This window comes from Cydia amplana, chromosome 25 (genome assembly GCF_948474715.1).
Source record: "Cydia amplana chromosome 25, ilCydAmpl1.1, whole genome shotgun sequence".
Taxonomy (NCBI): domain Eukaryota; kingdom Metazoa; phylum Arthropoda; class Insecta; order Lepidoptera; family Tortricidae; genus Cydia; species Cydia amplana.
In genome coordinates, this window is record NC_086093.1 from 3,356,941 (window position 1) to 3,852,916 (window position 495,976).

A 495,976-nucleotide genomic window follows, 5' to 3' on the forward strand; every position below is an offset into this window, starting at 1 on the left:
GGAAAAACGATGTTATTCATTTGACGAAAGGTAAAAAGAAGCATAATAATTTGTTGAATATAGTTGAACAGTTAGTTGATGACGAGGACGTGCGGAGCGACCAGGATGGCCGGGGTGTTGGGGTTTCATTAGGATTACAGAGAGGGCTGAGACGGCAAGGGGGACTCCCGCCTAAATTGGTTTACGAGTTCAATGAATTGGTTGATTAGATAAGTTGAATGTGTTTTGGTAAATATATTGAATAGAGAAAACATGTGTGTATTTTCTACCAAAGAGTAAAATATGTTTACTACTAAAAATTTAGAAAAAATAAAACAATAAGTATTACTGTACTAATAACTCCATGTCCTCTAGGTCATCAGGTCACGGTGGCACACGTATCTCAATTTCTCGAGTAGGTAAAATCAGCAGCGACAGCAGCAGAAGTTGCTAAGCGGGTGGGGTGTTCATAATTACCTTGACACACTCTTAATCTCTTAACAATTAAGTCGCGTCAAGATCATTTTCAAAACATCGCCCGCTTAGCAACTTCTGCTGCTGAATGTACCTTCGCTTGGTCACTTATTCTCAAGAATAAGTGAGATACATTTTATGACATAAAATAACGGTAAAATCTCTGCTACTGGAGTAAACCGCCGCCTGCGTCGGACAGTGAGCCAGGCAGAGACAGCGCATACGAGCAGTCATCTCTGCAGGGTTTCTGATGCAGACGGTACTGCTATCTGCCATACTTGCAAATCGAACACGCGAACTGCGACCTAAATTACGCGAGTGACCCGTTACCAATGTGTTTTTGCATCCCATACTGAGCAAGTTTTACTGTGTGTCCCATAGTGTGGGAGTTGTGGGACCAACCCCGAAATCGCCAAAAAAAAAAAATTTCTTATTGGCTGATAGATTCTCACCACGCTTAGTTTTCAAGCCAAGTGCTACCTCAATTACATATACCATAGAGAAATATAACTTATATTTCTTATATTTCTCTATGATCTAACGGGAGTTTCCTAGTTAAAACTGTAAGGTTCCTAAATAAAACGACACATTGTAATAGATTATTTTATTTCTATTCATACAAAATATTTAAAATCGCTCCACACGACTCAACCTCCCAAACCTCATCCATTTTGCAACAATAAGCGCCAGAAGCAGGCGAAAAACAACTTAGGCACCTTCTCATAGAGTTCAGTTTACGTTTAAACTATAAGAAAGTACCGCACTTCATCTAACTCATGTGATTCTGGTACCAATACAGTACTGTACCTATGTTAATTAAAAATGTTGTTTCAGTGTGGTCAAATGGAACCCAAAACATTTTCACCACACCAACTGGTAAAGGCTCTTTTGATTGTTCAAAAACTGATAGCAAAGTTGCATTTTATTCACATGTGAGACAAAGTAATCAAATGTACACCCTCGTGCTTTGAAACCCTCGCAAGCTCAAGATTCCAGCAAATATTGTACTGTAGTGACAGCTATCACATGCATGATCAAATTAGATCTAAAATGAATCCATATATGACAGCTGATCTGATCGAACACCCAGTCTGGCACCAACGTAGATTGATCAATCTGTTATTTTGTTATCTAGACCATAAAAACGAAGTTTACACACTAATCTTTAAGGAATAAAGCGTAAAAGCTTAAAAAACAGTCTAACCAGTTTTCGTCATTTATTAAAATAAATAAAACGTTACGTTTGTCACCCTGCTTTGCGCTTGTTAGTATCACAACATAATTCACGTGTACCCATATTATAAATATAAAATAAAAATACGTATAAAATCTTACCCACCATTATTAACTAAATTATTTCACTACATAGCTTAGTGTTTTGGAAAAAACATTGTCGAGAGTGGGCTATATTCAAGCAAATAATAATAAACATAGATAATAATTATCTTATAACCGATGACGTATATCTCAGGACGGGCCTTACGGGCACTAAAAATGGTACTACTGGTACTAGTTCAGCGGTGTCACTCAAGAATTCGAGCGAATCGTGCAGTCTAACCTGTCTATCGCAACTAGTAGCGACCAATCGCGCGCGTGTTGCGAACTCATCAACCAATCGCGTTGTAGCGGTGTCACACCGCTGTACTGGCCCCATTCATGCTTCATTCTAATTGCCCGTAAGGCCACCCTAAACTAATACGTCAATAGATATAACCTAAATCAAGGTTTTATACCGAACAGCTCAATTCATGAATACAATTTTAACATTATTAAGTCATACATTTGGTCATTATTAAGTCACACCACATAACATGCAACTAAGCGAGTTTTGGTATAATAGTTATTTACGATACAAGTGCACAACCAAGTAAAGTGCAAGTGCCAAATCGACACGAATTGCGAATTACCTATTCGCACGTGTATCGTACAATGTTTTACAGTACATATGGACCTTTAAATTTTCGACGTAGTTACATAATGTGCTTATTATAGTACAGGGTGTTGTAATGGACCACCAGATGTAATGTAAAATAAGTTTTATAATCGATTTCAGTCTTGGAGGATACAACTAAACGGAGTAGCTATTAACAGGCTTTCCCCTCTGTCGAAAATAGGCGGCCAACGGTCATACACAATGTATGGACTGACGTTTATCTGACATGGCTATTTTTACGTTACGCATACATTTGACGTTCCCCTCCCCCGCAAAAATAGGCAGACTGTTTTGTACAGAAAATTACAGACATGGCGTCTCCGTTTGATTATATCCTCCAAGATTTCAGTAACATTTTCGCCCACTCTCACGCGTTTCACGCAAAATAAAATCACATTAATATCAAAAATACATCTAAAAAAGTGGAAATCATATTTGTGCCTTCAGGAATGACTACTACAAAACATTATAACAACTACCCCCGTATATAACCGTTTTCCCCGCGCCGGATATTTCCGTCAGTGGGATCAATGCAATAGCGACTTACGTGCGTTGACATAAGGTTTAAATTCGTATAACGACGCTTCTGTTCTTCTTTTATATGATTTTTACAATGATTTTTCACATAATTTAATAGTAATATGTCTGAAAGATTCCCATTTATCGAATTATAGACAGCAGATTTAGGTAAGCGGGCCAAGCGTTCAAAATTAGCTATACGCGCCCTTATTCTCAATAAAAATATGTGTAACGATAATTTTGGAGTCTTGGCTCGTTTAGTTACATCTGCTACTGACAGTACATAGCTCATCTCTTTCTGGCCAACGAGACAGAAAGAGACGGCGCATTTTATTTCCTATAATATCTCTATTATTGCTGATAATTAAATTGAAATATTTTATACATTGAATTACAATTTTATTAAAATAATCGTTTAGATATTAATTTAGCTATCTGTATTTTTGTAACAATATTATTCTATTAATTCATTATTTTACAGGCATTTTAGCATAAGACATAGTATGACAGTTATATAGGGTAAACCGCCAGTAACTGGCCACCCTAAACTAAAAATGAATTCTATTCACCTATAAACAGAATTAATTTTAGTATAAGGTGGCTAGTTATTGAAGGCTGGCCAGTTATTTAAACCTTATACTAAAATGAATTCTGTTTATAGGTGAATACAATTCATTTTTAGTTTTAATTACTCTAGTTCGTTTTTTTGCATTAGAAAAAAGGTAAACAATCTTGACGTGTCTCTTTTATTGAAAAACACTTTTGAAAAATAAGTCACGGCTAATAAGTAACAATTATGAATCACATACGATTATTTACATTCTTTTGCTTTCATAAGTAATAGTTACTTATTAAAAAAAAAGCGTTTTTCAATTAAAAAACACATCAAGATCGCGTAGTCTTTTTCTTATGCTAAAAAAACGAACTATAGCAACTATCATTTCTTGTATCTTGATCTTCCTCGCGTTGTCCCGGCATTTTGCCACGGCTCATGGGAGCCTGGGGTCCGCATGACAACTAATCCCAAGAATTGACGTAGGCTCTAGTTTTTACGAAAGCGACTGCCATCTGACCTACCAACTCAGAGGGGAAACTAGGCCTTATTGGGATTAGTCCGGTTTCCTAACGATGTTTTCCTTCACCGAAAAGCAACTGGTAAATATCAAATATTTCGTACATAAGTTCCGAAAAACTCATTGGTACGAGCCGGGGTTTGAACCCGCGACCTCCGGATTGAAAGTCGCACGCTCTTACCGCTAGGCCACCAGCGCTTTTACTACTTTTTTACTTTTAAACTATCATTTCTTGTATGATCTTTATAGTCATTATATTTACAACGTTTGATATTTTTCACAGGGATTCTACCTCTTTCACGAGATATTCAATGTCAATATTTGTATAGCTGATTATACTTACATCTTTGAAATACAAGTATTTCTTCAAAATATGTCATAAAATAATAATACTCATAATGAATAAATGTCAAGCCCCATTATTATAGTTGGTCAAACCAATTTGACAGTAAATAGGAACAAAAAAACTATACTCATCTATTTCTTTTGGGTGCTAGTACTAGTGTAAGACAAAGATAGTATCATTCTCTCGGTCTATGTTTGAAATGAGACAGTACTTTGACAACTATAAATGTATTTTTTGCCGAGACCGACTTTTATGAGCACGGAGAAACGCCAGTTTAAAGAGGCTTTTAAAATACCCGATATAAATAGTATTTAACAGAAAAAAATGTTTTTTTTTTTCAAAACACGTAGTTATTCTTAATTTTGAGTTTAAAAACGGTCAAAGTTCAAAGTTCATGGTTTTCAAAGTGGTCGTCTGTTTTGTCATTGTCCTGCGTTATAAAGATGTTTCAGAAAAAAACATACTTTATTTTTATTTTTGAAAATCACTAATTCATAACTCCTGACTGTCATACAAGATATTAGGGTCTGATATATTAGAATGTTCAGGATTTTATTTTTAACATTGAGGGTAAAATCCAAGCTCATGTAAAGTGTCAATCTATGTAAGCAAACCGCCATATTGAAATTGTCAAATAATAGTGACTTTTGTAAGTTCCATAGAATGACACTTTAGCGTGTAGCGCTCAGGAGCGTGTCAGGCTTAGAGGATATAACCAAACGGAGTAGCCATTAACAGGCATTCCCCTCTGTCGAAAATAGGCGGCCAATGGTCATACACATGTATGGACTGACGTTTCTCTGACATGGCAATTTTTACGTTACGCATACATTTGACGTTACCCTCCCCCGCAAAAATCGGCAGACTGTTTTGTACAGCAAACTGTCAGCAAATTACAGACAAGGCATCTCCGTTTGGTTATATCCTCTAAGGTGTCTGGGGATCTATATCGGAATCCGTAATTTTTTTTTACCTATTTTTGCATTCCCTAATATTGTTTGTCATAACGATCATTTGTCCTAACAGTAATATGCATTCGTTTTAGGGCAACCATTACATTATGGAATACAATTGTTATGACAATTAGTTAGGGGTAGTACAAATTAGGACAAAACAGTTAGGGCAAGTGATTTTAGGACAAACGTTGTTAGGGATCGCGAGGGAGACCCGCGTGTAGGGGCCGACCCACAGACAAGACATCCTCTAGACTGAGCATAGTAACGCTACCCCCTCTGCCACTCATACGGTAGTTTTACTCCATCTTCGAGTCAATCCCGTGCCGTGATTGGTCCGTGTCTTTGAACGGACCAATCACGGCACGGGACTCGCTCACCTCGTCCCCCGCGCCCCAGTATTTTTGGCAGCATCGGTTTCATGAAATAATTGCTCTAAACTCCGGCTAGAGGATTCCTAGTCTATGGGGCCGACCCTACCGATGGTGGTGCCCCCCCCCCCTACACTGCCCGCTCCGCCTCGACGCCCTCTAGCGGCGATCACCGGCCGGCGTGCTTGTGGTCGGCGGCGGACGCGCCGTGTCGCGACTTCTTGCGGTGGTAATGGTCGTCCAGCTGCAGTAGGCAGCCCACGGCGCCGAAGTATCTGGAATTAATGGTGTGATGTAAGTTTTTGACGAAAACATAATTTTTTTTTAGCCCCAAAAATGATTTTCGTACTTTGCTTAGCCTAGTTCTTATATCTAATAAGTAGAGATGCAACGGATAGTTGTTTGGCCGGATACCGGATATCCGGCCTAGACACTGACCGAATATCCGGTATCCGGCCGCCGGATATTCGGCCGGCGGAATTGTACCTATTTTTTGAGTTTTGCAGGTGCGCGTCGTGCAGGTTTCGACCTGTTTCGTAGTGAACGTTCGCGCGGACATATTTCTAGGATCGTAACGAGTGTTATCATGTCATTACATATATAGTTTTTATACTCTTTGGTCATTACGTAGTAAGTTCGTTTATAGTTACAAGTGCGCGCGCGTATTTTTGTTTTTTCTGTAAACAAATAAGTGTATTGTGTGACATTGGTTACGTATTCATTTCTATCTACTGTGTCGTTAGCATTATGACCGGGACTGTTTTTTAGATTCCATTTTTTACCCCAAAATGTGTTAATTTTACTATCCGGTATCCCGCCGGATAGTAGGTCACTATCCGGTATCCGGCCGGATACCGGATAGTAACCGGATATCCGGTGCATCTCTACTAATAAGGTATAACTTACCCCTCATGCTCTAAGAAGAGCGCCTTTAGCGCGCCGCGAGACCAGTATGACATGGCGTATGACAGGAGCTTCATTGATAGGGGGTTGACTCGTAGGAAATTACCGCAGAACACCACCTGTAAAAAATGACAATTGGGTACTTTCAAAAATAGGCCAAATATGATCACATGATTTCTGGACGACCCCTAATGAGGACCATCAACACTCAGTATATGTATATGTAAAAGAACTTTATATATCTACATTTTATACGTAGGACCTACATGTTCTAAATTTAAGGACACGATTGGATTCTACAGTCTTTGGAGTAGTAACGAGCATGACTTGCGCGAGTAATCCTTGACGGCCGAGCTTGCTGCGAGGCCGTGTACAGAGATGATTCTTATAGCCTTACCCGTTCTACATTCTGATTGCTGGTGCACAGCCTCGCTATGGAGCCGATGTTGTTGATGGTGACCGCGAATGGCGCGAATGTCTTTGACGGCCGAACCTGCTGCGAGGCGGTCAACAGAGATGATTCTTATTGTCTTACCCGTTCTACATTCTGATTGCTGGCGCACAGCCTGGCTATGGAGCCGATGTTGTTGGTGATGGTGACCGCGAATGGCGCGAATGTCTTTGACGGCCGAACCTGCTGCGAGGCGGTCAACAGAGATGATTCTTATTGTCTTACCCGTTCTACATTCTGATTGCTGGCGCACAGCCTGGCTATGGAGCCAATGTTGTTGGTGATGGTGACCGCGAATGGCGCGAATGTCTTTGACGGCCGAACCTGCTGCGAGGCGGTTAACAGAGATGATTCTTATTGCCTTACCCGTTCTACATTTTGATTGCTGGCGCACAGCCTGGCTATGGAGCCGATGTTGTTGGTGATGGTGACCGCGAATGGCGCGAATGTCTTTGACGGCCGAACCTGCTGCGAGGCGGTTAACAGAGATGATTCTTATTGCCTTACCCGTTCTACATTCTGATTGCTGGCGCACAGCCTGGCTATGGAGCCGATGTTGTTGATGGTGACCGCGAATGTCTTTGACGGCCGAACCTGCTGCGAGGCGGTCAACAGAGGTGATTCTTATAGCCTTACCCGTTCTACATTCTGATTGCTGGCGCACAGCCTGGCTATGGAGCCGATGTTGTTGGTGATGGTGACCGCGAATGTCTTTGACGGCCGAACCTGCTGCGAGGCCGTCAACAGAGATGATTATTATTGCCTTACCCGTTCTACATTTTGATTGCTGGCGCACAGCCTGGCTATGGAGCCGATGTTGTTGATGGTGACCGCGAATAGCGCGAATGTCTTTGACGGCCGAACCTGCTGCGAGGCGGTCAACAGAGGTGATTCTTATAGCCTTACCCGTTCTACATTCTGATTGCTGGCGCACAGCCTCGCTATGGAGCCGATGTTGTTGGTGATGGTGACCAGCGTGGCCCGCGCGAGGTCCTCCCGAGACACCTTGGCTCTTCGGTCTGCCGTGCACATCTGCCCGAAGCTGGAAACCAAACAATACATAATAAAAAAAATGTATACGGGTGATATTCCACCTGTCCAATTTCTTTTGTCCTATGTGTATTTGCGTCTCACATTTTGCTTGATGAGAGAGTGAGACGCAATGGACACTGGACCAAGAAAGTGGACAGGTCGAATACCAACCTATACAACTTAGAGAGAGGTCCCCGGAGAGGCCGAAACGCTCATCAACTGTAATTTAGTCTTCAGAGGCCATTTCATAACAGCTGTGACACACAGAGGCCTATTAAAGGCTGTATCACTCACCTGAGTCACCTGCTACCAACAAGGCCCCCTGTAGAAGGCTACAGAGGCCTAATATTAATCTTTTTTTTAAGGCAGTCATTTAAAACATTATTATAGGACTCACCTGCTAGCCACAATATCACCTATAAGACAGCTATAGAGGCCTTAAGCTACTTCTTTTTCTGGGAAATCGTATAAGAAATGACTTTAGGCCTCACCTGCTAGCCACTAGGTCCCCGGAGAGGCCGAACCGCGCGTAATCCCCGCCGTAAATGTCTCTGATCAGCTTGCCGACCGTGGTGTTGTCACCGGAGGCCGCTAAAGTTATGGCCTCCTCGTAACTGCTGCAGCCGGTTAGCAGGCAACAGAGGCCTAATAACACTCCTTTTTTGGGCAATCATGTGAAAAATACTTTAGGCCTCACCTGCTAGCCACTAGGTCCCCGGAGAGGCCGAAGCGCGCGTAATCCCCGCCGTAAATGTCTCTGATCAGCTTGCCGACCGTGGTGTTGTCACCGGAGGCCGCTAAAGTTATGGCCTCCTCGTAACTGCTGCAGCCGGTTAGCAGGCAACAGAGGCCTAATAACACTCCTTTTTTGGGCAATCATGTGAAAAATACTTTAGGCCTCTCCGGGGACCTAGTGGCTAGCAGGTGAGGCCTAAAGTATTTTTCACATGATTGCCCAAAAAAGGAGTGTTATTAGGCCTCTGTTGCCTGCTAACCGGCTGCAGCAGTTACGAGGAGGCCATAACTTTAGCGGCCTCCGGTGACAACACCACGGTCGGCAAGCTGATCAGAGACATTTACGGCGGGGATTACGCGCGGTTCGGCCTCTCCGGGGACCTAGTGGCTAGCAGGTGAGGCCTAAAGTCATTTCTTATCAGCTTGTCGACCGTGGTGTTGTCACCGGAGGCCGCTAAAGTTATGGCCTCCTCGTAGCTGCTGCAGCCGGTTAGCAGGCAACAGAGGCCTAATAACACTCCTTTTTTGGGCAATCATGTAAAAATGACTCTAGGCCTCACCTGCTAGCCACAAGGTCCCCGGAGAGGCCGAAGCGCGCGTAATCCCCGCCGTAAATGTCTCTGATCAGCTTGTCGACCGTGGTGTTGTCACCGGAGGCCGCTAAATTTATGGCCTCCTCGTAGCTGCTGTAGCCGGTTAGCAGGCAACAGAGGCCTAATAACACTCCTTTTTTGGGCAATCATGTAAAAAATACTTTAGGCCTCACCTGCTAGCCACTAGGTCCCGGAGAGGCCGAAGCGCGCGTAATCCCCGCCATATATGTCTCTGATCAGCTTGTCGACCGTGGTGTTGTTACCGGAGGCCGCTAAAGTTATGGCCTCCTCGTAACTGCTGCAGCCGGTGAGCAGGCAACAGAGGCCTAATAACACTCCTTTTTTGGGCAATCATGTAAAAAATACTTTAGGCCTCACCTGCTAGCCACTAGGTCCCCGGAGAGGCCGAAGCGCGCGTAATCCCCGCCGTATATGTCTCTGATCAGCTTGTCGACCGTGGTGTTGTCACCGGAGGCCGCTAAAGTTATGGCCTCCTCGTAACTGCTGCAGCCGGTGAGCAGGCAACAGAGGCCTAATAACACTCCTTTTTTGGGCAATCATGTAAAAAATACTTTAGGCCTCACCTGCTAGCCACTAGGTCCCCGGAGAGGCCGAAGCGCGCGTAATCCCCGCCATATATGTCTCTGATCAGCTTGTCGACCGTGGTGTTGTTACCGGAGGCCGCTAAAGTTATGGCCTCCTCGTAACTGCTGCAGCCGGTGAGCAGGCAACAGAGGCCTAATAACACTCCTTTTTTGGGCAATCATGTAAAAAATACTTTAGGCCTCACCTGCTAGCCACTAGGTCCCCGGAGAGGCCGAAGCGCGCGTAATCCCCGCCGTATATGTCTCTGATCAGCTTGTCGACCGTGGTGTTGTCACCGGAGGCCGCTAAAGTTATGGCCTCCTCGTAACTGCTGCAGCCGGTTAGCAGGCAACAGAGGCCTAATAACACTCCTTTTTTGGGCAATCATGTAAAAAATACTTTAGGCCTCACCTGCTAGCCACTAGGTCCCCGGAGAGGCCGAAGCGCGCGTAATCCCCGCCGTATATGTCTCTGATCAGCTTGTCGACCGTGGTGTTGTCACCGGAGGCCGCTAAAGTTATGGCCTCCTCGTAACTGCTGCAGCCGGTTAGCAGGCAACAGAGGCCCAGGAATGTGCCGCCACCAAGACTGCAAGGTGAGATAGATTTTGTCAGAATTACACGAGAAATAAAACAAAGTGGTATACATGCAACCAGTGTATCTGATTTTAAAGTTACGACAAATGTCTAAGATTTTCTAACATTTGTCACAAGAAATTTACAAATAACTAGTACCTAATTGACATTCAAAAAATTAAAAGAAAAAGTATTGCGTCATAGGAACTAGTGCCCACGCCAATTTCTAGGATAAGTTGCCAAGCGGACCCCAGGCTCCCATGAGCCGTGGCAAAATGCCGGGACAACGCGAGGAAGATGACGATTGCGTCATAGGAATATTTTAAATAGTAATATCTTCTGAATTCCACGGAATTATATCATGATATCGTCAGGTGACAAGCAAAACTCACTAATTCCTAAAAAATATGTAAACAAAAATCAACCTTCTTCTAGTAGTAATATGGTTCACTATGGCTATGTGGTAGTAATTAGTGAGTTTTGCTTGTCACCTGACGATATTAATTCTGTAAATAAATACATGTTTTATCTACCCTTTTCTGTTGGAATCGCTATCTAAAGTATAGCCGTCATTAGAACTTGCGAACTATGTAAACAAACCGCCATATTGAAATTGCCTCTGAATGGTGAATTTACTAGTGATGGGGAATACTCTTACTTACTACTTTACTAATGTCAAACCATATCGAATAATAAAATACCAAAATTAAAAAACAAGTAGTTACTTATTTTTAATTTGTTTAATCACGATCAGAAGACAAATTGGTACTTAAGAATGATGTATTGATGTATTTTACAACCGCGGCGGTAGGTACAGAGCGTGAGTTGGGTAGTGTGTAGCGGGGTTATATCACAAACTTTAGTCACAACACTACCCATCATAGACTATTGTAGAATTTAAAAGAAACAAAAACGTCATTCCATCAGGTCCTAATAACCTAACTTATGAAACCATTTTAAACTTTTAATTAAATATCCAAGATACAGTTATATATTTATGTATTTTACGGAACGGACCGTTTCAATAGTGTATATGTGTATAGTGTGAATTGTGTTTGATGGGGTAGTGTGAAAATTCAAGGAGAAACAGTCTCAAAACAAAGTTACATTGTTTTTTTACATAGTTCGCAAGTTCTATTGACGGCAACTTTAATACGGCGGTATTACGGAGTAAAGTTAAAATTAAAGATCATAAAAAGCAATATACCTTCTAAACTGTCTACGATAAAGTAACCAAAATTTGTATAAAAATTAAGCATACAATTTACAATACTTGTGTATTAACAGAAATAAAATAGGCCGCTTAGTTTTATGACAATTAATTGTATATAGCGATGCAGTAGTGCTATCTTTGTCACTCTTATAGGGATTAGAGCGCGATCTCTGTTTAGGGACGCTTCCGAGGCATGGCTCACTCCGCGATTTCGTCGCGTCGCTACAAGTACATGCGGCGTACAACAATTTTAGTGTCTAGCCATAGTAGTTGCCGCGCACTGCTACGGAGCGGACGCCTGCTCGCTTTTGCGCCACCTAGCGGTCATATCTCTCGTAATAGACGCGTTTTGTTAGAGAGTGAACCTACTGTACCTGGTACTATTATTTATTCTGTAGTATGGAACACTATAAACGCCTGTGGGTTGGCAGAAACCACAGACAAGACATCCTCTAGACTGAGCATAGTAACGCTACCCCCTCTGCCACTTATACGGTAGTTTTACTCCATCTTCGAGTCAATCCCGTGCCGTGATTGGTCCGTGTCTTTGAACGGACCAATCACGGCACGGGATTCGCTCACCTCGTCCCCCCGTACCCCCGTATTTTTGGCAGCATCGGTTTCATGAAATAATTGCTCTAAACTCAGTCTAGAGGATTCCTAGTCTATGGCAGAAACCGATGTCCAGGATAGAGCAAAGTGGAAGAAGAAAAGTAGTAGTACGGGACAAACGCTAGGAGGATGATGATGATGAGTAGTATAGAACACTATACCTGGTGCCGCTAACTCGGTAGAAGTCGTTGGGGCCGTTCACCACGAGTATAGAGACGCCACTCCCGATGTTCACGAGTAGGAACGGGTACGGATTCGAGAAGTCGAACGGCTGCCGTTCGTAAAGACTCAGGGCTGCCTCCAAGTATGGCGGCTGGAAAAAATACAATGATTGAATTTAGACTTCGTTAGTCAAAATAGAATGGCAAACTTTTATTAATACTTAGTTTTGACTGAACTATAAGGGATTCATTATAATAAAGGTTAGTGTACTATAATGCTTTCATTGTAAAACACAATAATAAGTTATTTATACAACATTTTAGTGTATAGCCAGCATCAAATAAGATAGTGACGGCCGAAATGGCCAAATATGTCGTAATACATATTTGTTATCATAGAAATAAGAATTTACCACGTTATATTTGGTCACTTTGGCCGTAATATATTTGACAGTACTTTAATGACTCCATTAAACAACATTTTAGTGAAGTATAATGAATTTGACAAATCACTTATCGCCGCGGACGACAAGCCAAAATTAAATGATAGAACAAGACATCAACGAGCGTCTAGACGCTAGACTCTAGCCATTCAGGCGTAGGGAGACACTCTGACTTCGGGCAAACTCGGCTCCATTCGGCTCAGCATTGCTCCGAGCAATTATTAGGGTTGACACAACTTGACGTCCCTTTGCGTGCACGACCAAAGATAAGATAATCACTTGAATTTGGACAACCCTAAATAGTCGAAAGGGATAGTGCCATAAGTTGATCCGACCCTGAATCGCTGTCAAATCGGTTTTGTAGGAACTGTCCTTTCTGTACGGTAGTACTATAACTTATTCTGTGGTTTCGGCGTGGTTAACTAAGTGTAAGGCCTGAGTGGACGCTCGAGTTGTGCGTGCAGCGGGGCGGGGCGTGCGGCGTGCATGTTAAACAAATGCGCACGTATAGGAGCGGCCTTAGTGCACGCTGCTCACATCACGCGTGAGCCCACAGCCACGCTGCACGCCCCGTCGAACGAGCGTCCACTCAGGCCTTACACTAACCGTGTTTGCAGTATTGTGGTGTAGTAGCTCCGAGTCCGGCGGTGCCCAGTAGTAGCACTCGGCCGAATGCCACGCGTCGACGAATAACAGCCCTGCGATTAATGCGTCCAGTTCGTCCAGTTTCTGAAGGTGCATGTTCACTTCCTGGAACAAAATGATAGTTTATTATCAGTTTAAACTTTTTTTAAATTAGCAATGCACCCCCATATTCATAAACGTCTGCTAAGTTAATCAGCTGATGATCGTTTGTCCCTCTCTATGGCATAACGACAGATAGGGACACGATGATTTGTTTAGGACGGGGTGTGTCTGACTAACCTTGATGAAGTTTTCTTCAAATTTGTAGGCGCCGCCGCCCGTGGCGTATATAGTGTTGACGAGCGCGGCCATGACCTTAGACCGGGCTAGTTGAACGTGTGCCCCCGAATGGGTTATGTCTCGTGTCTGACTGACCTTGATGAAGTTTTCTTCGAATTTATACGCGCCGCCGCCCGTGGCGTATATAGTGTTGACGAGCGCTGCCATTCCCTTAGAGCGGGCTAGTTGAACGTGTGATCTCAGGGGTGTGCCTGACTGACCTTGATGAAGTTTTCTTCGAATTTATACGCGCCGCCGCCCGTGGCGTATATAGTGTTGACGAGCGCTGCCATTCCCTTAGAGCGGGCTAGTTGAACGTGTGATCTCAGGGGTGTGCCTGACTGACCTTGATGAAGTTTTCTTCAAATTTATACGCGCCGCCGCCCGTGGCGTATATAGTGTTGACGAGCGCGGCCATGCCTTTAGACCGGGCTAGTTGAAGAAAAGCCCCCACTTCCGTGGTGGGGAACCGGATGAAGTGGAGGGTGCCGCGGCGGCCGCGGATCGTCACGTTGTCCATCTGAAAACGATTTAACATTAGTTAATAAATAAATATTATAGGCATTCTTACACAGATTAAGTCCCACAGTAAGCTCAAGAAGGCTCGTGTTGTGGGTACACGGAACGATATATATAATATACAAATACAGGAATACATAGAAAACACCCAAGACTCAGGAACAAATATCTGTGCTCATCACACAAATAAATGCCCTTACTGGGATTTGAACCCAGGACCGCGGCTTCACAGGCAGGGTCACCCACTAGGCCAGACGAGTCGTCAACAACAACAAAACAAAGTTACAAAAAGGGTATACTGAATTTGCAATTTTTGTTTATAATTATTCTAAGCGTTGACAACCCTAGCGTTGTTTTGCCGCGTGAGGTCAACGACCCGCGCGTTGAAGGTCACACCATTATATTGCAGACATTTATAAATAACTGTAGCTCCCTTTTTCCATGAGAGAAATTTATTCGTAAGCACGAACAAACGAGACAACACATAATATAAAAGAAACACCAAAATAAGATTAAAGTGCCACGAAATGGCGTCATCTCAGCATGTTGCTGGTGGCTTCCAGCGCTGGTCTTCCGATGAGACCATCAAGTGAGAATCACGGAGGGCAATAGACAAGAAGAAAAAGACATAAAATAACAAGTAATTATTAGAAACATAGTATTAGAATGTAACCTGTAAATGGACGTCCCTTCTCCCAGTGTTGCCATACGCAGAATTCCTCGTGAGGTACCGCCTTATGTTCTTGAGCACTTCTGTCTCTTTGTCGAGCTCTCGACGGTTCGTCTCTCTCGGCTCGAAGTAGACCAGTTTGGTCAGAGTGCCGCCGATGTCCATACCGAACCAAGGCATTGCTGGAAAAAGATGGATTACACTGATTTAAACTTTCACGGTTTTTACACATTATTAAATTGTACAACGGGACTTAAGAGCCAACAGGAGTGGTCATTTCTCCATACAAACGTACTCGACTGTTTCCTCCGTGGGTTTTGAAGCTAGAGCAATGATTTTTTTAAGACAGATTAATATTGTCAATATCTGTGTCGGACCGTTTTGATTTTTTTGATATTTTTGTTTTTTAAGGCGTTAGAGCCCTTCAAAAATGGCCAAAATGGCCTAATTGACTATGCCGCAATGAGAGGCGTGGTATTCAAAACTGATATCAATTAGCCAAAAAAGCAAAACGGTCCGACACAGATAATTTCATAATCATTTAGATTTCCAAATTTGGTTACGATTGGTTAAGTTTTGGAGGAGGAAACAGTCGAGTACGAAACCTCTATATTTGAGATTTTTACGGAGGATTTTTCGCCTTGTCCTTATCGCACTAGTTTTAGGAGCCGCTTCCGTTAGCGAGACGGGTATATTTACCTAAAATATTTAAATCTCAGCTCCTGTTGGCTCTTAATCGCGTATCTAAGTTTTAAGATTTACCTCCGTTTCGAGGACGGCGTTATCCCCGTGGTCTCGGAGAAGACGGAACGAATATCGACAGTCGATAAATCGAATATCGTTAGTGTTGTGTGTCGACAGACATCCCTAGTGCGTAAAACGTTCAAGCTGATAAACAAGACCAACTGCGGGTAGTTCGAAAAACTCGCGCGGTTAGAAGATGTTGATGTCAACTTTAGCCAGTCTTCTTCGGCGAAACGCAATGCATATTGAACCAAGAAATTGGACAGGTGGAATACCACCCTAAGACACTGACAATAAGGTCGTATAAATATACATTTATAAATCGTGAAGGATACTTACGTGGCGCGTTATTGTCTGGCGGCGTGGGAGGCGTGGGGTCCGCCATCTTGGTGCAGTTCGTTTTGCTGTTGCTCATCGGGTAGGGGGAGCGGCGTCGCTTGCACAACGTGGTTCTGCCAATACACGAGAGATGGCGTTAAAATTAAATTAAAAACTAGTAATTTTAATTTCGCTTAAAAAATCTAAGGGTTCGAGCGCATCTTTAATAGTTATTTACAAGTGCGAAAAAAAGAAAATTCGCCACTCGTTGCGTTTTACAGTACAACGTTTTACAGTTACATAAGGCCCTTTAAATTTTCTACCTAGTTACGTAATGTGCTTCATCATCATCATCATCAGCCTACCACTCTCGTCCACTGCTGGACATAAATTTAATTTTAATTCTATTTAATTTAATTTTAATTTAATTTAATTTAATTTTAATTTATTTTAATTTTATTTAATTTAAAATATGGACTATTAATTGTCTGAAATAAATTTATTTATTATTATTATAGACCTCTCCTATTGCACGCCATTGAGCACGATTAGCCGCTAGTCTGATCCAGCTCTTGCCAGCCGCTTTGCAAAGGTCATCGCTCCATCTAGTCTGAGGGCGTCCGTCGTAATGTGCTTATTATATTATTACAGCACAGGGTGTCCTAATGGAGCACCAGATGTACTGTAAACGCCTTTAATCTTGCGCGCCCAATACCAGTCCAAAACCCAGCACTACGCAATTTCGATTTCAGGAAATGGGGTATGAGAGAGGTAACCGAAGCGCCTCTATAAACACTCGAATCTTTGTTCACAGTCAGGCGTGGCTCACTCCGCGATTTCGTCGCAACAAGTACCTAAAAGTACATTCATCCCACACCAATTTTGGTGGCTAGCCATACTCCGCGCGTGGCGCTTGCGCCACCTAATAGCGGTCATATCTGTTCTAATCGTAACAGACGCGTTTTGTTAGAGAGTGAATCTTCTGTACCTTCCTCCCTCGCGTTGTCCCGGCATTTTGCCACGGCTCATGGGAGCCTGGGGTCCGCTTGGCAACTAATCCCAGTAATTGGCGTGTGCACTAGTTTTTACGAAAGCGACTGCCATCTGACCTTCCAACCCAGAGGGTAAACTAGGCCCGTATTGGGATTAGTCCGGTTTCCTCACGATGTTTTCCTTCACCGAAAAGCGACTGGTAAATATCAAATGATATTTCGTACATAAATTCCGAAAAATTCATTGGTACGAGCCGGGGTTCGAACCCGTGACCTCCGGATTGCAAGTCGCACGCTCTTACCGCTAGGCCACCAGCGCTTCTCTGTACCTAGTACCATTATTTATTCTGTGACAGAGTGTAGGCACCAGGCTGTCAGGACTTACTTGAAGATAGAGCGGGGATAGTCCGCGAGCGGCGCCCGGCGCGGCGGGCACGCCGCGAGGCAGCCCTCACAGCGATGCAGGCGCATCTGAAAAAAAAAAAGGTTTGTAAGTCAAAGTCATCGACATCATCGTTTCAGCCAGTTATCGTCCACTGGTAAACAAAAGCACAGTCTATAAAACAATACAGTCATTCGACGAAGCCGTCTAGACAGGGCAATCGTGCAGGGTGCAAGGGATGAGTCGCGCGCACCCGAGCTGCATACATCGCCATTGTTAGTAACTCGGTAGTACTTACAGGGGCAGCCAGTGGCTAGCGTGTCTCATTTGAATTATTTGTCTTTTTGGGGCAGTTGTGTGAAAGTCTGTGACAACCCTACTGTGTTGTGCGGTGTCGGCATTTACGCAAGCAGGCATCGGTCCACGGTTACTTTTTACACTGTGGCCAAAGCACAGACTTCTCTTCGAGTAAGCCAATTGTCCCCGGTCCTGAGCTAACCTCATCCATCATCATAAGCACAAGGGCCTAGCCAGCCAGTGAACTACGGGGTGGCGAATTCATAGGCCTGGGGGGGGGGCAGAGGCCACAGAGGGCATGCATTGTATGTAAAATTTGAGCTCCAGGGGGGGGGGGGGGAGTCAGCTGCCCCCCTCTGCCTGTACCTACGCCCATGCATAATCACACGGGCCACACGGCGGCGACTTTTTGCAGCGATTCAGCAGTGATGATTTTAATTATTCGCCTCTGCCACCAAATGAACATGACAATGAATGTCTAACTCTTTTCGCAAAGATATAACTAAACTTGTTTTGACGTAACACAGTACAAAGTCGAGGCAGCGGCCTTGATCAGCTGGCCCGCTTAAATAACCTCGAATAATACGCAAAAGATAGAACCTGATTAGCAATTGTGCAGGCATAGCACCGATCACACCACTCTGACGTCACGGTTAGAATTAAAAAATCAAATATGTCAGCGTTTATTGATATGCGACTGTAAACATTAGTTATACTTGGTCAACCAGATCTTGACAGTAGAAAAAGGCGGCAAATTTGAAAAATGTAGGCGCGAAGGGATATCGTCCCATAGAAAATTTGAATTTCGCGCCTTTTTTTACTGACAAGATTTGGTTGACCAGTTTTATATTCTACTGCTTCGCAAGCATCAGTTAGTTCATATTTTGTAGAGTTCGGTAATCGTATTTTATGCAACCGTTGTTTAAGAGAGGTCAAAAAAGGCGAGTGGCGTGAGTAACAATTTGAGGCGAAGCCGATTACCTATACAGGGTGTCCCAAGAAGTAGTGATATACTGAAGCTGGGAGGTAGAGGACCTAGAGGGCTATCTGAATCACCCCCATGTATGTTCCGCGATTTTTCGTATTTTCGGAGTTATGATTTTTTTAATTTTTCACCTATCGCCGAGTACGATGAGATTTTTATTTATGGTGACGTGAATTATTGCGGTAGATGCTTGATTTTTTTGTGTGCTACGCTGATAGATAGGCCAATTCAGTATGGTAACATTTACTATCGTTAGATCTTTGAATGGAATTAAAAAAAAAATTAATGGCAAGAAAGATAAAATTACCCAGTATGTTCACAACTTCAAGGGCGCTTAGAAAAATAAAACATACTGGGTAATTTTATCTTTCTTGGCATTAAATTTTTTTTTAATTCCATTCAGAGATCTAACGATAGTAAATGTTACCATACTGAATTGGCCTATCTATCAGCTTAGCACACAAAAAAAATCAAGCATCTACCGCAATAATTCACGTCACCATAAATAAAAATCTCATCGTACTCGGCGATAGGTGAAAAATTAAAAAAAATCATAACTCTGAAAATACGAAAAATCGCGGAACATACATGGGGGTGATTCAGATAGCCCTCTAGGTCCTCTACCTCCCAGCTTCAGTATATCACTACTTCTTGGGACACCCTGTATATTGTTTTATGAAAAATATTTAACATCAGTTATATTTTAAAAATATAATTCAAGGTCTATTACTCGTATTTGGTAAATATTAATGTAACACGTAAAAAAATGATATACCTAATGTAAGTACGTAAATGAGAATACATATTAATAATATTATATTAATAATATTCAGATTATTTAGCAATAATTAATATAAAAATACACTCGACAACAGAAGGGGCTAAAATAAACAAACGAAACATACAAGAGAGAATTTGATTTTATTTTTTAACAAAGAATCCGCAAGAAAATTTTGATAAGTACCTTTTGTTCTTCCTTTTTCGTTTTCATTAAATTAAAATGTATAAAACACTTAAAACCTTCAGTTTTTCAACTTTAAACACTACAATATTCATATTTTTGTTACTTTCACGAAAAAAGTACACTATCGGATACACTTAAAATAACAATTTGATTTTCAGTAATATCATTTATTATTGGAACATATGATTTACTTATGACATTCTAAATCATTTATAGGTACGAGTAAAAATTAATCACACACAAAAATAAAATCGAGCAAACAAACATTATACAATACACAGTTTTTGCAAAGGAAATATGAATCAAGACTGATAGCCGCCAGGCAAGGATTAGTGATAACATAATACTATCTCCGAGATTATATTTTGCAATAACAAATATATCCGTATTAATTAAAATATTGTATTACTTATTTACACTGGAGATAGTGCCCAAATAAGTTTATTCTCGATTTTCCTCCGATCAAATCGATGTGCCGAAATTCCGTTAATGTATGGCCTGAGTGGACGCTCGAGTTGGGCGTGCAGCGGGGCGGGGCGTGCGGCGTGCATGTTAAACAAATGCAAACGTATAGGAGCGGCCTTAGTGCACGCCGCTCACATCACTTGTGAGCCCGACGCCACGCTGCACGCCCCGCCGAACGCTCCGCTCCGAGCGTCCACTCAGGCCTTACACTAAGCCCTGAGTGGACGCTCGAGTTGGGCGTGCAGCGGGGCGGGGCGTGCGGCGTGCATGTTAAACAAATGCAAGCGTATATGAGTGGCCTTAGTGCACGCTGCTCAAATCACTTGGGAGCTCGATGCCACGCTGCACGCCCCGCCGAACGCTCCGCTTCGAGCGTCCACTCAGGCCTTACACTTACACTTAGTCCGAATGTTTTTTTTTCCCACAACCGATTAGTTTTTCCGAACTTATTAGAAAGGTTTCGTGTATAAATTAGGTTCGGTTGCATTTGTGACCCCTTTGGAAAATTTGGCGGTTTTTGAAAATTCGGTCAAATGTAAATTTGCGAAATGTCACACCAAAAAAAAATTGTTCCTAAGTGAGAAATAGATAGAGAATAGGGAGATGAATTGAATAGAGATGTCTGGTTTCCAATGACAACAAGGCCGTTAAGATAAGCAGATGCAGATTATTTTAATGTATTTTTTTTGGAGTACAGTAAACACTGTCAGCAGCAATAGTTGCTAAGCGGGCCAGGTGTTTAAAATGATCGTGACGCGACTTTATTGTTAAGAGAATAAGAGCACGTCAAGGTAATTTTGAACACCTCGCCCGCTTAGCAACTTGTGCTGCTGAATGTCGAGTTTTATATACAAACACAAGATGTTTAGGCGATATATTCACGACCGGTTATTTGCTCGTAAATTAAGTGCCAACTCAAAAACCTTGAACAAAAGAATATGGATAATGGATAATTGTTAGGTAAATATCTTTACATAGCTATTAATGCTATTATACCTATTATATACATGTACACGTTAAAACATAACTACGCGAAAACATTGTTTTTAATTTCAGAGTAATAATGTGCAAAAATATTTATCTTACCGCACTAGTGCGAAAATTAGCACATTACGTAACTATGTCGAAAATTTCAACTAATTTAAAGGACCATATGTACAATGAAACGTACTTATACGATACATGTGCGAATACTGCGAATAAATAATTCGCAACTCGTGTCGACTTCGGTCGTGTTTTAATTTATCGCCACTCGTTGCGAATTTCCTATTTTTCGCATTTGTATCGTAATTTACTATACTATACTATTCGAATTATTTCTAAAGAGCTATTGCAGAATTAACCATTCTTCCTACTAATATTATAATTACTTTACTACACACAACAAAATACAAAATAGATGTGTGTGATTCGTATGTAGATCTACATAATATTTACAATATTATACACGCTTTTTCATGGAAATCTCCAGTTATTATACAAAATACATTATGTAGTGTTGAGGTAGAGTTGACAGCCAAGGATGCGTTCCTTCTTGCTAAACGGTGATGAAAGAAACGTAATGCCTATGCATAAGTCTTGGGCAAGAAAATGGCGAAGGCTGCAGTACATTGTAACGATCTCGAAGACAACTTAAACGTCAATTTTTGAAGTGAAAACTTCTTTAGCGGTGCTGGGCACTTTTAGAGGTGGGGAAAAAATGATAAACTCGAGACAGCGTAAGGCGATCACGTGACCGTAAGGCGATCACGTGACCGTAAGGTTTAGATGGCATTTAAATCAATAAAGAAAAACTCAATGACATTACATGAAAAAGGTTCTAATCTTGTACGGGCTGAAATACGAGGATCTCACAGTTACATTCTAACTTTATATGACTCAAATATAATTCAATAAAGCTACATCTTGATGAAATCGTTAATAAAAGTGAACTCTAGTTCTGGCGAATAAAACTCAAAATATCATGACCAAATATATTTATATGCGAGGTCTGCAAGGTAACTTTACAATTTCTATTCGAATTTTAAACAATTAACGCTACAAAAAGCTCACTGGCCAGCAATTTCGGAACTAAAGTTTTTCAATAGAAAGGAGGATGGGTCAATTATACATAGTGCTGCAGACATTTTGGACTAGTCATTGAGTTTTCACTTCTGTCGGCACTCTCGGAGTGCAACCCGTTGTTTTTTTATACTTAATCAGCATCATTGGAAGTCGGGAAGTAGGTCAAATTTAACTTGCAAGATTTGACCCGTACAAACATAAGTTACATAGATATAGATAGGTACATTGGAAGTTAATAAAAAGCTTGTAATAATAATAATTTCCACCTCGGACAGGCGTGGCTCACTCCGCGATTTCGTCGCTTTGCTACAGGTAGCTAAAAGTACATCCGTTCGGCCCCAATTTTGGGGAAAGCCATAAGCCGCGCGTGGCGCTGTCGCCACCTAGCGGCCATATCTGTGCTGATCGTAACAGACGCGTTTTGTTAGAGAGTGAGTCTTCTGTACTTAGTACTATTATTTATTCTGTGCCTCGGGCGAAATCCAAACTCGTGACTGCAATTAGTAGCTCAGTACCCGTACCATGAGCCATTGAGTGTCAAAACTGGCATAACGTCTATGTCTATGTCTCAGAAAGTAAATTACGTACTTTCTATACATCTCGCTCGCACTAATGTGCGAGTACGAGCGAGATTTACTAAATTATAGTATCCTAAATTAATAATAATACCCTTAGGTAAACCTAAACTAAAATAGAAATTCACACCTCGGCAAGGTGCCTTAGATGCTGTCTGTGGCAGCATTACCCCGCTGAACATATCTTACATATCCCGTTTTCGAAATTAACCCCAAAAGGCCAAAACACCTTGCGTCAATAAAAAATTCCACAGTCGCTATACTAAATATATTATTACTATTATTAGATGTACTTACCATGACTAATTTGACTGAGTTTTACCATGTAAGTACATGCCAAATTAACTATGCCAAGATACATTGCATTCATACAATTGTTGAAGTCACTGTCACGGAATTTTGGCAGATGTATCATTACATAAGAATCAGGAAATCCTAAACGGATATAAATATAGATTCTTATATACAGGCTGATTTTTGATACGTGATTACGTTAAAAACAAACGTTACGTTGATTTTTTTTTCTAGGCAAGAAGTTTGAGAAGATAGCAAATGACTCAACCTATCTGCCATTTTAATTTGGCAAATGATGTACCAAACAACCTGTATATATCACATTATCCCTTACTGAGTAAGCGATAATAGGAGTGAGGCTTACTCCGTCCATAATACTGTTTGTCAAAAATATGGATGATCATGATCTTTTAGGGTAGATCCCATTTTTAGGGTTCCGTAGCCAAATGGCAAAAACGGAACCCTTATAGATTCGTCATGTCTGTCTGTCTGTCTGTCTGTCTGTCCGTCTGTCCGTCTGTCTGTCCGTCCGTATGTCACAGCCACTTTTCTCCGAAACTATAAGAACTACACTGTTGAAACTTGGTAAGTAGATGTATTCTGTGAACCGCATTAAGATTTTCACACAAAAATAGAAACAAAACAATAAATTTTTGGGGTTCCCCATACTTCGAACTGAAACTCAAAATTTTTTTTTTCATCAAACCCATACGTGTGGGGTATCTTCAAAAATGATATTGAGGTTTCTAATATCATTTTTTTCTAAACTGAATAGTTTGCGCGAGAGACACTTCCAAAGTGGTAAAATGTGTGTCCCCCCCCCCTGTAACTTCTAAAATAAGAGAATGATAAAACTAAAAAAAATATATGATGTACATTACCATGTAAACTTCCACCGAAAATTGGTTTGAACGAGATCTAGTAAGTAGTTTTTTTTTATACGTCATAGATCGCCTAAATACGGAACCCTTCATGGGCGAGTCCGACTCGCACTTGGCCGCTTTTTTTTTAATATGCTGTAAACATTAGTCGCGTATTTTTTTAATAGAATAAAACTATAATTAAAATAATTAATCCAAATAGGTACAAAATATGCTGTTACGCATACCCCTGTCGGGGGTTATGTGGGACTCCCATCTCCCATTCCTTTCTCTTAGCGAGAAAAGGTGGGAGACGGCCTACCCACTAAACCCACATCGGCTTTACCCGCATTGCCGTATGGGGGACGCCATGGGATCGAGATAGGTACTAGGCTCCCATGATTATCAGAAGCACTTATTTTGAACTTATCAACATTATACTTCGTGAGTCCCAAGTCACTGCAAAAACGATCTTAACACGTCGACATAAGGTTCACGTCAATCAAGTTTACGAGTCGATAACCCTTCGCGCGACACTAACAGGCAATTCGAGTTTTAGTCATTCGATCTGTTTCCGATATGATACTGATCTGTCAGTGTCAAAAGTGACGTTTATTGGTTGAAGAAATGTCACTTTTGACACTGACAGATAAATATCATATCGGAAACAGATCGAATGACTAAAACTCGAATTGACACTGACAGATCAATATCATATCGGAAACAGGGGGGCCACCGCGAAAACAGAAATTCGCAAATTGCGGGGATCTTTCTCTTTTACTCCAATGAAAGCGTAATTAGAGTAACAGAGAAAGATGCGAACTTCGGTTTTCGCGGTTATAGCTCTGATCGAATAACTAAAACTCGAATTGTTCTGCAAATATTTGGAAAGTAGATCAAAGTTCATTGACTTCGCCAAAGTCATGCACTCCCTATATTACGTTTTGAACTTTATTTTTATAGAAATAAAGTCCAATTTCATATGTAGAGCTTTGGCTCATATGACGATTAGTTGGGTGAGTACAATTATTGCAAAAAGTGCGTATGCGATTGTTATGTAACGTAGATATCGGATTATTTGCTTGGCGGCGCTAGTTTGCGAAATTGTGACAATGTATTGTGTTACTTTTGTTTACAGTAAAAGTCTAAATACACATTATTGTAGGTATATTATGGTCATTTTTTGTAACTTTTTTATGACATGATATGGTAAGACGTTTTCATTAAACATATATGGAGTACAAACCACAGGAGAATTCGGTCTCTAAACCTTCTTAATTTGTCCCATTGGGATTACAATTTTTTTACAGTTAATTTTTTTTATTGTGCTTAAAAAGTAGGTCACACAATGTACCAACAGAATCAAATAAGTTATTTACGATCTTAGAAAATAACATGCATATGTAATTCAGTTGTAGACAAATTTTTGGTAATTCGAATGCCAATAAAAAAATAAAATAAAAAAAGATTATATGTAATAAACACTCTGTATAAAAAATATGTCAAAAATTCATGTATTTCGTGGTTTAGTGTTTTCGATATCAATGTTTACTTAAAGTTATGTTTACATAAGTACAAAAAAGAAGTCGTTACTCCTTTTCCCACTTTCAATTTGCAATTTTCAGACCAAAGGTGTGGCGCCATCTATACGAGAATAACTTTTTCTTGATTTCCGAGACACGTTTTTTCCTTAGACTTTACTTATCTTATACGGATTAATATCTTTTTTTTTGATGACCGGTCTGGCCTAGCGGGTAGTGACCCTGCCTGTGAAGCCGATGGTCCTGGGTTCGAATCCCGGTTTGTGTGAGCACAGATATTTGTTCCCGAGTCTTGGGTGTTTTCTATGTATTTGTATATTATATATTATATATATCGTTGTCTGAGTAGGTACCCACAACACAAGCTTTCTTGAGCTTACCGTGGGACTTAGTCAATCTGTGTAAGAGTGTCCTATAATATTTAATTATTTATCTTTGCTTAAAGCTTGTTTACCAAAGTGTTGACACTGCTCAATTTATTATTATATAATATAACTAATTACGTGATGTCTGGGTTGTAAATGTTATCACATTAATGTTATATTATACGTTATCTATTATGTATATCCGTATGTATAGAATGCCTCAAAGATACGTTGTATTTTTTTTACTTTTGCGTTTGTATATCAAAGTTAAAGGATAAATTTTTAAGATATTTACGTATTGTTTAAGTTTAATGATTTTATCTAGTTTTATTTTTTTATGACATTTTGCAAAAGACGTGTAACAAGTGAGAAAAATATTCTTGAAATTATTTGCAATCGTATTTTTGGACCAACCTGTATAGTGTAATATTATAATATATGTTATCTGATTATAGGTAATATAGGTACGGTCGCCATCAGATATATCAGAGCGGCCAAGGTGCTCACAAATATCTGAACACGCCTCTATTGTAAAGGCGTTAGAGTGCGCGTTCAGATATTGTGAGCAGTGAGCCGTTCCGTATGAATATGAATAACATGTATTTAGGAATGTGTAAAATTTACATTTCCTTAAAATTGCTATTGTATTGTATTAATAACTCAAGGTAACAAATTCAGTCATATTTGCTATTATTGTCTGTAAGACATTCAAATTCTAGTAAGATGTAAGTAACTTAGTTTTTAATTTTTTCTGTACATTGTAGAAAGTTCCCGAGAGATTTTTTTTTTTGATAATTTATGGAAATGAAAAATGAATACATTAGGAAATAAAGGAAATTGACATTTTCGGAAATAGGAAATTTCCCTGTCCTGTGTAGAAAATTTCAATGATCTGTACGCAAAAAATTCTCAATTTTACGAAACTTTCCGTCAGCAGTCAGCGTGTTAGTATGTAACAGCAAGAGAGGACTCTATTCTCTATAGACTCAACTCTCTATCAAGACTGAAATTCAAGCTTTTACTAAAGTCTTTAAGAACCTTGTCGAGTCCTGAAGGTAAGGACTAAAAGACTAGAGTCTCCATCGTTACGTGTTCTAAATAATTTTTAGCTTGTATGTTCGTTTGTAAGGTATGTATCTATGGGCTTTAGTTGCCTGGTAATAAATGATATCTGATTTGATTTTTGAAAAACTAGGTACTGAGATTTCGTACCTTGTCACAGTGACAATCAATATGCAAGTCGGTAGGGATCTCATACCTACTATTGTCAAGCTGTGACAAGGTACGAAATAGTACAGTACCCCTCCTAGTGTTAATTTCCTTGGATAGCGTGACGTGACGTAGGCGTTTGCGTTAAGTGTCATTTTGTACGGGATTTTGAGTTTCCAAAACCACCCACTTGGCGCGCTGTTCCAGATCCCATACAAAAATAGACATATTAACTCACATTTATAGACGACCTCTATCGCGAAATTTATTTTATTACCTTTATTTACCGACGTTTCGACACAGGTTTCACTGGTCGTGGTCGCGGCTGACTGATGCCCCAGCAATGTGACACGCTACACGAAACACGCTGTCGAATGAAATTTACACTAGGGGTTCTGAAATTAAATGAAACTCAAACTCTAGAAGAAAGAGGCGTAAAATATTCCTTAATTTCCCAGGTTCACTTACATTTCAAATGTCAATTCAATATATCCTTCCCATTCACATCTCAACTACGATACCAGTAAAAGAAAGAGACGGATAGGTTTGGGACTCTGCCCTCAGTTACGTATTGATAAATATACAAATTACATTGTTACCGTGCCGGGTTTGAACCGGTGACCCCTTCTGCATTGCGCACAACGCGACGACAGTGTACGTATTATGTATAATTATTTTTTGAAGTGAAAACTTCTTTAGCGGCGCTGGGCACTTTTTGAGGTGGGGAAAAATGATAAACTCGAGACAGCGTAAGGCGATCACGTGACCGTAAGGGGCGTAAGGCCATCACGTGACCGTAAGCCCCGTAAGGTCTCTCATAACTTAAATGGCATTTAAATATACTTTTTTGTAATACGTTTGTATTAAATGTAGTTTAGTTTGCCATGAATAAACGAATTCTTATTCTTATTTAAATCAATAAAGAAAAACTCAATTTAGACATTTATGTTACGGACTCTTTTTCAAGATTTTTTACCTATGTTCCAATAATTTGACGTTGTCATGGCAGTATGTAAATAAACATGTCAATGAAAAAGTGTGATCTTATTTGAGAATGATAATAATATATAATAAATAAATAGAATACCTCCGCTAAACGTATGTATCGTGTTACCGGGCGTAGGTAACATAGTGAGGTGAGTTTTCACTTCTATCGGCATTCCCGGAGTGCAACCGTTGTTGCTTGTTTTAGTCAAAAGACGACTATTACGACATTTATTTTCCGATCGTTGCGGCTGTCGTGAATTATATAGATCTCGTTTACAAAATCTCGCTTACCCCGATCGTTACACAATTTACAACTGTAATCAGGGGAGGTCATGTAGAATAGTTATCAATTTTCTTTTCATTTAAAATTTCCGCTAAAATCACTTTAGGATAAAAAATATCCCAGTCAACTAAAATTATTTTTGAAATCAGGAAAAGTTTATTATATTCAGATAACTGACTGTTGAAATTGAAATGAAATCACTAAATAGTATAAAATAAAGTCGCTTCCCGCTGTCTGTCCCTATGTATGCTTAGATCTTTAAAACTACGCAACGGATTTTGATGCGTTTTTTTTTAATAGATAGATTCAAGAGGAAGGTTTATGCATAATTTGTTAACCCGTGCGAAACCGGGGCGGGTCGCTAGTTTCAAAATGCTGTACATATTGTTTTGAAGACTGATCGCTGTTTCTACTATTGATTCTGACTCTTTGACCTATGTGATGCCATGCAAATAAATGTAGAGGTCTCAATACAGACCCCTGCGCCACTACCCTCAGTTTCTGTCTCACATATCCCCCTAAGCCCCCATGTCCTTTTAAGAGGACAACATCAAATCTAATTTTGAACTTGGAATAAAAAAATCAAAACTCCAAAAATGATTTAGGGGGTTAGGGCCGCTTGCACCATCCCACTAACCCGGAGTTAAGCGGTTAAACCGGTAACCCAATGTCAAATTGTACTGGTAACCATGGTAACTCCAGGGTGAACTGGTTAATGGAATGGTGCAAGTGGCACTTAGGAGGATAAGTCTTATTCTAAGTTGACTATAAGGCAAATGAGATGACTGATAAAACTTATTTATCCATGAAGTAATATAGATTGTGCATAGGTAATAAAAAAACCCCTATTAACAACTTACTTGATGAATAGTAATAACTCCAGTTTGCTGCTTCATATTGAATAAATTAACAATAAATAAAAAGTAACACTAATATCACAGATTGAATAAATAACAACACTATTATCACAAGTCACTCATCCTCCAACTCGAAAGCGTCAACTAAACTTCTCAATAGTTTTTTTAAGGAATAATTCAGGATTTTGCATAGAAAGAAGTTGTAATAAATAAATATGTAAGCTATTTGTATTATGAAGCGCGGGTCTGTCATGCGTACGCTCGCCGCGGCGGTCGAGGAGCGACTGAGCGTTTTTCACAGGAGTTGCGCGTTTTCTTGCGTATACGCACTTACGCAGGGCAAAAGTTTATTTGTTTACACGCGCGTTCGGGGTGAACACGAGATGTCAGGCTATCAGTGGGCAAAATTCTGCGTGTTTTAATACATTTAATTAGATAACCGGAGAGTTATGAGTGAAACCGGGCGTGATCAGTATGAACGTCACTCTCGATACCATGATGCTTGCCAGAACAGTAAAAAATGTGCATAAAGACAAACAGCGCAAGAAGATACTGGTATTATTTACATCACCCTCTTTACTTTAAAAAATGCGTGATATTCTGACTAATGAAAATTTAACTGATAATGTCAAGGATTTGGAGAAATAGCCTCTAGGGCTTTTTTGGGGGCCAAGATCGTAGAAAAGAGGCAAATGGTTCAATATTAACTGAAAATTCATTAACGATATAGTAAAATTGATTTCAAGTTTAACGAGGAATCAGAGTGCAAAAGAAAATAGAGAATAGTGGCAATACAATGTACCTATATATACTATATGTATAGTACTAGTGTAAGACAAAGATAGTATGATTCTCTCTGTCTATGTTTGAAATGAGGCAGTCCTCTAACAAGCTATGTCTTTAAAGCTGCCATGGTTTAACTACTACATTGACCAAACTTAAATGGAGCTGGGCGGGACATGTTGCCAGGCAGAGTGATGGCAGGTGGGCCAAAATGTTAACGGAGTGGTGGCCGCTTACAGACGACAGGAGTGCCTGGCGTACGTTGGCTCGTTGGGTGGACGATATTCGGAAGATTGCGGGTCACTTCTGGAAGAGATTGACTCAGGGCCGGGATAAGTCGCGTACTCGAAGAGAGGCCTATGCTCAGCAGTGGGTGATAAAAGGCTGATACGATGATGATGATAATGGTTTAACTGATTTTCAATGTAAGCAAAATATATGTAATATTCAAACGTACATGTAGTGATGTCAAGATTTGGACTTTATATGTTTTTGAAGAACTTGTCATTCATTAGAATATGGTCTTTGAACGCGCGCATTGCGCAAATTGGAAAACCCCTTGACGTAAGACAGAGTACTTACAACAATATTCTGAATATTGATGGCCCTTGATCATCTTCCTCGCGTTGTCCCGGCATTTTGCCACGGCTCATGGGAGCCTGGGGTCCGCTTGGCAACTAATCCCAGTAATTGGCGTGGGCGTTAGTTTTTACGAAAGCGACTGCCATCTGACCTTCCAACCCAGAAGGTAAACTAGGCCCGTATTGGGATTAGTCCGGTTTCCTCACGATGTTTTCCTTCACCGAAAAGCGACTGGTAAATATCAATTGATATTTCGTACATAAGTTCCGAAACTCATTGGTACGAGCCGGGTTTCGAACCCGCGACCTCCGGATTGCAAGTCGCACGCTCTTACCGCTAGGCCACCGGCGCTTTTTGATGGCCCTTGATATTTTATTTTATTTGATTGATTAGGCACACAAAACAGATAACATTTATTACATTAAATAATTATTTTCAGTACAGGTTTTGGTTGAGAATGCCATCCAAAGCAAGTATGGGCGTTTTTTTTTTGTTGTCCCCTACACTTTTTTTTTTTTCAAATTTGGGATTTTTTATGTTATTTCTACTCAGAATCACGAGCTCTCCTAATAGGAGAAAAAAAGTGTCCCAAAATTCCCATACATTTTTTGATCTTTCCATTCCGCGACCGCCATACAAAGTCTATGAAAAAAAAGCGGCCAAGTGCGAGTCGGACTCGCCCATGAAGGGTTCCGTATTTAGGCGATTTATGACGTATAAAAAAAACTACTTACTAGATCTCGTTCAAACCAATTTTCGGTGGAAGTTTACATGGTAATGTACATCATATATTTTTTTTAGTTTTATCATTCTCTTATTTTAGAAGTTACAGGGGGGGGGGACACACATTTTACCACTTTGGAAGTGTCTCTCGCGCAAACTATTCAGTTTAGAAAAAAATGATATTAGAAACCTCAATATCATTTTTGAAGACCTATCCATAGATACCCCACACGTATGGGTTTGATGAAAAAAAAATTTTTGAGTTTCAGTTCGAAGTATGGGGAACCCCAAAAATTTATTGTTTATTTTTTATTTTTGTGTGAAAATCTTAATGCGGTTCACAGAATACATCTACTTACCAAGTTTCAACAGTATAGTTCTTATAGTTTCGGAGAAAAGTGGCTGTGACATACGGACGGACAGACAGACGGACAGACGGACAGACGGACAGACAGACAGACAGACAGACAGACAGACATGACGAATCTATAAGGGTTCCGTTTTTTGCCATTTGGCTACGGAACCCTAAAAATGGTGACGTAATGGAAATAAAAACCTTAGGACACTTTTTTTCTCGTATTAGGATAGAAAGGGCTCGTGATTCTGAGTAGAAATAACATAAATAATCCCAAATTTGAAAAAAAAGTGTAGGGGACAACAAAAAAAAACGCCATGCGCATCATGAAATACACATATTAGAGCGAAAACTACAACCATACTAAGGCTACTATACAACTAAATGAATTACACAATGCTTTATTGATTTTAGACACAAAACATAATAATTCACATGAAGAAAAGAGGGAAAATAAAGCAAAGAACTGTATATATATTTGAACTAAGGTCTATGCATAATTCATCATTGACATTTAGAAGGTCAAACTGTATGTGTTTATGTTAGAAAATATTGACATAGCAATGTTATATGATGACAACGTAATGTTTGCAAATTTATTTACACACAATCTGTACTATCTATATCCTACTAATATTAGCATTACTTACGCGGGTCCTTTTTAACGTCTATCTCATCTATGTATTCTATGTAATTAACTGGTTTGGTTTGACGACGTAAATAAATGTATTTTCTTACTTTCTTTCTATTTTATTATAAATGCGAAAGTATCTGTCTGTCTGTCCGTCACCTCTTCTGAACCGATTGAGAATATTGAGATGTTGGTATGGAATGGAGATAGTTTGAGGCCTGGGAAACGACATAGGATAAATATTTTTTATCAATCGTCAGACGAAGTCGCGGGCAGAACCTATTATATTTATAAAGGGCGTTCTATGATATGAGTATGGTCCCTTTTAAGTCCTTAGAAAAGGTTTTAAAATGTCAAATCTAGATGGCGCCAGCGTCATTAAATAAGTACTTAATTGTTTTTATTAATGCTTATGTGCATATGACAGCGGCCAGGAGAATCGGAAATTTTCGTTTAGTAACATATAAATAAATAGCATTAGGTGACAGATTTTATACCTATACAATACAGTTAAAATACAGTCAGCAACAGAAGTTGCTATGCGGACGAGGTGTTCAAAATTACCTTGACACGCTCTTATTCTCTTCAAAATAAAGACGTGTCAAGATCATTTTGAACATCCCGCCCGCTTAGCAACTTTTGCTGCTGACTTTACAAAATAGTAAAAAGGCACGTGAATCACGCGGTGTTTTCATAGTTGGGGAGCCGACGATGCTAAATGTGTAGGTACTTACTCGAGCGTCGTACAGACCTATTGGAATCGAAATATTAAATGATAAGAAGAAAAAAAAGTTACATATATAAAGTTTTGTTTTTTCAGCGAGCCGGAAAGCGTCTACAATTTATTTTTAATTTCGGGAGGTTGGTGGAGGGTTAAAAAATCGTTAAGCAGTTTGTGGGTTTGGTTGTTTTTGTCCACGTTAATGCTATATTTTTCTATTACTTAATATAACACTTATTTGTAGGCATTTTCATAATCTGACGAACACAAGTTTGACGCCTAATTTTATTTTTATTTTATTTTTTTATTTTTTTTTCATTGTAACCGTCAGATTAAGGAAATGCGTGCAAATAATTATCAGATTTAGTAATAGCACAATTATAGCGTTAATGTGGACTAATATGACCAAATCCACAATCTGCTTAACAATTTGTTGAATCCCCCACCAACCAAGGGCTCAACATAAATGGCTAAAAGGGGTAAAGGTAGACTACACGGGGTAGCAAGATATCACTCATATCTTAATCTGACGCGCTCGAGTAAACACAAAAATCCCCTACCATCAGGAGGTTGTCTGACTTCAATATTAACTAGTCTCTCTGACGTATATGTCAGGTAAAAGGAAGTTTTACAACCTGACCGCTCTGACCACGCCCACGTCACTAAGGTCAGCCAAGGTCCACTGTCAAAGTCAGGTCTAGGACGCGCTATCCGTCAGCTGTCACATGTGACCTGACCTACTGTCGACTACACACTTAAAAAAAGTAAAAATAATTAAATAAAAACTAAATCTCTAACAAATAAAGCTTAAAATCGAATGACACGGCTGCATTGAGATAGATCAGAACGTGGCAGTTAACATGTGAATTTACGTGCGTTGAAAATGCAATCTTATCAATTGTTAATAAAGTTCAAAATTGAATGATATTGATTAAAAGTGACCCCTAACATGGAAACGCACGTGCCGTGGTTCAACGCGTACTTGCAAATTGAACTGTATAGTTTTTGCGTTAAGATGCATTTTGCAATGAACTTTCATTTTATAATTAATTACTCGTACAGTCGAGTTCACAAACTTTGCCTGGTTAAGATGTTTGCGAAGTCAATAGTAGCGGATGAAGCAACTCTCCTAAAATATCTGCAATCCTGGGTTTTTTCTCCAATTATAAATAAATCTAATAGGGAGAATTACTGCAATGTTTTGCCGCCAGAGTGCAGCACTAGTATACCATAGAGTAACTTATACATACTGTACCTTAAACTGTTTTTTGACAAGTTTTCACAGACAATAAAATATGACATTGATACATCAAGGCGGTTTGTTTACAAAGGGCCTACCGGGAAACGAGAAATCGAAACTCAACTATCTGCCTCTTTATCGCTCGAGTATGCAAGAGTGATAGAGAGGTTAGATAACAAAATTTCGACTCTCTCGGTTGCGGTAGACCCTTAGATTGTAACTTATTGTGGGAGTGGCGCCCCCTACGCAGAGATTCGCGTAATGTTCCGTATTGTTATACAGAAATTGATATATTTTTGTTAAGGTAAGTAATCACTACATAGTATAAAACAAAGTCGCTTCCTGCTGTCTGTCTGTCTGTATGCTTAGATCTTTAAAACTACGCAACGGATTTTAATGCGGTTTTTTAATAGATAGAGTGATTCAAGAGAAAGGTTTATGTATAATTTGTTAACCCGTGCGAAGCCGGGGCGGGTCGCTAGACTCGCTAGTAAAGAATAAAGTAAGCTCACTAAGCTAAACGTGCTAGTGCTCGTCATGGTCCCAGTACATGTTATCTTGAAACTTAAGTCATTGTCAACAGAGGTGACAGCAGGGTGTCATCTATTGGGCATTAACATGTCGAACACTACGTTTATCTTATTAGAGTCTAAGCCGGCCTAGCCAAGCTGACAATCGCTATCGCTTCGACAACGAAACGCTCCGTGTCCCTCTATCGCTCTTCCATATGTGACGTTATCTATGAAAAGGGACCTTATTGTCGATGGCGCTTACGCCATTGTTAACGATGCTCCGATATAAATACAATGCCGCGCGGCGCTGTCTGACGTAAGCGAACAACTCGCGAACGCGACGCGGCGCGGCGCGGCGCGGCGCGGCGGGCCCAAGGCGTTCGCGTTCGCAACGAGATCGCCCACGTAGGACACTTCTATAGGTATCAAAGGATTGATTCACCCCACGCCGCATCGCGTCGCTTCGCGTTCGCGTGTTGTTCGCCAACGTAGTACGCTGCGTAAGCAATTGGCACGTTGGCTGCGCGGCCTGAACATCTTAGGTGGTGTAAATGGTACAGAAGTGGCTTACAAGGGTCAGGAGGCTTGTAGGAGCCTTCTGGAACTGTCTGGAGATGCAGGGCGTACCTGGAGAAGGGATAAGGATCAGGATACGAGGACAGGATTAGGATAGGTCGGATTGGATAATTCCAGGAGATAATTCGTTTCTACAACTTAAAAAAACCGGCCAAGTGCGAGTCGGACTCGCGTTCCAAGGGTTCCGTACATTAAGTCCGACTCACGCTTGACTGCACATTTCTAATAGGTTTTCCTGTGATCTTTAGGTAAAGAACTATTTTTTGTATTTTTTTTTTCAAAATTGTAGACCCAGTAGTTCGGAGATAAAGGGGGGGGAGTGGTTACGTTTTTTCCTTTTGAGGTACGGTATTGGTATGGCCACGAAATAGGACAGTGGAACATATCCCAATGAATGTGCTCAATCCTCATTGCACTTGAAAAGGTGACAAAATAGAACTATGGACGAATTCGCCCTGAGCCGTAAGTATTAACACATTATGGACTTTCGCTCGAAATAAATGATTGATTGATTGATTGATTAAGTCTAATAGTACTTACCTAACAGCATCGCACACCTAGCAGGCTGCGCGGGAGCATGGTTGAAGGTCACCTGGCCGATATCCTCATGCTTTGGACCTGGGGACAACACACATTTATTATTTTAACCTGTATTGCACATAAAAAGGTCAAAAGGTGGACTTAAGAGCCATACAATCAAAGTTGAATCATTTGAAACGAGTTGCTTAAATTACACGAAACTCGGCATCAAATTTTACGAAAATAGAGCGAGAAGTTTCGTACACATATTAACTCACATTTATATGGCTCCTCTACACGATGGGCCAGCGCCGGCCACTCCAAGGGACGCAGCCATGCGGTAGAATGAGATAACAATATCACTTGCTCCCTCTAACGCATAAATGCGTCCCTTGGAGTGGCCGGCGCTGGCCCATCCCATCGTGTACAGGAGCCATTAGACGGGTCTATCGCGAAATTCGCGGGTAATTGGCGGGTCAGAGTTAGCAGCGACCACGACCAGTGAAACCTGTGTCGAAAGTTCGAAACGTCGGTATATAAGGGTAATAAAATAAATTTCGCGATAGACCCGTCTATAAATGTGAGTTAATAGTGTTCAAAAAGCGAAAGTTTCAGAGAAGTTTGTATCTAAAATGTCTACTTGCTCTAATTTCTTTGTATTACAATTTCTAGCAACAAAAACTAGCATTAGACATAGATATAAGTTACTTGAATGTTCAGAACGTGTTAGAAAAGATGGCGCCATACCTTTGGTCTATACTCGTGTAAATGGCGACACCGTTTGATATTTAACAATTTTAATACATATCAGTGAATGAACATGGGTCAAAGTCATAAGGCGTTTTAAAAACATTTCTATTTTTGGATATTTATATTCAGTTTTAGTTTTAATCCTGTGTCGATAAATGTAAATTTACTGTGACTACAAAATTTACTATGACAATAAATCTCTATACACTCTATTATCATCTTTGCCGCTGAGTACTACGATAAAGTATAAAAGATTAAGAATTACGAGAAGAAATAAATAAAGCATAATTAAAGAAAGGTTTCCTTCCTTGAGAAAAAAATCAAGACAATAAACAAATAAAACAGTAATAAATGCAATTAATATGAGAAAAAAGGATGGACAATATAACGTTAAACTAATTTTACGGTTTCCCTCACGTGACGTGAAATGGAGACCTGAGTATGTATAGGTACTTTCAGACTTATTGAGGTAAAACGTTAAATCGCGATCGCTAAATCTTCCGTCGCAATTATGGCGCGGGTTTCTTTCTAATTTCCTATCTTTATGCCCCCTCTTAACGGCTCCGCCACGACATTGCGCGAACGGCGGCGGCGGTGGCGGCAAGCATAGGTTGGAGACACAGCGATCGGACCTATGATGGTTGTCGCCGGTCGCGCAATGTCGTGGCAGAGCCGTAAGAGTGTTATGGTTAGTACCAAAACGATCTACATGGTTTTAATTACTGTTGTTTCAGTATTGTCTTCATTTATTGAAGTGTGGAACAGCACCTAATTGTGTTCTGTATCTGCAATCTAAAAGCGTCACGCTTTACAATTACAAAAAACGGATGATAGATTTTTGATAGCTAATTCTAAGATTTTTTAAAGACAAGGAATAACGGTCAAGGAATTTACTTTGTCCGTAGCTACTTTCATATTGATTGTCACTAAAATAAAATAAATCAATATTATAGGACATTCATACACAGACTGACTAAATCCTAAACAGTAAGCTCAAGAAGGGTTGTGTTGTGGGTACTCAGACAATGATATATATACCTATAATATACAAATTAATAGAAAATACCCAAGACATAGGAACAAATATCTATGCATACAAATAAATGCCCTTACCGGGATTCGAACCCAGGACGGTCCTGACAGGACCGCGGCTTCACAGCGGGCTCAGCACGGTTCCATTTTTATCCACTATCACTAAGCCCGTCACTTTCGCACTTACATACTTGCTAGAACGTGACAGGCATGGTGATAAATGATAAAAATGCGACCGTGCTACTAGGGCAGGCAGGGTCACTACCCACTACGCCAGACCAGGCGTGTCTCACTCCGCGATTTCGTCGCTTTGCTACAGGTAGCTAAAAGTACATCGGTTCGGCCCCAATTTTGGGGAAAGCCATAACCGCGCGTGGCGCTGTCGCCACCTAGCGGCCATATCTGTGCTGATCGTAACAGACGCGTTTTGTTAGAGAGTGAGTCTTCTGTACTTAGTACTATTATTTATTCTGTGGCCAGACCAGTCGTCAAACCACAGTGACAAGACTGACATGGTGCGAAATACGTCCCATACAATTTTAATTAGAGTCAATGTGGCTAATTCCGTCATAGGGACTATTCCGTCCATTAGCGTTTATCTCGAACAACAAACAAAATTGAAAAATTCATCGACAAAGCAGCGATTGCTTTTAGTTTCAGCAATCAAAAGCAAATGGTTTTTTTGTTACGATTGAAAATCAAAGAAATATACGAGGGGTGTTCAAAATATTCTCGGTATGAGAATGAAAACAAACAAGTACGAAAAGTTTGATATTTTTATTTTTCAATATACTCCCCCCCTATGTTCATACACTTAAAAGATCGATCAATTATTTTTTTTAATCCTGCATAAAAATATTTTTTATCTTTGGTGTAAAAATGCTCCTCCACTGCCGCCTTCAATGCTTCATCATCGGAAAATTTATTTCCACGCAGATCCTTTTTAAGATTGGGGAACAAAAAGAAGTCGCTGGGGGCTAAGTCCGGACTATACGGTGGGTGAGTAACAGTTTCAAACCCATATTCAACAATAGCTGCCTTGGCAATATGAGCAGTATGGACGGGGGCGTTGTCATGCAGAAGCATAACACCTTTGGTTAACTTTCCTCGCCTCTTTTCTTTGATTGCATCCTTTAATTGACGTAGAATGTTAGCGTAGTACTGTCCTGTGATATTTACACCTTTTTCTTTATAATCGATCAGTAATACTCCTTCACAATCCCAAAATATCGTGGCCATGACCTTGCCAGCTGAAGGGATGACCTTGAACTTCTTGGGATGAGCTGAACCCTTAATGTGCCACTGCATGGACTCTTGTTTACTCTCTGGGTCATAATGATGAACCCAGGTTTCATCTCCAGTAACTATTCTTTGCAGCACCTCATCAGGATTTTCACCGCACAGGTCAATAAAATCGGAACAACAAGCTACACGCATGTCTTTTTGAAGCCGAGTCAGCATTCGCGGAACCCATCTTGCACTTACTTTTGACATATTAAGATGGTCATGGATAATATCATGTACGGTACCAATAGAGATTGGTTACTTGTGCTATAGATTTTACCTTCACTCGACCATCTTCCAATATAAGTTTTTCCACTTTATCAATATTTTCTTGTGAAGTAGCTACTACAGGCCGGCCAGGTCTAGGGTCGTCTTCAACACTCTCCCTTCCACGTTTAAACTCGCTTGACCACTTTTGAATGGTAGATAAAGAAGGAGCAGACTCACGGTAAACACAATCCATTTCCTCTTTTATGGTTTTTTGATTTTTACCCTGTTTTGTCAAGAATTTTATCACGCATCGATGTTCTAATTTAGTTAACATTGTCAATTCCCACATGATGTTCATGTTTGTTCAGCAATTGCAGAAAAACAAAAGAACATCTCGGTTCGAATTATACTTTTTTTTAATGTCAATGAATAAACCTTAGCGGCCAGTAACGAAAGAAATTTTAGAAGAGGTTGTAAGATATCAATACCGAGAATATTTTGAACGCCCCTCGTACGCTCGTGGACGGAATAGTCCCTATAACGGAATAAGCTACATTTACCTTAAGGCCTGTTCACACCGGCTGCGTATGCGTGACGTGCGCGTGCTGCGTTGTAGTATACAGATCCTTATGAGAGACGGCACACCGCTTGCGTGACGTGTGCGTGTGCGGCTCCAACATCCAACAGTGCGCGTCATGCACACGCAGCCGGTGTGCACAGGCCTTTAATATTTAACCATCGATATAATATGTAGTTATTCAATACTGTGTTTATCTTTAACATAAACAGATCTTCGAACGTCATTGCCTCATGCCTGACAATGGGAAAGGATATCCGCTACATACACTTGTGACAAGCGTCATACTTTATGTATATAACTTATAAGTTATTTTTATTCTTTAGCATTCACCGCCGATATGTGACTGCGTATATCGTAAGATCAATCTATTTGCTTTGCATTAGTTAAGGTCGACGTTATTTCAACATACCTCTGTTTTGACTCACCTCTATCTTCCCTACACAAAATAACACACTCTCGCACAAAATAAGTAATATTGTGGGCTCTATCTATTGAGCCTTAAACATGACCTCATAGTCAACATCACAACATTATTTTTAATAGCATGAATTTGTGCATTGGGTAATATTTATGGCTGGGAAACAATGAAAATGCCTGCTATCAATATCGATAACACTTGAATCGATATTTAATTAATCACTAGCACTGGCACGTTCTTTTGCCGCCGAAAAACCGGACTACGACAACATCCTTTAGTGCCTCCACTAAATTAATAAATAATAATAATCTTTGAGTAAATATGTGCTTCGTATTATCACCAACACGCCCTTGAGATAACAGACAATAAAATAAATATTATGGCGCGATAACACCTGCCATCGCAGATTGTTATTATCTATTCTCTATTCGTGTAGAGTTGATAAGTAGATATCATCACTTACAATGAGTTAAACTATATTAAATAAATAAATATTATAGGACATTCTTACACAGATTGACTAAGTCCCACAGTAAGCTCAAGAAGGCTTGTGTTGTGCGTACTCAGACAACGATATATGTACACGACGCGTAATAAAATTGTAACTTAGCATAGTTTGTAATAAATAAATAATTTAAAAATTTAGATTAAGTACCTAAGATATAATAAAGATTTGATCTCAACATCTTTCAATACCTAAGTAGCTCTGACACAATTTTAGGGAATGACAGGGCAAGCTATGCTGGCGCCATCTGCTTAATACTGCCAACCCCATAGCCGCAAATGAAAAACGAAATCCTTTTCGCTCCCGGGTGAATGAATGAAAACGGTTTGAAATATAAAACGGTTTTCAAGCCAATGCTTCAACAAGTATCAACCCAAAACTATGGATCATGCTAAAACTGGTATGTTAAAATACAACATTGTAAACTGCAAAAGGTATAATTATGAATGTTGTAAACATTAACACTGATATCAAAGTTACAAAGTACACACACCTCAGGGTCCTCAGGTCATTAGACTTTTACTTTGTTAACTGTGTGTGTGTGTGTATTTAACACATTCACTGCCAGGAGCATGTATGTGTGTTCATTTTGTACTGGAAATGGGGCGCCCAGCACCGAAAGTAAAAAAATGTGTACCTTACTTACTAAATACTTTAACCTGTGTGTACTGTGTACCTTGTAACTTACTTACTTTACTAAACTAGAAGCACTTTCTACTGTAGCAACAGTAAGTATAGTTGGTCAAACCAAATTGTCAGTAAATAAGAACAAAAAAAAAAACTATACTATCCTTTTCTTTTGGGCGCTAGTACTAGTGTAAGACAAAGACAGTATGATTATCTCTGTCTATGTTTGAAATGAGACAGTCCTTTGACAAACTATAAGATGTCTTGGTAAGCATAGCAGTAACATAAGTGTTGCCAAAGTATAAGTATTTTCAAAATTACTCCGCTTTTATAAGTTATACCAATCCACATGATCTACAAAAAGTTAACAAAATACATGGAACATTGTAGAATAACATCAACAGTGCTCCAGTAAAGTCTTCAATCGAATTCAATTATTTTGTTTTGAGACCTTGAGATGGATACAGTTTAAATTGGCTTTTAATTGCTCTGGCCAATCAGTTAATTAATCATCATGAAATATAAAATGTAGTGCACCAGGGCAACATTCATTAATTTAAATTATGAAAGTATTGACTTAAAGGTCTCGTAACCAGGCCATAAAATACAAAAAAAATGAAGGTTATAGGTTTTTTTTAAACATGGAGCCTTTTAAATTACTATGAGGCATTGAGGCAACAGCTTTGAGTGTTAGGTTCTAAGAATGGAATCGTATTTATTCTACAATCTACATTTTCATATCTGGAATGATCGTTACGTTGCAAAATAGTGTTTTTAAATTACACATTCCAATAAGAATTCGGTTATGACATGAAGTACTGCTATCAAAATAGAGGTTAAAAGGCATCTACACGGTAAATACACAGTCCAAAGTACAGGGTCAAGCTATTGAGCTCATTTTTCCTCTCAAAAGAAACCGCAATCTTCAACATAACTGTTCCGAGCCGTAAAGTGGACCGCGACCTACTGGAATTCGCGACAAAAATTCCATCATAATATCAGGAAATATAGTTATCCAATAATTGTTACTTACCGCTTATATAATCAAGATTGTTGCCGATGCTCCAGAAACTTTATTACTGCCGAGTTATTGAAGAAGATAAGCAAATTTTAAAGCAATTTCGCGCAAATCGCGACGTGACACAACGCTTGCCGAAGAAATGTAAACGTCACTCTGACAGGTCAAGTGTACACGGAGTTTCCGAAGTCCGAATTGCACATAATATAAACACATCACATAAATCACGTTACTAGAGATGATTAATTATTATATAAAGAACTAGAAAATTATTTGTATTCTTGTGAAAACTATTATATTATGTATTCACTTGTTAAATGTGTACAGCAACTTATAAAACGTTGCGTAAAATCGTTAAAAAATACAGCTGACATAATATTATAACTGTATGTATAGCCTGTGGTAAATTTGAAAAAAGCATGGCGGATTGTCGTTCCCGTACTGTGTGTATTTTTATTTTGACGTCTCTGGGTGAAGTGTCTTTGTTTTAAATCAGCGATATTTTTAGAAAACTGTGCACATTTAAACAGTGAGTGTTGATAAAAACCCACAATGGGTTTACCAGACACCTGTATCACTGAGGACAAGCTTCCACAATGCTGGTCGGACGATGTGCGCATGAATGCACTTTTTGCACCTTTTCGTTTGAAATCTGCAAACCCTGAGTCTTGGGACATGAAGATGAAGTTCTGGTCTGATCTGCTGAGGCAGTATTGCCGCTGGAAAAAGGACCCAGTGGTATCTGCGGCAGATTTAAAATGCGCCTTTATGAGAAGGGGTCGGACGCCTGCTTGCCTTGACATTGTGGTGGAAGAAATGTTCCGGTAAGGATTTCTCTTACTCCGAGCATCTTGTGTTGTGTCTAAACATAATGTGCTATTGCGTCATCGCTTTTTTAAATTATGAATTTAGAAAAACGGGTTTACTTGCTTTGTTTAATAATTAATTATAAAAACAATATACCACATTAATCTTTATTGATTGCCATTAGACATGTGGTGATTTTCATAAAATATTAATTAGATGATGTATTTTTATTTAATTATTATGACAATGACTGTACACCACAAATACTGATAATAATCACCAAATATTTGCCTTATAGAGTGCATTTGCGGAAAATGCAGTAGATAATGGTTTTGTTTGTATACCTACATCATTCTTTGTACTCTTATGCCTGTCTTTTATGGTTAAATTAGAACAAACATTCCATTATGAACCATATCTTAATTATATTATGGTATTAACTTAAATGTCAATAAATTATTTTGCTGACTTTATGCTAAAACTAGTTTCATTGATAATATGTATCATATATGTTATGTAACAGTACCTGGGTATGGGAGGTAGCTAAAATTTAAGACATAATGGTTAGTTCCAATCTGTAATGAAAAAAAATCATCTGAAAAAAGCATTTATTATCAAGGCATGTTAAGATATTTTTGACCACCATGACCCCTCCGATATATCTGATAGTGACAACTTATTTAACATTTCAGCAATGGCGAGCTAGCACCGCTAACAAAGTACCAACAGATCCTGCACAACGGGCCGGAAGGTTGGGTGCGCTGGGGCGCTCGCTTGGCGTTCAAGCCGGCCGCACTGGCCCTGACGGCTGTCACCTCGCTTCTGCCGGCCCGGCAGGCTATTGACAGCGACGGGCTGCCAAAGGCGAGCATTGATTCCACACAGCGATTTGTGTGTGAAAGCGCTGTTAAGGTATGAGTTCATTTGAAGTATTTGAGCCTGTTTAAACGTTTTGTTATATCCCAAATATGTACTGAAATATGTGGGTCTAACTAGGGTAGTTAAGAATATGTGTAATCTATAGATAATCTATAGAATAACAACAACATACAACCTAATGGTTCAATACATTGCTAGGTCACCAAATGCAAAGTATGAGGTTGCCAGGCAACCAATAATGTTTGCATGTGTAAGACCCAGTGTGATTGTATACACCTAAAAAACTGAAAAATACATAGTGTGGTTAGTAGATTTTTTTTATTTTTTTATTATTATTTCTGATTGAAATTGAGTTTACAAATTGAATTAATTTTAATGTAATAAACAGGAACCCCTTGTGAAGGCCTCTTTCAAAGCTAGCCATTTTTCTCAATTCTAAGCAGTTATTTTATTGCCTAAATTAAATAAAAAAACGTATGTCATGTCAAAACAAGTAATTTGTAATTTTAAGGATCATGGTGCTTATTATTCTATAAGCAGGCAGGCAGTTGTGACAACTGATATTGCCTGTATCCAGTAATCATTGACAGTTGTCATTGACAAGTAGATGTAAATCAGCGGTCGGCAACCTTTTAGCAGCCATAGGCCACATAGTCGTTAACGAAGTTGACGCGGGCCGCACTTTGTTAATATTTATGACTTTATCAGACATTGTTGTTTGTCAATATTACATACAAAATAGCCAGAGAGGCTCGCGGGCCGCAAGTGACAGGTTCACGGGCCGCATGCGGCTCGCGGGCCGCGGGTTGCCGACCGCTGATGTAAATGATTATATAATCATTTATTTACGAACAAGATATATACAATGGTATTACTAAAATAAATTAAAAACAAGCTTAAATCTAAAATAGGCCCTTGAGGCATTGTACCAAGGATGCTGGCGACATTTCCTCGCTGTATCGCAATAAATGAAGATGTATAGGTGCGCTTGTATAGTTTATTTTTAAATTGGTTCACATTTTGTGCTGTGACCACATCTTATTATGCAAATAACTGTCCTAACGTTATTGTTATTTATATTTTTATTCAGGAGCAAGCAACAGAACTTCTAGAAAACTTTCCCAACGACGCAGAGCGGATAGGAACCGTAGATGAGCTCATGAAAATCTGCAAGTGGCAGCACGGAAGGGACACCTTCGAGATGCTGCTCGGGTACCTGGTGTCCCAGGGCGCCGCTGTCAAGAAAGATGAAGTGATCAAACTGGGTAAGTGCATCCCTGGTTGACCACCAACCTTGGTGTGGGGAGGGCGTTTTTTTTTTGTTGTCTCAAACACTTTTTTTTCTTATTTGGGTTTTTTTATGTTATTTCTACTCAGAATCACGAGCTCTTTCTATCCTAATAGGAGAAAAAAAGTGTCCTAAGGTTTTTATTTCCATCACCATTTTTCATAGACTTTGTATGGTGGTCGCGTAATGGAAAGATCGAAAATGGTATGGAAATTTTGGGACACTTTTTTTCTCCTATTAGGATAGAAAGAGCTCGTGATTCTGAGTAGAAATAACATAAAAAATCCCAAATTTGAAAAAAAAACTGTTTGGGACAACAAAAAAAAAACGCCCGGGAACCCTGGCGGACCTGATGAAAATAGAAAAAAATGAAAAGATTACGAAGTAGGTACACGCAAACAAAGAAAAAAAACTGTTTTATAGTTTGGCTAGGGATTTTCTCATTTCAAACCATGGACTAATCTAGTTCATGTTTCAAACATAGAAACATAGATAGAGAGAATCATAATGTCTTTGTCTTAAATTAAAAATAAAATAAAAAAACCGGCCCAATGCAAGTATCAAGTATCTTATGGAGTAAAATTAGTTCAAGCGGCTGCCGCTAGTACTAATGTCAGACATTCCATAAGATTACCTGTGTTTGTGACGATCAGCGCCACTTCCCCCTCCACCGACTGCGCACCTTGCCAATTGTTTCCCAAATAGTTTTAAGCCACAATGTATTGTTTGCCCGAATTTTCGTTAGTCATAATCCATTTAATTCAGAAACGCGTCACTTTTCAGGATTGCCATAAAACAAACCTAACCTAAATGTTAACGGTTTCAGTTTTATGACTAATGATAATATGACAAACAATACATTATGACTTAAAACTTTATGGGAAACAACGGGACCCCCCTGGGACACGTAGCGTTGGCTGAAAAGTTACCTCTAAGTCCCAAGCACGCGATATTGCGTACAAAATGTATGAAAATCTAAAACCCCTAGAACTTATACCTTATTTCTCGAGACTACCAGCATGCAGCATTAGAAAAAAAGGCTAACAATATTGACGTCTTTTTATTGAAAAACACTTTAGTAAAATAAGTCACGGCAAATATAGTGCGTCAAGCAAATCTTGTCAGTAGCAATGTACTGCAAATTAAAGTAGGGTAACACCATGTAACACTCAAAGAGCAGAATTGCGCTAAGAAAAGCAGCAATGTACATCTAACCAAAACGTGTTTATTTTCCGCCCTTCATACGTCAGTTCGAGTGAATTATCATAACCTCAAATTTTTGTAATGTTTACCGTCAACGAGTGTGATTGTACATTGTAGGCACCTTAGCTTTGCTTGAGGTCATGCATAATCTTGGTATTTAATGGTGACAGCAGAAATTTCTCTTGAAATAGAAACGATTCAGAATGTAAACAATAAGATGATGGCTGTCATTCACGATCCACATTCCACAGATAACACACAGATGACACGCGATTTTGGAATTATTCGAACACAGTGTTGCTAACCCGCGATTTTTCAAATTTGCCGCCTTTTACTACTGACAAGATTTGGTTGATCCAGTATATGTAACATGACTGTATGTGTTCCGAACAATAAAAAAAAAAAATCATATACGATTATTTACATTATTTTGCTTTCATAAGTAATATTTACTGATTCTTAAAAAGCGTTTTTTTATTAAAAGACACGTCAAGATCGCGTAGTCTTTTTCTAATGCTAAAAAAACTAACTATAGCAAAGCACCCTCTATTTTGCGCTGTATGCAAATAAAATAGACAAAAGAAGGTCGGTTGGTGTAAAGTAAACATTTGCACCTGAATGACAAGATAAGCTTGTAAGCCACAGACAAGACATCCTCTAGACTGAGCATAGTAGCGCTACCCCCTCTGCCACAAATATACGGTAGTTTTACTCCATCTTCGAGTCCAAAGTGTCTTTGTGTGACGTCCGTGTCTTTGAACGGACCAATCACGGCACGGGACTCGCTCACCTCGTCCCCCCGCACCCCTGTATTTTTGACAGCATCGGTTTCATGAAATAATTGCTCTAAACTCCGTCTAGCTAGAGGATTCTTAGTCTATGTTGTAAGCTGACGAAGCTGACTGACGGCGGCGTGCGGATTTTTCAATAATGTTTATTTTCATCATTATGCTGATAAGAGGAGATAAGAACTACAACTGCACTTTTTTTATTGTTTCGTTAATTGTTATTGTGTGCCACGAAGAAGTAGCGTGCATAAACCTATCCCGTGAGTCTTGTTACTCTTTCGCTGACCAATAGGGTATTTACCTACTAGTCAAATCAGTTCCTTTTTTAGAAAGTCCTGTCATAACGATTTGCTAATCTGCCCTAGTAGCACGGTCGCATTTTTATCGTTTGTCACCATGCCTGTCACGTTCTAACAAGTATGTAAGTGCGAAAGTGACATGCATAGTGATAGTCGATAAAAATGGAACCGTGCTGAGCCCGCTGGTATGGAATTTATATGAAACATTACATCGTGACGTTCAACTCACCTACTTTTTGTATTTCAATCCGATTTATTAAATAGAACTTGTGTTTAAAAATAAGTGCTAGTGCTATCTATGTTAGTCTAATAATTATCTGGTGCTTTATTTCATGCATGGTGTGAAATAATTTATTTTAAAGACAGTATAATACCCTATTACGCGCTGCCTTAGATTACAGACCTGCTAGCATGAGTTGCGCTCTCGCGCGTGACACCATACATCTAGCGCGACTTCTAGTTTTTTGCGTAATGGAAAGGAACCCTTCGTGCGCTAATCCGACTCGCATTTGGCCGGTTTTTTTAGGCCTCTGTCCACTTAGTTAACCTACGGTTTCCATTCTTTAGATTTGGCCCGTCGAAGTGCATTCGACAGATGTGTCCTACCGAACCCCACTTGAGATTGTCCTCCCTTATAAAATATTTACTACACCTTATAAAACAAAGTCGTCTGTCTGTTTGTGTGTATGTATGTTCGCGCGGATCCCTTTGTTTGACATAATAATTTAAAGTCATAATGTAATGATTGTCAGATTATCATTAGTCATAATTCTGAAACCGTTACCTTTTCACACAACAATACATTATGACTTAAAACTTTATGGGAAACAATAGAGACCCATGTTTGCGATAAACTCTAAAACTACTGAACGGATTTTCATACGGTTTTCACCTAGCAATAGAGTGGTTCTTGAGGAAGGTTTAGGTGTATTGTTGTGGTTTTGTGTAACCCGTGCGAAGCCGGGGCGGGTCGCTATTATTTAATATAGTCCTTATATTATATTACCACAATAGTTTACACTATATAAAGTACAACAACAAACGTTTTGAGTAATTATGCTAAGCGTAACAATTACTTATAGGTAAACACCACTTGCATTGACTAAGGTACTAAAATTACATATACTTAACATACCGTTTACAATAATAATGCAGGCATTAAACTAATAAAGGGACACACTACATAATATTAAATATTTTTTTGCAGCTGAGCCGAACAAGAAAGCGACGCCAGTCACAGAGACGGACGAGGCCCTGGTGCGCTTGGTAGCGGCCGAGGCGAGGCTGGAGGCCGAGGCCGGCAAGCTGGCTCGCGAGGCCTCCGTCGCCGAGGGCGAGGCCAGGGCAGCCTTGCAGTTGGGCAACAGGCTCGCTGTAAGTTGTGTAGACTTAGTTACCTCCAATCAAAATTGCGCCTTACCACCGAGCAACATGATATCAGTTAGAAAACGCCAGTAACAGACCGAGGAAGCCCTGGTGCGCTTGGTAGCGGCCGAGGCGAGGCTGGAGGCCGAGGCTGGCAAGCTGGCTCGCGAGGCCTCCGTCACCGAGGGCGAGGCCAGGGCAGCCTTGCAGTTGGGCAACAGGCTCGCTGTAAGTTGTGTAGACTTAGTTACCTCCAATCAAAATTGCGCCTTATCACCGAGCAATATGATATCAGTTAGAAAACGCCAGTAACAGACCGAGGAAGCCCTGGTGCGCTTGGTAGCGGCCGAGGCGAGGCTGGAGGCCGAGGCCGGCAAGCTGGCTCGCGAGGCCTCCGTCGCCGAGGGCGAGGCCAGGGCAGCCTTGCAGTTGGGCAACAGGCTCGCTGTAAGTTGTGTAGACTTAGTTACCTCCAATCAAAATTTAACTTGACTATAAATAGATTGATGTGTGATGGCGACGATATAGAACTTTAAATTCGTGTGTGCAAAACAAATGCGTGTGTGTATTTATCATCTTAATTATGTTAAACGTAATCCAGTCAGCAGCAGAAGTTGCTAAGCGGGCGAGGTGTTCACAATTACCTTGACGCTCATTTATTCTCTTAACAATAAAGTCGCGTCAAGATAATTCTAAACACCTCGCCCGCTTAGCAACTATTGGCTACTTTCCTACTAGTCAAATCAGCTTCGCAAAACGTGTGTAGTGACGTCACAGTCGACTCACCTACTTTTTATACTTCCATCCGATTTATGAAATAGAACTTGTGTTTAAAAATATTACTGAATCGCGATTAGAAAGGGATTGAGATAGCTGTCAATCCATATTGATTTTGACGTAAGTGTATGGAAATCTGTTATTTCTAATCCCTTTCTGATCGCGGCATGATAATAACTGCTATCTATGTTTTTCTAATAATTATCTGGTGCTTTATTTCGTGCACGGTGTGATATAATTTATTTTAAGTAGAGGAAAGTACCCAATTGATGCTGACTGTACGATGAATCCTTTAAGTAAAAAGTTAATATCTAACCCTATTTTTGGTTAACAGGCTAAGAACCACCTCCGTCGGAAACACAAGTTGCAACAACGTATCGAGCACACCGATGGAGCGCTGCAGAACGTCAAGCAACTGCTGCAGCAGATGCGCGAAGTGGACACCACCACCGCCATCGTGGACACCTACAAGTTAGTACCGCGACACCATCTAACTAGAGTAACTATACAAGTTGCAATAACGTATCGAGCACACCGACGGCGCGCTGCAGAACGTCAAGCAACTGCTGCAGCAGATGCGCGAAGTGGACACCACCACCGCCATCGTGGACACCTACAAGTTAGTACCGCGACACCATCTAACTAGAGTAACTATACAAGTTGCAATAACGTATCGAGCACACCGACGGCGCGCTGCAGAACGTCAAGCAACTGCTGCAGCAGATGCGCGAAGTGGACACCACCACCGCCATCGTGGACACCTACAAGTTAGTACCGCGACACCATCTAACTAGAGTAACTATACAAGTTGCAACAACGCATCGAGCACAACGACGGCGCGCTGCAGAACGTCAAGCAACTGCTGCAGCAGATGCGCGAAGTGGACACCACCACCGCCATCGTGGACACCTACAAGTTAGTACAACCTTTGAATATGACAAAACTGTTTGGTTCTGTAAGTGTAAAGAATAAGACAGGAAAACCGGCCAAGTGCGATTCGGACTCGCGTTCCAAGGTCTCCGTACATTACACAATTTTTAACAATATATTTTTTATGTGAAACGTGAGTGGAATGTCTATTAAAACCCGGAGGGGTCGGATCAAAAACTAAGTAATTAAGTCCGACTCACGCTTGACTGAAAATTTCTAATAAGTTTTCCTGTCGTCTACAGGTAGGTAAAGAACTATTTTGTGTATTTTTTCAAAATTTTGACCCAATAGTTTTGGAGATAAAGGAGGGGGGGGGGGGGGGGGGTCATGTTTTGCCAATTTTTTTGAATAAGTGCTAAACTATACATCTTAAAATTATTAAAAAAAATATTTGAGATTCTTACAATGAGCTCTTTCATTTGATGTGTAACACGATATACATAGTTTTAAAAACTTTATGTTTTTATTTGCTTATTTACCCCCCAAAAGTGACCTCCATATTTGAAATTCATTTGTTTACGTTACGATGTCCGTCTTTGGGTCTCAAACTTACATATGTGTGCCAAATTTCAACTTAATTGATCCAGTAGTTCCGGAGCACAATAGGCTGTGACAGACGGACAGACGGACGGACAAACAGACGCACGAGTGATCCTATACGGGTTCCGTTTTTTCCTTTTGAGGTACGGAACCCTAAAAAAGATGCCCTCCTGTAGAAACTTAATTTTTGGTGGTAACAATTGTAACTACGCCTAATACTGCTCCTAAGAGAAATAAGTAAGCACAGAGTGCTCACTCCATACATCAGTTTTCTTACCAAAACGCTTATTATTTCGGATTTATTAGTACCGCTACTTGACACGTATTTATAGAGGTTATTTGTTTATTTCTTAGATTAAAGTAATTTTAATGTTTGTGTTTATTGTGTGTCCTTACATTATTAAATAAATGTTTTATTTATTTTATTTCAATACCCTATTATTAGGGTTGCAAATAGAAACAAAACCAAATGTTTTTTTTTTCAAATTTATAAAAAAAAACAAATGTTTTTTTTTTCAAATTTATGAAAAAAAACATGAAAAAAAACCTGGCACCATGGTTTTTTTTCTAAATTAGGTTTTTTTTCAGATGAACAAATATATGCCACAATAACGGTTTTTCGTGATTTATTTATATAAGTAACTTAAAACTAAGTACATTAAAGTAAGTATGTCAGTACAGTATCCGGAATCCCTGAATTCCCCAAAGCGGCGACGAGAGGCGTTGGTGTTGCCAACAGTAAATTGCGATAACTACCACTACAGATTTCATTTATGTTGTTATTAATCAAAGTTGTTAAATTAAATTGGTTTAATGGTTAACATAAAGTCTAAAACAAGTAAAACAACCGCATAAAAGTATTAAATGCCTTGCAAATTTTGAGTTTTCATACTTTTGAAAAAAAAACTGTTTTTTTTCACGGTTTTTTTTTTCATGTTTTTTTTTCAAGTCAAAAAAAACCGTTTTTTTACAACCCTACCTATTATGTATGTTGCAGGGTGACATCGCAGGCACTGAAGCGCGGTATGAAAGATGGCGGCCTCGACGAAGACGCCGTGCACGACACCATGGACGATCTCAAGGAGGTAATGTCAACTGAATGACCAATACTTTTAAAGTAAAATGGTTTGAAAAATGGTGGATTAAGCACGCCATTAGCACTTATTTTTAATGTGCGAAAAGGTTTCAATAAGTAAGTAAAAAACTCTAGCTCAGATCTAACTGCCTGAATTTTGGGTTTCCGTACCTCAAAAGGAAAAAACGGAACCCTTATAGGATCGCTTTGTTGTCCGTCCGTCTGTCTGTCAAGACCCTTTATCTCGGGAACGCGTGGAGGTATCGAGTTGAAATTAATATCATATACCCAGGCCTACAGTCCTTTGAAGCTGTGAAAAAATCCAACTTCTAAGTGCACGTAACCAACAATGATATTATATAACCATAGATAGGTTATACTCATACTTGAGGAGCACAAAAAATACTTCCATATTTATTTTTGTGCCTACGAAGAAGAAATCTGTTGTTTTTGATTAATTTTCTCATTCCATCCATCTTTCTCACACTCGTTGTTAAACATAAGGTCGTCTCTTTCTCTTTCGGTGTGCGGGAGCTCGTTAGCACGTGCACATTTCTCGCTTGTCCAGCCGCGACTAAAGGCAACTTGTCCAATTTGTCACAAGTTAAGCGCTTCAATTTTGGAAGGCCTATAACCTATCTTGAGTTATAAATCATTGGTAACCAAGCGTGGCTCACTCCGCGATTTCGTCGCGTCGCTACAAATACCTACAAGTACATGCGGCCCACACCAATTTTGGTGTCTAGCCATAGTAGTTGCTGCGCACCGCTACGGAACGGACGCCTGCTCGCGCTTGCGCCACCTAGCGGTCATACCTGTCGCAATAGACGACTTTTGTTAGAGACAGAATCTTCTGTACCTCAGTAATCACAGAATAATAGTATTATAATACAGAACGGCCACGCACCGCCCCGCCCCGACTCGCATTACCTCGCCCCGCGACATGAATCTGCCGGACTTCTGACGTCCTCTCAGTAAAGCGACTTACCCACACATACACAATGACACGTGTACAGTCGTGCCGCGCACACATATAAACGCAAATGATTTTTAGGGTTCCGTACCCAAAGGGTAAAAACTGAACCCTATTACTAAGACTCCGCTGTCCGTCCGTCCGTCCGTCCGTCTGTCACCAGGCTGTATCTCACGAACCGTGATAGCTAGACAGTTGAAATTTTCACAGATGATGTATTTCTGTTGCCGCTATAACAACAAATACTAAAAACAATAAAATAAAGATTTAAGTGGGGCTCCCATACAACAACTTGGATGGGTGACCGTTTCTTTGCTTGTTTTGCTCTACTTTTTGTTGATGGTGCGGAACCCTCCGTGCGCGAGTCCGACTCGCACTTGGCCGGTTTTTGATGGATGGCGTGTCCGCCCTGTGGTACTATTATTTATTCTGTGACGTAACGTAAAGTGGACATGTTGTATTAATTTTGTCAGGTGATGGAACAATACACCGAAGTGGAGAAGGCCCTGGCGGGTTCCGCGGAAGATGTGGACGCGGCTGAATTGGAGCAGGAGCTTAAGGAACTCTTGTCTGGCCCCGCAGCGCCCCCTGGCGGCGGCGAGAGGAAAGAAGGTTAGTTTCATTTATTACATCATTAGGGTTCCGTACCTCAAAAGCAAAAAAACGGAACCCTTATAGCAGCCATACTCTAAGTGTGTTAGGGTTCCGCGACACCCCTGCAGGGGTTCCGCAAGAATTTAGAACACTATGCTTTAGTCGCCTCGAAAAATTTTACTATGCCGCCACCGTATTGTAGGGTTCCATCAAGTATTTCGCTTTCCAAAAGGGTTCCGTCAAGAAAAAGATTGAGAACCGCTGCCTTATAGAATCACTCGTGCGTCTGTCTGTCTGTCCGACCATTCCCCCTGCTTTATCTCCGAAACTACTAGGTCTAAAATTTGAAAAAAATACAAAATACTTACTAGTACTTTACCTATAGATGACAGGAAAACCTCCTAGAAATGTGCAGTCAAGCGTGAATCGGACTTAATGTACGGAACCCTTGGAACGCGAGTTCGACTCGCACTTGGCCGGTTTTTTATTTAACTTTAGCCTTACTCTGTGAGAATGTTTGTAATACCAAACAGAATAGAGTGTATAGAGAGTTACTGTCATGGTAAACTATGTGGCCAACTGCCATCTTTCGACAGAAGATTAAAACTGTTAGGACGCCATTTGACTTTGACCCTTATTCATTCAGTGCACTGACAATCCAACCTCTAGACTGAGCTTAGGCCAATTATTTCATGAAACCGATGCTGCCAAAAATACGGGGGTGCGGGGGACGAGGTGAGCGAGTCCCGTGCCGTGATTGGTCCGTTCAAAGACACGGACCAATCACGGCACGGGATGGACTCGAAGATGGAGTAACGCTACCGTATGTATGGCAGAGGGGGTAGCGCGACTATGCTATGTCTAGAGGTTGGATTGTCTGTGATACGTGTTAATTTGTTAAATATTGAAATTAACGCCATCTACTCGACAGTAGGCCAAAGTTATGGTGCAATCTTTTCGAGCGCAGCAAGGAAGAGATTTGGGATTTCCATATTTACCTTAAAAAAATATTTCATTGAAAAATTCTGAATCCGTGTAAATTTTTTGCACCGCCTATCTTAAAAGAAGTTAATATTTAACTCCATTCGACCTTTTCACAATCTCAATTACCTTTTATCCACAGTCCCCGTCCCAAGAACGCCGCAGGCTAGAAAGAATGCAGAACCCGATTTCGTGTTCGACGGCGAGGAGCGTGTGATTGCCGAGCTGAACGAGCTGAGCGTGGAGGATGCTTCCCCGAGGGTCCCTCGCACCAGGGTCCCTGTGGCTGAAGGCTGGGAACCTACACCCACAGGTGAGACTGACCTCAACGATGGCTAAACAGACCAGGTCAGACCCAAGCACTGTGTTGTAGCAGAACTAGAGCTGAGCGTCGAAGATGCTTCCCTGAGAGCCCCTCGCACCAGGGTCCCTGTGGCTGAGGGCTGGGAACCTACACCCACAGGTGAGACTGACCTCAACGATGGCTAAACACAGACCAGGTCAGACCCAAGCTAGTGTGTTGTAGCTGAACTAGAGCTGAGCGTCGAGGATGCTTCCCCGAGGGTCCCTCGCACCAGGGTCCCTGTGGCTGAAGGCTGGGAACCTACACCCACAGGTGAGACTGACCTCAACGATGGCTAAACAGACCAGGTCAGACCCAGGCTAGTGTGTTGTAGCAGAACTAGAGCTGAGCGTCGAGGATGCTTCCCCGAGGGTCCCTCGCACCAGGGTCCCTGTGGCTGAGGGCTGGGAACCTACACCCACAGGTGAGACTGACCTCAACGATGGCTAAACACAGACCAGGTCAGACCCAAGCACTGTGTTGTAGCAGAACTAGAGCTGAGCGTGGAGGATGCTTCCCCGAGGGACCCTCGCACCAGGGTCCCGGTGGCTGAGGGCTGGGAACCTACACCCGCAGGTGAGACTGACCTCAACGATGGCTAAACAGACCAGGTCAGACCCAGGCTAGTGTGTTGTAGCAGAACTAGAGCTGAGCGTGGAGGATGCTTCCCCGAGGGTCCCTCGCACCAGGGTCCCTGTGGCTGAGGGCTGGGAACCTACACCTGCAGGTAAGACTGACCTCAACGATGGCTAAACACAGACCAGGCCAGACCCAGGCTAGTGTGTTATAGCTGAACTAGAGCTGAGCGTGGAGGATGCTTCCCCGAGGGCCCCTCGCACCAGGGTCCCTGTGGCTGAGGGCTGGGAACCTACACCCACAGGTGAGACTGACCTCAACGATGGCTAAACACAGACCAGGTCAGACCCAAGCACTGTGTTGTAGCAGAACTAGAGCTGAGCGTCGAGGATGCTTCCCCGAGGGTCCCTCGCACCAGGGTCCCTGTGGCTGAAGGCTGGGAACCTACACCCACAGGTGAGACTGACCTCAACGATGGCTAAACAGACCAGGTCAGACCCAGGCTAGTGTGTTGTAGCAGAACTAGAGCTGAGCGTCGAGGATGCTTCCCCGAGGGTCCCTCGCACCAGGGTCCCTGTGGCTGAGGGCTGGGAACCTACACCCACAGGTGAGACTGACCTCAACGATGGCTAAACACAGACCAGGTCAGACCCAAGCACTGTGTTGTAGCAGAACTAGAGCTGAGCGTGGAGGATGCTTCCCCGAGGGACCCTCGCACCAGGGTCCCGGTGGCTGAGGGCTGGGAACCTACACCCGCAGGTGAGACTGACCTCAACGATGGCTAAACAGACCAGGTCAGACCCAGGCTAGTGTGTTGTAGCAGAACTAGAGCTGAGCGTGGAGGATGCTTCCCCGAGGGTCCCTCGCACCAGGGTCCCTGTGGCTGAGGGCTGGGAACCTACACCTGCAGGTAAGACTGACCTCAACGATGGCTAAACACAGACCAGGCCAGACCCAGGCTAGTGTGTTATAGCTGAACTAGAGCTGAGCGTGGAGGATGCTTCCCCGAGGGCCCCTCGCACCAGGGTCCCTGTGGCTGAGGGCTGGGAACCTACACCCACAGGTGAGACTGACCTCAACGATGGCTAAACAGACCAGGTCAGACCCAGGCTAGTGTGTTGTAGCAGAACTAGAGCTGAGCGTGGAGGATGCTTCCCCGAGGGACCCTCGCACCAGGGTCCCGGTGGCTGAGGGCTGGGAACCTACACCCGCAGGTGAGACTGACCTCAACGATGGCTAAACAGACCAGGTCAGACCCAGGCTAGTGTGTTGTAGCAGAACTAGAGCTGAGCGTGGAGGATGCTTCCCCGAGGGTCCCTCGCACCAGGGTCCCTGTGGCTGAGGGCTGGGAACCTACACCTGCAGGTAAGACTGACCTCAACGATGGCTAAACACAGACCAGGCCAGACCCAGGCTAGTGTGTTATAGCTGAACTAGAGCTGAGCGTGGAGGATGCTTCCCCGAGGGCCCCTCGCACCAGGGTCCCTGTGGCTGAGGGCTGGGAACCTACACCCACAGGTGAGACTGACCTCAACGATGGCTAAACACAGACCAGGTCAGACCCAAGCACTGTGTTGTAGCAGAACTAGAGCTGAGCGTCGAGGATGCTTCCCCGAGGGTCCCTCGCACCAGGGTCCCTGTGGCTGAAGGCTGGGAACCTACACCCACAGGTGAGACTGACCTCAACGATGGCTAAACAGACCAGGTCAGACCCAGGCTAGTGTGTTGTAGCAGAACTAGAGCTGAGCGTCGAGGATGCTTCCCCGAGGGTCCCTCGCACCAGGGTCCCTGTGGCTGAAGGCTGGGAACCTACACCCACAGGTGAGACTGACCTCAACGATGGCTAAACAGACCAGGTCAGACCCAGGCTAGTGTGTTGTAGCAGAACTAGAGCTGAGCGTCGAGGATGCTTCCCCGAGGGTCCCTCGCACCAGGGTCCCTGTGGCTGAAGGCTGGGAACCTACACCCACAGGTGAGACTGACCTCAACGATGGCTAAACAGACCAGGTCAGACCCAGGCTAGTGTGTTGTAGCAGAACTAGAGCTGAGCGTCGAGGATGCTTCCCCGAGGGTCCCTCGCACCAGGGTCCCTGTGGCTGAAGGCTGGGAACCTACACCCACAGGTGAGACTGACCTCAACGATGGCTAAACACAGACCAGGTCAGACCCAGGCTAGTGCGTTGTAGCTGAACTAGAGCTGAGCGTCGAGGATGCTTCCCCGAGGGTCCCTCGCACCAGGGTCCCTGTGGCTGAGGGCTGGGAACCTACACCCACAGGTGAGACTAGCTCTGTGACCTGTAGACCTCGAACGATGGCTAAACCAGTGGGGAGACACTCCTGACTTCGGGCAAACTCGGCTCCATTCGGCTCAGCATTGCTCCGAGCAATTATTAGGGTTGACACAACTTGACGTCTCTTTGCGTGCACGAACATGTTAGATGAATAAAAGATCGAGATCCATAGCAGACTGGTTTATTTGCAAATGTGCAACTACCGACATACTTGTAAGTCTACCCTACGTAACACTTCCCTCTCATTTCACAATAATAACTTATACCTAAACTAGTTATGATTTGTAACTACAAGAAGCTACATGCTCATATACCTAAGGCCATGTTCAATTTAACTAATTAAAATGGCACTACTAATAAACATAAACAATGTCATATGTATATCGGGACGCAGGTACTTATTATACATATTTATTATGATTTAGGTACATAATATTTGGTGTAGGTACATAAAGTCCACCATAGTATCTTATACAATATATTGTAAATACAATAGGTATATTTGTTTAGCGTAAGTTAACAAAAATAATGGAATTCTGTCTTAACTTAAAGATCTTGTTAACTGTACCATCGTCCCCATTGTCAACTGACAATAAGTAAATCCTATTTCAAAGACAAGGTTCACAGGTGCTAAGTTATTGCTTTTTACATGATTTTCCTTATCGATAATATGGATGAAGTTCAAGGTTGTGTTGACACACTTATGCAAGTTATGCAATCTATCATTCTTATCTTTACTTATTATTATGAAATAGGTACTAGATATTAGGTATTGAAGTTATTTGCGGAGTGTATATTAAATTTAGTACTTAAGTAACTAGATCATTTACCTACTTTTTTTGTAATTTTTCTATGCAACGCAAAGCGGCCTGTCGCTTAATTCGACCTTCGACCTGCGGCGAAGAGGGCCCCACTTTACAGTCGGCGTTTTGAACTGGACTTTTTACAGCGGGCAAGTGCGACTCCGGTTCCTCTTCTGCAAGCTGCCACTCATCCACTATGCTCTCTTTTACGATAACTTCTCGTTGTCCGTCATCTGGCACCACAGGATCTTGGACTTTAGTAAGAGAAAACCGAGACTTGCGTTTATCCTGTAACATTTGGTCAATATGCCGTTTGTGTACCAGGCCATCTCCTGTTTTAACAGAATATGATACGGGGCTCTGGCGGTCTATAACAACCCCTTCCGCCCATTTTCTATTCTGCTTGGTATAATCTCTGATAAGGACCGGATCTCCAACGGTAGCTTGGCGTGGGCGCGAGGCTCGGCGTTGCTCACTGGCGACCTGGTGTTCGCGCACGACTTCACCAGCGTCAGGCCGCAGCAGGTCTAGGCGTCCACGTAGCCGCCGCCCCAGTAGCGCGACCGCCGGTTCTCGTCCGGTAGTGCTGTGCTCCGTGTTGCGATAACTGAACAAAAACCTACTCAAGGCTGTTTCTGCGTCTTCGTTTTCAACGTTTGCCTTTTTTAAGGCTCGTTTTACGGATCGCACAGCATTTTCGGCTGCCCCGTTGCTTGCCGGGTGGTAGGGCGGAGTTAGGGTTTGTTTTATACCATTTTTCTCAAAATATGTCCTCAGTTCAAGTGAACTGAAGGGCGGTCCGTTGTCGGATACCACCCGTTTAGGCAGACCGAAACGCGCAAACATTCTCCTAAAACAAGATATAACTGTTGACGCAGAAGTATTGTTGACTTTTTCCGCCTCTATCCATTTAGAGTGCGCGTCAATAACGATCAAATAATATTTATTGTTAAAAGGCCCTAACCAATCGACATTTAAGCGCGACCAGGGTTCCTCGGGCCACGGCCACGAGTGCAGCGGCGCCGGCGCCGGCGCCGGGCGCACCGCGCGGCAAGCGTCGCACTCGCGCGCCGTTCGCTCGATGTCTGCGTCAAGCGTCCCCCACCAAACATAATTACGCGCAATTTGTTTCATTTTAATGATCCCGGATGCCCCTCGTGGATTTCCTTTAAAATGTCATTTTGCAAGGTCATGGGTATTATAATTTTATAGCCCCATAATAAACATCCTTGATCAATATGAATGCTGTCTTTACGAATGAAAAATGATTTTAGCATATCATCACTTACAGTTTTCGGCCAACCGAACATGACATACCCTATAACTTTACTCAAAACTGGGTCTCGCGCGGTCTCGGTTTTAATATCTTTAAAACTGAGTGGGAAACTTCTTTGAATGAAATTTAGATAACTGCCTGCCTCGTCCTCTCTTTCAGCTCGATTGCCAGTCGAGGGCAAAGGAAGACGAGACAGCGCATCGGCTTGGCAGTTCTGTACAGACGTTACAAATTCAATGCTAAAATCGTAAGCAGACAACGTGACAGCGTAACGCTGTAATCTACTCGCAGCTGTGACTGGAATGCCTTTATTTTTACCAAAAATGTAACTGAGGGGTTTATGATCACTACGAAGTATAAAGCGCCTGCCATACAGGAACTGGTGATGTTTTGTTACCCCAAAAACAATAGCTAAAGCTTCTTTGTCCAGCTGCGAGTAGTTTTGCTCCGCAGCGCTGAGCGTTCGCGAAGCGCAGCTGATCGGGCGCTCGCGGCCATCTTTGCCACGCTGCGCCAGCACGCAGCCAAGCCCGTACGCGCTGCTGTCAACCGACAGCACCAGCGGCAGCGTCGGGTCGTAGTGCGCCAGCACGGGTGCGCTACACAACACCTTCTTGATTTTGGTAAACGCAATATCGCAATCGTTGCTCCACACCCAATCAACATCTTTTTTTAATAAATTATACAACGGTTTAAGTATGTCACTCATGTTTGAACAGAATTTGGAATAAAAGTTTACTAAGCCCATAAAGCTTTTCAATTGTGTGACATTGGTGGGACGCGGGGCTGCAACTATTGCGTTAATTTTTTTTGTATCTGTATGCAAACCGTCCTTATCAATGTTATACCCTAAGTAGGTTACACTATCTCTAAAAAATTGACATTTATCGAAATTAATACGGAGTCCATTTTCTTTAAGTCTCTGCAGAACTGCCCTTAAATTAGCCAAATGTGTTGCCCTATCTTTTCCGGTGACGCAAATATCATCTGCAAATACTGCGGTCGACGGCAGGCCGCTAAGAGTCTCTTCCATAATTTTTTGGAAGTTTTCTGGTATACATTTAATACCAAAAGGTACTCTCTGATAAACAAACGTTCCTACATGTGTGGTTATAGCCGTCATCGGCTGAGACTCTTGTTCTAATAGACACTGTTGGAATGCATTTGATAAGTCTAATTTTGTGTACTGTTCACCGCCTCCTAACGTTGCAAATATCTCTTCTATTCGCGGGAGTGGATAATGAAAGTCTTTGAGAATAGGATTTATTGTGATTTTATAATCACCGCAAATACGGATATCACCATTCGATTTAATAACCGGGACGATAGGTGTTCCGTAATCCGACCGCTCGACCTTGTAAATGACGCCCTCCCGCTGCAGGCGCCCGAGCTCGCGCTCCACGCGCTCGCGCAGCGCCAGCGGCAGCGCGCGCGCCTTCACGAACACGGGGACATCATCCGTTAGGTGTAAACGAATACGCGATTTAAAAGTACCTAGACCCTCCGCAAATACCTCCGGATACTCTTTTTTTAACAGTAGTGCCACCGAATCGCTCTCAGATATATTGTGACATTCCATATATTCCAACAATTTTAATTTTCTTATCCAAGTGCGACCCATAAGCGGGGGCCCACCATTTTCAATAACATGTAATTTAAGTTTAGCCGAATTTTGTCCACAAATCACATCTACATCAATATAACCGAGCGCCTCGATAGGATCACTAATATAAGATTTTAACAACAACACATTTTTGTTAATAGGTAAATGTGACAAATGTTTTTCATAAAACAATTTCGAAACTGCAGATATTTTACTTCCCGTATCAACTTCAAATTTATAAAAAGTACCGTTCACGGATAGCTTCACTAAATACGGTCCGTCGTTATCTCCCTTCGAGACCAAATTATAGAAATGGCAATCGTCATCGTCCGAATCGCTACTCTTATTTAAAAAGTACTGACCTTTAGCCGTCCTCTTATTGGAAAAATCGCCACTCTCACCTTTGCGCGCACACATAACTTTTAAATGGCCCTTGACGCCACACGAATCACACGTAAAGTTTTTGTACCGACACTTATTTGGTGGATGAGTGGATTTCCCACATCGCGCACACGGGCCCCGCTGTGGCCCGCCGCCGCTGCCGCCGCCGCCGGCGCCGCCGCCCGGGCGGGCGCGCGCCCCGCGGCCGGCGCTCACGCGGTGCAGGCCGTCGTCGGCCGCGCCGGGGCCGGGGCCGGCGCCCGCGTCGCCGGCCGGGGCGCACGCCGTGTGCGCGTGCCGCTCCGCCGCCTCGAGCGCGCTAGCCAACTCCACGGCCCTCTTGTAGTCTATGTCTTTCTCGGCGAACAATCTAGAACGCATATCCTCGCTGCATAACCCCGAGACGAATTGGTCTCGTAGATTTTCTTCGAGGCCGGTTCCGAAGTTGCAGGTTTTAGCCAAATGTTTTAACCCTTGAAGGTAAACGCGGATGCTTTCACCCTGCTGTTGCACCCTTTGCCGAAAAACGTGTCTCTCGGCTATCTCGGATCTTTCCGGTTCTAAGTGTTTCTTTAATAAGGCCACCAAATCGTCGAAACCTTTGTCCTCCGGATGGGCAGGGGAGCACAAATCACAAAGTAAATCGTAACACTCGCCACCGACCACCGTTAACAACGTGGGCACTTTTAGGTCGTCACTTATGGCATTTAGCTTAATAAACTGTTTTACGCGACGCACATAATTGTCCCAATTAGATTCTAACGAAAATGGTTCTATTTACCGTATGGCATGTTAAAACGAAGCGTAAAGTACTTTAAATTTAATTTTTCTACTCCAGCACTTAAATGTGTCAATTAAATGACTGACAGTGATATCTAAAGCAATGTCATTTGAATGCTTTGTCTATAGGCTCATAAGATGACTGCTAGCAGTCATCTTATGAGTATAATACAACTGCTTTATTTTTTTTAAAGATACAAGTTCCGATCATCTTGATTGAAAGAGGTATGTTTTCATTTACAATAATAACTCTTTTTTTTTTAAATAATAACTCTTTTTTTTTAAAATAATAACTCAATTTTTTTTAAATAATAACTCTTTTTTTTTAATAATAACTCCTTTTTTTTAATAATAACTTTTTTTTAATAATAACTCTTTTTTTTTTTTTTTTTTTTTTTTGCTGCAGCTGTCATAGAAAAAGTAATGTATGCAACAGCTCATAATTGGTTCTTAAAATTCTCGGGTCTTTTTTTACAAAACTCGACTACGTCTCGTTTTGTAACTTCGACCCTTGAATTTTAAGAACCCTTATTATATCACTGTTGCATAAACTACTATTTAAACTCGACTGCGCCAATGTTAGATGAATAAAAGATCGAGATCCATAGCAGACTGGTTTATTTGCAAATGTGCAACTACCGACATACTTGTAAGTCTACCCTACGTAACAGAACACAGATAAGATAACGACTTGAATTTTGACAATCCAAAATAGCCGAAAGGGATAGTGCCATAAGTTAGAAAGGGATATCATGATTCGACCCTGAATCGCTGTCAAACTTCAGTTTTGTAAGTGTCCTTTCTGTACGGTAGTACTAGTAATTTTGTGGCTAAACATAGACCAGGTAAGGCCCAAGCAAGTACTGATGTTATAGATGAACTATTTGTTTAAAGTAAATAATAATGTGTGAAAATCGTGAAAGTTTAAATCAGTGTTTAAGACAACGTATATACACATTAGGTTGCATCTTAGATGTAGTGTAGGGACGCCCGGCCGGAAGCAGGCGGGCTGTCGATCGCGTGTCGCGTTGCATCTTAAGTTATACAACTTTGTAATCACGTTTTTTTACATCGTAGCGAAACCTGAACGCGATGCCTCTCCGAAGCCATCACAACGCTGGTACCCGCCCAGCACTGAATGCCTCCGTCCCGACACCACTTGGAACAACAACCCAGACCGCAGCTACGATGAACTTCGACTTGATGACAGATTACACCCCGGTGAGTGTTTATCTGACATTAACCTGTACGCAAAGCCTCTCCGAAGGCATCACAATGCTGGTACCCGCCCAGCACTGAATGCCTCCGTCCCGACACCACTTGGAACAAGAACCCAGACCGCAGCTACGATGAACTTCGACTTGATGACAGATTACATCCCGGTGAGTGTTTATCTGACATTAACCCGAACGCAAAGCCTCTCCGAAGCCATCACAACGCTGGTACCCGCCCAGCACTGAATGCCTCCGTCCCAACACCACTTGGAACAAGAACCCAGACCGCAGCTACGATGAACTTCGACTTGATGACAGATTACATCCCGGTGAGTGTTTATCTGACATTAACCCGAACGCAAAGCCTCTCCGAAGCCATCACAACGCTGGTACCCGCCCAGCACTGAATGCCTCCGTCCCGACACCACTTGGAACAAAAACCCAGACCGCAGCTACGATGAACTTCGACTTGATGACAGATTACATCCCGGTGAGTGTTTATCTGACATTAACCCGAACGCTAAGCCTCTCCGAAGCCATCACAACGCTGGTACCCGCCCAGCACTGAATGCCTCCGTCCCGACACCTCTTGGAACAACAACCCAGACCGCAGCTACGATGAACTTCGACTTGATGACAGATTACATCCCGGTGAGTGTTTATCTGACATTAACCCGAACGCAAAGCGTCTCCGAAGCCATCACAACGCTGGTACCCGCCCAGCACTGAATGCCTCCGTCCCGACACCACTTGGAACAACAACCCAGACCGCAGCTACGATGAACTTCGACTTGATGACAGATTACATCCCGGTGAGTGTTTATCTGACATTAACCTGAACGCAATGCCTCTCCGAAGCCATCACAACGCTGGTACCCGCCCAGCACTGAATGCCTCCGTCCCGACACCACTTGGAACAACAACCCAGACCGCAGCTACGATGAACTCCGACTTGATGACAGATTACATCCACCGGAACCGGATACTCACCGGAGTATTTATATTGGTGAATGGTGAGTGATTTTAGAAGTTAGACAGGATTTTTTGCTCACGACACAAGTGTAATGAAAAACTGTGCCACGGGCGGTGCAAGAATTACTAACTCGTGTTGATTAAGTCCTCGCCTTCGGCTTCGGGCTTCAATTCACACTCGTTCGTAAATTCGTGTTTACCGCCCTGAATAGTGTGATTGCTATAGTAATTGGCCTTTCCTAACAAATCAGAAAGACTGGAATGGAATCAGTAAGGGGTTCTTTAAAAAAAAACCGGCCAAGTGCGAGTCGGACTCGCGCACGGAGGGTTCCGCACCGTCAACAAAAAAATAGAGCAAAACAAGCAAAAAAACGGTCACCCATCCAAGTACTGACCCCGCCCGACGTTGCTTAACTTCGGTCAAAAATCACGTTTGTTGTATGGGAGCCCCACTTAAATCTTTATTTTATTCTGTTTTTAGTATTTGTTGTTATAGCGGCAACAGAAATACATCATCTGTGAAAATTTCAACTGTCTAGCTATCACTGTTCGTGAGATACAGCCTGGTGACAGACAGACGGACGGACGGACGGACAGCGGAGGTCCCGTTTTTACCCTTTGGGTACGGAACCCTAAAAAGGAGTGTACAAGTTTTTAAAAGGTCGACAACGCGCATGTAACACCTCTGGAGTTGCAGGCGTCCATAGGCTACGGTGACTGCTTACCATCGGGCGGCACTTATGCTTGTTTGCAACCGATGTGGTATTAAAAAAAACAAGTTAAAATAAGTCTTATTGCTAAGAGTGGCCACTATCTATATAGCAGTTACCCTACACAATGTATTATTTCTCCCGGGCCGTAACGGTACCCCTGCTAATTAGGGTAAAAGCTTAAGTAAATGATATGCTAATACTACTATTATTTCCAGGCCAACCTTTCAACATTGACTTCACATTGCCAGCAAAGCTATACAGCTCGGATTTCCAAGTGCGCGACCACAAGCCCCACTCCGGAGTGTGGCTATACAACAGTAGAGATGACAACAGTAATAATCTTGATAACTCCTTCAGCTCTAGTACGCAATATACGAGGTAAGTCTCATTTAATTAATTTAATTCTAATTCCCACCATATTGACAGATTTATTTTGCCAGACACATTTGTGATATACGTCAACGTCATGGTAGTCGATTTCTAGGTTTTGAGTGCAACAGATTTCGATTTTACTGTTCAGATACCACTTAAGGTGCCGTACAGGGCCATCTATTTCAAGTTGTGAAATCTGCGATGACAATATTTTGCAGTAGGTATGAGTAAATATTGCGACGAGTGAAAAACATAGCGGCAGCTGTTATTTCAAAGAAAACTGACAAAATTTCAACTTCTCGACTACCCGGATTTTGAAACGTCTAAAGTGCCAGAGGTAATTGACGTTTCGTCCGTTTTTAAGGGCTGATTTAGACGACGCGCGAACTCGCATGCTATTTTAGTTACATTGCGGATTGTTGGTTACATCCAATTCAACCGACCGATCAAAACCCGCAATGTAATGAAACTCGCATGCGAGTTCTCGCATCGTCTAAACGAGCCCTTATGATATCGCGTCCGAGCGACTCGGCGGTGATTTTTTAGTGCGCGGTTGTTTTGTCCGATAAACGCAGCGTTGCCGCGCATATGCATTTTACATCAGAAAATGTACACTATTTTGTTTTACGCGGTGATCGCTTTGTCATTTTCCGCATGCGTTTATGGGCGTTTTTTTTTGTTGTCCCCTACACTTTTTATTTAAATTTGGGATTTTTTATGTTATTTCTACTCAGAATCACGAGTTCTTTCTATCCTAATAGGAGAAAAAAAGTGTCTTAAGGTTTTTATTTCCATTCCGTCACCATTTTTCATAGACTTTGTATGGCGGTCGCGAAATGGAAAGATCGAAAAATGTATGGAAATTTTGGGACACTTTTTTTCTCTTATTAGGATAGAAAGAGCTCGTGATTCTGAGTAGAAATAACATAAAAAATCCCAAATTTGAAAAAAAAGTGTAGGGGACAAAAAAAACCGGCCTTATCGCAGTAGATTTAGATCTTTATTTTCATAATGTGAAATTACATTATAAATTATGTTAAACTAATCTACATGAATATATTATGATCGTCAGTGAACCGCGGGCTTCCGCTTCGCGCCGACTCGATATCGCGTACAGTCAGCAGCAGAAGTCGCTAAGCGGGCGGGGTGTTCAAAATTACCTAGACACGCTCTCATTCTCTTAACAATAAAGTGGCGTCAAGACCATTTTGAACGCCTGGCCCGCTTAGCAACTTCTGCTGTACGCTACGTACGTTTTTTCTAGTTTAAATTTAGTTTTTTTGCACCTCCTAATTATTATCATTTTTCATTTCTCCACTACCTAAAGGTTGTCTGGAAGAGATCGCTCTTTAGCGATAAGACCGCCTGTTGTTTACCTCTGTCTTCATGTATTATTTGTGTTCCCATGTACATTTATTCTGAGGTTGTGCAATAAAGAGGATTTGTATTGTATTGTGGCGTCAAGATCATTTTGAACACCTCGCCCGCTTAGCAACTTCTGCTACTGACTGTACGCGATTGATTGATTCCATGTACATTTATTCTGAGGTTGTGCAATAAAGAGGATTTGTATTGTATTGTGGCGTCAAGATCATTTTGAACACCTCGCCCGCTTAGCAACTTCTGCTACTGACTGTACGCGATTGATTGATTCCATGTACATTTATTCTGAGGTTGTGCAATAAAGAGGATTTGTATTGTATTGTGGCGTCAAGATCATTTTGAACACCTCGCCCGCTTAGCAACTTCTGCTACTGACTGTACGCGATTGATTGATTCCATGTACATTTATTCTGAGGTTGTGCAATAAAGAGGATTTGTATTGTATTGTGGCGTCAAGATCATTTTGAACACCTCGCCCGCTTAGCAACTTCTGCTACTGACTGTACGCGATTGATCGATTCCATGTACATTTATTCTGAGGTTGTGCAATAAAGAGGATTTGTATTGTATTGTGGCGTCAAGATCATTTTGAACACCTCGCCCGCTTAGCAACTTCTGCTACTGACTGTACGCGATTGATCGATTCCATGTACATTTATTCTGAGGTTGTGCAATAAAGAGGATTTGTATTGTATTGTGGCGTCAAGATCATTTTGAACACCTCGCCCGCTTAGCAACTTCTGCTACTGACTGTACGCGATTGATCGATTCCATGTACATTTATTCTGAGGTTGTGCAATAAAGAGGATTTGTATTGTATTGTGGCGTCAAGATCATTTTGAACACCTCGCCCGCTTAGCAACTTCTGCTACTGACTGTACGCGATTGATCGATTCCATGTACATTTATTCTGAGGTTGTGCAATAAAGAGGATTTGTATTGTATTGTGGCGTCAAGATCGTTTTGAACACCTCGCCCGCTTAGCAACTTCTGCTACTGACTGTACGCGATTGATCGATTCCATGTACATTTATTCTGAGGTTGTGCAATAAAGAGGATTTGTATTGTATTGTGGCGTCAAGATCGTTTTGAACACCTCGCCCGCTTAGCAACTTCTGCTACTGACTGTACGCGATTGATTGATTGGTTTCTCCGCCAGTACCATAGAGAAAAAAATACATAGAGTGCTTACTCCATACATCAGTTTTAGTACCAAAAAGACTATTAGCATCTAGCATCGAGTAGCGGAACTATCAGTACTGCTACTTGACAATAGATGTCGCCACCGACCGGAAAGTCTTATGCTGTTGAGATAACACTTTCCGGTCGGTGCTACATCTATTGTCAAGTAGCAGTACTGATAGTTCCGCTACTCGATGCTAGATGTAGACACTGAAATTAATAGTCTGAACTGATGTATGGAGTGAGCACTCTATGTATTTTTTTCTCTATGGCCAGTACCGAAAGCGCCAACGGCGGCGGTTTTCAAATGGCTCCCGGAGGCGAGCGGCGCCGCTCCCACCCCGCGCCCGCCGGCTGGCCCCGGGAACCCCGGGAACCCCGGGAACCCCGGGAGCCCGAGGACGAGGTGGCCGACATAGAGCGCCGCCTGCACAACCTCCGCGGCTTCAACTTATAATCCCAGGACTAGTGCGAACCCGACAGGTAGGCTGGACACTCAGTGATGTAACTTTAACTACAGACAGAAAAAACCGGCCAAGTGCGAGTCCGACTCGCGCACAGAGGGTTCCGCACCATCAACAAAAAATAGAGCAAAAAAATCGTCTTTGTTGTATGGGAGCCCCCCTTAAATATTTATTTTATTTTATTTTTAGTATTTGTTGTTATAGCGGCACCAGAGATACATCATTTGTGAAAATTTCAACTGTCTAGCTATCGCGGTTCATGAGATACAGCCTGGTGACATACGGACGGACGGACGGAAGGACGGACGGACGGACGGACAGCGAAGTCTTAGTAATAGGGTCCCGTTTTTTACCCTTTAGGTACGGAACCCTAAAAAATACATAGAGTGCTCACTCCATACATCAGTTTTAGTACCAAAAAGACTATTAGCATCTAGCATCGAGTAGCGGAACTATCAGTACTGCTACTTGACAATAGATGTAGCCCCGACCGGAAAGTCTTATGCTGTTGAGATTAGACTTTCCGGTCGGTGCTACATCTATTGTCAAGTACCAGTACTGGTAGTTCCGCTACTCGATGCTAGATGTAGACGCTGAAATTAATAGTCTAACTGATGTATGGAGTGAGCGCTCTTGTCTTACTATATTTCTCTATGGTACAGATAGGTGTCGATGAATTGCAGTGTACAGGCCACGGGGCCAACATGACAACATGACATGGACGGTATCGGCCTGTCAGTTGAGCATTTCTTTTATTTTTTGCCATTTTTATTTGTTGTGACCGTTTTTGCCACTTTTATGTTATTTCTACTCAGAATCATGAGCTCTTTCGATCCTAACGGGATAAAAAAATGTCCCAGAGTTTTTTTCCTATTGTGTTACCATTTCCCCATACACTTTGTATGGCGGCAACAAAAAGGAAAGGTTGAAAATGTATGGAAATTTTAGGACACTTTTTTTCTCCTATAAGGATGAAAACGGCTCGCGATTCTGACTAGAAATAACACAAAAGTGGCAAAAAAGGTGACAAAATGGCAAAAAATAAAAGAAACGCTCAGTTAGAACAAAAATTTGACAGTTTCGAACAACTGACAGGCCGATACCGTCCGTCGGACTGTTAATCAGTGGGCCCCTTAGCGCTACGCAGCGAAACGCAACTGTCACTGTCACACTAATATGGAAGAGTGTTAGAGAGACACAGCGATTCGATGGCGAAGCGCAAGCGATTGTCACCTTGGCTAGACCCCCTGTCCCGTCTAAAAATATCGATACGGACGGAGTGCCGAAAATATGTATATACGACCTTCCTGCCCATGTATTAAGGTAGGGTGTACTTTTGGCACTTTGTCCAGTAAAAGCAGTGATTTTTGCCTGTAAACATAAGATGTAGCGGACAGATGTAGTGCATAATTATTTTCCATCATATTTTCTCGAAAACGTTTCCTTCGGTCGATCCCCGGTACTTTTTGTACCGAGACTGACTGAAATAGCGAGACACGTCCGCACGTTTCCTTGAAAATACGATGGAAAATAATTATTAACTAGATCTATAAATATGTTAACATAGTTGTAAATTTGTATATTCATAATGTATTGTGACATGTCCTGGTGACATTATAGGATACTCAATTTAATGTATTAGTTTTCTTTGTGTATTACTATAACTTTGAAACTCACACATACACTGTTATAATAATTGACAAAGTAAAATCGACCTTATATCGTGTAAAATAAGTTTGAAATTCATCTTTCGTGACGGTTAGCTATAAATATGCTATAGGTAAATATTATAGTAGCCGTGTTTGTGTAGAAATTCGAATTGATGTAATTTTTGGTTATATTTTTATGTGTGTCTGTGAGATAACCTTTCCACGCGGCTTTCCTTGTTATGTTATATTACTATATTTTAGGTCTTTTTTGATAGTTTTTAATGTCGAGCGATTTAAAAAGGGAAAAAGGTCCTTTAAAGATGGTACCTCATACTTATGCTTATTTTTATACTTGTGAGTTTAAAGGTATTTTAAATAAGATCCATATTAAAGTTAATATTGTTTTATATGTTTCTGTAGTCTAACAAATATATGTGAATTTGTTTGACGACATTATTAGACTATTTTAGTTATACAATTATTTAGTTATTTTTTTTATAAATCCGAGGAAAGCCTTCAGGAAAGGTAAAATGATATTTGACTGATGAATTTATAGCTAAGGTCTTATAATCAATATGTGATTTAATAAGTTTAATACAATAATAGTGTGATGTATAAGTTTATTTAGGATTTGTTCTTCCGAATGTAGTTGAAGTTAGCATGTTTAGTTTTTGAATTTAGCCAAATAACAAGTTATATTAAATAAATATTTGGAAAATACATGTGTGAAAAGGATGTATTGTTTGCTTAACACCCTTTTCAGCACACATTTTTAAGACTTAATCGTTTTCTTTGATATAAAGATTTTGTTTTTTTATAATATTTTTTTAATCGTATTTCTTTAAATAACTCTTTCGTTTAAATACCTCAATATTCCCATATAAATGTTGTCGGTTGTTATAATTTATAAATTTGTATTTAATTTAGAAGTTTCAATGTGAAGTATGTATAGTTATATTAGTAATACACCTAACTCTAGTTGTGCCTGTGCCTATATTCTATATTAGCTTAGTAGTAGTCCAGCGGGCGCAGCATGGTTCCATTTTTATCGCCTGTCACTATGCCCGTCACTTTCGCACTTACATACTTGTTAGAACGTGACAGGCATGGTGACAAGCGATAAAAATGCGACCGTGCTACCGCCGCAGGTTCACATTGTATATCAACAAATTTTATTTAAAATTGTATACTTCATTTTTTTATTTGCACAATTTTATGTTATTTCTTCTCAGAATCGTGTGCTTTTTGGATCCTAATAGGAGAAAAAAGTATCCCAACATTTGTGACGTTATCTATGAAAAGGGACCTTATTGTCGATGGCGCTTACGCCATTATTAGCGATGCTCCGATATAAATATATACTTATAGCCGCGCGAAGCTGTTCGGCGTAAGCGCCATCGACAATAAGGTCCCTTTTTATAGATAATGCCCCATTTTTATTTCCATTCCGTTAAGATCGGTTTTCCTAGGATAGCGGTGTCGTCATATAGCGGCCGTCTCCATACTAAATAATACGGCTAAATATGGATGTCGTAGTATTTGTATGGAGACGGCCGCTATATGACGGCACCGCTTTCGGAGGAAACCAAAGCTTTACGGAATGGATTTCATTACATTATTTTTAATTAACTATGTAAATATATAACTATATGTTCGTATGTGATATTAACACTGCCTGTGTTTTAGTTCATGGGTTTAATGTTTTGTTGTATTTTTCTAGTTATGTATACCAATGTAATGTAGGTCACAAGTTCTCGTTGTAGATGCACTAGGATTCCTAATGTGTCGTGTTGAAAGGGATCTTACTTCAAACGTTTTAGCCGCCGCCATACAATCTAGTGATGCTCTCATTTTAAAACGTCATGCTTACTTTACATGAAACACGCCATGAAGTTATGTCTATGTCTGGTACTAGTTTTCGTTAATAATAGTCATGTAATAGTACATTGTGCAACGTGGTGGTAAGAGAAATATAGTACGAGAGTCCATATATTCACGACAGCCGCAGACTGGAGTGAATTGAAGACTAGAGTAACAATATTCTTACCCCCGGAGTTAGACACGATGTTGAAACTTGTGTAAAAATATTTTAAACTGCTATTAAATTAATCAAATTAAATATTTTTAAGTATAAACACAATAATAAACAAAAAAAAATTATAAACGTCAGTATTTTCAAATTAAAACTCATTTAAATCTACTTGGTTCGTATTAATTAGTGGCACAATTTTAGTATCCATAACTCCCGCGGGAACAATATAGGCCTTTGTCCTTCAGCAGACATGGCTCACTCCGCGATTTCGTCGCTTTGCTACATGGTAGCTAACAGTACATCCGTTCCACACCAATTTTGGGGAAAGCCATAAGCCGCGCGTGGCGCTGTCGCCACCTAGCGGCCATATCTGTGCTGATCGTAACAGACGCGTTTGGTTAGAGAGTGAGTCTTCTGTACCTAGTACTATTATTTATTCTGTGCCTTCAGTACACCTGCATGAAATAAGATATTTTTCGAGAAAGTGTGATGAAAAGAAAACAGAGCTAGTAGGAGTTTTGTATGTTTAAATTCTACTCGCTCTAATTTCTTTGTATTACAATTTCTAGCAACGAAAACCAGTACCAGACATAGACAAAATATGTTACTTGAATGTTCACGTCAAGCTTCAAGTTATTTCAGAATCTCGTTTTAAAATGAGAGCGTAACATGGAATGTATGGCGGCGGCTTACGTCCGTGTGACTCTTAATATGGCAATATATTAATGTTATTATTAAAGATAAATGCTGTAAAAAGGTACCTCTGCCCTTAAACTATATTCATGAAGTAGCAAGCGCCTATGCGCTACAGAGACCGCTTACGCTTATAAAAAATAACGCTTACGGTACTAAGGTCCCTTTATCCTGAAGACTACACGAAGGTATATTCGCCTGTAACACTCAAATTATCACGGTAAGGTGTATTCGGGTGATTTCGAAAAATGACTAATAAGATAGAGTTATGGGTGGTTTTCGGAATTAGCCGAATACAGCTAAGGTACACATAGAATTTGTATAAATGACCTATCAATAGAAAATATAAGTAAAGAAGAGTGGTAAGTCCATACATCAGTTTTCATACCAAAACGCGAGTTATTTCGTAGTCGACATGTAACGTCAAGTATTGGAACTATCAGAACCGCTACTTGACACCAGATGTCACAAGTGTCGTTACTCACGAAAAATATACTACTAACACAATTTACAACTAATATTATAAGCAAAAGGAGTTGAAAATAGACTTGCGGTTCATCCGGTTATAATATTAGCTGAGAATTGTTGACCATTAAAGTTTTACTTTGCCGCGACATCTATTGTCAACTAGCAGTAACTGATAATGATCGCTACTTGACGTTAGATGTCGACACGATGTCGATTACGAAATAACTCGCGTTTTGGAAAGAAAACTGATGTATGGAGTTACCACACTTTCTTTACTTATATTTCTCTTTGATATTTATATTATGTAAATTATATTAATATGTAAAAGATGTAAATAATTTACCGCGGCTGGTCCGCGCAGTGAAGTTTTGTAATCAACTATAAGCAAAAAATGAGAAAAAAAATCATTGAAACTCTGTATAGTACTTTAAGTAGGTTATCAAATTCAAATTATCGTTAGATAGGGGAAAAAAAAGAAAATGTGAAAAAAAAAACTTTTGTACCTCGTTGGTGTATGGAGATTTTTGAGTTTATTTTTTTATCGTGACTTGGATTAACATGTGTTGTAATATTGTTTTTTGTGAGTGATGATTTTTCTACCATTTGTACATACTGACCTTTCAAAAGTTACCTGGGGCCCGTTTCTCAAAAGCTTGTATAGGTGAACCAGGATCTATTGAGGGTGCGCCATGTTGCGGAATTTCACTGGAACTAATTTTTTCATACTACACTGAATTGTCACCCTATACATGAGAATAACAGCGCCCTCTTGACAATTATCATATATTACTGGTCAGGCTATAACTTGTAATACAAGCGGATGTCACTTTTTGACAGCTTTTGTTAGAAAGGGACTTGCACTTGTATTACAAGTTACAAGCTTTTGAGAAACGGGCCCCAGCAGGTATAATTTTACAAACTAGTATATATATGATTTGATTCGGTTTACTTCTCAGATCCATGCGAGACGTCCATTTGCCGTGCCACTGATGCCACGGGGGTAAAATTTAGTTTTGTGAATAAATAATGCCAACCTAAAAGTGGGGTGTTTTTCAGATTTTCTTCAAAAAACGATCGACGTCAAATGCCGTCTTTGGCGTCGTTGTCACGATTTTGTGTTGACGTCATATGTCGTCTGTGGCATTGAAAAGGTTAAAATCGAAGTTTCTTTATCTGCCATCTATTTCTTGTATGAAAGAGTGATAGAAATGCAGATTACGACATTTCTATTTTCGTGGTATGCCTTCAGCTGTTGTCAGTATAATTTTACGTGGTGTAGTACTAGGGTGACATATGTAACCCGCAGTAACGATTTTTTGTTGTGAAGTATAGATGGTAGAAAAATCATTGTCAGTAGTCATGGAATAACATGTATAACGCTCTCGAACGACTGAAAGATCATAGAATAATTTTACTTACAGTAAAAAATTACAGAAATATAGTAATTATTCATTGTGAGTATTCCATTGTTTTATTTTCTTATCCTCTGGGCTCTTATCCTAGTTGGTAGTGACCCTTCCTACAGAGCAGGGGGGTCCCGGGTTCGATCCTGGAGTGATCAATATTGAGGGACGATGAAGGTAGGTAAATGAAACAAACCGATTAACTTATTTTATCCGTAAAGGCCTATATTTATTTATTTATATCTGTTGACAATAATCCATGTGTGCCCGCGTTTCGTAAAAGTCAAAAAATTACAATGTACCAGGGGCTCATAAACAGTCTGGAGCACTGACGCCGTCCAGCACACTTACAGGGCTTGTGGTCGATTCGAAAACGATAGTCGCCTGGCCCCTTCACTCACTCGGTCACAGCTGCAGTCAGACAGGGACAGGCGATGTTCCACCGCTTTTCGAGACAAGACCCACATTTCTCTTGCCATAATGCAACGGAAACATCTGTGGAATGATTTCTTTTAGATCTCTATTCTTAATCTATTGTGAACGGAAGGTAGTCATAAATTAAATATTACCCTGAATTTTAGCAAAACTGTTATCCACAAGATGTTTCCTTGCGATTTTCGGTAGGATATGTCAAAATTCATAACTTTTCAGCGCAGTACTGTTACATAACTGTGGTCGGCAGCAACTGAATACACTTTAAACCAGGTTTAAGTTTTAAATTATTTGCTCTTGCTCAACTAGTCAACTTAATTATATAAATTTACTACTTTATTTGATTACTTGTTCTGTGCCACCATCACGAAATTAACCAATTGCGCGCCGAGCACGTGATATCACGTCGTTGTCGTTAAATGGTATAACTTCATTGCGATTCTAATGATATCAAGATAAGCAGAAAAGGGTTAGTTTTTATAATCAATCCTTAAGCTTTGGTTTCCTCCGATAGCGGTGCCGTCATATAGCGGCCGTCTCCATACAAATACTACGACATCCATATTTAGCCGTATTATTTAGTATGGAGACGGCCGCTACATGACGGCACCGCTATCCTAGGAAAACCGAACTTTAGATTGTGAATTGGTGAGTACTCACTACAATACTCATTCGCTGTAATCAATTTAATTAAATATTTTATCAATCGGAATCAGAGAGCTTACCGCGAAAACCGAATTTCGCAAAATGCGGGGATCTTTCTCTTTTACTCCAATGAAGGCGTCATTAGAGTGACAGAGAAAAATGTCCGAAATTCGGTTTTCGCGGTAGCCCCTCAGTACCTATTCTCAATGGATTGATTTTTTTAGTATTTGTTGTTATACCGGCAACAGAAATACATCATCTGTGAAAATTTCAACTGCCTAGCTATCACGGTTCATTAGATACAGCCTGGTGACAGACAGACGATGAAGTTTTAGTAATAGGGTCCCTTTACCATTTGGGTACGGAACCCTAAAAAGAAACAGATTTGACTAGGAGGAGAATACCCTATCGGTGTTGCAAGTCCTACAATGCAGTTTTGTGAATAACGCTTATTTTTAGGCTTAAAAACTCCAGCCCTCAAGACTCGTAAGTCTTGAAGACTCGACTATATTTGAGAATTGTATTTATTTATTTTATGCGTACGGATGGAAGAAATCGTTTTCGTAGCCTTTAAGGCGTTAAGTCTCGAGAGTCAACCCCTCGTATGCGGCCTGTCAAATTTGATCATTGAAAAAGTGACCTTGACATTTAAAACCATAGATTTAAATTCTCACGCACGGATCCGTGTTTAAGCGTACGAAGGGTTAAGGGTTTGAGTCTTTAAGACTCGAAATGAGCGTCACAACACTACTTCAATCACTGGACCAACAGTTAAGAACGGCAAAGTGGCTGAATTTCGACATGACCCCGCAGTGGCAATGTGGTTCCACCCGGGTTCCCGTTGTTTCCTATAAAGTTTTAAGTCATAATGTATTGTTTGCCATATTATCATTAGTCATAAAACTGAAACCGTTAACATTTCAGGATTTTCGACAGGTTATCCTATAGATAGGTTAGGTTAGGTTTGTTTTATGGCAATCCTGAAAAGTGCGTTCTGAACCAAATGAATTATGACTAACGAAAATGCGGACAAACAATACATTACGGCTTAAAACTGTTTGGGAAACAATAGAGACCCGGTTGCACCCTCGCGCTAGTGGTTGTCCTCTAGATGGTGGCGGTTGCCGGCACCGACCAGTGGTTTTCCTCTGTGGTGGCGGTTGCCGGCACCGGCGAGTGGTTGTCCGCTATGTGGTGGCGGTTGCCGGCACCGACCAGTGGTTGTCCGCTATGTGGTGGCGGTTGCCGGCACCGGCGAGTGGTTGTCCGCTATGTGGTGGCGGTTGCCGGCACCGACCAGTGGTTGTCCGCTATGTGGTGGCGGTTGCCGGCACCGACCAGTGGTTGTCCGCTATGTGGTGGCGGTTGCCGGCACCGACCAGTGGTTGTCCGCTATGTGGTGGCGGTTGCCGGCACCGACCAGTGGTTGTCCGCTATGTGGTGGCGGTTGCCGGCACCGGCGAGTGGTTGTCCGCTATGTGGTGGCGGTTGCCCGCACCGGCGAGTGGTTGTCCTCTATGTGGTGGCGGTTACCGGCGAGTGGTTGTCCTCTATGTGAAGCGGTTGCCCGTACCGGCGAGTGGTTGTCCGCTATGTGGTGGCGGTTACCGGCGAGTGGTTGTCCGCTATGTGGTGGCGGTTGCCGGCGCCGGTCAGTGGTTGCCGGGCGGCGTCTTGGCGGGCTCCTGCGGCGGCGCGCTCCAGTCGGCGTCGCCCTCGTACTGCGTGTTCTCGAGCCGCGTGATGAGCCGCTCGTCCTCGTCGCCGAACTCGCCGCCCATCAGCGAGGGCTCGCCAACCACCATCACGTCCTACACAAACATTTACAGGTAGTGTAAGTGTAAGGCCTGAGTAGACGCTCGAAGCGGAGCGTTGAGCGAGGCGTGCAGCGTGGCGTCGAGCTCCCAAGGGATTTGAGCAGCGTGCACTAAGGCTGCTCACATCACGCGTGAGCCCGACGCCACGCTGCACGCCTCGTCGAACGCTCCGCTTCGAGCGTCTACTCAGGCCTTACACTTATAGTTGGTCAAAGCAAATTGTCAGTAAATAATAACAAAAAAACTACTCATAGTTTTCTTTTGGGTGCTGGTACTAGTGTAAGACAAAGATAGTATGATTCTCTCTGACTATGTTTGAAATGAGACAGTCCTTTGACAAACTATACACTCAACGGCCTATAGTTCGTTTTTTTTAACATTAGAAAGTAGAAACGATCTTGAAGTGTCTTTTTATTAAAAAATATTTAATAGCGTTTTAAAAAAATTGTTTATATTACTTATGAAAGCAAAAATGGTGATTCAATGGTGTTTTTAGTAAAGAGATATGTCAAGGTAGCTTACCTTCTGTCTAATGGTAAAAAAATTTAACTATAGTTATAACCAAGGGTTCATCGACAAATTATTACGTCCCAGTCCCAGCGCCAGGGGGAGGGGGGTTAAAATTATTTTCATTGTCTTGTTTCTTACCACTGTCACGCGTCTATTTTTGTTTTTTATCAAATAAATAAGTTAAATTGAGTGTTATTGCATGTCTCTCTAGCTGTAGATTATAATTCTCTTGAGAAAAATGAAAAACTAAATTTCACCACATACAAAAAGCTCTACTGCGTCGCATTTTTTGGGAACAAATAACAAGACAACGAATAGAATTTTGACCTAGGGGGGGTCATGCCACGTACTGTGACAGTACGTATTAAATACCTATCTCTTTACTATAAAAAAGTGTAACAAGGGAGGGAGATATGCAAGAGTGATAGAGAGGGAGATAACGAAATTTCGTATTTCGCAGTAGACCCTCTGAATGTGCTAGTGGCTCCCCCTACGCAGTTTAGCGTAGTATTCCCTATTGTTGTGTGTGTGTGTGTGTGTGTGTGTACCTGCGAGGCGAGGCTGAAGTTGGGTCCGGGGGAGCGCTTCTTGGCGGGCGCGGGGGGCGCGGCGTTGGCGCCCGCGCTGCCCTTGCGCTTGCGCCGCTTGCTCGCCGGCCGCTGCGACTCTGAGGGAGGGAGACAGCAACATGTTACTTCAGCGTTTAGGTCAACAAGGTTATATGTACAAACGGTGACAACTAGTGTTGTCCCGACATTTTGCCACGGCTCACTTTAGAACACTTAGCACCAGGAGCTCATGACTCACCAGGGGGTGCGACCATCCGCTGCCACTTCTGGAAGAGCGTGGTCTTGAGGTAGTCCCGCGGCGACAGCGCGTACAGTACACCCACAACACCAGGAGCTCATGACTCACCAGGGGGTGCGACCATCCGCTGCCACTTCCGGAAGAGCATGGTTTTGAGGCAGTCCCGCGGCGACAGCGCGTACAGTACACCCACAACACCAGGAGCTCATGACTCACCAGGGGGTGCGACCATCCGCTGCCACTTCTGGAAGAGCGTGGTCTTGAGGTAGTCCCGCGGCGACAGCGCGTACAGTACACCCACAACACCAGGAGCTCATGACTCACCAGGGGGTGCGACCATCCGCTGCCACTTCCGGAAGAGCATGGTTTTGAGGCAGTCCCGCGGCGACAGCGCGTACAGTACACCCACAACACCAGGAGCTCATGACTCACCAGGGGGTGCGACCATCCGCTGCCACTTCTGGAAGAGCGTGGCTTGAGGCAATCCCGCGGCGACAGCACGTTTACCCACAACACCAGGAGCTCATGACTCACCAGGGGGTGCGACCATCCGCTGCCACTTCTGGAAGAGCGTGGTCTTGAGGCAGTCCCGCGGCGACAGCGCGTACGCCTTGTGCCGCGACATCAGCTCCTGCATCGGCTCCAGGATCACGCATAACTGAAATCATAGACAATTCTATTACTTGACGGTACCATTTGATTTTCATGTTGGTAGTTAGGGGATACGAAACTAGGTGGCGCTGTACAATGCAAAATGTAGTTTGCCGTGAAACGTAAGGGTCTAATTTAGTTTGCTTAGTTGAGCTTAATAGTATTTTTTGAACCGTTTTTAGGGGTCCGTATCTCAAAAGGAAAAAACGGAACCCGTATAGAATCACTCGTGCGTCTGTCTGTCTGTCCGACCATTCCCCCCCCCCCCCCTTTATCTCCGAAACTACTGGTTCTAAAATTTTGAAAAAAAATACATAAAATAGTTCTTACCCTATATAGATGACAAGAAAACGTATTAGAAATGTGCAGTCAAACGTGAGTCGGACTTAATAACTTAGTTTTGGAAGCAACCCCTACGGGTTTACTATGGGGTAATATGGATGGAGCTTTAAGCTTTGGTTTCCTCCGAAAGCGGTGCCGTCGTATAGCGGCCGTCTCCATACAAATACTACGACATCCATATTTAGCCGTATTATTTAGTATGGAGACGGCCGCTATATGACGGCACCGCTATCCTAGGAAAACCGATCTTTAGTGATAGATGTGGACGGTCTAAAGACAGGTCTAAACTAACCCTCAAGTAGTTGAGCGTGGAGGTGGTGATGCCCTGGCGTGTGATGTTCTTGGACAGCTGGTCTAAGGCCGCGTGGTCTGGCGGATGGACGGCCTGGCGATAGACTGTCTATACTGACCCTCAAGTAGTCGAGAGTGTAAGTGATGCCCTGGTGATGTGGACGGTCTCGCTATAAAGACTGATAACTAACCCTCAAGTAGTTGAGCGTGGAGTTGGTGATGCCCTGGCGTGTGATGTTCTTGGACAGCTGGTCTAGGGCGGCGTGGTTTGGCGGATGGACGGCCTGGCGATAGACTGTCTATACTGACCCTCCAGTAGTCGAGAGTGTACGTGATGCCCTGGTGATGTGGACGGTCTGGCTATAAAGACAGGTCCAAACTAACCCTCAAGTAGTTGAGCGTGGAGTTGGTGATGCCCTGGCGTGTGATGTTCTTGGAGAGCTGGTCTAGGGCCGCGTGGTCTGGCGGATGGACGGTCTGACGGTAGAGACTAAGGTCTAAACTAACCCTCAAGTAGTTGAGCGTGGAGTTGGTGATGCCCTGGCGTGTGATGTTCTTGGAGAGCTGGTCTAGGGCCGCGTGGTCTGGCGGATGGACGGTCTGACGGTAGAGACTAAGGTCTAAACTAACCCTCAAGTAGTTGAGCGTGGAGTTGGTGATGCCCTGGCGTGTGATGTTCTTGGAGAGCTGGTCTAGGGCCGCGTGGTCTGGCGGGTGGACGGTCTGACGGTAGAGACTAAGGTCTAAACTAACCCTCAAGTAGTTGAGCGTGGAGTTGGTGATGCCCTGGCGTGTGATGTTCTTGGAGAGCTGGTCTAGGGCCGCGTGGTCTGGCGGATGGACGGTCTGACGGTAGAGACTAAGGTCTAAACTAACCCTCAAGTAGTTGAGCGTGGAGTTGGTGATGCCCTGGCGTGTGATGTTCTTGGAGAGCTGGTCTAGGGCCGCGTGGTCTGGCGGATGGACGGTCTGACGGTAGAGACTAAGGTCTAAACTAACCCTCAAGTAGTTGAGCGTGGAGTTGGTGATGCCCTGGCGTGTGATGTTCTTGGAGAGCTGGTCTAGGGCCGCGTGGTCTGGCGGATGGACGGTCTGACGGTAGAGACTAAGGTCTAAACTAACCCTCAAGTAGTTGAGCGTGGAGTTGGTGATGCCCTGGCGTGTGATGTTCTTGGAGAGCTGGTCTAGGGCCGCGTGGTCTGGCGGGTGGACGGTCTGACGGTAGAGACTAAGGTCTAAACTAACCCTCAAGTAGTTGAGCGTGGAGTTGGTGATGCCCTGGCGTGTGATGTTCTTGGAGAGCTGGTCTAGGGCCGCGTGGTCTGGCGGATGGACGGTCTGACGGTAGAGACTAAGGTCTAAACTAACCCTCAAGTAGTTGAGCGTGGAGTTGGTGATGCCCTGGCGTGTGATGTTCTTGGAGAGCTGGTCTAGGGCCGCGTGGTCTGGCGGGTGGACGGTCTGACGGTAGAGACTAAGGTCTAAACTAACCCTCAAGTAGTTGAGCGTGGAGTTGGTGATGCCCTGGCGTGTGATGTTCTTGGAGAGCTGGTCTAGGGCCGCGTGGTCTGGCGGATGGACGGTCTGACGGTAGAGACTAAGGTCTAAACTAACCCTCAAGTAGTTGAGCGTGGAGTTGGTGATGCCCTGGCGTGTGATGTTCTTGGAGAGCTGGTCTAGGGCCGCGTGGTCTGGCGGGTGGACGGTCTGACGGTAGAGACTAAGGTCTAAACTAACCCTCAAGTAGTTGAGCGTGGAGTTGGTGATGCCCTGGCGTGTGATGTTCTTGGAGAGCTGGTCTAGGGCCGCGTGGTCTGGCGGATGGACGGTCTGACGGTAGAGACTAAGGTCTAAACTAACCCTCAAGTAGTTGAGCGTGGAGTTGGTGATGCCCTGGCGTGTGATGTTCTTGGAGAGCTGGTCTAGGGCCGCGTGGTCTGGCGGATGGACGGTCTGACGGTAGAGACTAAGGTCTAAACTAACCCTCAAGTAGTTGAGCGTGGAGTTGGTGATGCCCTGGCGTGTGATGTTCTTGGAGAGCTGGTCTAGGGCCGCGTGGTCTGGCGGGTGGACGGCCTGCCGCGGGATCAGCTCCCGGTGAGCCCGGACCGCCATGTGCCAGGACTTGATGCGCATCAGGTCGTCGAACGTGAACTCGAGGATCAGCCGGCCTTCTGTGCACACCTGGAAACGACGGGTGAAACATTAATAACATTAAAGTAAAAGGATTTTCGATTATACTGGCTCTAGATGAAAAACAAAGCAATGAAAACGACTCGCAGAGTGTACTTGATTGTCTTTAGGATGCTCAAGGCGGGTACTGCAGGGTACAGCACTACGACCAGGGGGCCTTACCATGATGTCCTTATTGATGACCAAAACTGAATTGCTAAAGGATGGAGCTACATAAGTCACATAACTCGGTCCCTTTTTGTCAATCGAATAAGAATCGCAATAAGATGGTAAGGCCGCAGTTGACTTTAGCGAACATCGGTTTCCCGTGGTGCGTGACCATCGTACAATGTTCGCCATCTCCGATGCTGGTATTGTCAAAGGCCTTTTAAGAATCGCTCAGTGTTTTGGAAGGACTTTACGGGGTGCCGCTAGGTACAATACTAGGACCAGCTGACTTCAGTGAGCGTGGGTTTCCAATAAAGCGTGACCATGTCAAAGGCCTTTTAAGAATCGCTTAGTATTTTGGAAGGACTTTATGGGTTGCCTCAGGGTACAGTTCTAGGACCAACGAACCTTGGGGAACATGGGTTTGCCGTGGTGCGTGACCATCGTACAGTGATCGCCGTCTCTGATGCTGGTATTATTGTCCAAGGCCTTTTGAGAATCGCTCAGTGGTTTGGAAGGCCTTTACGGGGTGCCGCAGGGTACAGTACTAGGACCAGCTGACCGCAGAGAGCGTGGGTTTCCAATAAAGCGTGACCATGTCAAAGGCCTTTTAAGAATCGCTTAGTATTTTGGAAGGACTTTATGGGTTGCCTCAGGGTACAGTTCTAGGACCAACTAACCTTGGTGAACATGGGTTTGCCGTGGTGCGTGACCATCGTACAATGGTCGCCGACTCCGATGCTGGTATTGTCAAAGGCCTTTTGAGAATCGCTCAGTGGTTTGGAAGCACTTTACGGGGTGCCGCAGGGTACAGTTCTAGGACCAACTAACCTTAGTGAACATGGGTTTGCCGTGGTGCGTGACCATCGTACAGTGGTCGCAGTCCAGCGTGATGCTGGTGTTGTGGAAGGACTCCTTGGGTTGCCGCATCGTGTAGTACAGCTCTGAGACTCCGCCCTCGTATATACTGCGGAAGTACCGCGGTATCAGCGTCCTTCCTATTGCTGGAATTTGAGAAGGAAATGATTAGTGATTGTTTTTACATTTGCTTTGTCCATGATATTTGGTGTTAAGGTGCGGTGTGTTCAGCCAGCAGAGTTTTTGCAATTTTAGTGTAAGGCCTGAGAGGACGCTCGAAGCGGAGCGTTCGGCGGGGCGTGCAGCGTGGCTGTGGGCTCACGCGTGATGTGAGCAGCGTGCACTAAGGCCGCTCCTATACGCTTGCATTTGTTTAACATGCACGCCGCACGCCCCGTCCCGCTGCACGCCCAACTCGGGCGTCCATTCAGGCCTTACACTTAAGGATTTCTCTAGTAACTTAAACAACTTTTACTCTATAGAAAAAAATCACGAACATTCTAAAACACGGTCTAAAACGCACCATTCAAAATTTGTTACCATTTTTGCACAAAAGCTATGAACATGAAAATTATTCCCGAAGATAAGTAATCTTAGAACTCACTCGCTCACTTAGAACATAAAGTCTTCACCACCGCTTGAAAGATGGGCTTTCAGTTTGTAAAGCCTGACCAGGAATATATGATCACGCGCCATGTTGCGGAATTTCACTGGAACTATTTTTTCATACTATACTGAAATGTCACCCTATACACGAGAATAACAGCGCCCTCTCGACAATGATCATATATTACTGGTCAAGCTTTAACCTGAAAATAAGGGAAATCTATTTCTAAAAGCAGTGAGCATACTTACTGTATCTCTTAGGTCCATCTTCTAAACAGAATGTGAGCGTTAGCGTCGCGTCGTCCTCGAAGAACTCTGTCGCGAACGCGTCCCACCAGAGGTTGTCCGAGTCCTGAAACGTACGAGTTTCGCGTGAGTTATGGGCTCCTGGTACCATAAGCGCCGCTTGCATCATCTCACTAACCCGGGGTTAACTCTTTAAATCGTTAACTCAGTGTCAAATTGTACTGGTAACCATGGTAACTTCAGGTTTAACCGTTAACCCCGGGTTAGTGAATAGTGCAAGTGGCGCTAAGATAATCAAGGTACCATCAAGGGTCGGAAAAACGCCCGTCATTTTGAAAACATAACCATAATATAAGACCCAATCTATGAGTCGAAAATGTTCGTTCACAGTCTACGTAACCCTTGATAATGAATATAATGATATAGATACCTAATTGTTTTATACTTTCCCTAAATGTTTATTTATAGTTCGTTTTTTTTAGCATTAGAAAGAACTTGAAAGAAGGTAAGCGATTTTGACATGTCTTTTAATTGAAAAGCACTTCAAAAATCAATAACTATTACTTATGAAAGCAGAAGACTATAAAAGATCGTATTAGATTCATAATTGTTACATATTTACCGTAACTTATTTTTAAAATGTGTTTTTCAATTAAAAACACATCAAGATTGTTTACCTTATTTCTAATGCTAAAAAAAACGAAGTATAGCACAGTTACTAAACCTAATCTAGTTACGCCTAACATGGCCTAACGATATTCTGTCCATAATTGTGAATGTGTTTATTATATTGTAAACTATGCATAGTTATATAATATATGTATATGGTATCTAAAATGTTAGTTTCTCAACTAAACCTTTTGGTATAAATTGACTGAGAAATACATTTAGGCGAATGTTTTTCCACCAAAAGGCAATTTCCGTAAGTACCTAGTTCGTTTTTTTTTAGCATTAGAAAATGGCTATTTTTATTGAAAAACACTTTTGAAAAATAAGTCACGGCAAATATGTAACAATTATAAATCATATACGATTATTTACATTATTTTGCTTTCTTACGTAATAGTTATTGATTTATAAAAAGCGTTTTTCAATTAAAAGACGTCACGATCGCTAGTCTTTTTCTAATGCTAAAAAAACGAACTATAATGTAACCTAAACCTAACATAAAATTTAATACATAGGTACGTAGTACCAATCATGCCTTAGGTACATACAAGTTGGACTAGTTATCAAGATTGTAATTGTCCATAAAAATAACATGCCTATAGTTCGTTTTTTTGCGCGATAGAAAAAAGGTGAACAATCTTGAATTCTTGACGTATCTTTTTATTGAAAAATAAGTCACGGCAAATAAGTAACAGTTGGGCCATTTTATTTAAAGTTGTCCCCTACACTTTTTTTATTTGTGAATTTATATGTTATTTCTACTCGGAATCACGAGCTCTTTCTATCCTAATAGGAGAAAAAAAGTGTCCCAAGGTTTTTTCCCATTCCGTTACCATTTTTTCATAGACTTTGTATGGCGGTTTCGGAATGGAAATATCGAAAAATGTATGGAAATCTTGGGACACTTTTTTTCTCCTATTAGGATCAAAAGAGCTCATGATTCTGAGTAGAAATAACATAAAAAATACCAATTTTGAAAAAAAGTGTAGGGGACAACTTTAAATAAAATAAAATGGCCCAGTTATGAATCATAATACGATTATTTATATTCTTTTGCTTTCATTAGTAATAGTTACTGATTTAAAAAAAGCGTTTTTCAATTAAAAGACACTTCAAGATCGCGTAGGTAGTCTTTTTCTAATGCTAAAAAAACGAACTACCTATAAGAAATAGGAAATGTTTGTAGGTATACTCAGTAGTATGTGTACTTAAAATTATGTATGTGGCTTTCCATTAGATGTATTTATGCACATAGGGTGTAAGGGCCCTTTAGGCATGGAACGCCACATAAATTGAGCTTACTTGCACGCTTTGGTCATGTTAAGTTTGTAAAAATTGTAAACTTACAGAAAAAAAGCTTGTTAAAACCTAACCAGATGTTTACGAACACAGATGGCGCTAATATCAAAGCTGTATGTCCGCCGCTGCGGTAATAGATGTCGCTAGTAGTATTAGAAAACCACTATATTACTTTTTATTAATATTGTTGTCTTTGAAAATAATGTCTTCTAACTATTATCATTATCACTCGGTTGATTGGGTTACACTTGTATGTTTATTTTTAATCTACTTATAGTGCCCTTTTACCAATATTTCATCCATTTTCGTTCCTCATAAATGTTACTTTGTTTAGGCAGCGGCACAGAGAAATATAGTAAGACAAGAGTGCTCACTCCATACATCAGTTCAGACTATTAATTTCAGTGTCTACATCGAGCATCGAGTAGCGGAACTATCAGTACTGCTACATCTATTGTCAAGTAGCAGTACTGATAGTTCCGCTACTCGATGCTAGATGCTAATAGTCTTTTTGGTACTAAAACTGATGTATGGAGTGAGCACTCTATGTATTTTTTTCTCTATGGCAGAGGCTAGTAAATAGAGAAGACTGACAACTCCCATTATACTATGAATGAACTCACCTCTGTCCTCTGCTGTAACCGCTTATTGAGTTCGTAAACTCTGTAATCCGGTTGTCCGAAATATGGAGTGTGCCGCCTGAAAACAAGAGATGACACAGTTTATATACGTGTTACCACAGAATAAATAATAGTACTAAGTACAGAAGACTCACTCTCTAACAAAACGCATCTGTTACGATCAGCACAGATATGGCCGCTAGGTGGCGACAGCGCCACGCGCGGCTTATGGCTTTCCCCAAAATTGGGGCCGAACGGATGTACTTTTAGCTACCTGTAGCAAAGCGACGAAATCGCGGAGTGAGTCACGCCTGGTGTTACTGAGAGATTTTGTGCTTTATCTTAAGCCGAGTGTGGAGTCGATTTCGCAGATCTGCGATTTTGACTCCACACTCGCGTTCGCGGCTTCGCACACGAGTGTGGAGGGGCTTTACAATTAGAAACTATATAGCTGGTCAAGCAAATCTTGTCAGTAAAAAAGGCCCGAAATTCAAATTTTCTTTGGACGATATCCCTTCGCGCCTACATTTTTCAAATGTGCCGCCTTTTTCTACTGACAAGATCTGCTTGACCAGCTATATAAGCGCATCTTGGGGTCTAGCCAAGGTGACAACCGTACATCGACAAACGCCGAACGAAAAAAAAAATGTGGATGATTGCTACGAAATGCTATTTAAAAAAAAACTATTTCTCTGACTGTGGATATCTGCCCGATTTTAATAAAATCTTACTTTCATTAGACGCGCTCCACATTTTTAGTCGCCAAGGACGCCATAGCTATTAGCTTCATACGTGTCACTGAGAGATTTTGTGCTTAATCTTTTTATCTTAGAAATTATAAGCGCACCTTGGGGTCTAGCCAAGGTGACAATCATACTTCGACCGCCGAACGCAAAGAAAAAATATTATCGGGATGATATATGTAACGAAAAGTAACGTGACTATTTCCATACATTATTTAAGTTTCGCGACGCGACTTTACTGTTAAGAGAATAAGAGCGTGTCAAGGTAATTTTGAACACCTCACCCGCTTAGCAACTTCTGCTGCTGACTGGACCCCCTTGTTTGGCACTGCCATAAACGGCAATAAATATTATAGGATAATTACGCACACAAAAAAACGTGTGCGTAATGGGGTAGGTTCTTTCAAAGGTTTGCAATAGTTTGCATAGATGGCGCAATCATAGCTTGCCACATTTGACACAATTCTAGGGGTTGACAGGGCAAGCTATGATGGCGCCATCTGCTAAATACTTCGATCGGCCAACCCCATTGTCCTATAATATTTATTTATTTCCACACTGTCAATGTCACTTGCCAAGAGTTCGCTTGCTCTGATGACTATGCATATCCGCCCGATTTTAATGAAATCTTATTTTCATTAGACGTGCTCCACATTTTTAGTCGTGAAGGAAGCCGTAGCTTCAAGCTCGCGGTCTTCATTTGATTGTCGACTTGATTTGTTTTGGAAAATCAGGAAGACTTATAATTTAAGTGACTAAATGAATACGGTGGAGCGGCTTTCTTTAGATAAGTCACTTTGGAGCTATTAGTTATTTACGATACAAATTTATACGAAAAAAATATTGACACGAGTTGCGAATTACCTATTTGCACGTGTATCGTACAAAGTTTTACAGTGCATTTATTATATTTTATATTTTAGCCTTTTAATTCCTTAATAATATAAGTTACATAAATAAAATTACATGCAAATTAAACGTGTAGGGATTATCAAGGACCTCTCAGCGAGTGAAGGCCTCCTCCATTTTTCTCCATGTAGTTCTGTTGTTTGCCGTGGTCATCCAGTTATTGCCTGTTATTTTCTTTATTTCATCTATCCATCTTTCCACAGGTTTCCCTTGGTGTCTTTTGCCAGGCGGTCCTTTCCAAGTCGTGACTCGTTTTGTCCATCTGTCCTCCTGCATGCGACCCACATACACAGTGCATATATGGCCCTTTAAATTTTCGACGTAGTTACGTAAAGGCTTCGTCACACAGGCGCGTTTTCCGGTCGGCGCGTGAGCGTTTTATATGTAAAAGCGGCGCGCCCCGCTCACGCACCGCCCGGAAAACGCGCCTGTGTGACGAAGCCGTTATGTGCTTATTATAGCACCGGTGACATCGGTGTCGTAATGCACTTTAAAGCCTATAAAGCTATTTCCGTCAGTAGAAAAAAATCGGAATAGTTAAAAAAATAATCGCGATGGGTTTTGACTTATGGTCGTCCCATAGAAAATTTGAATTTCACGACTTTTTCAGCTTTTTCTACCGACAAAGTTGTTTGACAGAGTATAATGTGGTTTGGTTTTCCTTAAAACCTATGTATAGAGTTAAACCAAGACAAGTCTGCAACGATTTTGATAGCACACGCAGTGCAAATTGTGTTTTAGTGTTATTTTAAACGACAAACTTGTATGAAATTATGACTCTCTGAACTTTCTATAGGTGTGAGTATTATGCTATGCTCTACTAGGATTTAAGTAATAAGGTTAAATCTAATCCTGATAGTAGTTATCTCTGATTGGTATGTGTTTACATTTAAATCCATTGCTGCTAAATTGGGAACACCAGTTTTGAGGATAATGGCACAAGGTTAGGCATTATTTAGATAAGCCCATGTATCTGGAAAAGCAGTATCTAGATTTAATATAATTTCGGATTTAAAGACGTCGGCTTTCGATAAAAGTAATTTGCAGCATTGCTGCAGCAAATGTCAAATCAATGTTCGTCCTGGATGCTCGACAATTCGAACAGCAATGCTGCACAGCAACGCCGCAGCAATAACGCTGGTGCAGTCTGTATCAGAACGTCACCTTTAAGGTAGATACTTAAGTACCATCGCCCACTTTGTAAACTGACAGTTCGTAAACCTTATTACAAAAGGGATAAGGTCCACCGATGGACAGTTAAAGAGACTGTTTGTATCGTACGGAATCATTACTGCCGTAAATGTCAAGAATCCGGGCAGCATCATCGATTTGGAATTTTGCGGCAATAATACAGTTGGCATTAGTAAAATAGAATAGAATGGTTTTTTATTCGTAAACACACAGACAATACACATAATTACACAAAAAGAACATAGTGAAAATAAAGTGTCACGAAATGGCCCCATCTCAGCAGCAATACTGCTTCAGTAATGCTGTCGAGTGCGTTGCTGCAGGAAACATCAAAAAGGTATTTACCGAAAAAATATATTAGATTTGACATTTGCGGCAGTAATACAGTCGGCAGCATGTCGTGCTGCAATGCTGCACAACAGCAGTAACTCTAGTGCAGTCTCGATTCGAATGCGACCTTTAGGCTGCTCAGTCTGTTGCTACGTCAATAAAGAATTAAAGACAACCGCTAAAACTAGGTTAGGTCACAGAATACGTAATAGTACAACCGAACAGAGAGGACACTTCCTACAAAACCGAAGTTTGACAGCGATTCAGGGTCGAATCATGATATCCCTTTCTAATGTATGGCACTATCCCTTTCGGCTGTTTAGGGTTGTCAAAATTCAATTCATTATCTGTGGTCGTGCACGTAAAGGGACGTCAAGTTGTGTCAACTCTAATAATTGCTCGGAGCAATGCTGAGCCGAACGGAGCCGAGTTTGCCCGAAGTCAGGAGTGTCTCACCACTGATTAAGTTAGCTGACTGAGTGACCTGCTTAATACTGCCAAAGACTAGTAAACATTGAAGACTGACAACTCCATGTTGCCCCCATTCGATGAATTTGCCACGGGCCTCGGATAATATAATAGGTAGGTACGCCACTGATAGATACATTCTACTTAACAGTTACCACGAGTTTGACACTGACATATTCGCTAGCGTCTGCGTAACTTACTTTCTATGCAAATGCATCCCGCTCCTACTGGCATATTAGTTCGAGCGAGATGTATAGAAAATAAGTTACACATACGCTAGCAAATATGTCAGTGTCAAACTCGCGGTAAGGCTACAGCTGTGTTCTGACTGACGGAACAAAATCACAAGAAAAAACTAAACACTACAAAAGTTCCGGAACACAATCTCAATATACAAGCAGGAAATTTAAACAGTGTACGCGGAAACTCGATAGAGTACCAGGAACACATAATTGGAAAGAATTTAACCTGAAAATCGACTTTTCTCGTGACGTGCAATGAAAATAGCTCTTGTTGACGGTTTGCTTCGATAGAAAGTTGAATCATAGAGATAATAATACATAGAGTGCTCACTCCATACATCCGTTCTGGTACCAAAAAGACTATTATTTTCATAGTCGACATCTAGCATCGAGTAGCGGAATTATCAGTACTGCTACTTGACAATAGATGTTGCACCGAGCCAAAAGTCTAATGCTCAACAATTTTCAGTTAATAATATAACCGGATTAGCCGGAACTCTATTTTCAACTCCTTCTGCTTTATTATTAGTTGCAAAATGATGCTCAATACAATTTTCGTGAGTCGCGACACTCGCGACTCACTAGACAAGTAGCGGCACAGAATAAATAATAAAGAAGACTCACTCTCTAACAAAACGCGTCTGTTACGATCAGCACAGATATGGCCGCTAGGTGGCGACGGCGCCACGCGCGGCTGTTGGCTTTCCCCAAAATTGGGGCCGAACGGATGTACTTTTAGCTACCTGTAGCAAAGCGACGAAATCGCGGAGTGAGACACGCCTGGTACCAAAACTGATGTATGGAGCTATGGAGCACTCTATTCTTACAGATATTTCTCTATGGTTATGAATGCAAAAAATTCAATAGTCATTTTAGGGTTCCGTACCCAAAGGGTAAAAACAGGACTCTGTTACTAATAAGACTACACTGTCCGTAGTGTGATAGTGTCCGTCTGTGTGTCACTAAAAACAAAATAAAATAAATATTTAAGTCGGGCTCCCAATCAACAAACGTGAGTTTTTTACGTAATGGTACGGAGCCCTTCGTGCGCGAGTCCGACTCGCACTTGGCCAGTTATTTGGTAATTTAGATGGATTTTTGATTTATCCCTATTTTATATCTAGTATTCAATCTGCGCAATCCAATTTGCATTTAACTACAAAACCTAACAGTACTAAGCTGTTATGGTAAAGAACAAAGAACCAGTCAAATTAAGTACTTAAAAATAGGATAATTAGAAAAAGTTAAATAACAGATGAGGGTAGCATTTCCTTATCCGGATCTCAGACCATTTCGAGTTCCAAATTATGATAGTGATGGGAACGTGTTAGAATTACCGGTTTTATAAATAATTTTCACAATAAATAAATAAAAATAAAAAATAACTTTATAATCAATGAACGGTACAAACAGCAACACTCTTAACTGTACATCGGTGGACCTTATTACAAAAGGCATAAGGTCCACCGATGTACAGTAAAACGTGTGGGCGATGGTACAACATATAAATTTATAAAACAATTGTACTTTATAAATTTAGCCCCTACAAAATTTTATTTAGACGTATTTGAGGTTTCTGGTGACACCTCAACACTGTCTCTTAGTTTGTGGTTTATTTTGGCACCTCCACACTTTGGCACGCACCGGTTTATGGCGTGAGTGACTCCAGAATTGCGTGAGTGACCCCTGAATTGCGCGAGTGGCCTTTGAATTGCGTGAGTAGCCCTTAAATTGCATGAGTGATCATGTAGGATTACCTGTAATAAGGGTCCGGCACGGGATGGTAAATCGGCGGCGCATACTCATGGTACTGCAGTGGGTGCGGCGAGAGGTGGTGGTACTCGCGGTACTCGCCCTCGCCGCCGAGCGAGCCCAGCGCCACCGGCATGTAGGCCACTTTGTCAACTTGTCGTCATCTTTCTTAACGCACTTCACTTTGAATTTAGAACTATAGAGACGGAACTGTTTTTTGATTACCGGTTTATCGGACTTTTTTAATTTAATTAAAATTAATAAATAAATTTGTAAATAAATAATCTTCCTTAATAAATAACTTTGGGCACTTTGGTTTGTTAATCACTAATTCACTTGGCTTCACGTCATGTCACAATCTGCAAAACAGGTGGAATTACGCCTGACGCGTACTGGCGACTGATAAAAAGCATTTCGAATTTTTCGCGCCGGGAAGTGCCAGTGTACCGTGAAGAACGTCACAAGTTCCTTATGTACTTAGCCGTGATACACGATTGTGGTCCGTAGCGCGCGGGAATAGGGGCGATAAGCTTGTAGATGCTAGTCGCGAGCGGCGGCGGGCTGGCAACGTCGCTCGTCAGCTGGCCGCACTAGAAACGAGGAGCGTTCGGAAAGGTCAACATCGGTTACTATTTTTTTTATTACACGAGCTATTTTTGTTAAATTGTTTGTTTTTACTATCACCCACATATGGATACATATTCTAAATACAAATCCATTAACCATATCTTTAGGCATCAAACCGCCAATTAATAAACATAAAATAGTAATTTCTAACTAAAGTAAAAGTAATTAAACTAACTTCCGTAAAACTTGAAAATTATAAACTATCATTAGTGAGACTCGTTAAGTGAGCTGTCATCACGCGCCGTTCGAAAAGTAATTATCGCAATATGCATAATGTATTATTCAAAAAATAATAAAAAGGCTATTGTTTTCACCGCGGCAAGGCCTCCGAACGCACGCGACGTTGCCGCTCCGGGCGTTCGCGCCATACTTTTTACTGTTTCTTAGCACATAGAACGCTCATTACGCTGGCACGCACACACTGGCAACGACGCTGATATTGTTATATCCGTTGTACATACGCTCTACATAGTGCAAGATGTACATACATTCCGCGAGCTACGGCCGTAGATTATGTAGGTAAGCTACGACGCCACGCGGTATACAAATCAAACAGTACGTCTATAAATAACAGACGAGACGTGTCCATGAAAATTTCTTGCCTCAATTTGTCTGCAATGAATATCAGTTCTAATATTTCATTCATTTAATTTAAACGTTAGATGACAAGCTGTCTGACTACGTCATAATGACGTGCGAATGTGAACGCGTCAACGCGAGGATCAATTAATTAAAAAAAGGAATTTGTGGAGCGGCAATTATTTCGTTATATTATCTTGTTAGTATTGTAGTCAATTAACCATAACAAGCGGTAATTAATGAATTAAGAAGTTGCACAAAGCCGACGATATTATTAGTGATTTCAAAAACCGGTAATTTTACCCGCGTAAAAATCCAATTTGTAGTTAATGCATTTTAAAATCAATGATAAATTAACAATGAATGAGAATAAACAAGGACAGATTGAGATAAGACTATTGACATAAAGTCCGACGGCCCTGAGTTACGCGAAGCACGAACACAAGTAAATAAACCGCACTATTGTTGTTACTATCATCGTAGAAACTATCCCACAGTTCACGGGCCGAGCGCTATCACAGATACATTGATAACCGGACGATAAAACACTACGGAAACCACCCAAATAAATGATAAGGCCGTAAAACTACTTTAGACAATACACTCGCGCAAAAAATCGGCGAGAAACCGCGGACGTGTTAACGTTCCGTCAGTCAGCGCGGAATGTGTGTCACGCCGGCGTGTCAATGACTCGCGGCAGCACGTAAACAGCCGCACGTGCGTCACCGGGCCCGTACCGGAGTCCGGGCCTCCGGCGCCGGACCTGGAACTTGTGTACATAACGTCCGCTGCACCGCACGCCCGCCGCGGAATAACCACGTAAAAATATCGGTTATACGGCGAATCGATTGGAAAAAAATCACGCGTCCGCTCACGCCTATCGACGATCATCGACCGAATTTTGAAACTGCAGTGTAAATAGTTTGAAAAGAGAACGCTAGAGTTACCGGCGCGGCGGCGCGTATACTGCGCCTATGTAATTCAATACATAAGAGAAGTGTGCCGCGCTGTGACGGACAAGTGACGAACTGTCAGCCGATCGGCGCGCCTCGGGCGCGCTCGGGCGCGCTCGCCGCGGCAAGTTCGGATATGTTACCCGATTAGATTATGTCATGATTTATAGAAAACCGGTTGTTGTCGCAGGTCAATCACTTCACAAGCCACAATAGACGAAAATCTAGTTTGACGGGCCAAGTGGCTTCTGAGCCTGGTGTTGGCCATTAGAGCGCAATAAATCTAAGCTAGTTGCTAATATTTTAAGCGAGCTGCTCTAATAACTTACGTTAACACGCTACTAAACAAGATACATTAAAAATGTTATCTCAGAGCGGTTGATATTTATGTTTTTGCAGATACATATATAATTTCTGCTAAATCATGGTTGCCTGAGGACGAGATAATTAAGAGGAGACGTGCGGGAATCAAACAATTGTAGGTAACATATCTCTGTTTGGCCCTATGGTTGACTGGTAGAGAATGCCATTTGGCATAAAATCCGCTATTTGTACATTGTTGTATATATTTTGTGTTTTGTGCAATAAATAAATAGTATTGTTTGTAATCCAGGGGATCGGAGAAGAGATATGGATTATAATCAATGCGACTGGTTGATTCCCTCACGTCTCTTCTCATCTCCGCCTCAGTGGAAAAGCGGCCAAAATGACAGCATCTAAAACAACAGCTCTTTTTTTTTTTTTAGAAGATTCTCCGTAAGACTTTTTCATTTTTTTGAAGTGATAACGTCTTATAAATCGATGAACACCGGTAGCATGCACGAAAAAGTGTCATGTTGTGGACAGATCTCCATGGTAACGTATAAAAGTATGCAATTTTTCATCAATGTTTTCTTATGACGTTATCACGCAAAATTATCGTCCGTAAACCGACTTTACAGACACCTTTTTTTTTTAAAGAACATGTCCTATCGCATCAGAACGTTCCTAACCATTGTCAAAGAGAAAGTACCTAAGTGAAAGGAAGCTGTCTTCTGGCACTCGTTTGACGGTTCGACTGCGCGCTTCGTTCGACTGGGACACGCGCTATTTATTTATATACCGGGCGGCTAATGCACCTGTCTGATTAGAAACAAATCATTACCAGCCGTCGTTAACTAATAGGGATCGTTTGATAGAAAGGGCGAATCATCGTTATACCGACACTTTTCACGTCTTTGGCGTTACCAAAAAGGCAAAAATATCTCTGGAGTTACCAAGAACTGACGTTTCCTATTCCCTTCTTGTTTGTCTCAATTTTAGGTCTATCATAGAGGAAATGACTTGTTTTAACGTATACCTAATATGAATGATATAAAAGTAATAAGTTATTTATAAGCGATATATCCGATTGAAGTTTAAGAGCCCGTTAACGATTTTAGAGCGAAAATGTTTTGATGTTGTTTTTTATGATTTTTTAAAAACTGCCCCTCCTCGTCATATATTGCCGGTGACGCACGCTCGGGACCTCATTGTTAAAAGGCAAGATGAGAAGACGTGCTAATAGAAACCAATACTTGTTATTTAGATATTACGTAATAAGAGGTGTACAATTTCATCGACTAAATCTATCAATTTTACATTTTTGCGACTAAAATCGATAACAGCCTCTTAAATAGCGTAGACAGATTAGTGCCTGTCAGCCTGTCTGACTAAAAGATGATTCGACCAGAAGACAGAAGTTTAAGTTTAGATGCAAGTTAAAATAGAAGTTTAAGTAAGTTAAAATGGGTGTAGACGGCAAACTTACAAATACCTTCATAAAGATGACGCATGCTGTTTGCTGTATCATCATCATTATCAGTAGCCTAAATACGTCCCACCGCTAGGTATCTACAGCCTCTAAACGGCGAGAAGCTTATAGCACCTGTCGGAAATAAGCCCAGTAAGGATTTGGAGACTTAACAGTCTTAACACTAAGCTTTTAACTCGGCACTGACTTTGATAGAACTATCTGAACAAAGTGTCATTATAAACGTTATATGGTGACACTTCTTTTTTGCTAAGTCTGCGCAGGTTAGCCTGGTCCAATCCATGAATATATTCGTCAGCAGAGACATGGTCGTTTTTTTTCACAAAGCTAGATCAAATCATTTGGGTATAGTTTTCAAAACAGATTTTTTATGATTTCATACGAAGATACGAATACAGCAATATAAATTATTTTAATATCAGTAAGTACTAGTTTAGTACCTGACGTAAATCGAAAACCCTATTAAATATGATTGTCATTAAAAAAACATGATTCCAAATGGAATAATGTATAAAAAATAACGCATATAAATCGCTAATGACTGTGATATTCAACACGTATCACTTAATTGTCCAAAACAATTAACAATCAATAACCTTTGACGTAAAATAACCAACCACAAAATGGTTAGCCACGAACATGTAAGTTATAATATAAATCTGTTTTACATTTTACAGCTAGCCGCCATTGCATTATCGTAAAGTTAGGTACATAGCGGTGTGTACCGTTAAGCAACCGTAGTATGGGCGATTGCTTTCATACTGACGGTCGGAATGAGGCCTAATTTTTCAGCACGATAGAATATGCCAGAAAGAGCAAGATAAATCTGCAGCGATTTTTATTTCACAGAAGTGAAAGTGTTATTTCAACGTCATAATTTTATAGAAATCTAAATTTGATTTCTATTACAGTTCTAAATTATAGTTTAATAAAATTGAAACAAAAAAGAAAATAAAAATAAAATAAGACCACGTAAGATGCGCCTTTGAAATAAAGTGGTATAATCAATTCAATATATGAAAAGAAAAGAAGAAAAGAAGATATTTAATGAAAAGTAGGTACCCAAGAGTAATTAAAATTGATAATGTTCATTACAAAAAAGAAACACGCGTAAACATTGAAAAAAGTTTAAAAACAGTTTCAGCGGACCCTTTTTAAAAACCGGTAAAATGATGTCACATCACATCACTAGCAAATGACATAAATTTCAACTAGGTACTTTTTATTTTCAATAATTGAATAAAGCATTTAAGATGAACAAAAAAATATTCATTACAATAATAAAAGAAAATAAACTTACAACTCCTACAAGATATACTAATTTGAAATTTAAATATCTTAAAGTTGAAATATATGCCAACGTAACAAGCAAGACTCCAATGCAAGGACTCAAAAATCGAATTTCTATTTTCAAATATTCAAATAAGAACTGATCATCTCATCGAGAGGGAGCAAGCGAGAGGTCGTTAATTCAATTCATTAGAGCGACGAGGACGGCGCTACCGGCGTATGACGAGGACGGCGCTATCGAGATGCACTTTGTGTGAATGAGTGAAAGGTACCTGCGTGTGAGGGTGACGGCGTGAGGCGCGTGCCGTTAGTCGGACAAGGACGGAGTCAGTCTGTTGACGTAGTAGTAGATGAGATAAGGGGCTATCAGTTGGAGGAGTGTTTGGATGGGTTTAGTACTTGAATGAGATTTAGGTAATTTTATAGTCTACTAAGATTTAAGTAGTTGTACTTACAAACAGCAACACTGTCCATCGGTGGACCTTATGCCTTTTGTAATAAGGTTGACGAACTGTCAGTTAACAGAGTGTGCGATGGCATAACTACATATATGATTTTGGTTATGGCTTAGTAGTTTTGTTAGTGCGAAGGGGAAAGTATTTACCACTCATTTACCACTTTATTTAATAATAATTTAGACGCGATCAAATTTTTTTATTGTAACATTAATCATACTTAGAAATATAGAACCAAAATATACGTCACGGAATAAATTCAGATACATATGTAGTGTCTATGGCACATGTCACGGAATATCTGATTTCATTCAGTGATTAGAGATTTTCGTGCTGAATTTGTGACACACACTTCTAGTAACTTATAGATAGATATCAAAAGAAATAAGTTTGCTTAGCCAAAAACTGTAAAACAGTTACTACTTAAGAGGAAAGAGACGGACGTCTCTCCGTACAAACGTAGTCCCCATTTTCCTCTCCGGATATTGACATTATCGAAAATTTTTTTATATAATTGGATATATACATATTAACCATAGTTATACGAAATCACAGGGCGGACACGCCTTACATCAAAAATGATTTGCGTTTATATGTGTGCGCGGCACGTCTGTACACGCGTCATTGAGTATCTGACGGAATCCTGACATGCTCTCAGTAGAGCGACTTACGCACACATTCATGTCGCGACCTGTCGCGGGCGAGGTAATCCGAATCGGGGCGGGGCGGTGCGTGTCCGTTCTGTATGATAATACTATTACTTATTCTGTGACGAAATGCTCCTACGTTTGACTTTTTTCGATTTTTTGATTCCGTGCTGCTGATAGAGTCCGTGCGAGTAAAGAGGAGAGTAATGGAGAATAAGCGTATATATAAGGGAACCAATACATTATATGAATATGACCCTTCTTTTTCCACACAATCTGCGTAAAAATCTTCTTTTCTCACCACAATCATCACTCGCATCTCGCATATTCAAGTAACTCGACCATCTCAGCTGATCCAAACGAGGCACACCCACACACAGGCACGGAGTTGACTCACGCACACAGACGCGTTTTATTATTATTACGGCGCGGGATAGCGGCAGAGTGCCGTAGCTGAACATTCCATTCCGAGTGATTATTTAATTTAATTTAATTTTGCTTTATTTGCTACCAGTTTTTAATATTCTAGTCTAGGGTAGCAGACTACGAATGTAATTGACTTTCCAACTCGGAGCGCCATCTAGGGACATTATTAGGTATTAGTCTGGTTTCTTTACAATGTTTGCCTTCATAGAAAAGCAAATATAGTTTGTCAAAGGACTGTCTCTCATTTCAAACATAGACAGAGATAATCATACTAGCTTTGTCTTACACTAGTACTAACACCCAAAAGAAAAGGATGAGTATAGTTTTTTTGTTCTTACATAGTTGTTGAATGTTAAACCATACAATTATAACTTAAATAAGTTTTTGGCAAAAATTTAATTTTTGGTACAAGCTTTTATCGCTGACTGTACTTTTCTCACAACAGACAACTAATACTCATCGAGACAATTCTAAAAACCCCTAACACAATTAGGTTGCGTTGTTTCATCACAGAGTTCCTATGGCCACCTCCTGTCTACATCATCAGATCAGTTCGACAGTACCATATTATTGTATTGTCATCAGAACTATAGTGCGTCAAGCAAATCTTGTCAGTAGCAATGTACTGCAAATTAAAGTAGGGTAACACCATGTAACACTCAAAGTGCAGAATTGCGCTAAGAAAAGCAGCAATGTACATCGAACCAAAACGGGTTTATTTTTCCGCCCTTCATACGTCAGTTCGAGTGAATTATCATAACCTCAAATTTTAGTAATGTTTACCGTTAACGAGCATGATTGTACATTGTAGGCACCTTAGCTTTGCTTGAGGTCATGCATAATCTTGGTATTTAATGGTGACAGCAGAAATTTCTCTTGAAATAGAAACGATTCAGAATGTAAACAATAAGATGATGGCTGTCATTCACGATCCACATTCCACAGATAACACGCGATTTTGGAATTATTCGAACACAGTGTTGCTAACCCGCGATTTTTCAAATTTGCCGCCTTTTACTACTGACAAGATTTGGTTGATCCAGTATATATACAGCTGCCAATTTTCATGATGCTACGATCCTTGGAAGATGGTTAAATTAGTTACCTTAGATTCCATTACATAGTTACATACAGATCGACCTAATAAAAGCTTGTTAAAAAAATCGAAACCCCGAGATTTTATTTTTAATCTAAAGGTGATTCTGAAGTGGAGATATACTGATTTTAGAAAAGGTGTAAAATCTAAGAAAAAATTGTGCTACCCATTTAAATGGTGCCATGTTTTGTGACAGGCAACTGAATTATCAAACGTCAACTTATGACAGATTAACGGGTGACATATAAGTTGACATGTTACAGTTGTTAAATTCCAGGCACGAACTTTTCTAACCCCCTCAATCATAAAACTTAGCAACCTTTCAAACCGGCTAAAATTGTTAAATTTTGTCTCTTTCTAACAGAAATATCAAAATGACAGACAGGGACAGACGATTATCAACGTTTTGTTAGATTTGACAGACGTCCATAAATAACGCCATTAGACTTTACACCTACGATAGTATTAACCATTCTTTGATCTGTAGTACAGTCGCCACCAAATATATCGGGGCGGCCAAGATGCTCACAAATATCTGAACACGCCTCTATTGTCAAGGCGTTAGAGTGCGTGTTCAGATATTTATGAGCACCTTGGCCGCTCCGATATATCTGATGGCGACTGTACTAGACAGGTTGTCTACTATGCTAGTAAAAATATGCGACCGTATTTGGTGTTGGTGTCGAACGTGAATGTAAGACATGTCGAAACTACGAGTTGCACCATACAAATCCATTAAGGTTATCACTACATAGTATAAAACAGAGTCCCTTCCCGCTGTCTGTCTGTCCCTATGTATGCTTAGATCTTTAAAACTACGCAACGGATTTTGATGCGGTTTTTTTTAATAGATAGAGTGATTCAAGAGGAAGGTTTATGTATAAAATGGCGGGACTGGCTGTCAACGCGATAAATATTTTCGATTTTATATTACCCTTTATAAATTTAAAATGTACACGTGTAAATTAATAAGTCTAAATAAAAAGTAATTAAGAACAATGATTTTTTTGCATTGCGCTAGTCATTAATATTAATGTAATGTGATTAATGTAATTTATTTATCGTGACATTTTTTTTTCAGTCTGGCCAACGATATCCATCACTAGAAAAAGGCGCGAAATTCAAAATGTATGGGCGACCTTTATTACCTATTAAATATTAAATTCAAAAATGTCCAAGTTAATTGTTATTATAGTATGTTTCATACAGCTTGGGTACGTTGACAGACGTCCTCTCCATACAATTTATAACATTAAAACGCGAAAATTCGCAAAAATATTTACAGGTGACATCTGTCATTATTCTGTAATAAAATTTCACAGAAAAAAAGAGAAAATTCAGCTACGGCCGTCTGCCGTGGTGCCAGCATTTTGAACTCACGCACACAAAGACAATTTACGTGCTGTGTGCGGAGACAATAAACGCGCGTCTGTGTGCGTGCGTATAGTGGGATCGAGAGGTTATGATGGTTTTCGACAGGTACTGACGAGTACTTGCGTTTATAATTTTTATAAACAATCACATAAATTAAATAGGCTTTCTCTTCTAAAAATAAATTCACCTAAATATGTATCTCCTCTATTTAGACATCACTATAAACAAAGTATAAAACAAAGTCGCTTCACGCTGTCTGTATGTCCCTACGTATGCTTAGATCTTTAAAACTACGCAACGGATTTTGATGCGGTTTTTTTTAATAAATAGAGTGATTCAAGAGGAAGGTTTATGTATTATTTGTTAACCCGTGCGAAGCCGGGGCGGGTCGCTAGTACAATCTAAAACTTTGGTTATCATTAGCGCGCCTTTTTTTCTCATAAATTTTTTAGCTGTTTTATTTCGTCTTAGTGACTTTTATTGAATATTTTTATTACATAAATCAAACTAACAATTGGACCATAAATTATAACAGGAACTAATTTTTATTTATATGTAACATGCATTACAGATTTTTGTAAGTCCAGCTTTCTCATGTCAGTCTTTCTTACATTGACATAAGGTTCATTTTCACCTAGCCTGTAGGTTTATTTCTTGTTTTTTTACTAGACTACTTGCCCCTTATTCACAAAGCTTAGCAAATTATTTCATTTATTTTACAAAATTCAAATCAAGGGTGAACAGGCACCTTCTGGGCAGGCTCGCTCCATCGTAGGCCACGTCTTCGCCTCGGCTAGTCTGTGGCCATGAGTAAGCCCATTTATAATAATAAAAAAAAACTACATTTAACTAAAACTAAACCCATTTTTATCTTAAAAATATTCGTTTGTTAAAATTATAAACAATTTCTCGCACTAAAATAAATGTCAACGTATTTAGGCCACCCTGAACGGTCTAGTAACACGTTATGTTTTTGGGCTGGGCGTAAGTAAAATACAGTGAGTGTTTTAGATAACCATACTCGCGTCGCATACCACCCACGAAGTTATTACAGTACCCTCTATCCGCCCATAGGCCTATAAAAAGGCCTTCTATGCAATCGTATTTTAAATATTAAGCACCACTTTTTGAGCAACTGCATTAAAAAAAAACACGTTGATGAAAAACAAGTATACAGCCTGCCTTTTGACCTATGGTAACTCTAGGGGTGTCACAAGCGCGTAGCCAACACTTTAAAACCTATACACGAGTCGCTTAACTTCAAACTTGGGTAAATCCATGTCAGATTATGCGATTTTGGTATTAAGAAAAGATAGGTTAATCGGGTAGGTATTTGCTGAGAGGGTCGAATGGAATTACCCGAGTTTGAAGTTAAGCGACACACATGGGCCATTTTATTTAAAGTTGTTCCCTACCCCTACACTTTTTTTTAAATTTGTGAATTTCTATGTTATTTCTACTCAGAATCACGAGCTTATTCTATCCTAATAGGTGAAAAAAGTGTCCCAAGATTTTTATTTCGATTCCCTTACTACCTTTCATAGACTTTGTATAGCGGTCACGTAATGAAAAAATCGAAAAATGTATGGACATTGTGGGACACTTTTTTTCTCCAATTAGGATCAAAAGAGCTCGACAAAGCGAAAAGCGCGGAGTAGAAATAACATAAAACATCCCAAATTTGGAAAAAAAGTGTAGGGGACAACTTTAAATACAATGGCCCACATAAATTGTGCAATATACCGTAATATAAAATCTCATTAAAACGTGTTTTAATTTTTGACATATATATCCAAATAAACAGACAAACATTTGAACAACATAAGACGTCACGTTGAAGTTAAGCCTAACCATTACGGGGGCGCAGACATTTTGATTGATTAGGGAAAATAGGTCATAGTCTCATAGTCCACAGCGCAGCGCCCGCTCGTATGTACCTTTAGTAATTGATGTCTGTTTTATACTCTTACTAGCTGATCCCGAGTGACGGTAGAAAATCGAGTCTATTCAGTCTATAGTCTCCACGCTAGCCCAATGCGGATTAAGGACTTCATCAATTAAATCTTAAGTATCTAATATTGTACATATATCAACGGCCTCCGAAACTAGTCGCTACTCGGCTGCCTACGAAAGCAGGAGGTCCAGGATTCGAATCCCGGCAAGGGAATTTATTTGTGTATTTGTTTATGACTAATATTTGATCCTGAGTTGTAACCGTTATATAACTATTATAACTAAAGAACACATTTTCGGACCCATTGTACAGTCAAGTGTAAAAATATGTCCAATAGTTCTTAATTCGCTGGTATAAGAGCTATGGGACATATTTTTAAGTATGATGAGTTAATATTATTATTACTAGCCTATATGGTGTCCCACTGGTGGGCAAAGGCCTCCCCCCCTCGATCTCCATCCGTCTCGGGTTTGAGCAATCTCTGACCATCCCGCCATTCCCGCCATCTCCGCCTGGGCCTGATGAGTGCACCCATATTTTACAAGCTTTTATTTACTTTCACCTGACCGTTTTCTGTTTGTTGGTCTGTAATCAAATCTTGCAAGTTAAATTTGATCCACTTTCCGGTTTCCGATTGAGCTGAAATTTTGCATACACATGTAAGTCGGGTGACAATGCAATATTAGGGTACCATCGAGCTGATCTGTGGCCATAGGAACTCTGTGATGAAACAACGCAACCTAATTGTGTTAGGGGTTTTTAGAATTGTCTCGATGAGTATTACTTGTCTGTCGTAAGAAAAGTACAGTCAACGATAAAAGCTTGTACCAAAAATGAAATTTTTGCCAAAAACTTATTTACATTTGACTGTACAAGCTTTGCTTAGTTTGGAGCTGCGTCGATCTGTGTAAGATTGCCCCCAAACATTAATTTACACCTTGCTAAATCCAGTGGTAAGCACAGTGGCAATAAGACCGTTGTTTTTTATCGAGCACAGGTTAACAAAGCTCACGTGTCCGCACCACGCCGGCGCGTCACGTTTTCATTTACGAGTTTAAAAAACGTAACAAGTGATCGATTTCAAGCAACGTTTTTAAATCTGCTCGTTGAAGTTTTTATTCGGTGGCAAGCATTCATATGGCCCGCGTGATGGTAAGCGATCATGGTAGCGTAAGAACGTGTAAGGGTATTACATGCGCGTTGTTGACGTCCGTGAGAGGAGTGACTAAAGTCAATGAAGCTTAAAATGACAGTTATCTACTAAAAACCAATAAAATTAATTAATTTTTATTTTTGAACTCCTATCCGTTTTGATTACGATTACTTCTAATCTAATATCTTAAATATCGTGATTCGTGAAATGTTAACTCAATAAATAAAGGATATGATAAGGTTATAGTGTTTTTTAGTATAATATATATGGCCCAAAATAACCAAAAACTAAATGTATTATGTACCTACATACTTTTTTTAAATCTACTTATATATTGAGTTTTGTACATACCTATACACCAGTTGTTCCTAAACTTTTCAGTCCGGTTACCCCTATGACTAACTAGGGAACCTGATTTTACCCCTCCTCCCAATGTGGTAATAAAAAATAAAACGTGTACGTTTGTTGTATTGTTAAATTAGGTTAGCTTATTACCCCCGTAAAATACCAGTTTTACCCCCACGAGGGTAATTACCCCCAGGTTAGGAACCACTGCTATACACGGAAAATCCTTCAGTTTTTTTTATTATGTATAGGGGAAATATAGTACCTGATAAATAAATACGTTTTTATGAAATTAGATCTTTACATTTATAAATTACCATAAATATATAAACTGTTAACGTCAACTGTCTACTAAAAGTTAAATCTAACATAATTCATATTTCACATACCCGAAAATTTTAAATAAGTGCACTCAAATAACTACTTTATTTACTTTAACTTAGTGCTCAATTTAAACTGCAATTCATGCAGTAAAAGGGTTCAGTAATTTCGCAGTAGCTATATACTCGTACATTAAGTATCAATATATTTCGAGCAGAGTACCTAAGCTCACGCAAACACAGACAGTTTGTACGGTGTAATAGCATTTGACAATTACCTGTACGTGTGTGTGTGTGTGTGTGTGTGTGTGTGTGTGTGTGTGTGTGTGTGTGTGTGTGTGTGTGTGTTCTCGGTTATGTTTAAAATAATATTTTTTATCGGTAAAATGTACTCTTGTCCTTCTCTAGAGGTAAATAGTTAAATTTAGAATAAAATACAAGATCTTCAATTTAGTTTTTATAGTTTGTCAAAGGACTGTCTCATTTCAAACATAGACAGAGAGAATCATACTATCTTTGTCCAAAAGAAAAGGATGAGTATAGTTCTCCTGGTTCTTACTGACTGACAAATTGGTTTGACCAACTATATAGAGTTTACGTAGTGAATTGAATATTGATAAAACCATTTTTTTTTTCGAATATATATTCATATGCACATGCACAATAATATATACCTATACATATATACATTACATATGTAGGTATATGTATAGGTACTTAGGTAAAGTCAGACCAAGCTAACTCGGCAGCGATTTTGATAGCACAGGCTGTGCAAGTGTTATCTTAAACGTCATAATTTAATAAAAGTTTGACGTTTAAAACAACACTTTAACTAGAAGATCATGATTGTCAAAAAGTATAGTCAAAAATCTGAAATGAAATTCAGATGTCTTTAATAATTTTAAGATCTGCATCTAAATAAATAATATCTTAGTTATAGCTGGTCAAGCAGATCTTGTCAGTAGAAAAAGGCGGCAAATTTGAAAAATTTAGGCGCGAACGGATATCGTCCCATAGAAAATTTGAATTTCGCGCCTTTTTTACTGACAAGATTTGCTTGACCAGCTATAGTACTTACTCTTATATCTACCATAAACTATATTTTCCGTCTAAAAACAATTTTCAAATATGAAAATTGAAATTGATTTTAGCGCCCTCTGTGACTGGGCGGAGACAACTCGATGTCAACAAAAAGTTACCACAGTATTTTGGGGTTGCGATTGCAGATTTTATAGTCTCCCCATTAATAAACGTCCGTCCCGCTCGCTCTCGCGTCCAATTATAGCGCCGTCTCTGTCTACATGCAAATGAAAAATCAATGGACACTCAGTCGCACAAGTGACTTTAATAAAATATAATGTTGAGTAATTGTTTTGACTATGGATTTTGTACTAAAAAAAGTTGTATTTAATTTGTTTTGCGTATTTAAGTTTTTATTAAGTTACGCAAAACTTTCGTACTTAAGTGTTTTTGTTTACGTACATGTAGTAATATAACATTACTCAATACAAAATACATATGTAGTTAATTAATGTTGGCATAATATAGTATTTGTTTACCTGAAGCGCTGGTGGCCTAGCGGTAAGAGCGTGCGACTTGCAATCCGGAGGTCACGGGTTCGAACCCCCGCTCGTACCAATGAGTTTTTCGGAACTTTGTACGAAATATCATTTGATATTTACCAGTCGCTTTTCGGTGAAGGAAAACATCGTGAGGAAACCGGACTAATCCCAATACGGGCCTAGTTTACCCTCTGGGTTGGAAGGTCAAATGGCAGTCGCTTTCGTAAAAACTAGTGCCCACTCCAATTACTGGGATTAGTTGCCAAGCGGACCCCAGGCTCCCCATGAGCCGTGGCAAAATGCCGGGACAACGCGAGAAAGATGATGATGATGATAGTATTTGTTTACCTACTATGTGTCTATATGTAAACAAATGCTGTATTTGAATAAAAAAAGCAACTTTTCGATCACTCACTCACAGCTTAGTTTTCACCGGCTAGCCTATTATTAAGATTTTTAATAAGTGAATTTGACACTTACTTTTTAATTCAAGTAATGCGGCTGGTATTCGGATTTGTATGACGCTCCACCACTAATACGACTGACGACGAGGTTTTTTTTAATTCAAAATCTCTTGATCGTATTTTCAATTATTTGGGTAAGTACTTATTTTAAGTAAGATACCTACCCGAAAAACTTCATTAATTATATTAAGTTATTTCTAATTGATTTCGACCATCGATATTTTCATTATGGTTAGTTGTCAAACTAAAACATATTCGACAAATGACAATTAATCACTGACTTTGACACGATTCAATCGCAATATTGTGGTGTGTTTAATCGAAGGACGATACAATTCTAAATAACCTATTTGTACCTTGTTGCATCGATATAAGGTCTACTATTGATCAGCAAAATGTTATTATTATTGTTAGTATGCGAACTGGCACCGTCAACATAACACTTGGCCTACATTTAAGCGAAATTCGCGTAAAAGGGTGAATCAACTTTTTCTTGTCACTCGTTGCCATGGTTACATTCCCCTGGGTCACTCTTTAAACCCTGATTTTTAGGCATTTTAATTCTCCACACACGCTTTTTTATGAAACTTATAAACCCTTTCCATAGAGGGTCGTCTACCAAGCGTGTCAGAAGAAGGTGGCGGACAATGTCTTCTAACAAAGTATGCTACTATTGTCTCTTGGCTGACCGGACAGAATAACAACAAGAAATAGTTGATCCACCCAAAAACTTGCAAATGGCCTGTTAATTTTGATTATACAACGACTATAATGACATAAATGACACGTAGAACGACACTCGTGACATTTGACCTACATTTTAAGCTACATTTGCGCAAAAAGTTTTTGCTGGACTAGCACGCTCGCGGGAAGCATATTTTTTCTGTCAACGTTGCTTTTTGCTTTAACTTCAACTTCAACATTTATTCAGCAAATAGGCCACAAGGGCACTTTTACACGTCAACATTGAATTTACATACAAGCAAAATAATTTTTACATCAACAATTATTAAATACAACTACAACTACCAAATCAAACTAACGTAATACAATTACTTAGAGATGTATAAGGTCTCTTAATGTCGAATTACATAAAAAAACTATAATAATAATATTAAAATAAAAACAAAACAGATACATGGAAAAACATCTAAACGTATTTAGAGGTGTAAATGTCTCTAAGTGTCAGAACTAAAAAAGAACATAGTTTATCAAATTATCCTTAGAGATGTATAGGGTCTCCAAGAGTCACAATCCTGTATGATTAACACATTACGAGAAAAAAAAACAATACGAGAACCGAATGAGGCGTCTCACTGCAATTAAATTAAAAAATAGAGTTACTAAATATATTCGTGTTAGCTTAAACAGACCCGTCTCCACAAACAGCACCCGTTCACGAGTACGACGCGTATCTCAGCCATCGCCTCCATCAACCTTCATTCGGGAAAGTGGCGACCCGATCAACGACGCCACCGTAAGCAAAGATTTTTAAGCGAGCATGACATGTTCAAGCTACCGGCCTATATTAATATTAAAATAGTGATAACACTTAGCTGTGAGACACAGCATTTTGTGCTCGTATGTTACATAAAAGACGGTATAGCTTCACATATTACTAGCCTAAATTGACTTAGAGATGTAAAGGTCTCTAAGTGTCCGAATCATTAAAAATATAAGTATGTACAATAAAATAAAAATAATAAAATGAATAAATACTTAGGGATGTAAAGGTCTCCAAGTGTCAGAATCATTAAAAATAAAATAAATAATTACTTAGAGATGTATATGGTCTCCAAGTGTCCAAAACTAAAATTAAATTAAACAATATAATCAAGCGAGAACATGATTGTCCTCACTTCTGACAACTTTTCCACTTTTTGCCTGGACTGTAAGCTGTCAGCACCCTAGTTTGTAATACCAACTTACCAAGGTGGCAAATAAATAAGAGCACGGTTCGCCTTATACAACTGAACCGGAGATTCGTAAAAACAAAGCTGGCGGATTAGCAAAGAAATATAATTTGTAATTCGCTCGATTTTTTAATTACCTATTTATCATTGTGAAGAGACTGACGGTCCGATTAGAAAAATGATCTGTCAGTGTCAAAAGTGAAGACGTGTATCTGTAACTATGTACAATCAGTGTATGCAGGGGGGGGGGGGTCACGGGTACGTGTCTACCTAGGGAATAGAGCTGCACATTTAAAGTTAATGCATTTATTTAATGACAATAACACAATGGGAAGTTATTGAATGGGTCATAAAATAAATTTATTTCATTTACTAGCGAAGCGTAGAAATCTTGATAATGATTATTCAAGTCTAAATTACCTAACATAACTATATCTACAATACATTAAGTATGCTATTTATTACTAAATAAGCAAGGGCCGATTCTGTGGCTTTTCACAGTAAGTATATATGTCTTAGTTTTACAGTTATAGTTAGACCAAGCAAAGTCGGCAGTTATTTTGGTATAGGTTTTTTTTATTATTAGGAGCCTATAATGTCCCACTGCTGAGCAAAGGCCTCCCCCCACTTTTTCCAGTCCTCCCGATCCTGTGCAGTCTCTGGCCATTCCTTTAGAAAGGAGTCTAACTCGTCTCGCCATCGCCGACGTGGTTTGCCAACTCCTCGTTTTGAGCTGGGCTGCCACTCTGTGGCGATCTTGGCCCACAGCTCACTCGGCAATCGGCAGACATTCGGTATAGGTTGTGCAAGTATTATTTTGAACGTCAATCTTCTATGGAATTATCTAATAGGTACCTTTAAACGAGCAATTCTTGTTTACTTATTTCTATATATATTTATCACTACATAGTATATAACAGAGTCGCTTCCCGCTGTCTTAAAACTACGTAACGGATTTTGATGCGGTTTTTTTTAAATAGATAGAGTGATTGAAGAGGAAAATTTACTATATTAGGGGTTTACGGCCAGGAAAATTCGATATAGCTAGGTCTTATCTCTGGGAAAACGCACATTTTTGAGTTTTTATATGTTTTCCGAGCAAAGCTCGGTCTCCCAGATATTATACTTTAAACCTAACATCAGAGTGTAAGCCGAAAACGTAATACATCTACAATTATATCGTTGTTATACAGTCAAGGGGTGAGCCACGTGCCGCCCCCCTAGCATGGCCCCACCGCAATCATTTACTTGCGGTAAGCTCACTGGTTTAAAGACTTTAAAGGTTTTCGTTTACACCTTATTAGTGCTGACAGCCTGGTGTTACGACTGTTACGAGTATGTCTATCTGTAAAAAAAATGTTTATGTGCAGTCGGAAACTTTTTTTTTTAAACCCCTTGTATGGCAATATATTTTCTAGAAAAGTATTTATATTTGGTAGAGAATGCCTCAAAGCGTTAAGTTCGCCATTTGTATTATTTTTGTGTACATTTGTGCAATAAAGTTAAGTATAATAAATAACAAAAGGAGTTTATTTTCGCGCGATCTTTTATTTTTTATATGTATTTAACAAAAAAAATTAATAAACCATTCTTAAAAACGATTATCATTGCAAAAAAAAATTATTTAACCGTTAACAGTGAATAAAAAAATCAAAATCATTTTCGGTTACAGATGTAGTTAAAGTAACGTCACAAAGTTTGTGACTCGCCCCTCCCCCTTGTCACAACATGTCACAATTTCTTATGAACCCCCCCCCCCCCCAAACGTGTGATGTAATTAATGGATGAGCCCATAATTTCCCATCAACAAGTTTAACTTTAAAGTCTTTTTTCTACTCCCGTACTTTTATTTGTCATTTAAAGGGGTCGTGCACACACCTTTATACCCCTATCTTATAGTTTGTCAAGACAAGTCTTTAGTCTATTCCCCAAAAAAGTATTTGTGCATACACGCAGTATCTTTTTGGCACTTTTACGATACTTCGTGTAATCACCACTTAAAAAAATATTGTATGAAATACATTGTTGCCAACCTAATTTTAATTGTCATCTCTGACTAGATGAGTGAACCATAGACATGGTTTTTTTTTCATTCATTTTTTTCCCGCTCGTACGGAATTCTTTGCTAGTTCTTGAATGAAAAATATTTGTTAAATTTACAATTTTATTTCAAAGTGCTTGGTCGTAGAAACAGTATTCTATGCAACGTTGTTTAACTGAGTCAAAAAATACTCGTGGCGTCTTTATTAACAATTTTCAGCTTCGCCTCAAATTGTTACTCACGCCACTCGCCTTTTTTGACCTCTCTTAAACAAGGGTTGCATAAAATACTATAAAGATATGATCGATATTAAACTTTGGTGAGACATAATTTAAACTGTTTATACGACAACGGTTTCACCCACTTGAATTCTCGAGCCTGAGGATTGACCCCCGAAGGGCCCGAAACATGTCGCCAATAGCGACCAAAAATTCAAGTGAGTGAAACCGTTGTCGTATAAACAGTTTATAAAGATATGGTTTTAGTATTAATGTTTTCGTAATTCATGTACATACATAAAGTAATTACGATAAAAATGCAGACAATAGACTATCTGATATAGGCCATACGTGCGACTATTATAAAGTGTGCCAGTAGATTAATTATTTTGTAGTAATTGTACAATTGTACAGTCGCCATCAGATATATCAGAAGGTCTAGCATGAGTTGCGTTCTCGCGCGCGACTCCATACATCAAGCGCGACTTCAAGTATGCACTCGCGCGCGAGAACGCAACTTATGCTAGACCGCCAGAGCGACCAAGGTGCTCACAAATATCTGAACACGCCTCTATTGTCAAGGCGTTAGAGTGCGTGTTCAGATATTTTTGAGCACGTCGGCCGCTCCGATATATCTGATGGCGACTGTACATGTCTAGGAATGTTATTAATTGCGTATTTCTATTCAAATTAGGTAAGTGGCACATGTTGAGTTGAGAATATAATTGTTTAAGGACAAGTGTATTCTAGATAGACGCCACCATACAATCGAGGTGAAGCGGTTATTTTAAACTAATAGGGGGTATTACTGCAATATTCTGCCGCCAGAGTGCAGCACTAGCACCCATCGTAAACCATACAGTAACTTATACATACTGTGCCTTAAACTGTGACAAGTTTTCACAGACAATAAAATATTACATTGACAGTATTGATACATCAAGGCGGTTTGTTTACAAAGGGCCTACCGGGAAACGCGAAAATCGAAACTCCGCTATCTGCCTCTTTATCGCTCGAATATACAAGACTCTTGCATTGCAAGAGTGATAGAGAGAGTCACAGAGGTTAGATCACAAAATTTCGACTCTCTCGTTTGCGGTAGATTGTGACTGATTGTGGTAGTGGCGCCCCCTACGCAGAGTTTCGCGTAATATTCCCTATTTGACATGAATTCAAGTAACAAGTCATGTGTAAAAATATGGGTGCATACAACTTACTCAAAAATAGTTCTTAATTAGCTGACATAAGAGCTATGGGACATATTTTTGAGTACGATGAATTTTTGAGGTTATTTGTATAGAGATACAAGCAAATTTCGTCCTTATGGTAAGCGACAATGTGGTACCTTTTGCTTACAAACGTCACATATAATTTTAATGATTAAGTTATGTAAGTACATAAAGTCTATTTTTTTATTCGGTAGACTAAAATGACATTTCATAGTATGAAATGACGTTTTATGTTCATACTATGAACTGTCATTTCAGTCTATCGAATAAAAAAATAGACTTTAGGTAAAATATTCAAATATAATGCTTGTTACTTAAGTGACTTGTCTCAGTACGTAGAGCAGTTTTGTTAGTCTACAATTTCAGAATTATCACAAATAAATCAAATAATACTTTATTTATTTATAAAAAAAATAGTTACACAAAAATTTTATACATCGGCAGAAAAAAAAAATAAGGTCTAATCTCATCACCCCTCAAATCCAGCAACCAACGGAAAAATATAAAAACGTCAAAAATCCATTTTGAATTTGGAACGATTTTGATCGGGGAGCGCGGCAGACGACACTCGAGGCCCGTGCCGTCTCACTCCACAGTCTTTACTTATGTACATACCGCGACCGGCCTCACCTGACCCCTGTAACACCGTACGAATACCCTTCCATTACTATCGGGGGCATACGCGCAGGGGGGGCAGCGCGGGTCAACTAAGAATGGGCGCAGCGGTACCAGGGATCCATAGATATAGGTAGATAGAAAGGTTGTAGTCGGGGTGGGCGAGTACAGTCGTCGGCAGCGATAGAGAATTATCGCTTGTTTTTGTTTTAGACGGTATAACTATTTTCACCACACCAGCTCGGGAAGGCTTACTTTGCACTTCAAAAACCGATAGCAAAGTTGCATTTTATTCACATGTGAGGCAAAGTAATCAAATGCAAATTTTGAGTTGTTTTCTTATGTTTGCTGGTAGATAGACTTTTAAATGATGATTTTGGATGATAAATATTTAATAACATTCATTTGGATTTGATTTTGTTTGATATTTTACATTTAATATTTGCTTCGGGTTGGTGTGGTGAAAAATTTTGTGTTTCACTCGGGGGTAAATTTGTTTAACCCTCGTGCTTTGAAACCCTCGCAACGCTCAAGATTCCAATTTTCGAATCACGAGCGTAGCGAGCAATTATGGAATCTTTCGCTTGCTCGGGTATCAATATTAGCACGAGCGGTTAAACAAGAACTTTGCCCCTTTGCAATTTAATTTAAGAATTAGTGCAATAGATTTTTATAATTTGACGTGCTGATCATTATTATCATTCCGTCCGTCATATAATAGAATATTTTATTTTAATTATTTTTTGCATTTACGTTAAACATACAGGTACATAAACATACATAAATGGTTTACTAGAAGAAATCCCTTAGAAGTATGAGACCGCCTTTGTACAGCAAGCTGCTAAGTGCATATTGCATCATGCCTACACACTTTATGAATGAATTCCATTCATAAACTTTACCCCTTTAAGGGGGAAGCATACATATTTGCAGCTGTGTGTACGTTATATTTATTTTGTTAAGATTGTAATTTTGTAAATTATTTTTTCTCGTCTTATATATGTATACAGGCAAGTAGTTTCCAAACATACATACATGCGATTTCATTTAATACGATTTGAATAATTTTATTGATTACGGTAACAGTTTTTATTAGTATAGTAACGGCACCAGTCATGGGACATTTAAGAGGAAATTTGGAGTATTTGTGATATTTCCCTGATACATGTAAAAGTTCTACCGCTTAGCTTGTTAAAAGATGAATATCCTATCCTTCTTTCATGTTTCAGGCGTGTTGTATCAAAGATACTGCAGTTAGTTTCCACATAATTAATAAATTAAAAGTATGTTTTTTTTCTCCAGTCATGGACACCAAAGCTCCAGTAATGGAACCCCGGTAATGGACGTGGATCCAGTAATGGGCCCCCTATAATGGGCGTACCCTATCAGTATAAGATATTGGAATAGGGAATAAGTTTTTGGCAAAAAACTAGTTATTAGTCATTTTTGTCACCCGATTGCATTGTCATCCGATTTGCATACGTATCCAAAATTTCAACTCAATCGGAAATCCGAAAGTGGCTCAAATGCCATTTCCAAGATTTGAACCACACTAACTAATACAGGGTGGATTTTCTTTTTGGGTCAGTGAGGGCAGCTACCAGATCCCGTGCTGCTACGAGAAAACGGTCTTAGAAGACCTTCCCTCGATTTCAAATTAATGAAGATTGGCTTTTACAGATTTTGGAAAAAACATACAGGGTGCGAGGAAGGTAATTTTTGACAAACTTTTTTTTTGATGCCAATCGATCCCATTCCTATTGAGGATCAAAAGCTTGTATGGAACAAAAAAAAAATCCGGCTAGAAAAGCCACAAATCGAGGAAAACATTTCCCATACAATTTGTATGAAAATGAAAACTTATATTTTTCACATGCTATTTTTGTATGCCAATCGATTCCATTCCTATCCAGTATCAATAGTTTTTTTGGGGTCAATGGAAAAAGTTTTTATTAATTTGTGGCTTTTTAGTACATTATCGTAAGTTGACCCCAAAGAAACTATTGATACTAGATAAGAATGGAATCAATTGTCATAGAAAAATAGCATGTGAAAAATAAAAGTTTTGATTTTCATACAAATTGTATGGAAAAAGTTTTCCTCGATTTGTGGCTTTTCTAGCCGGAATTTTTTTTTAGGAATGGAAATTTAGGAAAATCCTCAATAGGAATGGGATCGATTGGCATCAAAAAAAAGATTGTCAAAAATTACCTTTTTCTCGCACCCTGTATGTTTTTTCCAAAATCTGTAAAAGCCAATCTTCATTAATTTGAAATCGAGGGAAGGTTTTCTAAGACCGTTTTCTCGTCGCAGCACGGAATCTGGTAGCTGCCCTCACTGACCCAAAAAGAAAATCCACCCTGTATACAAACTAACAGGGCAAGTTAAATAAAATTTTGTAAAAACGATATTAATTTATCCGAAGTCCGAGAAGACCTCCTGACATAGTTCGTACGAGTAACTACATTATACTTCTGTATTGTTTAAACATGAAATTACGCCATGGCAAGCATCATTATGTAAATTATCCCATCATAGGAGGTATGCAGTTTTACAGCTCCTATAATGGGATTGGGCAAAATACTACTATTTTTTATACATCTCTAGAGTCACAACATAATGTGTTGTATACCTTATCTCATGGTAAATGCAATTAACAAAACACATTCTAGTTTACACCAAGTAATAATTAATTACAATTTAATATATGAACTCACCTCTCTTAGCGAAGTTGTTAAGAATTCTTACTGGTTATTTTTTCCAGTGACACGACAACTTTTGGGTTGGCGCCAATTTCTTAAAAATTAACCGAAATTAATAAAAAGTCAAACTTAAACAGCTCTATGACTCTTATTTATGGTAAAATATTGCCAGTGTTTATAAACTACTTTTACATACTTATTTTAGAGGATTTGTGGTTTTATGTCCCATTACCGGTTCCACGTCCATTATAGGGTCCATTACGTTATTTACTAATAAAATCTGTTTATTTTCAGACAAATCACTCTCACTTCAGAGCTTAAAGTTTTAAACCAAATAATCAACAAATCATTAATAAAAATAACATTGTACATATAATTAGCACTAAACATTGACCACATAATCAATAACAAGTACCAGCACAAATTAACCACAAAAACTTCATTAACACACCATTTCACATAATCGCTTCACGCCTTAAAATTAATTAAAAACATAATTGATAACTTTCCCGCGCAACTGTACCACGCTTCACAAAATATATACGTACTGCTCACCTACATTTATTTGTGCACTCACACAGACGCGTTTTATGGGAGCACACATAGACAGACACGGACGAGCTTTGCGCACACATAGGTAGTTTATTTTACTAGAGGATAATTTTGCGATTTTTATACGAATGGTTTTATTTTATTCAGAGGAATAAATATATTAAATGAATAATGGATTGACAGTTGACAATTTTAGGATTTATAACATACTTAGAACTTTAACAAAAACCGGCCAAGTGCGAGTCGGACTCGCGCGCGAAGGTTTTCGTACCATTACGCAAACAACGGGAAAAAAATCACGTTTGTTGTATGGGAGCCTCACTTAAAAAATATTTTAAGTAGTCTATAGCGGCAATAGAAATACATCATCTGTGAAAGTTTCTCATGAACCGTATCATGGTTCATGAGTGACAGACAGACAGCGAAGTCTTAGTAACGGGTGTCATTCTGAATCCCTAACAACGTTTGTCCTAAAGTCACTTGCCCTAACTGGTTTGTCCTAATGGGCACATGCCCTAACGATCGATTGTCATAACGATTATTTTCCATAATGTAAGGTTCTGAAAAATGTTAAGATTTTAGAACTTGCTGCCACAAAAGTAGGTTAGGTTAGAGTTAGAACTGCGACCCTCGCAAAAAAGAAAATATGCTTAATAACATTAGGATAAATAATCAATAATTAGGGAAACCAAAATTAGGGTTTTTAGTGTTAGGACAACTGATCATTATGACACGCAATATTAGGGAATGCAAAGATAGGAGAAAAGACTTTAGGGATTCAGATATAGATCAGATCCCTTAGTAACTAGAGTCCCGTTTTTACCCTTTGGGCACGGAACTCTAAAAAGTGACAGAGAATTATGAAATTCATACAAGGAAAATTGGCAGTCTTCGAATTTGAATCAATGGTATTGGAAAATATAATATAATTTTATTTGTATTCATATTGAACAAAACAAAACAAAAGCGACTTTGTTCCATTTAATAATGATTTAAATGTCATTGTAGGTAATTTGTCCCATACCTATACCATAGAGAAATATAAGTAAAGAAAGAGTGGTAACTCCATACATCAGTTATCTTACCAAAACGCGAGTTATTTTGTAGTCGACATCTATTCTATACCACTACCACCAGTACGGCTACCATCAGTTTGGCACTGACATAAACGCCATCGAGAACGTAATTTACTTTCTATACATCTCGCTCGTACTCGCATATTAGTGCGAACGAGATGTATAGAAAGTAAATTACGTTCTCGATGGCGTTTATGTCAGTTTTGACACTGTCAGTGACTCATGGTACGGGCTCAGTTATCTCACCAAAACGCGAGTTATTTCGTGGTCGACATCTAAGCCCGTACCATGAGTAATTGACAGTGTCAAAACTGACATAAACGCTTTCGAGAACGTAATTTACTTTCTATACATCTCGCTTGCCCTAATATGCGAGTACGAGCGAGATGCATAGAAAGTAAATTACGTTCTCGATGGTGTTTATGTCAGTGTCAAACTGGTGGTAGTGGTACTAATGTCAAGGTAGTGGAACTATCAGTACCGCAGTAACTTTGACAGTTGCGAAACCTATTATGGAGGCAAACTGGGTGCATAGCCAAGATGACAATCGCACGTCGATAAACGCTACCATACGAAAAGGAAAAAAAAACCGGCCATGTCCGAGTCGGTTATTATAGATGGCGCCAGATTAGGTTAAAAGAAGTTAATTACCTCCAATATTCATTTGGTTCTAATCGGATGCAAGAGGAATTGAGGGAACACCCAAATTTTTTAAATGCAACTGAAGGATATTCAACTAGATTATTTTTATTGTAAATTACGCGCAAGTTCTCACTACTATTAGTGATAAGAACGGTCTAAAACATGTCTGGCCGCCGTTATCTCACAGCGGTCAGAGGTCAACGATTAATGCAATATATACGAATACAAGGATCTACAATCTATCAAGGCAATGATGCAGGTTTGGAGTCGGTCAGGTGGTTCAAAGTCCATTTTAAACAGTGGCTGATCTCATGGCGGTCAGAGGTTATCAATGGTGCAGATTTGGAGACGGTCAGGGGCCCGTTTCTGAAAAGCTTGTAACTTGCAATACAAGCGGATGTCACTTTTTGGACAGTTTGTATCTCAAGTTACCAGCTTTTGAGAAACGGGCCCTAGAGCCCGTACCATGAGTCACTGACAGTATCAAAATTGACATATACGCTATCGGGAACGTAATTTACTTTGTATACATCTCGCTCACACTAATAGTAGTGGTAGCCACACCACACAGGTGGTTCAAAGTCCATTTTAAACAGTGGCTGATCTCATGGCGGTCAGAGGTTATCAAGTCAATGGTGCAGATTTCGAGACGGTCAGGGGCCCGTTTCTCAAAAGCTTGTAACTCGTAATACAAGCGGATGTCACTTTTTGACAGCTTTTGTTAGAAAGGGACTTTGTAATACAAGTTACAAGTTACAAGGTTTTGAGAAACGGGTCCCAGTTGGTTCAAAGTCCATTTTAAACAGTGGCTGATCTCATGGCGGTCAGAGGTTAGGTGTAGGGATTGCAATCCGGTCCGGCGGATCCGGTAATCCGGCCGGACCCGGTACATTTTTTAAGCTTCCAGATCCGGCAAATTTCACCGGATCCGGTAAAAGGAATAAACGCGCTAAAATATAAAATAACAGCTTAAAACACTGCTAAAATTTAAAAGTTCTCGCCAATATTCGAACGTAATTCTATTTTAATGCTCCCCTCCCCGCGTTCCCGCTCGCAAACAGCAACACAACAACTTGTTTATTAGTTGACGCCAGTCTTCTACCGACGAAATATGTGTCGTCGTAGTGTTGTTTGAGATTCCCGTGCACCGTAAGTAAGTACTGAATTGTTTTATATTTAATTAATTGTGTTGTTATATGATAATATAACGTACCTACATGTTGTTTCGTTTAATTTAGTACAAACCATTATAGCCCAGTTATAATAAGTGTTAACTGCATTTAAAATAGAATTAAGAAATATTTCATTCAGCAGTCAAGTAAATGTTTTGTCGAATTTAAAATAAATAGAATATGTTATTCTGTTATTATTATGCTGCTTCATAAAGCAAAGAATTGAAAGCACCTTTTTGTGGGAGTTGTGGGGCTATAGACATTTTAAGAGAAAAAGAAGATTTTAATTTGTGTGACTGATTATTGTAATAAGACTTAGTATAATAACGTAATAAAAACGTTGATTTTTTAAACCTCAAACTGTCGTTTTATTAACGCATTAGAAAAATATCCTTAACTGCGCATATAACGCTAAAAAACATAATAAAATACGTGACTGGGCGAATTGTTCATCCGCAATACCAATCCGGCCGGATCCGGCCGGATCCCCGGATTGAGGCTAAAATCCGCCCGGATCCGGCCGGATTCAAAACCAGACCGCCCAACTAGCAAAAAAGTCTCAGATTGCGCACTTTATAAGAGTAGTGAGCTTATAGCGCTCTTATTTTTGTTTTGAACATATCATCGCTCTTATATTAGTCTTAGACAAGCTAATACGCACTTTAGTAAGTTTAGTCTTATTACCTAGTCTTATATATGTATATAAGAACATTTTATAATACCATTATAAGCCTGTCGCTCTTACAATAACATTTACAAAGTCTCATTGAACTTGAGAGTACCTAGTTTTATATCCACATTCTCTAAGTTCATTTGATCTTATATTAGACTTTCTAAATGCTATTATAAGAATGTAAGACTAATATCAACATGGCATAATACTAATATGAGCCTCTCGCTCTTACAATAACATTTACTAAGTCTCAGTGAACTTGAGAGTACCACATTCTCTAAGTTCATTTGATCTTATATTAGACTTTCTAAATGCTATTATAAGAATGTAAGATTAATATCGACATGGCATAATACTATTTTAAGCCTCTTGCTCTTACAACAACATTTACGAAGTCTCATTGAACTTGAGAGTACCTGGTCTTATATCCCCATTCTCTAAGTTCATTTAATTTTATATTAGATTTCTAAATGCTATTGTAAGAATGTAAGACTAATATCGGCATAGCATAAGAACACTGTAAGTACGTACTTTTCTGATCTTATTCAAAGCTATAATAAGATCAACAGCAGCACTTTAGTAATATATTGGAGTGATATAGGATCAAGACACTTATATCACAAAAGTGAAGATCAATATAAGATGGTTTGATCTTAAATCGTTTTTGGGAACACTATTGTAAGTATAAGTAAAGCAAGGAACCCTAATTTATTCAACATGGCCATATCATTTGTATTCAGAATGCTTATAAGACTCTAATAGTGCGCTTGAAAAATACAGCTACAGCAATGGCTGATTATCAAGGCGCTAGGCAATTGATAGGCGCATGAAGTTTGAAGTGTAAAACAGGGTCTACTTTACAGTAAATAATATTTTCCCATGTGAATACTTACCATAACATAAACACACGATGATAAACAGCACGTTATTATAGTTAACATAATTCATAAACACTTACACTAATATATTTTTGTCACGTTGCAGTTAATTTCACCCGTATATTTTATACATCACAAATAGAATGTTTCAAATCTCTGTGTGAGACTGTGTGACCTTACAAACAAATCAATATAAGCCTATGTAGACTTACAAGATACTTACGTTCGACCAACTTAAGCCTATGTAGGCTTACAAGATACTTACGTTCGACCAATATAAGCCTACATATGTAGGCTTACAAGATACTTACGTTCGACCAATATAAGCCTATGTAGTTGTAGGCTTACAAGATACTTACGTAAAAGCGATATTAGCCTAAGGCAGCTTAATTTAGTTTGGAAAACGATTACTGTGAGTGCAAACAGCATTCAATTAGACTGATATTAGAACGATATTAAAATAAATACTCTTATAAGTTGTGCCCAAATCCGGGCTTAGACGATGATATAAAATCAATATAAGAGCGAAAAATTGTAGTCTAGAGACTGTTGTTAGAGCGCTTTTTGCTAGTTGGGCGGATTGCAATCCCTAGTTAGGTGATTGGTGGAGGACAAAACAGTCGAAATGAAGATTTCGAATCGGTTACATAAATAAACAAAATAAATAAATATTAGGGGACATCTTATATACACAGACCAACCTAGCCTCAAACTAAGGAAAGCTTGTACTATGGGTGCTACGCGACGATAAACATACTTATATAGATAAATACATACTTATATTATATACATAGAAAACACCCATGACTTGGGAACAAATATTTGTGTTCATCACAAATAAATGCCCTTACCGGGATTCGAACCTAGGACCATCGGCTTCACACGCAGGCCAGACCGGTCGTCTATGATTTTAAATTAGCTTTATAATAGCAAATCTTATTGCGGTCAGAGGACAAGTGAATGCATCACGTATCACATAACCCTATAAACGCAATATTTAATTGCAGATTTTGATAGAATTGTGGTCAGGTAGTTTAATCGAGGTCCGTCGTCAGATTGTGGATACAAAAGTTAAGCAGAAATTGTTGATTTAGGTAGAATTGGTCAGGTCAGGCTGCGTAGCCATCATGCCAATCGCTTACGCTCCGTAGCGATTGAAACGCAACTGTCACGGTCGAACTAATATGAAAGAGTGATAGAGACACAAAGCGTTTCATTGTCGAAGCGATAGCGATTGTAACCTTGGCTAGGCCGGCAGGTGCATGGGTCAATCAAAGTCTGTTTTCGGCAGTGGCATATCTCCTCAGGACGGTCATGAGTCACACTACGGATGAAATACGTACGAGTGCAATCTTACAATGTCAGAAATTGCTGATGTAGGTAGAATCGGTCAGGTCACCTGACCACAGCATCTCTCTAACAAAACGCGTCTGTTACGATCAGCACAGATATAGCCGCTAGGTGGCGACAGCGCCACGCGCGGCTTATGGCTTTCACCAAAATTGGGGCCGAACGGATGTACTTTTAGCTACCTGTAGCAAAGCGACGAAATCGCGGAGTGAGACACGCCTGACCTGACTCAGGTGGTTCGAAGTCTTATGTGGCTAATCTCACGGCGGTCAAAGGTTACATTAGGTTAGAGTCAGACCAAGAAAAGTCTGCAGCGGATTTGATAGCCCACGCAGTGCAAGTGTTATTTTCACGTCATAATTTAATAGAAGTTTGACGTTTAAAATAACACTGGCACTGCGAGGGCTGTCAAACCCGCTGCAGACTTTTCTTGGTCTGACTCTAGTAATGTGTTCAGATTCGGAGAGTGTCTGCTGATACTGACTATTACTTTTAAATCTATCCATTAAGTCAAAAGTTGATGTCAATATCAACTAGCCACTATCTCCATGTCATAAGCATGGGTTACGTACGTTAGTTTTCGATCTTCGCATTGGCCCCAAGACCACATATGTCCAACAGCTCCTAGAGAGCATGACATTTGACCAGGGAATCAGAAATCACAAGCAACTCACCTATCAACAGGCGGCGGTAGCGGCGCCATCATATGCGGATGCGGGGGCATCGGATGCGGCGGGTGCGGGTGAAACGGGGACCCGGGCGGTGCGAAGTTCGGCCCCGGGAAGTGCCCCTGCTGGGGCGGCGGGCCCGGCGGGAAGCCCCCGCCGCCGCTCCCGGGCCGGGCCGAGGGGCTCCCGAAAGGGGCAGCATAAGGTGGACCGGCGAAGCCCGGGCCGGGGGTGGAGGGGGCCGGGGAGGCGGCGAAGGCCGGGCCGGCCGGAGAGCCCGCGGGCGGCGCGAAGGACGAGAAAGGCGGCTCCGGGTTGCCGCTCTTCCAGGCCGCCGGAACGCCCGGCGCGTCGTCCAGCGGCGGCACGCGCCGCTGCAGGCCCACCGACATCTGTGGGAGAACAGCGTTAGATGGTGGACACAAACTGAAGAGAACAGATGGAGCAGACAGACAGCCAGATGGTCACCAAAGCTTCCAGCCAATGTCACTGCTTCAACCGTATAGACACTAGACAGTGGCTTGCTACTCAATTTCACTGCGTCTGTCGGAAGAGTTGGTCAGCGTCTGCGTCTGGCCTTCAGGCAAAGACAAGAAGCGGTGTGGACCCCCCACCGTGGCGGCACGCACGAGCGGCATGATGTATCACGTCGTAAAGTGTCATTTAATAGAACTTGCTAACTATGTAAACAAAAGTTACTAGTAATTTGACATTCAGTGTCAATTTTAGTATGACGGTTTGTTTACATTAGTTAGCAAGTTCTATTGAATGACACTTTAATAGGTAATCCGTCTAGACCGGACACTCGACGCCGCATGCCTCCGCGGCGGGTGGTGCCACACCGCTTCTTGTCTTTGCCTGAAGGCCAGACGCAGACGGTGACCAACCCTTCCGACAGTTCAAGATTACTTTGAACGCAGTGAAGTGCCACTGTCTAGTGTCTATACGGTTGAAGCAGTGACCTTGGCTGGAAGCTTTGTTGGTGACCATCATAGCATTGTACAGCAGTGTTGCCAACTTGGGGGTCAGATTTGATTACCTTTGTGGTTACTTTCCACAGTTTCCACCCATAATGGCAACCTGGCGACTTTTTTCTAGAAACTTGGGCAGAAACTGGATCCCCAAAAGTGGCCAAAGTTTAGCATAAGTTCGCAAGCCTGGCATGTAAAATTCCGAGTTTAAACAAATACTAATGATGAATTTCCATGCTTTCCCAAGATTCCAGACATGAGGAATCGAGGAAGAAGTTTTGTTCTATAGGATTTGGCTTAAAGAGTTAGCCAGCATCCATGCCAGAAAAAAAAAATTACACTATTCTTAGGATTGACAGGTACCTAAAACCTATGCTGGTGCCATCTGTGAAATACTTAGATTGGCCAACCTCATTTATGGATATAATCTGGCCAGTAAAGTTGTCAATAGTAGTCAGTGATAATAAGCGGGAAATTAAAAAATTACCGATACAATGTTGAACACAATAAGTAGTTATTTGTATTGTACAGTAACCTGCAATAATATGTTGCTCTTCGAAGGCCGCAAAAATATGTAACACGCTCTTATGGCTCTACAAATAAGATCGTATCAGATATTTGTGCGCCGTTCGCTGTGCAACATATTGTTGCAGGTGACTACAACAAGAGAGCAAGTTAGATATATCTTCATGTGCTTTTTTTGAGTGCTGTGCGAGCGAAAGATTCTATAGAATCTTGAGCGCACGAGATGTAAAGAACTTTGATTACATGTAGTAGTGTAGTTCACAGTACACAAGATACTATTTTCTACTCCAGCACTTAAATGTGTCAATTAAATGACTGACAGTGATATCTAAAGCAATGTCATTTGAATGCTTTGTCTATAGGCTCATAAGATGACTGCTAGCAGTCATCTTATGAGTATAATACAACTGCTTTATTTTTTTTAAAGATACAAGTTCCGATCATCTTGATTGAAAGAGGTATGTTTTCATTTACAATAATAACTCTTTTTTTTTTAAATAATAACTCTTTTTTTTTTAAATAATAACTCAATTTTTTTTAAATAATAACTCTTTTTTTTAATAATAACTCTTTTTTTTTAATAATAACTCTTTTTTTTTAATAATAACTTTTTTTTTTTTTGCTGCAGCTGTCATAGAAAAAGTAATGTATGCAACAGCTCATAATTGGTTCCTAAAATTCTCGGGTCTTTTTTTACAAAACTCGACTACGTCTCGTTTTGTAACTTCGACCCTTGAATTTTAAGAACCCTTATTATATCACTGTTGCATAAACTACTATTACTTACTTATTCTGTGACAAGACTTTTCACCTCAGCAGTAAGAACATATTTGGAAGTAAAAATACAAAATAGTCTGTGCGAAAAGAGAAGAGTAGTCGAATGTACTGGATTCCATACATTTCACGACTCTTCTCTTTCCGCACAGACTCTACAACCTGAAAAAATGTAATCCTTCTTCATCACTTTTCGCTCACGTTTTCTCAAGGTATTCTACAATTAATTACCGCAATAAAACAAAACGAAAGAAATAATATGGAATTACGACCATCAAATCAATTTTATTGACAGTTCAATCGACAACTTTTTTTGCAAAAAAAAAAAATAAAACTAAGATACGGTCCGAATTGCGGATACCTTTCCATTAGCGATTGCTAAAAAACCGGCCAAGTGCGAGTCGGACTCGCGCACGGAGGGTTCCGCACCATCAACAAAAAATAGAGCAACACAAGCAAAAAAAACATCAAGCAAAAAAACGGTCACCCATCCAAGTACTGACCCCGCCCGACGTTGCTTAACTTCGGTCAATAATCACGTTTGTTGTATGGGAGCCCCACTTAAATCTTTATTTTATTCTGTTTTTAGTATTTGTTGTTATAGCGGCAACAGAAATACATCATCTGTGAAAATTTCAACTGTCTAGCTATCACGGTTCGTGAGATACAGCCTGGTGACAGACGGACGGACGGACGGACGGACGGACGGACGGACGGACGGACAGCGGAGTCTTAGTAATAGGGTCCGGTTTTTACCCTTTGGGTACGGAACCCTAAAAAAGAATTATAGCTGGGCAACCAAATCTTGTCAGTAAAAAAAGGCGCGAAATTCAAATTTTCTATGGGATGATATCCCTTCGCGCCTACATTTTTCAAATTTGCCGCCTTTTTCTACTGTCAAGATCTGGTTGACCAAGATATTTGGTTTTCGTGATAATTACTAATAATATTAACGTGAGAGGGACAGAGGGATTAGAATCCAAGTATTTCAAACTTGTATTTTTCTGATTCTAAATATTAAAATAATAAATCATCGTCTCTATCTCCGTCGCAATGAAGCAGTTAGTAAAGCAGCATAACTCCATTTTTCACATTTTTGCGTGTTGTGATTTTATGGTAGTAGCGACATCTATCGGTAAAAATTTGAGCTAGGTGATTTATTTTATAATTTTAACATGTTTTCAGCTTATTATTGTTAGACAGAATGCTGCAATGCCGAATTTTACTTTATCCCCATTTCCTATGTGGTAGTCAAATCAATACACCTTATGAAACAAAGTCCCCTGCCGCGTCTGTCTGTTTGTGTGTTTGTATATTCGCGATGAGCTAAAAAACTACTGAACGGATTTTTATGCGGTTTTCACCTTATCAATAGAGTGATTATTGAGGTAGGTTTAGGTACCTAGGTATATAATTTGTTTTTAAGGTATTGTGCAACCCGTGCGAAGCCTCGCTAGTATTATTATTATTTTATTTTATGGCATCTAGTAGAAGACGGAGAAGTAGACCGCCGTACAGATCTAGAGCTAGATTAAACTGGTTTGGACTCTGTATGCTATAGGAACAACCATGAGCTAGGTCAAAATAGTTTGGTTTCTTTTAAATAGAGCTCGCCGTCCTAAACGATGTGTAATAAAATTTGAAAGTTCCGCCGCTAACAGCTATTTTTCCCACGGCTATGTACGAGTATATACAATATGCAACACTATACAGAGGCCGTTTAAGCTAACTTTGCACCGACTTTGACAGAAGAAAGTGTGGAAGTGCTACTATAAACGTCATATTTTTATAGAAATTTGATGTTTATGGTGACACTTCCAAATTTTGTCATGTAAAGCCTGTAGTTAGCTTATACTTCTTGTAAACGCCCGATTATATAGTCTCCCCGACTTGATTGGCTATGTGCGAAATTGGTGGTAATGGAAATACAAGCAATGCCAACGCATGGCGTGGAGAAAATATGATGTTTCGTAGGACGAGATCTTCATTCTATTTGGTAGCTGCCAACAGTGCCAACTGTCAAACTATATAATAATATGTCCCACACCCACTAGGGCGGCGCTACAGTCATGCACGAAGGGATAGCTTTCGTAACTTGTTGGCTATGTGCATAATCGGTCAAATAAAGAATTTGTCATCAAAACATCGTTTCCTACCCCACACTAGCTTTTGCATGAGCCTTTGTTCATCTAGACGCTTTTTATTTTTTTATTAATGGTATCTTGTTTCAGCGATATGTAAACAAACCAAGTATGTCACTGTAAGGTAATACTAAAATAAAATTTTAAACGCCAATAGTATGTATGTATGTATAAACTCTTTATTGTACAAAACACAAATTTATGGCACAGGATAGGCAGTACAAAGGCAATAGTGTATGTTACAACCTGGGTCGCATTTTACAAAATACCTGTAATGTAACCTGTAATCGATGTTGGTATTTCTATCTGATAATCGTATGTTACAAAATATAGACGCCCAATGCAAATGAACACAATGTCAGGTCTTTTAATTAAACGCAACCCTGGTTGTCACTTTTTCCTTACAATCTTTTGAAGATTAAGTCTCAATTTGAACGTAACTAAATGCAATTTTTCATACTTATTGTATTCACAAACTTAAGGCGTGCGCGGGGGTCAAAGTTAACACGTAGTTTTGTAAGCTTTTGACAATGAAGGGGTAACCTAACCCACTGGGACAAAACCGGTCACATGAGGGAACTGTTTGTGTTAGGGTGGGTCATTCATAGCCATTTATTTGTTGATAATAATAATTCATCACTGCATAGAGTTCATAGATATATGCTTAACTATTTTTATAAGACACCTACTTTACATGCACTCATACATTTTATAATTTAATCTATCAGTTTTTTTTGTATCGCAGTTCGTGGGTTTGTTATTTTGGGCGTAGGTAAAATTCTTACATTCGATTTGTAAAAGTATATCATGTAAGTACATATGTACATTATGCCATGTACTATTCAGTTAACTGATTATTGTTCATTCATTCGTTTCAATAGCATTTAAAAAAATGTGATCTATAAATCCCCGATAGGTAGAAGTGCCTAAGTAAAGATAAAAAAAGCAACAATGTATGGATGGATACGGATGTCTATACGCGTAAACCATTAGCAACACATGAAAGTAATTTTGATCTATCATCTGTTAAAATTATACAGTAAGGTCGGTTTGCAACTGCACCACGCGCATACTGTTCAACATCAAAATAAATATAGCATCGGCAGCTGTCATCCCATAAAGAACTGGTAACTTTTTATACACGTCAAATCAGCTTCTTTTTTCAAATAGGGTATTTGACTGACTACTCAAATCAGTTACTGCAAAACTGAAGAAATAATTAGGTACTATGAGATTTATATGAAACATTGAACAAGTGACGTCACAGTAAAGTTACGTAGGTACTTACTTTCTCTTTATAGTTCTTTCCGATTCACAAAATCGTCACTTTCTGTTTTTGTTCCACTAAAACTTAGTTTTTAATCTAAAGAGCCAACAGGAGTGGTCATTTCTCCATACGAACGTACTCGACTGTTTCCTCCGTGGGTTTTGAAGCTAGAGCAATGATTTTTTTCAACACAGATTAATATTGTCAATATCTGTGTCGGACCGTTTTGCCTTTTTTGATATTTTTGTTTTTTATGGCGCTAGAGCCCTTCAAAAATGGCCAAAATGGCCTAATTGACTATGCCACAAAATAATTACTATCCAATTTTTTTCAATAATTATGTCGTTTCCACGCAAAAAGTCCCACTTTGTCACTTGCCATAAGGACGCCTTAGTGACATGCAGGCAGGTTATGCGTCTAAAGATACAAGCAAATCTCGTCCTTATGGTAAGCGACAAAGTAGGACCTTTGACTAAACTTCGACACAATTTCCTCGTGATTTCTTTCGTGCATGACGTGTAATAATTGAAACAGTCAATAAAACTGTAACGATGACGTTACGTTGATAAAGATTCGGTGAAACCGGCCCGCGGCCTAAGACAATCATCGGGTTGGCGCAACTCGCGTGCTCGCGTGTCCTTGAGGCCGTGAACTCCGCACCTGCATCTGTCATTCTGTACTTGCACTCAACCTGTTTTAGCCTAAATGTTTAAATTTCGTACCAACGTGTGTACAACACCATTGCTTAAAGGAGCCCACTGATTACCAGTCCGCCGGACGGTATCGGCCTGTCAGTTGTTCGGAGCTGTCAAGTTTTTGTTCTGACAGGCCGATATCGTTAGACTGTTAATCAGTGAGCCCCTTAAGAAAGATAGGTCATTTGAGTTTCACCTAGAGACATTTATCATTTTTAACGGCTATTAGTTATCAAGTGTATTTTTTATGTATCTATATTTGTATTATACGACACTAATAATTAATACAAAAGTGTATTTAAAATTGTAAAAAACAACATCGCCTATCAAATTAGAATGTAGAAATTATAGAAGAAACGTATAAATCCCAAAGTTAAGTAACGTTTAGTTTCACTTCAAGATATTATTATATACTAAGTTAATTATAAAACATTGGCTTCTGTCCGCTAATATAATAAACATAGAAAATACGAAAAAAAAATTCGATTGAAGTAGCAGATCAAGGACCAATGAACCAACATTGTCTTCACTGAAAAGTATGGTCTATCTATAAAAAAAACTAACAAACAAGCAAACAGAGGGGCTACTGCGATAACCGAAATGAGCAAATTGCGGGGATCCTGCTCTTTTACTCAAATGAAGGCGTAATTAGAGTGACAGAGAAAAATACCCGCAATTTGCGAACTTCGATTTTTGCGGTAGGCCCCCAGACTTGAAACTAGGCTACCATGAAGACAACTCGCGTGTCCGTGCGTCCTTGAGGCCGTGAACTCCTGGCACCGCACCTGCATGCACTCAACCTGTTTCGGCCTTTAACTTTTTCAATACAAACCGACTTACTCGACTTGACCTAATTTTGTGTAGACTTTTGACTGAATTATTATTCTGCCTTGCTAAGCTAAAACAGTAATTTAAATGATAATTGAAAGCTAAAATGTACTTTGAAATCTTAATCGGAAAGTTCAATTTTCAAGTTGATTTGTTTTTGAGATACTGGCTTTTAGCTTAGGACGGCAGTATCATTATTCATTAAAAGGTGAACCAGGATCTATTGAGGGTGCGCCATGTTGCGGAATTTCACTGGAACTAATTTTTTCATACTACACTGAATTGTCACCCTATACATGAGAATAACAGCGCCCTCTTGACAATTATCATATATTACTGGTCAGGCTATATTTTTGTTTAATTTTCAAATAGTTCGTTTTATGGCATTTTATACAACGTGTGTTAAATCTAACAAACTGTTAATAGTCGTTTGTCCCTATTCGTCATTTTAACATTTCTGTTTGATAGAAAAAGACAAAATTTAATAGAGGTTTGTACAGTCGACGTCAAAGGTATGTTTACATTTTTCGACTAATAAGTAATAACAAAGGAGTAAGGTGCAAAAGTGTAAACATATCTTTGATGTCGACTGTAAGTGGTTGGTAAGTTTAAGCCGTTTAAGGTAAGTTTTTCTGTTTTGAAATAAACATTAAATATTAATACCTACATTTTTGTGAAAATTTGGCAGAGAGGGGCGTTTTCTAAAATAAATATTGAAAACCCGATTCTCACAGATCTTGGTGTTTTTGGGTTCTTTCTACTCAGAATCACTAGCATATTCAATCCTGATGATAAAAAAACTTGTCCCAAAAATTTGTATGAAAATTGTACATTCCACTACGTCACGTCCATACAAGTGAACATTTTTCTCATAATAAAACGTGACGTAATGGAATGGACATTTTGGGACATCTTTTTTTAATGGCGGAATGGAGTCAGGTTTTCGATATTTATTTTAGAAAACGCCCAGAGATAGTTTGATTGAGTCCCGGGGAAGGACATAGGGTAGTTTTTATCCCAGAAGTCATCCTTTAGGGGTTGAAAAGGGGGGTGGAAGTTTGTACGGGGAATTGATAAAAATAAGATTGGATAAAAAATAAGCTAAAGCTAGTGATTATATAAAATATCTTAAAATACGTATTAAGTAGCAACGTCTCTAGGTAAAAAGTAACTAAATAAACATTTCACGAAATTAATTATAGTGTTTCTTATCGAAATGTTTTACAAATACATGCTTGAAACAGTCTTCAATTTAAATGTATAATAATGTCTTCTTGATTTTGAAAGCAAGCAACAATATGCATTTACTCCCTCATATTTAATATAATAAAAATAATAAAAAAAGGCGCGAAATTTAAATTTTCTATGGGACGATATCCCTTCGCGCCTAGATTTTTCAAATTTGCCGCCTTTTTCTACTGTCAAGATCTGGTTGACCAAGTATATATGCACGTATTACGTAGCTTTAAATTCGTATTAACTTCCGAAATAACCTCCGCATCTGCATCCTATCGACTATAGCTGTACCATTGTTGCGTACATTTAAAGGAAGTATCGGCTATTTGTGTCTTGTGTCCAAATATTTGTTCTTTTGTGCGACCGAAGGTAGCAGGTAATAAACGATCTTGATCCCCGAGTGACCGTAAAGTCGCTCGTGACGATTGAGTCAGTTTTAAAAGGTTCGCTTTTGGGTTTAAGCTGGGATAAGATAACCATGTGCTTGTTTATATGGAAATAATTTTAAAACTAGAGCTTTTTGACATAACAAGGTATGTAATTTGCCAGCATTTGTTTATTTTGTGTAAACCAGCGCTGACTTTATAGCTAGCATTATGCTGAGTTGGGTTCATTTCGTGATGGACACATATTGATTTCTTCTTTTTTTGACTCTATACATGTTCGTACATGTTTTGTGATCGTCACGAATAAAAATCTTTTATCTTTTTATACTCATCTTCTTTAATTTTATTTAGTGAGACGTGAGACAAACACGACCGTGCTAACTGTTTAATAAATAGATGGTCTTATTCGCGTATTTCAAGCACTTACATCTTATTTGATCGGATAATGATTGTTTTTGGTTGAATAACTTGTTTTTAAATCTATGCGTAAAGTCGCCGTCAATAGAACTTGCAAACTATGTAAACAAACAATGTAACTTTGTTTTGTGAAGTTTTGTCACTGTTTCTCCTTGAATTTTCACACTACCCCATCAAACACAATTCAAACTATACACATATACACTATTGAAACGGTCCGTTCCGTAAAATACATAAATATATAACTGTTGGATATTTAATTAAAAGTTTAAAATGGTCTCATAAGTTAGGTTATTGGGACCTGATGGAATGACGTTTTTGTTTCTTTTAAATTCTACAATTATCTATGATGGGTAATGTTGTGACTAAAGTTTGTGATATAAACCCGCTACACACTACCCAACTCACGCTCTGTATTACCTACCGCCGCGGTTGTAAAATACATCAATACATCATTCTTAAGTACCAATTTGTCTTCTGATCGTGATTAAACAAATTAAAAATAAGTAACTACTTGTTTTTTAATTTTGGTATTTTATTATTCGATATGGTTTGACATTAGTAAAGTAGTAAGTAAGATTCTTGCCCATCACTAGTAAATTCATCATTCAGAGACAATTTCAATATGGCGGTTTGTTTACATAGTTTGTAAGTTCTATTGACGGCGACTTTAGTGAGTTAGCTAGTTCTAAAACATATCTTTATTTTCATCATGGCAGCAAACATAAGTATATGCTCCTGAAGTTTTAAATTGATTTGTATTAACAATATTTATTCATATTTGATTCTTTTCCGCCGATTAACCGCAATAAAATGCAAACCTACAATAACAAGTGAATTCGTGCTGTACATCTATGCTTCGTACGGTAATTGATAAGAAATAATGTAATTTAAACCAACAACAATACATTATCTAATGATACTAATTAGAATTTTCCATTGCTCACCGATGTGTTGAAGACCATTACAAAGTTACCATGACAGCACGTCGTGTAAACATAAAAAATGCAATAATATGCAAGGGTAAGATACATTAATCAAGGTAAGGTTTAACCCACTTCTTAACATTATAGGCCACCGATAATTCTATACAGTAAGAAATATTTAGATATTGTATTTTGTTTGTTTAGTTGGTCAATGGTCATGTTTAGTAGCTTTTAAGCTGATGATTTTTGTTTTGTATTACTGTCCAGCCGGCCTAGCCAAGGTGACAATCGCTATCGCTTCGACAACGAAATGCTTTGTGTCTATCACTCTTCCATGTTAGTGTGACAGTGACGCTGCGTTTAAAATGTTTCCATCACTAAGCGATTGGCACGTTGGCTACGCGGCCTGGTAGCCTAATAGCCAAGATGACAATCTAAGATCGACAAACTACAAAAGAAAAGATAAAATGTATCGGGGTGACTAATGCGACGAAAATTCACGTGACTGTTATAGTTGGTCAAACCAATTTGTCAGTCAGTAAGAATCAGGAAAACTATACCTCCTTTCTTTTGGTGCTAGTACTAGTGTAAGACAAGGATAGTATGATTCTCTTTGCCTATGTTAGAAATGAGACAGTCCTTTGACAAACTATACCATACATCATTTAAGTTTCGATTGACGTTTTCTATCAACGATTGTTTTCTTGGCTAGGCCCCCTTATATGTATCTTTTTTGTTATTAAGAGTTCTTCGGACAAAGTAATCTTTCACATGCACATCATATTTATGAACATCATATTTATGAACCTGTAGCTTGATAGCGTTTATGACTGACATAAAGCACTCATTTTTAGGGTTCCGTAGCCAAATGGCAAAAAACGGAACCCTTATAGATTCGTCATGTCTGTCTGTCTGTCCGTCTGTCTGTCCGTCTGTCTGTCCGTCCGTATGTCACAGCCACTTTTCTCCGAAACTATAAGAACTATACTGTTGAAACTTGGTAAGTAGATGTATTCTGTGAACCGCATTAAGATTTTCACACAAAAATAGAAAAAAAACAATAAATTTTTGGGGTTCCCCATACTTCGAACTGAAACTCAAAAATTTTTTTTTCATCAAACCCATACGTGTGGGGTATCTATGGATAGGTCTTCAAAAATGATATTGAGGTTTCTAATATCATTTTTTTCTAAACTGAATAGTTTGCGCGAGAGACACTTCCAAAGTGGTAAAATGTGTGTCCCCCCCCCCGTAACTTCTAAAATAAGAGAATGATAAAACTAAAAAAAATATATGATGTACATTACCATGTAAACTTCCACCGAAAATTGGTTTGAACGAGATCTAGTAAGTAGTTTTTTTTTTATACGTCATAAATCGCCTAAATACGGAACCCTTCATGGGCGAGTCCGACTCGCACTTGGCCGCTTTTTCGAACTTACGTACTGGCAAAAGGGATATATAATTTTTGCTCCCATTTGCTACTGATCACACCTTTAATTTTATTGCATAGGATTTTCATTATTGTTGTTTTAATCGAAGCATATAAAACTATTTAAAACGCAATATAATGCATTTTGAGTATAAATCACAAAATGATGCCGTTGAACGCGACAGGCGGTTGACTTTGGGAAAGTGCAATGAAAACGCGTGACGTAGCACGCAGTGATGCAGATCTTCATTACTTATTGTTATAATAGAGATCGTTTCTTTGCCTTTGGAATATTTAAAAATACTTTGTTAACAAGATATGAATATTCCCATAACTTTGTTTGGTTTTATAACAAATAGATAGGATTTTATGAATCTACGTTTATTATACTCGTATATTTATTGTTTTAGATCACTTTTAAATAATGAATCAAGATGTACCATTAAGAAACCAATACATACATTCATTTTGTCCATAACATTGTTTGGCGGGAATCACGGGATAACTAATGTAACTATGTCCAACATTCTGTACTACCCAAAGCTCTGACAGAGATTCGTCGTTAATTAAGATCTGTGTTTGAACGTGACCTTACCATGGAGCTCAACTACTAAGCTTTCTCTGATCGAAGTGACAGGCGAAGGTAAAGACGGATTCTTAGTTTTCATTGCCACATTCCTCACGCTGGTAAAATACTATTGCAAAATTAGATCTATTATTAAACAAATTACATATCTTCAAATCAGTTAGGTACGAAAATAAATGCATTTAGCGTGGCATCGCTATTTCTCGTGTCGCCCTGTGCCACGCCGTGCCAAGAAGTTATCGTGGCCAATAAACCGTCCTACACGACATACGTAGTAGTTTGGCATGGGAAATTTAGTGTACCTTAAGGCGATGTTTAGCCCATACAAAAGAACGCCCGTGTGTGCCTTTGCAACAGAGGACTTCCAAATATGTATGTAAAAGTATGCTCGTATAGGCTACCTATACCTATACGAGCAATATCCAAGTAGGTAGGGTATAATACGTATATCAACACAACACTGTGAATACAAACAGCATGTATGCACTGTTGAACTTATATAGGTAGTTTGTTATGTTATGATTGTTAGGGTTTGTGGCCCGAGTAAGTCTGATCTAGGTACCATTGACACCACTGTCTATTCTAATGGTTATATCCCAACATTCCCGACGCAGATAAGTACGTGCTTGACGTAAAACTTAAGCTACTTGCTTGAGCAAGTCTGTCAAAAATGCTCGAATCGACCAAAGTCATCAGTGTTCGATGTAGCCTTGCTCTTTGAGTTATCTCTACCCGACAAGTAATACATTTTATTAAAAAAAAAACAAATTTTATAATCGATACACAATCGTACACCATTCCCATTAGATTTCGATGCGGCGCGGCGTAGAAACTGTTGCAATATAAGCCTCGGGGCCCGATTCGGATTTTGAACTAGATATCTATTAGACATCACCAAGATACGACAACGATATTTTTAAGATCTAGCCTGTTAAATTTGACATTTTCGCGATTCTGGAGATACTCTTGAACGATTTTCACAATGTCTAAAACGTCTCGTTATGTATTTTTAGATCTCAAAACGATTTTGAAACGATCTTACTGCGATAATTTAACGTAAAAGTGACTTAAGTGACATTGGTTGTCCGAATTGAGCTGCAAAAGATATCTAGTTGAAATCTAAACTAGTTGGTATCTAGTACATATCGTATCGTTCTCTTCTCTAGAACGGATCTTGTTTTCCGAATACCGCAGTCGGTTCATTTGATTCTCAATTTCAATGATTCTACATTTAGTCTATTCACTCATTCCCACCGCTGTTCGTTGTTAGGGTTGGAACTTTACGATGTCGAAACTATCGAACCCTTATCTGCAATCCTTCTCGCAGTCATTGATTGTGATTCCCCTGCACATGTTACAATACTTACAATGTTACTGATTTGGCTTGTTTGGTTGTCACTTTCGTCAGCAGATCTAGATAAATTTCGACATGATTTCAGTACTTTTTTTAAATCAGGTTAGAAGGTACTTAAGCCCTGTGAAGGTTCTTGAAATTATCTGTATAGAAAGTGAATCTAACCTAACTAGTTACGTCTAGTTACAGTTTATATGAATTTATTAATATAAATACTAAGTATTCAGACGAAAATTCGATTTCTAAACAGGCAATAAAATTGATCTTTATACATCTAATGCATATTGATCGAATCAAATGATATTGATACAAATGACAATTGTATTAGTAATCGTCAATTGATTCTTGTTACGGTCTAAACCTATGAGTAGTTGCTATTGTTATGGTTCGTAGATTTGTTTGTTTGTTGTGGTTACCAACGAAATTTATTTTAAGTTAACTAAATTATAACTTTTTATTTTCTGTGTAAACCACGGAATTAAATTATTTATCATTAATTGGTGAATCCGCGATGGAACATAAAAAATAAAATTATTTCGATTTTCCTTTACAATTTGAGTTTATCGGAGGAGTTTAATATTAAACGTATTCATATTTGAAATATTTTTTTTTCGTCCTTTATTTGCTTACATGATTTCGAGTTTTTATTAAATTAAATATATTTTTTGTTATCTTCTATTTATAGATAAGTATTAAGTATACAAATTTGCATTCAACTTGTTTTTTATTTACATATGACATAACAATAACAATGTATGACAGTTGCCCAAATATTGACTTCGTGCGGGCATTTCAGTAATGTCTTTAAAACTACTATAATACTAGGCTAGTGTTTCAACATTTGATCACGGGAGGCTCAGTAAAACAAGTTTTGAGGTTACCTAAACACCGTATATAGCGTTCCAGTTTTTTTGGACAGCGCGGCAAATTATTGATTTTGGAGTTACTACACTTTGTTATCGTGGGAGTCTAATAAATTTTCATTAACCGTGCTGGCAATGCAAGAAAATGTTACGATAATGTTATTATTGATTTGAAATTGGGTTTGTTTTGATTGTAAGCGAAGCTGTTTTATTACGGAGATGGGTTTTTGTCCCGATATTTATCAACTCTTAAGAGTCAAGTTTACTTTCACAACGGAGCGCAACAGAATTACAAAGCGACAACGCTAAAATGCAAGCTACGATACTGGAGTATAATAACCTACAAGAAATCGATTCGTAAACATTCCCTCCAAAAAATACGCTGCACAAAAAAGGGGTTCGGAAAGAGACCTGCTCGGGATAAAAAACATTGAGTGAGTATACGAGGGATAGACCTCCGTACCTCCGTAGTGCGCTCAGCGGCCTCCCCACTCGTATGTTAAAACCTCCGGGTACAGGGGCGAGCTACCCCGCATTTCTGCTCTGACACAACAGAATTAACACTGAGAGCAAACTCTCCACTTACGATGTTCCGGTTGCCTTTCTTCCTCATACGAACATTGCACGCCGTTTATCCATTTAACTATTTTAGAACTACACTACACTGACACTAGAGTCCTCACGCTCACTGACATCGAAATTTTAGTTTTTTTTTTATTGGAAGCGTTGTCCCGTGCAGCGTCCGCCGGCCGGCGGGAGGACAACGGAGCGGGCACGCAGGTGACGCCGCGGCGGCTTGTAGTTACTTTTTGACGAACGTTTTACATTATTTCACTGATTATTTGAGGAAAATAGTCGCGTTCGCCTCATAATCGCGTAGTGTGACGCATTGTACGGTCGTTGGTAGCAGGTACGCCCGGCCCGTCTCGCTCGATCGTACTGGGGTTCGGTCCGCGTCGGGCGCGGGGCGAGGGCCGCGGAGGGCGGGGGCGCGCGGCGAGGGCCGCGGAGGGCGGGGGCGCGCCCTAGCTGCTTTACCGACCGCGCTGCGGCTCTGCTCCATCCAGCGAGCAGACAGGTGGCGCGGCCATTTGCAAATATGCGTTAGTATTGATGCTACCTGCATTTTGTTTGTTTTCATGTTTTTTTATTTGTTTTATCATTTTTTGTAGTCACATACAGAAACATATTTTAGACCTCTTAATTTCCAAAGTTAAAATGATTATTTTGAAAAGAATTCCATTAATATACGAAATCATTTTCAACCAACTATAATACCCATATAAACACAAGTAACACAGCGCTGTATTTCCTAGTTTTACAATAAGACTTCTAGCGCCATCTCCCGATACGAGATTAAACCACATGCTTGTACCGTAATCAAATCAAATAAAAATCATTATTTTTTAAGTTACATGTTTTCACAATGTGGCCGTAGTAGAATCGTGAAACTGAAAACATCCAAAATGCATTTTACTATGTAAATAAATGTTTAATACTTTGTAATTTAAATAAGACAAACAGCAATATATTTGCTATAACAAAGTGAACGAAAATCGAAAAGGTTAAGATAAAAACAAATAATTATTTCGATTAGGTATAGTACATAAAGTCTAGCGACTAAAGCATTTTTTGCAGAATAACGCAGTTAAAAACACTTCACAAGCTTACGAGTACAATGCAATCTAACATTAGCGAATACTTTTAAAGCTGCCGTACTTACTTAAAACATAATAATATAATGTATTTTATATAAATTAATAATGTTTAATCAATAGTTTATTTATTTACCTTCATAGTTAAAATAAGAGTCCATTATCACATCACATGTTACTGGTTAATTTTGTACAAAGAAAATGCCATTGCAGCCGTTTGCGGAAAATTATGAAAAAATATTTATATTTTCTTTTCCAGTTTTTATGGCGTTGATAAAAGTTTAGATTGCCAGTCGTAAAATATCAACAATAAATAAAGGGTTTTCTACAAGTTTATTTTTATTTATACATTCATATGATTGTTTAACAAAATTGTTGATAAATTAATAAATATTTATTTTATAATTAAACCGATGTAATTATACTGGGTCAACCAAATCTTGTCAGTAAATAGGAACAAGAAAACTATACTCATCCTTTTCTTTTGGGTGCTAGTACTAGTGTTAGAAAAAGATAGTATGATTCTCTGTGTCTATGTTTGAAATCAAACAGACCTTTGACACACTATATTTACTTGATATTTACCAACCTTAGACCTTATTTATAGCTGGTCAACCAAATCTTGTCAGTAAAAAAAGGCGCGAAATTTAAATTTTCTATGGGACGATATCCCTTCGCGCCTAGATTTTTCAAATTTGCCGCCTTTTTCTACTGTCAAGTTCTGGTTGACCAAGTATATTAACGTTATCGACTTATCGTTAGAATACTATTCATTTTTGAACGATAGAAATCTGTCAGCTCAGTTTGCTGTCAAAACGTCGCACGTATTGACGTTTGCATTGGCCAATTTGGCCATACAAACGCCGACAGGTCAAGCACAAAAAATCTATAGATAACTTAAGAAACCGCGTCAATTAAGCACATATGTAACTATTTAAAGCTTATTTAAGTGTAAAACGATGGTTCGGAATAGGAAAACCGTTCATATTCAGCATCCACATCGGGGTAACGCGACTAGTAGCAGTTCGGCGAGCAGTGATACGGGCACTGGTAGCCGCACACTAAAAGTTCTTTCGGGATGGAAAACTGTGATAGGATCCGTGTGTTTAACTGTTGCTGTGTACGTTGGGACTTTAGGGTACTTGGAAACCAGGGTGAACACCCCCTTCAGCGATGAGAAGGTATGTTGTTGATGTGATAACATTTTTCATGTTTCCCGACTTTGTTCTGTACAAACAGTGGTTTAGGAGTGTTGACAGAGTATATGCCGGCCGGTGACATCATCTGCTGGTAATTTTAAATAGGTTTTAAGTCAGAAATACGTTTTTACGAATGTTCTTATTAGGGTAAACATATTTGCACCTAAAAGAGTGATTGTTTCTATGTTTTCATTAAACTCTACGTTTGTTATTCAATAAATAAAAGTATAGTATACTGTATACTCATGGTTAAATTTAGAGGAACGCACAAAAAGGCTTAATTACTGGATTCGTGCACCATTTCAATAGTACATTGATTGCAGTGGCCGGGAAAGGGCAAACAGGAGCTAATTAGGTAACTATTTTCACACCAGAACCCTTTTACAGAGCATATGTAAAATGCCGTCATTCTCTAAATTTCAGATTGTATCAGAGACGGGTCTGGCTGTCCCGAGCCGGTATTGGGGCTCGTACCGCCCCGGAGTGTACCTGGGTATGAAGAGCCGAGAGCCCCGCTCCCCGGTCTTTGGGCTCATGTGGTATGACTTGACCAGTGTGGCGCAGAAGGGCATCAGGTGATTATCATCCCATAAGTATAGTATTAGAGACAGTGGCTGTCCCAAGCCGTTAATTAAAGACAATCACAAAAAATTTCGTATTTTGACCCGCCATTTTCTATCTCTATCTCTTTATCTAATATTTAACCTTTTACAGGGCACACTTGCAAAAAATACAAAAATATGTATTTTCTTTGCTGTATAATATTTGTATAGTATCAAATAATATGTATCTATTATTTGATACTATACAAATATTATACAGCAAAGAAAATACATATTTTTGTATTTTTTGCTTATGCAGAATTTTTAGGAATTTTACAGTAGATATGGTGTTCCATTATGACACCCTGTGCTATTATAAGCACATTACGTAACTACGTCGAAAATTTAATGGGCCATATGTACTGTAAAACGTTGTACCAAACACGGGCGAGTAGGTAAAACTCATCTCGTGTCGATTTAAAACACTCCATTTGGTTGTGTTATAAAATTCGCCACTCGTTGCGAATTTCGCACTTGTATCGTAAATAACTATAAAATCTTGACCGTTATAGATATGTTTTAGGCATTGGTGCGACCAGGGCGACAACCTCCCCTCCTACGGCTGGCTGCAGCATGACGGGGAGCATTGGGGGGAGCAACGCATCCTAGATCCCCCCCACGAGATCTACACCTCCTTTATCAAGACTCCGGGGGGCGAGCATGGCGGCCATTGGACTGTCCGTATCAACGTCACTGCTAAGGTAAGTAGCACATTATAAACATGACGGGGAGCAGTGGGGGGAGCAACGCATCCTAGATCCCCCCCACGAGATCTACACCTCCTTTATCAAGACTCCGGGGGGCGAGCATGGCGGCCATTGGACTGTCCGCATCAACGTCACTGCTAAGGTAAGTAGCACATTAAAAACATGATGGGGAGCAGTGGGGGGAGCAACGCATCTTATGTCCCCCCAATGAGATCTACACTTCCTTCATCAAGACTCCGGGGGGCGAGCATGGCGGGCATTGGACTGTCCGCATCAACGTCACTGCTAAGGTAAGTAGCACATTATAAACATGACGGGGAGCAGTGGGGGGAGCAACGCATCCTAGATCACCCCCACGAGATCTACACTTCCTTCATCAAGACTCCGGGGGGCGAGTATGGCGGCCATTGGACTGTCCGCGTCAACGTCACTGCTAAGCTAAGTAGCACATTAAAAACATGATGGGGAGCAGTGGGGGGAGCAACGCATCTTATGTCCCCCCAATGAGATCTACACTTCCTTCATCAAGACTCCGGGGGGCGAGCATGGCGGGCATTGGACTGTCCGCATCAACGTCACTGCTAAGGTAAGTAGCACATTATAAACATGACGGGGAGCAACGCATCCTAGATCACCCCCACGAGATCTACACCTCCTTCATCAAGACTCCGGGGGGCGAGCATGGCGGCCATTGGACTGTCCGCGTCAACGTCACTGCTAAGGTAAGTAGCACATTATAAACATGACGGGGAACAGTGTGGGGTGCAACGCATCCTATATCCCCCCCCCCCACGAGATCTACACCTCCCCATTGTGTGTGTAGCATACACAGCCCAGATAGATGACTCCGCTCCAGCCAGCCTATTATGGATAGCTTTATCCATCTTTATCCACGTGATAAAATAACTGTCACTGTTTAACACCGTGGGAAAGAAAGTGACGGACACCGTTTTATCACGCTGTCACGTAGACAAGAATGACCATCATATCCGTACTGAGCCGGTACGAATGGTTGACTGGCGCCTGTCTCTCCAACCTGGCTACCAGTCCCATGAAGAAGTGATGAGTAAATAAGCTTCCTCAGTCTATTCTAAAATGGGCCACCACCATGATACCTGCAACCCTTCTTCGTCTTTCTTTCCCCTTACTCTGTGGGCTACATGCTCATGGAGACCGATTCCTTTGGTCATTTTACTACGCTTGAATCAGTCAGTTCCATATTTAGCCGGTTTATACTCTTGACCTGGAGACATGTGGCTCTGCCGTGACCAGCTCCGGAGCCTTCAACAACGCGCCGTTGATGACGTCGGTCGCTCAGACCAGCCAGACCAGCAGTGTGATGCGGCCGCTGCCTCGCAGCTTCAGGTTAGGTACACGTGCCGGCTTCGAATGAAAACTAAGACTGACCTCGTAATATTAGTGTTTAAGGCTGTAATATTTGCATGCCGTTATTCGGCTGAATTATGTCGTGACCTATAAGAACTATTTAATATCTGTTAATTACCATAATTCACGCAAATAAACGATATCTTATCTTATCTTATCAGGTGAGTCGTAAGCTTGTTAGCAGGGATGTTACGGAGCTCCGTTTCCGTTAAGTCGGAACTTCCGTTTGGTATTACACATCCGTTTCTGTTCCGGTTCCGTTACTTTTGAAACGGAAGTTATATCGGATATCAATGCTTAGCGCGGCAGCGGGACATGAGCGATGTACATCAAAAACAAACAGGTTTATACCAGTCATTCGCTCATAGCCCCGCTTGCCACGTGCTGCAGTAATTAGATGTTCTGGTTTATCCGTGTTTTTGAATTTAAAGTGCCTATTCGTATATGTTGTGTTGTGTAATGTATACCTACTGATAGTACTGACTCAGGCTCCGGTTCTGGTTCCGGTTCCGTTTTCGGTTCCGATTCCGTTTCTGGTTCCGATAAACTAAATTTAAAACATCTGGTTCCGCTTTCGTTTCCGATAAAACCACATCCGTTACATCCCTGCTTGTTAGCCACCGATGGACTAAAAAAACACTTAAACTTTAATAAGTAAAAAGTATTTTCGTTAGTTCATTTCGTTTGGGGGGGGGGGGGGGGCGCAAATTTGGTGCCTGCCCCGGGCGCCATATCCTCTAGCTACGCCACTGTATTTATACTTATGACTCCTGATTTGAACAGACTTGCTAGGGACAGTATGAATGTCCTTCTCACTGAGTGAATGAAATGAGTGACTGACCACACCATTTGCAGTTCAGTCTCAGTAGTTTTAATTACATTGAGCTATGGATTCTTGACCATTTGGTCTGAACAGTGTGCATGTGCTTATTTAGGCCGCAGTGCCCAGTAAGCACATTATGTATAGAGTTATAGGTGACGTAGCTCAGGTAAGCAGGAAAGCACATCAAATATTATATGTTGGTAATTCATAATAATCAATCAGATTTATATAATATGTTTTCCTATTTCTTTTAATAACTTTATTTTCTTTTCCTTTTGTAAGAATTTGATATGTTTTCTGAAAGAGCTACGAATTTGTATGATTCCATGTACATATGTATATTTTCTAAATCAAATTTCTATTACACCTTATGTGTATAATTGCATGAATTCTATAGTAATTTAAATTGTATTTTTTTTCCTTATTTTCTCGTAATGCATGTTAATTATAAGATGTAATTATTTTTGAAAAGATGTGTCCCGCCGAGTTTGTTGCCGGTCCCATAATGGGATACCCTCCTCCAATTGAGGGGGGATTTAAATCTTCTCGGGGCAGAGGTGTAGGGTTGGAGCCGGTCTACCTAGCTTTATTTGACGTTCATAAGCGCATTGTAATTATGCCTACTTGAATAAACTATCTTTTATCTTATCTTATCTTATCACCCTTAGTGTGACTACTTAAAAAAAGCGGCCAAGTGCGAGTCGGACTCGCCCATGAAGGGTTCCGTATTTAGGCGATTTAACGTATAAAAAAAAAACTACTTACTAGATCTCGTTCAAACCAATTTTCGGTGGAAGTTTACATGGTAATGTACATCATATATTTTTTTTAGTTTTATCATTCTCTTATTTTAGAAGTTACAGGGGGGGGGGACACACATTTTACCACTTTGGAAGTGTCTCTCGCGCAAACTATTCAGTTTAGAAAAAAATGATATTAGAAACCTCAATATCATTTTTGAAGACCTATCCATAGATACCCCACACGTATGGGTTTGATGAAAAAAATTTTTTTGAGTTTCAGTTCGAAGTATGGGGAACCCCAAAAATTTATTGTTTTTTTTCTATTTTTGTGTAAAAATCTTAATGCGGTTCACAGAATACATCTACTTACCAAGTTTCAACAGTATAGTTCTTATAGTTTCGGAGAAAAGTGGCTGTGACATACGGACGGACAGACAGACGGACAGACGGACAGACGGACAGACAGACAGACAGACAGACAGACAGACAGACATGACGAATCTAATCTATAAGGGTTCCGTTTTTTGCCATTTGGCTACGGAACCCTAAAAACACTCATCAAAAAATATTTAGTAAAATAATTAGATTATTTCACTAGTTGACATTGACATACAATTTTCCAGAACAACTCGTACGCCCCGTGCGTGCTGGTGTGGTACGGAGCCCTGGACGAGGCGCTGGGGCCGGCGGCGCCGCTCTCCCGCCTCTGGCTCGAGGGTGGCGCCCTGCACGGCCACACGCCGCAACTGCACAACTTCCGGGTCAACCTGGTGCCGCTGAAGGGTAAAGAACATTTTGGTCTAAGAGCTAGCCACGGAAATAGGTGACATAATAGGTGATATAATAGCTAATTATGTATTTAATTCAAATATAACAATGCCAGGCGTTTTATTTGGGGGAAAAGTAGTGCCAGGTGATAAAAATCGATAAAAATACACAATCACTTTGTGCGCCTGCAGGAAGTACTCACAATTGCTTTACGCATAGATTGTGAGTCAGGTGCAATTTGCTCGTGATCTTCCTACAGGCGCACAAGTAATTGTGTATTTTTATCGATTTTTATCACCTGGCACTACTTTTCCCCCAAATAAAACGCCTGGCATTGTTATATTTGAATTAAATACATAATTAGCTATTATATCACAACAAACACAGAGCTCTATAAAATGCACACCTTCAATTGATTTTACAACCACTTTGTTGCCCATCCACTCCCACACCCACCGCTAGACAGCTGCCAGGCGCCCGGATTAATTAATAATGATAGTATGGCATACTAACTAGAGGGATTTCGTTGCTCTATAAATTGCATACCTATTGCCGTGGCTAGCTCTCCGGCTATTTATTGGGACGCTAGTGTGCGTAAAGCACCATACTCAAAGGTATACTACATTCATAAAAGGCTGGCTATCATTTGTTTTTCTAAAAACACAATTTGACCGTATCAGATAGGCCCTTTGTAAACAAACCGCCTTGATGTATCAATGTCATATTTGATTGTCTGTGAAAACTTGTCAAAAACAGTTTAAGGTACAGTATGTATAAGTCACTCTATGGACTATGGTTTACTAAAGGCGCTAGTGCTGCACTCTGGCGGCAAAACATTGCAGTTTGGGGTTTTTAGAATTATCTCGATGAGTATTAGTTGCCTGTGGAAAGAAAAGTGCAGTCAGCGATAAAAAAATTAAAATTTTGCCAGACTTACAAAAACTGTCAATAATTTGTGACATCCCACGGATAAAGGTACCTTATGGCCGTTGGCGCTTACGCTATTATTAACGCCGCTCCGCCGCCGCGCGCTATTATTATTGCGGCGCTATGCGACGTAAGCGCCAACTGCCATAAGGTACCTTTTGCCGTGGAATAATTTTAATTTCATCCTTTTTTGACAGGGAAGGTCCTCCACACGTCGTTCTCCGAAGGCCACGCACCAGGGCTCCATCTTCTAAAAGAAAAGTTCTATTCCCTTCTCAAAGCCGAACCACACCCTACTTTCGGTAGAATAGCAGTACTTAGCCCTGACGAGGAATTGAGAAACAAGGTAATTTGGGCTTTAATACTACTCGATAGAGTTGAATTTTTTTAAGCAGAAATTCCACTCGATGCGCATGATGATAAGCCAAGGAACAAGGTAACATATACTTTATTTTGTAGTCAATAGAGTTCAGTTTAGAAGGAGTTACTCAATGTTCGGCCTGACGATGGGTTTAGGAATAAAATTATTAGGATTGACTTTTATTACCAATCAATAGAGTTTAGTTTTGAAGGAAAAACTGACTACGCTCTGACGATGCTAAGAAGTGAGGTGCGAACAAGATAATTTAAACTTAATTGCTCCTATATAAGATTGATTTTTGCATACACTAAGGTGTTATGTTAGGAGTAACTTTGCTGAAACAAGATTATTTGATTTTATTTGGAACAGGTTTACACAATAAGTAGCTAATAGCCTGTTTCCAGGGCTCCGTACCCAAAGGGTAAAGACGGGACCCTATTACTAAGACTCCACTGTCCGTCTGTCTGTCACCAGTACCTCATGAACTGTGATAGCTAGACAGTTGAAACTTTCACAGATAACGTATTTCTGTTGCCGCTATAACAACAAATACTAAAAAGTACGGAACCCTCGGTGGGGGAGTCCGACTCGCACTTTTTCGTTTTTGAACTATTTTGAAGTGAAAACTTCTTTAGCGGCGCTGGGCACTTTTTGAGGTGGGGAAAAAATGATAAACTTGAAACAGCGTAAAGCGATCACGTGACCGTAAGGGGCATAAGGCGATCACGTGACCGTAAGGGGCGTAAGGTTTAGATGGCCACTCACAATTTAGATGGCATTTAAATCAATAAAGAAAAACTCAATGTTATTTGACATTTATGTTGCGGACTCCTTTTTCAACCTATGTTCAAATAATTTGACGTTGTCATGGCAGTATGTAAATAAACATGTCAATGAAAAAGTGTGATCTTATTTGAGAATGATAATAATATATAATAAATAAATAGAATACCTCCGCTAAACGTATGTATCGTGTTACCGGGCGTCGGTAACATAGTGAGGTGAGTTTTCACTTCTATCGGCACTCCCGGAGTGCAACCGTTGTTGCTTGTTTTTTTTCAGGAGGCAGAGGTAAACTTCGTACCAATCCAGATGATAGTGGAGCCCCCTTTCGTGATGGACGTGGTGTTTACTATAGAGGACCTCCCAACCCCCCCTCTGAAGGGGGACGAGTATACCAGGGTGCTAGGAGATAAGAAGAGGCTCTTCAACGAAGAGTTTGAGAGGAAGTTCGGATTGAGACAGAAGAAGTAAGTCATAGTGAAACACACCCAACTTGTCAGTTGAAAAAGGCGCAAAATTCAAATTTTCTAAGAGTCAACTGATCGCACCATCGCGCTCTGACACCATCAATCTATTTTATTTTAGCTTAATTTTTTTAATGTGCAATTTATAAGTATTTCTATTTATTATTTTATTTGTAATGAATTGACATTGTTTTATTAGGATTATTATAATTGTATTGCATGTACCTGATGTACCCGTATTATAATTTACAAACATTTTGCATGTTGGCTTTATGTCGACTGAATACTGATGCTATAACTGTATTAAGACCAAATTGTAACGTATTCTAGCAAATAAACATTTCATTTCATTTCACCTACATTTTTTAAATTTGCCGCCATTTTTACTGACAAGGTCGCTTGCCAGAGTATAGTTTTAAGGCTTTTATTTATTAAAATCTGTAGAAGTGGGATGGTTATGGTTGCGTCGAGCTCGCTATTATGATAAATATTACAACTTGTCAGTCGTGATGGTAACGATGACAGACGATAAGGCGCTAACATATAGGCCCACAGCTCGAAATGTAAGTGAAAGTTGAGTTCTTAAAGTGGAATCGTCATAGGCCCGTCACTCCGCTCGATAAGTTAAATATAAGAAAGTGACCATAAGAGTGGTGGAAATTGCTAACTATGTAAATTAGTTACTAGGAAATTGATATTCAGAGACAATTTTAACCCTTAAATGCATGATATTTTCCAGCTATTCGGACCAGGACATCATCATAGCACAGGCGGCTCTGTCGAACATGATAGGAGGCATCGGGTATTTCTACGGCGCGGGCCGCGTTCGCTCACAGTATACAAGAGAACCAGTGCCTTATTGGAGGGCACCACTATACACCGCTGTACCTAGCAGGTAACTTTCCTAGAGTCTGTGCGGGAAGAGAAGAGTCGTGGAATGTATGGGGCCCAATACATTCCACGACTCTTCTCTTTCCGAACAGACTATCTGTATGATTTCAGCCTTCTAACTCCCAGAGTCGTTATTGCAGTTGGTATTTGGAACCTTCTTTTATTCGTATAAAATTCAAAATTCGATTTTGATTTTGTACTTTTAAAAGGACATTGGGATTTAGGAAGTTAAACCAGCAAGTCGCCTCGGACCTCGGAATCCGATCCGAAGTCCCTCAAACTAACGGATCCTTATATTTAATTTAGCCTGTGACAGCGGAGACTATGGTGTCCGCTTACTAATAGACTTGCTTGTATGCGTGTTTACCACCACCTTGGTACCAAAATTTGATTCCAAACGTAGCGCATTTGAGACGATGTTACCAGGAGTACATAGCTTACCAAGAGACTGATGAAACGGGTCGCTACCTCGCTACCGTTGGACCTGTGACGCTATCTCCAGACGGAGCGACAGAGACTTATATCGCTGATTAACGCTCGAGTGACAGAGATAGATATGTCGTCACAGCACCTTACTTAAATCACGATCCCGGGCACGCACGTGCGTCCGTTCACTACTCAGCGAGCTGCGTTCAGACATAGAGAAAAAAATACATAGAGTGCTCACTCCATACATCAGTTTTAGTACCAAAAAGACTATTAGCATCTAGCATCGAGTAGCGGAACTATCAGTACTGCTACTTGACAATAGATGTAGCACCGACCGGAAAGTCTTATCTCAACAGCATAAGACTTTCCGGTCGCTGCTACATCTATTGTCAAGTAGCAGTACTGATAGTTCCGCTACTCGATGCTAGATGTAGATACTGAAATTAATAGTCTAAACTGATGTATGGAGTGAGCACTCTTGTCTTACTATATTTCTCTATGGTTCAGAGAAGGACGTGAACCCACTACACCTTAAATTCCTTTCATCTATTTTGGCAAACAAGAATACGGCCCGCCTAATGGTAAGCAGCCACCATAGCTTATGGACGCCAAATCCTCTGTCCAACTCCAAGGGCGTGACATGCGCGTTGCCGATCTTAACCTCACCTCTAAACCTTATGAACATTGTCAACAGATCATTCTTCCCCCGCGGTTTCCTCTGGGACGAAGGTTTCCACGGCCTCCTCATCCAGCGCTGGTCTCCAGAGATCCAGATGGACATAGCGGCTCACTGGCTGGACCTCATCAACGTTGAGGGCTGGATCCCCAGGGAACAGATACTTGGTGAGCCATCAGATCGTTCTTCCGCCGCGGGTTACTCTGGGTCGAAGGTTTCCATGGCCTCCTCATCCAGCGCTGAACTCCAGAGATCCAGATGGACATAGCGGCCCACTGGCTGGACCTCATCAACGTTGAGGGCTGGATCTCCAGGGAACAGATACTTGGTGAGCCATCAGATCGTTCTTCCCCGCGGGTTACTTTGGGTCGAAGGTTTCCACGGCCTCCTCATCCAGCGCTGGTCTCCAGAGATCCAGATGGATATAGCGGCTAACTGGCTGGACCTCATCAACGTTGAGGGCTGGATCCCCAGGGAACAGATACTTGGTGAGCCATCAGATCGTTCTTCCCCGCGGGTTACTTTGGGTCGAAGGTTTCCACGGCCTCCTCATCCAGCGCTGGTCTCCAGAGATCCAGATGGATATAGCGGCTAACTGGCTGGACCTCATCAACGTTGAGGGCTGGATCCCCAGGGAACAGATACTTGGTGAGCCATCAGATCGTTCTTCCCCCGCGGTTTCCTCTGGGACGAAGGTTTCCACGGCCTCCTCATCCAGCGCTGGTCTCCAGAGATCCAGATGGACATAGCGGCCCACTGGCTGGACCTCATCAACGTTGAGGGCTGGATCCCCAGGGAACAGATACTTGGTGAGCCATCAGATCGTTCTTCCCCGCGGGTTACTCTGGGTCGAAGGTTTCCATGGCCTCCTCATCCAGCGCTGAACTCCAGAGATCCAGATGGACATAGCGGCCCACTGGCTGGACCTCATCAACGTTGAGGGCTGGATCCCCAGGGAACAGATACTTGGTGAGCCATCAGATCATTCTTCCGCCGCGGGTTACTCTGGGTCGAAGGTTTCCACGGCCTCCTCATCCAGCGCTGAACTCCAGAGATCCAGATGGACATAGCGGCCCACTGGCTGGACCTCATCAACGTTGAGGGCTGGATCCCCAGGGAACTATCAGAACTTTTTCGTCGGTACGTAATCATCAGAACGTCGGTAGCCAACAAGCATACGGCCCGCCTGATGATCCGCAACTCCAGAGGTGTTACATGCGCGTTGCCGACCCTAACATTCCGCACCCTCGTTGAGCTCTGGCAACCTTACTCATCGGCAGGAACACAACACTATGAGTAGGGGTCTAGTCATCTAGTGCAGGGATGTTGCGGATGCCGATTTTTTGACATCCGCGGATGCGGATGCGGATGCGGATTTTTAAAGGCTCACATCCGCGGATGCGGATGCGGATGCGGATGTCAAGATAGTACCATAAAAAACGTCAAATATTACATTTTAGTAATTTTGATTTCAAAAAACCGGCCAAGTGCGAGTCGGACTCGCGTTCCAAGGGTTCCGTACATTGAGTCCCACTCACGCTTGTCTGCTCATTTCTAATAGGTTTTTTTTGGTTAATGACTAAATTACCTAGCAGTCTAGCACTTACGCTGATGCTAAGACGTTCCTGTACCGACCTGTTCCACATCCGCATCCGCATTAAATCCGCATCGATTTTATGCGGATGCGGATGTTGAAAATAATGCGGAAGTTCCGCGGTTGCGGATGAGGATGATATTCGCAACATCCCTGATCTAGTGTTATTTGGCTGCGGTTAATTATTAAGCTATCTAAGCTATAAAGGTATCTAAGGGGACATCCATTAATTACGTGAGGCGTGATCCTCCCACCTGGTGAGGTGTCGTGAGATTTGTCTCGACCCCCTCCCCTAGTCCCACGTGACATATTTCAAAATTTGTCTTTTGTGTCTAAATTATTTATTGGATAAACACGATTTGCTTTGTTACACATGTTTTGTTCACAGGAACGGAAGCCCTAGCAAGGGTGCCCAAAGAGTTCGTAGTGCAAAGCAACGCGGCAGCCAACCCTCCCATGTTGCTCTTAACCATAGCCCATCTAGTCAAGACACAACCTCAATTGTTTCAACCACAGTGGCCTTTGAGAAGGACTTTAGATCGAATGTTCACGAGACTACAGGTGAGTTATGATCGCCTGGTACTTTGATTATCAAACACTGTAAAATAAACTGCTTCTAGACAAATCTAGAACAACCTAGAACATTAGCAGCAATAGCTCATCTAGTCAAGACACAACCTCAACTGTTTCAACCACAGTGGCCTTTGAGAAGGACGTTGGATCGAATGTTCACGAGACTACAGGTGAGTTATGATCGTCTGGTACTTTGATTATCAAACACTGTAACATAAACTGTTTCTAGACAAATCTAGAACAACCTAGAACATTAGCAACGATAGCTCATCTAGTCAAGACACAACGTCAACTGTTCCAACCACAGTGGCCTTTGAGAAGGACGTTGGATCGAATGTTCACGAGACTACAGGTGAGCTATGATCGCCTGGTACTTTGATTATCAAACACTGTAACATAAAATGTTTCTAGACAAATCTAGAATAGCCTAATAGTCCATCTAGTCAAGATACAACCTCAACTGTTCCAACCACAATGGCCTTTGAGAAGGACGTTGGATCGGATGTTCACGAGACTACAGGTGAGTTATGATCGCCTGGTACTTTGATTATCAAACACTGTAAAATAAACTGCTTCTAGACAAATCTAGAACAACCTAGAACATTAGCAGCAATAGCTCATCTAGTCAAGACACAACCTCAACTGTTCCAATCACAGTTGCCCTTGAGAAGAACGTTAGATCGGATGTTCACCAGACTCCAAGTAAGTTATGATCCCCTGGTACTTTGATTTTTAAAAAACTTGCTTTTTTAGCAAACTATGACATAAACTGCTTCTAGACAAGTCTAGGATAACTTAGAACGTAAGCAGTAACAGTCAACCATATAACAAAAGCTCATCTAGTCAAAACACAACCTCAACTGTTTCAACCACGGTGGCCTTTGAGAAGGACGTTAGATCGGATGTTTACGAGACTACAGGTGAGTTATGATCGCCTGGTACTTCGATATGATTGTTAGGCTTTGTTTAACAAACTTATTATGTAGTTTGACATAAACTGTCAAACTTGATGGGTACGCTGACATGTGTCATCTCAATTTGCGTTTTTAGGTTATAAATTATATGGAGATGACACCTGTCACCTTTACCCATCAATTTGAAAAATACTTGTAAAAGTATAGAATCGAATGTTGTAGTAGAGAATGGATGACGTTTTTTGAACGTACGTACTGGGATAGTGGCAAATAAGCATACAGCCAGAAGCAACCCTCAAGTGAAGGTGTGTTCCAGAGCTGGTATCAGTGGTTCCAATCGTCTCAGAAGGGAGATGAACCCACGACATATCGCTGGCGAGGCCGGGAGGACGACGGGCTGCAACTCAACCCGAAGACATTGACCTCGGGGTTGGACGACTATCCCAGGTAACTCATAGATTAAGCACTTTTTAGTGGACGTTGCCATGGTTACGTTACCTTGGACAACTCTAAAATCCCATGAAACCAGCGGAACCCGCCACAAAATGAGGGGTGTTAGGTTAGGTTTTTAATTTAATAGTTACTAGCGACCCGCCCCGGCTTCGTACGGGTTAACAAATTATACATTAACCTTTCTCTTGAATCACTCTATCTATAAAAAAAATCGTATCAAAATCTGTTGCGTAGTTTTATAGATCTAAGCATACATAGGGACAGACAGCGGGCAGCGACTTTGTTTTATACTATGTAGTGTAGTGATCGATGGGATGGGATACTAATATACTGGCATATTTTCAGGGCGTCACACCCGTCAAGTATAGAGCGTCACGTAGACCTGCGCTGCTGGATGTACGCGGCCGCCGACGCTATGGCCACCATAGCTGACGTACTACAGAGAGATACTACCAGGTAACCATAGACAACGTCAAGTATAGAGCGTCACGTAGACCTGCGCTGCTGGATGTACGCGGCCGCCGACGCTATGGCGACCATAGCTGACGTACTACAGAGAGATACTACCAGGTAACCATAGACAACGTCAAGTATAGAGCGTCACGTAGACCTGCGCTGCTGGATGTACGCGGCCGCCGACGCTATGGCGACCATAGCTGACGTACTACAGAGAGATACTACCAGGTAACCATAGACAACGTCAAGTATAGAGCGTCACGTAGACCTGCGCTGCTGGATGTACGCGGCCGCCGACGCTATGGCGACCATAGCTGACGTACTACAGAGAGATACTACCAGGTAACCATAGACAACGTCAAGTATAGAGCGTCACGTAGACCTGCGCTGCTGGATGTACGCGGCCGCCGACGCTATGGCGACCATAGCTGACGTACTACAGAGAGATACTACCAGGTAACCATAGACAACGTCAAGTATAGAGCGTCACGTAGACCTGCGCTGCTGGATGTACGCGGCCGCCGACGCTATGGCGACCATAACTGACGTACTACAGAGAGATACTACCAGGTAACCATAGACAACGTCAAGTGTAGAGCGTCACGTAGACCTGCGCTGCTGGATGTACGCGGCCGCCGACGCTATGGCGACCATAGCTGACGTACTACAGAGAGATACTACCAGGTAACCATAGACAACGTCAAGTATAGAGCGTCACGTAGACCTGCGCTGCTGGATGTACGCGGCCGCCGACGCTATGGCGACCATAGCTGACGTACTACAGAGAGATACTACCAGGTAACCATAGACAACGTCAAGTATAGAGCGTCACGTAGACCTGCGCTGCTGGATGTACGCGGCCGCCGACGCTATGGCGACCATAGCTGACGTACTACAGAGAGATACTACCAGGTAACCATAGACAACGTCAAGTATAGAGCGTCACGTAGACCTGCGCTGCTGGATGTACGCGGCCGCCGACGCTATGGCGACCATAGCTGACGTACTACAGAGAGATACTACCAGGTAACCATAGACAACGTCAAGTGTAGAGCGTCACGTAGACCTGCGCTGCTGGATGTACGCGGCCGCCGACGCTATGGCGACCATAGCTGACGTACTACAGAGAGATACTACCAGGTAACCATAGACAACGTCAAGTGTAGAGCGTCACGTAGACCTGCGCTGCTGGATGTACGCGGCCGCCGACGCTATGGCGACCATAGCTGACGTACTACAGAGAGATAATACCAGGTAACCATGGCCACAGAATAAATAATAGTACTAGGTACAGAAGACTCACTCTCTAACAAAACGCGTCTGTTACGATCAGCACAGATATGGCCGCTAGGTGTCGACAGCGCCATGCGCGGCTTATGGCTTTCCCCAAAATTGGGGCCGAACGGATGTACTTTTAGCTACCTGTAGCAAAGCGACGAAATCGCGGAGTGCGACACGCCTGCCATTATATGGCATGGCACAGATTATATTAATAGTTCAGACAGATATATCATTAAGATAAATTAGATATAAATAATTCGATGGTTTTACGAGATGAAGTCATTTTTGTCGTAAAATTCCGCCAGGCAACCGACTTACTGATATTTAAATTTGATTTGTACTGATAAAATTTTGTTTAACACATTCAGTGCCGAAAACCCGACTATCGGGTATTTTATGATTTCGTTCCCAGGCCGGACGACCCGATAGTCGGGATCGTGGTACTACACATTTATATGAAGAAAAGTTTGTGGCCTGGCGCGGATGTCTTGTTTGGTTGGGTGGCAATGAATGTGCCTTTAAACCCTCGCAACGTTTAACATTTCAATTTTGTAATCTTGCGCTTGCTCGGGTATCAATATTAGTACTTGAGGTTTTAACAACAACTTTGGCCGCTTGTAAAACAACGGCGTTTTTCATAAACGTCTGCTAAGTTAATCAGCTGATGATCGTCGTTTGTCCTTCTCTTTGACTTAACGAGAGATAGGGACAAACGACGATCATCAACTGATTAAGTTAGCAGCCGTTTATGAATTACGCCAATAGTGTTTTTTTTTATAGATTTGAGGCGACCCGAGACCAATTAGGCGATGAAGAGTTGCTGAACCAGCTACACTGGTCGCCGCACACTCACACTTATGCAGACTACGGTAAGAATGCACAGTCGCCATCGGATATATAGGAGCGTCCATGGTGCTCACAAATATCTGAACACGCCTCTATTGTCGAGGCGTTAGAGTCTTCTCTTCTTCTTCTTCCTCGCGTTGTCCCGGCATTTTGCCACGGCTTATGGGAGCCTGGGGTCCGCTTGGCAACTAATCCCAGTAATTGGCGTGGGAACTAGTTTTACGAAAGCGACTGCCATCTGACCTTCCAACCCAGAGGGTAAACTAGGCCCGTATTGAGATTAGTCCGGTTTCCTCACGATGTTTTCCTTCACGGAAAAGCGACTGGTAAATATCAAATGATATTTCGTACATAAGTTCCGAAAAACTCATTGGTACGAGCCGGGGTTCGAACCCGCGACCTCCGGATTGCAAGTCGCACGCTCTTACCGCTAGGCCACCAGCGCTTCGTCGAGGCGTTAGAGTGCGTGTTCTTATTTTGGACTTGGAGCATCGTGGTCGCTCCGATATCCCACTTGGAAATTTTGTATTTTTCATTGTGTTTTGGAGCTAAGGTGAAGGAAAACATCGTGAGGACACCGGACTAATCCCAATAAGGCCTAGTTTACCCTCTGGGTTGAAAGGTCAGATGGCAGTCGCTTTCGTAAAAGCTAGTGCCGATGCTAATTCTTGGGATTAGTTGCCAAGCGGACCCCAGGCTCCCATGAGCCGTGGCAAAATGCCGGGACAACGCGAGGAAGATGATGATGTATGTTGTTTTCAGGTTTGCACACGGACGGCGTCCGGCTGGTCCGACAGCCGGCCAAGCGTCCGGGGGAGACCGCTAAAGTGGTCCGGAGCGTCACCGTACCGGCTGAACCCAAACTAGTCACGTCTGCCTTCGGTAAGTATCACTAATATATCTATGTATGTTATTGATGGGTATATGGACATCCGGCTGGTCCGGCCGGACAAGCGTCCGGGGGAGACCGCTAAAGTAGTCCGGAGCGTCACCGTACCGGCTGAACCCAAACTAGTCACGTCTGCCTTCGGTAAGTATCACTAATATATCTATGTATGTTATTGATGGGTATATGGACATCCGGCTGGTCCGGCCGGACAAGCGTCCGGGGGAGACCGCTAAAGTGGTCCGGAGCGTCACCGTACCGGCTGAACCCAAACTGGTCACGTCTGCCTTCGGTAAGTGTCACCAATATATCTACGTATGATGTTATTGATGGGTATACGGACGTCCGGCTGGTCCGGCCGGACAGGCGTCCGGGGGAGACCGCTAAAGTGGTCCGGAGCGTCACCGTACCGGCTGAACCCAAACTAGTCACGTCTGCCTTCGGTAAGTATCACTAATATATCTATGTATGATGTTATTGATGGGAATATGGACGTCCGGCTGGCCAAGCGTCCGGGGGAGACCGCTAAAGTGGTCCGGAGCGTCACCGTACCGGCGGAGTCTAAACTCGTCACTTCTGCCTTTGATAAGTAGGTATCACTAATATATCTATGTATGATGTTAATGATGGGTATACGGACGTCCGGCTGGTCCGGCCGGCCAAGCGTCCGGGGGAGACCGCTAAAGTGGTCCGGAGCGTCACCGTACCGGCTGAACCCAAACTGGTCACGTCTGCCTTCGGTGTCACTAATATATCTACGTATGATGTTATTGATGGGTATACGGACGTCCGGCTGGTCCGGCCGGACAGGCGTCCGGGGGAGACCGCTAAAGTGGTCCGGAGCGTCACCGTACCGGCTGAACCCAAACTAGTCACGTCTGCCTTCGGTAAGTATCACTAATATATCTATGTATGATGTTATTGATGGGAATATGGACGTCCGGCTGGCCAAGCGTCCGGGGGAGACCGCTAAAGTGGTCCGGAGCGTCACCGTACCGGCGGAGTCTAAACTCGTCACTTCTGCCTTTGGTAAGTATCACTAATATATCTATGTATGATGTTAATGATGGGTATACGGACGTCCGGCTGGTCCGGCCGGCCAAGCGTCCGGGGGAGACCGCTAAAGTGGTCCGGATCGTCACCGTACCGGCTGAACCCAAACTGGTCACTTCTGCTTTTGGTAAGTACAGTCTCCATCGGATAGATCGGAGCGACCGAGGTGCTCAAAAATATCTGAACACGCACACTAAAGGGGCCCACAGATTACCAGTTAGCCGGACGATATAACCCTGTCAGTTGTTCGGAACTGTCACCTTTTGCGTTAAACTGACAGACTGATATGGTCCGGCTAACTGGTAATCTGTGGGCCCCTTGGAGGATATAATCAAACGGAGACGCCATGTCTGTAATTTTCTGTACAAAACAGTCTGCCGATTTTTGCGGGGGAGGGGAACGTCAAATGTATGCGTAACGTAAAAATAGCCATGTCAGATAAACGTCAGTCCATACATTGTGTATGACCGTTGGCCGCCTATTTTCGACAGAGGGGAAAGCCTGTTAATGGCTACTCCGTTTAGTTGTATCCTCCAAGGTGGGCCCCTTAAGGCATTTACAGTAGAGGCCTGTTTTGATATTTGTGCAGGGATGTTGCGGATGCAGATTTTTTGAAATCCGCGGATGCGGATGCGGATGCGGATATTTAAAGGCTCACATCCGCGGATGCGAATGTAATATTTGACGTTTTCTAAGTACCTAATCTTGACATTAGGTACTTAGAAAACGTCAAATATTACATTTTTAATATTTTTTTTATAAAAAAAAAGAAACGTTTAGTATTTAAGCAAGAATATAGGTGTGTTTATTACATATAATAAACAGTAACATCGCCGACTTTTCTGGATCTAGACGATTTCGTTATCTTAGGTAATGACGAAATTACCTAGCACTTACGCCGCCGCTAAGACGTTCCTATACCGACTTGTTCGACATCTGCATCCGCATAAACTCCGCATCAATTTTATGCGGATGCAGATGCGGATGTTGAAAATAATGCGGAAGTTCCGCGGTTGCGGATGCGGATGCGGATGTTCGTAACATCCCTGTTTGTGAGCACCTTTGCTGCTCTGATATATCTGATGGCGACTCTACCACTAATATATTAGCATATTATTATAGGTTTGCCATTTATCTCAGGCGTTATAAAACCTCTACTCGCTCAATTTCTTTTTTTATTCTTTATTATATTGCAGTCATGTTCATGTTACATTAGGTGTTACGATTTGAGAATGGTAGGTACATGACACCCTGTAGGGGCACTCAATATTTCTTAAGTCTAGGTAAGTATATGCATGCATCTTATATCAATAGCAATAAAATCTATTCATAATTTTGTACTTTATCGACCTTTATGTACAAATACAAATACAAATAACTTTATTTTGCATGAAATATGGTACAAAAGATGGTCAGACAATAGTATACATAAGTAGCACATATTTCACCAGCATCTGGCATGCAAAAAACTAAATTTACAACTAAAACTAAGTTTAAACATCCATAATAGTCAAGGCCTATATTATAATATGTCACCTACCTCGGTCAAAAGATGCCATGTATTCCTCTATGGAATAGAAAGCCTCTTGTACGAGCCATTCTTTTAATTTTGCCTTAAACATTTTCAAAGGCAACTGTTTAATGTTATTTTCTAGTCTATTATAGATTTTTATGCTCATACAAAAAGTGTTTCTACTATACAAAGCTGTTTTTTTGCAAGGTATTGCTAACCTATCAGGGTACCTTGTATTAAAATTACATACATCTTGATACGTCTTGAAAAGTTCTGGGTTTATTTTAACAAACACACATATTTCGTATATGTACATACAAGGTATGTAGTATTCAATGTCACTCCTTTTATGAGAATAGTAAAAAATTATGAATTATCATGCTAATTAATATTAAATATAGATGTCCAGGTTAATATATAAATAGATTCAAACAATAAGCAATATGGTCTTTGTATCACAATTCTACCTACGAAAACTATAGTACCATACATAGACATATTATGTTACTTGAATGTTCATTTGATGTTATTTTAAAATATCCTTATACAGCAGCGCAGCCTGCGTTTCCACCAGAGATGTGCGAAGATGCATAGCTAATAACCAATAGAATCACTTCATTTGTTCTTCGCTCAGCGTGTAGTGGTTGGTTCTTAACCTTTTCGACGCCGTGTCAAACACAAAAGCTGTCACTCGGACGCCACGTCACCGAAGTTTCAAAACTGAAATTGAACTTTATGCATATGCACGTAGGTCTATGTTGCTCTGTGGTCTGTGACCGATTAATCGGTCTTTGGCGTTGAACCTATGGTGCGGATATATCGGTTATGGGCGTCCAAAAGGTTAACAAACACATCCCTCGCAACGCATCCTCGCACATCTCTTGTGGAAACGCAGCCTAAATGAGAGCGTAACTTCGATAGTATGACGGGTAGGTTCGTGAGGCTCTTAAATCTATCTTTTGTCCATAGGCTACGTGTCCCTCTTCCCCATGCTGCTAAAAGTACTGAAACCAGACAGTGAGAACCTGGGCAAGATACTAGGAGACCTGGATAAACCTGACCTGTTGTGGTCCAAATACGGACTCAGGTATTTTTGATTTTACCAGTGTTCAAAATATTTTCTAAATACATACCGTAAAATGGGGTGAGTAGGGTTCGCGGGGAGACTTGGGTTATGAATGGGGAGAGAAGGGATGAAAGGGGGTGAGATGGGATTTTAAGGCTACTGCTACAAAAATATTGTATTCCAATTTAAAATGGAGCTATAGTAATACTCATAATAAAAAAAATCGACCCAACAATCTTCCAAAATCACCTTTGTATGAAATCCAATCTCACCCCAATTACGAGGCTACAGGGTGAGGTGGGATTTCCTCTTTGTCGTCAAAGTTATGAAATGGAACTACCCAAAATAAAGTAAAAACTAAAATACAAACGTCCGGAACACTTATTATATACACCATTCAGTTTGCATATGTAAAAATAAAATGTTATTGAGGTTTGAATGTCAGTTTTGCCCCTACTCACCCCATTTTACGGTACCTATAGAATGTACAGTCACCACACGGGATTGTTACGCCATTTAGGGTCCCAGCTAAATTGGTTATTCCATACTTACGCTATGTCCAAGAGCGTATATTTCTTTGAGTTTCAATCGTAGGAAAAAAACCATCTGGATTGCTGAAACTAAAAGCAATCGCTGCTTTGTCGATGAAATTAACAATTTTGTAAATAAATATGATGAAATTGAAAATTTTATTAAAGTTAGAGAAAAACTCTAGTGGACGGAATAGACCCTATGACGGAATTAGCCACATTGACCTTATTTATATATAGTAGTATTATTTACAATATCTGGGAGACTGAGCTTTGCTCGGAAAACATATAAAAACTCAAAAATGTGCGTTTTCCCAGAGATAAGACCTAGCTAGATCGATTTATCGCCCCCGAAAACCCCTATACATATAAATAAATAAATAAACAAGAATTGCTCGTCTAAAGGTATTAGATAGATAGATTTATTATGTAGTTGCTACTTAAATAATACATATCGAATTATTAATAAACTTACTTTTATTTAATCTATTTTGATTTCAGATCACTTTCCAAATCATCACCACTCTACATGAAACGGAACACGGAACACGACCCGCCATATTGGCGCGGTCAGGTGTGGATTAACATCAACTATCTCGCTCTGGCGGCCTTGAAGCACTACTCCAGAGAGGGACCGCACGCTGTGCGAGCGGGACAGCTGCACGACAGACTGAGAGAGAACATCGTTCGTGAGTATTTTTTCATACAATGACTTAAACTCTTTAGTATCATTGTGGAACTGAATTAGCGGCTCGATTGATTTTTGGATTGATTGACTAAAAACAAGTGAGTCTAAACCGTAAAATTATTCAATGTTAGTATGTCTCACAACAGTTTAAAATCGATTGAATTAGCGGCATTTTTACAAGCTTTCATTTAGTTTCACCCGTCCCGTTGTCTGTCTGTCTGTAAGCAAATCTTGCAAGTTAAATTTGACCCACTTCCCGACTTCTAATCAAGCTGAAAATTTGCATAAGTATATCTATATATCCATAAGTCGGGTGACAATGCAATATTATCCTCTATCCGCCCAGAGACCTATAAAAAGCTCTCCTGTTCCATTCTAATTTGAACTTTGTGTTGACAAAATAAAATTTCATTTTGCTTGGCAAGGTTTGACGTGTGGGCAGCTAGAGGTTATGGTACCATCGAGCCGATCTGATGATGGAGACAGGAGGTGGCCATAGGAATTCTGTGATAAAACAACGCAACTTAATTGTGTTTGGTTTGTTAGAATTGAAAATAAAAATACAGTCAGGGATACAAGGGGTTTGTATCTAAATTGACATTTTTGCCAAAAAAATATTTGAAGTATCAGCGATTTTAAGAATCAAAATTGGAACAGTGCTCTAACCCCAAAATACATTTTTTTAGGAAACATCCTATCCGAGTACCGCCGCATGACACGCGATTTTCGAACAATTCAAACGTAGTGTTGCTAACCCGCGATTTTTCAAATTTTCCGCCTTTTTCTACTGACAAGATTTGCTTGACAAAGTATACTTTTTTTAGGAAATATCCTGTCCGAATACCGCCGCACGGGGTACTTCTGGGAGCACTACTCGGATGTGGACGGTTTCGGCGCTGGCTGCCGTCCCTTCACCGGCTGGACCGGGCTACTACCCCTCATTATGGCCGGAGAATATTAACACATTCATTGCCACCCAGCCAAACAAGACATCCGCACCAGACCATAACAATCTCGTCATATAAAGCAGGGATGTTGCGGATGCTAATTTTTTGACATCCGCGGATGCGGATGCGGATATTTAATGGCTCACATCCGCGGATGCGGATGCGGATGTAAAGATTAGGTACTTAGAAAACGTCAAATATTACATTTTTAGTATTTTTTTATTAAAAAAAACGAAACGTTTAGTATTTGAGCAAGAATATAGGTGCGTTATATTTAATAAACAGTAACTTCGCCGACTTTTCTGGATCTAGACGATTTCGTTATACGATTTCGTAATGACGAAATTACCTAGCACTTACGCCGCCGCTAAGACGTTCCTGTACCGACTTGTTCGACATCCGCATCCGCATAAGCTCCGCATCGATTTTATGCGGATGCGGATGCAGATGCGGATGTTGAAAATAATGCGGAAGTTCCGCGGTTGCGGATGCGGATGCGGATGTTCGCAACATCCCTGCATCGCTTTATATTATAAAGCTGTAGCACAGAATAAATAATAGTACTAAGTACAGAAGACTCACTCTCTAACAAAACGCGTCTGTTACGATCGGCACAGATATGGCCGCTAGGTGGCGACAGCGCCACGCGCGGCTTATGGCTTTCCCCAAAATTGGGGCCGAACGGATGTACTTTTAGCTACCTGTAGCAAAGCGACGAAATCGCGGAGACACGCCTGGCTGTAGTACCACGATCCCGACTATCGGCAGGCGTGGCTCACTCCGCGATTTCGTCGCGTCGCTACAAGTACCTACAAGTACATGCGGCCCACACCAATTTTGGTGTCTAGCCATAGTGGTTGCCGCGCACGCGGAACGGACGCCTGCTCGCGCCTGCGCCACCTAGCGGTCATATCTGTCGTAATAGACGCGTTTTGTTAGAGTGAATCTTCTGTACCTAGTACTATTATTTATTCTGTGCTATCGGGTCGTCCGGCCTGGGAACGAAATCATAAAAAAATACCCGATAGTCGGGTTTTCGGTGCTGAATGTGTTAAAAATCATACCTAGCACAAGATACATTTTTTAAGTTAAGCAAAAAGGCACAGTCAGCAGCAGAAGTTCCTAAGCGGGTGAGGTGTCCAAAATTACCTTGACACGCTCTTATTCTCTTAACAATAAAGTCGCGTCAAGATCATTTTGAACACCTCGTCCGCTTAACAACTTCTGCTGCTAACTGCAGGTTAGACCATAGAGAAATAAGGAAACTTAGTGCTCACTCCATACATCATATTCCCTACTTAATCACTACATAGTATAAAACAAAGTCGCTTCCTGCTGTCTGTCTGTCCCTATGTATGCTTAGATCTTTAAACCTACGCAACGGATTTTAATGCGGTTTTTTTAATAGATAGAGTGATTCAAGAGGAAGGTTTATGTATAATTTGTTAACCCGTGCGAAGCCGGGGCGGGTCGCTAGTAAATAATAAATTGCATGGGCAGGGGCGTATTTACCCTAGGGCCATCCGGGCCATGGCCCGGGGCGCCAACCCTCGGGCGGCATGGGGCGGCATATGCCGCCCCTAGCGGATTGCATTTTGTTTTTCTTCCTTGACTTCTGGGGCGGCGAAACGTATTGGCCCGGGGCGCCAAATTTCAAAATACGCCCCTGTGCATGGGGGGTATAGTGAATGTCTGTGGCTGTCAACACCCTCGTTTCCAATATTTCACTTACCGTCTTTGCACAATGTACCGAAACTTCATGGAGAAATTATGAATGAATTCATTGAAAAAGTCGCCACGCACTTTTGCGGCTAATGGTACCAGGGATGTTGCGAATATCCGCATCCGCATCCGCAACCGCGGAACTTCCGCATTATTTTCAACATCCGCATCTGCATCCGCATCCGCATAAATTCGATGCGGAGTTTAATGCGGATGCGGATGTGGAACAGGTCGGTACAGGAACGTCTTAGCATCGGCGTAAGTGCTAGACTGCTAGGTAATTTAGTCATTAGCATGGTATAATAATATACTCCGCCTGGTACTCTATTCCGAGATTCGCGAATGACCTAACTGGCACTTGCCTACGTCATCATGCTGTTTACAGGTTCTCAAACTTTAAAATGTGGGAGAATTTTAACCAACAGTGAAAATTATTTTAACGGCATTAATTTTAAGTTATTCATGTAGAAACATAGTAAAATAAAACAAATCTATACTGCACTTTTCACTCCTACTCTTACAGTTCCGAATAGAGCAGCCAACCATTTTCGTAACAAAACATTAATTACGAAGCTTACGACGTGAAAAGTTTGGAAAACACTGCGACTGCTGACACTGAGCGAGAAGGAAATAACAATTAACATGCGTTCGACAAGGACGGTCGGTCAGGGACAAAATGGCGGATTGTCAAATGTGACAGCGCTATCCTGTGTTGCCAGTAGTGTAAACAGAATTACCCGAACGTCTGAAATTTCTTTCGTGAATCGGAAGATATTGCTAACGAATAATTAAAAATGACGTGTTATTGTAAAATTTAAGATAAAATACATATAAATGAAAATTATTAAATTATAAAGAAATAAATTAACTTATTAACCATAGATATAATGTACCCATGTAACATGTTATGTTGAAATAAAGTGGCAATGTTATTGTGACGTAGGCAAGTGACACTCTGGGAAGAGAAGACCATGTTTTATTAGACCATGGTCATTAGCCAAAAAACCTATTAGAAATGAGCAGTCAAGCGTGAATGGAACTTAATGTACGGAACCCTTGAAAGGCGAGTCCGACTCGCACTTGACCGGTTTTTTGAAATAAAAATTACTAAAATGATGTAATATTTGACGTTTTTATGTACCTATCTTGACATCCGCATCCGCATCCGCGGATGTGAGCCTTTAAAAATCCGCATCCGCATCCGCGGATGTCAAAAATCGGCATCCGCAATATCCCTGGATGGTACTTACCGCGTGTGGTGTTCAAAGAGCTAATCAAAACAACTGTTAACTTATAAGAGTTATAAGGCAAAGTTACCCCTCCTAAGGCCCGCCATACAAACGAAACATCCAAAAATTGCTACTGTAATTTGAACCTAAACTGTAGTTGGGCGTTTTTTTTTTGTTGTCCCCTACAGTTTTTTTCAAATTTGGGATTTTTTTATGTTATTTTTACTCAGAATCACGAGCTCCGTCTATCCTAATAGGAGAAAAAAAGTGTCCTAAGGTTTTTATTATTTCCATTCCGCCACCATTTTTCATAGACTTTGTATGGCGGTCGCGTAATGGAAAGATCGAAAAATGTATAGAAATTTTGGGACACTTTTTTTCTCCTATTAGGATAGAAAGAGCTCGTGATTCTGAGTAGAAATAACATAAAAAATCCCAAATTTGAAAAAAAAGTGTAGGGGACAACAAAAAAAAAACGCCCAGTTGACTATATGAAATAGAGTAAATTTTGCGTTGTTTGAAAATTAAACGACTGAACATGGTTTAAACTACATCGAACTGATTAGGTAGGACCTTGGGCCTTAGGAGGTTAAGACATTAGCAATATTAGCATAGGTACTCACAGGGCCGGATCTAGGGTAGAGCGAGTAGAGCGGCCGCTCTAGGCGCCAAATGGTAGGGGGGCGCCAAAATGGCAAATACTGTGAAAACGAACATCTTGAAAAAACGGTACTCACTATGCCGTATTTACTGAAATATGTAGATATTGCATAAATTGCATTTTTTAGCACAGAAGAAATAGATCTAAAATAGATATAAAAATAGATGAGAATTCATTTGAGCATATACGGCGACGTGTGGGGCCATAAGACTTTTAGTTTATTTTTATTTGAAATGTAAAGTTGGAAATCATTTTGTTATTATATTTTTGTGTAGGGGGTCATCCATTAATTACGTTACACGTTTAGGGGGAGGGAGGGGGTCAAGAAAATGTGACATGTTGTGACATGGGGGAGGGGGGAGTCACAAACATTGTGATGTCACTTTAACGGTTATAAAATTACTAATATTTATATATCAAAAATATTTTTTTATTGAAAAAATAATGCCGAGTTAATATTGTCGATTTCGTTGAAAACAAAATTGCCTAAAATGTGACGTCACACCAGGGGGGGAGGGGTTTGCAAAATGTGACCAAGTGTGACAAGGAGGGGGGGAGGGGTAAAAAAACCTAGTTACAAAACCTATGACTTTATTGTTTGATTGTAAAATAAATTGTTACTACAAACTCACCTTGGATATTTTTGTTTTCTATGTCCCATAAAGCTTTGGTTTCCTCCGATAGCGGTGCCGTCATATAGCGGCCGTCTCCATACAAATACTGCGACATCCATATTTAGCCGTATTATTTATTATGGAGACGGCCGCTATATGACGGCACCGCTATCCTAGGAAAACCGATCTTTACAGTCAGGGGGCCTACCGCTAACACCGGAGTTTGTAAGTTGCTGGCATCTTTCTCTTTTCCTCCAATGAAGGCGTAATTAGAGTGACAGATAAATATGCCCGGAGACATTTGCAAACTTCTATTTTCGCGGTAAGTCCTCAGGTAAATTCTTAAGACCCGTCCAAACGGCATGATCAAATTGACCAACTTGATCAGAAAATAAATTGGCGTCAATCTCATCTAGCGCCCACATGCACACAACTTAACCACCAATTTTAGATTTATTATTAAATGCCTCCAACGCGCATGTATACTAGCGTCGAAAATTTGGATTCTTGCGTCCGCACTGTCCGCACATCTATTTGTTCAAGTGGGATCGGCGAGCCTATTTGGTTTTACATCCAAACCACATGATTTGATCACTTTGATCAGACAATTTAATCAAATTGTGCGAACATACTTCCCGTCTGGGCGGGCCTTAAAGATTGACAATTATTTCAAAGCTTATAATTTATTTCTTATGGTAAAAACTTTATAAATAACATATTTTCATAATTTAATTTCTATAGATGAGTATTCCCTATGTGATTAATGTTTTTGTTTAATAGATTAACAAAAATTATTTAATTGTTGCTAATATCTTGCCTTTATCTTGCTAATATCGATCGCAGCCATAAAGATTTGGCGTTTTGGCCACACGTCATCGGTGATGTTTAACGTTACGTTCAGAATATAAATTATTATACAACAGTAATGAAACTAAATCAATGTTCACAACAAGAATCAATCCTTAAATAATTACTAGTTAGTACCAAACAAAGCAATTTGTTAATTAGTATTTTCTGTAGCTTTGTAATCAATCTATTAACTAAGTAGAGAGGAAATTAATAAGATGACAAATTAACTTTCTCTTTCCGACGTTATGTTCAGAACGCTTCAATACGTGGACGACATTGTCGACATTCATCGATTTTGATTGGGAGACGTCGAACAGTTTCCTATTAGATTTTATTTAGTTTAAGACATAAAGGTCACAAAGAAGTTAGCAAAATGGTCACAAAATACGTTATTGCCCTTTTCGCCCTCTGCTCTATGAGCGGAGCATTAGCCCAGAGCTGCCAAAACCCTCAGGTCGAGGCAGCTTCGTTCACAAGTTTAGATGCTACCGTGGTGACACAAATAGCCTATATCACGGAGTTTACGCTGAAGTGTGACAATGCTTTACCTCCGAACTACGCTCTATATGCTGAGGTTGAGGGAAAACCACTGACTGCTGCCCGTATCGGAGAGAACAAATACCAGGTTAGTGTAACCTTAAAATATATCATTTCGCTGAATACTTTATTATAAACTCTCTCTGAAATGTAGAATAACGGATAAGAATGGAAAGAACTACACTATATTTACTCTTTGTATCAGAAAAACATCTGAGCAGGGCAGAATGAAATTAGAAAGGATCCTAATTGTTATATGTATCTTAAAATAAAACTGACATACAGTTAGATCTGTCTTCTCCCCTCTGCGTACAAGCTAAGTACTATCTATAGCTCCTGATGAAATTTTAGTGTATAAAATTACGAACACTATACTAAGATAAGACTTTCTCTAAGGACAAACTTTTTTAGGTTCGGTTTACACTGTAGTTTAGAACAAAAACAATACCTACCGTAATCCACCTGTTGTCTGTGTCTATCTTTAAGTTACACAAACCCTTCTTTGTTCATTTATAGCAATAAAAACCAAACATAGATTATAGATTATGTATTTTACTTAACACTTTTAGTGCCAAGCACCTTATTTTGAATACAAAATAAACCCGACTATCGGGTTCTTGGCACTGAAACTGTTAAATCTTCAATGTAAAATTTCATATTATGTTAGAATGTTTTTTTTTAAATAAGAACATAACTTTGATTGTACATACGTATAGGACACCCTAGCATGTGTCACTTAATCAATTGTTGTTCCTGAAGTTGCATCTTGCAATAAAGATTCAATCTATTTAATTTCTACTGATGTCTTCAGGTCTCGTGGACTGAGGAGCCCGCGCGTGCTCGCTCCGGCACGCACGAGGTGCGAGTGTTGGACGAGGAAGGCTGGGCCTCCCTGCGTCGCGCTCGCCGCGCCGACCCCGCCGCCACTGTGCCCCCGCTACTGGCTGTCCAGTTGACCCACCCCGGCAGTGAGTATCACATCACCAGCCTTTCCTCTTCTTTTTTATGCCTCGAGTCGATCCCTATGACTATTCATTGAAGTTTGTTTTTGCTGGGCTTATTAAAAAAAAATTGAAGAAATAAGTTTTTACCGTATTTTTAACAAGCTTTTACTCGTATTAGGTCGACCTGTATGTAATGTAACTATGTAATGGAATCTTGCAAGTTAAATTTGATCCACTTCCCGGTTTCCGATTGAGCTGATATTTTGCATACACATGTAAGTCGGGTGACAATGCAATATTATGGTACCATGGAGCTGATCTGATGATGGAGACAGGAGGTGGCCATAGGAACTCTGTGATGAAACAAAACCTAATTGTGTTCGGGGTTTTTACAATTGTCTCGATGAGTATTAGTTGTCTGTCGTAAGAAAAGTACAGGCAGCAATAAAAGCTTGTACCAAAAATGAAATTTTTGCCAAAAACTTATTATTACTAAGTGTGAGATTTCTAAATTTCCAAAAAATATCTGCAAAGATTTAACGTGAAAGCTACTTCATATAATAGTCATAACTGCACCCGTGTTTTAACACATTCATTGCCACCCAGCCAAACAAGACATCTGCGCCAGGCCACAAACATTTCTTCATATAAATGTGTAGTACCATGACTATCGGGCCTGGGAATGAAATCATAAAATTGGGTTTTCGGCACTGAATGTGTTTAAGGGCTTTTATTATGTATCAGTAGCATAAACCACTATTTTTGTCTGGCAGGTTACTCCGGCCCCTGGGTTAACTCTGAAGTGCTCGCTACTGCTCTGTCGGTGCTGACGGCATACACAGCTCTCCGCAACAAGAGCAGAATCCTCGCTTAAATGTTATTTATTTTTATATTTAATAAATCTTTTCTAATTTAACCTGTTTCTTTTATTTTTTAAACCTTGAGATTTCTTTATTTTCAAGTCGCATCTTAATTTTATAATTTAAGTTGTATTATATATAGAAAACAAGCTACCAAGATAAGTGTGCAACGACTTTTATAGCACACGCAGTGCACGTGTTATTTTAAACGTCAATCTTCTATGAAAATATCACTTATAAATAACACTTCCACTGCTTATGTTATCAAAGTTGCAGACTTTTTTTGGTCTAATTCTAGTAATCACTTTAAATACCTATCCTTGCTTAGCGTGTAGTGATTCTATTGGTTCTTAACAGACACATCGGTCCCTCGCACATATTTGGTGGAAACGCAACTTCATATTGTCATAATAAAACTACAAAACATACTAACTACTTATTTTTATTCCAAAAATAACAATATTTTAAAGTTATATAGAATTAAGACAGTCGACGCGCGTTAAGGGGCCCACTGATTATCTGTCTGTCAACTTTTTGTTCAAACTGACAGGCTGTTATTGTCCGGCGAACTGATAATCAGTGGGCTGCTTTATTAATACAAAATATTGTAGCCACCGTTTTAACAGATGAAGTAGATGGTTTAATATATTATGTCATGTGATAACAAGAACAAGGTTTGTAGCCACACCCTCTTCTGTTGTCAACATACACTACACTATATCTACATTATATTTTTGCGCTACTTTACGCAACTGAAGCCCGCGGTCGTTTTATGCGATAAACGCAGCGTTGAACGCATGCGATCTACGGAAAGTAGGAAAAATTACATTAGATAATCTAATGACACTTATATTTTTTACGCGGTAAGTGCATCAATGTCTATTTTCATACATTCCGTTTAACAGTGGTTCCTAACCTGGGGGTAAAACTGGTATTTTACGGGGGTATTTACCCCCGTGGGGGTAAAACTGGTATTTTACGGGGGTAATTACCCCCGTGGGGGTAAAACTGGTATTTTACGGGGGTAATAAGCTAACCTAATATAACAATACAACAAACGTGCACGTTTTATTTTTTATTACTATTGGGAGGAGGGGTAAAATCAGGTTCCCTAGTTAGTCATAGGGGTGACCGGACTGAAAAGGTTTGGAACCACTGTGTTAACGCATGCTTTCAACGCTGCGTTTATCGCATAAAATAACCGCGTGCTTTATAATAAACTTCCCAATTAAAATTTGATTCATCTTAGGCACATCTATCATACAAGCTGATATATTTCGAAAACTGAGAGCATGAGTAGGTACTGTTCTTAATACACACTTTGGTAATTATTTATCAATATCTAAACAAAGTTATACACCGTGTTTTTTTTTGATTTCCGTTAATTTCAAGGGTGCATTCCTGAGCTTAAATCAAGTATCTTTCTCAAAGACACCGATATTCTAATTAACTCCATTTCGGAGATAATCAATAATTTATTCTTTTCCTATATTAAGTCCTCTACATAAGCATGTACACACGCCATGGTATGTTAATGTGCCTACGCCAATTCTTCATATTTTCATAGAAATTTGATGTTTATGGTGCTATGCTGCACCTCAGAGTTAGTTCCTGGCTTTGGCCATCTCCTGTTGCTTGTGCTTGCCGATACAAGTGCGGAACTCCTCGACTTCTGTTTGGCATTTCCTCCAATCCTTCGTGGTGGCTATGCACTCCTGGTGGATGGGATACAAAAAATGGTTTAGTTAAATTAAATCATTTTTATTTTGACCAACTAGGATCTATTTATTTTATGTTTATTAGACTAGATGTGTCTGCGATATACAACTGAGAAAGAGGTAAAAAGATGAAGGAACGAAGTGGTTTACGTTGGACCTCAGTCTACACTACAGGAAAAATAAACGATAAGAATTAGAATTACCTGTACTTTATAATGTAATTCAAGGCATCCGGTTTTCTTCAGCATGCTTTCGACGGGGTCATCGTCAGTATCCGGTACGTCTCGCGGTTTCACCGTCATGTTGAGGGTTTATTTCATTAATTAAGCAATTCTATATTCATATATCTAACGAAATAAATTAATAAAGACCCGATAAGCGCCGAGAGCAAGTTCGGATTTGACATATGTAATGTATGGTTTGATTTGATTCAAGTGTCAAAGTTAATACACAGCCAAATAATGCGCAACCAAATAAGTACCGAGGGTCTACCGGATTATTGCAAATTTCTGGCATCTCTCATTTTTATTCCAATTAAGGCGTATCATTGAAAGAAATAGTTGCTCAAATTGATTCATTTTATATAGATTAGAATATATAATTTTATTTCTCTCATGTTGGTGTAGAGTGGTCTTAAATATTAGGTTTTGAATTTCTGAAAAAAATTGGTCACGTGTGAGTGTGTGACGGGTCCACGGGGAAATACCGGTAGAATGGCCACCCTATATCGAGGGCTTATCATGAAGTTATAATGTTTTAAACTGGAGGGAACTGTCACTTTTTTTGCCATACTAATTTGAACCTTATCACCGAGACAGAAAGTTGTTCGTACCAGACTAGAGAAAACGGTCCACTTGAGATAGAAAAACCAGAGCCCTGTGTCTCACTCGCACATGTTGCCAATGTTAAAAAGATACCACTGTGGTAGAAATCATATCAATATACTACTGAAATTAATTACCTTCTTATACAATTTTAGTGCTATATTCAGATTACAGTTCTGATAACTTTTAAGTAATTTGTAAATATAGTCCGTCAACCAAATCTTGTCAGTAGCAATGTAAAGCAAACTAAAGTAGGGCAACACTCAAAGAGCAGTATTGCGCTAAGAAAAGAAGCAATGTACATCGAACCAAAAGATTTTTTTTTCCGCTGAGCGCGCCCTGCGTACGTCAATTCAAATTGTCACTCGCGGTTTATTGAAAAAATTTGAAACGGACAGACAATTTAAAAGCGATGTTAAAACAATGTTAATCAAAATGATGAACAAATTTGAAGATATCAAAAACAACTCCCTTTCGTAGTGCTTATATTCTCTTTGTTCCCTATCTATGTCTTCTAAGTTTACTAAAATAAAATCATATCAAAATGCAGATAATTAGATAGTGCATATATTTGTTATTTACAATATAATATGCCACTAGTTAATGTAAATTAGTGTACTATTCTCGATGAATATGACATACCTGTGTAATTTTTTGATTGGTATATATTGTACAATAGGATTACATATTAAAAATAAAACAACTGATATTTGGGCGTTTATTTAATTTAAAGTTAAATAAGATAAGGGTCACTTTAGCTTACACTATAATTCAGGTTATAAATTGAAAAAATATAATGAAGTTACCAATGTTACCGGGTCACTTCAACCAAGCATAATACTCTGTAGTATTCTATTGCATCTTTGCAAATAGTCACAACTGATTGCTGAAAATATTAGACATGTGGGCCTATGGACGGTTTCCAGGACACATATTATGGTCTTGTTGGATAGATTTAGGCATACGTTTTAATTTTATTTATGCCTTTTAACCCTAAAACAAAAAACTGAACATAATCTTAAAAGTTCGAAAGAGTTCTTCCAGTATGTACTTGTCATAACCTCAATTTTTAGTAATGTTTACCTTCAACGAGCATGATTGTACATTGTAGGTCCCTTAGCTTTGCTTATTCTTATTTAATGTATTGGTATTTAATGGTGACAGCAGAAATATCTCTTGAAACAGAAACGATTCAGAATGAAAACCAAATGAAAACAAATAAGGTGACGGCTGTCGTTCACGATCCACATTCCACAGATAAAACACAGATGACACGCATTTTGGAATTATTCGAACACAGTGTTGCTAACCCGCGATTTTTCAAATTTGCCGCCTTTTACTACTGACAAGATTTGGTTGACGGACTTTAAGTATGATGTCAATATTATTAACTGATTAAACCAAACATGCGCACAACAAATAAAGCATTTAAATTTAACATGGTAGAAATCGTAGTAACTTTGAATATGAATTGGTATCCCAAACTTTTCGTGTATTTTCAAAATACGTAAATGGCGCCGCTCAGAATTTATTCGTAAAATATTAAAAAAAATGGTTAAAAAAATGTTGTGTGAGGGGTTGTAGAAGTGAAAGCTATGCTGATTGTGGAATATCTTTTCACAGGTAAGTCACAATTATTCAATTTTACGATAAAAATACAAAACGATATTGTCAAACTCATTAGGGTGACTATGATGTCGGCACGATGTGGATCGATCTTGCAGAATTATTATTACGTACTTAATGTAAAAAAAGTTTACATAAATAGGTATATCTTTATTTCGGCATGTTTAATTATTTGAGTGACGTAATGAGAGCTATATAATTGCCAAAATTTAAATCCAAAGTCCTTAAACATTACAGATTCATATTTATGTGATTTAAACATAATATTTAATTACTGAAACGTTGGTTCAAACTATTTACATATATGTAATCGATTCTATATAGACTGAACACACATTTCCGTCTGTAGACAAAGGCGGCAAATTTGAAAATTTTGTTGCAATCACAGATCTACGATGAGTACGATGACGCTTACGCTTAATGAATAGCTGAAGTGTGGAAAAGGGAAGCCATCACGTATATGAACACACCATGAGTATGATATTGATAGTGATAGGTAGTTTGTAAAATTATTAAGAGCATAAATAGTGAACCAAAAGGGCCCTCCACACCCGTGCGCGATTCGCGGCGCGAAGCCGCGATTCACGCACATAGTCTAGAGGGGGCTAAAGAGAATTTAGAATTCTCTTTGATCTAACTCTAATATGCTTATCTTAGTGACAAGCGCCTTAGTTAAAAACTGTAATAGACGGGTATACCGGTCCGCGACCCTGGACATCTGTCTCGCTCTCACATATAGCTGTGTTTTTAATGGACGTACGGCGGACCACCTTCGTCACAATTATAGCTGGTCAACCAAATCTTGTCATTAAAAAAAGGCGCGAAATTCAAATTTTCTATGGGACGATATCCCTTCGCGCCTAAATTTTTCAAATTTGCCGCCCTTTTTCTACTGTCAAGATCTGGTTGACCAAGTATAACAATGATCGCGATCCAATACGCTCATCCCATCTGTAACAGCTTTTATAACTGACTTACTTAATTAAAGTGGTATCCAGACGGGACTGATCAAATCAGTCGATTTGATCAGGAAATTTGCATTCCATAGATAATTACTATGAAAATTGGCATTTATGTGTCTGCACCTGCTGATTCGATTGGAGAATTTCATCAGATTGGCGAAAAATTGTCTTGTCTGGATACCACTTTAGTAAGGTTGTGTGAAGCGTTTTACAGAAGAGAAAAAAATCTATATCCATCCCTTTTCTGGAGCATTTATACTAGCATAGGGAAAAGACAGTATGATTCTCTACGACTATGCACGAATGAGAAAAATTTTTGGCCAAACTATACATTTAAACTTATCCTAATATCCCACATACATATGACTTATGGTCACCCTAATTAGAACGAGATGCAAGGCTCTGGTTTGACTTCTCATGTGGACACACTTTTTGGCCCGTGTACTCGATCCAGTTTATTCTCTAGGTCCGTGGGGCTTATGCTCCTTCCATGCCCCCTCAGCCCCTGATTACATACATTATATTTTACAACAGGCAACACCACAATGTACGTCACATTGACAGTACAAACAATAACACGCTAAAGTTAGGTTATAAGCGAACAAAATGTTTAGGAAATTAAGAATAACTCGCTTCTCAACGCTTTACTCCAACTATTCAGTTAAAGTAGAGTTAGACACCAGTTTGAAAGATAAGTTTGAAAGCAAAGAGTACAAGCCGCGCAAGCACCCGGGAACCACCCGAGTGAAAATAGCAGCGCTACCTCCAGATATAGTCAAGGCTATAAAAATAGTTTTAGACGATTCTGGCGCCCGTTCTATGCACCAGGACAGCATCGAGCTCAGCAACTATCTTCGCTCACGCTTACTTCCACCAGAAGAAGGAGATATTGACCAGAAAGCAGCAAAGATACACGACAAAATTTCTAAGAAAGCATATTCGAAGATCGGAGATAATTTGACAGAAGACGAACTGAATCAGTTAAATAAGCAGGTGCAATCGAAAGTTTTTAACGTTTTAAAGGCAAATGTATATCGCTGGGGTAATATTTCATATGACAAAGTAACATGCTTACAATATTTAATGTCTAGATCTGCACCCGAGTATGCAGTCCTAGTACGTGTATTAGATGAAATAAGAATGAAATATCCAGATTATAAGCCTAGGAGCTTCTTTGACTTTGGCTCAGGATTAGGAACGGGCACATGGGCCGTTAACAACTATTGGAATGGGGACATATTTGAATATTTCTGTGTTGATACTTCCCCACACATGCATGATTTGGCCCGCTTACTCTTATGTCAAGGAAAAGATAACGTAACTATGCCTCTGAAAGGTTATTTCCAACGTCAGTTCCTACCGGCATCAACAGATCTCAAATACAACATAGTTTTATCTGCATTTTCATTATTTGAGCTACCAAGTATGAGAGCAAGATTGGAAACTATTCAAAAACTATGGAAGAAAACGGAAGATTTCCTGATAATAGTTGAGCAAGGGTCTAACGCTGGCTTCCAAATTGTAAATGAAGCTAGAGAATTCGTTTTAAATTTACCCAAAGGCAAAAATAATGGTTACGCCTTCTCACCATGTCCAAATGATAACGTATGCCCAAGGTATTTAGAATTGAAAACACCTTGTAACTTCATTATGAAGTATGAATCGCTGCCATACCCTTCGAAATCAGATGTGTTTGCAGAATTATTCTCGTATGTAATATTAAGGAAAGGTGTGCGTCCGTCCGATGATCCTCAGTGGCCTAGGATAGTGCGAGCGCCCATCGTCCGCTCCGGGCACACCATTTGTAGGTTATGTACGAAACAGGGGGAGCTACAAGAGATCATATTTTCCAAGTCCAAGTTTGACCAGACCACATATAGGTGCGCTAGGTCCAGTAATTGGGGAGACTTGTTGCCTGTAAAATAAATAAATTTAAATCTTATTGTTTTTTATTTATTACTAGTGACTATAAAAAAAATCTTGAAACCAGTACCATAGTGCACAAATAATACGCCTTTAGAGTTAGACCAAGATAAGTCTGCATCGATTTTGATAGCCCAGACTGCAAGTGTTATGTTTAACGTGAAACTTCTATGAAATTATGACGTATTAACAACACTTCCACAGTCTGTGCTATCAAAATTGTTGCAGATTGATCTTGGTCTAACTCTTACAACCATACTGCGTATAATAATATAATTAGTACAATGTACAGTCAGCAGCAATAGTTGCTAAGCGGTCGAGGGGTTCAAAATGACCTTGAGGCGCTCTTATTCTCTTAACAATAAAGTCGCGTCAAGATCATTTTGAACACCTGGCCCGCTTAGCAACTATTGCTACTGACTGTACAATCACGAGTACGAGTGTGAACTGGGGTATCGATATGTATGACAAGAGGTGTCCTATTTATAATTGGTCAAATCAAATTGTCAGTAAATAAGCACTAAAAAAACTTTCTCATTCTTTTCTTTTGGGTGCTAGTACTAGTCTAAGACAAAGATAGTATGATTCTCTCTGTTTATGTTTCAAATGAGACAGACCTTTGACAAACTATAGTTCTCGCGCGCTGCGTCGTGTTGCTCAGATGAACTCTGCAGGCGCTTACGTTCATGGCTTTACATCATTCAAAGTTCAAAGTTTTTTACTATACAATATATATAAGAATCAGGTTACATTGCAGGTCGAAAATACAATTACACATTCGTTACACTGAGACTTTACCTTTTCAGGTGTACATACATTTACAACACATTTTATATATTTATACTATCGTCCACGATTTACGTTCACGGTACTATAAAATCCGTATCCTTTATTTTTGATGCTGACCGCACCTTATATTCTTAATCTGAAAGTTCATTTTTGAAGTTCATCTGTTTTTGAGATGCCGCCTTTTGTAGCTTAGGAGGGGAGGCAGCACAGCTCATCGGTAGACCTATAAAATAACTAATAAAGGTAATGAATATATGATTGACTAGATACTTAACCTATTAAAAGTCATTAACAAAGTCCATTATCGGAAGACCACGTTGATAGTCTAAAATTCTAAATAGGTACCTAATTAAGCGCAACCTGCACCATCCCACTAACCCGGGGTTAACCAGTTAAACCGGTAATCCAGTGTCAAATTGTACTGGTAACCATGTGACCATGGTAACTCCAGAAATCCCCGGGTTAGTAAATGGTGCAAGTGGCCCTAAGAGTTTCTCCCTCAGATTTATCAGTAGGCATGGCAATCGATTTGATGTCTTTTAATGCTTGCTTGTATTAAGTTGTTAGTTTAGTTGCGTGACACTCGTGACAGTGCATCGTGGAATTTTAACTTGATGGAAAATATATTTGTATACGTCACAGCATTGTTTATACTGTGAGTAACATCGTCCTCACTGTTAACTAGACATTTATATTTATAAATCTTATTGCAATGACATTAAGGTCCACCGATGACCAGTTACATAGGCATAAGACTCATAAGAGCGGTGCTGTTAGTATTATGTATTCACCAGGTATTCACTATGACTTTGACTCGGCACCCTACCAATGATTTGAAATAGATTTAACCTAGACATACCTACGGCAATAGATTTAATGTAAAACCTTGTCAAGTCGTACTATTGAGTTGCAAGTCGAATACTGAATATTTTGGGGACTATCTTACTTAAATCGACCCGACCTAGCTTTGTTTTTTGCGTTTATTGTTGCCGATATTATATAAAAAAAACCGGCCAAGTGCGAGTCGGACTCGCGCACGGAGGGTTCCGCACCATCAACAAAAAATAGAGCAAAACAAGCAAAAAAACGGTCACCCATCCAAGTACTGACCCCGCCCGACGTTGCTTAACTTCGTTCAAAAATCACGTTTGTTGTATGGGAGCCCCACTTAAATCTTTATTTTATTCTGTTTTTAGTGTTTGTTGTTATAGCGGCAACAGAAATACATCATCTGTGAAAATTTCAACTATCTAGCTATCACGGTTCGTGAGATACAGCCTGGTGACAGACGGACGGACGGACGGACGGACGGACGGACGGACGGACAGCGGAGTCTTAGTAATAGGGTCCCGTTTTTACCCTTTGGGTACGGAACCCTAATAAACATTTACTTAGGGCCAAAGAGATATAATTATAAAGTACCATGGATATTTTCCCTTTGTCCTTAAATTATTAATTAATGTTTAACATAGGAATCCCTTATGACGCAAACGAGGCATAATTATTATGGAAGAAAACCAAACAAAACTTTACCTACACCCCAGTTCAATTATATAAGTAGGTATATACCTAAGTTTGTATAGAATTTTCATAGAGAGTAGCTCATTTTCATTGCTTTAAAGTGTGGTTGTATACCTACCTACATATACAATTTAATTGTCCAGTCACTGCATTAGTCATAGCCTGACGGGATTTTACCACGCAACGGTAAAATAAATATATTTACTTTACATATAGACAGGTTGATCATAAGTGGCAGAACCATTGCATCTGTCTGAGAGTGTAAACTAAAAACTAACCGTATATAATGTTCATTTCGTACCATTTGGAGTTAAAACTGCGGGGGTCCCAGCGCGCATGTTGTTCGCAGAAATCGCGAAGCGTCTGGTTGACGTAACTGAGCGCCTACCGCGAACCACGTTCGACGTGTTGCCTCTCTGTCGCACTTGTAAATTCGTACGTAAGTGTGACAGGGAGGTAACACGTCGAACGTGGTTCGCGGTAGGCTCTCTGGTGACCGAAGAGCTGGCGGCTACCTCGCATAACGTATCAGCATTGCGATACAGCGAGGAAATGTCGCCAGCATCCTTGGTACAATGCCTCAAGGGCCTATTTTAGATTTAATCTAGTTTTTAATTTCTTTTAGTAATACCACTGTATATATCTTGTTTGAAAATAAATGAATATTATATGTTCATACTATACAAAATGTTACACCTAATTATTAAAAACCCCATATTTAAAAGTTAATTAACCTAATTAATATGTTTCGAGTGATTACGCGACACGTGAGTTTTCACTTTCAGGTTAACGGTACGATAGTAGTGGAGGCGCGCGCAGCCCATTTACGGTAAATCTTCAGTGTGTGTTCTCATTCCAACGAAATATGACGGAAATTATGTGATCTCTGTATGTTTCGTGCCGTAACTTGCCTTTATATAGATCTATTTCTCAGACTGATAGACCTAGTAACGCGGATGATTCCTAATAGGATGTAGCTTAGCATTACCTCTATATCTCAGTTAAAGTGTTATTTGTATAAATGTCCATCGTAATTTATTTCAATCGATTTCATTGTGTTTTTATGTAGTTTAAATTGAAGTTAAGCATCATAAGCATATGTAATTGTGTTGCCGTAAGCTAGACGCTAGACTTAATTGAAACCTAAATACGAGTAATAATAGATTAAGAGGTTAATTTGTAAACTTTCTTTAATCGTTTTAATTTTTTTTTAACTTATTCGTGAATAAAAAAAAAGATTAATTTTGAATTTTGGTAACAATGGTAACATAAATAAGTAAACATATAAAATTACATACGTATATGCACAGAATTTATAAATTATTGTCCACAGGAGTGATAATTGTTTTGTTGTGAGATGCACGTGTGTGGACAGAATGAAGACTCTCAGCTGTTTACTCGTGTTATTGATTGTGTTGAAAGTTGATCGGATCGGTGGTGGTGAGTTTTCATTTTTATTATTTTGATATGGTGTTATTAAGCATGTTTTGTTTTTAACTTTAATTGTTCACCTAATAATAGTTTAGTGATTTTGATAATGATTAGGTAGAAAGAATGTTGCTAAAGGTATTTAGGTAGGTACGAGGGGCGTTCAAAATATTCTCGGTATTGATATCTTACAACCTCTTCTAAAATTTCTTTCGTTACTGGCCGCTAAGGTTTATTCATTGACATTAAAAAAAAGTATAATTCGAACCGAGATGTTCTTTTGTTTTTCTGCAATTGCTGAACAAACATGAACATCATGTGGGAATTGACAATGTTAACTAAATTAGAACATCGATGCGTGATAAAATTCTTGACAAAACAGGGTAAAAATCAAAAAACCATAAAAGAGGAAATGGATTGTGTTTACCGTGAGTCTGCTCCTTCTTTATCTACCATTCAAAAGTGGTCAAGCGAGTTTAAACGTGGAAGGGAGAGTGTTGAAGACGACCCTAGACCTGGCCGGCCTGTAGTAGCTACTTCACAAGAAAATATTGATAAAGTGGAAAAACTTATATTGGAAGATGGTCGAGTGAAGGTAAAATCTATAGCACAAGTAACCAATCTCTCTATTGGTACCGTACATGATATTATCCATGACCATCTTAATATGTCAAAAGTAAGTGCAAGATGGGTTCCGCGAATGCTGACTCGGCTTCAAAAAGACATGCGTGTAGCTTGTTGTTCCGATTTTATTGACCTGTGCGGTGAAAATCCTGATGAGGTGCTGCAAAGAATAGTTACTGGAGATGAAACCTGGGTTCATCATTATGACCCAGAGAGTAAACAAGAGTCCATGCAGTGGCACATTAAGGGTTCAGCTCATCCCAAGAAGTTCAAGGTCATCCCTTCAGCTGGCAAGGTCATGGCCACGATATTTTGGGATTGTGAAGGAGTATTACTGATCGATTATAAAGAAAAAGGTGTAAATATCACAGGACAGTACTACGCTAACATTCTACGTCAATTAAAGGATGCAATCAAAGAAAAGAGGCGAGGAAAGTTAACCAAAGGTGTTATGCTTCTGCATGACAACGCCCCCGTCCATACTGCTCATATTGCCAAGGCAGCTATTGTTGAATGTGGGTTTGAAACTGTTACTCACCCACCGTATAGTCCGGACTTAGCCCCCAGCGACTTCTTTTTGTTCCCCAATCTTAAAAAGGATCTGCGTGGAAATAAATTTTCCGATGATGAAGCATTGAAGGCGGCAGTGGAGGAGCATTTTTACACCAAAGATAAAAAATATTTTTATGCAGGATTAAAAAAAATAATTGATCGATCTTTTAAGTGTATGAACATAGGGGGGGAGTATATTGAAAAATAAAAATATCAAACTTTTCGTACTTGTTTGTTTTCATTCTCATACCGAGAATATTTTGAACACCCCTCGTACATATAAGCATGTACTTAAACTTTAAATTGTTCTTGTTACTTACTATTTTGAAACTAAATATATATCCTCATATAGTTAAGTATAAATAGTGTGTGAGGCAGTTGTCCCACCAAGAGCGAGTAAGTGATTAGCTATCGGCGATTTTCTCGCCAAAGAAACGAACAAAAGATAGGGATCCTGTGTTAGTAAAAGAGATACTTATACTTATAGTTCATCGCTGGCTGTTCACACTGCCGGCGAGAACTACTAGTTTGTCGCCGAGATAAGAGCGATGAGATAAAACTAGCTCAGCGGTACTCGCTCGGCGATGCTCGCTTGGTAGTTGAACTCAAGCTGCGAGACCAATATCCCGTCGCACTCGAACACTCGTCTATAGCCGAGCGACAAAACTATTGAAGCTAACACTCGCTTCTCTCCGCTCGCCCACTCGTTTCTAGTTTATCGTTCTACTCGCTTATAGCTCATCGCTTGCGGTGGGACAACTGCCTGATACATTACCTACGGATTGTTAAAAAACTTACATAGATACATAAAATAGGCGTGATTATATGTATGTATGTACATACATAGGTACATATAATCACGCCTATTTCCCGGAGGACTTAGGCAGCTAGAGACCACGGATTTCCACTTGCTACGATCCTGACATACCTCTGTCGCTTTTTCTTTTGCGTGTATGAGGAATGTTATGAAAGTAACGAAAGCGAAAGAGGCAAAAAACCTTTCGTATTAAAATACCACTAAAAGTATAAATTTCCTATTTGAACAACCCGGGTCTTCCATCAAAGCATCAAAATTTCCCGGCAACATACCGCAAAAATACACCCAAATACCTACTTATCCGAATTACGTACATTCTGTACGAATCTAGAGTCAGACCGAGATGTCTGCAGCGATTTTGATAGCCCACGCAGTGCAAGTGTCATTTTAAACGTCAAATTTCTATGAATTTATGACGTGTAAAAGTGTAAATAACACTTGCACTGCGTGGGCTATCAAAATCGCTGCAGACTTTTCTTGGTCTAACTGTACATTCCTACACTGCATCGGAAGTTTAGGTTAAGGTCGACTTCACTGCAATGATAAAATAATTAGGTAAATACACGTTAAATTAGGTAAATAGGTACACAGAGGCCCTAGCCAAGATAACGATCGTACATAGACCAAGGCCAAACGAATAGAAAGAACCGGTCGAGTGCGAGTCGGACTCGCGTTCTAAGGGTTCCGTTCATAATATTTTTTTATGTGGAACGTGAATCTTTAAAAAACCCGTCAAAAACTAAGTAATAAGTCCGACTCACGCTTGACTGCACATTTCTAATAGGTTTTCCTGTCATCTATAGGTGAAGAACTATTTTTTGTATTTTTTTTTTCAAAATTTTAGACCCAGTGATTTCGGAGATAAAGGGGGGAATGGTTGGACAGACAGACGGACAGACGCACGAGTGATCCTATAAGGGATCCGTTTTTTCCTTTTGAGGTACGGAACCCTAAAAATGTAACAGTGGGTGCAAGTGGCACTTAAGGGAAATAAACAGTAAAACACTTGTTTCATCTGTTTCAGACTGCATTCTCTCATTGAAAAGCGACTTCGGTTCCCCATCGCCCGTGTATTTATTGGGCGGAGACTACCTCACCCCCAACACCGCGAGCGGCGCCATTTCAGTGCGTCGCGGCGCTGTCCTGACGGTCGCATGCCCGCAGAGGACGGTCACCATCGCTGGGCAGGCTACTAGGAAAGAAGCAGTGGTTAGTTTTACCCACTTTCATTATAGAGTCAGTTCCACGTCAACACCGCGAGCGGCGCTATTTCAGTGCGTCGCGGCGCTGTCCTGACGGTCGCATGCCCGCAGAGGACGGTCACCATCGCTGGGCTGGCTACTAGGAAAGAAGCAGTGGTTAGTTTTAACCAAATAGCTTACTTATAGCTTAATAGAGTCAGTTCCACGTTAACATTGCCAGCTATCTGCGTCCCAGACTCTCCCAGTGCAGTCCTGACGGTCGCATGCCCGCAAAGGACGGTGGTTAGTTTTTACCAGAGGTTTTAACCAAATTGAGTAAGTTCCAAGTTAACTTAGCACCGACGAAGACGACGACCACTTCTCCATACACAAACGTATGGAGCCCCATTTTCCTCTCTGGATATTGACATTATGGAAATGATTTGTTCACAATTTATAGAAAGTAACGAAGTAGGATAAGTAACTGAGCAACTCAAAGTGTTAAAAGACCGCTTTTAATTCTTGTTTCACGGGATTTTAACAATTAAAATTAACTGACATTATTTTCTTCCACAGGATGCGAAATGCGTGTCAACTTCCACCTTCACCTTGGGACGCTGGACCGGGGAGCTGAACCAGCTGAACTGCAGCTCAGCACCAGTCTTCACCGTCACGGAGACCAGCAAGGCATGCTACCGAGGCGGGCAGACGGTGAAGTTAGTACTAACTAGTTAACAGACAGCATTATGTAGCGTATGAAGAGCGTGGCCAGCGTGGATCACCAAACAGCCGGCCTAGCCAAGGTGACAATCACTATCACTTCGCCATCGAATCGCTTTGTATCTCTCTATCAATCTTCCATATTAGTGTGATAGTGACAGTTGCGTTTCTATCGCCACGGAGCGCAAGCGATTGGCATGTTCGCTACGTGGCCAGGAGAGATTCGACTCGTAAGATGCCACACTGGCATCCCACACCATTATCCTACAATAGGCCATGTTAATTCCTACTATTCCTAGAGTTTTTTATTTCTAGGGAGCCGATTCTAATCGGAAAAGATGAAGTTCACAGCAGTTGGTCTCATTGTCTGTGGGTGAGGACCTAAAGAGGGGTCCTTGTAGGAATCTAGGGAACCCTTTATGGTGTATCTCTATCTTTACTAATTTGCGTTTTTCTTTTACCATCATCATCATCTTTCTCGCGTTGTCCCGGCATTTAGCCACGGCCCTTGGGAGCCTGAGGTCCGCTTGGCAACTAATTCCAGGAATTGGAGTGGCCACTAGTTTTTACGAAAGCGACTGCCATCTGACTTCCCAACCCAGAGGGGAAACTAGGCCTTATTTGCTTATTGGGATTAGTCCGGTTTCCTCACGATGTTTCTTTTACAAACGCGTTTATTTTCTATCAAAAAGCGACATTTGCTGAAGTTAAACTAAAATGGTACCTACAGTTTTAAGCCGGTTCTTCATTTGACAGGGTGGGCTATACAATCCGTGACAAGCTTTACGAGCTGTACTCGGCGTGCTTCGACCGCGCCACGCTGAACACGCTCTTCGTGAAGCACGAGCTGACGCCGAGCAGCGTCAACATACAGTCCGGCCACAACCGCCCGCAGTTCACAGGTGACTGTCTTCAGGGGGTACGCACGCGACTAGCACGAGCTGTACTCGGCGTGCTTCGACCGCGCCACGCTGAACACGCTCTTCGTGACGCAAGAGCTGACGCCGAGCAGCGTCAACATACAGTCCGGCCACAACCGCCCGCAGTTCACAGGTGACTGTCTTCAGGGGGTACGCACGCGACTAGCACGAGCTGTACTCGGCGTGCTTCGACCGCGCCACGCTGAACACGCTCTTCGTGACGCAAGAGCTGACGCCGAGCAGCGTCAACATACAGTCCGGCCACAACCGCCCGCAGTTCACAGGTGACTGTCTTCAGGGGGTACGCACGCGACTAGCACGAGCTGTACTCGGCGTGCTTCGACCGCGCCGCGCTGAACACGCTCTTCGTGACGCAAGAGCTGACGCCGAGCAGCGTCAACATACAGTCCGGCCACAACCGCCCGCAGTTCACAGGTGACTGTCTTCAGGGGGTACGCACGCGACTAGCACGAGCTGTACTCGGCGTGCTTCGACCGCGCCACGCTGAACACGCTCTTCGTGACGCAAGAGCTGACGCCGAGCAGCGTCAACATACAGTCCGGCCACAACCGCCCGGAGTTCACAGGTGACTGTCTTCAGGGGGTACGCACGCGACTAGCACGAGCTGTACTCGGCGTGCTTCGACCGCGCCACGCTGAACACGCTCTTCGTGACGCAAGAGCTGACGCCGAGCAGCGTCAACATACAGTCCGGCCACAACCGCCCGCAGTTCACAGGTGACTGTCTTCAGGGGGTACGCACGCGACTAGCACGAGCTGTACTCGGCGTGCTTCGACCGCGCCACGCTGAACACGCTCTTCGTGACGCAAGAGCTGACGCCGAGCAGCGTCAACATACAGTCCGGCCACAACCGCCCGGAGTTCACAGGTGACATTTTATGTTATGAGGAGACAGACGAACAGATGCATATATCGCCTGATGGTAAGATGGCCAGGTGGCCCGGGCCGGGCGCCCAACACGTCAGTTTCCTATAGAAAGGATCACGTGATCACCGATCACCTGTCATAGAAAAAGAAGTGTCGGGCGCCCCGGCCCCGGCCCGGACCGTTCTAGCGTGAGTCATCCTTTATTTCTGTTTCATTCAGGTCGTAAGTGCGTTGCTGGCCTTTAAGATGGCTGGAGCTTAAGACGCTCTTTTCTCTAAGGTTTAAATTTCGTATGACATGACGATAATTGATAAAAACGTGACAAATGTGCAAATATCCTTGCAGGTGGCGACCTCTTCCCAAGCAAAGTCCACATCGAGAAACTCTACAAGACTCAGTATGAAAAGGACAGGTTCAACCAGTTACTTGGACCCAACATGGCCGACAAGTATTTTAGCAAGAATCAGGTGGGTACCTCTCTATATATTTAGGTATTTAAAAATAAAAGTAAACAAATAATTTGTACATTTACGGGTAGTTATAACATTTATTGGTTAACCGACCAAATACAAACCCGACTGGATCTGTCACTGAACGACCTGACTTTAACCTACATTATTTGATCGTGTATAATGTTTTCATCTACCCTCAACTGGCTTACGGAGCCATATGAGGGTAGATTTTATTTACTTTTATTTAATTACCTAAAGATACAGACTATAATTTAGAAATATTTATTGGACCCTTTAGTTTTTGATTATTAAAAAAAATTACAATGAGAGAATCATGATCAGTTGATCACCGAGGCTTTACGGGCTGCAGCTAATTGTTATATTTGTTATGTTTTATGATCCCAGTTCCTGACGCGTGGGCACTTGGCACCTAGAGCGGACTTCTCCCTGGCAGCACTGCAGCGGGCTACGTTCCACTTCGTCAACGTAGCGCCCCAATGGATGAAGGGCAACCGGGGCGATTGGGGCGCTCTCGAGGAGGTAGGTTGTCCGTAGCGCTTAAGCGGACTAAGTAGCGCTGCGGAGTGCTATGTTCCACTTCATCATCGTAGCGCCGCAATGGATGATGGGCCCCGGGGCGAGTTGTCAGTAGCGCTCGAGCGGACTAAAGTAGCGCTGCGGAGTGCTATGTTCCACTTCGTCAACGCAGCGCCGCAATGGATGAAGGGCAACCGGGGTGACTGGGGTGTTCTCGAGGAGGTACTATATCCGTAGCGGTCGAGCGGAGTAAGTAGCGCTGCAGAGTGCTATGTTCCACTTCGTCTACGTAGCTACGCAGTGGGCAACCGTTGTAATTGGAGCGCTCTTGAGGAGGTAAGTTGTCAGTAGCGCTCGAGCGGACTGAGTAGCGCTTCGGAGCGCTACATACATACACTTTATCAACGTAGCGCCGCAATGGATGAAGGGCAACCGCGTTGATTGGGGCACTCTTGAGGATGTAAATTGTCAGTAGCGCTCGAGCGGACTGAGTACACTCCGCGATGTATCAACAATCGCATGAGATATTTTACGAGGCCTTAATAAATATGAAGACTGGCAAACACAATTAGACACAATCAAATAAAGACATAGAAATATCTCTCCTGTACACGACTATCTTTTGTTTGTCTTTGTTAGCGACTCGTGACTGAGCGAAATGTTAACATTGTAAATAATGTGCGCTCAAAAAGCCACAAGATAATTTTCCTTTGAATGAAAACGAGTCCAAGGTCGATACTGCCTGTTCCTCCCGCAAATTTTGCAAAAGCTAGAATTATATTATACATACATACATATAATCACGCCTATTTCCCGGAGGGGTTGGCAGAGACCACGGATTTCCAATTGCTACGATCCTGACATACCTCTTTCGCTTCCGTTACTTTCATAACATTCCTCATACACGCTCGCCGGTTTAGGGTGCTCTTGACCTGGCCTTTCCTCAGGATTTCCCCGATCTGATCAGAGAAAGTCCGCCGAGCTCTGCCCCTTCCAACTCCCTCTTCTACTTTTCCCTTATACACTCTCTTCGTCAGCCTTCTTTCACTCATTTTTTTCACTTGTCCAAAGTCCAAACCATCTCAACATACCTTTCTCAATTATATTATAACTGGCAATTATCCCAGTTAGAGTCTGTGCGGAAAGAGAAGAGTCGTGGAATGTATTGGGCCCCATACATTCCACGACTCTTCTCTTTCCGCACAGACTCTAAACCTTGTTTATATATTAATACTCCTATATAAACAAGGTTTAGTGGGTCGGACCGGCGTTATGAGCAAATTCACCGCCATTGAAAATTTACCCTACACTGCTGGTTCAAAAAGTAAAACTGAAACTGACGATTTTATTTTCTTTGAAGCCAGTTTTCCTTGTTTTTAAGGTGATTTGTGACCTTATCTGTGTCACCAGGCCCTCCGCCGGCGAGTGAAGACCACCAACTCCTCGGTAACTGTGTACACGGGGACCCATGGGGTGCTGGCGCTACCAGGGACCCAGGGAGAGAAGGAACTCTATCTATACTCTGATGAGAACAACAATATGGCTGTGCCGGTGCCGCTTTACTTTTATAAGGTAAGCAAAGGGGATGTTAGAGCAACAGGGACTAAGAAAGAAACTGTATCTGCACAAAACCTCTTTTAGACGGTTCAAGAACTTGCATGCAATTTTTGTTACATTGCGGTATTTGGGTCGATCGACTGAATGGGATTGGCCGGTCGAAGTATTTTGCAGATGGCGCCAGCATAGCCTGCCCTGTCAATCCTTAGAATTGTGCCTATTTTTGTTTTTTTAATGGAATTTTATGCCCTGGATGCCAGCCCTCTCAAACCTGAGAGTTGCCAACCCCATTCTTTGAACTCTGTAGTTAGAGTTAAACCAAGCTAAGTGGCAGCGATTTTGATAGCACATACTGTGTAAGTGTTATTTAAACTTCACAATTTCATTGAAGTTTCACGTTTAAAATAACACTTGCAAATTCGATTATTAATATTGTAGAGCGGGGGTCGTGTCTCACAGAGTGATGAATTCGAATATTGCATAGGCAGTTTACGTATTTCTTAATTTTTCTCAAACTTTTTTTTTTAATTCCAGCTAGTCCACGACTCATCCCGGCGCGCAGCCACAGCTTTCATCACAATCAACTCGTCCTTCTTCAACGCGTCGGCGGAGGACGCGCTGACGTTCTGCGATGACGCGTGCGCATCCTGGCTGACGTGGCGCGACGACGCGACGCACAGCTTCTGCTGCAGCTACCAGGCGTTCAGACGCGTTATAGACCATGTGCCTCAGCTGGAGGTCAACCAACTTTATTAGAACTTCTATCATTAAAGTGATAATGGCTATATTTTTGGCTTTTTTTTATTGTGTTAAAAACGCACGAGTCCATACATTGAAGCCGCGCTAGATGTGCGGAGTCGCGCGCGTGAACGCAACTCATGCTAGACGGCCTGATGTTATATTGTAGATACATAAAGGATAACTCACGTTGGACCTGGCCGGGCCCGAGCCGAAGCGTCTGACATTTCATTTCATTTCATTTATTTCAACATAAACTTACATGAGACTATTACATATTACCTACATCTAAGACATGAATACTATTAACAGTATGTGTCTTGGCTATAGCTGTAAACTTATACTTAGTGTTTGCCTGAATAAAGAATAAAGAATGAAACTATACCCAAAGAGAATTAAATCACTAATACCTACACAGGGATTGGTCGACTGTTCATAATTTTACAAGGGTTTGTAATCGTAATCGTAATATCGTGTATTGCAAACCATGGTACAATACAATAGATGTTACAATAGAAAAAGATCACATGGCACCCTGGTATTAGGGTATGGCAATTATCCTTAAGACTACATTACCTAAATATAATATTTAGTGCACTTAAATATAGTTTTACTTACGTTTGAAAATCATGCGTAGTTTTTTCGGCAGTATAAATAGGTACAATGATTTAAGTTGCTACCGTAAAATGGGGTGAGTAGGTTTCGCGGGGAGAGGTGGGTTATGAATGGGGAGAGAAGGTTTGAGAGGGGTGTGAGAAGGGATTTTAAGGCTACTGCTACAAAAATAATGTATTCCAATTTAAAATGGAGCTATAGTTAATTTAATACGCATAATAAAAAAAAATCGATCCAACATTCTTCCAAAATCACCTTTGTATGAAAAGCCCTCTCACCCCAAATACGAGGCACTACGGGGTGAGGTGGGTTTTCCTCTTTATCGTCAAAGTTATGAAATGGAACTACCCAAAATAAGATAAAAACTAAAATACAAACGTCCGGAACGCTTATTATATACACCATTCAGTTTGCATATGTAAAAATAAAATGTTATCGAGGTTTGAATGTCAGTTTTGCGCCTATAGTATTTTTGAATATATTTTAATTTTTGTTATCAACAATGTGGTACCTTTTGATTGAAAACGCCACAAACATACATGTATTATTATTACGCTGCACAAACTTCTTCAATGATAATTTTAACTTGTAGTACGTGCTTTATCATGTAGCCTGTTCCATGAATGTTACAGAGAGGCAAAGCCAAAATTAAAAATATGTATCTGATTTATGAACATAACTCCTACGTTGAACGATTCCCGCGCTGTCAACTGTCAATGTCATTGTGTTTATTCATGTTAGCCTAGACCATTAGGGCTTAATAAAATATAACTTTTTTAACAGGAAATAATAGTAAATATAGAAAAAATAAAATATTAGTGTACGACAGTCCGACCAATTACAAAATTGGAAGAAAATACAAGAAGACTGAAGAAGAAAATGCTACTTTCGCGACCAAGGTCAAAGGCGGCGTCGTTTCGTGGATAGCATGACTATCCACCCGGACATGTTGCATATCAAAATAAGAATCTAGCAGGGCATGGACGTAGGTACCTACTTTTTATTTTAGGTCTGCATCATCATCTCCATCTCCGCCAGCGGCGTAGAGAAAAAAGCGATTTTCGCGTGGCGTATAAAAAGCAATCTGTGCCCTCCTCGCTCGCCAGCGACCGAATGTTTAATACATATCTAAAATTCCGAAAGGGAAATAAACGCAAAGTAGGAAATACAGTGGACCCAGTATCAAGTGCTAATTTGTTCATGATTTTCGACGTTTGTGCTACTTGTGCATTCTGAATTTTTTTGGAACACTATTCTAGCTAGGTGTATATCTGTCCGCTAACTGCACATGGTGACTGAGCTGTGCACTGCATTCTGGAGCACTATTCTAGGTGCGTCTGTCTGCTAACTGCACACGGTGGTTGTGCTGTGCACTGTGCATTCTGGAGCACTATTCTAGGTGCATCTGTCTGCTAACCGCACACGGTGGTTGTGCTGTGCACTGTGCATTCTGGAGCACTATTCTAGGTGTGTCTGTCTGCTAACTGCACATGGTGACTGAGCTATGCACTGCATTCTGGAGCACTATTCTAGGTGCATCTGTTTGTAAAATGGCTATACTAAGCTTTTTGGAGTACTAACCTAGGTATCTCTGATGATATTTGAACTTGGCAATCTTTCACATACTAATACTAGGTGTGTTCAATGCCAGTATATTTGGGACATTGTGGTGTTGTCACTTATTCCTTACTAACAGCACTGAGATATGGCTCATATCCTACCTGCCAATGGCAGTGGACTTAAGGCCACAAGTCTTGCTAGAACTGGGTTTTGTGGCCCCATGAGTTAATCAATGTGGTATGCCAAATTAGGCCGTCTCTTGATATGTACTCATCTTCAAGTAGGTGAATTAAAATATTTATTCTTATTTCAGCAAGCAAGGAATTAAGCGAGTAAATCTTGACATCGTGAGACGGAGGCACCAGAAATCTGGATATGGAAAAATCCTAATAAGACAACCTCGTTGTTTGTTTTTTCAGATGTATAATTAAGAACATTACAAAACCAGTATGACCCAAACAAGATTATGCAAAAATAATCTGCGCTGTAAAATTTTATTGGCAGCGACTTGAACTGCGGCTGGTGAGATGCTTGTCAGTAATGAATAAGGCTAAGTATTTGTTTGCTAACTGTGATGATTTAGCTCTCAATCAATTTTGTGCTGCAACCGGCTGTCGCTTTTAAGTGACTGACTTTCATTTGTGTGACTGTCATCACTGAGAATCTTCGCTAAGGCAGCGGTCCTTTAAATACTATTAAAGCACAATAAATGGCATTAGAGATTTCTTTAAAACATGCTGTCGACAAGTGATATTATAAGAAAATCTAACAGAAAAACTAATAGCTTACGGCCCGGTACTTCAACTTCAAGGGCTCGATTATCAATCATATTTTCCAATGTATGTTTTGCTGTTACTATTTGTTTCATATAATAAAGTGTTCATTTAACATTACAACATACAAAAAACCCTGGTCAAAAGCAGCGATAAGGAAGCGGAGCAACACTTTCCTCTCTGCAGTCACAATGTGGTCGCACTCAAGTGACATTACAACAGCCTGTGTTCATTTAGAACAAATTCTCAAAAGCTGTGGTTTATTTAAATACACTTCTTTAATTGCAGTGACATCATATTTACAAGGATTCTGTCATACAAAATTAAATTTTTGTCTGTGCTAATACCTACGAGGGTGAATCAAAAAGTCCTTAGAACTGGCTGTTTATAAAAAGTTTTTAAATGAAGTTTTTTTTTTTATTTTGAACTGTCATTATAACGTAATATTTGACAGTTGGTTTCATTCGAATTGTTCCCGCCGTTACATGGTAAATCAATATTTTGCGAAATAAGTCGACTAAAACGTCCCATTATGGAAAAAAATGAGTTACGTGCCGTGATAAAGTACTTGTGTATGAAAAAAATGACTACCAAGGAAATTTTTTTGGATATTCAGCAAACCGTAGGCACTAGTGCTGTACCCTATTCCACCGTCGCTTTCTGGGTTGCCGAGTTTAAAAGAGGCAGATCTAGCTGCGAAGACGACCCCCGCTCCGGCCGGCCATCTACCTCAGTTAACGCAAAAACCGTTGAAAAAATTGAGAAAATGGTTTTGGACGACCGGCGACTAACAATTAAATACATAGCAGAGACTCTAAAGATTTCATTTGGTAGCGTACATTCAATACTAACCGATGTTTTGGGTTTTAAAAAAGTGTCAGCAAGATGGGTTCCGCGAATGTTAACGCAGGCTAACAAAGACTTGCGTTTAGAAGTTTCGAAGCGGAATCTAAAGAAAATCTTACATGATCCGGACACTTTTTATCGTCGTTTCGTAACAATGGACGAAACATGGGTTCACCATTTTGACCCTGAAACAAAAAAGCAAAGCATGTCCTGGAAACGGCCATCCTCCCCTCCAATAAAGAAATTTAGAGTATTTCCGACAGCAGGTAAAGTTATGGCCTCAGTTTTCTGGGATGCAGAAGGAATCCTTTTTATTGATTATCTGCCTAAAGGAAAAACCATTACAGGTGCCTATTACACCGATTTGATACCAAAAGTGCGTGAAGCAATCAAAGAAAAACGTCGAGGAAAATTGAGTGCGGGAGTGCTTTTTCACCATGATAATGCTCCGGCTCATCGATCACAAATGGCTCTCACTGCAATCCGCCAAGCTGGTTTTGAGATCTTTGATCATCCGCCCTACTCGCCAGACTTAGCTCCTAGTGATTTCCACTTGTTTCCGAAACTAAAGGAGCACATTCGCGGAACTAAATTTGACGACAACAACGCGGTCATGGGTGCCGTAGAGGAGTTTTTTGAGGCTCAAGAAAAATCGTTTTTTTTATGATGGATTAAAAAAACTTGAAAAACGGTATAATAAATGTATAGAACAAGAAGGAAATTATGTTGAAAAGTAAAAAAAATAAAAATGATATTCGTTTGTTTTTGACCCTATTTCTAAGGACTTTTTGATTCACCCTCGTAGAGGTATTCCGAAATATGATCAATTCTGTAAAATTGATAGTCAAATACTAGAAAACTATGTGACTGTGATATATACTGTGTGTATATGCCTATGATGTCCTTATAAAATAATGTACACTTTATACAGTTTAATATTGACTTCAATATTTTCTCTACCAAATCCTAAGAGAAATAAATACAGATACCTATAGAAGAAGTAAATTTATTGCAACTAAGCAGTTTAAGTCAACAGGGAATTGGAACTGTTATGAAACTAATGAAGTAATGACATAAGTCCTTTTATTAGACTATTAGACTAGGTGTCGATATGTGTCAGACCTTTCATGAAGTGTCTAAGATCTAGAGGTCACATAATGAGCAATTGTTTAGATTATATATCTATTGTTGAAGCTTATTATTATAAATGTTATTTATACCATGTAGGTGCATACATATACAAGATACACTTAATTAGTCTTGATACCATTACCTATATGGACCTATAATCAAATGAAATTAGCTCCTTAGTACTTACCTCAGAAAGCTGGGTAATACTATAATTATTTCTTTAGCCGATAAGGACAAATACAAACTTAAACAACAGATAAAGTCCTTTATATATTGGTCACATTGTAATTAGTTTTAATGAACTTTGCTCATATAAATGGGTTGTTGTACCTATAACTACAAGTTATAGATATTTAAGTTTGGCTAATGAATATGGTTATGTGTGTATTTAAAGAGCTGAATAGATAAAAGTACCTATACTGAATTTCGTATATTTTAAAGAAATACAATGCCAATATATCACCTAGTGTGACATAATTTGGTGGCTAATTAAAATAAAGGGTTATAAATATATATTTTTTCCAGATTTTTAATTACTTACGGTAATACTTACACCCGTGTGGAAATTATTAAATAAGCCTAATAGAATGAATTAGGTACATTAATTTTGTTCAGGTTATGGTGGTCTTGTTTATGTTTAAAGACCCTCTTTTCCGGTTTACCACACTGAGATACATCTGAGAGAAGACAACACAGCTATCGCAATTATTTATAAACCGGTGAAATGAAATACAGTATTTTTTATGTCTAGGAACATTAGCAGTGGTGTGAAAAGAGAAATTACAATATTCTACTTAAATGCTATATGTGCTTTAAGTGTCATAAGCTGATTGAGAGAAAATAATGTAAGATTTCAGATTTAACGCAAATTAAATTTGAAATTCTTACAACATTTTGGAAATCCATATACCTCACGAGTTATTGGTTATTATATAAATATCCTGGTGAAGTAACCCAGATGTTTTTTCTACATAAGTAGATGCTTTTGCAAAAAATATTTTATCTATGTTTTCCTTCCAACTGAAACGAAATCTAAGGTATTAAAATTTAGGAAAAGTAGAAGGCATCAAGGCACGGTCATTGTAACTACTCAGTTTACGAAATATTTACACGCATATGTACATATAATTGTATAAGATTTGCGCCCCAACTCTCATTTATAAAAACATATTTTATTAACTGGTTTCAAGTTTCAACAGCGGTTACCCCATTATCCATTATCCTGGTTACCCCAGTGTTATCCAGAAAGTGCCATCAGCCATCACTGAAGGAGAAGAGGAAGAGGAGAAAGGAGTACAGTACGGTGTAATCCCTTGCGCCCAACACCGTCAAGCACACACACACACAGTACACACTTGAAATACTGGTGTATGTTATGTAAAAATAATTACATTAATTATTTTATGGCATCTGTTTCAGAAGTGCTTGCCGTTTTTAATAGCATTATGTAATGAGGGTATAGATGTGTAAATAATTGTAAATCTGCTCTTGTGCTTTTATTGGGGAATAGGCTCTCCTCAAATGATAGAATTGAACACTTTATGAAGAACGTTTTTTCGATTACACCAAACTCAACCTTAAAGTGTGACCTAGTACCCTTAATCGGTCTTAAATTATTTATTAACAATGTCACCAACTAATGAAAATCATTCATTACAGGATTAAGAAAAAGTAAAAAATTACTTTATCACTTTTATTAGCTGTTGTGATTGTACCTACACAACGTGCAAACCCTGTCCTTGAAAAAATATCAAACTTTACTGTTATTCTGATTGATAAATTTCAGCAACCCTTGCTATCCATAGCATTAATTTTTTCAGGGAAAACACTAATTTCAAATTGAATGAGGTGTAAAACATTGATTACCTGTATACATAAATAACGAACAATAATATTCGTGATGGTAGTTAACTTGTTAGTGATTATTTATTGCCCTCAGAATCATGAAAAAATCACTTCCCAAACGATTTGTAGAGTGTTAAATATCGGAACGGGGAGCACAGTCAAACGCAAGGCAGCCATTTATGAACTAATATATTTTCAAGAATGACGGTGGACGCAGCCACCGTTTGCATGCACTTACAACTACCCTTTTACATACATAACATCCCTCCCTTATAAGATCTGAACACATATTCAAATTAAACATTAAAAGAAAACCTTATAATTAATTTTAGGGCGATCCCTCTTTTGTTTTGCCGTCGCATTGGAGCCGTGAACAGTTGACGGGTTAACTGTAACCGCCGGCGACGATAAAGTCGCGGCTGCAGCGCTCTCGGAGCCCGCGGGAGGCGCGGGCGGCGTGGCCGGCGCATCGGGTGCGGCCGGCGCGGCAGGTACGGCCGGCGGGGGTAGCTCAGCTGACGCGGCCGATGGTAGATTACCGACATCGTCTATATTCGGGACCTCTCCTCCCCCCGGCTGTGTTCCAGCCTCTAGTATATTCGGAAGAGTAAACAGGGGGGCTACTGATTTCGTAGGCACTAATCGCTGTTGGCTTTGATTAGTACTAGTATTAGTTGCTGGCATTGTAGCCTTATCTCTTAAAACTTGATTAAAGTGTCTTTTCACTGTTTCCTGTGTTATACTGTCGCGTATAAGGTATAATAACTTGCCAATACGTTTGATAACGCATCCGTTGCGCCAGCAGAACTTATTCTTGTTTGCATAAGATTTGTACAACACCGCGTCGTTGGGTGCAAAATGTGTTCTGCTGGTACCTCCATAGTGATTACGCTGCGAGTACTGGTTGTTTTCAACGAATGAGGCGAGTTCAGTGGGCGAGGGCGATGACTGTGGCGTGAGTAAGTCTAGCCTAGTCCTCAACTGCCTACCGAATACTAGACGCGCTGGCGACTGCCCCGTTGTACTATGGCGCGAGTTGCGGTAATCAAATAGATATTTTAACAAAGTATTATTGACATCTTTGTTTGCACTCGAAGCCAATAATGCTCTTTTTATGCCTTTTTTTATAATTTTAGTGTATGATTCGGCCTGACCGTTACTGGCTGGGTGGTATACCGGCGAAGTTATATGCGTGATACCGTTTGTGGCACAAAATGATTTAAATTGAAACCCTACAAACGATGTACCATTGTCACTAACTATTGTCTGGGGTACGCCAAACCGCGACATGAACTCATACAATTTTTCAATAACTTTTACTGACGATATATTGTTTTTCATGTCGTAGCACTCGACCCACTTGCTATAAGCGTCAACTACAACAAGATACGTGTGTTCGTTTACCGGACCTACAAAATCGATGTGTAATCTCATAAAAGCTTGCGTTGGATATTTCCACGGAGACATAGGCGCGCGCGGCGGAGAGGGCCGGAGCTGCGCGCACACCGGACACGCGCCGATCAGCTGTTCGATTACCGAGTCTATACCGGGAAACCAAAACCGGGCGCGCGCCTCTGCTTTAGTCTTTACAATGCCAAAGTGAGAGTTATGTAATTCGTTAACAATTTGGCGTTGCAAAGACTGAGGAATGACAAGTTTGTGTCCACGCATTACACAACCGTTATCAAATGACAATTGGTATCTGCATTGATGAAAAGGTTTCATAGCTAAATCATTTGTTTTTCGTGGCCACCCCTGCAATATGCATTGAATAACTTTATTCAATATCTTATCATTCTTAGTTTCTTCGCGTAACTTTTCCAACGTAACTGGCAAACAATTACCCTCCAATACAAAATTGATGTACGTCGCGCGGTCGGCCACGGCGGCCCTACCACCGTCTTCTACCTCACGGTCTGGCAACGACGCCCTTGATAAAAAATCTGCGCTGTTATTTGCACTTCGTACGTATTCAATTGTGTAATTGTATGCTGATAAGAAAATAGCATATCTTTGCAACCTATTCGCCGTTATTTCGGGTACACCCCGCTGTGGTCCAAAAATCGATAGTAGGGGCTTGTGGTCAGTGCGCAGTATGAAAGGGACAGAACGTGCGTATAAATATTGGTGATATTTTTTTACCCCAAATATGATTGCAGTTGCTTCTTTTTGGACCTGCGCGTAGTTTTTTTCGGCTGAATTAAGTGTCCGCGAAGCAAATGAAATAGGACGCTCCGAACCATCCTCAGATAATTGGGATAAAATTGCCCCTAAACCCTGGGGGGATGCATCAACTGTCAGAATTAGGGGTGCATTAGGATTATAATGCGCCAATACCTGGTCTGAGCCCAGACTTTCTTTTATTTTAGTAAAGGCCTTGTTATGTTCCTCAGTCCAAACCCACTTCGCATCTTTTTTTAAAAGGTTATACAGCGGGCTCAATATAGAGGACGCATGAGGAACAAACCCTCGATAATAATTAGCTAATCCGAGAAACGATTGAAGTTGGCTTACGTTAGTAGGCACCGGTGCCTCGAGTATAGCCTTAACCTTTGACCTCGATTTACTAATACCGTTTTTGTTTATGATATGGCCTAGATACATAATTTCGTCCTGGAAGAATGCACATTTATCTTTTTGAAGCGTAAGCCCGGCGTCCTTGAAACGCTGCAACACTTCCCTAAGTCTCTTCTCGTGCTCTTTTTTATCGCGGCCCGTTATCAGTACATCATCGAGGAAACATAACACTCCATCTATATTAGCAAGTATGCTATTCAGAGCGCGCTGAAAAATCGCGGGTGCACTAGATAACCCAAATATTAGGCGGTTATACCTAAACAACCCGCGACTTGTGTTTATACAAGTTATGCTTTCGGGATCTTCTATTGGAAATTGGTTATACGCCATGGACATATCTAGTTTAGTAAATTGTACTCCGCCGTGAAGTTTTGAAAAAAGTTCCTCTATTGTAGGCAAAGGGTATTTATCAATCAATAATTGTTTGTTAATAGTTTGCGAATAATCTGCACATATCCTGACTGATCCGTCTCTTTTCAAAACTGGTACAATCGGGGAGGCGTATTCAGAGTGATCGATTGGCTCAAGTATCCCTAACTGCACTAACCGCGTTAATTCAGCGTTAACTTTTTCTTGCAGTGCAAACGCTACCGGACGGCTTTTGAAAAACACCGGTTTAGCGTTGTCTTTTAATGGTAATTTAATTTTATACTTATTAAAACAACCCAATTTTTCCGTAAAGATTTCCGAGTAATCAGACATAATTTTTTTCACGATAGTAGATTCTAACTGAGCGCAGTACTTTATAGATGCGAATTCTAAATTAAACGCTGTCAAGAAATCTCTCCCTAATATGGGACACCCACCATCTTCGATAACTTGGATATCCAAAGTTTGTGTGCAATTGTCATACGTTATTGGAACTCTCATTATACCTAAACTTTTAAGCAAATAACCGTTATAGCCTGTTAGGCGCTTATATTTGTTTAACAATGGTACATCTTTGAAATGAGATTTATAAAATGTGTCCGATATAGCCGTAACAGCCGAACCACTGTCCAGTTCAAACCGTAATTTTAATCCACTGATAACTACATCCGCGTACATCGGGGCACCGTTTACAGAGCGAATGTTAAATAACTTACCGTCATCGTCCTCGCTCACCTCGCCCGCCTCCATGTACTTGAAATTTTTGCACATTCTACGAAGATGGCCTTTTTTCTTGCATTTTTGGCACTTATATGACGCGAATTTGCACTTATTCGATTGATGATTAGCAGAACCACACACTTGACACTTAGCACGATCTGTTTCCGTTGCCGAAGTATTCTCGATCTTGAGCAAATTATCAGCTCCGGCCGACGACGGTCCTGGCGCCGCGGTCGTGGTGGCGGCGGCGCGAGCGCACCGCACGCTTTCTGCCAAATCGATGGCCTTCGCTAACGTGAGTTCACTGACGTCCTTTGAGAATAGCTTCTCTCGCTCTCGACCTGGGGCCTTATTCGACATGCCAATTTTGACGTCGCATGTTGAAGTTCATTTGAATCTGAACTATCGTGGGTTGTCGAATAGGTAAAGATCATTATCTGTCAGTGAATCTCATGTAAACAAATCATTTCATCGCTAGACTTGATTGTCTATTGGTATGGCCGCCATGTTTGGATTTATGACATTTAAAAGGGGATTCTATGGCATAGAGTAAACTGCATTTCTATTTTCTATAGTTTTTTGATTCCTCTACTCGACACAAGATGGAGTTAACAGTCAAATTTTGATCTTGGCGTTATAAAAATAAACCGCAAGAACATGACATGCAGTTGCGTTGGTGTAGATCTATCATGAAAACGAATATATGACAATTGTCCAGAATTAAAAAAAACTTGACAATAAACATACAGCAATACATATACCACTAAATGTCAAAAAGAAAACAGATTTATTATTATTACGCTGCACAAACTTCTTCAATGATATATATAACTATGTAGTACGCGCTTATCATTTTAGCCTATTCCATGAATGTTACAGAGAGGCAAAGCCAAAATTAAAAATATGTATCTGATTTATGAACGTAACTCCTACGTTGAACGGTTCCCGCGCTGTCAACTGTCAATGTCATTGTGTTTATTCATGTTAGCCTAGACCATTAGGGCTTAATAAAATATAACTTTTTTAATAGGAAATAATAGTAAATATATAATAAATATGTGAAAAAATAAAATATTAGTGTACGACAGTCCGACCAATTACAAAATTGGAAGAAAATACAAGAAGATTGAAGAAGAAAATGCTACTTTCGCGACCAAGGTCAAAGGCGGCGTCGTTTCGTGGATAGCATGACTATCCACCCGGACATGTTGCATATCAAAATAAGAATCTAGCAGCATCATCATCTCCATCTCCGCCAGCGGCGTAGAGAAAAAAGCGATTTTCGGTTGGCGTATAAAAAGCAATCTGTGCCCTCCTCGCTCGCCAGCGACCGAATGTACATATCTAAAATTCCGAAAGAAAATAAACGCAAGGTAAGAAATATTTGTTCATGATTTTCGACGTTTGTGCTAACCTGTGCATTCTGGATTTTTTGGAACACTATTCTAGCTAGGTGTATATCTGTCCGCTAACTGCACATGGTGACTGAGCTGTGCACTGCATTCTGGAGCACTATTCTAGGTGCATCTGTCTGCTAACTGCACACGGTGGTTGTGCTGTGCACTGTGCATTCTGGAGCACTATTCTAGGTGCATCTGTCTGCTAACCGCACACGGTGGTTGTGCTGTGCACTGTGCATTCTGGAGCACTATTCTAGGTGCATCTGTCTGCTACCTGCACACGGTGGTTGTGCTGTGCACTGTGCATTCTGGGCCACTATTATAGGTGTGTCTGTCTGCTAACTGCACATGGTGACTGAGCTGTGCACTGCATTCTGGAGCACTATTCTAGGTGCATCTGTTTGCAAAATAGCTATACTAAGCTTTTTGGAGTACTAACCTAGGTATCTCTGATGATATTTGGACTTGGCAATCTTTCACATACTAATACTAGGTGCATTCAATGCCAGTATCTTTGGGGCATTGTGGTGTTGTCACTTATTCCTTACTAACAGCACTGAGATATGGCTCATATCCTACCTGCCAATGGCAGTGGAAGGCCACAAGTCTTGCTAGAACTGGGTTTTGTAGACTAGACACGGCTCTTAACCCCATGAGTTAATCAATGTGGTATGCAAAATTAGGCCGTCTCTTGGTATGTACTATGACTTCAAGTAGGTGAATTAAAACATTTATTCTTATTTCAGCAAGCAAGGAATTAAGCGAGTAAATCTTGACATCATGGGACGGAGGCACCAGAAATTTGGATATGGAAAAATCCTAATAGGACAACCTCGTTGTTTGTTTTCAGATGTACAATTAAGAACATTACAAAACCAGTATGACCCAAACAAGATTATGCAAAATAATCTGCGCTGTAAAAATTTTATTGGTGCTCTATTGGTGAGATGCTTGTCAGTAAGGAACAAGGCTAAGTATTTGTTTGCTAACTGTGATGATTTAGCTCTCAATCAATTTTGTGCTGAAACCGGCTATGACAAGCTGGTGTCGCTTTTAAGTGACTGACCGTCTTTTGTGTGATTATCATCACTGAGAATCTTCGCTAAGGCAGTGGTCCTTTAAATACTAAAGCACAATAAATGGCATTAGAGATTTTTTATTTTATTTTTAAACATGCTGTCGACAAGTGATATTATAAGAAAATCTAGCAGAAAAACGAATGGCTTACGGCCCGGTACTTCAACTTCAAGGGCTCAATTATCAATCATATTTTCCAATGTATGTTTTGCTGTTACTTGTATTTGTTTCATATAATAAAGTATTCATTTAACATTACAACATACAAAAACCCTGGTCAAAAGCAGCGATAAAGAAGCGGAGCAACACTTTCCTCTCTGCAGTCACAATGTGGTCGCACTCAAGTGACATTACAACAGCCTGTGTTCATTTAGAACAAATTCTCAAAAGCTGTGGTTTATTTAAATACACTTCTTTAATTGCAGTGACATCATATTCAATATTTACAAGGATTTTGTCATACAAAATTAAATTTTTGTCAGTGCCAATACCGAAGGTTACAATTCCGAAATATGATCAATTCTGTGAAATTGATAGTCAAATACTAGAAAACTATGTGACTGTGATATATACTGTGTGTATATGCCTATGATGTTCTTATAAAATAATGTACACTTTATACAGTTTAATATTGACTTTAATATTTTCTCTACCAAATCCTAAGAGAAATAAATACAGATACCTATATATTTAAGAAGTCAATTTATTGCAACTAAGCAGTTTAACCCGTCAACTCCCAGGTGTGACGTCACCCATAAGCGTTCTGGCTCAAATCTGAGCCGTGGGATCTGACAGGTTGTCAACAGGGAATTGGAACTGTTATGAAACTAATGAAGTAATGACAACATAAGTCCAATTATTAGACTATTAGACTAGGTGTCGATATGTGTCAGACCTTTCATGAAGTGTCTAAGATCTAGAGGTCACATAATGAGCAATTGTTTAGATTATATATCTATTGTTGAAGCTCATTATTATAAATGTTTTTTATACTATGTAGGTGCATACATATACAAAATACACTTAATTAGTCTTGATACCATTACCTATATGCAGCTATAATCAAATGAAACTAGCTCCTTAGTACTTACCTCAGAAAGCTGGGTAATACTAGAATTATTTCTTTAGCCGATAAGGACAAATACAAACTTAAACAACAGATAAAGTCCTTTATATATTGGTCGCATTGTTATTAGTTTTAATGAACTTTGCTCATATAAATGGGTTGTTGTACCTATAGCTACAAGTTTGGCCAATGAATATGGTTATGTGTGTATTTAAAGAGCTGAATAGATAAAAGTACCTATACTGAATTTCGTATATTGATGGCTAATTAAAATAAAGGGTTATAAATATATATTTTTTGCAGATATTTAATTACTTACAGTAACACTTACACCCGTGTGGAAATTATTAAATGAGCCTAATAGAATGCATTAGGTACATTAATTTTGTTCAGGTTATGGTGGTCTTGTTTATGTTTAAAGACCCTCTTTTCCGGTTTACCACACTGAGATACATCTGAGAGAAGACAACACAGCTATCGCAATTATTTATAAACCGGTGAAATGAAATACAGTATTTTTATGTCTAGGAACATTAGCAGTGGTGTGAAAAGAGACATTACAATATTCTACTTAAATGCTATATGTGCTTCAAGTGTCATAAGCTGATTGAGAGAAAATAATGTAAGATTTCAGATTTAACGAAAATTAAATTTGAAATTTCTTACAACATTTTGGAAATCCATATACCTACCGAGTTATTGGATATTATACAAATATCCTGGTGAAGTAACCCAGATGTTTTTTCTACATAAGTACTTAGATGCTTTTGCAAAAAATATTTTATCTATGTTTTCCTTCCAACTGAAACGAAATCTAAGGTATTAAAATTTAGGAAAAGTAGAAGGCATCAAGGCACGGTCATTGTAACTACTCAGTTTACGAAATATTTATATGCATACCTATGTACTTACATATAATTGTATAGATTTGCGCCCCAGCTCTCATATATAAAAGCATATTTTATTAACTGGTTTCAAGTTTCAACAGCGTTTTATCCTGGTTACCCTAGTGTTATCCAGGAAGTGCCATCAGCCATCACTGAAGGAGAAGAGGAAGAGGAGAAAGGAGTACAGTACAGTGTAATCCCTTGCGCCCTACACCGTCAAGCACACACACACACACACACTTGAAATACTGGTGTATGTTATGTAAAAATAATTACATTAATTATTTTATGGCATCTGTTTCAGAAGTGCTTGCCGTTTTAATAGCATTACTTATGTAATGAGGGAGCTAGGTATAGATGTGTAAATAATTGTAAATCTGCTCTTGTGCTTTTATTGGAGAATAGGCTCTCCTCAAATGATAGAATTGAACACTTTATGAAGAACGTTTTTTCGATTACACAAAACTCAACCTTAAAGTGTGACCTAGTACCCTTAATCGGTCTTAAGAAAAAGTTACAGTATTAAGAAAAAGTAAGAAATTACTTTATCACTTTTATTAGCTGTTGTGATTGTACACAACGTGCAAAACCCTGTCCTTGATAAAACATCAAACTTTACTGTTATTCTGATTGATAAATTTCAGCAACCCATGCTATCCATAGCATTATTTTTTTCAGGGAAAACACTAATTTTAAATTGAATGAGGTGTAAAACATTGATTACCTATATATAAATAATGAACAATAATATTCGTGATGGTAGTTATTAACTTGTTAGTGATTATTTATTGCCCTCAAAATCATGAAAAAATCACTTCCCAAACGATTTGTAGAGGGATTAAGTCAATTCTTAAAAGATTTATTTTTATTTTCACCACCTATTTAACCTGTTATGTGTTGGTGTCAACCGTAAATCGTTTAGGAGTTAATATTAGTGGAAGAAAAACATCAAGGTGGAGTGATTCTTGTACTTAATGATATTTCTCAATTTCATAATCATGGTTCCATCCAATAATTTTGGTAAATCCTTACTATGATAAATGAGAAAATAAGTGTTACTTAAAGGTGTAACCAGCAACACACTGCCAAGAGTTGCTTATACTTAGTTGTTGTATTCGCCAATAATTGCATCTCATGCTATCCTTTGATTTCTTTGATATTCCTATAATAATTAAGTTTTTATGTGGTATTTGGTGGTATAAATGAAAATACTTACCTATTACTAAATAAGGATCAAATTATTTTTGTTTCAACTATCTATATACTATACGATAGACAGTTTGATGAAATGATATCACTAGATCTCTAAATAATGTTGTAAACTAAATATACATACCTACCTATATTTTGGAAATAGTTACAGATAACTAAAAAGGTACCCAATTTAAAATGAAATAATAAATCATTGTTAATCAACGATTTCATTGTTATAATACAAAGCCAAAACAAACTTTGAATACTTATCTCTAAACATCTACATAGTTATATATATCATTGAAGAAGTTTGTGCAGCGTAATAATAATTGGAAATTAAACGAACTTACCTGTAAGTGAAGTTCATTTCAATTATATTAGCTGCACAAACTTCGAAATGATAACCCATCCCACCCAGTACCCACGTTGTCCTGAGACAACCAGGGATTCGTGTACCTATAATCCCTGTCAAAGTTATGGTAATATTGGCTTTGCTGAATTGGGGGCCAAGTTGTTCCATCTATTGGCATATTCACTGCCAGCGTGAGCTACAAGCATAGCGGATACTATATGTTTTTTCCGCTTTGTAGCGATAAGTACCTAAGAATAGAGAACCCTAGCGGGCTACTGGCAGTGAAAGTGTTATGTCTTGGCTTGTTACTCTAAACTAAATGACATTGACAGTTGACAGCGCGGGAACCGTTCAACGTAGGAGTTACGTTCATAAATCAGATACATATTTTTAATTTTGGCTTTGCCTCTCTGTAACATTCATGGAATAGGCTAAAATGATAAGCGCGTACTACATAGTTATATATATCATTTCGAAGTTTGTGCAGCTAATATAATTGAAATGAACTTCACTTACAGGTAAGTTCGTTTAATTTCCAATTATAATTACTAGGTAACAAATTATATATAAAGTTTAAATTTTAAACCAATCGTCGTGGTTCTTAGCAATGAACTTCTTGTAACTTGTGCGAAAAATATCATTTGATATTACACCAATTACTTTATGGTGAAGTAAAATATCATGAGTCATGAGGAAGACGGAGTAGCCACAATAAGCTATATTTTTGTCCTCTGGGTTAGATGGCAGTGAAACAGGGAGAGATAGTGAAGAATGCGGCAAAATAAGCATTTATTGTGTTGTTAGTAGTTAGTAGACTAGTTTTTTTTTCTAAAAATGAAAATTGACGCAACGGCGAGCTCATAGCCCCCTATGAGCCAGTCTGTTAGGTGCAGGCTTAAGGGCTAATCCCGGGGGAAGCGGAGCGTCGGCGACTAGCTGGTTGCATCTGCATATCAACCTCTTCTCACTTTTACCTCAGGTCCTTTGATTAATAAATTAAGGTAAAATTCGTAAGAACTAGTGCCTGTGCCATATTCTAAATTGGACGCTATGCCTAATTAGTTGATATAAATTAAATAATAAAATAATTATTTATTTAATTAAATTTATAACAACGCAACGTGGGGTTATTCATGTTGATATTTAATGGCTTATATAAGACAGCGGTCGTATATTGCCTCAGAAATTTGGATTTTGTCAGTTTGAATGAACAGCAAACTGGAGACATTGAGATTAATTTTAAACTTATTATTTTAGGTGTTCGTAAGAAATAAGGTATTGAACATTGACGGAAAATCGCGAAAACCCGGCCAGGTGCGTCGGACCACGCAAAATGGAGGAGGATTCCATACACTTACTTCTTCTACCATGTATCCATATGCCAAAATAGCAACAAAAAAGCCGAACAAAAATACCGTTTCTTCGCAGCACTAGATTTCAGTCCTTTTTTTTAGAAAAGTAATATGTTTAGGTACATAATATATATGTAAGTAATTTTTGTTATAATGTGAAACTTATATGTTGTGTTACGAGACGTAACGAGTAGCTAACTTTAAACTTTAACAGCCTAACAGATCCCAATAAGGCCTAGTTTACCCTCTGGGTTGGAAGGTCAGATGGCAGTTGCTTTCGGAAAAACTAGTGCCTACGCCAATTCTTGGGATTAATTGTCAAGCGAACCATAGGTTCTCATGATCCGTGGCAAAATCGGGATAACGCGAGGAAGAATAACTTTGTCACAATAAAGAATATTTGGCCAAATATAAATCCGTATTTTATTACTCTTATTTGACCTACCTACTCGTATTGAGTCGTATTTTGCCGCCTAGTAGCCTCGAATTGGTTGTTGTATGTGGCTTTCCATAAATTAAGGGTCCTTATGCTTCAATAAGGACGTTTTCATCTGAAGTTGCAATAGAAATTGGAAAGCCACATTTTTACAAGCTTTTAGTTAGTTTCATCTGTCCCGGTTCCAATCAAATCATGCAAATTAAATTTGACCCACTTCCCGGGTGTTCAATGAAGCTGAAAATTTACATAAGTACATAATATGTAATATGGGCATAGAAGGTAGCATCCTATAGAAGTGGTCTACGCGTGCCTCCGTGAGGGACAAAACATACGCAATGCGACGCTATGATAGGTAGAATTTATTTGTTATGGTGGGCAACAAATAAATTCGACCAATCATCCATGCTAATTATTATTACGCTGCACAAACTTCTTCAATGATATATATAACTATGTAGTACGCGCTTATCATTTTAGCCTATTCCATGAATGTTACAGAGAGGCAAAGCCAAAATTAAAAATATGTATCTGATTTATGAACGTAACTCCTACGTTGAACGGTTCCCGCGCTGTCAACTGTCAATGTCATTGTGTTTATTCATGTTAGCCTAGACCATTAGGGCTTAATAAAATATAACTTTTTTAATAGGAAATAATAGTAAATATATAATAAATATGTGAAAAAATAAAATATTAGTGTACGACAGTCCGACCAATTACAAAATTGGAAGAAAATACAAGAAGATTGAAGAAGAAAATGCTACTTTCGCGACCAAGGTCAAAGGCGGCGTCGTTTCGTGGATAGCATGACTATCCACCCGGACATGTTGCATATCAAAATAAGAATCTAGCAGCATCATCATCTCCATCTCCGCCAGCGGCGTAGAGAAAAAAGCGATTTTCGGTTGGCGTATAAAAAGCAATCTGTGCCCTCCTCGCTCGCCAGCGACCGAATGTACATATCTAAAATTCCGAAAGAAAATAAACGCAAGGTAAGAAATATTTGTTCATGATTTTCGACGTTTGTGCTAACCTGTGCATTCTGGATTTTTTGGAACACTATTCTAGCTAGGTGTATATCTGTCCGCTAACTGCACATGGTGACTGAGCTGTGCACTGCATTCTGGAGCACTATTCTAGGTGCATCTGTCTGCTAACTGCACACGGTGGTTGTGCTGTGCACTGTGCATTCTGGAGCACTATTCTAGGTGCATCTGTCTGCTAACCGCACACGGTGGTTGTGCTGTGCACTGTGCATTCTGGAGCACTATTCTAGGTGCATCTGTCTGCTACCTGCACACGGTGGTTGTGCTGTGCACTGTGCATTCTGGGCCACTATTATAGGTGTGTCTGTCTGCTAACTGCACATGGTGACTGAGCTGTGCACTGCATTCTGGAGCACTATTCTAGGTGCATCTGTTTGCAAAATAGCTATACTAAGCTTTTTGGAGTACTAACCTAGGTATCTCTGATGATATTTGGACTTGGCAATCTTTCACATACTAATACTAGGTGCATTCAATGCCAGTATCTTTGGGGCATTGTGGTGTTGTCACTTATTCCTTACTAACAGCACTGAGATATGGCTCATATCCTACCTGCCAATGGCAGTGGAAGGCCACAAGTCTTGCTAGAACTGGGTTTTGTAGACTAGACACGGCTCTTAACCCCATGAGTTAATCAATGTGGTATGCAAAATTAGGCCGTCTCTTGGTATGTACTATGACTTCAAGTAGGTGAATTAAAACATTTATTCTTATTTCAGCAAGCAAGGAATTAAGCGAGTAAATCTTGACATCATGGGACGGAGGCACCAGAAATTTGGATATGGAAAAATCCTAATAGGACAACCTCGTTGTTTGTTTTCAGATGTACAATTAAGAACATTACAAAACCAGTATGACCCAAACAAGATTATGCAAAATAATCTGCGCTGTAAAAATTTTATTGGTGCTCTATTGGTGAGATGCTTGTCAGTAAGGAACAAGGCTAAGTATTTGTTTGCTAACTGTGATGATTTAGCTCTCAATCAATTTTGTGCTGAAACCGGCTATGACAAGCTGGTGTCGCTTTTAAGTGACTGACCGTCTTTTGTGTGATTATCATCACTGAGAATCTTCGCTAAGGCAGTGGTCCTTTAAATACTAAAGCACAATAAATGGCATTAGAGATTTTTTATTTTATTTTTAAACATGCTGTCGACAAGTGATATTATAAGAAAATCTAGCAGAAAAACGAATGGCTTACGGCCCGGTACTTCAACTTCAAGGGCTCAATTATCAATCATATTTTCCAATGTATGTTTTGCTGTTACTTGTATTTGTTTCATATAATAAAGTATTCATTTAACATTACAACATACAAAAACCCTGGTCAAAAGCAGCGATAAAGAAGCGGAGCAACACTTTCCTCTCTGCAGTCACAATGTGGTCGCACTCAAGTGACATTACAACAGCCTGTGTTCATTTAGAACAAATTCTCAAAAGCTGTGGTTTATTTAAATACACTTCTTTAATTGCAGTGACATCATATTCAATATTTACAAGGATTTTGTCATACAAAATTAAATTTTTGTCAGTGCCAATACCGAAGGTTACAATTCCGAAATATGATCAATTCTGTGAAATTGATAGTCAAATACTAGAAAACTATGTGACTGTGATATATACTGTGTGTATATGCCTATGATGTTCTTATAAAATAATGTACACTTTATACAGTTTAATATTGACTTTAATATTTTCTCTACCAAATCCTAAGAGAAATAAATACAGATACCTATATATTTAAGAAGTCAATTTATTGCAACTAAGCAGTTTAACCCGTCAACTCCCAGGTGTGACGTCACCCATAAGCGTTCTGGCTCAAATCTGAGCCGTGGGATCTGACAGGTTGTCAACAGGGAATTGGAACTGTTATGAAACTAATGAAGTAATGACAACATAAGTCCAATTATTAGACTATTAGACTAGGTGTCGATATGTGTCAGACCTTTCATGAAGTGTCTAAGATCTAGAGGTCACATAATGAGCAATTGTTTAGATTATATATCTATTGTTGAAGCTCATTATTATAAATGTTTTTTATACTATGTAGGTGCATACATATACAAAATACACTTAATTAGTCTTGATACCATTACCTATATGCAGCTATAATCAAATGAAACTAGCTCCTTAGTACTTACCTCAGAAAGCTGGGTAATACTAGAATTATTTCTTTAGCCGATAAGGACAAATACAAACTTAAACAACAGATAAAGTCCTTTATATATTGGTCGCATTGTTATTAGTTTTAATGAACTTTGCTCATATAAATGGGTTGTTGTACCTATAGCTACAAGTTTGGCCAATGAATATGGTTATGTGTGTATTTAAAGAGCTGAATAGATAAAAGTACCTATACTGAATTTCGTATATTGATGGCTAATTAAAATAAAGGGTTATAAATATATATTTTTTGCAGATATTTAATTACTTACAGTAACACTTACACCCGTGTGGAAATTATTAAATGAGCCTAATAGAATGCATTAGGTACATTAATTTTGTTCAGGTTATGGTGGTCTTGTTTATGTTTAAAGACCCTCTTTTCCGGTTTACCACACTGAGATACATCTGAGAGAAGACAACACAGCTATCGCAATTATTTATAAACCGGTGAAATGAAATACAGTATTTTTATGTCTAGGAACATTAGCAGTGGTGTGAAAAGAGACATTACAATATTCTACTTAAATGCTATATGTGCTTCAAGTGTCATAAGCTGATTGAGAGAAAATAATGTAAGATTTCAGATTTAACGAAAATTAAATTTGAAATTTCTTACAACATTTTGGAAATCCATATACCTACCGAGTTATTGGATATTATACAAATATCCTGGTGAAGTAACCCAGATGTTTTTTCTACATAAGTACTTAGATGCTTTTGCAAAAAATATTTTATCTATGTTTTCCTTCCAACTGAAACGAAATCTAAGGTATTAAAATTTAGGAAAAGTAGAAGGCATCAAGGCACGGTCATTGTAACTACTCAGTTTACGAAATATTTATATGCATACCTATGTACTTACATATAATTGTATAGATTTGCGCCCCAGCTCTCATATATAAAAGCATATTTTATTAACTGGTTTCAAGTTTCAACAGCGTTTTATCCTGGTTACCCTAGTGTTATCCAGGAAGTGCCATCAGCCATCACTGAAGGAGAAGAGGAAGAGGAGAAAGGAGTACAGTACAGTGTAATCCCTTGCGCCCTACACCGTCAAGCACACACACACACACACACTTGAAATACTGGTGTATGTTATGTAAAAATAATTACATTAATTATTTTATGGCATCTGTTTCAGAAGTGCTTGCCGTTTTAATAGCATTACTTATGTAATGAGGGAGCTAGGTATAGATGTGTAAATAATTGTAAATCTGCTCTTGTGCTTTTATTGGAGAATAGGCTCTCCTCAAATGATAGAATTGAACACTTTATGAAGAACGTTTTTTCGATTACACAAAACTCAACCTTAAAGTGTGACCTAGTACCCTTAATCGGTCTTAAGAAAAAGTTACAGTATTAAGAAAAAGTAAGAAATTACTTTATCACTTTTATTAGCTGTTGTGATTGTACACAACGTGCAAAACCCTGTCCTTGATAAAACATCAAACTTTACTGTTATTCTGATTGATAAATTTCAGCAACCCATGCTATCCATAGCATTATTTTTTTCAGGGAAAACACTAATTTTAAATTGAATGAGGTGTAAAACATTGATTACCTATATATAAATAATGAACAATAATATTCGTGATGGTAGTTATTAACTTGTTAGTGATTATTTATTGCCCTCAAAATCATGAAAAAATCACTTCCCAAACGATTTGTAGAGGGATTAAGTCAATTCTTAAAAGATTTATTTTTATTTTCACCACCTATTTAACCTGTTATGTGTTGGTGTCAACCGTAAATCGTTTAGGAGTTAATATTAGTGGAAGAAAAACATCAAGGTGGAGTGATTCTTGTACTTAATGATATTTCTCAATTTCATAATCATGGTTCCATCCAATAATTTTGGTAAATCCTTACTATGATAAATGAGAAAATAAGTGTTACTTAAAGGTGTAACCAGCAACACACTGCCAAGAGTTGCTTATACTTAGTTGTTGTATTCGCCAATAATTGCATCTCATGCTATCCTTTGATTTCTTTGATATTCCTATAATAATTAAGTTTTTATGTGGTATTTGGTGGTATAAATGAAAATACTTACCTATTACTAAATAAGGATCAAATTATTTTTGTTTCAACTATCTATATACTATACGATAGACAGTTTGATGAAATGATATCACTAGATCTCTAAATAATGTTGTAAACTAAATATACATACCTACCTATATTTTGGAAATAGTTACAGATAACTAAAAAGGTACCCAATTTAAAATGAAATAATAAATCATTGTTAATCAACGATTTCATTGTTATAATACAAAGCCAAAACAAACTTTGAATACTTATCTCTAAACATCTACATAGTTATATATATCATTGAAGAAGTTTGTGCAGCGTAATAATAATTGGAAATTAAACGAACTTACCTGTAAGTGAAGTTCATTTCAATTATATTAGCTGCACAAACTTCGAAATGATAACCCATCCCACCCAGTACCCACGTTGTCCTGAGACAACCAGGGATTCGTGTACCTATAATCCCTGTCAAAGTTATGGTAATATTGGCTTTGCTGAATTGGGGGCCAAGTTGTTCCATCTATTGGCATATTCACTGCCAGCGTGAGCTACAAGCATAGCGGATACTATATGTTTTTTCCGCTTTGTAGCGATAAGTACCTAAGAATAGAGAACCCTAGCGGGCTACTGGCAGTGAAAGTGTTATGTCTTGGCTTGTTACTCTAAACTAAATGACATTGACAGTTGACAGCGCGGGAACCGTTCAACGTAGGAGTTACGTTCATAAATCAGATACATATTTTTAATTTTGGCTTTGCCTCTCTGTAACATTCATGGAATAGGCTAAAATGATAAGCGCGTACTACATAGTTATATATATCATTTCGAAGTTTGTGCAGCTAATATAATTGAAATGAACTTCACTTACAGGTAAGTTCGTTTAATTTCCAATTTACGGTGAGGAATAAAAAAAAATGTGAGACTGTGACAAGGACAAACAATAATAGCGCTTTCGCTGCTACTCCTACTGAAAGATACATAAGTCTATCCCGTTCGGTCAGTTATCCCCACCACTCATGCCCAATCCAGTTTAATACTAGATTCATGAATATGGGTGACAATATAATATTTTTATGGTACCATCGAGCTGATCTGATGGTGATGATACAGACAGTAGTCTTTTATGTCTTTTTAACTTTGTGATAAAACAACGCAACTTAATTGTATTTGAAAATATTTAAAGAAAAATACAGTCAGAAATTCGAAATTTTGTTATCTAACCTCTCAATCACTCTTGCATATTCGAGCGATAAAGAGGCAAATAGCTGAGTTTCGATTTTCGCACTTCCCGGTAGGCCCCTTTGTAAACAAACCGCCTTGATGTATCAATGTCAAATTTTTAATTGTCTGTGAAAACTTGTCAAAAAAAAGTTTAAAGAAAAGGCAAAGAGTAGTATAATATATATAGCGCTGGCGGTACACCGAGAAATTCAGTAAAATGCTGCAAATGATGTTAAAGGTATGAAAATCGGTACGAACATTTGAAACAATTTGACCTGAAGCACCAACAAATAAAAAAAACGAGAGGAGTTATGACGTCATCTTTTTTTTTTATGGAATTTAAAAAAATATTGTACCTATCGTGTGTGGTATTAAACGAAAGGGCTTTCTGAGCCGATTCCAAAAATATATCACATCATTACATTTCAGTATTTTTTTTTAAATAATACAATAAATAATTTTCAAAACATACCAAGTTTGGGTTTCTCCAGATACAATACCGTTAAAAAATGTTTTGTAAAATATACCTCAAATTTTATACTTAATATCCTCATATCTAATCCTAATAAAGCAATTTTGAAATTATTTACATTTAGGTTTTTTTTTTAATTTTTCAGTTTTACAAAGTGTGATTATGAATCTCTCAATTAAATATTTAAAAAGAAAGCATAAAATTAATATATAACGTTTTTTTCAGAAAGTCGCTTATATCTCGGAATCTATAAGTCGTAGTAAAAATTGTCTATGTAAGAATTAAGAAAGAATTAACTGAAAAAACTCACCTTTAACGCCCCCCCTCTCCCGAGTTCTCCACCCCCACTCATTAGAACTTTTTCTTACTTAAAGCTTAGATATTACCAAAGGAACATGCAGTAGTATTTTATGCAACCGTTGTTTAAGAGAGGTCAAAAAAGGCGAGTGGCGTGAGTAAGTAAATTTAATAAAGACGCCACGAGTATTTTTTGAAAGTTAAACAACGTTGCATACAATACTTTTTCTACGACCAAGCGCTTACTTTGAAATGCAATGAAATAATAATAAAAATGGATGATGATGATTGTTTCATGTCCTAATGTGATAGGTTGTTCAGTGGGTGGGACTTTTAAGGGGAACGAAAATTTTATTACTTTTGCGCTACGACGCACGGTTTAGGAGATACAGCCCTGTAAATATTTCTCTTCCTTTTTTTCATTTTTTGTTTTTTAAATCTTACTTAGGGATTTCTTAAAGGGGAACGAAAATTTGATTATTTTTGCTCTACGACGCACGGTTTAGGAGATACAGCCCTATAAAGATGAAAAAAAAAATCGTACCAGTAACCAAAACATGTCTATGGTTCACTCGTCTGTCAGAAATGACAATTAAAATTAGGTTGGCAACAATGTATTCCATACAATATTTTTTAAGTGGTGATTACACGAAGTATCGTAAAAGTGCCAAAAAGATACTGCTAACTATAAGATAAGAACTATAGGGGGTTTAAAGGTGTGTGCACGACCCTTTAAATGACAAATAAAAGTACGGGAGTAGAAAAACCAAGTTTCAATACTCTTATTTTACCCGAATGACATTATTACTCGTATTTATTCATTCGGACATAATATTCGGACATTATATTCGGCAGGGCTATTATTACACTTTGTAAAATTGAAAAATTAAAAAAAAAATTAATTGTAAATAATTTCAAAATTGCTTTATTAGGGTTAGATATGAGGATATTACGGATAATTTGAGGTATATTTTACAAAAAAAAATTAACGGTATTGTATCTGAAGAAGCCCAAACTTGGTATGTTTTGAAAACTATTTTTATTATAATTTAAACAAAATGACTGAAATGTAACGATGTGATATATTTTTAGCATTGGCTTAGAAAGCCCTTTCGTTGAATACCACACACGATAGGTTTCTAATTTTTTTTTCATACAAAAGAAACATGACGTCATAACTCCTCTCGTTTTTTTTTATTTGTTGGCGCTTCGGGTCAAATTGTTTCAAATGTCCTAAAGATCAATCGTACCGATTTTCAGACCTTTAACACCATTTGCAGCATTTTACTGATTTTCGCGGTGTACCGCCAGCGCTAGAAGTCGGCAGCAAAGAGTAGTGTAATATATAGGACAGTCGGCAGTCAACGTTTGTTCCTAATAAATATAACATTGATGAATAAAGACGGTTTCCTTCCGCGAAACCAATTTCGTTATGTGCCACCATTAAATTTCGCTCGGATATGCAAGAGTGATAGAGAAGCAAATACCTATCGCAATTTCCCCCATTCCCCTTTGGATGGTTCTTGTTTGAGTTATAATAATGTCATTGTATGGAGGACTCAAACTTTCCGTTGCATTTTTAAAGTGTTTTTATATCGACATGACACTGGCTAAATGCCAAAAAAAAACCGCTGTCATAGTAACGAAAATAATAAACACGTCAATCGAAATAAACAACGTAATATACAAGAAAAATTGGAAAAATAGTATATGATAAATATGTAAAACATCATTAATTATCGAATTAAAATTACATACAACATTGTGTAAAAAAATTGAGGCAAATTATACAGCCCGATTATACGGGTTACATCTTGAAAAAAAAAATGATTATCTTGGAAAGAAGAGTAAATATACAAAGGTGAACACAATGGTAAACAAAGGTATAGTAAAATAGGTAGGTAAATAATTCAGGGTTTGCTTGTCTGGTCCACGCATGCTGTACCTACCACAACCACGGCACGGCCGTCTCCTGCTAACTTTTCGCTATAATATTAAAATCATAGGTATTAGACCTATGATTTTACTATTATAGCGAACAAATATTTCATGTTCATGATCTCGAATTTAAGACTTTAGCTTAGATTTATGGCGTGCGGCCTAGCGCGCGTTGCCTCTATGAGGAGCTGTCAAAGCGCATTATATCTGTATGCTTCTGATGATGCGGATCAGCATTGTTATCCAGCGGGGCAAGCGGTCAGCCTGCAGCCTTTCTGGGCACCCTACCGCACTTGGTAGGTCACTACCACGATTTAGGGCAAATAATTTATTTATAAGTTTTTAATAATATATATCTTATACCTTTAAACGAGCAATTCTTGTATATTTATTTATTTATTTATAAGTATATATTATTTCGGGGATCTCGGGAACGACTCTAACGATTTAGATGAAATTTGCTATATGGGGGTTTTCGGGGGCGCAAAATCGATCTAGCTAGGTTTTATATCTGGGAAAACGCGCATTTTTGAGTTTTTATATGTTTTCGAGCAAAGCTGGGAAGACATTAAGTTTTTAATTTAAGTGTTTTTATCATGTTTCATATTTAAACTTACAGATGTGGACCACCAGCGTGGTTTTCTTATTTCCTGTTACCAACCTGAAACACCATACCTACTTGAATATCAGAAAATAATCTATAGTGAAGAAAATTAAATAAAGTTTAATGCTTAAAAACTTTAATGTTTTATTAAAATTAAACGAAAAAAAATGTGTAAACTGAAATATAGCTGGTCAACCAAATCTTGTCAGTCAAAAAAGGCGCGAAATTCAAATTTTCTATGGGACGATATCCCTTCGCGCCTACAACTACATTTTTCAAATTTGCCGCCTTTTTCTACTGTCAAGTTCTGGTTGACCAAGTATAGATCTAATTTTTTTATTTGTAGTTGAATAACATATATGTATTTAATTTCCTTTAATTAAAAATCATCTCTGTGTAGATACATATTAAACAATAGGTACTTTTAGGTCTTGGTAAGTAATATAGCCAAATACAGTAGGTCTTATGACTATATTACTTACCAGTATTTGGCTACATTACTTACCAAGACCGGAGCCTGACCTGTCAGTCACCAACTATTTTGATGCTCTTTGTAGGTAGCATCAAAATAGTTGGTGACACAAAGTTACCAAGTTACTAAGGTAGGTACCTATATAGTAGGTAGTAGTAGTGCAATATTTAGTCAAAATATTTTGACTAATTTAGATTATTTTTATGCCAAAAAGGTAATACAAGCTATAGCTGGTCAAGCAGATCTTGTCAGTAGAAAAGGCGGCAAATTTGAAAAATGTAGGCGCGAAGGGATATCGTCCCATAGAAAATTTGAATTTCGCGCCTTTTTTACTGTAAAGATCTGCTTGACCAGCTATATTCATGTTCCACTTAGAAATAAAATACGGACTTTTCTGAATATGTGGTTTACGAAATGTGTTAAGGTACAACTTGTGGTTTATTAACGTGGTTTAGAAATAGGCAGCTTGAGTTGAGAGAGGTGATGAGTAAATTGTTTCATTTTTTTACAATTTTGAGCGTTTATAGGAGAATGTGTGGAGCAAGCATTATTTGACGTGTAGGTGTGGGTTCAACAAAAAGATCGCTTGTCAATAAGGCATTCTTGCTGTTAAAATTCAATTATTAATAGCCTTTACCGACCATCAGCAATGTTAGTCTCTTTTTGATTGATGGAATTGTCACGTAAGTTCCACTACTCGCCGCCGCATCGCCTACAGCGCATTCGTTGGTCTATCGCTCACAAGATGTCATTAATTCATGTAAACTTACGTACTGAAAAAAAAAAGTTTTACTCTTTGCTATAAATTACCCTTTCGCACGTCAAAAACTCCAAGATGGTGCCGAAGGTCATAGAGGACCAAGTCTACCTTTGGAATCATTACTTGTCAAAATTTGACATTAGCAATCCACAGTTAGGTGACAACCAAACCAAACCATTATAAACCTTAAAGTAATAATAAAACAAAGTTGTTTTTTGTTAAATTATTGTTTGTACCAAATGAACTTCAGCACTTGATGAACTTCAAATGAACTTCAGCAGTTGAATTTCAAATGACGCGAAATCTGACAGTTGTACATGTCGAATAAGGGCCCTGGCGTCATTCCCATGACGAACTTATCCAGAAGTGTATCTTGAATGTGTTGGAAACCACAATGCGCTGCGAGCCCCCTAAGCCGCGCAGCCCATTGCGCGTGGGTCTCGCCTGTTTGCTGCGACGCCGAATAAAAATGAAACCGTTCAGCAAACACGCAACGCTTTGGCGTGAAATGGCCATCGAGGGCCTTGACCACGTCATCGTAGCTCTTTTCCTCTAACACACCCGGCAACACGAGATGAGTCGCTAGTTGATACGTATTCTCACTCAATGCGCTTAATAGTATTGCTCGTCGCTTGACACCCGCTTTGTCCGTTTCTTCACTGATATTGTTCGCGATAAACCATTGATTGAGTCTGTTTTTATAAACTGTCCAATCTTGCTGTTGGTGATCAAAACTCGCGAACAATCCCACAGTATTATTAGAGGACAACATATTTCCCTCAAAATCACGCGTGGATTACTCGAATCGCCGCCACTGTTAAATATCGGAACGGGGAGCACAGTCAAACGCAAGGCAGCCATTTATGAACTAATATATTTTCAAGAATGACGGTGGACGCAGCCACCGTTTGCATGCACTTACAACTACCCTTTTACATACATAACATAGAGGGATTACATAAGTCAACTCTTAAAGATTTGTATTGATATATTTTTATTTTCATCACCTATTTAACCTGTTATGTGTTGTGTCAACCGTAAATCGTTTAGGAGTTGGTGGAAGAAAAACATCAAGGTGGAGTGATTCTTGTAATGATTTTTCTCAATTTCATAATCATGGTTCCATCCAATAATTTTGGTAAATCCTTACTATGATAAATGAGAAAATAAGTGTTACTTAAAGGTGTAACCAACAATAACACACTGCCAAGAGTTGCTTATAGTTGTTGTATTCGCCAACAGATGCATCTCATGCTATCCTTTGATTTCTTTCCTATAATAATTAAGTTGTATGTGGTATTTGGTGGTATAAATGAAAATACTTACCTATTAATAAATAAGGATCAAATTATTTTTGTTTCAACTATCTATACTATACGATAGACAGTTTGATGAAATGATATCACTAGATCTCTAAATAATGTTGTAAACTAAATATACATACCTATATTTTGAAAATAGTTAATGATAACTAAAAAGGTACCTAATTTAAAATGAAATAATAAATCATTGTTAATCAATGATTTCATTGTTGTAATACAAAGCCAAAACAAACTTTGAATACTTATCTCTAAACATCTACAAGTTAAAATTATCATTGAAGAAGTTTGTGCAGCGTAATAATAATTGGAAATTAAACGAACTTACCTGTAAGTGAAGTTCATTTCAATTATATTAGCTGCACAAACTTCGAAATGATAACCCATCCCACCCAGTACCCACGTTGTCCTGAGACAACCAGGGATTCGTGTACCTATAATCCCTGTCAAAGTTATGGCAATATTGGCTTTGCTGAATTGGGGGCCAAGTTGTTCCATCTATTGGCATATTCACTGCCAGCGTGAGCTAAAAGCATAGCGGATACCATATGTTTTTTCCGCTTTGTAGCGATAAGTACCTAAGAATAGAGAATCCTAGCGGGCTACTGGCAGTGAAAGTGTTATGTCTTGGCTTGTTACTCTAAACTAAATGACATTGACAGTTGACAGCGCGGGAATCGTTCAACGTAGGAGTTATGTTCATAAATCAGATACATATTTTTAATTTTGGCTTTGCCTCTCTGTAACATTCATGGAACAGGCTACATGATAAAGCACGTACTACAAGTTAAAATTATCATTTCGAAGTTTGTGCAGCTAATATAATTGAAATGAACTTCACTTACAGGTAAGTTCGTTTAATTTCCAATTATACTGTATTTAAGTAAACATGAGCAAATGTTTTAATCTGGATGTGGTTTCATAACATATAACATTATTTGACTTACGTGACTATAGATATTTTATATATATATTTTTTATATTTATTATATACTAGCTGTTGCCCGCGACTTCGTCCGCGTGGAATCTTATCTTGAACATTTTACTTACATCTTTATAATGTTCAATATCTAAGCAATATTGAAATTACTTTTCTTTTTTGCAAGTTGTAAGAAGTTTTAAGTCAAGCGGATTTTGATGTTGATTGCTGTATTCAACATGAATAATATTTCAATTAATGCAGCAACAAATAGCAGTTGATTTAGAATTAGATGAATAAATAAAGACGGTAGTTAGTGATCTAAATAACTCATTGTTTGGGCGACGCTTTGATGGAAAGTTTAACTTTTAGCTGGGGATTTCCGGTAGACTAAGGAAAACAAATATGTATTTAATATTGTAAATAGTTTAATGTGTAGTGAAACTTCCATGGAAATAAGTTCAAAAACCAAATATATTTTTGATAGAATTAAGTAGGTTATATTTCATGTAAAAGGTAAGAGCATAACTACTACTACTTAATACTTAATGGCGCAGGGACCCAAAATAAGTTTGGCCTCCGAGCATAAGGAAGACAGAAAAAAGAGTGGAGATAGGATTTAAGCTTCAGAATTATCAGCATTTTTATTATTATAATCACCGTAGAACTTCGGTATATACTACGTTTGCAGTTTCACCCTGAGGTGCTAAAATAACCAGATTTTTAGCAGAACTAACCCTGGAACAGGCCACATAAAATTGGCCGTGAGAAAAGCAATCCTCCCTTAAGTCGATGCCTGCTAACTTTAATGTTTGGCCTTGAGATTTATTTATCGTCATTGCAAAACAAAGCTTTAGGGGAAACTGTATTCTTTTAAATTGAAAAGGATAGTCGGATGGTATTAGTGGTATGCGTGGAATGAATACCGACTCCCCTTTAGCTGATCCTGTCAGCACAGTGGCCTCTATAACATTTCTGTGCAGGCTAAGAATTCGTAACCTTGTGCCATTACACAGCTTAGGTGGGCTTAGATTTCTTAACAACATCACGGGAGCTCCCACTTTGAGATGAAGGACATGTTCGGGGAGACCGGAAGGATTCAAAGAATTTAAAAATTCTACCGGATAGTGCACAGCCTCTTCCACTTCGATAACTGTGTCTACAGATTTATACTGCATTTCTACGCCTTCAAATGATGTAATTAGGATTTGGTTTATTTCTCCAGCTGAGTTATTTTTAGGGGTCAAAATTGCACGCTCACATAGCCAGTCTATAGTTTTTTCTTTTATATTTTGAATTTCAGGGTATATTTTAGATATTAACTCTGATAAGTCTGAAACAACGGTAGCTAAATGAGAAGGTATGTTCAGTTTTCCTTCATTTGTAGGGAAATTTCCACTGCCAATTTGAAGCAGCGTATCAGAAAACTGACCTGCCGACATATCGCCGTATAAATGTACCCTCATATTTTTTGTCAAACATAGTTTTTGCACATTTGGCCATAAATACGAAGACTTTATGCACGCTTTGACTTCGTCAGCTCGTGTACCTCTTGGAATTACCGGCAAAGTCTGCCGGAAGTCCCCCGCCAAAAGAACAGTGACGCCGCCCATCAAAGCATCGCTACCCCTTATATCTTTAAGGGTGAGACTAAGAGCCTCTACGCCAGCTTTGTGAGCCATAGAGCTTTCATCCCAAACAATTAGTTTGCATTGACGCAGTAATTGAGCCAAATTACTTTGTTTTGCTATATTACATGTTGCTGTTTCTAAGTGCGCTAAATTAAAGGGAAGCTTAAAAGCTGAGTGTGCGGTTTTGCCACCTTCTAGCAAGGTAGCAGCAATACCTGACGATGCAACAGCCAAAGCCACGCCGCAATCTTTTCTTACTTTAGCCAGTAAAAGATTTATAAGAAAAGTTTTACCGGTGCCCCCAGGTGCATCTAAGAAAAATACTTGACCGCTGCCTGTTTCTATACTTTCTATTAGTTTTTTATATACTTCAGATTGCTCCGAGTTTAATAAGATCTCATTTTCAGCAACCATTTCAGCTAAAACATTCGTATTATAATTTATTTCTCGAAGGTATTCCCTATTATTTAATATATTTTCATCAGTGGTTAATGGTAGAGGCAAACCATACTGTTGTAGGTTTTGACCACCCCAAGAGAGTACAGTATCCTCAATGCAATGTAAACATTTATTGTAAACTTCAGATATAACGTTATCTAAATTGCCTTCTTCAATATCTAACTCGGTTAGGTGACGAATATCTTCGGACAGATTATCTTTGTATTTTTCCCAAAGACTTAAGGGATCAGATAAATTACAAAACATTAACATTGTTGCGAAGAGCTCCCTTAATCGAACCGGAGAGTCACTGACAGCGGCTTCCTCCAAAGTGGCATCCCAGTGACTTTCATCTTCTAATAAGCCTAAGGCTTTACATGTTGCTTGGTATGTAGGATAAACAATGTCACTAACAGTTTTTAGTTCTAAGAAAGACGTAGGACCGCGAATTTCATGCAAAAGCAGTCTCAGATAATAACACTCAGAGTTGTTAGGGTGGACAGTATATACTCTGCCTAAAGCAGTACCTTTTTTAACTTCAGGCCAGTCTATGACATCAATTCCTTGCCGTCTTCTCTGAAACCGACCATTTTTATAAATATAGTATGTGGGAACTTCAACGTAAAGAAGAGTTTTCGCGAAATTATCATTTTGGCATAGCTCGAAAAATGCGGTAAGTGTAGTTTTGGGAGGGTCGTTAATAACATTAATTAAGCGATTGGTATCATTTGGATTGAAATAAATTCGCTGACCATTTTCTAAGTGCACAGCGAGCTGTACGACTGCGGGAAATCGTTTGTGAACCGAAAATGCGAGAATACGCCAAACTGCTTCTGAACTGCTAATATAACGACCGCTTTCATATATTTTAGTTTCATCCTTTTCATTTTCAATTCCAAATGTAGCCTGGTCGCTGCCCTTAGTTACATATTTGCAATCATATTTTATTGATTTTATTGAATTACAGCATTCTACGTTGACATGTCCTTGGAATATACGCGACAGTACAGGATTATATGGCACAACCCAGCGGTTATCAAGGGTCATACCCTTTATATCAACAGTGAAACCTCCATTATCAGGATGTCGACGTCGATACTTCGGGTACCCATCTTCTCCTGTTTGCGTGTCATCAAGTAGTAGACAGGTGGAAATCGGCCTGTTTCGAGAAAAGTCGTCGACATCTCTTCTAAATACCTAAAACTGGTATGGATGTGTTCCTCGTGATCTCTAAAATACGAAATGACCGGTTTTAGTTTATGGAGTGGGGGACGGGTCGAAAAAAAGGGGGGCAAAGATGGCGGCCGACCATTATTGATATTTGTTCACATCTTGAGTCCTATGGGACCGATCGGTTCGTGTGAGGTGTCGTTTGAAAGAGTATTAAACGTGCTATTATTGTTTCATAATAACCGTAGTCATAACTGTAGTCGTTTACGAAATATTTTAAAATATTTGATTTTATACCGTGCATGGATGGCATAAGTACTGATAAAATATGCGCCTAACTCAATAAATTACAACAATACCGCAATTATTTTATTACAAAATATACGAGACATTTCATTAGCTTACCAAAAACATAAGTTTTATTGGCGTATGATATTATATAACCAATTAATAACGAATTTTGTTCAGCATGGGTCACTACGCACCGTCACGTAAATGGCGGGCGACCGACGTAAACTTTTCATTATTTCTCGGGTTCTATTTTATTGATCAATTTCTGATAGGTATCATTTGAAAGGTTATTAAACGTACAATAAATGGTTTCTAATAGCCGTAGTCATAACTTTAGTAATTTACAAAATATTTTAAAATATTTGATTTTTTTACCGTGCATGGATGGCATAAGTACTGATAAAATATGCGTCTAACTCAATAAATTATAACTTTACTCCAATAATATTCTTACAAAATGTACGTGAAATTTCATTAGCTTTCCAAAAATATAAGTTTTATTGGTGTATGATATTATATAACCAAGTAATTACGAATTTTGTTCAACATGGGTCACTAAGCGCCGTCACGTAAATGGCAGGAGATCGGTGTCAACTTTTCATTATTTCTCGGGTTTTATTTTATTGATCAGTTCGTGATAGATACCATTTGAAAGAATATTAAACGTACTATAATTGGTTTTCAATAACTGTAGTCATAACTTTAGTCATTTTCAAAATAATTGAAAACATGATTTTTTACCGTGCATGCACATAAGTACTGCTAAAACATGGTTCTAACTTAATAAATTATAACTTTATCGCAATTAATGTATTTACAAAATATACGAGACATTTCATTATCTTTCCAAAAACATAAGATTTATTGGTGTAAGATATTATATAACCAAGTAATAATGAATTTTGTTCAGCATGGGTCACTGCGCACCGTCATATAAATCCCAACAAACAATTAGGCGACACTTAGCACCTATTTTCTTACCTAACAGCCTGGCTCTAGAATAGCTACATCTATAGTCTTAGTTTACAGTTTACAGGCTCTGGTGAGATAAAAGTGTTTAAAAGGTTCATCTAAAGATTTAAGATCTACAGTAGCTGTTTTGGGCGCTATATTGCATGTTAAGCTGCTAGTATTATAGCTTATAGCTCAAAGTGAATTGAACAACCTTAACATCTATATGAGTAATAATCTGCAATTTGCACTTAAGGTTCTAAACGTGTGATAAAGCCTTCTACTTATAGCTTTTTATATCGCAATCGCTACTTAACTCTCTTGTATGACTTACAGTCGAACAGAGAAGTTATGAGTCGCTATTATAGATCTAAGATCATGTAGTTACAGACGAGCGTTATTTAAATACCGTAGTACATCTTATAACTGTCAATAGAGTCATACTTACAAGCTAAAACTACAATGCCAAACGCCAATGAATCAATAGGTAAGCAAAAACTATAAATTAGACCGTAAAATAAAATAGTAAATAAATATAATATAGATAGTTTACTCAATATTGACCTTATCTTACTATTACTATACTTAAAACCGGACTTCACGGATAGTTATTATGTGGACATACGCTGGTACTCAAATAGTAGTCACTTATTTTGCATCCTGGAGCGTGCGGCGACAAATATCTCTTTAACGCCACAAGCCTCAGATCTCACTAAAAAGGTGATTTTAAATTATTAACTACGGAGTGGGTTTGAAAACGTTTTACGTGTAGACGCGTGAGTCAAATAACAACACAGATATTAAGTACTTCATATGCAGTGGTTTTGCAATCATGAAAGCTACGAACTTAACGATGTTATGAACCTAGAACTGGGCTTTTGTCAAAAGAGTCAAACTATACTTAAGTTTCCTGTGATAAAAAAACAAAACAAACAAACCATCATTTATATCGATATTTTATCATTTTGGATACCTACATTATAAAATGTACTGTCAAACAATAATAGAATGCTGCTGGTCTACCAGGCGCTCGCCGCGCCGTGTGTTTGCTTGCTTGGCGAAATTGGTCCTGGCATACCTACATATATGTTTATAGTTGTACGGTAACTAAACAATATTTTTGGAAAGTTAATAAATAGTTTGCTGATTTTACTCTAAAAATTTCACGCTATATTTACTACATTATCTCTTTCTCAAATTATTTCAGTCACTAAGCAAACCTCTAAGGTAAAAATTAAACATTTTCTTTAATATTTTTAAAATGGTTATTTTGGGCCTCAGATTTCAAACAATCGAGTATTCACAGAAAATTTAATATGCTTGCAAATGGTATCCACCATGTATCAGAAAAATAGAACCTGAAATATAATGAAAACTCAACGATGGCCGGGCTCCATTTACGTGACGGTGCACAGTACCCATGCTGAACAAAATTCATGATTACGTAGTTATACAACATTATAAAGCAATAAAACTTATATTTTTGGATAGCTCATAAAATTTCCCGTATATTTTGAAAATATTTATTGCGGTAATGTTATAATCTATTGAGTTAGAAGCATGTTTTACCAGTACTTATGTCCATGCACGGTAAAAATCATATATTTTCAATTATTTTGTAAATGACTACAGTTATGACTACGGTTATTAGAAACCAATTATTGTACATTTAACATTCTTTCTAATGGTATCCATCACCAATTGATCAGTAAAATAGAACCCGAGAAACAATGAACAGTTGTGGTCGGTCGCCCGCCATTTACGTGACGGTGCGTAGTGACCCATGCTGAACAAAATTCATCATTACATGGTTATATAATACCATACACCAATAAACCTTATGTTTTTAGAAAGCTAATGAAATTTCTCGTATATTTTGTAATAACATTAATTGCGGTAAAGTTATAATTTATTGAGTTAGACGCATGTTTTGTCAGTACTTATGCCATCCATGCACGGTAAAAAATCATATATTTTAAAATATTTTCTAAACGACTACAGTTATGCCTACAGTTATTATGAAGCAATAATAGCACGTTTAATACTCTTTCAAACGACACCTCAAACGAACCGATCGGTCCCATAGGACTCAAGATGTGAACAAATATCAATGCTGGTCGGCCGCCCACATTCCCCCCCTTTTTATCGACACGTCCCCCTCTCCATAAACTAAAACCGGTCAATTCGTATTCTAGAGACCACGAGGAACACATCCATACCAGTTTTAGGTATTTAGAAGAGATGTCTACGAAAATCGTGAAGGAGACGACTTGTGTTTAATTTAACGCCAGACTATAGGGGCCGAGGATATTTCTTGGTACAGCTACCTGCTTTCATACAAGGCGACTTATTATTTAAAATACCGCAAGGCCCGTGAATCATATTAGATTTTATTATATCATAAAGAAGAGGGTCTTTGGTCGGGTCTGGTATCTCTGCGCTTATAACCCTGTCTATTTTATCTGGAGTGAGACTATCTCGAAGCCACAACAGTAAGTGAATATGAGGCAGACCGCGTTTCTGCCATTCCACAGAATATATATAGCACCGCATTTCCCCAAACAGCTCGCCCTGGGTTATTAATGTCAGTAAAATCTTAACTTTCAGATGGAATACCCTAGCTATAATATCTTGTCGATCATGGGGCTTCTGACCAGGTAGTAAGGCCTCTTCTATTTCTAACCAATGAGAATTACATGTGAACGTTATGAATAAATCAGGACGGCCGTAACGGCGGACGTAAGTCATGGCATCCTGAGTTTTTTCATGCATGTATCTTGGAGAACCGTGAAATGTTGCCGGAAGCACAACCATTTGGCCAAGTTCGGTAGCGTCACTGTCATAGCGCCCTACATGGTCGCGTAGATTTTTGTAATTATCCGCTCGGAGTTGCGCCTGGTTATTTCTAATGAAGTTCAACCGCTCAGTTTCTATTTTTGCGTACATATCGACCAAAAATTGACTAAAGAGGGCTCTATAATACAATAAATGATTATCTTCTGTCGACCTACTCATGAGGCGGTAAGCATAAAAGTTCATAGCAGAAACGGTATCCCTAATATTTAATTTGGTGACAGGATCAACCTGTGAGATATTAATGGCATAACCATCTTCGCCCCGACAAAACATTAACGGGTATTGTAAGCTATCATACGAACGGTGCACTTCGCTGATGCGTTGCAATTTGTCGGCGCGATTTTGGATTACAATATCGCGTTTCTCAAACTGCTGTCCTACTATAACTAATGCTACTTCAGAGGTAGTAGGTGCATTGTAACGACCACTGTGAGCACCGACTGGTTTTTTATCAGCGTGTATCACAACTGAAAAGTCATTGCAATCTGAGGGCACTTTATCTAGAGTTGTTTTTAAATCCTTTACGTAAGGATTACTAACATGCAACATTGACTGCAGTTGTTTGACTAAACCGTGTTTCACATCAGGTATGTTGCTACACCTTAAGTGTGCCTCTTTCTCATCCTCTCCGACAAAGTAAATTTGTAAGAATTGAGGATTCTGGTTCGGCATGGGATACAGACCCCCAATCAAATGGTACACTTGGCCCTGTACTTTGAAAGTGGGCATAAATCCATCTTCTTTGACCTGTTTTGCCCCAAATGATGTCATCTGGAAACAACTGTTATATTTTCTTATGCGTTCCATGAAATGAGCATGATCAGGATGCAAATCCATGATTAAACTATATAAGGGCTCAGGAAGACGCTCAAAAGAAGGAAGATGGACTTTTCCTCCACAACAGCACATTCCGATTGACTCACCTTTCCATTTTAGGGCATTACAATATATGCATTTCAAAGATCTTTTGCCTACCGCTACAACTGCATCTTCTTCGTATGCGATAGTGGCCTCATAAGCCAATCCTGCATTTTTTTTAGTTTTCCATTGACGCATTCTCCGTTCTTGCCGAATTCCAGGGTGCTGTGAATCGTGCAAAGCGGTGGATAACCTATGCGCTTCGGGATGATTTTTTTGAAATTTAGACACAGCCTCCCTATGCACTTCCGGGTTATTTTTTTGATAGGTTGTAACGGCCTTCCTATGCACTTCCGGGTTATTTTTTTGATAGGTTGTAACGGCCTCCCTATGCACTTCCGGGTTATTTTTTTGATAGGTTGTAACGGCCTCCCTATGCACTTCCGGGTTATTTTTTTGATAGGTTGTAACGGCCTCCCTATGCACTTCCGGGTTATTTTTTTGATAGGTTGTAACGGCCTCCCTATGCACTTCCGGGTTATTTTTTTGATAGGTTGTAACGGCCTTCCTATGCACTTCGGGGTTATTATTTTGGTAATTTGTAACGGCTTTCCTATGTACTTTAGGGTTATTTTTTTGATATTTGGTAGCTGCATTCTTTACTTGTTTATTTCGAGTTGAATCTAATACACGAACTCTACGTTTCTTTGACTGTTGAGAACACTGAGAATCAAACATAGAAAATGTACCAGAGGTGTTTAAATTTAAACTATTAGGCTGTGTGAATGTTGGCGAATGAGTGGATATTAGAGAAAGAGATGGGACAGGGTTTTCTTGACTTAAAGTGGATGGCATAAATCGCTTTTGAAAAGAGGCAAAATCATCCGGATTCGTGTACGTCGGAGACGGAATACTTTGCTCGACGCATGGAATGTACACGTCAAAGTGTCCACTCGACAAATTATCCGTAAAACGCAGTCTACCAACGGGGTGGCCTGTTTGTCCAGAACTTACGTACAACTCACAGTTTCGATACACTTCAAAATAGTGGTTATAAATCTCGGCGGCAGCAAATATTTCACACAAACCACCGTAAGTATTCGGACGGCTCATTTCAGTGTTATAAACCTCAGCGTTTATGTAATTATCACCATTTTCGTCATGGGTCATAACGGAAAACTTATTCCAATTTTGTACAACGTGATCCACAATTTCTTCTCGGATCTCTCTTGCCATTAGTTGTGTATCGTACAATAGGTAAGAAAGTCCCCTGAACAGGCAGGCCCCATCTCCTATCATACGAACAACGGTGTGAGGTTTCATAACACCGTTTACATTTATTATTTCCGTAGACGAAATACTTTGTTCGACGTAAGGAACGTATACATCGAAGTGTCCACTCGACAAATTATCCGTAAAACGCAGTCTACCAACGGGGTGGCTTATTTGTCCAGAACTTACGTACAACTCGCCATTACGATACACTTCAAAACAGTGGTTATAGATCTCTGAGGCAGCAAATATTTCACACAAACCGCCGTAGGTGTTAGGACGACTCATTTCAGTGTAATAAACCTCAGCGTTCGTGTAATTATCACCATTTTCGTCGTGGGTCATGATGGAAAACTTATTCCAATTTTGCACAACGTGATCCACAATTTCTTCTCGGATCTCTCTGGCCATTACTTGTGTATCGTATAATAGGTAAGAGAGTCCCCTGAACAGACACGCTCCATCCCCTATCATACGAACAACGGTGTGAGGTTTCATAACACCGCTTACATTTATTATTTCCGTGGCCATTATTTTAAGATAATTTTATCGTTTATGTAAATAATATAACAACCCTACAATTATTATTAATTCCCAATAGTCCCAATTCCCCAAACTTAATATAACAACCCCACAATACAAATATTAATAATCCCCAATTCCCCAGACAGACAACGACTCCAGATAAACGACCAAACCAAACGAAACGAACCAACGACACCAAACGAAACGAAACAACAGAGACAAACGACTACCAAAATTCTCGATCTCAGCCTGAAGTGCCTCATCACCCCATCAAATCTGGAAAAATCTTAACAGCGCGAAGTAGACTGCATGCGCCACAAGTACAGCGCCATCTATTGAGTGAATTGTAACTAAATATCATTACAGTATTCCACCTATCCAATTTCTTTGTCCAATGTGTATTGCGTCTCACATTTTGCTTTAATGAGAGAGTGAGACGCACTGACATTGCACAAAGAAATTGGACAGGTGGAATACCCTTAGACTTTTTTACTGAAACAATAAAAAGTACTTACTTAAAATCTCTTGTCCTAAATAAACAAAATAATGACGAAAAGTGTACGTAATAAGTAAGTATTACTTTGTTTTGCATTTTCAGTAGTAAATCGTGTTACTTGGTGTTAGGTACTATAAAGTATGTTTACGTAAAAACAACGAAAAAAATAAGGACTACTAACGACTTCTAGTGACAGAAGCTCAAAAGTTAATTAAATACTTATAAGATTTCTTATAAAGTAGGTATGTTAAGTTTATTTTCTTACTTGTAACCAATGATAAATATAGATAATTCGTTTATTGACTTTGATTATTATTTACGTACAAATGTTGAATTAAGTCTTAGGAAGTATAATATTAAGAATTGTTTACCAAATTATTCATTGAATATTATTATATAATATACCATACACCGGTATTATTATTACGCTGCACAAACTTCTTCAATGATAATTTTAACTTGTAGTACGTGCTTTATCATGTAGCCTGTTCCATGAATGTTACAGAGAGGCAAAGCCAAAATTAAAAATATGTATCTGATTTATGAACATAACTCCTACGTTGAACGATTCCCGCGCTGTCAACTGTCAATGTCATTGTGTTTATTCATGTTAGCCTAGACCATTAGGGCTTAATAAAATATAACTTTTTTAACAGGAAATAATAGTAAATATATAATAAATATGTGAAAAAATAAAATATTAGTGTACGACAGTCCGACCAATTACAAAATTGGAAGAAAATACAAGAAGACTGAAGAAGAAAATGCTACTTTCGCGACCAAGGTCAAAGGCGGCGTCGTTTCGTGGATAGCATGACTATCCACCCGGACATGTTGCATATCAAAATAAGAATCTAGCAGGGCATGGACGTAGGTACCTACTTTTTATTTTAGGTCTGCATCATCATCTCCATCTCCGCCAGCGGCGTAGAGAAAAAAGCGATTTTCGCGTGGCGTATAAAAAGCAATCTGTGCCCTTCTCGCTCGCCAGCGACCGAATGTTTAATACGTATCTAAAATTCCGAAAGGGAAATAAACGCAAAGTAGGAAATACAGTGGACCCAGTATCAAGTGCTTATTTGTTCATGATTTTCGACGTTTGTGCTACTTGTGCATTCTGGATTTTTTGGAACACTATTCTAGCTAGGTGTATATCTGTCCGCTAACTGCACATGGTGACTGAGCTGTGCACTGCATTCTGGAGCACTATTCTAGGTGCGTCTGTCTGCTAACTGCACACGGTGGTTGTGCTGTGCACTGTGCATTCTGGAGCACTATTCTAGGTGCATCTGTCTGCTAACCGCACACGGTGGTTGCGCTGTGCACTGTGCATTCTGGAGCACTATTCTAGGTGCCTCTGTCTGCTAACTGCACACGGTGGTTGTGCTGTGCACTGTGCATTCTGGGCCACTATTATAGGTGTGTCTGTCTGCTAACTGCACATGGTGACTGAGCTATGCACTGCAATCTGGAGCACTATTCTAGGTGCATCTGTTTGTAAAATGGCTATACTAAGCTTTTTGGAGTACTAACCTAGGTATCTCTGATGATATTTGAACTTGGCAATCTTTCACATACTAATACTAGGTGTGTTCAATGCCAGTATATTTGGGACATTGTGGTGTTGTCACTTATTCCTTACTAACAGCACTGAGATATGGCTCATATCCTACCTGCCAATGGCAGTGGACTTAAGGCCACAAGTCTTGCTAGAACTGGGTTTTGTGGCCCCATGAGTTAATCAATGTGGTATGCCAAATTAGGCCGTCTCTTGATATGTACTCATCTTCAAGTAGGTGAATTAAAATATTTATTCTTATTTCAGCAAGCAAGGAATTAAGCGAGTAAATCTTGACATCGTGAGACGGAGGCACCAGAAATCTGGATATGGAAAAATCCTAATAAGACAACCTCGTTGTTTGTTTTTTCAGATGTATAATTAAGAACATTACAAAACCAGTATGACCCAAACAAGATTATGCAAAAATAATCTGCGCTGTAAAATTTTATTGGCAGCGACTTGAACTGCGGCTGGTGAGATGCTTGTCAGTAATGAATAAGGCTAAGTATTTGTTTGCTAACTGTGATGATTTAGCTCTCAATCAATTTTGTGCTGCAACCGGCTGTCGCTTTTAAGTGACTGACTTTCATTTGTGTGACTGTCATCACTGAGAATCTTCGCTAAGGCAGCGGTCCTTTAAATACTATTAAAGCACAATAAATGGCATTAGAGATTTCTTTAAAACATGCTGTCGACAAGTGATATTATAAGAAAATCTAACAGAAAAACTAATAGCTTACGGCCCGGTACTTCAACTTCAAGGGCTCGATTATCAATCATATTTTCCAATGTATGTTTTGCTGTTACTATTTGTTTCATATAATAAAGTGTTCATTTAACATTACAACATACAAAAAACCCTGGTCAAAAGCAGCGATAAGGAAGCGGAGCAACACTTTCCTCTCTGCAGTCACAATGTGGTCGCACTCAAGTGACATTACAACAGCCTGTGTTCATTTAGAACAAATTCTCAAAAGCTGTGGTTTATTTAAATACACTTCTTTAATTGCAGTGACATCATATTTACAAGGATTCTGTCATACAAAATTAAATTTTTGTCTGTGCTAATACCTAGAGGTATTCCGAAATATGATCAATTCTGTAAAATTGATAGTCAAATACTAGAAAACTATGTGACTGTGATATATACTGTGTGTATATGCCTATGATGTCCTTATAAAATAATGTACACTTTATACAGTTTAATATTGACTTCAATATTTTCTCTACCAAATCCTAAGAGAAATAAATACAGATACCTATAGAAGAAGTAAATTTATTGCAACTAAGCAGTTTAAGTCAACAGGGAATTGGAACTGTTATGAAACTAATGAAGTAATGACATAAGTCCTTTTATTAGACTATTAGACTAGGTGTCGATATGTGTCAGACCTTTCATGAAGTGTCTAAGATCTAGAGGTCACATAATGAGCAATTGTTTAGATTATATATCTATTGTTGAAGCTTATTATTATAAATGTTATTTATACCATGTAGGTGCATACATATACAAGATACACTTAATTAGTCTTGATACCATTACCTATATGGAGCTATAATCAAATGAAATTAGCTCCTTAGTACTTACCTCAGAAAGCTGGGTAATACTATAATTATTTCTTTAGCCGATAAGGATAAATACAAACTTAAACAACAGATAAAGTCCTTTATATATTGGTCACATTGTAATTAGTTTTAATGAACTTTGCTCATATAAATGGGTTGTTGTACCTATAACTACAAGTTATAGGTACCTATAACTACAAGTTATAGATATTTAAGTTTGGCTAATGAATATGGTTATGTGTGTATTTAAAGAGCTGAATAGATAAAAGTACCTATACTGAATTTCGTATATTTTAAAGAAATACAATGCCAATATATCACCTAGTGTGACATAATTTGGTGGCTAATTAAAATAAAGGGTTATAAATATATATTTTTTCCAGATATTTAATTACTTACGGTAATACTTACACCCGTGTGGAAATTATTAAATAAGCCTAATAGAATGAATTAGGTACATTAATTTTGTTCAGGTTATGGTGGTCTTGTTTATGTTTAAAGACCCTCTTTTCCGGTTTACCACACTGAGATACATCTGAGAGAAGACAACACAGCTATCGCAATTATTTATAAACCGGTGAAATGAAATACAGTATTTTTTATGTCTAGGAACATTAGCAGTGGTGTGAAAAGAGAAATTACAATATTCTACTTAAATGCTATATGTGCTTTAAGTGTCATAAGCTGATTGAGAGAAAATAATGTAAGATTTCAGATTTAACGCAAATTAAATTTGAAATTCTTACAACATTTTGGAAATCCATATACCTCACGAGTTATTGGTTATTATATAAATATCCTGGTGAAGTAACCCAGATGTTTTTTCTACATAAGTAGATGCTTTTGCAAAAAATATTTTATCTATGTTTTCCTTCCAACTGAAACGAAATCTAAGGTATTAAAATTTAGGAAAAGTAGAAGGCATCAAGGCACGGTCATTGTAACTACTCAGTTTACAAAATATTTACACGCATATGTACATATAATTGTATAAGATTTGCGCCCCAACTCTCATTTATAAAAACATATTTTATTAACTGGTTTCAAGTTTCAACAGCGGTTACCCCATTATCCATTATCCTGGTTACCCCAGTGTTATCCAGGAAGTGCCATCAGCCATCACTGAAGGAGAAGAGGAAGAGGAGAAAGGAGTACAGTACGGTGTAATCCCTTGCGCCCAACACCGTCAAGCACACACACACACACACAGTACACACTTGAAATACTGGTGTATGTTATGTAAAAATAATTACATTAATTATTTTATGGCATCTGTTTCAGAAGTGCTTGCCGTTTTTAATAGCATTATGTAATGAGGGTATAGATGTGTAAATAATTGTAAATCTGCTCTTGTGCTTTTATTGGGGAATAGGCTCTCCTCAAATGATAGAATTGAACACTTTATGAAGAACGTTTTTTCGATTACACCAAACTCAACCTTAAAGTGTGACCTAGTACCCTTAATCGGTCTTAAATTATTTATTAACAATGTCACCAACTAATGAAAATCATTCATTACAGGATTAAGAAAAAGTAAAAAATTACTTTATCACTTTTATTAGCTGTTGTGATTGTACCTATACAACGTGCAAACCCTGTCCTTGAAAAAATATCAAACTTTACTGTTATTCTGATTGATAAATTTCAGCAACCCTTGCTATCCATAGCATTAATTTTTTCAGGGAAAACACTAATTTCAAATTGAATGAGGTGTAAAACATTGATTACCTGTATATATAAATAACGAACAATAATATTCGTGATGGTAGTTAACTTGTTAGTGATTATTTATTGCCCTCAGAATCATGAAAAAATCATTTCCCAAACGATTTGTAGAGGGATTACATAAGTCAACTCTTAAAGATTTGTATTGATATATTTTTATTTTCATCACCTATTTAACCTGTTATGTGTTGTGTCAACCGTAAATCGTTTAGGAGTTGGTGGAAGAAAAACATCAAGGTGGAGTGATTCTTGTAATGATTTTTCTCAATTTCATAATCATGGTTCCATCCAATAATTTTGGTAAATCCTTACTATGATAAATGAGAAAATAAGTGTTACTTAAAGGTGTAACCAACAATAACACACTGCCAAGAGTTGCTTATAGTTGTTGTATTCGCCAACAGATGCATCTCATGCTATCCTTTGATTTCTTTCCTATAATAATTAAGTTGTATGTGGTATTTGGTGGTATAAATGAAAATACTTACCTATTAATAAATAAGGATCAAATTATTTTTGTTTCAACTATCTATACTATACGATAGACAGTTTGATGAAATGATATCACTAGATCTCTAAATAATGTTGTAAACTAAATATACATACCTATATTTTGAAAATAGTTAATGATAACTAAAAAGGTACCTAATTTAAAATGAAATAATAAATCATTGTTAATCAATGATTTCATTGTTGTAATACAAAGCCAAAACAAACTTTGAATACTTATCTCTAAACATCTACAAGTTAAAATTATCATTGAAGAAGTTTGTGCAGCGTAATAATAATTGGAAATTAAACGAACTTACCTGTAAGTGAAGTTCATTTCAATTATATTAGCTGCACAAACTTCGAAATGATAACCCATCCCACCCAGTACCCACGTTGTCCTGAGACAACCAGGGATTCGTGTACCTATAATCCCTGTCAAAGTTATGGCAATATTGGCTTTGCTGAATTGGGGGCCAAGTTGTTCCATCTATTGGCATATTCACTGCCAGCGTGAGCTAAAAGCATAGCGGATACCATATGTTTTTTCCGCTTTGTAGCGATAAGTACCTAAGAATAGAGAATCCTAGCGGGCTACTGGCAGTGAAAGTGTTATGTCTTGGCTTGTTACTCTAAACTAAATGACATTGACAGTTGACAGCGCGGGAATCGTTCAACGTAGGAGTTATGTTCATAAATCAGATACATATTTTTAATTTTGGCTTTGCCTCTCTGTAACATTCATGGAACAGGCTACATGATAAAGCACGTACTACAAGTTAAAATTATCATTTCGAAGTTTGTGCAGCTAATATAATTGAAATGAACTTCACTTACAGGTAAGTTCGTTTAATTTCCAATTATACTCGTACAATACATATTTTACAGTTTCTGAACCAATGTCTGAGATCTTCTTATGATAATATGACAGATAGACGTGAAATAATAATTAGAAGTCTGTTTTTGTTTTATTTTTTATTTGCTGCAATGATAGAAATCAGGTACTGCTAGTGCCATCTAGGAGCGAATAGCTTCACTAATTTCAATACGTACATTAACTCCATAATGTGTAAACTTTTATAAAAACATAACTATCGATATTTAAATTTAATGTGTAATAATTTAAAATGTGCTTCAGCATAAATTAATAAATATACAATAAAAGTTGTCTTTAAATAATTTATTAAAAGAAACTCGGGAATTTATACGGAAATTAAGAACCGCTAGCGCCATCTATGAACGAAAAGCTTTACTAAAATGAGTAAACGCTTAGCTGAGTATAGTAGAAACTTTTTAACCCTTAAATGCAGTGTTGCCAAATGCCTACAAAGCATTAGACAGCTCACAGATTAAGGGTTAAACAAATTCTATTTGTTCCTGTATAATATTTCAATAGTAAAACTAATATATTTTCCAAATTATTACATAAATTAACGCAGTATTTTAATTTATAAAAACTACATTTGTTTATAGACGAAATGTCGGAAAACTTGGAAAAACCTGGAAGTTGATACTAATAGCTATATATTTCCAAAAATATGATTTAGCCTATGCAACTTTTAACACTGATTTCGCAGTGAAAATCGATGATTTAATTTTTTTTACTATTTTTCCTAGAAACGGCAAACAATTATGTGATACATATATTAATTTCGGGCAAAACGAAAAAATCATGCATTTAAGGGTTAAAACTGCGGAATCCGCTTGAGAGCTTACGTGCCGATAAATTTTATGGCATTGTTGTATTTTGTTAAACCTAACCACTAATGGCGTGCATAATGAAATGCATCAGTTTATTTATAACATAGGATTTCCTGCGAGTAAAAACTTTTCCATCTTAAAACAGAGGGTCAAATTGGAACCGGGAAATTGGAACCGGCCAGGTGCGAGTCGGACTCGCGTTCCGAGGGTTCCGTGATTTTGAACAATATTTTTTTTATGAAAAGTGAGTGAAAATAAACCGTAGGGGGCGGGTCAAAAACTAACTAATTAAGTCCGACTCACGCTTGACTGCACATTTCTAATAGGTTTTCCTGACATCTATAGGTAAAGAACTATTTTATGTATTTTTTTCGAAATTTTAGACCCAGTAGTTTCGGAGATAAAGATGAGGGGGGGGGGGGACTTACATCTTATGTGTGCTAAATTTTAACTTAATTGGTCTAGTAGTTTCGGAGAAAATAGGCTGTGACAGACGGACATACAGACACACGAGTGATCCTATAAGGGTTCCGATTTTACCTTTTGAGGTACGGAACCCTAAAAATGTTCTCGATATAATGCCTCTCAACCCTCTTAGAAGATTTTCAAGTCCACTATTTAAAAAACAATGTTCGCTTCCGATGCAAAATTTATAATATGTAAGTACAAACTTTTCAAAAACGGTGAAATCAGTTTTCGTCCATTTCTCGGCGCGCGCGCAGCGTGCGACGCGGCGTGCCGCAGTACGCGATACACGGCCGTCGTGAACGCTGCTCGCACTGTTAGTGCTTGAGAAAGGAGACCTAGGCTCTCCGAAACATGTCGCGCGAGTGACTTAAAACAAGTGAGTCTAAACCGTAAAATTATTCAAAGTTTTCGTCCATTTTAATATAATGCAATTTTACCAAGTTTCAAGTTCCAAGCTTAAAAGAAAATTTGTACCACATAAACTTACAACCCGTTTTTAACCCCCTTAGGGGTTGAATTTTTATGAACATTGAAATAACTTTTTGTGTAATCTTATATTATACCTTTTTAAGTTTCAAAACATTTGTAATGGATTCAAACTTTCAACCCCTCTTTAACCCTTGTAGGGGTATTAAAAAACGCTTATATTACTTTTCTTGTATTCTAATAATATGCCTTTATACAAAGATTCAAGTTCCGCACTCAGAAAAATATTTGATCTCCATACAAACTTTCAACCCCTTTTTTACCAACTTGAGGGATGAATTTTCAAAAATGCTGAAATTACTTTTCTTGTATTCTAATAAAATGCCTTTATACAAAGATTCAAGTCACGCACTCAAAAAAATGTTTTATCTCCATACAAACTTTCAACCCCTTTTTAACCATTTTAAGGGGTGAATTTTTAAAAACGCTGAAATTACTTTTCTTGTATTCTTATAATATGCCCTTATACAAAGATTCGAATCCCGCACTCAAAAAAATGTTTGATCTCCATACAAACTTTCAACCACTTTTTTACCAACTTAAGGGATGAATTTTCAAAAATTCTGAATTTATTTTTCTTGTATTCTAATAAAATACCTTTATACAAAGATTCAAGTCACGCACTCAAAAAAATGATTGATCTCCATACAAACTTTCAACCCCTTTTTAACCCTTTTAAGGGATGAATTTTTGAAAACGCTGAAATTATATTTCTTATATTCTTATAATATGCCCTTATACAAAGATTCAAGCCCCGCACTCAAAAAAATATTTGATGTACATACAAACTTTCAACCCCTTTTTCACCACCTTGGGGGATGAATTTTCAAAAACACTGAAATTAGTTTTCTTCTCTTTTAATATAATACCTTTTTAGAAAGTTTCAAGTTCCTAGCTTAAAATAAAATTTGCACCCCAAGACAAAGTTTCATCCCCTTTTTTACCCCCTTAGGGGTTGAATTTCCTAAAACGTCGCAATTACTTTGTTTCGTAATCGGCTATTATGCCTTTCTAAGAAGTTTCAACGCATTTGTAATGGATTCAAACTTTCAACCCCTTTTTAACCCTGTTAGGGGATGAATTTTCAAAAACGCTGAAATTACTTTTCCTGTCTTATAATAATATACCCATATACAAAGTTTGAAGTCCCACACTCACAAAAATATTTGATCTCCATACAAACTTTCAACCCCTTTTTCACCACCTTGGGGGATGAATTTTCGAAAACGCTGAAATTAGTTTTCTTGTTTTTTAATATAATACATTTTCACAAAGTTTCAAATTCCTAGCTTAAACTAAAACTTGAACCCCATACAACCTTTCATCCCCTTTTTAACCCCCTTAGGGGTTGAATTTTTCAAAATCGCTTCTTATCTCTTGTACACTTTACAAATGCAACCTCGTGTCCAAATTTCAACTTTCTAGCTTTTGTAGTTTCGGCTCTGCGTTGATGAATCAGTCAGTCAGTCAGTCAGTCAGTCAGTCAGTCAGGACACTTGCATTTATATATATAGATAACGTAGGTATTCTTTATATTTGAAATATTGTTACTTCTAATTTTTATCTTATATTATTTATATTCGCCCTCTTTTATAATTTTATTGACTTTCCTCTAGTCTATTGTACTCAGTGCTATATTTGTCTACCGTTCTTCATCAATTCTCATCTACTCAAAGGTTAACTGGAAGAAATCCCTTAAAGGGATAAGTTCGCCTTTGTACTGCCTATCCTGTGCCATAAATTTGTGTTTGTTTTGTACAATAAAGAGTTTATACATACATACATACATACATATTTTATTTATTTATTTATTCAGCTTCCAACTTGGCGATAAATGCGCAGCAGCCATGTGACATTGTCCCCGGGAGACCCTTTCTAACTGATTGCTGGGGGTGGCTGGAGTGCCTTGTTGTGGACACGCCGCTCACTTGCACCTGGAGCACAGACCGGGACAGCCTCAGACAAGTTCACGAAGCAGTAGAGCGTGAACTTGGGAACACCACGGGAAATAACCAAGGTAAGGCATCTGTGGGGATGTGTGGGTATTTCCCGCGAATGGGTTCTTTATTTTTTTTTTGTGGTGTGATAGTTGATAGTTAAGCCAAGATAAGTGCATCGATTTTGATAGCATACGCAGTGGAAGTGTTATTTATACGTCATAATTTTATAGAAGTTTGACGTTTAAAATATCTTGCCCTGCGTGTGCTATCCAAATCGTTGCAGACTTATCTTGGTCTAACTCTAACTGTAACTTTTAGGTACCTAACATGCGACATTTTTGAGTAGTTGGTTTTTGTGTTTTTAGATTTTAAAATGTTTAAGAAACTCCATGCTCATTACAAACAAAAAACCGGCCAAGTGCGAGTCGGACTCGCGCACGGAGGGTTCCGCACCATCAACAAAAAAAAAGCAAAAAAAAAACGGTCACCCATCCAAGTACTGACCCCGCCCCACGTTGCTTAACTTCGGTCAAAAATCACGTTTGTTGTATGGGAGCCCCACTTAAATCTTTATTTTATTCTGTTTTTAGTATTTGTTGTTATAGCGGCAACAGAAATACATCATCTGTGAAAATTTCAACTGTCTAGCTATCACGGTTCGTGAGATACAGCCTGGTGATAGACGGACGGACGGACGGACGGACAGCGGAGTCTTAGTAATAGGGTCCCGTTTTTACCCTTTGGGTACGGAACCCTAAAAAGACTCCAACCAAAATATTATTATGTGTTAATTCATCATTCATCATGGTATTAGATGAACTCAAAAATCTAATCTGACAGGGGTTTCAGCTTCTAACTTAGCGAGAGGTCCAAAGCAAGGTGAGATTGTCCCCGGGAGACCCTTTCTGACGGATTGCTGTGTGGGGCTGCAGCGCCATGTTGAAGACACACCGCTCACCGGCACCCGGGGCACAGACCGGGACAGCACCAGACAAGTTCATGCAGCTGGTGAAGAGTGTGAACTCGGGAACACCACAGTTGGGAATGTTGAAGGAAATAACCAAGGTGAGGGATCTGTGGGGATGTGTGGGATTTTTTTCCACAAATCGTTTTTTTTTTCTATTAATTTAGTTTGTGGTGTGATAACCTTTTAGGTGACATACCTACAACATTTTTGAGTGTCTAGTCGGTTTTCGTGTTTTTAAGAGTGAATTCAACAAGCGCGGCAACGCCGCCAGCCTTCTGGGTACCCTACCGGACGGCACAGACCTGAGGCCAATTTTTTATTTTGTAGGCTTTTATTTTGTTAGTTCTTAGTATAATTGAATATTTTTTGTTAGTTTTAATTTCTTTAATTTGAATAAAACCCCATTTTCTTGATAAAAAAAATAATTCAACCCATTATCCAATATTATTGTCTGTATATATGGCCAAATTTAGAGGGATTCAAAAATCTAATCTGTCATTTTCAGCTGCCAACTTAGCGAGAGATCCAAAGCATCCATGTGGGATTGTACCCGGGAAACCCCTATTGAGTGACTGCTATGTGAGGGTGGAGCGTCTTGTTCAGGACACACTGCTCACCGACACTCGGGGCACAGACCGGGACAGCCCCAGACAAGTTCATCGAGCCGGTCTAGAACACAGGAACACGACACTTGGGAAAGTCAAAGGAAACAAACGAGGTGAGTAATCTATAAATATCTGTGGTAATTTGTTTGTGGTGTTAGATTTTTTTTTTTTTAATACGAAACCGGCGAAAGCAAAAAATAATGAACCTTTTTTTATTTAACCTTAATAACTAAGTTCTTAAACTAATGTAAGTACCTATACCTAAGTAATCTTGAGTCGGCGTCAATCAATCGAGTTCTTCATTTTCCGGCGAAGGGGCGCATTTATTAATTAATTTTCTTGTTTGGCGCAGACTCAAAATGACTTAGGTATACTTACATTAGTTTAAGAACTCAGTCATTAAGGTTAAATGAAAAAGGTTTATTATTTTCTCAGTTTTTTCGTCGATTTATTTTTTAAGTTTTTAATTTATATTTTTTTGTGGCTATTGTCTACTCCCCCCAATTAAATTACCCCTATTTTCCCACCCTTAGGGTAGGAATTTCTTTCCAAATTTATAGGACCAACTACGAGGTAGGTACTAAGAGAGACTACCCTATTAAAAGGGAAATATCAAAATAGGACTACTCTGCAAAAAGTTATGCGTGGTCATACATTACAATCAGTGAGTGAACAATTTCCTACTCTTAAGGTTGGATTTTTTTTTCAAATTTATGTGGGACCAACTTCGGTGTATACCCTTTCCAATACGAGTAAAAAAAGAACTATCAAAATCGGACTACTCTGTAAAAAGTAATGCGTGGTCATACATAAAAAAAATCTATATACACGTGAAACAATTGGTAAAAAAACGAATGTCACGAAACCAATTTCGTAATGTAAATCCGGTTTTAGTCACCTATCTTAACAACTCACAGGTACTATTTTGTATGTAAAAATTTAATTGTCAGCTGCACAGAAAAGTGACCCCCCCCTGCATAGAAGTTTGTATGCAAAAGTGCTTATCGAATAGTATTGCTGACTGTACATAAAACAGTGGAAACAAAGGCGAACTGATCCCTGTAAGGGATTTCTTCTAGTTAACAGTGAGTTCTTTGATTGTTTTACATACGATTTAATGAATAACACGTTTTTGTTGCAGATTTCTCACAAACAATAAAGATTATGATTATGATTATGATTATGATAAATCTCCACAGAAGAGACCGAGCAATCGACCCGAGCCTTCCCACCGTGCTCACTCTAAAGATACGACAGCCAAAAAGTCCTCATTACTATGTCATGTCAGATCAAATTCTAAAAGAAAACTTTACCAATGTGACCACTGTAGTTATGCTAATAATCACAGAACTAATTTTATAATCCATATAAAAAACACACTGGTGAACAGCCTTATAATTGTGAGCAGTGTTGTTATGCTAGTGCCCGCAAATCCGATTTGCAACGTCATGTAAGGACACACACTGAAAAGAAACCATACCAGTGCGAACAGTGTAGATATGCTAGTGTCCGCAAAAGTCATTTGCAACGTCATGCAAGGACACATACTAATGACAAACCTTACCGCTGTCACCAGCGTAGGTATGCTAGTCGTTACAAAAAGGATTTGCAACGGCATGTAACGATACATACTAATGACAAACTTTACTACTGTGACCAGTGCAGTTATGCTAGCATAAATAATAATTAAATAATTTGAGCCTATATACGTCCCACTGCTGGGCACAGGCCTCCTCTCATGCGCGAGAGGGCTCGGGCTATAGTCCCCACGCTAGCCCAATGCGGATTGGGGACTTCACATACACCTTTGAATTTCTTCGCAAATGTATGCAGGTTTCCTCACGATGTTTTCCTTCACCGAAAAGCTAGTGGTAAATATCAAATGATATTTCGTACATAAGTTCCGAAAAACTCATTGGTACGAGCCAGGATTTGAACCCGCGACCTCCGGATTGAAAGTCGGGCGTCATATCCACTCGGCCACCCCCGCCGCCAAACATAACATAACAAAACATTAATACAACAATTTGTTGCTAGCATAACAAAACATAATTTGAAATCTCATATAAGGAAACACACTGGTGAAAAGTTCTACAAATGCGACCAGTGTGTTTATGCTAGTGTCCGCAAAAGTAATTTAAGAACACATACGAAAGAGAAACCTTACCACTGTGATCAGTGCACTTATGCTAGCATAACAAAACATAGTTTGGAAACTCATATAGGGAAACACACTGGTGAAAAGCCCTACAAATGCGAGCAATGTAGTTATGCTAGTGCCTGCAAAGGTAATTTCCGACGTCATGTAAGGACACATACTAACAAGAAACTATACCAGTGTGATGAGTGTAGATATGCTAGCCGCACAAAACATAGATTGAAATCTCATATAAGGAAACACACTGGTGAAAATCTTTACAATTGTGACCAGTGTAGTTATGCTAGTGCCCGCAAAAGTCATTTGCAACGTTATGTAAGAACACATACTAATGAGAAACCTTATCACTGTGACCAGTGCAGTTATGCTAGTAGTAACAAACATAATTTATTAAGCCATCTAAGAATACACACTGGTGAAAATCTTTACAATTGTGACCAGTGTAGTTATATTGGTGCCCGCAAATGTAATTCATCCAATTCCATTGAATATAATTTTAATATATAATATAATTTAAATATTATTTGAATATAGTTGATGTCTATATTGTATTCCAAGCATGTATTGCGAGCATAATTGTCTCTTTAAGTGGCAGGAACCGGCTTCCGGACAATTTAAGTCATTTAAATCTGAAATTCGATTAATTGAAATAAAATCGAAATTCCAGCAACTCAAATATGACATATGCCACTTGAAAGGTTATAGAACGATGATAGAATAATATATCCCATGCAATTTATAATAATAACGGTCAAATATGTAGGTACATCATTTTACATGAGTAATATAAATCTATTTAAGTATATGCCTAGATCATTGTTGCGTAAATAACATACCTGTATACATGTAAAAACTAAACAGTTTGTTGTGGTATGTGGTGTAACAAACAATGTGGCATTCCTATCTACTTAACATTGGACCATTTATGAATACTATAAATTGCATTCAATCTATACATATATGTATACTGTAAATATCAAACAAGCTAAGTAAAATTGAGGCAATCAGTTGTTGCCAATAAATAATGTACAGGTTCAAAATGTTATTGGCAAGTGACCTGTAGGTTAGAATTTTATTGTAAACTCACTAAATAGGTATTAATTATGTGAAACATATGTATGTAGCTTGTATGCTAATGAAAATACCTAGAAATGTGTAAGCTTCAAAAGTAAATATGTAGCAATTAAGGTTAATATCGTAAGATAAACCTCCGAGTTATTATCAAATATCAAAACTGCAAAAAGGAGAAGGAGGATATTGTAAAAGTAAAATAATAATAGCAGTGCACTTTATTGTGCTAAACAAGTACTTAACAATACGAGTATACAATATTTTTGGAATTTGGATTTGGAATATATCATTTGGAACGGCATGTAAGGACGAATTCTGATTAAAAATCTTACCACTGTGACCTTACCTGTGGAAACGCATATAAGGAAACATACTGGTGAAAAGCCCTACAAATGCGATCACTGTAGTTATACTAATGTCTGGATACTGTTGAAATATTACACACATTTTTGGCGCGAAATTCAAAAAATCTTGGGCTGGTCATATTTTGTGTAGTAGGAATTATAGTTTTGATACTAGAAAATATTTTTGATTTTCTGTGCACACGTAAGGTACCTAAGGATATAAGTTAAATATACGTTGACGTGCACTCAAAGTCAGCTCACATATTTTCTACCACTATGTACAGTCAACGATAAACACATATATATTTATTTATTTAGAAATTTAATTCAGGCAACAAGGCCCATATTACAAATACCTTACAACTTCAACTTCAACTTCAACTTCAACATTTATTCAGCAAATAGGCCACAAGGGCACTTTTACACGTCAACATTGAATTTACATAAAAGCAAAATAATAATAATTATACATCAACAATTATTAAATACAACTACAACTACCAAATCAAACTAACGTAATACAATTACTTAGAGATGTATAAGGTCTCTTAATGTCGAATTACATAAAAAAAACTATAATAATAATATTAAAATAAAAACAAAACAGATACATGGAAAAAAAATCTAAACTTATTTAGAGGTGTAAATGTCTCTAAGTGTCAGAACTAAAAAATAACATAGTTTATCAAATTATCCTTAGAGATGTATAGGGTCTCCAAGAGTCACAATCCTGTATGATTAACACATTACGAGAAAAAAAAAAACATACGAGAACCGAATGAGGCGTCTCACTGCAATTAAATTAAAAAATAAAGTTACTAAATATATTCGTGTTAGCTTAAACAGACCCGTCTCCACAAACAGCACCCGTTCACGAGTACGACGCGTATCTCAGCCATCGCCTCCCTCAACCTTCATTCGGGAAAGTGGCGACCCGATCAACGACGCCACCGTAAGCAAAGACTTTAGCGAGCATGACATGTTCAAGCTACCGGCCTATATTAATATTAAAATAGTGATAACACTTAGCTGTGAGACACAGCATTTTGTGCTCGTATGTTACATAAAAGACGGTATAGCTTCACATAATTACTAGCCTAAATTGACTTAGAGATGTAAAGGTCTCTAAGTGTCCGAATCATTAAAAATATAAGTATGTACAATAAAATAAAAATAATAAAATGAATAAATACTTAGGGATGTAAAGGTCTCCAAGTGTCAGAATCATTAAAAATAAAATAAATAATTACTTAGAGATGTATATGGTCTCCAAGTGTCCAAAACTAAAATTAAATTAAACAATATAATCAAGCGAGAACATGATTGTCTCATGTGTCAATTCTACTGGACACTAGCATATTTAATTTACAATGAAAAAACAATATTTATTGAACTCTTATCATACTATCGAAATCAAGCTACAGGCTTAAAGGCATCTCTATCGTGTATAAAATCATTTACAGTGTAGTACGCCTTACTTAACAAGGAGCGCTTAATGTGTGACTTAAATTTGGTAAGTGGTAAATTCGCTATGTCAGTAGGGACTTTGTTATAAAAACGTGTACAGTTCCCGACGAAAGACGTACTAACCTTACGGAGGCGGTGGGCGGGCACAGCAAGTTTATGTTTGTTTCTAGTGTTATAGTTATGGATGTCACTGTTAAGCTTGAATTCGTGGATGTTTTTCCGAACATACATAATATTCTCAAGTATGTATTGAGATGCAATGGTAAGAATGTTAACCTCTTTGAATTTCTCTCTCAGAGATACTCGAGCGCCCAGTCCATAGATGGAACGTACAGCTCGTTTTTGCAGCACAAATATTGTCTGAATGTCTGCCGCTTTTCCCCACAACAGAATTCCATACGACATAACACTATGGAAATAACTAAAGTATACCAGCCTGGCCGTCTCTACGTTTGTTAGCTGTCTGATTCTCCTCACTGCATAGGCTGCTGAACTGAGTTTGCCGGCTAGAGTGGCTATATGTGCATGCCATTGCAGTTTTGAGTCTAAAGTGACTCCCAGGAAAACAGTTCGATCTTCAAATTCCAGCGTATCACCTTTTATTTTAATCTTGCTGTTAGTTACCTGCTTGACGTTAGGTAGCGTAAACTTGATGCATTTGGTTTTCTTGGCGTTCAAAAGCAAATTGTTTGCCGTAAACCAGTTTACTACGGTAGATAGCGCTTCATTAATGCTATCGAAGCTATTTTCCTTTCTGTCCACTTTAAATATAAGGGAAGTGTCATCTGCGAATAACACTATATCATGTCTATCTTGCACAACTTTTGGTAAATCATTAATGTATACCAAAAACAGGAAGGGACCAAGAATTGAACCTTGAGGCACTCCGAGGGCTACCGGGGACCCCGCTGATTGAGCTCCATTAATAACTACTCGCTGAGTTCTATCCGAAAGGTACGATGAGACTAGGTCAAGGGCACTAGCCTTTATCCCATAGCGGCTTAAATTTTCTCTTTAAATTTTCGTGATCAACGCAATCAAATGCCTTTGACAGATCACAGAAAATTCCCACAGCATCTTGAGCTTTTTCCCAAGCGTCAAAGATGTGTTTTAGAAGTACCGCACCGGCGTCAGTAGTAGATCGACCTCTGGTAAAACCAAATTGATTGCTATCCAGCAGTTTATTTCTGTTGAAATGTGACAATAGTTGATTCAGAATAAGTTTCTCGAACACTTTGCTTAATGCCGGTAGTATTGAAATTGGTCTAAAGTTCGCTGGATCTGTTTTCGTTCCTGATTTAAACAGCGGGATGATTTTACTATGTTTCATAATATCTGGAAAAATACCAGCATCAATGCATCTGTTGAAAATCTCAGCCAAGTATGGTGTAATCGATTCAATAATGGAATGTAATACTTTGACTGACAGGCCCCAAAGATCTTCTGTTTTCTTTAAATTTAATGACCTAAAAGTCTTAAGAACAGTGTTCGGAGTGACATATGAAAATTTGAAGATTTCTGTACATGCCGCCACATTTGTCTTCAAAATTTCTTCAGCGACGTCTGGCGATGAATTAAGAGCCTTTGTCGTTTCTACCGGTATATTCGAGAAAAACCGCTCAAAATGATCTGCCACTTCACGATCGGAACTTACTAAAGTGTCAGCAATTCGTAGGTTGTAGTGCGGATCCTTCATTTTACGTTTTCCAGTTTCATTGCTGATTACTTGCCATACAGTTTTAACTTTATCACTAGAATTTAGGATCTTTTTGGACAAAAAATCAGCTTTCGCGGCGACACACATCATCTTAAAAGATTTAGAAAAATTCTTAACGTACTCCAGAAATTCCGGCCTTTTATCAGTTGCTTTTAAATCATATAAGTCGTAGAGTCGGCGTCTTTTCTCGTGAATATCCGGCGTAGCCCAGTCGCTAAATTTAGTCTTGGTCTTACCTTGAACCTTCTTCTGAATGAAACAGGCATCAAATTCCTTTTTAATACAGTTAAACAACTCGGAACTCAAACAATCGGGGTCTTCCTGAGTACATGAAAGATAACATAATTGTTTAGTGATATTACGATTGAATAAATCTAGGCGCCTTTCGGAAATCGGCCTGCACATAGTATCTTGAGGAATTTCTTCAGTTTTCCCGCTGAAAGAAGCTTTTAGTCCACAGTGGTCAGAACTTAGGTTGTTAATAACAGATTTACTAATCGCATCCCTGTTACTAAAGATGTTATCTATACATGTAGCACTGGTTGCTGTGATTCGAGTGGGCTCACAAAATAAGTTATCTAAATTAAAAGATTTGAAAGTATTTAGTAACCTCCACAAGTTGGCGAATTTTCAAGCAAGTTAATATTAAAATCGCCACAAACAATTATAATTTTCTGAGTTCTAAAAACACTACTAAGTACTTCATAGTCTATCACAGATTCAAATAAGTTATAGTCCGCCGAAGGGGGCCTGTACACGCATACAATTATAAATTGTTCCAACTCAACACAGGAAAGTTCTATATGCCGTTCCACAGACATGTCAACAATGTCTCTACGCTCCTTACATTTTAAATTATGTTTCACTACAGACTAACATACATATGTATTTTATTAACTTAAAACTAAACACTACTACACTACTACTACTAAGTATATATTTACACTTTCTCACCATATTACCATTGTAACAAGACGAAAAATGAAATGTAGTGTAAATAAGACCTATCTCGATAATTGGAAATTAAACGAACTTACCTGTAAGTGAAGTTCATTTCAATTATATTAGCTGCACAAACTTCGAAATGATATATAACTATGTAGTACGCGCTTATCATTTTAGCCTATTCCATGAATGTTACAGAGAGGCAAAGCCAAAATTAAAAATATGTATCTGATTTATGAACGTAACTCCTACGTTGAACGGTTCCCGCGCTGTCAACTGTCAATGTCATTTAGTTTAGAGTAACAAGCCAAGACATAACACTTTCACTGCCAGTAGCCCGCTAGGGTTCTCTATTCTTAGGTACTTATCGCTACAAAGCGGAAAAAACATATAGTATCCGCTATGCTTGTAGCTCACGCTGGCAGTGAATATGCCAATAGATGGAACAACTTGGCCCCCAATTCAGCAAAGCCAATATTACCATAACTTTGACAGGGATTATAGGTACACGAATCCCTGGTTGTCTCAGGACAACGTGGGTACTGGGTGGGATGGGTTATCATTTCGAAGTTTGTGCAGCTAATATAATTGAAATGAACTTCACTTACAGGTAAGTTCGTTTAATTTCCAATTATTATTACGCTGCACAAACTTCTTCAATGATATATAACTATGTAGATGTTTAGAGATAAGTATTCAAAGTTTGTTTTGGCTTTGTATTATAACAATGAAATCGTTGATTAACAATGATTTATTATTTCATTTTAAATTGGGTACCTTTTTAGTTATCTGTAACTATTTCCAAAATATAGGTAGGTATGTATATTTAGTTTACAACATTATTTAGAGATCTAGTGATATCATTTCATCAAACTGTCTATCGTATAGTATATAGATAGTTGAAACAAAAATAATTTGATCCTTATTTAGTAATAGGTAAGTATTTTCATTTATACCACCAAATACCACATAAAAACTTAATTATTATAGGAATATCAAAGAAATCAAAGGATAGCATGAGATGCAATTATTGGCGAATACAACAACTAAGTATAAGCAACTCTTGGCAGTGTGTTGCTGGTTACACCTTTAAGTAACACTTATTTTCTCATTTATCATAGTAAGGATTTACCAAAATTATTGGATGGAACCATGATTATGAAATTGAGAAATATCATTAAGTACAAGAATCACTCCACCTTGATGTTTTTCTTCCACTAATATTAACTCCTAAACGATTTACGGTTGACACCAACACATAACAGGTTAAATAGGTGGTGAAAATAAAAATAAATCTTTTAAGAATTGACTTAATCCCTCTACAAATCGTTTGGGAAGTGATTTTTTCATGATTTTGAGGGCAATAAATAATCACTAACAAGTTAATAACTACCATCACGAATATTATTGTTCATTATTTATATATAGGTAATCAATGTTTTACACCTCATTCAATTTAAAATTAGTGTTTTCCCTGAAAAAAATAATGCTATGGATAGCATGGGTTGCTGAAATTTATCAATCAGAATAACAGTAAAGTTTGATGTTTTATCAAGGACAGGGTTTTGCACGTTGTGTACAATCACAACAGCTAATAAAAGTGATAAAGTAATTTCTTACTTTTTCTTAATACTGTAATGAATAATTTTCATTAGTTGGTGACATTGTTAATCAATAATTTAAGACCGATTAAGGGTACTAGGTCACACTTTAAGGTTGAGTTTTCTGTAATCGAAAAAACGTTCTTCATAAAGTGTTCAATTCTATCATTTGAGGAGAGCCTATTCTCCAATAAAAGCACAAGAGCAGATTTACAATTATTTACACATCTATACCTAGCTCCCTCATTACATAAGTAATGCTATTAAAACGGCAAGCACTTCTGAAACAGATGCCATAAAATAATTAATGTAATTATTTTTACATAACATACACCAGTATTTCAAGTGTGTGTGTGTGTGTGTGCTTGACGGTGTAGGGCGCAAGGGATTACACTGTACTGTACTCCTTTCTCCTCTTCCTCTTCTCCTTCAGTGATGGCTGATGGCACTTCCTGGATAACACTAGGGTAACCAGGATAAAACGCTGTTGAAACTTGAAACCAGTTAATAAAATATGCTTTTATATATGAGAGCTGGGGCGCAAATCTATACAATTATATGTAAGTACATAGGTATGCATATAAATATTTCGTAAACTGAGTAGTTACAATGACCGTGCCTTGATGCCTTCTACTTTTCCTAAATTTTAATACCTTAGATTTCGTTTCAGTTGGAAGGAAAACATAGATAAAATATTTTTTGCAAAAGCATCTAAGTACTTATGTAGAAAAAACATCTGGGTTACTTCACCAGGATATTTGTATAATATCCAATAACTCGGTAGGTATATGGATTTCCAAAATGTTGTAAGAAATTTCAAATTTAATTTTCGTTAAATCTGAAATCTTACATTATTTTCTCTCAATCAGCTTATGACACTTGAAGCACATATAGCATTTAAGTAGAATTGGAAATTAAACGAACTTACCTGTAAGTGAAGTTCATTTCAATTATATTAGCTGCACAAACTTCGAAATGATAATTTTAACTTGTAGTACGTGCTTTATCATGTAGCCTGTTCCATGAATGTTACAGAGAGGCAAAGCCAAAATTAAAAATATGTATCTGATTTATGAACATAACTCCTACGTTGAACGATTCCCGCGCTGTCAACTGTCAATGTCATTTAGTTTAGAGTAACAAGCCAAGACATAACACTTTCACTGCCAGTAGCCCGCTAGGATTCTCTATTCTTAGGTACTTATCGCTACAAAGCGGAAAAAACATATGGTATCCGCTATGCTTTTAGCTCACGCTGGCAGTGAATATGCCAATAGATGGAACAACTTGGCCCCCAATTCAGCAAAGCCAATATTGCCATAACTTTGACAGGGATTATAGGTACACGAATCCCTGGTTGTCTCAGGACAACGTGGGTACTGGGTGGGATGGGTTATCATTTCGAAGTTTGTGCAGCTAATATAATTGAAATGAACTTCACTTACAGGTAAGTTCGTTTAATTTCCAATTATTATTACGCTGCACAAACTTCTTCAATGATAATTTTAACTTGTAGATGTTTAGAGATAAGTATTCAAAGTTTGTTTTGGCTTTGTATTACAACAATGAAATCATTGATTAACAATGATTTATTATTTCATTTTAAATTAGGTACCTTTTTAGTTATCATTAACTATTTTCAAAATATAGGTATGTATATTTAGTTTACAACATTATTTAGAGATCTAGTGATATCATTTCATCAAACTGTCTATCGTATAGTATAGATAGTTGAAACAAAAATAATTTGATCCTTATTTATTAATAGGTAAGTATTTTCATTTATACCACCAAATACCACATACAACTTAATTATTATAGGAAAGAAATCAAAGGATAGCATGAGATGCATCTGTTGGCGAATACAACAACTATAAGCAACTCTTGGCAGTGTGTTATTGTTGGTTACACCTTTAAGTAACACTTATTTTCTCATTTATCATAGTAAGGATTTACCAAAATTATTGGATGGAACCATGATTATGAAATTGAGAAAAATCATTACAAGAATCACTCCACCTTGATGTTTTTCTTCCACCAACTCCTAAACGATTTACGGTTGACACAACACATAACAGGTTAAATAGGTGATGAAAATAAAAATATATCAATACAAATCTTTAAGAGTTGACTTATGTAATCCCTCTACAAATCGTTTGGGAAGTGATTTTTTCATGATTCTGAGGGCAATAAATAATCACTAACAAGTTAACTACCATCACGAATATTATTGTTCGTTATTTATATATACAGGTAATCAATGTTTTACACCTCATTCAATTTGAAATTAGTGTTTTCCCTGAAAAAATTAATGCTATGGATAGCAAGGGTTGCTGAAATTTATCAATCAGAATAACAGTAAAGTTTGATATTTTTTCAAGGACAGGGTTTGCACGTTGTATAGGTACAATCACAACAGCTAATAAAAGTGATAAAGTAATTTTTTACTTTTTCTTAATCCTGTAATGAATGATTTTCATTAGTTGGTGACATTGTTAATAAATAATTTAAGACCGATTAAGGGTACTAGGTCACACTTTAAGGTTGAGTTTGGTGTAATCGAAAAAACGTTCTTCATAAAGTGTTCAATTCTATCATTTGAGGAGAGCCTATTCCCCAATAAAAGCACAAGAGCAGATTTACAATTATTTACACATCTATACCCTCATTACATAATGCTATTAAAAACGGCAAGCACTTCTGAAACAGATGCCATAAAATAATTAATGTAATTATTTTTACATAACATACACCAGTATTTCAAGTGTGTACTGTGTGTGTGTGTGTGCTTGACGGTGTTGGGCGCAAGGGATTACACCGTACTGTACTCCTTTCTCCTCTTCCTCTTCTCCTTCAGTGATGGCTGATGGCACTTCCTGGATAACACTGGGGTAACCAGGATAATGGATAATGGGGTAACCGCTGTTGAAACTTGAAACCAGTTAATAAAATATGTTTTTATAAATGAGAGTTGGGGCGCAAATCTTATACAATTATATGTACATATGCGTGTAAATATTTTGTAAACTGAGTAGTTACAATGACCGTGCCTTGATGCCTTCTACTTTTCCTAAATTTTAATACCTTAGATTTCGTTTCAGTTGGAAGGAAAACATAGATAAAATATTTTTTGCAAAAGCATCTACTTATGTAGAAAAAACATCTGGGTTACTTCACCAGGATATTTATATAATAACCAATAACTCGTGAGGTATATGGATTTCCAAAATGTTGTAAGAATTTCAAATTTAATTTGCGTTAAATCTGAAATCTTACATTATTTTCTCTCAATCAGCTTATGACACTTAAAGCACATATAGCATTTAAGTAGAATATTGTAATTTCTCTTTTCACACCACTGCTAATGTTCCTAGACATAAAAAATACTGTATTTCATTTCACCGGTTTATAAATAATTGCGATAGCTGTGTTGTCTTCTCTCAGATGTATCTCAGTGTGGTAAACCGGAAAAGAGGGTCTTTAAACATAAACAAGACCACCATAACCTGAACAAAATTAATGTACCTAATTCATTCTATTAGGCTTATTTAATAATTTCCAAACGGGTGTAAGTATTACCGTAAGTAATTAAATATCTGGAAAAAATATATATTTATAACCCTTTATTTTAATTAGCCACCAAATTATGTCACACTAGGTGATATATTGGCATTGTATTTCTTTAAAATATACGAAATTCAGTATAGGTACTTTTATCTATTCAGCTCTTTAAATACACACATAACCATATTCATTAGCCAAACTTAAATATCTATAACTTGTAGTTATAGGTACCTATAACTTGTAGTTATAGGTACAACAACCCATTTATATGAGCAAAGTTCATTAAAACTAATTACAATGTGACCAATATATAAAGGACTTTATCTGTTGTTTAAGTTTGTATTTATCCTTATCGGCTAAAGAAATAATTATAGTATTACCCAGCTTTCTGAGGTAAGTACTAAGGAGCTAATTTCATTTGATTATAGCTCCATATAGGTAATGGTATCAAGACTAATTAAGTGTATCTTGTATATGTATGCACCTACATGGTATAAATAACATTTATAATAATAAGCTTCAACAATAGATATATAATCTAAACAATTGCTCATTATGTGACCTCTAGATCTTAGACACTTCATGAAAGGTCTGACACATATCGACACCTAGTCTAATAGTCTAATAAAAGGACTTATGTCATTACTTCATTAGTTTCATAACAGTTCCAATTCCCTGTTGACTTAAACTGCTTAGTTGCAATAAATTTACTTCTTCTATAGGTATCTGTATTTATTTCTCTTAGGATTTGGTAGAGAAAATATTGAAGTCAATATTAAACTGTATAAAGTGTACATTATTTTATAAGGACATCATAGGCATATACACACAGTATATATCACAGTCACATAGTTTTCTAGTATTTGACTATCAATTTTTACAGAATTGATCATATTTCGGAATACCTCTAGGTATTAGCACAGACAAAAAATTTAATTTTGTATGACAGAATCCTTGTAAATATGATGTCACTGCAATTAAAGAAGTGTATTTAAATAAACCACAGCTTTTGAGAATTTGTTCTAAATGAACACAGGCTGTTGTAATGTCACTTGAGTGCGACCACATTGTGACTGCAGAGAGGAAAGTGTTGCTCCGCTTCCTTATCGCTGCTTTTGACCAGGGTTTTTTGTATGTTGTAATGTTAAATGAACACTTTATTATATGAAACAAATAGTAACAGCAAAACATACATTGGAAAATATGATTGATAATCGAGCCCTTGAAGTTGAAGTACCGGGCCGTAAGCTATTAGTTTTTCTGTTAGATTTTCTTATAATATCACTTGTCGACAGCATGTTTTAAAGAAATCTCTAATGCCATTTATTGTGCTTTAATAGTATTTAAAGGACCGCTGCCTTAGCGAAGATTCTCAGTGATGACAGTCACACAAATGAAAGTCAGTCACTTAAAAGCGACAGCCGGTTGCAGCACAAAATTGATTGAGAGCTAAATCATCACAGTTAGCAAACAAATACTTAGCCTTATTCATTACTGACAAGCATCTCACCAGCCGCAGTTCAAGTCGCTGCCAATAAAATTTTTACAACGCAGATTATTTTTGCATAATCTTGTTTGGGTCATACTGGTTTTGTAATGTTCTTAATTAAACATCTGAAAAAACAAACAACGAGGTTGTCTTATTAGGATTTTTCCATATCCAGATTTCTGGTGCCTCCGTCTCACGATGTCAAGATTTACTCGCTTAATTCCTTGCTTGCTGAAATAAGAATAAATATTTTAATTCACCTACTTGAAGATGAGTACATATCAAGAGACGGCCTAATTTGGCATACCACATTGATTAACTCATGGGGCCACAAAACCCAGTTCTAGCAAGACTTGTGGCCTTAAGTCCACTGCCATTGGCAGGTAGGATATGAGCCATATCTCAGTGCTGTTAGTAAGGAATAAGTGACAACACCACAATGTCCCAAATATACTGGCATTGAACACACCTAGTATTAGTATGTGAAAGATTGCCAAGTTCAAATATCATCAGAGATACCTAGGTTAGTACTCCAAAAAGCTTAGTATAGCCATTTTACAAACAGATGCACCTAGAATAGTGCTCCAGATTGCAGTGCATAGCTCAGTCACCATGTGCAGTTAGCAGACAGACACACCTATAATAGTGGCCCAGAATGCACAGTGCACAGCACAACCACCGTGTGCAGTTAGCAGACAGAGGCACCTAGAATAGTGCTCCAGAATGCACAGTGCACAGCGCAACCACCGTGTGCGGTTAGCAGACAGATGCACCTAGAATAGTGCTCCAGAATGCACAGTGCACAGCACAACCACCGTGTGCAGTTAGCAGACAGACGCACCTAGAATAGTGCTCCAGAATGCAGTGCACAGCTCAGTCACCATGTGCAGTTAGCGGACAGATATACACCTAGCTAGAATAGTGTTCCAAAAAATCTAGAATGCACAAGTAGCACAAACGTCGAAAATCATGAACAAATAAGCACTTGATACTGGGTCCACTGTATTTCCTACTTTGCGTTTATTTCCCTTTCGGAATTTTAGATACGTATTAAACATTCGGTCGCTGGCGAGCGAGGAGGGCACAGATTGCTTTTTATACGCCACGCGAAAATCGCTTTTTTCTCTACGCCGCTGGCGGAGATGGAGATGATGATGCAGACCTAAAATAAAAAGTAGGTACCTACGTCCATGCCCTGCTAGATTCTTATTTTGATATGCAACATGTCCGGGTGGATAGTCATGCTATCCACGAAACGACGCCGCCTTTGACCTTGGTCGCGAAAGTAGCATTTTCTTCTTCAGTCTTCTTGTATTTTCTTCCAATTTTGTAATTGGTCGGACTGTCGTACACTAATATTTTATTTTTTCACATATTTATTATATATTTACTATTATTTCCTGTTAAAAAAGTTATATTTTATTAAGCCCTAATGGTCTAGGCTAACATGAATAAACACAATGACATTGACAGTTGACAGCGCGGGAATCGTTCAACGTAGGAGTTATGTTCATAAATCAGATACATATTTTTAATTTTGGCTTTGCCTCTCTGTAACATTCATGGAACAGGCTACATGATAAAGCACGTACTACAAGTTAAAATTATCATTGAAGAAGTTTGTGCAGCGTAATAATAATATTGTAATGTCTCTTTTCACACCACTGCTAATGTTCCTAGACATAAAAATACTGTATTTCATTTCACCGGTTTATAAATAATTGCGATAGCTGTGTTGTCTTCTCTCAGATGTATCTCAGTGTGGTAAACCGGAAAAGAGGGTCTTTAAACATAAACAAGACCACCATAACCTGAACAAAATTAATGTACCTAATGCATTCTATTAGGCTCATTTAATAATTTCCACACGGGTGTAAGTGTTACTGTAAGTAATTAAATATCTGCAAAAAATATATATTTATAACCCTTTATTTTAATTAGCCATCAATATACGAAATTCAGTATAGGTACTTTTATCTATTCAGCTCTTTAAATACACACATAACCATATTCATTGGCCAAACTTGTAGCTATAGGTACAACAACCCATTTATATGAGCAAAGTTCATTAAAACTAATAACAATGCGACCAATATATAAAGGACTTTATCTGTTGTTTAAGTTTGTATTTGTCCTTATCGGCTAAAGAAATAATTCTAGTATTACCCAGCTTTCTGAGGTAAGTACTAAGGAGCTAGTTTCATTTGATTATAGCTGCATATAGGTAATGGTATCAAGACTAATTAAGTGTATTTTGTATATGTATGCACCTACATAGTATAAAAAACATTTATAATAATGAGCTTCAACAATAGATATATAATCTAAACAATTGCTCATTATGTGACCTCTAGATCTTAGACACTTCATGAAAGGTCTGACACATATCGACACCTAGTCTAATAGTCTAATAATTGGACTTATGTTGTCATTACTTCATTAGTTTCATAACAGTTCCAATTCCCTGTTGACAACCTGTCAGATCCCACGGCTCAGATTTGAGCCAGAACGCTTATGGGTGACGTCACACCTGGGAGTTGACGGGTTAAACTGCTTAGTTGCAATAAATTGACTTCTTAAATATATAGGTATCTGTATTTATTTCTCTTAGGATTTGGTAGAGAAAATATTAAAGTCAATATTAAACTGTATAAAGTGTACATTATTTTATAAGAACATCATAGGCATATACACACAGTATATATCACAGTCACATAGTTTTCTAGTATTTGACTATCAATTTCACAGAATTGATCATATTTCGGAATTGTAACCTTCGGTATTGGCACTGACAAAAATTTAATTTTGTATGACAAAATCCTTGTAAATATTGAATATGATGTCACTGCAATTAAAGAAGTGTATTTAAATAAACCACAGCTTTTGAGAATTTGTTCTAAATGAACACAGGCTGTTGTAATGTCACTTGAGTGCGACCACATTGTGACTGCAGAGAGGAAAGTGTTGCTCCGCTTCTTTATCGCTGCTTTTGACCAGGGTTTTTGTATGTTGTAATGTTAAATGAATACTTTATTATATGAAACAAATACAAGTAACAGCAAAACATACATTGGAAAATATGATTGATAATTGAGCCCTTAAAGTTGAAGTACCGGGCCGTAAGCCATTCGTTTTTCTGCTAGATTTTCTTATAATATCACTTGTCGACAGCATGTTTAAAAATAAAATAAAAAATCTCTAATGCCATTTATTGTGCTTTAGTATTTAAAGGACCACTGCCTTAGCGAAGATTCTCAGTGATGATAATCACACAAAAGACGGTCAGTCACTTAAAAGCGACACCAGCTTGTCATAGCCGGTTTCAGCACAAAATTGATTGAGAGCTAAATCATCACAGTTAGCAAACAAATACTTAGCCTTGTTCCTTACTGACAAGCATCTCACCAATAGAGCACCAATAAAATTTTTACAGCGCAGATTATTTTGCATAATCTTGTTTGGGTCATACTGGTTTTGTAATGTTCTTAATTGTACATCTGAAAACAAACAACGAGGTTGTCCTATTAGGATTTTTCCATATCCAAATTTCTGGTGCCTCCGTCCCATGATGTCAAGATTTACTCGCTTAATTCCTTGCTTGCTGAAATAAGAATAAATGTTTTAATTCACCTACTTGAAGTCATAGTACATACCAAGAGACGGCCTAATTTTGCATACCACATTGATTAACTCATGGGGTTAAGAGCCGTGTCTAGTCTACAAAACCCAGTTCTAGCAAGACTTGTGGCCTTCCACTGCCATTGGCAGGTAGGATATGAGCCATATCTCAGTGCTGTTAGTAAGGAATAAGTGACAACACCACAATGCCCCAAAGATACTGGCATTGAATGCACCTAGTATTAGTATGTGAAAGATTGCCAAGTCCAAATATCATCAGAGATACCTAGGTTAGTACTCCAAAAAGCTTAGTATAGCTATTTTGCAAACAGATGCACCTAGAATAGTGCTCCAGAATGCAGTGCACAGCTCAGTCACCATGTGCAGTTAGCAGACAGACACACCTATAATAGTGGCCCAGAATGCACAGTGCACAGCACAACCACCGTGTGCAGGTAGCAGACAGATGCACCTAGAATAGTGCTCCAGAATGCACAGTGCACAGCACAACCACCGTGTGCGGTTAGCAGACAGATGCACCTAGAATAGTGCTCCAGAATGCACAGTGCACAGCACAACCACCGTGTGCAGTTAGCAGACAGATGCACCTAGAATAGTGCTCCAGAATGCAGTGCACAGCTCAGTCACCATGTGCAGTTAGCGGACAGATATACACCTAGCTAGAATAGTGTTCCAAAAAATCCAGAATGCACAGGTTAGCACAAACGTCGAAAATCATGAACAAATATTTCTTACCTTGCGTTTATTTTCTTTCGGAAATTTAGATATGTACATTCGGTCGCTGGCGAGCGAGGAGGGCACAGATTGCTTTTTATACGCCACGCGAAAATCGCTTTTTTCTCTACGCCGCTGGCGGAGATGGAGATGATGATGCTGCTAGATTCTTATTTTGATATGCAACATGTCCGGGTGGATAGTCATGCTATCCACGAAACGACGCCGCCTTTGACCTTGGTCGCGAAAGTAGCATTTTCTTCTTCAATCTTCTTGTATTTTCTTCCAATTTTGTAATTGGTCGGACTGTCGTACACTAATATTTTATTTTTTCACATATTTATTATATATTTACTATTATTTCCTATTAAAAAAGTTATATTTTATTAAGCCCTAATGGTCTAGGCTAACATGAATAAACACAATGACATTGACAGTTGACAGCGCGGGAACCGTTCAACGTAGGAGTTACGTTCATAAATCAGATACATATTTTTAATTTTGGCTTTGCCTCTCTGTAACATTCATGGAATAGGCTAAAATGATAAGCGCGTACTACATAGTTATATATCATTGAAGAAGTTTGTGCAGCGTAATAATAATATCGTAATACTAATTCATCACCAAAAAATTTACATGAGTTCTATGCCAAATATGCTAAATGCTAAGTATCAAAATATTTATAGAGCACCAACCTCCTAACTTGTTTACTCAGTGTCTCACTGTAATTACTATAAGTTAAATTTAACCTTAGATTGTAATCTTTAGATATGAGTCGGAATAAAAGGCTTTTTTATTTTTTTCACCTCAGCAGCTCGAACAAGGGTACTTTGCTACTTAAAAACAGTGAGCAAAATCACATTTTGCTCACTGAGTGAGCAAAATCGCATTTTGCTCATTTTGTCTCACTCAGTGAGCAAAATGCGATTTTGCTCACTGTTTTTAAGTAGCAAAGTACCCTTGTTCGAGCTGCTGAGGTGAAAACTTAATTGTTGGTATATCTTAAGAAAACATGAGTGAATAGAGGTAAGTGATGAAGAAGGAATACATTTTCGGGTTCTCTAATATGTTCTCACTGCTGAGGTGAAAAGTTTTGTGAACTACACGAGATCAAAGTTATTTACATCTCGTGCGCTTTTGAGTCCCTTACTACGCTCAATATTCTAAATTAGATTCACGAGCGTAGCGAGTATAGAATCGAGCGTAGTATAGAATATTTCGCTTGCACGGGACTCAAAATAAGCACTCGAAGAAATATCAAACTTTGATCTCTTGTTGTACAAATAACTATTTTTACTGTTATTTATTTATATTATTATAATATAAATGATAGTGTAAATTTTAGTACAAAAGAGATCTTGTTGTTGTTTGCTGTTTTTGTGGCCTGCGGATAAGTCACCCAGATCGATGTCGTTATAAACGTTTTTGACTGAACATGAATTTGATTGTGTGTACATATGTACATTTCATTTAACAATAATCTGTAAATAATTTCAGTGCCACACAATATGCTAATTTTAGCATATTGTGTGGCACTGAAATTAAATAACCTTACACTTCATATTAAAATAATTCGATAAAAATATAAGTATTTTTCTTTGGCCCCGACCATAAATCCTTTGTGTTTTTACATTTGAATACGTACAGTCAGCGGCAGAAGTTCCTAAGCGGGCGAGGTGTTCAAAATTACCTTGACACGCTCTTATTCTGTAACAATAAAGTCGCATCAATATAATTTTGAACACCTGGCCCGCTTAGCAACTTCTACTGCTGACTGTATATACTTTGAAGTTGTAATTTTCAGAATTAAGAATAAATGGGCTAATTGGTTCAATTTAGTGTCACGCCGTGATATACAAGCGCCTGGTGGCCTAGCGGTAAAAGCTAGTTTGGACTACGTTATGTTAGTAATAGTAGGGGAGCCCAAGAGGGGATTTTTGTGTTTACTCAAGCGCGTCAGGTGAAGATATGAGTGATATCTTGCTACCCCGTGTAGTCTACCTTTACCCCTTTTAGCCATCCATGTTGAGCCCTTGGTTGGTGTGGGGTTGGTGGGGGGTTCAACAAATTGTTAAGCAGATTGTGGATTTGGTCATACTAGTTCAAATTAACGCTATAATTGTGCTATTACTAAATCTGATAATTATTTGCACGCATTTCCAATCTGACGGTTACAATGTAAAAATTAGGCGTCAAACTTGTGTTCGTCAGATTAAGAAAATGCCTAAAAATAAGTGTTATATTACCTATAAGTTATAGAAAAAATATTGCATTAACGTGGACAAAAACGACCAAACCCACAAACTGCATACCGTAAAATGGGGTGAGTAGGGGCAAAACTGACATTCAAACCTCGATAACATTTTATTTTTACATATGCAAACTGAATGGTGTATATAATAAGTGTTCCGGACGTTTGTATTTTAGTTTTTATTTTATTTTGGGTAGTTCCATTTCATAACTTTTACGATAAACAGGAAATCCCACCTCACCCCGTAGTCCCTCGTAATTGGGGTGAGATGGGATTTCATACAAAAGTGATTTTGGAAGATTGTTGGATCGATTTTTTTTTATTATGAGTATTACTATAGCTCCAAATTAAATTGGAATACATTATTTTTGTAGCAGTAGCCTTAAAATCCCATCTCACCCCCCTTTCATCCCTTCTCTCCCCATTCATACCCCAACTCTCCCCGCGAACCCTACTCACCCCATTTTACGTTAACGATTTTTTAACCCTTCACCAACCTCCCGAAATTAAAAAAAAATTGTAGACGCTTTCCGGCTCGCTGGAAAAAAAACTTTATATAACTTTTTTTTCTTCTTATCATCTAATCTTTCGATTTAATAGGTCTGTACGACGCTCGAGTAAGTACACATTTAGCATCGTTGGCTCCCCAACTATATGGTAGTATTTTAGTTACTAAACGTGTCTGAACACCAAACATTTTGTCGAGTAGATTACTCTGTGATTTAGTCGAGTGGATTTATTTTATTCCACTTATTACATTTAGTTAATGAACAAACCCCCCTCCACCACTCTTACTAATTTACTCAACTAAATGTAGGTAGGTATACTAGATATTCTTTAAATAAAAAAAAGAATTTTCAAAATCGGTCGACGGAGTTATGGAACTACAAACATTAAAAAAATAGAACCGACTTGAGAAATTCCTTTTGAAATCTTGAAGTTGGTTAAAAGTGACGAACCCCTCCTTTTCTTAAATTTAAGACATATATAATTATATTTCAGTTCATAATTCTGTAAAGCTGTCAAAAATAATCCACAATAAAGATGAGAGCGATGACACATACCTACATTATCACAATTGCTATGCTAAATAAAAAACAAAACCGGTCAACATAACAGGAAAACGATTGAGAAACTAGTATTGCCCAGTCGCCTAAGGACTTCCCAGCGAGATGGTTTTCTGTCCGTGACGTGTTTATTATTACTAGAAAACTAATTATAGTTCATTTGATATCAAATTAATGACATATATGCATGTTCATTAACGTGCTAACGGTTGTGAATGTTGTGATATGTGATAAAGAGTGTGTTATAAATATAAAATGTTCCGTTATATCATAGTTTTGGCGTTTTTTGGTGAGTTGATGTTTATTTAGTTATTATATTTGAAGCCTTGAGCTTTATTATTGTTTAATCGATTCGTAATTGACTAGGTACGCTTGTTTTTATATCCTACTAAAATTAAAACTTAATTGAGAATTCGTGTAAATCGTCTGTATTTTTTGTACAAAATTCGTATCTATACCTGTCTAATTTATCATCACTTTTGAAGTTTGGAACTTTTGATTGTTGTTTAATCGTTTCTTAATTGAGTTTTTTAAAAAGGTAGTTCTATTGCCCCAACTCGTGTAAGAAACCCGTCGTTTGTACAAAAATCGTATCATATTATACTACTCTTTGAATCGGGTCGTATCAAATCGGGCCTGGCTAGTAAATTGGCAAATAAGTATAAACGGGCCCACTGATTAACAGTCCGGGACGGTATCTGCCTGTCAGTTGTTCGCAACTGTCAACTTTTTGTTTTAAGTGACAGGCCGATCTCGTCCGGCGGACTGTTAATCAGTGGGGCTGCTATTTTAGTATCCGGGACAGAAACAATGGCTTGAGAACAGATTAAGGTTTATTCGGGTAATTCCGGAAATCGGGTAAAATCACTCATATTCCGTTGTAGTAAGAGTAAGCTTTCGGAATTATTATTACGCTGCACAAACTTCTTCAATGATATATAACTATGTAGTACGCGCTTATCATTTTAGCCTATTCCATGAATGTTACAGAGAGGCAAAGCCAAAATTAAAAATATGTATCTGATTTATGAACGTAACTCCTACGTTGAACGGTTCCCGCGCTGTCAACTGTCAATGTCATTGTGTTTATTCATGTTAGCCTAGACCATTAGGGCTTAATAAAATATAACTTTTTTAATAGGAAATAATAGTAAATATATAATAAATATGTGAAAAAATAAAATATTAGTGTACGACAGTCCGACCAATTACAAAATTGGAAGAAAATACAAGAAGATTGAAGAAGAAAATGCTACTTTCGCGACCAAGGTCAAAGGCGGCGTCGTTTCGTGGATAGCATGACTATCCACCCGGACATGTTGCATATCAAAATAAGAATCTAGCAGCATCATCATCTCCATCTCCGCCAGCGGCGTAGAGAAAAAAGCGATTTTCGCGTGGCGTATAAAAAGCAATCTGTGCCCTCCTCGCTCGCCAGCGACCGAATGTACATATCTAAAATTCCGAAAGAAAATAAACGCAAGGTAAGAAATATTTGTTCATGATTTTCGACGTTTGTGCTAACCTGTGCATTCTGGATTTTTTGGAACACTATTCTAGCTAGGTGTATATCTGTCCGCTAACTGCACATGGTGACTGAGCTGTGCACTGCATTCTGGAGCACTATTCTAGGTGCATCTGTCTGCTAACTGCACACGGTGGTTGTGCTGTGCACTGTGCATTCTGGAGCACTATTCTAGGTGCATCTGTCTGCTAACCGCACACGGTGGTTGTGCTGAGCACTGTGCATTCTGGAGCACTATTCTAGGTGCATCTGTCTGCTACCTGCACACGGTGGTTGTGCTGTGCACTGTGCATTCTGGGCCACTATTATAGGTGTGTCTGTCTGCTAACTGCACATGGTGACTGAGCTGTGCACTGCATTCTGGAGCACTATTCTAGGTGCATCTGTTTGCAAAATAGCTATACTAAGCTTTTTGGAGTACTAACCTAGGTATCTCTGATGATATTTGGACTTGGCAATCTTTCACATACTAATACTAGGTGCATTCAATGCCAGTATCTTTGGGGCATTGTGGTGTTGTCACTTATTCCTTACTAACAGCACTGAGATATGGCTCATATCCTACCTGCCAATGGCAGTGGAAGGCCACAAGTCTTGCTAGAACTGGGTTTTGTAGACTAGACACGGCTCTTAACCCCATGAGTTAATCAATGTGGTATGCAAAGTTAGGCCGTCTCTTGGTATGTACTATGACTTCAAGTAGGTGAATTAAAACATATATTCTTATTTCAGCAAGCAAGGAATTAAGCGAGTAAATCTTGACATCATGGGACGGAGGCACCAGAAATTTGGATATGGAAAAATCCTAATAGGACAACCTCGTTGTTTGTTTTCAGATGTACAATTAAGAACATTACAAAACCAGTATGACCCAAACAAGATTATGCAAAATAATCTGCGCTGTAAAAATTTTATTGGTGCTCTATTGGTGAGATGCTTGTCAGTAAGGAACAAGGCTAAGTATTTGTTTGCTAACTGTGATGATTTAGCTCTCAATCAATTTTGTGCTGAAACCGGCTATGACAAGCTGGTGTCGCTTTTAAGTGACTGACCGTCTTTTGTGTGATTATCATCACTGAGAATCTTCGCTAAGGCAGTGGTCCTTTAAATACTAAAGCACAATAAATGGCATTAGAGATTTTTTATTTTATTTTTAAACATGCTGTCGACAAGTGATATTATAAGAAAATCTAGCAGAAAAACGAATGGCTTACGGCCCGGTACTTCAACTTCAAGGGCTCAATTATCAATCATATTTTCCAATGTATGTTTTGCTGTTACTTGTATTTGTTTCATATAATAAAGTATTCATTTAACATTACAACATACAAAAACCCTGGTCAAAAGCAGCGATAAAGAAGCGGAGCAACACTTTCCTCTCTGCAGTCACAATGTGGTCGCACTCAAGTGACATTACAACAGCCTGTGTTCATTTAGAACAAATTCTCAAAAGCTGTGGTTTATTTAAATACACTTCTTTAATTGCAGTGACATCATATTCAATATTTACAAGGATTTTGTCATACAAAATTAAATTTTTGTCAGTGCCAATACCGAAGGTTACAATTCCGAAATATGATCAATTCTGTGAAATTGATAGTCAAATACTAGAAAACTATGTGACTGTGATATATACTGTGTGTATATGCCTATGATGTTCTTATAAAATAATGTACACTTTATACAGTTTAATATTGACTTTAATATTTTCTCTACCAAATCCTAAGAGAAATAAATACAGATACCTATATATTTAAGAAGTCAATTTATTGCAACTAAGCAGTTTAACCCGTCAACTCCCAGGTGTGACGTCACCCATAAGCGTTCTGGCTCAAATCTGAGCCGTGGGATCTGACAGGTTGTCAACAGGGAATTGGAACTGTTGTGAAACTAATGAAGTAATGACAACATAAGTCCAATTATTAGACTATTAGACTAGGTGTCGATATGTGTCAGACCTTTCATGAAGTGTCTAAGATCTAGAGGTCACATAATGAGCAATTGTTTAGATTATATATCTATTGTTGAAGCTCATTATTATAAATGTTTTTTATACTATGTAGGTGCATACATATACAAAATACACTTAATTAGTCTTGATACCATTACCTATATGCAGTTATAATCAAATGAAACTAGCTCCTTAGTACTTACCTCAGAAAGCTGGGTAATACTAGAATTATTTCTTTAGCCGATAAGGACAAATACAAACTTAAACAACAGATAAAGTCCTTTATATATTGGTCGCATTGTTATTAGTTTTAATGAACTTTGCTCATATAAATGGGTTGTTGTACCTATAGCTACAAGTTTGGCCAATGAATATGGTTATGTGTGTATTTAAAGAGCTGAATAGATAAAAGTACCTATACTGAATTTCGTATATTGATGGCTAATTAAAATAAAGGTTTATAAATATATATTTTTTGCAGATATTTAATTACAGTAACACTTACACCCGTGTGGAAATTATTAAATGAGCCTAATAGAATGCATTAGGTACATTAATTTTGTTCAGGTTATGGTGGTCTTGTTTATGTTTAAAGACCCTCTTTTCCGGTTTACCACACTGAGATACATCTGAGAGAAGACAACACAGCTATCGCAATTATTTATAAACCGGTGAAATGAAATACAGTATTTTTATGTCTAGGAACATTAGCAGTGGTGTGAAAAGAGACATTACAATATTCTACTTAAATGCTATATGTGCTTCAAGTGTCATAAGCTGATTGAGAGAAAATAATGTAAGATTTCAGATTTAACGAAAATTAAATTTGAAATTTCTTACAACATTTTGGAAATCCATATACCTACCGAGTTATTGGATATTATACAAATATCCTGGTGAAGTAACCCAGATGTTTTTTCTACATAAGTACTTAGATGCTTTTGCAAAAAATATTTTATCTATGTTTTCCTTCCAACTGAAACGAAATCTAAGGTATTAAAATTTAGGAAAAGTAGAAGGCATCAAGGCACGGTCATTGTAACTACTCAGTTTACGAAATATTTATATGCATACCTATGTACTTACATATAATTGTATAGATTTGCGCCCCAGCTCTCATATATAAAAGCATATTTTATTAACTGGTTTCAAGTTTCAACAGCGTTTTATCCTGGTTACCCTAGTGTTATCCAGGAAGTGCCATCAGCCATCACTGAAGGAGAAGAGGAAGAGGAGAAAGGAGTACAGTACAGTGTAATCCCTTGCGCCCTACACCGTCAAGCACACACACACACACACACTTGAAATACTGGTGTATGTTATGTAAAAATAATTACATTAATTATTTTATGGCATCTGTTTCAGAAGTGCTTGCCGTTTTAATAGCATTACTTATGTAATGAGGGAGCTAGGTATAGATGTGTAAATAATTGTAAATCTGCTCTTGTGCTTTTATTGGAGAATAGGCTCTCCTCAAATGATAGAATTGAACACTTTATGAAGAACGTTTTTTCGATTACACAAAACTCAACCTTAAAGTGTGACCTAGTACCCTTAATCGGTCTTAAATTATTGATTAACAATGTCACCAACTAATGAAAATTATTCATTACAGTATTAAGAAAAAGTAAGAAATTACTTTATCACTTTTATTAGCTGTTGTGATTGTACACAACGTGCAAAACCCTGTCCTTGATAAAACATCAAACTTTACTGTTATTCTGATTGATAAATTTCAGCAACCCATGCTATCCATAGCATTATTTTTTTCAGGGAAAACACTAATTTTAAATTGAATGAGGTGTAAAACATTGATTACCTATATATAAATAATGAACAATAATATTCGTGATGGTAGTTATTAACTTGTTAGTGATTATTTATTGCCCTCAAAATCATGAAAAAATCACTTCCCAAACGATTTGTAGAGGGATTAAGTCAATTCTTAAAAGATTTATTTTTATTTTCACCACCTATTTAACCTGTTATGTGTTGGTGTCAACCGTAAATCGTTTAGGAGTTAATATTAGTGGAAGAAAAACATCAAGGTGGAGTGATTCTTGTACTTAATGATATTTCTCAATTTCATAATCATGGTTCCATCCAATAATTTTGGTAAATTCTTACTATGATAAATGAGAAAATAAGTGTTACTTAAAGGTGTAACCAGCAACACACTGCCAAGAGTTGCTTATACTTAGTTGTTGTATTCGCCAATAATTGCATCTCATGCTATCCTTTGATTTCTTTGATATTCCTATAATAATTAAGTTTTTATGTGGTATTTGGTGGTATAAATGAAAATACTTACCTATTACTAAATAAGGATCAAATTATTTTTGTTTCAACTATCTATATACTATACGATAGACAGTTTGATGAAATGATATCACTAGATCTCTAAATAATGTTGTAAACTAAATATACATACCTACCTATATTTTGGAAATAGTTACAGATAACTAAAAAGGTACCCAATTTAAAATGAAATAATAAATCATTGTTAATCAACGATTTCATTGTTATAATACAAAGCCAAAACAAACTTTGAATACTTATCTCTAAACATCTACATAGTTATATATCATTGAAGAAGTTTGTGCAGCGTAATAATAATTGGAAATTAAACGAACTTACCTGTAAGTGAAGTTCATTTCAATTATATTAGCTGCACAAACTTCGAAATGATAACCCATCCCACCCAGTACCCACGTTGTCCTGAGACAACCAGGGATTCGTGTACCTATAATCCCTGTCAAAGTTATGGTAATATTGGCTTTGCTGAATTGGGGGCCAAGTTGTTCCATCTATTGGCATATTCACTGCCAGCGTGAGCTACAAGCATAGCGGATACTATATGTTTTTTCCGCTTTGTAGCGATAAGTACCTAAGAATAGAGAACCCTAGCGGGCTACTGGCAGTGAAAGTGTTATGTCTTGGCTTGTTACTCTAAACTAAATGACATTGACAGTTGACAGCGCGGGAACCGTTCAACGTAGGAGTTACGTTCATAAATCAGATACATATTTTTAATTTTGGCTTTGCCTCTCTGTAACATTCATGGAATAGGCTAAAATGATAAGCGCGTACTACATAGTTATATATCATTTCGAAGTTTGTGCAGCTAATATAATTGAAATGAACTTCACTTACAGGTAAGTTCGTTTAATTTCCAATTATCAGCCACTATTCGTTCATTCGGAAATACCCGAATACACCTTATACTCAAGTGTAGGTAAAACGTAAATAAGTCATAAGTACCTACTTATTAAAACGTATAATACTTACGTAAAACTATAAAAAAGCATAACCTAAAAAAATATGAAACGAATTTAATATCTTACGGAATGGTTACGGAGGTAAAATATGTAATACTTACTTAGTTAATTCTATTCTGGATGAATAAGAAATTAATGATTAAGTGTGTTAATGGTAGCTATTCTATTAGTTAAATCATGTTAAATCGACATTATCATGACAACAAATGATAAAAAGCGTTCAAAGGTTAGTCTCATAACTAATCTAAATTATAGTAGGTAGGTACAATAAAACCTACAGTGGAACTTCGATTATAACTGACTAACTGAGACATAGTTCCTGCATAGTTCGGATCTAAATGTAGTTTTTTTGGTTTATCTATACATATATTAGTGATTTAAATGATCCGTGCATCAATTTCGCATGAAACCTGTTTGGCTGGAGGTCGATTGAACTTCGAGTCAATTTTATATCTAATACCTTTAAACGAGCAATTCTTGCATATTTATTTATCTAATACCTTTAAACGAGCAATTCTTGCATATTTATTTATTTATATGCATATATATTTCGGGGATCTCGGGAATGGCCCTAACGATTTCGATGAAATTTGCTATATGGGGGTTTTCGGGGGCGAAAAATCGATCTAGCTAGGTTTATCTCTGGGAAAACGCGCATTTTTGAGTTTTTATATGTTTTCCGAGCAAAGCTCGGTCTCCCAGATATTAAATAATTAATAAGTATTTACTATACAGTGTGTGGCCTATAACGCGGGCGAAAAATTAAAACGTAGATTCTACTCCTCAAACTAGACAATGTTTGTTCAGCGACTTTTAAAAATAACTTGTGGTTTGTATTTTAAAACACTTTAAAATTTAATCGAACACGCAATGTATCACGAAATTGATTATGCCTGTACGGTGACAAGACTGACGGGCGATGTCAATTAGACGGAATTTAAAGTACATTGAAAATATTATTTAGTTTGTTTGAAAAAGGGACAATTTTAAGACTACATAATTTCAAAAAGTTGTCGAACAAAAGTTTTATTGTTTGAGTAGTAGAATCTACGTTTTAATTATTCGCCCGCGTTATAGGCCACACACTGTATAGTAAATACTTATTTATTATTTAGTATATTTTAGTTATTATTTAATAACAATAACTTTATTGACAATAAAAGTTTAACAGGCACATTACAGTGAACCCCGCACTAGGCATGGCCTGTATCGCGGGGGTCAAGGTCATCACGAGTATATCGATAATTGTTATTTATCTGTGACTTATATTGTAGTTTAGTTAAGAGGATAGTGGACCGCTTCTCCATACAAACGTCCCCATTTTCCTCTCTTGACATCGACATTCATCCACATCATCTTCCTCGCATAGTCCCGGTATTTTGCCATGGCCACAGAATAAGTAATAGTATTATCATACAGAACCGCCCCACCCCGACTCGGATTACCTCGCCCCGCGACTGGCCGCGACATGAATCTGACGGACTTCTGGCATGCTCTCAGTAGAGCGACTTACGCACACATACACAATGACTCGTGTACAGACGTGCCGCGCACACATATAAACGCAAATCGTTTTTGATGTATGGCGTGTCCGCCCTGTGCCATGGCTCATGGGAGCCTGGGGTCCGCTTGACAATTAATCCCAAGAATTGGCATAGGCACTAGTTTTTATGAAAGCGACTGCCATCTGACCTTTTTTTGACTGTAACTTGTACTAAAATGTGTTTGACCTGTATGCCAGACCATAGTTAGACTATTGTAGATTCCAGACGAGCTGGGCAAATCGACCGATTTGATCAGGAAAATAATAGGCGCCAATCTCATCTAACGTCCACACGTACACAATTTAATCACCAATTTGCATTCCATAGATACTAACTTCGAAAATTGGCATTTTTGTGTCCGCACCTGCTGATTTGATCGAGGAATCAAATTGATGTTTGCGTCTGCACGTTCTGATTTGATCGGACAATTTCATCAGATTGGCGAAAATTTGTCTCGTCTGGACTCCACTTATAGTCTGGCATACAGCTATAGTATAGTCTAGTCTGGCAACGCCGTGGTCTACGAGTAATGGGCACGGTGACTCATGCCCCCGTTTGCAAGGTAAAGGGCGCTTTCTTCAGAACAATAGGCCGCTGCACGCCATCTGTAAGAACTCCATTGTCGGTCAAGGCCAGCCTATTTAGCTATAAACTGATTTCATTTAATTACACTATAATTATGTAAGTACATTTGAAATATAGAAAAATGGCCGAACCTGACGGCCTAGCCAAGGTGACGTCCGCTTGCGCTTCGCCATCGAATCGCTTTGTGTCTCTCTATCACTCTTCCATATTAGTGCGACAGTGACAGTTGCATTTCGTTCGCTACGTAGCGATAGCGATTGGCATGTTGGCTACGGGGCCTGACCGATTTGAGATTACATCTATCACCGATACCCAAGCTGTTTGAAAATGCTATAACCTCCAAATCCAAAATTTGCCACTGAAATTTGAACCTAAATTGTAGGAAATAGAGGATTTTGCGTGGTTTAAAAATTGAACGAAACAAAGCAAAAGCGACTCTGTTCCAATTGAACATGGTTTACGTTACATCGAACTGAATAGGTACTATAGGTAGGACCTTGGGCCTTAGGAGGATAAAACGGCGTAACGTAGTACCCAAGTACTACGTACCCAATTTATGAATGAAGTCCATTCATGTACTCGTATGGCGTTATGTTCCGTGTCCGTGACCTCAGAGCAAGATTAATTTTACGGGAAATCCCCACCTGGGGATTCTCAGTACCTAGATAGGTATGCCTTTTGTCTGGCAATCGGGGTCGTAACGGTATCGTACAGACCATTAGCAAAGCAAAACCATCTTAGCTGTATTTCTACTTACCTAGTAGGTAGGGTAGGTACCTACATCCGTCTATGCTCACAAACCTACATATTAGTGTAGGTATATTATGACGTCTGCATGATCTGGCCTAGTGGGTAGTGACCCTGCCTGTGAAGCCGATGGTCCTGGGTTCGAATCCCGGTAAGGGCATTAATTTGTGTGATGAGTACAGATATTTGTTCGTGAGTCTTGGGTGTTTTCTATGTATTTATGTATTTGTATATTATATGTATCGTTGTCTCAGTACCCACAACACAAGCCTTCTTGAGCTTACTGTGGGACTTAGTCAATCTGTGTAAGAATGTCCTATAATATTTATTTAGTTATTTATTAATGAGACACTGTTGACATCTTGACTTTTACTCTTTTTTTTGCTAAGACGTAGGATAGGAGGTAAAAAACTAAAATAAAATTCACGTTTTTCCTACGGCTAAGCTTTTCTACTATAATATACTAGCGACCCGCCCCGGCTTCGCACGGGTCAACAAATTATACATAAACCTTCCTCTTGAATCACTCTATTTAAAAAAACCGCATCAACATCCGTTGCGTAGTTTTAAAGATCTAAGCATACATAGGGACAGACAGACAGCGGGAAACGACTTTGTTTTATACTATGTAGTGATATAATACCCGACCTTTGTATATTTGTTTTATTTATTAAAAGTAAATTGTTTTGTTTTATTTTAGCCTCACCACCGGTTTTGACAGCGGTTTACCCCGACCAGATTAACTTTTGCAGGTAAATAACAACTTTTCGGCATCATTTTGATACCTACCTTCATAGACTAGGAATCCTGGAATTGACGTCCGGTCTGGCCTAGTGGGTAGTGACCCTGCCTGTGAAGCCGCGGTCCTGGGTTCGAATCCCAGTAAGGGCATTTATTTGTGTGATGAGCACAGATATTTGTTCCTGAGTCATGGTTGTTTTCTATGTATTTAAGTACTAGCTGTTGCCCGCGACTTCGTACGCGTGGATTTGTATATTGGTGGTTATATATTCTACATTAGCTTAGAACATTATGCAGCAAGAGATTGCGGTAGGACGGTTAATCATTTCTTAATTATTAATATTATACGACGCATGAGACTTGTCTTTCACAACCTACGAAGTTTCAAGCCCCTAACTGAATAAAATTGTACTCGATGTAATCCCTCTAAACCCCCTTAGAAGATTTTCATGTCCTCTATTTAATAAAACCTACTACCTAAATACATATTTACGAAGTTTCAAGTTCCTAGCTTTAAATAAAATTTGCACCCTAAGACGAACTTTCATCTCCTTTTAACCCCCTTAGGGGTTGAATTTCCAAAAACGTTGCAATTACTTTTTTTGTAATCGGCTATTATGCCTTTCTAAGAAGTTTCAAAGCATTTGTAATGGATTCAAACATTCAACCCCTGTTTAACCCTGTTAGGGGATGAATTATACAAAACGCTGAAATTACTTTCCCTGTATTTTAATAATATCCCGAAATACAAAGATTCAAGTCCCGCGTTCGAAAAAATGTTTGATATCCATACAAACGTTCAACCCCTTTTTCACCACTTTAGGGGATGAATATTCAATAACGCTGAAATTAGTTTTCTTGTATTTTAATAACATATATATTTACGAAGTTTCAAGTTCCTAGCTTAAAATAAAATTTGAACTCCATACAAAATTTCAACCCCTTTTTAACCCTGTTAGGGGATTTACAAAACGCTGAAATAACTTTTCCTGTCTTCTAATAATATCCCCAAATACAAAGATTCAAGTCCCGCACTCTCAAAAATATTTGATATCCGTACAAATTTTTAACCCCATGTTTTACCACCTTGGGGGATGAATTTTTAAAAACGCTGAAATTTGTTTTCTTGTATCTTAATTCAATACCTTTTTGCAAAGTTTCAAGTTCCTAGCTTAAAATAAAATTTGCACCCTAAGACGAACTTTAATCCCCTTTTTAACCCCCTTAGGGGTTGAATTTCCAAAAACGTTGCAATTACTTTTTTTTTGTCATCGGCTATTATGCCTTTCTAAGAAGTTTCAAAGCATTTGTAATGGATTCAAACTTTCAACCCCTGTTTAACCCTGTTAGGGGATGAATTTTACAAAACGCTGAAATTACTTTTCCTGTATTTTAATAATATCCCGAAATACAAAGATTCAAGTCCCGCGTTCGAAAAAATGTTTGATATCCATACAAACTTTCAACCCCTTTTTCACCACTTTAGGGGATGAATATTCAAAAACGCTGAAATCAGTTTTCTTGTATTTTAATAACATATATTTTTACGAAGTTTCAAGTTCCTAGCTTAAAATAAAATTTGAACGCCATACAAAATTTCAACCCCTTTTTAACCCTGTTAGGGGATGAATTTTACTAAACGCTGAAATAACTTTTCCTGTCTTCTAATAATATCCCCAAATACAAAGATTCCAGTCCCGCACTCTCAAAAATATTTGATATCCGTACAAATTTTTAACCCCATGTTTTACCACCTTGGGGGATGAATTTTTAAAAACGCTGAAATTTGTTTTCTTGTATCTTAATTTAATATCTATTTGCAAAGTTTCAAGTTCGTAGCTTAAAATATAATTTGCACCCTAAGACGAACTTTCATCCCCTTTTTAACCCCCATAGGGGTTGAATTTCCAAAAACGTAATTACTTTTTTTTGTTATCGGCTATTATGCCTTTCTAAGAAGTTTCAAAGCATTTGTAATGGATTCAAACTTTCAACCCCTGTTTAACCCTGTTAGGGGATGAATTTTACAAAACGCTGAAATCACTTTTCCTGTATTTTAATAATATCCCCAAATACAAAGATTCAAGTCCCGCGTTCGAAAAAATGTTTGATATCCATACAAACTTTCAACCCCTTTTTCACCACTTTAGGGGATGAATATTCAAAAACGCTGAAATTAGTTTTCTTGTATTTTAATAACATATATTTTTGACGTTTCAAGTTCTTAGCTTAAAATAAAATTTAAACGCCATACAAACTTTCAACCCCTTTTTAACCCTGTTAGGAGATGAATTTTACCAAACGCTGAAATAACTTTTCCTGTCTTCTAATAATATCCCGAAATACAAAGATTCAAGTCCCGCACTCTCAAAAATATTTGATATCCGTACAAATTTTTAACCCCATGTTTTACCACCTTGGGGGATGAATTTTTAAAAACGCTGAAATTTGTTTTCTTGTATCTTAATTTAATACCTATTTGCAAAGTTTCAAGTTCGTAGCTTAAAATAAAATTTGCACCCTAAGACGAACTTTCATCCCCTTTTTAACCCCCATAGGGGTTGAATTTCCAAAAACGTTGCAATTACTTTTTTTTGTTATCGGCTATTATGCCTTTCTAAGAAGTTTCAAAGCATTTGTAATGGATTCAAACTTTCAACCCCTTTTTAACCCTGTTAGGGGATTTACAAAACGCTGAAATAACTTTTCCTGTCTTCTAATAATATCCCCAAATACAAAGATTCAAGTCCCGCACTCTCAAAAATATTTGATATCCGTACAAATTTTTAACCCCATGTTTTACCACCTTGGGGGCTGAATTTTTAAAAACGCTGAAATTTGTTTTCTTGTATCTTAATTTAATATCTATTTGCAAGGTTTCAAGTTCGTAGCTTAAAATAAAATTTGCACCCTAAGACGAACTTTCATCCCCTTTTTAACCCCCATAGGGGTTGAATTTCCAAAAACGTAATTACTTTTTTTTGTTATCGGCTATTATGCCTTTCTAAGAAGTTTCAAAGCATTTGTAATGGATTCAAACTTTCAACCCCTGTTTAACCCTGTTAGGGGATGAATTTTACAAAACGCTGAAATCACTTTTCCTGTATTTTAATAATATCCCCAAATACAAAGATTCAAGTCCCGCGTTCGAAAAAATGTTTGATATCCATACAAACTTTCAACCCCTTTTTCACCACTTTAGGGGATGAATATTCAAAAACGCTGAAATTAGTTTTCTTGTATTTTAATAACATATATTTTTGACGTTTCAAGTTCTTAGCTTAAAATAAAATTTAAACGCCATACAAACTTTCAACCCCTTTTTAACCCTGTTAGGAGATGAATTTTACCAAACGCTGAAATAACTTTTCCTGTCTTCTAATAATATCCCCAAATACAAAGATTCAAGTCCCGCACTCTCAAAAATATTTGATATCCGTACAAATTTTTAACCCCATGTTTTACCACCTTGGGGGATGAATTTTTAAAAACGCTGAAATTTGTTTTCTTGTATCTTAATTTAATACCTATTTGCAAAGTTTCAAGTTCGTAGCTTAAAATAAAATTTGCACCCTAAGACGAACTTTCATCCCCTTTTTAACCCCCATAGGGGTTGAATTTCCAAAAACGTTGCAATTACTTTTTTTTGTTATCGGCTATTATGCCTTTCTAAGAAGTTTCAAAGCATTTGTAATGGATTCAAACTTTCAACCCCTGTGTAACCCTGTTAGGGGATGAATTTTACAAAACGCTGAAATAACTTTTCCTGTCTTCTAATAATATCCCCAAATACAAAGATTCAAGTCCCGCGTTCGAAAAAATGTTTGATATCCATACAAACTTTCAACCCCTTTTTCACCACTTTAGGGGATGAATATTCAAAAACGCTGAAATTAGTTTTCTTGTATTTTAATAACATATATTTTTACGACGTTTCAAGTTCCTAGCTTAAAATAAAATTTAAACGCCATACAAACTTTCAACCCCTTTTTAACCCTGTTAGGAGATGAATTTTACCAAACGCTGAAATAACTTTTCCTGTCTTCTAATAATATCCCCAAATACAAAGATTCAAGTCCCGCACTCTCAAAAATATTTGATATCCGTACAAATTTTTAACCCCATGTTTTACCACCTTGGGGGATGAATTTTTAAAAACGCTGAAATTTGTTTTCTTGTATCTTAATTTAATACCTATTTGCAAAGTTTCAAGTTCGTAGCTTAAAATAAAATTTGCACCCTAAGCCGAACTTTCATCCCCTTTTTAACCCCCTTAGGGGTTCAATTTCCAAAAACGTTGCAATTACTTTTTTTTGTTATCGGCTATTATGCCTTTCTAAGAAGTTTCAAAGCATTTGTAATGGATTCAAACTTTCAACCCCTGTTTAACCCTGTTAGGGGATGAATTTTACAAAACGCTGAAATTACTTTTCTTGTATTTTAATAATATCCCCAAATACAAAGATTCAAGTCCCGCACTCTCAAAAATATTTGATCTCCGTACAAATTTTCAACCCCTTTTTTACTACCTTGGGGGATGAATTTTTAAAAACGCTGAAATTAGTTTTCTTGTTTTTTAATTTAATACCTTTTTACGAAATTTCAAGGTCCTAGCTTAAAATAAAATTTGCACCCCAGGACAAAGTTTCATCCCCTTTTTTACCCCCTTAGAGGTTGAGTTACATAAAACGTCGCAATTACTTTTTTTTGTCATCGGCTATTATGCCTTTCTAAGAAGTTTCAAAGCATTTGTAATGGATTCAAACTTTCAACCCCTTTTTAACCCTGTTAGGGGATGAATTTTCAAAAACGCTGATATTACTTTTCCTGTCTTATAATAATATCCCCATATACAAAGTTTCAAGTCCAACACTCACAAAAATATTTGATTTCCATATAAACTTTCAACCCCTTTTTCACCACCTTGGGGGATGAATTTTCGAAAACGCAGAAATTAGTTTTCTTGTTTTTTAATTTAATACCTTTTTACGAAGGTTCAAGGTCCTAGCTTAAAATAAAATTTGCACCTCAGGACAAAGTTTCATCCCCTTTTTTACCCCCTTAGAGGTTGAATTACCAAAAACGTCGCAATTACTTTTTTTTGTCATCGGCTATTATGCCTTTCTAAGAAGTTTCAAAGCATTTGTAATGGATTCAATCTTTCAACCCCTGTTTAAACCCTGTTAGGGGATGAATTTTACAAAACGCTGAAATTACTTTTCCTGTATTTTAATAATATCCCCAAATACAAAGATTCAAGTCCCGCACTCTCAAAAATATTTGATCTCCGTACAAATTTTCAACCCCTTTTTACCACCATGGGGGATGAATTTTTAAAAACGCTGAAATTAGTTTTCTTGTTTTTTAATTTAATACCTTTTTACGAAGTTTCAAGGTCCTAGCTTAAAATAAAATTTGCACCCCAGGACAAAGTTTCATCCCCTTTTTTACCCCCTTAGAGGTTGAATTACCTAAAACGTCGCAATTACTTTTTTTTGTCATCGGCTATTATGCCTTTCTAAGAAGTTTCAAAGCATTTGTAATGGATTCAAACTTTCAACCCCTTTTTAACCCTGTTAGGGGATGAATTTTCAAAAACGCTGAAATTACTTTTCCCGTCTTATAATAATAGCCCCATATACAAAGTTTCAAGTCCAACACTCACAAAAATATTTGATCTCCATATAAACTTTCAACCCCTTTTTCACCACCTTGGGGGATGAATTTTCGAAAACGCAGAAATTAATTTTCTTGTTTTTTAATATAGTACATTTTTACAAAGTTTCAATTTCCTAGCTCAAAATAAAACTTGAACCCCATACAAACTTTCATCCCCTTTTTAACCCCCTTAGGGGTTGAATTTCTCAAAATCGCTCCTTAGCTCTTATACATTTTATAAATGCAACCTAGTGTCCAAATTTCAACTTTCTAGCATTTGTAGTTTCGGCTCTACGTTGATGAGTCAGTCAGTCAGTCAGTCAGTCAGTCAATCAGTCAGGACACGTGCATTTATATATATAGATTTGTATATTATTTATATCGTTGTCTGAGTACCCACAACACAAGCTTTCTTGAGCTTACCGTGGGGCTTAGTCAATTAGTGTAATAATGTCCTATAATATTTATTTATTTATTTATTTATCCTCTAGACGGAGTTTAGAGCAATTATTTCATGAAACCGATGCTGCCAAAAATACTGGGGTGCGGGGGACGAGGTGAGCGAGTCCCGTGCCGTGATTGGCCCGTTCAAAGACACGGACGTCACACAAAGACACTTTGACTCGAAAAAACTACCGTATATTTGTGGCAGAGGGGGTAGCGCTACTATGCTCAGTCTGGAGGATGTCTTGTCTGTGCCTACCTTACACGCACATGCTAAAATGAGGATTTGGTTCTTTTATTTGACAAAAAAGATGATATCATATCATGGACATTTGTCGAACGTGAAACATAAAACCTATGATTTGTTAACGTGCAGTGGGTTGTGGGTTCAGCCAGCACAGTTTTGAAAAATCGTAGCGTTTTTTTATATCGTAAATAATACGGTTGCCAAAAATATGAATAGTAATCTTGAGGCCTTCTGTAATCTAGTAACTTAATGGATTCAAAATCTGATTACCTGAAACAAGTTTCACTCGATAGAAAAAATCAAACATAGGTCTAAACCGCGCCATATTTTTTATCTACTTAATTTAATTAATTTAAAATATATTTATTTCATGAAATACAGAAGTGTCAATAAAAGCAGTACATAACGAAAATCGGTTCATCCGTTTGGGAGCTACGATACCACAGACAGATACACAGCCAGACACGTTAAACTTATAACACCCCTCTCTTTGCGTCGGGGGTTAAAAAAACAATCATTGTTTTCATTGATAAAACTTGAATGGAAACCCCTGCTCTTATTAAGCACTTTTGTTCTGACCCTCCATCAATAAATACTTACTTAGGTATTCTGAGGGGCTACCGCGAAAACCGAATTTCGCAAATTGCGGGGATCTTTCTCTTTTACTCCAATGAAGGCGTAATTAGAGTGACAGAGAAAAATGCCCGCAATATGTGTGGTAGGGCACAGCACAGCGGATGTCATTCCAGATCTAGAGCAGAGCCCAACTGGGGAAGTACCTCCACCTTACAGAAAACCGCAGCCAATTAACACTAGACCCTACTCTTGTGTTGTGTTCCTGCTGGTGAGTAAGGTTGCCAGAGCTCAACGAGGGTGGGTGAGGGTAAAAAGGTCGGCAACGCGCATGTAACACCTCTGGAGTTGCAGGCGTCCATAGGCTACGGTGACTGCTTACCATCAGGCGGCCCGTATGCTTGTTTGCCACCGATGTGGTATAAAAAATAAATAAATAATATAATAATAATATGATGTATTTCCAGTAAGAATGAATTTTCGTGCACGGACGGCGCATGCGTGAGTCTCGACCGGCGCTGCGACGGCGCGCGCGACTGCGCCGATGGCAGCGACGAATACACGTGCGCGCTCAGCTCGTGAGTACATAACATATGTCGCAGTAGTATGGTTTCTTTCTAGAAATTACTTTAGTTTTAGAAGTTTTAGAACTATATACAACGGTCGTACAGGAGCCCGTTTCTCAAAAGCTTGTAGCTTGTAATACAAGCGGTTGTCACTTTTTGACAGCCTTTGTTATTTTTGATGTAGTGCATAATTATTTTCCTTCGTATTTTCACGGAAACTTGCGAACGTGTCTTGCTATTTCAGTCAGTCTCGGTATAAAAAGTACTGACATTGACTGAACTAGCATGACAAATATGAACGTTTCCGAGAAAATACGATGGAAAACAATTAAAGCACTACATCTGTAGTAGGGCTCTTGATTATAAGTTACGTCAGGCCTATGGAACTCTCCGCGCGAGCTCGGTTTTATACCTACGAATCTGTTCCCGTTTACGGTAGAAAAGCAAGCCAGTTGGTTGCCACACGCGCTCACGCACGCACGTCGCGTCGCCGCGCGCTGAATATGGCAAAATGTATGCGAAAGAAATGTCTTCTTTGCGAACAAATAACACAGCTTGTAGTGTCGATGGATGCAGAAACAACTATATTAATAAAAAAAAGCCGTTTTTGCTCTTCCGATAGATAGGAAAAGTATAGTATCTAGACATTCTCAATATAAGTACCTACCTAGTTTATATACAACGGCGTAAACACTGTGGTTGCTGCAGGAAAAACGCGTAAACGGAACATTATAATAACCCTATGATAATTTAATAACTAATTGCAACTTATCTTACTCATGTATAGTTATTGTACGTACGATATGATTCTATATGGCAAGTTCTAATGCAAGTTGGACAACTAAAACTTATATTTTAGGTAGGTATCTTCTATAGAATATATAGTTTAAGTAGGTACCTACTTATTTGTAAAATCATTTCTAAGCGTCGGCAACCCTAGCGTTGTGCCGGCGCGCGCGGTGCGGGTAGCGGCGCGTTCAAGGTCACTCCATTGTATTTTTGGGTAGGTATCAAAACTGTAGGTATTTTCTTTGAGAGATAAGTATCTGTTCGTAAGAACTATTATATAATCTGTGGTTACGTTTCGTTTTAGTAAAGTAAAGTAGTAAAGTCAAATTTTTATTGCTCAAGTTACACTTTTGTTCTTGCATTATAAAATAAAAAGTAAACCGGCCAAGTGCGGCCAAATCATAATAAAGTCACGCACATATTCGCACAAAATGTGTGTCTTTTTCTGGTCCTAGTAGTATGGTTTTCGTGAATGGCACTCGTGAGCCATGGTCGGCGCACGTCTTCGACCTACATAAGTTGCAGACATTGCAGTAGTATGGTTTTTTATGGTTTTGACGCGTTTGTCGCTGGCGTTTATTTCATAAAATTATCTTGCTATCGCTTCCCGCTACGCGAGAAGAATATCTCACTTCCTGGCCAAGGCAAGACGTAAAACTTTAGACAAACCACGGGCGGTAATTCGTAAAGCCCCAGATCGCATGTTTATGGCCCTCACCTTCGGTTCGGGCCACAAACACCTGCGATCTGGAGCATTTACGAATTCACCTCCCTAGGTGTGTAATGTACTATTAATGACTTTCTGTTATTTACCTTCTCAATCATATTTTTATAAAATATATACATAACTACCTATAATACGTACGCTTGTATAAAAAATCGTAAAACCGTCCCATTTTTTTCAGAAATCAATTAGATCTTCAGGATCTTGTGCTGCATCGACACAGGCGGCAGTCCGGGTGTCGGTAAGTCAAGACTCACGCTAAGTAAGTTAAGAGAAGACTCACGCTAGACCGGTCCGGGGCCGGGCCGAAGCTTCCGCAGTTTCGTTTTCTATGGAAAGCACCACGTGATCACTGATCAGCCGTCATAGAAAATGAAGTCGGGCGCCTCGGCCCGGGCCGGGCCGGGTCTAGCGTGAGTCATCCTTAATGCTAATTGTTTTCTTTCATAAATTGGCAGGATCAGGTAAAAGAGTATATATTCTAAACACTTAAGAGTCACAAGAAACTAGCAGCGACTAGTTGTAGTAGAATACCAGACATAGATCATCCTTCATCTTCCTCGCGCTATCCAGGCATTTTGCCACGGCTCATGGGAGCCTGGATATCTAATCCCAAGAATTGACGTAGGCACTAGTTTTTACGAAAGCGGCTGCCATCTGACCTTCCAACCCAGAGGGAAACTAGGCCTTATAAGGATTAACTAGTTCGGTTTCCTCACGATGTTTTCATTCACCGAAAAGCCAGGTAAAATATCAAATAATTTCGTAACATAACATCCGAAAAACTCATTAGTACGAGCCGGGGTTTCAGAAATATATATAGGCATGTTAATCGAGTCGCTTAGTTGCATTCTACCCTCTTAGGAAATGTGTACCCTTACATCGTGCAATAAAGTTTAAATAAATAAACGTTTTGTATTGCAGCAAAAACCAGTGGCGTTGCCGCGACGGAACCTGCATCCCTTTCGACGGGAAATGCGACGGCGTGGTCGACTGCCCTGACGCGAGCGACGAAACGCACGCCCTCTGTCGGAATATGCGGTAAGACACATTGATTTGCATTCGTTTGTGGTGAGCGTTCCGACCGTACATCTAGCGACCTTCACCAAGGAGTTTTGGCCGAAGGGTGTCAAGTTTCGGCGGTTCCGCGGCCGGCTCCCTGACATGTGTGTTGCGTAATGCATCGGAATTATAATGTGATTTTTAGTGCTTAGTTTATATTTTTACCCGACTACGGCAACGCAAAAGGAGGGTTATGATTATATTTTTCAGGCAACTAGTGGCCCATACATAAATACCTTAAAACTAGTAATATATTATAAAAATATAACTAAACACTAAAAACTAAATAATAAATAATATGTATGCACGCAGACAGACAGACGCACGAATGATCCTATAAGTGTAGGTACCGTTTTTTCCTTTTGAGGTACGGAACCCTAAAAACAGGAACTTTATTAGTCAAAAAATCGGTTATAACTTTTGCAAACGGTTTGCTAGTTCTACTATCTATAAAACTGATCAATTGTTCCAGATGCCAGTCAAACCTGTTCCGCTGCTCGTACGGCGCGTGCGTGGACGGCACGGCGCCGTGCAGCGGTGCGCAGGAGTGCGCCGACGGATCCGACGAGCTGCTGCCGCGCTGCAGGAACGAGACGCAAGTTGTCAAGTGAGACACGTAACAATTATTATTTTTCTCTTTGTACCTTTTGTACAATGGCCATCTGTAAATGGGCTTAAAATGTTCCCAATTTTATGTACTTTCAACATTACAAAGTTAAGGGGTAAGTTCGCCTTTGTACCTTTATTTCTGTAAATTTTATGTAAATCTGTGTTGTGTTCAATAAAGTGATTACTACTACTACTACACTACTACTACAAAGCAAGTTTTGACTAAAAACCCATAGTTTTATAATACATTTGCAAAAATCGATATTAAACTTTCGTGAGACATATTTAAACTGTTTAGACGACCCGAAACATGTCGCCAATAGCGACTAAAAATTCAAGTGAGTGAAACCGTTGTCGTCTAAACAGTTTAATTTGCAAAAACTGAAAAAGTCTGAAATTTTTGCAGTTTTCCGCAAATTACGCAGGGAGCACAATTAGCACAAACCTTTTTTTGCTTGCTAAACATAGTTTCACATTCCTCCAAGGACTCCAAAAAAACATAAAAAAATACAAAACTACATCACGTAATGTTTTTTTGACAGATTTTTTTGTAAGATTTGACCGATCTATTAGTTGCCACGTTGCCAGTTGAAAGAAAAGTACAGTCAGCGATAAAAGCTTATACCAAAATAACAGCCACTTTTTTTAATCTTTCAGAGGCAAATTCAACTGCAAGAACGGTGAGAAGATATCGTCCACAGACCTGTGCGACGGCGTGAAGAACTGCGCAGACGGATCCGACGAGACGCTGGAGTCGTGCGCGGGGCGACGCTGCGCGCCGTATCTGTTCCAGTGCGCGTACGGCGCTTGCGTCGACGCTGACGCTGAATGTAATGAGGTAGGTACCTAATTTTTGCTTTTTCTGAAGAATGTGAGGTGATTACTGATTTGCTGATTAGATGAGCTACATTTAATTTAAGTAAGGTCAATGTGGTTAATTCACATACAAGCGTATATTTATTTTATTTTCAATCGTAGGAAAAATCTGCTTTTGATTGCTGAAACTAAAAGCAATCGCTGCTTTATCGATGAATTTATCAACTTTGTTCGTTGTTCGAGAAAAACGCTAGGTAGTAGATGGAATAGCCCCTATGACGGAATTAGCCACATAAGCTTGATAAAATATTGTAGGTAAATTAATGAAAGACACAGCATCAGGTTTGAATGTTTAATTCTAATTGGAAGTATGTTGACAGGACGGCACCCTACATTGCGCCGACGGCTCGGACGAGGCAGCCGAGCTCTGTAACAGAACGACCACAACCTCCAACACGTTAGTTCTAATTATTATCTTACATAACATCTTACACGCATTACCCCCTTAAGGTGACAGTCCATTTCCAACCGCAGCTGCACTACCGTTGCGACGTTTCTGCAACGGCGACAGCGGCGGCGAGCAGCGTTCGTTAGTTGCTTGTCAATGTCAAGTTATGAATAATGTGAGTGTCAGACGTATAAATAAAAATACTAATTTACTTTTGTATCTATATTTTACGAGAAAAAGCAAGTGATGACAATGCTACATGCAGTCGGTATTGTCATTAATTTTACTATGGAAATTGACAATAACACCGACGCGTTCAGGGCGCTGCAGTAGTGTCGGTGCAGTAGTGCAGCTGCGGTCGGAAATGGAATGTTAACTTTATTCATAAAAATTTACAAGTAAGCAACATAGGTCAAAATAACAACTGAATGTTGCAGAATGGAGTTTGTATAGCAACAGTAAAAAGTTTACTGGTTTCCATGGTAATATGTCAACTTTCTTCTTATGTTCTTCTTGGACAGTATATCATTCGTTTCTTACGTACCTTTTGCATTTTTAATCAATAAATTTACTTATTATACCCCGAGGCCTAAGTTCAGACTTTAACATGGTCCTTCGAGCCGGATCCTAGGGAACTATGTATAAGGTAACCAGCTGTGGTGGCTTGGAAGTCGTTGGAACCATCAGCATGCTTGATCTCCGGTAAGTTGTCAGATACATTATTACTGTCATCACATGCTAGTCGACCCGCACTACCACAGCTGATGGTTACCTTGTAGTTCACTATGATAATGTATACTGATGAGAATGAAATGAAGTACCATTATTAGCTAATTGCGTCTTGTAGCGCATTTATGATTTTCGCCATTAGTATTACGCATCCAGTCAGCAAATAAAACATAAAAAATATATATATACATTTATTCAGGTGAAATAAACCCTAATATACATATTCTTTTCTTCTGCCAAACTGCAGGACAGTTTGTTGGCAGAGGGAACTCCCTTAAAACATAGATGGGTAAACTTAGCTAATTACTTGTTAACAGTAAATGATGATTTTTGTCCATAGGGCATCTAAATGCGTGTTACCCGACTACCCGGAGCACGGCACGTACACCGTGGCGGGGCGCGCGGCGCGCCCCGGGCTGGTGTTCGACTCGGTGACGCTGAGCGTGACGTGCGAGGCGCCCTACCGCCCCGACGGCCCGGCGCAGTCGCACTGCGCTAACGGACAGTGGTACGCTCCTGTACCGGAATGCAAACGTAAGTATCATTCATTCATTCATATACTTACAGCTCCATGCTAATAGAGGCCTTCAAACAGGCGTCCGATTTTTGAAATTCTACTGCTCGATTTTGTGTATTCGTTCAGTAATACCCATCTCCACTACTAGGCATTTAAATTCTACTAATAGAATTGAAAACGAGTGGTCAATACTACTAGATTCCCAATTTCTATCGCGCGTATTTCAAAAATTAGCATTTCGCCGTTTTCCATCGATTTTCGAATGACGAAATCGAGCGATCGAAATTCAAAAATCGGCTCACATGCCTTTTTTTTTGGAGTGGGAAAGCAAAAAAAAAAAATTACGTGCAACTTAAAAAAGCTTCTTAGTTAATGATAGACGGGTAAATTCTATATATCTAGTTTAATTTATTGCCCGTATTGGACTTACACACTGTATATATTAGACATTTGCCAACGACAGCCACGACCGGTGATACTATTTATGTTTCATATTTATTAATACTTTTAATACTAATTACATTTAATTGGTTTTATATTTCAATAAATATTTCTCCTTTTCCAAGGCTTCTGCAAGCTAACCCAACTTCCCAGCGTGACGTATTCCTGCAAAATCACCGACGCCAACATCCTGAGCGGCGACAGAATATGCAACGAATATGAACCAAGTGGCACCGAAGTTCACCCACATTGCAACGACAACTACTACCACAACGGCGTCCTCAGCTACATGTACTGCATCGACGGATCCTGGGACCATGTGGCTACCTGCGAACCAGGTACTTCAACCAACGTTACACTTAACACTAACGTGTCAGTCTATGTTAACGGTCATCTAGTCGTACATGTAACTGGCCCTAAATATACTGTATCAGTATTTAATACATCTAATACTGTAAATACTGTGCTAGCTGTTGATGTTCCTGGTAATGAGAGTAAAGTAATAGTTGCTGGTGTAATCCATAGAAATGGGGGTAAAGTGATAGTTCCTAGTGTGACTGCGGCTACAGTTGATGATGATTATGATATAGATCAGGATCTATGGAGGAACGGAGATGATGGGGATTATGTAAGCAATGAAACATTATTACAGAGATTTGCTGAAATAAAAAATAGCTATTACGATAATGATAATCATATTAAAGAGGTCGAAAATCAATAAGATTGATGTTTGTACCTCTATCTATAATCTATTCGTATGTAAATAACAGTGCAATTTAGGTATATTGGACTCTAATTTTAATTCCTAGTAGATTGGTGAAGATGTTAGGTACTAGTTTTCTGTTTTTATTGGTTAATGGATGCTTTAAATGATAAAAGTATGCTTCAGGGATTTCACAGGGATCACCAAAAGAGTACTGTAAGCATATTAAAATGCACAATGAAGTGTAACGTATGAAAAGGTATTGACAAGAGCTATTTGCCCAGACCATCCCAGACTTGTCAAACAAGTAGAGTAGTGCATTTGTCACTTTAGCATGCCGAAATACAAACGAAATACCCACATGACGAATATGTATGATATTTATTGTTCACCAAAGATATAGTATTACTTTTTTTTTTTCATAATCATAATCATTTATTTATTTCTTGAATGTGGTACAATAAAGATGTAAAAAACAATTTTTGAACAGCACATCCTGCCTGAATAGGCATAGAAATATTGAATACTACCTATAACTATGACTAGATTCTTATTACTTATTTTCATTTCTAGCTTTACTCTCAGTTTTCTGAATTACACTTGATTCCTAAAACTTGATGATACATTTGCGAATCTATTTTTTATATATTTTTAAATACTCTACACATATTGTTAGTACCTATAAATTAGGATTAAATAAGATCAGGCTAATATCATAAGGAGGTTGGTATTTTAAACTGTGTGTACTCTAATAATTATATTAATGTTCATAGGATTTCGATCTAGTAAAACCAGCTAACTAATAAAGTCCAATACTACAACTATGACCCACAAGTTTAATATGTAATTCTAATTAAGTATAAATACCCATGTTCTTTTAGGTTTTGTCCGAGCTTTTTCTCCCATTTATAAACATATTCTAAGCTTCTAAGCTTACGGACTATATTGTATAGTTAGGTGATTTTACGGCAGTATTTTTTACTTGAAAATAGGATTTTATATCTGGCAAAGTTTCAGTAAATTCACTCGTTTTTATTTTAATTAATGCATTTCCAACACCAGTGTCACACATGTAAACTAACTGTATAGTTAATAGTATGTATATAAGTAACTTATTTTTATGTATTTTGTTAATAGGATGGATTTTTATACTTTTTAATAAAACATTTTACGCATGAATACTTGGTTTAATTTACCCTGATCCATCCTTTTAACATCCTTGATCTATTAACGTATTTATTTAACATTAGCAACCGTTAAGAATTTATTCACATTAAAATTTTTGGTAGGTATTAAATACCTAAAATAAAATTAACGAGAAATAATCTCATCACACTTGATTGGTCACTACCAAAAAAGTCAAAGTTGTTAATACACGTTGAAAACATTACCCTGTTCCGTACAACACAGACTTCTTTATACCAATGTCGACGATTAAATACCTATATGCCCCAATGACATCCGTAGACCGTAAACGAACATTTTCGCCTCTTAAACGGATCCTAAGTTATGATTTGTTTTCAAAATGACGGACGTTTTTCCGAACGTTTTATAAACGCTAACGAAATATTGTGTGTTGGGATTTGAGACGAGTGTTTAACGTAGGTATATACCTACTATGTGTTACGATCATATTCTGTTTGTTATTTAAAGTTATCACTTCTGTGGGCAGTATTTAACAGCTTGTGTGCATGTAAGTAATCATTTCATCACATAGCTTAATACGAGTAGAAAGGAGTACTGGTCTACTTCTATATGCAGATAAGGGTTAAATTAAATTGGGCTTCATAATGCTCTTGAGAAGATAAACATGAACCTAAGAGTGTTTTCACATTGTTCGATCCGATATATGACTAGAAAGAAGCAAAATTCAAAAATTCAAATTCAAAATATATTTATTTCAGGAAATACAGAAGTATCCATAAAAGCAGTACTTACAGTGATCCCCACACTAGGCACAGCCTGTATCGTGGTAATCTCAGAGAAATACCGAATAATGATTATGGCGCGCGCCGCTCTCATCGCGCCCCGCTCACGCCCCGCTAACGCGCCTGTGTGACGGAGCCTTAAGTTAAAAAAGTAAAACAAAAGTATTGAATTATTGTTTGTTGCTCAAAAGAAAGCGTTAATAATGCAAAAAAAAAAACTATGCCATAAGGCATTTTCAAGCAGTCGTCTTTATTCAAAAGTATTCCGACATCCGGCGATCTCGGCACGGCCAATGTGAAACCGCTCTAATTGTTGCGTATGACAAATTTAAAATCGAATTAAAACACTAACTAGTTAAGGGTAAAGGATGACTCACTCTAGACCGGGCCGTGCCCGGGCCGAGGCTGCCGACATGTCATTTTCTATGACGGTTGATCGGTGTTCACGTGGTGCTTTCCATAGAAAACGAAGCGCCGGAAGCTAAGGCTCGGCCCGGCCTGGTCTAACGTGAGTCATCCTTAAGGGTTGTGCAAAACACTAAATTATGAGTAATCCTAGACCAACAAGACTGTATACCTAGTACTAATCCTACCCATGAACTACAGAATGTGGAACCCTGACGCCGAAAGGCGAGCAGTTGATAATCAACGGCGTGAACGCGGAGCGTGGTGAACTGCCGTGGCACGCCGGCATATACGACAAGAGGTTCACACCCTTCATGCAGATCTGTGGGGGATCCCTGGCTTCAACTACAGTTGTTATATCTGGCAAGTATCCTTTTTTTAAGACAAGATTGTATTTGGCCCTATGATAGTGTCGCTACAAGCAGCATATGAACCTACAGTCAGACTCAGGTAATGGTCCAAATTCAAGTTCCAGTAAAATATGTATAAATATTTTTCAAATTATGTTGAGTGTCTAATAAAGAAGAAGCATTTAGTACGTATATTGAAGCATCAAAATATATTTAACGAGTCCAAACCAAATCAAAACGGCTCGTAAATAATCAACGTTAAAAACTGGATCATTAGTTGTATTATGGCTCCTCTACACGATGGGCCATCTACACATCGGTAACTCGTGGCATTTAGGTAGCACTTAAAAGATTAGTGATGATCACACATCGGTAACTCGTGGGATTTAGGTAGCACTTGACAGTTTCTAACAGACTAGTGATGTGACAATGTTCTTCCTATACGAGTCGAGAAAAATAAACCACTAAAAAAAGGAATTAATTAAACTAATCTTTTAAGTGCTACCTAAATGCCACGAGTTACCGACGTGTAGCCATCATACTGGCCCACTAAGATGGGCCAGCGTGTAGAGAGGATAGTGGTGTCGGATGGCTTATGGCGCGGCGGGATGGCGATGGGATGGCCAAGGTGTCGGTTTTTCGTCCGCACGTCAAAGGTGGGCCAGCGATGGTGTGTACGCGTGGCCCATTCTATAGTGCGTCCTCTCAACCATTGCATGGCCATCTCGCTATTCCAGTGCTGGGCCATCATGTAGAAGAGCCATTATAGGACTGTAGTTACTAGTACGGGAAGTAGTGTCATCCAATGTATGGGAGGTGCAAATTTTGCAGAGCTGGGCACCGTTAATCAAAAAGTTAACTTCGTAGCAAGCAATATTAGCCTCTTAGTAGTCTTATTCAGTAGTACAAGCGCGCGACGATTCGCGCTATGTAAAGTTGCACTGTAGTTAACGGAAGTTAACAAGTCCGTTACAGGTTTTTAAAGTTAACTTAAAAGTTAATCCGTTACTCGAAAACTTAACTTCGTTAATTAACTATTAACGGATTAACGGACTTCTGCCCAGCTTTTGGTATCGGTTGAATTCACTTGGCACAGATGTAAAGGTAGCAATCCGCCCCCTGGCAGGTAGGCAGGGGGGGGGGCAGTAAAAGTTACACACCGCCGCGCTTCTATTTACCTAATACCAGAGTTTACGGTACGTCATGTATGTCAAATAAAATGTCAGCACCGGTCGTGTCAACGACTAACAAAACCTCTTTTTCTAACAGCGGCACATTGCTTCTGGAACGACGTGGAACGCGTGCTGCCCGCGAAGTATTTCGCGGTGGGCGTGGGCAAGCTGTACCGCCCGTGGAGCATTGAGGAGGGCGGGCAGAAATCAGACGTGAGTCTAAACCTTAAAATTATTCAATGTTAGTATGTCTCACAACAGTTTAAATTCGAGACGTGAGTGTCTCCGATTTGATCTTTATCTAGAATTCTAGATAGATAGATAAAAGATTTTTATTCTTGACGATCACAAAACATGTACGAACATGTACAAACAACAGCAGGAAGAAAATAAGAAATCAATAATTGATGTGCATCACGAAATGGACCCAACTCAGCATAATGCTAGCTATAAAGCCAGCGCTGTTATGCCACGACAGAAAACACATAAAGATACATATTATTTAAAACATTACAAAAATACACGAAAGGACCAAGAAAACAGAGAATACAAAAAATATACAAGAAAACAAACAAAACAAAAAAAGAAAAACATAAACATATAGACAAAAATTTATAGTAAAATTATGAACGTGACCATACCATGCGTCAACGCTTGCCTGCAGCTGCTAGCGCCGATTAAATGTCTTGACGTGATGTGAAAGCAATGCTTTGCTTTATCTTGTTATCGACGGTCTCCTAGCCTGGGTAGTGGGTAGTCGCTAATTAAATTAAATTTATAACACTGCCTACGAAGCGAGAGGTCCCGGGTTCGAACCCTGGTAAGGGCATTTATTTGTGTGTCACTTTAAACTGTCGCGTTTTGTACAATCAGCAGCAGTAGTCAGCGGGCGAGGTGGTTCAAAATGATTTTGACACAACTTTATTGTTTAGAGAATAAGAGCGTATAGGTAATTTTGAACACCTCGCCCGCATAGAAACTTCTGCTGCTGACTGTACCTACACATATTTAACGACTCCTTCGCTATATAACTTCATTGTCTATACGTTAAATCCGACGTTTCTGCTGGGTTGCACCAGTTCTGGTCACGGAAGACTGACGTCCCAGCAAATCTTGTAGGTAAATCACATAAGAATTCTATCCCAGAACTAGGTATCTAGTAAAATAATAATTTTGAGTTGGCTCAAAATAGTAACTAAAAAAAAATACATTGGCGTTTTCACCTCCGAATAATTTTTTTCAGGTGAGCGACATAAAGGTGCCGCCCCGGTTTTCTGGTGCGGCCAGCAACTTCCAAGACGACATCGCGCTGATCATCCTGGTGACACCAGTCGTGCTGGCCAACTATATACGTCCCGTCTGCGTCGACTTTAGCGTGCTGTTTGATGAACGGCAGCTTAAACCTGGGAATATTGGCAAGGTAGGAACTCAGAGCGATCAGTAGAGATACAAATAGTCTAAATCAAAGACTACACAAACACCATATTATAAGGCATTAACATAGCATGTGGTTACCACACACACGTGCAATTTGACTTCTAAAATGATTTGACCAGCACAAATAAGCCCGTCCACACGGGAACAATTTTTCGCCAATCTGATTACATTGTCTGATCCAATTAGGTGGTTTGGACGCAAATGTGAAATAGGGTCGCCGATTTCGACCGCCGATTATGGCCGAGCAAGTGCGTGATTTTAACGTGTATTGTGGTACTTTTTATACTTCGATAGTCGTCTTGGGTTGATTCTATCAGATTTCGCTGGTTTTAGGAACCCTTATAGGATTACTCGTGCGTCTGTCTGTCTGTCCGACCATTCCCCCCGCCCCCGTTATCTCCGAAACTAATGGGTCAAAATTTTCGAAAAAAATACACAAAGAGTTCTTTACCTATAGAAATGTGAAATAGGAAAACCTATTAGAAATGTGCAGTCAAGCGTGAGTCGGACTTAATGTACGGAACCCTTGGAAAGCGCGTCCGACGCGCACTTTGGCCGGTTTTTTATTCTTCGATAGCCAAGTCTTGGGCTGATTCTATCAGATTTATCTGTTTTTAGGGTTCCGTACCCAAAGGGTAAAAACGGGACCCTATTACTAAGACTCCGCTGTCCGTCCGTCCGAAATTTTCACAGATGATGTATTTCTGTTGCCGCTATAACAACAAATACTAAAAACAGAATAAAATAAAGATTTAAGTGGGGCTCCCATACAACAAACGTGATTTTTGACCGAAGTTAAGCAACGTCGGGCGGGTCAGTACTTGGATGGGTGACCGTTTTTTGCTTGTTTTGCTCTATTTTTTGTTGATGGTGCGGAACCCTCCGTGCGCGAGTCCGACTCGCACTTGGCCGGTTTTTTATTTTATATCAGGTGTTTTTTTTCCGACTCGCACTTCGGCCGTTTTTAGGGTTCCGTACCCAAAGGGTAAAAACGGGACCCTATTACTAAGACTCCGTCCGTCCGTCCGTCCGTCCGTCCGTCCGTCTGTCTGTCACCAGGCTGTATCTCACGAACCGTGATAGCTAGACAGTTGAAATTTTCACAGATGATGTATTTCTGTTGCCGCTATAACAACAAATACTAAAAAAAGAATAAAATAAAGATTTAAGTGGGGCTCCCATACAACAAACGTGATTTTTGACCGAAGTTAAGCAACGTCGGGCGGGGTCAGTACTTGGATGGGTGACCGTTTTTTTGCTTGTTTTGCTCTATTTTTTGTTGATGGTGCGGAACCCTCCGTGCGCTAGTCCGACTCGCACTTGGCCGGTTTTTTTAATAGTGTTTTGTTTCTGATAACGCGGCGCTATCGGTATACACGTTGTTTCCGGGTGTGTAATTGTTCTAGTCAGGATATGGTGTTTGTGTTCTTTGGCCGGTTTTTTATACTTCGATAGCCAAGTCTTGGGCTATCAGATTGATCTGATTTTTTATTTTATTTCAGGTGGCCGGCTGGGGCTTGACCTCAGAAGACGGCAACGCATCCCAAGTTCTCAAGGTGTCGGAGCTGCCATACGTTGATGTGGAGCAGTGCATCGCTGATCTGCCTTTCGACTTCCGCAGCTACATTACCAGCGACAAAATATGCGCGGGCACTAAGACTGGTGGGTTTGTCTCTTTACCTCATTTTAACCTTTAGCCCCCTCCACACTCGTGCGCGATCTAAAAACTCGACGCCACACTCGCGTTCGCGGCTTCGGGCCGCGATTCGTGCACGAGTGTGGAGGGGGTTTTACTTGGCTCACTCCGCGATTTCGTCGCTACAAGTATATGTGGCCCACACCCTAAACCAATTTTGGCGTCTAGCCATAGTAGTTGCCGCGCACCGCTACGGAACGGACACCTGCTCGCGCTTGGGCCACCTAGCGGCCATATCTCTCGTAATAGACGCGTTTAGTGAACCTTCTGTACCTAGTACTATTATTTATTCTGTGACATTTTCATCCACTCAACCTTGTGGGACCTGACATCCTGGACTCTTCGGGCCTTCGCATTTAGATACTTTGTACTATGGATAGCCAAGATAGTAATTTTTCACTTTTAAATTTATCGTAAGCTTCATATCAGGGTATTTTTCCATGTTCACAGGCACGGCGCTCTGCAAAGGCGACAGCGGCGGTGGGCTAGTATTCCCCGAAGTTGAACGGAGCGTGCAACGCTGGTATCTCCGAGGAGTAGTTTCCACTGCCCCTAGCAACGGTCACAAATGCAATGCTAACTCTTATACCAGCTTCACGCAGCTGCTCAAGCATGACGACTTTGTTAGGAAGCATCTTAATAACAAGAGATGAGGATTGTAACAGATCAATATTTAAAAGATGTCACTTCTACTTGCTGTAGGTAAGTTACCGAGAAATTTCAAGAATGAATTACAAAGCGGTACATAATTTATTTACTACTTACATATATTTAGTACTTAAAAATCAAAACGTAAACTGTAGTGTGCCAAAAGAATAGAAAACTACCAATATATTTATCAAAAGAGAAGAAGATATCGACTATCGAGCGTGTTGTATATTTCGCGGTAGCTTATCTTCTTATAAAATTTAATAAATATCTTTTTCATTTTTTTCATTTATTAAAGTTCTAAACAATTAAATGGATCGTAGAGTTTTATGTATCTTAACTGCTAAGCCAAAAATGGCTTGTTTACAGCTAGAGTTCGGACTAAATGCACTACATAGGTCCTTATGTTATAAAATTTTACACATGTTACATTAAAGTTACGTTTTATAAAATATAATCATAATTACTAGATGATAACAGGTATTTTTTTACATCTTTATTTGATTCAGGATTGGTTAGCTATAAATCTTGTAAATGTTTCGGAAGGGTGTTTAATATTTTTGGAAGCAAATAATAGTTGGTTCTCATACCGTAGACATTTTTTGTTGGTGGTAATATAAATCGATGTGAGTTAGGTAAACCTCTTAACCTACTGTTACGATTGTATTCTTTTAAATCGGATATATTATCCTTGCAATTTTCTTTAAGCATTGCTAACTTGACTAGGTTTTGTACGGGAAGCACATTACAAAATTGGAAAAGGTGGGAATAGCCATCACTATGTTTTGTTTTTATATTGTTAGGCACAATGGTTTTCAACAGTGTTTTCTGTAGGTTATATATTTTATCTCTAACGTTAAGGTAATATCGATAACAGATTTCATTTTGTCAATCACTTTATTTTGCCACAAAAACTTCTATGTCTGGTTACCTTCTGTATTGTTTTCGAGCTCCCGATATTTCGATGCAGTTACATGCATCTTGTTCACGGGTAAATGAAGATAGCGGTAACAAAAGGTAATCACGGTCCATATTCCGGTCGATATAAGTTTTATGGTAATTGTAGTTGGTACCGACGCATATGAAACTGTATTGGGGGCCGTCTTAACTCAAAAAACAAATGAGTTTGTTAATGAAGTGGATTTCTATTATATTCATTTTTATCTCAATGTATTTTCGTTGCTCTTGAATGTAGTATTGATAAACGGAAGTTCTCACCTCTAAGACTTGATGTATTTTTAACTTTTGTATTTTTGTCTAAGCTTGAACTGTAGCAAACTTTAGAGAATTGAGTCTTCTCTAGAGACGTTAAAGAATTATTACAAGAATATTCAAAACACGCTGAGTTGTTTAATGTTAAAGTCCTCATGGTTGACAGCCTAATACCAATAGTTAACAGTCCATTTTTGACCATTATTGGCTGGGAAATAAGATTGAAAATGATAACTATTACAAGTATTGGGACAGTGTCCAGCACTGGGACATTTTCGTTACGTGATAGAGTCAATTTAGCTGACGAGTAAAAGATGACTCACGTTAGACCGGGCCGTGTCCGGACCGGAGCTTCCGGAGCTTCGTTTTCCTAGGAAAGCATCACGTGATCACCTGTCATCTGTCATAGAAAAGTAAGCGCCGGAAGCTCCGGCCCGGCCATGGCCCGGTCTAACGTGAGTCATCCTTAACGTCAAGCTCTATTTAGTTAATTTTATGACATTTTTTTATATTTTTTATTATTTTAACTAAACAATAAACATAAAATCATGTTTTTGCAACTATTTACAAATTAAGGTGTTTTTTCCTTCGCCCCTAATACCTACTATTTTGTTTGTACAGGGCTTAATATAAAATATAAAAAATATCAGTTAAATATTATCATATTTAAGGCTTACGCTAATGATAAGTGCTAGCGGTTCAACTTATATAAATTCTGATAAAATAAAACCAAATCCTAAAGTTCTAAATCCTTTTATTACATAAGTGTGTTAAAACAATAATTTTTTGCAGTATTAGAGAAAAAAAAGCGTTCTATCGCTATTATATTACATATTCGAGTGACCCCTAAAAAAGTATAATAAAAGGAAAAAAGAGAAAAGAAAATAAAGAACAAAGAAGAAAGGAAAGGATAAATGACATTAAAAACAAAGAAAGACGAAATGAAGAAAGGAAAATTAAAGGAATGTAGGAAGGATAAAAGGGGAAATTCCTAAAAGATTTAGCCCCAATAGTCATAGTTAGGTATCTTGGGTTTAGGTTCAGGCATAGTTTCATTTATAAAAGTTTCTGAATTTATATCCACTGCCAAAGAATACTCAGATCCAGACAAGTATAAGTATATTTTGTCACCTAAACGCACAGTAATATTATTGCCGTCTAGCGAAACATTATAGTCTATATCGCACGTTTCAACAAAGTTCCAATTTCCGTTGTTACACGTCATGCGTTGCCTCATTCCAGTGGTGCTGTAATAAAAATCGTTGCATTTTGGGTAAACTGTGGTACCACTTATAACGAAATCATCGCATTTTACGTTATGTCTGTCCATGTCCCCGCAGTAGTAAGTGACGCTGGGATGACGTGGCACTTCGCAGAAATCTGTAAAAAAGGTAAACAAAACTTGTTTAACTTTAAAACCATAGGGTCATTGCGTTAGTTCACCGTCCGATGCCTGTTTCCGTCCACTTGGCGTAGTTGCTATTGAATTGCATATAATTTAAATACCTATATATTCAAGAAATGCGTATAATTTAAATATATACCTGTATGTTCAAATGATACGCAATTCTTTGTAGCAACTACGCCAAGTGGACGGAAACAGGCACTGGACGGTGAACTGACGCAATGACCCTATATCATATACTAAATTACCCGATAGGCGTAGTACCTACATAGTATTGTACTGTAGTCTCAATATACATATGTATTATATTTTTTATATCTTTTATTGTATCCTCTATGTCCATTGGTTACATCGAAATAAAATAGATTATTGCTTTGTACAGTATTGGCTTGTTAGTTGTTACTGTTTTTAGTTTGTCTCTTTTAGTAATCATCATTTTGCTTAAGCATCTAAATTAATAATTGTGTTTAGTACCTTAAGAGTAGTTAAGTGTAGTATATTTCTGATATACATGTTTTAATAAGAGCTGTTAAGGAATGTCTTTAGTGTGTCTTTGTAAACTTATCTCCTGCTCACTTATTTCTGTTTGCTTTTCCAATAAATACAATAAGATAAAAATAAGATAAATTAACAACTCACTCGAACAGGATGTAAACTCGTCCATAGACCAATCGCCATCAGAGCAACGCATCTCCACCGGACCGTTCGGACGCATCGGCGTGTCACACGACACGACCATCGTGATATTGTCAAATGTCATCCAAGGTTGTGCGTCCGGCCTTCCTGCTACTGAGTACGTCCCGTAGTCTGGGTTTTCGGGCAGCACGCAGAGATTTTTCGGTGTTGTAGATCTGTAACATTTTTATAAGACAAAATTTAAAATTTTGTTTTAATTAAATAGGTACTACTTTGGTTAAAATAATATAGCCTCAACACATTATTTTAATCTTGAAGTCTGGATTTGGACTTGTCCCAATAATTTTCACTTTCAATCTTACAGACATACGAGCTGGAATTACGCTGCCTTACGTTTACCTTAGGGGCTGTTCATAAATTACGTCATCTTTTTTTGGCGATTTTTGACCCCCCCCCCCCCCCTTAAAATCATCCAAAAATCATGCTTCGAATGACCCCGTTTCCTCCTACGTCATGCTACCATCATCCGATGTCCAGACCCCCCCAATTTGAAATGACGTAATTTTTGAATAGCCCTTTACTTAAAGTTATTTGCGGAAAAATATGGAAAAAATAATAATAATTCGTTATATATATCTAAAATAGCGTAATTTACACTGTAATATTTAACTCCGGTGATTCAATTTTTCCATTCCCTAGTAAATTACTATTGGCATGCTTACCGCTAGCCGCTCACAATCAAAACTTGCTAAGACAAATGCAATATTGATTTGTCAATTTTTTATTTACTTAATGAAATGAGAGAGCGTTTTATAGGCCTCTCTGTGGCTAGAGGAGACATATTTTGGCATCAAACATCTACAACAGATGCAGTGGCCAATGATGATGATGATGAGGTTAATGTTTTAGGTTACTGGTTAACAATGTTGTTAAAAGAACTTACACATCTGGGATTGGAGTCGAGTTGGGGATAGCAGCTGGCGTACTGTTGTCCAAAATACCATCCTGTCAAAATAAATTATCATTTATGATAATTGAAAAAGAGTCGTCGACGCTCTAGTATTTCGTGACTTCTAAAAAGTGTCCAGCGGCCAGATAAACGTAATAAGTTAGGCTGGTTTTAGTGTCACGCGGACCGTCCGTGCGGATCGCTCCGCACCGGACCAATATGTATTAAGTTCAGGGAGCGTTTTTGTTAGAGGTTTCATATCTGTAGAATAGTAACCTGCTTATTGTAATCCTGGCCGACGGCATATGACATATCAAAATGTGATTGACGTGCTTGTTATTCTTTCTATTCTTGTTCTTGTTTTTACTCTTGTGCTGAATATACTCTGCTTACATATTTTACAATAATATGTGTTTAAATTAACCCATACATCAGTTTTAGAGTGACGACCGTCCGCGCGGACAGCTTTCTCATACAATTTGGCGGTGCGGAGCGATCCGCACGGACAGTCCGCGTGACACTAAAACCAGCCTTAATAACCTCTTTTGAAACAGGGATGTCAGGTTCCGGTATAACGACGTCAGGTTCCGGTATAACGACGTCAGGTTCGCAGGTCTGAATTAAGGACCAGCCATTATCGAAACATTTCACACTCTGAAGCTGGTATGAAGGATGGTAATTGTCGTTGCATTTCAGTCGAGCACTTTCACCACTTGGCACTAAATCGCCGCATTCCTGGTCATAGTTGTCCCCGCAGTAATATGTGACGCTAGGGTGCCTTGGATTTTCGCAGAAATCTGGAAAATAATTTGGAGTTTACCTTGGTGCCTTAAGAGTCACAGTTAAGTCCGGATCTTAAGAGTCACACAAATCTAGCCGCCGCCATACAATTGCAAGTACGATCTTATTTTAAAACAATATTCTGAAATATGATGTCCACAGAAAAAAAATGCATAGGTACCTTAAATCGTCATAATTTTTAGATAGTGGTATTTTCGGTTTAATTATATACTGGTATTTCTCGAGATTGGACTCGTAAGATTAGTTTTGATGAACACTAGACAGGGCCGGAACTTCCAGCGGTTTGTTTTATATAGAAAGCACCACGTGATCATCCTTATCCCATGTGAGGGTTGGCGCTATTCTAAAGTATGGAGTATGTATGGAGTTACCGTAAGGCGCGAGTAGAGTCCAACCTGAAATAAGCGGCAGATTCCTGCAGCCGATCTGCCTCCACACGTATTGGCTCGCCTTTCCTGTGGGTTAAGACAGTGAAGCCGAGAGGGTAATGCAGGTGCTGGGCATCCCTGCGTTTCCTTAATTCCGTCCCAGGCGGTGTTAAGTCTGGGGAGGTCATTGTCTCTCCGATTTGTACCATAAATCGTCTGCAATTGACGTGATCACCGATCAACCGTCATAGAAAATGACATGTCGGATGCCTCATCCCGGACGCGGCCCGGTCTAGCGTGAGTCATCCTTTATTACTGAATAGTGTACTTACACCTGCAATAGCTCAATCTATTTGCGGACCAATGGCCGAAATAGCATTGCAGCTCCCCGGGTCCAACCCGACTGTACGGCGCTTTACAGGTCACGGTCACCGTCACTTCGTCAAACGTCATTCCGGGGCGAGCGTCCGGCCTTCCTGACACAGAGTACGACCCTTCGTGCGGGTATTTGGGTAACACGCACAGATTCGACCCGGCAGGTGGCACTAGAATAAAGATTGTATTATTAACCACCGGCAATACATTTTCATACAAATTTGCTGGCCTAGGCTAGCACAATGACCTTAAGTGTGCATTTGAAATTTTAGGTTATTATTGGTTTTTAATTGTATTTTCGTGCATTTTTGAGAAGAGCACTATACAAGTATACACCTTGCTGGGAAAGTATTTGCCAACTCGACCGGCAAATCCATATATCTTGGCCTTTGTAGTATTGTACTATTATAAAGTCCGTATAAGGTAAGTTGGCATAGCCTAATTAGGACTCATTTAGACGGTGCGAGAACTCGCATGCGAGTTTCATTACATTGCGTCATTTGATCGGTCGGCTGAATTGATGTTAGGTACCTCCATGGTCCGCATTGCAACTAAAATTGTGTATGAGTTCGCGCGCCGTTTAAATGAGCCCTTAAGTGTGGCAAGGCCAGTATAAGGCTGTTTTCCACTATAGTAAACACGAATGGAGATGAGGGGATCCGCCTCGGTGGAAAGGCAGCATGAACATCACATTTTCATAGGAGTTTATGGTGGCACTCTGTTTGTCATGCAGACTAGACATCGACGGACTATACTTACGTTTACACTCAGGTATGGGTCCGGACCATTGACCGCGTTCACAGTGAATTTCCTCAGGGACCTCCAGGCGGTATGGTGGTTTGCATTCGACGATAAAGGTCAAGCTTGCGCCAACGATCGGGGCCAGTGGCCCCATCGTCATGTCGACTGAACCATGCTCTGGCCAGCGGGGTGGAAAGCATTGCATGTAGCTAAAATAAAAATAACATTTTTACCTCAGCAGCTCGAACAAGGGTACTTTGCTACTTAAAAACAGTGAGCAAAATCGCATTTTGCTCACTGAGTGAGACAAAATGAGCAAAATGCGATTTTGCTCACTGTTTTTAAGTAGCAAAGTACCCTTGTTCGAGCTGCTGAGGTGAAAATTTAATTGTTGGTATATCTTAAGAAAACATGAGTGAATAGAGGTAAGTGATGATTTGATGAAGAAGGAATACATTTTTCGGGTTCTCTAATATGTTCTCACTGCTGAGGTGAAAAATGTTGTGTACTACACGAGATCAAAGTTATTTACATCTCGTGCGCTTTTGAGTCCCTTACTACGCTCAAGATTCTAAATTAGATTCACTCGCTACGCTCGTGAATCTATTATAGAATCTTTCGCTTGCACGGGACTCAAAATAAGCACTCGAAGAAATATCAAACTTTGATCTCTTGTTGTACAAATAACTATTGTTAGGCTAAACTGAGTGGCACAATTTAGGTTGGTATAATTCCATCTGTCCAATATCTTTGTCCAATGTGTAAGTATTTGCGTCTCACATCTCTCTGAACTCACCTTTTGGGAATTACAGTCTGCGGTCTGTTACAAAGAACATCATCTTCGTCCGACCCGTCAGCGCAATCTCGATGACCGTCCTGTCACATTACAATACAACATACAATACAATACAAATCCTCTTTATTGTACAACCTCAATAAAACATTTACAGCGAGACGCACATAATACATGAAGACAGAGGTAATAACAAGGCGGTCTTATCGCTAAAGACCAGACAACCTTTAGGTCGTGGAGAAATGATAATATTAACTGCAATATTATAAAACATACCTACATACTTATAGCTTATATAATATAGGGTTAACTGGAAGAGATCCCTGAAAGGGATAAGTTCGCCTTTGTACTAATGATGTGTTCTCTGAATTCTTTCATGTTTTATGTTTCTTTTTGTACAATAAAGTATTTTACTACTACTACTACTACTATAGTATTAAAAATGTATATACGTTTTATTTTTCGCTCTTATCAAAAAATCAAATAATAAAGTCAAAAGAAGGGGCATGGGTATGGGGTTATTGACTATGTTACTGTAAATTTAAATGATTTCCATAATGTTATTATCCAGGGAGGAAAATGAGGACTAGGATTGTATGGAGAAGCGCTCGTCTACTATCCTCTTAATTGTACATACCGCATCGCACTTTGCACGGGCAGGCACGCACGCGCCATACTTGCACTGGAACTGGTCCCTTTTGCAGCGGCGCCCCGCGCATGCGCGAACGGTTTCGTCTGTGCCATCTGCGCAGTTCACCTCGCCGTCGCACAGCTGGTCTACTGGTATCTTGGCGCCGTTTTCGCACTTGAATTCGCCACTGTATTAAACAAGAGAAATTCCTGAGACCCCAGCCAAGATGACAATCGTACATCGAGTAATACCAAACGTAAAGAAAAATTCATCTTGGGTAGGCTTGGTATGTAGGTAGACAACGTTAAATTGTTTAAATAAGTTTTTGTCGATTTTTTTAAGGAAAGATTTTATTTCTTTTAAAACTACCTATACTTTTATTAGATAGATAGATAGATAGTTACAACGATTGATGTACAGTCAGCTGCAGAGAAAGGTGACCCCCTCTGCATAGAAATTTGTTTGCGGGGGAGTCACCACTCTCTGCAGCTGACTGTTGTACCCAATGACCACAAATACGATTGGATAAAAGTATATAATAAGTATATCTAGCGAACACGCTGTGAGTGCACACGCATGTTGGCTAAAAAAATCTAAAAATCTAAAAAAAAATATGTAATATTATACTACTACACAAAGTAGTCCTACCTAAGAATACTTGCTATACCCTTTATAGGGTGCCATGTGATTTAATGTTTTTATTGTACCTACCAACTATAACGTACGATGGTTCGCAAATAAACGATTTCTGATGTGCTTTATGCCTAATAAGAGGCATAAGAGCAACTCATGAATGGCGCAATATGTTAAAATACATATTTCAAATAAATACTACTTACTCTATAACGGCAGTTCTATTTCTGCACCGCAGCAGCCTTTCATCCGAGTTGTCGTAACATGCCGCCCGGCCGTCGCACGGCGCTGCGCTGCCAACGCACCCGCCGTACGCGCAGCGGAACCAGCTGGGTTGACAGCTAGAAGCAAATGGGCACAGAATATTTAAGTAGTTTTAAACAAGATCCTGCAGAAATTTTGTTAGTTCCCGGGCGTAATCACCGTCACCATTTCTATACCCGGCAGTTATGGCAGAGACCGTGCGTCGCTTGCGTCGGGACAGTCGGGCGTCCCGTCCCGTTACGTCACGTTGAGGACGAGTTGGGACATATCCCGGCGAGTATCACCGTACTTACTGGTGGTTATGGCAGAGAGCGTGCATGCCGTCGCTCGCGTCGGGACGGAACAGTCGGGCGTCCCGTTACACTTGGCGTCCAGGACGAGTCGGGACGTGTCCCGGCGAGTATCACCGTACTTACTAGTGGTTATGACAGAGAGCGTGAGTCTCGTCGCTCGCGTCGGGATAGACGGGCGTCCAAGACGAGTCGGGACGTGTCCCGGCGAGTATCACCGTACTTACTACTGGTTATGGCAGAGAGCGTGAGTCTCGTCGCTCGCGTCGGGATAGACGGGCGTCCAGGACGAGTCGGGACGTGTCCCGGCGAGTATCACCATACTTACTAGTCGTTATGGCAGAGAGCGTGAGTCTCGTCGCTCGCGCCGGGACAGACGGGCGTCCAGGACGAGTCGGGACGTGTCCCGGCGAGTGTCACCGTACTTACAAGTGGTTATGGCAGAGAGCGTGAGCCTCGTCGCTCGCGCCGGGATAGACGGGCGTCCAGGACGAGTCGGGACGTGTCCCGGCGTGTATCACTGTACTTACTAGTGGTTATGGCAGAGAGCGTGAGTCTCGTCGCTCGCGTCGGGACAGTCGGGCGTCCCGTTACACTTGGCGTCCACAGAAACACACGCTCCGTTGGCACATTCGTATTTATCATCACTGAAACGGTATTGGAAATGTTGGAAAAATACAGTAAATATTGAGAAGGGTTGGTAAAGGTAAATATGAGCATAGAGAAAAAAATACATAGAGTGCTCACTCCATACATCAGTTTTAGTACCAAAAAGACTATTAGCATCTAGCATCGAGTAGCGGAACTATCAGTACTGCTACTTGACAATAGATGTAGCACCGACCGGAAAGTCTTATGCTGTTGAGATAAGACTTTCCGGTCGGTGCTACATCTATTGTCAAGTAGCAGTACTGATAGTTCCGCTACTCGATGCTAGATGTAGACACTGAAATTAATAGTCTGAATATGGAGTGAGCACTCTTGTCTTACTATATTTCTCTATGATATGAGGTAAGTAGTTGAAAAAACCTATGGGTACTTGTTAATAACCTTCAGCCCCCTCCACACTCGTGCGCGAATCGCGGCGCGAAACCGCGTACGCGAGTGTGGAGGGGCTTTCAAGAAATATCTGCTCTTACCTGCACAGTCTGGGCTCAGCATACACTGAGAAAGGCGAGAAAGGCGCGGCGGCTGCAATTGAAACAACAATTTATTTACACTTTGTTTTACAAATACCTGTAGGTAAAGTGGATTTTTTTTTATCAATAAATTGACCAATCATTTAAATAACTTTTGAGTCACACGAAGTCACAGATTTTAAATCAAAAGTACACTCTTGTGATACAAGATAACGCGATTGTAGCTAGATAGACCAAAATAAGTCTGCAACGATTTTGATAGCACACGAAGTGCAAGTGTTATTTCAAACGTCAAATTTGTTTATTAACTAGTAGTTCGCCCCGAACTGAGAACTCGCGGTTAACCAAAAATTATATAGCGATTGACTTTGTTGCACCTACTTAGGTATGGTAATGGACCCTATAATGGACGTGGAACCGGTAATGGGACATAAAACCACAAATCATCTAAAATAAGTATGTAAAAGTAGTTTATAAACACTGGCAATATTTTACCATAAATAAGAGTCATAGAGCTGTTTAAGTTTGACTTTTTATTAATTTCGGTTACTTTTTAAGAAATTGGCGCCAACCCAAAAGTTGTCGTGTCACTGGAAAAAATTACCAGTAAGAATTCTTAACAACTTCGCTAAGAGAGGTGAGTCCATATATTAAATTGTAATTAATTATTACTTGGTGTAAACTAGAATGTGTTTTGTTAATTGCATTTACCATGAGATAAGGTATACAACACACTATGTTGTGACTCTAGAGATGTATAAAAAATAGTGGTATTTTGCCCAATCCCATTATAGGAGCTGTAAAATTGTATACCTCCTATGATGGGACAATTTACATAATGATGCTTGCCATGGCGTAATTTCATGTTTAAACAATACAGAAGTATAATGTAGTTACGAACTATGTCAGGAGGTCTCCTCGGACTTCGGATAATTTAATATCGTTTTTAGGTACAAAATTTCATTTAACTTGCCCTGTTAGTTTGTATGTTAGTTTAGTGTGGCTCAAATCTTGGAAATGGCATTTGAGCCACTTTCGGATTTCCGATTGAGTTAAAATTTTGGATACGTATGCAAATCGGATGACAATGCAATATTATGATAACATGGAATTGATCTCATGGTGGAGACAGGAGGTGGCCATAGGAACTCTGTGATAAACGCAACCTAATTGTGTTTGGGTTTGTTAGAATTGTCTCGATGAGTATTATTAGTTGGCTGTCGAAAGAAAAATACATTCTTACATAAAAGCTTATACCAAAAATTACTAATAACTAGTTTTTTGCCAAAAACTTATTCCCTATTCCAATATCTTATAATGATAGGGTATGTCCATTATAGGGGGCCCATTACTGGATCCACGTCCATTACCGGGGTTCCATTACTGGAGCTTTGGTGTCCATGACTGGAGAAAAAAAACATACTTTTAATTTATTAATTATGTGGAAAATAATTGCAGTATCTTTGATACAACACGCCTGAAACATGAAAGAAGGATAGGATATTCATCTTTTAACAAGCTAAGCGGTAGAACTTTTACATGTATCAGGGAAATATCACAAATACTCCAAATTTGCTCTTAAATGTCCCATGACTGGTGCCGTTACCATACTCGTATAGTGCGACATAAAATAATAGAAAATAAATGAGGACGTCACTTTCTACGTAACTGTCACATTTTTGACGTAAAATGCTTATACATGGCAACAATTTACTATGGACATTTTTGAGTTCCATTTTATTTAATTTCAACTATTTTATGTCGCTCTATAGGCGGCAATGGATCAAAGATCGCGTGGATTTATTGCAAGGTCTGTGGAGCCCTTAACTGATTGATTTAAGCAAAGAGTAGTATGTATAATATAGTTGGCCAAGCAGATCTTGTCAGTAGAAAAAATGTAGACACGAAGGGATATGGTCGCATAGAAAATTTGAGTTTCGCGCCTTTTTCTACTGACAAGATTTGCTTTTTTGCATCAATTTTGAAGCGCCATTTACAAGTTTAGCGTTAAGTAATATAGATGGCGCTATTTTTTCGAATAAAGGGCTTCGTATACGGCTGTCCCTCCCCTGGATTTAATTCACCACCATAGAGATTAAAATAAACTGTATCTGTGCTAAGCCGAAATATTTCCTGTCAAATGTCAAATACATATGTTATGTTTATTCTAATTTATTTTTATCTTGCTAATTATTTCAAAATGGTAAATTTAAAAACGATATTATAAAAGTGTAAGTCGAGCACTTTCATTTGATACTAAACTCGACCATGTTTCTTGCAAAAAAATGACCAGAATAGCAAGACCTCTCACAAACAGCTTTTTGGCCTTCTAAGCTCTTCTAGCTCAATAACCTCTTGATCGGGCCTGCTCATAATTTAATGTCTAAAATATAATGCCCTCGACTACACGTTTACCCAATTTCATTTAAATTAGAACAAATTTACTTAAGTTATTGAGTATCAAACTATCTTCTGACAGTTCAGCTTAAAAACATCGAAAGGCCGAGACGTGCCGCTAGCCAGCCGCGTGTTCAAAGTCGAATGTAAGAACTTCGCTTCGCTTCGCTTCGCTTCGCTCGCTCGTTCGATTAATAAGCTTAATAAGTATGAAAAAAAAGTATGATAAGTAATTTTTTCACAATTTTGGAAACAGTAGGTACATTTGTGGAGTTTGTTTTGACTTTCTTATTAACTTCGTAAAAACACCTTATCTACTTAAAATGTTAAAATATGGTTAGTAGATCACAGGTCGCACATTATCAGTGCTGCGAATGTTGCCTATCTTTTACATTCCTATTTAATTCGCAGATAAATAATAATATTGCGAGTTTAAATATTCCTAAATTGACTGTGAAAATTTTGAATCTATGGCAAAATTCAGTCTTACGGTGTGGCTCACTCCTACATGCCTACCTACATGCGGCCCACACCAAACACCAATTTTGGTGTCTAGCAGTAGTAGTTGCCGCGCACCGCTATGGATCGGACGCCTGCTCGCGCTTGCGCTTAATCTCTTGCAATAGACGCGTTTTATTAGAGAGTGAATCTTCTGTACTATTTTATTCTGTGGTCTAACCGCGAGATCTCTCCTCTACATTTGTTAGGTTCCCTATCCAAAGGGTCATACGCTACATTAAAAGATGCCTTCGCTGTCTGTCAGTCAGCGGGCTGTATCTCATGAACCGTAAAAGGTACCTAAACAGTTAAAATAAGTAAAAATATAAAAAATAAGAGCCTTCATTTATTTTTTGTTTGTCTTAGATATTTATTTACACGGTATGAAGAACTTACCGAAAAGCGCCCACACGATTAAACTATACATATTATGTAGGACCTAATCGTACTTTTATGTAAAAGTCCTATTATCAATAAATATAAAACACTACTGCATTAAGCACACTGTTTTGCGTCCCGAGACCGCATAACGAAGTATGATAATGATGTATAAATAAACAAAATCGATTATTTTATCGTCATTTTAAGTAAACAAAGTCAATTCTCCAGTTTTGAGAAGCCTGCCTACTTTTTACCTGATTGCGAGTCTGACTGAGACGGTCGGTAAAAAATATGACGACTGCACGTTTTATAAGTATGTATGTATGTAGTTATTATGGGTATCAATTGTTTTCCAAAAAGTTTTAACTCATAAAGGGCGATTCTCAGAGATGACGTTCGGTGCCTGACTTCGGTGCCGAATTTTATTTTTTACTTATTTGATACACAACTTTATTTCCTAAAATCTAGCCTTAATATAAAAAAATATTGGTAGTGGAGGCCTCCATTAGAACCTTATAGTTTCTATGATATTTGAGATTTAACCCTTTGAGCGCTGTTGGCATGTATACAAGACAACGATAGAACGGTACACTGGCGCCGCTGTCTTGTATACAAGACACAAATTCAACCGCTCGGTAAATGTGACAAAAATATCAATTGTAAAAAAAATTACACTCATTTTAATGTTTTAGGTCTTTGTTTAAAAAAAATGCATTTAAAGCAGCTATATAAATCCATTCTTTTATAATAAGGCTATCAAAGAATTTGCTCCAGTTTTCAACGTTTTTCATGCTTCTCGTCGCCGTTGCCTTGTATACAAGACAGCTAGGGATGGGAATGTTAACTCGATATGAGAATATTCAAAATAAATATCAAATCGCAAATCTCGTTTTATTTAAGCATTTGAACACTTGTTAAATGCCAATTGGTGGTAACTAGTAACTGGATTACGTAAAACGAGAGAGAGACAGGCATAACTATAGCTGAAGTTCAGGGAGCTTCTTCAGCTGTAGACAGTAGAGTCAGACAAGTAAATCTGTCCTTGTGGTCTCTATTTGCAGAACAAATGATTCATTTTGACATGATAGTGTAGTGGGGAGTGATACCCCTGCAGTGAGTCATTTTAAATCAAAGATGATTACAATTTTCACGTGCATATTTTTAGTCACGCACACGTGTATAAGAGTCAAGTGTATAAAAATACCACACTGTTATAAATCACACGTAGGAACAAAGGACGCGCCGCGCGCCGAACGTTTATTATGTGACGGTTTATAACCCTTAAAATTTTCTTTGTTCACTCGAACCGAAAAACACAGGAACCAAACCGAAAAAGGACTGCTGATTATTTTTTGATAAGGAGTTAGGATGGAAAGTAAAAAAACTCCTAATTGTTCGTTGATAAGGAGTTAGGATATAAAGTAAAGCTAGGTATGCTACTATTAAATTGTTTGTCAAACTATTACATTAATAAATGACTGAATAAATATTATTGTTCTTCACTCTGACAATTCAACCCACATGTAATTTTCCCCAATGCAGTTCCGGTACATTTATACTATCGACACACTATGCGCGGCTCTAACGTTACGCTTATAAAGTTTACGTACCGACGAGCGCTTACGCCGTTGACCTAGAGACTATTATTACTTAATCCGCGTGGAAACAGTCCTTGTCGGTCCTTCTCGTACAGCCTAGTGCAGTGATTTCACGTCATGAATCGATATTGTTTTTAATGATAAAGACCAGGGCTTGTTAACGTTACCAATTCACATTATAAAGTAACGTTACTTAACGTTAAAATCATAAAAATACCTTATTACCGGTAGTAAATGGTAACGATACTTGATAACTTAACATTATTATAACGTTAGCTAGTTAACGTTAATTTTACCGGTAATTTTACTTTTTATTGCAGGGCTTGTTAACGTTACCCAATTCACATTATAAACTAACGTTACCAAACTAACGTTAACACTATCATTCTTTAAGCTGATATTTGCTTGTAATTTCATACACAATTTTAAGGCCAGTAGACCTTATTGACCATAAATACGGCAGGGCTTCTGTCAAATTGAAATAGAATCAGTCAAAATACATTAAAGATAATTATGTACGTTAGTAAAACTCAACTTTAATTCTAGTAGTTAGAGTTCATAGTCTTTTGTCATTATTCTTTATGTTTATCAAATGAAAGAGGTGGTATTCTACTTGTTTAAGATCTTTGTCCAATATGCATTGCGTCTCACTCTCTCATTAAGCAAAATGTGAGACGCAAATACACAATGGACCGAGATTGGACAGATAAAATACCACCCGGCTGTGTCGGAATATATTTGCCAAAATAAGAAGGTTGCAAAACGTCATAAATTAGTTTGTTAAATATGATGGTATAGCTAATTCGTTACTTGGTCGGTTTATATTAGGTACAGGCGTCTTTGATATAATATACGTCAAGATTATATAGGTTGGATAATGTCTTGATTTTTTTTGTGAAATATGGAGGTGTTGCTGAAATGTAATTTAGTCGGATTATATTAAATGAGACACCTATTTATTGATGTTACTGCTTGCTTGTAAAATAGTCTGGTCAGCACAGTTCATAATGTATGAGAGCTCTACATGAATTCTCACACCAGAGATTTTTTGAGATGTGATAACCTATGTTGCAAATACTATATTTAAAAAGAAATCTCCACAAAATACTTAACACACCTCAGGCCAAGCTCCTATAAAACGCGCAATGCATGCATACATTGCGGTATCTTCTATATGTCACATATGTCAGCTATGAGGCCTATGAGGCTATGAGGCTATGACATGGCTATGACAGACTGTGGCAGTTAGTTCCAAACAAGTATACAGACTTGTCTTTAGCGTAAAGATAATATATCACTCCTTAGTGAAAAACCATACGGTTTGTGCGAAGTTGAGCGTTATGTCAATGCTAATAAAGATGATGGTTTGACTTACGGAAATGAATAATATAATATCATTTGATTTTATATTTCCAATTCCCGTTTCATTTACACCCAATATTAAATCTTTTTCCGTAATAAAATGCGTATATAATTACTGTCATCATCTGTATTTATTTTATTTCTTTAACCCCTTATTTATAAACGCGCTAGAGTCAGACCAAGAAAAGTCTGCAGCGGATTTGATAGCCCACGCAGTGCAAGTGTTATTTTAAACGTCAAACTTCTATGAAATTATGTCTTATAAACAACACTTGCACTGCGTGGGCTATCAAATCCGCTGCAGACTTTTTTTGGTCCGACTCTACAAACTTCAATTAGCTAATAATAGTAATAATCGTTTGTCCTTATCTGTCACTTTAACTTATGTATTTGTAAGTAAGGGATAAACATAATTGAACTAAATCAGGCCCGTAAAGTTTATGAATAAAGTGGTTAATCTTTATTGCACAAAAGAAAAACCTTATAGTACAAGAGGCGGACTTAATGCCATAAGGCATTCTCTACCAGTTAACGATGGCTTGTCCTCCGGGCCATTTGATCGATGACCTCCTTTGATTATTTATTTTTAATGGACGCCAAAATCCAGACAGGAACTTCGATTTTGACATTTACCACAGTAATGCAGTCAGTAGCAATGTCGCGCTTCAAAATTGCTGCAGTCGACTGCATTGCTGTAGAAAACGTGAAAAAGGTCATTCAAAGGGTAATAGGGTTATATACACCGCGGGGGTTATTACCCGAAAGATTTAAACCAACGATTTTAGATCCTAATTAGAGTATATAAAGTTATATAACACATAGTCCAAAAACCCTTAATTTAAGAGATATTAATTATTTAAAACAAATCACAAGTTAAAAAATCTCAATTCTAACACACCCTTATGCGTGACGTAGCCACCAACTAATTTTACACGCAGACGCACTAACTGCATGGTTATTAGCCAAATTCGAACTTCTAACGAAATTTTGTTCTGTTCTCAATCACGAGAGTGCAAACTATTTACCTTCACGATAACTGGCTGATAGTTTGACGAAAATGACGAAATTGATGTCAAGATATGCGCAAGATAAAATCTTTAAATTTGATTGACTGTAATAAATAAAATTCGCCATGCCGCATTATCCTCCGGCTCATTTAGCGGATATTCACTTTGTGTACGAATTTGGAAACCCGAAGAACTATGTGCTTCCGGCACGACGGACCCACTTCAGCCTCGTTCCCAGTTCGTAAATTGGCTAGACGAACAATACCCTGAGAGGTGGATTGGCCGTGGAAGTAACGTCCTAACCTGGCCCGCCCGGTCACCCGACTTAACGCCATTGGTTTTTTTCTATGGGGAACTCTGAAAGATAAGGAAGGAATACTCAACACCAGTGAAGTCTGGAGAAGAATTATTAATAAAAATTCGAACGGCTTCCGAAGAAATAAAGAACACTTTTGTAAACCTAAATAATGAAATCCGTTTAAAATTAAATCTTTGTGCTGAAAACGGTGGTACACACTTCGAAAACCTAATTCATTCTTCTTCTTCAACCTAGCGTTTTCCCGGTCTAGCGCCAGGGTCCGCTTTCCTGCTCAGCCTTCTCCACTTTGCCCGGTCTTCGGCATCCTCAGGTGTGAAAACCTAATTCATTAAATTAATAAAAAAGCGTAATTGTTTAACATAGTTGTTTATTTTCTTTACTCAGTATAAATCAACACATCGAGAATTTAAAATACGTACTGATAAGCATGATCGATATTTTAACAAAAGGTCATTCATTGATTTTAACAAAGTAATCATCCCTTTCCAGCTGTAGTATGAGTTAAAACAATAAGAGACATGATTTCTTTCGGATATAATCATGGTTAATGGCTTTGGTTATCTCACTCAAAGGAAAAGATTTTATCGCAAAGTTTCAACAATAATAACTGCACTGTACCTACTGTTGTAGTAATTAATAAAGTTTTGATACAATTTGTGGTATTCTGAGGTGCCAATCAATTGAAATAATTTCAACGTAAACATGATCCTAGACATAACTTGACACTTCTTGTCATGGAACACATGTCACTGCATTCGCCGTGCATCGTATGATATCGGAGTGATTCGTGAAATGTCATGCTCGCTCTCTGTTTCTCTACTTGAGATTAATTAAACTCGCTCACTCTCTGAATAAAGGTTTGTTCACTTTTACACAATTAATATGATTTAATTAATACTGAAAAAAAAAAAAATACTACCTAGCTTTTATTGATTACAGCAAGGCCTTCGACTCCCTACTCCACAGATATATATGGGAAGCGCTGAAAATCCAGAACAAATATATAAGAATAATCAGCAATATATACAAATGCATAACAGCAAAAATAAAACTAGAAACAGTAGGAGAGGAATTCAAACTGAAAAAAGGAGTGAGACAAGGAGACCCGCTGTCACCTAAATTGTTCTCAGCAACTTTAGAACAGGTATTTAGAAACTTGAACTGGAAAGAATATGGTTTAAAAATAGACGAAAGGTTGCTGAGCCACTTGCGATTTGCTGATGATCTCATACTTCTCTCGGAAAACACAGATGACTTGCAAGAAATGCTACACCAACTTTCTTATGAAAGCAGAAAAGTGGGACTGGAAATCAACACCGAAAAAACTAAACTTATGACAAATGGACAAAGAATTGAAATGGCAATAAACAACAACATAATAGAATATGTAAACGAATACACATATTTGGGACAAATAATTTCTCCAGAACACCAGAATGACAAGGAAACAGAAAACAGAGTGTGTATTGCATGGAAAAAATACTGGTCATGGAAAGAGGTTATGAAGAATCCGGAAATCCCACTAAAATGCAAAAGTAAACTGTTTAACTCTTGCATCCTCCCTAGCATGACATATGGTTGCCAAACGTGGGCCTTAACACAAAAAAATAGGAAATCCCTAGAAGTATGTCAACACAACATAGAGAGAAGTATTCTCAACATCAAAAGGAAAGACAAAATAAGACTAAGCACCATAAGAAAAAACACAAAATTAATGGATGTTTCCTATGTAACAGATAGCCTTAAATGGAAATGGACCGGACACATGCTCAGAGAGCCAGGACAAAAATGGTCAAAAATTGTTACAACATGGTACCCCAAAGACGGGAAAAGGAAAAGAGGCAGACCTTACCGCAGATGGGAAGACGACATTAGAGCTATCGCTGGACCAACCTGGACATGGACAAGAAGAGCGACTAACAGAGAGGAATGGAAGGTCTTAGGGGAGGCCTATGCCGGGAGGCAAGTCGACCGATGTCAACTATGAACTGATTTGATAAATGACAATCAAATTTAATTTAATCTAAATACAAATTTAAATAATGTACTAAATATGTTTGACATGTCTATTTTGACAAATATTCAATAAGCAATGTGACAAAACTACAAAATTGGTCGAAATAAAAGGCTATTTTATTTTTATTTTATTTTGTTGCGAACGCAACCTTTATTTGTATAAAATCTCAATACCTATATTCCTAATGCAGTAGCTAAACGCGGCCGTCGGGCTCGGCTAGTATTCGGCAGCTTTTTCTTAAGCACCAATAAGAGCGCTCCACATACTTTGTATCGCGGCCAATTAGAGGCACCTAAATTTAAACCACTTTTTGTACTATTGAAATTATGCAAATCACTCTCTCATCAGCCTTCATACAATATCCACCACTTCTACATTTAACCGTTTTGGCAAGAACCCTTGTAAACCAGTACTTGGAAAATTTATATCAGTTCACTATAAGAATTGAAGCTTTTTATTTGAGTCGTCGAGCTCCTGACCTGCACGGCGGCTACAATTTTATTTTATTTATTTTATAATTTGTACTGAAATAGTAGTTTAATTAAAATATATAATTGGACCCATGTTGATATAACATTATTTACTCGTACTGTCGTCAAAAATACGTGGTTTAAATATTTCGGGTTATTAAATCCCGCGGTGTATAAGATGAAATGATGCATTAATAAAACTTTAGTTAACTAACAATATTATATTAAATCATTAACAACTTTGACAGTAGTGTTGAGTCGCTCACTCGTGAGGCACCTCATTTGTACCACTCATTTTGTTAATTTGTCGCAGTACTTCGTACCGCAAAAATGTCTTACTTCACTCCTCTATTCATTTTACTCATTTACTCGCGCGCATCACAAACACCTCTTGCCACACAAATAATTCACACACTTCAAATTTCAAAAAAACTCTTATCCGTTCAAATTCACTCGCGAGTCTCGCGACCCTCAAAACTCATATACTCCTCACAACTCGCAACAGAGTCCCTGGATCGCGCGAGGCGCTAGGTGCTCGCCTGCTCGCCGACACTCAATACTCAAATGTCTCAAATGAAGAAACGACTAATGATCCACACTGTCAACTGCCGAACTACAAACCTTATTGCAACGACAAAAGGTCCACCGAGAAATACGTTGCGTTTGTACCACTCACCGCCTCTCTGTGACATGAACCCCTCAAAAATCCTTTCAAAATGAAACAATGAATTAGAAATACCCAAAGAGGGAGTGAGACCGCCACGCGACGTACTTCAATATCGCTTCGCGTCACCACCAAAAATACGTTAACAATTAAACACGAAAGACAACAAGCGTAAGCACTGCAAGCTTTCATACATCTTAAAAAAATTGTCGCTGTTGGAATTAATGGAATAGTTGACGCTGAAAATATGCTAGTACCTCACCTCATTTGAAGTAAGACATTGTAACACCTCATTTTAGAAAATGAGGTACTCATACAAACTCATTTTAACCTGATGTCCTACCCATCACTATTTGACAGCACGATCTCTTCGAAGGTAGGTGCTCTACAAGGAGTTTATATTACAACATTATTTCCAAGAAATAATCTCTTTTTTACACATTATTAAATTATACAACGATACGCGATTAAGTCCCGTTGTATAATTTAATAATGTGTAAAAATCGTGAAAGTTTAAATCAGTGTAATCTCTCATTGTTACGAAAATGTTGGTAGGGTGGCTTTAGGTTACTTTTCGTTCATATCGTCTTGGATATGGGTGAACACGGTGTTAATACACTCAGTATCAATCAACCTGTAAAGATATTGTAGCCTGGCCTTTTCTCGAAAAGTCTTCTAGAAAAATTTACGCTCATGTCGTCTCGGATATGAGTATATTTGGTATCAGTGCATTCAGTATAATACCCTGAACACAAATATATGAGACGACAAGCGCGAAAGTGGTGAGGGTAGTTACTGTGATGCAAAGTTTTTACCATTATTCTTTTAAACATACCATGTGGGGTACCAAATGAAAGGGCCTTGTGAGTAGATCACAAATATATAACATACTGTAACTATGTATACTAATAATTTGTTGGATTAAGTAGTACTGTGTAACACTTTACTACTTAATCCAACAAATTATTTGAAAACGTTCAAAAATTTCACAATGAGTTGATTTCCAACTGCTCTAAATTGACTAAGATAACTTGATCCCAAGTTTCCTTGCAATTATACGTAATCGAGGGCCAGGCTCATACTAGTTCTCATGTCGCGATGCGCTATCGCTAACAAAAACTAAGCGTTACGAATTGCTGACATTTGCTTCTTTTAGTTTCTCTACTCAAGCATCGGATGACAGGATCGTTGAAAAGGGACAAACATATCCTTTGACGTTACGTTACTCTTCTCGTGAATTGTCAAATTTTAAAATTCGAAATTAGCTTTGGAATTTGTCCGGGTGGCTATTCGAAGTATAACTTGGTGGACGGTACTTACTAACCAAATAAGCTTGAGATCCAGTATCATAGATAGTTGTAAGACTTCAAGGGTCTATTTATATCTGACTGTGCATCCTGTATTCTAAACGTTTTGTGAATAGATATAAAAATTGACACCTATCATTTTTCACATAAACACAGACACTTTATGCATTGAATTATTAAACCTTAACGCAATGCCATAAGTCATAAGGTATATTTTCCTAATATACCTTGATGCTAATTCGGACTTTGTTATAAAAGATGTCATTTTATATCATTCGCGCGTGCATTTCACTCGTACTAGATGAAATATGTATTGGTGCGAGCGAGACGGTTGGGCGAATGATAACAAAATGATATCTTTTTGACATCTTAAACAAAGTTTGACTTGGCCTCTGTGGAAGCCTGGAAATACAGCATACTTCATTGACTTTTTATGCTGGAAATTGATTTAATTATTGCGAGAAAAATAAGTATGTAGTCTTTAATAACTTGTACAGTTATGTACTGCCAAAAAACTAGAAGTGTCCATTAATTGTGTAGAACATTATTTGCTGTTTGTTTCCAAAATCATGCTGCTATTCTGCGAATATAGCAGTTCCTCGGGCAGATAAATTAAACATGATCGAAACAAATACTATTAAATTAACCACAATAGTAAACTTTTCTCTCAGTGTGGGATATTCTCGGTCATGGAAAACTTACAAAATTATTGTTTTTTTCATTAAATCTATAATTAATATTATTGTCGGGAGAAATTCTGACCGTGTAGTCGTGTAAGCTTCATAGCCCATTCTTCAAAAAAAATCTAGTTAGAAATTACTGTTTAGGTAGTATAAAATATAAAATAAAAAAAATGTTATTTCTCAAAAACGGGAACAGATATCAAGTTGTTAATTCGCAGACGGGTATTCAATATGATATATAATTCACCCGTGTAGAAACATTTTACTGTGCAATTAATGTAACTTTAACTTTATATTGACTCCACTATTAGTAATTCGGTATTGTTAGATTACAAAGTAATCTGGGAATCGGTAATCAGATTACAAAGTAATTTCGAGTAATCGTGGAACCAGGAATCAATTACGAAATGCCCATCTCCATTTAATATGTCTTTGTCTCACGGAAGTTTTGTTATTAAAATTGCCCATCTCTGCTTGAGAGTGAATGAACATTCGCTCGATTGTCAACGATGATGGCACCTATCAGTTAATCAAACGGTAAATGAGCAGCTGTTAACGTTACCTACTAACGTTAACAATGGTGTATCGATACCTTTGACTTAACGTTAGCTCAAATAGACAGCTGCTAACGTTACCATTTTGTTACCGGTAAAGAGTAGTATAACTAACGGTACCTGGTCTAACGTTAGTTACAACTTAACGTTAAATCTGTCACCTTGTGGTAACGATACCAACTTTTTAACGGTATTTAAAGCCCTGATAAAGACCATTATTTTTAACATTGTCGTGTGTAAAAAAATATGTTATTTTTTGGCATTTTCGAAATAAATTAAAGTTGGTTAAGGACAAAGCCAATTTGAGAAGATTTTTACCATAAATTGTAAATATCGATATCACTATTTGCAATCCCTAAACTTTTTATTAGTTGTTTACTTAAAATTTACTCTGGCGTGTGAGTGAGCGTCTTTGCGGACTAGGTCCGGCGGCCAAAAGGTTAAAAAACACCGAAATCATGTGCAGGCACTGAAATCAATTTGCGTCACCGAATTCAAAAATGCTTACACAGAAATCACACTTCAAGTTTATTCTAAATTATATTATAATTTATTAATATTTTTTATTCTTATTTGATGATAATATTGATAAGCGATGTAGCGAGGCTAATGATATAGCATAGCTTACATAAATTTAATAAATAGTACCTTTGTTTACTCAAGATTTTAAAATAACCAAGTTGCGGCTTATGAAACAACATCTCTAGAAGATATCCCACACTAATTGACTATCCTCATACAATAGGGCGATGTATGGTCTTGAAACGTGTTTCAGACATGGCGATCACAAATTCGCACATAAGTGCTATGAAGAAGAAAATGTTTATTTCACACAATCCAACGGCACACTCGTCAAAAAGAAACTTATGTTACCTACACCCGATAAACAAGATACTTTGAGTGGTGTTCAATGCTCAAAAATATTTAATGCACTTATAAAACAATATAAACAATACGGAAAACAAGTACTTTGTTAGACTTATAAATATGTAGTATTTTTGAATGACAGAGGTTTAAAGCGTGAACTTCCTCGATTTAAAACTATTTGAAGTTGTTGACTTATGCTTAAAGATCAAATCACCTATTAATTATGATCTCCTGCGCCCTCACACACTTGAGCTAAATTGTAACTCCGATATTGAAACATAAATACATCAGACATTGGCTATGTTGAATTTGTGTTCATGGCTATGCTTTAGAAATATTGATCAGTAGATAGGTACGTTCAGTGCCTTTGAAGCGATCTCGACAATAGAAGGCCACTTTATTTGTAATCCCTTGTTTTGTGGGTGCACCTTGCATAGTATGTAAAAACACAAGTTATTTTAAACGAAGTGGGATTAACTGCATTTATTTAATATGGCTGACACGTTTAAAGGTATCGTGGTGTAGGGTCTAAAGTGATACAGAGGACAAATTCACATAATATAGGTACTCCATTGGTTTGAAGATAAATCAAGACAACAGCGAAAAGAGAGAAAGAAACATTGGGTCTACGATTTTCAATTCAACATACGTCTCGTGAAAAAAAAAAACACTACTCATTGTAAACTAGTGATTTTGTTTACTTATACTAAGACTTAATTTACGTACAAGCATAGTTTTAGATTTATAAAGAGTATATTAAACTTTTTAGGTGTGATCATTTAGAAAATAAATTACAACAAACTAGTTTACAAAGCAGGATTTGAATTCGGTAATCACTTTCTTGATATCGGTGGTCAAAAAATCCACCGAAACCAAGGAAATCAACACGAGTGATGTCAAAATTAATCGCTTTTTAGCAATTACAGAAATAGTAGGAATGATACAGAGGAGATGTAATAATGATGGGTTTAGGTACTTTCTAGGATTTCTTAATCACTTCCATAACGATAAATGCACTAAAACTGTGGGAGAAAATTGCACCACCGATCTCAAAAAAACATAGAACCAAATCCACCGAATGACAGAGAAACATTTAAAAAACTACCTTAGTATACTGTGACTGCACCTCTACTTTATTCAACGGTTAAGGCACAACACAACTAAAGTATACTTTGTTTGAGCCACTGAGTTCCTGGTCTACAAATTTGTAAGAGTACCGACATGGTTTGTAAATTACACCGAAATCAGTCAATAGCCCGGGACACATCGTAAATTTGGTTTTATTCAATGTGTTGAGCAAACACATTACTTTGATATAAAGAATATGATCAGTTAACTAATACCTTATGCGTGAACACCGATAATAACTCCGATATAATGCCCCATCTTGAGTAATCATTTTTTGTTTCAAAAAATCTGGGCGCGGGACACGCCCACCGAACATCATTTTTCGCATTTGGATATTTTTTTAATGTATTATATAAATAATAAATAAGTAGTTTTATAGTGTCCCAGACAGAATATATGCTGAAAATCATGCCTGAATTAATTCAGATTTATTGAACAGTAAATTCAATAACTTTTTGCCCCGGACACGTAAAAATGGCCCTCCTGAGAAATGCCCATAATGTAATGTTTGCCCGCATTTTAGTTAGTAATAATTTATATGGTTCAGAAACGCGTCACTTTTCATGATTGCCATAAAACAAAAGCTAAACTAACCTATCTATGTATAGGATAACCTTACGAAAATCCTGAAAAGTAAACGGTTTCAGTTTTATGACTAATGATAATATGACAAACAATTCATTATGAATTAAAACTTTATAGGAAACAAACCCCAGTTATTATATTAGCCAAGTTAAAATGAAATGTTTAAACTAAATGAAGTCCCAAAAGTAAGCTACCTTTTATTAGGGTTAAAGAGAATACCTAGATACGGAGTTACATATATCTCATCTTTCTATCTATCTAGCTTTATTTTGCTTGCTTGCTTGGTGTTATCTTTGCTAGAATAACACCGCACCATTACGTTTCACAACGCCTGAAACAAGTCGAACAAGTGGCAACCCTCTACAACCCTCTACCCTTCAGGGAGTAGGTGTATCAAGTCATTTTAGTAACAGCCGGGACGCCCCCAGCGCCTGACGCTGGTCGAGCTGCGGACATACTTACCAAAAGTTTACCGCCGACAAACTTTTTACTGTAACATACCTACAGTTTTTTGTGGTATTTGTGATGATTATTGTATAGGTGGGTGTGGGCATATTTTCGTGTGTAAAGGTCAAGGTTATTATTTTTAATTTGTGATTAGTTTTAGTTTTTATTGGAATTTTAGTTTATTATTGGGGCATAAAAAGGCAAACTAAACTATAAAAATAAACTACATATTCTATTATATTCTAAATGCATTATAAAACTTAAAATAACCTTAGAAATAAAATAAAAAAATTATATTGCATTTTACAAATATGCTTACATAATGTACTCAACTCAAAAAAAATAGTGTAAATATGTAGAGCGGTTATTAAGTAAGTATATCTCGAAATTTTAAATTTCTATGGGATTATTTTATTCCTTTATTTCAGTCACATGCAATGAATCTCACTTCAGATCTCATCCAATCGCATCAGATTTAATAATAAATAAATAAATTCGTTCTGTTCAAGTCAGTGCAAAGTTATCATAGTGACACTTGCACCATTCCACTAACTCGGGGTTAACCGGTTAAACCTGGAGTTACCATGGTTACCACTTCAATTTGGCACTGGGTTAAATTGGCGCTAAGACGGACTCTGACTTTTAGGTAGTTAAAGTTAGTCGAGCTATTTTCGCCTATCCTGTAATAAATAGCTCGTCGGTAATTTACCACCAGAGAATCAAATTAGTAAACGATACGGGTGTCCCAAAAACGAATAGCTATTGTCACTATTATCTCCTCATAATGGACTATGGAGTCTCCTCTATAATGATCACTTGGGTAAAAGCATTAGTCCACTCTAAACGTTGAACTGGGTCCTGATGTTTAATTGAAGCACGGTTATTTGGAAACAAACAGTTTATAGACCATGGTAATTACGCTTCGCATCGATGGAGTTATAATGCTATATGTATATTGTGCTGGTGCTACTTTACCGCACTAGTGCGATAACACAGACAACATTACTTTATGGCGATAATTAGCATATTACGTAACTATGGCGAAAATTTAAAGGGCCATATATTATGTACTGTAAAACGATGTACGATACACGTGCGAATAGGTAATTTGCAAATCGTGTCGATTTAAAACACTCCCTTCAGTCGTATCGTAATGTACTAAATAATATTATAGATGGATTCATGGGTGGATTAATTATGTAAATGTATAAAGTGATCGGACTTATACGAGAAGTGTGGTAGGATACATTATTTTTAAAAATTGAAAAATGATATTTTGGCACCATGTCGGTTGTCTCTTATAGCAAAGATTCGTTAATTTTGACAAATCGTTTTGAAACGAACTTTGCTAAATTTTTATATGTGAACGCGAAGAGCTGATCTTCCATACAAATGAATTTCGAACCTTTTTGTACCGACACATTACTTATATTTTATACTTTATACTTTCTCTGATCAGATCGGGGAAATCCTGAAGAAAGACCAGGTCAAGAGCACCCTAAACCAGCGAGCGTGTATGAGGAATGTTATGAAAGTAACGGAAGCGAAAGAGATACGTCAGGATCGTATCAAGTGGAAATCCGTGGTCTGAGGCTGCCTAAATTTGTGCCCAATTAAGATCTATAAAAGCTGAATAAGCGCTTATACAGCTCTTATGCAGCTTTTATATTTACCCTCAAGTGTATTAGTACTTCAATATTCGGCTGCTATACAGGTTATCTGTGCTACTTGGGCTGCCTACCTCTCCGGGAAATAGGCGTGATTATATGTATGTATGTATAATAATAGCTAGCCTGCCCTGAAGCTGACCTGAGTTGGTCAGTACCGGCCGCGTCCCAAGGGAACCGCCGCTGGTATATTTATAATTCACAGGTTCGTTCACCTTTCCGGACTTGCTTCTTTGTCTTTCTAGTCAATAACAGGCTTTGTTATAGGCCACTGTAAAATACGAGGTACAAATTGCTATAGGATAGTTTTTTCATATTCTTTTATGATTCTTTTATATTACATGGTGCTACTTTCCCGCGCTAGTGCGGGAATGAGCACTTTTCCGTGCCTATATCGAAAGTTTATATAGCCATAATGTATTGTAAGAGCGTGCGACTTGCAATCCGAAGGTCGTGGGTTCAAACCCCGGCTCGTACCAATGAGTTTTTCGGAACTTATGTACGAAATATCATTTGATATTTACCAGTCGCTTTTCGGTGAAGGAAAACATCGTGAGGAAACCGGACTAATCCCAAAACGGGCCTAGTTTACCCTCTGGGTTGGAAGGTCAGATGGCAGTCGCTTTCGTTAAACTAGTGCCCACGCCAATTACTGGGATTAGTTGCCAAACGGACCCCAGGCTCCCATGAGCCGTGGCAAAATGCCGGGACAACGCGAGGAAGATGAATGTATTGTAAAACGTTGTACTATACACGTGCGAATAGGTAATTTCCTACTTATCGCACTTGTATCGAAAATAACTATTTACATTTATATAATTTAAAATTAAGGTTTGGCGCAGTCGGTAGGATGGGAACCTACGCTCCTAAAATTATACCGTCAGTTTACGAGAAACATAGTGTCATGTAACATGTATATTTAAATCGTAATGTTATGTTATATTGAATATATCTTGAATTCGTACCATATTTACTTTTTATTTTGGTTGTAATTTACATTTTGACCGGTTTTTATATTATTTTTATTTTGATCTCAATTTTAATGTTAACCGTAATTCTAAGTTTAATTGTAATTCAAATTTTTTTCTTGATTTAAATTTTTAATTTTTGGTCTCAATTTTAATACGTAATTCTATTTTTAATTCAACATGTGAATAAGTTTTTGCTTTCAATTATAATTGTATATTTAATTTTAATTTGGATCTCAATTTTAATTTTAATGGTAATTATAATTTTATTAAGACATGTAAATTGGCTTTATCTTTTATCTTTAATCTTTATTGTTTGTGAGAAATGGGTTACATTGCCAGTTATAATTACTATTGTAACAATATTTCATGGACTCACCAAGACTTACATTACAGGTGTACAAACAAATATTTCCTAAGAAATAAATGAGTATGAGTATAATTATTTATACACGGGCCACGCTGAAAGTTCTTAGAAGTTGCCACTGAGAGATTATATGTATACTTAACAAGAAGAAAACATTCGCTGATTCTGAAAACCTATGCCATTTTTATTGTGGGGTGGCGTTTAGTACGTTGCCGCTTTTGAAAATGACACTTGGCAATGGATTATAAAATATGTGTAGGTAAACGTAAGTTATAATGCTAATGAGGTTGGAAACTGTCATAGATGGCGCCATCATAACTTAATTGCCCCTTTTTCTATGAGATTTGGCTTAAAGGGCTGGCATCCAGGTCATTAAAAAAACAAAAAATGAACACAATTCTAGGGACTGACAGGGCAAGCTATGATGGCGCCATCTGCTAAATACTTCGAACGGCAAACCCCATTAAAAGACCCTCCGGGTACGTCATCTACCTACCTACTATATATATTAGGTATTTTCCGTTCTACTTTTACTTCTAAAGCCATCTCAACTTGTGAAATATAGTTCGCGAAGTTTCGTAAAAGTCACATTTGACTTATTTCCTGTTTCCTGTGCTTGGCCCCGGCCCGTGGATAACTTTCTGCTTATCTTTTTATTACTAAATTACACACAAAAAAGATTAAATTAGATTACCTGCCCGACGCGCGGCGTATCGCGCGGCACACCATATCTTTTGCGCCTTTTTAATTTTCTGGCCTTACGCCCCCTCTTGAATAAAATAATTATAATTATTAATCAGTGCCCAATAAAATTTAATCGACCCTACACTAAGCTCGACTAGTCACCCAGATATTGATACAAATAATGATTGCAAACTTGCACCTGTGACCCGCCCTACTTACTAGTACATGACAAATGGTGCCCCGAAATTGGGGTCACACTATGTTTACCTGCTCGTCAATCATCGGCTATAGGTATTATTGTTTGTCGTACTAACGAGTCTTTTGAAGTTTCGTTGTCGAATTAAAGGCAAAGAGTAGTATAATATATATATGATTAAAGGTTATGTTTTCTTTATGGCGTAAGAGCATTTTCACGCAAAGAGGTGTAAAATACTACCCGGCCGCGTAGCCAACATGCCAATCGCTTACGCTCCGTAGCGATCGAAACGCAACTGTCACTGTCGCACTAATATGGAAGCGTCGAAAGGAATTATCGAAGCGATAGCGATTGTCACTTTGGCTAGGCCGACCGATCACTTCGAGTTTGGCGATTGTTCGTTACATAATGACGTTACAGATACCTACAATTAGGTTAGTAATTTGGACAAAAATAATACCGTACTGTATTTAATTTAAACTTGAAGCTATCGTTATTTATGGAATGGGGGGTTAAAAATCATAATGGAAATTGTATAACAAATTAATTTGATTTAAATTAAACAAAATTGTAAAACATTTAAAACAAAATTTCAATTGCTTATCGCAAAAAACTGAAAAAAATCGTACTTGGAAAGTAAATTGCCTCAGTGCAGAAACGGCCTCACTTTCTGCACACTTTTTAGAACAAGAATGACCAGATGGTCATTCTGACAGAGGTCAGAGCATGAGGAATTACTCGAAAGCCCGTTATATTTTGCGTTGCTTTTCTTCATTATAACCTAGAAATTATAATGATTAAGAAGTCCATCTCAATTTAAGTCCATCTCAGTTTTGGGCCTAATAACTTAACGAAATCGACGGTTTTTTCAAGTTCTTTTAGCAACCTAACCCCTAGTGTAAAAGTTCATACGATAGCAAGACGTGCGCTCGCATTTGCGTTATCCTATTTTTGTATGGGATTTTGAACAGAGCGCCAAGCGGGACGTTTTGGACACTCAGAATGACACTTAACGCAAACGCGTACGTCACGTCACGCTATTAAATGAAATGTACACGGCTGTTTTCGCGCAGTGGAAGAATTTTCTGCTATGACGACCCAAGCCTTCAATCCTAAGCCCGAAATTAAGGTCACACCACAGAATAAGTAATAGTATTATCATACAGAACGGACACGCACCGCCCCGCCCCGACTCGGATTACCTCGCCCCGCGACTGGCCGCGATATGAATGTGTGCGTAATCGCTCTACTGAGAGCATGTCAGGATTCCGTCAGATACTCAATGACGCGTGTACAGACGTGCCGCGCACACATATAAACGCAAATCATTTTTGATGTATGGCGTGGTCACACTATGTTTCCGAGCTATGTTTACCCGCTCGATCGTCAATCATCGGTTTTATTATTGTGTCGTACTAAAGAGTATTTTCAAGTTTCTCTACGTTGATGATTGCCGGCACGTTCGTTAGTTGACTGGAATAGTAAATTGGGTCACAAGGGAGCAAAATTATATTTACGGTAACGGCTTCCGGTTCGCTAAAAAGACGTTTTGCCATTCAGTTCGATTAAAATTACATTCTGAGCCTATTTATTTGTATAAATTAATTAATTTAATTATTTCCGATAAAGTTAAAGAAGAATGAAGTTTGCTTGTATAATATTTAAAACTTTTGCGTTTTGAACACATATTACCTCACATTTATAGACGCGTGCCCATCAGTGCATGCAACCTCTGTGTCGAAACGTCGATAAACAAAGGTAATAAAATAAATTTCGTGATAGACCCGTCTATTACATACATACATACATACTCGTACATATAATCACACCTATTTCCCGGCTGAGTAGGCAGAGACCACGGATTTTCACTTGCTACGATCCTGACATATCTCTATTAACCTTTTGGACGCCAATGCCCGATATATACGCAGCGCAGGTCCAACGCCAAAGACGTATTAATCGGTCATAGACCACAGAGCAACATAAACCTAGGTGCATATGCATAAAGTTTAATTTAAGTTTTGACACTTCGGTGAGGTGGCGTCTGAGAGACAGCTTTTGTGTTTGACACGGCGTCGAAACCTTTATTTATATAATTGCTTGTTTCAGATCATATAAGAATGGGCGGGAAAGCGGGACGAACTTCAAAACTCGCAGCGACGGTGCTGCTGGTAGTCAACTTCGTTGTTATGGTTGGTACCTCTTGCCTTAAAACAATCTTTTATTTTAATTTGTAATTATAAACGGAAATAAATGTCATATTTTAAAGAAAAAGTGACGAAGCCCTCCAGTGGTGAAGGCCGGATTCGAACCGGCGTCTTTAGCAATCCGGGCTAACGCAGGAGCGGATCGGGTTCGTAATAGGAGGTGCAAGCGCATATTGCTTGCCTTAGAGTTGGTCAAAGACGCCTAGTCTTAGTAAGATGGCATATAGTCGAGAAATTCGGATCGGTTCCGCCGTGGCGGGATGGCCAAGGGGTTCAAGGCGTTAGCCCGGATACAGTGTTCACTTGTGCGGTGTCGGCATTTACGCAAACATCAAAGGCGTCGGTCCACTGTTACTTTTTACACTGTGGTAATACCAACAGAGCAACCTTCGCTACTGAAATATTCAGGAACTGAAGGCCAGATTTGCTTAGGCCTTCGGCTTGGGCTGAGACCTATCACGCGATCATTTTGCACCTGTCTCTAGTACTTTACTTTTTTTTTTCAAAATATACTTTATTCATGTAGGCCTAGCAACAAGCACTTATGAATCGTAACATACTTATATATTATCTTAAGCTAATTATCACAGCAATTTATTGATGTTATTATTCCATAATAATATTGGATTATTATACAATTCAAATTTAACACAAATTTAAGAATTTCACAAAAGGATCGTCAAACATGAAAAAAAATTGTATAAAAAATACTAGTCTAGAATGTTTCTAGAATAAAATCTAAATGTCAAATAAATAAATAAAAAACACAAAAGAAGTACATACATCGGAATATCAATACTTGAATAAGACCTTGATTTCCGGGCTTTTGATCTCAAATGTTTCACGCTAGACCGGCCCGGGGCCGGGTCGGATTCCGGCGCTTCGTTTTCTATGAAAAGCACGACGTGATCGCCGATCAGCCGTCAATAACATGTGGGACGTCTCAGCCCGGGCTATCCTCTAACCTAGCGGTCGGCACCCCGCGGCCCGTGAACCTGTCACTTGCGGCCCGCGAGCCTCCCTGGCTATTTTGTATATAATATTGACAAACGACAATCTGATAAAGTCATAAATATTAACAAAGTGCGGCCCGCGTCAACTTCGTTAACTACTATGTGGCCCTTGGCTGCTAAAAGGTTGCCAACCGCTGCCCTAACGTGCAAATTGTGGCTTTCCGATACGTAGGTAATTCGGTTTTCCTCGGTTACTTCTTTAGTTTCCTTTACTTTTCTGGCCCCGTAGCCAACCTGCCAATCGCTAACGCTCCGTAACGATCGAAACGTAACTGTCACTGTCGCACTAATATGAGCGATAGAGAGACATAAAGCGATTCGATGGCGAAGGGATAGCGATTTTCACCTTGGCTAGGCCGCCTGGTTCGAGCTCATATCTATTTATTTATGATATATATTGAGTATTTATTTTATTTAGGTTATATTTATATATGTACGCTTTATTTTTGTTTATTTAAGTATTTCTATTTATGTTTACATTATTTGTAGCAATGTGTATTCAAAACTTGCATTTCATTAATTTTAGTGATTGTACACTCTTGTTTTTGTTTGTCATTCATCGTTACTTCTGTTTTGTTTTATACGTTTCCTCAAAGGTTAACTGGAAGAGATCCCATACAAGGATAAGTTCGTCTTTGTTGTATATACTCTGTAACTATGTTTCTCGTGTTTTTATTTCCATGTGCAATAAAGTATATACATACATACATATATACAATACATACTTACGATATTATGAATAAAATGCTGAAACTAAATTAAAACTAAGAATCCTATAGTAGTTTATGCAACAGTGATATAATAAGGGTTCTTAAAATTCAAGGGTCGAAGTTACAAAACGAGACGTAGTCGAGTTTTGTAAAAAAAGACCCGAGAATTTTAAGAACCAATTATGAGCTGTTGCATACATTACTTTTTCTATGACAGCTGCAGCAAAAAAAAAAAAAAAAAAAAAAAAAAAAAAAAAAAGAGAGTTATTATTAAAAACAAGAGTTATTATTAAAAAAAAAGAGTTATTATTAAAAAAAAAGAGTTATTATTAAAAAAAAAGAGTTATTATTTAAAAAAAAAAATGAGTTATTATTTAAAAAAAAAAAGAGTTATTATTGTAAATGAAAACATACCTCTTTCAATCAAGATGATCGGAACTTGTATCTTTAAAAAAAATAAAGCAGTTGTATTATACTCATAAGATGACTGCTAGCAGTCATCTTATGAGCCTATAGACAAAGCATTCAAATGACATTGCTTTAGATATCACTGTCAGTCATTTAATTGACACATTTAAGTGCTGGAGTAGAAAAAATATATTTAAAATTAAACAAGCAATATAAAAACTACTCGAAGAGGCCCCGCCGCACAACCCCCGGCGCAAAGGTGGCCATCACACTTGCTGCGTTACCGCGTTGAATTGCGATGGACAGTCTTATTCTCATGAATTATTAATTACAATTGATTTGTTACAGATGGCGTGCGGAGCGGTATTCGCGTTCAGCCTTTGGGTGATCGTCTCACCTACCACACTCTCGCCGGTCATCGACAAGATTGACAGCCCTGTGGTCAAGGTAAACTAATGACAGTGGGGGGGATACTCCTCCTTTCGGGCTTTCTAGACTCCGTTCTCAGCATTGCTCCGAGCAATTATTAGGGTTGACACAACTTGAAGTCCCTTTGGGTGCACGACCACAGATAGCCGAAAGGGATATGCCATACAAAGGGAACGTGATTCGTCCCTGAATAGAGCTGCCAAACTTCGGTTTTGTAGGAATGCCCTTTCTATACGGTAGTGCTATTATTCATTCTGTGGAATCTGTGGCAATGAGGGCAACGCCAGCAATCCAAAACGGGGCACTGAACACCGTACTACTAATAAGTTCTATGTCCACCCCCTTGACTTAAAGCTCTCCTGCTCATGTGAAAAGCTTGTTACAGACAAAGGCAAAATCATTTTTACATTAATAATTTACAAAAGTAGCAATAATAGGTACATGGCAGTCAAGTTTTTGACTTTTTCTTGACTCAAATATATATAGAAACCCAGTATCTGCATTACTCTCTAACATTATGAATAGACATCATCATCTTCCTCGCGTTGTCCTGGCATTTTGCCACGGCTCATGGGAGCCTTGGGTCCGCTTGGCAACGACTCCTAGGAATTGGCGTGGGCAATAGTTTTTTACGAAAGCGACTGCCATCTGACCTTCCAACCCAGGTAAACTAGGCCCTTATTGGCATTAGTCCGGGTTCCTCACGATGTTTTCCTTCACCGAAAAGCGACTGGTAAATATCGAATGATATTTAGTACATATCAGTTCCGAAAAACTCATTAGTACGAGCCGGAGTTTGAACCTCCGGATTGCAAGTCGCACGCCCTTACCGCTAGGCCACCAGCGCTTCGCTAGGCCACCAGCGCTTAATATTATGAATAGACAAAAATGTAATTTAATAGACGCAGTAGTTGCAAATTCGATGTTCTATTAATAGTTCCTCGGTGTCAGCCGCGCGGCGGCACCGTTCCATCGACCATTCCATAATGCGAGGCTCCTATTCGAGAAGTGCAAAGTCATAGGTATGGCTCCGTATTTGTGCATCCAAGTAAATAGGTCATGTATACAGATTTGGGTTCTTTTCATTTCTTTATACAAACGTTAAAAACATTATAGCGTCGAGATCGATTTGACCAGAAAGTAGGCTTCGTTTTGATGTAGGTACCTAACTATTATTTGAAACACATGGTTTTAAGGAAAAATATTTCCATAAATGGAAAGAAGCACTCAGATAAAACCAAAAAGAACATTAGTAGCGCCTGGTGTCATTGCTATCGTGATATAATTTCCATTTCTTAAAAGCTGTATGATGAAAGCTTTTAGTAAAATTTACCCAAATCGTTACCCGTTTTACGAAATATTTTTGACCCAAAAATTACCCTTTTTTATCAGAAATCGCCCCAAAAATCTTCATTAACCGACATAAAAGTGGCATGTCACTTATCGGATCACATATCACAAATTGCCGTATCATGTTCGATACGTTGCGGAACCGGGTCGCCCGGACAAAGCCGGATCCGGGTCAGCTGATGAAGCAATGAATGTACCTAATTGTTATCTAATAATGGTAATTTGGTAATCATTGAGGGTGTGTGAGGTATTGGGGTGTTAACCTTTGCCACACCGTGTCAAACACACAAGCTGTCACTCAGACGCCACATCATTGAAGTGTCAAAACTGAAGTTGAACTTTATGTATATGCACGTAGGTCGATGTTGCTCTGTGGTCTGTGACCAATTAATCGGTCTTTGGCGTTAAACCTACGGTGCGGATATATCGGTCATTGGCGTCCAAAATGTTAAAGGATTATTTTCCATCGTATTTTCACGGAAACGTACGAATGTGTCTTGCTATTTCAGTTAGTCTCGGTACAAAAACTACTGAGCTTGACTGAAGTGGCATGATAAATACGAACCGAACGAAGATCAATCATATTTCCGAGAAACTATGATTGAAAACAATTATGCACTACATTTATTTATTTATTTATTTAAACTTTATTGCACAGTAAAAAAATGTACAAAAGGCGAACTTAATGCCAGAAGGCATTCTCTACCAGTTAACCCTCGGGCCAAACAGCCTAATACATCTGTACTTCGGCAAGATAGTTCTTTAACTGAAATAAATGGCATACCTGTAAGAATAAAAATCGGACAAGTGCGAGTCGGACTCACCCACCGAGGGTTCCTTTACAAATTAAACTTATTTTTCTTTCTTTTTTTTTAAGTTTTCAGATCTTTTCCTGTAGGTACCTACTTGACATGTTTTGTAAGACGATTATTATTTGCCAAATTCAGTAGTCCTAGGTCAACGGAAAGTAGGTACCCTATATATTTGTTTTTTTTTGTATACTTTCTTTTAATTGTATCTTAACCTGTCTTATGTACAATAAAGTGTTTACATACATACATACATACATATTTTGATTCCCTTGAGAGTGTGGACATAATTATCCTCTGGCCGCCCAAAGACCTATAAAAGTCTCCCGTTCTATGCTAATTTGAATCTTTATTTTGACAATTCAAAACTCCATTTGTCTTGGCAAATTGTGAACTCTGGGCGGCTGAGGATATACGGATTTTTGCGGCACAAACGGCCGTAACTTTTTTTTACGTTAACTTAGAAGTGTGATTTTTTTCACAGCTTCAAGCGAGTGTTTTAATTTCAACTCAATATTTCCACGCGTTTGGACGGACAACAAAGTGATCTTATTTATTTTGGGTTCAGTTTTTTTTCCTTTTCACCTGAAAACCTACCTACGGATCCCTAAAAAGTGACCACGAGCCTACATTACCTATACGTTCTTTTATGTGTTTTATTTTTTGGACCTAAAGGTTCAAAAGCTCTTTCTAACAAAAGCGCTTGGGTATAAAATGCCCACGAAATCGTTCCACACCCTGGCGGCCTAGCCAAGCTTCGTCATCGAATCGCTTTGTGTCTCTCTTATTCCATATTAGTGCGAATGTGACAGTTATGTTTCTATCGCTACGGAGCGTAAGCGATTTGCACGTTGACTAAGCGGCAATCGTTCGGGGAAAATGGAGTTAAGTCGTGTTTTCGATTGCAGACCCTGCTGGCGCCTCACACGTTGACCGCATCCCTGGGCGTGGCTCTAGCTCTGCTGGCGCTGTTCTTCTTCTTCGTGGCCTTCATGGGGTTCTGCGGGGCGCTTACACAATCACAGTTCTTGCTGGTCATGGTAAGATTTGTTCTCTATTGTTTCCCAAATAGTTTTAAGCCATAATGTATTGTTAGTCATAATTCATTTGGTTCGGAAACGCGTCTCTTTTCATGATTGCCATAAAACAAACCTAACCTAACCTATCTATATGATAACCTAACGAAAATCCTGAAATGTTAACGGTTTCGGTTTTATGACTAATGATAATATGACAAACAATATTAAAACACACATGCCTTAAAACATTATGACTTAAAACTTTACGGGAAACAACGGGACCCCGGTAAGATGGAGAACTGACACTAAATAGTTTATTTAAGTGTGGAAGAAATTACGGGCACTATTAAACCTCCTCCAGCACCCCTAGCATATGATTGGCGCGACAGTATCTCGTGGCGAGATAGACTACCCGCCTTTTTGTGTTAATAAAAGACAAAGTAATATACTGTCGCGCCAATCATTACCCGGCAGGCGACCTACCTCAAATCGTTGATACTTATATATAAATTTGTTTGCTGAAATATATTATTTGTGATATTGACCGGAAAAAGGTACCTTTTAGCCGCCGGCACTTTTAATACCACATCGGTGGCAAACAAGCATACGGGCCGCCTGATGGTAAGTAGTCACCGTAGCCTATGGACGCTTGTGTTATTTACGCCGTTATGTGTGTTCATTTGGCTTGGCGCAGACTTTAAACATTCCTTTTGGAAGTTGGTTTTTCTGAGTTTGAATGCTCTTTGTTTCATCTTCAAGTTTTCAAATTAAATAGGTAATAATATTGTGTTTACAGTATTCAGCACTTATTCTGCTACTACTTCTACTGGAATGTGCGCTGTTTTATTACTTCTCGTCTACGCTACTTGAGGTCAGTTCTTATTCATTATAGAAGTCCCTTTTAGAACCACTTGCACCATTCACTAAGCTGGGGTTAACCGGTTAAACCTAGAGTTACCATGGTTACCAGTACAATTTGACACTGGGTTAACGATTTAACCGCTTAACTCAGGGTTAGTGCATGTACCTACAAGTAAATTCAAATCTTGTGTGATTTTGGGGACTAGGTACCTTTACGCAAGAAGTTGTACATAATACACGCTCTGCTAGCAATACTGATATGACGTGAAAATCCGATTCACAATAAAAATATTTTTACCATACCTACCAGCCCGTAAAGGTTCTCTTTATTCTTCAAAAACTGATGAGAAAGTTTCATTTTATCCTTTTGTTTTCAGAAAGGTCTACTTAGAGAAGATGGACAGTGGACACACGCGCTTCGCATCGCGTTTACCTGCTGCGAGAATGTCAAGTAAACTTAGAAGCTTCTTTAAAATGCACTTTTAATTTAACCCCTCAATGTACCTATAATTTATCCCCTGAATTTAATTTAACACCTTAATTTAATGTAACCCCTGAATTTAATTTAACCCCTGAATTTAATTTAACCCCTAATTTTAATAAAAAAATACTGAACGTTATACAATTATAATTGCGACTGCAGTAACAAATCCGACAAAATTAACCGTTTCCTAGAATTGAAAGATCATAAATCATTTATCCGTTGGAACCATGGTGTTACAGATGTTTTTAGAATTCAGAAAGTACAATCATTAAAATTCACACGCTTCTGATTAGCTTCAGAAGCCCAGTTAGTAAAGAGCGATCGGACCTGTGTTCCGAAAGATCGCAAGTTCGAGTCTTGCACGAAGCGGTGAATTTTGCATGTTTCCTTAAATATAAAAATTCATTTGAGCTAGCTACGTATAGCTCAAATGAAAATGCTTCGGGTTTTCCAGTGCGAGTACAACCGAACCAGCTAAGCTACCGTGGTCCTGCTGCGGCCGTGCCGGCTACCCTGACAACTGCACTGCCGCCAACATATACCAAAAAGTTAGTTCTAGTCAAGCGGTTCTCAATCTTTTTTTTTGACGGAACCCTTTTGGAAAGCGAATTACTTGATGGAACCCTACAATACGGTAGCGGCATAGTAAAATTTTTCGAGGCGACTAAAGCATAGTGTTCTAAATTCTTGCGGAACCCCTGCAGGGGTGTCGCGGAACACACTTAGGCCTACTGTCCACGGAAGCGTAAGCGTCAGCCGCTCCGTGGACAGAGTTGTGCGGTTTTGTATGTAGGCTGCAAGCAAGCGTACACCAAGCGTACAAAGACGAATACGCGTCTATGCAGCTACGCTTCCGTGGACAGTAGGCCTTAGAGTATGGCTGTTCTAATCCATCATATAAATAAATAATAATGCTCAATAATAATACGTTCATTTTAGATTCCGACAACTCTCAATAGTGCTTACACCCTGGTGGGTGCTGCCTCTGCGTGCGTCCCATCACACGGGCAAGGGCAGCATGCGCTCGGTGTACCCCTTACATTAAAGTGTCAAAAGGGCGTATACTTGGCTTCGGCTCCGCGCACGCCTCCCAAACGTCCGGAACACCATTGTTACGTAATGGGATGGGAAAGACATATGTATGTATGTATGTTGAATGATAATTTCAACGTTTGGGTTATTTCACTAGGACTATCGATTTAAAAAGAAAAAAAAATGTCCCAAAAAAATGACAGTTAGGTAACGCATTTTCACAAAATGACATCCAAAATTTGTATGAAAAAAAGCGGCCAAGTGCGAGTCGGACTCGCCCATGAAGGGTTCCGTATTTAGGCGATTTATGACGTATTAAAAAAAAACTACTTGCTAGATCTCGTTCAAACCAATTTTCGGTGGAAGTTTACATGGTAATGTACATCATATATTTTTTTTAGTTTTATCATTCTCTTATTTTAGAAGTTAGGGGGGGGGGACACATTTTACCACTTTGGAAGTGTCTCTCGCGCAAACTATTCAGTTTAGAAAAAAATGATATTAGAAACCTCAATATCATTTTTGAAGACCTATCCATGGATATCCCACACGTATGGGTTTGACGAAAAAAAAAATTTTGAGTTTCAGTTCGAAGTATGGGGAACCCCAAAAATTTATTGTTTTTTTTCTATTTTTGTGTGAAAATCTTAATGCGGTTCATAGAATACATCTACTTACCAAGTTTCAACAGTATAGTTCTTATAGTTTCGGAGAAAAGTGGCTGTGACATACGGACGGACAGACAGACGGACACACAGACAGACAGACAGACATGACGAATCTATAAGGGTTCCGTTTTTTGCCATTTGGCTACGGAACCCTAAAAGTTGGGGTATTTGGTACCATGGTACCATTTTTTCTGAAAGTCATATCGAAAGTCAAATGGAAGAATACTTACCAATTTCAAAAATGTTTTTTATTTCTATTTCCCAGGACTGTCTACAAACGATAGCAGGTTGGCTACGCCGCTACCAAACAGCGGCGTACGCGTCGCTTGTAGCCACACATGTGATACTGTCCTCGTGTGCGTTGCTGCGGCGACGGAGCTAGCGGCACGCGCGCCGCGGCAGCAGCGGCGGCGGTTAGTATTTGTGGGTCAAACAGATTACTGTGTTATCGTCTTTCCTGTAGACATACACAAGAGTTAAGGGCTATAAAGGTTAATTTTCTTATTTAACCCTTATCCACGTGAAAAGGTCCTCCTTTTATTTAGAGAACTATTTTAAAATCATTACTTACATGCCCACAAGCTGTTAACTATTGCCCACAGGAGAGAAAACTAGTGTGTTCGCGCTAACTGTACATTTTATTTCATCCACTGGACATTCTGGAAATCTAACCCGAGCTCCGAGGGCCACGCCACGCATGCTCCGAGCGTGCACCGTGCATGCTCGATGCTGACGCCGACCGCCGTACATTTGTTTTAACCTATGGTGCGTGCGTTGTGGCCGAAGCGAGGGCACAGATTATATAGGTATATATAGCTGGTCAATCAGGTCTTGTCAGTAGAAAAAGGCGGCAAATTTGAAAAATGTAGGCGCGAAGGGATATCGTCCCATAGAAAATTTGAATTTCGCGCCTTTTTTTACTGACAAGATCTGCTTGGCCAGCTTTAGGTACATAATTAGTTCTTGTAAGGGTTCAAGCTACTCAGCCGCCGCAAGCAACACGGCCGTTTGACCGGCGGCGACCAACGAGGAAGCGTTCGACGCAGCGTCCATTTTAATCGCGGCAATCATTTTATTCCATTTCAATCAGTCATCATTTTAATGCAAACATATGCGAGCGCCTCAGTGCACATTTATTAAATAACTATGTAGGTAATGTAATAAGTATTCATTACAGGAATAAACATTCTTCTCTCCTAAGATATCATCATAATCTTACGATTAATAATCATGATTATAAACTTTTTCATTTCAGCAAGTCCTCAACCCTCCAGGAAGCGGTCCTGGCACGTCTCCCGCGTGTTTCCCGGACCTGGACAAGACGACGTGCTCATGTTCGTGCTCGGCCGGGGAAAACTCGGCTGGGTGGAGAAGACTTAGCTTCATGCCAAATGAACAGATTCTTAAGTGGAGTCCAGACGAGATAATTTTTCGCCAATCTGATAAAATTGTCCGATCGAATCAGGCCGTGCGGACGCAAGCGACAATTTGATTACCCGATCAAATGAGCAGGTGCGGACACAAAAATGCCAATTTTCGAACTTAGTAGGTATCTATGGAATGCAAATTGGTGATTAAATTGTGTACGTGTGGACGCTAGATGAGATTGACGCCAATTATTTTCCTGATCAACTCGGTCGATTTGCCCAGCTCGTCTGGATACGGTTTTAGGGCACGGTTGGCAAGAACTTCTACTTTAGCGTAGCAAACTATCTCACCAGACAGCTGAAACTCTAGGGTTATAAAAAAGACCTTATAAGGTACTTAATATACAGGGTGCTTCCCGTAACAGGAGTACTATATTAAACTAAAGGCTGTACTCCTCAAACTGACCAACATTTTTTGTACAGCAACTTTTAAAAATTATGAATCCTTTAGACTTCCTCTTTTTCATACAAAATAAATATTGCCTTCAATGTACGCTGACATCAGTGTGTTTGACGTTTCTTGTCGCGCTTTAAATATAACAAAATTTGCAATACATTGCGTCTTAGAATAAACTTTAAAGTGTAATAAAAATCAAAACGCGAGTTATTTTCAAAAGTTGCTGAACAAATGTTGGTCAGTTTGAGATGGTTTGAGGAGTACAGCCTACAGTTTAATTTATTGCTTCTGTTACAGGAAACACCCTGTATTACAAATGAAACACTGCCATGAGTTAAATAAGATTTATTACTATTTTAATAGAATTTGATAATGCCTTTGTGCTAATACTTGTACCTACTTTATACAAAAAATGTAATTTCTGCTACCGGTAGTAATAAAATAAAATTAGTGCACTTAGGTACTTAACCTGACTATATTCGTAGCTCAAAAAACAACGGGTTGCACTCCGGGAGTGCCGGCAGAAGTGAAAACTCAATGACTAGTGCAAAATGTATGCAGCACTATGTATAATTTGAGGTTAACGCCATCTAGCGTTATTTCGTCGCATTACTTGAAACCCCTAAGCACATCACTGTTAGTACTCGAGTTATATTAGTACCAGTTAGAGGGAAACTCACTAGATGGCATTTAAATCAATAAAGAAAAACACAATGACATTGTAACAGTTTTCGATCAGGTCACGTGTCGGTCTTACGTCTTACGAATCTTACCTCTCGCGAGTTTAACATTTTTTCCCCATCACAAAAAGTGCACAGCGCCGCTAAAGAAGTTTTCACTTCAAAAAGCTTAAGAAGTATGCTCATACTGTCAAATAGTAGCCTTTTCAAAATGATTTACGAAAGAAAATTAAGATGTTTGTTTTGTAATTGTTGAATATGCTCAATAAACTTTATTACGTGACCAAAAAAAATATATTTTATTGTATTTAGCTACTTATCGTCGGGTGAGAATACGTTTGTGCCATACGCCACTTACATTGGTTTACAGGACAGCGAAAAGAAGCAAAAATAAATGTTTCTCGAAAAGTTTTACATTGAATAAATATAGAACTTATTTAACATTTAGTCACATATGTTTACTATTTATAGTATCAAACAAATATTGTGAATATAGTGGTAATCATGAAATAAAAACATTTATATTATTGCCATATCCGTTTTTGATGAGTAAATGTTAAACGTACAATGTATGATATGACACAAAAGTGTTGGTTATGTCACACTTTTGTGATAATTTTCTGTTAACCGAGTGTAAATATACTATACTAAAATGCGGATATGGCACAACATTTTTCAAAAATGTTGTTTTTCAAAAACCGATTAGTGTCAATTATAGCATATTTTTTGTTATTTTAGAAATCATTAAAAAACGGTTTTGCTCAAAAATGGATATGGCACAAACGTATTCTCAGCCGGCGTTATAGCATAGCGAGAATATATTTGGGCTAAATAATTAATTGTTAAAGTCAGAATAACAGGCGGCCTAGCCAAGATGACGGTCGCTATCGCTTCGCCATCGAATCGCTTTGTGTCTCTCTATCACTCTTCCACATTAGTGCAACAGTGACAGTTGCGTTTCGTTCGCTACGTAGCGTTAGCGATTGGCATGTTGGCTACGGGGCCAGGAATAACCCGGTAGCAACTCTTTGCTTAGCATGAAACTTTAATGGCTTCCCAAGGAGCCTACGAGGGAGTGAACTGAACACGCGAGTCTTGCAATCACAGGCTGTGTGCATAGTGATTTAGGTCAGTATAAGTACATGTAAATAATTTAGTAGTTTAGTAAAAGCCCCTTTTGCATATAGTCGACTACAGAGAGCTTAACGAAAAAAATAAAAAAATAAAACTAAAATTTGTTTTTCTGCCTCTTTATCGGTCGAAACAAGTAAGAGCTTTAAAATATTCGAATAAGCAAAAATTTGGAACAGTTTGACACTTTTCTAAAGTTCTACCGTGTAAAATTAGTTGGTAAACTTTTCAAAAACAAAAGCGAACCGTTGGTAGAAAACATCATTCCACTTTTTTTAGGTATGAAAACCACTTATTTTAAGAAAAAACTCTGGCATAAATAACTCTCTGTCTGATGATCCTCTGAACATAAAAATATACTTCTACTTCGTGTTTTAATATTGAACAGTCATTATAAATATCACAAAAACCTACACAGTCTCACGATAAATGTCAGACAATTGTAAAATAATTGTCCCTTGATCTATTATTAACCTGACAATGGTTGTAATAGACCCGTCACGTACCAGGGAGCCAGGATCAATAGCAGGTGACCTAATTGTAGGCTGGATCGCGTGACGCCAGTCATCGGGATACCGGGATCCCTATTTGACATGCGTGCAAAGTTAGAGCGATAAGCGAGCTGTCAGAAAGTTTTGGTAGATTTTTTAGTTTTTGAGTCGTTTTTAGGGTTCCGTAGTCAACTAGGAACCCTTTCTTACTCGGAATACGAATAATGGGTGTTGGTGACCCGTCTCTATTGTTGTGCCGTCGGAGAATTTCCGAAATTGTGAACTATCCAAATGGAAAAATACTAAATACTTCTCATATGTTTGTATGGCAATCGAAATTTTCCATTACCAAAATGAAAGTTTGCTTTGTTTTCTGTAAAAATTTCCGAAAATCCAACTTTTGCAAATACTTATTCCGGACCTTGCATCTGGCACATACCAGGGACCCAGGATCAATGGTGACCTAATTACAGACAAAACAAAGATAGCGTGAGAGCGTGACTGCGATGAATATATATAATAATGGGCAATGGCGGTGCAACTTGCACGACTAGCGGGTCAATCAATATTACTTTTTTATTGTATTTATTTTCTATACTTATTAATATAATAAATGTGAAACTAACCCTGTCTGTCTGTTACCTCCTTCCAGCTTAAACCTAAACTGAATCGCTAAAGGACTCCGTTCGCTCCGTCCTTTAGCGATTCTGTTTAAATAGGACCCTATTTAAACAGAATCGCAATAAGGACGTCATGTTAAGGCCCCTGGTGGGCCCCTGGAAGGATAAAGGAGAGTTTTTATAATAGATATCATATACACTGACAAAGTTGCGGGGAGAAGGTATAGTCAGCATCAAGTGATATATAGTGACGACCAAAGTAGCCGAATTGGCACCTTTGTTACCATAGAAATAAGGATGTGTCTCGATTTAATTGGGCACTTTGGCCATCACTGTTTGATGCTAACTGTACAAGTGTACAATTTAATGATGAATTATAAAGGATAATCTGGGGCCTTATTCGACATGCCAATTTTGACGTCGCATGTTGAAGTTCATTTGAATCTGAACTATCGTGGGTTGTCGAATAGGTAAAGATCATTATCTGTCAGTGAATCTCATGTAAACAAATCATTTCATCGCTAGACTTGATTGTCTATTGGTATGGCCGCCATGTTTGGATTTATGACATTTAAAAGGGGATTCTATGGCATAGAGTAAACTGCATTTCTATTTTCTATAGTTTTTTGATTCCTCTACTCGACGCAAGATGGAGTTACAGTCAAATTTTGATCTTGGCGTTATAAAAATAAACCGCAAGAACATGACATGCAGTTGCGTTGGTGTAGATCTATCATGAAAACGAATATATGACAATTGTCCAGAATTAAAAAAAACTTGACAATAAACATACAGCAATACATATACCACTAAATGTCAAAAAGAAAACAGATTTATTATAATTACTAGGTAACAAATTATATATAAAGTTTAAATTTTAAACCAATCGTCGTGGTTCTTAGCAATGAACTTCTTGTAACTTGTGTGAAAAATATCATTTGATATTACACCAATTACTTTATGGTGAAGTAAAATATCATGAGTCATGAGGAAGACGGAGTAGCCAGTAGCCACAATAAGCTATATTTTTGTCCTCTGGGTTAGATGGCAGTGAAATAGGGAGAGACAGTGAAGAATGCGGCAAAATAAGCATTTATTGTGTTGTTAGTAGTTAGTAGACTAGTTTTTTTTTCTAAAAATGAAAATTGACGCAACAGCAAGCTCATAGCCCCCTATGAGCCAGTCTATTAGGTGCAGGCTTAAGGGCTAATCCCGGGGGAAGCGGAGCGTCGGCGACTAGCTGGTGCATCTGCTTATTAACCTCTTCTCACTTTTACCTCAGGTCCTTTGATTAATAAATTAAGGTAAAATTCGTAAGAACTAGTGCCTGTGTCATATTCTAAATTGGACGCTATGCCTAATTAGTTGTTATAAATTAAATAAAATAATTATTTATTTAATTAAATTTATAACAACGCAACGTGGGGTTATTCATGATGAATTTTAATGGCTTATATAAGACAGCGGTCGTATATTGCCTTAGAAATTTGGATTTTGTCAGTTTGAATGAACAGCAAACTGGAGACATTGAGATTAATTTTAAACTTATTATTTTAGGTGTTCGTAAGAAATAAGGTATTGACAGACATTGACGGAAAATCGCGAAAACCCGGCCAGGTGCGTCGGACCACGCAAAACGGAGGAGGATTCCATACTTACTTCTTCTACCATGTATCCATATGCCAAAATAGCAACAAAAAAGCCGAACAAAAATACCGTTTCTTCGCAGCACTAGATTTCAGTCCTTTTTTTAGAAAAGTAATATGTTTAGGTACATAATATATATATGTAAGTAATTTTGTTATGTGAAACTTATATGTTGTGTTACGAGACTTACGAGTAGGTAACTTTAAACTTTAACAGCCTAACAGATCCCAATAAGGCCTAGTTTACCGCCTTAGAAAATCCTGAAATTATGAAGGATTTGTCTTGGCTAGTTTTTAACAACAAACTAAGTTTTTGAAAAACTAACAGAAAAATATATATTACCTATATGCCTATACGTAAAAACTAGCCAAGACAAATCCTTTATAATTTCAGGATTTTCTACACAGCACAGAACTTGGCACCCATATAGATCTCAATTCTTTTGTCGGCGAGTCAACAACGACACATATTCTCAATATTGAACTTGGCTCTCATTTCAGATTTATGTTTTTGTTGGGATATCATTACTTTTTGTACAGAAATTACTATAGTATTCATCATGAAAGCAGTTTGCCTAAGCTGAAAAGGAGACCCTCGCTAACGCGCGGTTAATTGCCAAAAAGTTTCAGTTTCACATTTTTTCTTTTGTATACGCTTTATAGTCTACTTTCATTCCAAATATCAAGTTTCTAAGTAATCTAGAAGTGGGTTAGGTTTTTGGTCTATAAGTTTTTTTTTTCCATCGATATATCAATAATTTCCAGTTTTCAGATTTTTCCTTCTATATGCACCTAATAGTCTACCTTGCCAAATATCAAGTTTCTAAGTAATCTAGAAGTGGGTTAGGTTTTTGGTCTATAAGTATTAATTATTTTTTTTTCCATCAAAATATCAATCATTTCCAATTTTCACATTTTTCCTTCTATATACACCTAATAGTCTACCTTGATGCCAAATTTCAAGTTTCTAGGTCACCTGGAAGTGGGTTAGGTTTTTGATCTATATGTCAGTCAGTCACAAAAATGCCGGTTTTTAAACGTTAATTTATCAATAACTGTTTGAGCTATGTTTATGAAATAGTGTATTTTGAACAAGCTAAGGGACTTGAATACATGTGCCAAATTTCATGTGTGTAGGTTAAGTAGGTTTCAAGTTGTGAAGGGGTCAAAAGTAGCTCGAAATGGTTCGTGTAATATTACACACGGTTGCTGCGTCGCCAGTTCCTTTTTCTTTGAACTTGGCTGGACACGCTACCGCGTGTCTAGATTTGACCCACTTCTCGGGTGTTCAATGAAGCTGAAAATTTACATAAGTACATAATATGTAATATGGGTGACAATACAATATTTTTATGGTTACCATCGAGTTGATCTGATGGTGATGATACAGACAGTGGTCTTTTAAGTCTTTTTAACTTTGTGATAAAACAACGCAACTTAATTATATTTGAAAATATTTAAAGAAAAATACAGTCAGAAATTAGAAATATTGTTATCTAACCTCTCTATCACTCTTGCATATTCGAGCGATAAAGAGGCAAATAGCTGAGTTTCGATTTTCGCACTTCCCGATAGGCCCCTTTGTAAACAAACCGCCTTGATGTGTCTATGTCAAATTATTAATTGTCTGTGAAAACTTGTTAAAAAAAGTTTAAAGCAAAGGCGTAGGCAAAGAGTAGTATAATATGTATATAGCTGGTCAACCAAATCTTGTCAGTAAAAAAAGGCACGAAATTCAAATCTTCCATAGGACGATATCCCTTCGCGCCTACATTTTTCAAAATTGCCGACTTTTTCTACTGTCAAGATCTGGTTGACCAAGTATACCTATATAGCGCTGGCGGTACACCGAGAAATTCAGTAAAATGCTGCAAATGATGTTAAAGGTATGAAAATCGGTACGATTGATCTTTAGAACATTTGAAACAATTTGACCCGAAGCACCAACAAATAAAAAAAAAACGAGAGGAGTTATGACGTCATCTTTTTTTGTAAGGAATAAAAAAATATTGTTTAAAAACCTATCGTGTTTGGTATTAAACGAAAGGGCTTTCTGAGCCGATTCCAAACATATATCACATCATTACATTTCAGTATTTTTTTTAAATTATAATATAAATAATTTTCAAAACATACCAATTAAGTTTGGGATTCTCCAGATACAATACGGTAAATTTTTTTTTGTAAAATATACCTCTAATCTTATACCTAATATCCTCATATCTAACCCTAATAAAGCAATTTTGAAATTATATTCAATTCAATTCAATTCAATTCAATCATTTATTTCAGACATAAGTACAAGTACAAGCCCATATCATTTGTTAGTAATACAATATAAATTAATCTTAATATGCTAATGTTAGTAAGTACACATTAAATTAGAAATAATAATAATCATTACACAAAAATATCTTATTTAATATAGCAAAGACTACCACATTCCAAACACTACCGCTGTACGTGCATCAGCATCCAGTGGTGTTGGAACGGGCAGTCTAGCCTCTCGGCCACCACACGTAGCAAACTGTTGGAGCTCCCGCGCAGCCGCCGGTATACATTTAGGTTTTTTTTTATTTTTCAATTTTACATAGTGTGATCTATGAATCTCTCAATTAAATATTTAAAAAGAAAGCATAAAATTAATATATAACGGTTTTTTTCAGAAAGTCGCTTATATCTCGGAATCTATAAGTCGTAGTAAAAATTGTCTATGTAATAATTAAGAAAGAATTAACCGAAAAAACTCACCTTTAACGTCCCCCCTTTCCCGAGTTCGCCACCCCCCACTCATCTGAACTTTTTCTTACTTAAAGCTTAGATATTACCAAAGGAACATGTAATAGTATTTTATGCAACTGTTGTTTAAGAGAGGTCAAAAAAGGCGAGTGGCGTGAGTAACAATAACAACAAACAACAACCGAAAATTGTTAATAAAGACGCCACTAGTATTTTTTGACTCGGTTAAACAACGTTGCATACAATACTTTTTCTACGACCAAGCACTTACTTTGAAATGCAATGAAATAATAATAAAAATGGATGATGATGATTGTTTCATGTCCTAATGTGATAGGTTGTTCAGTGCGTGGGATTCTTAAGGGGAACGAAAATTTTATTATTTTTGCGCTACGACGCACGGTTTAGGAGATACAGCCCTATAAATATTTTTCTTCCTCTTTTTCTTTTTTTTTTCTTTTTTTGTGTTTTTTAAATCTTACTTAGGGGTTTCTTAAAGGGGAACGAAAATTTGATTATTTTTGCGCTACGACGCACGGTTTAGGAGATACAGCATTATAAAGTTTTTTTTGTTTTTTTTAATCTCTTTTTTGTGTTTTTTTTTAAATATTAATTAGGGTTTCTTACAGAGGAATGAAAATTTTAATATTTTTGCGCTACGACGCACGGTTTAGGAGATAAAACCCTATAAAAAAAATTCTTTTTTTTTTTTTTTTCGTGTTTTCTAAATATTACTTAGGGGATTCAAAGGGGAACGAAAATTTGATTATTTTTGTGCTACGACGCACGGTTTAGGAGATACAGCCCTATAAAGATGAAAATAATCGTACCATTAACCAAAACATGTCTATGGTTTACTCATCTGTCAGAAATGACAATTAAAATTAGGTTGGAAACAATGTATTCCATACAATATTTTTTAAATGGTGATTACACGAAGTATCGTAAAAGTGCCAAAAAGATACTGCGTGTATGCACAAATATTTTTTTGGGGAATAGACTAAAGACTTGTGTTGATAACTATAAGTTAGGGGTTTAAAGGTGTGTGCACGACCCTTTAAATGACAAATAAAAGTACGGGAGTAGAAAAAGCAAGTTTCAATACTCTAATTTTACCCGAATGACATTATTACTCGTATTGAGTAATTCGGCAGGGCTATTATTACACTTTGTCTTCTTCTTCTTCTACCTAGCGTTATCCCGGCCTTTGCCAGGGTCCGCTTTCCTACTTGCTTTCCTCCACTTTGCGCGATCCTGGGCGTCGTCTCGTGTGAGCCCGTTCACGCTCATATCTGCTTTCACGACATCGAGCCATCGCTTTTTTGGTCTGCCCTTGGGTCGGGGGCCGTCAAGGGCTAGTTTAAGGCATATGTTTCCTACGTAGTCAGCTGGCCTGCGACAAACGTGGCCGAACCACCGGAGGCGACATTCTTGGAGCTTCTCTGCTACGTCACGGACTGCGAGGCTGCCACGGATGTACTCGTTACGGATGCGGTCAGCGCGTGTAACGCCGCACATCCACCGCAGCATCTTCATCTCTGTAACGTGAAGCTCCTGAACGTGCCTTCCAAGAACCGGCCACGTCTCGGCGCCATAAAGTAGGACTGGACGGATAATACACTTATACACTAGCCCTTTGAGTCTAAGCGGTATTCTGCGATCGCAGATGACTCCTGTGACCTCCCGCCATTTAGACCAAGCCGCGCTGATTCGGGCCCGGATGTCGTGATCAATGATCCCGGACTCATGCAGTACTGACCCCAGGTACTTAAACTTGTCCGTTTTCACGGCAGGTTCGTTCCCTATATTGATGGGAGTGGAATCCGTACTTCCGCAGGCCATGTATTCGGTCTTCGCGACATTTAGCTTCAGACCTCCATTTTCTAGCGACCCCTTCCACTGGTTCACCTTTCGCTCTAACACCTGCTTGTCCTCGTCTGTCAGTGCGATGTCGTCTGCATACATGAGCAACCACGGCGGTGGGTCTTGTATCTCCGCCGTGACGGCGTCAAGCACCACACTGAACAGAAAGGAGCTCAGAGCAGAACCTTGATGAACACCAACTGTAATCGGGAAGGGTTTTGTGTCGCCAACGGAGGTCCTTACCAGAGAAACCGAATCGCGGTACATGTCTCGGATAATGTCAATGTAGACTTGTGGCACGTTCTTCACCTTCAGTGCCCACCAGATCATCTGACGTGGGATACAATCGAAAGCCTTTTGCAGGTCAAGAAAGGCCATGTAAAGGGGCTTTCTTTTATCCCTATAAGTTTCGGTCAGAGTTCTGAGGGCAAATATCGGATCAATCGTGCCACTTCCAGGTCGGAATCCGTATTGACAGACCGAGACAGTGCACTCCTGCCGCAGCCTCGAGTCGATAATGCGTTCGAAGAGCTTCATGGTGTGACACATAACCTTAATCCCTCGGTAGCTTCCGCAGTCTTGTACACTACCCTTGCCTTTGAAAATTGGACAGATGATGCTTGATCTCCAAGAATCGGGCATCCGCCGGCTGGTTAGTATGAGGTTAAAAAGGTCAGTTAATAGGTCAACACCATGATCGCCCATCGCTTTCCACGCTTCTATCGGCAAGTCGTCGGGGCCTACAGCTTTCCGGTTTTTCATGCCGCGAAGACATTTGCGAACCTCGTATCTGGTGATGGGGCTTATAAGTCCGCAATTAGAAGGCAACTCTGGAGGAGGAGAACCGACTGAGTGTTCGGTGTTCAGTAATTCATGGAAGTACTCCCGCCACCTCTCTTTCACTTCCACCGCGTCCCACAGCAAGTTGCCAGTAGAGTCTTTAACACAGAGACATTTGGCTATGTCTTGTGTAGCTTTGTCTCGAGCTGCAGCTATCTTGAAGATGGTTTTCTGGCCTTCCCTTGTGTCTAGTTTTTCATACAAAGGAGACATCTTGCGATGTCTGGCTATAGCTACCGCTCGCTTTGCGGCGAACTTGGCAGATTGGTATGCGGTTTTGTCTTCAGGTGATTCAGACTGTTGCCATTCTCTGAATCTTTTCTTCTTCTCCAGAATCGCCTCCTGAACTGAGTCATCCCACCACCATGTCTCTTTGTCGATGACGCGGCCTCCCTTTGAAATTCCCAACGCACGCTTACCTACGCCAGTGATTTCGGCTTGGATCCGATTCCAGTAATCATCCACGGAATCTAGCGAGCCAGCACTAAGGTCTAAGCCTATCGCGGCTTTTTGGAAGTCGCTTTCTTCGGGTCCATTCAGACGCCACCAGCGAGTTCTAGCAATGCGTCGCTCGGGTATTTTCTTTTTAGGTACTACCAGAAAGTCCATGACAAGAATGCGGTGTTGTGCAGTGAGACATTCCCCGGGAATTACTTTACAGTTCGATACTTTACCGATTTGGCATCTCCTTATGAGCAAATAGTCAATTTGAGTGCAGTGCTGACCGCTTCTGTACGTGATGAGATGCTGAGGTTTCTTTTCGAAGAACGTGTTAACGATAGCTAGGTCAGCCAAATGGCAAGCCCGGATAATAGAGTCTCCTTCTGCATTAGCGCGACCGTAACCGTAGCCACCATGAACACGTTCAAACTCCTCTGACATTTCACCCACGTGGCCATTCAGATCTCCACCCACAACTATCCACTCGGAACGTGGTACGCGCTGTAGTAAGTCCTCAAACTTACTCCAAAATGCCACCTTCTCAGACTCACGACAACCAGCCTGCGGAGTGTAGGCACTGATTAGATTGGTAACATTACCTTCAATCAGGACCTTCACCCGCAGGAGTCTGTCATCGATCCTGTCGACCTCTAAAAGGCCATTTTGGAATTCTTCAGACAACACTACAGCAACCCCATTTCTCCCTGAAGGAGAGCCAGAGTATACTAACTTATACCCTTGGCCTATATCACGCGACTTGTTTCCCTTCCAGCGAGTTTCTTGCAGAAACGCAGCGTGTACTCTGCGTCTAGTCAGTGCATCGGCCAACTCAGTGCAGCGTCCTGTGAGCGTTCCTATGTTCCAGCTTGCAAAGCGGAGCTTTCTGGGTACTAGCGTCTTTAGCCGAGCCCGTACTTGACCCGGTAGCCCTAGCCCACTTATCACAGGTGTAGGGCGATGTGCCTGCGCGTCGTTATGCGGCGACGCCCTAGCCGTTGTACCCAAGTTGTTTCTTTGTCTATACATTATGATTTGACGTTCCTGGTTTTACAAAGAGCGACTGCCGTCTGACCTCTTAACCCCGTAGGGAAACCAGGGGGGTTTCGCCAGAGCCTCGTTAGTTAATCAGCAGGATGACCGCGAGCAGGTGAGGTTGGCTTCAGATCCTAAAGTTGTTGGTCGGACCACTTACATCCCATATTATTATTATATTATTACACTTTGTAAAATTGAAAAATTAAAAAAAAAAACCTAAATGTAAATAATTTCAAAATTGCTTTATTAGGGTTAGATATGAGGATATTAGGGATAATTTGAGGTATATTTTACAAAAAAAAAATTATGGTATTGTATCTGGAGAAGCCCAAACTTGGTATGTTTTGAAAACTATTTTTATTATAATTTAAACAAAATGACTGAAATGTAACTATGTGATATATTTTTAGCATTGGCTCAGAAAGCCCTTTCGTTTAATACCATACACGATAGGTTTCTAAACATTTTTTTTTTATTTCATACAAAAAAACATGACGTCATAACTCCTCTCGTTTTTTTTTATTTGTTGGCGCTTCGGGTCAAATTGTTTCAAATGTCCTAAAGATCAATCGTACCGATTTTCAGACCTTTAACACCATTTGCAGCATTTTACTGATTTTCGCGGTGTACCGTCAGCGCTAGAAGTGGGCAGCAAAGAGTAGTATAATATATATATATATATATATATATATATATATATATATACTCTCCCGGCCGATTTCGACCACGGCGACTGTTTCAACTCCGCTGCTGAAGACAGGACAGTCGGCAGTCAACGTTTGTTCCTAATAAATATAACATTGATGAATCAAGGCGGTTTGTTTAAAGAGGGCCTGCCGCGAAACCAATTTCGTTATCTGCCACCATTAAATTTCGCTCGTATATGCAAGAGTGATGGAGAGGCAGATAACGAAATTTCCCCCACCCCCCTTTGGATGGTTCTTGTTTGAGTTATAATGTCACTGTATTGAGGACTCAACCTTTCCATTTTTAAAGTGTTTTTATATCGACATGACACTGGCTACTGTAGTAAATGCCAAAAAAGAAAAAAAAAACGCTGTCATAGTAACGAAAATAATAAACACGTCAATCGAAATAAACAACGTAATATCCAAGAAAAATTTGCAAAATAGTATATAATAAATATGTAAAACATCATTAATTATCGAATTAAGATTACATACAACTTTGTGTAAAAAAAATTGAGGCAATTATACAGCCCGATTATACGGGTTACATTTTGAAAAAGATGATTATCTTGGAAAGAAGAGTAAATATACATAGGTGAACATAATGGTGAACAAAGGTATAGTAAAATAGGTAGGGACATAATTCAGGGTTTGCTTGTCTGGTCCACGCATGTACCTATCACGACCACGGCACGGCCGTCTCCTGCTAACTTTTCGCTATAATAGTAAAATCATAGGTCTAATACCTATGATTTTAATATTATAGCGAACAATATTTCATGTTCATGATCTCGAATTTAAGACTTTAGCTTAGATTTATGGCGTGCGGCCTAGCGCGCGTTGCCTCTATGAGGAGCTGTCAAAGCGCTTTATATCTGTATGCTTTTGATGATGCGGATCAGCATTCTTATCCAGCGGGGCAAGCCGCCAGCCTGCAGAAGGGCACCCTACCGCACTTGGTAGGTCACTACACTCACTACCAGGATTTAGGGCTAATAATTTATTTATAAGTTTTTAATACCTTTAAACGAGCAATTCTTGTATATTTATTTATTTATTTATATGTATAATATATTTCGGGGATCTCGGGAACGGCTCTAAACGGATTTAGATGAAATTTGCTATATGGAGGTTTACGGGGGCGCAAAATCGATCTAGCTAGGTTTTATCTCTGAGAAAACGCGCATTTTTGGGTTATTATATGTTTCCAGAGCAAAACTCGGTCTCCCAGACATTAAGTTTTTAATTTAAGTGTTTTTATCATGTTTCATATTTAAACTTACAGATGTGAATCACCAGCAGAGTTTTTGGAGAGGTGTGGTTTTCTTATTTCCTGTTACCAACCTGAAACACCATACCTACCTAAATATCAGAAAATAATAAAGTGAAGAAAATTAAATAAAGTTGAATGCTTAAAAACTTTAATGTTTTATTAAAATTAAACGAAAAAAAATATGTAAACTGAAATAGATCAATTTTTTTTATTTGTAGTTGAATAACATATATGTATTTAATCTCCTTTAATTAAAAATCATCTCTGAGTAGATACATATTAAACAATAGGTACTTTTAGGTCTTGGTAGTAATGTTAGGTCTTATGACCTACTGTATTTGACTATATTACTTACCAAGACCGGAGCTTGACCTGTCAGTCGCCAACTATTTTGATGCTCTTTGTAGGTAGCATCAAAATAGTTGGTGACTGACAAAGTTACCAAGTTACTAAGGTAGTAGGTACCTATATAGTAGGTAGCAGTAGCGCAATATTTAGTCAAAATATTTTGACTAATTTAGATTATTTTTATGCCAAAAAAGTAATACAAGCTATTCATGTTCCACTTAGTAATAAAATACGGACTTTTCTGAATATGTGGTTTACGAAATGTGTTAAGGTACAACTTGTGGTTTATTAACGTGGTTTAGAAATAGGCAGCTTGAGTTGAGAGAGGTGATGAGTAAATTGTTTCATTTTTTTACAATTTTGAGCGTTTATAGGAGAATGTGTGGAGCAAGCATTATTTGACGTGTAGGTGTGGGTTCAACAAAAAGATCGCTTGTCAATAAGGCATTCTTGCTGTTAAAATTCAATTATTAATAGCCTTTATCGACCATCAGCAATGTAGTCCCTTTTTGATTGATGGAAATTGTCACGTAAGTTCCACTACTCGCCGCCGCATCGCCTACAGCGCATTCGTTGGTCTATCGCTCACAAGATGTCATTAATTCATGTAAACTTACGTACTGAAAAAAAAAAGTTTTACTCTTTGCTATAAATTACCCTTTCGCACGTCAAAAACTCCAAGATGGTGCCGAAGGTCATAGAGAACCAAGTCTACCTTTGGAATCATTACTTGTCAAAATTTGACATTAGCAATCCACAGTCAGGTGACAACCAAACCAAACCATTATAAACCTTAAAGTAATAATAAAACAAAGTTGTTTTTTGTTAAATTATTGTTTGTACCAAATGAACTTCAGCACTTGATGAACTTCAAATGAACTTCAACAGTTGAATTTCAAATGACGCGAAATTTGACAGTTGCACATGTCGAATAGGGGCCCAGATAGAACAAAGATAGCGTGACTGCGATGAATATGTAATGGCAGTGCAACGTGCACGACTACGGGTCAATCAATATGGCGACGGAATTATGCCTTGTTTTAGTTTATTATAGACTAGCGACCCGCCCCGGCTTCGCACGGGTAGTTCAACCAATTTAAACAAAACCTTTACAAATTATACACCTAAACCTTTCTCAAGAATCACTATATTGATAGGTGAAAACCGCATGAAAATCCGTTCAGTACTTTTTGAGTTTATCGCGAACATACAGACAGACGCGACAGGGGACCTTGTTTTATAATATGTATTGATAAGTTTAGGGGTCGTCCATTAATTACATCACACAAAATTTCTATTTTATCGTGATTAGCTGGAAAAAGTATATTACCACATTTTGTGGTATTTTTGAACTAAGTTAGTATCCTAAGTCCATAGTCATAATTACTATAGTAGCCGCAAACGGGGTCGTAAAACTTTTCATTCACATTTGCCTGATCGTGGCAAAAGTGACGAGATAACCCTGATATAACCCCGGCCCTCAGTTTGGTTCCCCAGCATCTAGCAGCTCTTCATCGGTGGCGACCAGCATTTCAAATTATACATGAAGATGCGGATGCCAGTAGCGTGGCGTTGCTGAAAGGCTTTGATTCTCCAAAATGGCGTTAAGATGCTGGATCCTGGCTTGCTCGTGGGATGCCTTCGGCTTCTTCACCTGAATATAATTATTATCAAAGTTATTAATAGGCTACAATCACTTTCCGTGCCTATATCAAAAATTTAAAGGCCCATATGTAAAAAAACGCTAGTGGCCTAGCGGTAAGAGCGTGCGACTTGCAATCCGGAGGTCGCGGGTTCGAACCCCGGCTCGTACCAATGAGTTTTTCGGAACTTATGTACGAAATATCATTTGATATTACCAGTCACTTTTCGGTGAAGGAAAACATCGTGAGGAAACCGGACTAATCCCAATACGGGCCCTAGTTTACCCTCTGGGTTGGAAGGTCAGATGGCAGTCGCTTTCGTAAAAACTAGTGCCCACGCCAATACTGGGATTAGTTGCCAAGCGAACCCCAGGCTCCCATGAGCCGTGGCAAAATGCCGGGACAACGCGAGGAAGATGATGATATGTAATACCTACTGTAAGACGTACGATACACGTGCGAATAGGTAATTCGCAACTCGTGTCGATTTAAAACATTTCCTTCGATCGTGTTTTAATTTATCACCACTCGTCATCGTCTGTGTGTTTACGAATAAAAAACTATTCTATTCTATCCTTAAATATATGTACTAACCGGAAGTTCCTCGAGCTCACGGCGGACAGGCCCAATCAGCCATTCTGCCGCGAAAAACACGATCTCAACGAAACTGATGAAGCTGGCTCCTAGGAACAGACCCGTGGCACCACCGAACGACACTGCGGACAACACAAATTATTGTCTCAAAGGTTAACTGGAAGAGATGCCTATGGGTCTCTATTGTTTCCCAAATAGTTTTAAGCCATAATGTATTGTTTGCCCGTTTCGTTAGTCATAATTCATTTGGTTCAGAAACGCGTCACTCTTCAGGATTGCCATAAAACAAACCTTTTTTTTTATGACTCAGGGGGAATCCCTTCTGGATCCCACTGGCCCGGGAGAAGCCCAGTGGGTATGTCCGACTTCCACGGACTAAACCCCCTGGGATGTTCCGCCGCGCGCTTTGTAGGCGGGGTTTCTTAACCTAACCTATCTATAGCATAACCTAAAAATCCTGAAATGTTTACGGTTTCAGTTTTATGACTAATGATAATATGACAAACAATACATTATGACTTAAAATTTTATGGGAATCAAAGGGACCCCAATCCCTCTACCACAGAATAAATTATAGTACTGGGTACAGAAGATTCAGTGTCTAACAAAACGCGACAGATATGACCAGTGTAGGTGGACCAAGCGCGCGAACAGCCAGCCTATTATGGATAGCTTTATCCATCTTTATCCACGTGATAAAATAACTGTCACTGTTTAACACCGTGGGATAGAAAGTGACGGACACCGTTTTATCACGCTGTCACGTAGACAAGAACGACCATCATATCCGTACAGACGTTCGTTTCGTAGCGGTGCGCAGCCACTACTATGGCTGGACACCAAAATTGGTGTGGGCCGCATGTACTCAAATCGCGGAGTAAGCCGTGCCTGTCTCTACGCTTCAGTTGCAATTACTAAACTTACCAATAAGATCCTGGAAGTAGAAGACAATCTCTCTGGTGTAGCGAGTGCGAGGAGCTTGAACCCTGACGCGGGTGACTCCGTTGATACTGAACGGACCATCCCTGGTATAAATGAATAAATAAATATTATAGGACTGTTACATATGTATACTATGCATGTGTGTGAGTGCGCGCCGCTGTGTTTGTATTTACCTGTTCTGTAATGCATTAAAATCATAGAGAAATATAGTAAGACAAGAGTTCTCACTCCATACATCAGTTTTGATACCAAAAATACTATTATTTTCACAGTCGACATCTAGCACCGAGTAGCGGAATTATCAGTACTGCTACTTGACAATAGATGTATCTATAATGATTAATGATGATGATGTAGCAGTACTGATAATGCACCGACCGGAAAGTCTTATATTTTTGAGCATTCGATTTTCCGGTCGGTCACAAACGATTGTTGGTGACGTTTGGAGAGGGCATAAGTCTGGCGCCATAGATAAATAGTTTATCTTACAGATTCTTCGAAACTAGGGAGAGCATCTCGAAGAGCGCGTCGACACACATCAAAGGGCACTTGCAGCTGTCCATGACCTCCGGCGGCATTACCTCCGTGTCACCTATGACAATTTAAGGAATTTAAGAGAAAAATTCAGTCTGCCCTCTGGACCTAAATTTCGTCCTAAAATCAGAAATTAAGCGGTTTTGACTTATTCATAATGTTAGTGATGTGACGAATAGTGGGACTGTTCCAACTGTTCCAAATTTTAGGTAGGATCTGTGCGGAAAGAGAAGAGTCGTAGAATGTATTGGTTCCCATATATTTCACGACTCTTCTCTTTCCGCACAGACTCTATTCCATCCATGGCGTGCCCCGCATGCCCGCATCACTGCTCGGAGCTGGATCTGAGGGACACGACAGCCAGGGCTGTCAACACTGCTGCTTACTGGGCCTCCATCGTATGAAAAAGGAACCTCTAATAAAAAAAGAAGACCTTACCTTTAGAGACAACAGGTTGTGAGCGCGCCGCATGTTTCGCGGCCTTAACGCGAGCAGCCTCGGAAGTCGTGCGCTCCGTTTCGCGCGCCGAGCGCTCGGCGAGGCAACGCATGCCGCGCAGAGAACACGCAACGCCATCTATCGGCAAATTAGCAATTTATCATTTGATTTAGAGCGTTTTCACATTCTCCGATCCGAGAGAAGTAATATGTATAAAATATGTGTTTTTCTGTAGTCTGTTCGGAAAGAGATGAGTATTGGGCCCATACATTCCACGACTTTTCTCTTTCCGCTCAGACTCTACCTATCTATTTATTTATTTCAAAAATCTGCATGGAATTAAAAATATAGACGCAAAAAAGGCGAACTTCATGCCACAGAGCACTCTTCAAGGGCTTTCCCGAAATCCGCTCGGAATGGCACGTCCTATATATTTTCAGACAGACGCCCCGTTAGCTGTCGGACCGATAATTTTTGTTTGTATGATGTGTATGTGTGTAGGCACAATGTTTGCTGAAGTGTTGCTTACACCCCGCGGCCGTTGCTACAGCGACATCTATTAGTTGAATTTAGTAAGATTTACAGAATTAGAATCAATTAGTACCTTCGTAGTGATTGTAGAAGGGTTTACACTTGCAGTCGCGCAGGGCCTCTTGGTTTCGGCACGAACGCCGGCAGCCGTTGGTGCTGTACACCTACAATTATAAAAATAAATATGTAATAATTAATAACGTAAGTTTTAGCCAAAAATTTCACTTTAGATTTCAAAAAATATAGTTGACTGTGTATTTTTCTTTCAACAGGCAAATACTTACCTATTAACTAATCCAGACAATTATTATAACAAACCAAATACAATTTAGATTGATAGACATACAAAAAGCTGACTATTACAATGTGGCACGGTTCCGTTAGTCGTCGGATAGAGAACCCTAAATATGCATATTGTATTACTTTAACCTTTTGGACGCCAATGACCGATATATCCGCACCGTACGTTCAACGCCAAAGACCGATTAATCGGTCACAGCAGGGATCGGATACCGGTATTTTTTGTATGGGAACGGAAACGGTATTTTTTCGTTCTTTGCTAATTACTTCATTTCTAATTGAGCAATCTAATAATACGAAGTGGTAACCTAAAAACACAACTGAGTCCTACATTTAAAGTATAAAATAATTCGAAAAATATGGTTATTTCTAAGTTTTTGCAAAAAACCGGTTCCGATCCCTGGGTCACAGACCACAGAGCAACATCGACCTACGTGCATATACATACATAAAGTGTCATTCAATAGAACTTGCTGACTATGTAAACAAACCGCCATACTAAAATTGACACTGAATGTCAATTTACTAGTAACTTTTGTTTACATAGTTAGCAAATTCTATTGAATGACACTTTAAAGTTCAACTTCAGTTTTGACACTTCAATGATGTGGCGTCTGAGTGACAGCTTTTGTGTTTGACACGGCGTGGAAAAGGTTAATGCCCGTATGTTACTAATTATACTCATAAGAGCCCGTCACAATCCTGACGCATGTTTCTGGAGTATTATACTATATCTGTCTACTTGTATCAACCCGATATTGTATTCATAGGCGGTTATCATCAATTCATCACACTACCTATATACCATCGCCCACACTGTAACCTGACACTTCGTAAACCTTATTACAAAAGGCATTAGGTCGATGGACAGTTAAGAGTGTTGCTGTTCGTACAGTCAGCGTTCGAATATCAACCGTAAATAATAAAGATAAGTTCGAAAATGTATTACTGGTACACTCTACCTAAGCTGTAATTAAAAATAAATATAACGTATGGAAGAGATATCTTAACCCTTAATTTGGCAGAGACTTTGATAACAGAAATTTATATATTTTGCTAATAAAATTGAATAATTGTACCTTCAGAAGCTTCCAAAAAATAAAAATAAAAATCTAGATTTTCCAGATCCCGAGAAAAACTATGTCCGCTACACCGGACTCTGCCAAATTCCTGGAATATAATAGACAAATGGAGATGTCCGCCGAGACGGACATTGCCAAAGAAATAAAAAAATAATTAGAAATTAAAAATAAACTTCAAAATTCAAATATATACATTATTTTGTGTGAAAATGTAGTTGACAATTTCAGGGGTTTTTTCCTGTAACGAAGCATAATCTGACATTGCACTTTATACAGTATACAACTGTTTTTTTGTTGCAATACATACAGCGACCCTCAGATTTGGTGCTCATGAAATGCCCAATATTATCATAACGCACTGAGTCAGCTGGACGAGCTGCAACTGGCCTTTTGACAGTACATTCCACATTTTTTTCACGATGATCTGACCTGTTAGACTTAGTCAAAGCTGTATATAAGTCTAGTCTGAAGGCTTTTAGTGGTTTTGATTTTAGATTTTTCGAGCAACAGTTTTTTTTATACAAAAGCCACCCATTGTTTATACATAGGTATGTCAAGAAGATATTCAAGTACCACCTTCGACTTTTAAATGGAATTCTGTATATTATAGAGATACTATTTGGGAGACCGAGCTTTGCTCGGAAAACATATAAAAACTCAAAAATGCGCGTTTTCCCAGAAATAAAACCTAGCTAGATCGATTTTTCGCCCCCAAATACCCCCATATAGCAAATTTCATCGAAATCGTCAGAACCGCTCCCGAAATCTCCGAAATATATATACATATAAATAAATAAATATGCAAGAATTGCTCGTTTAAAGGTATTAGATAGATAAGCATGACTTATGAACTTATGAAGGTGACACATTTGTTATCATTCCAACGTAGTATCGCCAATTTATTGGTATTGCAGACAACTTCGGAAAAACTACCTCGGGCTTTCTTTTTCAGCACCTTCTCGATAGTACTAAGTTTTTCATCAGCCCCTCGCAATCGATTACGACGAATAGTTCCCACAGAAAATATGCCGTATCATTCGCGCAAAATGTAGACCAACTCCGGCGATGCCTTTCAGTAATAATTTTCTTGATCAATTACTTCCCGCATAATAGGTGTTAATGGGACATTTACATCCTGCAATGTATGTACCTCATAACTATTTACAACATTGTTGTACATAAGTTCATGGTCATTTTCAGAACTATTTGAAATATTCAGTCGTTCTAGCGAGGATGACAACGATGCTGATGAGGAAAAATATGAGTCAGCGTCAAAATTATCAAGCACTTCATTTTCGCGAGTAGAAACTTCACTTGCTTCAGATTCGGCATGTTCTTTAGGTATGAGCGCCAAAATCTTAGCTGAGCGGCCTAACACCTTGTGCTGTTGGAAGGTAAACAAAAAGTCTTAGCAAAGAAGTGAGTTTGTTCACGAAAAAAACTATACATTCATAAAAGTTAAATTTATTATACTAGTAAAGTTAAACTCCGTGTCATTGGCAGAGTCCGCCACTGCGGACAAATATTACTAAACATCGTTTACAGCATATTTGGTGAAGTCCGGTGCAACGGACAACTGATTCGCGGCAGTTTAGAGAATGACAAAGTAATAAAATGAAATTTTATAATATTAGTTCCTTTCAATTATATAACAAAGATTATTATTTTGATTCATATTGACTCGTTTTTTTGGAAAATAACAGAGATAAACGCATATATACCTTGGTAAAAACAACTGACGTGCGAGGCGGTGCCATTTTACAGATTAACTAATATAATGACATTGAGGGTACTTCAACTATATTTTTCTACCCATCCGCAGAAATTCAAAAATCGATTGCCATGTGAAAATATAGTAAATAATTTCACGAAAAGCTGTCATATTTTTTCAAATGAGTTGACCGCCACACCGGACACAGTCAAATTAAGGGTTAATTTCGCCAGGTCTTCCGAATCCGATATGGTCTAGTGGCTAGGATACCTGGCTCTCACCCAGGAGGCTCGGGTTCGATTCCCGGTATCGGAAAAACTTTTTGTATTTTTTACACGATGTTGTCATAACTCCCGCCATAAAGTGGCGTTTTATTTAGGTACAGTTGAATACAATATTTATTTCAGATAGGATTTTTTTACTGGCCCCAAATGCTCCTCTGCAGTCATTTCTCAACCGATTCGCGTGAAATGTAGTAAGGAGATTCGGTATTTTTTTTTCTGTCGTTTTATTTTTAATTTTTTTAAGTTTATGAAGCTTGTGGCGAATCGCCACGCATTCAAACACCTCTTGAGAGGAAAAAGAAATAGCAAGGTAGTTGGCAACACTGCGAGAGTAAGCGATAAGAGAGAAGATGTTATTATGTTAAATTAGATTATAATGTAGTTCCCGTTGTGAAATTACTGTAGCCGGCTAGCGTAAGCTCGGCAATAAATATCGTCTACAGCAAGAAGTGGTTATCATTTAAACCGACGTGCACCGCCACCCTAAAGTGGTGACCCCAGACTCCGTTGGATTTGGAGTCTTGTTCCGCAAATTCGGCGTGGTTCTCGCTTGGAGCGGCTGTGGAATATCTGGCGTCTGTTCCTAACGCCTCAGACCTATTCCTGCCGGCTTCTACAGCGTGAGAGATCACAACTTGCATTGACCTTGGGCGGACTCGGCGGCAGCATTTCCAAGAAAAGCTGTCTACTCATATCGTCCATATCGTCAGCATCGCCGTACGGAACATAGTGCAAAGTGTTTTACGAGCAAAATAAAAGTGAAATACAGTGGTGAAGTGCATTTCGAAGTAACACAATAAGTTGTAATCATTTCGATCATAAACTTTGTCAGCCATACTTTTCTCGTGGTCAACGGGGGAAATTCAACTTCAAGCGCGAAGAGACTTCAAACGTCAAAGTCAACGTCAGTGTCAGAACTGTCAGTGGATCCACTTACGTCCGTGCTACAAGTATTTTAGTTTTGTTTGAAACCTGGACAATTGTAAGTTTTTTCTGCATTATTTTAGTGATTAGACTAATATTAACCTGTGTTCATATGATTTACTTGGAACTTTCGAGGTTACAATCGAATATTTTGTGAAAATTAATCTTATAAGCTTAATGTAACCATTTAATTATTGACTCTTAAAGTTTCTGTTTACACCTCCCTTTGCATATTGAGTTCGCAAATAACTTTTGTATTACAACAATAACACGTTGACTAGAAAAACTTACCTTATATTTGGTGGTGCCTGTAAACGTGAAATTCAAACAATACTTATACATTTTTTACTGTGTTAGGGTTACAGTGTATTTATGTAAATTACAACAACATATCAGGTTTAGGGTGCATGTATATTGAGGTTCACAAATTCTCTGGAATAATAGCCAAGTGACTATAGGTACATCCTTATTTTATCTGCCAAATATTATTATTTTGGGGTAATCATGGGGACAGAGGTGAACGCAGAAATTTTACAGAAGTTTGAAGAACTCCAGCAACGGGTGTCACAGCTTGGAGTAACTCCTACTCCACAGGTTAATGCTATTAAGGTTAAACTCCCCAGCTTTTGGACTCATCAACCTAAACTTTGGTTCGCTCAGGCAGAATCCCAGTTTGACACAGCAGGCATCAAGTCAGATGGAGCTAAATATGGCTATGTTTTGTCCATGCTTGATACAACATCAGCCAAGTTAGTAGAAGATTGTATTTTAAACCCACCGGCCGACAATAAATACATAAAAATAAAAGCAGAATTAATTAAGAAGCTTTCTATTTCTAGACCTCAAGAAATACGCCAACTGCTTAATGGAGAAGAACTTGGTGACCGGAAACCTACAGTGTTCCTGCAACATCTCCGTTCTCTGGCAGGAACTTCTATGGGAGATGAAGGCATCCTCCGTGAATTATGGCTACGTCGACTACCACTAGAGGTACAGAGAATTATTATTGGACATAAGGACCTGGGTTTGGACAGTGTAGCTGAAATAGCTGATGCACTTTTGGAGGCATCACCTCCGGCTGTTGCACCTGCTACCTGTGCAGTCAACAATAACAATACTTCTGGGCCGTCGGAAATGACTGCTCTCATGAAGTGCATTGAGGACTTAACAATGAGAGTTGAAGCCCTCAGTACCAGGGATTCCCAGCCATCTCGTTTCCGCTCCCAGCCTAATTCACAGTCGAATTCTAGACCCGGAGGACGTTGGTGCTGGTACCACAAACGCTACGGCAAAAATGCCACAAAATGTATCTCTCCTTGTACCTGGAAACCCCGTCAAGAGGGAAACTTTCCAGGCAATCAGTAGTGGCGGCTTCTGATTGCTCAACATCCGGCCGCCGTTTATTTGTCAGGGATTCCAAGACAGGTCACCTATTCTTAATTGATACTGGGTCTGATATCAGCTGTTTCCCACGCAACCTGCTTAAGGGAAGATATATTGCCACAACGTTTGACGTTCGAGCCGCCAATGGAAGCGCTATAAAAACTTATGGCACACTTCCCTTGCAGTTAGATCTAGGTTTGGGTCGATTTTTCAAATGGAATTTTGTGATTGCAGATGTTGGTGCACCTATCATCGGCTCAGACCTATTGGCTGAATATTACCTGATACCTGACTGCCACAACCAACAGCTGATAGATGGCAACACAAGGAACTTTGCTCCGGCTACCATTGCCCAAATTAATCAACAAAGCGTCAAGGCAATTGTTGCAGAGTCACCATTCTCAAAAATCCTGTTGGAATTTCCTGATATTTTGCGTCCACCTGGACTCCCACGGATTGTGAAGCACTCAACAGTACACCACATCATCACTACAGAAGGGCCGCCTGTGTCATGCCGCCCACGAAGACTTGCCCCTCAAAAACTACAGGCAGCAAAGAAAGAGTTTGATGATATGTTGAAGTGTGGAACTGCTCGCCTATCAAGCAGCCCCTGGGCCTCACCCTTACACATGGCAAGAAAAGGTGAGCATGGATGGCGTCCGTGTGGCGACTACCGTATACTAAATTCTAGAACAGTTCCGGATCGATACCCGGTGCGTCACATAGGTGACTTTGCACACAATCTGGCAGGCTCAACAATTTTTAGCACGATAGATTTAGTAAAAGCCTATCAGCAAATACCAGTCCATGAGGCCGACATCTGTAAAACCGCTATAACGACCCCCTTTGGACTATTCGAGTTTCCCTTCATGACCTTCGGGTTGCGCAATGCTGGACAGTCTTTCCAGCGCTTCATGGATGAAGTCGTGAGGGGACTTGATTTCTGCTACCCGTACATTGATGATATCCTTGTGTTTTCCAGGGACCCTGCAGAGCATGCTCGACATCTTCGAGCTCTGTTCCAGAGGTTGTCCAAGTATGGAGTCGTCGTCAACTCCTCGAAGTGCGTGCTAGCCGCAGACGAGGTGACTTTTCTTGGGTATCGTATAAATAAAAACGGCACATTTCCGCCCTCAGAGAGAATAGAATCACTACGAAGTTTTCCGCTACCAAAGACGGTTGAAGGCCTTCGTAGATTCTTAGGCATGGTAAATTTTTACCGCCGGTTCCTCCCAAAAGCGGCTGAACTCCAAGCACCACTCACAAATGTGTTAGCATCCCCACAACTAAAAGGGCCAAAGCCGGTGCCTTGGACGCCTGAGCTGGAGCTCGCGTTCAACAAATGTAAAGATCATCTTGCCACCGCTACTCTATTAGCCCATCCTATTGATGATGCTCAATTGGGACTCTTTACAGACGCGTCATCAACCCATGTGGGGGCTTGCTTACAACAGAAAGTCAATGAGAACTGGCAACCTCTTGCCTTCTTTAGCAGGAAACTTCCAGCTCGATATACGAGCTGGCCAGCCTACTATCGCGAGTTGCTAGCGGTGTATGAGGCGGTGCAACACTTTCGTCACGTGCTTGAAGTACAGCACGTCACCATATACACAGATCACAAACCATTGATCTACGCCTTTTCTCAGCGTAGGGAGAAACTGCCTCCGGTACAGCTCAATCAGCTCTCTTTCATTTCTCAGTTTACGACGGATATAGTCCATGTCCAAGGAAAGGAGAACGTCGTAGCGGACACGATGTCAAGAGTGGAGGCGATTCGGATCGAGGAGGATTACGCGGAATTGGCGAAGTCCCAAGATACCGACGAAGAACTTCGTAAGTTACAAACGAATTCTTCTTTAAAAATCGAAAAGATTAATTTACCAGGCATCGATGTGGAAATATTTTGCGACGTATCGACAGGAAAACCTCGTCCATACCTAACTCCAGCCTTCCGTCGGAAGTACTTTGAGAAGATCCACAATCTTAGCCACCCTGGCGCTCGCGCTTCGGCCCGCTTGATGGCTGATCGTTTCGTCTGGCCTAACATAAGGAAGGAATGTCGACAGTGGGCACGTAGCTGCCTCGCTTGCCAACGCTGCAAAGTTACCAGACATGTAAACGCACCGTTGGAGAAGTTTACCAGCCCTTCCCTTCGCCTACGCCATGTACATCTCGACATCATCGGCCCCTTGCCCCACAGTAAAGGTTACCAGTATTGTTTGACAGCTGTCGACAGATTTACCCGGTGGCCAGAGGCTTGGCCAATGGTCGGGATCACGGCAGAAGAAGTAGCAGAAACGTTCACCCGGGAGTGGATATCCCGATACGGGGTACCCTCTGTGGTGACTACTGACCAAGGACGTCAGTTTGAATCAACCCTTTTCCATCGCCTCATGGACGTTTGCGGTACTAATCGCGTTCGGACGACAGGGTATCACCCACAAGCGAATGGTATGGTGGAGCGCATGCACCGTCAATTAAAAGCGGCGGTCATGTGCCACGGAGAGACCTGGCTAACAGCATTGCCTCTGGTATTATTAGGCATGAGATCCGCACTTAAAGAGGACTTGAAAACGTCTGCCGCCGAGCTACTGTACGGCGAGCCTCTTCGCCTTCCCGGCGAGCTCGTCGTTGCTCCAGAGAAAACAGCAGGTTCTGAGGTAATGATGGATTTTGTTACTCGATTGAGAAACCATATGAAAGGACTACGAGCCACACCTGCTGCCCATCATTCCCAACCATCTTCATTTGTTTTTAAAGACCTGAATATCGCGACACACGTATTTCTCCGGGACGATTCAGTGCGGCGCTCTCTGCAACCACCTTACACTGGCCCATATCTGGTCAAACAGAGGCAGGGCAAAACCCTGACCATAGATATAAACGGCAGAGAGGCTACCGTCAGTATTGACAGAGTAAAACCAGCACACATAGATAGCTCGGAGCCCAGTCAAACTTCTGTTCTGCCGTTACCTGCTGCAGCCCCTGCACCAGATGTTTCTCCAGCGCCAGTGCCCATTCCAGGTCCTACTACCCATCCTCCAACTCCTGATCCTATACCTATAGTCACTAGGGCAGGGAGGATAGTAAAGAACAAGAATAGGTTAGATTTATAATATTTTAATTGTAATATTGTTTTGTCAAAAATTATCACATGATATGGTATGTAATATTTTTGTTTGTCTGTTATAAAATTTTATGTGGTTTAATTGTCTCCGTGGGGGGGTGGTGTGGCGAATCGCCACGCATTCAAACACCTCTTGAGAGGAAAAAGAAATAGCAAGGTAGTTGGCAACACTGCGAGAGTAAGCGATAAGAGAGAAGATGTTATTATGTTAAATTAGATTATAATGTAGTTCCCGTTGTGAAATTACTGTAGCCGGCTAGCGTAAGCTCGGCAATAAATATCGTCTACAGCAAGAAGTGGTTATCATTTAAACCGACGTGCACCGCCACCCTAAAAGCTTATCGCGAGGTCTACAGCTCACAGAGCCACGGTGTTATTTCTAATCAAAATCATCCTCTCTCGACCAAATCAATCATCATCATTCATCATTCTCTTTCGATCCGTGTTCGATCCTAATAAAAAGAAGAGAAAAGTATGATTGACGACAGATTAGTCGGACAAAGTAGGTATTTAGAATATTACTTACTAACCAGCCAGACAATATACTAAATTAGATGACATAGGATTATTCAAAAAGAGTCTATTTAAAATTTTAGTTAGCTAGGAAAGCGTACTAATACTAATCGATCAGAGAATATTTTTCCTCTGACTAGCAGAGGAAGTTACGAGAGGAGCGAGTTCCACAAATCCACATACCACCTCCCAATGGGCTTCCCCAGCTCGGGGGTGAGTAAACGCAACCCCTGCATCATCATCCTCGCGTTTTCCCGGCATTTTGCCACGGCTCATGGGCCCTGCTGGGGTTCGCTTGGCAACTAATCCCAGGAATTGGCGTGGACACTAGTTTTTACGAAAACAACTGCCATGGTGCCACCTGACCTTCCAACCCAGAGGGTAAACTAGGCCCTTATTGGGATTAGTCCGGTTTCCTCACGATGTTTTCCTTCACCGAAAAGCGGCTAGTAAATATAAAATGATATTTTGTACATAAGTTCCGAAAATGGGGTATGAGCCGGGGTTTGAACCCGCGACCTTCGGATTGAAAGTCGCAAGCTCTTACCGCTAGGCCACCAGCGCATCTATTTACCTGTCGAAATCTCGCAACCGGCTCGTCGGTGTACAAACAGCGCCGTCGTCTCGGGTTCAGTTCCCTCACGCCGCGCCCGCAGCCGCTCTCGATGACGCTGAACTCTGTGGCCTTCTCTTGCCGGGGCTGGCCTTCGATCGGGGCCGCCTTCACGTTTAGGATGTCGTAGGGGGAGTGGATGTAGAACTGTTAGAAAATGGTGTAAGGTCAAAGAAGGGGTATACCGTTGTCGTAAAGCGAAAGAGCGACAAGCTATAATGCTTAGGGGACGTAGGTCAGAATCTTGGTAAATGCCTTTTCACCGGAAAGGTTTGCAATAATCGAGATTAAACTTTCGTGAGACATATTTTAAACTGTTTAGCGACAACGGTTTCACTCACTTGAATTTTTAGTCGCTATTGGCGACACGAAGTGCAGCCGCCGCGAGCACTCGAGCCTGAGGAAGGACCCCCGAAGGGCCCGAAACATGTCGCTAATGACCTAATTAACCAAGGACATTCGGGATGATAAAGCGGCTTTCTTACAAAGCATAAACTTACCAAAATAGGCACCGCGGCCTCAATCGTGACGTAGCAGTTGAGGGAAGAATACATGCAAGTCAGCGGGAACAGGTTCGTCTGGTTCACGCCAGGTTTCCTGCTCATAGCAATGTGCAGTCAGCAACAGAAGTTACTAAGCGATCGAGGTGTTCAAAATGATCATGACACGACTTTATTGTTAACAGAGTAAGAGCGTGGCAACGTAATTTTGAACACCTGGCCCGCTTAGCAACTTCTGCTGCTGACTGTGCAAGTTGGAAAACATTCTTAAAATTGCCGCAAATTACTAGAAACTTTCATTAGAAAGTTCTTATATATAGTTCTTGCAAGTTTCCACTCCAATTCTCTTTCAGATGAGGGGTTGCAACATCAAATGCAAATGCACCTTAGAAAAACCAACTTCAAAAAGGATTTAAATTAAATAATTATTCCTTTTACATACCTAATTAATATGTAAATCCTTAATATTATTATGCGCTAGCAACTGGGCGTTTTTTTTTAAGTTGTCCCCTACACTTTTTATTCAAATTTGGGATTTTTTATGTTATTTCTACTAAGAATCACGAGCTCTTTCTATCCTAATAGGAGAAAAAAAGTGTCCTAAGGTTTTTATTTCCATTCCGTCACCATTTTTCATAGACTTTGTATGGCGGTCGCGGAATGGAATGATCGAAAAATGTATGGAAATTTTGGGATACTTTTTTTCTCCTATTAGGATAGAAAGAGCTCGTGATTCTGAGTAGAGGTAACATAAAAATCCCAAATTTGAAAAAAAAAGTGTAGGGGCCAACTTAAAAAAAAAACACCCAACTGCTCTGTTTGAAGTCGTGAATCAAGTAATTACAACTGAAACTAGTTTACTCTAATAGACAAAGTAAGTAACCTGAAAGTTACCCGAATGACTCGATAGCATCATCAGGGATGGCCAGGGAGTTGGTGGCGTAGCATGCTCCAACCTCGGTCATGACGGTGAACCAGGGAACCTGCAGATTCGCTGTAGACCAGGTAGGCTTTATGTTGTACTCCGGGAGTACCTGTAAAGAGGGTCGTTAATTATCGTATACTACATTAGAAATCCTATTGTCTAATTTATGAGTTTACATTTCTCATGCTCTGAAAGAGGGTTATTGTTGCTCTAAAAGGTGTGCAGAAAATGATACGTTTCTGCACTAGAGCATTTATGTTCCAAGTACGATTTTTTTTTAATTTTCACGACAAGCATTTGAAATTTGAGTTTAAATAGATTTGTTATACAATTTCCATTCTGATATTTAACTTCCCATTCCATAAAAAACGATACTTTTGCCTAAATTGTTAATCGAAAGTACCTTAAGAAATACTATAAATATGTATATTACCTAATGTTTAAAAAAACAGATGCATATTACTTTCCTCGTATTCGAAATGAAAAGTAGAGTGTTTAACTCGGGTGAAAGGCATCATCTCAGCCTAAACTACCTCGGCAGAAATGAGTGCCTTTCATGCCTTGGTTAACAATCTACTATTGAACGTTTAATATATTGACTCTTCAATTGAACTCTATCCCTGCAAAGTCTTTCTGAAAGTTATCTTGGTCACTTAACTACCATTCCCACCTTTCAATCGTACCAATACTATCCATAACCATAGAGAAATATAGTAAGACGAGAGTGCTCACTCCATACATCAGTTCAGACTATTAATTTCTGTGTCTACATCTAGCATCGAGTAGCGGAATTATCAGTACTGCTACATCTATTGTCAAGTGGCAGTACTGATAGTTCCGCTACTCGATGCTAGATGCTAATAGTCTTTTTGGTACTAAAACTGATGTATGGAGTGAGCACTCTATGTATTTTTTCTCTATGCCACAACTTACGTCAACAGCAAGTTGGTACAGGTCCACCTCCAGGTCCTCGCCCTCATGCTGCAGCAGGTCCTTCAGATGCAGCATTGTGGAGTTGGCCACGTCGCGCACGAACTGCTCGTAACGGGAGTATTTCGGGTCCTGGGGGTCCACGTTCCAGTATTTCTTGATTACTGAGGGTAGTTTCTTTTCGTCTACCCTGTTCTGTAAAATAAGAAGAAAGAAAATAAATTTATTCAGGACGCTTACAGTATTGCTTAAATTTTTTATGAATATAAAACTTAAACGTGACTGAAAAGGTCTCCCCTCAGCATGATGTCAAGTTACCTTTCAGGTATCTTGACGCTGGTCATCCGTGGAGACCTGTTCAAACGATCGCACGTCAGATATCGATATCGTCAGCACGTAAACTTAACTAACATTGGTTAAAATAATAATTTCAAGTGAGACGATACATTAAAATACATATTCAAGTAGGTAGCATACAATAAATATAATATTAGCAGCGGTGTGTTAATTTAATTCAAAAATAAGAGTTTAGAATAAAGTTAAAGTCGGGTGACAATGCAATTTTATGGTACCAACGAGCTGATCTGATGATGGAGACAGGAAGTAGCCATAGGAACTCTGTGATGAAACAACGAAACCTAATTGTGTTGGGAGTTTTCAGAATTTTCTCGGTGAGTACCTATTAGCTGCCTGTGGAATGAAAAGTAAGTTAGCGATAAAAGCTTGTAAGTACTAAAAATGAAAATCTGCCAAAAACTTATCACTACATAAAACAAAGTCGCTTCCCGCTCTCTGTCTGTCCCTATGTATCTTTAAAACTACGCAATGGATTTTGATGCGGTTTTTTTAATAGATAGAGTGATTCAAGGGGAAGGTTCTTGTATAATGTGTTAACCCGTGCGAAGCCGGGACGGGTCGCTAGTTGTGCAATAAAGTGATTACTACAACTGTACCACAGCACAGAGTGTGAGCCCAGGCATGCAGAACTCCCAGGACCTGAAGTCCTTCTCCAGCGCCACCACTGTGGGGTTCTCGTTGTACCTCTGCCACTGCCCCAGAGATATCTCCACAGCTCCCCAGATGGCTGCAGCAGTCGCGAACGCCCACAGCAGTCTGTGAAAATATAAATTATATTTTCAAAGCAATCTAATTGCGTTGTTCTGCCACTAGCGGTTAGATCAAACACCATATTTAGGACCAGCGAAAGTCACCCTGCCCTAGCCTTTTCAAATGTACATGTCCTAGTTAGAGAAATATTGACGTACCTAGTTGGGCATTTTCATTTTAACTTGCACTTTAAAGTGCGACTTAATAAGTCGTGTTTCAGTAACGTCTAACCGTCACATTCCTGACAAAATGTATATATGGGGTTTGACATTGACCGTCAGTTTTGTGACGATTGCTAACCGGCATCAGTTAATGGTACACGTGAAGTGACGGGCACTGTGAGGCTCGTCATTCTTTCTTTCGCATATATTTATGTCTAGCTATAAGTTTATGATTTGACCCACGGACCTCTCCCCCCACCATCGGTTTGGAGCAGCTATGTGAATAAAGCCATGCATGGAGGTCTGCTGGCAGAACTCCTGGCCGCAAGCCATTATGGCGCGAAACGGCGTGAACTTGCGTTTTGGTTTGTCCATTCTGTAACAAGCGATCTTGAATGACTTGAACTTAATGGGAGATTGAAACAATATTAAACCATATTTATTACGTCGACACTTTTCGTAAGGGCCCGATGTACCATGGATGGCCAGGCTAAGTTTTCCGTTTCACGAAACATCATAACATCGTGGCGAAAAATATTTTTACACTTAAACTCAACTAGAAATGTCAATTGTGTAAGTAGATTAATTTTCAGTGCTGTACTCTTCTTACTTCTTCTGTATCTCTTCAGTACTGAAGAGATTGCATGCCCTGATGGGTAGATTATGTGTTCTGATAAAAATATTGTAACATCTTTACTTGTAAATATATTTCTTAAATGTACCATAATCTTGCAATAAAGACATTTTTGATTTGATTTGATTTGATAATGGTGCCTTGATCTTGATAATTATTACTTTGGAACGGAAAACAGCTGGTAGGGTGCTAACTAGGATGGTAGTATCCGTTGACAAACCTCCCTATAAATAAGCTCTTTAGACATACTCTATAATCAACTCAAGTTACCTAGGTTTCTTAAGAATTTATTTTAAAGCATAACAATTTATATTTACCGTATTGGGTTGCCTCTAGCTGACTTTAACTGTGAATATTTCATCACCTACGTAGCTGTTTGTACATTGTACAATTCCCATTTCAGTTAAATCGTTAATACTTATCGTAACATGATATTTTACTTATTCTAAATGGATGTTAATTACCTATTGTAGCATGTTTGACACCATTATCTGTTGCATGACGGTGTCATTGCAATATGGTTTAGTATTTTTGTAATTCTAACTTGTATACCAATTAATTGAAGTAGCGGCTAACAAAATGTGTATGTGTGTATGTGGACTGTATATTGTCTGAATAAAGATTTTTTTTTTTTAATGAAAACAGACTTATAATGACAATCTCTCACTGGGAATAATTATTTATTTTATTTAAACTAATTAAACTGTTCCAAATATCTTAAAATATACTTTATAGAATTTGAAAAACATCAGTGACATTGGGACGGACGGACGGACAGACGGGCATGACGAAACTATAAGGGTCCCGTTTTACCATTAATTTTAACCCCAGAGTTATTTTTAATATAGTACCTATCTCTATAACGGTTTAACAATGAATATACTGCATAAAAACAAAAACTAGAAATCGGTCAAGAAAGAATCGTTTTAAAGGAAAAACTTTTTTAAAGTCTGTATTTTCACCGAGTGACTGAAAACTCGAGAACAATTTTGCACCAAACTGTTTGTCATCGTTAAAGAGTTCGCTAAATTGTATTGTATGGAAAGTTTTATAGTAAACCGCCGCTGCGTGCCGAATGACGTTGATCAGTCCATCAAGTGCGGATGGTGCAACTGCCAACACACAAGCAGCTTACTTGCCTGACGTAAAATGATAAATCAAATAGATAACGAGTTACAATGGAATCGATTGATTCATATAAACAAATGAAACACGCATCATATTCTTAGAAAGCCAAATAAAAGGAAATAAACGGTTAACACACTGATTGTTACCGATTGCGGGAAACGGAAGACTCAACCCGGCCATCGGAAATCCATAGTACAGTCGGCCAAAAATGTGGTCTACCACCCTACGGTTGAGGTTCGTTTGAACGTCATGAGACAACAAGGTCGATTTACTTTAAACTCCGTTAGAAAAGTCAACCTTAGCGTTAGATCTCGCAGAAACTTTTGTCAAAACTGGTAGACCACTTTCTTGGCCCACTGTACCCCTTTCAAAAGTGACTTGAAAAAGGGTCGATGTAATAAGCGCCATTGATTTTTTTAAAGTATTTTAAACACTATTCTGTATATCATAGGATTCATATTCGAAGTTAAATTTCATGATAATGCATGTTCTCGTACCCGGTCGTACCTTATCAAAATATTTTCGTAAGAAGCATATCCGTATGTCAGGTACTAAGTGAATGATATCATACCCCATTCTTATCATTTGGCTATGTAAACACGGAGTTCGAAGAATTACGCTTAAAGTTCCTTTGATAAGGTGTTTTTATTATACATTTTAAAGGATTTGTCAATGCATCCTATAGGTACTTAGGTATATATGTAGAGTTAGACCAAGACAAGTCTGCAACGAGTTTAATACATTGACGTATATCTCAGGACGGGCCTTACGGGCACTAAAAATGGTACTAGTTCAGCGGTGTCACTCACGAATTCGAGCCAATCGTGCAGTCTAACGCAACTAGTTGCGACCAATCGCGCGCGTGATGCGAACTCATCAACCAATCGCGTTGAAGCGGTGTCACACCGCTATACTGGCCCCATGCTTATTGCCCGTAAGGCCAGTCCTGAGATATACGTCAATCGTTTAATAGCACACGTCACACGCAGTGCAAGTGTTATTTAAAACGTTAAACTTCTAACTCTAACTCTACAAGTGTTATTTTTGCCTAAATAAGTATAGGGTATTTGACTACTAGTCAAATCAGTTTCTTTTTTCGAACTGTCAAAACGATTTTGCTACTATGGAATTTATATGAAACACTAGCATGTGACGTCACAATCAAATTACCTACACTTTAAAGTTTTATACGGATATTAAAATAGTAATTGTGTCTAAAAATAACTGCTGTCTACGTTTCTCTATGAATCTTCTGGTGCTTTAATTCATGCATGATGTAAAATAATTTATTTTAAATACAGTCAAATATACCCTATTATTGCAGCTTTGAAATTCGTCTTCAATTTGGAAATAGGTAGTCATTTGTTTTACTTTGTTTTTCGGGCCAAAGTTGTATTGATACCCGAGCAAGCGAAAGATTCCAAAATCGTAAAGTGGAATCTTGAGCGACCTAAAGTTCATGGGAGAAAGCATCAATAATGGACTTTGTTTAAATGTTGTCCCATAAAATCCGATGTCTGGATATAGATAGATACATAGAATACTCTTTATTGGCACACCTCAATAAAAAGATACAAAAGAAAAGAAGAATTCGATTAAATGTAGAGGCAGACAACAGGCGGTCGATCGCTTAAAAATATAGGTAACTAGCGACTAGCGACCCGCCCCGGCCACAGAATAAATAATAGTACTAAGTACAGAAGACTCACTCTCTAACAAAACGCGTCTGTTACGATCAGCACAGATTGGGCGCTAGGTGGCGACAGCGCCACGCGCGGCTTATGGCTAGCCACCAAAATTGGGGCGGAACGGATGTACTTTTAGCTACCTGTAGCAAAGCGACGAAATCGCACGGGTTAACAAATTATACATAAATCTTCCTCTTGAATCACTCTATATTTAAAAAAAACTGCATTAATATCCGTTGCGTACGCGTAGTTTTAAAGATCTAAGCATACATACAGACAGCGGGAAGCGACTTTGTTTTATACTATGTAGTGATGATTATTATAATAAGTACCTATACCTACTAAAGTTATATGATGTTTTTTGTGACCGTAGAAGGTCGCTACTATCTCTAAAGATATCTTCCATCTTCAGAAGTGTGTCTCGTTTTTATCTACACTCCATTGCAGTGTGCCCTTAATATAATGTTATGAGTACATACTTAAACATAAACGTACAAGTATTTCCTCAAATATACATGGAAATATTACTGTTTAGATGTTAAATGTTCTTTATAAATAAACTCGCTGTCAAAAATATCTGTAGGATTCAGTATATCTCGCCTCCAGGATACCAACTGAGCTACCGAGGATTAACTGCTGCCAGGGCATAATTAAATTCATTTTTAGTTTAGTTCGTGCACATTAATGGTTCAAAGTCTAGTCAAAAGATATAAACAGCTACAGTCTATATCACCTCTCTTATCTCTGGATTTACGTAGTACAGTCGACGTCAAAAATATGTATGTATATAAAACAGAAACAACAGAGTAAAATATGTAAGTGTATGTACAAAGGCGACCGTATCCCTAATAGAGATCTCTTCCAGCTAACCTTTGAGAAAATGAGAGAGGAACAAACAAACACTAAAAGGTGAAAGACAACTAAAACACTGTGGACACACACATAAAGTAGGACGAGAATAGAAAAAAGAACAAGGAAATATAAGCCAGTAATATGCACCTTACTCCTTTGTAATAAGGCGAAAATTGTAAACATATCTTTGACATCGACTGCACATATATCTACTTATAGTATACATCAATATGCCGCTGTTAATCGTTATCTATACTCGATATTATATCACCTACATTTACACTGAATTTCGAAATGGATAAGATAACGGTATTAGCAAGCTGTAGTCCTGAATTTCATACAGAGTAGGGCGTGATATCGCGGCCTGTAGGTGGTTTTATAAAATAGTGTTAATTTAAGTTTTTTTAGTACTTTAAGTGTTGTGAAATGGCGCTGAAAAGTTTTGTTTTGTTGTCTCTGCTTTTGGCGTGCGTGGTCGCGCAAAATAGATGTAAGTATTATTTGATTTTTTTGTTGATGATGTAAGACGTTTTATCTTGAAGGTTAATTGTTGCTAATGATTGATTCAAGATTTAACTATAAAATATACAGGTAGGTAACGATTTAGTTTGTTACAAAATTGTTGTAATTTATTTATTTACGTAAACTTTTTTGCACATAGAAAGAAAAATGTACAAATTGTACCATTGAGTCAAACATAGACATAAAATTAAATGTTAGTGCAGGAGAAATTAAGCAATTTTTTATTATTATTCACTCTATTTATTTTTCATCACAAGTTAGGTTGTTTATAATATGGGTATAAAAATAAAATACAAAAGCATTTACAAAAACAATACAAAAACTTATAAACATATTATAAAAAACCTAACCTAGGGCGCCGCCAGCAGCGGGGCAAGGCCCAAGCTGCCGGTGGTCAGGGCTGCAGAGAGAGGAACCGGCGGACTATCCGCGCCGTGTCCAAGATCACCGCCTTCTGCATTATTATTATTATTATTATTTAGAAAAAGAAGTTATTTTGGTTTTGTATTCGTTTTAATAATAATAACGGAAGCAGTGGAAATATGTCTTGAATTACATAAATATATATGCAATTACACATAATACACTACACTTTTTGGTCCTTCGAACCGGATTGTTTTTTGTCACGTGATGATTCAGTGAGTCACTGATCGATCGACACAGTATAATCATGATGACGATAATATATTCTCCGAAAGTGTTTGATATGCCGTCAAAATAAAAACCGACATAGTACTAGTACTAGTATATAAGTACCCTTACCACGAGTCACGGACCGTGTCAACACTGAGATATACGCTAACGTCTACGTAACTTACTTTCTATGCATCTCGCTCGTACTGACACATGTACTACAACTCAAGCCTTCTTGAGCTTTGCTCTTAGGCACAGTCAATTTGCGTAAGGATGTACTATACCTAATTTTTTTAAAGTAGGTACTCGTACTTTCAATTTGTAGCACGCATCTATACTACAGTTTCCCAATGCGGTAATTAATTTAACAAGTAATTTCAACTATGTATAAATGTTTTCTGTAATGTCAATATCCAGAGGAAAATGGGGACTACGTTTGAGTGGAGAAGCGGCCATCCTCTTTCCTCTTAAGTACCTAGTAACACTACTATAGGTACCTATAAATTATAAACTATTTTAAATAGATGTCATCTGAAGACCCGTATCCGGTCTCTTGCGGGCTTGGTCACTTTTCAGTATATGACATCTATTCTATTTCAGTTTACATTCAGTACAGTTATCGTTATGTTTATGGTTTTAATAAAAATAATGTTATCGTTTGTTCTTAATGTTCTTAGAAGGAAAACATTCATCATATTTTATTTATTTATTTATATGAGCCTACAGTGTCCCGCTGCTGGGCAAAGGCCTCCTTCCTCCCTATCCACGTGTCCCGGTCTTGACCCGTCTCCGACCAGTTCCTGTCAAATGCGTCAATGTCATCTCGCCAACGCCGTCAAGGTTTGCCGCGACCCCGGGTTTGATATGGGACCCAATTGGTTGTTATTTTAGCCCACAAATCATCCGGCATACGGATAATCATCATATATCAAACAGACGCTGACTGTGCTCTATTGCAGGACGATTTAACTAGCTTTGGAACATATTGTGTGCAAAATAATCTGTTTTTAAATAGTGACAAATGTTCAGTTATTACTTTCACTCGGAAAAGGGATCCTATTGTATTCAAGTACCGGCTGTGCAGCAGTACTCTAACACGACAAAATAGTATACGTGACCTAGGGGTGTTAATGGATTCAAAACTAACGTTTAACCCACATATAGATGGGTCAATTTCACCAAACGAGCATTTTTGTCTAATTCCCATGGAATTTTGAAATACCAACATTACACAAAAAAAAATATGCTGATAATTTGATAAAAAATATAATAAACATTAATTTTCTTATGGGGTAAAAATATTCATAAAACTATAAAAGTTATTTCAATTTAAAATTTTGGTCATGGCACGGGAATTAGTGTGTCCATGGGAATTAGATTTTACTAGCACGGAAATTAGAACATGGCACAGGAATTGTTTTCTTAGCTTATTTTGGTAGTTAAAACTATTATTTATGTATATTTTAATCTACAATAATATACTTCAACCATACTGAAGCGGCATCGAACATATTTATCTACTTTAATTTTAGTTTCGGACGACAAATCTACGAAAGTATGATACACTAAAAACTACGTATTTGACTAATAGTTTCCTTGATTTTAATGGCAACTAATCTCTCTTTCTTAGTAAAATATATATATTTCAAAACAATACTTTGAGTAGTTGCGTAAACATGTCCGCCTTACATACAAAACTATTCATTTAAAAAGTGTCATTATGTATCTGCATGTAGATAGGTACAAGGTGTATGATCTGCTTTATGGCCGTATAGGAAATGATACTAAGAAATAAATAGGGGCACAGAGAGAAGAAGTTATTTTGTAAGTTAATCTGAAGAAATCGAATATGCTGCCTTCATAAATTCATAACACAAACAATTGTTTAACCACATATGAGGTAAGGTGGGGTAAGACTATCACCGGGGTAAGACTATCACAGACAGACAGACATGACGAATCCATAAGGGTTCCGTTTTTTGCCATTTGGCTACGGAACCCTAATAAGGTATCTAATAGTATTACGGTTTTAATACCCCCCTGGCATTGTCTAAAATAACCGACTTGGTTTCACATTACATCTCAAAACTTTTTTTGTAGTAGAAGAACTGCGTTGCGAGACTTGCATCTTTTTACATGTAATGTTTTTGATAGGATCCCATCTCTTTTTGTAGGCTGTCCTTCTTTTCAGGTAATCATACCCATACCATACTGATACTATGTATACACATATCATAACTATATACATCTTTATTCATACTCACATCGTACATCGTAGTGTACCTTTACTTTCCCTACTAATTGTAAGAACTAAAAGGTAAATTTGTTATCGCATATATTTCTATAGGATTACAAACTTATTTATGCAGTTATTAGATCTTTAGAACGTGACTAATATTGCAGTATTATTAGATTTTTATTGGCTTAAAAAGCTTAAACCTAATTACGTTTCAAATTTGGAACTTGTGGGTATGCTAGAAGTACCTTAGAATAATGATGATCGTGAGTGATTGTGTCAGTGACAAAACTAAGGGATTTTAAAGTGCATTAATTCTTAGATTACATGTTCAAATTAAATGTTATTTTGACCGTGCCACTTTGTTTTGCTCGACTTGGCGGCGGCACTGCCGTGTCCCCAGATCCTTTGTCCTTCCCCGGGCCTCAAACTATCTCCATGCCAAATATCATCAACATGATATTGGTTGAGCGGTTTAAGCGTGACGAGATAACAGACAGACAGACAGAGATACTTTCGCATTTATAATATAGTAAGAATAGGATATATTTAATTTTTCTTGTATTAGAAAAGCTAATTTATAACAACTAATCTATTAAACGAGCAATTCTTGTATATATTTCGGGGATCTCGGAAACGGCTCTAACGATTTCGATGAAATTTTATCATATATGAGGGTTTTCTGGGGTGAAAAATCTATCTAGGTAGGTGTTATCTCTGGAAAAACGCGCATTTTTGAGTTTTTAGGTAGGTAGGTACCTATATGTTTTCCAAGCAAAGCTCGGTCTCCCAGATATTTAAACTTTATACGGCATACGCTGTCAGCTGTCAAATTTACAAAAACAAAACATTGCAAATGTGATTCATTTTGTTTCATGTAACCTTAGGTACAGGTATTATAATATGTAATAATTCCAGAAATAGTTTTATGTTTATATAATATTTTAATGTTATAATATGATCAATGAATAAGGTAAGGTGGGGCAAGACTAACAGTACAAGGATTCCATACAAGTGATAGTCTTACTCCGGTGTCGTCTTACCCCACCTTACCTTACGTATTAAAATTGCCCGGGTTATTCGGGTCGATCCTGTATGTAAGTACTATAGTACTTATACTAAAAAACTATTCACAGATTTTTGTGCATTCTTTAAGATTTCCTTAAATGTAAAATAGAAAGATATACGTCGTATTATTATTACATATAATATATATTCAATGCCAATATATATAAGTAATAATAATATGACGTAAACATTGCCAATTAACTTACAGTGCCCCCAATAAAAGATTTGTTGACAATATATGTAATACTTTCTAATTCCCGTGCCACTTAATCAGCTGTTTTAGGTAAATTTGTTATGGGAATTAGGGCACGGAAATTAGAATTCGTAATAAAAAAATTCGCCAAAAATTTAAATCGTGTTTGACCAAACTGTTATGTTATCGCTTACATAAAGATACATAAAGGGCTCCTAAATATGACAATTGCTATTGAAAAGCTATGTGGAAAATAAAATTTATAAGGGGCATCGAAATTAGAAAAAAATTGTCGCCCACCCGGATTCCGAAATACTTACGCGATTTGCTCGAACACGCCGCGGCTTGACTTACATCCGCTTGCTTTGAGAGACAGCCGAATACTGCCAGTACAGGTGAGGCGGGACACGAGGCGGTTCAAATACAAACGTCGGCTGTCAGAGCCCTTTGAGTTTTGCCGACGAAATTTTACTCGCGCGCTCGGACAAAATTTAAACATCGATCACGAGTTATTTACCACAATGAAGTTAATAGTATATGTGCTCAGTGATAGTAAATATCATCTAGTTTAAGTATTTGACACTAAATTAGTGATACTAATGTAGAATTTTTCGTAGGATTTTTCATTATGCTCAAAAGTAGATTCCGGACAGGGCACGGGAGTAGTAATTTGAGCCTTTAGGTATTTTTATGTGTACTCTAAAAACCAACTAATCAGTGAATTCATATGGAACTCGGTGTGAAAGTGTGACTTCTTTATGTAAAAAAAAAATGGTAAGTATTGTCTGATGCTAACCCGCGATTTTCATCACGGACAGAAAAAAAATCGTGTTCAGAAATTGACCCAGATCATATTTTAAACAAAGCATACAAACAACTGGGCTTCGTTCTTCGCATAGCAAAACCTTTTCGTAGACCTCTCACTTATAAACTTCTTTATAATAGTTATGTTCGTAGTAGATTGGAATTTGCTTCTGTAGTTTGGAATCCTTTCTTTAATGTCCATAAGACCCGAATTGAAAGACTCCAGAAAAAGTTCATTAAAGCACTGGAATTTCGAGTGGGTCGTAACTATGTAAATTACGCTTCCTCGGCTACGCATCATAATATCCAGCCGCTTTCACTTAGACGGTCCTGTACAGATTTAGTATTTTTATTCAAAATTATTAATAATGTTGTAGATGCCCCTGACTTACTACATAAAATTGGCTTCCGAGTCCCCCGTAAGAACGAACGTAGTTGTCGCAGTAAGGCATTATTTAGCATTCCTAACAGCAGAACGAAACACGCACAGCATTCGTATATTGGGCGCGCATGTAAACAGTACAATGAAAAATGTATGGACGCAGAATTGTTTGGCAGTTCATTAAATCTCTTTAAGAGGACTGTATATTCTCTATTAAAATAAGGGTGTAATGTTGTAAGCATAGTAGGCACTGGTTTTTTGAGTATCTTCTCTTGTTCACTCATTTGTTATGTACAACTATAAGGTTACACTTTTTTATTATTTTTTTAATTGTACCTCGATACAATTTGTAGATTAGGGAACTAAATTAAATAAATAAATAAATCAATCAATTTGTAGCTATTAGCTAAGTTGCTCTTATGTTTATTATAAGACTGTTTGTTTCTCAATAAAAAAAAAAAAAAATCAGTCATAAAAGCTAACACATAATGTATTATTACCGTCTGTATCGTGATTCAGCCGCCGCGCCTAGCGCTCAATAAATGTATCGCTAGCTGATAGCGATAACTGTTATCAGCACAAAGGAGACTGTAGTTAGTTACCTACTTACTTACTGGACATGTTTGTATTGGCAATGAAATAAAAAAACTCGCGGACGTCTGTGGAACTATGCTCCCTGCAGAGGTTTTCTCGAGGGACTACATAATGAAGTTGTTCAAAAAAGAAGAAAAGCTCAGTGTTGTTTATAACGTTTATTTTTAGGCTTAAAGACTCGAGCCCTCAAGACTCGTAAGTCTTGAACTCGACTATATTTGAGAATTGTATGTAGGTATTTATTTTACGCGTATGGATGTAAGAAATCGTCCTTGTCGCCTTTGAGGCGTTAAGCCTCGAGAGTCTTGAGGGTTCGAGTCTTTAAGCCTCGAAATGAGCGTTATTCATAACACTAAGAAAAGCTACATTATGAACGAATAAATGAATGTAAATATCATATTCTAAGAAAAAGTGACCAAGGCCTCCAGTGCCCCAGGCTGCAATTTTCTGAAAATAAATTAATTTGTTCTAATACTTCTAATAGTATTAATAAGCAAATTTTTTAGAAATTAAGTTATCAATGTATTTAACGCAAAATACATGCAATAAAATAATCCAAAGTTAACATTACTTATCGAGTTATCAACGCAAACCGTTATCAGATTACAAATAAAGGGGAGAAGGAACGGTATTTCGATATGTTGCCATGCAAATATACCATGTAAGCATAAAGGATGACTCATGTTAGACCGGGCTGGGTCCGGGCCGGAGCTTCCGGCGCTTCGTTTTCTATGGAAAGTATCACGTGATTACCGATCAACCGTCATAAAAAAAACCGGCCAAGTGCGAGTCGGACTCGCGCACGGAGGGTTCCGCACCATCAACAATAAATAGAGCAAAACAAGCAAAAAAACGGTCACCCATCCTAGTACTGACCCCGCCCGACGTTGCTTAACTTCGGTCAAAAATCACGTTTGTTATAAATAAAAAACAGAATAAAATAAAGATTTAAGTGGGGCCCCCATCCCCACTTAAATCTTTATTTTATTCTGTTTTTAGTATTTGTTGTTATAGCGGCAACAAAAATACATCATCTGTGAAAATTTCAACTGTCTAGCTATTACGGTTCGTGAGATACAGCCTGGTGACAGACGGACGGACGGACGAACGGACGCACAGCGGAGTCTTAGTAATAGGGTCCCGTTTTTACCCTTTGGGTACGGAACCCTAAAAATGGACGCCTCGGCCCGGTCCAGCGTGAGTCATCCTTTAGGCTATCGTTTTAAAACGACATTCTAAAATAGTTAACAAGTAACGTATACAGTATTTAAGTCTGCTACTAGTTTTTGTCGCTAAAAATTGTTATACAAAGAAAATTGAGCGAATAAAAGTTTTGTATGTAAAACTTGTACTAACTAATCGTAAAAAAAAATATTTATTATTTTCTCGAGCATAGAAAGAAAGAGCGTCTTTGGCCAATTTTAAAGGCGAGCTGATCTTCTATTCCTATATACCTTACATGATTAGAATATAGCGAGAAAGATGGTGCTGCGATCTATACTATTTTGTACAATTTCAAATTGTATGCTTGTGATTTCAGATCGAGTATGCGTGTCTTCAACAAGCCAGTGCCAAGCTTTGGAGTTGGGTGATTCTCAAGCCATCTGCACCCCGGTTGAGTCCAGGTTAGTTATATCCAGAGATCGGACAAATTTGCGACATTGCTCGCAATAATGTGGACATGACTCCAAAATTGATTAAATAATTAATCATTTAATTAATTTCTTACCTGAGATTTAATTTTGTTCCCTAGTCAATAAATAGCACTTAATAAATAGCACTTAAATTACCTGTTATGTCCATAAACCTTGACATGACAAAAGCATTTGACCTTGTAGATCATTTAAAACTGCTTAAAAAATTAGATAGTTATGGAATTAGAGGTCAAACAAATGACTGGCTTAGATCTTATTTAACCAATAGACAGCAATGTACTGAAATATCAAAATTTGTTGAGATTGATAATAGCTTGCATAAATTAGTATACAGATCACCTTTACGTACGGTTGTTTCAGGAGTACCTCAAGGGAGTAACTTAGGGCCACTTTTATTTTTAATCTTTATCAATGATCTTCCTAAAGCCACTAAGCCTAAAACCATACTTTTTGCAGATGATACAACCATCGTAGTCAGGAGTCAAAACCAACTTACATATGAGTCAGATATCAACGATGCCTTGACAGAGATGAATGATTGGATACTTGATAATAATCTTCTAATAAATCTGAGTAAAACGCAATTTATGCAATTTCATTCTTCCAGAACAACACCGCCACAAATTAACATTAATATTGACAACATTCCCTTACAGAAAAGTAATATCATTAAATTTTTAGGTTTAAATATTGACTCCTCACTAAATTGGAGAGAACATATTAGCTCAGTGTGTAAAAAACTTGACCGTTTCATATTTGCCCTAAGAAAACTACGTCAGTCTGTGTCTTATGAAGCCGCCCTCACAGCTTACCACGGTCACGTCTCATCTATTCTCAACTATGGCCTCATCATCTGGGGTAACTCTGTTGAAGTGGAAAGAGCGTTCAAATTACAAAAAAAATGTGTACGTGCAATATCTAACGCTCAAACTGGAAGTAGCTGTAGACCATTATTTAAAAAACTCAAAATCTTACCTCTAGCATGTATGTACATTCTAAAAATCTGTAATTTTGTTAAAAAGTTTCCAAAGTACTATGTCAAACGTTCCGATATATATTGTTCAAGCAACCCTAGACCACAATACAAAAATATGCTAAATCAACCGCGATGCATGACTGACATTTACAGAAGGAATGCTTACAATGCAAGTATTGTAATATACAATAAATTACCAGTCCAAATAAAGGAACTCGAGGGCAAGGAATTTACTAAAAAACTGAGATATTGGCTCAATGATCGCTGTTTTTATACTGTAAAGGATTTTATGAATCATACGGATTCCGATTCTTAAATTTTACTGATATAACTCGTCATGTTACCAATTGTCGCATTTATTTTGTATGTAGAATTTAAATGCTAAAATATCCTTTGTAATTGTAAAATTTGCATACTGTTTAAAACGGTCGGAAAAGGTGAAACATACTTATTTATTACACTAACACATGTAATCTTAACCCTTTTTCTGCGAATAAATTATTGTTTGTTTGTTTTGTTTGTTTTTTGTTTGTTTGTTTAAATATATTTTTGATATAAAAAAATAAGTACCTACAGAAAATTTGGAAAACATACTAATTATTTTTTTAAATAAATTTACATTATAAGAACTCTTTGTGTTATTTATTGATTAGGAATCAAAATTAAACCTCGGTCCGGGAGCTCAAAATCTATTTACATATTTGGCCAAACGGCTGGTTGAGGTCACTGGGAACAAAAGAGCTGGCAGCTTCCTCGCTCAACGAATAAGCGTTGCAATTCAGCGAGGAAATGCTGCCAGTATCTTTGGTACTATGCCCCAGGGGCCCTCTTTAGATATAGATTTTTAGTTTTCCTTTTTTAAGTAGTAGTTTTAGTTTTGTAGGTAGGTTTAATTTTATTTAGGTTACTTTATGTTGTTTATGTTGTTGTTCAATAAAAATAACTGAAATGATTAAATGATTAATTATTTAATCAATTTTGGAGTCATGTCCACATTATTGCGAGCAATGTCGCAAATTTGTCCGATCTCTGGTTATATCAGAGAGATTAAATAGTATAGAGGGAATCTTAATATGCTAATGTTAGTAGTAGTAACAACGCATTCATAAAAATCTCGTTCATAAAAACTACTTATATGCACAGTGCACACTCTAGCCGTTAGCCATGGCCCACTTAGGACGGTTTTTGTTTTAAAATCAGTGAAATTTAAGTAACGTATTTGTCCCGATTACTTTCAGAGTGGACTGCGCGTTGCAGCTAGCGCGCGGCACAGCTGACGTGGGCTTCTTCAGCGATGAGGAGCTCCTGGTCCTCGCCCAGACGCAGCCCAGCGACCACCGCGTCATTGCCACTGTCAGGGACGTCACTAAACCAGGTCAGAGACAGACTATACGTCCAAGGGCCATTTCCCACCTTCTCATGGTCTTACCGACTTACGCCGTACAGACCGAATCGCGGGAGCCGTGTAACGCTCCGCTACACCATAGACAAAAAATACATTAGATTGCTCACTCCATACATCAGATTTGATACCAAAAAGACTATTAATTTCAGTGTCTACATCTACCATCGAGTAGTGGAACTATCAGTACTGCTACTTGACAATAGATGTAGCACCGACCGGAAAGTCTTATGCTCAACAACATAAGACTAGATGCTAATAGTCTTTTTGGTATCAAAACTGATGTATGGAGTGAGCACTCTTGTCTTACTATATTTCTCTATGGCTACACGTTGCTTCTTGACTCCCTACAAAATTCTTTAGCTCTTTCCGCATCTCTTTATTCTATTCTATCCTCACCGTACTCATCGACCAACATCTTCCAGGTGCGGTGTCCTTTCAGGCAGTGGCGGTGGTCCGCAACACACACACCAATGGACTAGAGGGACTGCGTGGCAGCAAGTACTGCCACCCTGGCTTGGGCGAGGCTGCGCTGCGCTGGTCGCCGCGCGTTGAGAAAGAGCTTGAGACCAAGGTAAGATACAAGAGTTGAAGAAAAAAACACATGATTTGAGTGGGCAGGTCCTTTCTTGACAGAAGAAAGTGATCTGAAGATCGAGTGGTGTAAATCACGCTTAGAAAGGGACTATAGGTTCGTATATCCGCAACACATAAACTAATGGACTAAAAGGACTGCGTGGCAGCAAGTACTGCCAACCTGGCTTGCTGCGCTGGTCGCCCCGCGTTGAGAAAGAGCTTGAGACCAAGGTAAGATTCAAGAGTTGGAGAAAATAACACATGATTTGAGTGGGCAGGTCCTTCTTTGACATACATACATACATATAATCATCACGCCTATTTCCCGGGGTGGTAGGCATGAGACCACGGATTTCCCTTTGCTACGATCCTGACATACCTCTTTCGCTTCCGTTACTTTCATAACATTCTTCATACACGCTCGCCAGTTTAGGGTGCTCTTGACCTGACCTTTCTTCAGGATTTCCCTGATCAGAGAACCATCATACGACATTTGACGATGGAAGAAATAAGTGATCTAAAGATCGAGTGGTTTAAATCACGCTTAGGGACTATTGGTTCGTATATCCGCAACACATAAACTAATGGACTACATATGGCCTACGTGGCCTCAAGTACTGCCACCCCGGCTTAGGCGAGGCTGCGCTGCTGCTGCTGGTCGACGCGCGTTGAGAAAGAGCTTGAGACCACGGCAAATTCAAATCAAATCCGTGCTCTATTGGTGGCCGCGCGTTGGAAACGAACTTGAAACTCGAGTTAAAGACTTAAGGACGAGTCACGCTCACCGAGCTTCCGGCGCTTCGTTTTCTATGGGAAACACCACGTGATCACCGATCAGCCGTCGTAGAAAATGACGTGTTGGACGCATCGGCCCGGACCCGGCCCGGTCTAGTGTGAGTCATCCTTAAAGGACGGAAGATATCTACAACCTGAGTTTCTTTGAAAGTGGAGCCAGTGAGTTCTAATTCTGCCTGGGGCTTAGGCGAGGCTCGTACCGAGTTCTCGGAACTTTTAATACATACTTACTTCTACCTTTTCGGTGAAGGAAATCATTGCAACGAGACCTGCATGTATCTGCAAAGAAACAAAAAGTTTACAGTCCTCAATCCGCATTAAGGATGACTCACGTTAGACCCGGCCGTGTCTGGGTCGCAGCTTCCGGCGTTTACTTTTCTATGATAGATGATAGATGATCACGCGATGCTTTCCATAGAAATCGAAGTTCCGGGAGCTCCGGCCCGGACACGGCCCGGTCTAACGTGAGTCATCCTTTATACTAACGTACTGATTTTGGGCTGGTGAAGAAAGAAAAGTTTATGCTAAAATATATTGTTGTTCCAGGCCGCCAACACCGACCGCTGCCCAGAGGTAGACCACAAGTTCAAGACAGCCGAGGAGATGGAGGTGGCGGCTCTGAGCCACTTCTTCGGAGACTCCTGCCGCCCTGGAGCATGGAGCGCCAACGCTACCGTTGACGCTGAACTTAGTAAGTCAGTGTAGTCTACGATAACTCTACACTGACTAAGCGTGGAAGTGCCACTGTAAAAGTCATATTTTCATGGGCTTTTCACATTTGTGGTGGCACTATGTGTTGACACTGTCATTCTCCGAGTCGGTTTAGAGTTACCTTGGAGTCCTTGGACCTCTGGACTGACCAAATGTACGTCAAAAGTTAAAGGGTGACAGCATAGACCAAGCATAGACGGACTCGATAGAAACTAGTGCGTAAAATAGGAAATTCACAACGAGTGGCTATAAATTAAAAGGAATAAAACACGCCCGAAGGGAATGTTTTAAATCGACACGAGTTGCGAATTACCTATCCACGCACTACCTACTACCTATACGCACATGTATCGTACATCGTTTTACAGCACATATGGCCTTTAAAATTTTCGACATATTGTGCTAATTACCGCGCTAGGGCGGTAAAGTAGCATCATATGTACTGTAAAGAATGTTTTATTACTAAACGTTACTTGGCGCAGTCGGTAGGATTTGTTCTAAAAACTAGTTTTAGGAATTGGCGTGGGCTAGTAACGCCAATTCCTAAAACTAGTGTTTTCCTGGGATTAGTTGGCAAGCGGACCCCAGGCTCCCATGAGCCGTGGCAAATTGCCGGGATAGCGCGAGGAAGATGATGACTCTCTGATTTGTTTTACAGAGCGTCGGTTCCCCAGCCTCTGCGCGCTGTGCGGCCCAAACTCCTCATGCGACTACACCATCGACATGGGCGTCAATGTAGCTGGCATCAACAACAACAACGCACACGTCAAGGCCCTTGAGTGTCTCAGGACTAGTGGTGACGTCGCTTATGTGGCGTGGCAGCATGTCCGCGAGTTCTTCACGGTAAGCTTCATCACTACATAGTATAAAGCAAAGTCGCTTCCCGCTGTCTGTCCCTATGTATGCTTAGATCTTTAAAACCGGATTTTGATGCGGTTTTTTTCAAGATAGAGTGAGTTAAGAGGAAGGTTTATGTATAATTTGATACCCGTCGAAGGGGCGGGTCGTCCTCAATAATTCGCTTATTTTAATTTAGTCGCAACAGCGGTTATCTATTCTTGCTCATCAATTGATCCATCAATGTCAATCCTTTCAAGAACAACTCAACACTAATTTAAATATAATTGTATAATAGGCTCAGCCTCACCTTTTATCAGTACCCCTGTGTACATTTCACTCGATAGCGTGACGTGACGTGACTAAAAATCCTCTCATTTCGTTTGCGAGACGACATTGTTGCGCATTGACTTGCGACCTATCCCCTCCGCAATCACTGGATGACTGAAGACTGAAGCCTATCAAGCCTGCCAGCCACACACGTTCAGTTATGCCTGCGCAAGCGAAGTGCGCAAGCACAACCGAGCGGCAAAAAATATAAATTTTCATATTTTCAATTTTGCTTGCGCAGGCAAGGAGTCATGTCATACATACGTTCAGTTATGCCTGCACAAATGAACTGTGCAGGCATAACCATCGGTTATAACCTAGTGTGTGTGGCCGGCTTTAGCGCGCTGTAACTGAACGAACGACCGATTTAACTGAACGGAAAGAAACACATATTTTTGCTACTTCCTACAGGTTCGCAACAACGACATCACTGGTAACTTCTCCCTTCTCTGCCCCGACGGCACACTGTTAGCCCTCAACACCACAAACATTGCTGCCACGAACGCGCCTTGTGCTTTCGTCTCTCAACACTGGAGCGCCATCGTTGCTACTTCGTAAGTGCTTTATGGCTCATTTAGACGGCGCGCGAACTCACATGCGATTTTAGACGTTGCGGGCCATTGAGGTTACATCAATTCAGCCGACCGATCAAATGACGCAATGTAATGAAACTCGCATGCGAGTTCTCGCACCGCCTGAGCCCTTAACCTTTTCGACGCCGTGTCAAAGACAAAAGCTGTCACTCGGACGCCACGTCACCGAAGTGTCAAAACTGAAATTGAACTCTATGCATGTGCACGTAGGTCTATGTTGCTCTGTGGTATGTGACCGATTAATCCGTCTTTGGACCTGCGGTGCTGATATATCCGTCATTGGCATCCAAAAGGTTAACAGTCCTCTCTTAATGCCTCTTTCTCTTTAAAGCATGACAGTTAGACCGGGCTGGAGCTTCCGGCGCTTACTTTTCTATGAGAGATGACAGGTGATCACGTGATGCTTTCCATAGAAAACAAAGCCCGGCCCGGATACAGCCCGGTCTAACGTGAGTCATCCTTAATGCCACAGTTTATGCCAACATCGCTGGAGAACCCTTGTACAATTTGTGTAAAGAGCATTGCGAAAGACCGGCTGGCAAACATATGCAAATTTTTTGAAGACTAGGTACCTATATGACATTTCTGGTATATAGATTATTTTAGTAGCTAGAGACCAAATACGACCCCGGCCTTACTTAGGGCATGGACTAATCTACCTACTATAGTTGGCCACTGTCTGGCCTTAATCGATAATTGATAACGGGGGCCTTATCCGACATCTATCGCGTCCACATTAAATCAAGGCATGATTCTCTCATTAATTATAAAGTGATGAGTATCATGTGTGGATTCTTAATGTCAAATTTGCCGGATATCGATTCGATCACACGGAACATGGTGTGATACAAGACAAAAAAAAAACAAGAAAGGAAGATAGTGAGTACAGTGTTCCCCACACTAGGCGCAGCCTGTAGCGTGGGAATCTTAGAGAAATTGTAACACATTTAGGTAAGGTCAAGTGAGGTAAATGCAACTATGGGATTATTGCGTCTCTCCGTTCTTTCTCGAATACGATTGGTCGAAACGCCCTCTACTATGCAACGTTTCATGCCTGAGCTACTTGGAAATGAAACATTGCATAGTAGAGGGCGTTTCGACCAATCGTATTCGAGAAAGAACGGAGAGACGCAATAACCCCATAGTTGCATTTACCTCACTTGACCTTAGTGGGGTTGAGCCTTTGCCTCCCGAATTAGGTCCAAGTCTGTGACTCGGGAGTCAGTGATTCCTCCTCTCCTAGGTGTGAGCTCTCAATGCGGTAACAATAGTATCAAAAAAATGTATAATATACCTATTCGTTCATTCCCAGTGTCCGAGCCAACGAGATCCAGACCAACCTGCGCACCTGGTGGCCCGGCGGCACCAGCCCCTCCGACAACTCCTGGCGCTCCACGCTGTACTCGGTGCTGGTGCCGCAGTCCTCGACCGCGCAAGTCACCATGGAGGACACTCTGCTGTCACCCGCCAACTTCACTCAGACTAGTAAGTATCTAAGTGTAAGTCATATGTAATCATAGAAGGTAGCATCCTATAGAAGTGGTCTACGCGTGCCTCCGTGAGGGACAAAACATATAAATTCGACCAATCATAGCGTCGCATTGAGACGCTATGATTGGTCGAATTTATTTGTTATGGTGGGCAACAAATGAATTCGACCAATCACGGTGGTCAATTTACGGTGGGGAATAAAACAAGATGTGAGACTGTGACAAGGACAAACAATAATAGTGCTTTCGCTGCTACTCCTACTGAAAGATACATAAGACTATCCCGTTCTGTCAGTTATCCCCACCAGTCATGCCCAATCCAGTTATACTAGATTCATGTATGTAATACTAGCTTCGCACGGGTTCACAATTTATACATAAACCTTCCTATTGAATCACTCTATCTATTAAAAAAAATCCGTTGCGTAAAAAAAGATCTAAGCATACATAGGGACAGACGGCGAGAAACGACTTTGTTTTATATACGAGGGCTGTTTGATAAGTACCCGTTTTCCAAATGTATTAATATCACGGGCCGAAAATATGTATACAATCGTTTTAAGCCATTTATCAAAGGTGGGATTTTTTTTAAAAAAACAGCATTCTTTTGTTTTTTTCTCATTTGACAGTGATTCAGTGAAAGCGTGAACTTAAAATTGTGAAAATGGGGAAAGAGCAGTATCGGTCTGTAATTAGATTCTTGTTTTTGGAAGGAAAAACATGTGATGAAATAAAAGTAAGAATGCAAGCGGTTTACCATGAATGTGCTCCTTCTATGACAACCGCCAGATACTGGTTTAACGAATTTAAGCGGGGGAGAACAACCGTCTTTGATGAGGATCGCCGCCCAGGCCGCCCAATTGAGGTGACTACAGACGATATGGTTAAGAAAATTGAAAATATCGTTTTAGCCGACCGCCGAATTGAACTTCGAGAAATCGTTGATGCTGTAAATGTTCCAATCGAGCGGGTACAAAACATATTAGAAGAAAAATTGGGTATGAAGACAGTATCGGCGAGGTGGGTGCCGCGTTTACTCACGGAGGAGCAAAAACGGAACCGACTGACTACTTCGGAGCAGTGTTTGGCCGTGTTCAAACGTAACCCGAAGGAGTTTCTGCGTCGTTTTGTGACCGTAGACGAAACGTGGGTCACCACTACACCCCGGAAATGAAAGGGCAGTCGAAGCAGTGGATTTTACCGGGTGAACCTACGCGAAAGTTAGCAAAAATCGTCCCATCGGCTGGATAGGTCATGGCGACCGTTTTTTGGGATTCGCAGGGTATTATACATATTGAGTTCTTAGAAAAGGGGAAAACGATAACAGGACAGTACTATGCCAATTTATTGGATGAATTTGACGCTGTGTTGAAGGACAAACGACCCCATTTAAAAAATAAAAAAGTACTGTTTCATCACGACAACGCACCAGCCACGGACCTAGAGAATAAACTGGATCGAGTACACGGGCCAAAAAGTGTGTCCACATGAGAAGTCAAACCAGAGCCTTGCATCTCGTTCTAATTAGGGTGACCATAAGTCATATGTATGTGGGATATTAGGATAAGTTTAAATGTATAGTTTGGCCAAAAATTTTTCTCATTCGTGCATAGTCGTAGAGAATCATACTGTCTTTTCCCTATGCTAGTATAAATGCTCCAGAAAAGGGATGGATATAGATTTTTTTCTCTTCTGTAAAACGCTTCACACAACCTTACTAAAGTGGTATCCAGACAAGACAATTTTTCGCCAATCTGATGAAATTCTCCAATCGAATCAGCAGGTGCAGACACATAAATGCCAATTTTCATAGTAATTATCTATGGAATGCAAATTTCCTGATCAAATCGACTGATTTGATCAGTCCCGTCTGGATACCACTTTAATTAAGTAAGTCAGTTATAAAAGCTGTTACAGATGGGATGAGCGTATTGGATCGCGATCATTGTTATACTTGGTCAACCAGATCTTGACAGTAGAAAAAGGGCGGCAAATTTGAAAAATTTAGGCGCGAAGGGATATCGTCCCATAGAAAATTTGAATTTCGCGCCTTTTTTTAATGACAAGATTTGGTTGACCAGCTATAATTGTGACGAAGGTGGTCCGCCGTACGTCCATTAAAAACACAGCTATATGTGAGAGCGAGACAGATGTCCAGGGTCGCGGACCGGTATACCCGTCTATTACAGTTTTTAACTAAGGCGCTTGTCACTAAGATAAGCATATTAGAGTTAGATCAAAGAGAATTCTAAATTCTCTTTAGCCCCCTCTAGACTATGTGCGTGAATCGCGGCTTCGCGCCGCGAATCGCGCACGGGTGTGGAGGGCCCTTTTGGTTCACTATTTATGCTCTTAATAATTTTACAAACTACCTATCACTATCAATATCATACTCATGGTGTGTTCATATACGTGATGGCTTCCCTTTTCCACACTTCAGCTATTCATTAAGCGTAAGCGTCATCGTACTCATCGTAGATCTGTGATTGCAACAAAATTTTCAAATTTGCCGCCTTTGTCTACAGACGGAAATGTGTGTTCAGTCTATATAGAATCGATTACATATATGTAAATAGTTTGAACCAACGTTTCAGTAATTAAATATTATGTTTAAATCACATAAATATGAATCTGTAATGTTTAAGGACTTTGGATTTAAATTTTGGCAATTATATAGCTCACATTACGTCACTCAAATAATTAAACATGCCGAAATAAAGATATACCTATTTATGTAAACTTTTTTTACATTAAGTACGTAATAATAATTCTGCAAGATCGATCCACATCGTGCCGACATCATAGTCACCCTAATGAGTTTGACAATATCGTTTTGTATTTTTATCGTAAAATTGAATAATTGTGACTTACCTGTGAAAAGATATTCCACAATCAGCATAGCTTTCACTTCTACAACCCCTCACACAACATTTTTTTAACCATTTTTTTTAATATTTTACGAATAAATTCTGAGCGGCGCCATTTACGTATTTTGAAAATACACGAAAAGTTTGGGATACCAATTCATATTCAAAGTTACTACGATTTCTACCATGTTAAATTTAAATGCTTTATTTGTTGTGCGCATGTTTGGTTTAATCAGTTAATAATATTGACATCATACTTATTTACAAATTACTTAAAAGTTATCAGAACTGTAATCTGAATATAGCACTAAAATTGTATAAGAAGGTAATTAATTTCAGTAGTATATTGATATGATTTCTACCACAGTGGTATCTTTTTAACATTGGCAACATGTGCGAGTGAGACACAGGGCTCTGGTTTTTCTATCTCAAGTGGACCGTTTTCTCTAGTCTGGTACGAACAACTTTCTGTCTCGGTGATAAGGTTCAAATTAGTATGGCAAAAAAAGTGACAGTTCCCTCCAGTTTAAAACATTATAACTTCATGGCACCAGCTCATTCGTCTAGAGTTGTGATGGCTAAATTAACACAATTACGCTACGCCCTATTGCTTCACCCCCCGTATTCTCCAGATTTGACCCCATGCGATTTATTTTTGTTTCCCAACCTGAAAAAATGGCTCGGTGGTAAGCCATTTGGATCAAATGACGAAGTCATTGCCGCCACAGAGGCCTATTTTAATGACTTTCCGAAATCATACTTTTTGGATGGTTTATTGAAGCTTGAATATAGGTGGAACAAGTGTATAGAGTTAAAAGGAGACTATGAAGAAAAATAAATGCATATAAACAAAAACAACTCATTATTTTTTTCATAAACGGGTACTTATCAAACAGCCCTCGTATACTACTTATATAGTGAAGTGAACTTGTGATATTGTAAACTTTCCATTTAGCTACACCCTTATCAGGATCCATGTATATTTATGTAAAACTAGTGACCCGCCCCGGCTTCGCACGGGTTAACAAATTATACATAAACCTTCCTCTTGAATCACTCTATCTATTAAAAAAAAACCGCATCAAAATCCGTTGCGTAGTTAAAGATATAAGCTACAGACCGACAGACAGACAGGAAAGCGACTTTATTTTATACTATGTAGTGATAAAGATCTCTATCTCTACAAAGGCCAAAGAAACTTGAAGGGAGAACTAGTGCTAAAAGACCTGTCATTCGCACTTAACTTTCCATCCATGCTGTTGAGCTACTTTTAAGAGATTAACCCGCAGAAAGGGACCAAGAATTAATTTGACGTCATTTATCGTCATATTTCTCGTCTCAAAGTAATAGCCTAAATACAACGTCCAGTCTCCGTCTACTCGTATAGTAACGTTTTATCTAGTTGAGGTTTCCCCCTTTTCTATCGAAACCGCAACCGATTACCGTAAGCAAAACATGCAACCCGGCAGAATAACTTTGTTACATTTCAGACCGCCCGCTGACAAGCATCGACAGCGCAACATTCTGCGTGCCTTCTCGCGTGTGGTGCACCGTCACAACTCAGGAGCTAGCCAAGTGTAACTGGGTGCGAGCTGCTGCTTACAGCTTGGGCATCAAGGTTTGTGGCAGTTGCCTTCCTTATGGGGTCTCCACACGAGGGCAGAGCAGTGGGGCAGAACAGTAGGCAGCACAGTACTGCTACAATTTGAACGCACACGCTGAGACAGAACAGTACTGTACTGTCTTGTCAGCGTGTGCGTTCAAATTGTAGCAGTACTGTGCTGCCTACTGTTCTGCCCCACTGCTCTGCCCTCGTGTGGAGGGCGCATTAGTCTTATTTGTAATCCTCCCCTCAATCCATCAACAGGGTAAAGCTACGGCTTATAGCCTGGGCATCATAATTCATGACAGTTGACTGCCTCGATCTCACATACAAATTGAACAACTGAAGAAGTAAAAATATCGCAAACTATATCTAAGTTAAATAGTATGAGTAGGTACTCAAAATAGGGTATTTGACTGTATTTAAAATAAATTATTTTACACCATGCATGAAATAAAGCATCAGAAGATTAATAGAGAAACGTAGACAGCATTTTTAGACACAATGTCTATTTTAAAACCCGTATCAAGCTAGAGTAGGAAATTTGATTGTGACGTTACATAGTTAGTCAAATACCCTTATAATCCGAAGTTTAGAGTCAAATAGTCTGAGGACTTCAACTCAAACTCAAAATTAAAAAGATCCATCGATGCTGATAATGCTGATAATTATTTTTCTGCTCAATAATACTCGTTAAATATTTTTTATTTCCAGCCAACGATCTCATGCGTGCTACGTTCCGACACCTTCCAATGTCTACGAGATGTGCAAGACCGCAACGTTGACTTTATAGCCACTGCCTCCAACTACGGATACCTCGCTAGACAGTAAGTGAATTCTATATATCGGTAGGTAAAGCTGGCAAAGTGACTCGCAAGCACGGATTTAGAGTTAATAAACTGGATCGAGTACATTGACCAAAAAGTGTGTCCACATGAGAAGTCAAACTAGAGCCCTGCATCTCGTTCTAATTAGGGTGACCATAAGACATCTGTATGTGGGATATTAGGATAACATAACATGGAATATATCAGTAGGGTGTGTCATTTTGTAAATAAAGTGAAAATTTAAGTAGTCAGGTTCTTTTTTTCATTTGTAGTCGGCCTCTTTCGCACTCACTCATGGTATGTTCATAAAGGTAGGCTTCCCTTTTGTCCACTTCAGCTTTTTGAAGTGAAAACTTCTTTAGCGGCACTGGGCACTTTTTGAGGTGAGGAAAAAATGATAAACTAGAGACAGCGTAAGGCGATCACGTGACCGTAAGGGACGTAAGGCGATCACGTGACCGGAAGCCCCGTAAGGTGGCCACTCATAATTTAGATGGCATTTAAATCAATAAAGAAAAACGCAATGTTATTTGACATTTATGTTGCGGACTCCTTTTCAAGACTCTTTACCTATGTTCAAATAATTTGACGTTGTCATGGCAGTATGTAAATAAACATGTCAATGAAAAAGTGTGATCTTATTTGAGAATGATAATAATATATAATAAATAAATAGAATACCTCCGCTAAACGTATGTATCGTGTTACCGGGCGTCGGTAACATAGTGAGGTGAGTTTTCATTTCTATCGGCACTCCCGGAGTGCAACCGTTGTTGCTTGTTTTAAGTGTAAGCGTCATTGAAGATCTGTTTAGCAAATATGACGTTTTTTTAAAGTTGGTGCCTTTTTTCTATTGACGGAAATGTGTCCTACCCATAAAGAATCGATTGCATATATTATATTAATTATATAAACAACTAGACACACCTTTTCCGTAACAAAATATTATGTATAAATGAGAGTCTGTAATATTTAAGGAGTTAAGCACTGTTTGCGCCACGTATTAAATACTTAACCTATGAATTCTGACCTCCTTGTCGGGTTTTCAATATAGACGGCAAGGCGATAATAAAAAGAGAAAAAAATGTCACATGTCACATCAATACATGTAAAATAAAACTCGATTCAATATTGTGTGTTGAAGAAAATGAAACCAAAGGGATCCCTATAATTAAGTATACATACAACAAAATAAAGTGCCGCCGAATCAGTGGAGACTGGAGACTCTATAAGGAGGAAAACGCAGAACCAGTGCATGTAAGTTTTTCCGCGTCCACATTTTTTGGCCTTTGAACCGGTTTCCAAATTTACCTTTAAAAATATTACATAATAACCTTGTTGCTCACTGAATCGCGTAGGTACAAAATATAATTTCGGATTTCCTTTCGGTTTCTTAATTTTCAAAAAAATGTTCCCGTCATAATTCTATTTCAAAGTACGGTCAGTAAACTAATTTATTTTTATTGTCTGTTATTTTTATTTCATATTTCATTTACGCGTAGCGTGTGGGATTATTCATCACGCTACCTTATAAATGCGTTACAAATAATTTTCGTATTTTGTAACTGTCATATTGTGACATAATTTTCACGGAACATTTTTGCACACCATATTCGTTAAGTATATAATTTCAGTGTATTTTAAGTTACTAAATACACTCTACTAAACTGAAAGCTACGGGTAAATTATTTCTAAAAGCCTCAGTTTTTCATAAACTGTAATTAACCTATTGCGAAGGTTACACTTGTATTAAGGTATTATACAAGCGTAACGTTCGTATTTACTTCATTTTCCTTCGACTTGCATTAAGGTATTATACAAGTTGAATATAATTTATAATTATTTGTGCATCTTAGCACAAATTGTTCATATTTTTTCGTGCTGTCATAGTAATAACTAGGTAACCATGGCAACGCGACTTAAGCTCGCGGAAGCAAAACGTGCTCAATGTTTCATGCGTTTACAAAATATTTATGACATGATTCCAAAGTTAAGCAGTGACAAGAAGGCTTTCTCGCAGTTCATCGCGCAAGCTCGATTGGTCGATCAACTGAGAAAAGAATTTATAGAGTTGATGGATGAAGTCAATCTTCTGAACTTGGAGTTGGACCCGGAGTACATCGTCAACTACAACGCAATGAATGCGTTTGAAGATCTCTACTGCGTAATCAAATGTCAAATTTCAAAAATTGATGCACCTGCTCCGAGCCCTTCGACATCCAGGGATTCGAGCCATTCATGTAAGGACGACTCCATTAAAATCCCTCGGATTGAACTTCCTTCTTTCGATGGAGATATTCAAAACTTCCCATTCTTCTATGAAACATTTAAGCGTGTCATACATGAGAATAAAAAACTTACGGATTCTGAGCGTGTTCATTATTTGTTTAGTCATTTGACAGGAAAGGCAAAGTCGATCTGTGCGGGAGTTATACCTGCCGCAGAAAATTACAACACAGTTTGGGAAGCATTGATCGCGAAATATGATGATAAACGCGCATTAGCTACGTCATATTTAAACCAGCTGTTTTCGATGAAACCTGTCAACATCAACGGTCCTTCGGCATCTAATTTAGAAAAAATAATTGATTCGTTTGCTGCTACTATTTCAGCAATAAGACAACTCAAGCTCGAAAACTTAAGTGACTTTATTTTCATTCACCTGGGTCTTAAGTTATTAGATTCAGATACCACAAAGAATTTCGAGATGTCTATTCGGAATTCTTCTACAATGCCTACATATGACGAATTCATTTGTTTCGTTAGGGAACAAGTGAAGATTTTATATCGGACATCGCAACGAACGCCAACTAAGGCTGAAAGCGGCTCCGCTGCCAACACTAGCAGCGTGCGAGCTCCCCTCCCTCGCACGCCCCAAGCGTATGTTAGCACGCAAGGGCATGACAACGGAAGTTCATGTGCTATGTGCAAGAGTAATGATCACTCGCAACTTTATAATTGCAATAATTTCATGAAACTCACGCCTAACGAAAAATTTAATTTCGTTAAGGAAACTCACGCGTGCACTAATTGTCTGAACACGCATCATACTGCATCGAAATGTTCCTCGAAGAAAACTTGTCGTAAATGTAAAGGCAAACATCATACAACGTTACACTTCGAAAACTCAAAACCTGCAATGAATAACAACGAGTCCTTGGACTCCTTGAAGTTGACATTTCCTCGGATGGGTTGTGTTATCGTTGTTCCACCTAATCCATTTATTGACGTCACTGGGCTGCTGTGTACAGGAAGACCTAAATTCTTGCAGCACTTCAATGTAACGTAATGTTTCTGTGATCCTGGATCCAGCAGACATCTCAAAACCTTGTCCTTGCCGTTACGCCCACTAGCGAGTACCTGAGCAGTGGCGAGAATTTCCGTCAAGGGTGATGTAGTCTGTCCCGATGCCGAATGAGTACATACAGAGGCACCGTTGTCCTTTACGGATGAACTTGTGCTAGCTTCACTATCATCCTTAGATGAAGACAAGTCTTCATCTAAGGATGATAGTGAACGCGAGCAATTCATTTAGAACTTGCAACTGACTTAAGTACAGCAAGCTTTATGTCAGCATTTAAGCGGTTTTTATCCAGACGTGGTCCTGTAAAATATATGTACAGCGATAACGGAACCAACTTCCAGGGAGCCAATACATATTTGCAAGAACTTCATAATTTCCTTGCGAATGAGTATCGAGACGCTTGGGAAACTGAACTATCAGCCAATAAAATAATTTGGCGATTTATTCCCCCCAGTGCTCCACATTTTGGAGGATGTTGGGAAAGTAACGTTAAATGCGTCAAATCACATTTGTTTCGTACGATAGGTAAACAAATCTTGTCATTTCAGGAATTAATGACAATTCTATGTGAAATTGAGGCTTTATTAAATTCTAGACCGCTATCCGTGTTAAGCTCTGATCCAGCTGAACCTTCCGCATTGACGCCAGCTCATTTTCTTAATGTTACTCCATTGAAATATCTTCCAGCTGCGTCTGTTGCGGAGGTAACATCTGATCATCTTTTGCAAAGATATCAATTATTAGATCGCTTAACGCAATCATTTTGGAAGAGGTGGCGCGATGAGTATTTGCACACGTTGCAAACCAGACAAAAATGAAATACTCCTTCTCAGCCTATTAAGGAAGGAACTGTTGTAGTCATCCTTCAAGATAATGTTATGCCTCTACATTGGCCGTTAGGTCTTATAACTCAACTCTTTCCAGGCAAGGACGGTATTGCCAGAGTTGCTTTGGTTAAAACAAAATCAGGCACACTTAAAAGACCTTTGGTCAAATTATGTCCTTTGCCTTCTCAATAATATAATTTCATATTTCTATTAGTATTTAGTTATCTCTCTCAAGTTATGGAGGCTTCATATGTTTATGTCAATTTAGTTTTCTCTGAGCAATAAGGATGCTATTATGTAGTAAATGATTTATTTTAAATAACTTTTTGAAAGCTATTCCTTTCAAGGCCGGGGGAATGTTTGCGCCACGTATTAAATACTTAACCTATGAATTCTGACCTCCTTGTCGGGTTTTCAATATAGACGGCAAGGCGATAATAAAAAGAGAAAAAAATGTCACATGTCACATCAATACATGTAAAATAAAACTCGATTCAATATTGTGTGTTGAAGAAAATGAAACCAAAGGGATCCCTATAATTAAGTATACATACAACAAAATAAAGTGCCGCCGAATCAGTGGAGACTGGAGACTCTATAAGGAGGAAAACGCAGAACCAGTGCATGTAAGTTTTTCCGCATCCCCAAGCACTTTGGTTTTATATTTTGGCAATTTATTCTATAACAAATCTTAAATTAAACATGCCGAAATAAAGACATAATACCTATTAACTTAAACTTACTTTTACATTACCTACGTTAATAATAAGAATTCTGTGAGACCGATTCACAACGTGCCGACATCATAGTCACCCTAATGAGTTTGACAATGTTGTCTTGTATTTTTATAGTAAAATGTAATAATTGTGGCTTTCTTGTGAAACAATATTCCACAATTAGCAATTATTTCACTCCAACAACCTTTAACACAACATTTCTTCACAATTTTTAAGAAATTTCGCATTCACGTGTTTTGAAAAAATTTCATCAAGTTGGGGATACCAATTAATATTTAAAGTTACTAGGTACAATTTCTACCATACTAAAATTTAGGTTTTTTTTGCTGTGTATGCGCTTGGTTTAATCAGTTAATAATATTGGCATCATAATTATTTACAAATTACTTAAAAGATATCAGAACTGTAATCTGAATAAAGCACTAAAATTGTATAAGAAGGTAATTAAATTCAGTAGTTTATTGATATAATTTCTACCACAATGGTATCTTTTTAACATTGGCAACATGTGCGAGTGAGACACAGGGCTCGGGTTTTTCTATAAGGTGAACCAGGATCTATTGAGGGTGCGCCATGTTACGGAAATTTGTTGGTACTAATTTCTAGCAATGGCAACAATTTTAATAATAGACAACATCTACCTTCTATGATAGTTGTCAATATTGACAATGTAAACATTGCTTTGTCTAGTTTCGTGTGAATTATTATTAGACTGCAATAATCATGCCGAAAGTTTTAGATTTTACAGAGAAAAAAGTTGTAAATAGTGTATATAGTTATTTATTGGAAAAAAAAACGTGCGGGAGAGAAATTTCTTCCATTAAAAAACATAACGAAATTAGCATCTGAATTTACGGGTAAGTTTCAAACTTATGGACAAATGTCACTATAGTCAGGTCGTCACGATTTGGTTGATGTCTTGTAATAATGTTATTTGTAAAATTATCTATATAAATTCTTACTTAAACTCTTGCGTTACTTTACACTATTCATTTTATCTAAATCGAGTCAGCCATTTAAGCGTAAAAACCGAAGAAATATCCAAACATCAAACTTCGCACTTATTAAAGTTGTCGGACTAAAACAAAAATCATCTGCCAATTTCCATTGTCCCCACTATACAAATTGTTGCTATATAAAATTCAAAACGAGCGCCCTCATGACAATACTCCCAAAGTTCTGGTTTACCTATATCTCAAGTGGACCGTTTTCTCTAGTCTGGTACGAACAACTTTCTGTCTCGGTGATAAGGTTCAAATTAGTATGGCAAAAAAAGTGACAACTCGCTCCAGTTTAAAAAATATAACTTCATGCTCGCAAGACCGAACGTGCGAACAATGTTCTAAATAGTGATATACCGACTATGGTTTTGGCCGACTAGCCGACTAATCGGCGCTCGGATGGCCGATTAGTCGGCCGAGTAGTCGGCTAGTCGGCCAAGTTCATAATCGTTACTTCCCGATAAATATTACATTTGTATGGCAACTGTAGTAGCTTTATTCAAGTTCGGATGCATTAGAAAAACATTTCTTTTGCTCCTTGCGTCGTCGCGCTTTCAATATCTACTGAAAGAGGTTCTGTGCTACCGCGATGATACACCCACATAATTACCTATACATGAATTTAATATGAACACAATCTCATTTTATAGCCTCATTACGTATTTGAGTAAAATGGGCATGTAACATTTGATTAATATTGGCTTTTTATTTTATTTATGTCCTGTTTTCTATAATTAATAATAGGCCGACTAATCGGCCTTTTTTGCCGACTAGTCGCCGACTAATCGCCGACTACAAATGTGGCCGGATAGTCGGCTTTCCCGACTAGTCGGTACATCCCTAGTTCTAAACTTTTGAGTAAGTAGTCTCGAGTTACAAAAGTTACACCAAAACTGTAACGAGTACCTAGTCCAAAAGCTCCGAACCAAAACTAATTCGAAAGTCTTCATTCAGGTGTGAATAAAAAACTGGCACACTTGATACACTTTTAGAAAATGGTTGTAGGTAGTAATAATAATATTCTGTACCAATCACCATCCGTCAGTATTAAAATTCTTAATCACGTTTTTATTAAACATTTACAGACACTTCAGCCTGACACCAGTGAAGCTCGTTCAGAACCTGCACTCCGACCCGAATTCTTTCTCTCGAGTAGTAGCTTTAGTGAGAAACAACTCGGACATCACTCGCTTCGAGAACCTTCGCGGAAGGAAGGCCTGCTTCCCCGAATATGGAGGCATCTGTAAGTAGATCAATCATATCAAAGTTTTCCCGACGAAAGTGTATTTTTAAGCTCCCTCCCACACACACACTAGTGTGGAGTCGATTTTCGCAGACAGCGAAATCGACTCTACACTCGCGTTCGCGTAGCATAGTCTGGAGGGGGCTTTAAGTCTTTTTTTTTTAAGGAAAAATTGAAAAGAATCACGGGTGCGAATTCCTCCATTCCTTCCTTTTCTCGCAGGCTACTGGTAAGCTTCGGTGGTTCAGGTGGTTGAGAGCGAATGGACGTTCTTCCAAAACATCGCAAGTTCGAGTCTTGCCCAAAGCGGTGGAACTTCCCATTTTTTCTTTCATTTAAAATAAAATTCAGCTTACCCCTCTCAAACTCCTAAATTTCCCCCTATATTCAGAAATAGCGGTTTTAACTTATTCACAGTGTTAGTGATGGTACTTGCTGTACTGTTCCAAATTTTAGGTAAGTCTTTGAGAAAAAGGCATTAAACCGATTTGCAAGACCGAAGTGATCTCATAAGAGCTCCGCGAACAGTTTTGTGCGTAGCTCTAAAAATTGTCGTGCCTATTTAGTAGACATATCTGTTTGATAATAAATTAGTTTACCTGTAGTTTATCTGTACTTGTGACTAAAATGCTCTTTGTTTCAGCCTACGTGTCGTTCGTGCGTACTGCGCAAGTGCTTGGCGTGCTGGACGACAAAGAATGCGACTACGCCAAGGCTGTGGGTGAATTCTTTGAAGGCGCCTGCGCTCCCGGCGCTCAGGACGCCTCGCACGCCCTAGGGCAGTCGGTACGTAGCCTTAGAAGCACTGTCGGGGAGTACAGTCGACGTCAAATATATGTTTTCGTTTTTTGCCTTATGGCAAAGGAAGGTGCAAAAGTATAAACATATCTATGACGTCAACTGTACCAGACCGCGACCTCGGTACGGTCCGAGGCCTGCTCGATCGAGTGGAAGGCTCGCCGTACATCCATTAAGTAAGTAAATACGTAGCTATGATAATTGATAATACAGTAAAATCATACATTTAGCGTTTGCGTCAAATCCGGTACCTAGTTCAGATTTTTGCAGACTTATTTATGATGTTGGCCCAATTAATAATCCAAGTTTGAGACCTCGAGCGCCGAACGCAACTTTATCAAAAATCGAAAGAACTTCTTTTAGATTTGGGCGATTATAATTATAACCCTAAAAGACTGGTTTTTGATAGTACTTTTTCAGGGCGTTTTTAAAGAAGACTAAATGTTCTACAATACGACACTAGAATTATCTCAGTAAATCGAAAACTTTCCGAAACCGACTTGCCTTTCAAAATTTTTAATTTTTTGAAATTTGTTGGTGTAGGCTAAGTGCAGTGAGTATGCACTTTTGTCTTGACATTTTTCTGATATTTTTATCCACAAATGAATGCTTTGTTCTAAGAATTGTATTAAGAATGTGTCCTTTTCATTTCAGAACTACAACGTCACCAATCTCTGCAGTCTTTGCAAGTCTCCTAACGCCGCTAGCAACTGTAAGTTGTTTATTTTTTACTTTTTACCTACCCATCTGCATCTTGTTTTCCTATTGGTAAAAAAAAGACAATATATATATATATATACCTATATAAAATAAATGATAAACAGTATATAAGTCAAGGTCGACAATGATTGTAATAGCATTTTAAACTGTTTCGTACGTTTTGCAGTGCCGGATTTCTGATTTTCCGCCTAGGTCCCCAAGGCCCGGGCTTAAGGGCCTAGGCAACCCAGCTATGGTTTTGAGATACAGAAAACCCCCTTCTAAGTGCCATACTGCCTAGGGGCTCTAGGTCACTAAATCTGGGCCTGACCTTTTGTTATTTAAGATTTTCTATTTTGTTTCATTTTTATTTTTTCTCTAGTCACCTGCGGTTGGGACCACTCTAACAACCTGTACTTCGGCAACAACGGTTCCTTGTCCTGCTTGGCTAACAACGACGCGGACGTGATCTTCGTAGAGACCACCAATATTACTGGTAAGTATCACTGAGACCGTGCACGTACGTACACGCACCTGCCGGCCTAGCCATGGCACAGAATAAATAATAGTACTAAGTACAGAAGACTCACTCTCTAACAAAACGCGTCTGTTACGATCAGCACAGATATGGCCGCTAGGTGGCGACAGCGCCACGCGCGGCTTATGGCTTTCCCCAAAATTGGGCCGGAACGGATGTACTTTTAGCTACCTGTAGCAAAGCGACGAAATCGCGGAGTGAACCACGCCTGGCCATGGTGACAATCGCTTGCGCTTCGCCATCGAATAGCTTTGTGTCTCTCTGTGATAGTTGCGTTTTGATCGCTATAGAAGTATGGAGCGTAAGCGATCGGCACGTTGGCTACGCGGCCAGTTCTCGCTTTTATAACTCTCGTACTTGCCTAACAGCACAAACTACTAAGAAGACAACAACACCAACTTGGGTATAACGTAACAGTTCAAAGCCTACGTAGTCTTTATTATTTTATAATTTATTAGTATTACGAAGTTATTCCGCCATTAAATTTTATTGAAACGGAAATATTTACAGTGTCCGGCGAAACATTAGATGTAAAAACCCCATATAACGCTACTGTCAACAGTGCTGCCATCTCTATTTCTAACCCGTAACCTCCACAGATTACCTGTCCGCCCTGAACCTGCAAGGCTCCCAGTTCCGCGCGATCTGCAGTAACAATACCTTAGCCCTCCAGAACGGAGTCAATGTGGATGACAACTGCTTGCTGGCTTATGTGGTGGACTCCGAGGTGTTGACTAGAAGGTAAAATTAATGAAGATAGTTCAAACTGGTTTTTCTGTGTAAGCCATTCCATTGAGATTTGGCTTAAAGGGCTGGATGTCATAAAATTCCCAAAACAAACAAGAATTTGACACTTTTATTAGGATTTACAGGTATAATCTATGCTGGCGCCATCTGAATACTTCGATCGGCTAACCCCATTGTTGCTACTTTCTGCAGGATGATTCTCTTGAAAGTAGCTCGTTAAATTTTTAAGCCAAACCATAATCAACTTTATTTCCTACAATTTAGGTTCAACTGGCATGTTTTGGATTTCTTGTGTGGCTGGGACTTAGGAGGATAGGGTTTTTTAAAGCGTAGTATCTGGAGTATCCCTAGTGCAGTTTTCTCATTTTAAGGGCTACTCTTAAACGGCCTGCGCGGCCGGTGAAACCCACAAACCACACACATACCACGCACCCACCGCCACTGAGGCCGGTCTATGTGTACGTATTTAATATTAATATTGTAGCGCCTTTTAGATGTCGCTTGGACTAATATTGATCTATTGTGGCAGCGATTTTGTGATTGTGACTTCCCATTGATTCTATAAAATTTTGGGCTGTAATAATCATGTAACTGATTTAAGTCCCTAAATAATATAGAGCTAACTCTATTTTTATATCCCAGAGACCCAATTTATGGATCTTGTACACATTTTGACCATGCAACTTTTTAAAATGGCATGTCATTTCAATACCTGGGATATAAAAACAAGGATTAACCGAATTAATAATCTAACCGAGGCCTCGTAACATATATTTTGAAGTAGCATCAGTGATTCGTTGGCGAAAGCATAACATTCTTATTAACATTGATCTTTACAGTTCGTCTAAGTTAACTCTGCGCCGATTTGTAAAAAGAAAGCGTAGCACTACCACTAGAGATGTCATATTTGTATTTAAAAAAAACGTTAATTTAAATAGACTCTACAAACAAAATTTACTCTTTCTCTATACAATGTTGGCTTGGTTCAACTCTATTGTTTTAGTCTTAACAACCAATTTTGTAGTAGAAAAGGTGGCTGTTTTGGAAAATGTACGCGGAAAAATTCGATCTGTACAAAATAAAAATTTCGCGTTTCTTACTGATTATATTTGCATATTGATTTGCCAGACTATATTGACAGTGTTTTAACCTATTGCAGACAAGACGAAGCCTACAACAGCATCAGCACTCTCCTCGACACCCTTGAAAAGTACTTCGGCTACGCCGCCTCATCAGGTACCCAGCATGTCAACATGGAGATCTTCTCGAGCTTCGATGGAACCCGCGACTTGCTCTTCAAGAACACCGCCGTTGGCTTCTCAGAACCCACCAGAGCTACGACCAACCAGCCAGCTAAGAACTACATTGAACTGTTCAGCCATTTGCAAGCCTGTACAGGCGCTGGTAATAACATTCCGGTCCCTGGATTGGCTAACAGGAGCTTCTATTCCGTTCTGACTCTGATTTTGTCTGCGCTGCTTACGCGTTTCATTGTTTATTAAGCTGTCAGCTCCGTTAGTTAGGGGTTATTGCAACTATTTTTGTCGGCCCTCTGATGGGGACAGAGTTTATGTTGTTTCCCTGTCCCTCTTAGCAGCAGAATAGCAGAAAGTGTCCGACGAAAGGATAGGTAATAACCCCTTTAGTCTATTAGCTTTTTATGCAAATAGCGTCAAGTATTCTACAGCAGTCTACAGACTATCCAGGCGTTTGGCCATATTCCATATTTCTACTGCAGTAGGTACTTAATAATTGCACAAACCAAATTGCCGGATTATAATTTTATTGAACACATTTTCTGTACGATGTCAGAAATCGAAGATTTCTTGCTTGTATGGGTCACCGATGAACATTGGCATGGCAAATATAAAATATAGACTAACGTAATCCACTGGACGTTTGCTGAGTCAAGAGAAGTGGTACTAACCCACACCAAGCTACGTTCTGGGAGCGTTTACAGGTATGCGATTAAAAAAACTTGAGTTGCGTTTTCAAATAAATGTATTTTAGATTATTGAATAATTTTACGGTTTAGTCTCACTTGTTTTACGACGCGTACACACACACACACGGCCGTCGTGAACGCTGCTCGCACTGTTAGTGCTTGAGAAAGGAGACCTAGGCTCTCCGAAACATGTCGCGCGAGTGACTTAAAACAAGTGAGACTAAACCGTAAAATTATTCAATGTTAGTATGTCTCACAACAGTTTAAATTCGATTATTTTAGATTAATTTAGAGGTCTAATTACGTAGCCTGGTTTGTTTTAGTTATACATTAGGTAGGTACAATGATTTATTTTCATTTTAGTGAGTTTTAATGTAATCAAGGAGCAGGTAGACTATAGAATGCTACTAATTTGTTTCTTTTACCTAGTTGTATGCATTTACAGAGCAAAGTATTTTGTGAACTTAATTGTTCAATTTAGAATTTTACACATCTACAGGGAAAATGTATATCAAACATGTGTCTAATGCTACTTTAATATGAGCTAAAATAAATGGGGTTTAAACTGCCACTGGCTCGAGATACTGGTTTATTTTAGAAAAGTCTAAAAAATGGCCCTAATTAGCGCTTTAAAAAAAACGGATTTATGGTTTTTATCCACATTGAAATAGCACGTCTTAATATTATTTATTTCCTTGGTATACCTATTAATTTATTATAGTTATTTCGGTGGTAAAATATGATAGTAAAACTTGTAGTATTCATAATGTTTATCTTATAAGTTCTTGTTTATACTTCTTGTACGATCAAAACTGCCGTTCGCTAGACATTTATTTTAAGAAACTGGTAAGTTTTTTTAAGTTCAATAACTTCAACATCTATGTAAAAAAAACTAAATTAATATTACATATTCTGTCACAGTTGAAATGAAATACAATTGAATACTACTGAAATACAACAACTGAATACCAACCTCCTTGAATACTGAATTTTTTGTAGGCGCAAAAACTAGATGGCGTTGTCAAATAAAGTTGAAAAGCCATCTAGCGACATTCCTAGTGCCATCACGATCATGGTGTAAGATATTTAATAAAATCAAGAACAGTTATGTACTTAATTAAGAAATAAAGTGTGATTGAATTTTTATCTTTTGTGAATAAAGTATTTTTTGTAGAAATGTGCTTTTTATTTATAACATTTTTCTATTATAGGGCATAATCTGACGAACGAGAAATTGTATGGAAGCGGGTTCGTGTGACTCTTAATATTTTAAATAAAATCCATTCCAACGAAAACAAAAGCAATTATTATAAGTACTAAGCTTTCAATGGCTTCGATGTCGACCTTTTTGTCTAAGTGTTCCATTAACTCACTAAAATGTGCTTTTCGGTAATTAATTATGTACATTTATAATTAGTTATGTACTTGTATGTCACTTTCCGATAAGCATGTCATTTTTTTTCTACTCATTTGCTACAAATTCATTTCTACACTTAAGCTTTTTTCCTTTAATTTATGTAGGTATGTATGTTTTTTATTTACCTATGGGTCAGGACTTTTTTATTTTATTTTTATAAAATAAAATTATTTATTATTATTAGGAGCCTGTAATGTCCCACTGCTGGGCAAAGGCCTCCCCCCACTTTTTCCAGTCTTCCCGATCCTGTGCAGTCTCTGGCCATTCCTTTAAAAATGAGTCTAGCTCGTCTCGCCATCGCCGACGTGGTTTGCCAACTCCTCGTTTTGAGCTGGGCTGCCACTCTGTGGCGATCTTGGCCCACAGCTAACTCGGCATTCGGCAGACATGACCAGCCCAGTCCCACTTTAGCTTGGCCGCTTTCCGAGCTACGTCGACTACTTTTGTTCTGGAGCGCAGCGTGGTGTTCATGGTGATAAAATAAAATAATGGATCGTAATTACAAGCCTTTTAATAGATATTACACCAGAATAATTATCCACCGCCGCCGTTAACACTATTATAAATGGTTCCTTTTTCTGGTACCCATGATTTTGTTGTTGTTGTTGATCTTGTTTTTTTTGTTGGTAATGTTGCTACTGTTGGCGTTTCTGGTGTTGTGGTTGATGCCGGTGTTGTAGGTGTTGTTGATGCCGTTGTTGCTGGTGTTGATGTTGTTGCTATTGTTATTGATGTTGTTAATACCGTTGTTTTTGATGTTGTTGGCGTTACAGATGCCGTAGTTTTTGGTGTCGGTGTTGTTACTGCTGCTGCTGCTGCTATTGCTGGTGCTGTTGTTACTGTTGTTGTTGTTGTTGTTGGTGTAGTTTGTGCTTTTATTGTTGTTGAGGGTGTAGTTCTTACAACTTCCTTCGTAGTTAGTTCTTTGGTAGTTGTTTTAGTAATAGTTATTTTTGGCGTAGGTTTAGTTATTTTTTTAGTAACTACAGTAGTAGTAGTGGGAGTAGATTTAGGAGTTGAAGTAGTTCTTTTAGATGTAGGTGATTTTCCTGATTTTGAGTCAAGCAGTTGGTTAGCTGGATTTTTCAATGGTTGTTTTGTAGATGGATCATTTGGTCTATTTAAAATGACTCTGAGTATGCTCTGCGGGATCCAATGTCCAGGGTACTCGGACTCCACAGGGTTCGATATGAACACAAGGGGGTCGTTTTTAGTATCTTTCTGGATGGGAGCCGCTGCTACTATCGCAATCGCAAGTATTACACTTACAAACACTGCAACAAAACCATGAATAATGTAAGGTCATCCGAGTTAAATGTGTCTCTTGTGGTAAATGCGTCATTTGAAGATATCTTCGAAACACAACATATTATAACTATTATAGCCATCTGCATTAAAAGTTCAGTGACCACAATGGGAGCCGCTGCTACTATCGCAATCGCAAGTATTAATCTTGCAAACACTGCAACGAAACGATTATTGAATAAGTAAAGCCTGATAAGATTTTATTTGGGCCTGAGATAGTGTTGCTACAAGCGGCTTAATGGCATAGTATGTCATGTTAGACATGTACAATCAAAGAAATTGTCAGCATCAGCACCGGTTATGCCAACGACAATTTCAAAACATTATTCATTGTAATGTAAAGGATGACTCCTTCTACTTATAAATAATATTAGTTGGAAATTGTTTTAGTAGTACATTTTTCATTAGTAGCGGTACTGATAGTTTCCACTACTTGACGTTAGATGTCGACTACGAAATAACTCGCGTTTTGGTAAGAAAACTGATTTATGGAGTTACCACTCTTTCTTTACTTATATTTCTCTGATGCTTTAGTTAGAGTACACTCTGCGATTTTGTATGGGTACCTATTAGTGACAACTAGGGGGACAGTGGGTATTACTTGGAGAGAGGTATCCACTTGACAAGTTGTTTTGAATTCTATTTCTTTCTTAACTAGGTACATACACTAGATTACTAGGTGCATGTCGAGTTCCATGATTTCTTCTAGTTGGTAATAATTTTTTTTAAATTTCATAGGGAATCGTACAGTCAATGTAAATACCTAAATAATGTATCATCTTGTTATAGAAATAAATGAAATGAAATGTCAACTAGCCTACTGCAAGTTGCCACAAATACATTAATAAACTACTTATTATATAACAAATATGAGATACATACGTACTTCTGTGCATTAATCGAGTAGTTTAGGTACTACAACATGTAATTATTAAAGAAACGTAAATTCAGCTCAACAAATTAATGAAATAAAATGTGTGTATTCATCATAATTAAAAGCATTTACGATATTGACGGAAGTTTCGGTCAATTTAGTATCTTAATGGGCAATTAATTAGGTATGCATGAATTGAGCTGATCGAATGAACCTATTATATAGGCAACGTACGAGATAAGCTACAGATACTCCAAATGGCTGAACGAGGTCCACACTGACCTCCATAGTCATGCAAAACCTTCCACCGCTTCACCTACAAGTACACCAAGAGGCCACTCTCTTCAACAGTTAGGTTACTAACCCTTAACATTTATAGATAAGTGGTCTAACATGGGTGATCAGCATCATGTTTTCAAATATACCTCGTTTTTTTAGCATTAGAAAAGACTAAACGATATTGACCTGTCTTTTTATTGAAAAACGCTTCCAAAAATGGTTAACTATTACTTTTGAAACCAAAAGAATATAAATGAACATATATGCTTAATATGCTATATAGTTGTTACATATTTTTCAAAACAATAGTGTTTTCCAATAAATATACATGTCAAAATCGTGTAATCTTTTTTAATGCAAAAAAAGAGCTGGTATATGGTATAGTTCCAAGAACAATCTTGTTCTTGTGTTTTAATTATTAGTTTAAATCCAAATACAACTGTTTATTGTTAACACTGTCATAAGTGCTTGCTTATTGCGTAACTTGTAATTACTGTAAGTTATCTATTTATAAGTTGTCTTATAAGTGGAATTTCTGTAATTTCTTAGACAATAAAAAAAATTAATGAACATGGACCAGAATATATTTTAATATATATTTCAATAGATTTATCTACTGTACAGGATTGCTTCGGTCATGTAGTATTTGTACTGTTATTGTTGTTGATCTTTTTTTTTTTGGATCAGTTGTTGTTGATGTCATCGTTGTCGGTGTTAATGTTTTTGATGCCGTTGTTTTTGGTGTTGGTATTGTTGCTGTTGTTGTTGCTGCTATTTCTGGTGTAGTTTGTGCTTTAAATGTTGTTGAGGGTGTAGTGCTTGCGGTTTCTTGCGTAGTTAATTCTTCGGTAGTTGTTTTGGTAATAGTTGTTTTGGATGTAGGTTTAGTAAATTTTTCAGTAATTACTGTCCGAGGTTTAGTAATTGTTGGAGTAGATTTAGGTGTAGAAGTAGTACTTTTAGTTGTAGGTGATTTTGAAGATTTTGCTTGAATCAGTCTGTTAGCTGGATTTTTTAATGGTTGTTTCGTAGAAGGATCATTTGGTCTATTTAAAATGACTCTGAGTATGCTCTGCGGGATCCAATGTCCAGGGAACTCGGACTCCACGGGGTTCGATATGAACACAAGGGGGTCGTTTTCAATATCTATCTGAATGGGAGCCACTGCTACTATCGCAATCGCAAGTATTACACTTACAAACACTGCAACAAAACCATGAATAACGTAACGTCAACCGAGGTAAATGCGTCTCTTGTGGTAAATGCGTCATTTGAAGATATCTTCGAAACGCAACATATTATAACTATTATTATTACGCTGCACAAACTTCTTCAATGTTAATTTTAACTTGTAGTACGTGCTTTATCATGTAGCCTGTTCCATGAATGTTACAGAGAGGCAAAGCCAAAATTAAAAATATGTATCTGATTTATGAACATAACTCCTACGTTGAACGATTCCCGCGCTGTCAACTGTCAATGTCATTGTGTTTATTCATGTTAGCCTAGACCATTAGGGCTTAATAAAATATAACTTTTTTAACAGGAAATAATAGTAAATATATAATAAATATGTGAAAAAATAAAATATTAGTGTACGACAGTCCGACCAATTACAAAATTGGAAGAAAATACAAGAAGACTTAAGAAGAAAATGCTACTTTCGCGACCAAGGTCAAAGGCGGCGTCGTTTCGTGGATAGCATGACTATCCACCCGGACATGTTGCATATCAAAATAAGAATCTAGCAGGGCATGGACGTAGGTACCTACTTTTTATTTTAGGTCTGCATCATCATCTCCATCTCCGCCAGCGGCGTAGAGAAAAAAGCGATTTTCGCGTGGCGTATAAAAAGCAATCTGTGCCCTCCTCGCTCGCCAGCGACCGAATGTTTAATACGTATCTAAAATTCCGAAAGGGAAATAAACGCAAAGTAGGAAATACAGTGGACCCAGTATCAAGTGCTTATTTGTTCATGATTTTCGACGTTTGTGCTACTTGTGCATTCTGGATTTTTTGGAACACTATTCTAGCTAGGTGTATATCTGTCCGCTAACTGCACATGGTGACTGAGCTGTGCACTGCATTCTGGAGCACTATTCTAGGTGCGTCTGTCTGCTAACTGCACACGGTGGTTGTGCTGTGCACTGTGCATTCTGGAGCACTATTCTAGGTGCATCTGTCTGCTAACCGCACACGGTGGTTGCGCTGTGCACTGTGCATTCTGGAGCACTATTCTAGGTGCCTCTGTCTGCTAACTGCACACGGTGGTTGTGCTGTGCACTGTGCATTCTGGGCCACTATTATAGGTGTGTCTGTCTGCTAACTGCACATGGTGACTGAGCTATGCACTGCAATCTGGAGCACTATTCTAGGTGCATCTGTTTGTAAAATGGCTATACTAAGCTTTTTGGAGTACTAACCTAGGTATCTCTGATGATATTTGAACTTGGCAATCTTTCACATACTAATACTAGGTGTGTTCAATGCCAGTATATTTGGGACATTGTGGTGTTGTCACTTATTCCTTACTAACAGCACTGAGATATGGCTCATATCCTACCTGCCAATGGCAGTGGACTTAAGGCCACAAGTCTTGCTAGAACTGGGTTTTGTGGCCCCATGAGTTAATCAATGTGGTATGCCAAATTAGGCCGTCTCTTGATATGTACTCATCTTCAAGTAGGTGAATTAAAATATTTATTCTTATTTCAGCAAGCAAGGAATTAAGCGAGTAAATCTTGACATCGTGAGACGGAGGCACCAGAAATCTGGATATGGAAAAATCCTAATAAGACAACCTCGTTGTTTGTTTTTTCAGATGTATAATTAAGAACATTACAAAACCAGTATGACCCAAACAAGATTATGCAAAAATAATCTGCGCTGTAAAATTTTATTGGCAGCGACTTGAACTGCGGCTGGTGAGATGCTTGTCAGTAATGAATAAGGCTAAGTATTTGTTTGCTAACTGTGATGATTTAGCTCTCAATCAATTTTGTGCTGCAACCGGCTGTCGCTTTTAAGTGACTGACTTTCATTTGTGTGACTATCATCACTGAGAATCTTCGCTAAGGCAGCGGTCCTTTAAATACTATTAAAGCACAATAAATGGCATTAGAGATTTCTTTAAAACATGCTGTCGACAAGTGATATTATAAGAAAATCTAACAGAAAAACTAATAGCTTACGGCCCGGTACTTCAACTTCAAGGGCTCGATTATCAATCATATTTTCCAATGTATGTTTTGCTGTTACTATTTGTTTCATATAATAAAGTGTTCATTTAACATTACAACATACAAAAAACCCTGGTCAAAAGCAGCGATAAGGAAGCGGAGCAACACTTTCCTCTCTGCAGTCACAATGTGGTCGCACTCAAGTGACATTACAACAGCCTGTGTTCATTTAGAACAAATTCTCAAAAGCTGTGGTTTATTTAAATACACTTCTTTAATTGCAGTGACATCATATTTACAAGGATTCTGTCATACAAAATTAAATTTTTGTCTGTGCTAATACCTAGAGGTATTCCGAAATATGATCAATTCTGTAAAATTGATAGTCAAATACTAGAAAACTATGTGACTGTGATATATACTGTGTGTATATGCCTATGATGTCCTTATAAAATAATGTACACTTTATACAGTTTAATATTGACTTCAATATTTTCTCTACCAAATCCTAAGAGAAATAAATACAGATACCTATAGAAGAAGTAAATTTATTGCAACTAAGCAGTTTAAGTCAACAGGGAATTGGAACTGTTATGAAACTAATGAAGTAATGACATAAGTCCTTTTATTAGACTATTAGACTAGGTGTCGATATGTGTCAGACCTTTCATGAAGTGTCTAAGATCTAGAGGTCACATAATGAGCAATTGTTTAGATTATATATCTATTGTTGAAGCTTATTATTATAAATGTTATTTATACCATGTAGGTGCATACATATACAAGATACACTTAATTAGTCTTGATACCATTACCTATATGGAGCTATAATCAAATGAAATTAGCTCCTTAGTACTTACCTCAGAAAGCTGGGTAATACTACAATTATTTCTTTAGCCGATAAGGATAAATACAAACTTAAACAACAGATAAAGTCCTTTATATATTGGTCACATTGTAATTAGTTTTAATGAACTTTGCTCATATAAATGGGTTGTTGTACCTATAACTACAAGTTATAGGTACCTATAACTACAAGTTATAGATATTTAAGTTTGGCTAATGAATATGGTTATGTGTGTATTTAAAGAGCTGAATAGATAAAAGTACCTATACTGAATTTCGTATATTTTAAAGAAATACAATGCCAATATATCACCTAGTGTGACATAATTTGGTGGCTAATTAAAATAAAGGGTTATAAATATATATTTTTTCCAGATATTTAATTACTTACGGTAATACTTACACCCGTGTGGAAATTATTAAATAAGCCTAATAGAATGAATTAGGTACATTAATTTTGTTCAGGTTATGGTGGTCTTGTTTATGTTTAAAGACCCTCTTTTCCGGTTTACCACACTGAGATACATCTGAGAGAAGACAACACAGCTATCGCAATTATTTATAAACCGGTGAAATGAAATACAGTATTTTTTATGTCTAGGAACATTAGCAGTGGTGTGAAAAGAGAAATTACAATATTCTACTTAAATGCTATATGTGCTTTAAGTGTCATAAGCTGATTGAGAGAAAATAATGTAAGATTTCAGATTTAACGCAAATTAAATTTGAAATTCTTACAACATTTTGGAAATCCATATACCTCACGAGTTATTGGTTATTATATAAATATCCTGGTGAAGTAACCCAGATGTTTTTTCTACATAAGTAGATGCTTTTGCAAAAAATATTTTATCTATGTTTTCCTTCCAACTGAAACGAAATCTAAGGTATTAAAATTTAGGAAAAGTAGAAGGCATCAAGGCACGGTCATTGTAACTACTCAGTTTACAAAATATTTACACGCATATGTACATATAATTGTATAAGATTTGCGCCCCAACTCTCATTTATAAAAACATATTTTATTAACTGGTTTCAAGTTTCAACAGCGGTTACCCCATTATCCATTATCCTGGTTACCCCAGTGTTATCCAGGAAGTGCCATCAGCCATCACTGAAGGAGAAGAGGAAGAGGAGAAAGGAGTACAGTACGGTGTAATCCCTTGCGCCCAACACCGTCAAGCACACACACACACACAGTACACACTTGAAATACTGGTGTATGTTATGTAAAAATAATTACATTAATTATTTTATGGCATCTGTTTCAGAAGTGCTTGCCGTTTTTAATAGCATTATGTAATGAGGGTATAGATGTGTAAATAATTGTAAATCTGCTCTTGTGCTTTTATTGGGGAATAGGCTCTCCTCAAATGATAGAATTGAACACTTTATGAAGAACGTTTTTTCGATTACACCAAACTCAACCTTAAAGTGTGACCTAGTACCCTTAATCGGTCTTAAATTATTTATTAACAATGTCACCAACTAATGAAAATCATTCATTACAGGATTAAGAAAAAGTAAAAAATTACTTTATCACTTTTATTAGCTGTTGTGATTGTACCTATACAACGTGCAAACCCTGTCCTTGAAAAAATATCAAACTTTACTGTTATTCTGATTGATAAATTTCAGCAACCCTTGCTATCCATAGCATTAATTTTTTCAGGGAAAACACTAATTTCAAATTGAATGAGGTGTAAAACATTGATTACCTGTATATATAAATAACGAACAATAATATTCGTGATGGTAGTTAACTTGTTAGTGATTATTTATTGCCCTCAGAATCATGAAAAAATCACTTCCCAAACGATTTGTAGAGGGATTACATAAGTCAACTCTTAAAGATTTGTATTGATATATTTTTATTTTCATCACCTATTTAACCTGTTATGTGTTGTGTCAACCGTAAATCGTTTAGGAGTTGGTGGAAGAAAAACATCAAGGTGGAGTGATTCTTGTAATGATTTTTCTCAATTTCATAATCATGGTTCCATCCAATAATTTTGGTAAATCCTTACTATGATAAATGAGAAAATAAGTGTTACTTAAAGGTGTAACCAACAATAACACACTGCCAAGAGTTGCTTATAGTTGTTGTATTCGCCAACAGATGCATCTCATGCTATCCTTTGATTTCTTTCCTATAATAATTAAGTTGTATGTGGTATTTGGTGGTATAAATGAAAATACTTACCTATTAATAAATAAGGATCAAATTATTTTTGTTTCAACTATCTATACTATACGATAGACAGTTTGATGAAATGATATCACTAGATCTCTAAATAATGTTGTAAACTAAATATACATACCTATATTTTGAAAATAGTTAATGATAACTAAAAAGGTACCTAATTTAAAATGAAATAATAAATCATTGTTAATCAATGATTTCATTGTTGTAATACAAAGCCAAAACAAACTTTGAATACTTATCTCTAAACATCTACAAGTTAAAATTATCATTGAAGAAGTTTGTGCAGCGTAATAATAATTGGAAATTAAACGAACTTACCTGTAAGTGAAGTTCATTTCAATTATATTAGCTGCACAAACTTCGAAATGATAACCCATCCCACCCAGTACCCACGTTGTCCTGAGACAACCAGGGATTCGTGTACCTATAATCCCTGTCAAAGTTATGGCAATATTGGCTTTGCTGAATTGGGGGCCAAGTTGTTCCATCTATTGGCATATTCACTGCCAGCGTGAGCTAAAAGCATAGCGGATACCATATGTTTTTTCCGCTTTGTAGCGATAAGTACCTAAGAATAGAGAATCCTAGCGGGCTACTGGCAGTGAAAGTGTTATGTCTTGGCTTGTTACTCTAAACTAAATGACATTGACAGTTGACAGCGCGGGAATCGTTCAACGTAGGAGTTATGTTCATAAATCAGATACATATTTTTAATTTTGGCTTTGCCTCTCTGTAACATTCATGGAACAGGCTACATGATAAAGCACGTACTACAAGTTAAAATTAACATTTCGAAGTTTGTGCAGCTAATATAATTGAAATGAACTTCACTTACAGGTAAGTTCGTTTAATTTCCAATTATAGCCGTCTGCATTAAAAGTTCAGTGACCACACTTCAAACAGAGAGGGTTAATTCTGGGTTAATTGCAATAGTTCTAAAATGTTCCGTTTAGAAGAAATCTTTAAAAGACGCATTTACCTCAAGTGACGCATTTACCTCGGTTGACCTTACTTAAAGCCTGACAAGAGTCTCCTTGCCTTTAAAATAAATTAGTAGGTATTAAAGTCATGTGGGGTAAGGGAAACATAGTTTATTTTATTCGGGGCAAGATTAACAGTATGAATATTCCCTACAAGTGTTACTCTTGTCTTGTCCCAGTGTTTATCTTATCCCATCTGACCTTACTATTGAAAATCCGCAACACAGTGAAGATAAAAAAACCGGCCAAGTGCGAGTCGGACTCGCCCATGAAGGGTTCCGTATTTAGGCGATTTATGACGTATAAAAAAAAAACTACTTACTAGATCTCGTTCAAACCAATTTTCGGTGGAAGTTTACATGGTAATGTACATCATATATTTTTTTTAGTTTTATCATTCTCTTATTTTAGAAGTTACAGGGGGGGGGACACACATTTTACCACTTTGGAAGTGTCTCTCGCGCAAACTATTCAGTTTAGAAAAAAATGATATTAGAAACCTCAATATCATTTTTGAAGACCTATCCATAGATACCCCACACGTATGGGTTTGATGAAAAAAAATTTTTGAAATTCAGTTCGAAGTATGGGGAACCCCAAAAATTTATTGTTTTTTTTCTATTTTTGTGTGAAAATCTTAATGCGGTTCACAGAATACATCTACTTACCAAGTTTCAACAGTATAGTTCTTATAGTTTCGGAGAAAAGTGGCTGTGACATACGGACGGACAGACAGACGGACAGACGGACAGACAGACAGACAGACATGACGAATCTATAAGGGTTCCGTTTTTTGCCATTTGGCTACGGAACCCTAAAAAGTCTTGTCAGGGTTTACTCGTAGATTATTAAATACATTCTGCGATTTTGTATTCGCTAGGTGCACGACTGGTGCTGCCCTCATTTTGGCGGACTTTAGGTATACATTAAATCTTATGGAGTAAAATTAGTTTAAGCGGCTGCCGCTAGTACTAATGTCGGACATTCCATAAGATTACCTGTGTTTGTGACGATCAGCGCCACTTCCCGCACCTTGCCAATGGGTAGGTGATTTCATTTCTTTTGAGTAGTCATGGCAAGTTAATTCTATACGAGTACTTTCTTATTGATGTGATGACACCATATTTTTGAACTTTAAAGGGGCCCACTGATTACCAGTCCGCCGGACGATATCGGCCTGTCAGTTGTTAGGAACTGTCAACTTTTTGTTATAACTGACAGGCCGGTATCATCCGGTGGACTGTTAATCAGTGGGCCCCTTAACACACTCCACAGTCCACAGTTGACATGGCTCTCCACACCGCCAAAGACAACCGCCAAAATCGAAGTCCGCAAATAGGGATGATGACACATGTTGAATTTTATAACAAAATCTAGTAAAATAGATAGCAAACGAGCAATTTATCACAATAATGTGGATATTAAAATAAAATATTGAAAAATTACAAAATTACAGGACCTGAAAGACTCAAAATTTAAGTTTTTTTTTAACTTCCAAAAACGATAAAAGTAAGGGTACCATTCGATTCCTTACATTTCATCCAAAAAAATATTATATGGCAACTATATACATAAACGCAATATTTCACCGACAAAAACGCAATTTTCTTGTTTTGTCCATACTACAAGATGGGCGATGAGGTCACGGCCTCTGGCCGTTTTGTATAGGGCGTTTCGAGAGTGAAGTGCGACTGTCGGACTTTGACTACAATTTCTGACTTTTGTGTTACTTTAATGCAATGGGTCCCATATAGACATTTGATCCTAAAAACAAACCCGATCGATTGATACCATAAAAAAAATTAGTCATGTAGCCTATTGCGGGCATCTTTCTCTGTCATTCTTTACGCCTTCGTAGGAGTAAAAAAGAAAGATCCCCGCAATTTGTTTTCGCAGTGGGCCCCCAGATGGAGAAAAAGAGAATGATGAAAAGGGAGGTCACGGCCCTCAATATTGAGGAATACGACGCAAGGAGGAGGATATTTTTGAATTCTTAAGGTAATAATGAGTAGGTACTTGAGCAGCTCAATCAATAAAATCTTACCAACTAACCTTGCTGTAAATTGCAACAAATACATCAATAAACGAATAAAAATAAGAACATAATATAATAGGGTAGGTGCTTTAGTTTTCGTCCAGCTCTAGTTTTCGTCCACTTGACGAAATTTGAATATAAACCTACATTGCTGCACATGGAGTTATTACAATCCTTAATGTCTAAACAATATATATATATATATCTACATAAAAAACCGGCCAAGTGCGAGTCGGGCTCGCGCACGGAGGGTTCCGCACCATCAACAAAAAATTGAGCAAAACAAGCAAAAAAACGGTCACCCATCCAAGTACTGACCCCGCCCGACGTTGCTTAACTTCGGTCAAAAATCACGTTTGTTGTATGGGAGCCCCACTTAAATCTTTATTTTGTTCTGTTTTTAGTATTTGTTGTTATAGCGGCAACAGAAATACATCATCTGTGAAAATTTCAACTGTCTAGCTATCACGGTTCGTGAGATACAGCCTGGTGACAGACGGACGGACGGACGGACGGACGGACGGACGGACAGCGGAGTCTTAGTAATAAGGTCCCGTTTTTACCCTTTGGGTACGGAACCCTAAAAAATGATATTTCACCAGTAGCAAATTAAATTCCATTAAAATTATTCACTATTCTGTCAAGTGGATGAAAATTAGAGTATGGACGGAAACTAGCGCGATGACCCTATAAGGTATAGGTACTTACTTCTTACACTTTTTCCTAATTAGATTTTTTATCGTGTATTAAGCGAGTAGTTACTAAGTTAGTTTAGTTAATAAGTAATTATGAAAGAAACGTAAAATCAGCTCAATTCATGCATAATTTATTGCCCATTACGATACTAAATTGAACGTAACTTCCGCCAATATCGTAAGTGCTTTTATGACTCATATAAATAATTAGCAACTATTAACTCAAGTAATTTTTTACATGGCATAAAAATATATAAGTAAGTAAGTTAATTTCATACAATTTAGTCGGTCCCATAACCTTTTGTACATATGAAAAGTATGAAATGAACATTTTTAAAGCAGTTCGTTAATTTTCTATGGCACTTTTTTTGTTACTTTGGGCATGTAATAAGCAGGCGAGGTGTTCTAAATAGCCTACAAGCTGATCGAGTCGACTCTAGTTCAAGTATCCTCCATGGTACATGGAAATAAACATTATTCGGCAATTCAAATAAATTTTAAGATAAGATTTTTTTTACTTCCCGCCTTTCTCGGGGTTTTATTGCCATAGACACTACTAACCATAGACATCAGATTTGTTTGTTTTGTTTTTGATATCATAAGGCCGGTTATACACTACACTATATCTACCTATATTAAAGTCCGTTACACACTATCGCACCGCACCGCGACCTTGCACTCGGTTTAGACTATCGCGCGAGCCGCGCCACGAGACGCGAGTCCACCGTTTACACTCGCGTTCGGCTTGTCATTCGGTTATAAACCTTATGCCGTGCCGTTAGTGTTTAAATTATATTAGCTCGACGAGCTTGCGAGCCACGAGACGAGCCGCGAGCCCACCGCTTACACTCTCGTCTCGTGGCTCGGCTCGCGGCTCGTCTCGTGGCTCGCGCGAGAGTCTAAATTGACTATTGGAGCGTCGCACCCATAAGTGAGAGCGAGAAACAGATATTTTCGCTCTCACTTAGGGGTGACGCTCCAAGGTGACGGTGCAGTGCGATAGTGTGTAATGGGCTTAATAAAACTCAATTATAGTTGGTCAAACCAATTTGTCAGTAAATAGTAACAAAAAAAACTATACTCATCCTTTTCTTTTGGGTGCTAGTACTAATGTAAGACAAAGATAGTTGTCGATGTTTGAAATGAGACAGTTTTTTGACACACTATAATAAAACTTGCTGAACAAGAAGGAACAAGTAGAATAATATTTGTATTATGTTATGGCGTTACTATTTGTTGTGTCACTTTCGTTTGATGTATTGAAGAAAGAGATGCAAGTAACGCAACCCTTCAACAAACCACAAAGTGTAACGAATATCGGAAGAATATTAGAATCACATGGCAACATTAATAGTAAAATGTGTGGCGATTAAAAATGGCGTCTCTTTGAGTTGAGTTGTCCCTTTCGCACTTAAATACGGCGGTTTAATCTTAATTTTATGTTATCAAACAAGCATTTTTGCTGTTATTAATGCAGCAGTTAGTGAAGTGGCTATATTTAGTTTAATTTCTTCACATTAAAACATTCATCTGCAGGAAAAATGTTGTCAAATGGGTGCGGCGTACCTCTGTTTACTGTAGTTACTTTTATTTCCAAATATTTAAATAATATCACGTCTCAGCGTATTTTATACGCGTTTTAGTGCAATTACATAGTGTAACAAATAAAAATGGACAAGAAAAACAAAAAGAAAACTGTGATAAAGCGGAAAAGTGACGATCCTGGGGAAAGCGAGAAGAAAAAAATTATGGTGAGCCGAGCAAAGACTGACGAGGAGAAAGACAAAGTGGAGGTTGTAAATCAAGTTGTCGAGGTGCCTGTGGAGCAAGGGCAGCAGATAGTGCATACTGGGCAGCTGGTGGAAGGGAATTTCGAGCAGCCCGTGTTCGTTAACATGAAAGGAGAGCCAGTCCAACTGGGACCAAATACAGTGATTCTTTACGAACAAAGCGGTAATCCTTCGAACTTTGCGTTTGGCGGAATGTGGACAATGGACAATTCGGGCCGCATTGTGATGGCGGAGACCATTTATGATGTTAAAGGGGAGCCGGAAGAGGAAGGAACCACTTTTGTACAGGGTACACCTGAAGTTAGCAATGTAAGTGGGGTTCATTTAATAAAAACTAACTGAGTGCTATGTCTACCTCGCTACTATATTAAACTAATAATAAGACACATAAATAACCTCAGTAAGATAGTTAAAGTTAGACCAGAGTCATGATTTCATAGAAGTTTGACGTTTAAAATAACACTTGCATAGTCTGGGCTATCAAACTCGCTGCCAACTTAGCTTTGTTTAACTCTAGTCAGATCAAAACATAAATAGTCGTAAAAATTCTATGCTTAAAAATACAATAAGGCAGCATTCGGCAACCTGTGGCCCGCTGCCTGCACGTGGCCCGTGAACCTGTTGCTTGCGTCCCGCGAGCCTCCCTGGCTATTTTGTATGTAATATTGACAAACGAGAATGTCTGATAAAGTCATATTAACAAAGTACGGCCCGCATCAACTTCGTTAACTACTATGTGTCCCTTGACTGCTAAAAGGTTGCCGACCGCTGCTAAAAGGTTGCCGACCGCTGCAATAAGGTGATGATCTAGGTTTTATAAAGGGTTAAAGACAGTCATCTTTATTCTGAACTGTCCTGTTTCAGCAACAAGTGGAGGAACAGCCCAACACTTATCAGCAGTACGAGATGAGCAACAACCAGCAGACTGTGGAGACGCCTCAGGAGTATGAGGTGGCCATCATTGAGAACCCACCGACGGAGAATGCTGAAAGGTAACAACGTTTTTGACGTGATAATAATAATAATATAAGCCTTTTATTCAGACAAGTATTTTACAATTTAAGAGTTTAACTATTATTGAACACAATTTATCAAATTACTAATTAAAACTATTTCAGACAACATCGGTTTGGTCTGTATGCCGTTTGGCAAAGGCCTCTTCCATGGAAGAGGCCTTTTGACGTGATAATGTCTTATAAATCGATGAACACCAGTAGCATGCACGAAAAATTGTCACGTTGTGGACGGATCTCCATGGTAACGTTGTGGACAGATCTCCATGGTAACATATAAGTATGCAATTTTTCATCAATGTTTTCTTATGACGTTATCACGCAAAATTATCGTCAGTAAACCGATAGGAGGCTAACGAACGAATAAATCGCATGATGGTAAATGATTATTATAGCCCACAGAACAAGTAGAATGGCGATGCGAGCAGGGTACGTGTCACCGGTTACGAGCAAACGCTCGCATGCTAGTACTCGCTCACGCTGACCGAAAAACGTAAACATGCCTTTTGCGCCACAATAAAGTTCAGATTAAGAAGCCAGACATCAAATCTGTCTAAAGGAGGCGTATCCATTCACCAGGCACACAAGTTTTTACTACCGTTGCGCGAGAAATGTGGAAATGTGGAGAGGAACGAGCGGCGACACCGGTTCCGATACTAACTGCGCGCGATAGCCGTTCTAACCTCTTTAATATATTCTGTGCTATAGCCCTTAGACACCTCGGGGTCTCTCGTCGCTACATCAGGGGTCTGCTAGGCTTCTTGGAAGAGTTGGCAAAAATAGTGCCACCTAACTAGACACTTGCAACACGAGAGGGGTTGTAGATGCTTTGCCGCCTCCCCTTTGGTGATATTTGGTGAGGTTTTTGGCTCTCCCACATAACCTCACGTGTATTTTTTTCATTCGACCTAATTTTAAGATACGCGCTCCAAAATTTCGTAACTATTCATGTAGTAGGTTTTTTTTCTTTTTTATACCACATAGGTGGCAAACAAGCATACGGGCCGCCTGATGGTAAGCAGTCACCGTAGTCTATGGACGCCTGCAACTCCAGAGGTGTTACATGCGCGTTGCCGACCTTTTTTTTAAAACCTGTACACTCCTTTTTTGAAGAACCCCATACCGTAGACCCTCGGGAAAACCTCGGAAGGGAGCTCATTCCACAGCCGGAGCGTCCGCGGGAGGAAATTCCTCTTAAACCGCACAGTACGCGACCATTTAGGTTCTAGGGTGTGTGGATGAATGCCGATGGCGAGCGGTGCGGTGATAGAAAGCTGCCGTTGGCATCATGTCAAACAATTCTTCAGAGCACAGCCCATTGTACAAGCGGTAGAACACACATAAGGAGGCAAGGTCTCTCCTCAGACTTAAAGGTTCAATACCGCTTGTGAGTTTGGGATCATCGACGATTCGTACAGCGCGCCTTTGGATTGAGTCCAAGCTGGCATCCAGGTGCTCCTGCCCAAAGGTGACAGCAGTACTCCATATGGGGTATTTCTGTTTCGTTCACTGTAGAAAAATTCACGTGAGGTCTTAAGAAAGTCGCGTGCGTCCAGTCCACGGCCTACGATTTTATTTTCACAATTCTTTCGCATGGTTGTATGGCAATGTTTGATGTAACCCTGTTTGCCAGCAGCTCTGAGCCCTCGGTGATCACAACGGAGGAGCAGCTTGTTGCCACTGGCACCGGCGCCGTACGCTGGCTCAACCAGAAGTATGATTTCGTTGTGAGGAAACTCCAGCTTAACTATGGTAAGTGTTTATTAAAAAAAAAAAAAAAAGTTTATTGTATAAATTTAGACATACAGTAAATCACGTCCCTGTGTCCGGATCTAGGAAACCCTGTGTTACAGGACCCAGTTTCGTTACTTATACTAGTTTCAAGTTAGGTTAGTTAGTATTTTATTCAGTGCCGAAACCCCGACTATCGGGTATTTATGATTTCGTTCCCAGGCCGGACGACCGGATAGTCGGGATCGTGGTACTACAGCTTTATATGATGAAATTTTTGTGGCCTGGCGCAGATGTCTTGTTTGGCTGGGTGGCAATGAATGTGTTAAGTCGAAATTTGATTGGCTATACGCATCTACACATGCATACTGCATACCTATATGTACCTATGATGAGCTCGCTGTTTTAGTTGCGATAAATAGTCATAAGCATATGGACCTGTTTTAATTTCTTAAAAGTTTTTAGGATACTGAAAACAATATTTGCGGTTCTTTGAGATGCTAGAAACGGGATTGCTAGTGTGGTCGGCTCATTTTCTCAAAAGTTTGCTATAGCAAACAAATAGTTTGTATATGTGGGGTATAAGTACCCCAGCCTTAGGAATGCCTTACTCCGGTAATATTATAATGTAACTGTTTCTTGATGTGCAGATGCCGGAGTGAAGCTACTGCATTCGCCATCCGGCTGTATCCAGTGTGTGTACCTCACCACTCCTAGCATGCAGATGGCCTTCAACGCTGTGCCTCAGTTCCTCTGCATTGAAACAGGTACATGTTAGAACTCTTATCACTACATAGTATAAAACCGGCCAAGTGCGAGACGGACTCGCGCACGGAGGGTTCCGCACCATCAACAAAAAATAGAGCAAAACAAGCAAAAAACGGTCACCCATCCAAGTACTGACCCCGCCCGACGTTGCTTTACTTCGGTCAAAAATCACGTTTGTTGTATGGGAGCCCCACTTAAATCTTTATTTTATTCTGTTTTTATTATTTGTTGTTATAGCGGCAACAGGAATACATCATCTGTGAAAATTTCAACTGTCTAGCTATCACGGTTCGTGAGATACAGCCTGGTGACAGACGGACGGACGGACGGACGGACGGACGGACGGACAGACGGACGGACGGACGGACGGACAGCGGAGTCTTAGTAATAGGGTCCCGTTTTTACCCTTGGGTACGGAACCCTAAACACAAAGTCGCTTCCCGCTGTCTGTCTGTATGCTTAGATCTTTAAAACTACGCAACGGATTTTGATGCGGTTTTTTTTAATAGATAGAGTGAGTCAAGAGGAAGGTTTATGTATAATTTGTTACCCCGTGCGTAGCCGCGGCGGGTCGCTAGTATAGTATGTAATTTTTCGAAAAGATGTGTCCCGCCGAGTTTGTTGCCGGTCCCATATTGGGATACCCTCCTCCAATTGATGGGAGATTTAAATTTTAAATCTTCTCGGGGCAGAGGTGTAGGGTTGGAGCCGGTGTAGCTTTATTTGACGTTCATAAGCGCATTGTAATATGCCTACTTTAATAAACTATCTTTTATCTTATCTTATCTTGTTATTTTCGTACAGGCATCGAGTTCAACAGCACCATCCCAACGGTGGGCGGGTCGGGCAGCCCCAGCGTGAAACACAACGTCACCCTGTTTTTAGCTGAAGACGGAAATGGGAAGTCGGTCATCGTCAGCGCGGGTATGTTGACCATATAGTTTGTAGCTTTCTAGTAGAGCCCGAAGGCTTATCCTATTGTCTATTGTTCAGTAAAACCGCACTTGCTACTTACCTTAGCGTGCACTCTTAAAAACAATGTATTTAAAAAAAATCCGTTACCCTACAGAATCATTATACCAACTAAGCGACGTATTATCAATAAGAAAACTATATATTCTACAAATTACTTTAAAAAAAACATAAAACCCTTTCCTACAGTGCCGACTATTTTTCTAGAAGGACAATAAAAAACGTTGCTAATATAACTAAAACTAAAACCAAGTTTGCACGCTCACAATACAATTTGAAGTCTAGTCACATTTACAACAAAGTCAATAGGTGCCTAAATATTTACCCAAAACTTTACTACGATTGCAAATCAACAATTACAAAATGGTTAAAATCAAAAAGCTACAATGAAATAGAAGACTTACAAAACTAACCAGACACTATAACTAACTAGAGATTCACACATCAACTTTATAAACTAAGTATATGCATACAATCCATCCATACTTATACAGCCACAAAGACACACACACACACACACACACACACACACACACTTACTGGCTCCTTTATATGATCTAAATTGTATACATATGTTATACTATTACACTTACTTAAACTAGTACTTGAAATTTTCGTGTAACAATCTGTTAATTAAGGAAGAGCGGTGTTGCCCAACACAGGCAAATTTTGCTTACCGGGCAGCACTATCCCCTACTTTATAAACACTTGTATATTTTACGAAAATAAATAATTTTAATTTTAATTTTTTTTTTTACCTGCAAAAAAGGGTCTTATTTATTCTAATTGGCACCTGAGCGCGGGCTAGTCCAACGCTCAAAAAACCAGTGTAGTTGCGCTCTCCGATAACGCGCCTTTGTTACGCATCTCAATGACACATTTTAGACTGGTTCTGTAACGTTCGACTCGCCGGCACTCAGTAACCTAAGTACTGACCACACACATCGGTACAAAATATTTATCCATTAGTTCATTTTGAATCTTATTGCAATTTCCTTAGGAGTTGTAATTCAATTACCTGGGTAAAGTGAACGAGCGATTTTTTATGCAGGTGGTTGTGGCACGTGGCACGAGCGGTTTTACTAACAATAGACAATAGGATTAGCCGTCGGGGTCTATTAGAAAGCTACAAACTATACTGACAGATTCGACGATGTGATGACATCAGTGTTTTAAAATGGTTATTAATAGTAGAAACAGTCTAAAGCCTTTGACACAGGCGCGTTTTCCGCGCGGGGCGTGAGCGTTTTATATGTAAAAGCGGCGCGCCCCGCTCACGCGCCGCCCGGAAAACGCGCCTGTGTGACGAAGCCTTGAGAGCGGTTTCAAGGCTTCGGCTTCAGGCGCGTTTTTCGGGCGGGGCGTGAGCGTTTTATATGTAAAAGCGGCGCGCCCCGCTCACGCGCCGCCCGGAAAACGCGGCTGTGTGACGAAGCCTTAAGAGCGGTTTCAGAGTAGCGTAGTTTTTTGCGCATATATGGTGATTTCGGCGTTACGCGCGTTACTTTTCCCTACACGCGCGTACGTTCGTATAAAACGCTAGTCTGTAACCGCCCTAAGAAAACGTATTGCCTCGAATTCCACAGGTTGTGTAGATGTTGATTCACTGCCTCGTCAACTGTTAAAGTTAACTCCAAAGCAGGGATGTTGCGAACATCCGCATCCGCATCCGCAACCGCGGAACTTCCGCATTATTTTCAACATCCGCATCCGCATAAAATCGATGCGGAGCTTATGCGGATGCGGATGTCGAACAAGTCGGTACAGGAACGTCTTAGCGGCGGCGTAAGTGTTAGGTAATTTCGTCATTACCTATAACGAAATCGTCTAGATCCAGAAAAGTCGGCGAAGTTACTGTTTATTAAATATAACGCACCTATATTCTTGCTCAAATACTAAACGTTTCGTTTTTTTTAAATAAAAATATACTAAAAATGTAATATTTGACGTTTTCTAAGTACCTAATCTTGACATCCGCATCCGCATCCGCGGATGTGAGCCTTTAAATATCCGCATCTGCATCCGCATCCGCGGATGTCAAAAAATCTGCATCCGCAACATCCCTGCTCCAAAGGTCAAAGTTTGAAGACCCCTATAATTTTTGTTGTTGTTATTTTTGTTGGCCCGCAGGTTTGCTCGTTGCTCGGATCAAGTCAAGATCACTCTATTTAAAGCGTTCTGTCAGAGTTTCTATACGAGCAGCCTGTGGTTCAACTGTACTCAGAAGGCGCTCAGTGCCCTGAGGGTTCAATATAATGTGATTTTATTTATTTATTTATTGTGATTATACAAATTTTTAATTTTGATTAATATAATTTATTGTAAATTTCTATTTCATTTATTTATAACTTATGTATTAGTATTTTAAATATTAACAATAGATTTTAAGTCACTTTGTACTTAACACCAATGGATCATAAGTTATCTGAATAAAGAAATTATATTATTATTATTATAATAGGGTAATTACTAATTAAAATATCTTTCATTTGTGTAGGTATATCTGCGTTGATTGGTGACGATCTGACTTGGCTCCTTGACACTTTCAAGTCGTGTAACCCGGCATGGCGGCAAGTGCGGTGCGTCGTGGCGGACCCTACCAAATGTCAGCAGGTAAGTCAGCCTATCTTTCGACAGACAACATATCATTTTGTGACAAATTTAATGTATCAATTTCGATTCTTTGCGATGCCATACTAGCAGGCGTGTCTCACTCCGCGATTTCGTCGCTTTGCTACAGGTAGCTAAAAGTACATCCGTTCCACACCAGTTTTGGTGGCTAGCCATAAGCCGCGCGTGGCGCTGTCGCCACCTAGCGGCCATATCTGTGCTGATCGTAATAGACGCGTTTTGTTAGAGAGTGGGTCTTCTGTACCTAGTACTATTATTTATTCTGTGATACGAGGTATACGAAACTATAACCTTTTAACCTAAGTATAGTAATACACTATGTCAGCGGTTCTCAATCTTTTTTTTTTGACGGAACCCTTTTGGAAAACGAAATACTTGATGGAACCCTACAATACGGTGGCGGCATAGTAAACATTTTCGAGGCGATTAAAGCATAGTGTTCTAAATTCTTGCGGAACCCCTGCAGGGGTGTCGCGGAACCCTAGGGTTCCGCGGAACACACTTAGAGTATGGCTGCACTATGTATCTGTAGGAGGTATAACCAGTGGGGAGACACTCCTGACTTCGGGCAAACTCGGCTCCGTTCGGCTTAGCATTGCTCCGTGCAATTATTAGGGTTGACACAACTTAACGTCCCTTTGCGTGTATGACCACAGACAACTTGAATTTTGACAACCTTAATTGTCGTTAGTTCGTTATCGATTTATAATTCCAACATATTTGCTGTGACTTATTTAATGTTCAATGGTGATTTTAAATAAAAAGACACGTCAAGATTGTTTACCTTTCTAATGCTAAAAAAACGGCCAAGTGCGAGTCGGACTCGCCCATGAAGGGTTCCGTATTTAGGGGATTTATGACGTATTAAAAAAACAATAATTACTAGATCTCGTTCAAACCAATTTTCGGTGGAAGTTTGTATGGTAATGTACATCGTATATTTTTTTTAGTTTTATCATTCTCTTATTTTAGAAGTTACAGAGGGGGGGACACACATTTTACCACTTTGGAAGTGTCTCTCGCGCAAACTATTCAGTTTAGAAAAAAATGATATTAGAAACCTCAATATCATTTTTGAAGACGTATGGGTTTGATGAAAAAATTATTTTTGAGTTTCAGTTCTAAGTATGGGGAACCCCCAAAAAATATATTTTTTTCTTTTTTTGTGTGAAAATCGTAATGCGGTTCACAGAATACATCTACTTACCACGTTTCAACAGTATAGGTCTTATAGTTTCGGAAAAAAGTGGCTGTGACATACAGACGGACAGACAGACATGACGAATCTATAAGGGTTCCGTTTTTTGCCATTTGGCTACGGAACCCTAAAAACGAACTATAGAATGGGACAGCACGATTCGTCCCTGAATCGCTGTCAAACTTCGGTTTTGTGGGAAGTGTCGTTTCTGTACGGCAGTACTGTTATTCTGTGACCATATGATAATGTGAATATTGTTTGTCCGTCAGTCCGTCCGCTCGGCGTTTCCGTCGTCGCACGTGACGTGCTCGGTGTGGCAGGCGGCGCGCGCGTGCGCCCGGCTGTGCGGGGAGTGGGCGCGGCGCGAGGACGCGACCCTAGCGGCTGACGACGTGGCCGCGCGGACCAAGACCTACGCCCTGGCGCTGCTGCGCGGCGAACACACGCCGGCACAGCTGCAGGTGACTAAACAAGATGCCTCAACCCATAGAGGAAAAAATACATAGAGTTCTCCATACATCAGTTTTGGTACCAAAAAGACTATTATTTTCACAGTCGACATCTAGAATCGAGTAGCGGAATTATCAGTACTGCTACGACATCTAGATGTCGACTACGAAAATAATAGTATTTATAGTACCAAAACTGTAACTGTAACTGAAATTGTCAGGTAAATCACGTTTTAAATTTTGTCCTGATTCACCCCAGTTGACTGTCTCTTCTTCTTCTTTCCATCTGTTACCCCTGGGGTGTAGGGCTCGAATCTTTTAAATTAACTAAAATAAATTTAATCTTTTCCTCCCATCCCATCCCCAATACACCCAGCTCTTGTTCCACAGAACGGCGCCAAGTCGATTTAGGGCGACCATGTTTCCGTGTGCCGGGCATCCAGTTGACTGTACCTCTATATTATTCTGTTTTTCTTTCCAGGTCCTAAAACGAGGTATAATCGGCACTGGGGCCGGCACTCTGCGCTTGTGGGAGTCGCTGACTCGGCCGGGGGGGGCAGTCGCCAAGCTGGACTCCTGGCTGGAACCGGACAACTATACTAACATCCTGCACAAGGTAACATTATACCACCACCATAGAGCAACTGAGATGATTATAAACGAGGTATAATCGGCACTGGGGCCGGCACTCTGCGCTTGTGGGAGTCGCTGACTCGGCCGGGGGGGGCAGTCGCCAAGCTGGACTCCTGGCTGGAACCGGACAACTATACTAACATCCTGCACAAGGTAACATTATACCACCACCATAGAGCAACTGAGATGATTATAAACGAGGTATAATCGGCACTGGGGCCGGCACTCTGCGCTTGTAGGAGTCACTGACCCGGCCGGGGGGGGCAGTCGCCAAGATGGACTCCTGGCTGGAACCGGACAACTATACTAACATCCTGCACAAGGTAACATTATACCACCACCATAGAGCAACTGAGATGATTATAAACGAGGTATAATCGGCACTGGGGCCGGCACTCTGCGCTTGTGGGAGTCGCTGACTCGGCCGGGGGGGGCAGTCGCCAAGCTGGACTCCTGGCTGGAACCGGACAACTATACTAACATCCTGCACAAGGTAACATTATACCACCACCATAGAGCAACTGAGATGATTATAAACGAGGTATAATCGGCACTGGGGCCGGCACTCTGCGCTTGTAGGAGTCACTGACCCGGCCGGGGGGGGCAGTCGCCAAGCTGGACTCCTGGCTGGAACCGGACAACTATACTAACATCCTGCACAAGGGAACATTATACCACCACCATAGAGCAACTGAGATGATTATAAACGAGGTATAATCGGCACTGGGGCCGGCACTCTGCGCTTGTAGGAGTCACTGACCCGGCCGGGGGGGGCAGTCGCCAAGCTGGACTCCTGGCTGGAACCGGACAACTATACTAACATCCTGCACAAGGTAACATTATACCACCACCATAGAGCAACTGAGATGATTATAAACGAGGTATAATCGGCACTGGGGCCGGCACTCTGCGCTTGTGGGAGTCGCTGACTCGGCCGGGGGGGGCAGTCGCCAAGCTGGACTCCTGGCTGGAACCGGACAACTATACTAACATCCTGCACAAGGTAACATTATACCACCACCATAGAGCAACTGAGATGATTATAAACGAGGTATAATCGGCACTGGGGCCGGCACTCTGCGCTTGTGGGAGTCGCTGACTCGGCCGGGGGGGGCAGTCGCCAAGCTGGACTCCTGGCTGGAACCGGACAACTATACTAACATCCTGCACAAGGTAACATTATACCACCACCATAGAGCAACTGAGATGATTATAAACGAGGTATAATCGGCACTGGGGCCGGCACTCTGCGCTTGTGGGAGTCGCTGACTCGGCCGGGGGGGGCAGTCGCCAAGCTGGACTCCTGGCTGGAACCGGACAACTATACTAACATCCTGCACAAGGTAACATTATACCACCACCATAGAGCAACTGAGATGATTATAAACGAGGTATAATCGGCACTGGGGCCGGCACTCTGCGCTTGTGGGAGTCGCTGACTCGGCCGGGGGGGGCAGTCGCCAAGCTGGACTCCTGGCTGGAACCGGACAACTATACTAACATCCTGCACAAGGTAACATTATACCACCACCATAGAGCAACTGAGATGATTATAAACGAGGTATAATCGGCACTGGGGCCGGCACTCTGCGCTTGTGGGAGTCGCTGACTCGGCCGGGGGGGGCAGTCGCCAAGCTGGACTCCTGGCTGGAACCGGACAACTATACTAACATCCTGCACAAGGTAACATTATACCACCACCATAGAGCAACTGAGATGATTATAAACGAGGTATAATCGGCACTGGGGCCGGCACTCTGCGCTTGTAGGAGTCACTGACCCGGCCGGGGGGGGCAGTCGCCAAGCTGGACTCCTGGCTGGAACCGGACAACTATACTAACATCCTGCACAAGGTAACATTATACCACCTTCATAGTGCAACTGAGATGATTTTTGGACCGTCATTGATACTGACAGGAATTTTCATTTCATTTCATTTTTTATTCAGTCACAATTTACATTGTATATGAATATAAATTATAATTAAAATTAAAAATTTAAATAAAAAATAAAAATAAAACTTAAATAATATCATGCAACTATAACAATTATTTACAAACTTAATAATATTTACAGATTTGGTATGTAGGTTGTAGGTTTAGTCAATAAAGATTATTATCATTAATAAAGTCCTGGACAGAATAATAGGACTTTTAAGGATATACCTCATGTTTTTAAGTGACGAGACTGCTTGGGCCTAAAGTTCTGGTTTCCTAGGAAAGCGGTGCCGTTATATAGCGGTAATACAGCTGTGAATGACGTCACTAGAAGGGTGTCCATGACCACTAAACCAAATGGCGCGGTTTCCTAGAGGGCGGTGATTGACACCGTAACGTCAAAAACCTGTGCATTTGCATGACGGTGTCTTCGTGAGCGTTTTATTAGATAGTGGTGTCAGTTTTGTTTTTATCAGGTCTCATAATATGAGACCGTAAAAATAATATCGCCGATTTAAAAGACAAGGCTACTTTGGAATTTTACAATCTATGTATAAAACTTAAAATTGAAATTGATTATTTACATTTCAGGGTCTAGAGCGACTGGTGACCAAGTTCCAAACCCTGGTCCGCAGTCAGATGCAGCCGGATGAGTTTGTGTCTCTGTTCTTCAACGTGGCCAACCAGTTGGAAGATGAGAGACGAAGCTTCGCAGTCAGCAGGCTCCGGGTAAGACTATCAGGGTCTAGAGCGACTGATGGCCAAGTTCCAAACCCTGGTACGCAGGCAGATGCAGCCGGATGAGTTTGTGTCTCTGTTCTTCAACGTGGCCAACCAGTTGGAAGATGAGAGACGAAGTTTCGCAGTCAGCAGGCTCCGGGTAAGACTATCAGGGTCTAGAGCGACTGGTGACCAAGTTCCAAACCCTGGTCCGCAGTCAGATGCAGCCAGATGAGTTTGTGTCTCTGTTCTTCAACGTGGCCAACCAGTTGGAAGATGAGAGACGAAGCTTCGCAGTCAGCAGGCTCCGGGTAAGACTATCAGGGTCTAGAGCGACTGATGGCCAAGTTCCAAACCCTGGTACGCAGGCAGATGCAGCCGGATGAGTTTGTGTCTCTGTTCTTCAACGTGGCCAACCAGTTGGAAGATGAGAGACGAAGTTTCGCAGTCAGCAGGCTCCGGGTAAGACTATCAGGGTCTAGAGCGACTGGTGACCAAGTTCCAAACCCTGGTCCGCAGTCAGATGCAGCCAGATGAGTTTGTGTCTCTGTTCTTCAACGTGGCCAACCAGTTGGAAGATGAGAGACGAAGTTTCGCAGTCAGCAGGCTCCGGGTAAGACTATCAGGGTCTAGAGCGACTGATGGCCAAGTTCCAAACCCTGGTCCGCAGTCACAAACCTATGTAATTTAGGAACGATCTTGGAAATTTGTTGAGGACGTATCCCCCAAATTGTATGATCTTTGTCAACACCATAAAAAGTTATCATCGAAAAACAGAAAATTATCAGGTACGAGTTTACAACCAAGTATGACATCATTACACAGTACGACCCCCGGCAACCAAATTAGATTGTATATAAACAGGGATTATTATCAGGGATGTTGCGAACATCCGCATTCGCAACCGCGGAACTTCCGCATTATTTTCAACATCCGCATAAAATCGATGCGGAGCTTATGCGGATGCGGATGTCGAACAAGTCGGTACAGGAACGTCTTAGCGGCGGCGTAAGGGCTAGGTAATTTCGTCATTACCTATAACGAATTCGTCTAGATCCAGAAAAGTCGGCGAAGTTAATGTTTATTACATATAACGCTCCTATATTCTTGCTCAAATACTAAACGTTTCGTTTTTTTTTTAATAAAAAAATACTAAAAATTTAATATTTGACGTTTTCTAAGTACCTAATCTTGGATGTGAGCCTTTAAATATCCGCATCCGCGGATGTCAAAAAATCTGCATCCGCAACATCCCTGATTATGATTGATGACACATGTTGAATTTAAGTTCCAATAAGGAAAAAAGTAAGGTTACCATTCGATTCCTCATTTTATCCAAAAAAAAATTGGATGGCAGCTATATAAATAAACGCAATATTTCACCGACAAAAACGCAATTTTCTCGTTTTGTCCATACTTCAAGATGGGCTCTCAGTGACAGTGACGTCACGTTCACTTATCGTTATGATAGGAGCGTTTCTCGAGTGAAGTACGACTGCTGTCGGACTTTGACTATCATTCCTGAATTTTGTATTGCTTTAATGCAATGGGTTCCATATAGACATTTGATCCTAAAAACAAACCTGATCGATTGATACCATAATAAATTAGAATTTGTCATCTAGCCTATTGGTCTATTTCAGGACACGGAGACACTGAAACAGTCGCCCACGGACACCATCACGCAGTACGCGTACAACCTGATGTCGCACCAGACCAAGATCGCGCAGAAGTGCCTCGACGACCGGGCCGGGAGGTAGGACTCACTCCTGCTTCTATCTACTTCATATATGCTGGGGGGGTGCATATATAGTTGGTCAAACCATAGAGAAAAAATACATAAATTGCTCACTCCATACATCAGTTTTGGTACCAAAAAGACCATTATTTTCATAGTCGACATGTAGCATCGAGTAGCGGAACTATCAGTACTGACTGCTACTTGAGAATAGATGTAGCACCGATCGGAAAGTCTAATGCTCACAAATATAAGACTTTCCGGTCTGTGCTACGTCTATTGTCAAGTAGCAGTACTGATAGGTACTGATAGTTATACTAGATGGCGCTGGCTGTCACGGAAACAAGTGGTCCGCGATCTTTTATTGCTAAAAATAGTAAATTATGCCAAAATGAAATAAAAATAAGACTGACGTGTTAATAACTATACGTGAAAACTGTGGAAGTGTTATCTAAGTGCAGTATGACCAAGAAGTGTTGTAAATATGCAAAAGACTACAGACCTGCTAATGTTTATTTTTAGACTGAATTCTAACAAAAAAATGTTTTAAGTGAAAACCAACCGGTTTAAAATACATAAATACAGTGACATAAACAATAAAAACTGCCAAGTGAATAGAAATATAAACATTGTAAATATAAAAGTGACCGTTTCTACGTTTAAAATTACTTGGACTTTGACCGCTGCCATAGGATCTTGTTTATCACTGTGTCTCTTGTCAAAAACATCTAACGATCCTTAAATTCGTCCATAAGATCAATACATCCATGGCTGTGCGGTTTATATAGAGCCTGTGACGCAAAGTGACCGAGTTCGATTCTAATGAACTGAAAAACTTTTTGCATTTCTTTTTTTTTTTCGATCTTTTTTTGCTTTCTTATTTTTTATATTTCTTTATTTTATATTTATTTTTATTCGACATAATTATGTACATGCGGTGTTGATAACTACTTTATTGTGATTGAGACTGCAAAACAAAAGTGACTTTATCTTTGATTAACAATTATAACAGTGAAAAAATTAAGTAAAATGAAGTGCATTGGATGTGATGACCCAATAACCGATCCCTCAGTAACAGTAAGATGCGTCGCATGTAACGATGCTTACCATTATGATTGTCTTGGCATGACACTATCAAATTATTTATTAAGCAAACAAGATCTTGAGCGTAGTTGGAATTGCTCGTCATGCTCGAATATCACGAAGAGAAATAGAAATGATAATACGCCCATAAGAAATTTTTATAACGTAACCCCATCACAAGATATATCGATGGATGAAATCACTCCAGACGAATCCCGGATAAATATACACAATAGTAGCATAGTCCAACCCAGACAATCCTGTCACTCCTGTCAGCCACCTATAACAATCGACCAGATTAGCACCCTGTTGGATTTTAAATTAACTCAGCACAATGAAGCCATTAAAAAAGACATAAAACAATTAATCCATTCAGAAATAACTGCGGCTATTGATAAGGTCAAAAATGACTTCATACAGAGAAATAATATGCTTGACACTCAGCAACAAAATTTGACAAAACAATTACAAGACACTAACATAATAATAAGGACCCTACAGAATGAAAATAATAAAATAAAAAGAGAAATAGCCGATTTACAAGCCAGTGCGAGCTTGGTATCTTCCACTACACAAAACGAAAAAAAGTTTATTTTGTATGGACTAGACGAGTATTTTGGAGAGACTGAAGAGGATCTTTTTCCGCGGATTAGCTCTATGTTTTACGACCTACTGCAAATAAACATAAATCCTTACATCGAAACTATAGCACGAATTGGAAAAAAAGATGCTCGCCGCCCGCTTATAATCGAACTGATCAGTCAACGTATGAAGAAATATGTACTTAATAATGCGTCCTGTTTTTATAATACTGGGTACGCCGTTGCAGAACTACTGGACAGCACAGCATTAAAAAAAAGACATCAAATGAGAGACTGCCTTCAAAACGCCCGAAAGAACGGCAAACACGCTGTCATACGGAATGGACGATTATTCATAAATGGCCAAGAATGGGTAATCGACGACGATAAGACACAGCAACCCCCACAATCGCAGCAGCCTTCGAAGTTTGGGGACCAACAGTCCAAACAGCTTCAGCTCCCTAATCAGCCTCAGGAGGCCTTACAACCTCAGCAGCCTACGTGTACTCAGTCGCCGCGCCCCGAACATTCCCGAACTGAAAAGGCTCTACAGTCTCAAGAGCCTGCACACCTTGAACATTCACAACAACGCGTCTCTACCGACAGCAGCCACCAAAACGATACAAACGCAAGCGTCTCACAAAATCGGACTTTTCGTGACTCAACATGATACTTTTCGCTTATTCCACCAAAATATAGCTGGCATTTTATCAAAAGTTGACGAATTGGAATTAATTCTAGATAGTTTTAAAAATGAAAGAACTGCTCCACATGTAATCTGCCTCTCAGAAACGTTCCTGTCCTCTGGCATCGAAAACAATCTTGTTCTCAAAGACTATGAATTAGTCTCCTTTTACTCTAGACCTAAGAAGCGAGGCGGTGTCGCCATAGTGGCTGATAAAACTCTTGATGTAGATGACCTACCTATCATACAAACATTTTCTATCCAACGAGAATTTGAATGTTGTGGCATCGAAATACATAACTGTAATTTGATAGTAGTGTGCCTATACAGAACTCCTGATTCGAACATCAATTCATTTTTTAAACAATTTGAAAAAATGCTAAAGTTTCTCCGATCTAAAGCTAAAAGTCGTAAAAAAATTATTATATGTGGCGATCTCAACATTAATACGTTAATTAAAAATAACACAACAAAGGACTATTTTGCTCTTCTGGATAACTATAATATGTTTAGTCATATAAATGAACCTACTCGCAAAAATAATTGCATAGACCATATAATTAGCAGCATAAAAACGGCGGAAGGGACAACTGTACAATTAGGCCTCTCAGACCATAACACAGCTCAAATCGTAACTTTTCCCACTAAAATAAATAATTACATACGCGAGTGGTACTCTACGAAACGAGACTATAGCGAAGAAAATATCCTCATATTTAAAAATCATGTCAGTCAGCTCTCATTCTCTGAAATTTATGATGAATATTGTTCAAATAAAGCTTTTACCGTATTTCATGATCTTATAGTACTATTCCACAATCTTTGCTTTCCTGTAATAAAAATAAAAATATCTAACGCAAATAGAAAGCTGAAATGGATTACGAAATCACTTAAGCGATGTTGTGTTACGAAAAGAAAACTGTTCCTTAAATATCAAAAAAGTACACAAAATAAAGACCTAAATAAAGAACGGCTACATAATTATACACGAATACTTAAAAAATGTATCTCTCACTCGAAAAAAATACAAAATACTAAATTCATATCAAACTCATCAAATAAATGCAAAGCTGCGTGGAACGTAATCAAAGGTAGTTACAATCAAACATCCAAAAAAGAAATAACTAGTATTACAGACAGGCATGACATCCAATTACATAGGCCTCAAGACATTGCAGAGGAATTTAATGATTATTATATTAATATAAACCAAACGTCTAATAACATCCAACAATTCCCAAAGCCAATAACCTTTAAATCTCAACAAAACAGTATGTTTCTAAACCCTACTGATCCGAGTGAAATATATAAAATCATATGCTCTCTTAAAAATACCCCCTCTACTGGATTTGACGAAATACCGACCAAAATCATAAAGAGTATTTCACCAATACTGGCATTCCATCTATCGCATTTGATTAACAAATCCTTCGAACAAGGCACTTTCCCTACGATATTAAAAAAATCTGTTGTCAAACCAATATTTAAAAAAGGTAACAAGTCGGAATTAGGAAATTACCGTCCTATTACATTAATCCCAGTCGTGGCAAAAATTTATGAACGAGCCATGTACAACAGAATCGAACGTTTCTTAGACAAATTTAACATTTTAAAGGACGAGCAAAACGGTTTTCGAAAAAAAAAGTCTACAACATTAGCGTGCTTTAAGTTAAATAACTTAATTACGGACTGTATAGACAAAGCCATTCCAGTTGGGGTATTACTTTTGGATATGTCGAAAGCTTTTGACACCGTCTGTCACCACCGTCTTTTAGTCAAACTCCAACGCTATGGAATTAGAGGACCCGCATATTCCTAGGGCTATGATGGTCGACTGTATAAATGATATAGTTGTATAAATGATGATAAAACTGGCATTTTATCCAGTTCTTATTGATTTGTCGTCTTTTCCACTTTTGACAGCGATAGTCGTTAAACGATTAACTGCATAACATGCTCGTTGGATAATATGTCACTTGTCTACTTTTCCAACTTAAACTTAGTTGATAAGTGGATAAGTTAAATGATATAAAAGTCACTTGTCTAGATTTATACATTTTTATAACATTCATACCGTTTTGTCCACTTTGACAGCGATAGACGGTAAATGGCTACGTTTGTTGGATAGTTAGACATATAGTCGATTTTTGACGGCTAGCCTTTGATTAATTTATCGTGGTGCTCACTGGGCACGATAAGGTGCTCTCATGGTATAGAAGTGGTGAAAAATACGATTTTTAGGGTTCACTCGTGCGTCTGTCTGTCCGTCTGTCACAGCCTATTTTCACGGAAACGACTAGACCAATTAAGTTGAAATTTAGTACACATATGTAAATTAGTGACCCCTCACCCAAAGACGGACATGGCTTCCTCGCGTTGTCCCGGAATTTTGCCACTGCTCATGGGAGCCTGGGCAGCTTGGCAGCTAATCCCAGGAACTGGCGTGGGCACTAGTTTTTACGAAAGCGACTGCCATCTGACCTTCCAACCCAGAGGATAAACTAGGCCCGTATTGGGATTAGTCCGGTTTCCTCACGATGTTTTCCTTCTCCGAAAAGGGACTGGTAAATATCAAATGATATTTCGTACATAAGTTCCGAAAAACTCATTGGTACGAGCCGGGGTTTGAACCCGCGACCTCTGGATTGCAAGTCGCACGCTCTTACCGCTAGGCTAACAGCGATTTTTTTTAAGTACAATAAATAGGTTAGAAGTTATTTAAGAAAATAGCCAAAAAATTACCCCCTCCCCCCCACCTTTATCTCCGAAATTACTGGGTCTAAAATTTTGGACTCGCACTTGGCCGGATTAGTTTTTTTTATTCAAATATAATATATACTATTTGAAGTTTGAACTCCATTTGTATTCATATAAGAATATCATTACATTATTTGTAGGGATGGCAAAGATATAATTTCTTCTTGGCAGCTGCTGCCATGGAAGAAAAGCATCAACAAAGAAAAATTCAACGACGTGCCATAAGGGATACATGGAACCCTTTTGATATGCCCATCGAGGAGTTTCGGCACATATATAGAGTGCTCAAAGACTTTGGCACTCTATTTGTGTGCCGACCTAGACGCCGACCTCAAACTCAACATGGCGACGGATTGCCGGCACATCTTAAAGTACTTAATTAAAGATATAATGTAGCACTGAGGACGTCACTTTCTGAGAACGCCACTTTCTGAGGACGTCACATTTAGAGTTCGTAACTTTTTTAGCATAGGTACGATTTAACAGTATAAAATACCAGCACGAAAGATGTATGTAATGCCAGCAACCAGATTACCTGTTCGACATACGGTCGCTTTTATATCCTACATACCAACACCAATCTCTGTTTGCCTTACGCCTGACTGGTAGAGAATACCATTTGGCAAAACGTCCTATGTTTCGTGCAATAAAGTGAAAATAGAGAGATTAATAATAATAAAAAACAATCTAATTATGTTTAAATCAGAGTATTTAATTCAGAATACTTAAAAACTACAAGCACCAAAACATTTAGCCACAGATTGGAGTTAGGCCGGAAACAGCTTCGATTCCATACACATAAGGGCGCGTGTACACGGTGCTGCCTCCGCGCCGCCGCCCTCGGAATAATAAACCAACAGGAACCGCCATTAACAGGCGTTCCCCTCTGCCAAAAGTCGGCGGCCGCCGGTCAAGGAGGTTATATAAAACTAGTTGCCATACGTCATACGCCATTCAGCAAACGTCAGTCTAAGCGGAATGTTAGGAGCAGAAAATGCCGAATTGTAGCGTTTTCTCCTGTAAAAACCGATCGGACACATCTAGCTTACTTAAAGAACACGTTTCTTTTCATATGTAAGTACTATTACATGTAAATATTATCAAATAGTGCACTAATTTAGCAAAAAACTAAAAAACATTGTCAATCTGAAAGTGATACCACTTCATGGTACTAGATCTAATTTAGGGTAATATTTAAAGAAGACTTTCTAAATATTCATTAGGTATACCTAACTTCTAATTTGCGTTGCTTATTATTATATAATTTATATAACACATTATTTTTCTATAACACCTTATTTTTATATCAACATAATCCATTCAATGAAATAAATAGTATAAATCATAAATAACGTGATATTACCGATATAGGGTCATTGTGCTAGTTTCCGTCCATGCTCTAGTCTCTAGTTTTCGTACATGACATGACAGATTAGCAAATAACATATTTGATACTTAATTTGCTACTTGCCAAATACATTTTTTATGTAGATAGATACTCGTATATTGTCTCGACATTAAGGATTGCATTAAGTCCAAATTTGTGCAGCAATGTAGATTTATATGTACTCAATTTCGCCAAGTGGACGAAAACTAGAGCTGGACGAAAACTAACGCACCTACCCTACTACTGTTTAAAAATTCATTTTTCGCTTAGTTTCTATCGTATATTTTTTATTTGACATGTCCAATATTTGTATTGTATTTTATTTATTTTAAGGTATTTACTGCCGTCATTTTCCATAAATAGGAACTTTTAATTTATTACTCTGGTATCACTCTACCATAGTTAGCGATGGGACACCATAAAAACCAATATCGATAAAATCTATATGAACATTGTAAATATATTGTTATTTTGATTTCTTTTTTTAGATTTCCAAAAGATGCAATAAATTTTAAACATAAGTAGTTTTCAGCTTATCAAGCCATCGAAAACCTAAAAATATCGCAATATCAGTCATGATTTAAAGATCTAAGAACTGCATAAGTAAGTTTGTAATTCCATATAAATATATGCTGTTACAAAGTTACTGTTGCAGTTCCTACAAATAGTAGGTAAAGTAAAAGGTACACTACGATGTATGTACGATGTGAGTATGTGTTTAGTTATGATATATGTATACATAGTATGGGTATGAGTACCCGAAAAGAAGGACTGTCTACAAAAAGAGATGAGATCCCATCAAAAACATTACTTGTAAAAAGGTGCAAGTCTCGCAACGCTTTTATTACAAAAAGTTCTGAGATGTAACGTGAAACCAAGTCGGTTACTTTAATCAGTGCCCCTGGCTGACTGTTAAAACCGTATCAATAAGATATCTTTAATTTGTAATACATATAATGACTTGGCAATCGCACATAATGCTTTACTCGTACCGTACTCGTAAATATGTGTAATGCTCAAACTGCAATTAGCGCTAGCGTTAGGTATGTTCAATTAGAATTATTTTTAATAGGTGACGATGATCCTTATGTCATTATGCAGCTGTGCGATGGCCAAGTCATTATACGTATATAAGATGATTTCACTTTTGTTGATATGAATTGGACGAAAGAATAACTTCATGTGTTGCTCTGTAAACAAAGTTTTATTTTTTATACTACAAGATTTAATGTTAACCTACAATGTATGTACTATTACAAAAAATACCGACCTGTAAACAAAGAAACGACATTTAAAGTTTATTCCTGCTTTAGTCACTCCTTTCTCAATAACAAATAACAATTATAACGACGATTATTTAAAGCGGCATTGCAATCTCTCTAACCTCACTTTCCACCTTTGACGTATGACATGACATTGACAAGTCAAAGCAAAGTGTGGCCACATTTAAAAAGGTAAACGATATCGTTTATTTTTTTACACGTATTACAAATTAAAGATATCTTATTGATACGGTTTTAACACCCCCTGGCACTGATTAAAATAACTGACTTGGTTTCACATTAGCATTACATCTCAAAACGTTTTTGTAGTAGAAGCGTTGCGAGACTTGCACCTTTTTACATGTAATGTTTTTGATGGTTATGATTGACTAAAGCAGACAGTTAAAATTTAGTCAATAAAATATCGACAATATTATCGACAAGTCCCTCGCACTTCTACGTTTACTTAGAACTGACATCATCTCGTTTACGGACAGGGTTGTCTGTGTTTGTTCTTGTATGTGTGTGAATATAGTTTATGCTAGTGTTTGATAATTTTGTCGTGTGCGTGTGTAGCGACGCATGCAAAAAATGCATTAGTGTTTACATTATTTGTGTGCGTTCCTCGCCCCCCGCGCCGAAAACGGCAGAATTTTTCACATAGAAATTAGTGCGTGTCACCACTCCATATTGGATTATTCCTCCGAGCCGCCGCCGCACCTTCGCGCTATGTACACGAGACGCGTAAAACCCGCGGCGGCGGCGCGGCGGCGGACTATACTTGTCTCGTGTACATAGCGCGAAGGTGCAGCGACGGCGCAGCGGCGGCGCGGCAGCGGGCTTTACGCGTCTCGTGTAAACAGCGCGAAGGTGCGGCGGCGGCGCGGCAGCGGCGCGGAGGCGGCACCGTGTACACGCGCCCTAAATGTTTCGCACAGTAGGAACCAGGGATGTTGCGAACATCCGCATCCGCATCCGCAACCGCGGAACTTCCGCATTATTTTCAACATCCGCATCTGCATCCGCATCCGCATAAAATCGATGCGGAGCTTATGCGGATGCGGATGTCGAACAAGTCGGTACAGGAATGTCTTAGCGGCGGCGTAAGTGCTAGGAAATTACGTCATTACCTATAACGAAATCGTCTAGATCCAGAAAAGTCGGCCAAGTTACTGTTTAGTAAATATAACGCACCTATATTCTTGCTCAAATTCTAAACGTTTCGTTTTTTTTTAATGAAATAATACTAAAAATGTGATATTTGACGTTTTCTAAGTACCTAATCTTGACATCCGCATCCGCATCCGCATCCGCGGATGTGAGACTAAATATCCGCATCCGCGTCCGCGGATGTCAAAAAATCGGCATCCGGAACATCCCTGGTAGGAACCATGATTTTATCATACGCCGCTGTGATTAGCTCGTGAAGGTATCACGGCAAGCTCGCTGACACCAGTTGAAGGTCATTCCAACATATTTACATTTAAACGGACTGTCGCTCCTTTTGTGACAACATATTCTTCAGCATACCGCGTCTTCTGTCATGTCTCCATAAACTCTAACGTCTTTTTTATCTGCGTATAAAATCAGCTCTTGCAGTTTTTTTTTCAGACAATATTTCCTCTCCTGTGGAGAATAGGCGTCCAAGGATTTTTTCTTCATAGCGTTGCCGAATTTCAGAATATATGTTCAGCCATCAATCACTTCTGCGTATGGAGTGATCCATACTCTCATAGTTCTCATGTTCTGCATATATTTAATGCAATTTATTTGTTTGTTTTCTTCCTATAGGTATAGGTTACGCAATGAATTTTTAAATTAATATTACATTGTACTTTTAGCCTGACTGACAATGAAAATCTATCATGTCGCCGATTTGACATCGCTGATTTTTTTTCTATAGATGGTCAACCAAACCTTGTCAGTAGAAAAAGGCGCGAAATTCAAATTTTCTATGGGACGATATCCCTTCGCGCCTACATTTTTCAAATTTGGCGCCTTTTTCTACTGTCAAGATCTGGTTGACCAAGTATACAAATAGGTTATATCGTTTGTCAAAGCACTGTCTCATTTCAAATATAGACAGAGAGAGACATACTATCTGTGTCTTACACTAGTACTAGCACCCAAAAGAAAAGGATGAGTATAGTTTGTATTGTCCTTATTTAATGACAAATTGGTTTGACCAACTATACTTACAAGAATGCACTTCGTTTTTCGGGTAAAATCGGACGTAATCGCGTAATAGAAAATGACAGCGTCGTACTAATTTAGTTGCAATCCAACACTCAAACTATACAGGATGGTCTATACCACAACGTTCAATTTTTTTTTTAGTTTCCTCATATCGTGGGCTATTAGGAGATTCTTAGAGATGACGTTCGGTGCCTGACTTCGGTGCCGAATTTTATTTTTTACTTCTTTGATACACAACTTTATTTCCTAAAATCTAGCCTTAATATAAAAAAATATTGGTAGTAGCCCACGTAGTGATAAAATAAAAAAAAAATGTTGGACATCGAGGTTTGTAGTTTGTACCGCCCTGTATAGAGTAGTTAATAGAGTCAGACCGAGAAAAGTCTGCAGCGATTTTGATAGCCCACGCAGTGCAAGCGTCATTTTAAACGTCAAACTTCTATGAATTTATGACGGGTAAATATAGCTGGTCAACCAAATCTTGTCAGTAAAAAAAGGCGCGAAATTCAAATTTTCTATGGAACGATATCCCTTCGCGCCTACATTTTTCAAATTTGCCGCCTTTTTCTACTGTCAAGATCTGGTTGACCAAGTATAACACTTGCACTGCGTGGGCTATCAATATCGCTGCAGACTTTACGAGTAGCAAGGAACTAGGACCGCCTTAGATTGCGATGGACAGTCTTTGCATCAGGAAAAATCCGGAGGGGGTCAAGGCCGCTTTCAAACAGGCGAGGTCCCAGCTCCCGGAGCATCCCGAAGTCTCGACACCGAGGGAGACGAATAAATACCCGCTCAGCGCCGAGTATTTATCTTTTTAGGGTTTCAGGAAAAACGGGACCCTATTACTAAGACTCCGCTGTCCGTCGGTCTGTCTGTCTATTTAGATGATATATTTCTGTTGCCAACAACAAATAATAAGTACTAACAACAAAATAAAATAAATATTTAAGTGGAGCTCCCATACAACAAACGTGATTTTGTTGCCGTTTTTTGCGTACCTAATGGTACGGAACCCTTCGTGAGCTAGTCCGACTCGCACTTGGCCGGTTTTTAAGAGACGCCGCATGCTCAGCAGCCGCTCCTGCCGACCGCATTGTACGACTAAGATGCGGGGCGGTAAAAGTACTGACGCACGTGGCGTCCCACAGTAAGCACTTACCTCTTTCCCACGGCACCAGGGTCTAGTCGTCAGACCTTATGCCGTCCGATCGGCTAAAGCCTGGCGGCTCAAGCATACATGGGATATTAGGTAACTCTGACAATAAGGCTCTCCTAACGATGTCATTAAGAACATGGTGCCGTGGGAACCTCCCAGCGCAACGGCAGCAGCTCAAGACATGGTGGCCGTTGCTCCCCACAGTGGAACCGTAGATGCATTGGTGGGGTTGGCATACCCATGGCAACCTATTAGGCGGAGAGCAACGGCCACATGCATACATAGGTGGCTACGTTTGGGGAGGGCCTACAATTTAGTTGATTTTGACACATGGTTTGACGTATAAAATTCACCGTATTTGAGGTTAATAAGGTCTACTGTCCTTAAAATTTTGTATGAATTTACAAGCAAATATGAGCCTTCGTTAATGAAGTATTGCAGCCGGTTCTACCTTAATTCGATAATGTAGCTTATTTCAAAGACTATAAACTCTAAGTACTTAGAAATAAAGCTTCAAAAGCTTTAACCGTGGATAACTTTTAACTATCAACGTCACATGTGGATAAGTGGTGATAGGATGTCATTCATTAAAATACGCTTTAAGTAAACTTGTTTAGAATTGATTTTTGAAAAGCTCAAACCACGGATGATTTTTATCAGTCAATGGCAAAAGTAGATAAGTGGTGGAATGTGATTAAGTAATCTATTCTTTAAAATAGGCCTTAAGTCATCGAGATTAAAATTGATTTTTCAAAAGCTCAAATCATGTCACGCTATCATTAGTCACTTGTACTTTATCCTCGCGTCTTTTTTACCAAATTTAATCACTTATCAGGTATTTCACATATCACGCAATAAATGATTAATGATTTGGTGACAAAGCATCATAGCCCTCCTGATTCAAAGTTACTTGTCTGAAAGAAAGCAGTGCACTCAAATTGAGAGGGTTCAAAACAATAAGCTGAAATCGTACAAGTCCCAGTATAAAGTTAATACATACGGGGTGCCACAAGGCAGTATTTTAGGCCCGTTATTGTTTTTAATATATATCAATGACATACCTGAATGTATCCGACATGATTGCATCCTATTTGCTGACGATACCACAATATTAATCAAAGGTACCAATGCAGACTCATATGAACGCGAGGTAAATACTGCATTGAACGATGTCATCGGTTGGCTTAGCGAAAATCATTTAAAGGTAAATCTTAGCAAAACAAAATTTATTCAGTTTAGATCCTACAAAGCAGCGCCACAGACAATAAAAATTTTACATGACAACATCGAAATAGAAGAAGTAGAAGACTCTGTATTCTTAGGCATAACTTTAGACACTCACTGTAATTGGAAACGACATGTAGAAAATGTATGTAAGAAAGTTAATAAATTTATATATGTATTATGGAGACTCAAAGAAACGGTTTCGCAAAAAACAGCTCTCGTAACATATCATGCTTATATCGAGTCCATTTTTAGATATGGGATCCTCTTATGGGGAAACTCAGTTGAAATAGAACGTGCATCTGTAGTCCAAAGAAAGTGCATTCAAACTATTTGTGGTAAAGGTCGCAGAGAATCGTGCCGACTTGATTTTGCAAAGCTTAACTTATTAACACTGACAAGTCTATACATTTACGAAGCAGCTGTCTTTGTGAAGAAGAATCTAGAACTCTTCCCGCCATTTAATAATATAAATAATAGACCTCTTCGACAGTACCAAATGACACTACCGTCCTATAACCTTAAAATAAGAAAAAAAAGCGCCTATCACATGTGTATACAAATTTTTAACAAAATTCCTGCACACATAAAGACGCTACCATTTAACGAGTTCAAATTTAAATTGAAAAATATATTGTGTAATGCAAGTTTTTATAATATTGATGAATATTTTAATTATAAATTCTAACTATTACTTTATTGTGACATGTAAACTTTTGACATCATAAATTCTAATTTTTACTTCATTTTGACATGTAAACTTCTGACATTATAAATCCTAATTTTAATTATAAATTCTATTACTTCATTATGACATATAAACTATGACATTATAAATTCTAATTTTTACCTAATTTTGACATGTAAACTTTTGACATTATAAATTCTATTTTTTTTACTTCATTTTTACATGTAATCTTTTTATATTAAGTAAGGAAATTAGATTTAACTATAATAGTTTGATGAACTTATGCGCTGAATATGAATGACTAACTGACTGTAGATTGAGGCTTGAAACTTGATGTTTGTATTTAATAATTTAATTTTTGATAATATTTTAGTAAACGCGACATTTTGTAACGTATTTTCTTTTGACATGCATGAACTATGTCAATACAAATAATTTTCACATGCCATAAGGCCGAACATATCATGGGTCAATATGTATACTTAATAACATCTACTGTACCATATGTTTTCGTGAATAAACTTTCATTTCATTTCATTTCATTACTCAATGTTAGATGTCGACTATGAAAATAATAGTCTTTTTGGTACCAAAACTGATTTATGGAGTGAGCAGTCCATGTATTTTTTTTCTATGCTGTGACTAATTTTAGGCTTGGCTTAATCAGCATCTGGCCAGTTGGCCACCTTATATGTACAATAAATATATGAATTTAGTTTTATAAAACATGTAAACCCAGATAGTAAGAGCACACCTTGTTCCAGAAGACACAGCAGCGTAGCCATCTGCAAGTACGGCACCTCCACCCAGGAGTGCTCCTGCCTCTTCAGCAAGGTCTTCCGGCTGCCCTGCCGCCACATCCTCATGCTGACCACCGAGCTGAAGGTATACCCATGGTCCCTGTGTAGACACAGCAGCGTGGCCATCTGCAAGTACGGCACCTCCACCCAGGAGTGCTGCCTCTTCAGCAAGGTGTCCCGGCTGCCCTGCCGCCACATCCTCATGCTGACCACCGAGCTGAAGGTATACCCATGGTCCCTGTGTAGACACAGCAGCGTGGCCATCTGCAAGTACGGCACCTCCACCCAGGAGTGCTGCCTCTTCAGCAAGGTGTCCCGGCTGCCCTGCCGCCACATCCTCATGCTGACCACCGAGCTGAAGGTATACCCATGCTCCCTGTGTAGACACAGTAGCGTGGCCATCTGCAAGTACGGCACCTCCACCCAGGAGTGCTGCCTCTTCAGCAAGGTGTCCCGACTGCCCTGCCGCCACATCCTCATGCTGACCACCGAGCTGAAGGTATACCCATGCTCCCTGTGTAGACACAGTAGCGTGGCCATCTGCAAGTACGGCACCTCCACCCAGGAGTGCTGCCTCTTCAGCAAGGTGTCCCGACTGCCCTGCCGCCACATCCTCATGCTGACCACCGAGCTGAAGGTATACCCATGCTCCCTGTGTAGACACAGCAGCGTAGCCATCTGCAAGTACGGCACCTCCACCCAGGAGTGCTGCCTCTTCAGCAAGGTGTCCCGGCTGCCCTGCCGCCACATACTCATGCTGACCACCGAGCTGAAGGTATACCCATGGTCCCTGTGTAGACACAGCAGCGTGGCCATCTGCAAGTACGGCACCTCCACCCAGGAGTGCTGCCTCTTCAGCAAGGTGTCCCGGCTGCCCTGCCGCCACATCCTCATGCTGACCACCGAGCTGAAGGTATACCCATGGTCCCTGTGTAGACACAGCAGCGTGGCCATCTGCAAGTACGGCACGTCTAGTCACGTAGCCTCTATTATATAAGGAAGGCCTCGTAAGACCAACTTAATGTACCACAGGTTCTGGTATACTTCGTTTTTTTTAGCATTAGAAATTTGGTAAACAATCTTGATGTGTCTTTTAATTGAAAAACACATTTTAAAAATAAGTTACGGTGAATATGTAACAATTATGAATCTAATACGATCTTTTAGTCTTCTGCTTTCATAAGTAATAGTTATTGATTTTTAAAAAGTGTTTTTCAATTAAAAGACATGTCAAAATCGCTTACCTTCTTTCAAGTTCTTTCTAATGCTAAAAAAAAACGAACTATAGCTGCCCTCAGTTCCCCATAAAAAAAACCAGTAGTTACTGTCAACATTCGTGTAGCGAGTAAGGTGCCAAATGCATCGTATGAGTCCGTTTTTAATGATTTTTCTCGCCTTAATTTAATATTTATTATTTTAATATGTAATGGTTTATTTATATGATCGTATATATTACAGGTGAAGACACACATCCCGTTCGAGCCACGCTGGACGGTGCAGCATTGCCTGTTCGGCTGTGAGAGCGCCGCGCCGCAACCCGCGGGTGAGCACCATACTCCGCCATTTTAACACAAACAGGGAGCCATGAACTATAGGGGGCAGCACAGGAGCCGTCAGATTTCGTAGCCGGATTCGAACCGGCGTCTTTAGCAATCCGGGCTGACGCTTTGAACCCCTTGGCCACCCCGCCACGGTGGAACCCGTCCCAATTTCTCGACTGCCATCTTACTGAGACTAGGCGTCTTTGACCAACTCTAAAGGCATATCCAGACTAGTAAATTTTCCCCCAATCTGATGAAATTCTCCGATCGAATCAGGCCGTGCGGACGCAAATACCAATTTGATTCCCCGATCAAATCAGCGGGTGCGGACACATAAATGCCAATTTTCACAGTAATTATCTATGGAATGCAAATTGGTGATTTAATTTGTGTACGTGTGGACGCTAGATGAGATAGGCCAATTATTTTCCTAATCAAATCAACTGATTTGATCAGTCCCGTCTGGATACCACTTATGATTACGGCCTTCACCACTGGAGGGCTTCGTCACTTTTTCTTTAATATATGACATCTGTTTCAGTTTATAATCCGTATAATTATTATTATTATTCTATAAGCAGGCAGGCAGTTGTGACAACTGATATTGCCTTGGAGGATATAATCAAACGGAGACGCCATGTCTGTAATTTTCTGTACAAAACAGTCTGCCGATTTTTGCGGGGGAGGGAAACGTCAAATGTATGCGTAACGTAAAAATAGCCTTGTCAGATAAACGTCAGTCCATACATTGTGTATGACCGTTGGCCGCCTATTTTCGACAGAGGGGAAAGCCTGTTAATGGCTACTCCGTTTAGTTGTATCCTCCAAGGATCCTCCTTGCCTGTATCCAGTAATCATTGACAGCTGTCATTGACAAGTAGATGTATAGGTGTGCTTGTCTAGTTGATTTTTAAATTGGTTCACATTTTGTGCTGAAACCACATCTTCAGGGAGTTTGTTCCAAGCCCTCACTACTCGGTTGCTCAAAAAGTGTTTGTATGGGTTACTGTGAGACTTATGCCTTTCTAACTTTAAGTGATGACCTCTCAGACGGGTGTTGTTGTTGCGCTTGAACATTTCATGAAAATCCTTGAGGTCATAGTGCCCAGAGAGTATTTTATACGTCTCTATTAGGTCTCCACGTTCTCTGCGGTGCTTAAGAGTAGTGAGCTTCAGTTCCTTCAGTCTCTCCTCATATGGCTTGTTCTTAAGTTGCCTTGGTAATTTCGTGAAACTCCGTTGCACCTTCTCCAGCATATCTATGCAATTCAACTAAATATGTTCAAATTAAAATGTAAGTGTACGTAAATTGTATGTGTTGTTTCAGCGGGCGGGAATTACATGGAGCAGGTGGTGGTGGAGGCGGACGCCACGCACCGGCAGCCCGTGCAGCAACAGCAGATACACCAGGTAACGATATTATATCCTTGAATCATAGAGAAATAAGTAAGGGCTGAATTAGACGGCGTGCGACCTCCTATGCGGTTTTAGTTACATTGCGGACTGTTGGTTACGTCCAATTCAACCGACCGATCAAAACCCGCAATGTAATGAAACTCGCATGCGAGTTCTCGCATCGTCTAAATGAGCCCTAAGGATAGAGAGATAGTGCGGTGCAGACTCTGTATGGAGGCAGAGGAGACGCCCTTGCACATCCACCAGCTGTTTGAAGTTGCAGGTTTGAATCGAGAGTTGTAGTAGGTGGCGATCACAATAGATCAGCGATGGTCGCAGTGATACATAGCCTACGGAGCCTTATATAGCCCCTAACAAGAAGAATAAGAAAGAAGGATAGAGTGCTAACTCCATACATCAGTTTTCTTACCAAAACTTTGGTAATTTTCGTAGTCGACATCTAGCGTCAACTAGTGGATTTATCAGTACTGCTAGTTGACAATAGATGTCGCGACGAACGAAAAGTTTACTGCTCATCAATTTTTAGCTAATATTATAACCGGATCTCTATTTTCAACTCCTTGTGCTTGTAATATTAGTTTCAAATTGTTTTAGTAGTACATTTTTCGTCAGTCGCGACTCGTGACATCTGGTGTCAAGTAGCAGTACTGATAAATCCACTACTTGATGTTAGATGCCAACTACGAAATAACCCGCGTCTTGGTAAGAAAACTGATGTATGATGTATATTATTAGCTGAAAATTGTTGAGCATTTAGAAGACTTAACAGGACAAGTTACAAGATTTAAAAGTGCTGAATTCAAAATTTGTTTCGTTTATTTAAAACATTTTACTCAATTGTTTATATTTATAATAATTTTATTTAAAAAACTTCAAATGCATTTATGTGGTTGGCAACTGTCAAAGGTTTGCATAGGTGGCGCCATCATAGCTTGCCCCTTTTTCTATGAGATTTGGCTTAAAGGGCTGGCATCCAGGGCATTAATAAAACAACATTTTGACACAATTCTAGGGTTTGACAGGGCAAGCTATGATGGCGCCATCTGTTAAATACTTCGGCCAACCCCATTAGTTAAAATGTTGTCTATCCAAGTACATTTACTGGACCTCCAAAAGGAATTAACGTACACTTTTGGTTGAGTGACCTTATAGATATTTAATTTTAATTAAGTTAGCACTTTTTTATCCACTGCGCATTGTTCGGTTTTGCTATCCTGTCCTATGTGTAATAGTGTAAATGTTTCTACTGTCCTTAGCTAGATATAAATACGGCGGTGGCAGAATAACAGCGTCCGTTGCTGGAAGTCTTTAGGGCCGCTGTGCCCCGTAGTCTTTTGGCACAGACATTAGCTGAGCCACCTTCCCTTTCAATTAGTTTGTAAGCATTATTGTGTACTTTTATTATGTACCTATGTTCAAACTCTTTGAATAAACGTCTTTTATTTATTTATTTACATATACGGATTGTAACAAAGATAATATGCGATGGCAGGTGGGCGGCGTGCGGCCGCAGTACGTGCTGGCGGCACCGGGCGGCCAGCAGGCCAACCCGCAGGTCCAACAGGTATAACACTCTATAACATACACTTATACAATTTCTGACATATCAATGTGCGGAAACCAGATTTATAGTTCGACAAACCAATTTGTCAGTAAGGACCAGGAACACTATACTCATCATTTTCTTTTGGGTGCCAGTACTAGTGTATAACAAAGATAGTAAGGTAAACATACTAGTACTCGACATGATATGTTCATTAGATGACACCTTGCTGTCACCTCTATTGACAATGACTTAAGTGTCAAGATGACATGTACTGGGACCATGACGAGCACCAGTACGTTTACCTTATAATTCTCTCTATGTTTGAAATGAGACAGTCCTATGGCAAACTATACAGGGTGTTTCCTGTAACAGGAGCAATAAATTAAACTAAAGGCTGTACTCCTCAAACTGACCAACATTTGTTCTATAGCCCGAGCCCTCTCGCGCATGAGAGGAGGCCTGTGCCGAGCAGTAGGACGTATAGGCTTAAATTATTATTATTATTTATTAGGCACACAAAACAGATAACATTTATTACATGAAATAGTACATTACGATACAAGTGTGAAAAATACCTATTCGCACATGTATCGTACAACGTTTTACAGTCACAGCAGTGTTACAACCCTTTTATTTTCGACCCTCGACATAGGTGTATAGTAGCCTTAGTATAGTTGTAGTTTTCGTTCTAATATGTATTTCGTGCTGCGCATAAATGCTTTGGATGTCATTTCCAACCAAAACGTTTTGGATACCTGTGCTGAAAATAACTATTAAAGTTCCATAATTATTGTTGTGCAGGTGATCTTCTGCGGCGGCGGCGTGGCCGTTAGCGCGGCGTCACCCACCATCACGTCGGCGCTCCCGCTCGCGCAGGCCGTGCTCGCGCCGCACCAGCTACACCAGTAACACACCACCACACTACACTACCAACCACACACAGGATACCAACATAAAAAGCTAAAACACTACCAACCACACACAGGATACCAACATAAAAAAGCTAAAACACTACACTACCAACCATACACAGGATACCAACATAAAAAAGCTAAAACACTACACTACCAACCACACACAGGATACCAACATAAAAAGCTAAAACACTACCAACCACACACAGGATACCAACATAAAAAAGCTAAAACACTACACTACCAACCACACACAGGATACCAACATAAAAAAGCTAAAACACTACACTACCAACCACACACAGGATACCAACATAAAAAAGCTAAAACACTACACTACCAACCACACACAGGATACCAACATAAAAAAGCTAAAACACTACACTACCAACCACACACAGGATACCAACATAAAAAAGCTAAAACACTACACTACCAACCATACACAGGATACCAACATAAAAAAGCTAAAACACTACACTACCAACCACACACAGGATACCAACATAAAAAAGCTAAAACACTACACTACCAACCACACACAGGATACCAACATAAAAAGCTAAAACACTACACTACCAACCACACACAGGATACCAACATAAAAAAGCTAAAACACTACACTACCTTAACCTTCACAAGATACCAACATAAAAACGCGAACGTCATTCTTTGACACGACTCGGAGAAACACTTTGCAGATGTAGTGCATAATAGGGTATTTTCCAACTAAATCGGTTACTTTTTTAGAACTGTCAAAACGATTTGCTACTATGGAATTTATATGAAACATTACATCGTGACGTCTCGGTCAACTCGCCTACTTTTTATATTTCTATCCGATTTATTAAATAGAACTTGTGTTTAAAAATAACTCCCATCTGTGTTTCTCTAATAATTTACTGGTGCTTTATTTCATGAATGGTGTAAAATAATTTATTTTAAATACAGTCAAATACCCTATTGTTTTCCATCGTATTTTCTCGGGAAGTTTATGCTACTTCAGTCAGCCTCAGTACTTTTTGTACCGAGACTGACTGAAATAGCAAGACACGTCCGTACGTTTCCGTGAAATTACGATAGAAAATAATTATGCACGACATCTGTATATAATGATCACATATATTGATTAGTGATTACAATCGAATAATTTTATAAACCAAAAAAAGTAACATTCTTTGTTTCATTGCTTTCTCAAACAAACGAAATTTATCCAAATTTACTATATGACAAGGTTCAAATTGAAAATAGGATAATTTTGTATGGTGGTCCTTACGAGGTTCAAATAAACACGCTGGCGCACCTCTTACGAAAATAAATACGTTTTGATTTTTAATAAAAATACATTGATTCTATGATAATCCTAATAATTATTCTAAAACAGGACTTATTTTCTCGGCAAATAATACAAAAAAGTGTTGGCAGATATTTGAACGCCACACAAACATATCTTGCCAACATACCTACACATTTACAAATAAAACCCATGGAGATATAATACCCCAAAATATGTAAGGATATGGTACCAAATATACCATAAATACAGTACTTTTCATATAACATGGAACCTTACGTTGCATTAAATATATCTTCCTATACAGGGTGGCAAAAAATAACTGCATTCCCGTTGCCAGGGAGGTTTTCGGATTATACTGAGCAGCTTTTACTACGAGACCAATCACGAAATCGCGAAAAAAAATTACCCTCCCATAGAAAATGGACCAGCCTAAATGTATGAAAGAGGCAAATTTTTTTTTCGCGATTTCGGGGTTGGTACCATAGTAAAAGGTGCTCAGTATAATATTAAAACCTCCCTGGCAACGGAAATTCAGTTATTTTTTAGCCATCCTGTATATTGTCTTAATCTCCAAAAAAGCTCCAATACTAAACATTTTTATACTGAAATTTCTTGCAACTTACGATCGCTAATTCACGCTCTAAGGCCCGAGCACACTTTAGTTTTACTACGTAAGTAGGGACACGGATATACTATAGAATGAGAGATGAATATCGTTATCTCATTCTAACAAATAGCTTACAAGTGTATCTGGGGCCTAATACTTTAGACATAAACACTTGCGTATGCGCTCGTGACACGTAAGAATAGGCTACTAGACATAAGATTTGTAAATAATTTAGTAAACAAATGTACACCAAGACATGTTTATTTTGTATTTGTATGCAATAAATCGGAATAGGGTAATTTGCCAGTAACTGGCCGCCCTAAACTAAAAATGAGTTCTATTCTACTATAAACAGAATTATTTTTTCTGTAAGTTGGCCAGCTTTCAATAACTGGCCACCTTATACTAAAATGAATTCTATTTATAGGTGAATAGAATTCTTTTTAGGTTTGGGGCCAGTTACTGGCGAATTACCCTAGTTGTATTTATTTTTAAATCTTGCAATTTTTTTTTACCGTAATGGTAGCATAATACTGGGTATGCAAACACCTTTTGACAGCCACGACTATTTTAAATATCACGCAATAGTAAACATTACTAGAATAATAAGGTTATTTTTAAACCTTTTTTTGGTAATCCTATCTGCAGCGTTTAAAGGATTAAGAATGGGGTTGAAACTGCAAGGGCACCGCTCAGTGTACCAAGCACAATCAATGGACTGATTAACATAACTTAACAGAATAATAAACTTTGCGCGCAATAAAAAATATAGCAAACGTAATAAACTGTTTGGTGCAACCGGCTTTTTAACCCCATTTTGGCTTTTTGTTATGTAAAATACTTTAATAAATCATGATTTTTTGTTTCAAGAATGGGCAATCCTTTAAATTTTCTCAGTTCAACTAACATATCCATAACCTTTTTACCGCTGTAGCTATATTAACCCCTTTCCAGGCTAATAAACAAGTATTCCCAAATAATCCAAATAGGGTAATTCGTCAATTACTGGCAACCCTAAACAAAAAAAAATGAATTCTATTCACCTATAAACAGAATTCATTTTAGTATAACGTGGCTAGTTATTAGCCGGTGGCCAGTAGTTGACGATTTACCCTATATACGAATTAATCCAGCTTTGAAGATTCATTTGAAGACAAGTCACATTACTCTAAATTGCAATCTAATTAGAACCTTAAATTGGTATGTTAAAGTTGAAATTTTATTGCATATCTTGATGGTTACTAAAACTAATTCATTTTTTTATATGAAAATACAGCTGGCTAAAGCAACTCGTAGAGGGCGCCCTCGACGATGGTACATTTTTTGTATGAAATTCGACATTCAATTGACAGTTTATATTTAAAAAAATTGCAATTTGACGTGGCGGTAAAAAGGTTAAGACTTGCTATTACGAATTAACTAATGGTAACCGGTGGTGTAATACATCTTATAAGTGTAACTTATTATACATTACATAATACTAGGTTATACATTGATGTACTTTATAAATACTGTATGAATAAACGATTTGGAGAAGTATTGCTTGACTTTTATTTTAAAAACTGTCTCATTATAGGGTAATTCGCCAGTAACTAGCCACCCTAAACTAAAAATGAATTCTATACACCTATAAACAGAATTCATTTTGATTTTAGTATAAGGTGGCTAGTTATTGAAGGCTGGCCAGTTATTGAAACCTTATACTAAAATGAATTCTGTTTATAAGTGAATATAATTCATTTTTAGTTTAGGGTGGCCAGTTACTGGCGAATTACCCTATGTACCTACCTAAGTAATAGTACTTATAGTATTTTTCACATAGTTCGGGTAGCTATCATCTTATAATTTATAACCATATTCATTTTATTGATAATATTAATAATATTACATGTCAATTGTGTATATAAAATAATTTATTAAATTTAAATAAAGGTAAAAATAAATTTGATTAACTATTCGTTAATTTATAATTTAACATTTAAGAACTCTTCCAAACTATAAAATGTGTGCTCGAGAAAAGTCAACTTACATCATCATTACACCATACATTGAACATATGTACCTATTGACATTACAGCAGACACCGTTCCCAAGCTATTTGAAAAATACAATAGTGATTAGATAGTCAGGCGTGGCTCACTCCGCGATTTCGTCGCGTCGCTACAAGTATGCGGCCCACACCAATTTTGGTGTCTAGCCATAATAGTTGCCGCGCACCGCTAAGGAACGGACGCCTGCTCGCGCTTGCGCCACCTAGCGGTCATATCTGTCATAATGGACGCGTTTTGTTAGAGTGAATCTTCTGTACCTAGTACCATTATTTATTCTGTGAGATGTGTGCACATACTTTGATATGACTAAGTGTGGCGGTGCCATTATAAACGCCCGAGGAAAGTGGCAGAGGCATATCTACACCCGCCGTTTCCTGCGCGAGGAAATTGCCGCGCGCGGATGCTCGCTCTGTGTGGACCAGGGATGTTGCGGATGCCGATTTTTTGACATCCACGGATGCGGATTTTTAAAGGCTCACATCCGCGGATGCGGATGTCAAGATAGGTACATAAAAAACGTCAAATATGACATTTTAGTAATTTTTATTTCAAAAAACCGGCCAAGTGCGAGTCGGACTCGCGTTCCAAGGTTTCCGTACATTAAGTCCCACTCACGCTAGACTGCTCATTTCTAATAGGTTTTTTTGGCTAATGACTAAATTACCTAGCAGTCTAGCACTTACGCCGATGCTAAGACGTTCCTGTACCGACCTGTTCCACATCCGCATCCGCATTAAATCCGCATCGATTTTATGCGGATGTTGAAAACAATGCGGAAGTTCCGCGGTTGCGGATGCGGATATTCGCAACATCCCTGGTGTGGACCCAGCTTAGCAAGTGGTAGAGAAGGAATAAATAAAACTGGTTTATAGATTTTTGTAACAAATATGTATATTATTGTTCTTAAAATTAAATAACTGCTTCAGCCAGCCTATTATGGATAGCTTTATCCATCTTTATCCACATGATAAAATAACTGTCACTGTTTAACACCGTGGGAAAGAAAGTGACGGACACCGTTTTATCACGCTGTCACGTAGACAAGAACGACCATCATATCCGTACAGGCGTGCTATACCTTACAACATAAATAGTACTTTCATGTAAAACTCGTACAACAAAGTCATACTTAATTAATCCTTATTGCAAGTAATAATAAATCATATTATGGTGGTCCCACGTTGGCTGTTATAAAATGTTATATAACAAATATAACATCGTCTGACAGGGACATGAATGACGTATGATAGAATTGATAGTGTTTTATGTTGTCCCTGTGACACAATGTTATATAATAGCCAGTGTGGGACCACCATTATGTTAATTTACAGGAAATCAATAAGTAAACATTAATCTCATAAGTCATAGTGTCTTGTGATATTAAGTAGGTAATTTCACTGTTAGTCCACACACACGCTCACTGTTAGTGTGTGTCTGTGTGTTGGTGTTTCACTGTGGTAGTGTGTGTCTTAATCTTATGTCCCAAATCCAAGTGAGAGAGTGTATTAATACTGTATCTAGAATTATTAAGCAATTTTTAAAATTACACCAAAGGGAAAGTACCTCTGCAAAATTAGAAGTACTTTCTTATTTAGTAACTTAATAATATATCTTGCTTACTGTTGGTGCTATAAAGTATGAAGTGCAAGGTTTAGGTACAGATTTTTGGTCCAAATTTAACGATAATTATTATAATTAATAACCCAGGTCTGTAAAAGCAAGCATCAAAAAAATGTGTTCCTTTTTACTTTTTAAAACTTCAGTCACATGGCAGTCTTTTGAATTTTCTTTATGCAAAAGATTATTGCTTTAAATTTTAATCACAAAAGTATACTTTTGAGTCCCTATAAAATCACCCGGCAAGTTCACAGTCATTTAAGAAGATTGGAAACTAGCAGTTGCCTTGGCAGAAGCGTTGTTGGCAATGTCATAGAGTTAGCTGCAAAAGTGCATGGCCACTTTATGAAGGAATACCATTCATAATGTGTCCATGCAATTTTCAGCTCGCTGTACAATATAAAACATATATGTACCATTTACACATGATCTAGAAAGGGACAAATGTTGGCAGTTAGTTTATCTTGCATTTAAACATACTTTTAAGCTGTAGTTAAGCATAAACATATCAGGAACAGTACCATGTTCACTCCTTCCATATAAAAGCACTTAACCTGAAAACACCACTCATGTCCCAATTGAAAATCCTCTGGCCAGGCTTGGATCCCCCAGCACCCGCAATCACAACAAGAGGCATAAAGTGCTCGGCTGCGCGCGGAGGGTGTGCCTCATTAGCCCCCGTTGCCTCTCTCCAAGATATCAATCCCTCTTTCCGTTTTTCCTCCTCCGCTGTACATACGTCATTCAAATAGTCATCAAACTCCTTATTTATCACTTGTCCTGCTCTACGACTGTTGAAAAACTCTCTCATATTATGGTATGACATTCCGGAGCCAATTATGGCAACACCTTCCTTTCGGAATTGATACAAAGCTTGTCCAAGCTTGTAATGCTGCTCCGGGTCTTGATTGCTGAGCACAGACACCTGTATTATAGGTATGTTAGCTTCAGGGTTGATTAAAATCATGGGGACGAAGACTCCATGGTCCCAGCCTCGCGAAGGATCAAGACGCGAGTCTATACCGCTTTTCTTCAATGTTTCTTGTATGCGCGCGGCTAACTTCGGATCGCCAGGCGCATCATACCTATACTTGTATGATTCTGGCGGAAAACCATAGTAATCGAAGTATAAATCGTGATGATTACCAGACGATATAGTTACTTTATTCTCCTCCCAATGCGCGGTCACTAAAATTATCGCTTTAACGTTTTTAAAGTCGACATGTTTCTTCACACCGTCTCTGAGAAAGTTCGTAAGACCTGCGTGATCCTTGTCACCCAAAAGCGGCATAGGTCCGCCTCCATGGTTCACGAACAATGCTGGAGCGATCAAAGCCATTCTCTTCGCGCTAGTGAAGTGACGAATAATGTTCATGGAGAGCAGTGACATAAACACAATGAACGCCACTTGTAGAAGTATCGTGAACGTATTGAGGATAAGCATATAGCTGACTCACTGAGGTCACTGGGTTAAACATAAATAATGAGTAACGATAAATTGGTCTTGTGATTTCTCTGCTATATTACCATTTGGCATTGGCAGCACAACACAAACGTCAATGTCATCATGATTAAACGTCAAGTCAGAATGTTTCTTTTTTTGTTTTTACGGCCTAGTTACGAGACCTTTAAGCCAAGCATCACATGGAGATGATACATGATAATAAATAATAGAAAAACGACATTTCTTTATAAATAATTAAACTGAACAAAAAAGAGATTAATGACTACCAATGAAATAAAATTTATTTTGTGATTTTCCTACTCGACCCTAGATGTCGCTAGCAAAGTTATTTTAATTATATGGCAACACCTTAATAAATGTCATTTATACACACATTCAGAAGTTCAGAACAGTACCTATGACAGCTTAACCATTTTAACTTCAGATATTAGACTGGCCCTCTCTAAGAAGCAACAACTTGTTGGATGCTTCTTAGATATCTCGTCTGCTTATGACAATGTGCATCTCCCCCTGCTCAGAGCAAAACTGCTACAGCTGAGCATTCCTGCGAGAATTGTACAAATTGTGTGCAGGCTGTTCATGGGAAGAACCATTAAAATTAGAACTGGAAATACATTCCACCCACCTTTAACAGTATGGCAAGGCCTCCCCCAGGGCTCCGTCCTCAGCCCTCTTCTATATAACCTTTATACATTTGATGTTGAGCAATCTGTCCTCCCCTTCTGCAATATCCTGCAATATGCCGACGACTTGGTGGTTTATTCCGCATCTCACAATTTAGATGAAGCATCCTCAAGATTGAATCAGGCCCTGGTGTACCTCAAAGACTGGTTGGATGATCATGGCCTTTCACTTTCACCCCCCAAATGCTGCACAGTCACTTTTACACGCCGCCAGACGATCCCAAATGTCATTCTTCACTATGAAGACCAGATTATTCCCAACAGCAGGAGTGTAAAATTTCTGGGTGTTATTTTTGACTCCAAAATGACTGGTATTCCACATTTAAAGCATGTCATTGGCAAATGTGAAAAAGGCATTAATGTTCTCCGTTCCCTTTCTGGGGTCTGGTGGGGTGCTCATCCCTACTGCCAAAAACTTGTATACAATGCCTTAATTCGTAGCCAAATGGACTACGGTTCATTTGTTCTGGAACCATGCAATAAAGTAGCTCTCAAGAAGTTAGATGATATCCAAGCCAAATGTCTTCGGATAGTTCTTGGTGCCATGGGATCCTCACCGAAGAATGCCATTCAGGTTGAATGTGTGGACCCTCCTCTTTCTCTCCGCAGACAACTTCTTGCAGACCGATATGTATTGAGGGCATGTTCAATATCAAATCACCCCCTCATTCCGCGCTTACAGGCTCTCTCATCTGTGGTATCTGTAAATGCATATTGGACTCATAAACAATCACCAAGATTCATTAACAGCTTTAGGAAAATAGAAAACCTCCCTTTCTCACTTTATAGCTCAGACAAAAATCCAATATTTGAATATGAATATAATTGCCTAACTTTCCGCCCTAATGTAATTTTAGATTTTAATATCAACAAAGAAGAAACAGGAGCTAATAATAAATTTAATAAAGAACTGGAAAAATGGCAAGATTTCTTACCAATCTACACCGATGCATCAAAATTGAATCCTAATAGCTGTGTGGGAGCAGCAATTTGGATCCCCAGATACCGTATTCTTTTATCTTACAAATGCCCTTCACAGTCCTCCGTCTTCACAGGAGAAGCAATTGCCTTAATGGAAGCAGTTACATTCGTCGAGTCTCACAAAATTCCCAAAGTTATCATATTCTCGGATGCCAAAAGTTGTCTCCAAGCCGTATTAGGTAACCAGTTTAAAATGAAAATGATTTCCCCTTTCATCCTGAATCTTAAACAATCACTATACAGATGCGAAGAAATAGGACTACAGGTAACATTAGTCTGGATTCCGGGTCACTGTGGGATTAACGGCAATGAGGATGCCGACATGTGGGCTAAACAGGCCACTCTCAATGGATCGGAGACGCACAACATGGTTCTCGCGTCTGACTTAATGATTAAAGCTCGCCGTGACTTAAGGGACGATTGGCAACAATTATGGGATTCTTCTAGACGTCATGTAGGAAAACACTACGGAAACGTACAGCCAGTTATACCTCATAAACCATGGTTCTTCCGTTTTCGCTCTGCATGTAAATGGGCCACGTCTACACTTTGCCGGCTTCGTTTGGGTCACGTCTGCACTCCTGTATTCCTTGCAAAAATTAGGGTGCGGGATAGTTCTTTATGCGAGTGCGGTCTTGACGAAGGAACGACGGAACACATTTTCTTTTCTTGCAACAGACTTAACCACTCTTTATATGATGTTTTACCGAAAAATATTCCGCGGCCTATCAATTTTCAAACGCTTCTGGTTCTCATGGATCCTCCCATCACTAAAATACTTCTTAAACACATACAAGAAAATAATATAAAACTTTAACGGCTCTACTTGCTCTACTTTATAATACTTGTCATCTTATATTATATCTATTGTCCATTTCTTATTTTTCTCCTTATGTTGGCATGCTACCTAACTGTCAAAACTATAGCCTTTCCCGCTCTTTTTCTAATAAACTGTACATATGTCATGTGTTGTCTGTGATGTCCATAACAATGTTTTTGTTTTAGGTTCCCAGCACAATTCCTATCACCAAATCAAAATTATTCACCGAACATTCTTATCGTGCGTGGTACGTCTTTCAACGTCGTCATTGGCAAAATCCCTCCTGCCAATACCACAAGAGGGGAAAGCCATAATAAAAAAAAAAAAAAAAAAAATGTTCCGAACAGTTCAGAACTAGAAAAATATTGTAATGTATTTATAATTTCCTCCTTATATAGATTTACTGAATCGATTTATTAATAAAGCTGGATTAGACAGAAAATGAATGTTAGTAACATTATTGGGGAATAACCAAAGCATGAACTGTTTGGCAATACTTTCAACCGCAAAGAAAACTTTAAGTTCATTTAACACAGAATATTTTTATTTCGGAACGTTCGTCTATTTTAATCATTTCACTTCACTTTTACTAATGGTTGTCAGATTCTCGTCTTCTGATGAATCAAAACAATAACATAATACACATAAAGTAATAATTAGCTCCTTAATTGTTATACAAGTACAACAAATAACTTTAATCTTTAGTTTAAGTGGCCTCTTGTTATAAATGACTTGGACTCGCTTACTTCATATGGCGAATTGATGCGGTCTATACGGTAAGTATTATGCAAATATCGTAATAATTGTTAATAAAAGTAAATAGAAAGTCATCTTTTCTATTACGTGAGTAATTAGCCGACTCAAATGTGTCGAAACGGTACATAATAATCAGTTAAAGTTGTGGTAGGATATTTTTGGGTCATACGTTGTATATATGTATATGAGCTGTTACGTGTACAGCTGAAATGGGCGCAGACAACGCCTTAGTTCTAAATCTTATAAATCTACTTTTTCAGTGTGCTAGTTGCCTTTTAAACGAATAATCTTTAAATTTGGAAGAATTTTACTGAAAAATTAAAGTCAACTGTTCAATGTAGGCCTATGTGTTCTATTTCGGTATATTATTGACTTTCGCTATATTTAGACTTACAAAAGGTCAAATACTATTTGTTGAATGGATGTTATGGGAGCATGATATACCTGGGTGAATCACCTTTTTCTTGTCACTCGTTGCCATAGTTACGTTCTCCTGGGTCACTCTGTAAAGCCTGATTTTTAGGCATTTAAATTCACCAAACACGCCTTTTGTGATACTTATAAACCCTTTCCATTGAGGGTCGTCTACCAAGCGTGTCAGAAGAAGGTGGTGTACAATGTTTTCTAACAAACTATGCTACTATTGTCTCTTGGCTGACCGGACAGAATAATAGCAAGAAATAGTTGATCCAGCCACCTATATGTAAGTATAATAGATAATATATTATTATAGTTATATATAAATGCATAAATACATTGAAATAACATCCATAATTGATGAACAAATATTTGTGACAATCACACAAATAAATGCCTAATATCTGGGTGACCGAGCTTCGCTCGGAAAACATATAATAACTCGGAAATGCGCGTTTTCCCAGAGATAAGACCTAGCTAGATCGATTTTTCGCCCCCGAAAACCCCTATATACCAAATTTCATCGAAATCGTTAGAGTCGTTTCTGAGATCCCTGAAATATATATATATATATATAAATAAATAAACAAGAATTGCTCATTTAAAGAAGAAGAGTTTATTAGATAGAAGGCTTTCCATTCTATTAATTAATTTGCAACTAAAATAACTTTAATCTCTTTTTATTTTCAGAAATTCTGCAGACACCAAATGTTTTTATTGCATATAAAAATCACTGCAAAAGCCTGAAATAAGTTTTCGAGTGTCAGCGTAATTTATAAACCCGTATATGTAATTAATTTATATCCAAGATGGACAATCCTAAAACAGAGAAACCTAAAGAAAAAGAGAAGGTTAAAATGTATCGCTTGGACGACTACACAAAACATCGGATTATATTCTTAAAAGAAGAAGGATACACGGTCACGGAAATAGCGGAGTCTTTGGGGCTAACGGTAAGCAGCTTATTTAATGGGGTTGGCCGAACAAAGTGTTTAGCGGATGGCGCCATCATAGCTTGCCCTGTCAATCCCCAGAATTGTGTCAAGTTTTTGTTTTTTTAATGCCTTGGATGCCAGCCCTTTAAGCCTAATCTCATAGAAAAGGGGCAAGCTATGATGGCGCCATCTATGCAGACCTTTGACAGTTGCCAACCCCGACATCTTAGTTTAAGCAAGTATAAACTGGGTTAATCAACTTTTTCTTGTCACACGTTGGGTTACAGTCTCCTGAGTCACTCTTGAAATTCTAGGTTTTTCGTATTTAAATGAAGCAAACTTGCATTTTATTGTAGTTATAAGACCTTTCCATAATGGGACATCCACTGAGCATGTTAGTAGAACATGGTACAGCAGTTCTTCTAACAATCTATGCTACTATTGTCTCCTCGCTGATGGGACAGAATAACAACAAGAAATAGTTGATTGACCCTAAAAACTTAACTAAAGCCCCACTAAGTGAAAACAAAAGGGGAAAGTGGACAGGATTAACCCTTTGGCCGCCCATATCTTGTATACAAGACAAAGATATAACGATACACTGGCGCCGCTGTCTTGTATACAAGACAATGATATAACGATACACTGGCGCCGCCGTCTTGTATACAAGACAACTTCAACTGCTCGTAAATGTAAAAATATCAATAGTAATTTCTTTTACACTCTTGTTAAAATTATAGGTCTTATGATTGTAATATATTTTTATTTTTTAGTAATTATCATATCTACGGTTTTTTAATTACTGTTTCGAATAGTATATTTAACATTGACAAGCTTTATGATAGTATATTTTCTGATATGCCGGCCGGTCAAAATCGGTCGGTTAAAATTATCCACAGCATTACCAGAGAGTAGAGATATAGAGTGCCGAAGTAAAAAAAAGTGCCCACCCAACACAGGTTAGATCAACTTTTTCTTGCCACTTAATTCAGTATTTTTGTCAAGGTTTTATTCAATTCAAATTCACTATTGCATTAGACACTAGCCTCTTCCATAGTGTACAGTCGCCATCAGATACATCGGAGCGGCCAGTGCTCACAAATATCTGAACACGCCTCTATTGTCAAGGCGTTAGAGTGCGTGTTCAGATATTTTTGAGCACCTTGGCCGCTCCGATATATCGGATGGCGACTGTACCATGTACTAGTAACATAGAGAAATAGTAAATCCATGCGTATACTGAGCCATAGAATGCCATCAAGTAAAATGGAATACTATTTTGACGGCACTATTTTATTACTTTTGCACTTAGTCACTTACATCGTGATCTTGAGGTGATAAAAAAATTGCTATAGTAATATTTGCACTTGCAATTTAATTATTTTCTTTAGTAACTTATGAATTCATCTCATTTAAGCGAAGTTTTTATTAAGGGTATGTTTCGTGAGGTTTTTTTTACTTCATCTGTCTATAAACATATAAACGATATCCCCACTCTTTATCCAATTTATTATCTATGGATTATATGCCTCACGATCACGATGTATTAACTCTACTCTCTGGTTTCAGAGAAAAACTGTGTACCTGTGGTGCGACCGGTACGACACGGAGGGCGCGCTCAAAAACCGCGTCTCCTTCGGCCGTCCAAGGAAGACCTGTGCTTTTGACGACCGCCAAATATTAGAGAAATTGCAGGTATGGGGGCTAAAAAGTAAAAAAAAAGGTGGGTTGTTAACCCTTATCGTGTGTAGTGTGATTGTGAACCTTGTCGGAATGCACGAAGGTTGATATTGGCGGTCAAAAGGTTCGAGGTAACACCCCCGGAGTTGCAGCCGGCTTGTTTGCCACAGACGTGGTATAAAAAAAGAAGGTATTATTGTTTACAGCGTAACACGGTGTATTTGTGGTGCCATCGGTATGAGACGGAGGGGGTTCTGAAGAATAGAGTGTCGTTTGGAAGGCCGAGGAAGACTTGCGCGTATGATGACCGAATGATCGTCGAGAAGGTTCAGGTAACGCGTCCATCTTAATTTTACATTTAACAGAAAAACAAACTAATGGCGTTATTTATAAACGGCTGCTAACTTAATCAGTTGATGATCGTCGTTTGTCCCTGTCGTTATGCCATAGAGAGGGACCAACGACGATCATCAGCTGATTAACTTAGCAGACGTTTATGAATAAGGGGGTAAGTTATTATATTTAGAATTGAATCCCGATTTTCATTGCTGACCCGATATCGCCATCATTTTCTTTAAACCTCTTAGAAACAAGACTTGATGGCTATGTACTTTAAAATATGCCCACACAAACACTAATATTATTAATGAATTTAATTTAAAAGCGGTCGTTATGGGAACATACCTGTCATTATGTAATGTGACGCGATAAAACTAGTTTAACACATTCAGTGCCGAAAACCCGACTATCGGGTATTTTATGATTTCGTTCCCAGGCCGGACGACCCGATTGGTACTACACCTTTATATGACGAAATTTTTGTGGCCTGGCGCGGATGTCTTGTTTGGCTGGGTGGCAATGAATGTGTTAAACACATAGGTACCTATAGAGTTGGAAAATCACTAAACAATCATTTCTTTCTTCCTTTTCAGGAGGGAGGCCGCGTCACCACATCAGACTTGGCGCAAAACTTTTCTGTCTCAGCCTCCACCATCCGCCGTCGCCTCCACGACCTAGGGGTCCAAAAGACCCCCGTCCGCAAAGTCATCCTGTCCCCGAGACACAAGACCCAGCGCCTCAACTTCGCCAAAAAATACTTAAACTACGACTTCTCCAACGCTATCTTCATCGACATCATAACCGTGAATTGTTTAGACGGGAAAATCTCTTTAGGAAGGAAAAAGAAAAATCGTCTAACCTTCAAAAGCGTAGGTTTAACTATGAGCTTCTGGGCATGGATTTCCGCGGGGGGCACTGGACATATAACTGATGTGAAAAGCAGATTGACGGCTAACGACTATATAGGTATCCTACAAGATGTGATGATCCCCACAGCATCGCCGGTCATTCAAAGCTTACCGCTCCAGTTTGTCCAAGATGGCGCGGCGTCCTACAGATCCAGGTTTGTACGGGAATGGATTAAAAAACAGGAAAATCTCGCCGAAATAGCTTTACCGCCTAAATCTCAAGACTTGAATCCTATACATGATGTTTGGGATAAGATAGTCAGGGCATGGGATGTGGAGAGAGTTAAAGATTTCGCGTCCTTGAAACAGCATGTAGGGGAGTTGTGGGAGTCTCACAGAGGGACAGAGTTGTGTATGAGTTTGGTGGGTTCCATGAGGCAGCGTTTGCAGAATATTATTGATGCCGAAGGTGACTATAAAGCACAGTTTTAACATTTAACACATTCATTGCCACCCAGCCAAACAAGATATCCGCGCCAGGCCACAAAAATTTCATCATATAAAGCTGTAGTACCACGATCCCGACTATCCCGTACGGCCTGGGAACGAAATCATATAATACCCGATAGTCGGGTTTTCGGCACTGAATGTGTTAAAGGCTATGTAGACACTACACCTACACTGATGTTATTGATAGTTAAAGTGCAAAGTTTTTGTTTGGTCCTTATTTTTATATCCCACATTCGACAATTACGAGGGGCGTTCAAAATATTCTCGGTATTGATATCTTACAACCTCTTCTAAAATTTCTTTCGTTACTGGCCGCTAAGGTTTATTCATTGACATTAAAAAAAAGTATAATTCGAACCGAGATGTTCTTTTGTTTTTCTGCAGTTGCTGAACAAACATGAACATCATGTGGGAATTGACAATGTTAACTAAATTAGAACATCGATGCGTGATAAAATTCTTGACAAAACAGGGTAAAAATCAAAAACCCATAAAAGAGGAAATGGATTGTGTTTACCGTGAGTCTGCTCCTTCTTTATCTACCATTCAAAAGTGGTCAAGCGAGTTTAAACGTGGAAGGGAGAGTGTTGAAGACGACCCTAGACCTGGCCGGCCTGTAGTAGCTACTTCACAAGAAAATATTGATAAAGTGGAAAAACTTATATTGGAAGATGGTCGAGTGAAGGTAAAATCTATTAGTGATGGGTAGGACATCAATTTAAAATGAGTTTGTATGAGTACCTCATTTACTAAAATGAGGTGTTACAATGTCTTACTTCAAATGAGGTGAGGTACTAGCATATTTTCAGCGTCGACTATTCCATTAATTCCAACGGCGACAAAAATATTTAATGTATATACATATTTATGTATTGATCACTTCCTTTATAAATAAATAAATAGTAACATTTAATTGGAGTGCAATTCTGGAGGTTAAGAATAGAACTTTTAGGAGTAAGATAATTTTAGAATCAAGTAAAATGAATAGAGGAGTGAAGTAAGACATTTTTGCGGTACGAAGTACTGCGACAAATTAACAAAATGAGTGGTACAAATGAGGTGCCTCACGAGTGAGCGACTCAACACTAAAATCTATAGCACAAGTAACCAATCTCTCTATTGGTACCGTACATGATATTATCCATGACCATCTTAATATGTCAAAAGTAAGTGCAAGATGGGTTCCGCGAATGCTGACTCGGCTTCAAAAAGACATGCGTGTAGCTTGTTGTTCCGATTTTATTGACCTGTGCGGTGAAAATCCTGATGAGGTGCTGCAAAGAATAGTTACTGGAGATGAAACCTGGGTTCATCATTATGACCCAGAGAGTAAACAAGAGTCCATGCAGTGGCACATTAAGGGTTCAGCTCATCCCAAGAAGTTCAAGGTCATCCCTTCAGCTGGCAAGGTCATGGCCACGATATTTTGGGATTGTGAAGGAGTATTACTGATCGATTATAAAGAAAAAGGTGTAAATATCACAGGACAGTACTACGCTAACATTCTACGTCAATTAAAGGATGCAATCAAAGAAAAGAGGCGAGGAAAGTTAACCAAAGGTGTTATGCTTCTGCATGACAACGCCCCCGTCCATACTGCTCATATTGCCAAGGCAGCTATTGTTGAATGTGGGTTTGAAACTGTTACTCACCCACCGTATAGTCCGGACTTAGCCCCCAGCGACTTCTTTTTGTTCCCCAATCTTAAAAAGGATCTGCGTGGAAATAAATTTTCCGATGATGAAGCATTGAAGGCGGCAGTGGAGGAGCATTTTTACACCAAAGATAAAAAATATTTTTATGCAGGATTAAAAAAAAATAATTGATCGATCTTTTAAGTGTATGAACATAGGGGGGGAGTATATTGAAAAATAAAAATATCAAACTTTTCGTACTTGTTTGTTTTCATTCTCATACCGAGAATATTTTGAACACCCCTCGTAGGTACGTACCTGTCATGCTTTGGTATAAATGTTGTACTGAAAGGACAGATCAGCCTAAATGTCAGGCTTCGCCCGACCTATTTGTAAACAAAATAAAACCAATTCTATTGATTAATAGTATTGATTCAAATTAAATATACCTACATATAGGTACATATCCAAATATTTTTCATGGTGGGCAGCTAGGGGTTAACCTTTTCGACGCCGCCGTGTCAAACACAAAAGCTGTCACGCTAACGCCACGTCACCGAAGTGTCAAAACTGAAATTGAATTTTATGCATACATGCACGTAGGTCTACGTTTCTCTGTGGTCTGTGACCGATTAATCGGTATTTGGCGTTGGACCTACGGTGCGGATATATCGGTCATTGGCGTCTAAAAGGTTAAAGTTGACAGTGGCTAAAAATACATATTTGAACGATTTGTTCAATAAGTATTATAGGTACAATTTTATTTACTATAAATTGTTCAAGTTATTTTTATTTGTTATAAATATGGATAGACGTAACAACTATTTGTTTGTCCGTCAATGTTTTTTCCTGTTCTATAAAGTTCTATTTATAAGCGCCACTTGCACCATCCCACTAACCCGGGGTTAACCGGTATTCCAGTGTCAAAACTGTACTGGTAACCATGGTAACTCCAGGTTTAACCGGTTAAACCCCGGGTTAGTAAATGGTACAAGTGGCCCTAAGACAAACTTATTTTGTTTCAAATGTGTTGACGCATCTATGAACGCCATTTGATTTAACTGATAGCATTCGTTTCTTTATTAGGTATTAATGTTTATAAAACCCACAGATTATTTGATTTTGGGTATTTTTTATGGTAAGTCAATACATTTTTACTCGGATGAATTTCTTACTTAAAAAGGGATGAATGCTGTATTTAATTTAACGCTAGTACCTATGTAGCTGTAAATCCGTTTCTTTGTTAGGATTTAATTAAATATTTATAGATATGTATCTTGATATACCTACATGAAATTAGATAATATAGATACTAATAAGTTAAATTATGCATTTTATCTTTATACCTCACATACATACCACTGCGGCTTAAGAGTAAACAGAAAATAACCTTTAAACCATTTGACCGCCGTCGTCTTGTATACACGACACAAATTCAATAAGTGTAAAAGAAGTAAATGATGTAATTTAATTTACTCTTGTTAAAAGTTTAGGTTTTTTTTGTTTATACATCTGCATTTAAAGAACCTACATAAATCCATTATTTTATAAGGCATCATAAAATAATAATATCAAAAAATTTGATCCAATCTTCAAAGTTTTTCGTGTTTCTCTAGGCCGTTGTCTCGTATAATAGACAGCTAGGGATCAGAATGTTAACTCGATATTATATGCGAATTCTCAAAGTAAATATCATATTCATATATAAAAAGATTTATGAATTTGTATTTGAAATCGTAAGAGTCGAAAAAATTGCCATAGCAGTGTCCTGTAATACGAGAACTAAAAGCTCATCTAAGGAACATCTCGAAAAATGCAAAATGTATTGTCATTCAGCCTTTGGGAAATTCTCGTTTAATTTCTTCAGCCATAACTTTCAAACCTTCGTAATACTGTGGCAGAACTGTGTGTAAGAGATCCTCTGGAAAGTTGAATTGGTAGCCGTCAGTAATTTCCAAAGTGTATGCATATGGGATCTTTTCGACCGCAAAAGCGTAGTCATCGCTTCCTCCGGCAGCTGGGTACCACTGCCCAGCGCTCATGATCTTAAACGGTCGACCTCCTGCTTTTACCACAGCCGTAGAATACACTTGTGCTAGACGATTGAACTTCTTCCATTCATCTGGCAAATAACTTCCCGTAAAACCCCAAGGATACACAAAGTATTCCCCGTATGAGTGTATAGATATATACAGCTTGATACGTTTGGAGTTAGCTTTCATTACTTTGCGGACTAGTCTCGTCTCGCGTTCAGAGAAAGCCTTTTCACCGGCATACGTTTGGTAGTTGCAGGGATCGAAAGAAGCGCCGCGGTAACCCCACATGAAGTCGTAATTCCGATTGATATCTGCCCCGAAGCACTCCTCCCTCCATGTTTTCGATCTTGATTTTCTCCACATACGGTTCTGTAAAAAAATTGATACCTATTACTTGTACCTACTATGATTTTTCTTTGGCTACCAAATGGCTAAATGCACACTGCAAAAACATGCTGACATGAAGCTGATCGGATGATGCAATTGGTAAATTGATTCTAAGTAGGTCATTAGAGAGCTCAAGATGTATGACTTATGTAATACACAAAGTTAGGAGAGGAGTACAGCTCAGTAATAGAGATGCCACGAATATTCGGCAACTATTCGGTATTCGGCCACTTTGCCGAATATTCGGTATTCGGCCACTTTGCCGAATATTCGGTATTCGGCCACTTTGCCGAATATTCGGTATTCGGCCACTTTGCCGAATATTCGGTATTCGGCCACTTTGCCGAATATTCGGTACGGTCTGTTGTACCTACCTAAAAAGAAGAATTACACAATAAAAATAACCAAAAACTAGGTTACATTTAATATTTAAAATGAATTCTTGGAAAGTTGTTAAATACGAAGACCTTTTTTTGAGCATTACTTGATTACAAAATATTTTATTTGATAATGGGTGGGTTTGATTTGATTGACTCTTAACAATATTCATTAATTCTGTTCAACAAAAAATAAGTATTATCTTAGCAAACGTTATGCTTTGTTGCCGAACAGTTTTCATAATATGTAATTGTGACTCAAAATGTTCGCATTTCATGCCGAATATTCGGTATTCGGCCAAAACCACTATTCGGGGCATCTCTACTCAGTAAGCAACGAAGTGATCAAATATTGCTAATAAAATAGGTAACTTGTTTCCGCTTATCATATAGACATGCTTCGTATCGTGGAGGATAGAATTAGGTACTAGACTTATATCGACCATAGAGTGTATTGTTTTCGAGCTCCCGATATTTCGACACAGTAACTGCAGCTGATGTAACTGCGTCGAAATATCGGGAGCTTTTTAATGATATGTCTAGCAGTGAAACTAACCGTGAATCATTCAAAACTGTTGATGATATAATTATCACTAGGGTCTCACGTCAGGGTCCGATCTCGTGTACTCATAGCCGTCAGGGTTGACCAAGGGCAGTATGTACCAGTCCACGCCGTGTAGCCACTGCGTTTCGTGGGCCGGTTTTTTTGCCGCCATCGCTAGCTGGTCGATTATGTACATCGCAAATGCAGGGGCCGCCCACTCTCTTGCATGTGCACCTTGAAAATGTACATTAATGGTAATGTAGTACGCTCTCCGATATCGCGCCTTTAAGCCCCGTCTCCATACCGCGCGGCAAACCATCGAACATTGGCTCGCGCGGCAGCCCGGTATCCATTGCGCGCGGCTGCCGCGCGAGCCAATGTTCGATGGTTTGCCGCGCGATATGGAGACGGGGCTTTACGCAGCTCAATAACACATTTTAGACTGGTTCTATAACATTCGACTCACCGGGCACTCAGTAACCGTAGAGAGACCACACACACACACACACACACAAGGCATCGCATATTATTTTTCTATTTCTACATTTTGAACCTTATTGCAGTCTCCATAGAGTGGTAATTCAATCACCGGTTAAAACGGGCCAACCATTTTTTATGCAGGTACGTAAGTAGCACATGCGGTTTCACTTACACTTGCAATAGACAAGAGTTATCCCTTTAGCCTTTACGGCCAGCTTGAAACTCTTGAAAGCTAACGGTAACGACTATACCTATATATTTTTAAGTGGTTGTCAAATTATTGCGCTGCAGAATTAGCTTGGGTCTAACCCTTCTTACCTGCGTCTATAAATACGATTGGGTTCCGGGCTCTATGGTTAGCGGATATCTTGATCAGGGTTAGTAGTCGACCTTCGTAGCTCCTTCCGAGGTTCTGAAGTTTTACATAGCGCCGATTTTCTTTTGATAGAGTTTTTAAGTGTTTCGATATCTATAATTTGAGTGACAACAAGTTATATTAGAATAACTCCATTAAACGCAAAAACAGGGGGCTTTAAGTTAGATCGCTATGTACCTATGTGTTTATTGAGTTTATTCGTATCATTGCGTCGTTAGGGTTTCCTTTTGATTTTACCTTGTCTTGTAGGTACCTTTAAATAATACCGTTATGTAACATCAATAACAGTAAATGGGACTTATATATGTTATAATTTATTTTCCTAATTTTTATAATCTTTGTCCAATAATTATGTTCATTATTATAACGGAATTGAATACAATACTTACATCTTGGTAAGAATTATATTGTAATGACTGGTACTGGTCATGTTTTCTTATCAGTGCCACCTCGTTATCAAAATATCTGAAAAATGTAATACTAAGTGTAAGGCCTGAGTGGACGTTCGAGTTGGGCGTGCAGCGGGGCGGGGCGTGCGGCGTGCATGTTAAACAACGGCAAACGTATAGTAGCGGCCTTAGTACACGCTGCTCAAATCACTTGTGAGCCCGACGCCACGCTGCACGCCCCGCCGAATGCTCCGCTTCGAGCGTCCACTCAGGCGTGTCTCACTCCGCGATTTCGTCGCTTTGCTACAGGTAGCTAAAAGTACATCCGTTCGGCCCCAATTTTGGGGAAAGCCATAAGCCGCTCGTGGCGCTGTCGCCACCTAGCGGCCATATCTGTGCTGATCGTAACAGACGCGTTTTGTTAGAGAGTGAGTCTTCTGTACTTAGTACTATTATTTATTCTGTGACGTAATGTAAAAAGTATAAAAGCTTACCTGCCATAATGATCTACATATTTAACGCCCATCCCTCTCAACTTGGCAAACTTTTCTACCTTCATCCGATCTTTTGGCGACACCAACACATCAGTAGTGTCGTTCAAACCGTGGCTGTGTTTCATTATGTCCACGTCATCTGAATCGGTGAGTGTCATCAAAGTCTTCAGCTGTCTGTTGTCATATGGCGTGATTTGTATGAGTGTGTAGCTAAAATGGAACAGAAGATGGATGCCTGATTTTGTATGGCATGCGGACATTCAAACCCATTCATACATTACACTCTAGATCAGTATGAAAGGACTTAATTTGCCGCTCGCCGCTTACGTTCAGTCCGCGGCTTAACGCGTTAAATATTTTTATATAGGTAAATATGACTCACACTCACTCATTATATTTATTTATCCCATTTACTTGCCAAAGGTGACCGAGGATACCTGCAATAATTTAATATTCACATCGACGAGTTCTTCGCTGCTTAAAAACAGTGAGCAAAATCAAATTTTGCTCACTGCATCGGACAAAAATGACGTTATCATTGTGCAGAATGTTCATGTAACTAACCTAACCTGGGCTATTGGATATAAAATCGTATCTCTGTCTAATAAAACGGTATCCATTTTTTCCCGGTAGACAGTGACTAGCCCGCTATAGATGGGCCCCACAAAAATCGACATCTATGATCGCTCAAAAGGCAACACCTTACCTACCTAAAGTCCTTAAAGAAGATTGTCTGATAGAATTCGCTCTTTAAGAGATAAGGCCACTTATTGTAAAAATTATTTTGAAGTTGAGCAATAAAGAGGAATTGTATTTGTATACTTACTGAATATAATTACTAACAGCTTGGCCATTTCTCAGTGGATGATATTTTATGATTTATATTTGAAGAAACATTGTGAAGATATGCCTATACGTAGAATCAGTTTTAGCGTCGGAAGCCAAGTAAACTGAGCCTAATAAAATTAATGATGATACGGCTATTGTCTTTGAGATAGCAACGCGAATGTTAATTAGGTATGGTTCTCCATATACAATTGAATAATCGGCAAGTTAGTTAGATCGTGTAGTGATTGCAAAAACGGAAAAATGTATAACGAATTGTCATTCAGCCTTTATTGGGAAAATCTCGTTTCATTTCTTCAGCCATAACTTTCAAACCTTCGTAATACTGTGGCAGAACTGTGTGCAGGAGTTCCTCTGGATAGTTGAATTGGTAGCCGTCTGTAATTTCCAAAGTGTATGTGTATGGAATCTTTTCCACCGCAAAAGCATAATCACCGCTTCCGCCGGAAGCTGGGTACCATTGCCCAGTGCTCATGACTCTAAACGGTCGCCCTCCCGCGTTGACTACAGCCTTAGAATACACTTGTGCTAGACGATTGAACTTCTCCCATTGATCTGGCAGATAACTTCCCGTAAAACCCCAAGGATGAATTAAGTATTCCCCGTATGAGTGTATAGACATATACAGCTTGATACGTTTGGAGTTATCCTTCATAACTTTGCGGACTAGTCTCGTCTCGCGTTCAGAGAAAGCCTTTTCACCAGCATACGTTTGGAAGTTGCAAGGATCGAAAGAAGCGCCGCGGTAACCCCACATGAAATCGTAATTTCGATTGATATCTGCCCCGAAGCATTCCTCTCTCCATGTTTTCGATCTCGTTTTTCTCCACATACGGTTCTGTGAATAAATGGGTACCTACTTAATAGTATGATTGTTAGTTTTAAAGTATAGCCACAGTGGCGAGCGTCCATGACATGGAACTGGTCGAGTGATGCAGCTAGAAGGAAGAAGCCAAAGGAATTCATCGACGGAAATACAATGAGAAATTGAGCTCAAGATGTACTGGATACACAAAGAAAGGAGAGGAGTATATATATAGCTCTGTCTGCAACTAAGTGATCAAATATTGCTAATAAAGTAAATAACTTGTGTCCTGCTTATCATAGACATGCTACGTGACGTAGAGGGTAGAATTATCAATGTTCTCACATCAGGGTCCGATCTCGAGTACTCATAGCCGTCAGGGTTGACCACGGGCAGTATGTACCAGTCCACGCCGAGCAGATCTTCCGTTTCACTTTTATTTAACGTCATTACCAGCTGGTCGATTATGTACATCGCAAATGCAGGGGCCGCCCACTCACGTGCATGGGCACCTTGAAAATGTAGGGTAGGTACTTATTGGTCGTTGTTTTAAGTTTAAGTAGATACACAATAATTTCGAATTTTAATGATTAAACCTGCCATGATTGCATTAAGAGGGAAATTATAGTGATCAAATAGGTATTTACGTAACAAGAGACCAAAGTTAGTTTTTACAGCGAGTAAAATTTTATGGACTCTTAAGAAATAAGGTGCGACTGGTGCAAGGTGTTTGGTCTCATGTGGCACTCATAAACCTACCGCTATTCGAACTAACTACGTACATAATGTTCAAAAACAGTGAGCAAAATTATATTTTGCAACAAAAAGATATTAAAATTTTTGCTGTTAATGTTCATCCAATTATGTTTCCAATGTTGACTTTGACTAAAACAGAATCTGATTGGGACTGGAAAAGCGCAGATGCTTTGCCAGTCCCAACCACTGCCCAGTGAGCAGTGGTGGTAGGTTGTGAGTGGGACTGAATTTAGAAGTGGGACTGGGTGTTATTTACCTACCTGCATCTAGAAAGATGATAGGATTCCTGGCTCCGTGGTTAGCGGAGATCTTGATCAGGGTCATGACTCGACCTTCGTAACTCGTACCAAGATCCTGCAGTTTCACATAGCGGCGATTTTCTTTTAATAGAGTTTTTAAGTGCTTTGATATCTAAAATTTGTGTAAAAAATAGAATTAAGTCATAAAGTAAGTCATAAAGTCTGTGATTATGTCCACGATTTTTTTTACCCACGAAGCAAAAACAGCGCGGCGAGCGGCAAAATCAAGTAAAGCATATATGAATTGACTTAATTTGCCGCTCGCCAAGCCGCTTGCGTCCAGTCCGCGACCTTAAGTTTTGCCATTTTGTGTTTGGCTGTAGTACCGTAGCTCTTAAACGGATGAGAGTGTTGCATGCATGTTGCATGTGTTTTTTCACCGCAGCAGGTATTCTACCGGTGGATCTTAGACATGTTTTATCAAAGACAGTTTATTCGTATTATAACGGAATTTTATACTATAGGTACTTACATCTTGGTAGGAATTATATTGTAATGACCGGTACTGGTCATGTTTTATTATCAGTGCCACCTCCTTATCGAAATATCTGAAAATTGTAATACTAAGGATCAACGCCTCACTGTGTATTAGTATTAGGGTATCAGTGGAGAGCACAGACAAATACCTATAAGTAAAGAAAGAGTGGTAACTCATACATCAGTTTTCTTACCAAAACCCGAGTATCAGGGTTTTTTGTTCGCCTCGACATCTATTATCAACTAGCAATACTGATAATGTCCGCTACCTGACGCTAGATGTCGACTACGAAATAACTCGAGTTTTGTCAAGAAAACTGGTGTATGGAATTCCCATTCTTTCTTTACTTATATTACTATATGGTGGAGAGCGACCAGCGGCACTTATCAATTTTACTTTGGATTGTAGATACATTGTGTAGCAGCATATAGCATAGCAATAATATATATCTATAAAAAAGTATAAAAGCTCACCTGCCATAATGGTCTACAAGTTTAACACCCATCCCTCTCAACTTGGCAAACTTTTCTACCTTCATCCGATCTTTTGGCGACACAAGCACATCAGTAGTGTCGTTCAAACCGTGGCTATGTTTCATTATGTCCACGTCATCTGAATCGGTGAGTGTCATTAAGGTCTTCAGCTGCTTGTTGTCATATGGCGTGATTTGTATGAAGGTATAGCTAAAATAAAGACAGATACCTATAAATGCCCGACGCATTCGAAACATGAATCTAACCTGTAACGCGGCAGTTTTCTGTTGAAGCGCAGCGCTATTTGAGTCCGTAGACTTTCATATAAAAAGGTTTACCAAATATCAAGCTAGATGGCGCTGTACCGAGACCGACCTCTACATCGCGCTAATTAAATTTTCATTAAGATGGGATATAGCTGCTGGTTGTCGGCGTGATTTGTATTATGTACATGAGAGTGAGTGTACCCAAAATAGACCTAACCTAAAGCGAATGCGCGTTATATATTTTACTAGCGATCCGCCACCGCTCCGCACGGGTTACACAAAATCTTAACAAATTATACACCTAAACCTTCCTCAAGAATCACTGTAGTCAAGTGAAAACTGCATGAAAATGACGGACAGACGCGGTGGAAAACTTATTTTATAAGGTGTATAGATATAGTTACCTAAGTAATGTAAATCATACGCACTCATTATATTTATTTATCCCATTTACTTGCCAAAGGTGACCGAGGATACCTGCAAATATTGCAAATAATAATAAACAAAAGTATCTATAACACGTTACGATACATATATAGGTATACGTATGTAATATGTATACAGACGGTCAAACAAGTGAGGGCCCCATAAAGAGATTGTAAATACATACTTATTACAATGCTTCAAAGGCAATCTTATTAGTATTGGGGAGTATCCCTGTAAATACTTACTGAATATAATTACTATCAGCTTCCTGGCCATTTCTCAGTTGATAATATTGTACCTACTATTTATATTTAAATAATAAGTATAGTTGATACTGTAATTATTGTCTACTTCTGTCTGTAAGAAACATTGTGTAGGTACCTCTATATAAACTAGTTTTAGCCCCAAAAATCTGCTACCTTCTACTATAAAATCACCATTCTATACCAATCGCTGAGATAAGTGGTACCGTATAAAACGTTATGTATGTATTATTCATTCAATTTCATGTAGAAACCTGTCGATAATTGAGTGATTAAGAATTAATTATTGCAAAGGCCTAGCCATAACATTAATTATGCACAGAGTGCACTTGGCTTTTGAATACTAGCTGATTAGGAGCATAAGACAATGATTCTTGCCAATTTCTCTTACATTACAATTACTCTACTGAAAAATGGCCAAGTTGATAGTAATTATATTCAGTAAGTATTTATTTACAGTGACTTCTCTAATCTCAGCAGTTTCAGCACACCACACTGACGTCGCCCTGGAGCCATTTGCCCATCTTCGATGTAGCTTTCCACTCAGAACGTTCCCTTTCAGTTGAGTCGTAAGTATAATATACCTATTTCTGTTAATTAAGTAATTGCAACAATTTCAGGTCTTCTCGGTCGCCTGCAAGTAAATGCAAACAAATATAATAAGTGAGTAAGATATTAAGATATAAAATATTAACAAATAACCGGCCAAGTGCGAGTCGGACACGCGCACGAAGGGTTCCGTACCATTACGCGAAAAACGGCAAAAAAATCACGTTTGGTGTATAGGAGCCCCACTTAAATACATATTTATTTTATTTTATATTTAGTATTTGTTGTTATAGCCTATAGCGGCAACCGAAATACATAATCTGTGAAAATTTCAACTGTCTAGCTATCACGGTTCATGAGATACAGTCTCAGTTTTAGCGTCGGAAGCCAAGTAAACTGAGCCTAATAAAATTAATGATGATACGGCTATTGTCTTTGAGATAGCAACGCGAATGTTAATTAGGTATGGTTCTCCATATACAATTGAATAATCGGCAAGTTAGTTAGATCGTGTAGTGATTGCAAAAACGGAAAAATGTATAACGAATTGTCATTCAGCCTTTATTGGGAAAATCTCGTTTCATTTCTTCAGCCATAACTTTCAAACCTTCGTAATACTGTGGCAGAACTGTGTGCAGGAGTTCCTCTGGATAGTTGAATTGGTAGCCGTCTGTAATTTCCAAAGTGTATGTGTATGGAATCTTTTCCACCGCAAAAGCATAATCACCGCTTCCGCCGGAAGCTGGGTACCATTGCCCAGTGCTCATGACTCTAAACGGTCGCCCTCCCGCGTTGACTACAGCCTTAGAATACACTTGTGCTAGACGATTGAACTTCTCCCATTGATCTGGCAGATAACTTCCCGTAAAACCCCAAGGATGAATTAAGTATTCCCCGTATGAGTGTATAGACATATACAGCTTGATACGTTTGGAGTTATCCTTCATAACTTTGCGGACTAGTCTCGTCTCGCGTTCAGAGAAAGCCTTTTCACCAGCATACGTTTGGAAGTTGCAAGGATCGAAAGAAGCGCCGCGGTAACCCCACATGAAATCGTAATTTCGATTGATATCTGCCCCGAAGCATTCCTCTCTCCATGTTTTCGATCTCGTTTTTCTCCACATACGGTTCTGTGAATAAATGGGTACCTACTTAATAGTATGATTGTTAGTTTTAAAGTATAGCCACAGTGGCGAGCGTCCATGACATGGAACTGGTCGAGTGATGCAGCTAGAAGGAAGAAGCCAAAGGAATTCATCGACGGAAATACAATGAGAAATTGAGCTCAAGATGTACTGGATACACAAAGAAAGGAGAGGAGTATATATATAGCTCTGTCTGCAACTAAGTGATCAAATATTGCTAATAAAGTAAATAACTTGTGTCCTGCTTATCATAGACATGCTACGTGACGTAGAGGGTAGAATTATCAATGTTCTCACATCAGGGTCCGATCTCGAGTACTCATAGCCGTCAGGGTTGACCACGGGCAGTATGTACCAGTCCACGCCGAGCAGATCTTCCGTTTCACTTTTATTTAACGTCATTACCAGCTGGTCGATTATGTACATCGCAAATGCAGGGGCCGCCCACTCACGTGCATGGGCACCTTGAAAATGTAGGGTAGGTACTTATTGGTCGTTGTTTTAAGTTTAAGTAGATACACAATAATTTCGAATTTTAATGATTAAACCTGCCATGATTGCATTAAGAGGGAAATTATAGTGATCAAATAGGTATTTACGTAACAAGAGACCAAAGTTAGTTTTTACAGCGAGTAAAATTTTATGGACTCTTAAGAAATAAGGTGCGACTGGTGCAAGGTGTTTGGTCTCATGTGGCACTCATAAACCTACCGCTATTCGAACTAACTACGTACATAATGTTCAAAAACAGTGAGCAAAATTATATTTTGCAACAAAAAGATATTAAAATTTTTGCTGTTAATGTTCATCCAATTATGTTTCCAATGTTGACTTTGACTAAAACAGAATCTGATTGGGACTGGAAAAGCGCAGATGCTTTGCCAGTCCCAACCACTGCCCAGTGAGCAGTGGTGGTAGGTTGTGAGTGGGACTGAATTTAGAAGTGGGACTGGGTGTTATTTACCTACCTGCATCTAGAAAGATGATAGGATTCCTGGCTCCGTGGTTAGCGGAGATCTTGATCAGGGTCATGACTCGACCTTCGTAACTCGTACCAAGATCCTGCAGTTTCACATAGCGGCGATTTTCTTTTAATAGAGTTTTTAAGTGCTTTGATATCTAAAATTTGTGTAAAAAATAGAATTAAGTCATAAAGTAAGTCATAAAGTCTGTGATTATGTCCACGATTTTTTTTACCCACGAAGCAAAAACAGCGCGGCGAGCGGCAAAATCAAGTAAAGCATATATGAATTGACTTAATTTGCCGCTCGCCAAGCCGCTTGCGTCCAGTCCGCGACCTTAAGTTTTGCCATTTTGTGTTTGGCTGTAGTACCGTAGCTCTTAAACGGATGAGAGTGTTGCATGCATGTTGCATGTGTTTTTTCACCGCAGCAGGTATTCTACCGGTGGATCTTAGACATGTTTTATCAAAGACAGTTTATTCGTATTATAACGGAATTTTATACTATAGGTACTTACATCTTGGTAGGAATTATATTGTAATGACCGGTACTGGTCATGTTTTATTATCAGTGCCACCTCCTTATCGAAATATCTGAAAATTGTAATACTAAGGATCAACGCCTCACTGTGTATTAGTATTAGGGTATCAGTGGAGAGCACAGACAAATACCTATAAGTAAAGAAAGAGTGGTAACTCATACATCAGTTTTCTTACCAAAACCCGAGTATCAGGGTTTTTTGTTCGCCTCGACATCTATTATCAACTAGCAATACTGATAATGTCCGCTACCTGACGCTAGATGTCGACTACGAAATAACTCGAGTTTTGTCAAGAAAACTGGTGTATGGAATTCCCATTCTTTCTTTACTTATATTACTATATGGTGGAGAGCGACCAGCGGCACTTATCAATTTTACTTTGGATTGTAGATACATTGTGTAGCAGCATATAGCATAGCAATAATATATATCTATAAAAAAGTATAAAAGCTCACCTGCCATAATGGTCTACAAGTTTAACACCCATCCCTCTCAACTTGGCAAACTTTTCTACCTTCATCCGATCTTTTGGCGACACAAGCACATCAGTAGTGTCGTTCAAACCGTGGCTATGTTTCATTATGTCCACGTCATCTGAATCGGTGAGTGTCATTAAGGTCTTCAGCTGCTTGTTGTCATATGGCGTGATTTGTATGAAGGTATAGCTAAAATAAAGACAGATACCTATAAATGCCCGACGCATTCGAAACATGAATCTAACCTGTAACGCGGCAGTTTTCTGTTGAAGCGCAGCGCTATTTGAGTCCGTAGACTTTCATATAAAAAGGTTTACCAAATATCAAGCTAGATGGCGCTGTACCGAGACCGACCTCTACATCGCGCTAATTAAATTTTCATTAAGATGGGATATAGCTGCTGGTTGTCGGCGTGATTTGTATTATGTACATGAGAGTGAGTGTACCCAAAATAGACCTACCCTAAAGCGAATGCGCGTTATATATTTTACTAGCGATCCGCCACCGCTCCGCACGGGTTACACAAAATCTTAACAAATTATACACCTAAACCTTCCTCAAGAATCACTGTAGTCAAGTGAAAACTGCATGAAAATGACGGACAGACGCGGTGGAAAACTTATTTTATAAGGTGTATAGATATAGTTACCTAAGTAATGTAAATCATACGCACTCATTATATTTATTTATCCCATTTACTTGCCAAAGGTGACCGAGGATACCTGCAAATATTGCAAATAATAATAAACAAAAGTATCTATAACACGTTACGATACATATATAGGTATACGTATGTAATATGTATATAGACGGTCAAACAAGTGAGGGCCCCATAAAGAGATTGTAAATACATACTTATTACAATGCTTCAAAGGCAATCTTATTAGTATTGGGGAGTATCCCTGTAAATACTTACTGAATATAATTACTATCAGCTTCCTGGCCATTTCTCAGTTGATAATATTGTACCTACTATTTATATTTAAATAATAAGTATAGTTGATACTGTAATTATTGTCTACTTCTGTCTGTAAGAAACATTGTGTAGGTACCTCTATATAAACTAGTTTTAGCCCCAAAAATCTGCTACCTTCTACTATAAAATCACCATTCTATACCAATCGCTGAGATAAGTGGTACCGTATAAAACGTTATGTATGTATTATTCATTCAATTTCATGTAGAAACCTGTCGATAATTGAGTGATTAAGAATTAATTATTGCAAAGGCCTAGCCATAACATTAATTATGCACAGAGTGCACTTGGCTTTTGAATACTAGCTGATTAGGAGCATAAGACAATGATTCTTGCCAATTTCTCTTACATTACAATTACTCTACTGAAAAATGGCCAAGTTGATAGTAATTATATTCAGTAAGTATTTATTTACAGTGACTTCTCTAATCTCAGCAGTTTCAGCACACCACACTGACGTCGCCCTGGAGCCATTTGCCCATCTTCGATGTAGCTTTCCACTCAGAACGTTCCCTTTCAGTTGAGTCGTAAGTATAATATACCTATTTCTGTTAATTAAGTAATTGCAACAATTTCAGGTCTTCTCGGTCGCCTGCAAGTAAATGCAAACAAATATAATAAGTGAGTAAGATATTAAGATATAAAATATTAACAAATAACCGGCCAAGTGCGAGTCGGACACGCGCACGAAGGGTTCCGTACCATTACGCGAAAAACGGCAAAAAAATCACGTTTGGTGTATAGGAGCCCCACTTAAATACATATTTATTTTATTTTATATTTAGTATTTGTTGTTATAGCCTATAGCGGCAACCGAAATACATAATCTGTGAAAATTTCAACTGTCTAGCTATCACGGTTCATGAGATACAGTCTGGTGACAGACAGACAGCAGTCATAGTAATAGGGTCCCGTTTTTACCCTTTGGGTACGGAACCCTAAAAACGTGCGTCGCCAACGGTATTCCTACCGGCAAGAGGTTGGTAAGGTCGCCTACAACCATGGTTCGAATACGTCAGACATTCATTTTCTTTTTTATTTTAGTTACACTCTCATAAAAATCACGCCATATGACCATCAGCAGCTCAATACCCTAATGACGCTCACCAATTCAGATGACGTTGACATAATGAAACACAGCCATGGTTTGAACGACACTACTGATGTGCTAGTATCCCCAAAAGATCGGATGAAGGTGGAAAAGTTTGCCAAGTTGAGAGGAATGGGCGTTAAGCTTGTAGATCATTATGGCAGGTTGGCATTTCTGTTTTATATTACATCCTGACCTATTTAAAATTTGTAACATTGAAAATTCATTACCGTAAAATGGGGCGAGTTGGGACAAATCCGAAGTTCTAACCTCAATAAATAGTTATTTGTTTTACAAGGGGGCAAAGTTGTTGTTTACCGCTCGTGCTAATATTGATACCCGAGCGAGCGAAAGATTCCAAAATTGCGTAGCGAACAGTACATTAGCTCTATTTTCAAGAGAATAAAGTATTTACGTAACAATGTGATAACTTTTTGGTCTAAAAATACCATCTCACCCCCCTACCATCCTTCCTCACCCCATTCATAACCCAACTGCCCTCGTAATCCCTACTCACCCCATTTTACGGTATTCACCTTACTTAGTTATTATGAATATGTCCTTAGGGTGGTATTCCATCTGTCCAATATCTTGGTCCAATGTAGCGTCTCACTCTCTACATTAAACAAAATGTGAGACAAAATACAAATCGGACAGGTGGATATACAACACGCGCGTTCGCGGCTTCGCGCCGCGAATCACGCTCGCAGTGGCGGATTTGCCCTAAGGCCAAGTAGGCCTAGGGCGGCAAGTTTTTTGGGGGCGGCAAATTGTGGCAAAAAATTCGCTTATGATAACAAGAAATAACTCAAAATCTAGTCAATAATATAGGTGCTGAGAAAGAGGCGGCTACTACAGGGCCTGAGGCCTAGGGCGGCAAAGACTGCAAATCCGCCACTGCACGCACGAGTGTGGAGAGGGCTTTACTGATCCTTGGTATTCCATTTTTCAGATATTTTGATAAACAAATAGCAATGATTAGCAAATATGACCGGTATCAGCCCTTAAAATTCAATTCTTACGAAGCTGTAAGTATTCTAAATTATGAAGATGACAATTGTATGCAGAAAACGAAAGAAAATGATATATAGGTACCTAAAGATCTAGAGTATAGTGTACCTATCTTATACCTTGATATGAGCAATTCTTGTTTACTTATTTATTTATATATACCTATATTTCGGGGATCTCGGAAACGGCTCTAACGATTTCGATGACATTTGGTATATAGGGGTTTTCGGGGGCGACAAATCAATCTAGCTAGGTCTTATCTCGGGGAAAACGGTCATTTTTGAGTTTTTATACGTTTTCCGAGCAAAGATCGGCCTCCCAGATATTAATCTTTTATTACTTTACGCTCAAATTACAGATATCAAAGCACTTAAAAAAACTATCAAACAAAAATAGCCCCTATGTGAATCTACAGAAACTTGGAAATAGTTACGAAGGTCGAGTCATGAGCCTGATCAAGATATCCGCAAACCATAAGGCCCGGAATCCAATCATATTTATAGACGCAGGTAAAGAACATACTTTCCCACTCGCACTCTTATTTCCATAAAAAGTGTCACTGTTATTTCAACACTATACTCAGTTGGCGTTATTCAGAAACGGCTGCTAACTTAAACTTGGTCAACCAGATCTTGACAGTAGAAAAAGGCGGCAAATTTGAAAAATGTAGGCGCTAAGGGATCTCGTCCCATAGAAAATTTGAATTTCGCGCCTTTTTTTACTGACAAGATTTGGTTGACCAGCTATACTTAATCAGTTGATGATCGTCGTTTGTCCCTCGTTATGCCATAGAGAGCGATAAACGACGATCATCAGCTGACGTTTATGAATAACGCCGTGTAACTTTAGGTATAGGTGAACCAGGATCTATTGAGGGTGCGCCATGTTGCGGAATTTCACTGGAACTAATTTTTTCATACTACACTGAACTGTCACCCTATACATGAGAATAACAGCGCCCTCTTGACAATTATCATATATTACTGGTCAGGCTATACCCGAAAATGTACAAATTATTTGTTTACTTTTATTTAAATACCTAAAGATTAGATTATACATACATTTTCAAGGTGCGCACGCACGAGAGTGGGCAGCCCCAGCATTTGCGATGTACATAATCGACAAGCTAGTGAAAAAGGTAAAGAAAAATAAAGAAACTAAGATACTGCACGGCCTGGATTGGTACATACTACCCATGGTCAACCCTGACGGCTATGAGTACTCGAGATCGGACCCTGACGTGAGAATCTATTGATAATTCTATCCTCCTTTAGTTAGTTATACTGGGCATTTTACGCAAGTCGACAACCCTATGTTGCGTGAAAACGAGGTAGCACTACTCTAGCCACCCAGCTCCTCCACGAAACCTATTAGCAGTGTCTTCGTTGCTAACTAACTCCTTCAGTGTGCACGGAGTCCCTAGGTTCCTGTATACTTCTACCGTTTAAGTATAGGAGAATGTTTTGATGTTTCCTCTTCTTCCATTGCTCCACTTTTTTAGCGCGTTTTCACATTGTCAGATTTGATATCGGATTTATTCATTTTATTTCTACCTACATGTCTTTCCCATCGCGGAACAATCTGTGTGGCCGCGAGCGCCTTTGCCTCGCCCTAGGCGAGTCAAACCGAGCTGCTTCGCGCGGCAATTTCCTCGCGAGAGAGATACTTTTTGTTTCAAAGAACTGTTTGTGGATCGAAAATCAAGATCGATCGAAAACATGGATTGAGGCAGTGTGCATTTAGCCATTTAGTAGCCAAAACTGGTAATCATACTCATGCCAATTTTTTTACAGAACCGTATGTGGAGAAAATCAAGATCAAAAACATGGAGGGAGGAGTGCTTTGGGGTAGATATCAATCGGAATTACGGCTTCAAGTGGGGTACTTGTGGCGCTTCCTTCGATCCCTGCAACTTCCAAACATACGCCGGCGAAAAGGCCTTTTCTGAACCCGAGACGAGACTAGTTTGTAAAGTAATGAAGGAAAACTCTAAACGTATAAAGCTGTATTTGTCTATACTCATACGGAGAATACGTTCTTCATCCTTGGGGTTATACGAATAATACTTTTCCAGATGGACGGAAAAAGTTACACCGTCTTGCACAAAAATATTCTAAGGCTGTGGTAAAAGCAGGAGGGCGGCAGTTTAAGATCATGAGCGGCGGACAATTGTACCCGGCTGCCGGAGGAAGCTTTGACTACGCTTATGCGGTGGAAAAGATTCCATATTCGTATGTTTTGGAAATAACTAATGGGTACGAATTTATATTTCCAGAGAAGCTCTTGAGCACAGTTCTGCCACAGTATTACAAAGGTTTAAAAAATATGGCTAAAAAAATTAAACGGGAATTCCCTAATAAAGGCTGAATAGAGTTAGACCACGAAAAGTCTGCGACGATTTCAATAGCACTCGCAGTGAAAGAATGACGTATAAATAACACTTGCACTGCACTGTGTGTGCAAAATCGTTGCAATGTGGTTGGTCCAACTCTAACAATTTATTAGGTACAGTTTTTTTTGTGTTCTCAACAATACTACCTAAATTATATCTATTTAGCAAACATATGATTTGGTTTACATTTTATATCACAGAGGTCTTGTTAGTAGAACACGATCATATACAAACATTAAATTTACACCATTGGCTCTGTGAGCTGTACATGTCGCGATAAGCTTAAGAAAATAAATGTAAATATGGACCTTAACGCCAGAGACCCTTACTTCCGCCATTTAGAACATAGTTTCAAAAAATGAAACGACATCACATCTATATCGAGTCTACTGTTGAGTCTACCATCGAGTCTACAATCAAGTCCTCAATCGAGTCTACTATCGAGTCATCGAGCCTAAAATTGAAATGATTGCTATGAAATTTTCTCGATTTCATTTTGTCAATCACTTTATTTAGCCACAATAACTTCTATGTCTGCCCATAGCTCTTATGTCAGCGAATTAAGATCGGTTTTCCTAGGATAGCGGTGCCGTCATATAGCGGCCGTCTCCATACTAAATAATACGGCTAAATATGGATGTCGCAGTATTTGTATGGAGACGGCCGCTATATGACGGCACCGCTTTCGGAGGAAACCAAAGCTTTAGCGAATTATGAGACATTTTTTCGAGTAAGTTGTCTACACCCATATTTTTACAGTTGACTGTACCACGTCAGGCGT

The 495,976-nt window shown here is 39.0% G+C and overlaps 17 protein-coding genes, 2 long non-coding RNA genes, 1 other non-coding gene and 1 pseudogene across 22 annotated transcripts; 11 read left to right on the forward strand and 10 right to left on the reverse strand.

Annotated features, from left to right (window-relative positions):
• Positions 1 to 5,817: 5,817 nt before the first annotated feature.
• On the reverse strand, positions 5,818 to 29,611 carry LOC134659836 (pantothenate kinase 3). The gene is made up of 11 exons (XM_063515543.1): positions 29,289 to 29,611; positions 17,543 to 17,628; positions 16,187 to 16,299; positions 15,107 to 15,285; positions 14,261 to 14,434; positions 13,558 to 13,701; positions 12,509 to 12,660; positions 10,359 to 10,535; positions 7,909 to 8,044; positions 6,555 to 6,670; positions 5,818 to 5,923 (listed from the first exon to the last, which is right to left on the reverse strand). The coding sequence occupies exons 1-11, from the start codon at positions 29,322 to 29,324 to the stop codon at positions 5,818 to 5,820; spliced, it is 1,419 nt and encodes a 472-aa protein (XP_063371613.1). The 5' UTR covers positions 29,325 to 29,611.
• Positions 29,612 to 78,160: 48,549 nt separating this feature from the next.
• On the reverse strand, positions 78,161 to 139,342 carry LOC134659560 (LIM domain-binding protein 2). The gene is made up of 9 exons (XM_063515227.1): positions 138,970 to 139,342; positions 123,989 to 124,374; positions 87,585 to 87,660; positions 84,997 to 85,099; positions 84,115 to 84,287; positions 82,927 to 83,127; positions 80,194 to 80,317; positions 79,401 to 79,519; positions 78,161 to 78,336 (listed from the first exon to the last, which is right to left on the reverse strand). Exons 1-9 carry the CDS (start codon positions 138,994 to 138,996, stop codon positions 78,178 to 78,180), a joined length of 1,368 nt encoding a protein of 455 aa, XP_063371297.1. The 5' UTR covers positions 138,997 to 139,342; the 3' UTR covers positions 78,161 to 78,177.
• A 1,527-nt stretch (positions 139,343 to 140,869) lies between these two features.
• On the forward strand, positions 140,870 to 163,616 carry LOC134659786 (mannosyl-oligosaccharide glucosidase). Its single transcript, XM_063515489.1, has 16 exons — positions 140,870 to 141,219; positions 141,661 to 141,812; positions 142,363 to 142,540; positions 146,122 to 146,281; positions 147,391 to 147,539; positions 148,617 to 148,804; positions 149,541 to 149,696; positions 150,816 to 150,964; positions 152,780 to 152,952; positions 154,195 to 154,325; positions 154,677 to 154,787; positions 156,849 to 156,937; positions 157,677 to 157,796; positions 161,336 to 161,453; positions 162,464 to 162,651; positions 163,475 to 163,616. The coding sequence occupies exons 1-16, from the start codon at positions 140,998 to 141,000 to the stop codon at positions 163,609 to 163,611; spliced, it is 2,421 nt and encodes an 806-aa protein (XP_063371559.1). The 5' UTR covers positions 140,870 to 140,997; the 3' UTR covers positions 163,612 to 163,616.
• A 5,325-nt stretch (positions 163,617 to 168,941) lies between these two features.
• LOC134659425 (translocon-associated protein subunit delta) lies at positions 168,942 to 171,065 on the forward strand. Its single transcript, XM_063515068.1, has 3 exons — positions 168,942 to 169,297; positions 170,021 to 170,177; positions 170,927 to 171,065. Exons 1-3 carry the CDS (start codon positions 169,046 to 169,048, stop codon positions 171,025 to 171,027), a joined length of 510 nt encoding a protein of 169 aa, XP_063371138.1. The 5' UTR covers positions 168,942 to 169,045; the 3' UTR covers positions 171,028 to 171,065.
• Positions 171,066 to 172,592: 1,527 nt separating this feature from the next.
• Positions 172,593 to 173,086, reverse strand: LOC134659642 (cytochrome c oxidase assembly factor 4 homolog, mitochondrial). Its single transcript, XM_063515320.1, has 2 exons — positions 172,935 to 173,086; positions 172,593 to 172,728 (listed from the first exon to the last, which is right to left on the reverse strand). Exons 1-2 carry the CDS (start codon positions 173,031 to 173,033, stop codon positions 172,618 to 172,620), a joined length of 210 nt encoding a protein of 69 aa, XP_063371390.1. The 5' UTR covers positions 173,034 to 173,086; the 3' UTR covers positions 172,593 to 172,617.
• A 3,630-nt stretch (positions 173,087 to 176,716) lies between these two features.
• LOC134659702 (methyltransferase-like protein 17, mitochondrial) lies at positions 176,717 to 178,080 on the forward strand. Its single transcript, XM_063515393.1, has one exon. It carries the CDS (start codon positions 176,750 to 176,752, stop codon positions 178,067 to 178,069), a length of 1,320 nt encoding a protein of 439 aa, XP_063371463.1. The 5' UTR covers positions 176,717 to 176,749; the 3' UTR covers positions 178,070 to 178,080.
• Positions 178,081 to 181,713: 3,633 nt separating this feature from the next.
• On the forward strand, positions 181,714 to 190,816 carry LOC134659703 (uncharacterized). The gene is made up of 8 exons (XM_063515394.1): positions 181,714 to 181,816; positions 184,822 to 185,006; positions 185,555 to 185,694; positions 186,455 to 186,600; positions 187,851 to 187,972; positions 188,363 to 188,497; positions 189,905 to 190,066; positions 190,586 to 190,816. The coding sequence occupies exons 1-8, from the start codon at positions 181,753 to 181,755 to the stop codon at positions 190,805 to 190,807; spliced, it is 1,176 nt and encodes a 391-aa protein (XP_063371464.1). The 5' UTR covers positions 181,714 to 181,752; the 3' UTR covers positions 190,808 to 190,816.
• Positions 188,005 to 435,650, reverse strand: LOC134659713 (uncharacterized). Its single transcript, XR_010097829.1, has 2 exons — positions 435,603 to 435,650; positions 188,005 to 188,222 (listed from the first exon to the last, which is right to left on the reverse strand). It is a non-coding gene; the product is annotated as an uncharacterized LOC134659713 (long non-coding RNA).
• On the reverse strand, positions 189,265 to 189,558 carry LOC134659714 (uncharacterized). The gene is made up of 2 exons (XR_010097830.1): positions 189,493 to 189,558; positions 189,265 to 189,453 (listed from the first exon to the last, which is right to left on the reverse strand). It is a non-coding gene; the product is annotated as an uncharacterized LOC134659714 (long non-coding RNA).
• On the forward strand, positions 266,478 to 298,600 carry LOC134659770 (modular serine protease-like). Its single transcript, XM_063515471.1, has 15 exons — positions 266,478 to 266,549; positions 276,591 to 276,642; positions 284,021 to 284,131; positions 285,814 to 285,873; positions 286,557 to 286,673; positions 287,167 to 287,301; positions 287,961 to 288,141; positions 288,500 to 288,576; positions 289,637 to 289,830; positions 290,380 to 290,592; positions 293,492 to 293,653; positions 294,910 to 295,025; positions 296,056 to 296,232; positions 297,752 to 297,911; positions 298,396 to 298,600. Exons 1-15 carry the CDS (start codon positions 266,516 to 266,518, stop codon positions 298,596 to 298,598), a joined length of 1,992 nt encoding a protein of 663 aa, XP_063371541.1. The 5' UTR covers positions 266,478 to 266,515; the 3' UTR covers positions 298,599 to 298,600.
• Positions 300,715 to 305,283, reverse strand: LOC134659837 (uncharacterized). The gene is made up of 6 exons (XM_063515544.1): positions 305,099 to 305,283; positions 304,297 to 304,509; positions 303,336 to 303,592; positions 302,790 to 302,851; positions 301,850 to 302,061; positions 300,715 to 301,185 (listed from the first exon to the last, which is right to left on the reverse strand). Exons 1-6 carry the CDS (start codon positions 305,238 to 305,240, stop codon positions 300,806 to 300,808), a joined length of 1,266 nt encoding a protein of 421 aa, XP_063371614.1. The 5' UTR covers positions 305,241 to 305,283; the 3' UTR covers positions 300,715 to 300,805.
• LOC134659644 (CD63 antigen-like) lies at positions 331,110 to 341,376 on the forward strand. The gene is made up of 8 exons (XM_063515321.1): positions 331,110 to 331,188; positions 333,683 to 333,781; positions 336,831 to 336,962; positions 337,738 to 337,812; positions 338,180 to 338,253; positions 338,741 to 338,834; positions 340,252 to 340,399; positions 341,242 to 341,376. The coding sequence occupies exons 1-7, from the start codon at positions 331,117 to 331,119 to the stop codon at positions 340,366 to 340,368; spliced, it is 663 nt and encodes a 220-aa protein (XP_063371391.1). The 5' UTR covers positions 331,110 to 331,116; the 3' UTR covers positions 340,369 to 340,399; positions 341,242 to 341,376.
• Positions 357,111 to 374,227, reverse strand: LOC134659838 (pickpocket protein 19-like). Its single transcript, XM_063515546.1, has 12 exons — positions 374,096 to 374,227; positions 373,534 to 373,693; positions 372,584 to 372,775; positions 371,620 to 371,759; positions 370,726 to 370,822; positions 370,187 to 370,372; positions 360,362 to 360,452; positions 359,758 to 359,895; positions 359,275 to 359,377; positions 358,768 to 358,868; positions 357,844 to 357,965; positions 357,111 to 357,260 (listed from the first exon to the last, which is right to left on the reverse strand). The coding sequence occupies exons 1-12, from the start codon at positions 374,221 to 374,223 to the stop codon at positions 357,144 to 357,146; spliced, it is 1,575 nt and encodes a 524-aa protein (XP_063371616.1). The 5' UTR covers positions 374,224 to 374,227; the 3' UTR covers positions 357,111 to 357,143.
• Positions 363,625 to 363,696, forward strand: Trnae-cuc (transfer RNA glutamic acid (anticodon CUC)). Its single transcript has one exon. It is a non-coding gene; the product is annotated as a tRNA-Glu (tRNA).
• On the forward strand, positions 365,100 to 367,770 carry LOC134659697 (uncharacterized). The gene is made up of 3 exons (XM_063515386.1): positions 365,100 to 366,614; positions 366,955 to 367,057; positions 367,673 to 367,770. Exons 1-2 carry the CDS (start codon positions 365,894 to 365,896, stop codon positions 367,044 to 367,046), a joined length of 813 nt encoding a protein of 270 aa, XP_063371456.1. The 5' UTR covers positions 365,100 to 365,893; the 3' UTR covers positions 367,047 to 367,057; positions 367,673 to 367,770.
• On the forward strand, positions 378,492 to 410,794 carry LOC134659696 (transferrin-like). Of its 2 annotated transcripts, none has more exons than XM_063515383.1 (16): positions 378,492 to 378,640; positions 386,123 to 386,207; positions 388,452 to 388,588; positions 389,041 to 389,189; positions 390,533 to 390,677; positions 391,356 to 391,540; positions 392,276 to 392,418; positions 393,770 to 393,942; positions 398,305 to 398,432; positions 399,132 to 399,244; positions 406,199 to 406,356; positions 407,000 to 407,142; positions 407,809 to 407,866; positions 408,236 to 408,349; positions 408,991 to 409,132; positions 410,298 to 410,794. In XM_063515383.1, exons 1-16 carry the CDS (start codon positions 378,577 to 378,579, stop codon positions 410,638 to 410,640), a joined length of 2,280 nt encoding a protein of 759 aa, XP_063371453.1. In that variant the 5' UTR covers positions 378,492 to 378,576; the 3' UTR covers positions 410,641 to 410,794. The 2 variants fall into 2 exon arrangements, with proteins under 2 accessions (XP_063371453.1, XP_063371454.1); XM_063515384.1 differs by lacking the exon at positions 410,298 to 410,794 and adding an exon at positions 409,510 to 409,675.
• On the forward strand, positions 426,249 to 459,715 carry LOC134659711 (uncharacterized). Its single transcript, XM_063515404.1, has 15 exons — positions 426,249 to 426,998; positions 427,554 to 427,681; positions 429,336 to 429,454; positions 430,084 to 430,200; positions 431,006 to 431,125; positions 433,671 to 433,786; positions 435,272 to 435,463; positions 435,933 to 436,067; positions 438,613 to 438,750; positions 440,385 to 440,497; positions 454,266 to 454,386; positions 455,760 to 455,844; positions 457,170 to 457,252; positions 458,751 to 458,822; positions 459,606 to 459,715. Exons 1-15 carry the CDS (start codon positions 426,570 to 426,572, stop codon positions 459,711 to 459,713), a joined length of 2,076 nt encoding a protein of 691 aa, XP_063371474.1. The 5' UTR covers positions 426,249 to 426,569; the 3' UTR covers positions 459,714 to 459,715.
• Positions 459,716 to 465,790: 6,075 nt separating this feature from the next.
• Positions 465,791 to 466,827, reverse strand: LOC134659755 (uncharacterized). The gene has a single exon (XM_063515447.1). It carries the CDS (start codon positions 466,732 to 466,734, stop codon positions 465,817 to 465,819), a length of 918 nt encoding a protein of 305 aa, XP_063371517.1. The 5' UTR covers positions 466,735 to 466,827; the 3' UTR covers positions 465,791 to 465,816.
• Positions 466,828 to 478,190: 11,363 nt separating this feature from the next.
• LOC134659889 (carboxypeptidase B1-like) lies at positions 478,191 to 486,087 on the reverse strand. Its single transcript, XM_063515596.1, has 13 exons — positions 486,036 to 486,087; positions 485,793 to 485,841; positions 485,099 to 485,308; positions 484,620 to 484,695; positions 484,109 to 484,259; positions 483,438 to 483,604; positions 482,723 to 483,125; positions 481,830 to 481,878; positions 481,442 to 481,651; positions 480,948 to 481,023; positions 480,501 to 480,651; positions 479,764 to 479,936; positions 478,191 to 478,763 (listed from the first exon to the last, which is right to left on the reverse strand). The coding sequence occupies exons 1-13, from the start codon at positions 486,064 to 486,066 to the stop codon at positions 478,191 to 478,193; spliced, it is 2,319 nt and encodes a 772-aa protein (XP_063371666.1). The 5' UTR covers positions 486,067 to 486,087.
• A 1,061-nt stretch (positions 486,088 to 487,148) lies between these two features.
• On the reverse strand, positions 487,149 to 490,846 carry LOC134659587 (carboxypeptidase B-like). 2 transcript variants are annotated; one of them, XM_063515252.1, is made up of 7 exons: positions 490,779 to 490,846; positions 490,400 to 490,448; positions 489,706 to 489,915; positions 489,227 to 489,302; positions 488,716 to 488,866; positions 488,045 to 488,211; positions 487,149 to 487,732 (listed from the first exon to the last, which is right to left on the reverse strand). In XM_063515252.1, the coding sequence occupies exons 3-7, from the start codon at positions 489,861 to 489,863 to the stop codon at positions 487,157 to 487,159; spliced, it is 1,128 nt and encodes a 375-aa protein (XP_063371322.1). In that variant the 5' UTR covers positions 489,864 to 489,915; positions 490,400 to 490,448; positions 490,779 to 490,846; the 3' UTR covers positions 487,149 to 487,156. The 2 variants fall into 2 exon arrangements, with proteins under 2 accessions (XP_063371322.1, XP_063371321.1); XM_063515251.1 differs by lacking the exon at positions 490,779 to 490,846 and adding an exon at positions 490,643 to 490,694.
• A 2,343-nt stretch (positions 490,847 to 493,189) lies between these two features.
• Positions 493,190 to 495,205, forward strand: LOC134659688 (carboxypeptidase B1-like; annotated as a pseudogene).
• Positions 495,206 to 495,976: the final 771 nt, after the last annotated feature.

Bases quoted from the DNA above. Each gene is read 5' to 3' on its own strand.
- LOC134659425 (XM_063515068.1), top strand. From the start codon at position 169,046: ATGGTCACAAAATACGTTATTGCCCTTTTCGCCCTCTGCTCTATGAGC. The intron at 169,298-170,020 runs GTTAGTGTAACC...TGATGTCTTCAG, and splicing joins TCGGAGAGAACAAATACCAG to GTCTCGTGGACTGAGGAGCC. The intron at 170,178-170,926 runs GTGAGTATCACA...TTTGTCTGGCAG, and splicing joins CCAGTTGACCCACCCCGGCA to GTTACTCCGGCCCCTGGGTT.
- LOC134659889 (XM_063515596.1), bottom strand. From the start codon at position 486,066: ATGGCCAGGAAGCTGATAGTAATTATATTCA. The intron at 480,652-480,947 runs GTAAGTATTGTA...CTCAAATTATAG, and splicing joins AATATAATTCTTACCAAGAT to ATATCGAAACACTTAAAAAC. The intron at 478,764-479,763 runs GTGAGACCCTAG...ATTTTTTTACAG, and splicing joins ACACGAGATCGGACCCTGAC to AACCGTATGTGGAGAAAATC.
- LOC134659697 (XM_063515386.1), top strand. From the start codon at position 365,894: ATGTATCTCTCCTTGTACCTGGAAACCCCGTCAAGAGGGAAACTTTCC. The intron at 366,615-366,954 runs GTGAGCATGGAT...TGTGTTTTCCAG, and splicing joins CTTACACATGGCAAGAAAAG to GGACCCTGCAGAGCATGCTC.
- LOC134659587 (XM_063515251.1), bottom strand. From the start codon at position 490,673: ATGGCCAGGAAGCTGATAGTAATTATATTCA. The intron at 490,449-490,642 runs GTAAGTATTTAC...CAATATTTGCAG, and splicing joins GCTGATAGTAATTATATTCA to GTATCCTCGGTCACCTTTGG. The intron at 489,303-489,705 runs GTGAGCTTTTAT...TACAATTTTCAG, and splicing joins CTTGTAGACCATTATGGCAG to ATATTTCGATAAGGAGGTGG.
- LOC134659755 (XM_063515447.1), bottom strand. From the start codon at position 466,734: ATGCTTATCCTCAATACGTTCACGATACTTCTACAAGTGGCGTTCATT.
- LOC134659642 (XM_063515320.1), bottom strand. From the start codon at position 173,033: ATGACGGTGAAACCGCGAGACGTACCGGATACTGACGATGACCCCGTC. The intron at 172,729-172,934 runs GTAATTCTAATT...CCCATCCACCAG, and splicing joins AATTACATTATAAAGTACAG to GAGTGCATAGCCACCACGAA.
- LOC134659786 (XM_063515489.1), top strand. From the start codon at position 140,998: ATGGTTCGGAATAGGAAAACCGTTCATATTCAGCATCCACATCGGGGT. The intron at 149,697-150,815 runs GTAACTTTCCTA...CATTGTCAACAG, and splicing joins TACACCGCTGTACCTAGCAG to ATCATTCTTCCCCCGCGGTT. The intron at 162,652-163,474 runs GTGAGTATTTTT...TACTTTTTTTAG, and splicing joins ACTGAGAGAGAACATCGTTC to GAAATATCCTGTCCGAATAC.
- LOC134659838 (XM_063515546.1), bottom strand. From the start codon at position 374,223: ATGGACAAACCAAAACGCAAGTTCACGCCGTTTCGCGCCATAATGGCT. The intron at 360,453-370,186 runs GTAAATAGATGC...TTATAATTGTAG, and splicing joins CGGTTGCGAGATTTCGACAG to GTGTACAGCACCAACGGCTG. The intron at 359,896-360,361 runs GTACTAATTGAT...ATTTGCCGATAG, and splicing joins CTTCTACAATCACTACGAAG to ATGGCGTTGCGTGTTCTCTG.
- LOC134659702 (XM_063515393.1), top strand. From the start codon at position 176,750: ATGTTTAGGAAATTAAGAATAACTCGCTTCTCAACGCTTTACTCCAAC.
- LOC134659644 (XM_063515321.1), top strand. From the start codon at position 331,117: ATGGGCGGGAAAGCGGGACGAACTTCAAAACTCGCAGCGACGGTGCTG. The intron at 333,782-336,830 runs GTAAACTAATGA...TTTCGATTGCAG, and splicing joins TTGACAGCCCTGTGGTCAAG to ACCCTGCTGGCGCCTCACAC. The intron at 336,963-337,737 runs GTAAGATTTGTT...TTGTGTTTACAG, and splicing joins CACAGTTCTTGCTGGTCATG to TATTCAGCACTTATTCTGCT.
- LOC134659560 (XM_063515227.1), bottom strand. From the start codon at position 138,996: ATGAGGAAGAAAGGCAACCGGAACATC. The intron at 85,100-87,584 runs GTGAGTTCATTC...CGTACGTTTCAG, and splicing joins GGTTACAGCAGAGGACAGAG to GACTCGGACAACCTCTGGTG. The intron at 84,288-84,996 runs GTAAGTATGCTC...CTCAAATTCCAG, and splicing joins AGATGGACCTAAGAGATACA to CAATAGGAAGGACGCTGATA.
- LOC134659836 (XM_063515543.1), bottom strand. From the start codon at position 29,324: ATGAAGCAGCAAACTGGAGTTATTACTATTCATCAA. The intron at 15,286-16,186 runs GTAAGTATCCTT...ATCTTTTTCCAG, and splicing joins GCCAGACAATAACGCGCCAC to CAATGCCTTGGTTCGGTATG. The intron at 13,702-14,260 runs GTCAGTCAGGCA...ATTTTGTTCCAG, and splicing joins TTGAAGAAAACTTCATCAAG to GAAGTGAACATGCACCTTCA.
- LOC134659696 (XM_063515383.1), top strand. From the start codon at position 378,577: ATGGCGCTGAAAAGTTTTGTTTTGTTGTCTCTGCTTTTGGCGTGCGTG. The intron at 388,589-389,040 runs GTCAGAGACAGA...AACATCTTCCAG, and splicing joins CAGGGACGTCACTAAACCAG to GTGCGGTGTCCTTTCAGGCA. The intron at 408,350-408,990 runs GTAAGTATCACT...TAACCTCCACAG, and splicing joins AGAGACCACCAATATTACTG to ATTACCTGTCCGCCCTGAAC.
- LOC134659703 (XM_063515394.1), top strand. From the start codon at position 181,753: ATGAAGACTCTCAGCTGTTTACTCGTGTTATTGATTGTGTTGAAAGTT. The intron at 185,007-185,554 runs GTTAGTTTTACC...TTTCTTCCACAG, and splicing joins CTACTAGGAAAGAAGCAGTG to GATGCGAAATGCGTGTCAAC. The intron at 186,601-187,850 runs GTGACTGTCTTC...ATATCCTTGCAG, and splicing joins CAACCGCCCGCAGTTCACAG to GTGGCGACCTCTTCCCAAGC.
- LOC134659837 (XM_063515544.1), bottom strand. From the start codon at position 305,240: ATGACGATGGGGCCACTGGCCCCGATCGTTGGCGCAAGCTTGACCTTT. The intron at 304,510-305,098 runs GTAAGTATAGTC...TCTTTATTCTAG, and splicing joins ACCCATACCTGAGTGTAAAC to TGCCACCTGCCGGGTCGAAT. The intron at 302,062-302,789 runs GTAAGTTCTTTT...AAAATGTTACAG, and splicing joins TCGACTCCAATCCCAGATGT to ATCTACAACACCGAAAAATC.
- LOC134659711 (XM_063515404.1), top strand. From the start codon at position 426,570: ATGGACAAGAAAAACAAAAAGAAAACTGTGATAAAGCGGAAAAGTGAC. The intron at 426,999-427,553 runs GTAAGTGGGGTT...GTCCTGTTTCAG, and splicing joins GTACACCTGAAGTTAGCAAT to CAACAAGTGGAGGAACAGCC. The intron at 433,787-435,271 runs GTAAGTCAGCCT...TTTGTCCGTCAG, and splicing joins ACCCTACCAAATGTCAGCAG to TCCGTCCGCTCGGCGTTTCC.
- LOC134659770 (XM_063515471.1), top strand. From the start codon at position 266,516: ATGTTCCGTTATATCATAGTTTTGGCGTTTTTTG. The intron at 276,643-284,020 runs GTAAATAACAAC...ATGTATTTCCAG, and splicing joins GACCAGATTAACTTTTGCAG to TAAGAATGAATTTTCGTGCA. The intron at 288,142-288,499 runs GTAGGTACCTAA...GTATGTTGACAG, and splicing joins CTGACGCTGAATGTAATGAG to GACGGCACCCTACATTGCGC.